The 576,716-nt window shown below is 44.6% G+C and overlaps 3 protein-coding genes and 1 long non-coding RNA gene across 7 annotated transcripts; 2 read left to right on the top strand and 2 right to left on the bottom strand.

The window, feature by feature from the left end:
- Nucleotides 1–120,693: 120,693 nt before the first annotated feature.
- On the bottom strand, nt 120,694–306,203 carry EMX2 (empty spiracles homeobox 2). 3 transcript variants are annotated; one of them, XR_007513457.1, is made up of 4 exons: nt 305,697–306,203; nt 303,676–303,860; nt 300,996–301,427; nt 120,694–120,759 (listed from the first exon to the last, which is right to left on the bottom strand). XR_007513457.1 is itself a non-coding variant. In XM_049855366.1 (3 exons), exons 1-3 carry the CDS (start codon nt 306,106–306,108, stop codon nt 301,260–301,262), a joined length of 765 nt encoding a protein of 254 aa, XP_049711323.1. In that variant the 5' UTR covers nt 306,109–306,203; the 3' UTR covers nt 300,459–301,259. The 3 variants fall into 3 exon arrangements, 2 of the variants coding, with proteins under 2 accessions (XP_049711323.1, XP_049711324.1); XM_049855366.1 differs by lacking the exon at nt 120,694–120,759 and having other exon boundaries at nt 300,459–301,427; XM_049855367.1 differs by lacking the exons at nt 120,694–120,759; nt 303,676–303,860 and having other exon boundaries at nt 301,324–301,427.
- A 298-nt stretch (nt 306,204–306,501) lies between these two features.
- On the top strand, nt 306,502–439,442 carry LOC126059593 (uncharacterized). Of its 2 annotated transcripts, none has more exons than XR_007513459.1 (7): nt 306,502–307,188; nt 324,873–325,023; nt 369,595–369,698; nt 404,206–404,335; nt 433,435–433,520; nt 433,921–434,038; nt 438,883–439,442. It is a non-coding gene; the product is annotated as an uncharacterized LOC126059593 (long non-coding RNA). The 2 variants fall into 2 exon arrangements; XR_007513458.1 differs by having other exon boundaries at nt 433,435–433,557.
- Nucleotides 439,443–465,209: 25,767 nt separating this feature from the next.
- PDZD8 (PDZ domain containing 8) lies at nt 465,210–530,766 on the top strand. The gene is made up of 5 exons (XM_049855229.1): nt 465,210–466,340; nt 493,550–493,675; nt 503,281–503,383; nt 523,395–523,557; nt 525,701–530,766. Exons 1-5 carry the CDS (start codon nt 465,475–465,477, stop codon nt 527,896–527,898), a joined length of 3,456 nt encoding a protein of 1,151 aa, XP_049711186.1. The 5' UTR covers nt 465,210–465,474; the 3' UTR covers nt 527,899–530,766.
- A 5,949-nt stretch (nt 530,767–536,715) lies between these two features.
- Nucleotides 536,716–575,534, bottom strand: SLC18A2 (solute carrier family 18 member A2). Its single transcript, XM_049855228.1, has 15 exons — nt 575,414–575,534; nt 573,412–573,766; nt 564,674–564,732; nt 564,316–564,399; nt 563,938–564,030; nt 562,658–562,747; nt 562,510–562,553; nt 562,380–562,440; nt 559,749–559,844; nt 547,136–547,214; nt 546,696–546,747; nt 545,997–546,060; nt 544,060–544,179; nt 543,793–543,926; nt 536,716–536,974 (listed from the first exon to the last, which is right to left on the bottom strand). The coding sequence occupies exons 1-15, from the start codon at nt 575,532–575,534 to the stop codon at nt 536,870–536,872; spliced, it is 1,557 nt and encodes a 518-aa protein (XP_049711185.1). The 3' UTR covers nt 536,716–536,869.
- Nucleotides 575,535–576,716: the final 1,182 nt, after the last annotated feature.

The raw sequence follows: 576,716 nt of genomic DNA, 5'->3' as shown, positions 1-576,716 counted from the left end.
CCTAATTTGAAATATGAAAGATATTCTCCGGGCTATTACATCCTTTTAGTGGAGGGCAATTCACATTCTTTTGGTGGTTTATCCTACTTATAATGATCAAATCCTAGAGTCAGAACTTCTAATGCAAACCACTTTTACAGCTGTAATTGGATCTAAGGCAAATGCAACCACCAAGTGGCCTGAAACTCCCTGGCAAGGTTCAATCAGGATATGATATCGCTTATGAAAGTGATATCTTACTATTGATACTTCTCCCAAGCGCAACCCAAATTAGAGACATACTTGAGTGATTCGGGGGCCGCGGAGCAGCAGGAGTGTGGGCCACTGGTAAAGTAGGATTCTCAAGCAAAGACGATGCGCATATCATTGTGGGTATTTAATGGAAACCCTATGAATGTCTTCTGCTGGGTCTGGGGGGAGAAGACGTTCTAACATTTAGAGAACCACATGAAATGTGGTTCTTAAGAAAATTCAAGAACCGACAATGCAAACAGCATCTGAAAGCAGACTTAGGGGGATTCTGGGATACATGGTCACAAACTGAAAACACATGGACTTCCCTACTGCACCCACCCGGACGGGACCCTGAGCTAAGCCCGTGTACACACACATGCACACACGTGCACACACACTTCAAACTCAAGGGCTCTCAGGCCCTCTTGGAAGGTGCAGAGGCCTGAGTCATACCAAAAGATGGCCTCAGCTCCCAAGGAGAACTCAAATGCCAACATCAGTAGCAGGTGTGAACCTCAGTCCACAAATTTGAGCGTGCAAAGAAATGTGATTACTACATTGACTATATTCATATTTTACGTATTTTAAATATGCATCTTAGGGTTTCTATATTCTGTCATTTCTGACCCTTAGAACAACCCCTATTTCAACTCCACAGCCCCTTCTGCATCCCTGGGATTATGCTACAATATTAGGGTCTTAGGCAGTAAGAGGGGGAGATGTGTGTCATCTGGTCCCCCGTGCTCAGTCTACAAAAGTTACAGCGGAGACATCTACTCTCCCTCCCTGAGGGACTCCTTTGGGCCTGAGCACTCTGTTGCTCCCATGGCATGCTTGGGGCATGGGAAACTTTGGCCAGATCATCTCTGGTCCTCTAAGCCTAGAGATATAGCCTATATCCACTTCTCTCTGGGGTCTGACTATATCTTAGATGGCATTGCCAGGAAGTGTGGCAATCCCTGCTGCTGTAGAAATAAACTCTGCTTGTTACTTAACGTCTTCAAGCCCCAATTTCTCCATCTGTACAATGAAAATAATGATAGCTATAGCAAGCACGTAACCCTGGTGGCATAGTGGTTAAGTACTATGGCTGCTAACCAAATGGTTGGGAGTTCGAATCCACCAGGCGCTCCTTGAAAACTGTATGGGGCAGTTCTACTCTGTCCTGTAGGGTCACTATGAGTCGAAATCAACTTGACGGCACTGGGTTTGGTGTTTTTTGTTTTTTTTTTCTTGGTTTATAGCAAGTACTTAGTAAATACTATTTAAAAAAAAAAAAAAAAGACCATTGCCATGGAGTCAAGCCCAACTCACAGTGATCCTATAGGACAGATTAGAACTGTCCCATATGGTTTTCAAGGAGCGGCTGGTAGATTTGAACTGTCAGACTTTTTATTAGCAGCTGAGCTCTTAACCACAGCACCACCAAAGCTCCATAATAAATATTAGCATTCTAAAAAATTACTATTGCTCACAGATAAGTTTGAATAGCCACAGGACTCCCTGGCTCCTAAGTGTTATGGTGGACACCCATTTATAAATCCCTGGATGCTGCTATGGGCTCAAGCATAGAAACAATTTTGAGGATGGCACAGGACCAGGCAGCATTTCATTCTGTTGTACATAGGGTTGCTATGAGTCGGAACTGACTCGACAGCACCTAACAACAACAAATATACATGTGTGTGTGTTTAGAAGCCCTGGTGGTACAGCGGTTAAGCGTTCCGCTGCTAACTGAAAGGTTGGCAGTTCGAACCCATCAGCCTCTCTGAGGGAGAGAGATGTAGCAGTCTGCTTCTGTAAAGATGTGGCAGCCTTGGAAACCCAATGGGGCAGCTCTAAGCTGTCCTTTAGGGTCGCTATGAGTTGGAATTGACTTGACAGCACTAGGTTTTGTTTTTTCGGTATATATGTGTGTGTGTGTGTAAAGTTTCAATAAATTTCAGTGAAAAGTTAGAAAATAAAGAGTTAAGAGGGAACACCAGAACGACATATATATGTTATGCTTCAATATGTTTACTTTCTAACTTTTATTCTCTATATATTCTAAAATGTAGAAAAGTGTGGGTAAGTATACAGCTCAAACACAATCAGGTAATTAGCACCCAGAACAAGAAATAGAACATAACCAGAGATCCCCCTCGTGCTTTCCGTGGCAGCAGGGATGGAAGCTCCACTTCCTGGTCACCACCTCCTAGTTACTGCCCACCCACCAATGGTAGCCACCATCTTGACTTCGAACAATGTAGTTTAATGATGCATGTTTTCAGTCTGGTTTCTCTCACTCTATATTATGTTTGTGAGACTCAACCATATTTTGTGCATAGTTGTAGATCACTTCCATTGCAGAATAGTGCTTCGTTGTATAAAACGTATCTCACTTTATTTATCCATTCTAGTGTTTGATGGACTTTTGGATGGTTCCCAGTTTGGGACTTTAATAGATAGCACTATTATGAGCATTCTAGTACATGAATTTTAGTGTATATACGTATTCATTTCTGTTGGATTTATACCCAGGAATGGAATTGCGAGTTCATAGGGTATACAAATATTCAGCTTGAGAAAATACTACCAATTTTCCAAAGTGTTGTATGAATATCCACTCCCATAAACAGTGCACAAGAGATCAGTTGTTCTATACCCTTGCTAACACAAGGTATTGTCTTTGTCATTTTAGCTATATATAGATATGTAGTGGTACGGCATTGTGGTTTGAATTTGTATTTCTTTCATGACCCTTTAACAGTGGGACATATCTCCTCCATGCCAGCCTACTTGCAGGCTCTTGGAGGGTAAAGACACATTAACATGTGGAAGGAAGAGCTGTATGGCCTGGGTGAACAGTCCTTTGGGAAATACGTAGAACGATATCATCGCTGCAGTGCCAACCATGTCCCTTCTCAGACTAAGACTAATCTGTGAATCTAACGTCTAAATTGAGGTGAACTGACCAGTTCCAGCCTGGCTCTGAAATTCAGAACTTTCTTTTTTTTCTTCAATCAAGTACTATTCCTTGACTTGGAAGCTAGCCATTCTAAGTTACCAGGTCATCTGCCACATGGGGTTTTTTGGTTCTTTGTTTTTCCTTTTACTTATTTTCGTGCAATGGAGGAAGAAAGGAAGCTAATGCCTTCGGGACATCTACAGGTGACACCTTTGGAGCTTGGCATCTCTACTTGGATGAGTCAGCAGGCCACTTATTGGCCCAGTCATCTGCTTGTTTGGATATCTCTGCTTGTTTGGATATCTCAGGGTGTGTGTGGCTTGATAAGCTGAAACTAATTTCCTTGACAACTAAAGATTGGAAGTGTATTTTTTCATCAGCACCAGTCCTCCTGATGTGTCTCTGAGCATGGCCATGTAAAGAGACTTGAGTGATCTTGGCTCTTACACAAACCAGCTTTACAACTTTGATGAAGTCCCTAGAATATAATTGTAAATAAAGGACACTAACGTTTATGTGGAAACCCTGGTGGCATAGTGGTTAAGTGCTACAGCTACTAACCAAAGGGTCGGCAGTTCAAATCCACCAGGTGCTCCTTGGAAACTCTATGGGGCAGTTCTACTATGATGTGCCATGCATGCCCTAGGAGCTTATGTGTGTTGCCTTATTTAAGCCTCATCGAATATTGTGCCATAGGTAATCATGTATTCTGCTTTTAACTCATTTATTGAGTGTTTACTACAAGCCGGGCACCAGGGACTACATAGCCTCTGTACTCACAGAACTCACCAGGAAGACATGGAAGGGTAAATAAGCCATTCCAATAAAGAGGGACAAGTGCTGGGAGAGAGGGGAGCAAGGGTGTTCTGGGAGAGCCTGGGAGTATGGAGTCAGAAGAGGATTCCTGGAGGAAGTGAATTATACCCATTCCCCAATCTCATCTGTGGTTCAGAGAGGTCAAATAACATGTCCAAGGTCACAGATCTAAGAAGCCTGAAACAGGAATTAAAACTCAGATCTGCCTGGTCCTAAAGTGGCCTCTGCTTGTCCCGTCGTTGTGTCTGTGGAACTCCTGGGAAGAGTTATCCTCTTCTAGCTCTTCCCGATCCATGGACAGAGACAAGGGACAAAGCACTAGGAGGAAAAGGGGTTCCAGGAGAGGAGAAAATACTTCTGAAAAATCGGCCATTGAAAACCCTGTGGAGCACAGTTCCAGTCTGCACGTGTGCGGTCCCCATGAGTCAGAATTGACTCAGTGGCAGCCCCTGGGTGGGGGGAGGGGAATATATATATATATCTTAGTCAACAAATAGAAAACCTATCCCATGTATGCTTCAAACCATGGTGTCTGAATCATGGAAAGCATGGAGCTGCCAGTGGTCTCAACCCCCACAGGTGATGTCATGGAGATGATAATCTCCAAATTGCCTGTAATCCTATAATGGCTTCCAAACCACATATTATGCCACACGTGACAATCCAATTACTAATACCCCCATTTTCATGTATGCAAAGGACAGCTAGCTTTTCAGCCCTTCAATGAGATGAATACACAGCTACAAATTAACTGGCAATTTCAGTGCAATATGAGGAAACGGCCATTCTTATCACATTCCAAAGAAAACCATAATCAAGCAGCCATAGCGAAAGCTGAGTGTCACGCAAGCATATTTGTCAGTTAGCAGGCCAAAGGCACCTCCCAGGCCCCCAGCTGTTCTCTGAAGGAGGAAAACCCGAATGGTTCTCCATGTAGCCAAGAGGCAAACAAGGACCCACAGGCATCAGAATTCCAAGATTCCAAAGCTAGAGAAGTACAGACCTTCTGAACCAAATTCTCCCGATTCTGATCATTAGATTAAAAAATGGTGGGGAGGAAGATCTACCGATCATGACTTTTTCAGAGCCAAGACTATGTAGTTATTTTTGATATCCTTATAAATCATCTAGTCCAGCCAAGGCCCAGAGGGGAAAGATGCCTCACATATGGCCAAGCAGAGGTCAGCATTGAACCCACGACTCCGGACTTACAGCATCACAGGAGCCTGTCAAGAGAGGTTGAGAGCCAGTGACTAAATTTTGAAAAGGAAGGATCCTCAACAGAAAACCATCTCTTCCCAAATCCTCCTCCAACCATGAGCTCCAGGATGGATCTTACCTGGCTTTTACCAACCTCCCTTTTGTCTGTCTGTTCCACTCAACAAATTCTCAATGGATGCTGCAACATACTCCCTCCTTCAGGCTTCCAGGTTTCCAGCCATGCTCCCCTTTTCATCTTCAAATGGAGATTTTTTTCACCTTTTATGGCTCCTCCATGAAACTTCCCTTTGCCATTTCCAAGGAGGCCTGACCATTCCTTCTCTGTATCCCTGCCCTACTCCAAATGCGGCACCTCCCGTATTGTGCTTTCAAGATGTGCCTATCTCCTCTGGCAGATAGCCAGATCTCTAAGAGCAAGGGCTATCTTTTACTTGCCTTTGCATTCGCGCAATCCCTGCCACATGAGACACACTCAATAGATACTTGTTGAATGAATGGTTGAAGGAAGAACAAATGGAAAATAAACAAAAGAACTAATCTCACCTTCTATTTACATATCCTGATCTGATTCAAAACCAAATGGAAACAATTGCCTTTTTACAACTGTCTAGTCCAGAACCTTCTTCTTAAAAGAATTTCAGGAGCATGACAGAAGACACAGCACTGTGTGTCCATCTGTTAGAACTCAACATGTTGTTCTCCCTTAGAAAAATGTGGTGGCCCTCTAGCTGCAATGAAGAACTGAGTTCTTTGCACTGTGGATGTATAAAAATAGATTTAAACTAGAGATGGATGGCCCCAGATGGATGTGGTTGGGGTGTGGAAGAACATCTTGAACTATTTTTCAAACATTTCAGTTTCGGCAAAAACCAAAACATGTTTTGCCAATCACTTTCCCTTAATTTTAAAACCCATGGATTTCAAAGGAAATTTAATCTGAATGTTTCTACTTCATTTACCCCATCTCTTCTAAATGTTCTCCTGAAAAAGTGAACCAATGGCCTAAAAGTTTAAAGGACCTTTTATAGTTTGCTGGTTTCTTTTAAAAAAGGAGCCACTTAAAAACTGGGAGGGGGCGTGGTCAAAGAGCTCTCACTATTGAAGTGCAAGAAAAAAAATAGCACAAGTTGATTTAGGTTTGAATCTAGGAAGAGGGAAGCATTTTTCTCAGGCTGAAACAAAGCAGTGTCTAAAGTTAAAAATTAAGGAAAAGAGTAAAGCTAGAGATTATTACAGATATCGGTTCATCTGTTCACTTCGGTTCATTTGTGGGGGTGTCTGTGTGTGTTGTCAGTAATTCTGTAATCATTAGCACACGTTGCCTTGGCAGACACATAGTGACGATGGTTTAAAGGGAAGGGAAACAGCAGAATTGTGGGTGCACAGCTCCCTCTGAGCTCTTTATAATCTGCCAGTTACCCCCCTGCCTGCCTGCCTACTACCCCATAATCCAATTCTTGGTGACACTTGGGTTGGATTTGTCAGCAATCTGCTTCCTGATGTGTTTATACAGGGGCGGATGCTCCCTGCAGACCTTACCTGATATCCTTTGTTCCACCAGATCCTTCCAGTATGTAAGTTACCAGCCAGGAACAGCTTGGGCCCCGGGGGCATGTGCATAATTCATCGGAGTCACTTGGGGAAATTTAGTGCACAGCAGAAACCCAGTCAACACCCTTGTTGCCAATAGTTAATATACTGTTTGACACCACTGTGGCCAGCCGAAGAATGAGTCCATCTTTCCCAGACCACCCACACTACTAATAGCTAATAACTAACACATGGGAGACCATGGCTAATGACGTCCTTGGGTTCAGTGGTTCATTGTGTTTTTACTTCTCCTTTCTCCTCTTTATTAGCATTTGCTCATTCAACTAACAATCATTGAGTGCCCTTTAAAAGCCAGCAGTTATGCTGGATATTTTGGGGGAGACACAAAGATGACGGAATTATAGCCTCTGCTCTCAAGGAGCGCACAAACTCATCAAGTTAATTGTCAAAATGGTTTTTCAAACATGGTGTCAAGGTCAATACAATATGTATAAAGGAGGATGCATTCTAAATCGGGCACCTTTTGAGCCATGCTACATTGGAAAGAAGCCCAGATAGGGGAACCATCTACCTACCAAAGGACTGAATTATTCAGTTAGCCTCAGAGAACCAGTCAACATCAACATATTCATGCAAGGAAAAGGCTCCAGCAACAAATACACTGGAGTCCCAGGATGGTGTAAACAGCGAGCTCGGCTGCTAACCAAAAGGTTGGAAGCTCAAGTCCACCCAGAGGCACCTCAGAAGAAAGAAGTGGCAATCTACTTCCAAAATTTTTTTAAAAAAACCTGTGGAGCACAGTTCTACTCTGACACACATGGGTTGCCCTGAGTCAAAGTTGACTTCACAACAACTGGAGAGAAAACGAACAAATACATCACATGGATCTGCTTGGAGGGAAAATGAAAAAACTGGAAGCAATTTTCGTAGTACCTTCTGAAATACCACGGGAGTGCTGAGAATATGAAAAAGGCCGATAAGGAAAAACGCGTATCACCCAGTCCTAAAAGGGCTGACTGAGAAGACCTCAAACGAGAGCTGCTAATAGAATTTCCCCCATCAGTCTCACATCTGTCTTTAAACCAGGAGGCACTGGCTTCTAAGAACTTGCCAATCCTAGTCCAGCCACATTAACTTGCTTCCCAAGCAAAGGTTCCAAGAACCACACGTTTTTAATTATACAAAGTAAAGGTTGATGAATGATTCATACAACTAATCTAAACTTGGGCCAGGTTAAAATAATACTGTGTAATAACTTATATTTATATAGCTCATAAGAGCACTTTTCTTTGGAGCTCAAAGTAGTTTTCAGATACTATCTCATCTCTTCTCATAACATCCTTGTGAAAGAGACACGGTGAGGATGGCCTTACTTTCTTTCCATAGAGAAGGAAATTAAGGGCCAGAAAATTTCCAGTATGAGTCCAAGATCACATAAGATGGCACACAAAAAACCAGGACCATATCCGTACTTTGGAGAAAAGATATCTCAAAAATCTGGAAATTATGGGACAATTGGAGCAGGTTTCCTTCCCCAAGGCCAACATCCATGTAGTAAGGAGATTGGGACAGTGACTGCTCTAGGGCATAAGCTTCCCTTTGTCTTGGTGGCTTTGGGACGGGTGGTTGGAGGAAGGGTTGAAGTACTAAGGAAATAAGAAATGCCATTCTTAGTCAAACTCTTGCCCATCTGCTCCAAGATTCTTCCTCTGAACCAGGAAGTGAAAGATGGTTGTGAATCAGCATGGCACTGCCGTAGACGTCAGTCCTACCTAGATCTCTTGGGTCTTAACACTTTACCCATTGCCAGCAAGTCAATTCCAGCTCATAGCAACTCTATAAGACAGAGTAGAATTGCCCCATACAGTTTCCGAGGCTGTAATCTTCATGGAAGCAGACTGCCACATCTTTCTCCTGCGGAGTGGCTGGTGGATTCGAACAGCTGACCTTTTCAGTTAGCTGACCTTTCAGTTAGCCGTGTGCCAACAGGGCTCTTTTTAACACTTTAGCCTACCAGTAGCTGTATCTCCGCCCCAGGGCTTTCTTTCAAGCCTTGGCAGAAAGGTGTTTTGTCCCCGGATGATGCAAACAGTTGGCTGCTAACTGAAAGGTTGGAGGTTTGAGTCCATCCAGATGCAACTCAGAAGAAAGGCCTGGAAATCTACTTCTCAAAAATCAGCTATTAAAAACTGTGTGGAGCACAGTTCTACTCTGACACACATGGGGTTGCCATGACTTAGAGTCGACTCGACAGCAACTTTTTTTTGCATTTCAGGCAAGCTGGAAGTGCCTAAGTGTTAACTTTCCCCAGTGGAGTTTGTAAATGTCCAAGCTTCTCGCCTTTAGGCTGGCATAACTGGGGGAGAGGGGCTTCCTACAATGCTACCCAGAATCTCCCTATGAGATAAAGCTCCAGACAACCCCAGGGTCACTGGCTGGATGACACACTCTTTCCACCAGCCTTCTCTTACCTTTCCTACTTCCTCTCTCCCCTCCTGGAGTTCCCTTCAGCTCCCAACAGATGACTTGCTCAGACTTCCTGTCTCATGGTCTGAGGAAGCTCTAGCTATGACAGTTATCCTCTCCAGCTTCATCTTTGATTTCCTGGTGACTCACTGTGGAGCCACCACCCGTGAACCAATCCTTGACAAAACCCACTACCTGGCCCTGTCTCAGGGCATCAATTTTCCCAAGTTCTCTGCCCACTGTGGGAAGAAAAGAAGAGTCACCAAGCCTGAGGTGGGACTTCAGCAAAGATGCATAGAAGGAGAATTGTGCTCTGAAAATTGCCTCAGACTCTGTTAGGGTTTTTTGTTTTTTTTTTTAATGTCTGGCAAGGACTGCGTTAGGAAGTGAGAAATGAGTGAACTTTTGACATCCATCCTTCACTCTTTAATGTAGTTTAGATGAGCTTTTCATTCTACCTACTGTGTAACAACCGCACACGTGAGAGGTGCGATGATGTTTGAATTTATTTCCTTAGGTATGTCAACCACACGTGGTACCCCAAAGATACGTTAAGTAGGGTGTGACGAGTATATTTGCTCTATAGTGGCTTAGTAGCTATTTGCAGAATGTAATTCACTTCATTCATTCATTGATTCATTCATTCAGTCAGTCACTCTTTAGTCAAACGACTATAACCCATCGCTGTCAAGTCAATTCTGACTCATAGTGACCCTGTAGGACAGAGTAGAACTGCCCCATAGAGTTTCCAAGGGGTAGCTGGTGGATTCAAACTGCTAACCTTTTGATTAGCAGCCAAGCTCTTAACAATTGAGCCACCAGGGCTCCTTCAAATAACTATAGAGCCCTTATTCTGTTCCAGGTATAGTGCTAGGGGCTGATGAAATAACCAGTCACCGTCCCTGGCCTCATAGAGCTTACAGTTTTTTGAGTGAGATAGATATGAAAAGAAATAACACAAATAATCAAATAATTGAACACGGTGATTAGTGCCATAAGGGAAAGCAGCAGGATGCTATGAGAGAAAAAGCAAGGCATATCTCATCTGAAGCCCGGCATGGGTCAGGGAAGATCTCTCTAGGAAGCGATACTTGAGCTGAAATCCTAAGGGTGAATGCCAGGACTTGGCGGTGGGAACAGCCTATGCCAAGACCCTGAGAAAAGAAGGAGTCTAAACACATTCTCAGAGGAAGAACACGCTAGCAATTACGGGCATGTAATACAGATTCTAAAGAGCCCTGGTGGTGCAGTGGTTTGAACTCAGCTGCTAACCGAAAAGACTGTTTGAACCTACCAGCCACTCCTCGGGAGAAAGATGTGGCAGTCTGGTTCCATAAAGATTATGGCTTTGGAAACTCTATGGGGCAGTTCTGCTCTGTCCTCTAGGTCTCTGTGAGTCGGAATCAACTCAATGGCAATGGAGTTTTTTCATTGTTATTTAACATAGGTTCTGGCAGTCTGGATCCAAAAAGTCCTACCTCTATTGTTAGCTCCATGACACTGGGCAAGAAACTTCTCTGTACCTCATCTATAAAAAAAATGGGTGGGAATAACAGCAATTCCCAGTGCCCAGCACACAACAAGGACTCGAAAACCTTTGTACTGTTAGGATGACTCCTCAGAATAAGTAGGCTAAGTGGGCATAGAATTGGCCAGCTTTATAAGCCCTGGCACCCCTCCCCCACTTCTTAGCATCCCCATGCTTCGTTATATTGAATGCCAACACCAAACATTCGTTCAAGCTGCATTACTCAAAGTGTAAGCAGCCCTGGTGGTGCAATGGTTAAGCACTTGGCTGCTAACCGAAAGGTTGGCAGTTCAAACTCACCAAGCAGCTCCTCAGGAGAAAGACCTGAAGATCTGCTTCCGTAAAGATTAAACCAAAAATCCTGTGGGGCAGTTCTGCTCTGTCATGTGAAGTTCTACGAGTCGAAAATCAGCTCGATGGCACTTAGCAACGACCACAATCAAAGGGTGGTCAGAGGGCTGCAGTATGGGCCTCACCTGGGAGCTTGTAAGCAGTGCAAGATCTCAAGTCCTGCTCTAGACTTAATGAATCAGAATCTGCATTTCACAAGACCCTGGTAACACCTCTGCCGTTCAAGTCTCAGAACCGCTGCTTAGGGGCCTCCAATGCCGTGGCTGCTCAAGATCAAAAACACCGACAACTCATGTCTATTCCCTATGTTGACTTCGATACTGTCACCATGACCAAACAGATGGAGTCTCAGATCCAGAAGAGAAAAGCTTTGCCTTCCCTTTACAGAGGAATGGGGAGCCCAGGGGCAGGCACTCGGCTGGAAGACTTGAACATGGATCTACAGAGCAGGAAAGGGAAAAACAGCTATGTGAGGAGAGAGAGAAGGATTATAGCTTTTCTTGATGACTTCCAAATTGTACCCCACCCCTGTCTGACAAGCTCTCTCTAAGATGGACTGGTGGGTCTCCCTTCTCTGGTATGTTTGGTCCCCACTGAAATGAAGGTTTCTCCCCATCTGAAACTTGTGACTGACATCCCTGGGTTGAAATGTAATCGTACGTTTGACTGTGTCACTAGGAAAAGTAAACAACACCTGTTAGAGGACAAGGAGCCTGTGACAAAGCAATCCTGCCTTACTGAACAAGACTAAAAAAAGTCTAACTTTATTTATTTGTTTATTTTGATCTGTGTTTTATAAATAATCTGTGACTTTGGGATGCTTCTAATGTTATTTACAACACACACAGCTAAGACACAATGGCTTCTAAGCCGTTTGTATTCTCTTATCTGAACATCAAGCAGGAATTTTTAGCGCTCGTTCCCTCTTAAATGTACAATTTCAGTTCCGTCACGTTGGTACCTCCTTTGAATGTTTCACGTGCACAACACAAAAGATTCTGCTGCAACGCCTCCTTTGATGGTCTGTTCTGCTCGATGCGAGTCCTAAATCAAATCTCGGTACCCGATAAGATAGCATGAGAGGCTTTCAAAGTTTGTTTGCAAAATAAATAAATAAGCCCACAATAACCTCAAACGAAAACACATCAAGGATGCAGTCCCAATAAATGTGCATTATGTTTGATCATCTTTGTGACAGGATTTAGGTCTCTTAAAAAAAAAAAAATTTTTTTTTTTTTTGAGAGAAATTGGCTGCAAAATAATTTGCCAGTTGAACAGACCAGTCTTTTCTTTGGTCCTTTAAGAGCATGTTTTAAATACTGTCCATTGGATACTGGGTCCCTTACCTGTGCTTAAAGGGCATTCCCAGAGAAGGAATTGAAGGTTTTCTCTTAGGATGTCTTGAGAAAGGATTCCTCCATCTGAGGAAATAAAGCTCTGTCTCCAAGGCAGAAGATAACAGGGAGTTCCAAATTGTTTACGTATTTAAAAAGAAAAACACTGTTGACATTCTGTCGATTCCAGCTCTTATCAACCCTGTAGGACAGAGTAGAACTGCCCCACAGGGGCAGAAGTCACCCTGGTGGTGCAGTGGTTAAGTGCTCAGCTACTAACCAACCCACCAACGGCTCCGAGGAAGAAACATGTGGGCGGTCTGTTTCCGTAAAGATTTACAGCCTTGGAAACCCTATGGGGCAGTTCTACTCTGTGCTATAGGGTTGCTATGAGTCGTGGAATTGACTCCCTGGCAATGGGTGTGGCTTTTTTTTTTTTCAATCTTTAAGCAGACTGCCACATCTTTCTCGCGCAGAGAGACTGGTGGATTCAAACCCACAGGCCTCTTGGTTAGCAGCCTAGCACTTAAGCACTGTGCCACTGGGGCTCCTGGTTTACAGATTAAGCATGGTTAACGCTTTTCTCCCCTGACCTCAGGCTGGACTTTTCAGTCTCACAGAGGAGGTGTGCACCCACACAGGGCCTGAAGTTTGAGAGTTCATTCGTTCATTCCAAAGTGTGTGTCATCACTCAGTTCAGGGGGAATGAAGAGAAAGACGGGAACTCTACTAAAAATTAAAAAATAATCTGTATGATACCTTAAGAAACCTCAAAGAAATTGATACATGAAGATATCAAGAAACTTCCCCAAAGTCACACCATTTGTAGGGCCACCTTTCTAGTGTTCATTCCTGTAGAACAGTAGCTGCTTTACTCTGTTGGCAGTTTTGTCGACAAGCCTGCTGCTTCAAGCAAAGGATACACGGCTCACTCATCTTTGTTCTCCTCACTGCTGGTACAAAAGAAGCACTCGGTGGATGTGTGTTGAATAAAAGAACAAATGGATGCGTGGGTGGGTAGATGGATAAACGAAGGAAAGACAGAACAGAGGAAGGAAAGTAGGACGGCAGGCCTCAGACCGTACTGTCTCTTCAGTTAGGTTGACGTTTTCCCACCATCGGGGTTTTTGCAGCCAATCGCAGTGGCGATTTACTCTGCAGCTGAGTGTAATTTTAATTATGTTATGGAAATTGCTTGAGCACCATGCAATAGAATTCCAAATGTTTTACTTTGTAGTAAAAGAAAAAAAAAGTACCAGAAAATAAACATGTGGCTTCTTAGGGAAAACTTCAGATGCCAAAAGAATGTAGAGCATTTGAACTTGGAGCAAAAGATAATATCTCAAGCAGTGATTCCTTCACGCACACTGTACTCTCTTTTCCAGCCCCGAGGGAGGTGCCTGGAGGACTTACGCCAGTCCTTTCTCTTGGCTGAGAAGCTTGCTCCAAAGCTGGCTATGAAATACCCATGCAGCCAGCACGGCCACAACGCCAGCAAACCTCCCCCGAAGCCCCAGGTTTTCCTTCTCTATTAGCATCCTAGGGCTGCCTAACAAGATACCGCAAAGTGTGTGTGTGTGTGTGTGTGTTGGGGGGGTGGGGAGGACTTTAAACAACAGTAACTTATTCTCACAGTTCTGGAGAAGTCCAAATCAAGGTATCACCCATGTTAATTCCTTCTGAGGCCCTGAAAGAGAAGCTGTCCAGTGTCTCTCTCAGCTTCTGGTAGCTCCTAGCAAGCCTTGGCTTGCAGCTACAGTGTCACATGGCGTCCTTCCTCTGTCTTCTCTCTCTCTCTCTGTTCTTCTCTGGTTTTATAGGGACACTAGTCATGTAGATTGTGCAAATGGGTAAGCACTCGGCTGCTGAGAGAAAGGTTAGCAGTTCAAGTCCACCTAGAGGTGCCTCAGAAGAAAAGCCTGGCAGTCTACTTCAGTCACTGAAAACCCTGTGGAGCACAGTTCTACTGGGATAAGCATGGGGTCGCCATGAGTCAAAATCGGCTCTATGGCAGGATCCACCCTATTCCAGTATGACCTCACCTAGCCAAACAGCATCTTCAAACAAGACCACATTCAGAGGTACCGGGGATTAGGACTTCAACATACCTTTTTTGAGAACACAATGCAATCCATAACACCTTGCATAAGGGAATGTGTTCTTAATGTCACTGAGTATTCTCCTATAAATGACAGATTGCATAATCCCTGAGATGGGTACATAGGAGTCCCTAGCAATGTAAGGATTACTAAAAGCTTTGGGGCACCTTTCTACAGAGGGACACAAGCTGTTAACTGACATTGACAGGTATTAGCAACAAGGCCAAAGCAGGCATCTTGCTTTGCCGATTCAGCACAAAGGAGAGGATTCCAGCATTATGATAACAGGACCATTCATGTGGCTATAGGCTATGGTTATGTGTTCACACTTCCATAATAAACCTATTTTCAGGGGCTTATAATTCAACCGTAAAAACCTGCTCCATGCTCAAACTTGGCAGAACAAAATCTCAGACTCTGAGCTCAGAATCCCTCCCTTATTTTAAAACATTTTTTAAAGATGTGTTTTGGATCAGTTTAAATTTACAGAGTGCCAAAAATATTAGGGATTTAAACTGCTACTTTTCTTTAGTTGATATCTAGAGATGACAAATCCGTTCCCTATGTAAAAAGAGCCCTGGCTTTTTTCTTTTTAATATCAGTTTTGCCCAAAAGATTTTCAAGTTGGAGAGAAGTTAAACACCGATCTGAAATGAATTAGAGAGCATTAGACAATAATTAAACTGAAATTAGGGCATCATTTATTCATCAAGTCATCACTAGGAAAAGAATCCAACCCTCGTAGATACCTTTAAAATATTTAGATATCTTAAACACCTTTGCAAGTAGGGAGAGAATGACGGGATTCTTTCTGCTCAGAGGAGTTTGTCGATGACAGTGACGGAATTTTAAATGCTGCTGAGCTCTCTGGGGGAATCGGAGGGTCAACTACACTCCGAAAGCTGTCTTCCTTCCACTTGTGCAGATGAATGGGAGAAATGACCAATCACAGGAAAATACATGCCACCTGCATAGCATATCCTTGGTCACAAAATCCCTGGGGCCATAAGAGGCAAAATCAGAAGGTGGGTGATGTATCTCTCTAGCCTCCTCTTATGAGGAAACCCTGGTGGCATAGTGGTTAAGTGCTGCGGCTGCTAACCAAAAGGTTGGCAGTTTGAATCCACCAGGCACTCCTTGGAAACTATGGGGCAGTTCTACTCTTCCTATAGGGTCCCTATGAGTCGGAATCAACTCAACGGCAGTGGGTTTTGGTTTTCCTCCTATGAGTTACTCGAAGGAATAGACAGTGGTCAGCTACCCAGACACCTATCTAAAAAGGCTAGAAAATATCACTGAAAAAGTGACAAGATGGAGAAAGTTGTCTCTGCCAAACTTGCTTTTGAAAGAGCTGTGCATGTGGATGGAGTGGGGCTATTGTCTCAGTTTGTGTTCCTCCAAAGCAGAGCCTGAGACAAGGATTTGAGTACACAGGTTTATTTGGGAGGTGATCCAAGGAGGTGGAGAGGAGGGAAAACCTACAAAGCATCTCTTATAGAGCTGGTTAGTGCCACAGACAACGGGGCTCGTCCCACCGGGGTGCTCTGGGGGTCCATGGAGAATGTGCCTCAGAATTGTCTATTCAAAGGAGGGGGCTAGGGCGTTCTTCCAGAGAATTCCCTTCTCTGCATGTCTGAACTCCTGGGGTTTTGGCGAAGGTCCTGTGACAGAAAAGAAAGATGGACCAGCCTGTGAGGTGGGAGCTTGTCAGCTCTCACAGGAACTGCCCACTACAACTGCAGCTGAAGTCAGAGATGGCCAAGGGGATGTGGCAGGGAGGGTGACCAAGGTGTCCTGGTTTACCAGAGATTCTCCCAGTTCATCCCAGGAAACCCCTCAGTCCCTGGAAAATGAGGATGGTTGGTCATAACACTGATGGGGACCCAGCAGTATCTGCTAAAGGGAGCTGAGAGTCTCCAGGGCAATGCTGTCTAATAAGGATGTCTAAGGATGAATCCACTTGGCTGCAGGGCTTTCCTTTGCAAGTTGGGGCCAGCACTGAATTGTTGGGAAAATAAAGGTGGTACCACCAGAGGGAAGCCCTCCTTCTCTTCCTCCTGTGGCAGTCAACCTCTACCCGAAATAAATGCTTAATAGAGATCTAAAAACTTGATTTTTGAGGATAATCAGACTGTCATTTTGCCAACACGACTCCATCAGCCCTGTCCCCATCTCTCCATGGGGCTCAACTACTTCTCTTGGCCTCAAGCTGCCACTACAGCTCCATTGAACCCTGCCCAGGTCAGTCTGTCCCCTGCCCCCCACACTCATCTTTCAAAGCCCTCCCTGCTTACTCACCTCCTCCTTAAAGCCTCCCAGAATGCCCCCTCCAGAAGAACTGAGCATCGCCTCCTTTGTACTGTACTGTCCCCTGTCTAGACTTCCACCAGAGTCTTAAAATTCTTCCTGGCATGTCTCTGTCCCCAGGCCTGCTGGCTCTACCAGGCAGAAAGTACCTTGGAACTGGGGACGGGTCTTTTTAGCTCTTTTTACCAGTTTCTACCTTCCAGGCACTCACTAAATATGTCCAATGAATGAATGAGCAAATGGCCTCTTCCCAAGGCAGCCTGTTCTCTTTTCGAGCCCATCTCAGATGAAAGCTGTACCAAGACAAATGTAGATCAGGGAAGGCCAGGAGGCAGGGATATGTCTGGAGACCGAGGATCTAAACGAAAACTCCTGTGAGCTTTCCTACAAGTTGGCCCTGGCCACCAGCCTTCTCTGGGCTTCTAGAAAAGCTGTTCCCTCCCCAGAGGCCTTGCCGATTTTAACAGATACTCGGGGAAGGAGGGTGGAGGAGATACTGCAGGGCTTTGCACACCTCCTCTTTGTTCAAATGGAGAAGCTGAAAACTCAGGAATGAGACGTGACTTGCCTCCAGCACACTGCCAGGGGAGGTAGCAAGGCTGCTCCCCACTTGCTCCCAGCCCCCCATTTCCTTCCTAAAATATGATGCTGAATCCCATCGAAACTCAGGAACGAAGAGGATTTTAACCATCATCTGGCCTTGCTACTCAGCATGTGGTTGTGGACCAGAAGCGTCAGCCTCACCCTGGGGCTTGTTAGGCATCCAGACTGGGCCCCACCCCAGGCCCACTGATGCAGGATCTGTATTTTAACCACATCCCCGGTGATGTGTGGGCATGTTCAAGTTTGACAAGCGCCCATCTAGCCCACACTGGAATCACTCGGTGGGGCTGGGATAGGGGGTGGGTTTAAAAACAACTGACGTCTAAGGCGCCAACCCACAAAGTGTAGCTGGTAAATCGAGACTTTTTTTTCTTTTAAGGCTCCCTAGGATGATTCTAAGGAGCCCTGGTGGCCCACTGTTTAAGAGCTCAGCTGCTAACCAAAAGGTCTGCTGTTCAAATCCATCAGCTGCTCCTTGGAGGCCCTATGGGGCAGTTCTACTCTGTCTGATAGGTTCACTGTCTGCGCAGGAGACCCAGGTCTGACTCCCGGCCAATGCACCTCATATGCAGCCGCTACCTGTCTGTCAATGGAGGTTTGTGTGTTGCTATGATGCTGCACAGGTTTCAGTGGAGCTTCCAGACTAAGCAAACTAGGAAGAAAGGCCTGGTAATCTACTTCTGGAAAATTAGCCAACAAAAACCCTGTGGAACACAATAGTCCAATCCCATTGTGCATGGGGTCGCCGTGAGTCTGGGGTTGACTCAACAGTAGCCAACAACAGCATAAAAATGACCTAGAATAATGGTGGGGCTGGCTTTTTACCTACAGTTTTCAATTTAGTGCGGTTTATGATTTCTGTACTTTCAAAAGTATTATTTAAATTCGGTGGATTTCCTAAAAGAACCGTTAAGTATTTTTGTGTAGAACTTTAAATCTCCTCATTATGTCGCTTTCGTTTTCTGGTGTTATTAATCATTAATAAGATTATAGCCTTATGGCTTACCCTGAAAAGTAACTCAAAGCAGAGCTTAAATATGTTGGAAAATATATATAATGAGATTCAGTTAGGAATGAAGGTGGGTCAAAATCTCTCTTTCTCTGGTTCTTTCTTTCTTCATTTAATTGTGTGCTGGCTGTCTTTCCATCTGATTTGTCACCTCAGTTCCTGAATTGTAGGCGCTCCCAGTTGTGGGACCATAGACAGAGAAGATCTTCCCTTCTGGGGAGCTGAGAAAGCCCTCTCAGATGATTAACAGATGAGAACTAGAAAGCGTAGCATTTCAAAGCTGCCAAAATGTTGGGGAATATTTTATACTTCAGTGGATTCATGTGTTTCCCAGCCATTGCTCGCCTGGTGTGCTCCCCTCCAGGACATGTGCTTTTGGTTTGGGTCTTTATTGGTTTTGTTCTTTATTCCCACTTTTTCCTTTACACGGGCACATAGGAAATCATGACTGAAGTCACATTCATAAAGTGCTGTATGGTGTGAATCGAAACAAATATGCCCTTTCTTCTGAGGGAAAGAAAAGGCTAAAAACAGTGTGGGGCAACTGACTGATCCCAACGCTGGTAGTGTTGCCTTTGATGGGCATAGAGGAGGCGGTGGGCAAGAAAGTCTTGATGAAAGACCATCTTCCGTTACGCTTCAGGAGGCTACAGAAAGTTCCAGAATGTTTATACTGTGGTAATATCTGTGCTTTTAATATCTGTGCAACTGCCATAAGGACCAAGTTGATAGGATTCTACTCAATAGTAGGTCCAAGGGAAACCTTCTCCATTCCCTCCTCCCACCCAGAAATGTTTCAGGCCATGTGGAAACTTGAGTCTTGAAACCTTGATTTTCCAGCATTTGCTCCCATGGTTTCTATAGAAAGGTCCAGACTCATTTTGTGTGTGTACGTGACCTCCCCAGATACAGTTGGGAGAAGAAAGATGTGGGGATTTCTATTGAGAACTAAGATTTTATAGAAAAATTTGGTGAGAGAGATCCTCAATTAGGTAGGAGAAAGTTAATAAAAAGAAAATAATGAATATCCCAAATATTAATGTTAGCAAGAGAAAAAGATTGAGTCTGTGTAGCAGTAAGAAGTACTGGCTCTTGGGCGGCGCCAATGTTTAACATGCTAGGCTGTTAACCAGATGGTTGGAAGTTCACGTTCATCCCCAGGGCTTCAGAAGAAAGACGTGACCATCAGTTTCCAAAAAAATCGGTCCTGGAAAATCTGTGGAACACAGTTCTGTTCTGATACACAAGGGGTTGCCATGAGCTGGCTTCAACTCAAAAGGGACTTTTTTTTTTTTTTTAATCTATTTTTTAAAAATAGGTCAAGTGGGAAAAATACCTTCATGAATCAAAAACTTTTTTTTCTGAAAAACATAATCCCCTTTTCTATACCAAGACTGTCTTAATTCTTATAATGACCAATATCCTCAACTGCCAGAGACTGAGCCTCTGATGTTCATTGTCCTGTACTTATAAGGTTAGAAAAGTGATTAATACATTTTCTAAAGATTTTTCACAAAAATTCTTCAACGACGATACCCTATATGCGAACCCTCTGGTTTGCTGGGGTTGTATGAAATAGTTTGAACAGTAACTCAGTGTTATTTCAAAAAGTGCCTAAGTTGTTGACCCCAAACAGCAGATGCTATTTTGCGTATGATTTATATATTCATATAATATCAAAATGAAATGAAATCAGCTTTTCCCACCTCACCACCTAGCTTGTACTCTTTGCCGTTTAAGAAAGCATTCCATTTCTGTTTCTGGCCTTTTCACTCAGCTTGAAAAACATTCTATGATCTAGTGTTTTTTCAGGGGCACCCAGCTCGTGCCACAACAATTTCGCCAGCTGTTGGAGTTTTTTCTTTGTAAAGATGTTTGGATCTGAATTATCGGATCTGATAGAATTATTGAAAATGGAGCTGTATGAGTCAAGATCACAGTGAGTCTAGGCCATAGGAAAAAAATAAGAGCACTTCAATTTATTTTTTGAAACCAGAATAAAACCCAAATGTGATGAAATAGTACTAAAAGAGAACACTATGAATCCAACTTCTTTGTGGTTACAAATGCAAATTGAGTCCAGCAATGCATTAAAAAATTACTGTATCATGATTAAGTAGGATTCATTCTAGGAATGGATAGATGGTCTAACATTAGAAAATCTAACAACATAATTTATTACATGAAAAAATTAAAGGAGAAAAAGCATTTCATGAAATTTAATGGCCACCCTAACAAGAAATTTTAAGTAAAATAGAAATAGAAGGAAATGATTCAATGACATTTGCCCCAGGCTTATAGCAATCATTATATTAAATAGCAAAATACTGAAATTTATTCAAAATTCACATATTTGAATAAACAAGTCAGGATAATTATTATCCTCACCATTATCTGAAATGGTTCAAAAAGTTTAGCTGTTGTGATAAGACAAGAAAATAAAATAATTGCTATAAATAATAAAAATGAAGAGATAAAGCTATCTTTATGCACACTTGATGATTGTATAGATAGAAAACCCAAAAAATGCTACCAAAAACTTTACAAATTAATCAGAGAATATAATGTAACTGAATGCAAGATACATCTGCAAAAATCAATAACTTGAAAATTAGCAGGCAAAATTTGAGAAGAAAAAGAATTTGCATAGTCTCAAAGTATCTCACCCAAGATAGTTATTAATTACAAAGGGAAAGATAGCAACTTCATAGAAAAGAAACCCAAAAGAAATCAGAAACCTAACAGATATTGCCTTAATCAAGAGATCAAGGTAAACATCACCAGATATAAGGCATCATGACCCCCTTGAGATGAGGAACTGAGAAAGAAGCAACATCGTTTCTCTTGTATTATTGCCAAAAAAAAAAAAAAAATGCATAACATCACTCCAATCATGAGAAAACATTTTGATCCTACTCTCTTAGGTTCATCCACATGCTTTTCCGCCGTAATTTTTGTCTCTGATCTTCTAATCTTCAAGTGCCTGACCAATCAGCCAAGCCAGTCACCACTGCCCAGGAGTCTAAGTATATCCTTACCTCAGGTCACATCTCCTTTGACAACAAGTTGATGACCAGGTGTACTCCTCAAAGCTATGCCACTGGGAAAATTTCCCCTGGCCATTGTTTTCAGGGCCACCCCTAAGTGAAAGTGTAGTATGGTGGCAATCCATTTTCCGTTGTCCACAACATACTGAACTAATGCATTTGTAAGCCCCAGAACCGGATTTTTCCTTCTCCATCAGCTAGTCCTAGGGAACTTCACCCATGGCCATAGGTGTGAGCTAGGATAGCGGTAAGGTAGCTGGGAAATTTACACGTCATGTCCCATCAGTCTCCTGGAACATGTTAACTCCCTGGCACCACCAAGAGGTTGTTAGCCTGGGAGCACTAAAGCAGGGAGCCTGCAGGGATCAGGGATGTAGACCACAAGGCAGTATCTGCCACGCTAGCAAAATCCAGGTATAAAATGGAAAAAAAAAACCAAAAAACGTCATATTCACCATATTAACCAGAAATAAATTTAATAAGAGAAGCATAGAACCTATGCTTCTCTTATTAAGAAAAGAAAGCTATAAAAAAACTATAAAATCTTATTGAAGATCTTAAACCCAAACAAATAGAGAAACATATCGTATTCTTGGTATAGGAAAACTTAACATCATAAAAACATCAGTCCTCAAATTAACATAGAAATGAAATTCAATTCAACTCAAATTCTTTTTTTTTTTTGGAGGAGTGGTACATAAAAGTATTTTAAAGTTTATATAGAGTAATAACTATCTGAGAATGACCAAGAGAAGTTTAGAAGAGAAAAACAGATGAGGAGTTCCCTTACAAAATAATAAAGCTCACTATAAAGTTATTACATGTCAAACAATATTCCACTGACAGAGGAATAAATTAATAGATCAAGGGCAAAATAGAGGATCCAGAAATACATGACAGTGTATATGGAAACATAATACACAGCAAAAATGGAATTTTGTTTCAATGTAAAGAGGAGAGTTTATGTTGTAAGTGATGGAGGAATAACTGGCTGGCTGTCTGGGTGGGTAGGTGGGGGATGATGCTGGATCTCAACCTCACATCATAAACAAAAATAAATTCCAGGTGAAATACACAAAGTATCATGAGTTTGGAGAGAGTACGGTACTTTTCTGCCAAGAAGTGGATGCACTGGGCTCTATTCTCAGGGAGGGGGGTAATGAGGCCCTCCTGGCTGCAAGCTTTAATGCTCCACGGTTCCCTGGCAAACTCCAAGTGACTGGGATGGCGAGGGGAACAGGCACTGTATTCCAGGGCATTTTTCTCACTGGAGCCTGTCCCGAGGTTGGGGCAACAGGTGCTTTCAATCCAGCTTCACCTACATCAAGCTTCAGGGTCCTTGGAAAGTTACTGTACATTTCCAGACCTCAATTTCCTCACCCACGAAAGACTCAATGAGAATCTTTTTGATGAGGTAGCACACAAAGATAACACACTTACAACCTTACAAATGTTCCTTGCACAGGGTGTTGTTATTGTTAGGTGCTTTCCAGTTGATTCCAACATGTAGCTATCCCATATGATGGAGCAGAACTGCCCCATAGGGCTTTCTTGGTTGTAATCTTTACAGAAACAGATCACCAGGTCTTTCTCACGCGGAGCTGCTGGATAGGTTCAAACTGCCCACCTTTCAGTTACCAGTCAAGCGGTTAACCATTGCACCATCATGGCTCCTTCGCGCATAGAAAACACCCAAAAAATGTTAGCTATTGTTATTTTGGAGGCCTGGTGACACAGTGGTTAAGACCTCAGGCTGCTAACCAAAACGTCAGCAGTTCAAATCCACCAGTCGCTCCTTGGAAACACTATGGAACAGTTCTACTCTGTCGTATAGGGTCACTATGCATCGATTTGACAGCGACAGGCTTGTTTCGGTTTTGGTTGTTATTTTATTATTATGATCATTAGCCTTGGATTCCTCATTCTCCTCTGTCAAGGTGTTACGTAAAGTCAGCTGGCCATTACCAGAAAACATCTTCCCTGCCCCGCCAACATTGTGGACGTGGACTCCTCGTCTGATCATTAACACACAGGCACTGGATCCTATAAATCGACTAAAGCGGTGGGTCATGGCTGTGTCTGCTCCCAATAGCACTTGCTTTCTAGTACTTATCATAGCTACAGTATTACACTGTTCTGCCAGCTCTGTGACTGTAACACGCGGTTATTTATTTTCCTTTATGACTTTTTTCAAAGGCTGTTATCTCAGTCTTTGTGAAAATCCAACCTAACTAGGTCTACTTGTTGCCTATCATTTGCTGTTAAAGCTTTTTTTCTCCGCTCACTTAGAGAGGTAAGAAACAGTGCCTGCTTGACCCTATCAGGTTAGACTAACCCCCAGATTGTATTGTTCTCTTTTAATTAGACTTCCCAACAGTTTTCCCAGTTCCGAGCTGAGACTCCTCAGGGATCTGTGAGATCTGAAAAAAGATTTTCCAGAAAGTAATCTTAGAAAAGCAGAAATCCTGAAACATGTCCGCTTTGACCCTATCCACATCAGCCTGTTTTAGCCTTCCGACTTCCTCCTGGCCAGATCTGAGCTGTCATTTCCTAGGCTGCTTGAGGTGGTGTCCATTCTTATACTGAATTAGGGACTTGAGATGTTATCTCTTAGCTCTCGGAAACAGGCAATGGGCAGAGGAAGCTAACGTTTATTAAATGTCTACTGTGTGACCAGACTATGCCAGAACAATACTGTTATTTACCTGTATATTGAGTACTGGTTGAATGCTCGAACCGCCTGGATTTTTTAAATAACTTTTTATTTATTTAATAATTTTTTGTTGTTGTTGAAAATATACTCAGCAGAACATACACCAACTTGACAATTTCTACATGTACAATTCAGTGACATTAATTTCATTCAAGTTATGCAACCATTCTCAACCTTTTTCTGAATTGTTCCTCCCGTTAACATAAACGCGCTGCCCCCTAAACTTCCTACCTAATAATTTCTTATTTTTAAATACTTTAAGATTCACAAGAAGTCACGATAATAGTAAAAAGAGTTCCTGTATACTCTTCAGGCAGCTTCCCCAATAGTAAAATCTTACATAACCATTGTCAAAACCAAGAAACTGACATTGGCACAATGCTACTAACCCAGTATTATGGACTGAATTGGGTCCTCCCAAATATGTGTTGTAAATCCTAACCCCTATACTCTGGTAGCACAGTAGTTAAAAGTGCTTGGCTGTTGACTGAGAGGTTGGTGGTTTGAACCCACCAGCCGCTCCAGAAGAGAAAGATATGGCAGTCTGCTTGCATAAAGATTTACAGCCTTAGAAACCCTATGCGGAAGTTCTACTCTATCCTAATGGGTCACTATGAGTCAGAAACGACTTGATGGCAACTGGTTTTATACCTGTGGTTATAATCCCATTTGGGAATGAGTTTTCTTTGTTATGTTAATGAGGCAGCATTAGTGCAGGGTGTGTCTTAAATCAATCTATTTTGAGATGTCAAAGCAGATTAAGCAAGCAAACAAGCCATGATGGGGGACGATATGTGCCAGGCCCCATGACATCTCCAAGTAACCAAGAAGCAGATGCTGAAGAGAGACAAGGAATTCCCCCAGAGCTAACAGAGAGGGAAAGCCTTCCCCCAGAGCCAGCGCCCTGAATTTGGATCTCTAGCCTCCTAAACAGGGAGAAAATAAATTTCTGTTTGTTAAAGCCACCCACTTGTGGTATTTCTGTTACAGCGGCACTAGATAACTAAAACGCAGATACAGCCCTTATTCAGATTTCACTGGAACTGCCTGGATTCCAGCCTCACTCTGCTCTTACTATAAGACCTGGGAGGACTCCTCCCATCTCATTGTAGGAAAGAGTATCCCAGGAAGTCTCTTTGGAATGCTCTTGTGACCTGGAATAAACCAAAACCAAACCAAACCCATTGAGTGGATTCCAACTCCCAGTGACCCTGTAGGGCAGAGTGGTACTCCCCATAGGGTCTCCACGGCTGTAAATCTTTAAGGGAGCAGATTGCCACATCTTTCTGGCCTGGAGTGCCTGGTTAGTTTGAACTGCAGGCCTTTAGGTTAGTAGCAGAGCACTTAACCACTGCATCACCAGGGTTTCTCATGACTGGAATACTGGGTAAAAATCAATTGGATCTTGCTGAGCAAAAAAACTATATATATAAAATAAAAAGCAAGAAAATCTTAAAGCTTCTCAATAACTGTTAGTACTAAAGCACTATATTTTTTTTCAAGTGAGGGTCATGGAGTGAGCCCATGCAACAGCTTATGAATGTGTTGACACCAACCTATTAATGTAAACAAACAGAATTCTATCAAAGACCCATGGAGGGAAAAGAGGTGAACTGGGTGCATTGATGTGAGTCTTTCCCAAGGAACCGGACACAGTATGAGTGAGATGTTTGGGAAGGGGCACAAACGACTGGAATGTGGTAAGTTTCGTTTTTCCATTTTGATGAAATTCAACAATTTGTATATGGTCACAGATCAAATGGAATCATAACTAAAATATATAATTTACATAGTTTCATTAATGCTTTCTTGATAATTCAACCATGCAACCATGTTTATGCCATTTTACAAATTAAACCCCAAACTCAGGGAATGAGAGGCATGCCTCTCAATACTCGACACAGGCTTGTGTGCCAGTGAAGGAACTGGAAGGCACAAAGTGAGCCCAATATGTAGTGGGTCCTTCAGTCACAGTGGGTAGAATTGGGGTTCTTCTCCAGAATGAATGAGAATGTCATTTCTCAGGGCAGAAACTGCTGGTCGTTCACCCAAGGTTCACTTGTCCCCTTTTCCTACTAATATAATCATGATTTCGTTGGGGGCATGCCTGTGCCAAGGTAGGACAAAAACTACATTTCCCAGGCTCTCTTGCAGTCAAGAGTGACCATGTGACTAAGTTCTTTTGAGTGGTGTACAGGCGGATGATAATAGTGGGCCTTTTGCCCTTCTCCTTCCTCTTCCTTTCTTCTTGGAATACAGATATGATGGTCGGAGCTTTAGCAGCCAGTTTGTGATTATTTGGTATCTGAGAGTTTTGAATTTTGGCCCACTTTTCCTCATTTACTAGTTGAGCAATTAATCGAACTTTATTGTGCCTAAATTTCCTCATCTGTAAAGTAGGGATAACAATAGTTGATAGCCACAGGTGAAATTATCTAGGTAAAAGACATAGCAGAATGCCTGGATACAGTGAAAGTTCTACCAGATAGAGGTTCCAATTTACAATGAGCTCAATTCACAGTGGGCTGAGGGTCAAACTATAAATGACCTAAAAGGCTATTATGAGGAGTTTGGATTTTATTCAATGAAGAGTAAATAACCTATTGAATAATCTTAAGCAAGAGAGTGACATGACTATATACAAATTATAAGAAAACTCTGCGTGGATTCAAGAACTATGTTGGAGATGGAGTTAACTATACTTGATGCCAACAGTTAAACATTGAGGGGCACAGGGTGTTAAATGGGAGGAAGGACTACTATTTGCTCAGAAATTAACCAGACATCCTGAATGACACTGAGTAAAGATGTAAATGGAGTGAGAAGTGTTTTTCTCAATAATGTCTGGCCTGCAGGGATTGATTAAGCCACGGGTAGGGGCTCCATCACACCTGTCTTTGATATTCCTTTGCAAGACACTTAGGGGTGGACAGTCACAGATACTCTCTAAAGCCAGATTTTTCTGCACTTTTCAGTGTAAGCTCAGGCACAGTAATGTTTTTTAAAACTCCAGTTGGACACTAATTTACCTCAAGATTCAGAAACATTTTCAAATTCTAAGTACAGCAACTGCAAATGATTTAGACATCAAATGCTTGAGTTATTGGCATTAATGAAAGAAAATGTTATTTTAAAGTCATCTTTGGCTTCAAAACAAGAGACTATAATTTCCTCTCAAATTTGAAACTGTTTCTGTGTCTGCCTTCAGGAAATGGCGTGCGTATGATTTGCTACGGAAATTTTCTATATAAAGACTAAGGCATTAATAGCTCCTCCTCAGTTAAACTACAGCAGCCCCTGGGTGGCACAAACAGTTAAGCACTTGACTACTAACTGAAAGGTTGGCAGTTGGAACCCACCAATGGGTGCCTCAGAAGAAATGCCTGGCAATCTATTTCTGAAAGGTCACAGCTTCGAAAATCCTATGGCAGGCAGTTCTGCTCTACAACATATGGGGTCACCAGGAGTCTGAATCAACTCTTTGGCCAACAGGTTTGGTTTTTTTTGAGTTAAACTATATAATAACTATTAGGGAAAAGGCTCTTTTTTTTTTTAAAATGTATTTTGATATAATCAGAAATCTAAAATTATTATTATTAAGTAAAAATGCCTTAGCCAATAAAGGAGACCTGGTGGCACAGTGGTTAAGCATTCAGCTGCTAACCAAAAGGCTGGCAGTTCGAATCCACCAGTAATTCCTTGGAAACCCCATTGGGCAGTTCTACTCTGTCCTATAGGGTTGCTATGAGTCAGAATCGACTTGGTGGCAACGGGTTTGGTTTTCTGGTTTGGCTGACAGAAGGCCTAATGAAGGATTTGGGCAGATCATTAATACACTGCTGCTGTTTCAAACCTGATGCTTTCAGACATTAGCTCATGGAATACTTTTTCAGCTGCTGGTGTGTTATATGCTCAGTTCCCTCCCCTGTTTTCCTGGAGGATGGATTCAGCACTGCCCTACCTGGTTGGTGGCAGGGTGAACGCACTGGATGCCCTCTGAAAGTTCCCTCCCAAGACCTGTGATTGCAGAAATCAGAAAATGGGAAAAAGAGTCAGCAAAAAGTTCATATGTGGGCTAACACTGGCCAACTGGTAGTGGCTTTCTGGAACTCCATGCTGAGGATTCTGAGGCTGTGGTGGAGTCAGAGGGAAAGCACACCCTGATGGGTTATAGTGTCTGCCATTAGCCTGGGCATGGGAAATGACCCCATGAAGACCAGGGTTTACTAGTCCCTAAAAACTCACTGCCGTTGAGTCGATTCTACTTATAGCAACCCTGTAGGACAGAATAGAACTGCTACATAGGGTTTCCAAGGCTGAAATCTTTATGAAAGCAGACTGCCACATCTTTCTCCCATGGAGCAGCTGGTGGGTTCAAACCACGGAACTTACGGTTCTACCAGTCCTTTGGATCTTGTAAAGGAGCCCTGGCGGCACATTGGTTAAGTGCTCAGCTGCTAACCAAAAGGTCGGCAATTCAAACCCACCAGCTTTTCTGAAAGAGAAAGATGTGGCGGCCTGCCTCCATAGATTACAGCCTTGGAAACCCTATGAGGCAGTTCTACTCAGTCCTATAGGGATGCTATGAATAGGAATTGGCTCAGTGACAATGGGCTAGGATCTTGTATCTCAAAGAAATTCATCATGAAGTAGAAAGGCTATCAAATCAGCCATTCACCTATTTATCTGTAACCTATCTTGTTCCAAAGAAGATTTAAGGCAACTTACAACCGTACGCAATATATCCATACAATGAAAAGTGAGGAAGTATATATTGAGGTGAAAGGGTAGTGAGTGTGGGGATCCAGGACTGTTGGATCTGAGGCAGTCTATGCTTGGAGCATGCTTTGAGACAATCACATGACCTCTATGGGCCTTGGTTTCCTCATCTTTAAAATCAGGTGGAAAGTGTCGTCTGGTGCCTTCAAGCCCTAACCCATATGCTTTCCAAAATGTCTCACACAACCAGGAGGATGATCATTTGTATGATAAATAGTACCTTTCATTGTTGTTGCTGTTGTTAGGTGCCATCGAGTCAGTTCTGACTCACAGCAATCCTATGAACCACAGAATGAAACACTGCCCAGTCATGTGCCATTCTCACAGTCTTTGCTATGTCTGAGCCTATTGTTGTAGCCACTATGTCAGCCCATTTCATTGGGGGTTTTCCTCTTTTTTGCTGATCCTCTGCTCTACCAAGCATGATGTCCTTCTCAAGAGACTGATCTCTCCTGATAACACATCCAAAGTATGTGAGACGAAGTCTTGCCATTCTTGCTTCTAAGGAGAGTTTTGGCTGTACTTTTTCCAAGACAGATTTGTTCATTATTCTAGCAGTCCATGGTATATTCGGTACTCTTCGCCAACACCATAATTCAAATGCATCAATTCTTCTTCAGTCTTCTTTATTTATTGTCCAGCTTTCTCATGCATATGATGCGATTGAAAATACCACGGCTTGGGTCAGGTGCACCTCAGTCCTTAAAGTGACATCTTTGCTTTTTAACACTTTAAAGAGGTCTTTTGCAGGAGATTTGCCCAATGCAATGCATCTTTTGACTTTTTGACTGCTGCTTCCCTGGGTGTTGGTTGTGGATCCAAGTAAAATGAAATCCTTGACAACTTCAATCTTTTCTCCATTTACCATGATGTTGCTTATTGGTCCAGTTGTGAGGATTTTTGTTTTCTTTATGTTGAAGTGCAATCCATACTGAAGGCTGTGGTCTTTGATCTTCATCAGTAAGTGCTTCAAGTCCTTTTCATTTTCAACAGTGTTTTTATGTTCTAAGCATTGCCTCATCTAATCCTCAAAACAGCACTCTCGATTAAGCGGCTGCTATTATTCTCATTTTACAAGTAAGGACACAGAAGGTCCCAGAAAGCTAAGTAAGTTGCCCCAGATCACAGAAACAGCAAGGGCAAAAAAGAGACAGAAACCCAAGTCTGTCTCATTCTAGATCATATGTTCTCATCCAGTATGATATAGTAAGTTTTTAAGTGTATTTTGGGGCTTAAGATGACCGAACTGGGAGAAAACACCCTAATTAAACAGATTATTGAGTTATAATGAAGGAATAGGAACATAAGTCTGTGCCCTAGAGGCTGGGCCTAGGGTCCCAGCTCTCCACTGCGGATATCCAACAGGGTTGGGCATCTCGCCCTGAAAGTATCAGTGTCTCCACAGGAATTCTCAGGCCTGGCCTCAACGGCAAAGAAAAATTTCTAGTGACCACGTAGGCAGTAGGATTTGGCCAATGACTTGGCCACATCATCTTCCTGTCCTCCTTACTCTGCCGCTTGGGCCTCCAACAAAGCATGGGTCACTTTGGCAAACGCAGGCTTCTGGTTTACCAAGAATAGCCAAGGTAACCACAGAACACAGATGAAACCCACGAGAGGGACTGAGGTCATACCCAGGGAGTCTGACTGCCCAGGAGCTGGGTGAGTGTCCTCCCTAACTCTGCTCCTAGCTTGCCCTTGAGGGAGTGGTCTATCTCTAAGTCTGCGTGTCCAGGAAATCGGGACTGGTGACCCCCAGCTGCTGTGCAGAGAGTCCTTGGGCTTTCTTCAAAGCACTTGGAAATCCTCAGATGTACGTTGTTTGAGGCCTTGCTACTCGAAGTTTGGCCCACAGACAAGCAGCAACAGAGTCACCAGGAGCTGATTAGACAAGCAGGATCTCAGGGCTAACCCCTGGCCTACCGAACAGATCCTGAATTTTAGCAAGATCCTCAGGGGAATTGTGTGCACATTAAAGTCTGAAAGGCTCTGAAAGACTGTGTACGAACACTCAGAATGGTGATTCTCAACTGTTTTAAAAATACTGACATCTGCTTGCCAGCCTAGGCCAATCAACTCAGAATCCCTGGGGGTGGTGCCCAGGCCCGGGCAGTTGTTAAAGCTTCCCAGGTGATTTAAATGTGCAGCCAAGTCTGAGAACCACTGAGTTAGTGTTACCTGCCCGCTCTCCTACATCAGAGCAGGCCATTTCTGGACATCATTGGCAAACCAGTGTCTTTTCATGGCAAAGAACTCATTAGTCTTCAGTGAAAAGAGAAAAATAAGGACAGAACAGTGAGGTTTGCATCAATATAAACTAATTCCATTAAAAGGATGGGTTTTGATACTGATATTATGCCCTTATTATGTGTTTGTTTTTGTCATTGAAAAACAAAAGTCCTTTCTTTTAGGAAATGTTGGGAGTAGGTAAGTGTCCTTCATTACAAAATAAAAAGGGACAAACCCTATTTGGAATCCTGAATTAAAAAAAAAAAGCTTAAGACTCATAACCATAGAAAATAGATTGAAATATCTTAGTAAATACACATATCCCCCAGCCCCAGCCATCTCCTCAAATTCAAACAAAATTCACCTCACTCAATAAGATACCGTCAAGAGTCAAAACTCAGGAAGTAAATCTAGCCTTGTATACGTGCATCTTGATAAAAGGTAGATAGACATCAAGTCACGTTAAATAACGAAGCGTGTCCCATTATTTAATGTGATGGATTTCTTAAGCAAATGGTAGTATTTATGATTAACACTACCACCTGGCCATCTACCAATGAGTTTCTCGGGCATGCCCCACATCAGTGGTTATCAGATTTTAGCAGACCTCTGAGTCCCCTGGAAATCTTGTTAGAACAGATTCCTGCTGCTTACTTACCCCTCGAGTATCTGAGTCAGTGGGTCTGGGGTGGGGCCTAGGAATTTGCATTTCTAACAAGTTCCCACAAACCACCCCCACCCCCCACCCTGCCTGCAGTCCAGTCAATTCTGACTCATAGTGACTGTAGGACAGAGTAGCACTGCCCCCTTAGAATCTCCAGGGCTGTAATGTTTACAGCTTGAATCTGGCTTGAATTTAATTTCCCGAAGTTCCCTGTCGATGTACTGCTGCAAGACAGGTTCAGAACAGGACATTGAACGAGGCATACCATTGCTGATGTTGGATGGATCTTGGCTGAAAGCAGAGAATACCAAAAAGATGTTTACCTCTGTTTTATTGACTATGCAAAGGCGTCCAGCTGTGCAGATCATAACAAATTATGGATAACATTGCGAAGAATGAGAATTCCAGAACACTTAATTGTGCTCCTGAGACACCTGTACATAGACCAAGAGGCAGTTGGTTAAACAGAAATAGGGGGTACTGCATGGTTTAAAATCAGGAAAGGTGCGTGTCAGGGTTGTATCCTTCCACCATACTTATTCAATCTATATATTGAGCAAATAATCCTAGAAGCTGGACTATATGAAGAAGAACACAGCATCAGGGTTGGAGGAAGACTCATTAACAACCTGCATTACGCAGATGACCACATCTTGTTTGCTGAAAGTGAAGAGGGCATGAATCACTTACTGATAAAGATCAAAGACTATAGCCTTCAGTATGGATCACACCTCAACATAAAACAAAAATCTTCACAACTGGACCAATAAGCAACATCACGATAAATGGAGAAAATAATGAAGTTGTCAAGAATTTCATTTTACTTGGATCCACAATCAACATCCATGGAAGCAGCAGTCAAGAAATCAAAATACTTATTGCATCGGATAAATTTGCGGCAAAAGACTTCTTTAAAGTGTTAAAAAGCAAAGATGTCACTTTGAGGACTAAGGTGTGCCTGACCCAAACATGGTATTTTCAATCGCTTCATATGCTGCGAAAGCTGAACATGAATAAGGAAGACCAAAGAAGAATTGATGCGTTTGAATTATGGCATTGGCAAAGAAAATGAATATACCATGGACTACCAGAAGAACGAACAAATCTGTCTTGGAAGGTGTACAGCCAGAAGGCTCCTTAGCAGCTTTGTCTCACTTACTTTGGACATGTTATCAGAACATGTTTGGACCACTCCCTGGAGAAGGACATCATGCTTGGTGAAGTGGACGGTCAGCAAAAAAGAGGAAAACCCTTAAGGAGATGAATTGACACAGTGGCTGCAACAACGTGCTGAAACATAGCAACGGTTTTGAGGATGGCGCAGGACTGGGCAGTGTTTTTGTTCATTCTGTTGTGCGTGGTGTCCTTGTGACTTGACACCAACTCGACAGAGACCAACAAACAAATAAAAACAATCTTTACAGAAGCAGCCTGCCACGTCTTTCTACCTCAGAGCAGCTGGTGGGTTTGAACTGCTGACTTTTTGGTTAGCAGCCAAATGCTTAACCCACTGGGCCACCAAGGCTTCCCTAACACTGTTCCAGATGAAGCCAATGTTGCTGGTCTGGGCCACGTTTTAAGAACCATTGCTCTAAACTTAAAAACCAAACCCACAGCCCTTGAGTTGATTCAGACTCTTAGCGACCCTGTAGGACAGAGTAGGCCACCCGAGAGAGTTTCCAAGAAGCGCCTGGCCGATTTGAACTGCCGACCTCTTGGTTAGCAGCCGTAGCACTTAAGCACTGCGCCAAAGAACCATTGCTCTAGACTTAAAAAAAAAAAAAAAAAATTGCCAGCAAAAATGTGAGTCACAGAGACAGTTCTTTCCAGGAAGAAAATGAAAATAATATTTTTAGTTTATATACACTATGTAGCGACCGAGTGGCGCAGTTAACGCACTTGGCTTTTAACTGGAAGATTGATAGTTTGAGTCAACCCAGAGGCCCCTCAGTAGAAAGGTCTGGGGATCTACTTCTGAAAAATCAGCCTTTGAAAACCCTGTGGGGTTTTCTATGTCTCAACAGCAACTGGTCTGTTTGTTTTATACAGAGTATGTATGTATGTATGTATACCTCCAGCACGAATAAGCCATTTGATGGGAACGATTGGTAAGGATCTTATAAAATGTATATATTTAAAACAGCATCGTATTAGCTGAGGATTCTTTGGGCAGGTGGGATCTCTTCATTAGAGGCAGGAAACAAGGTGAATAATTCCATGGGGCAATGGTCTCCTAGGAGGCCTAAAAACGATGTTTGTCGGCGTCCCCTGCGTCCCCCTCCCACTCCACTGGAGCCTCGGATTTGTAGGGCGACCTAATAAGATGCAATCTTCCCAAAGGTTGGCTCGCTTCAGTTCCCTCAGTCGAGTGCTGACAACAGGGCCCACCAAATTTGGCGGAAGTGGAAAAATCTTCACGCAGCCTCACTCTGGGGTGCACCTGCAGCCCACCAGTCAGCCCACCAGCCTCCAAACGGTTCTTAGAGAAATTAGGCTATCTTTCATTAGCTATCTATCATGTGGCCTCCACCAGGCTGCAGGATATGAGGGCCATTTAATTAGGCCGGGCACCACTCTCTGGTGTGAAAAGGCTCTCAAACGCTTTGAGTCCCCGCTGCTTCGCAGCAGGAAGTTGTTGGTGATAATTGACATAGGATTTCCTTGTTAACCAGCAGCAGACATGCCGGATTAAAGCGACAGAGATCTCCAGAAGAAAGTGAAAGAGATAAGAAGCTCGGGAAGACTTCTGCTGATTTGGCACTTGCGGATGGGAGGGGACAGCCATCACCCACTCAAGTGGCGACTCCTGGAGTGGAAGGCCGGCCCCTTATCAGACCCATTTCAGCTTGGCTGATCAAAGATCGACTCCCCGTAAAATCACATAGGCCTGGGGTTGGTTAGTTTATTAAGCTGCAGGTTTTAGGAATTATCACAGGTTTCAAGATGGATTGCAGTTTCTGCGAAGGGGGAGAGGACTATCAGGCTTTCATCTTCACAACTATAAAATATCGCAGCTGAAAGCTGGCTTGCAAATGACATAATTTTCCACTGCCAACCAAATAGGTCATTGTGCGGCGGCCACGTCGCGTTCTCCACCGGGGAAGGAAATACAGGCAAATTAACTCTGGGGAGGACGGACCACGAGGGGCCTCCCTACACTGCCTTCCACTTCGGAGGCCGGTGCCATTCCATTGTGCCCTGTGCGGTTCTGTAGGTAATTATATTTAATTTCTTACCGGGGCCCTTTAGGTCGCCTTGCATTCAAAGAAAGGGCCGAGAGAAGCAGCCTGCTGCGATGGGTCTTCAAATGCAGTTGTGAAAAAATGATACCGAAATAGATCCACACCAGCAAGTGAAATGAAACGTCTACTTGGGCGTAGAGACAATTATTGAATATCACTGAATACCTTAACCTTACAAGAACACAGGCGGCATTAATAAACGGCGGGGCGCTGTAAAAGCACGCTCTGGGACTTCCCTTTGACAACTGTCTACAAGTTCTGGAAGCGTGGAGCCCCGAGAAGGCTGACAATTCTGCTGGCCGGTGGATTCAGGCATCAGATAAATACATAATTACAAGTGGTCGCACCCTTGCCGGTTTGAAATAAGCGCAATTGCAGTTTATTTTAGCTTTCAAAGGAATACGTGTTTGTGGCAGAAAATTTAGGAAATATAACAAATTATTAAGAATGAATAAAAATCCCTCAGAATCCCTCACCCTGGCGGGTTTTGTTGTTGCATGTACCCGAATGTGTAATTTCTCATAAAATCAGGCTCATTCCTTGGATGCCTCTAAAAAATGTATTATTTGCTTTACCATAAACCATGAATTTCTTTTTTTTAATATTTAGCAAGTACTATTTGAAAGCATGATTTTGAATGGTGGCATTATGTATAACATACTTTACTGAGATAATCCCCAATAGTTGGACATTTAGATTGTCATCAGTTTTTGTGCTCTTATAAACAAAGCTGAAATGACCAGCCTTGGACACAAATCTTTGTTTGCCTGTCTTATGGCTTCCTTGGCAGAATTAAAGTAAAATTATTGGCTCAAAGGGCATGGACAAATTTAAGGACACTAATACCTACTCAAATGTGTGGATTTTCAGCACAGTTTGAAAATCATTTTGCTGGTGTTAAAGTTGGGATCGTTTTGCATCATCCACCCCGCAGCGAGAGCTACTGACAGCAGCTCCTTCGCCAAAAGATCAGAGTTATTCTTTCTGCATCGCTTGTGTTCTTTCTTTCCAATCTGACCTTTTGCTGTTAAGTGCTGTGACAAACTATGACAATAAACAGTGGCTCAATAATCAAGTTAATAGGGCCAAGCTCTGAAGATAATCATGTCAATGTTAACGACTTAAACATCGAACACTTCTTTTATCCGAGAAGTTCAAGTTCCCGCAAGAGCACCAATTCATTATCCTTCACAAGCGCAAACGGAATTGGTTGATAAAACAATGAAAATATTCTTTAAAGCAAACTGCAGGGGAGGCAGTGAGAGGAAGGAGGAGAAACTGATTCTGGACTAAGATCTTTAGCAAAATAATCCTAACGACCTGGTCTAGTATAGCAAAGAGGGTTACATCAAGGAAGCACTTTTTTAATTTTACATGTATTGCAAAAAGGCTGGAGCTGTCAGCCGTCAAATCTCTGAGAATCTATCTAGAAGATGACAAAGCGTCTTTTCTTTCTGTGCCCTTCATGTCACCCTGGGTCAGGTGGAGTTTCAGATGTAAAAGTCCAATTGCTGCTTCTCTGAGGGACACTTAGCGTGCAGAGGGCAGAAGTGATCTGGGTCATTACATTGTTCCTGAAAGAACATAAGAGCTCCGCGTAAGCAAAAGTTTCTACAGCTAAAAGATTTTTCTGCAGAATTTGTTCATGAATAGGATGAGAGAAAGAAACTCCTAACTGACCTAGAGCTCTTTGGAAAATATAATGTGTATCTATCAATAAGACGGAGTCCCTGGGTGGTGCAATTAACGTGTTCAGCTGCTAATTGAAAGGTTAGAGGTTCGAGGCCACCCAGAGGCATCTCGGAAGAAAGGTCAGGTGATCTACTTCTGAAGAGTCAGCCTCTGAAAACCTTTTGGAACACAATTCTCTAACACACATAGGGTCACCGTAAGTTGGAATCAGCTCAACGGTAACTGGTTTTTGGTTTTTTTGTTTTTGTCAAAAAGATATTCTTTTCTGTATGTGTATCTTGGAAAAGGATACTCTTTTCTATCCATGAAAAATACCTTCTGTGTATCATCTATGAAACAGATATTCTCACACAACAACACAGATCTATAGCACTTCCTAAGATGTATATTTATCTATGAAATTATGTTTTAAAGAATTCAATAAGACATTGTCTGTCTGATAAGATAGCATATTATAAGCAATATTTAGCTATTTTTTTATTTTTAAGCCACTTCTATTTTTCCCTCTTTGAGCAAAGTTGGAAAACAGTTGCTTACTTCTTGGAATCAGAGACACAATAAAGCCCACGGTATTGAAATTGCATTGAGCCCAAACACAGGGCACCACATACCATAAATTAGCATGTTGCTGCCTGGGGGAAAATTAACTGGCATAAATCTATTTACCCCAAATTTTCTTTTCTTGTTATTTTTTGTAATTTCTTATTATTTTACAAGGCAAATTGCAATGAGGTTGTTATCAACAGTGTAACCTAGTGGACTGAAGGTGTTTATAAATTCTGCTGCTAAAATGGTAACCATGACTTTGAATGCTTTTACCCATCAGAAGAGCCGAAGAGCAACTGGCATCCTTGTCCTCCAATCCTGCTGACGGAGAGACTCAGAAATCATTTCAGCAGCCTGTGCTGCTTTGCTGGGATAAACGTCTGTCTGTGGGAGGCAGGAAAGCCAGGGAGTGTCGCTAACTGAAATAAAACACAGCAAGAACATCACCTTCTCGAGCTGTTCCCAGAGTGGGCCTGGCTGGGGAAGAATGATCCCTGGGACCCTTCATAATTTAGGGCACAGAAATCAGAGACAAGTGGATCTTGTCGTAATAGTTTTCTCATTATTATCTCGGGAAATTTCCAGCAAAAGCCTGGGAGAAAAACACAGTGCCCCTGATGCTAGCAACAGAGATGCAATTCCAGCCTTCGCAGCACAGAGGAGATGAATAAAAAACACGTTTCTAAGCTGGAGCTCGAGACTGTGTCTACAAAGGACATCCACAGAGAAGCTCAGGGAGAGCTTTCTAAATACCAGTGCTCAATTCTGCTTTTATAAGGGAGGGTTTGTACTTCCATCTTATACACAGGAGAACCCCAATTCTCAAACCCTTATAACTTTCCTTTGGTGCCTAACGAAGCAAGATTTGTTTTAAAATCCTTTTCATCAGGGAAGGCCTAAGGATTGCTTTTATTTTAAATTGCAAATGTTTTATCCAAGAGAGAAAAGGTATTATATGATTCAGATAATTTTTTTACTCAAATAATGCAAGCCTTTTGCTTTTGTTTGAGGGCTGTGCCCTCTCCCTTCGAGGTGTTTTCGTAAGTGTGCTATGCTAATTACGTTTTTTAAGAGCAACTTGTGGAAGAGAATTGGCACGGTGGCCCTTCTAAGGGTGCCTCATTGCGGGGAGGGCACAGCCGGAACAGAAACTCAAAAGACTCGTGTTATATATGTAAAAATACATATGTGTGTGTGTGTGTATATATAAAAAAAAAACAAAAATTGTGTGTATATATATATATATGTATATTTCAAACTACCAACCCAACATTTTGGTTAACAGCTGACTGCTTAACTGTTATGCTACAGGGGCTTTATATATACATATGTGTATATATATGTATGTATATGTGTGTGTACATATATGTATATGTATACATACATACACACATATATGTGTATACATATATAAATACATACACATATGTACCCCCCCACACACATATACACACACGTATATGAAAAAAAAAAGTGATGTGCGTGGGTATTTTATAAATTGTTATTTCTGATTATTTAAAAAATTCTGTAGGAGACATCCTGTGTGAGAGTCCTCTGTAAGACTGTGGGTGCTTCTCCAGCTAACCAAGCCAAGAGTGTTTTCTCGAAGGTGAGCTGACTTTCCTGATACCAGTAATGAAAGTCACTCACACATATCAAGGGCTTCCTGTGTGTCAGGCACAGTATTAATTACTTTACATACATGATCCCATTTAACTCTCAAACCACCCTAGGTTTGAAAACAAATGTCCAAAACTAGAAGTCTCCATGTATTCACGTGTTCACTATTTGTCAGGTGCCACATTGAATGCTGAGGAGTTCAAGGTGAAAAAGACAGTGAGGCCACATTCTTGCGGGAAGCACAGACCCACAAACAAATAATTGCAGTGGGGCATAACGGGCAGAAGGCCGTGTGTGCGGAGCGGTGAGTGTGCCGGCCTCTGATGCAGATGGACGGGAGGTGCAATCCCACTCCACCGCTTGCTATTGAGTGTCCTTGGGCAAGCTACATGACTTCTCTCTGCCACAGTTGCCTAATCCATAAAGCGGCAGTAGTAGTACTGATCTCACAGGGTTAGTTGCCAGGATTAAGAAAAACCAATGTGTCAAGCACATAGAACTGATATCTAGTACAGTGTACACTTAATAAATGATATTTCTTCCTCCTCCTCCTCTTCTTCCTCCTTGTTTTTTTTTTTTTTCTTGTTATTACTGCCCTTATTGTTGGTGCTGCAACAGTTGTAGTAAAATATTACAGAATTACAAAGAATTACAGAGCAAGAAGTTTCTACCTCTAACCTCACTATCGCTCCTCATATTTTAATGGATTTTTTGGGCAGTTCTTAAGGACGGGCTGCAGACCAGCGCTGAGAAGTGATTACAGCTTCTCTAGTCTGGGGAGAGAAGCCTCATGCCCTCTCTCCCGGGAAGTAACGCTTTTTTTTTTTTTTTTTCTGAGATTACATTATTTTTTATGTTTTTTAAATTGTGTGTGTGTTAAAATAGCCTTTCATTATAGAATGTTGGTATCTAGATGACATTTGTCAGGGGATGTTAATGAGTTTATTCAATAAAATAAAAAATTGGTAATCCTATGTTTAGCTTCCCCTCCCCACTCCCCCAGTTTTTGTTTTGTTTTGTAATAATTTAATTGCTTTGTGAAGTCGAGGAACCACTGGGTTATGCAAAGCATCCTTTTCAGGAAAAGCAAAAGTTAACATTTATCCTAGAAAAAGTACAGTTTTGGGGGGTCTGTTTGTTTTCATTTTTCTGTGGCAGATGGGGCCTTGGTGATGCCCCTTTGAATACAAAACTTTTTTTTTTTTTTTTTTGAAACGATACATCTGCTTTTAATGTCTTAAACGCTGGGATGGAACAGACCCGTCTTTCCCGGTCTGGGTTGTCTTAAATAGAAGTATCCTGGTAAAGACAGGCAACCATCTAATAGAGAAATAACCCCAAGGCAAAGTGCTATACTGCGTGATGTCGCTTCTCTGACAACCTATAAATGGACCATATTGATGAAGTGAACAGGACTCTCTCTGGTCATTTTCAACCAGAAACTAATAACCCTGGCCATGATATCGGGCACGCAATAACCCTGGCTAAAACTAGGTACATCAAATAAATCACTCAGGAATTTTTCTATTTCTTTCTCTGGACACGTGGCACATCTGCTCAATGAAAGGAGGAAAGAAGCAATATTTCTTTGATCAGGATTTTTTTTTTTTTAATATTCTTGTATCTGTCCCTTGGGACGCTATCTTTTCAAGTGGGTGGATAGTACATCACTTTCTAATGAATGTAGAGAATTTATGAATTGAAACTATAAAACCAAATACAAGGGATTTCAGTTCATCTCAATCTATATTTTACACTGTCATGAGAAAATAAACCGGACCACAAAGCCATATTGTGCCCAGTTCACTAAATCCCCTGCTCGCCCACGACCTTGTCAATGGGTTCCATTTGTGGCCACATATGGGAGGGGGAGGCAAACAGATGCTTGCTTTGTTACGTTTGTTTCCCCCTACATGTCTAAATACGTGCTACACTCTTCATTCCCGCCCGGCCGTGGACAGTAACGGCTCGGCCGCTATGTCAGACATCAGCCTCAGCTATTGTGGAAGTATGTTAACATCCTACTGACTCTGTTAATACTTCCTGGTTATTGGGTGAATTTTGAAATTTGTAAGATGGACACGGTTGTCATCCTGTGTCCTGCGGATCTGAAAACCCCTAGGTCAGCTCCTGGGATTTTCAGGAATTACCTGGTGCTGGCTGCAAGGTGTCTTTCCTGCTTGTAAAATAGAAAATAGTAAAAGCTGTATGATTAGGTAAGCTAAGCTCTTCTGCATATAGAATAAAAAGTAAATGGAAAGGCAGAGGCTCCAATCTGTATATACCATCCTGCTAGGATTGAGAGGAACCTAATGTGGAAGAGAAGGAATAGGCTGGGGGTCAGGCAGACTCGAGTTCAAATCCTGCCACTTGGCAGTCGTATGGCTGGATAATTCTATAAACCTTGAGTTCCACCTTGGTAAGCTTGGAATAATGGTACTGACCTCATAGAATTGTTGTGCAGAATTAAATGAGTTAAGGGTTATGAACCCGTTGCCATCAAGTGGATTCCGACTCATAGCCACCCCACAGGACAGAGTAGAACTGCCCCATAGGTTTCCACGGAGTGGCTGGTAGATTCCAACTGCTGATCTTTGAAAGCAGCCAAGTTTTTAACCACTGTCGTCCAGTCGATTCTGACTTGTAGCAATCCTACCAATAAACCTAAAACCAAACTCATTGCCGTCGGGTTGATTCCGACTCATAGCGACCCTATAGGTCGAAGTAGAACTGCCCCATAGTGTTTCCAAGGAGTGCCTCGTGGATTTGAACCATTGACCTTTTGGTTAGCAGCCATAGCTGTTAACCACTGCACCACCAGAGTTTCCTACCCTACCAATACTTTCCCTCAAAAAAATAATAGACATCATTTATTAAATGCTGGCTATGTGCCTGGTATAGTTATTTTTTTTTGTTATACTTTTCAGTTTGGACTAATTTTAGATTAATAAAAAGTTGCAAAGAGAGTACAGAGAGGTCCCATATGCCTCTCGGTCAGGTCTGGTTTCTTCATTACTGTGCCACACTGAGCTAGACTAAGAAACCAACATTGGTATATTATTACTATTAACCAAATTCCAGATTTTATTTGGATTCCACCAATTTTTTTCATTAGTGTTATCTTTCTATTCCAGGTAATCTGTGACCATTTCTCAATCTTTCCTTGTTTCTCATAACTTTGACAGTTTTGAGGGATACTGGTCCCTGGTGGCATAGTGGTTAAGTGCTATGGGTGTTAACCAGAAGGTCTACAGTTCGAATCCACCAGGCACTCCTTGGAAACTCTGTGGGGCAGTTCTACTCTGTCCTGTAGGGTCACTATGAGTCAGAATCGTCTCAACGGCGACGGGTTTGGTTTTGTTTGGTTTTGGTCTGGTATTTTGCAGAATGTTTCTAAGTTGGGTTTATCTGTTGTTTTTCTCATGAGTATAACTGCAGGTTCTGGGAAAATTGTGAGACTACCACAAATTGTGAGACGCCCTTTTCATCAGTTCATGTCAGTGGGTACACCATGATATTCATATGATATCATGATAGCAGGAGTGATGTTACTTGGCAAACTTGTATGGATCTACCACAGGTTATCCATTCCACAGCTGAAGGGGAGAGATTGGTTTTCAGCTGTTGGTGATTATGAATAAAGCCTCTATAAACATTCAGATACAGGTGTTTTTGTGAATATAGGCTTTTATTTCACCTTAGTAAATAAGAATGCTATTGTTGCGTCATATGGAAAGTATATGTTTAGCTTGATATGCAATTGCCAAGCTGTTTTCCAAAGTGAGTTTACCATTTTGCCTTCCAACCAGCCACGTATGAGATTTCGTTGTCAATACTGGCATTGTCAGTTTTTGTCTTTCGTTTTCATTTTAGCCATTCTAAGAAGTGTGTAGTGGCATCTAATTTGTGGTTTTAATCTGTATTTCCCCAGTGAGTAATAATATTGAGCATCTTTCATAAGCTTATTCGCACTGTATGTCTTTTTTGGTGAAGTTTCTATTCAAGTATTTTTCCCATTAAAAAAAATAGGTTGTTTTTGTTCTCATTATCAAGGCTTAATATATATTCTGGGTAAAAATTCTTCATCAAATACGTGATGTGCAAATATTTTTTTCCAGTGTGTGGCTCGTTTTTTCATTCTCTTAACGGTGTCTTTGGAAGAGCAGAAGTTCTTAATTTTGATAAGGTCCGATTTATCAATGTTATCTTTTATGGATCCTACTTTTGGTGTTGTATCTAAGAAATAATCGCTACTCAAGGTCACAAAGATTTTATCTTACGATTATTCTTAAATTCTTTTCAGTTTACATTTTATGTTTAGATCTAGGATTCATTTTAAGTCAATCTTTATATAGGGCGTGAGGTATGGATTGAGGCTAATTTTTTAGCAAGGGGATATCAGATTGTTCCGGCACTATTCATTGAGAAGATCTCATCCTTTCCTCCTTTACACCTTGGCGTGTGTGGGTCTATTCCTGCACTCTGTGTTCTGTTCCATTGATCTACATCTCCATTCTTTCTCACTCATTGTTAATGTTTTCCTTTGATTTGATTTGAGCCAGGCTCACTGGCCCATTTGCAGATCAGCAAGCCTGTCTTTAACCAAGCCGTTTTCACCCATAAACCAGAACCCATACATGTAATCTCCCTCCTGTCACTCTTGGCCAGAGAAGAAATTAGTCTAAGGTTTAGTTAAACTAAGCACTCTTATTTCTGAAGTTCCATAATACATTGATACACAAGTGCGTGCACACACACACACAAATGTTCTTGATTATGCAGTTCCATGGTGGTGGGGAGGAGGTGGGGTCTAGAGTGGCCAGGCTCTCTGGCCTGCCTTCTTCAGTCCCTTCAACACCCTGGAGGTGGAGGCTACTTGCTGTACCCCAAATGACAACAGGGCTGTGGATGGTCTTAGAGAGTCATGGCCCTGTAAGGGTTGAGTTATGTTTACACGTTCCTTTTATAACCACCAAGAAGACCCGTTCCGCAGGGCTTTGCAAAGATGCAGAGTTAAAAGCAATGCCCCCAAGGACTGCAAAACTCTCCTTTTTGAATCTTCACTAAGTTCAGAAGATTGTGCCCTTGAAATGTAAAACTTGTGACCATTGTAAATTCATTTAATCTGCCTGGGCTAGGCATAGAAGCATTCATATTCTTTATATGTCTAAATTTTTAAAATAATATTTTTGTGTGTAGTTGGTGATTTTTTTCTGTCAGCAAGAAGGTGCTGTTCTACGATTTAACAAAAAAAACACCATATTCATATATATTTTTTTCCTGCCAAGAAGCTCTACCAGATATATCTTCAAGTGGGCAATCTAGAATATAATCTCAAACCACAAAATCCAGTCTGTGGTTAAGAGCTTGCACCGATGGGTTCCTTCTAAGAGGGAGATCTCATCTTATCCAAAGAAATAACAGTTGGTTTGTTTGTTTTCTTAAATCATTAAACATTTAATCTGATGTTAAAAGGAATAAGAAGATACCTTTTTTTCTTTAGCGTTTAGAAGACCCTCTTACAACTCTTCGCCTCATCTGGGTTTGGCTGCCCTGTGAGGCCAAGGGTGTTTTCTGAAACATAAGCATTTTCACTAAGAACCTGATCTGACCTGGCTGAGCTGTGAGACACCTGTTAGGCCTGTCCCCCAACACCAGGTTGATAAAGGAGGTCTGCCAAACACGGAAGGCCTTTAATGAATCTAACAGAATGCACCTTTGTGGGGCCCTCAGGGACTCGGGCTTAATGAATAAAAAGGGTAATTTATAATTAGTGCAGCAATTGTGCCTGAATGGGTGTTTCCAAAGCGATTGAAATGTGTGCCTTCACCAAGCTGGAAAGTGCCTGTAATTCTGATTACACCTGTCCCCCTCTGCCTTGTAAACCTATTTTCAAGACAAAAGGAAAGGGAATGGGAAACTACTGTTTCTTAAGAACCTACTACGTGCTTGGCACATTGCACCCAATAACTCATCTTAGCCACACGGACCTCCAGGAGGTAAGTAGCAAATTTCAAATGGGTGGGGCTCAAAAAATAAGTTTTACTATATTTTTATTTTTATTCTAGAAAAATGACTTCCTGTTAGGGTCATCATAGCTCATAATCAGTGCAAGTTAAGCATTTAACAACAGATGTACCCTAGAATGTCAGCAATGAAAATCTCCATCCAACTTAGTTAGCCCCATTGCTCCTTCAAATCCCTTACCCTCTGATGGGTAACAGGTTTTTGGTTTGTTTGTTTGTTTGTTTGGCTTTTTTGTTTTGTTTTGTTTTTTAATGATATTTCTCCAAGATCTGAAACCCTGGTGGCAGAGTGGTTAAGAGCTATGGCTGCCAACCTAAAGGTTGGCAGCTCAAATCCACCAGGCACTCCTTGGAAACCCTATGGGGCAGTTCTACTCTGTCTTATTGGGTCACTATGAGCCAGAATTGACTCGAGGGCAACAGGTTTAATTTTTTTGTTTTACCAAGATCTGGTCTAATAACCTTAAAAAAAATCGTCTTAGTATGGATTCTGACTCATGGCATCCTCATGTGTATAGAATAGAATGTATAGAATGAACTGCACTCCACAGGGTTTTCAAGTCTGTGACCTTTGGAAGTAGATTGCCAGGGCTTTCTTCCTAGGAACCTCTGGGTGGGCTCAAACTGCCGACCTTTCAGTTAGTAGTTGAGTGCTTAACACTTCGCTCCACCCAGGGACTCCCATTAGCCTTGTTGTTGTTTGCCATGGAGCCAATTCCAACTCATAGTAACCCTTTTTTAACATCCCCAAAATTTGCCAGGTAGGTTTGGAAAACCACCTGCAGAGAGTGATGAAATCATTCCTTTCACCTATGAGCAATTGTACCTGTTCATTGACATTCCTGTCTTACCTGCTTAAAATCCTCACATGGCAGGCCCCTGCACTGAGAATGAAGCGCAAATACTTCGCCATGGCTCGAAGGTACCGTGAGAATCACCTCTTTCTGCCTCAGTCCCTGCCTGCCACACTCCCCCTAAATTATCCTCTCTACTCCCCAGGATGCAGAAAACCAAAAACCGAACTGGTGCCATTGAGTCAATTCCGACTCACAGCAACCCTACAGGACAGAGTAGAACTGCCCCATACATAGAGTTTCCAAGGAGCACCTGGTGGATTTGAACTGCCGACCCTTTGGTTAACAGCCATAGCACTTAACCACTATGCCACCAGGGTTTCCCCAGCATGCAGAGTCTTCCTCAATTCTGTCTTAGTCATCTAGTGCTGCTATAACAGCACTGTGTTTTATTCTCTCACATTCTAGTAGGCTACCAGTTCAAATTCAGGGCACTGGCTCAGACAAGGTTTTTTCGTTCTATCAGCTCTGGAAGAAGGTCCTTGTCATCAGTCTCCCCCTAAGGAGCTTCTCAAGCACAGGGACCTCAGGTTCAAAGGACGTGCTCTGCTCTCGGTGCTGCTTTCTTGGTGGTATGAGGTCCCCCCTCTCTGCTTGCTTCCCTTTCCTTTTATCTCTTATAAGATAAAAGGTGGTGCAGGCCATGCTTCAGGGAAACTCCCTTTACATTGGATCAGGGACGTAACCTGAGTAAGGGTGTTATATCCCACTCTAATCCTCATTAACATCATCTAATTTTGTTTCAACAATCACAGGCAGAGATTAGGATTTACCACACACAGGAAAATTATACCAATCACAAAATGGAGGACAACCACATAATACTGGGAATCATGGCCTAACCAAGTTGACACATATTTTTGGGGGGTCAATTCAATCCATGGCATGGGGCTTCAGCACACTTGGTTCCTTTAAGTTCCACCTTTTCTTCCCACCACGCTTCCAGGGATTTGGTTCTTCTTATCTTTTAAAACCAAACCAAACTCCCTGTTGATTCTGATTCATGGCGAGGCTATAGGACAGAGCAGAACTGCCTCCATAAGGTTTCCAAGGCTATAATCTTTATGGAAGCAGGTTGACATATCTTTCTCCCTCAGAGAGGTTGGTGAGTTCAAACTGCCAACCTTTTGGTTAGCAGCCCAGCACTTTACCACAGCACCACCAGGGTTCCCTTCTCACCCTTTAGATCCCAGCTTAAATGTTACCTCCTCCTAGAGTCCTCCCCAGGTGTCTCCTCCCATTATTTTCTGTTTCACACCCTTTGTCTTTCCCTGATAGCATTTACTACTATTTGTAGTTATATAGTTACAGGTTTGTATACTTGTTTTGGCCTGTCTTTCCTCATTAGATAGAAACCTCCACGGAGGCAGGATCTATACCTGCGTTAGTCCCCAGTGTAAGTTCATTGGAGTGCCTGGGTGAGGCAAACAGTTAACGCTCTTGATTGCAAACTGAAAGGTTGGAGGTTCTAGTCCACCCAGAGGTGCCTTACAAGGAAGTCCTGGTGGTCTCCTTCTGAAAATTCCGCCACATAGAACCCTACAGAGCACAGTTCCACTCTGACACACATGAGGTTGCCCTGAGTAGGAATCTATTTGTTGGCAACTGGTATTTTGTATACTCATTACCTAGGGCAGCTGCACACAGTAAAAAACACAGATAAATGCTTGTTGAATGGATAAACAAGAACACCAACATCCAGCAGGGATCCTGCCCAGCACTGGGAGTTATCCGGTGCTCTTTGCGGGTGTAAATGTAGGTCATCCCAAGTCAAGTCACGCCGCCTTCCTGTATCACTTCGGCTCTGGCCACAATCCCTAAGTATGATAGAAGCTTGCTGACTGTGACTGCCTGAAACTTCTATTGGTGATTTGAGGGCTCACCACCCAAGACACCCAAAACTGAAAAACAAACCCACTGCTGTCGCATTGATTTCAACTCATAGTGACCCTATAGGAGAGAGTAGAACTGCCCCCACAGAGTTTCCAAGGAGCACCTGGTGGATTCAAACTGCCAACCTTTTGATTAGCAGCCGTAGCTCTTAACCACTGCACCACCAGGGTTCCCACCCAGGACACAGGCCCTGTTTAGTCCAATTTTCTGCTTTCAGATCTGAGGCACTCTGTGACCAGGCACAGCCCATGAGCCTTTTGCCACTCTCTCATGGTAATCAGATGGTTAACCTCCTGTGGGCTGAACGTTTGCTTCTGGGTGTAATATCCAGAAAGCTGGAGGAAGGGCACCTCAGAAATCTAGTGCACTCTTAACCAATCCAGAACAAGCAAGGGAAATGGGGCTTCCAAGAAGCATAGGGAGAGAAAGGGTAGGAGGGAAGCGAAGAGGAGGAGGAGGACACTAGATACACACTAACGCTTCCTATGTGTAAGGTAGCAAGCCAGAAATGGGCGTATTTACCTCATTTATGCTCCCCAACCCCCTGTGAGTTGAGGAAACTGAGGCTGAGAGAAAGGAAATAAGGCGACGTCATTATGAAATAATGAAACTACCCAGTCACTAAGCAGCAGAGCTGAGATCAGATTTATTTAAAGTTTTTTTTTTTTTTTTTTTGACCAAATCCTTCTTGGCTCAGAAGCTGGCAGAGCCTCTTGCCCCATTCCTCTTAACTCTGCTGTCCTATACACAGCCTTTATGGAGCACACTCTGCCCACCCTACCATTCCAGATGACTGGGGGTTAAAGAGGCCCCACGGAGGATGCTGAGACTGAGGTTCTTTCTACAGCAACTTAGTCTCCCTACTCCTGCCAGATGCTGAATGAGGAAATGACAAAAGTGAGAAATGATGATAATTCTTCGATTTAATGAGGATTTGCTGGGTGCCAAGCCCTTGAAGTGGGGACATTGGCCCCATTTTACAGATGCAGAAACTGAGGCACAGAGAGTCACATAGTTAGGTATCTCAGAAGGCTTAGGACCTGCCAGGTCTACCCCAGAGTCTGAGCCCAGAATCCCTACCCAGCAGTGTTTCAGGGGCAACTGTGGAAAGAAAACCTGCAACAGCACCAAAAAAAAAAAAAAAAAATTAACCTGTTGCTGTCCAGTCAATTCTGGCTCATAGCGACCCTGTAGGACAGAGTAGAACTGCCCCATAGGGTTTCCAAGGAGCAGCTGGTAAATTCAAACTGCCGACCTTTTGGTTAGAGGCCGAGCTCTTAACCACTGTGCCACCAAGGCTCCACCAACCAGAGAGGTACTTAGAATTGTTAGTTTTTGCCTGAATGTCACCTTTCTCTGAACATGGAGCCTCCAAGGTGTGGTGTCCAGGAGCCAGTAGTCCCCCAGCCACCTACAGCCCCCGGACCACACTATCCAAACCTGTGTCCTTTAGGACTCAACTCTGCTGCCACCTGTTCCTGGAAGCATTCCCAGAGCTGCAACTGGAATGAAGGCCTCTTCCTCTGGGCCCACATTCTGTGCGTGCTTCTCTGTCCCCTCCTACCCCAGCCTGCCATCTGGGCGAGGGCAGTGCCAGGTGGTTTTCACTTTGGTATGCCCTGCTCACTCCCTGGCCCACAGCAGGAGCAAAGAAACTAACCTCTGCGGAGAAATGAGCCAAAAATGGATTTAGGTGCTGCGCCCACTCCAGAGAACTACCCAGCAGTGCCTGGTTTTCTTTATAACAATGATGTCAGATGGGAGCCCGCATGCTAGGGGAGTGTTATTACTCTGTACCCTTAAGTCCCGGGCTGGGCGTTTCTTCCTCAGGGCTTGGGGTTATGTGGTGCAGGCTCTGTATCTGGCTAAGCTAGGCTTGGACTCCTCTCTGCTCCTTCCTGGCTCACTGACCTCGGGCAGACCACTTACCTGCTGCTTCTCAGTTTCCTCATCTGCACAAATGAGCGAATGATTCTTATTTCAGAGGTGCTGTTAGGATTAAGCAAAGCAGTGTAGATAAAGCTAGAATACTGCTTGGCTCACAAGTGTCAGCTGTTATTTGCATATTGAGCCACACCAACCACTTTGTCCCCAAGAAAACACAATAAGCTTGGAGGCCACCCCGATCAGGAGACTTGACCCAACACGTGCAGAGTCCCTTCTGTGCCAAAGCCCATACCAATGGCTGTCACCAACTTGCCAGCTCACAAGCCCCGTATTGTTCAGGCTGAGACTCCCAGACCAGGAGTGGTGGCCACCCCACCCAGGGCGGCTGCTGTCAGTGCTGGGCTGTGTGACCTGGGCACGGGGGTGGCCACTGAGTGACACACCTGTGGGACCAGCCCTGGGGAAATTTCCAAGAGTGAATTCGTGGCTAGCATTTTTGTATTGGAAATTGGGGCTAAACGGCTGACCAGACCAGACTGAGGGGAAAGAAGGCTGAGCTTTGTTCCTTCATTACTTTTGATACTGACTCCAGTAACTTCATTCATTCATGTCAGGAATTTTTACTAAGCAACATCATGATAAACGGAGAAAATACTAAAGTTGTGAAGGATTTCATTTTACTTGGATCCACAATCAATGCCCATGGAAGGAGCAGTCAGGAAATCAAACAACGTACTGCATTGGGCAAGTCTGCTGCAAAAGACCTCTTTAAAGTATTTAAAAAGCAAAGGTATCACTTTGAGGACTAAGGTGCTCCTGACCCAAGCCGTGGTATTTTCAATCACCCCATATGCATGTGAAAGCTGGACATTGAATAAGGAAGACCGAAGACAAATTGATGCATTTGAATCATGGTGTTGGCAAAGAATGTTGACTATACCACGGACTGCAGAAGAATGAATAAATCTGTCTCGAAAGAAGTACAGCCAAGATGCTCCATAGAAGCAAGGATAGTGAAGACTTCTTCTTGCTTACTTTGGCCGTGTTACCAGGAGGGACCAAAATCTGCAGAAGGACATCATGCTTGGTAAAGCAGGCGGTCAGTGAAAGAGAAGAAGCCCCTTAATGAGATGGATTGATACAGTGGCTGATACAGTGGCTGCAACAATGGGCTCAAGTGCAGCAACAATTGTGAGGATGGCACAACACCAGGCAATGTTTCCCTCTGTTATACATAAGGTCACTAGGAGTTGGAACCAACTCAACGACACCTAACAACAACAACTACGTGCCACGTGGCAAGTAATTCCCAACTCAGAAGGGGACAGACAAGTAAACAAATAATTACAATCAAGTAGAGAAATGGGAGTGATTTAACTAACGGAGGGAGTAAGGGGTGTGCGGAGCAAGATGTCAGGGGTGGCTTCCAGGAAGAAGATGCCTGTAAGGTTACAGCAGTTTCTTTCTTGCCTGGCTTTGTTGAATGGCTGATTCAGACAAGGGGTCCAAGAGGGAAAGCCAATCCCTTGATTGTTCTAGCATTGTGACCACAGGGTTTTGCCTGGGGGTTAAGAGTCAGACACATCATGTTGAAATTCCTGTGCCACCACTTACTAGTTCCGTGTCCTTGGGTAGACACCTTGCCTTTCTGAGCCTCAGTGCCACCATTTATAAAATTAGGGCAATGCCAGAGCCTGCATGCCACTACCTGAGAGCACATGGGTGATGTGCAGACAGGGCAGATGCTTAATGAAAGCTAACTCTTGTTATTCCAGGTAGCAAGCTGGCATTTAAGACCCTAAAGATATGAGGTGTGACCCAACAGGCCAGCTGAGCCCCTAGAGGGGAAAAGTAGCTGAAAGGGCTGGAAGGAAGAGCCTTGCCCCTTCCAGGGGTGTGGAAGAGGAAGGTTTGCAAAGGCCAGACTGAAAATGATGGAGTGGGTGAGAAGACAAGGAGGGGGAAGAAGAGGGAGCATAGAAAGAATATTGGAGTAAGCTGGGGAAAGCACGGTGCGTGGAGACAGGAGTGGACAGATGAAGTGTGATGGGAAGATTATGGGCTGCTGAGAGCTGGAGTGGACAGTGAGGAGGGAGCCAGTGTTGAAGGAGAGGGTAAGAACTTTGCTGTGATAACCAGATGGATCAGAGGCAATGAAGTACAAAGGGGAGAGCAGATGTGTGGGGTCAAGAGAGAGAAATCCAAGTGGTGCTGGCCAGTGTGGGCAGACCAAGGGGCCAGAGAACCAAGGTAAGATGTCCGGCAAAGATACCGCGTGTGCACATATGTGCGTGTACATCCAAGCAGTTCTGGTCATTTAAGGGGTCCAGTGTGTATACTCTCAGGTGTATAAGAGCAACACGTGCTATTATACATAACACCAATAATAATAACATCAGCAACCGCGACAGTAACTATCGTTACTTACCTCTTATGTGTGAGCCACTCTGCCATGGACCTTAGTGAGCAATCTCTGTTCATCTCCACAATGACCCAGTAGAGTTTGGCACTATTATTATCCCCACTTTACAAATAGGAATATAGGCTGAGGGGTTAAGTATCGTGCTCAAGGTCACCCATCAGTAAGAGGCAGTGTCAGAATTCAAGCCTCCATCTGACTGAGTAAAAAGCTGGGACTGTTGTCAGCAAACATTCCAGGTGACAAGCATTTAGCCAGGAATCCAAAATCCTCTCTTTAGCTGATAGTTCCTGGCAATTGATTTCTTAGTTGGACAGTGAATAGAACTGGTGGAGCAAAAGAAGTAACCAGGCTGGCCAGGCTGTTGCAAGTTAAGGTCGATGTTCTGCACAACCCCATGGAGCCCCAGGGTCTGAAATCTAACCAGATCCGTGTTTCACACTGACACCCACAGACCATCCCACGGATAAGGACAGTGGTTATATCCATGGCTGCTTTTTTTCATCAGTAAAGAGCGAAGCCACCAACCAGTTTGCAGGCTGCCATCTGCCTGCCTTGGGTGGCTACTGGCGATAATTATTTGAAATGCAAATATATTTATACCTGTTAAGTATAAGCGGGAGCACGTGTTTCAGTGATGCAATGCTGCTTTTCCTGAAACGGCATCAAAGGACCTTACAGGGTTTATTTCACTCTACTCAGAGGGATGGATGAAGAGCTATTCTAAACCCAGTGTTAGATAGCAGGAAATTGTTTGAAGCAACCTTGGAAAATCACAGCTTTTCTATCCCAAATCAGTCTTCTGGCTGCACCACGGACTGCCAAAAGAACGAACAAACCTGTCTTGGAAGAAGTACAATCAGGATACTCCTTAGAAGCAAGGACAGTATACTTTGAACATGTTTTCAGGAGGGATCAGTCCCTGGAGAAGGGCATCATGCTTGGCAGAGTACCGGGTCAGCGGAAAAGAGGAAGACCCTCAACGAGGTGGAATGACACAGTAGCTGTGACAATGAGCTCAAGAATAACAAAAATTGTGAGGATGGCTCAGGACCGGGCAGTGTTTCATTCTGTTGTGCATAGGGTCACTATGAGTTGGAACCGACTCGACGGCACCTAACAACAACAACAACATGTACCCAGAAGCAATATCAAATGGATTTGGTGAACACATCATATTGTCTCTGGCACAATTGTCTAAATCCATAGGCTTTTTGGAACCAGCAAGGAACTTGGAGATGAGAATAGAACCAGCAAGGAACTTGGAGATGAGAATAATAAATCTTTAAGTTCAGTTAAGTTTTTCTTTGGAGTTTACAAAGTGCCTTTGCTATAGTATTTTGTTTTCATGCTGAGAGAGAATCCTAAAATATCTTGCACATCTACTATATATGAACCCTATGTAGACTCCGCATAACATTTATCATTTCATCTCATGAACGGTAGACAGGGCAGGTGTTAATACCGCAATTAACCAAGGAGGTAGCTGAACCAGATGCTAAGACGAGGTCTCAGGATTCTTTTTCCACATTCATCCAACCCCACCCATTCTGATGAGGAAAGGAAGCTATGGAGGGGTTTCTATCCCTACTGTCGTCTCTGCCTTTGGAGCAGTGGTTCTCACCTTGGGGCAGTTTTGCCCTCCCCCTGCCCCCAGGCAACGTTTGACAATGTCTAGGGATATTTTTGGTTGTCACAACTGTCAAGGGATATACTCCTATTATCTGGTGGATAGAGGTCAGGGATGGTGCTAAACATCCTACAATACACGAGGCAGCTCCAACAACAAAGGATTACCTGGCCCATAGTGTCAATAGGGCCAAGACTAAAAGACCCTACCTCAAAGATCATCAGTAACAACGGGGAAGGAAGTATCAGGAACTTAAAAATGGTTCACATTCCAACTGATGTTTCAAAGAAGAGCAAAGACCAAAAGAGACCACTGGCCAAGGTGGAGCTGGTGGAGGGTGAGAGCCCTGTCCAGAGCCTATGACTGTTAGGACCCATCAGAGCCTGGCTGTTGTGACGGAAGCTGTCAGCAGCTGCCGCCAAAACTCTTTGTCAAACACCCACATATCAGGATTATAATCCCTGTTGCCAAACCAAACATGTTAGCAAGCAAATCAGAACTCCTTGACAATGTGCGTCCACAACCACAAGGAGTGCTCAGAATATGGCACGCAGCACACACTTGAAAGGTGGAATGGTGCATACACGGCGGTCCTAAGAGACACAGAAGGAAACATGGGAGGATGTGGTAAATTGCTAAACGTGGTTGTTTCTGAAGAGACTGTGAGCCATTGTATTTTGGCTGCATATGCTTTTCTGACTTTTCTAAAATTTCTAAAATGAGTCTGTATTTTTTTTTTTTAACTTTTCGTTTTGATGTAATTTCAAACTTAAAATGAAGTTGCAAAACTAGGACAAGGAAGTCCCAGAAAACTCTGCCCAGACTCACCAATTGATTACATTGATCCCGTTCGCTCCTTTGCTCATTTCTTAGCTCTCCCTCTTGCTCTAGCTCTGCTCTCTCGCCCCTTCATTTGAGAGTAAGGTAGAGACACTGGACCCCTTTACCCCTAAATACATGAACTGTATACTTACCAAATCAGGAAACTCAACATCTGTAGCCGCCTTTAACCTGAAACAGTTTCCTGGCCTACTTCTGTGTTCCTTGACTTTGACTTTTTGAAGATTACATACTAATGATGTTGCAGAATGTTCCTCGATTTGGGTTTGTCGGATATTTTCTCATGATTAGATTTAGGTTGTGCATTTTTGGCAGGAATACCACACGAGCAGTGTTGTGTACTTCTAAGATCGTACTATTTTTTTACATAAAGTGAAAAGAAATGGCTGAATACGTGAACAGAGTCCTCCCCACTGGGCCCCACTCCCCAGCTCCATCAAAGATACGAACCATGGCCGTGCCTTACTCATCTTGACAGTCTATGCAGTGCTCAGGATGTTTTTTCCCCATCTCCTTTCACTGACTTACAAATCATTTCTGGATCACCTACTACTACGTGCTCATTTTTAATTTTTCCATGTCATTTCCTTCATTTGCCAAAACTTTCGGGAGAACCTGCTCCATGCTGAGCCTGGGTCTGGACTGCGGCTCCAGCACAGTAGCAATAAAGGATTTGCTGAATTGAATTACTGTTTCTTGCCTCATCCATGCACATTTGTAAAGCTGTCCACGGTGTTATTTCCCCAAAGTGGCTACACCACAGCTTCTTACCTCTATCTCAGCACTTAGAACTCCCGATCAAAATTATCTGCTTTTTGTCTCCCCAACTTGTCTCTTTGCCACTGAGGATAGACATTAAATCTGTCCATGTCCAGCTCCCCGGAGCCTGGCCAGTGCACTAAGTCCGTACTTAACACGCCTTTACAGAATAAATGGCATTTACATAGCTACCCAGTATAAAAAGTATAGAGGGGTAATTTTTCCGTTTGAGAGATTTGACTGAGAATGACCATTCTATTTAACTAATGATCTTTAAATTATATTTACAAAGTGTCCAAGGGCAGCTAAAACACAGTAGAAATCCATGGTAGCTGTACACACACACATACACACACACACATACACACGCGCACACACACACACACACACTTGGGGGCTGGTGGGGGACTTGGAGTTACTGTCAGTTCAGAGTGCAGTTCTTGAATCAAAATGGCCCATTGTGCCCCCAGACTGCTAATTCAGCACTTCAGGTATCTAGGAAATTGAACATTATATTGTATTATTAAAGCAAAGTAATTTGATAGTAGAAGCTCCTAAGCTGTTGCCCAAGATCAGAGCCTCATGTCTTCATTTCGTAACTACCAGTTGTCCTGGTAACTTTCTTTGTTTTTAACTCTGAAACTATGCAAAATAAATGGGAATGAGGCGCTTTAAATTAAACATGAGAAACAATTACATTTTGACAGTTTAATTGCATTCTTTCTCCCAGTGTAACTTTCTAAACAAGATATCGCACATATCAAGTATGCCAATTGTATTTTTAGATTCTTTTGCAATTAAGAAAGTATCCCTAAAAGAGATAAAATAATTGGTGGAATAAATTGTTATTTCTTGAGGGAACTATATTAACGAATGAATGCCGAACCATTGCATCCGTAATAATTTTTAAATCACTGCAGACTGACGGAGACTCATTCTTGATAGAGATGCGCCTTGAAGGATGGTCCTATTCTTCGAGCTCTCCCTTCTGCTCTATGTGGTTGACCCAATGCATGTTGGTTGGCCAGGATTGGGTAGACTCATTCCTCTGTGGCCTTGGTGAGCACTCCAGGGTGTCATCAAGAGGTGGTCACACCTGTGTGAACACCCAGGCTGAAAAGCTCCTGGCCTATCCTGGGAAGTGACTTCAGCATCTAAGAACCTGGTTCTTAGCATCTAAGAGTCTGGTTGCTGTTAATATTTCAAAAAAAAGGATTCAAACTATTTAGTGGAGTGGGAGAGGGATACATTGCTAAGTTAAAAACAAAAAGTAAGATGCAAATGGCACAGTCTCAACTGGTACCATTAAGATGTACACATATTGAAAGGAGATTGAAAGAACATTCATCAAAACGTTAAACCTTATATGGCAGGATGAATGGTAGTGAGCTTTAACTTCTTTATATTATCTCTCTATATTTGGGAAAAAATAGGTGTTATACAGATCTTTATGGTATAACATTGAAATAGCACATGACTGAAACCAAATCCAGAATAATAATCATTTTTTTAAAAAGTTGCCATTGAGTCAATTCCAACTCCTGGCAATGCTGTGTGTGCCAGAGTAGAACTCTCCTCTGTAGGGTTTTCAATGGTTGTGATCTTTCAGAAATAAATCTCTAGGCCTTTCCTTAAGGTGACTCTGGGTGAATTCAAACCACCAACCTTTCAGCTAATAGCCAAGTGCTTAATCATTTGTACCACCCAGAACTCCGGTGATTATCATAAGTGTGCTTATACTGGATGGCACCATTAGTTATGAAGTTCCTTGGACTCTGGACTGGTTTTATGAATGTGTGACCTGTGCTGTCACACAGAGCCCCAGGCTCAAAAGGGCCCTACCCTTGGCTCAATACTGTACCGTCGCCATCTTGAAATTCCTAATAACTTTTGAACAAGCAGACCTGCATTTTCATTTTGCACCGGGCCCCTTAAATTTTGTAGCCAGTTCTGTTTGTGCCTGTTAATCCACGTAAGTCTCAGCTAGTTCTCCAGGGGAGTCCACACAGGTACTCACTTATTTTCTAAGCATTTACAGGCAGTCCTCGAGTTACAAACAAAAGTTCGACTTGAGGATAACTCGTACTTGCCCTTTAATGTTACGTAAATTTGTCCTAGCTTTTAAAGATTGAACCAAGCCCTACTCACAACAAATTCATCACAAACACCTTCACTTGCTGTACGTGCAGCTTTCAAATAATTGAAAAGGCTTCAAATCTTTTCTTGCACTAAACCAAAAACCAAACCTGTTGCCATCGAGTCGATTCCAACTCCTAGCAATCCTATAGGACAGAGTAGAACTGTCCCATAGGGTTTCCAAGGAGTGGCCGGTAGATTTGAACTGCTGACCTTTTGGTTAGCAGCCAAGTGCTTAACCACTATACCATCAGGTCTCCTCTTGTACTAAAAAAAAAATTTTTTTTTTGTACAAAAAAAAAAAAAAGTAAGGCTAAATAAGAACCTTATGCACCTGTTACCAACTTACAACTTCTACTTAAAAGCACAGTCAGGAACAGAGCTCGCTGGTAACGGAGGGACTGCCTGTATCGCTGCTGTGTGTCAGGCACTTTGCTCCAAGACAAAGAGGGAAATGAGGCTCGGATCTCACCCTTTGGGAACCTGAACTGAGGCAGGGAGAAAGATGCGGGGACAAACAACCACAGAGCGGTAGGCTCAGCGTCCAGAAGTAGAGGAGGCAAAGTGTTACCTGAGCACCAAGAGAGAAACATCCCTGATTCAAACTGCTTCAGGGCTTACACTCCAGCTCACTCATATATCCCACCCTCCTCACCATGCCCATTCTAGAGACAAGGAAATTGAGGCTCATCTGCCCGTGTTTGGCCAGCAGGTCAGTGACAGGCTCTAACCTGGGTCTTACATCTCCTCCTTCCCTGATGTCAGACCACTCTCAAACATCCCTTATATTATTTCCCACATAATTAACACAAATACCAAGGGAACATGGAGCAGGTGTGTGGTATATTCACACCTGAGGATTAGCAAAGTCTGCAGGTGCTTTGTGAAACAATTTTAAAGGCTCATGTTTTCAGCGTGGGGCTTGTGAATCACGTAAGGTGGAAGGGACATGTGAGCAAGGACCCCCCAGTAGGACAGAGGGCCTGGAACCAGGGGTTCCTGAAAAGGAATTAGAGTTAGCGCTAGATTCAATCGTTTTAGAAGCAGTAGTGCCTGGCTGGGTCTCTTCCTGGGCTACAGGGGCTTCTTTTCTGGGAGTGACAATGCTCAGTCTCTCTACCTCTCCTGAAGTGGCTTCGTTAGTCATTTATTTCCCATGGTTGGCGAAATAGCTGATACAAAGAAGGTCCGTGTTGAGGAATTATACCTGAAGACAATGTTAAGCTAAAATCGGCATTATCAGCAAATATCAAGTGGAAAGTTTTATTTTCACGAACTGTAATGACCCCTGTTGACAGTGATCCACACCCACCCCCACACCCCCTAGTCTGGTGAGTTTTGTTTAATCTCTGCGGGTGTCTTCTTCATTTGGCTCAGAGAAGTCCTGCCATTTCAATAACCTAATTATTTAAGATAGCCGTGATTTAAATATTGTTTGGAATTGGGTAAGATTCATTCTTTTCCAAACTTCTAAGCAAGTGAAAACTTTCACTTATTAAAGTGGTGATGAGAAACTCTCCGCTGCCATCTGCACCAACTAGTCCATGAACCATCCCTGGTGTTGCTGGGCATGATGGGCTTCCCCTGCCCCGCTGACTGGCTCAGCACCATTTCTGTTCATATGTCAAGCTCAGTCAGGCCTGTTAGCCTGAGTGCCCCACAGGCCATCAAAAAGAGGTACCAGACTCCATTATAACATCTCTTAGCACTCTCGGCACTTCCCACACCATGCTGGTGGGATACCTGGCTGCTCAAAAGGGGACTGCAAATGGGATTAGAGACACAACATCACCTTGCGGCTACCCTCCAGCAGGGCGAGGGAGAAGGCAGGTCACGCTAAGAAACCGGCTCATCCTTTGATTTTCTCAGAGGCCTCAGGCCAGGCCTGTTGCCCCCTGACTAAATTCCACTTTGCTGAGATGAACCAACCCTCACCAAGCTGGGGCTGCCACCTGGGGCCCCTCAGAGCTGGGAACTGGGGAAACCGAGTCATGCCCAAGTGGTTCAGAGCATCTCACATATAAGCAAGGTTCTATCACCTTCTTTCAGCTTTTATTTTTGAGCCATGATGGTGGTAATATGTGTGTGTGTTTTCTCCCAGTATCTCCCAGAAGAAAAACATGGTGGACCGGAGAGAAGGTTCGTGGTATTCCAGGGAAGTAGAGGACAATCCAGCGATCAGGGCATCTGGGCCAGGCAGGCAGGAAAACATCTTAGAAGTTTCTAAAGGAAAAAAATTAAGTGAGAGATTTGAGTCACAGGCCTCGCCGGTGCGAGCTCACCAGAGAGCTGACAACGAACACTGAGCTTCCCTTGGTGCCATTTGGGCCTTGCCCGGAAACCCTCCAACTGTCCTGAGCAGGAGAGAATAGGCCCTCTGCTAATTACCCCAGAGGCCAGCTTTCTGCTCCTTTGAAGAGCTCGCTTTGATGTGATGCAATTCCGCTGCCAGGCCGGCTGTGCCCAGATTAAGCACATAATGAGCAATTATCCACCCGCCTCTCAGAGTGTGGCTGAGGCAGCCGGGTGGAAAGCCGGCCTAATTCCGGGCTGCCACGACTCCCTCCGGGGCTGGGGTAATTCACTTACTTGCTCCCCTCCATACCCCTGCCCTCTCGAACTTCTTCCCATCTGTAAAATGGGGCTAAGGAGGCTCAGGGAACCCCAGGAACCCTTCTCAGTAGGTACCACAGGCTGGAGAATTCAATCCCTGGACACCCCGTGTATTCACAAATCATCACAGTGCAAAGATAGCACTTGGAGATGCCCTTTAAGAGGACAGGCTCTGTGGCCCTCAACTCCATGGTCAAGTCCATCCACGTTAGCTGTGTTGCCAGGAACAAATTACCCAGTAAGCAAGGTACCCACGGCTTGTGCTTTCTTTCTAATCTATAGTGCACAATTTCACCTGCTTTTCACCACATCAGTGATGTGGGGAAAACCCATGTGAAATTGTGCACTATAGTTAGTAAGTAAACATAATGAAGCCCATGTATACCTTGATTACTGGTTAATCCGCCCCTTCATTTGCCATGGGCAAGTGGTGACCCTCCAGCCCTTGAGTTTCCTTTTATGGAAAGGCAGAATCAGAACCCACCTGCACCTGTGGGGTCGTTTTGAGGAGTAAATGAAACGCATATTCCTGTGCAGCCTGCAGCCAGCTTCTAGAAGGCTCTCAGCAAATGCTCACTGGCGGTGTTACAATCATGTTCACGTCTATGGTCTTGGAGGTTCCTTGCCACCACACTCCATGGGGTGGGCCTTGGTAGGCTCGTTAAACAGGTGAGGCAACTGAGGCTCAGCCCAAGGGAACTGTATGTCTGTCTGCCCTACAGGCCAGCAAAAATCAATCAAACCCAATGCCCTCAGGTTGATTCCGACTCATAGTGACCCTATAGGACAGAGTAGAACTACCCCGTAAGGTTTCCAAGGAGCAGCTGGTAGATTTGAACTGCTGACCTGTTGGTTAGCAGCCATTGCTCTTAACCACTGTGCCACCAAAGGCGATTCCAAATTACAAAGAAGCAACTAGCAGTTTTGTGGAATCTGAGTTCCCACCTCCTTCTGAAGCTCCTTATGGGCAGGGCCTGGTCTCTTAAAGCACGGGGCTGCTTGCTCGGCCAGGAGGAGAACTGTAACCAGGGGAGAGAGACTTCCCGTTTCAAAAGGAGCGTGCAATGCAGGCTCTTCGCCCACACAAAGGGGCCCCCTGTCTTTCAAAGGAATTTTTTCACCCTGTTCCCTAAAATTCCTTTTGTCCCCAGCACCCCCCCCCCCACCAAAGACATCAGGCTTGAATGAAAGCACTCCCTGCAGCAGGGACATGGGGCTTTCATGTTCCAGGTAGTTCTCTTAACCTTCCCCTAAACCCCATCTGCAGAAATCCACCTCTTGCAAGCAGCTGCCCAGCCACTGCCACCCCACCCCACCCAACCCTTCCTTGTGGTCTCCCTCCAAAGTCCCATGATTCCTGTGGCCCTCTCTGCCGCCCTAGTCTCTGGGGGCTTGTGCATTGTTCTGGGCGAGGAGGGAAATTTAAGAGGCCATGAGCATTTTGGACCAGAGACCACATTTTGTTCATCTCTATTCCTGGCAGACACATAGTGGGAACTTTATTTAGTTATTTTTAATTTAAACAAGTGCCCTGAGACTATTTCTTAGAGCAGGATTTGGTGGAGAGAGACACCTCAGCTGGGGGACACTGCCATAAGAGGGAAGGGTTGAAGAGAGGCCCCTCAGAGATTTTTGTAAAGCCAGGCTCAGTAAAGGGCAGCCTCCGCCATCTTGGCAAGTTCTAGAATGTTGTAGCTGCTTCACCCTGGGGGGCCCTACCCTCACTCAGCTTTCTTCATCCAGAGCTTTATGTGAGGCAAACTTTTTCCTATTTCTGATCCTCCAAACATGTTCTTCTTTCTTTCCTTCGACTATTTATATCCAACTCCAGTCCTTCAGAACTCAGCTCAAACAACCCTCCCTCAGAAGAGTCACCTCTGGCTGTCTGGTCCAGACGGTGTCCTCTCATCCTCTCTCATGGCACACTTTGTTTTCCTTCATGACCTTTGTTACACGTTTTCCTCAGGTATTTATCTGTGGGAATACCGGATTAATACTTACCTGTAACACTTGCTAGGCTTTAAATTTTATGAAAGCAGCAGCTCTCCCTTTGATCAGCACAGTTCTCTGTGTCTGGCATACAGTAGGTGCTCAATGAAGAGTTGATGAATGAGTCTGGATCTCCAATATGGCTTTGGATCAAATCACTGATTCTATGGGGGGGAGGCAGGTTATGTGACACATAAATGCCTTCTGTCTGCCCGGATGAGAGACACCCCCCCGCCCCGCCCCCGCCAGCTGAAAGTGAGCCTTCACCCACCATTTACTCATGATTAACTCAGGCTTGTGTTCAAGTAGGATTTTTTCAAGGCTGATCGCCAAAGCCAGCGAACTTCCACCTAAAATAAAATGCCTGTTTTTAACAATCATCTCCTTTGGAGACAGCCACTATCCCCTGCCCCCCACCCCCAGGTGGCTGAGTGTCCAGAGTGGCCTTCCTGCCACTGGAGCTGCAGTCACTTCTGGGTGGCCAGAGCAAAGTGGGGAGCGGGGAGGGGGCGTGGCAGACAAGCACTTTTCACATCTCAGGGTCTGAAATGATTGCCTTTCTCTCTTCTCCCCATGGGTGGGGAGGTGTGTTATAAGCTCGGGACTTCAGGCTGGGCTTGGAGATAGAACAAGGCACGCAGTTGTCAGGAGCAACTTAGCAAGTCCCTCCACACCCATCACAGCTGAGCTGGGATCAATCCACAGTCCATCAGCAGCTATTTATGAAGGGCTGCTCGGTTGGCGCCGAGCCTGTGCCAGGGGCCAGAGAGGGTAGCCGGGGGGCTGTCAGAGCGGAGGACCAGGCAGAGTCCTGTTTTCCAAAGATAAATGAGTGTACTACCACTGATGAAAGAAATGGACCGTGCAAATCCCTGCTTACCATATGTCTGCTGAAGGAAAGAGCTGCAGAGAAGGCCCTCACTGGAGCCCCCCAGATGCCAAGGGAAGAAGGCAGGTACCTCCCATAAATCCCCATCCTTCACCTTTTTTCTCTAGGCCCACAGTACCAGCACAGGCTCTGGCGCACAGAGGGTGATGGCATCACCACAGAGACAACATCATAGATAGCATCATGGAGAAATACCAGATGGTGGGTCAGACAGGTCGGGGTTCAGTTCCCGAGTTGGTTACTTAGTGGCCACGTGACCCTGGGCAAGTTCTTACTCTCTCTTAACCTTGTCTTCCCTGTGGGTTAAATACCTGTGTTATGAGATCATTGGGATAGTTATGGAGGAAGTTATGGCGCCCTCCATGTATTGCCATGGTGCCCACACAGGCATGCTTCTCCGTGTAATGTAGAAAAGGTATGCCATGGACAGAGAAGAGAACACGGCCTTCAACAATGGGCTCGCTCTCTCGCTCTCTCTGAGATGCTAGGATTCCTGCCAGTGTTTCCTGTCCCTTGCTGTCCCCCAGTGTAATTCGCCTGAGTTCCCTTCCCCTGCCCGTCTTCCTAGCTTATTAGCTCACATAGAAAAATTACAGTTAATGATTAGGTTGAGGAGGGACCACAGGGCCCTGACATTTGAAAAGTGCTTTCGGACTGGCAGTCTTTTTATGTGAGGCCTCGCCTGACAAACAAGGAGCCCTCTTGGAATGAAAAACACAAAACAAGTGAAAGGAAGTAAATAGATAGTCTGAGTCAAAACTCTTCACAAACCAGCATCCCCAACTGCCCAGGAATGCGCATCTGGCTGGGGGGCACCTGGGGGCTTGCACCTGCTCCGAAAACAGAGTACCAACACACCCAGCGGCCTGTGGACAGGCGGGAGTGATGGTCAGTAAAGTGTTTCTTTCAAAAAGAGGGAATTTCATAGTGATTACCAATCCCCTAAAGCTCAACAGAAGCCCTGGTGGTGTATTGGTTAAGAAATCAGCTGCTAAGCAAAAAGTCAGCTGTTCAAATCCACCAGCTGCTCCTTGGAAACACTATGGGGCAGTTTGACTCTGTTCTATAGGGTTGCTATGAGTCGCTGGCACCTAAAAAGAACAACAAAGCTCAGTAATGAAGTCTATCCATTTCAAGCTGTTATTTTGTCATTGTTTACCAATTTATACCCTGGATTGTTATGGCTTACCAAAAAGAAAAAGGAACATATATATGTATATAGGAAAACCTGGTAGCGTAGTGGTTAACTGCTATGGCTGCTAACCAAAAGGTCATAGTTCAAATCCACCAGGCACTCCTTGGAAACTCTATGGAGCAGTTCTACTCTGTCCCATAGGGTCGCTATGAGTCAGAATCGACTTGACGGCAATGGGTTTGGTTTCGGTTTTCTATATGTATACATATGTACATATACACATATGTATATATATTTATTTACATGTTTATGTATTTATGTTTTATATAAATATAAGGAGCCCTGGTGGCACAGTGATTAAAGCACTCGGCTGCTAACCAAAAGGTCAGCAATTCAAACCTACCAGCTGCTCCATGGGGGAAAGATGTGGCATTCTGCTTCTGTAAAGATTTACAGTCATGGAAACCCTATGGGGTAGTTCTACTCTGTCCTATAGGGTCACTATGAGTCAGAATCAACTCAAAGGCACACCACAATCACAAATGTATATATATGTACATAAAAAAACATATATATAAAAATATATATATACCCAAAACGTACTGCTGTCAGGTCTATTCCAACTCATAGTGATCCTATAGGACAGAGTAGAACTGCCCCACGGGGTTTTCAAGGCTGTAAATCTTTACAGGAGCAAGCTGCCACACCACCAAAACTCCTTATATTTACAAATATATATGTATATATATATAGCCCATTGCCTTCGAGTTCGTGGTGGGGTAGTGGTTAAGTGCTACGGCTGCTAACCAAAGGGTTGGCAGTTCAAATCCACCAGGAGCTCCTTGGAAACTCTATGGGGCAGTTCTACTCCGTCCTATAGGGTCGCTATGAGTCGGAATCGACTCAAGGGCACTGGAGTAGGCGTTGGGGTTATATATATATATAATATATATATTTCCTCGCCCATTTATTTTATTCTGTTGTGATTTTATAAACACATACTGTTTTATATTGAATTTACTTCCTGGGGTGAAACCCAAACACTCTATCTTTGGAGCCAGACTTTAGTGGTTTTCACCTGGAAATCTCCTAGCCCAGGTGGCAGGCAGCTTCCAGGTCTGCTGGGCCCTACTGAAGAAGACCAGGCTAAACACCTTGGGGAATTCTGGACACGGCTAAAGAGAGGTTTGCTCCAGGAACTACTGTTACTCAGGTGTTCCTAATTCTGCTGTGTGCTTGCAGTCCCGAGAGCACATTTCCATGGTGTGGGCTAGTACTGTGCTTCTCTAGAGTCGAGCAAGAGGTCACTTTGTAAGCTACAGAGAAACCAGCATATCCCATTGACAAGCCACAGGGTGCTTTTCTTTTTTTCTCCTCACCCTGTTAATGTGGGAACAAGATGACTTATCATCTCAACAGATTCTCGAAAACAAGTTCACTACTGCGGGCAGCCTCATCACTTAATAACAAATCCAAATTCTGAGGCCTCATCCTTTATTTAGGAGTCCCTGGGGGATGCAAATGGTTAAGCACTCAGCTGCTAACCAAAAGATTAGCAGTTCAAATCCACCCAGAGGTGCCTCAGTAGAAAGGCCTGGCAATCCATTTCTGAATGGTCACAGCCATGACAACCCTACGGAGTACAGTCCTATTCTGACACACATGGGGTCACCATGAGTTGGAATCAATTCAATGGCACCTGGTACTGATACCCTTTCTTTAGTGGTATGGATAGAAACTCCAGGGTTTGTATCCTATCTCTGGGTGAACTTGGGCAGCCTGAACCTCTCTGAGCCTAAATTTCTTCACCTGTAAAATAGAGTTATTGTGAGGATTAAATGAGGTTTTATATATATATATATATATATGTATGTATATAAAGTATTTCACTACTTTCAGTATCAATAAACATTTGCTGCTATTAACCCTATTGTTAGCCTCTTGACGATTATGATGATAATGCTTTAAAGACTTGAGTCTCAACCAGGGACAATTTACCTCTCAGGAGACACATGCAATATCTGGAAACATTTTTGTTTGTCACAATTGTGGGAAGCGGTGTGGCATCTAATGGGTGGAGGTCAGGGATGTTGCTAAACATCTACGATGCCCAGGAAAGCCCCCACAACAAAGAGTTATCCAGGCCAAAATGTCAACAGTGCCAAAGTTGAGAAACCCGGCTTTAAGGTATAAAAATTTCTTATTCTGGATTAAATTTTTGTTTTTTAGGAATATCTAATTTTTTATTACATCAGCCAGATAATCACCCTTTAAAAAAAGAGTGAAATGCCTTTGCCAATTTGATAACTGGCTGTATAATTTGACTAGTTGGCTCAAGCCTCAGTTTTGTCATCTGTAAAATGGCCAGACTACACTTGTTGATTTCTAAGTGTCCTTCTGACTCCGACCCGCTCGGACTCAGTGATTCTGATTTTCAACAACTCGCTTTTGTGCCAAAAGGGTGCGGGGCCAGGCGGAACCCTGCACCGCTCTGGATAAATAAGAGCACAATAGAATTCCTGGTGGAAATAAATCATCTTTTCATATAAAATCTTCTGAAGACTATTTCAAGAAGAGTAATAGATCTGCCAGTCCAACACCTGCAAGGTAGGTAATAATTTACTTAGCCCACTGACTCGGGGGCAGGTCCAGCTCTTGATAAATGGCCCAATTAAGCATCTGTTAATCACAGCATTATCTCATCGGAAGGTAGAATACCTACTTCTCTCCAGTCGTTTCTCAGCGAGATAACATCACAAATTCCCCAAACATCGAAGGGCGCTTCACAGCACAAGGAAGCAAGTGGGGGAACAATGCCCCTGCCTTCTCAGGGGCTCTGGCCCCACACTTGCTGGGATGGGAATATCCCCCGTGCCCGAGCCTTTCCCTTCCCCCCTCAACCTTCCTATAACCTCGGCTCCTGAACTCTCGTGTTCGTCTGAGGCCTTGATAATAAAGCAACATCTGCAAAACCTAGAAGAACTTTACTGCAGTTAATTGAGTAATTGAAGCAAGATGCAGGGAGGGGTGATCTATGGGCCTGGGTTGAGGGCCGAGAAGGGAGACAACGGATTTATTGCAAAGGCCGTGGGCGGCCTCGGGCCCAGGCCCTGGTTCACAGGAAGTTTGAGGTCATGTGGGATTAAAATATCTTTAGAAACAAATGGAATAATTTGACTGAAATATCAGGCACACTGTGCCAGTTTATGCCAGGAGACCAGGTGTGATTTATTTACCTGGCACCCAACACACTTTTTTTGATATCTGTCCCATTAGTCTAAATTTAGAGATTATTGAGCAAATGGGTAGCCCCTGTCTGTGTCTGTCTGTCTATCTCATCCTGATTGCTACATGAGGACTGGCTTTGCACAGTTCAAGGTAAGTAAAGCTATCCTTTAAAGGGGCTGGAGCCCTGGACACTACACAAGTGGTATGCTGGCCAAAGATATTTACAACCCAGCAGTTGTATTTGCTCTGAAATGGCTTATCATAGGGAACATGCAATTGAGCCCTGTTGGCCCAACGGTTAAACGCTGGGCTACTAACCAAAAGGCTGGCGGTGCAAACCCACCCAGGTGCGCCAAAGGTGAAAGACCTGGCAATTTGCTTCTGTAAAGATTACAGCCAAGAAAACCCTACGGGGCAGTTCTACTCATACGGGGTCGCTATGAGTCGGAATGGACTTGAGGGCACCTAACAACAACGATCTGCATAAAATCCATAAATCTCCACATCTGAGCACAATTCACCACCTTGAAGTCATTGGGAATGATGTCATTTATTTGATCGCCTTGCAGATGCCAGGCATAAAGGTTGTGGATACATAAAAGTGCCCACGTGAGCCACCTGGCAGGGGACCAGCCCAGTGACGAGCCTAAGGACACGCCCCCAGCACACAAGAGGACTGATTTTGGGGAAGGTTATTGCTGCTTTTGTAGTTTCTCCACTGCTTTATTAAATCCCAAATCCCTTGCAAAACTGTACAATTTTAATAACTCAAATCCATGTGGATCATAAAGCTGTCTAAATATACCTCGCGCCCTGGGTATCAGACGGATCCACGGGTGATGATGTCACTGGACCTGATTAACCAGAACAGGTCACCCGACAAGATTTTATTACAAGTGTCATTTAGATTTCTGACAGCTTTACAAGGCTTAATGGCTTTTTATTAAATACATTGTGTTCAAGGAAGCTGACAGCTCAGGATACCTTGTAAATACAATGCAATGGAATTTCCTTAGAAGCTTCATGAGAGAAAGCAGAAGGTGTATGGGACATCTCTCCCAGTCCATGGTCCCATGGCTCAGGATGCCCCGAGTTCATCTCCTAAAGACAAATGACTGCCTGACGCCACCCCCCCCCCCCCAGCTCTCCAAGACCAGCGGGTCTGCCCCATGTCCACCCAGATGTTTCCGTCTGAAGCCCTCCAGAGAATGGAATTCCTCAGTCCAGAGGGTGACCCAGCCCAGCGGCCCACAGCCCTCCCCTAAGACATGCCTCCTCCTGGGAACGGGTCAGCCTGGCCTTTGTGAATGTCAATGTCCTTCATGAACCAGTTTGCTCATTTTTCTTGGTTTCTTCTCAGCAGTCTCAGCCTAGTGGGAAGGAAGGCAGAGGAACAATATACTTACCCTAAGCCCCCAACTACCCGCCTCCGGGGGATGGGCTCTGTGCTTGGTGCTTTCTGTAAATTACCTCATCTAATTCTCACAACGAAGTCTCTGGGTGCTGCACATAGTTAAGGCACTTGGCTGCTAACAGAAGGTTGGAGCTGCAAGTCCACCCAGAGGCACCTCCGAAGGGAGCTCCAGCTATCTACTTCCAAAAAACCAGCCACTGAGAGAGAACCTTGTGGAACTCAGTCCTACTCTTACACACATGGGGTTGCCATGAGTTGGAATCAACTCAGAGGCAGCTGGTAAAACTTCTGCCGACAACCTGGCCAAGCAGGTACTTTTAGCTCCCTTTAACGAGGGAGAAAACACAGGTCCAGAGGGTTAAACCAAAAAGAAGAGAATGAGAAAGTATGCCCTACGCGCTTGGCACTGTCTGAAGGAGGTGCTGTTACCTGCTTGAAAGAAACAGCAGCTGAGGCTCACATAGCTTGTCCCTGGTCACTCAGCTCGGGCAAGGGACACAGCCACTGAGGGAGTGGGACGGAGGTCTTCATGACTAAGCCAGCTCAGTTCAACAAATGTTTGACCCTCTGCTACGAGTTCATAAGTATGACGATAACAGCTGCCACTCAGTAGGGGGTTTCTCTGTCCTGCCCTGTCTCATTTAAGCTTTACAACAACCCTCTGAGGTGGATACTTTTAGGATCACCGCATCTTATAGGTGGGGAGCCTGAGGCCCTGGGAGTTTCTGTCATTTACCCAAGCTCATGCAGCTGGTCAGTGGATGAGCCAGAATTAGAACCCAGGTATTCTAGGGCAAAAGCTTATGCTTATGTGTGTGTGTGTGCTAAATATATAACAAAAAAAAATGGCATTTTAACTATTTTAAGTGTACAATTCAGTAGCATGAATTACATTCACTATGTTGTGCAGTCATCCCCGCTATCTGTTTCCAGAAGTTTTTTATCACCTACAGTAGAAACTCAGTACCCTTTAAGCAATAACTCCCCCACGACCCCCTTCCCCTAACCCCCCCCAAAAAAGTGGTTGCCATGGAATTGACTCTGACTCATAGCAACGCTAACCCCTGATAGAAAATAAAAACTAAAAAAAAAAAAACACCAAACCCATTGCCATTGAGTCAATTCTGACTCATAGAGACCCTATAGGACCGAGTAGAACTGCACCCACAGGTTTCCAAGGCTGTAATCTTTACAGAAGCAGACTGCCACATCTTTCTCCCACAGAGCAGCTGGTGGGTTCGAACCTCTGACTTTCCTATGAACAGCTGAGCCCTTAACCACTGGTCTCTATGCATTTGCCTATCCTAGATATTTCATGTAAGTAGGATCATACAATAGTTGTTCTTTCATTCAGCATAATGTTTTCAAGGTTTATCCACATCGTGGCACGTATCCAAACTTTATTTCTTTTTATAGCAGAATACTATTCCACTGTATGTATCTACCTCATTTTGTTTATCCATTCGTATGTTGATGATGGAGTTGGGATGTTTCAGAGCCTGTACTCTTAGTCCCGTGCACTGACGAGGAAGCTCTGCCTTCACCAGCTCCCAGTGTATCAGGAAGCAATGGGAATCCCCTACTTCAGTGTGTTATCTGCTACTTCCAAAGCACTTTTGCATATATCACCTCATTTGATCTTTGCAACAATGTCCAGGAGGAAGGGAAAAGAGGAATCAGGACTCCCATTTTACAGATTGGCTAGCTGAGGCTCAAAGAGGCACAGCATCTTGCCTAGGTCCCACGACTTACAGGCTGTGCATCCAGGGCTGAACTAGTTGCTCTTCCTCTCCTCCAAGGCCAGACCTTAATTCACCTCGCTGTCTGCCCTCTGGCAGGGCAGAGTGTGGTGATGCTAAGTGGACACAACCAGGGATCCTAGGAGGAGGAGTTTTGTGAGGAAAAAACCAGCAGCCAGTGGGAAATGGGAAACAGGACAGACGGATCTCAGTTAGCCAGTACTTCTAAGTTCCTTCTGTGTGCTTTGCCCTCTGTTTGGTGCTGTGGAGGGCAGAAAGACAAATCCAGTCCTTTTCTCCCAGGACTCATTATTGCCACCAGGACAGAAGCTGGAGATTGAGACTGTCCAAGTCAGCCCATGGTCCCGGACCAAGGTAGTGTGCGTGTGTATAGTACAACTTCTACAGCAGCGCTGTGTATAGAGATAGAGCCAAAAATTTCTCGTTAAACTTTTTAGTTATTTTTATTGCTGTTAGCATCTTTGAGTTGGCTCTGGCTCGTGGTGGCCTTACATACAAGGAATGACGCGTTGCTCAGTCCTGCGCCGTCTCCGCGATCCTCGCTATGCAGATCCGTCTATTGAGGGTTTCCCTCATTTTAGCTGGCCCTTCCCTTTACCAGACATGATATCCTTTTCTAGCAATTGGAACTTTCTAGTAGCCACATTTTAAAAAGTAAAAAAGAAACAGGTAAAATAATGTTAATACAGTGAAACTTGTAAAAGCCGGAACTCCACAGAACTGCCTTGTTTTTCTGGGTCTCATGAGCTTTCTGCCTTTGACAGAGTGCAGTCTTAACACTTTTCTATTGCTCATTCCAGTGGAAAATATTTGCGTTTTCCTTCTCTGACAGGTTTCCGTCTGACACAGGTTCTGGCTTTCACAGGTTTTATTGTAATAAGTTATTTAACCTAATAGATTCAAAATAGTACCAGGTCAACATGTAATCAATATAAACTGTATTAATGAAATGGTTTTATATCCTTTTTTTTTTTTTTTTGCACTAAGTCTTCAAAATCCAAGTGTGAAATCCAGGAGTATTTCACGCTTCTGGAAGTTCTCCATTAGAGCTGGTCACATGTCAAGTGCTCCGCAGCTACATGTGGTTTTAGTGGCTGCTGTACCAGACGACACAGCTCTAGAGGGCACAGGTGTGGCATCCCCGAGTGGACACAGTAAAATGGTGCACCCAGAACAGGTGTTCGGCAAACCCCTCTGAGGCAGTTGGAAGCCAGGAGAAGTGGTTAAGGATACAGCCTTTGTATATAGGACTTTAGGCGTGTTACTTGACCTCTCTAAGCCTTGAGTATCTGTAAAAGAGGGGAGATGAGAACTACCTCTCAGGATTACAGAGAAGATAAAATGAGATAACATACATACTTAAAAAAATAAAAATAAAAAGTTCCATGGAGTTGATTCTGACTCACAATGACCCCATGTGTGTTAGAATAGAACTGTGTTCCAGAGGGTTTTCAATGACTGACTTTTTGGAAGTAGATTGCCAGGCCTTTCTTCCGAGGTACCTCTGGGTAGGCTTGAGCCTCCGACCTTTCTGTTTGCAGCCAAGCATGTTAGCCATTTGCACCACCCAGGAACCTCAACACAGGTATAGTGAGTCCTCAGGAAACACTGTCTGGGGCTATTACTGTGTTTTTATTACTGTCGGTGGCAAACCTGGCAGTCTACGCCCACCCTGAGTCCTAGAGCCTCTGAGAAGGCTGCAGATCCTCAGATCCACGGGGGCCTCCAAGTCCTACATATTTAGCAGCACACACCAAAGTGGAAGCACATGTGAGATGTTCCGGACTGTAGCAGCCAAACCGGAAACACAGTAATATTCCAGGAGCCACGGATAGAGAGAATCAGGGGTTAGCCAGGAAATTACTCGCATTTAATGTGGGGCTGGGTCTCTGGGGAACCTGCTGTGTTCCCCTGCCTGGCAGTCATGCTTCCCTGCTGAATTTTACCTTTGCTGAAGCCAGGTTTTACCAAGAGCTCTGGGAAGAAGAGCCGAGTGGACAAAAGGGTTTTCTTCTGTTTGCATCATCCCACAGCCTGCAGGCCTAGAGTGGGGTGACTGGGGTCTTCCCGGGTAGTTTGCTCACTGATTCTGATCTTGGGGCTTGGGTGTATAATTTTCTCAAACTCCAGCCACGTTTGCTGTTAGCTGCCATCCAGTCAACCCCAACTCATGGTAACTTTATGTACAAAAGAACAAAACATTGCCCAGTGCTACACCATCCTCATGATCACCAGTAAGTTCAAGTCCATCACTGTCGCAATTGTGCCAATCCATCTCACCAGGGGTCTCCCTCACCCTCACTGACCCTCTACTTCCCCAAACACAATGTGTCCTCCAGTGATTGATCCCTCCTGATGACATATCCAAAACAAGTGAGTCAGACAATGTTCTGTTGTGATCCATAAGGTTTTCATTGGCTAATTTTTGGAAATAGATCACCAGGCTTTTCTTCCTAGTCTGTCTTAGTCTGGCAGCTCCACTGAAACCTGTCCACTGTGGGTGACCCTGCTGGTATTTGGTATCCTGTGACATAGCTTGGAAACCCTGGTGGTGTAGTAGTTAAGTGCTACGGCTGCTAACCAAAAGGTCAGCAGTTCGAATCCACCAGGTGCTCCTTGGAAACTCTATGGGACAGTTCTACTTGTCTTCTAGGGTTGCTATGAGTCAGAATCGACTTGACGGCAATGGGTATGACATAGCTTCCAGCATCAGAGCAACATGCAAGCCACCACAGTAAAACAAGCTGACAGACAAGTGGTGGCTAGCCATGCGTGGACACCCTTTAAAGGAAAAAATAATTGATAGATCCTGGAAAATCCATCTTGGGTCCTACTTTGAGGCACAACAAAACAAAAATCTTATTCCAAAAAAGCAAATTATCATTGCAACAGAGAATATTTATCTAGATGTCTGGTTAAACAATTATTTGTATATTATCGAAATAAATACACAATGTTTTGCTTGTGTTGGACTTACAGCTTCCCAGTATTAGGTCTGTGGACTGCAGTTTGAGAGTCAATGAATTAGGGAGACCTTTGGTGTGGAGGTCATTCAGGAGAGCAAAAGGGGTGGCCAGGAGCAACCTGGAGGGGTGGCCCAAGCCACCCGCGTCTCATCCATCATGTCACCTTGCACCCTCAGGGAAAGGACACCTGGTTTGGCCCCCTGAGCCCACCCCCAGCATTTGGGTGGCAACTGGGGGCTAATTCCCACGGTACTAAATCTGCCCCCCTTGCCTGGCAAGCCAGGACCTGCCCTCTTCTCATCTGGAGGCAGGCAGGGTTTTTGTGTTGACGTCCTTTTCCTTCTAGAATACATACCACCTTTGGATAAATATCTTAATGCTGGTAGGTTAAATTTCAAACTGGGATGTTTCAAAAATATCCCCTATACTGGAAGTTAGAAAGTAGGCACTGCTCTTGTGAATAACAGAATCCAACCAAAATGATGAAGCTACGCTTACTAACACATTGCCAAATGTCTTCTAGAATGGACCCCACCTGCCAAAACACTCTCTTCTGCAATGGCAAGTTGCATGATTTTAGCCAGCGTCTTCCATCTCTGAGTCTCCGTGTTTAGCTCTGGAAAACATGGGTCATGGTAGTTTCCTGGGGGGCAGCCAGGAAGGCTAACAGAAACGATCAAGGTGCCTATCAAAGGGCCCAGCACAGACTAGAGGACAAACCCTCTCCTCACCCCTGGAACTCAGAGTATGAAACCCAAGTGGCTGTCCCTTCCCGCTGTGTCCTCTCTCTTTTTCACTGTCCCCAGGGTGAAGCAGGTTATTTGGATAATGCATCATCCGAAAGGATGCTAAATGCCAACGTTTTGGAGATCATGTTGGCTTGCCCTGATTTACTCCAGCTGAGTGATCAGCAACTCTCTGCCTATTTCATTCTCTTCTCCGGGGTCAGCACTGACCATCAGCTCCAGCACAGCCATCTGCCCTACAGCCATGGGATATTTGTAGGGCAGATGACAGCAAAGGAAGAGCAGCAGGCTTTGTCCATCCTGTTAACCCCTAGCATCTCCAGACCCCTGGTCTCCGTGGATTCATCATGCCACCCACTGGAAGTAAATGATTGGATAGCGGACCAGGTTAGGCAGCTTCCTCCTCTCCTTGGCCTTAACGGCAGGCAGCACTGCATTGAGTTAATTGAAAAAAGTAAATGAATGAATTCATTTAGGTGAGCTGTACTGTTAACGACGGGAAGATGTGCAGAAATCAAAAACGTGCTACCCAAGCTGACTGATAACATTTGCTGTTAAACGGCCCAGTAAAGGAGAGGCTGGTCAATGGGGCTCTTGGGCACAAGAGTGAAGGTTTGAAGAGCATGACTCTCCAAGCAGAGGGTTGCTAACTTTTCGGAGAATCAACTTCTCCAGGTACCCTTGTGCCTCTCCAGGCCACTGAACACCATTGCAGAGCCAAGCCTTTCTCTAGTCCCCTCTCTGTGTCCCTTCTGACCCTTATAGTGTATGTGCCACAGCCAGACTTACCCAGCATGCTTTGACAATTCCTGCCTCTTCCACTTAATAGTGGTGTGACTTTGCATCAATGATTGACTCTCTAAGCCTCAATTTTCCCATCAGTGAAAATGAGCATAACAACAGCTACTTCATGGGGACGGGGAGAATTAAATGAGCTAACACGTGAAAGCCTGTGACAGAGCCAGCACTTAGCAACAAGTGTTCAATTTCAAAAAACAATAATCCATACAAGATGTTCACGTTAAACTCACTTGTTGAAAGAAAGGGTGGAGAGTCTCACTGGGCATAGTGAGTGCCCATCCTATCTCACCTCACCCCGCAAGGAAAAAACCAGTCTCCAACACTGAGGCCAAGCATCCTGATGCTTGATAGAAGTAGCATCCCACCCAGGCCACCCACCATGGCTCCTGGTTGTGTGCCCAGCCTGTGCGACTGTCCCTGGGCCAGCTCTCACCTGACATGTGTCTAGAGTCCAAGGAAAGTTCTTTCCTGTGTTTTCAGCCCCGAAAGCCATCCAACTCCGACAGTTGAATTAGGTCGTACGAGACTTGTAAAAGGAGCGTGCCTCACCTGTCCTCTGGGCCTCCTCTTCCCTGTGCCTCTGAATGGGGGCTCCGTGGGTCCAGGCTGACAGGTGCCATGGGGACCCCTCCATCTAGTGGCCCTGGGAGGGCCCATCACATCCCAGGGTCAGGTGCAGAGAATCTCCACCCAGGCTCACTAGCCACACATCTGCCCCAGTGCCCCCTTGGAACCCTGGTGGTGCAATGGTTAAGAACTTGCATGCTAAGCAGAAGGTTGGCAGTTCAAATCCATCAGCTGCTCCTTGGCAGATACCCTATGGGGCAGTTCTACTCTGTCCTGTAAGGTCGCTATGAGTCAGAATCAACTCAATAGCAATGAGTTCGTTTTTCTGTTTTTTTGTAGTGCCCCCTTGGCATCACCCCTACTGATGCTGGACTCGGACCTGGGTCCCTGCTTCTGTTCTTACCCCTTCTCCAATCCCCTTTACACACTGCAAACTCTAAAATGTGAATCTAGTCATGTTACGTTCCACCTGCCCTCTTCTTAAGGCCTGTCAATGGCTTCTCACTGCCAGACTCTTCCACAGATTTCAGAACCCACCTTTGCTTATCTGTCCACCACCCAGCTAACTCCTACCCCAGCTTCAGGACTTAGCTTAGGCATCACCTCCTCCAGGAAGCCTTCCATGCTGCCCCTCCTCAATGCTCCCGTAGGTACCTGTACCCCCCCACCTAAGCACGTATCCCAGCTGGTGTGTTGAAATTGCCTGTTTACCTGTCTCTGTCAATCGATGGCTGTAATAACTTACTCCTCTCTGTTCCCTGTGCCCAGTACAGTACTGAAAAGTTGTGCAGAATGAATCAGTTAGTGGGCATGTGATGATGCCTTCTGGGAACACTGCCCAGAGCTCTCGGGGCATCAGGCTGAATGGGTCAGAGCTCCCACAAAGCCCCAGGAGACATCTGTGCTCTCCGGCCTGTGGCCGTGGGGTTTTACTGCAGATGGAAATTGGGTCCCTGCAGATCAAAGGCAACGGCTCCTACAGTCCAGATTGCCAACAGCTAGCACTATCGAGATATAAGTTGACTTGGTAATTCCGCATTAAGAGGGTTAATAATTGACATCAATTTGTAAAACCTGCCCCACCACCTCCCCTTTTGCAGACTGACCCTTCCCTATTCCTGATTGGGGGGACAGGAGAGAGTTGCTGCCCAAATAAGGGTTCATTTGGATGAAGCCGTGCCCTACCCCGTGTTCTCAAAACCCTCCACCGTTTCTACAAGATGCCTTAGAAAAGCTTAGCACCTGAGATCCCCTTGCAGAAATAAAAACTCACAAGTCTGAACCCAAGGGGAAAAGCCTGGTGCAACTTTGCACCTGTAACACCTGAGTCACTTGATGAAAAAAATGTTCAGAAATCAAGTTTGTAAGGCTCTGTGTGGGGTACAGGAAAGGGCTGGAGAGTGAGAAATACCTTCAGCTGAAGCAGATTTTCAAGTCCTAACCACTGTCTAATATTCTAGGACTGGGCATAGTTTGGAAAGTGACTTTTCCCATGATGGTGCTTTCTTATGCTGTTCAGAGGGGGATGGATGGAAGGGAACAAGTGCTGGAGGATTTCAAAGTCACCTCCCCGGCAGGCAGGGCTGGATCCCTCACCTTTGCTCAGAAGCCAGGTGGGACTGGAGCTTCAGAAGGAGGGAGGCCAAGGTCCCACCATGTCAGACCAGGGAGGTCTGGCCAGGAGCATCCCTCATACAAATTCTTTGGTGGGCTTTGAATTGTAAATGCCCCAGCAAAACACTGAGAATCTAGAGAAGAGAAATGTTCTTTGTGGAAGCTGCTAACCCTGCTGGGGGCCTGCTGAGCCCCTGAGCAGGGCTGTGGGTCTAGATAAGGCACACACTGCCCAGGTCATCCACGCCCCCGGGCATAGCCAACGGCATGCCTCCCAGGAGGCAGGTCTGGGCTAAGGATGCCCTCTGTACCCAAGATGAAAGGATAAGGGTGTCCCTGGCACAGAACCTTGGTTCCTCTGTTTCTTCGTCTGCCAGATGGGGACAGTCACTCCTTCCTCTTCAGGTGACAATGAGGGCACTGACCTAAAGCAGGTGGCTGAGTGGTTGGCCCACAGCAAAGTGCCCAGCCCTGCGCCCTCTCTCAGCTCTCATGAGGGGTAGGCATGTTTGCTCTCAGTGACTGTGACTAGAAGGAACGCCCGGGTTCACTCTAGGGATGCTTTTTCCCCGCTGTTTGTTTGTCTTAAGACTTTCCGGCAAAGAGGCGGAAAGAGAGGAGGAGCGTGGCTTTGTTGTACCAGGTCTCAGGACCAGGGAGACGGGAGGGCAGGTTGGCCATCGCTCTCTTCCCTAAGCCCTGCCCACCTGCCTGGCTGCTGGGGTTGGATGGCGCTGGCGTGGGGAGGTGGGGGAATGGAAGGCCATGTCCAGCCTCCCCCCTTGCGCCCTTTCACCCCACTTTCCTTCGCGTTTGTTATGAGCAAGAGATCCTGGGCTGCATATTAATAAAACAATGGAATTTTTATTTCTTTTTCTCATAAATTACATAATTCAAACCTTAAAACACCTTTAATGAACAGTGACTGGACATGTGACACTTAATAAAACCGGGCTCAGTGCGGTTTCTGCTTGACAGGCTACCAGCCGAGAAGGGGCCTACGAGTAAATGATTAAGAGACGGAAATCTTTCCTGGGCTCTACTATTAAACACTTCAAAGGTTTCCAAAGTCAGATAAAATGAAAAGCAAATGTGTTTCACTGCCTCTCAAATACCTCAAATGTTTTAGCAGGTGCAAGCAATGAAACTTTCCACGGTGACAGCGTGTTAGGGTCCGCAAAGTGCACCCGGCTGAATTCTGGGAATTCTGGGCTGGCTTCATAAAAATTCATGATTTTCAATGAGGAGAGATGTTCACCCTCGGAGCCCATCTACATATGTGGCACAGAAGGAAAATATCACAGAGGCCTCTCGGTCATGGTCAGCTTAACCCTTTCTGTCCTGGAAGAGACCCCTGCACTGAGCATGGGATGGCCCCCCTGTAGAGATGGGCAGCCTTGTGCTGGCAAGGCCTCTGGGTTGGCCTAGACCTTGATGGTCAGATCAAACTCAAGTGCTCGTTTTGGGCACAGGGTTGTTTTTATGGATTTAGGAGTGTATCATCGTCCCTGGGTGGTGCAAATTGTTAAGTGCTCAGCTGCTAACCGAAAGGTTGGTGGTTTGAATCCACCCAGAGGCACCTCAGAAGAAAGATCTGGCCATCGGCTTCCAAAAGGTCAGAGACAAGAAAACCCTATGGAGCAGTTCTATTTTGCAAACATGAGGAATCCACTTGACGGCAACTGTTTTTGGTTTGTTTTGTTTTTTAGGAGTGTATCACAGACTATGAGAGCCAGCTGACTCAGCATTCAGACGGTGTGACTTTGGGCAGATTATTTAACCTCTCTGTGCCCCAGTTTCCTCACCTGTAAAATGGGGACAATCATAGTACCTACCTCACAGGGTTTTTGTGAAGGTTACATGGGTGGCGTCATAGAAGCATGACAATGGTACAGCAGAATCTCTTCCTATTATAATCCAATTAGGGAAAATGAGTATGAAAAAGCATTCTATAGCTTGGTTATTTGAGCTTTTCATTTAAAATTTGCTATAACTTGGGTGTATGAGTCAGAGTAATCTCTCACATAGACATAAAAATATTTTATGGTTTACAAAGGACATTCTGAGACATTACCTCACCACAACCTTACAGTTATAAGACTGTAAGAGATGGTCACTCACGGATGAAGAAGTGCTTCCAGCTTCTCTGTGGTGCTTTTGCCTAGAGGTGGACCAAGCTTTTGAATCTCTGTGCCTCAAGGGCAGCCATCTGTGAAATGGGTACAGAGAGGCTGCCTCTGAATCACAAGCACGTGCCATATTTAAGAACTAGCGCCACCAACATCTGCTGAGTTACCAGAGGCCATTGGCGCCGTTCTCATCCACATTTCTGTTTTAATTCATTAAGGAACTCAAATGCTCTTTACTTATTGTTTCAGTAATCTTGCAAGTGCTCGTTTATGAGATCTCAATTTTTATTCTTCCCCTTTCATAATGAGGAGAGTAATGAAATGGCATTCCAAGAGCCAATGAAGGGGAACCCCTTAGTTCTTTCCTCGGGGAATAGCTGAGCAGTGATTGTTATCAAAGAACATTCTCTGACTTCCTGGCAGCACAGGATTACTCACCAACCCCCAGTCCCACGCTACTCAGTACACATCTCAGAAAGCTTTGTAGGCTCTGGGTACCTGGAATTGGGACCACTGGGCACCCCAGGTGGACACCCATATAAGCATCTCACTCATCAGCCACTGAGCCCTGCTGTCCTGGAGTCAGTCAGCTCACAGGCAGAGTGCACCTGGAGCAGAGACACCCTTCAACAACTTCATGGTTAATTTCTTGACTCAGACCCAGCCCCCCAAATAAACCAAACCAACCACGTAGGACTCAACTTGGCCTCTTCTCTCTGCTCTTATCACCCATTAACAATTCATTTATACTTTTCTAACCATTGGTTAAAGCACTTGAAAGGTCGGCAGTTCGAGCCCACCAGCCACTCCTTGAGAGAAAGATATGGCAGCCTGCTTCCATAGATTGTTGTTGTGGGATACAGACCTCAAATTCTCATAAATGGTCTGACTGAAACTAGAAGGACCCCGGAGGTCATGGTCCCCAGACCTTCTGTTAGCCCAAGACAGGAACTATTCCCAAAGCCAACTCTTCAGACAGGGATTGGACTGGCCTATAGGATAGAAAATGATACTGGTGAGGAGTGAGCTTCTTGGGTCAAGTGAACACATGAGACTCTGTGGGCAGCTCCTGTCTGGAGGGGAGATGAGAAGGCAGAGAGTGTCAGAAGCTGGCTGAATGCACACGAAAATAGAGGGCGGAGAGAAGGAATGTGCCGTCTCATTAGGGGGAGAGCAACTAGGAGTATATAGCAAGGTGTGTATAAATTTTTGTATGAGAGACTGACTTGATTTGTAACTTTAACTTAAAGCACAATAAAAATTTAAAAAAAAATTGTTATTGTTGTTGTTAAATGTTGTGGAGTTGGTTGTGACTCATAGCGACCGTATGTACAACAGAACGAAACAGTGCCCAGTCCTGCATCATCTTCACAATCGCTGTTATCGTTAAGCCCATTGTTGCAGCCACTGTGTCAATCCATCTCATTGAGGACCTTCCTCTTTTTCACTGACCCTCTACTTTACCAAGCATGATGTCCTCATCCAGGGACTGATCCCTGCTGACAGCGTGTCCAGAGTATGTGAGATGTAGTCTCGCCATCCTTGCTTCTAAGGAGCATTCTGGTTGTACTTCTTCCAACACAGATTTGTTCATTCTTTTGGCAGTTCATGGTATTTTCAATATTATGTACAATATTATATACGTACAGATTGAACAGGTATGGTAAAAGGATACAACCCTGACACATACCTTTCTTGACTTTAAACCACTCAGTATCCTCTGTAAAGATTGCAGGCTTGGAAAACACACGAGGCAGTTCTCCTGTGTCCTATAGGGTCACTGTGAGTTGGAATCCACGGCAATGGGTTTTTTGGTTTTAATCATTACATTTAAGGATACAATTGCACTTTGTTATTTATAATAGTGGAAAATAAAAAAATCTTAAGTGTTCAGCATTATTAAAATTTGGAGCATCCATGTACTGAAGAGCAAGGCAGGTATTTTAAATGAGGTTGGTAGTGACAAGAAGTTCATGTTTCATGTTGTTATAAATAATAATAAATATTATATTATAATGCTACATGTCTAGTGTTATTCTTTGTTCACTATAAATACATATTTTATATAAATACTAAAGGATATAGATACCTTTTTTAGAAGTCTGTGAGGATACAGACGCTATTTGTTAATCATGTTTACCACTCAGTAATATTTCAGGTTTGATAGCTTTTCAATTTTCTTTCTTTGGTTCATCCATATTTTCTGATTTCTCTGTAAGAAATATGTATTGCTTTTGTTATGACACTGTTGTTATTGTTATTGTTGGATGCCACCGAGTCGATTCTGACTCATAACAACCCATAGGGCAGAGTAGAATTTCCCCATACGGTTTCCTAGCCTATAATCTTTATGGAAGCAGATCACCAGGTCTTTCTCCCGAAGAGTCAGTGGGTGGGTTCGAACTGCCAATCTTTCAGTTAGCTGAGAGTGGCTTTGGAAACCATATAATCTGATGTCCTTAGTTTCCAGGTGGACAAACTGAGGCTGAAAGAAGTGAGGTACCTCACAAAGTAAAGATCCTCAGGCTATTTGTTGGCAGAGCCACAGCCAAAACCCAGGTCCCTAACTTATCCCAGTTCTTTCCCCTGATGTCCTGTGATGTCTCTGAGGTTTTTATAAATAAGCCCCAGGTCTTTGCCATAGAACCAACTGCATGGAACCACCTTTCCTCTTAGTGAAACTAAGCGTTCCTCAGTTGGCTTAAAAGAAACGTCCCTCATAGTGCATCCCACCTCCACCACCACACACAACACACACAGGTTATATCAAGTCAGGTGAAAACCACTGGGCTATAGTGATGGGAAATCTGGCACTGATAATGGGTGTTGGTTGCAGAACATGATTGATGTAATCGATATCGCTAAATTGTATACCTGAAAAATGTCGAACTGGCAAATATTTTGTTATATATTTTAGAACAATTTCTTTAAAAGCCAAAAAACAAAAACAGTGGGACAAATCAGAGTAGGTGTGCCAGAACTGGGGTTAAATGAAGCTCTTGTCCAAGCTTCCATTAGAGGGACAAGTATTTAGACACTGCTCTGCCCTCACCCTGCTCCACCCCTAGGCTCACCCTGGTTCAACTACATGGTTAATGAACAACATTGCCAAATGAATGGATTGAGATTTTATTGGCCTGTTTTAACCAAAGGTTTTTTTTTTTTTTTTTGGTCGAAACCACCCTAAGCAGTTGTGGTTTTTCCTTCTCATCCATCATGACTCATTCATTTGTTGATGCTAAAATGGATGGTGGCAGTTCTATTCAATTATAGTAATTTTTCCATCAAAAAGAAGGAAGAACCCATGTTCCAAGCAGCAACTTTACGTGAAACTGAGTATCTCGGTAAGGCCAAAGTGGTTTGTATGGAAAGGAGATGAGAGCCCTGGGTTAGACTGAATTTCTGCCAAGGCCTTTGAGGGAACAGGCTCAAACCCTGCTAGCAGCATCCACCCCTTACTAGGACATGGAGCTTTGCAGCTTCCTACGGTACCTCAGGTCTCATGAGGACCCCACAGGAGCCCGCACCCTGGACCTGCTGGGTTTCTTTGTAGATGGGAAGGCTAAGAGATGTGCAGAGGCTGGGTGACTATCCAAGGTCATGAGGCCGGTACAGGACTCCTGCCTCCTACTTCAGTGTCTTCCCCTACACTGGCCTTTTTCATTTTAAGCTTTTTTTTTTTTTAATGTTGTAAAAATATAACACAACATTTGCCAATTCAACATCTTTCAAGTGTCAAATTTAATGATATCAATTACACCAATCATGTTGTACAACCATCACCCATTTAAAAAAAAAAAAAAACAACCAAACCCATTGCCACTAAGTCCATTCCAGACTCGACTCCTAGTGACCCTATAGGACAGAGGAGAATTGCCACATATGGTTTCCAAGGCTGTAATCTTTACAGGAGAAGACTGCCACATCTCTCTCCCCAGGGGCGGCTGGTAGGTTTAAACCACCAACATTTTGGTTAGCAGTCAAGTACTTTAACCACTGTGCCACCAGGTCTCTTTATTTCCCATCACCATAATCCATTGGTTTTCAACCTCACTTTACATAACCTGTGTGTGGAATTAATTGCAGGGCCCCATTGTTCTGACTCTGACTATAGAGGGTAAAAAAACACTTTGAACCATTTAGGAACAAGGGCAGAAAAATGAAATCGTGAAAAACATTCCAACTGCAGAAGCTCCAAGCTTAGGGCTGGCATCACATACAGCATTTGGTTTCCTTTTTTTTCTTTTAAGCCTTAAATTATCCCAACATTTTAGAATTCCCAATCCTGGAAGTCTATTCCATAAAAATAAAAGCACAATTAGCTGAAGATATGGATAGACATATAAACACACAAGGATATTTATCACAGCAATGTTTGTGATGGCCAAAAATATATATTTTTTTTTAATTAAAATGAATGTTCATCGATAGAATGGTTAGATAAATTAGGGTTCATTCCCAGTACGCATGAGTTAAAGCATCCTTATTGGATCTGAACAGATTTCCATGATATATTGGTGAATGAGAAAAGCAAGAAGTAGCTAGCAACAACCAACAACAATAGGTGTGTATAAATTTAAAGAAAACGTAAAAGATTGATGTAGCTTTAAGTCCACTGACTTGTGCAGCCATCAAGTATAGAAAGCAAGATAGGTTTCAGAGAAATTTATATCAAGTAGAAATCCATTTCCGTGGAAACAACAAATGAAAATCCTAAACCCGTGCACATGTGTTAGAAGATGGGCGTGTAAGCAAGGAGGGGCCTCACACCCTTCTAGCATCGCACACTCGGGAGAGGGATGGCGGTGACGCAAACAGTCCGCGTCTCCTTCCTGCATCTTTGTCTGGTCTCACTTAATGCTTTAAAACCAGTTTCTTGTGTTCTGAAAAGTATCAGGTTGACCATGTTTTTAACGCTCCATTTGAAGTGAAGCATCGAGTGATTCTCTGTTACACAAGGGTTGCCCAAACAGGTGGTGGTCTGAGCTGCCCAGCTGTCCTTGGGAGTACGGAAGATCCGGGACAGGGATTCTCAGGAGTCTGAGGCCAGGCAGCTGGGACCTGCCTCCAGTAGCCAGGAAAGGGCTGCAGAGGCTCAAGTCAGAGGCCTGGTGAGCCTGGAAGCGGTGCTGCCAGTGGGGATGCATTCCTCACATAGAACCAGGGAAAGCAATACGCCCTCTGGGGTTTTTTGAAGGCTAGCCAAGGCCAGCATGGCCTGTTCCCCTACTCTGGCCGCCTGGAACCTGTCTGCAGCCCACCTAGGCCTTGGGGCTGTGGAAAGCCCTGAGGCGCCATTTTCTGACGAGGTAGAACTGAGGCCCTGAATGGGTGATGGCTCAGCTTGTGGGGATTGTGGTCTCCGCCAGTCAGCCAAGGTTATTATTACTGTGATACATGCCGAGCAGGCAAGGAAACAGGCAAAGGAAGGCTGATGATCAATTTTATTTCCTGGGAAGTTTTCATGGAAGAAAAAGTATGAGATAAAATTGTCCGGACTCAACCCCAAGACAGATGGAAACAGATTCAGGGATAAAATGTCTCATAAATGTTTCAGGGAGGAAGGTACTAAGTAAGGCCTTCACGGGATTGCTGTATAGATCAGTCCTGTTCACAAGTTGAGGGTCAAGGCTTTGAGCCCTGTTCAGGCCTGTGAATTAAAATGTCAACCTCTCCGCCTACCTGAACTTTATTTACAAATACAAATATGGCTATATTTGTCTATAGGGAGCCCTGGTGGTACAGTGGTTAAGCACTTGGTTGCTAACCAAAAGAAGTGGAGCAGCTGGTGGGTTGGAACCACCGACCTTTAGGTTAACAGCCAAGCACTTAACCACTGTGCCTCCAGAAATCCTTTCCGTAAAGATTACAGCCAAATGGCATATTTGTCTATGAGAAATGTGATTATGTAGAAATATACAATGGGAACCAAGAGGAGAGTTTTTTGTTTTAATTGTAAGATCAGAGCTGAGCCTTCAGTCTGCAGAGAAGGCTGTACTTGTTGGTCAAAACACAGACCCATCTGCTTGATTCCTAAGGTTTTTCAGGAAGGAAGAGATTCTACCGACTCACTCAGAGGATCATCACTGTGATAAATAACCTTGACTTCAAGACAGCCCTCCTCAGGTCTAACTCCATTTCCTCTTGCTTCAAAAGAAAGCCCACATTGTTCTCCATAAAAACAAGCCCGGTCAGCCGGATACTTACAAAAACCCTCCACAGACTTGACCTGGTTACTTATTAAGTCCCTCCCACTCTCTCCACGTCCCAGCCCTCGCCTCCATCCCCCCACACAGCGCAACATGCTTCCCCATCCTTTCATCCTGCTTTTCAACCCGTCCACTTACTGTTGCCTCCCTCTGGCCTCTTTCCAGGGTCTCTGCATCATTCTTCAAACAGGGTGTCTAAAATGAGACTGGAGAAGGGACTTGGCCGATTAAAAACAGCCAAGTAGTTTGCTTCTTGGGGCTTGCGTGGCCTCCTCCTATTAATTTATTCTCATATCACCAGCTTAACCCTGCGGTGACCCAGTTATTTTCTGCTTTGAATTTTTTTGTTGACACCATGTGTTTTCATTAATGGAAGCATGCTGAATCATTGAGTGTGTCTGAATTTTTGGTAGGTGCTATGGACTCTTTTTTCTTGCCCTTTCCCACAAGCCTGCCCTAAGTGCTTAGTGGTACATATGAAGTACCACTAGTTATACACCAGAGTACCCACTGGGGTTTCTTGGTACATGTAGGTAACAAATAAAAATGTTCGAAATTTCTCTTTTTCCTACCAAAACTTCAGATACCTCATACAATAGCCTGTAAAAAGAGCCATGCACAGCATACGCCTCTTTCTTCAGTTTCAAATAGTCATAAAGACTGCTAACTAGAGAGTAGAGAAGTGTCAGCATTGGTGAAGGGAAGGGCAACACACAGTTAGGGTAAGTCAGCACGACTGGACCAAAGCAAGAGCACAGAAGTTTCCTAGACACATCCAAACAGCTGAGGGACTGACTAGCTGGGGCTAGGGCCTGGGGACCACAGTCTCACAGGCCATCTAGGTCAGTCGGCATAATAAAGTTTATAAAGAAAATGTTCTACATCCCATTTAGGTGAGTAGCATCCAGGGTCTTAAGAGCCTGCAAGCAGCCACCTAAGGTGCATCTATTGGTCCCATCCCACCCAGAGCAAAGGAGGATGAAGAAAATCAAAGACACAAGGAAAATATTAGCCCAAAGGACTCAAGGACCACACAAACTGGAGACTCCACCAGCCTGAGACCGGAAGAACCAGGTGCTGCCTGGCTACCACAGGGATCACAACAGAGAGCACCGGACAGAGCAGGAGAAAAATGTACAACTGAATTCAAATTTCCATAAAAAGGGCAAATTTACTGGTCCGACAGAGGCTGTAGGATCCCTGAAACTATGGACCCTGGGTGCTCTGCTAACCCAGAACTGAAACCATTCCTGAAGCCCAGTCTTCAGGCAAAGATTGGACAGGCCTATAAAACAAAAAATAACACACAGGAGAAACATACTTGTTAGTTCAATCGAATAATATGAGACCAAACAGGCAGCTCCTGTCGAAAAGCAGGACGAGAAGGCAGGAAGGGACAGGAACTGGATGAACGGACACAGGGAACCCAGAGTAGAAAGGCGGAGTGTGCTGTCACATTGTGGGAATTGCAACCAATATCACAAAACAATGTCTATAAATTTTCGAATGAGAAATTAACTTGAGCTGTAAAGCTTCACCAAAAGCACAATAATAAATAAAGGCCCCTGCCTTGTGGTAGCACCCACAATCAGTGGTACGGCAGCTTCGCAGTAAATCCCAGCTGCTGAAAAAGTTCATGGTCGTTATATGTGCCTCTGGGCATAAAAGGGTTGAAAGAAAACAATACTGTCAACAGAGGCTCAGGTTGGCCGCACATAAGGGTACACGTGGCACGTGTAGGAGTCCTGGGTGGCACAAACAGTTAAGCACTCAACTACTAACTGAAAGGTTGGCAGCTTGAGTCCACCCAGAGGCACCTCGGAAGAAAGGCCTGGTGATCTACTTCTGGAAAATTCACCATTGAAAACCTTAAGGGGCACAATTCTCATTTGACACACATGGATCACCATGAGTCAGAATCGACTCAGTGGCAATGTTTGTTTGTTTTTATGGTGTGTGTGTGTGTGTGTGTGTGTGTGCTTCCTGAGTCTGTGAGGGCCAAGAAAACCATTGCCAGATTCCCAGAGTATGCTGGTATTTGGGGACTGCCTCTGGGTCCCTCGCTGACGAGGCCTCATGACTCTGACTGCTGGGTCCCTTTGCCTTCTGGGGTTTAGGACGGGCTGCATTCATGTTGTCCTTTCCCTCTGTGGCTGCTTGCCTCGACCATCAGCCCTTAACTCAGCTCCACAGAATGGCAACCACTGAGTGGGGTGGTGGTTTTAAGCTGTATCTCAACTGGTGCCACCTTGATGGCCCAGGAGGATCAGACACACACCAGTCAACGGTGCCAGCGTTGGCACTCACCTAGACAGGTGGAGGAACACTGGACCATTGGCAATGAATGGTGCTTCTATGAATAGACAGGTGGACACCACTCAAATGCAGAGCAACTTGCGTTAGGGTGATGCTGAGCACAGGTGCACACAGATGTGCGCACATGCACACACACACGACTTATTGTTGCATTCAAAAATAAATTTCAAGCACATTTACGGAATTAATAGACTGAGTTTTTTTTTAATAAATTAATTTGCAATGGTTTTAAGACGTTAAAAAATTATCAATGAGACATTTTTATAATTGATTTTTAAAAATTCATTAGGGACACAGTGTGGCTTTCTTATTAGCTTTTACTTTAGCTTTCAGCTGGGCTTTTGCTTCACTTGAATGAGTCCTAGAAGAGGAACTCTTGTGGTCACCCAGGTTTGGGCTTCACCCTGGGACTCCACCCTTTGCTTCAAGCCTTTGGGCCAGGCCACTGACCCAGGGTCAGTCCTAGTTGCTTTTCATGACCACTGGGTTGGGGGGTGGATTCAGGAGAGTTAGGGGGTCCAGAGGTGCCACCTGAACCATCTCATCTTCCCTAGGGTACTCCTTTTGGGTAGTGACTGTATGTCGAGATGAGGCACCCATACCCCAACACCCACTCCTCTGCTAGATGGGAGCAGGGCTGTTCTCAGTCTCTAGTCCACCCCCAAAACCTCTCCATGATGACACCCTTCCATCCATCCATCTGTCCATCCTTTTATGCCTTCATCCATCCAACGTTCACTGAGTGTCCACTATGTGCCAAGAACTTTGCTGAACACTGGAAATTTCACTGCCCATTTCTCTCTCTTGATTTTCTTTTCCTATAAAGGGACAGAAGCAGGAGCCCAGAGTCTCAGGAGAGAATAAGCTAGTGGCCCGTGACTTCCAGAATGTTGTTGTTGTTGTCAGGTGCCATCGAGTCAGTTCAGACTCATAGCAACCCCATGTACAACAGAATGAAATACTGCCCGGTCCTGCGCCATCCTCACGATCATTGCTATGTTTAAAGTCATTGTTGCAGCCACCGTGTCAATCCATCTCATTGAGGGTCTCCTTTTTTGCTTGCCCTCTACATACCAAGTATGAAGTCCTTCACTAGGGACTGGTCCCTACTGATAACATGTCCAAAGTATGTGAGAGAAACTCTCACCACCCTTGCTTCCAAGGAGCACTTTGGCTATTCTTCCAACTCTTTCCCCTTTATCTGCTTTAATTTTTCTATATAGCACTTACCCCTGACATGTTCTACATTTATTTAATTTTTGCTTTATAGTCTCCTCTAACCCCCAACCCAAAATATAAACTCCATACATGTAGAGATTTTGTTTTGTTCACTGTGGTCTTCCTAGAGGACAGAACAGTGCTCAGCATGTGGTTGACACTAAAAATATTGGGAATGGATGGATGGATGATGGATGGGTGGATGGATGGATGGATGGATGGATGGGTGGATGGATGGATGGATGGATGGATGGATGGATGGATGGATGGATGGATGGATGGATGGATGGATGGATGGATGGATGGATGGATGGATGGGTGGGTGGGTGGGTGGGTGGGTGGGTGGGTGGGTGGGTAGGTGAACGGATGGATGGACGGATGGATGGACGGACAGACGGACAGGTGAACAGACGGGAGGACAGATGGATAGATGATGGATGGACAGGTGGGTAGGTGTATGGATGGATAAACGAAAAACAGACAAGGCCCTTGTGCCGGCTGCTCTGCTACCCAGACATCTCTTGTCGCTCAAGCTCAACCCTGGTTCTCATCGTTTCACACATCTCAGGTCAGACCTGACATCCACAGACAGCCCCTAGCTGCCCTCGCTGCCACAGCTCTCTAAATAGAGATCACCTCTCTTATTTTGTCACTCTCTCAACTCTTTTCCATCGTAAGACTTGTCATATAATTATATATTTTTCGTGCAGGTTTCTTTTTTTTTTTTTTTGTAGGTCTCCCCCTAGACTACACACACACACACAAATCTGTTACCGTCCAGTCAAATCCAACTCACAGAGTAGAACTGTCCCATAGGGTTTCCAAAGGGTGGCTGGTGATTCAAACTGCCGACCTTTTGGTTAGCAGACAAGTTCTTAACCACTGCACCACCAGGGCTCACTCCCTAGATAATAAACTCCATAAAATCTGAGACCACGTCTGGGTTGTTTCCCCCACACACACACTGTTTTTTGTTTTGTTTTGTTTTGTTTTTGGAGCTCCAAGCACAACGTTGCACACATAGTAGATTCTCAGAAAATACTTGTCAGAAGAATGAATTTCTAGAGAGGAAAAAAATACATAGAATGATCAGAAAAGAATTTAAGGGAACATAACAATCTCTGTATTTTGTATCATATTTTGGGGCTCATCATACTTCCAGGTCCAAGTCCACTGTAAAGGCATCGCTCCTTTCTAGATTGCTCTGGCTAAAGCCCCAGAATTTGCTCTGATTGATTCTGATTGGGCCTCTGTGGCCAGAGGGATATGACGCTCTGATGGGCCAGCCCTGGGTCACATGCTCAACCCTGGGCTCTTCCGGGCTGAAATAACTCCCAGCAGATCCTGTGAACTGAGAGCCAAGGAGGCATGGGTCTGTGTGGAAAACTGGAGGCTGTTCCCGGAAAAATGGGAAAGAGCTCTCAACAGGATAAAGCAAACGTTCACCATGAAGAGCTGTTAGTATTAGCCTGCTTTAAAAATGAGAAAATTGAGGCCCAGAGAGATTAAGCAACTTCCTCAAAATCACAGAGCTGGAGAGATTTCCCACATTGCTTAGCCATTGTGCTCCAAATAGTACCCATGGTCCTACAAGAGAAGTTTGAATCGCCTGCTGCTGAATCTGAAAATCACCGTTTCATCTCCACTCATTGGAGACAAGGTTCCAAGAAGTAAGAAGGGTGTGTGTAACTAAGTAGGCTTTAGTCTGAATAACCAGGCCATCTGCCTTGTGGGCTAAAGAAAGCTCCCCAGCCTGTCCTTGAATGGAGCTCAGAGCCATCCTCTCCCACCCCTTTTTTACTCTTACAGAGTTGGAATTGAAACATGATTGTAGTAACTATTAGTTTCAAGGAAAAATTGTAATTGCTTCTATATCCACTCACTGGTTTCAAGAGCACTTTAACCTTTAACTTTCTCAGTACAAAGGGAGTCTTTCTGCGCAGTGAATCTAACAAGACCATCATTTATCGCTGGCAGAGTTCATTAGTCAATTGTAACAGTTTAATTATTAGCATTTTAATGCATGAGCATTTAACTAGACTGAACAAGCTCTGGCGTACAGAACAAGACTTCTTAAACGGAGCTGAATTAAGCCACACAATTGTTTGTATTGTGGTGTGTTATTAAAACGAGATAATTAAAATGCAAGAAACAAATGGATCCATCTATTTAGCCAACAAACCAGCATTTGCCTTCATGGTTTGGAGAGCATGCTTTTTGCATTCTCTCCCCCGTCCGCTTTCTTTTTCTTTTCTTTTTTTTAAGCTTGAATGTTGCATTTCTAAATCCACTTTGTTTTATTTTTCCTGCTCCAAATTACGGATTAAAATTTCGTAAAAAGGATCCACTGACTCAGATCAGCAGCTTTAATAAAGAAAGAGGAGATCCAAAGGAAGAAATATATAAATGGTCCTAAGCGGCCGGGTGGCCTGCTACAATGGACTCCGTGGTCCTAGATTGGCTGCACAGACCCTAGGGGGCTTCTTAAAAGATTCTTAAGATTCTGACATTCTATTGGCTCTGAGTGGTGCCCAGATACCTGTGTTTTTTGTTTTTTTAACTCTCAGCCATTCTGATGTGTAGTCAGGGTTGGGAACCACCCTCTAAACCAAAACCAAAGCAAACCCGTTGCCGTCCAGTCGATTCTGACTCATAGCGACCCTATATGACCAATTAGAACTACCCCATAGAGTTTTCAAGGCTGTAGCCTTTACAGAAACAGACTGCCACATCTTCCTCAGCTGATGGGTTCAAGCTGCCCACCTTTCGGCTAGCAGCTGAGCAGTTTAACCACTACACCAATCCCCTAACCTCCATGGATCCCTTCACCACATTTGTCAAATAAGAGTAGTGCTGCCCATATTTACTTCATCAGCACGTGTATCAAATGAGATGGTGGATAGTAGATTTTCATAAGCTTAAAATGACATACACATTTAAGGTGGGAGTTATATTCTTTAATTATTTGTTTTAATCATATTGTTTTAATAGAGGCTACAATATAAACAGCCGAGAAGGTTAATTAATAATGTCAAGCCTAAATGAGTATAATTAATGTCACTCAGCAAAGGCCTTCACTAGCCTCAAAACATACTTTCTCTCTGGGGTAATCTAGGCCTGATTTTTCTAAACAGTTTCTGCTTTGACTGGGAGGCAGGAACTGTTAGAGGGGATGGGAAGAGATGGAAAGAAAATCTTGTGTTTTTAATTTGAGGCTAAATATTCATAGCATGGTGTGACATTATGTTAGTCACCCATATCGTGGTCTCTAAGACTTGGGTGGAAGGTGAAGTTTCTAAGCTGTGGATTGGCCTCACCTGTGACAGGCAACAAACCGGATCAAGTGTAACAAGGGGATAATAGTAAGAGCCGGCATGTATTGAATGGTTCCTAACACCAGGCTTCTGGTGGTAACATTGGTTGGAAGGTGGTTGGGAGGATGGGTGAGCAGAGAAGAAGTGGGTGACTTCCTCCCATGACCAGGCTAGAACAAGCTCAGAATTCCAAAGAATATTCCATTAGTTCTTTACTTCCAAGTCAGGCAACCTCAGAGAATCCATGGATTGGTGGGGATTTGGGCTGGACTCCTAGATTATGATCATATGTCACTTGTCTCTCAATCAACAGAGAGAACCCCCCTCTCCGTTCTTCTCTCTTGTGCCTTCTCCTCCTCTCCAACCATTCTTTTAACTCCTTATCTTCCCACACCCATCCTTCATGTGTCAGGATCCTGCAGAAGGCAGATGGGAGCAGGAGAACACCCTAGGATGCTCTGCCTCTGGGCTGAGTACTTAAGGAAATGATTATTGGAAGGTTAAATGTAGAAAGGAGGCCCCAGGTGGTGCAGAGTTAACATGCTCTGCTGCTTATCAAAGGTTGGGAGTTTGAGTCCACGCAGAGACCTCTCAAAAGAAAGTCCTGGAGATCTACTTCCCAAAAACTAGCCACTGAAAACCCTACGGAGCACAATTCTACTGTGACACACATGAGCTTGTCATGAGTTGGAGCCAACTCCACGGCAACTGTTTTTAAAACCCGGAAAGAAGGGTTGCTGTGTCTTTTTGTGCGGGGAGAGCTTCTGTCTCCTTCCCAGCTTTGAGTTCTGTGCTATGAGCACATCGCAGCCCCCTGTTTTACTAGCACCAAGAGGGACCAGGCTCTGGGAGCCAAGAGATTGGTGGGCCACAGAGGGCAAACCTATCCTGCCACATTTTATTTAGTTTGATTAAATGGTTCTTGGTTGCATTATTTCTGAAAGAGTTTAATTGCAACTTGCAAAGTTGGATACGCAAGGTAACAAGATAAAATAATGGGATTTAGTTTTTAAAAAAATAAGGTGCAGTTTAGTACAGTGATAAATGCAAATACCATAACCTCATGCCATATAGGATAAGGGAAGGAATTTCTGGGGGCAAATTTACTATCTAGGGATCAACAAGAAGAGGACAAGTCCTCTCTCCTCTCACAATTCCATCGAGAAGAGCGTCAGGGCCAGAGCCTCTGCCTGTTGGCTAGTCCACCTTCTTACCATGTGCTATGGATTGAATGGTGTTTCCCCAAAATATGTGTCGTAAATCCTAAACCCTTATATCTGCAGGTGTAATCCCATTTGGGAATAGGACTCTCTTTGTTGTGTTAGTGAGACCACATCAGTGCAGGTGTGTCTTAATCCAACCACCCTTGAGATCTAAAAAGAGCAGATTGAGATCTAAAAAGAACAAATGGAGGGGAAGACACCCACAACATGAAGATGGCCAAGGAACCGAGGAACAGAAGCTGAAAAGAGACAAGGACCTTCCCCCAGAGCTGACGGAGAGAGAAAGCCTTCCCTAGAGCTGGTGCCCTGAGTTCAGAATTCAACTGTGAAAAAATAAATTTCTGTTTGTTAAAGCCACCTATTGTGGTATTGCTGTTATAGCAGCGCTAGACAGCTAAAACACCTTATAAGCACAGGAATGTCCCTGTAGAACTTGGGAACAATCAGACTGCTTAGATGGCTGAGCTTAGATGTCCCCTGTTTACAGAAATTACTGGGAAATACCACCACCCCGCACTTGGAGGCCGTAGGGGGTGCTCCAGGAAATCGCAGCCCCTTCTGCTCGGGAACAGCTATGATCAGTTAAGTTGGCAAAACTCCTGTCACTGGAGGTGAAACATTGTGGGAGGGGGGAGCCCAGTCTCAGCCAGCTCACTGCCAGGTAATCCAAGGTGAGCACCCAGAGAGATCAATCCTGAACGTCCTACCACTTAAAAAGACAGAAAAATAGAGCCAAGAATGAAACTAAAACAAAATGCATGCTGTAGAGCCTCCGTATTTTTAAAGGTGGGACTCAGATTTGGCTGTGAACTTTCCAACGACTAATGCAAGAAGAGGAATATGGTGGGACCTGAATCACAATATCCAGGAGGCAAAAATAAGACAAAGTAAAGCTCCACTCTTCTTCTTTTTGGAACCAGAAAGAATTTTCTCCGTGAATCCTCATAGAAAGTTCTACGTGTGACATAATAAACAACATCCTCAACCAACTCCGATAACAAATGCCATGAGGTTTTTCTGATGATATCCCTCAAGGACACGTTCAAGCGTGTGGATCTGCCTTCACCTAGGAAAGACAGCAGATGAAGATTTTAGGGCTGTGCCATACAATAGCCACTAGCTACTGTGCCTATTTAAGTCGTATAAATGATTTAAGTTAAATAAAATGAAAAGTTCAGTCAATTAGTTGTACACATGACATCTCAAATACTCAATAGCCTCATGTGACTAGGGACCACTGTCTTGGTAGCCCAGATGTAGAAAATTTCCATTAGCAAGTTCTGTTGGATGATGCTGTTCTAGATTATCTCAAAGGTGAATTGCACACCCGTCAGTAATTCACTCTGAGTGTTATATCCCTCAGCATAGCGTTGGATGATGAGTGGCAATGAGCTTGAGCTTTTATTCCCTAACAGGTACCCGTTATCCCAGATCGCCAGATGGGTTCAGGGATATGTGCTTTAGCCATGAGCTGAGCAGGGAGCAGGTCTACTGATACCCACCTGTGAAAACTGGAGTACCCAACTAGGTTACACGCCTGAGAGGAGGGTCGTCCCATTTCTGTTCAGAGGTAGGAAGAGTTGACAGCTGGGCAAGATTCTCCTTAGAATGACTTTCATTCTGGGCTGACACCCAGACCAAGAGGTGATAGAGGTCCTACAGACCCACCATCTGACATGGCTACTAATTCTGGCTGAGAAGTCTCTTAGAGCACATGGAACCCAGCTCCACCTTGGTCATAGTTACAGCTCAGTCATGTCCCCCATATCTTGTCTAACTTTGGGCAATGGAACTTCCTGGAGAAAAAAAGGCAAACTAGTTGCAAAAAGAACCAATAGGGAGAGTTAGGGCTTAGGCATCACATATGGTGATTTTTCATCCCCTTCCCCCATTTCCCATTTGTCAATGCTCTAGCAATGTTTGCCTAAGAAAGGACAGCGGGAGAGTTACTCTTTCTGCTAATCCTAACCATATGATATGTAATTCTTCAGTATTGACAGAATTGTGGGGCCACAACACAATCCCCATAATGCCATTGGCCCATTGGTTTTTGTGGTTCTGCCTCATGAAATTGGATGGTGGGTTTCCTACCTATGACTGGAAGTTAACTTTTTCATTACCAGTATTTGCAAAGATCAAAACCCACGTTGCTACCCTTCCAAAATGCCACCAGCTCTTGACAGGCTGCATTAAAGGAGAAGCAGCAGATAGCCACGCCACTGTGAATTCTAGAATATGCCCTCATCCTTCTGCTTGGAGAAACCCTCTGCTCTTTGCCTTAGGAATCCTGGTACTTCCCACAGAAACAGGGTACAGCACCAGGAAGGTCTAGCCCAGGAAAACTGCAAAAGCTTCTCTATATGGAAAGAGACTTGAAGAAGCAGAAAAAGTGATGCCTCAAAACTGAAAGGGAAATTTTCTTATATAAACAACATTTTCAGTGGGAAAAACTTTCCTGCTCTACACGAAGTACCCATCTCCCCAGTGTGCTGGCTTCCACAGGTTTGTCTAGACCACAGGATCTATTTTCCAACAGAAATGTACGGTACATGGTTTTGAGGCTTCCGGGCCAGCCCACAGCATCATACTTAACCCATCCTGTGGCTGAACTATGCAACTAACTCAATTCCAGAACCCACCTCAAAGTGCTCCCAGTGGGATTCATCCTGCATGTTGTACATTTGACACCCTGGAAACTTCCCCCCACCCCTGGCATAGTCCCCAGAGAAGGAGTCTGAACCCTCACTGCAAACTGGACAATGATAGAGGAAAACATCTGCTGAGATTTCAGGGTCCCAGTTTCCCCCATAGGGTTAGAGAGGAGCTGGGGAACTGACCACTGGTCATGAACTGTACTACTGACCACCTCCTAGGTCTCTGATGACTGATAACCAGGATGATTTCAAGGTGTGCTCCTGATTCCTGACAGCTATTTTGAGGACACCATTCTGTCCCATGATTGTCTGCCTCAGAGTACATATGTGTGACAGATACATAGTGCTAGCCCCCAAAACTGTGAGACGATAAATTTTTGTTCCTTAAAGCCACCCACTTTGAGGTAGTTTCTTATAACAGCACTAGGTAACTAAGACAGAACCCATCATGGATGTAGCATAGATTTAGCTACTAAAATGCTCACTGCAAAATGGTCTATGACAATAAAATACTGAAATCTACCTAATGATAGGGAATTAATTTAAAAAATTATATGCAACAATAGAATAATATCAACCATTAAAAATTAAGGTACAAGAAAAAATTATGGTATAGGAAAGTATTCTCAATGCAATATTGGGCAAAAGGAAGTCGTCCAGAACACTGATCATTCAAGAAGACCCCAATTTAAGAGTTTAAATTTGAATTTATATACATACTGATTGTAGGGGAAAAGGCTGAAAAGATGAATAACTGAATGTCGACCATGGTTATTTTTGTACAATGAGAGCACAGGTGATGTTTCATTTCTTTTTCTTGGGCCTTCAGTTTTCTCAGTGTTTAGCAATGAATGCGTATTACTCTTGGACCAAAAAGAAAAAAAATTATAAGAAGCTATGGGAACACATTTTATAGCTATATTTTAATACATTCTTATTTCTCAATGAATAAAATTCTTTTCCAGGGAAGTTAGAGAAATTGACCAAAGAAAAATTACATGTCTACATACATAGAAAAGCATGTCAATCTTTTGTTAGGATTGTGAGTGACTTTATTTTTCCTTCTGAACTTCAGTTTTCAAACTTTCTTCTGTAAATATTTATTAATTTTATAACCAAAGAAAAACATGAAAATAAATAGGAAAACAGCAGTAGTTTCCCCCTGCTGTTAGAACACTGAGCCTTGTGTAACAGTATAAAAATCTTGCAGAACTCTGAAAACAAAAATATAAGATCCCCATCTTTAACCAAATAAGCTCAGCCCCAGCGCCTAGATATCTTACCAGCCATTTTCACTTACAGTGTCTCATGTAAGCTTCGCAGCAGCCCACTGACGTAGACTTTCCTCTTCACATTTTTACAGGTAAGGAAGCTCAGCTCAAAGAAGTCGGTTCCTTACCTCGGAGTCACCAAAAAAGAGGAGGTGAGATTCACACCCAGGTGGGTCCTCTTTCAAAGCTCATGCCTTTTCTACTGCGTGAGTATTTTATTACTGTATCACAGGCAGGACCACCAAAAAGTTGTTATAAACCCTTAAGCCATAGTGCAGAAGGGCCTGCTTCAAGGTAAATACAATCTGTTTGGAATGCACTAACTTTATTGAAAAATATTATTGAAATCAAAGCCTTTTGCACTACTTTATTCATTATTTTTATGGTACTCAAGGATTTTTGTGGGATTTGTTTTTCATTTTGCTTCTGTAAGCCTGCCAACGCTTTAAAGCAATGTTTCAATTGCACACGCACACACACACACACACACACACACAAATGTTTTCCTAGAAAAACTCAAAACTCAACAATATTTTCCATCCTTCTTTCATAAGGTTTTGGAAAACTCTCCCCTCCAACTCCCCCTCCCCCCTCCCCAATTCTCATAAAGTGCAAATTTAATACTCAAGCTACTGTTTAAACATCCCCCAATGTTGAAAAGAAATTAAATTTGTGGTTATAAAGTTTTGAAATGTTCATTATATCACCAGCCGTTCCACCTGAGAGGTCACAAATCATTCTGGTACAGAGGCACTGAAAGCCAGGTTCTGCAGTCCCCAGGCAGCCAGGGCTTGGTCACCTTACCAGACGATGAGTGATTGCAGGGAGAGGTCCTCCAGGACTGTGGAAGCCAGATGCTTTCCAATAACTTAGAAACAATTTGTTTAGCTTGTCCACTCGTTTAGCAGACACCTGTGTTTTCAACAGGTACGAGGTACTGCTGGCCTTCGAGAAGCTTACCATCCAGGTTCAGTTTAGCACAAAGAGAGTTTAGAAAGTCAATCTATTCTGCTTATTTCAAGTAATCCTATAGTACTGCAGTTTCCAAGTGTGCTCTCTGGAGCTCTGGGGGGAGGAGGGGTGTCATAGCTGGAGCCTTGGAGGTGGCTGAACAGAGGAAAGAGAGGTGAGGATTTTATGCCCACAAACCCACCTCTCACTTTAACTGCAGTAGCTCGCCTATCATCTGTTTCACGTACTCGGGCTTCTCATCATTTTGTTTTGGACAAAGGATAATGAGGCTCTTTAAAAAGTTTGAAAAACATGTCTGCTATAATGCATTGAGACAGCTGCCTCCCATCTAGTCGCCCAAACAGCCCTGCAAGGTGGCCATCGTCTTCCATTGTACAGACACAGACACTGCAGCATGGAGAGGTAGAGTGACTTGATCAAGACCACACAGCAATGACAATGGAGCAAGATTTGAGTCCAGCACTGTCTAGCCCCAAATCTGTGCTCTTAAATTGGCCCCGTTGATTGGTAGCTTAATGGCTATCAACGCTGGCAACTCAATTTACATTGGAATGTTTAGTTAACTAGTTGTCTATCTTTACATTTTTATTCATACTCAGCGTCATTCAAGAAGGTTTGAGCCCCAGATTCTCTGTAGCTCCTGCAGTCTTATTCAAATAGAGTTCCCCCTCCCCGACCCCCCACGCCAACTGAATTGTGGCGCAGAAATCTTATGAGGATGTGTTCGTGGGATAAAAGTGCAGACTTTCTGAGAAATTCTTGAAGACAAAGGTGCCCAACCACACAGCCTGAATCTTGGCCCCAGAGGAGCTCCAGAACTTTCCAGCTCTGCTGGGAGCCAGGGAACCTCCTCAGCACAGGAGCTTGACTACACCACGTTTTCCCAGGATGCTGTCATTCGATCTTCAAAAGATCCTGTGTACAACTAGAAACGCAAGCCTTCCTTTACCAGGCCAACAACCAACCAATCAAACAAAAACCCTTCCATTCCTTGGTGACACAGCAGATGAGCCCTGCAAACCAGGAGGACGTGTGCTCTGTCTGCCACCCACCCCCTCACCCATCTTCACTGCTGTCATTGTGAACATGGTGTCATCATGGAAGTGCCCTCAACCCCCATCCCTACCCTGACTTGAGCTGTGCAACAGTGACATTGGTCCAGAGTGGCGGCAAAAGCATTTTCTCACCCAGTGGCTCATTTCCAAGCCAGCTGGTTGATGAAACCCATTGCAATGACCTCATGAAGAGTGACAAAAAAAAAAAAAAAAGGGTCACTCCCTGAATTGCCAAGTTTGCCAAAAATAGGTACGTTACATCATTGCCACATAGGGCCTGACTCTTACTCAGCCAGGTGTGCAATTTTGGGTTTTTTATGAGTAATTTGCCAGCTGAAAGAACAGGTTGCCATTCAGGGAGCCCTATTAGCTCAGAATAACAGCCGGCACTTGGTCAGGGAACTATTCTCAGCCCCGTGCGCCTATCGACTTAGTAATTCTCACAATTTCGTGAAGTATTGTTATCGCCCCTATTATACAGAGATCTCTAGTCACTGGCCTAAGATCACCAGCCAGGAGCAGGGACTCAATCCACCCCTAACGGCTCGCTCTACTAGGTCCTTTGCAATGAGAATGGTTTTAAAAGTCAAATGAGAATTTCGAAAGTTCTCAGCCTGTTATTAACATCAAAATCTTAATACTAAAATTTAGTTTGCATCCAGGTGTTATTATGGACAAACAAGATAAAAATGGAAATAGCTGTGATGACATTAGCAGGTTGTTTTCCGTTTTTGGCTCCACTCTTATGCATGCAAAAAACATGCACTGAAAAAAATTGGGGAGCTGAACATAGTTATATTTGAGACGATCCATGCTGACCTCCTGGCTCTGATTGTTCCATCGTTTGCCAGACAAGATCTGAGCCCCTCAGAACCTCAGGTGAATCCAAGCCGGGTCCACCAGGCGACCTTCCAGGGAATAGTGTTGCCTCATATGCACCGGCCGAGCCTCTGTCCCGCTTCCTTACCCACTCAGCTCCAACCGAAGCCCTTCCTCCCAGGCAGCCATTTTGATTTTGGGTGGTGATGTCTCAGAGCTCTAAACCCCAGCTCCCTCAGCAAGAAACTATGGGCCCAAGACAAAGCTTGCTTTTCTCCAGAGAGGCAGTTTCAAGAAATCACATCTTTGAGGTGAAAGCTGATCATCCGTGATAGTGGACATGGAGTACCTAGGTGGTGCAACTGTTTAATTTGCTCCACTATTAACTGAAAGCTTGGAGATTCGCCTTCACCCAGAGGTGCCTTGGAAGAAAGGCCTGGCCGATCTACTTCCAAAAACTCAGTCATTGGAAACCTTATGGAGCACAGTTCTACTCTGACACACATGGTGTCATCATGAGTCAGAGTGGACTGAACACCAGGTGTTTCTTAACTATTTGAAAAGTATCCTTCTTTTATCGAGTACTGGCTGAGTCCGGTGCTGCGCCATTTCACATATATTATTTCATTTAAGCCCAGCCCAGCAAAGCCCTATCAGATAGGGGCTATTTTTGGCTCTTTTTTCATAGTTGAGAAGACGGAATTCCCAGGATCCTAGATAACTTGCCCCAGATCTCAGGGCCAGCCAGCAGTGGGTCTTGGTGGCTGTGTTCTCAGCCACTCACCACATCAGGGCTTCCCTGTAGCTCTCACATGCTGGTTCCACTTGCACCCCACCCCAAGGCCATCCAGAGCCCAGGTGTTTCATCCATCTTCATAGCAGAGCAAAGTGTTGTTGGCACTCCCAAGAGACCACGGCTTCATATTTATGTGGATTCCATCTATTACAGATTTCATTCAATATTTCACTCATTGCTTGAAAATGCTGTTGTTACCAGGCTTACTTTACAGCTCAGTGTTTAGTTTCTTCATCAAGGTTTAGAACAAGTTTAGAAATTGGCAACTGAGCAAATAGGCTGAAATTAATAAATGTCATATGAAGTCACCAGACAGCTCAAAGTTTCCTGGTTTCCAATTAAATAAGGTACATGGTTAGAACAATTATGTAAGGTACACATATCATGTGAGGGACCCCAATTATATGAAGATTCACAGAGCACCAGCATTGAGGACAGTACTGAACCCGACTTAACGTTCACAGAATGTCATGAGAGCATGACCAGGTGGGAAAAGAAAGTAGAGAGAGTTAAGCAGGCCGTTAAGGAGTTCTACTCCATAGCTGCCGTGCCTTGGTACAAGCCCTGGATCACCAAAAGAACAGTGTTTTCCATCTGTCTTTTGATCACCAGTTGCCATCGAGCTGATTCTGATTCATAATGACCCTATGACTACAAAAAAACAAACCTATTGTCATCGAGTTGATTCCGACTCATAGTGACGCTATAGGAAGAGTAGAACCATCCAACAGGGTTTCCAAGGAGTGGCTGTTGGATTCAAACTGCCAACCTTTTGGTTAGCACCCCAGTTCTTAACCACTGCACCACTGGGCTCCACCCTATGATTAGTGCCATGTAATTGTCATTTGCGCAGTAGTGGGCTGAGCACCTAGGATTTTGGATATGTATTATATTCTCAATTCCAAATAAAATCCATTTGGCTAAAATAAGGACGAACATCACTAGAAGGGACACTGAGCTTTTTGGTGAAGAACTGCATTTTTTAAAAAGGATTTCAAATTTCCAGAAATGTTGTGTTTGAGGGAGAGTGGGGCACAGAAGTGGGAGAAGCAGGTCAAGAGTCAGAGGGAGAAGGATGAATTAGAAGCACAGGAAAACCAGTGGCAACAACCAAGGCCGTACATAAAATCTACATAAATAAAACACCTTTTTGCCTGTTGATTTCCACCTAACACGGAATGCCGGAGTTGGTTTTCTCCAAATTTAGAAAGTAGGTTTGGGATGGCCAGACTTAAGATGTAGACTACATGGCCCACACAGCAGTCACATGAAGGGGATACAGATGCACCACAGAGAAATAGTCTTCCTCCTGAGTAAGCTGATGAAGACAAAAAACAAGCAAAAAAACCCCACTGCAGTTGAGTCAATTCTGACAGTCATAGCAACCCTATAGGACAGAGTAGAACTGCCCCATAGTGTTTCCAAGGCTGTAATCTTTACAGAAACAGACTGCCACATTTTTCCCCAAGGAGCGGCTGGTAGGTTCGAACCACCAACCTTTTGGTTAGCAGCCGAGCGATTTAACGACTGCACCACCAGGGCTCCCTCGAGTAGCTGATAGTAAGAGATAATGAGATATTTTTGACTACCAGCTGATAAACAAATGCCAAACATATCGTGATGCCATAAGCAGAGAAAACAAACAGTTTCAAACACAAGTCCTGATTTAAAGCCCTAACTACAGATAATGGGAACTGCAGTCTGTGATTTATGAGCTAAGTACTACTTCTGACATGGGCATTTCTCTGTGGCTCCAGGCATTGGTTGATTTAAGGATGGTTAATGATTCTCTAAGGCAATCCTGGGGACTACGGCTAGTTGTGAAACACAATCAAGCCACCCTCCCTGGGCTGGAGAAGAAACTGGGCTGCAGGTCTCACTGCTTCCATGAACTACCGCCTCATTTGCCATGAGAGCAGAACTGGCTGGTGCCATGGTACCATTACTGAACGTTTTGATCAAGGACTCAATAGATGAATCCTGATCAAAAGGTTGAAAAATGTGGAACAGAATTTCAAATTCTTATGGAATCCAGACTTTCTGGACCCATTGTGACTGGAGGAATCCCCGAGAATCTACTACCCTGAGAAAATCTTTAACCGTGAATGGAAACTATATCCTGAAGTCATCTTTAAACTAAACAACGGTTTGGCTAAATCTGTAAAGAATGTTTGCCTTGAACAGTGCACTCTTTTAAAGAATTATCTGTAGGAGATCAAATTGACAATACTAATTCTAAAACACAGATGAGAAGTTTAAAAACCCAAAAACCAAACCCACTGCCATTGAGTCAATTCTGACTCACAGTGACCCCATAGAGTTTCCAAGGCTGTAAATCTCTACATAACTGATAGCCGCATCTTTCTCCCATGGAGCCGCTGGTGGTTTCACATCACTGACCTTTCATCAGTAGTCAATCGCTATAACCACTTTGTCACCAGGGCTCCTAATGAGAAGTTTACCTGTTAAACCCCTTAACTCTAGAGTCAATTCTGACTCATAGAGACCCTAGAGGACAGAGTAGAACTGCCCTACAGGATTTCCAAGAAGCAGCTGGTAGATTCCAACTGCCCATCTTTTCAGTTAGCAGCCAAGCTGTTAACCACTGTGCCACCAGGGCTCCAATGAGAAGTTTAGGGAGTACTAAATTTAAGTTAAGGAGCTCTAGTAGTGCTTTGGTTAAGCATTCAGCTGTTAACCGGAAGGTCTGGGGGTTCAAATCCACTAGCCACTTCTCAGGAACAAGATATGGCAGTCTGCTTCTGTAAACATTACAGCCTTGGAAACCCTAGGGGGCAGTTCTACTTTTCCTATAGGGTTGCTGTGAGTTGGAATTGACTCAAGGGCAGTGGGTAAATCTAAGTCAATGGTGGGAAAACAATATGGGGAGAGAGAGCGAGAATGGCAACACAGTGCGAAGAAGGTAACCACTGTTATTGAATTGCACATGCAGAAATTGTTGAATGGGTGTCTGCCCAGCTGTGTATATTTTTGCCAAAAACAAATTAATAGAAAGCATGGGGGACACCCTCCCTGATGCCTCTGAAGCAACCCAAACTCAGCAGCAAACCCAGTGGGTGGGAGACCCAGGATCAAACCCAGATCTGTCAACCTCCTTGTTTCAAACCACCCTCACTGTAATGCCTCATTCTGATTTTCATTCCATGCATCTGGAAGTCCACAGTAGCCCAAAGTGCTCCTTCTCTGGGGAAGGGAAAGGAAAAGGAAGGTGATTCTACAGGAGGGACCACCGCCTTTGAAATGCCCCTGCAGCAGCTCCATTCAAGGACCTATTCATCACTTGTTCTGTAGTTGGAAAAACATTTTTGAGCACGGGCTCTGTGCCAGGCCCTGGAGTCACAGGCTGGTCTGGGGGCAGATGAACAGACTTATAAAGCCAGTACAACACGGCATTGAAACACACTCTATTGAACCCCATCAAGCTAGGCACAGCACAGAGCATGGGGAAGTCACAGACCCTACTTTCCAGGGGCCTACACCCAAACAGCCTGGAAGCTGGGCAGTCCACACAGGGGCCCAAACGTGGGTCTAGACCAAATGTGTTGGAGGCATGCAAAGAGGGTGAGATCATTGCCAACTGAGGTCATTGCCACTCTCCGGGAGATGAAGGCAAAAACATCCCCAGCAGATGCACCCCAAGTGTCCCTGTCATTTCTAAGTACTTTGTGGTTGGCATGATCCCTGTGGAAGGTTATTTGCCAAAAGAAAAAAAAAAAAAACCCATCGCCCTAACATCGATTACAACTCATAGTGACCTTATAGGACAGAGTAGAACTGCCCTTTAAGGTTTCCAAGGAGGCCTGGTGCATTCAAACTGCCGTCCTTTTGGTTAGCAGCTGTAGCTCTTAACCACCATGCCACAGAGGTTTTCAGAATGTTGTCTAGGAGGATGGTAATGGGCTTGGTGTTTTGGGGGGGATGGTAACACTTGCGAGGCCACATCTGTACAGCTGACCTGAGCTGAGGCATCCCTCAAGGCTTCCACAGTTCCATTTCAGCTAGAAAACCTCAGGAGAACATCATCTCGATCAATGATGTGCAAGTTGGACCCTGGTTAGTGGCTGGGGTCAGTGGAAACCTCTGGTTCAGCAAGGTTGAATGAGCTTCTGGACATGGAGCTAACGCTGAGCAACACATGTGAGCTGGTTTAAGATACGCCAAAGGGTAACTTCCAGTGGAAATATCCTGGGAATCTTCCTCCAGGAGGACCACTCGGCACGCCCACCTCTCAGAGCCCTGACCAAGGCTCCCAGGATTTCTCCCAGCCTTCCCTGAACAAATTTTCCAAAGTGCTGTGTAATTAATGCCTCCCAGAAGAAATCCTCTCCCTGTCACCGAGAAGGGAAAAATAAAAAGTTCAAATTCTTATGGAATCCAGACTTTCTGGACCCATTGTGACTGGAGGAATCCATGAGAATCTACTACCCTGAGAAAATCTTTAACCGTGAATGGAAACTATATCCTGAAGTCATCTTTAAACTAAACAACAGCTTGGCTAAATTTGTAAAGAATGTTTGCCTTGAACAGTCCACTCTTTTAAAGAATTATCTGAAATGGTTTTATACCTTGGCCAGAGCATTTTTTGCAAGCTCAAATGAAGTACTCTTCTGTGAGTCATATTTAAAAAAAAAAAAAAAAACCCTGCCACACTGCCATCGAGTCAATTCTGACTCATAGCAACCCTATAGGACAGACTGGTACTGCCCCATAGGGTTTCCAAGGCAGTAAATTTTTATGGAAGCAGACTTCCACATCTTTCTCCCACAGAGCGCTGGTGGGTTCAAACCACCAACTTTCTGTTAGCAGATGGGCTCTTAACCACTGTGCCATGGAGGCCAGTATTTTACAGGTCCATCTGTCAAAGGCCCTCCAAGCATGTGCATCACTTTTCAAATGCAGAAGTGAAGTCAACATACAGTTTGCAGGAGACTTTATTACTATTAATTTAACTGTACGTCTTTTTCTGTGGAATTTCTGCAAGAGAGTAGCTTGGTTTAGTCTGTGTGACACCTAGCACAGAGCCTCAAGTATAATTTGTTTCTACAGAATGCAATGGATTAACTCATTCACACACCCAATATTTATTGAGCACCTACTGCATTCAAGACCTCTGAATGATACTGGAGAAAAAGACAAAGTCCCTGCCCCTGCCCACAAAGACTGTGCATTCTTGTGGGAAAGACGGACATTAATAAAGTAAGATACATCTGTTAAATAAACAGATGACGTGCAAAACACAGAGATGAGACTACTGAGGGAGTAGCTTCCACCTAAAGGGCTCATCTTCCAGCACTATACCAAAAAAAAAAACCCAAACCCACTGCCATTGAGTCAAGTAGAGCTGCCCCACAGAGTTTCCAAGGAGTGCCTGGTAGATTCGAACTGCCAGCCTTTTTGTTAGCAGCCGTAGCACTTAACCACTACACCACCAGGGTTTCCAGCACTGTGTAGGGCAATATTCTGTTGTGATCCCTAGGGTTTTCACTGGCTAATTTTCAGAAGTAGATGGCCAGGCCTTTCTTTCTTCCTTGTCTGTCTTAGTCTGGAAGCTTCACTGAAACCTGTCCATCATGGGTGACCCTGCTGGTATATACGAAATACCATTAGCATAGCTTTCAGCACCATAAACCAAAAAAAAAAAAAAAAAAACCCATTGTCATTGAGTCAACTCCAACTCATAGTGACCCTACAGGACAGAGCAGAACTGCCCATAGGGTTTCCAAGGATGGCTGGTGGATTCAAACTGCCAACCTTTTGGTTTGCAGCCAAGCTCTTAACCACTGCACCACCAGGGCTCCTTCAGCACCATAAAAACCAAAAACCAAACCCAGTGCCATCGAGTCGATTCTGACTCATAGCCACCCTATAGGATAGAGTAGAACTGCCCCATAGAGTTTCCAAGGAGTGCCTGGCGGATTTGAACCGCCGACCCTTTGGTTAGCAGCCACAGCACTTAGCCACTATGCCACCAGTGTTAGCAATGTGCAGGTCATCACAGTATGGCAAACTGACAGACAGGTGGTGGGTGGACTCAAACATACCAATGATCATGAAGATGGCACAGGGCAAGGTGACGTTTCGTTCTATTATATATAAGGTCGTCATGAGTCAGAGCCAACATGATGGCAACTAACGACAACAATATCGAGTGAAAGATATATTGGGTTCAGACTCAAGAATGACCTCCCCACATAGGCAGCCTTCATCCTGAGGTCAGAGGGGTAGAAAGAAGCCGGCCTTGCAGAAAGTAGGGCAAGATCTTTCGGGCATGAGAATCACTCGTGCAAATGTCTCGGGGCAGAATGGAACCCAGATGAATTGGAGAAACGGAGAGGGAAGCAGTGGGGCTAGAGGGAGATAAGTGAGGGGCACGAGACAGGAGGAGCAGGCAGGGGCCAAGCCAGCTGCCCCAGGCTCTGATGATGGTCTCTCTTCTCCAGTCCTCTGCCTGGCTTCATGCAGCCACTCACTGCGACAGACTAGTGCCTGACTCCCAGTCGCCACCCATTCTGCCCCACTTTGCACTCCAGGAGCACAGCCCCGAGGCTTAAAAAGAAAAACACCCTGACCAACCTCTGCTTTGTTCCAGCAGCTTCCACAGCGATGAAGAAACAGGCTCCATAAAAAGCGGGTGGGTGATGTCCCCCCAGTGCACACGTTCTTCCCACCCCATTGAGCCAGCCGGCGTGGCTGCACTCGTACTGCTGCCTCGGTCGTTGATAATAATTGTTGCATTAATTGGTCCTGTTCGGACCAGACAGAACGTAAAAGATCCCACTGTGTCCAATAATTAATGTTTTTCCCTCACTGCAATGCCATTAATAAGGGGCTCTTCCAAGAAACGAGTAATTGGCTGGTTGGGCGTCATTAGGGTATTTATAGATAAGCTTTGGTCTGGAGACATGGAGGAAAGCTGATTATGTTTATTTAGACTCTATTATCTATCGCTAATGTGTTATCCTGCGTTCCGATCGTCCCCATTCTCTGGGTTCTAATGATCCAGGGCACACTCACAATGCTGTTTCAGTGACCTGCAACAGGGCTTTCTCTCCATTGCAGGAGCGAGATGGGGACAGGGTGGGGAGGGCTGTTCACAGGTTCCTCTGGCTCCCACTCACCCACCGTGAACCTTCTCTTTCCTCTGAGAAATTTAGAGCAAGTCTCTCGGAAGTTCCAGAAAGACAGTTCCTCCTAATTAAACCTCCGAGGAGTGGAAGTTTCTTGGGTTGGTGATTATCTGAAGGGTTTTCAAAAATGTAAATCAGGCTGGGAAACAGTGCTTGGCAAAATAAGAGAAAGGAAGGGGCGGCTTGGATTTGAGATGGTCTCTTAGTGGTAACCAGTGATGATGTCTGAGGAACGGGTGTACTCTGGCAGAAACACCAGCTTACCAGAAATATAGATGCCGGCACAAGCTTTCTCTGGACCCGGATAGGAAGTGGACATGGGTGTATGGGGGGCTGCTTTTTCTTCCCAAAACTTCTGATCCATTGGTTCTTTGCTAGAATTTTCAGAAGAAATTGTTTATTTTTTTAAAAAATGCAATGTCATTCACAAAAGGACAGATATTGTATGATTCCACATATATGAAATATCCAAAATAGGCAAGTAGATAGAGACCAAAGTTTATTAGTGGTTACCAGAGGCGGGTGGGAGGAAGGGGGGAAGGTGAACTCATTGCTTAGGGGGCACTGAACTTCTGTTCAGGGTGATGGAAAATTTGGAAATGGATAATGGTGGTGGTTGCACAGCCTGACCAACGCAGTTACCGTCTTTTGATGGTACACGTGAAGAACGCTGAGATGGCAAATGGTATGTTACAGACATAATTACCACAAAAAAAATTCCAAACTTATTCATCGCAAAAAAAAATTGCATAGATAGCTGTGTGTGTGCATGCATGCATGTGTGTGCGTGTGTGTGTTCTCTGTACACATTGCTCCTGTTCACATCTTTTGCTGCATTGTATGATAGAAAAAAACATGGGATTGGGAGTCTGGAGACCAGGGTTCAAGTTCAGGCTCTGTCCCGTGTCACATGGCTTGTGAAGAGAAAAGAAGGTGAGTAACCTGATGTTATGGATTGAATTGTGTCACCCCAAAAATATGTGTGTCAATTTGGTTAGTCCATGATTCCCGGTATTGTGTGATTGTCCACCATCTTGTCACCTGATGTAATTTTCCTATGTGTTATAAATCCTACGTCTATGATGTTAATGAGGTGGGACTATTGGCAGTTATATTAATGAGACAGGACTCAATCTACAAGATTGGGTTGTGTCTTAAGTCAATTTCTTTTAAATATAAAAGAGAGAATTGAGCAGCAAGACATGGAGACCTCATACCACCAAGAAAAAAAGCAACGAGAGCATAGCACGTCCTTTGGACCTGGAGTCCCTGTGCTGAGAAGCTCCTCGACCAGGGGAAGATTAATGATAAGGACCTTCCTCCACAGCCAACAGCCTTCCCCTAGAGCTGGCACCCTGAGTTTGGATTTCTAGGCTCCTGGACTGTGAGAGAATAAATTTCTCTTTGTTAAAGCTATTCACTTGTGGCATTTCTATTATAGCAGCACTAGGTAACTAAGATACCTGGTTAAGCCTCAGTTTCCACACCTGTGAAAAAAGGATGATGCTAATTTGGACTTCAGGGGTTGGGCTTGAACAGAAATGAGATGCTGTCTGTAGAGATGCCTACCACGGGGCCTTGCACATGGCTGAGCAGGCCCCAGGAATCTTCGTCTCCCCAGAACACTGAGGAACACCAGCCTTGCATGTATGAAAGAATCTAACACTCCTGGTCCTCTAAGTCCTCAACACTGGCTTCTCTGTGAAGGACATGCCCAGGCTTCCTGCCCTGTCTCTGTTTTTAGAATCAGCTCCCAGCAAGTTGACTTGTGCACGAATGCGTGATGTAACTTTGCAAATTAAGTGTGTAATACATTTAGAAAACGATGCCCTTTCCTTCCCTGTGCCCCACTGCTGGGACCAGGTAATTTGTGGGCACAGCTGTTGTAGGTGCTGGGGAATACTCTCGGAGATATTCTTAGATCCTGGGGTGTAAAGGTCGAGAGGCTGGCTCCTGGGACACAGTGCTGCCTATGGTGCTGGGCAGGTGACAGGGGCCAGACTGGAAGTCCCGTGAGCAAGGCAGAGTCCCAGTGAATGGCAAAGTTTAGTGGGTGAATGAGCAAGCAGAGAGGCCATAAAGAAATGGGACTGCTCTTGGGGCAGGAAAAGGAGGCAAACACACTCAAACAAACACACCACATATACAACATAAACATACACACACCACATACATACACACACATGCGTGAGCACTACCTTGTATCTCTTGCCCAGGCTTCTCTGCTTTGGAGGTCTCATTTGCAAAGAAGAGGGACAGATCAGCTTAGTTGTCAGCTGCGACGGTTCTGGCTGGTAGCACTCTGGTTAACTTGGCTTGCTAGGTGCCTGGCGGAGATGCCAGGTATCAGAAGGAGGGGGATGGAGGAACAAAGAGAAACAGCAAAAAGTATAATCATCTCATCTCACCCCACTGGCCTGAAAGGACACATTGCCCTTCTTAAAATCTTGTTCATTTATCTTAGAATAAAATCCAAACTCTTTATCAAGACCTATACAAGATTTTGAGACATAGCCCTGGTGCTTTTATCTGACAAATAGTTTTTAATTCCCCTTTCCTATCCTGATGCAAGGCCTGGCAATCTAATTCCAAAAATCAGCCAATGAAAACCCTATGGATTACAACCATCCACTCCGCAGCCAATCATGGGGACGGTGTGGGACCGGGCATCGTTTTGTTCCATCGTGCAGGAGGTTGCCATGAGTCAGGCGGTGACTCAACAACAGCTAACAACAACACCATCCTGAAGCAAAATTCAGAGATGAGACAACTTATCCATACTCAAGGTTTGTTTTTTTTTTAATCAATATAACACTTTAACTATAATCTAAAAGGGAAAAAAAGAAAAAGTAATTTGCAATGAAAGAACACACATTTCAACAGGTAAATTCTCTGGCATGACTTTACTGGCAGTCATAAAGATGCCTGTGTTTGTGTATAAAATCACAGGGAATGCCACAGCTCCAAATACAAACTGACAACAAGCGTGTTGTTTTGGAGATTCAAATACCAAGAGTGATGTTGCCATGGGTGACATGATTTTTCCAACATGGTGGACATCTCTTGGTAACATTCCAAACAAAACACAGTGTGATCTTCCCTTGATTTGCACGGTAGTTGCATTCCTAGAAAATTCAGTGTATAATTGAAACCTTGCAAAAACGACGTTCTGTTTATATGAATAAGGGAGTTAAGTCCAGGCTCAGATAATTAGATAAATAGAAATAGGTTTTTCACCTACATAGTTATCCATAAGGACACCAGAAGATCACGCAGGACAAGGGCAGACCCTCGTTGTGTGGTTTAGATGCACCGCTTGAAGTCTTACATATCTGGTGTCAGAACACTGAACTTATGATACCCCCACAAATATCCAAATGAACCCTAGAGGATGATATCCTCCCCCTTGGGAACCATTGATCTAGCCCCTGTCTACCCCCCAACATTATCCTTATACCACTCTCACCCTTGTTTACTACATTCCCAGACATGGGAGCGTTTCTCCATTCCTCCAACGTATCTCTGCCTGCCTGCCTGCCTACCACTGATTCTGTTTCTCTAAGAACCTCTCACCCCATCCAGCCCCAGACCACTGCCCTCCATCCAGCCTCTGCCCCAAACCCCTGCCCTCCCTCACCCTAATCACAACCAGCTCTTGGCTCCTCCATTTACTCAGCCGCACAACCGTAGGCTGATAGGCTCTTCCCAGGAAAGGGGTGCAGTAACAGTGGGTCTGCAGGCAGAGGCAGGGTGGATTTTGAGCAGTGGTGCCCTGGGCCATCAGAACATCATGACATCCCTGCAAAGCAATTTTACGTGACCATGAGTGATGATTGTTTTATCTTTTGAGGAATTATTTGAAGTTCTTTTAAAAAAGAGTCAAGATTATCCTCATTTTTCCCTTTTGGCTTTTCTTCCCTCCAAAGCTCATGGCCTCACACTGCCTGTGAACCTCATAACAGTTTGTCTTTGCTTTGGTTTCTTGGAAACTCAGAGCCAGATCTGTAGCCGCACCCCCCTTGCCCCTTCCTGGTCCCTTCCTGCCCTTAATGGAATGAGTGTTGCTTAGGGGGTTCTTGCTTTATTGTATTTTGCTGCTTTATTTCCTCTTCCCTCGGATTTTGTGTTAATTTTTGATGCTGTTGTGACAGATGTATCTTTGCAGGTCACCTCCAGTCCTTTTAGGGTTAGGTCCAGTGTTGCGTATGTGAAAAACAAAATTAGGTTGCAGAATGTTCTCCCTGTTTCCTCATCCTCAAAAATCCTGAAACCATATTATTAATATTGAGCTTAATCATTGTGAAGGTTAGTTTAATTTTAACAACCCAAGTAATTATTAGCATTTCATAAGCAATAATATTTCATATCTGCTAATCAGGGGTAAAAATAGATAAACTAATTTATTAACACAATATCTATACTGTGTCGTAAAAACAAACAGGAAAACATTTCATCCGTGAACTCTACGCCACAACCTTCTTGCCACAATCTTGGCTTGTGCCCTCGTGGGGACTCTGTAAGTGTGAGTGTGGTGTGCTGTAGGGCAGCTGCTGCGTAGCCCTTCTGCCAGGTACACTAAGAGAGGCTGGGGCTGTAAAACAGCTACTGAGGATCACAGATGAAAAATCCCAATGGGCGCCCTTAGTGGAGTGACTAAAAGCCAGGACTTTGAGATAGAAGGACCCTTCATTGATTTCTTTGTCTGTTGGCCCAGTCAATAAATCAGGTACCTCTGGGGGCCAGGCACCAAGCTAAGCAGTGAGGAAACAAGTGAATAGGACAAAGAAAGTTTACGCTGTCACCAACCTAACCTTGTCATGTGAGACCACAATGAACAAGGAAACTGCCAAATAAATAAGATCGTTCTAGATTGTTCTAATGTAACAATAAGCAGTGATGGGGGGACAAAAAGGGGTAAGAGGGCCTCTCAGAGGAGGTGACATTGGAGCTAGCCATGAGACGAGTGTTGTTAGCAGCCATCGAATCAGCCCCTGACTTGTGGTGACCCCATGCTGATCAGACTGTTGTGACCCCAGGACTTTCACTGGCTGATTTTTCAGAAGTAGGTAAGCCTGGCCTTTCTTTCTAGTCTGTCTTAGCCCGGAAGCTCCACTGAAACCTGTTCAGCATCACAATAACACACAAGCCAGCACTGAGGGATGGGTGGTGGCTGCACATTAGGGGCATCAGCCGGGAACCAAACCTGGGTCTCCCCCATGGAAGGTGAGAATTCTACCACTGTACCACCACTGTCAGGGAGGCAAAAGTCAAGAACACAGCACCAAAGGTCCAGAATAGGAAAGAACTCAGTGTTCAAGACACTGAGCATAGAGACCAGTAGGGCTGCCAGCCCCCACCTGGAGGTTTCAGGGCAGAGAGGCTGCCCTCCAGGTGCCTGGGAGAACTGCTCAGAATCCCTGCAAATGTGTCTACCCGGACAAGACAATGTCACTTCCTCACATGAGAGTGGGAGATGGGGACCAACACCAATTCCAACACTGGGAAAACCAAAGCAAAGAACAAAAAAAAGACTGGGGGAAAAATGGGAAGGGTACCCATTTTGTTTAAAAACCCAGTGGCTGGCCCTCATGCAAATGGGTACTGTTGAGATGTGGAACGTGGTGGGTCAGCCAATCAGCATCTTCACTTCCAAGGACCTGCATCCTTCCGGTTCTATGTGAGGACCGCAGGCCTCCCACCATCTTCTCAGGGGTCCCAAAGACCAAACTTGGTGGCTCTGTGTCATTTTCTGGGCTGCTGAGAGGAAGACAACGCTGTTTCAAGAATCGCTGATGGGTGATCTTTTATGAGCTGACAAGCTCAAGTTCTTTTCTCCTCCATTTGTCTTGAAATAATCCCACTCTGGGTCTGCTTAGGAAGAGACCCAAGTCCACTTGACAAACAGCAACGGCTTCTCCCCATCACTGAGTGGGGGAAGCTTTGGAACCCTTCAGAAAGTGGCTATCGTGCCAGCAATTGAGGGGCGCTGGTTTGAGGCCCGCTGACAGCATCTGAGCACCAGGACCAGGAGCGACAGACGGGGAAAGACCCTGACTCCACCTCGCCACCTTTTTAATGAGTAAAATCCTCTGGCTGCTGCCAGGCCCTCCGAGACCAGCTATTAATGATCGCTTATAATAGATTGTGCCTGTTTTATCCGTGTACGGTGGCCTGGGAGAGACACTTCAATTTCCATTTTACATCTGCTGCCCTGTTCGAGTGTCTCCTTAAGGGCAGGAAAACACTTGGCAAATTTTGTCTTTAAAGAGACATGTTCAAAGAGAGCATTCCCTCCCCGCGGCCACATTCTATATGTGAGCACTTTTCAATTTTCAAAGTATATATTTAGATTGTGTCTATCAAAACCTGACTGGCGCCGGTAGGCAGTGGGCCGCAGCTGCACACGCGCCTCTGCCTGCCTCGCGGAGCTGCGGAGGAGGCTGGGATCTGGGTTTTGTCTTCAGGTTCTGTGGCTTCTGTCACTGAGACGGGGATAGGTGGAGGGGACCGGGGTATTTTGTCCCCATTTACAGACCTGGGTTCTTGGCCAGCGGATGATGCTGGTGATGACTTTGATGGGTACCACAGTCCCCACAAGAGATTTCACAGATGGTGAGTTGAATGGGGGCAGTGTGGTTCAGTGGTAGAATTCTCACCTTCCAAGTGGGAGATCCGGGTTCAATTCCTGGCTAACGCACCTTATGCACAGCCACCACCTGTCTGTCAGTGGAGGCTTGAGTGTTGCTGGGATCCTGAACAGGTTTCAGCAGGGCTTCCAGACTAAGACTAGGAAGAAAGGCCTGGTGACCTGCTTCTGAAAAATTGGCCAATAAAAACCATATGGATCACAACTGGCTGATTCACAGCGGATCATGGGGATGGCGCAGGACCAGGCAGTGTTTTGTTCTGTCATGCATGGGGTCACCATGAGTCAGGGGCCAGCTTATAGCAGCTAACAATAACAGCATCATGTGAGTTGAGGTGCCTGGGAAGAAAGCTGGACAGAGAGCGTGAGCTGCCCGTACCGCTGAGCACAGTGGGGCCAGGAAGGAGATGTCACTGACCCAAGGCCACACAGTGGTTAGGTGATAGGGTTAGGTTTAGACTGCAACTTTCCAGGGGTCTTTCTAAAGTTAGTGGAGGGCTCTGAGTGGAGAAGAAAAGAAGGAAAGGGGGAGATGAGAAAGGATTTTAAAAGAAGGCATGCGTTTGCAGGTCTCAGTGGTGCCCGCAAGGGACTGAGTGTGAAGACGGAGAATGCATTGAGTGATGGTGTGGTGTAGTGGAATGCACGACTTCCAACTCTGTCATTTACCAGCTGTGTGATCTTGGGCAAGTTGCTTAACCTCTCTGAGCCTCCACTCTTCATCTGTAAAATGGGGATACTAATCCCTCTGCCTGCAGTTAGTTGTGAGGACTACATGACCCGTCACCTGTACAGTGCCTGGTGCTTGGGCGGTGCTGCCTCAGTAGTGTCTGTGTTTGTTTTTATACCCCATAATCATCAGAGAACCCCCCCCCCCACCGCCCCAGACCAGGAGACCCATCCTCCAACCAGCCCCAGAAGACGTATAGGCCCAATGCATCATGAACAGGAGAGGAAATCCAGAGAAACGAAACATCCATATTTTGAAAGGGGGCAATGTGGAGTGAAAGCACGTACAGTGTGAATTACTGTTGGTTTTGTCATCCTTGCCATCTCTGGAGCAGCCGAAGAAAAGCACAGTTTTTCCACCTTAGGCCGATGTTCCCAGGGCGTTTCCAATTATCTCCAAGTATGCTGCAAAATTCTCACCAAAGCTCATTTGAGTTTCCTCTAATTCAAATACCACCATTCTCAGTTGCCAACTTGTTCACAGTAGGCTAGGTGCCACAGAATTTCTCTGTACCAGCTGTCTGCCAGCTGCTTTCCCCAATATCCTTCAGTCCCATCATTCCTCACTCATGAGCCCCTATATTTTTGGGGTAGCAATGTGTCCAATTAAAGACTCCACTTCCCAGCCTCTCTTGCAGCTAGGTGTGGGCGAGCAATAAAGTTCTGGCCAACAAAAAACAAGAGGAACTTGTAGGGGAGGATTTCTGAAAAGGTCCTTTTAAAGGAAGAAAAGACAGCTACAGAAAGCCCCTTTTGCCTTACCCTCTTGCTCTTTCCCATTGCCTGGAATGTGGACATGATGGCTGGAGCTACAGTAGACATTTTGAAACACTGAGGACAAAAGCCATATGTTATAAATGGCAAGCAGGAGACACAGCCTGGCCCCTGGTGATCATGAAGTCACCATATCAGCCTACCTAGGACTTCTACATGAGAAAGGAAACCTTTGGCATTTAAGCCACTGTTGTTTGGGTTTTCTGTTACATGCAGCTTAACCTAATCCTTCTATTCACATTCAGTTACCAGAGGTTGGTAGTTGTGTGACAGAGTTGCTCTGGGCCTGTGGCCACAGAAGACGTAAGTGGAAAGTAGAGAGGAAGGGGGCCGAATGTCATGGTGCAGGATTGAGGGTCCAATAGCACCTACTGGCTAGTGCCCACTAAACATGGCTAATGCTCAACTCCAGGAGAGGTCTCTCCTTGTTTCACATTCTAGAGACCATGGCTTCCTTCAGCCTAAGGCCAAAGGGAAAGGATATAAGTCAAAATAAAACCAGGACCAAATCCTACCCCTGACTCTTACCAGCTGTGTGACTTTAGGCAAGTCATTTAACCCTTGAGCCTCAGTTTCCACCTCTGTAAAATGGGGGTAATAGTAGCACCTACCTCAAAGGACTTAATGGATAATGTAAATACAGCCCTCAAAAATTACATATGCTATTATTGCATATTAGTTACTAAATGATATTATTATTATTCTTGGAGAGAGGCCTCGAGGCATTTTAGGGCAATGGTATATGGTGTCTCCATAGATGCAGAAGGGAGCAATGCTTTTTCCCAGATATAGACGAATTCATTCTAGTGCTCTAGGAGGTCTAAGAACTGCAAAGAGGATAGGACTAGGGGGAGGAGACCCAGCTCCTGTCCCAGCTTCACTAATAGGCTATGTGAACTCAGGCAGGTCGCCTGCTCTTTCTGAGCCTCAGTTTTCCCACCAGTGAAATGAGGAGGCCATCTCTAAGGCCCCACCTAGCATCAAAGTGCGGCAATTCCACAGACGTAGGAAGCTGGGAGGACCAGGGTGGGAATGGCCAGTACGAATGCTCTCACCTCCACCTGCACTCAGGTTTGTCCCCAGCCTCCTCACACCTGCCGGTCATTCTCAGATTTTCTATCCTATTGTATTACTACCATGTCAAGAGCCTGATTCCAGAAAAGGCCATCATTTCTGCAGACATTGAGGCAAGCTCTAAGGGCTAGAGGCAAGAACAGATTCGAGAGAGTTGTTTGCTTCCTATCATGCAAACTTGGTATATAAAAAATCAGATGTGCGAACCCAATAAATTGGAAGATTATGGGTTTGTAAGAGAATCACCTAGAAACACCAAAAAATCTTGCTCACCTGAGATTCTCCCACATAGATGATGGGAAGGAAATTCTGCTGAATGGATATGCTTGAGGCCCTGAACCACAGCCTAACAGATATCACTGAATTTAATCCTCTCTGCAACAGTCCCATCCAAAACGATCCCATCCTCATTTCGCCGATGAAGCGGGGCAATGAAGTTACACGTTTTGCTTCAGTTAAGGGTATGTAGATAATAAATGGTTGAGGCAGGATTATAATCTAGATCTAACCTAGGTCATTACTGCACTGTAATCTTGAGGCCTGGAGAGAAGATGAAAGAGAAATGGTACAATAGGGGGTGATCCCAGGCCAGGAATCAGGACAGAATTTTGTCCTAGAACCCACTGCCACTGTGTGATCCACTGTGTGACCCTGGGGTAGTCATGGGATCTCTCTTTGCCTGTGTTTTCTCATGTGTCAAATGTGGGCATTGGAGAGCTCAAAGGTCCCAAATGAAGATTGGCAGCAACTCGTAGGTGTCCAAGCTGCCATAATGCCTGCCTCCACCCTGTACTCAGTATGTACCAAGGCTGCCAAGAGGAGAGCAGGTGGTCATGGAAACAACGCCCTGGCTTCTGCCCTGCTTAGGAACCAGCTCAACCTCTTCACAAGGAAATGGGGAGCATCTCCTCCCCCACACAAAGCTGGGGGTCTTGACTTCCCAGAGCTTTCCTCCCCTGCCATCTGACTATCTCCAGAACCCTGTTGATGTCTCCACTGGGTTTCCAAGGACGGGCCAATCTACTCACAACTCTGAACACACAACTATTTGGGAAAAATGGGGACCTCCCTAAATGTTTACCCCAACTTTCTTCTATTTAGAGGCTCTCTCCACCCAGCAGTTTCATGAGGAGGTGTGGCTCCTCCCTTGCATTAATGCTTACCCGCGTTGGCCACGCAGTATCAAATGATGTAACTGCTCCGTGCCATCCTATGAGACTTTTGCAACATATAGATGGTGTCACTGTAAAAAATTTAATAGGCTGACAGTTGACACTTGAACGCTTTTGGATCTGCCAATGAATCTCATGCCCAAGTGTTGCCAAAAGCATTTATTGTCTCATAATTTGATTTACTTTTTTCCATGCCACTGCCGGTGCCTGCAAGTAGGGACAAAATGGCTGATGCCTCCAGATGCCACAGAGGCTAATAAAGCTTGCTGTGCTCCCAGCATGCTCTCTGCTTTCAGAAACCGGCAATTAACTTAATAGGGTTCTTGAAATGGAGTCGATCCGGGAAATGTGGCATGTGTTGACACACTCCCGCTGATCCAAGCAGCCTCCCACCATTGACTTGCAGGGTCTGTTTGCTATTTGAATTATTTAGGAGCTTGTTATGTGAATTAAAAAGCAGCACTTTGCAGCATTAAGTCTAATATTTTATGATCTTCAATTGATTAGGTGGGCTTTCAGGATTACATGGAAAGGTTAAGATAAAACACGCCTCAGACAGGCAGCTCTCGCCAGTTTGCTTTGCTTTTCAAAAACCCAGATGTAAACCCAAAAGGAGCCGGCCTCCCTTTTCCCTTTCTAGAGAGTCTTCTGAAATCCGTTTTGGGACCATCAAAGAGCTTTTCTACTCTGAGGATGCCAGGAACCCTGGGTTCTCAGGGCTAAGAGGAGATTGGCCCTCCATTTGCCTACCTTTCTTTTGTCTTTTTCTTGGCAAAGAGACCACTGCTGACATGATGCCCAGAGGGACCACGCCTCAGACCTGGGCCTGCTGTGGATTCCAAGCCACTCACTCAGACCCTGATGGGCATCTTGGCCAAGGGTGTATGCAGCTCACACCCCACGCAGTACAAAGGCATCTGTATTTTGCAGACCACCAAGCTCCAGAGGACCTTTCTATGCTACGAATGCCAATCCAGGCTGTCCTTGCCCTGCCAGCTACCACCACCCTCTCCCCAGGCCTATGACAACAGCTTTCTACTGGGCTGCTTCTATTACTTCCAACCGAATTCATCCTATACTCTACAACCAGAGGAATCTTTCTAAAACCCAGCTCTGCCCATGACACTCCCCAGCTCAAAAACCTTCAGTGGATCCCTAGCGCCAGTTAAGCATAGACTTCTGCAATATATACGTAAGTATATACTCCGGAGCCTGGCCCCAGTCTCTCTTTCTAGCTTCAATTCCTATTGCTACCGTATGAGCCAGCCAAATTGAGCTACTCATTAGTCTCAAAACACAGCCTGTGTTTTCTCAGCTCGGGAACTTGGCTCATGGCATTCCCTCAGTACGCTATGACTCCGTCTTCACCTATGGAAATTCTGTTGGTCCTAAATAATGAAAAGAGTATAGACGTATATAGGGTAGCGCTTACTACTTTCTAGGCACTTTATGCATTATTAACTTATTTAATTCTTATCTTACAGTATAGGTACCTTTTTTATTCTCATTTTATGGATGGAGGAATTTAAGCTCAGAGAGGTTAGGTAACATACCCAAGGTCACCCAGCTAGTAAGTCAAAGAGCTGAAAATCAAGCCAGAGAGTCAAGACTCATTTCAAATTCCACTTCCTTGGTAAAGCCACCTTCATCCCTACCTGGGTGGTCTCTTTCTCCCCTGAGGTCTGCAGCATCACTGTGATATGGCACTGACTTACTCTGGCTGGGGACATAGGGACACATTTACCTGGATGCCAGCGACTTGAGGGCTCTCTGGGCCTCCTTGTATCGCCATAGGGCTTGGGTCCAGGGCTTGCACAAAGACGGTGTTGATTGAAGCAGGCTGTTCACCTGACCATGGAAGGAGGGGTCCCCTACCCAAAAATCACTCCCCTGAAAGAGTACTTACCTGGTCCTTACTGTACGTCCCAAGTGGCAGGAGGAGGCGTTGCAGGGCCCTTGAGTGAGTGTACAAGCTCTGAAGGATGAAAAACTGGACTTTGAATCCAAGTTGTGCCTCTTCTAACTATGAGACTTTGTGGAAAACAATTCAATCTCTACAAGCCTTGATTTTCTCACCTGTGAAATAGACATAACAGTAATACTCAGTTCGTATAGAAATTGTCAAAATTAAATGAAACAATTTATCTAAAGCATGTAGCATACATGACTCCCAGAGGGCTCAAGAAAAGCCAGCTGTGATTGTCCGTGGATTGCCCTGGCTGTAATCTCCAGTTGACCTCTTACAGCTCCGGGACCCTGGCCCTGGCATCTCTGTACCTACACTTCCTCACAAGGAACATGGGGCTGTTTAAAGTCACCTTACAGGACTACAAGGGCGGAGTTAATGAAATAACAACAGAAGTGCCTGGAACAGAACAGACATTCACTATATTGAGGCCGTGATTATTTTTAATTAATATAAACCTCAACCAAGCCAAGGCTTTTTATTTTTTCCGTTAACACTGTGAGGATGGCTCCAGACCCCTGAATTCAAGGACTCTGAGCAAAAAGAGCCCTGTCTGCTGAGCCCCAGCTGTGCAGCAGGTGTCAGGGAGAAAGGAGTGGATACAGCCCCACCCTGGCCTCTAGGGGGAGGAAGCACAGAAAGAGCAGAGCTCAGGGAGTGTCTCACCACCAACAGTAACTACTGAGACTTGTTCTTTAAAGCAGTTTAGTCCTAAACTAGGGTCTGCACAGATGAGCTTAAGAGGGGCCGGGAAAATGTAAAATGAGTGCGAAATGTTGTGTGAACGTATGCAGACGTGTACTCTGGGTTGTTGTTGTTAGTTGCCATCAAGTCAATTCCAACTCATGGCGAACCCACATGTATAGAGCAGAACTGCTCCATAAGGTTTTCAAGGCTGTGACCTTTCTTCTGCACATCACCAGGCCTGTCTTCTGAGGCACCTCTGGGTGGAATTGAACTGCCAACCGTTTGGCTAATAGTTGAGTGCCTAACCTTTTGCACCACCCAAGGACTCCTGTTCTCTGGGTGCAGGTTCTATAAAATGTCGTCCAAATCAGAATAACTGATTACTAGCTGCAGTAACAAATAGCCCCCAAATTTCAATGACTTAATACAATATGTCCAAACAGGCCTATGTGGAGTAGGCAGTGAAGGGCAAGGTTCTGCAGGAGGAGCTCCACCATCTTCAACACGTGGTTCCTGAACATTGACATTCAGTTGGTAGATGGAGGAGAAAAGGAACATGAAGGCCTGGCCAGGCCTAGAAATGTCTTACATCACTCCTGCCCATATCCCATTGGCCAGAACTCAGCCACCTGGGGCCCTAGCTGCAAAGGAGATTGGGAAATGTAGTCTTCCTGTGTACCCAGGTGGGAAACAAGTTTGGAGAACACTGAATGTAGTCTTTCAAAGGGCTTGTGCAGGGAAAAAAAAAAGATAGGGGATAAAGAATCATAATAAATACCATTTGCTTTATGTACATTATTCATTTAATCTTCACCATTAGCAACAGATTTTTAATTTTATATCCATATTATAGATGGACACTGAAGCTCAGAAGAACAATTTACTCCCCCAGGATCACACAGCTAGCAAGTGGCAGAGCCAAGAATACACCTCAGGCTCATCTCTTGCCAACATACAGCTTTGAAGGCACTTTCATTTTCTGCTTTTTTGTGCATTATGTATGTTTTGAGTGGGAGGCAAATGAGAATGGAGAAGATGATTTTGAGCTTGTATTTTGGGATCTTTGTGCCAGCTACTATTTATTACCTGCTTGCATTGTGCCAGAGTCCCTAGGTGGTGCAAATGGTTAACAAACTTGGCTGTTAACCTAAAGGTTGGAGGTTCAAGTCCAGAGACACCTCGGGAGAGATGCCCAGTGAGTCAGCCATTGAAAACCCTATGGAGCATAGTTCTACTCTGACACACATGGGGTCACCATGAGTCAGAGTGGACTCAATGGCAACTGGCTTTAATGACTAATAATGTCAAGCATCTTTTCATGTGCTTGTTGGCTGTTTGTAAGCAGGGTGTTTTTGGTAACATCTGCCATATCAGGGGCTCAGCACCCTCTTGGCTGAGCATGTGGAAGCCACAATTGTCAGGCAGAGGCCTCACCCATGGCCTGGTTAGGAGTATGGATCCTAGAGCAAGGCTCTCTGGATTCAAATCCCAGCTCTGCCTCTTACCAGCCCTGTGCCCTTGGGCAAGCTGCTGGACTGCTCTCTGTCCCTACCTCTCACCTCAAAACTGGGGGTGACATTACCCCCCACCTCTCCTAGCATTGCTATGAGGGTTTAAAGATCTAATACGTGTAAAACAATTGTAACAGGGCCTGGTGTGTAGTAAGAGCCATTTTCAAGTTGCTGTTGATACTCTCTGCAGAGAACTACTCTCACCCAGCCTCTCTGTTTGCTTCTGATATGCTGTCCCCTTGGAGGGCAGCAGCTGTGTCTCATCCATTTTGGAGACCGAGGCAGAAGGACAGTGCAGCATGGTGGTTAGAAGTCCCGGCTCCAGTTCCAAGTCCAGACCCCACCACTTCCTGGCTGTGTGACCTCCTTGGCAAGCTCTGTGTCTGCTCTGAGCCTCAGTGTCCTCCTGCATAAAAGGGGGGGTGATAATAGAATCTATTCCATAGAGTGGTCCCTGGAGAAGGACATCATGCTGGGTAAAGTAGAAGGTCAGCGAAAAAGAGGAAGACCCTCAATGAGATGGACTGACACAGTGGCTGCAACAATGGGCTCAGGCAAAACAACAATTGTAAGGATGGCACAGGACCGGGCAGTGTTTCGTTCTCTCGCACATAGGGTTGCTGTGAGTCGGAACTGACACAACGGCACCGAACGACAACATTCCGTAGAGCAAGGCGAGGATTACATTAAATAATGAAACCAACATAAAACACCAAGCACAGTTCCTGGCTCATGGGAAGTGCTAAACAAGTGTTGGCTATTATTGTATCTGTGTCCCCAGCTCCCACCATGGCACCCAGTTGTGCTTAGCAACTGTTTTTTGATACATGAATGAGTATTTATACTTCTCATTCTCTGGATAGCCTGAGGTCGTCTCCAAATTCTCTTCACCAGATAGGGCCCTGGGACGGCAGTAAGACACCAAGGATGGGCACCGTGTCCGAGACTTGTTGTTTATAATGATCTCACCGAGTAAATAAATAGGGTGAGATGAGGAGCCGGACCAGGCCTTCCAGAAATACTCCGCCCCAGGCTCCAGCCTGGGCGTTAAGACAAAATGACCCTGGCCAGTTGACTCATCTCCCCAGCATGAGCTGAGCTGCCGAGGCAGCCCCACCCAGCCTCTCTTGGCCCTCCCTGGCTCCTTCTGGTGGTCTGGCAAGCCCAGCAGGAGCCAGTCTAAAGCAGCTGGCTCCAGAGAGGAAGAAAAGCAGGTGTGAATCTGTGACTAATGCCAAAGACAGGCATCCAAAGGAGCAGAAAAGCTCTGGCCAGGGGAGGCTGAGGACAAGCAGCCACACCATGTACTCGCTGAAAGTGGGCATGGAAGGGCAGGTGGCACAAGGGTGGCAGTACTGCACTGCGTCAAGGTGGTCTACAGGGTTCCTGGGGCCAGGCTGGCCCAGAGCCAGCACAGCCCTCAAGTAGGGGGGAAAACAAGGCCAACCGCCCAGCGTAGACTCCAGAAGGCCTCTCCACCACCTCTCTGGCCTCGTTCCTGCAACCAGGGAGCTCAGCGAGACTGGCTGCAGCCCATGGTCAAAAGTGGTTCATGGAGAAAGAAGGTAACATGGAGAAAAGTCCCTAAGGGTCTGGCACCTTTCTTGAGAATCTAGATCTCTTTGAAAAATTATGATTATTATTAATTTTGAAAATATAGTTTCCATACAGATGATTTCACTTATAATCCTGAATGATAAAACTTGGCACTTAGTTACCACTGTGGTTTATAAGTCAGGACACCATGACTCAGAGAGAGGACATGACTCCACTCATCCATTCTAAAGTATTTATTGAGCACCAACTACAAACCAAGACTGATCAAAGTGCTGGGGACCTACACAGGGAAAGACAAATGAGGTTCTCATTCTCACGCAACTAACGTTTTGGAGAGGAGGCAGGCTGTAATCACTAGGCAAATAGAGAAAACCATTCAGATTGGGATAAATATTAGGAAGAAAACAAAAAGAGCTTTTCGATAGCAATGGCTGGTATGGTCAGATGGTCATGACTTCTCAGAGGTGACAGCTGAGCTGAGGGCTGAAGCAGAAGCCGTGCCAGGGGCCAGGGAAGAGTGCAGCCTGCAAGTGCAAAGGTCCTGAGGCAGGGACACTTTGGGGGAAGATGCAGGTACAAGGAGAAGGTGGATACTGCTGAGGCAGAGTGAGCCCTGCTAACATATATTGGGTACTTACTTTGTGCCAGGAACTATCCTAACACTTTAAATGCCCATGGAGACCCTGGGAGGTGGGTTCCATTCCTAACCTCATTTACAGTTGTGGAAACCGAGGTCAGGGAGTTTAAGTAACCTGCTCAAAGTCACACAGCCAGGACGGAGCAGGCAGGATTCCACCTGTGGCATCCCGACTCCAGAGCCCACTGGAGCAAATGCCCAGGCAATAGCCAGAGGACATAGTGCCCTGTGGGCCTCAGGAAGGCTTTTGGAGTTTATCCAAGTACAGTGGGATGTTGTCAGGTCAGACAGCGAGATAGCGCCTACCGTATGCCTCGTGCTGAGGCCCCAACCCAAAGCCCCCTTCCTGAGAGCCAGGCTGCCTGCGGGAGGCCGGGATTTGGACACTAGGTGTGCGCCCCTCTCAGCCACAGGAGACCCCCACCCGTCCTCTTGGGCCTCCCTGAGTTTTCTGTCCGACCCAGGCTTCTCTGGGGAACTACTGAGGGGAGAACTGGCCTTCTCAGCGCGAAACAACACTGGTCCGCTGCTCCGTCGGACCCCAGGCGCGCCAACGGGCGCACTGAGCACAGCCGCTCCCCGCCGCGCCTCTTGAGGGGCCGCACCGCCTCCTCCGGGAGCCCTCCGGGCTGTCTCGGGGAGGCGAACGAGGTGGTATTAACCTAGTATCAGAGCCCTCGACCGACGTCAACTCGGCGGCGCCTTTCCAGCGCCAGGAATCCCTGGTGCCCATGCGCCCACGGTGCCCGCGCAGACGCCGACCCCGCACGGACCTCGGCGCCGGAGCCAAGGCTTCCCGGACCCTCGCGCCCAGACGCCCAAACGTCCCATCCCCGAACGCCTGTGACCTGAGGATTCCAAGCGTAGCCTTAGCCGTGGCGCGGCCTGATTGGCAGGTTCCCCTTGGCGGAGTGGGGGTCGGGGGAGGGCTGTTGTGCCCAATTACTGTTTTTACTCCTGCCGTCATTAATTCAGCTGGTGACAGAGAAACGAATGTCCGTGGCGGCTTTGTGTCACGCACTTACTCTAATTTACTTGAAAAGAATTAAATCACAATTACCTGCCGTTTCTTTTGCATAAAACGAGCCCTAAGGAGTCTGTAATCGCAAAAGTGGTTGAAAGGACAGCAGCCCCATTGTTGCCATATTAGAACAATATTTCTCAATTTGAAACTTAAAACATTCGAATTAGCAGCTTTGTTTGACGACGGTGGCCCACAGATAGGCAAGACTGACACCCCACATCGGACTGCAGACATTACAGTTAACGAGCACAATTTTCATCCATTAAGTCTAGACTGATCTCTTAAACTCGTTGCGTTTATTGTACAAATGTACCTCCCAAAAGTTGGAAAGGAAAATGCAATCTTTTATCTGTTATGTAGTCCAGTTGAGTGACAAATTGCCTAAATGCCATGAAAATTCCTTGCACTGGAGTTACAATCAGAGCAAACTGTAATTAACCCACTTGAGATTTGTTTAAACGTCCGAAGAAATCACACAATCAAGTCAAGTTACTTCTGTTCTCCTTTTCTCCAAGTTCAGATTTGGTTGTCATGTAAATATGACTGATTAGCTGTTAAACCAAGATTTTAAAGTATATTTAGAATATTCAATTCTGCAAGATGACATCGCTGTAACTGGTGTGCCCAGCGAATTTGGAGCTGAGCCGTTTCGTTGTTGATGCTTTGAGTGAGCTGAGGTTTCCATTAACAATGATGGAGGTTCAGTAACAAAATATAACTGTTCACTTAAGCTTGTAAATGAACCCACTTACTAATCGTAAAAATCTCTGAACAACCAGCGAAAATAACAAATAAAAAATACAGTTGGTAACACTGGGAGTTGTGTGCAGAAAAATAGCTGTTATAGTAACTTTATGAATAGGAAAACAAAGAAAATGGGTTGGAAATAGGGGTGAAGCGGGAAAATATGAAGGAATAGAAAGGTGGAGTTTTAAAAATCTGCCTTGATAAAAAGCAAGCTGAAATGCAGATTTAGTGTGGGGAACAATTAAGATGTGAAATAAAAAGATTCTATAACCTAGTAAAAATGATTCATAGCGACCCTAGTAAAACAGGTAAAGGGAGAAGTAAAAATGCATTTGTTATTGCTGACATTGGACTTCCCTAATTTTACAAAGTGCAATTTTGTGATTGAAATAGCATTTGAGTTTTAACAATTTTTTTTTTTTTTAAGAATGAGCAAAGCCTGCTTGCTGATTTTTTTTTTCTTTAATTAATGGCCTTTTTGTTTAAGGAAAAATTATTTTGTCATCTGTTCCCTTTCATTTTTTTAAATGCAGGTGAAAATACATGTGAAAATTTTTATTTTTAGTGACTTTTTAAGTTCTTTAAGTAATTTTTTCTTTACTCTCCTAGCAAAGAAGAAATGCTTTGCCTTCAGCAGAAAACAAATGACATGTGGGCTAAACCAAGGACTCAACTCTATTTCTCATTTTGAACAATAATACGTGCTGGTGGGGGCAGGAGAGGATTCTTCAGGCAAATTAGACAACGTCCCTGATCTATAGTCCTATTCCGAGATCACCACCTGGAATATCGGCAACATTTTAAGCTCCAGTCCAAGCCATGAATTCCTTCAGAACAAATCAAATGTCTTTAAAGAATATTTCTGTTTGAAAAGGAATTAAGCTCTCCTGAAAGAATTTTAAAGGTTGTGATATTCACAGTCTGATAAAGCAGCACCTTTAATGAAATTCTAATTAGCAATTTCATGCACTTTGCTATTAGTCATATCAGATTAGTGCACATTTTCACAGTCTTCCTTTAATTAAGTGCACTTATTCCAAGTTTCAAACACTTTCCTTATAAAATGAAAACTGTGCTGAAATGTTATTTAGTAAACAGAGGAAGTGTGAAAGTGTAGGTGTGCGTGTGTACAGGGGCAGACAGTTTTAACTGTCTACAAATTTTTTTACATGTAGAGTTGGTGAGCTCAGGTTTTCATTCCTTCTTTCTTGTGTTCTCCATGGTTCCTTGGCATTTCTAAGGGACCTATTCAAATCCTTATTCCAATTGTACATCATGTGTGTTTTTGTTTAAAACATCTTTTCTGTATATATATGTATGTGTGTGTATATATACATTTATATATAAAATTATATGTATGTATAACGTGTGTATATATATAATGGGGTTTTTGCTTTAAACATTTTCTGTATATATTGTGTGTATTTATATATACACACTTATATATATGTTATATAGACAGGTCATGTGTAAATGTGTACAAAATGTGGGGTTTTTTTTTGCTTATAACATCTTTTCTGTATGCGTATATGTATGTGTGTGTGCACGTGTGTGTATATATACACATAGAGAGAGAGAGTGCATGTGTGTGTATATATACACATAGAGAGAGAGTATGCACTATACAATATACAGTAGTTCATTCTTTAAATCTTCTGTGAAAGCAATGAAAGCGTTTTTACCCATATAATATCCCACTCTCACCATCTTTTGCAGGCATATCCTTTCCCTTGAAAACAAAAAATAAGAGTTCATTCTACCTTCTGCATTTTATTCAGAAGCCCCAGGAAGGAGCAGCCAGCTAGCCTTGTCAGCAATTCATGGGACACAAGACATCCTCCTTCGTTGCAGACTCCACTTCTCCACGTCAGGAGCTCAGCAGTCTAGCCGGTCATTCCCAGGCAAGGCTGGACCGGATATCCCACAGTCAATGGCCGTTCTGGTATCCTCTTGGATCTCCCCAGACCATCCCTCCCTCCCAGCCTGCTTTGGGGTAGCTCCAACTCAGAGAGATGGTATTGCCTGGGATTCGACTTGATCTTATCTGAAGCCTTTTGTCAAGAGGAAATTTTGTTGCCTGTTTTGTTCAGAGGTTGAAACTTGTAATATTTTAACTAATTGCTTGCATCTCTAGCACATGTTCTCTTGTTGGTGTCATTCATTTATACTGTAACATTTTTGACATTTTTAGATGGTCTCTAGGGACTCCTGGGCCTCTTAGCAGTCGCCTCCATGAAGAGTGTTTGCCTAATGATTACTGACTGACATCTCAATAACGTGCGGTGTACGAGTTGGGTACATCTAGGCAAGAGCCGTGTGTGCGTGCGTGCATGTGCGTGTGTGTGTTTTAATTCATGGTCCACTTTGTCAAGTCATGTGTGAGCCATAATTTAAGCTAATAATTACCAGACATGAATTCAATGAAACATTGGTGTCTACACTTAAAAAAAAAAAAAAAAAAGCCCTGAATTTTAATGCATTCAGAAAACGTTTGCCTAGGGCCAGGCTGGGCCCAACACACATATGGAAGCACTTTAAAAGTGATAAATGATTTGGAATCTATCCTGTCTAATGGTGTGCTTCTCAGGAAAGAAAATTAGAGCTAACAGGTGTTAGATAGGGAATGCTGGGGCATTTTAATAGAATTGTCAAAATGTTGGTACCAGATGTTGACATGAATGCACACAACTCAGAACGTAATGCTGGGCTGCCATTTAAATGATTATTTGTTTAAATTTCAAGTCGCCAGCAGGAAATCCTTACTTTGTTCAGCACCTTTCTCTCCACGCCATCTCCCTCCTCTTTCCCCAACGATTTGCATCAAAGTGTCCGGGCTGCCCAGCTCCCACATGCAGGCTTTGAATAATCCATGCCTGTCGAATTTCATTTTTTCTTTTCAGATCATACTCATCACATCACCGATCCTCGCCAGCCTTGAAGTCAGCCTCAATGTATTCATATATGAGAAAAAATGATTTAAATACTGCCAGTCACAGGATAATTAATCTTTGAACTACTTGGGAACTTCGAATGCATATGCCAAGTAATCGGCATGAACTTGTAATTACTATGTATTTCTACGATATTTTCCATGTAATCACCAAGTAGTTACATGGTTACGTGAGCCTTGTAAATTACGGCGATAGCAGAAAACTAATCTCACCCACGCCACTGCAGAAAGCCCAGCCAGGAGCCACTTGTATCCACCGGCCGTCAATTAATCCAGGGATCCAGAAAGCATCTATCCTTTAAAGGACACTGGCACATTTGCCTGCAGTAAAGCCCCAACTTCCAGAATTATCTGGGGATTGAGAGACTGGAGAGGTGAGCAGAGAGTGGCCTTTCTCATTCAGTTTTCACACAAAGACTGTGATGGGTTTGTGGGTCTTTTATTGCTGCCGGAGTTGAAAGGCAATTGGAAAAAGAGGGGAAAAAAATCTCCAGGCAAAAAACCACCATCAGCTCCTGAAGCAGCATTCTGTGGAGACTTGGGGAAGGGCCTGGAATAAATAAATTCCAATGTGAGTTTCAGAAGCAAACCCTGAGGCAGATTTGGTTTGTCATCTTTTTGAACCCAATTAAAGTGGAAGCAAAACTCCCATAGTTCTTTCTGACCAAGGCATCTTGTCCCAACTCACCAGAAGTAGCCGCCTTCACAAACTCTGTGTGTGTGTGTGTGTGTGTGTGTGTAGAGGATGTGTTTGTGCATGTGTGTGTGGAGGGTGTGTTTGTGAGTGTGTGTGTGTGGACAGTGTGTGAGTGTGTGTGGAGGGTGTGTTTGTGAGTGTGTGTGTGTGGACAGTGCGCGAGTGTGTGCGGAGGGTGTGTTTGTGAGTGTGTGTGGAAGGTATTTGTGAGTGTCTGTATGTGGAGGCTGTGTGAGTGTGTGTGTGTGTGGAGGGTGTGTTTGTGAGTGTGTGTGTGTATGTGGAGGGTGTGTGAGTGTGTGTGTGTGTGGACAGTGTGTGAGTGTGTGTGTGGAGGGTGTGTTTGTGAGTGTATGTGGAGGGTATATGTGTTTGTGTGCTGTCTTACTGTCCCCCCAAGTCTTGTGGGACCACATGGTCCCTTTTGTTTAAAAGTAACCATCCAAATGGGAAGGACTCTTTTCCCCTCCTGTGAGGTCCCTTCCCTTGCCCTTGACTGGACAGCTGAGGTCTGTTTTTCCTTGCAACCAGAAAGGACAAGGTGGTGAGCAGAGCCATGGACCTTTCTGGTAGCTACCAGCAGTAGTGCCAACCAGAGCAGGGCAGAGAGGCTAAGTATACCAAACTATGGATCCTCTCACCAGAAGTAGGGAGGAAGAAATCGGGCAAGAACCCTGAAGTCTCTGCCAAGGCCCTGCTGCTCAGCTGCCCCACGCCCAGACCGTCATCTGGCTCCCACCCAGCCGGAGCCAATGTCCCTGATCTAGTCAGGTCCACTGAAGGATTCAGCATGCCCCAAGTTCCCTTTTCTTCAGAGGTTCAACTGTCTAGAAGTGCGCTAGCACAGTAGCCACATGCAGTTATTCAAATAATTAACAAGTATGAAAGAATCAGTTCTTGGCTGCACTAGCCACATTTCAAGTGTTCGATAGCCACGTGTGGCTAGTGGCGACCAGACCCAACAGTGCACATCTAGATCCTCTCCAAGATCACTGAAAGTCCTGTTGGATAGTACTCATCTGGAACTCTAGATGATCCTCTGGTCTTTGTCCTTTTTGCCTGTCCAGAGGCACCAGCATATGGGAGTTCAAGGACTAAACCGGAGACATTTTCCTGAGCCTGTCAAGAGGCTGCCTGGCCTCCTCTCCTGCACCCTGGCTTTTTGTGTAGGGCCAGAGTCAGGCCCAGTCATCAGTGGCCACTCGCTGGGATTTCTGTTAGTGAACAAAGAGCGCCAGCACCCTATAGCCCCCTGGGAGATGTCTGAGGCCATAGAGGCCTTAAGCGGGTAGTGGTTGGTTCTCCTGGCTCAATCAGAGATTGCATCATGGAGACAGCAGCCTCTACTGATGTAAACCTGGGCTGCTGCTCTGCGCTCCTAGGTAGGAAATTCCAGGCTCATTTTCTGGGGACGAATTCTGATTATTCATTATTATTCATTATCCTTAGTCAAATCTGCTATTACTAACTACTTGATTGATATTATGTATTAATCATCGTAGTGGCTGTTTTTCCAGGGCCTACCATATGCCAAGCCCATTGCCTCTTCATCTTCACATCAAGCCCATGAGGTAGGAAGAACATGTCCTCCCATTTTACAGATCGGAAAACTAAGGCTAAAAGGGATTCAGAAAGTCCCCTAAGGCTGCATGGCTAGTGTGGAGGCAAATCTTACCCCATTCACAATTCCCCACACACAGACCTACACCTCAGCCTGCTGCAAGCTGTCACTGCTCCCAACAGGCAGCCAGGAAGCGAAGTGGAGAGCCTGGCTCTCCAAATCCTCAGCAATGCGCATCCTTAGCATGCGTTTCCTTACCTGCCTCACTCCTCTAACAGCTCTGGCTGGGTCAGCCCTCACAGCCTGTGGGAGTTTACAAAATGGGGCCAATTTTCCACCCCTCTCCATACCCATGCCTTTGCAATGTGCCTTTGTTCCCAACTCCTTCCCTCAAGAGGTGGAATATGTTTCGCAGACTGTCCTTGTGAATCTAGGCTGGCCTCGTGACTTGCTTTAGCCAATAATGCTCAGAAGTGACATTGTACCAATTCTGAGCCTAGGCCTCAAGAGACATGGCATGCTTTTCCCTCTCCCTCTCGGAATCTTGCCACCACCTGAACAAGCCCAGACAAGCCTGCTGCAGGACATGAGATAAATGACCCAGTTGTCCCCACTGCCCAGCTAATAGCTGGCCAATTACCAGAAGCACAGCCACTTCATTGACCTGTAGCTGACCATAGATGCGTGAGGAAACATATCAAGAACTGCCCAGCTGAGCCCAACCGAATTTGCCAATCCATGGAATCATAACTAAATGGCTGTTGTTTAAGCCACTGTGTTTTGGGGTGATTTGTTTCACAGCAAAGGAGCCCTGGTGGCACAGTAGTTAAGCACTTGGCTGCTAACTAAGAGGTCGGCAGTTCAAACCCACCAGCCACTCAACAGGAGAAGGATGCGGCAGCCTTGGAAACCCCATGGGGCAGTTCTACTTTGTCCTATAAGGTCACTATGAGTCAGAATCAACTCGGTGGCAACAGGTTTGGTTTTTGGTTTGGTTTCACAGCAAGCACTAACTAAAACATACTTCTTAAGCCAAAGTTTGTTTTTTTTTTTTTTTCGTTGTCTAAGATGTACTCATGTTACCCCATCTCCTTCTTTAATTGACTGGTTTTCTTTAGGAGTATGTAAGAACTTCATCTGCAGACCCCAAAATCTATCCACCTGGTGAGATCCAACAAGGCATCTCCCACCACAAGCCCCTGACAAGGAAGAGACTGAGGCGGAAGATGAGCACAAACCTCGGGGAAAGATGCTGTGATTTGTTCGCTTTTGTGTGTGTGTGTGTGTGTGTGTGGTAAAAAGGGGGAGCCAAGGGAAGGCAGATCACATGTGAAGCCCCACCCAGATAGAGACCAGGCTGCCTTCTCCTCTACCAGACCTCTTTGCTCACTAAGCAACTGACAAATGAGAATTTTCATTTTAAAGAATTCAAAATCTGTGGTCACGGGACATGAGATTAGTTCCCACTTTTGGTTCTGCTTTTGAACCAAACCACAAAACCTCCCATATCCACTGAAATTCTTACTTTCGTTTTCTTTCTTTCCTTAACCAGGCATCCAGAGGAAAGTATTCACCCCTCCCCAGTCCATCAGCAGCCAGCAGGGCTGAAGGAGACTCGCCCAACTCATTTCCAGTTTTCCCATTGGACCCATGGATTCCAGGCCTTCCCAAGCCCAGGGTGGAACTCACACTGGCAATCTCATAAGGCCTCCTGGTGGGAACCATGATAGATTCCATGACACATTCTCTACAGCCAGAAGGGAGATGCTAGAGGTTGAGTGGTAGCCAAGCTGGGCTATTCCAGAAACCTCTACAGGGCCTCAGTGAAATGTCCCATCACTCATGGTTTAGGTTTCATGGTTTTGCTGTATAAAGATGAGTTCCTGGGAGTCCTAAGCATTTTGTACTCTGCGTGTATTAGGCAGGCATTAATCACTTCCTGTGTGCAAGCAAGTCTTTGAGGGAATGCAGTAAGGAAGGAGATCGGGTCCAGGCTTGGAAAAAGCTCCTAGTGGAAAGGTATGAAAATGATGACAGGCGCTAAAGGGTAGAAAAAGAGGGAGGTGCAGCAGAGATAAAAATGTAATAGCTGACATTCATGGACACTCAGTGTTTGCCAAGCACCCTTCTAATTAGGATGACATATATTCACTCATTTAATTCTCACATCTACCTTATTATAAAGGCCCTATTGCCTGCCCCACTTCGTAGATGAGAAAACCGAGTCATGGGAGATGAAATAATACAGGCAGTCCTCTACTACGTACCTGAAAATATACATGAAGATTCAAAGGATGGAAGTTGAGAATAGACTGATGTGTTAGAAATAAAGGAACTGTATCTCAGGGATGTATAAGTTAGAAAATATCTTGCACCAATGTTCTGTAAGGAACCCCTGACTACTTACACATCAAAATGACTATAAAATGATTAAATCATTAAAATATTAATTAGATATAAATATAGACAAAAGCATTGCTAGAGTAATTTCTTCCACCAAATTCCTGCTCTCTAGGCTGGCTGGAGGTGGTTTCTGTAAAGCGAAAAGTCAGTTTTAACCTGGGCCAGAAGCACTTGCTGAGAATGAAGCGTTGCTATGAGTGAGAGCGACCAGCTCAGCTCTCCACACCCTCCTGAGCTGAGAGGCTGCTGGGCCTGATGAGACAACTAGAGCCAGGGAGTTGATGAACGTGAACTTGAACAAGGACTTCTCTCCTTGTAGCTGGGTGTCCTGAGGCTCGTCATATAAATTCTCTGAGCCTTGGTTTCTTCAGCTTAGCATGGAACTAGTAATAACAACTTGCCACGCCTCTTAGGGCTTATATAGGAATCCATGAGAAAATGATGTGAAAGGGCTCCATGAACTGTTAAGTCCTTCATTCTCAAGTCAGGGCTTCTCAGAAGTGTGGTCTCTGGGCCTGCAGCATTGCTTCCCCCTGCCTCCCGAACTTATTAGAACGCAAACTCTCAGGCCAAACTCCAGACCCACTGGATCAGACTCTCTGAATTAGGGTGCAGGTATCTTCTCCAATGAACCAGAGGCGTGTTAAAGCTTGGGAACCACTGTTTTAAGTGACGCTGATGCCTGGGAGAGTCCCAGGTTACAGTTGTCGTCCCAGGGGAGTTATCGGGAGTGCCCCTTTTATTTTCAGAACACTGTCAGGGTGGATGACAAATTCTGTGGTTCCCCCCATGAGCCAACAGATTTCCTAAGAGATGCGGGTCATATCATCACCATGGAGACAGGGCTGGGAAAAGGGACCAAAGGATGGAAGGAAGACAGGGCTGGGAAAAAGGACCAAAGGACGGAAGGAAGACAGGTAGGCAGGTTTTCTCTAGGATCTGCCTTTTGGGCAAAGTGGGAAACAACTAGAATTAAAGGCCATGGATGTAGGCCTCATGACCTCAGTGGCCCAGAGGGTCCTGTCATGTCAACAATCATGCCATCATCTATAAACACTACAGGTTACTCACCGGTCTCACACTCTCCTGGGGCCTAGATGTGGCCTCAGAATTCTTCAAACCACAGCACTCCATGAACCTACTACCCATTTACCAGATCTGATGTAGTCCAACTCCTTTCAACCTAGAGATGAGTAAACTGAGGTCCAGACAATAGCTCACCCGTGGGCTCAGAGTGAACCTGGGAACTCCTGCCTCACGGAGGAACCCACCTGCCACCCAAAGACAAATGATTTTGGTGTGGCTGGGCCTGGTAAGAAGAAGAAGAAGAAGAAGTGGAACATCATAACTTTTGGTGAGGCAAGCCTGGGCCACCCTGGGGGAAGTAATCTCAACTTTAACCTAACCAGATAGGGATCATTGCCCATTTTACAGATGAACAAATGAAGTTGCAGAGAGATTAAATGGCTTGCCATGGTGGTAAAAGGAAAGCTTACCTGAGCTCCCTGACACCACTTGACCTGGTACTCCCCTTGGAAATTTGATTTGAAGAGTGGATTGCCTGTCAGACTTCAAAGGAATCTTTCTCACCGCCTACCTGAACTTGTTACATTAGGGATTCATTCCTTTGGATCTAGAGAACATTTTGGTCATCTGGCATCCTCTCTATGGGACTAGGTTCTTCATCCTTACCCGCAAATGTGGTTATAAGTTGGCAGTGAGCTGAGAATGAGGCTAGGGGTGGCAGGAAGAATGATCAAAAGCAGGAAGCAGCCATTTTGATGGTATGATTAAGTGCTCATCTGCTAACCAAAATGTCGGCAGGTTGAACCACCAGCCGCTCTGTGGGAGAAAGACCTGGCAATCTGTTCCCATAAAGATTACAGCCTAAGACGCCTTACGGGGCAGTTCTACTCTGCCCTATAGGGTCGCTGTGAGTCGATTCAACTCAATGGCACACAACAACAACAACACCCCTTGTAATATTTACTCAGAAATAAACTTTTTGAACATATTACATTACTATTATAAATGTAAAACCAGCTTCACTCACCATAATTTATTAAAACCAATATAACATTCAAAATATAAAAACGTTCCTCAGTGTAATAACTCCCTTCAGTTCAGGTGCCGCCAGTAGTGTGCATAGTGCATTATGGGAAATTCCGACCCATAATTGAGGAGCAAGACTGGCAGAGGGAAAGGGAGAGGCTTCCTGTTTCTGCACTGAGGCTTTGTAGTGCATTTCAGAGGAATGCTGGAAACCCTGGTGGTGTAGTGGTTAAGAGCTAAGGCTGCTAAACAAAAGACTGGCAGTTCAAATCCACCAGGCGCTCCTTGGAAACCCGATGGGGCAGTTCTACTCTGTCCTATAGAGTCGCTATGAATGGGATTCTACTCCATGGCAATGGGTTTGTTTTTTTTTTTTTCCTGTTGAGTGAAGAAGGCTTGTGCACAATCTTGATTATTCGGAGCCTCAATTTCTTTAGCTTTAAAATAGGCTGATCACGATAATTTCTTCCTCCCAGGATGTTTGGGTGGATGATTAATTAAGATTGTGGCTGTTCATGGCCCTGATAAACAGTGACACTGGGCACAAAATTGAGTGCTGTAGATTATCGTTTTTAGCTTCCTCCAGCGTGAGCTGCCAGCCTGAGCAGAGAAGGTTGGCTGCATAAGGGAGGTCACTGTCTAAGGAAACCCGATAACACATGTCATGGCAACATCGAAACGTAAACAGAACCGAAGAAAATTTACATGAAAGTAGACCATCAAGACCAAGGAGAGTAGATGAAGAATGCACAAGGCATAAGGGACCACATAGTTGTTTTAGTTTAGCTTCAGATTTAACCCTGAGCTTCCTAATGGCAAAAATGAAAAGAGAGAAATGGTCAGTTCTGAAGGAGGAAAGGAAAGAAGCATATTGGCTTCTTAGCTAACACAGAGATTTTCCTACTCTAACTGAAAAACGACTTCCTCATATGGGGTTTAAGATATGAACACTGGGCAACAGGAAAAATGGTCTTATGACAGGAGTGTGCACCCTGCCTCAGCAGCCCTTGCAGATCCCACCACATTCTGGTGGCTTTTGTCTTCACAAGTCCTCTTTGTTTGTTTTGTGTCTATCTCTGCCAGCGTTTGTCTATGGGATGTGCATTGTGGGAAGGGTGCTGAACTCTGTGCCAGAGGACCCGGGGTCCAGTCTTGGCTTGTGGGACCCACAATGGGCAGGCAACTCTAGCCAGCACTGCCCCATTAGCCTCCCACTGGACTGCCATGCAGACACCAAACATCATTTTAGGAAGAACTCTAATGATACCACAAATGGCCATGAGGCAATACTTAATGGAAAACAAGCAAAGAAACAAACAAGAAGATGCAATAGTGCAGATACTGTGATTTCACGCATGGAATGGGTCCATGAATATACACAGAGGGCACATGCAGAGTGGGGAGCCTGCAGGGGCTGGAGCCAGGCCAGATGGGTGGAAGCCTTAGTGCCTACCCCAGTATCTGTGTGACCTAGGGCAAGTCAAAAACCTCTCTGGGCCTCAGTTTAGTTGTCTGTGAAAGGAGGGTAATCACTGCCTGAGGCAGTTGCTTTGAGTAGTAAAAGAATTAGTATAGAAGAAGCCCTTACCATAGCGTCTGGCTGGCACACTAGGCACTCAGTAAGTGTGTGTGTGTGTGTGTGTGTGTGTGGTCACTGAGAAAAGTCCAAAAGGAAAAAACAGAAAATGTTAAAAGTCATCTGGAGGTGATTTGGGTTCTCTTCTTTATGCTTTTCTTTACTTTCCAAATACTTTTTCTCCACTTGACTTTTCTACTCTGGGGGAAAAATTGCTTTGCACTTGACTTTCCCATCTGGCAAATCAGGATAACAAGCCTTGTTCAGGTACCTCCCAGGGTCACAGTGAGGGTCAGAGGAGATACTGAACTTAAGGCTTTGTAAACTGTAAAGTGCAGAGTCCCGTTGGGGAATCACCCGCCTAAGCACACCAGAGCCTCAAACTTCTAGCTGTTTGGATACAGTCACCCACAGGTATGTCCTGCAGCCGTGTCCCCCTGATGCTCTGCCCCTGAAGGTGAGTTGGGGGCTATCTAGGGCTGCCTCCTTCACTCGAGTGAGTCCTCTCTGAACCCCTGTTCCAAAAAGCCCCCTTGAGCAGAAAAAAAAAAAAATTTCCACCCTCAATCATCGAATGTTCACCAGCCCCTCAGGTTTAAAACCTGGATAACCCTTTAATGCCCCATTTGCAGTGGAAAAAATATCTTTCCTGCCCCCTTCCCATTCACACCACCCCCCACCTCTACTATGATCCAGCCTCTGAATGTTTTTCATTAAAAAAAAAAAAAAAAAAAAAGGATATGCTGAGATCTCCTTCTTTGGGGCATTTATCCGACCACTTCGGGGGATATCCGGAACCAAGCCCAGCCTCCAGTTCACTGATTCTAACTCACCTCCAGAAATGAAATCGCAAAAACCAACAGAACCTTCTGGGCTTTTCAACATTGTCTTTCTTACTTTTTTTCCCCCCTGAAAACAAATTTGGCATTTTAAGCCAGATACAGCAGTATATTTATGGGAGTTTAATAACTTCTTCCATTAATAACACAGACAAACTAATTTACCCAAACGTGTCTGTTTTAAACTCTGGGAACAAAGGGTGGGAGGATGAAAATCAATCTTTCCTTTGTACTTGAGCCACTGACCCGTTAAAGCTTTGAAGATCATTTCTTTAAGAAATTGTGAGGAGTTATTTAACTACAAACAGCAGCTACCTTCGCATTCCAGCTGCGTAATCAAGCATAATAAATTAGAGTTTAAAAAAAAGTTGACTCCTTTTTTTTTTTTTTTCGTTTTTGTATAACTGAAAATCCTTAATAGCACTTTGACAAATCAGCTTCATGGCGGACAGTGGATGAATATCCCTTGCCCTGGAGCTGGTTAAGCCAAGTTGAAGCCATTTGGAGCATTTCTCATGGAGGCTGTCGGGAGAAGCCAGGTTTTACTTCTGAAACAGGGCTGGATAAAGTCACTGGGGGGAGTAAGCTTTGCCGTGGGACCCAGCCACCCTGATCTGGGTGGCCAGGCAATCTCTGGCCCCAGCTCTGAGCACCCACCCTGCTGAGGGACGATCCATCCAGAAAGAGTAGCGCAGCCAGGCTCCCAGGAGGGGCCGGGAAACCTCCCTCCCGAATCTGGTCGGCATTCCTCTCTGCAAACCGTTCTGATCCACTGAGATAAAAATCAGTCTCCGTGGGTCTTGAAAGAGTCAAAGGCCCTTCTTAATCAAATGATCAACTGTTCATTTTTGAAAGCTTGACTGGTTCAATTAAGATCACAGGCAGGAGACGGGCCGCTCATATTACCCTCCTTCCCAGCCGGCCTGGCCACTAGCTGTCCCTGGAACCTACCTTTGACCAGCCCACTCCTGTGTCTGCCTGGAATGCAACCCCCAGTGAAATTTGACCCACCCTTCAAGGCCACATGCTAGTTCCACCTCTTCCCAGAAGCCTTCCCTGACCCTACCAGCTGGCAGTGACCTTCCCTGAAACCTTACAGCCATATTCTGCCTCTCCATTTGATGCCTTAGTGGGTGCTGCCGCCATCTGCTCTGTAGTTATGTGCAGTCAGACTGCAAGCTCCTTGAAGGCCCTCACCACCGGACGTGGCCTCCAGGAACACATCCCCAGTGACTGACCCAACACTGGCTTTCATAGGTCTCTATGTGTCTGGTAAACAGCCCCGACATTACGATGGGTGTCCTCTAAAAGTTCATCTGTGACTCAGCTGTCTGGAATTTATAGTGTGCTCTTTCATTTTTTTCTGGAGGAAGCATTTTCAAAAACAATATCATAGTGTTTTGGTGGCAGGTAGCTCCCAGGCTAGCCCACACAGTCCTATTTTGCCTATAAAATAACTCCGATAGTGTTCAACAAACACTCCAATTATATCATCAGTGTTCACAGTACCCTATATTGCTATTAAGTCATAAGTCTTAATCCACTGTGAGTTAAGTAATTTTTATGGGCTAGCCTAGGAACCCTACCCCATCAACCACTGAGGGAAAATGCTCTGAGGGAAGTATATTCATCTCCCCTACCCTTCCTCTCCTCCCTCCCCTGCCACAGCAGCCAGCCTTCTGCCTTTCTTTTTCTGATCAGGGCAGTCTGGTTGCATCTAAAACAAAAAGAGATGGGGCTTAAGAAACCCTGGGGGGCAGAGCCAACCCCTGGTAAAGGCAAGGTGCCTTATAGATGGGAGCAATGCGGGGGGCAGGGGTGGAGGGAAGAGGCTGCAGAAGTTAAGGGGTTATGAGGGGCAATGCCTACGTCACAAATCTGTGAAGAGCTGCCCTTCCAAACATGGCCCAGCCCAGCCCTTCAGAGGGTTGCCTTTCACTCACTCAAAGGTGTTAAACTATTTTAATATGGAGACCTATATCAGGTACACCCTTACGCTCTTACTTTAGCCTAACCCAGGTGCATATTTTCCTTTCTGTCCCTGGAGCTAGGCAAAGCCAGGCGGCGCCTCCCTGCTCACCCAGGAGTATACAGTGGGGTAACGCTGGGGCTCTGATCATGCCCTCTACCAGTCTGTCCACACCTGGCAACTGGCCACAGCCGAATTTCTGTTTTTTGAAACAACACTTAAGGGGTAAAGTGTTTCAATCTTCACCAGCTAATCCGCCCCCTAAGAGTTCAACTTTAAGCACGTGTGCGTCCACCGACAGCGCCACATCTGTCTCTTCTGACCAATGCCCAATAAATTATGTTCACGTCCAGTGTTTTTTCTAGAAATGTCTCCACCCCAAACTTCAGAACCGACATCTATCCAGCCCGTGCGACCCCGAGACATCTTTTAAACCAACATATTAACACCAGGAGGCTGACCCTTGGAGGAGAGTCAAAAAGGACCTGTGTCCTAAGACTGCTGGGAAATTCTAATGGTGACAGCCTAAAAAGGGAAGCCTTCAGAACCCCTTACCTTGTCGCTGCGCCACTTTGCAGATGCTGTGTTAGAACCCATTTAAAGCATTCAAGCATATAATCAAATTTCAGTAATGAGTTATTAATTAAGCAGGGGCAACCAATTCTCTGCTAACAGCCTCATAAACAATCGGCAGGAGATTTGTGAATTTTGACTTCCTGACACTATTAAACAAATCAATATTAGGTTTCAGACACGGCAATTCAGACAGTTTTCTCTGTTCTTTGGCAGTCGTCTGCCTGGAATACTAATGAAAGAATTAAGAGCTGGAGATTTTGCATGTGTTCCATCAAAAAGATCCTTATCTTTGGGGAATTGGGGCCTGATTTGCATGGAAGAAGACTTTGCTTTTGTAGGTACAATTTTTCTCAATATGTCACTCATTAGTATTTATAAAAGCACTGGGCAGTGGATCAGCCACCAGGCTTCATAACAAGCAGCCAGAGCCCCACTGGAGATAGCTCAGAACAAAGCAATTCATTTATTTATACATTTTGCAAACGGGTTAATTTATAGCTAACCTGACCCGTGGAGAACTTGGGTCTAAGAATACAGCCAAACATCTTACTCAGCTTTTATTTTTTTCTAGATGTCTGTTGTTTCCAATGTAAAAACAGTACGCTAAACGATGAAAATAGAGTTTTGCAAAATCTAGGCAACCTCTAAGTGGTAAAATGTGATCATCTAAGTCTTCTTCCTTTAAGCCTTCTCTCTTTTTTTCCCCTTCTCTTTATTTCCCTTCGGTATTCCCTTAATTCAATGGCAGTACTGTTAAAAATGCCGTGTAGGGAGAGTGACGGAGATTTCCTCTGTTGATCTAAGGAAGAACCATAGTGCAGGCCTAGCAGGGCTAAGTACCTGTCCCTCCTTCCTCCATGCACCCCAGACTTCAAGAGGGGATTTGTCCAAAGGGTCATTCAGCATGTGCAATCCATCCACTCTGTGGCCTCCTGGCTCAGTTGTCCAGACAGGGTGCCAAGTAGGAGTCCACCTGAAGGGTTAAGGATTGGGATTAGCACAGAGATAAGGACATATTCCAGGCACACAGACACAAGTCTTCTGTTTATCATATACCAAAACCAAACCCATTGTCATCAGGTCTATTCTGACTCCTGGGTGACCGTGTAGGGCAGAGTAGAACTGCCCCAGAGGATTTCCAAGACTGTAAATCTTTATGGAAGAAGACTGCCACATCTTTCTCTCATGGAGTGGCTGGTAGATTCGAACCACAGCCATCTGGTTAGCAGCAGAGTGCTTAACCACTATGCCACCAGGGCTCCTTGTTTATTGTATACTTATCTGTTTTATCTGTTTACCTATCTAGTTTTTAATATATATTTATGTAGATTATATTTTTATTGCCAAATGTGTATATGTGGTTTTCACATTACCTATCTAGTTTTTAATATATATTAATGTAGATTATATTTTTATTGCCAAATGTGTATATGTGGTTTTCACATAGTTTTAAATGTATATATATAATGTATACATGTATATATAGCTGTGTGCATATGCATCGGTGTATATGTCTATACATAGGAGTCACCGGGTGGCACAAATGGTTACATACTCAACTACTAGCCAAAAGATTGGCAGTTTGAATCCACCCAGAGGCATCTAGGAAGACAGGGTAGTGATCTGCTTCCAAAAAGTCACAGCCTTGAAAACCCTATGAAGCAGTTCTACTCTGCGCTCATGGGGTCACCTTTAGTTGGAATCTACTCAACAGAGTCAACAGCAACTAACAACAACAACAATATATCTCTATCCATATCCAGAAACGTACACTGTTGGGGGACTAGGGGTTAGATTTTAAAACAATAATCTGAAACAAAAAAAAAAAAAAAAAAAATGAAAATGTTTATCTATTCCTAAAGCTGCAAGAGGTCTTCTGGAATTATGCTTCTTAACCCTAGGTACTTAGACCACTAAGAAGTTCATTGACTGGCTCCAAGAGCCTCTAGGAATCTCCTGATATTGTCTGGAAAACTTTGCATTTCTGTGTGTTTTGTATTTGCATTTTTCTAAGGAGATGGTCCACAGCTTTAATGAGCATTCTCAAAAAGCTCTGTGACTAAAGACAGAATAAGACTCTTTTTTTGTCCCTTTTGTAGGTAAGAAAGCAGAGGGCTAGGCAGGTGCTATGATTCTCAAGATGATTAATAGATGGTAGATAAAAGCCCACCCCCAGACTCCTGGTCTTACGGTTTTTCACTCCATGCTATACTGGAGTTCCCATTTACCAATTAAGTGAGGTTCAACTGTTAGCAACAAGAAACTAAAAATCTTCAGCTCCAGCCAGTAAAAGGAGAAAGGGGTGGAGGGGAGAAAGGCATGCTCTTCTTTCTAGGTTTATTTCCCAGAAAAAAATACCTACATCTTAAGGACAAGAACTTAGTCACATAGCCACATCTAGCTGCAAGGGAGGCTCGCAAATGTAGTCTGTAACATATGTACACACATGACCACAGAAGGGAGAAAGAAGATTGAAGGAAAGCTAACGGTCTCTACAATACAGTACTGTAGAGAAGGTATCCAATGCCCCTCTCCAGCACATCCTAAGAAACAAAGCAGAATGAGCCTGGTGTGACTCCAGTCTACTGCTTAGAGCCAGAAGGCGATGGTGGCATCAAGCCTGAAGAGAGTGGCAGGTCAGAATGTTGAAAAATGATCACAAAGTTAAGAGTGGTGGAGATGACCATTTGGCGTTGAGGTATAAATACAGGACCATGAACAGCAGAAGATGGAATGGGTGGAGTGGGAGACAGTGTACATGAGTTTCAGAGATGCAGGACAACACCCTGAAAGGCTTTTAAATGAAGCTCAGAGATCCCCACATAAGTAAAGGAGGTTTATATAAACGGGCCAACAAGGAGTAGACGTTGGGTTTAGCTCTCATTTTATGAGCCTGGCTTCCTCATCTTCAGACTTTGATCTTTCCAAGCCCATTTACAGTGACTAACTAGCAAGTGGACGCTTCTCAGGGCCAATGTTATCTTGGACCTAGTGGGAGAAGGGTACCCTGTCCTTATACAAAATTGGGCAAAAATCTAAACTTAGAAAACTGATAAGTTACATGGAAGGTTGATCGCGTCACAAAAGGAGCTTTCTTCTACAAAAAGATGTATAAGGGATCCTTCTAAGTCTCTCTGACATACGTAAAGAATGACTTGATATTTCAAATTCAATTGACAAACAATAGCTCAGGAATGTAGCAACTGCTTCTGTTACACTTCCAGTGAGCAACATCACAATAAACGGAGAAAAGATCGAAGTTGTCAAGGATTTCGTTTTACTTAGATCCACAATCAACAGCCATGGAAGCAGCAGTCAAGAAATCAAAAGAAGCATTGCATTGGGCAAATCTGCCGCAAAGGACCTCTTTAAAGTGTTGAAGAGCAAAGATGTCACCCTGAAGACTAAGGTGCACCTGACCCAAGCCATGGTATTTTCAATTGCATCATATGGACAATGAATAAGGAAGACCGAAGAAGAATTGACGCTTTTGAATGGTGGTGTTGGAGAAGAATATTGAATATACCACGGACTGCCAAAAGAATGAACAAATCTGTCTCGGAAAAAGTACAACCAGAATGCCCCTTAGAAGCAAGGATGGCGAGACTGTGTCTTACATACTTCGGACATGCTGTCAGGAGGGATCAGTCCTTGGCAAAGGATATCATGCTTGGCAAAGTGCAGGGTCAGCAGAAAAGAGGAAGACCCTCAATGAGGTGCATTGACACAGTAGCTGCAACAATGAGCTCAAGCATAACAATGATTGAAATGATGGTGCAGGACCAGGCAGTGTTTCGTTCTGTTGTGCATGGGGTTGCTATGAGTCAGAACCGACGCGACGGCACCTAATGACAACAACAACGTGAGGGGAAGAAGAAAAGGGCTCCATCATGAGTTGCATATTTATTGTGTGTTGGACCCATTCACTTCTGTTGTCTCATTTCATTCTCACCACACGGTAAATGAGATGACACAGATATTCCTGTCCTTAACTAGCCAGGAGGAGCAGAGCTGGGATCTGGTATAATTTGAGTATATAACCCATTCTTTCGCTCTACTTTAGCTTACTGTGAGATGTACTGCACTATCCCTTTCCCATGCTGAATTCCATCTTGTCCATCTCGTCCAAATGTCGTATTTTGATTTTCTATTTAAAACCAGCAATTAGAAGAATACCAATTCTTAACCATTGTTATATTTGCTGTTTGGGGACATGGAAATTTCCTTCACTGTTTTGCAGAATTATAACTTGGTTTTTAATTTTTGAAATATCTGTATTATAATAATGGGGAAGCCAGCACAACTTGTCCAAGGCAAGGTCACGGAAGCTCCATAGCCACATCCAAACTCCCTGAGGGACCGAATTACTGAACTGAGGGCTGTGGGGACCGTGGTCTCAGGGATCATCTGGTACAATTGGCATAACATAGGTTATAAAGTAAATGTTCTACATTCTACTTTGGTGAGTAGTGTCTGGGGTCTTAGAAGCTTGTCAGCAGCCATCTAAGATACTCCACTGCTCTCATCTGTCTGGAGCAAGGGAGAATGAAGAAAACCAAAGAGACAAGGGAAAGATCAGTCCAAAGGACTAACGGACCACAAGTACCACAGCCTCCACCAGCCTGAGCCCAGCACAACCAGATGGTGCCCAGCTACCACCACTGATTGCTCTGACAGGGATCATAATAGAGGGTCCCCAACAGAGCTGGAGAAAAATGTAGAACAATATTCTAACTCACAAAAAGACCAGACTTACTGGCCTGACAGAGACTGGAGGAGCTCTGAGAGTATGGCCCCTGGACAGACTTTTAGCTCAGTACTGAAGTCACTCCTGAGGTTCGCCCTTCAGCCAAAAATTAGACATGCCCATAAAACAAAACAAGACTAAAAGGCACGCCAGCCAAGGGGCAAGGACTAGAAAGCAGGAGGGGACAGGAAAGCTGGTAATAGGAACCCAAGGTCGAAAAGGGGAGAGTGTTGACACGTTGTGGGGTTGGTAACCAACGTCACAAAACAATATGTGTACTAACTGTTTAACGAGAAGCTAATTTGTCCTGTAAACCTTCATGTAAAATACAATAATAAAAAATAATAATTAAAAAAAAAATCTGTTACCTTTGCAGTCAACCTCTCCTGTGTATCAGTACTGTTTGAAATGACTACAGATAAATAAAATAATACATAAAATGAAAAAACAAGAGGACATTCTGAAATGATCACTGTTCCCTATCAATTCTGTGTTCCTTGGCTTCGTTGTGCAGCCTAGAAACATACTATATATTTTTAAATATATTAGTTCAGACACTGCCATATGCCAACAGACAATTTAAACAACACTCAAGGTTGACATTTCCGTATTCCCAGATAATATTATATGGGTCTTTGAATATTAGTTATGGAAAACAGAATCTACTCCAGCCAGTTTAAGCAGAAAGGAATGTACTAAGAAGGATTAAAACACTCCCAGAACCTCTTGGAGAATCAGATTTGGATGCTACAAAAATTATTACAACCAAGGCGCTACTTTTCTAGAAGAAATGCCAACTCCTACCATAAGACCTTTGTATTGTCAAGCCCACTATCTGTGTGGCCCACCGATCAGCACCTATGATATTGAGCGATGGACCCTACAAACTCCACCGTACCACCTCCAAACCCAGATACCTACACCCCACTAGTCAGCACATCTGAGCTTCCCGTGCGGAGCTACCAATTCCTATCACTCACACTCACTTTAAAGATTTGCAGTGGTGCACCTGCTGAGCAGAATTCAGACCATATGCAGATTCCTGGCTGCAAGGGAATCTGGGAAAGGCTTTTGTTTTAGTTTTTTTTTAATCTATATACATCTATGGAATCTCTGGGTGGCGAAAATGGTTAAGCGTGCAAATACTAACCAAGAGATTGGTGGTATAATCCCACCGACTCTGAAAAAAGGCCTGGCAATATGCTTCCAAAAAGTCACAGCCTTGAAAACCCTAGGGAGTGCAGTTCTGCTCTTCGCACATGGGGCCACCATGAGTCTCAATCGACTGGACTCAACAGCAGCTGGGTATTTCACACCTGCAATCTAATTTAATTTTCAAAAGGATTCCCTCAGCTATGTATTTACAACTTTATCAGAAGACGAGGAAATTGAGGTTTAGAGATGCTAAGACACTTTCACAAAGTCGTACAGATAGTAAACGGTGGAGCTGAGATTTGCTTTGTTTTATCCTGATCCGGTAGAAGAACTGTTACAGTGAAAAGAGCAGAGAAGCTCTGCCTCTTACAAGCTGTGCAACTTCAAGTGAGTTACTATTTGTCTTCCCTGGACCTCAGTTTACTCATCTGAAAAATGGAGATAATTGCTACTTTATAGGTGAATTTGCAAGGATAAGGAGCCCTGGATGGTGTGACAGTTAACCTGCTCGGCTGCTAACTGAAAGGTTGTCAGTTCAAGTCTACCCAGAGGCACCTCAGAAGAAAGCCATGGCAATCTAGTTCCCGAAAAATCAGCCATTGAAAACCTTATGGAATACAGTTCTCTGACACACATGGAGTCGACTCGAGTCAGGATCAGGTCGAGCAACCACCACCAACAACAGAGCAAGGATAAAATGAGGTAATATGTCTATCATCTAATTCAGGATCCAGAACGCAATATTCCTTAAAATAAATGTTAAATAAGTAAATGTGTGAAGAAATTTGGAAAAACGGACCAAAAAGAAAAGAAGGCTGTGCTTACTTTTCACTCCCCAACAACCACCTTTCTTTTGCTAAATGGGACATGACTTACTTGATAATCTGCCTAATGCAGGAAGGCTTCCTGGCCAACAGCTTAATGTTAAAATAGGATTACGTGGTTAGAGAGAGAACCTTTATAGTAGCAGTGGCTCACATTAAAAACAGGAGGCCTGTTAACACTCAGGCTTAATTAAGCTGATTCCTTGATGAATCTAGTGTGACAGGGACCGACATTGTTAACACGAAAGTGCTCACAGCCTTCGGCTGTGCTTTCTGTGCTGGCAAATTGCTAGAGAAATAGAGGAATAGAAAGGTCGGAGAAATCTTCCTTCTTGGGTTAATTTCTGAGTTTTCACCACATGTTGCATGGAGATTGAATACAGAACATGTATCAGACACACATGCACGTATGCACAACAACTTTTCTTATTTTCAGAAAGAGATCGCCAGGTCTTTCTTTCAAGGCATTTCTGGGTAGACTTGAATCACCAACCTTTCAGTAAGCAGCTTCACCGCTTGCACCACCTAGGAACTACTATAAAAACAAACAAATCCGTTGCTGTTGAGTCAATTCCAACTCATAGCGACCCTATAGGATAGAGTAGAACTGCCCCATAGGGTTTCCGAGGAGCGGTTAATGGATTTGAACTGCTAACCTTTTGGTTAACAGCTGAACTCTAAGCCACTGCACTGCCAGGGCTCCAGGAACTACTGTATATGTGTGTATATACATATGTCTATGTATAGGAATGAAGGCGTCTCCAGCCCTAAACTCACATATGGCTCCTGAACTGTGGCTCTTCCCAGAACGCTCTTTTCAGCCCCCTCTACAGACTAGGAATCCCTATGGGGCAGTTCTGCTCTGTCACAAGGCGTCACTATGAGTCAGAACAGCCTCAGGGGCACCTAACAACAGCAACAACAACTGCAGAGACTCCTAAGCAAGGCCTGGGACCCCCACTGGTGCCCCTCTCCAGAAGCCTGTCACTCTCCTCGCACCCGGCCAGGCGTATTGGCACCCACTCCTTTGTCTTGCTGCCTGCCTTAGACTTGTGATGTCAATTAACTGTAATGAAAGTTACAGGGGAAAATTGAGGGGTGTAGACACACAAATACGTCTTTAGCAGGGAAACAAGGGCAGCCTCAGAAGCTTCGAGGTGGAAAGAAATGCGGAGCTCACTCTGTCTTCTCCGGGTAACAGAGGACTTGTGAAACCCAAAGGAAATAACTCTTGAAGCTGAGGTTTGAGCTGTGCCAAGTTGGTGACACAAAAGGAACGGCTCCCAGAAAGGTACTTCTGCTGCAGACTGACAGCAGACTGACGGCTCTGCTGCCGCTCCCAGGGCAGCCCAGAGTGCTAAAGCATTTCTCTCCGACAGGTACGCGGGCTCCACCCACCCACCACATGAGCCCGAGCGGATACTGGGGGCGCACCTGACTGCCGGTGATGGATTTCCCCCACTTTTATTTAATTACCCTAATTCCTCACATCTGTAGAGCCTTTCATAGTTTACAGCACGCCCATTATCCTGCTTTAGCCTCAACACAATCCCCTAGGGTAAGGATCCTTTTGGTCCCCACTTTTTAAACAGGCAAAAACGAAACCCAAACAGTGATTTGCCCAGTGGTGAGACACCCGCCACATCATGCAGCCTTTCTCATGAGCACCCCAAGTCCTGTGGCTTCCTTCCTCACCATCCTGTAAACTCACTTCCTGGAAGCGGCAAACAGAACTTGCCAGGGACTCGGGGACAAATTTAAAGATTGCCTGACACACATCACCAGCGCTGCCATTGCAAAATTCTTATATCCCCTTCTGAAGAACACCTCTAGAGGGTCTGCACTTCCTCCAAGCCAACACCTGAGCTGTACCTGGAGCAGACATCACAGCCTACAAGGACTTTTGCCTTCTGAGCTATACACTTCTTGAGTCAAATATTTATAGCTGGGCACCTTTTATTTTTTCCATACTACCCTGCCCCACCAAAGGACCAAGAAAATGTGCACCCCAGTTACATAATTATAACACTCCTCCTAAAAGAATTCCTTTGAAATGATTAAACAATAGCTCTCATTTCCTGAGTGCAAATAGTGTGTTAGGTACTGGGCTTTGCACTTTATTTGCATTGTCTGACTTAGGCCCCACCACAGCCATCTGATACAGAAATTTGTTGTCAGGCAGCTACTTATCCACCAGAGAATAGCCTCCCCTTCCTACATTTTTTTTCCTACATAGGAAGAGAGTTGTAGGTAGGCGCATGGCTGCCCAGCTAAAGACTACATTTCCCAGGCCCCCTTGCAGCTAGTCTGTCCATGTGACTACATTTAGGTCAATGGGACATTTTTGCAAGTGATATGTACAACTCTGGGCTTTTTTCAACTCCAAAGGTAAGCCCCTTACTGTGATCTCTGTGTATTTAAAAAAAAAAAAAATCCAGCAAATTGGTTTTGGAATCCCCTGAAGTTCCATAAAGAGTAATCCGTAAAGCACCCACTAGAGTAAATTGTGCAGGAATTGGGTGAGCAGTGAGGCAGATAACCATCATCCTCATGGCTGAGAAGGTCTGGGATTAGGGTGAGGAAATTGAGATGTCAAAAGCACAAAATTTAAGGAGGCACTCACATGCAGGGTCACGCAAGTGAGAGTAACCAATTCCTTAAGATTTGCACCCCAGGTGCCTCACTCACCTCACCCTAGTCTCAGCCCTGTAGCTGAGCACCTATTCTATGCCAGGTATCATGCCCAGGGCTTGCATGCACCATCTCATCCAATCTCCCCAACAGCCTCTCTTTCCAACTGAAGAAACTGGGGCCTAGAGAGATGCCTAGGTATGTTAGCTATGACAGAAATCTTGGATAATTGACAGCATCAGAACAACAAAACAGCAGGAATGGCTGGGATGGGGTGGAAGGCCAGGAGGAGAGCCATAGAGGAGTAGGGTGTCAACTCTGCCTGGGTGCACCCATGCTTATTGGTCTTGGAGCCCATACACCCACATGGATTTCCCATAAGCCAACTTCCTAAGGTCCTTTATTTGCAAGTTGCTGAGAGCTCAGCCTGGGAAATCCTTGAGTTTTCTACTTGTGTTCTTAGCCAGGATGGTTTGTACAAAGTGCCCAGTCACTGGTCAACTGGTGAGTTTTGCTAAAACCTGTGTCTTAATATCATGAAGCCCTATCCACTTGGAGGGGGAAAAAAAATCTGTGCTCCACCAAAACAGATATAACCATAAAAGGTATATCCGCCATCACACACACCCACCAAAATGACTAAAGTTATAAAGGTCAACAACACTGAGTGTTGGTGAAGATGTGGAGCAACCGGAACTCATACACTGCTGTTGAGAGTATAAGTTGGTACAATGACTTAGTGAACAATTTTGTCAGTGTCCACTAAAGTTAAAGATATGCCACTCCAGTACCATCAAGTCAACTCTGGCTCCTGCAAACCCATGTGTATCAGAGAAGACTTGTGTTCCACAGGGTTTTCAATCACTGTTTTTTCAGAAGTACGTCATCAGGTGCATTTGGGTTGATTAGAAACTCCAACCTTTAGGTTAGCAGCTGAGCACATTAACTGTTTGCACCACCAAGAGACTTTGGAAGGGAAATACCGCACTCAATAGCAGGCAGGCAACTCCATTAATGAAGCTTTGAGGAGGACTTTCTTTTCTCTTCTTTTTTTATTGTGCTTTAAGTGAAAGCTTACAGTTCAAGTCAGTTTCTCATACAAAAGCTTATACACACATTGTTAAGTGACCCTAGCTGCTGTTTCTGTAATATGACAGTATGCTCATCCTCTCCACCCTGTATTGCTGTGTCCATTCAACCAGCTCCTGCACCCCTCTGCCTTCTCATCTCGCCTCCAGACGGGAGCTGCCCACTTAGTCTCATGTGTCAACTTGAGCTAAGAAGCACGCCCCTCACCAGTATCATTTTATGTCTTATAGTCCAGTCTAATCTTTGTCTGAAGAGTTGACTTTGGGAATGGTTTCAGTTTTGGGCTAACAGAGAGTTCAGGGACCATGTCTTCTGGGGTCCCTCCCGTCTCAGTCAGATCATTAAGCCTGGTCTTTTTACTAGAATTTGAGGTTTGCACCCCACTTTTCTCCTGCTCCAGCAGGCACTCTCTGTTGTGTTCCCTGTCAGGGCAGTTATTGGTGATAGCCGGGCACCATCTTCTGGTCTCAGGCTGATGGAGACTCTGGTTTATGTGGCCCTTTTTGTCTCTTGGGCTCATATTTTCCTTGTATCTTTGGTATTCTTCATTCTCCTTTGCTCCAGGTAGTTTGGGACCAATTGATCCATCTTAGATGGCTACTTGCTAGCTTTTAAGACCCCAGACACCACTCACCAAAGTGGGATGTAGAATGTTTTCTTAATAAACTTTGTTATGCCAGTTGACCTAGATGTCCCCTGAAACCATAGTCCCCAGACTCCTACCCCCACTACTCTGTCCTTCAAAGTGTTTGGATGTATTCAGGAAACTTCTTAGCTTTTGGTTTACTTCAGGTGTGCTGACTTGCCCTGTATTGTGTGTTGTCCTTCCCTTCACCTAAAATAATTCTTGTCTACTATCTAGTTGGTGAATACCTGTCTCCCTATCCACCCCCGCACCCTTGTAACCATCAAAGAATGTTTTCTTCTATGTTTAAACCTTTTCTTGAGTTCTTATAATAGTGGTCTCATCAATATTTGTCTTCTTGCCACTGACAAATTTCACTCAGCATAATACCTTCCAGATTCAGCCATGTTATGAGGTGTTTCACAGATTCATCCATGTTCTTTGTCATTGAATAGCATTCCATTGTGTGAATATACCACAATTTGTTTATCCATTCATCCATCAATGGGCAGATAGGTTGTTACCATCTTTTTGCTATTGTAAACAGTGCTGCAATGAACATGGGTTAGTTCTATTTCTAGCTTTTTAAGAAAGCACCAAATCCATTTCCAAAGTGGTATACCATTTTACATTCCCATCAGCAGTGTATAAGTGTTCCAGTCTCTCCACACCTCTCCAACATTTATTATTTTGTGTTTTTTGGATTAATGCTAGCCTTGTTCGGATAAGATGGTATATCATAGTAGTTTTGACTAGCATTTCTCTAATGGCTAATGATCGTGAGCTTTTCCTCACGTATCTGTTAGCCCCCTGAATGTCTTCTTTGGTGAAGTGTCTGTTTATATCCTTTGCCTATTTTTTAGTTGGGTTATTTGTCTTTTCTTTGTTGAAGTTTTGCAGTATCTTGTAGATTTTAGAGAAAAGACACTGATTAGAGTTTTCATAGCAAAAATTTTTTTCCCAGTCTGTAGGTTGTCTTTTTACTCTTTCGGTGAAGTCTTTGGATGAGCATTTAAGTGTTTGATTTTTATCTAGTTTCTTTTCTGTTGTTTGTGAATTGTTAGTAATATTTTATATACTGTTTATGCCAAGTATTAGGGCTCCTAGTGTTGTCCCTGTTTTTTCTTCCATGATCTTTATCGTTTTAGATTTTATATTTAGGTCTTTGACCCATTTTGAGTTTGTTTTTGTGCGTGGTGTGAGGTACGGGTCTTGTTTCATTTTTTTGCAGATGGATATCCAGTTACGCCAGCACCGTTTGTTAAAAAGACTGTCTTTTCCCCATGTAACTGACTTTGGGCCCTTGTCAAATATCAGCTGCTCATATGTGGATGGATTTATGTCGGATTCTCAATTCTATTCCATTGGTCTATGTATCTGTTGTTGTACCAGTACCAGGCTGTTTTGACTACTGTGGCAGTATAATAGGTTCTAAAATCAGTTAGTGTGAGGCCTTTCACTTTTTTCTTCTTCTTCAATAATGCTTTACTTATCTGGGGCCTCTTCCCTTTCCGTATGAAGTTGTTGATTTGTTTCTCCACCTCATTAAAAAATGACATTGGCATTTGGATTGAGATTGCATTGTATCTATAGATTACTCTGGGTAGAATAGACCTTTTCACACTGTTGAGTCTTCCTATTCATGAGCAAGGTGTGTTTTTCCACTTACGCAGGTGTCGTCTGGTTTCTTGCAGTACTGTCTTGTAGTTTTCTTTGTATAAGGCTTTTACATTTCTGGTTAGATTTATTCCTAAGTATTTTATCTTCTTGGGGGCTATTGTAAATGGTATTGATTTGGTGATTTCCTCTTCGACATTCTCTTTGTTGGTGTAGAGGGATCCAACTGATTTTTGTATGTTTATCTTGTATCCTGATATTCTGCTAAACCCTTCTATTAGTTCCAGTAGTTTTTTTGTGGATTCTTTAGGGTTTTCTGTGTGTAGGATTATATCATGTGTGAATAGAGATACTTTTACTTCTTCCTTACCAATTTAGGTGCCCCTTATTTCTTTTTCTAGCCTAATTGCTTTGGCTAGGAACTCCAGCACAGTGTTCAGTAAGAATGGTGATAAAGGGCATCCTTGTCTGGTTCCCCTTCTCAAGGGGAATACTTTCAGAGTCTCTCCGTTTAGGATGATGTTGGCTGTTGGCTTTGTATAAATGCTCTTTATTATGTTGAGAAATTTTCCTTCTATTCCTATTTTCTTGAGAGTTTTTATCATGAGTGGGTGTTGAACTTTGTCAAATGTCTTTTCTGCATCAGTTGATAAAATCATGCGACTCTTGTCTTTTGTTTTATTTATATGATGGATTACATTGATTGTTTTTCTAATGTTAAACCATCCCTGCATACCTGGTATGAATCCCACTTGGTCATGGTGAATTATTTTTTTAATATGTTGTTGAATTCTATTGGCTAGAATTTTGTTGAGGATTTTTGCGTCTATGCTTACGAGGGATATTGGTCTGTAATTTTCTATTTTTGTTGTGTCTTTACCTGCTCTTGGTATCAAAGTTATCCTGGCTTCATAGAATAAGTTTGGGAGTATTCCATTCTTTTCTATGCTCTGAAAGACCTTTAGTAGTAGTGGTGTTAACTTTTCTCTCAAAGTTTGGTAGAATTCTCCAGTGAAACCATCAGGGCTAGGACTTGTATTTGTTGGGTTTTTTTTTAAATTACCTTTTCAACCTCTTCTTTTGTTACAGATTTATTTAGTTGTTCTACCTCTGTTTGTGTTAGTTTAGGTAGGTAGTGTGTTTCTAGAAATTTGTCCATTTCCTCTAGGTTTTCAAATTTCTTAGAGTACAATCTTTCATAGCACTCAGTTACGATTCTTTTAATTTCAGATGGGTCTGTTGTGATATCGCCCATCTCATTTCTTATTCAGGTTATTTGCTCCCTCTCCTGTTTTTCTTTTGCCAGTTTGGCTGTTGTTTTATCTATTTTGTCGAGCTTTTCAAAGAACTAGTTTTTGGTCTTGTTAACTCTTTCAATTATTTTCCTATTCTCTATTTCATTTGATTCTGCTCTAATTTTTATTATTTACTTTCTTCTTATGCCCGAGGGCTTCTTTTGCCAAGTTGTAGGGTTAATGTTTTGATTTTTGCCCTTTCTTCTTTTTAGATGTGTACATTTAGTGCTAAAAATTGATCTCTGAGCACTGCTTTTGCTGCGTCCCAAAGGTTCTGGTAGGATGTGTTTTCATTTTCATTTGATGCTATGAATTTCTTTATTCTGTCCTTAATTTCTTCTATAACCCAGTAGCTTTTGAGAAGGATGTTCAGTTTCCATGTGTTGGATTATTTTTCCTTCCTTTCCTGTTATTGATTTCTAGTTTTATGGCTTTATGGTCAGAAAAGAGACTTTGTAATATTTCAATGTTTTGGATTCTGTTAAGGCTTGCTTTATGGCCTAATATGTGGTCTCTTCTGGAGAATGTTCCACATGAGTTGGGAAAGAAAGTGTACTTGGCTGCTGCTGGGTTGAGTGTTCTGTATGTCTGTGAGGTCAGGGTGGCTAATTGTGGCATTTAGATCTTCCTTATCTTTACTGAGCTTCTTTCTGGATGTTCTGTCCTTCACTGAAACTGGTGTATTAAAGTCTTCTACTGTTATTGTGGAGCTGTCTATCTCTCTTTTCAATGCTGTTAAAGTTTGTTTTATGTATTTTGGAGCCCTGTCATTGGGCACAGAAATATTTATTATGCTCGTGTCCTCCCAGTGTATTGACCCTTTAATCATTATATAGTGTCCTTTCTTATCCTTTGTGGTAGATTTAACTTTAAAGTCTCTTTTGTCAGAAATTAATATTGCCACTTCTGCTGTTTTTTGATTGTTATTTGTTTGATATATTTTTTCCATCCTTTGAGTTTTAGTTTCTTTGTGTCTTTAAGGCTAAGGTGTGTCTCTTGTAGGCAGCATATAGATGGATTGTGTTTTTTTTAACCATTCTACCACTCGTCATCTCCTTATTTGTGTGTTTTGTCCATTTACATTCAGTGAAATTATTGATAGGTATGAGTTTAGTGCTGTCATTTTGATGTCTTTTTTTTCTGTGTGTGTGTGTTGTTGGAAGTTTCTTTGTTCCATTTAATTTTCTGTGCTGAGCTGTTTTTCTTTATATATTGTCTTTTCCTCTTTTTCATTGTTGTCGATTTTGTATTTGCTGAGTCTTCCTGTTTTTCTTCTTATTTCGATGTGTAGGATTGTTAGTTTCCTTTGTGGTTACCTTAATATTTACCTCTATTTTTCTAAGTTTAAGCCAATCCTTTATTTCTTTATATGGCCTTGACTTCCTCTCCATATGAAAGATCTGTGACCACATTTTTTTGTCCCTGTTTTTTGTTTTAACATTGTCTTTTATATAATGACGTCTCTATTTCCCTGTTTTGAGCGTTTTATCTTTTATTTGTTTTTGTGATTTCCCTATCTGGGTTGATATCTGATTGTTCTGTCCTGTGTTCTAGTCTTGAGTTTTCATCTGATGTTATTGATATTCTAACCAGAGGACTCCCTTTAGTATTTCTTGTAATTTTGATTTGGCTTTTGCAAATTCCCTAAACTTCTTCTTATCTGGAAAGGTCCTAATTTCGCCATCATATTTGGGAGACAGTTTTGCTGGATATAAAATTCTTGGCTGGCAATTTTTCTTCCTTCAAGGCTTTATATGTGTCATCCCATTGCCTTCTTGCCTGCCTGGTTTCTGCTGAGTAGTCTGAGCTTAGTCTTATTGACTCTCCTTTGTCAGTGACTTTTCATTTATCCCTAGCCACTCTTAAAATTCTCTCTTTATCTTTGGTTTTGGCAAGTTTGATTATAATATGTCTTGGTGACTTTCTTTTGGGATCTACCTTGTGTGGGGTTTGATGAACTCCTTGGATAGATACCTTTTCATCTTTCATTTTCTGCCTACAAATCTTCAACAGTTCTCTCTGTATTTTCTGTTCTCTCCTCTAGTTCTGGTGCTTCAATCACTCGTAGGTTGTTCCTCTTGATAGAATCCCACATAATTCTTAGGGTTTCTTCACTTTTTTAAATTATTTTATCTGATTTTTCCTCAGATAAGTTGGCATCAAGTGCTTTATCTTCAGTCTCACTAATTCTGACTTCCATTGCCTCAATCTGTTCCTATGACTTTCTACTGAGTTGTCTCATTCTGAAATTTTATTGTTAATCTTCTGGATTTCTGTTTACTGTCTCTCTATAGATTCTTACAGCCTATTAAATTTGTCATTATGCTCTTCTCTGATCTTCTTAAGTTCCTCTATTGCTTTATCTGTGTGTCCCCTGGCTTGTTCTGAGTTTTGCCCGATCTCCTTCCTGATCTCTTGAAGAGCTCTGTGTATTAATCTTTCCCAAAAAATTCTCTTCCTCCAGAAGATTTCTTGATTCTTTGTTTTGGGTGTTTGCTGAAGCCATCATGGTCTGCCTTTTTATGCGATTTTCTATTGATTGTTGTCGCTGAGCCATCAATAAATTATTATATTTATTTATTTTATGTTTGCTTACAATTTCCTAGCTTCTTGTTTTGTTTTGATATGCCCAAATAGGCTGGTCATGTGACCTAGTTTCATTATTGGTGTCTTTGAAGCTCTCATGTCCTGTCATCAGATGGTTAGAGCTTTTACTAGGTGTGTGAGCCCAGGATTCAGTTTACATTTCTTGTATGGATTCAGCTCAGGTGTCCAGGTAGTTAGTCACCAGGTGTGTGGTGCAGGCTCTCACCTACAGTCTTAGACAAGCAGGGGATTGGTGTAGGCACAGGTATCTGGCTGCAATAAGGGTCATGTGCTGAGCAAGGCAGGGGGCTGACAACCACCCCTAAGTGTGAGGAAAGCATGTCCCTGTTCCCTGGAGCTTATAGGTGTGTGGGTTTTGCAGCTGGACTATGGTCACCCAATGCTGTTGGCTGTAAGGACTGGGAGGCACCACTTATCCTTGGACCCCTGTTGCAGGTGGCTAGGTGGCATGGGTGGAGCCACCAGTCCTCAGGGCCCTCATGTTGGTAGGTGAGGACCCTGCTTAATAGGCAGAGCAGTGTCAACTGTCATGAACCTGCCTCTCCACCGTATAGCTGAAACAGTTGAAGTTAGAAGCTTCAGGTATATACCCTCTTATACTGTGCTAATGAGGGCCCATGCTGTTGAAATGGGCCCACACGGTTCTATGCAGGGGTGAAAGGCATTCAAAGTCTATGGACCCCTTATGCCTGTGCCTAGGCAAAGGAGTTGTTACTGCCCTGAGTTCCTGGCTTAGGGGAGCCAGCTGATTGTTTTTTTCCCCAGTTTGTTAGTTTGTTCCCTCTCCAAGGCTGGGAGAATGGCTTGGTATGTGCAACGGGTCCTACTTTCAGCCCAGGGAAAGTGGCTATCACTGAAGCCGGTTTGGGGCCTGGTATAGAGTGGGGAGGGATCAGGTAAATGGGAGAGAATTTTTTTTCCCCAAAGGGCTGTTTTTTGATCTGCGTGATAGGTTAGACTCATGTACTTATCTTTTGCCGATTGAGGACCACTTCTCACTGGTTCTAGGCCACTGCTCCATCTCTCTCAATGTGGAAAACGTGTCCTTAATGCCACTGCTTGCCTCACTGTGGCTCATCAGCTGATCAAGCCTGCGGGGTGCTGGTTCCTGCCAGGTCAGGTCTGGCAACTCCTTACTCCTTCTGAACCATCTCTCCCTCCCCCTGCCAGTCAGTCAGATTCCTCAACTTTGTCTTTGATGTTCAGGGCTCCTAGATTGTCATATGTAATCAATTCACTTGTTTTTTCAGGTCTTTGTTGTAAGAGGGACTACTCCACCATCTTGGCCCTGCCTTGAGGGGGCTTTTTCATACACGTTTAATGACAGTGTAGTATTGGGTTGAGGACTCTGCTATTAGATGCCCTTCATACCCACAGTCCCAGAAAAGAGACTGCCTTCCAGCTCCTGTTTAGAGACAGGATTGTTACTGTATTCAGGAAGACCTTTCAGGGACCAGGCGTCAGGAGCCAGAATCTTCAAAAAGTTACTATGGATATCAGGTAAAGGAAGTTCCGCCCCTCAGAGATGGATCTGACAGGCCCATAAAGGCCACCTAATACCTCTGAGCCCATGTGCTTTTGATATCATGTCTCATTTTCTGCATGAATGAGAGACTCAGCCGGTCTAAAGAGATCTTCAGTTTTAATTTACAGCAGATGAAGCTTTGCTCACCTGCCGTTGCTGCATGGAGGTTGTGTGTGGCTGGTGGCCACCTTCACCAAACAACAGCCTCATCTGCTAAACAAAAGAGTGTGGTTTTCCAAGTGTTTACACAACAACTTAGGGTAAACTGTGAAACTCCCTTTCCCTCCTGAGAAAGGGTCCTGATAAACCAGGCTTTAGGGGAGACTCGAAGTGAATGGAGAACCCAGATGCAGATTCTTTGGTGGGAGGGAAATAATTCAAGGCCGTAAGTGAGGTAAACCCTGGGGACTCTGTTAGTTTGTAATTGGTGACACTGGCCTCAGCTTTCTGGGCCCTCTCCCCTGCCTCAGCGACACTCAACCCTTGTTTCCGCCAGGTAAGGGAGTAGAAACTTATTTAGCACCTACAGTTGCCAGGCTGTATGCCAGTCTCTCCATCTCTAGTCTTTTTTTAACCATTATTCCCATTTGACTGATGGGAATACTAAGTCAAAGAGCCAGTAAGTATCAGAGGCAGGCTTCACACCCAACCATGTCTGGTCCCAAAGACCCTCAGGAAGGCCGCAGCCTCTGGGCCCTCCCTCTACGCCTTCTATCTTTGCACTAGCATGAAAGACGTGATAGCAGACATTTACATTTCCGTGCAGAAGGTTCTGGGATTTCATGGGGCCGAGGTGGGCACACTCTGGTAGGAAGAAGGCTGGGACACTGCCTTGAAGGTATGTGTTGACACGTGATCAGAAGCTTACTGGCAGACTCCTCATTGAACATGTCCATTCCAAGGACTTGCGTATTATTCTGTACTTGTCATTTTGTATTGTTACCCAAAATTGTATCAGCTTTAAGTTTGAAATCTCCCTTGCTCAGGTAGCATTTCATTTGGGAGTGGGTTTTGGAGGTGGTGCTGAAGGAGATGATGGGGAAGCTGAAGAGTGCCTGAGGGAGGAAGATCCCGAAGGAAGAGGATCCTGAAGGTGTGTTTACCCTAAGTAAAGAGCAATATGTGCCCCAGGCCTGGGCATCGGCCTTGTGGAGGCTGAAGGGTCAGCCTCCATTTCCCTTTTGGCTTCAGTGGGGAGGATCATGGCACAAAGACGAGCTAAGGTGACCTTCTGTGCTGGTGGAGGCATCAGAGATGGAGGCATGTGCAGGACACACAAAAAGACCAGACCTTGTCAGTGCCCTCAGGAGTCTGCCACATTGGTCAGACTCTCTGGACTTCCACTGTTCTGTCAGAGGGGCCTAGCTGGAGCACCTCTGCAAAGAGGCAGGGCTGATCCCAGTAGCCTGTGTTCCTGCACAGGGTGGGAGAAGTCAATGGGAAGACTGTCTTAAGGATTCTCCCAGACACTCCCAGAAGGCTTGGGGCTCTCATTGGTAATAAAGGAATATGGCAGATTGCCTCCTAGAAATGACCCTGAAAATCAAAGTATGTCTTCTTGGGAGCCTCTACTGACTTGGTACTCCTCTCCATTGCTCCTTTTCCCCACCTATCTTCAGTCTCCATTCCTTCAGATGCAGCAAGACTTAGTGTGATTTTGGAAAAGTTAGGAAAGAAAAAAAGGCAAGTTAGCAACCATCCTGGGTGTCACAAATGGTTTGCACTTGACTGCTAACGTAAAGGTTGGAGGTTTCAGTCCACTCAGAGGCACCGTGGAAGGAAGTCCTAGTGATCTACTTCTACAAGATTATAGCCATTGAAAACCCTGTGGAGTGCAGTTCTACTCTGAAACACATGGGATCACCATGAGTTTGAATTAATCCCATGGCAACTGGTTTGGTTTTTTAGCGACCACTCATTGTGGCAGACACTGCAAGTTGCCTCCAATTATCCATTCTCCCCTTCTTCCTTACTAACAGAATTCCAATTTGTTCAGGGTTGCAATGCACCCAGCTAAAAATCTCTACTTCCCAGCTGCCCTTGCAACTCTGCGTGACCAAGTGACCCAATTCTGGCCAATGCAACATTAAGTGAAAAGCTCATAGGCGGAACTTAGAGGAAAGTTTTTTGATAAAGAGGTCCATTCAGCCAACTTACACCTTTAGCCCTTTGCCCTCCTCCTTCTTCCTGCCCTGAATGCAGGAAATGACCCAAGAAGTGGGGCAACCATCTTGAAGCACAAGTTTCAAGCCTGAGAACAAAACACACATGCTCAGGATAGTTGGGCCCAGGTCCCTGGTAGGGCCATAGAGCCTCCATCCAGCCCTGGCTGCCTCCCCCAGACTTCTTGGTATGTGAGAAAAACAAGCACTTCACTTGCTTAAGTTGTTATCTTCCAGGTTCTCAGTTACTCAGAGCCGAAGACAACCCTAGCTGATACAGCTCTCCCATACCACCCACATACAACCACTGCTAATATTTAGTCCTGCTTCCTCCTACGTCTTTCTCTGTGTAGAATCAGACTGCCTGTCTTTGAATTCTGGCTCCTTCACTTACCAAGTAGGTCACTTATGGAAGTTACCTAATCTGTCTCTATTCTTAGTGTAAAAAATAAGATAATACGAGCTTCCTCAGAGGGTTTTATGAAGGCTCAATGAAATGATACATAAAGTAATAAGACAGGGCCTAGAACTTAGTATGTGCTTAATAAATATTCATTATTAATAATATTAAAATTTTTAAATCCCAGTTTTTTCACTTGACATTATAGCATATGCATTTTCCCTTACTACTAAGAAAAAAAAAAAGTCCTTGTAAGTATCATTTTAACAGGGCCTAGAACTTCATATGTGCTTTAACAGATGCTAGTTATTATTATTCATATCAAAATTTCATAGCTATGAGTCGGAATCGACTCAACAGCACTAGGTTTTTTTGTTTTTAGGTACTTATTTACTTAACATTATGCCATATTCATTCTTCCATGACCATGTGAAGTCCTTGTTAACATCATTTTTAATGCCTGCCTAACATTCTTTCGTATGGCTAGACCAGGGGCTAGACCTTTAACTTTTTATTAAAGAGTCAAACACTAAATATATTAAACTTTCTGGATCATATGATCTCTGTCATAACTCTTCAACTCTGCCATTGCAGTGTGAAAGCAGTCCCCAAACCCCAGTGCCATTGAGTCAATTCCGACTCATAGCGACCCTACAGGAAGGGTAGAACTGCCCCATAGAGTTTCCAAGGAGCACCTGGAGGATTCGAACTGCCAACCCTTTGGTTAGCAGCCGTAGCACTTAACCACTACACCCCAGGGTTTCCGATGAAAGCAGTCATAGACAATAATTAAAGAAATGTTCATGGTTGTGTTCCAATAAAACTTTATTTACAAAAACTGTAAGAGAGCTGGATTTTCCCCTCTGAGGGTCATAGTTTGTTGACTCCTGGGCTAGGCTTGTTCCCAATTTAGGGCTATGGTAAATAAGCAAGCAAGGAAGGTCTTGGCGCTAAAGTCCTTGACCATATCTCCTTTGAACAGTTTCTCAGGAGAAGAATTACATTTTTAAGTCTTTTGAGTCATATTGACAAATTCACAAAGCAAAAAAAAATCACCTGCACTCTGATGGCCCAAGTGGTAGCGCACACTGTGATTTGTTCTGGGGCCTCCCTCCTGGAATAGATAGCTCGGCAGCCTGTTGTGTCCAGCACTCTAGCTAGCTACCAAGAGGTCCTAGTACCTTAAGGGACGAGAACTTAGGCTTGAGTCCTGGGGCAGATTCCTTAGCTACTTTCTTAATTTGTGTAGTGAGAATGACACTGAACACGCAGGTTTGTTGTAGGGGAAAAATTGCATGTGCCCGGCAAATAGTGGGCACCCAGTAACCAGCAACTATTATGGATTCTGTCTGAGAAAGATACCATACTGTAAGATTCTGGCACCTACAAATTCATCAAGGCTTTGTGCAAAAAAAAAAAAAAAAAAAAAAAATTTTTTTTTTTTGTGCTTGGACCTGTACCCTTGCTTGCTCCACTGTGGTTTTCCAGATTTTTCCTGGGCAGGAAGAGCAATGAGTCTGTCTCTTCCATCATTCTTCCAATTCCTCAAGGGTAAAGAGGCGACATCTTCTTCTACTGTTATTGTATGCCTTGCCCTTCAGCTTCGCCATCTCCCTAACCCGACCCCAACCCCGACCACACACAGCAGCCCAGTATCCAATGTGACTAGACACACAAGATGTGCAAGGAAAACTGGATAAGTGACTGAACGAGGGAGCCTGGCATTTCCAAACTCCAAGGAGGCATGGCCCACATACATATGGCAAAGCACTGAAATTTGAATGTAGGGGTCCTTCATAAACAAGGTAATAAATAAGCCTAACCCTTTTCCAGACAACTCCTTGACTTTGTCCCAAAGTCCTGTGTCTCTCTTTGCTTGCCCATGGCCTGGCACCACTCCCGCCCCACCCCATCCCCAGGAGGCCTTGGAAGGACATTGATGGGTACCTCCAGGACACTCCACACCCTCTTACCTCTTCTACCATCCTCCACTTCTTTTCTGGGTCTGCTCCATGGAGGCCCCTCTTACCATTTGGAGAGGTTGAAGAAAGCTGCCATCTCTGCCAAAATCCAGCTCATAAAATTCCTTCCTACTTTTCTTTTCACCTTGAATTTTTTGTGAAGCCAAATGGCAGTTTCCAAAGGTGAAAAACTGTTATTTTCCCAGACAAATTCCTGTGAAGTGAAAATTGCTAGTTTCACACAGCTCTGCCACTGATGGCTATTATTACTATGGGTGCTAGATTAGCACAATTTGATCAGGAAAAAATAAAACCTGGGTCCTGTTCCCATCAGGGCTCAGACATTCCTATAGCCAGGCTGTCACAGACAAAGAGCAAGTAGGTGGCTTTCCCAAGGGCTCTATTGCCACGCCCACCATAACCATGCCATGGTGTATCCCCCTACTGAACATGGCCAAGCTCAAGAACATGTTTCTCTACCTCCAAAGAGTGGGCAAGCACTCCTTAGGGGACCGGGACATCTGCTCTGTAAAGAACGTGGGCTCAGCCCCTTGGAGAGGAAAAAAATATATATATATTGGCTGGTGATTTTAGAGTGGGGCAAATAGAATTCCATAAAATGGTGACCCTGTATGGGAAGCTATCCCACACATTCCCAACCCAACCATTTTACCACAGCTTGGTAGAATGCTATGGTATTCTAGCATTCAAGACGGAAGGACTTTCAGGATTCGTCTAGTCCAGTGGTTTTCAAATTGTGTTCCATAGAGCCCTTAGAGAAACACTGGTGGCATAGCAATTAAGAGCTACGGCTGCTAACCAAAAGGTCGGCAGTTCAGATCTACCAGGCACTCCTTGGAAACCATATGGGGCAGTTCTATTCTGTCCTATAGGGTTGCTATGAGTCAGAAGTGACTAGACAGCAGTGGGGCAGTGGGCGGAGCCCATAGGATTCTGTAAAATGACTTCAAGAACTTCTGTGGTTGAGAAAGAGGGTAGCAAGTGGGAACCTGGGTCTCCAACTCAGCTTTAACCAAACCAGCTTGGCTTTAATCTGTACCATACTGATGTTTCATTTAAGATTTTGTTTGACCAATGAGTTTTTGTTTAACAAAATGCTTTAAAACCTCTGTTGTTGTTGTTGTTGTTTTTCCTTTCAAATAGCCAGCCTTCAGCCCAGAGAGGTGAGAACATTTGCCTGGGATCACACAGCTAGTAGAGCTTAGCCCTCAAGTTCTGGTTTTGAGTTCCTTCCACTACTTCTTGATGCAGTGGCTCTTACCTGAGAAACCAGGATTCGCCTCATGTGGATTTTGATGGTGCCAAAACGTGAGCATGATGTTGGAGTCAGGTGCAGAATTAAACTCACATTACATAGGACCATCTTAGAAGCTTGGACATGTGGTTCTTTGCTTAAACATTGGGTGATCTGACTCACCACTAATCCTGATGTCAGATATTGCTTGGAAATTTTCACTTTGAAAGGAAAGAAAAAATTGCTCCCATGTAGGTGCATTTGGATGTCTCATTCAGGAGCCATGCTCAGCGCCAAGCAGTGATAAATATCTTTGGCGACAAGCCGTGGATAACTGTGTTTGCATGCTTTCCTGGGTGTCTGGCTGTCAACAGCAAAGATGGAGATGAGAGAGAATCAACAGCCTACACTTTAAAAAAATTAATCTCCTAAAGCCCCACACGCTGAGCTCACAGCAGAGCAAGAGTTCTGTCTCATGTGCATTTCTGAAGAAATGCCCTATGCTTGGACTAGCCTAAGAAGTTCTTGGCTTTGAAAAGCAAAGTGATTATTTCACTAGGGAGAGTTAGGGTAGGAGCCAGCTTTGGGGTGAGAGAAAAGGACATGTTCCCTGGCTGTACATTTGAGCCACACCTGCATTATGTCGCAGTTGGTCAGCTCCCAAATTCCTGGGTCTGAGAGGGAAGTCAGAACACAGGAAGCCAGGCTGAAATGGGCTTTCCTGGACTTGGGGTGAATTGAGTGAGTAAAATGGGAGTCTCGTCCTAAACTGAAGTGGGAAGCTGCTTCCCTAAACTTGTTTTTATGGTTGTCGTTGTTTTTGTGTACCATTGAGTCAATTCTGACTTGTAGCGACCCTATAGGACCGAGTAGAACTGGCCCATAGGGTTTCTTAGGCTGAAATCTACAAGAGCAGATTGCCAGATCTTTCTCCCATGGAGCTGCTGGGTGGGTTCAAATTGCCAGCCTTTCAGTTAGCAGCCGAGCACCATCAGAACTCCTTTACTTGATGGTGGAAAAATATATGCAGCAAAAAAAAAAAAATTGGCATTTTAACCATTTTTAGTGTACAATTCAGTGACATTAATTGCATTTGGCGTGTTGTGAAACCATCGCCACTATTCCCAGAAGTTTTTCATCACCCCAAACAGAAACTCTGTACCCCTTAAGTAATAACTCTCCATCCCTCCCTCCTCCCAGCCCCTGGTAACCACTAATATGCTTCTGTCTATACACATCTACTTATTCTGGATATTTCATAAAAGTGGAGTCATACAATTTTTGTCCTTTTATGTCTCGCTTGCTTCACTCAGCATATTTTTCAAGGTTCACCTGTTTCGTAGCTTGTATCAGCACTTCATTTCTCTTTATGGCTGAGTAATGTTCCCTTGTAAGTGTGTACCACATTTTGTTTATCCATTCAAATGCTGATGGACACATGGCTTTTTTCCTAACTGCTTCCCTAGACTCTTATCTCTGAATGTTCTGATAAGATTTACACAAGGCTGTTGGGGTCACCCAGTTCTGGTCCTCCTCTAATAACACCTAGAGCAGCTCTTTATAGAGTCATCAAAAGAACTTATGGAGGAAAAGCTGGCCTTACACCACAGGAAGGGCTGAATTCTATTAACTAAAAGATCACTCCTTTGTAAGTCCTAGTTCCTTGGTCTACACAGGCCTCTCCCTGTGCCATAGCCTGACTAGCTCAAGGCTTCAGGACTCAGCTTGGGCATCCCCTTTCCAGAAGCATTTCCCATTCACCATTCATGCTATTTACCGACTGCTGCTCTGCTCTCCTATTGTTCCCTCTTCTCCCCATTAAGACACTGAACTAGACATAAAAGATCACACTTCTGTTTATTGCCAGACCAGATGAGCTGTCATCAAACTTGAAGGATGTGTTTGGGAATATTCCGACTTACATATGGTAGCCTACAGCCATGCTTCCCAAACTGTGTATGGTTCATGGTCCAGCTGCATCAGCCTCATCTGGGAGTTTATTGCTGTGGTTCTTGTTAGTTGCTGTGGAGTATATTCTGATTCATGGCGACCCCAAGTGTGCAGAGTAGAACTACCCCATAGAGTTTTCAAGGCTTTGACCTTTTGGAAGCAGATCACCAAGTCTGTTTTCCAAGGCGCCTCTGGCTGGGTTCAAACCTCCAACCTTTCGGATAGTAAAATACTTAATGGTTTGCACCACCCAGGAACTCCAGGGGTGTTATGGATGGAATTGTGTCCACCTAAAATACGTGTCAACTTGGCTAGGCCATGATTCCCAATATTGTGTGGATGTCCACCATTTTGTGATCTGATGTGATTATCCTGTGTGATAATCCTAACCTCTATGATAGTGAAGCAGAATTAGAGGCAGTTATATTAACGAGGCAGGGCCCAATCTACAGGATTAGGTTGTATCTTGGGTCAATCTCTTTTGAGATATAAAAGAGAGAAGCAAGCAGAGAGACCTGGGAACTTCATATCATCAAGAAAGAAGTACAAGGAGCACATCCTTTGGACCCAGGATCTCTGCACTGAGAAGCTCCTAGACCAGGGAAAAATCAATAGCAAGGACTTTTCCCCAGAGGCAACAGAGAGAGAAAGCCTTTCCCGGGAGCTGGTGCCCTGAATTCAGACTTCTAGCCTCCTACACTGTGAGAGAATAAATTTCAGTTTCTTAGAGCTATCCAGTTGTGGTCTTTCTGTTATATGACACTAGATAACTAAGACAAGGAGTTTATTAGAAATGCAGAATCTTAGACCTACTGAACCAATATCTGCTTTTCACAGTACGTTCCAATAAAGTTTGTGGAGCAATGGCCTACTAAAGTTCACTTCAGGGGCTTGTTCTGGGGCATAGTGAGAGAGAGGCCCCTGTAAGTAACCCTGGGGAGTAGCAGCCTCACCACCAAGATGTTGCATGGACAGAGAAAACTAAGCCCTAAAGTGGAAGTCTCAAGGGCAGACTCAGTGTTGCAGAATGAGTAACAGCAGACTGAGGGATAAGGACTCTCCCAAGCGATGCTGGGGGATGGATTTGGCTAGTCAGAGATAATGTGTCCTGAACGTCGCGTATGTGCAGGCCCTGGACTAAGTGCCTTGTGTGCTTTGCGTGCATTAATCTTTGCATCAGTCCTGTGAGCTTGGCATCCATGTTACAAATGAAAAGATGGCAGCTCTTGGTCCAAGCGCTCTGGAAAATAATTTCACACTGTCACATTGAGATCCAGGAGTCCCACTTCTGAACAATGAATAAAGAAGACTGAAGAAGAATTGATGCCTTTGAATTACGATATTGACGAAAGATATTAAATATACCGTGGACTGCCCGAAGAATGAACAAATCTGTCTTGGAAGAAGTACAGCCAGAATGCTCATGAGAAGCAAGGATGGCGAGATTTCTATAGGAAACTCTTATATGTGTACAGTAAGAGGCATGGACTAAAACGTTTCTAGCAGAGTTTATAATTGCAGAAAACACCTAGGTACAACCCACATGTCCACCAAAAGGAGAATGGATAAATAAATTGTGGTGTACGCATAAAATGGGATATTCTCCAGCAGAGAAAATGGATGAAATGCAGCTTGGCACAACAACGAGGATGAATCTCAGAAATGTAATTTTAAGAAGGATAAAGAACGAGTCACAGAAGCTCTCATACAGCATGATACAACAGCTTTTTTTTATAAAAGCTCAAAAAACAAGCAATGTATTGTTCAGGAATGCATACGGAAGTAATTTTTAAAGAAGATTTTATTTTTTTTAAAGCAAAGGAACAGTAGACCCATATTCCAGGATCATGGTTACCTGTCGCTGGAGGCAGAGATGGGAAAGAACAAAACATTTGCCGGCCCTGCACTGTCTTCATGATCTTTGTTATGTTTGAGCCTATTGTCACAGCTACTGAGTCAATACATCTCATTGAGGGCTCTCCTTGTATTCGCTGACCCTCTGCTTTATCAAGCCTGGTGTCCTTTTCTAGTGGTTGGTCTTTCCTGATGACATGTCCAAAGTAAGCAAGACGAAGTCTCATCATCCTCATTTCTAAGGAGCATTAGTTATGGAGTAATTGAAAGTCCTGGGGTTTGAACCCAGGCAACTGACAGCAGAGCCCACCCAAACCACTGAGCTATGCTGTTTGTTGCTTGGGAGGCTGGCCTCAAGAGCAGCTGCAAATATTATTCACAGGTCTGACTAAGAGGAGGCAGGCCTGCCGTTAATCACCAATCCCTTTCCACGAGGGGACACCTCACTCCAGAGCCACCAGGATCATCAAGTAGGTGTTGGCCTATTCTCTTTACCAAGCTGGTTCAGGACTCATGGTGACCTGCTGCCAACAGCTCAGTCCTTCCTCAAGCCACGGCTCACAAAGGCTGTCAGAAATTTACCTGTATTCGCTCCAGTGGCACGCTTTACGCAGGTATCACAGGTTTGTGAAACAGGGAAGAGAAACATAAAGCCGAATAGAAAAACAAATAAATCTAGTTAGGTTTTAGAGCCTCATTCCAGCTTCTAACGTCCCTCAACAGGGAGTTTAAGAGGCCTCTGCTTTTGGATAACACTTTACAATTCTTCAAAGGACTTCCACCTGTGTCTTCCTAATACTCCAGTCGTGAAAGGAGCTACATCAGGTCTCTGCACTCCATGGCCCCCAGGGAGGGTAAACAAATTGCCCGAAGTCTAGGCTGTGTGGCCTTGAGTGGTCCTTCTGCCTCACTGGCCTTCCATTCCTCACCTGTAAAGTACAAGGGCTGACCCCGGTGATTTGTAAGGAGCCTTCCAGCTCTGAAAATCTACAGGACCAGGTCTCCCAGTTTTACTGCTTGCTCTGGAAGGAGTTAATTACTCCAGTACCCCTGCAACCACTGGTAAGACTCAGAGGGAAGGCTCTCTGGGCTTAAAGGAAGCAAACAGCAAAGGAAAAAGACAAGAAGAATAAGAATAAAACAACCCCTGCTGTGTTTTTCTAATGTATGTTCTTTTTTATCCTATGGACCAAATTCTGGACAGCTCCAGAGCGATCTGGATTTCTTGTGCTTTGCGTGGCTTGGGGATTACACTGCCCCAGTGAACACAAAGGAGAGAAGAAAGCAACCTGGGCTGTGGGCTCCGTGGCCAGCCGTGTGCAGATGCAACGAGCACTAAGCACCGGGTGAGTTGCCCCGCTGCCTCCCAAACAGCGCTTGAAGCAAAGTCAGATGTCTCCTTCCCAGAAAGTGGAAGAGGAAAATATCAATCTGTTTTGGGGAAAGTTACGAATTGCGTGTGCCTGGAACACTTGATATATGACTGTAGCCTGGTGAGCAACAAGGGATTCTTGCTGTTGCATTTGATCTCGGGGATGGTAATGTGTTCTCCTGACATCATCCAAATGGGGAATGACTGAGGATGTTTTCTATAAGATGGTTGCAAACTTCAAAGGCCACTCTTAACCCCGTGCCACCCCCGCCTCCCTCCCTTTCTTCCTCAGTTCCCTCCAGGCCTGCCTCTCCCATCACCCAGCAAATTGTTTCGGGGCCAAAAGTGATTGTAGGACGATCAAGAATCAAGGCACTTGTGGCAGGTGGTACCACCTGTGTCTGGGCAACAGCCACACAGGCCTCATCTGCTCCGCAGTTGTGGAGGAGGGAGGGGGCCGCCTGAGGAGGATCCTAGCCTGGCCCAGCCAGCAGCTAGGGCACCGGGGAGGGGAGCTGGCAGGGGGCTGATCCTCACCGCCCTCCAGCTGGCGAGATGGAGGCAGACTCCCTTGAGACCCAGCAGCCCAGCCGCCATGGTCCCAGTGTTAGCCTGCAGCACCCGGCCGGGCCCTTGCATTTCACAAGGAAACGCTGAGGGCCAAGAGGTGAACTGGCCTCCTGGACAACACTAAGAGAAGGGGTGGAAGTAGAATCCAGGCACCTCCGCTTCCAGCCTGTAGCCATCCCCTGCACCATTGCACCTGGGCTTGGCTGGACAGAGAAAAACTCGGCCTGTTCAGCTTCTCCCCCACCCCATTCCTTGAATTAACGGGAGTTAGCATTCTCGCCTCCATGTAGGAGACCCAGGTTCAATTCCTGGCCAATGTACCTCATGGGCAACCACCATCCTTCTGTCAGTGGAGGTTTGTATGTTGCTATGATGCTGAACAGGCTTCAGCAGAACTTCCAGACTGAGACAGACTAAGAAGAAAGGCTGTTTTTCTACTTCCCAAAATCAGCCAGTGAAAACCCTCTGGGTCACAATGATCCAAACCACAACCAATCGTGAGAATGGCACAGGCCCAGGCAGAGTTTTGTTTCCTCTTATGTTGGGGGGCCACCATGAGTCAGAGGCTGACTCCACAACAGCTAACAACAATTACAACAACATCTCTCTGGGGTTTACTGCGTGTCAGGCACTGTCCTAAGCACCTTATGCGAATTAACTCGTTTTGCCCTCACACGAAGGTACCCTGGTAGCACAGTGGTTAAGAACGTGGCTGCTAACTGAGAGGTTAGCGGCTTGAACCCACCAACCTTTCCGAAGGTGAAAGACGTGGCAATCTGCTTCCGCAAAGATTACAGCTTGGGAAGCCCTGTGGGCAGTTCTCCTCTCTCTTATAGGGTTGCTATGAGTTGGAATCGACTCGATGACAACAGGTGTGGTTTTTGATTACCCTCACACTAACCCAGAGGTTCTGAACCAGGGAAATTTTGTCCCCCAGGGGGCACTTTTTATTGTCATGACTGGAAGAGGGTGCTGGTGGCATGTAGTGGGTAAAGGCCAGGGATGTGCTAAACATCCAACAATACACAGAATGGTAGCCCTCCGCCCCCCACCAACAAAGAATCATCTAGCCCAAAATGTCAACAGTGCTGAGGTCGGGAAATCTTGCTGTAACTCTTTGAGATATGTATCATTATTATATTATGCTATACTATGTTGTTTGGGGGTGGCGGTTATTCTTATTTTGCAGATGTGGACATAGATTAAGTGACTTGCCTGGGGTCACACAGCACGGGAGTGGCAGAAGCAGGATGCAAGCTGGCAGTCAGGCTCCTTGGGCCCCTGCTGTAGCTTCATTATGCAGGGCATGCAGGAAACCAGTGTCATCTAAAAATACTGGTCAAGCCAAAGAACCCCTTGGCCCTCACCGAGATTCACTCCCCTCCTGAGAGGTAGCAGTTTGAGGCCCGTTGTCTGCGTGTGCATGCATGTATGTGAATACAGAGAGCTCTATAGTCCTAGGTTTTGGTTTGGAAGGCAGTTAAATGACACTGTTCTATATCAAGCTTTTTGCAACTTGTTTTTTCTTGCTTAACCACTGTCTTGGAATTCATTCCATATTAGGACATGCAGGTACTCATCAGTTTAAACAGGATGATATTCCATGGTTTGGATGTCCTATATCACCACCACCCTTTGACGAGCACTCAGGTTGTGTCTTAGTTATCCAGTGCTGCGTAACAGAAATACCACAAGTGGACGGCTTTAACAAATAAGTTTATTTTCTCACAAACTAGTAGGCTAGAAGTTCAAATTCAGGGCGTCAGTTCCAGGGGAAGGCTTTCTCTGTCAGCTCTGGAGGAAGGTCCTTGTTGTCAATCTTCCCCCGGACTAGGAGTTTCTCCACGCAGGAACCCCAGGTCCAAAGGACCTGCTTGCTCCCAGAGCTGCTTTCTTGGCGGTATGAGGTCCCCGTCTCTCTGCTCACTTCTCAAATTTATGTCTCAAAAGAGATTGGTTCAAGACACAATCCAATCTTTGTAGGTTAAGTCCTGTCTCATTAACATTAACTACCGCCTATCCCATCTCATTAATATCACAGAGGTAGGATTTACAACACATAGGAAAATCACATCAGATGACAAAATGGCAGTGAATCACACAATACGGGGAATCATGGCCTAGCCAAATCAATACACATATTTTTGGGGGACACAATTCAATCCATGACAGGTTGCTTCTAATTTTGGACTCTGACACACACAGTGCATTGATCAAGAGCAGGGGCTCTGGAATCATACAAATGTGGGTTAGAATCCTGGCTTAGCTGTGTGAGCTTGGAAGAGTTCTCCAACCTTTGTGAACTTTGGATTCCTTGTCTGTCAAATGGGAACCTCACTGCACAAGTAAGTTTTCAATAATATTGTGTGAAAGGGATGACTGCAACCTGACACACAGGAAGTACTTAAAAATGGTAGCATTTGCCATTATTATTACCATGCATTATTTTAACATATTATTATTATATTATTGTTATTAACCCTATTAGTCAGTAGTCTGCCCAAGCCAACACACCCAGCAGAACAAGTTCAAAAGCCTTTGAGAAAAGGTCAAATGATGAAGTAGTTCATGTTCAAAGACTTGAAACACTTCACCAGCATTAACTGACTCAACTGCAGGTTCTCCATCAGAATTCTGGAGGGCTAGAGGGGGTCTCAGTGCTAAGTTGGGTTTAATGCGGACCATCTCCCACCCCAACCAACACAGCAATATCAGCATGAGGGGAGACTCAGCATGAATGGGAGAGGATGGCACATCCTGGGGACAATCGAGGCTCCATGCCAGGAACTCTCCCACACCTTGCCTGATGCACTTCTTTGTTTGTATCCTTTCTGGTTATAATAAATGGGTAACTAAGTTTTTTTTTTTTTTTAAGTATATGAAAAAAAAAAGGATGGGAGGCTTGCTTGAACCAGATCCATCTGTCCTTGGAGCTGGGTCTTGCATGGGATTCTCTCTGAGTGTCAGCAAATACCTGGGTTCCTGAGATAACATTGGAGAGAAGGACCTTCAGGCTCAGAGCTGCCCTGAGGAAGGACATAAAAGTCCAAAGAGGAACTGAATTCTAGGAAGGGAAACAGACTCCAGTCAGAGGAGATATGAAGAATAAGCTCCTGAAGGAACAGAATAGAAAAGGAGGGAGAGAAGCATCACCAGGGGTCCAGGAGGGAGTGTTGAGAAGCGTAAGCCTGAAGTCCAGGAAGACTTGGTGTCAGATCTGTTTGGGGTCTAGACCTCTACAGGTCAGATTTTCTGTGCCCTCCACATACCTACATGGGCTCTTTCCAGGATAGCAGCTGTTCCCCGGTGACCTGCCAGGCTCAGTCCCCAACCTGCTATGTGGCTGGAAGAAGGATACACGTAGCCACATGTGTGCGTTCACATGCACGTCCAAATACAAGTGCATGCATGCTCAGGAACTGAGTGGCAAGTGACATGGGTCCCTGGGTGGCCTGCTATTCTGCCTGTATGTGTCTGTGTTAGGTAAGACAGGTGATGATGGTTGTGCATATGGTGAGTGGCACGGGTGTCTCTGAATGGAATGGGGGGTTGTGTGAGTTAGGAATACTTGAAGAGTGTAAGGAAGTGGGCTGAAGATTGGTGAGAGTATGTGTGGGGGGTGTGTGTGTGTGCGTGTGCACACGCATGTGCCTACATGTGACAGGGACCAGAGAAATGAGCTTGTTAGGAGTGACACACAGTAATTTACTTTACCAATCTGAAGAGACGGAGGGGATGAGCAAACCTAACTTGACAGTCATCTGTCTTCTGGGGGCTCTCTCATTGGGTTGCTGAGCCCCCATCCCCCACCCTCCAGCCTTCAAACAGGTAGCAAGCCCATGACTTTAAGAACCAAGAGCCACAGTCTCACGGAAACGACCGCCCACCGTAAATGGGACAGCCACACCTGAGACAGTCTGTGAGGAGGTAGCTGCATGTGAGGGGGCCTATGAGAATCGCACGTATCTGCTGACCCTACCTCAAGGAAGCCAGGCTGTCTTAGTCATCTAGTGCTGCTATAACAGAAATACCACAAGTGGATGGCTTTAACAGAGAGAAATTTATTCTCTCACAGTCTAGTAGGTTACAAGCTCAAATTCAGGGTGTCAGTTCCAGGGGAAGGCTTTCTCTCTTTTTGGCTCTGGAGGAAGGTCCTTGTCCTCAATCATCCCCTGGTCGAAGAGCTTCTCAGGCACAGGGACCCCAGATCCAAAGGATGCACTCTGCTCCCCATGCTGCTTTCTTGGTGGTATGAGGTCGCCCTGTCTCTCTGCTTGCTTCCCTTTTCCTTTTATCTTTTCTATCTCTTGAGAGATAAAAGGAGGTGCAGGTCACACCCCAGGGAAACTCCCTTTACCTTGGATCACGGAGGTGACCTGAGTAAGGGTGGTGTTACAATCCCACCCTGATCCTCTCAACATAAAATTACAATCCCAAAATGGAGGACAACCACACATTTTTTTTTGGGTGACACAGTTCAATCCATGACACAGGCCTACCAGGAAATCAGAGCCACTGGCTTCTAGGCTGAGGGCCGGGCCCCAGGGCTTCAGTCTGGAACAGGCCTCTCCTTACGCGTATTTCGAATTTCAGTTCTGGTTCCTGTTTGACACTGGCACACCAAGCTGACTGAAATATTGGGTCCTTTCTGGTTGTCCATCTTCATCGCCCCACTGCCAGACCCCCACCTCAGGCCTTTACCTCCCAAACCAAAGGATGCTCATCTCCCCACGTTCTGGCACCCAGGACTGACAGGGTCAGCGGCCACCGCGAGGTGGGCTGCGCTCAGGTTTCACAGGAAGACTCCTCAGGAGACCCCTACGGCTCCCGAGCTCCGTGCGTGACCCACGCCCCGTTGCTTCTCCTCCCGGATGATGAAATCATAGCCTCGCTCTGGACCTGTTCATGCCACAAGATAAATTGTCAAAATGTTTTGATCTAATTGAGTCTTTTTCAAGTCAGCTGAAAACCATCAAGCGAGGAGCCAGATGGAGCCGGTGATTAATGAGGGACGTTTGGTCGCTTCTCCACATCCATCAAAGAGTCCCCTTTGGGAGGGAATGTTCTAATCCTCCGCGGAGAGAATGGGTATGCGGGACGCATCACTGAGGCCGCACTTCCGCTCGCAGGCCTCTTGCTCCCAAGGGTTGCGAAGTGTGGTTTGTTCTCCTGGAGGCTCCGGAGACCCTGGCCTAGGAGAGGCTGCCCTGCTCAGGGACCAGACTCAGGAACGGCCTCTGGCCCCCACGCCCTAGCCCTGTCTGGGGGCCAGGGGGTCACATGTGACGGCTGCCATGTTCATGTTCCAGCCGGATGGGAGGAACACAGGTGGAGGAAGAGAGAAGCATGTCTGTGAACCCCAGGGGTGACTGTCCCCGTCCCCCTGCCCTCACTGCACACAGCCCCTCTATCAGATCGGGGTGCGGTAGATCAGAGGCCTAGCCTAAGGAGCGTTGCCTTCTTTGTTTGAAAGGCACCTTGCCCTGGGGTGGAGGGGCTGAGGGGTTTCAAGAGACGGTCCCCCTTGCACAGGGAAAGGGCTTATTTGAGCTCTCCAGAGACCTGGCTGCTGGTCCCTACTTGCTGTGTTACCTTCTCTGAGCATCTGTCCCTCTCTGGGCTGCTGGGGCCTCATGGCTAAAATAAGAGTGGGGCCCAACCCTCTGGTTTTCCGGCTGTAGCTAGAGCTGTGCCCTCTATCCCAGCTGGGGACCATGTTAGCAATACTGGTGCCCAGGTCCCACCCCCACCCACTGAATCAGGGTCTCTGGGGGTGGGAACTGGGCATTGGTATGTCTCAAAGGTCCTTAGGTGATCCCAATGTACAGCCAAGTGCAGAAACCATGAACCAGGCGGCAGTCATGTTCTCAGCCCAGCTGAGCCCCACCGATACCCTTGAGCATGGAGTGTCAGCTTTTATTTCCTCATCTGAAGGTTTGGGCTCTTCAGACCAGTCATTGCTACACGTGTCACATTTTGATCTGATAGATTGGTTACAAGTCCATCCTCACCTCTCTTCTCCTCAATTAATGAGCTCAGTGAGCTCCGGGGCCTGTGAGATTTGCTCACCGTTGAATCCCCAGCACATAGTATCAAAACAAACAAACGCATTGCTGTCGAGTCAATTCTGACTCATAGCGACCCTATTGCACATAACAGGTGATCTATAAATGATGAGCCAGTTAACAACAGTTGTAAGAATGGCGATCACTTATGATTACATTCAAAGTTCCTTTGCACAGTGTGAAAGCACTTTGGCAAGCATGAGGTGAAGGAGAGGGTAGGTGATATGAGATTGGACTTTGAGGATGGCACAAACCTTCCAGCTGAGCCTGGCCGTACATGGCCTGTTAGCCCCACTACCAGGAGCTGAGAGGTAACAGCTCAAGGTCCAGTCTAGTTCTTCCGGAAAGCTGGCTACACACCACCCTGCAGGTGACCTATTCTGTGCAGAGGCTGCATCTCCCCAGCCCGATCGGTGGGTCGGCTGCCATGTCAGCTGGAGCATTCCAACCCTGGCTCGCTGCTGCAAATTTCCCCAGCTGAATGGTTTGGGTTAAAATTTCACACTCACCCTGAAGTGGTTCCCAAGACCCAGGATTTGTTTTTCCTGATGATCCTTTACTTTGATCAATGAGACTCAGCGAAGTGGAATTTACTGTGTAATTCACTTGAGGTAGCTGGGAAGTTGTCTCTCCTTCCCCCGACTCTAGCTACACAGAATGTAACCACTCTGCTCACTCAGCACCCAGCACTAATATGGGGACAAGTTGGAGTGTCAGTGGAAAGGACCTTGGAGTCAGCAGATCTAGCTTCGAGTCCTGCCACAGTCCATTTCCCACCTGCATGCCTTTGGGCAGGTCAGATCTACTCTCAGATATGCTCAGTTTCCACATCTATAAAATGGAATCATCTATTTCACCTACCTCCTCAGAGTTATCATGAGGTACAAATAATACAGTAAGTAAGAAAGCGCTTTGCCTTTATAAAGTGTATTTCTATGTGTGAGTTGTTGATGTTTATTCTATGACCTCGTCCAGGGGGAGTAGAATAGTTGCCCCTGCCCCCTGCCACCACAACTAATGTCTTCCACCCGCCTCTGAGATTTCTTTAGTACAGGGTTTCTCAACCTCAAAGCCGTGGACGTTTTAGGCTGGATAATTCTTTGTTGTGAGGGGCTGTCATGAGCACTGTGGGATGTTTAGCAGCATCCCTGGCCTCTACCCGCTAGATGCCAGTATAATTCCCCCAAATTGTGGCAAAAATGTCCCAGACATCTCCCAGGGTTCCTCGGTGATAACCCCTGCTTTAGTAGAACACTCAGTCTTTCTGCCCTTAGAGGTGAGGAAGACTGAAAATGTGGAGTCCCTGGAGAGAAGGAAGGGGCATGATGACTCCTGGTGTATGCTAGGGCCAGCTAAGGCTCCGTTCTTCAGCCCAACCCCGGAGCTGCCAGCCCTTCTCACAGACAGCCTGCCATCCCCAAAGAGACAGGCAACGTGGAGCTCGCCTCCTCTCACCCTCAGCAGCTCCTGGGGCCCCACACCCTGGGCCTTCCCTGGCCTCTGTCCACCTGACTCAGCCTCCCAGTTTTCAGGAAGAGGAAACAATTAAAGAGCACCTGCTGTGTGCCTGGATTCCAACTACTTCTCCATAAGAGGCTTCAGTGAGGGGAATATGCAGGAAAGCACTGGAAAGCCTCTTACCAGACACTTAACAAGCCGTCAATAAACACTGTTTGAAATGAAATGGAAAGGCAAATGGGCGTTTAATTTCTGAAACAGTCTTCAGAGTTAATAGTACTAATGATAATAGTACTGTTATTATGGTTCTATGGCAGTGTGTCAGCATGTGACAGTATCTCATTTACCTGTCACAATAATCGTATGAGATAAACCAGTTGTCAGACAAGAACTGCTCTCCACAGGGTTTTCAATGGCTGATTTTTTTGGAAGTAGATCGCCAGGCCTTTCTTCCAAAGTGCCTCTGGGTGGACTTGAATCACTAAACTTTTGGTTAGCAGTGAGTGCGTTAATGATTTCTACCATCCGGATTTTATTAACCTCACTTTACAGGCTTCTGACTATTGTCTTCCAGTCAAGTCCAGAGCACTTTTGTTGGGTCTTTAGGGAGAAACTCCTATAGACAATATTTTAACCCAAAGACATTTCTTTAGCAGTAAAATGTCAAACGGCTGATCAGCTGAAGGTAACAGCTATGTCAACGTTATGCAAATGCTTCTTGCATCAGAAACCCTTGTATTCAAATTCCAGCCTCCTGTGGAACCTCAGCTCTCTTGACTGGTGCTTTCTAAATCTCAGTTTGTGCATCTGTAAAATGGGCATAAAAATCTACTTCAAATGTTGTTGGAAGAATTCAAGTGGGACCAGGAGTATAAAATACCCGTAGTGAAATAAAATGAACAAAGAAAGCCCAGAGGGAAATAGCGCAAGTTTCCTCAAAAAAGACTTGTCTTGGTGTTCCAACTTTATTGAGCCCTGTTCTAACTGGAGAGAGATTATCCCTTGATTTATGTGTCTGATAATAAAAGAGGTGCCAATTCCATGACTTGTATTGCCACTGATTGGTTCCGTGTTGCTGAAAACTAGGTACATAGAAAAGATAAACCGACACCATATAATTTCCACGTGGTGTTGCTGCATTCCTTTTCAGTTCTCCTTGCTGCTTTGGAACTAAACACAAAATCTAACCAACCCCTCTGGGGCCTGGCAATTTCCCACCCTCACCCCAGGACAGGGGCAAGAGGCTGCCAGCCTCCATATTTCAAACTTCCTGTAAGCTAAGCCTTAATACTTTTATCCTGGCCTTAACTTCTTTCCCTCCCACAAATATACTCAGGGCTATTTTGGAAAGATTTTGCCACAAGAGCCTCTGAGTGCTAATGAGTGTGACTTCAGAAGAGAATTTTCCATTAGTAGGTAAGAAAAAAAAAAAGGCAAATCACCTTGAAATCTATCTAATAAGCCATATTAGATCCTTAGGTCCTAGAAATGTCCTATGTGCTGAAGTACGATTCTACCCAATGCCCAAGTTCAAAACTAATACTCCTCCTGAATTATATGCTTCATTCAACATTTATGCCTTGAGCACATACCATGAGCCAGGCTTTGGGCTGACTAACGCTCAGAACACGTGTGGAAAAGGATCTGGCTGTTACTGTCCAAGGACAAATAATGGAATATGGACAAAGAAGGAAGAGCAATGATGATTCTTGAGGAAATCAGGGAAGGCTTCCAGGGAGGAAGGAGGCAATTGGGATGGGCTTTGAAGGATAAGAACACAGAGTATCCCACTGCCTGGGTTCAAATCCCATCCTTGCCATTCACCAGCTTTGTGACCCAGGGCAAGTTACCTAACGTCTCTTTGCCTCCTTTTCCTCTTTATAAAATGGTGGTAAAAGTAGTACCAATCTCATGGGGTGTTGTAAGGATTAACGGAGTTAGTACACACACAGTACAGGGCCTGTCACACAGTAAATGCTCAATAAAAGCTAGCTAGTACCTGGTAAATGAAACCTGGTGGCACAAAAAGTTTGCCATCAGATGCTAGCCTATAGGTTAGTGGTTCGAACCTACCCAGTGACTCCATGGAAGAACAGCCAGGCAAGCTGCTTCAGTAAAGATTACAGCCAAGAAAACCCTGCAGGGCAGTTCTACTCTGTAGCTCATGGGGTCGCCATGAGTCAGAATAAACGGGCCATGGGTTTATTATTATCTGTTACTTGGCACTAATAATAGGGCTCATTTTGCTGCAGGGATCAAGAGGAGATAATCTGGGTAAAGCACTTCCCACAGGGCCTGGCACCTGATAATGCTGTTTATTATTATGGCTGTTGTTGTTGTTGGCAGCAGGGGCAAGGGAGAGGGGAAGTGCCGGGCAGGCAGGGCAAAGCCTTAATTAGCTGTCCCTCCTCTCTTTCCAGGTCCCAGGCCCTCCGTTGGCCCCATGCCCTCGGCTGCCAAGTGTCGTCTCCGGCTCCCCAGCCATGAATCCCCCCGGAAGCCCAAGCAAAGGGAGAGCTGGCTTCCCTGTGCTCCTCTGTTCTCAGTCAAATGTGTCGCTTTTCTGCCTGGCTTCACACATTGTAAAAGGCAGCCGAGTGCCGATTGCTCAGTGTCCACACGTCGGGCTCCTCCTGACCCGCCGCTCGCCCGCTGATGGATCCACAGCCCATTATTGTAATAGATTTGCTGTTGGGAAGAAGAAGGGGTCGGCCACCTAATAAATCCCAGCCCCGGTGGATCAGATCCATCAGGCCATCCCCCACATATCGGCTTTTACTCGAACGGATTTGTTTAGTGGTTTCTGAAAGACAGATAAGCTCTAATGAGTGAACTGAAATCTACAGCAAGACACCACAGCCATGGAAGAAACATAAGACTTTTTGGAGGAATAACTTGGGTTTTTTTTTTTTTTTTTCTTAGTCCACCTTCTGAAAGCATTTTAATACTGTCTTACCATTTTTTTTTACCATTAGGTTATTAAAAAAAAAAAAAAAAGTCCTGCTAATGAAATGCATAGAAAAGTAAAAACATGTCATACAAATTAAACACCGTTGGGGATTTTGAAAAACTTGTTTGAAGGGCTAATTAAGAAGCTATTAGAAATAATTAATAATAATCTGCTTTTCCCAAAATCTTTTCAGCTTGGAAGTGTAAGTGACAGCCATTTTTGTTTCGCTTTTTAAAACACATATGCTTAAGTAGCAGGTCCTTCGTTTACCTGGAAACATTTTCTAAATGGCTTGCGATTTTTCTCCATGTAATCCCATCTGTGCCCTTCCTTCCTTATGTTTTCTGTCTTTTTTTTGAGCTGGTTTGTGCAGCAGAGAGCTCCATAACTGCACCAAATGCACCATCACAGGAGCGATTCTAAAGTCGCACTGGGAAAAAAATTATTGTGCGTTACAGGAAATTAAAAAATTCCTGCAATACCAACCCACTTCTCAAAGTCAATCTGTGGTATCCCAGAATCCACCCGACTCTGAAGTCAGGCCAGCAGGATTTTTGAAGAGTAATTTCCAGCCTTATAAAGGGTCACAGCGTGGATTGAAGCCATATTTGCTTCTGTGTTTTGTAAATTTCGAACTCATTACTAAACCTTTGTCTCTTCTACCCCGTGTCTGGTTCTTGCCTCGCCCCCATCAATCCAAGCCTTAAAAATCTAATGAAAAATGCCGAAACACATTTTGCATGTGAAAATGTGCTAAGACACAAATTGTTACAAACTTGAGGTACTGGCTTTCAAAGAGGGGTGTGATGGGCGTGCCTCTGTTTTCTAGAACCAGCTCTTGGCTGATCTCGGTAAACCCCAGGAAAAAAGGGAAACAAACAAAGGGTGTCTCACTCTCCTCTAAGCCCCCATGTTCCCCCATCTTTGTGATGAAGCCACAGGTGGCACCTGCTCCACGTGATTCCAAACTGTTCCTGCCCTACATGCCAGGCTAGAGGACCAGTGTGATGTCTTCCTTCTAGAAGGTATGTATCAGGGGTCTCTGTGTTCCTATGGAACGATGTTGGCCTCTCTGCCTTTGTTCTAAGATTAGCTCAGGGAAGCTGTGGATGCCTCGAGAAATTCATATGGTGCCTTACTTAAAATGGACAGATAAACCCCACCATTGTGCTCTGCGATTTTCTCCAAAGAAGTCCAAAGGCGATTAAATGGCAGATGATCTTGGTCTTTAACACTGATCTTGATCAACATTAAGAAGTTGACGAAAGCTGTGGGGCCTTCTCCCAAACACACACTGCATGTACGTGCACACACACGCGGTCTCTGTCTCTCCCTTTCTCTGTCTCTGTCATCTTAATGAGTTCACACTAAGATCCTTTTGTGCAGATAGGCATCACACCTGAGCTCTCTTCCCTGAAGTAGATCGGAGTTAGTTTGGAGAAATGGAAACCACATGAACTTTGGAGATAGGCCCACTTAGATTTGCAATCTAGCTCTGCCATTTTATATCTGTGTGGCCTTGGACAGGTCACTTAACCTCCCTGGGCCTTGGTGTCCTCAGGTGTCAAATGGAGATAATACTACCTACTTTTAAGAACTGCGATAAGGATGGGCAAAAACATAGGCAAAAGTCTGGCGTCGATGCTGACACATGTTCAGGCTCAGTAAGTGGAGACTGGTGTTTGATCCAGATGGTTCTGGGCTCTGATTTGGGAAGGGGAGGTAGTTCCACTGAGGTGGTCGCTGGGGAGTCACTGCTGAATGCTGCCCCAAAAACTCTGGATTCAGGGATAGAACAGCTCTATTCTTTAACACCCAGCCTGACACCTCCTAATGAAATGCAAATGAGGGTTCTAACAAGCTTGGCATTTGCGCTGGGAAAAAGGTGTGAGCAGACAGTCACAGACAGGGCAGCCATTTGGATGAGCCATCACATCTGAAACACGGCTGGTCTGCAGGGGGAGGAGCTCAGCGTGCTTCTCTGAGGCCAGGCCAAGGGAGGATCTTTAATGAAGTTGCCTTCTCTATGGGAGGTGAGTTCAGCCCTCCTCTGGTACATGTGTCCCTCTGGGCATTTGCATGGATCGCCATGACAGCTGAAGGGCCTGGTGATGGGGCCAGGACATAGATACATCCCAGCTTTGGGGGTTCGGCTCCTGGCTCCTGCCTGCCTTAGGTCAATGGGCAGGACCACCTGGAAAGAGCACATGGAAAGCCTCAAAGATGTGAGAGAATGGACATCTCGGGGAAATGGTCACAAAGTGTTCAGTCAATGACCCCAGCGTAAGGGGCGATATCAAAACCCAACACAAGAGACCGTGTGCAGAAAGAGCATTGTGAGGGAGGAGGTTCCTGCCTTGGCTTGTTTCTTCTGCCTCAGTTTCTTCATCTGTAAAACTTGGAGGTATAACAGTGGTATCTTAGATTTCATTCCCTATCCCACCTCTCAGGCTAGATTCACCTGGAGGGGCTCAGACCTCCCTGCTCTAAGGTACACTCACTCCAGCCCCTCAAGCCCTGCTTCCTGGACCCCCAAATACCCTTAACAGGAATCCAGGTCTTCTGAGGCTGCTGGTTGGCCCACACTCACAGGGTTCATAATAAAGGGAATTATTACCTGTGCATGGCTTAAAAGTGGGGTTTTCAGAGCCAGGGAGCCTTCCTCACCTCTGCAGGGGATGGGAAGCTCAGGAGTATAGCAGTTCCTGATAGCTGTGACCCAGAATGCGAATGCAACCGGTGTCCAGCGACCAGGAGAGCAAGGAGGGGGCTGTGCCTCCAAGGCCTGACTTCTATCCCTCTCCACAATCTTTCCTGGACAGATTTCCCCAGAAGAAAGGGCAGGAAGCCTGTAGCAAGAAAGGCAGCTGCCCAAGGGTGGGGGAATGGGCTCAGAAAGGTGGTCCAGGGACACAGATGAAAACTCAGCAACCTCTTCAGAGAGCCATGATCACCAGGGCTTTTGTAGGATCCCAGAAAGCTCTTGTGGATTTTGCTATTTTTCCCATGTGACCCATAGCTGGGGTGTGAGAGTGTGAGGACCCAGCCTTTCCAGGCCAGCACAAATGGCCCCCACCCAGCACCACCTCTCAGCTCAGCTTGTGTTCTGGGCTCCTTGGGGTGTTCTGAAGCTGGAGAAATGCCACACCACCCCAGGAAGGAGACCCAAAAGTAGATCTGGGAGCGGGGAGGGTTGATAACTCTTAAACACATTTAGCCTGGTATTTATGGACTCACTTAGGGTCAGAAGGGGTTGGGTGAGCTTGATTGCATTTTGTGAGGAAGACTGTCTGCTATTGGAGTTGGGCTCTTAAATTTGGGGATTACCAGAAATTGCCTAACAGTGAAAAAGGAAGACCGAAGAAGTACTGACACATTTGAATTATGGAGTTAGCAAAGAATATTGAATAGACCGTGGACTCCCAGAAGAACAAACAAATCTGTCTTGGAGGAAGTACAGCCAGAATGCTCCTTTAGAAGCGAGGATGGCGAGACTTTTTCTCACATACTTTGGACATGTTATCAGTAGGGACCAGTCTCTGGTGAAGGACATAATGCTTGGCAAGGCGGAGGGTCAGCAACAAAGAGGAGGACCCTCAATGAGATGGATTGACACAGTGGCTGCAACAATGGGCTCAATTATAACGACGATGGTGAGGATGGCACAGCACCGGGCAGTGTTTCGTTCTGTTACACATTAGGTCGCTATGACCTGGCGCAGACTAGATGGCACCTAACAATTGCTGAAACTAGATAGTTGTATTTACATATGCCTATGTATTGGCTGTTTTCGCAGGACTTAGTGTAGAATAGGTGGTCCATGAATGTTTTTGAATGAATGAATGAGTGAAAGAATTAATCAGGCAGGAGAAAACCTGACCTGGTACCAGGCTGGGGTCAGCACTAGTGCAGGAGACTAGGGATGTCTCCCCATCCCAGTGCATCACAGGCAAGATGGAGCCTGGGTTGGGAAAGTTCATTTGTTGTGCCCCTCCCACTCCAGATATCCCACAGTCTGTTCCCATTCCCCTGTGTGTCTGCTTCGGCTGCCCCAGCCTCCCAGGCCTCTCTTCCGCCACAGCCTGGCACCTAGCGAGCCAGGGCCTGGCCCAGAGGAAGGGCCTGGGCAGCCACATCTGGGTTTTGCTTGGGCCTGGGCATGCAGATGCTCGGTCCCACCTCCTTCCCCTCCCAGCCTCTGCAGACCCCACTCTGCTCACCTCTCTCCTCACTCAGACCTCAAGCGCCCCCTCCTTCCCCGTGCCCCAGGCAAGACAGCCTACGTCCAACAAGCCTTCAGCACGTGATCTGCAAACGTGCTCATTTTGATCTTCCCCATCACCTCTGAACTGCTGTGGAGGAGATGATGGGAACGGCTCCCCAGGGAGCCCTTCAGGCCTAATGCATCACACGTGCTGAGAGAGGCCAGGTCTACCGACATTTGCAGCTCAGCTCCTAGGCCGCCCGGGGCTCCCACACCCCTGCGCCTCGCTATGCAGGGCTGGAGCGTGGGCAGGGAGGACCCACAGGCCCAGCCTCTGGGCTGCCCCAAGGCCAGAAGATGGTTCCTGGCAAGTTCCTGGCAGATAGGAATCTGCACGTGGAGTAGTACCTCTTTCCCGTTTTCAAACCCAGGTGAGGGGAGATGTTAAAAGTATTCCAGCCCCAATGGCGAAATGCAAAGCCCTCAGCCCCTGAGCTAAATTCAAATCAATATTCTTAACAGTCCACAACTCCAGTCCCTCCCACTCAGCCAGGTGCCAACAAAACTGTGTTATAGACACCAGTTCTCAGTCACTGTCAGGAGCTCCACTCTCTTCAGGCATGGGAAGTACAGCATTGTATGTGTCAGCCCCTGGAAGTTGCAGGGGTCTGTTGGGTGTGTTAGGCCCCTGGGGGGAAGCAGTGGGTGAGGTAGAAAAAGATCACCTTTCAAGTCAGCAAGGGCCTGCTCTGCTGCAGATCAGCTATGTGACCTTAGGCCAGTTATCTAACCTCTCTGAGGCTCCATAGCCCTTATAACAAATGAGATGGTGTATGTGAAGCACCAGTGTGGTGCTTGACACATGGAAAGTGTGTGTAATAAATGACCACTCCATCCTACCTCTCTTCAACTCTGTTTTTGGTCCCCATCACCATCTCAATCGCCATCTTGGACTGTCCCAGACTTATTTGGAACTTATCAAGGGAGGAGGAAAGGACTTAGGTTTCTAAAAGGTCTTAGATCCTAGGTCCAGCTGTTAAAAATGACCCTCAGAGATAATCTTTAAACCTTAAACCAAAAATATTCCCTGAAGTCTTCTTCAAACCAAACAATTAAACCAAAAAACCAAACCCGTTGCCATTGAGTCGATTCCAACTTATAGCGACCCTATAAGACAGAGTAGAACTGCCCTATAGAGTTTCCAAGGAGCACCTGGTGGATTCGAACTGCTGATCTTTATGTTAGCAGCTGTAGCACTTAACCACTATGCCACCAGGGTTTAGTTTAGCTTAATTAGGAAAGAATATCTGCGTCGAGCATTGTTCTGTTTTAAGGACCTGTCTATACGGGATCAAACAGACAATAGCAACCCAAAAGGTTAGATAGGAAGCTTAGGGGGCAGTGAGTTTATGTCAGTGGGGGAGGAACAACTCGGGAAAGGAGTGTGGGAATGACTGCACAACTCAAAGAATGTCATCAGTGTCACCTCATTCTACATGTAGAAACTGTTGGAAGGGTATGTTTTGCTGTGTATATCTAGGGTCGCTATGAGTCAGAATTGACTCGACGGCAATGGGTGGGTATGTTCAACAACCTAAATAATTCTTTAAATGACCCTCGAAGCCCAGTGAACCAGGGGAACCCCATTCCTAAGCCCCTGAGCACTTTACTGCCCTCCCACTCCCACCTGATCCCATCCATCTCAGCTCGCTAGAGTTCTCGGCCCACTTCTCCAGCTCCTTGCAAAATGGCCCTCCCAACCCCATCAGCCAATTTGGAGAGGCCCTTTGAGGGGCTGTGGAATTGCCACCTTCCTTTCTTCTCGGGCCAGGAGCAGGGAGTAGGGATAGGGGGCATGCCCAGGGCCATGTGAAAGGCCCAGATGTCTGCCTCCCCAACCCTAGAACCTGGGGTGGGGGAGGGGGGCAAATCAGGGTCCTTGCTGCTCCCACTCCAACATGGCCCACTCCATGGAGACCATGACCAGGTTCTGCTTGAGGTGGCTGGAACATCCTGGGAACTGAGTTCTGGCCTGCTTACAGACATTGCCAGGCCCTTGGGAAGTGCCAGGAGAAACAGAGCAGAAGAGTGTGGGGCAACCTGGGGCAGTGGGGACACTGGACAGGTTCTCCTGCTTTACCATGTACCAGCCATAAGTTCCGGCACAGGTGACCTCACCTCCTTGGGCCTTAGTTTACTCATCTGTGAACTAGGGCTCATGATGCCCACTTCCTGGTGTTGATGAGAAGACTCAACGATGAAACAAATGGAGACACTTTGTCAATGGCCGCCTGTGCCACCAATGTGCAAGATACAGATACACCAAAGGGATACTCTCAGCCAAGGCTTCTCCCCCATGCCCCTGACCCCCACAACCATATGTGCTCCTTACACAGGCCCCTTACGAGCCACTTGCTCAGAACTGAACTCATCACCTGTGTCCAACCTGCTCCCCTCCTGTACCCCTAATCTGGGGACGTGATCTCCCCAGACCCCCAAACCCCTGGCCTGATCCTAGCCTCCCTGCTTACCCACTTCTCGCCCAGCTTCCAGCTGGTTATCAGATTTTGTCCCCTCAATCTCCTGCTTATCTCCCACATAGGTCCTTCCTTACCAGCTCAGAGCCCCGCTCCATCCAGTTTCTGATCACCTCTCCCTGAACTGGTGCCAAGATTCCTAACTGGCCCCCCAGCCTCTGACAGGACCCCTCCAGGCTGGCCTCCACTAAGCTGAATGGTGGGCACATTCTTAACCATAAATCACAATAATAATAGCTAATGCTTTTGAATGCTTACTTTGTGCCCAGCCCTGTCCCCAGTTCTTTGCCTGTGTTAACTTATTTCAGCTTCCCAACAGCTGGGTCAGGGAGGTAGTATTATTATCACCATTTTGCAGATGAGAAAACTGAGGCGCAGGGTGGTTAAGCAACCTTCTGAGACCTCACTTAAGTTAACAGAAGAGCTGGGGTATGAACGCAGGTAGTCTGGCTCCAGACTCCATTCTCTTAACCATTATGCAGGCTCCTCTGCTTACAACGCTCACCGTTTTTCTTTATAGTCATCCACAGGATAAGCTTGGCATCAGAACACAGTCCTTCAAAAATCTCATGCACTCAAAGCCAGCCTCTCCAACAATGCCGTCATCACTGTCACCACACCTAGAGCTCCATCCAGGCCAAACAACCTGGAGACCACTGCACAGCAGCTGCATTTATGTCTCTGGGTCTTTGCACATGCTGTTCTCCCTGCCTCAAACACGTTTCCTACTCCTTTCTTTCTCCTTCAAGACTCAGCTCCAGGAAGCCTTTCCTGACCCCCTAATGTCACCCGTCTCCTGTGCTCCCACAGACCCCTATACTGACCCCTAGAGTGGTGCTCACTACATTGTGTTGCAGTTGCCCCTTTATCTGTCTCCCCCATTCAACCGTGAGCTCTCAGGAGTAAAGGCTGTCTTTTTTATCTCTATATTGCCTGCATCTTACATAGGGTGTGAATGAAAGAGCAGGAGACCTTATTTATTTTTAAATGTAATAGAAAATTTCTCAATCAAAGTGATTTGGAAAGGTGGGGTGGGGTTGAATCCAACAGCTCTGGATTAGAATTCTAGCTCCATCACTTACTAGCTGTGTAATACTAGGCAAGTTACTCAACCTCTCTGACCCTCGGTTTCTCTATCTGTTAAAAATGCAGGGGAGAGCATAACTCTTTCAAAGAGCTGACCTCCTTAGAAGCAAGCATGGCAAGACTTGCTCTCGCTTACTTAGGGCACATTATCAAGAAAGGACCAGTCCCTGGAGTAGGACTTCATGCTTGGTAAAGTAGAGGGTCAGAGAAAAAGAGGGAGACCCTCAACAAGATGGACTGACTCAGTGGCTGCAACAATGGGCTCAAACAAAACAATGAGGTGAAGATGGTGCCGGACTGGGCAGTGTTTGGTTCCGTTGTGCATAGGGTCACTGTGAGTTGGAACTGACTCGATGGCACCTAACAACAACATGGTGATGATGATGTCACACCTACACATGCTGTCACCTTGCCTGAACCACCCAGAGCACTGCTGAGCCCATCGTCCCTAGGAGCTCTGATGACTTCTAGACACAGGGGCATTAACCAGTAAGCATCATATCCACCGGCTTACAGTAAGCAAGGTACACACAGGTTTACTTACGTTACTTAGTAATAACCTGTAGTGCGCAATTTCGCATGGGTTTCACCACACCTTTGATGTGGTTTAAAAAAAACAGGTGAAATTGTGCACAAATTAGTAAGTAAGAACAAGTAAGCCTGTGTGTACCTTGCTTATTGGGTAATTCGTCCCTGCCTAGACAGAAGTTTTAGCAAGCACTTTCCTTCCTACCCTTCATACAATCCAACACTCCCTAGCCCTTTCCTGCCACAGGACCCTTGCATGTGCTGTGTTCCTCATATGGAATGTTCCTCCCCCAACTGTTTACATGATTAGCCCCTTCTTATCCTCTAGGCCCTGTGATGGTTAATGCTATGTGTCGCCTTGGCTAGGCTATGATTCTCAGTGGTTTGCCAGACCCCTTCTATTTTGTGATCTGATGTGAGCAGTCAGTCAGTCAAAAAGGGTGTTTCCTTGGAGCCCGGGCCTGCCTCGAATATATAAATAGATGTTCTGGCAAAGCTTGCTCTCTTGCTCTCAATCCTGTACCCCTCTCGTCGCCTGACCTCTGGTTCTTGGAATGTGAGTCAGCAGAAGCCTTCAGCTTACTGCCTGACCTGCAAATTTTGGGTTTGTCAGCCCCTGCAGCCACATGAGCCTGTAGAACTCTTCAGCCTACTGTCTGACCCATGGATTTGGGACTTGTCAGGCCCAAGGATTCCATGAGCCATCTCCTTGAAGTCAATCTATCTCTATATGTTTATATATACGCTTCAATATTTTTGTTCTTCTAAAGCCAAAAACCAAACCCATTGCTGTCGAGTCAATTCCGACTCATAGCAACCCTATAGGATAGAGTAGAGCTGCTCCATAGAGTTTCCAAGAAGTGCGTGGTGGATTCAAACTGCCGACCTTTTGGTTAGCAGCCATAGCACTTAACCACTATGCCACCAGGGTTTCCGAAACCAAACCCATTGCCGATGAGTCGACTTTGACACATAGTGACCCCATAGCACAGAGTAGAACTGCCCCACAGGGTTTCCAAGGAGCACCTGCTGGATTCGAACTGTTGTCTTTTTGGTTAGCAGCCGTAGCTGTTATCCACTATGCCACCAGGGTTTCCTAGGGAACCCAGACTAAGACAGGCCCAAGCATCAATGTTACCTCCTCAGAGGGCTTTTTCAACCTCTTTGCCTGAACGGATGTCCCTCTCAGCCCTGTGTTTTCCTCCATAGCATTCAAAAACGTGTCAGTATTTTGTGCATTCGTCATCCATTGCACCTCGGCCTCTCCCATTAGAATGAAAGCCCCAGATGCGGTGGTGCATTGTTCGTGTTCACTGCTGCGCCCTCAGCGCCTGACACACTGCCTGGCACTTAGGGGGGACCTCAGTGCATAAATGTTGAGTGAAAGTTCAATAAATAAACTGTTCTTTCATTCGGCAAGAGCAGAGAAAAGGTGTGCAAATTTGCAGCCAAAACCCCACCCCTGGCAGATGGCAGAGAGACCCCTCCCTTTCCCCAAAGCCTCAGCGAGGCCACACCTGGCTGCCTGAAGCCGGCAGTGCTCAGAACCAGCCCACCGGAGACAAATTGGAGGAAGTTCAGAGGAGCGGGCCAGGCAGGATTAAGTGGATGGAGAAGGTGATTTATAAAGAAAGATAAAAGGGTCCAGCTTCATAAGGCTGGGCCGCAGGATTTTTTCAATAACAGCCTCCAAATGTTGGTAAGGAGTGTGCACCAGGGAAGCAGGGGTGACTCCTCACAAAGGTGCAGAGGCGGTCACCAGGAGAGAGGCGAGGAAATTGCAGCTGACTTGGGGTCCTGAGGTCCAGCAGGAACCGATGGCCAAAGCAAGGAGCCTCCCAGCATCTAGGGAGAGGCCAGGGCTCAGGCCTCACCTCCCCACTCAGGCAGTCAGCAAATCATTTTGAGCAGCTCTAGGAGTCTACGAATGGGCAGTAGCGGTTCAGTGGTCGAATTCTCGCCTTCCATGCAGGAGACCTGGTTTTGATTCCTGGCCAATTCACCTCATGCACAGCCCCCACCCATCTGTCAGTGGAGGCTTGGGTGTTGCTACGGTGCTGAACAGATTTCAGTGGTGCTTCCAGGCTGAGACAGAGTAAGAAGAGAGGCCTGGTGATCTACTTTCAAAAACCAGCCAATAGAGAACCTGTGGATGACAACATTGCAGTTTGTAACCAATCATAGGGATGGCGAAGGACCAGGCAGCATCTCATTCCATTGTACATAAATAAGGTCACCATCTGACTCAACAGCAGCTTACAACAATGACAACAGAGGTTTGTGCAGCAGAGAACAGGAGGGTATTTTGAGAAACCGGAGGAGAAAACCTGTTGCTTCTCTAAGCCTAATTTGCCAGGTGACCAAGAAACAAGAGGCCTCAGCAATCTTTTAGACCAGGGATCAGCAAACTATGGCCTGCAGGCCAAATCCGGCCCACTGCCTGTGTTTGTAAATAAAGTTTTATTGGAACACAGTCACACCCATTTGTTTACACATCATCTGTGGCTGCTTTTTGCCTACAACTTCAGGGTTGAGGCGTTGTGACAAAGACTGTATGACCTACAATCGTAAAACATTTCCTCCATGGCTCTTCACAGACACATTTTGAAGTCCCTGTTTTCGACCATTGATCCTGAAATTTAGGTAATGTGCACATCCTTCTGAAAAAAAAAAATGTCCTCAGGGCCCCAGCTTTGAGTTAAATTATTTTAATTATAGCCTTACTTAAGTACCTGCTATATAAAATTGGGTACAAACTTCTAACTCTTCCAGTAAACCAAAATACGTTCACAGATTAGATGCCAACAAAATGACAAAATCATTAAATTAAGAGCATTAAAATAATGCAACTGATGCTGTTTTTGCTAAGAGGCATTGCTGCTCCCAGCATGGGTGCTGGACTGTTAGGGTGCGCGGATTTGTTTGCATTTGGCAAGGCCGATATTAACTTGTGCTGGGTGATGACTCAATTCTCCCACTTGGTTTCTCCCGTCTCGCTATTGCAAAAACTTTCATTCACACTGAAAGCCATGAATGACATCATGGCCCTTTGGTGGATACCAAATCTAACTCAGCCACACCTCCTCTTTCTCTCACTGGTCCGTGAGAATTAAAGCACATATAGCTCTGATTGGCTGTATTGGCCCTCGTGAGCACAATTAAAACTCAGGTACTAAAATCTTACAGCCATTCCAGGTAGAAGGTGAGCGGCCAGATGATGCAGAAAATATTCACATCCGTTTTTGGAATTATCAGTAAAATAAAAAAGAATATTTTTACGAATCTCTCAGAGGATTGAGGATCCATAGGTGTGAGGGTTCCAGTTTGAAAAACACAGATCTGGCTTCCCCTTTGCCTTTTCCAAATGGGGAAACTGAGTCTCACAGAAGGACTGTGACTTGTCAACATCACCGTGGGGCTGGGGCTGGAGTCTGATTTGGATGCGAGTGTGCTGACTCTTCAGTCCAGTGCTCTCCTTCTCAGTCGGAGGGCGGGCCCATGAGAGCCCCAAGGACAGCTGGCCAGAGCTGCCATCTGGGCAGCAGAATTTGCTCATGGGAACCCAGAAGGCAAGGCCATAAGCTAGAGCCACAGATGTGCACAGCTTCCTCTGAAGCTGGGCAGCCTGGCGGCCCTGAGCATGGCTACATTGAGCAAGGGCTGAGTCCTCCAGACGCTGTCAACAACAGCTGAAGCTAGGACCCTGGAGGCACAAATGGGGGCTCATGGGCAGGACAGCACACAAGAGCCTGCACCAGAGTTTTAGGAGTGGACGCAAAGTTCTACAGCAGCCAAGGCCTCTTACTTACCCCAAAGAGGGTCCATGGGATCCACCTGGGCTCAGAAAGGACTGGGCCATCTGAGCTCAAAAGTTAGGCCAAGTCTTCACTGCCTTGGAGAATTATTCGTGCAAAAGGATCATATGGCTGCCACCCGGGCAGCTGGAGGCCAGCAGATTCTCAAGCACGGCTGTAGCAACAGCTCACTCATTTGGAGAATCCAGTTCCTGGCAGGGCCAGGCCTGGAGGGAGATGTGTGAATGGCTCAGTGTAGCCACAAGCTTGCAGGGAATGGGGGTGGGGGGCAGCCTCGGTTCTCCAGGCTGGCCAAGCCCCTTACTGCCTTCCTCTGCACCGGGAAAGGCTGCTCTCAGGTCAGTAGGAGAAGCAATGAGCAAACCCACAGCACCAGCTTCTCAGAATGGAAAAATTAGCAGTCATATGTATCTCCCGTAACAGATGCTTATTTAAAGGTTCCTGATTGACTGGTTCAGACTAAATGAGCATGCAGGGATATTTTATAACAGGGGTCAGCAAGCTTTTTCTGTAAAGGGCCAAATAGTAAATATTTTAGGCTTTGCAGATTACATACAGTTTCTGTCTCATATTCTTTTTGGTTTTGTATTTTTTTTTTACAACCCTTTAAAAATACAAAAACCATTCTTGGCTCACCTCCTGTGCAAATACAGGCTGCAGGCTGGATTTGGCCCATGGGAAGTAGTTTGCTGAACCTTATTCTAGAATATCACTAACTTGAGCAATCCCTGCAAGATCCACTCGGCCTTCCCCACGGAACTATAAACACCTGAAGAGCTGATGTCTCCCATCCTCATATGCACGTGTATGTGTGCCCACATACAGACACACAGACACACACATGCTCCCATCCTCACACATGCACACACAGACACACATGTGCTCCCACCCTCACACATGAACACATAAAAACACACATGCTCCCATCCTCACACACACACGTGCTCCCCTCCTCACACAGGAACACATACACACACACAGAAATATACATGTACTCCCATCCTCGCACACGCACACACATACACACACACGTGCTCCAATCCTCACAGACACACACACTCAGAGCAATACGTTCTTTGAAAACGATTTTCAAATTTGGAAAGCACACACATGCCCTAAAGTTGGCTCAGAGTCAATACATAAACTGCAAAGCGACCAGCCGTATTTAGAGGCGAGAAGCAAGTGAGTGACTCTTCCCCTGGGTGTATAAGGCACCAAAGGAGTTCAGAGCAGGGAGGTCCTTGTGTAGCATCTAGCCTGATGGCTTCCAAACTATCCCTCAGAGCCATGAGACCCTCGAGGAGGCACCTCTGGAGGTCACTGCTTCAGATCGTCATGCTCAAATCAACTAAGCTGCCCCACCTTTATGCTCTTTACTGCTGGGTTCCATCCAAGATTTCACCTGAAGGTGGCTCATTGCAAAATGGGGAGAGGGAGGTGTTAAAACTAGTCCTAGCCAGTTGCCTCATATCTGACCCCTCTGAAAGTTCTGGTAATACTGAGCCCCCTTACTGCCTGCCTAGCTATTGTAGTTGAGGAGAAGCAGCCGTCATTATCAGGACAGGTGCCCTCTGGTTTGCTACAGTCCCCACCACTCCCTATTACCTTATACTAGCCTGTTTTACCAATTAATAGTACTTGTCTGGCCCCTGGAGGCATCTGAGTTTGTGACTCCTACTCAGCACTATTTCACTGCCATGACATAAAATTACCGCTAAACTCAACTCATGGCGGCTCCATGTGCTTCAGCGTAGAACTATGCTCCGTAGGGTTTTCATGGCTGTTTCAGAAACAGATTGCCAGGCCTTTCTTCCAAGGAGCCTCTGGATAGATTCAAACCACCAACCTTTCAGTTAGTAGCAGAGTGCTCAACCATTTGTGCACCCAGAGACTTCTACACTCCACTAGAAGTAACTGCCAATTCCTTGGGATCCAAAACTCCAGCCTACCAAGAACTGTCCTGGTCTGTGGGTTTTAGGTAACCCTTGGCCAATCCTGATATTTTTTAATCTCATGGACTTATTTATTTCCAAAAAGTAATTGAGGCAACTTTTAAAAATGCATATACCAAACAAAATCCATTGCCATCAAGTTGATTCTGACCCATATACCACAATAAAATTTAAAAACAGATCAAGAAATCCAAGGGAAAGAAAATCAGACCAGAAAATTAGGATAAGGCCAGAGAAAAAGTTGGGACATGAAAACGCAGCTTGAAGAGACCTGTACAGCTTTGAACGGGCAGCACAGATCTTTGCGTTAGGATAGCTCATGGGAGCTGCATATGGAATTTCCTTCCCCCGACAGCTGAAAAAATGAATTAAACAAAAAGCAGCAAACAAGGAAGGAGCCCACAGCCTAAAACTTCATAAAACACCAGCCAAAGGAAAAAAAAAAAAAATGTATGGACCAGAGCAAAGCATCTCAGTGAAGTAAGATGCCCAACCATGTTCCCACCCTGCAGAAGCCATTCTGGCAGGAAAACAAGATCCCACCAGTTGGCCCTAATGCCCTCAGATCTGGAGAGAAGCCAACCAAGTAGGAATTCACAGCTTTCCCTCCCTGGAAATGTTGCTGGGGAGAAATGGGTGCATGATCAAGGCCCTGTCTCTCTCTGACAGAAGCAAGTGTCCTGGGACTACATGGTGATTTGAGTAAACATCCCAAAGCCAAGGGCACCCCCATGAGAATGGTATACACCCCCAACTGGGTGCTGTGAGCTCAAGAGAGGATATTTAGCAAAATGTCTGAAGTGGGGCTCTCACATAGACACTTGCTTTATAGGACCTGTTTAGGACAAAAAATGTGGCAACAGCGTGAAACACCAGTCCTCAAAATGTACAAAAAGGTATGAACACACACACACAAAAAGTTCCATTTAGATGTTTACAGAAGCTTTATTTATAATTGTCAAAAATGGGAAATAGCTCAAACGTCCATCAACTGGCAAATGGACAAACAATTGTGGTACATTCATAAAATGGGATAATACTCATCAATTAAAAAAAAAAAGACAAACTATTGACTCATGCAATAACATGGATGAAACTCAAAAGCATTCTGCTAAGTGAAAGAAGTCAGACTCAAGCTACATCCAGTATGATTCCACTTATATGACGTTCTGGAAGAGGCAAAATTACAGGAACAGGGAACAGATCAGTGGTTGCCAGTGTCTGGGGCTAAAGGAAAAAGACTGACTACAAAAAGGCTTGAGGGGACTTTTGGGGCTGTTGGAAATAGTTTATAACTAGACTGTGGTGGCACTTACACGACTGTATACCTTTGTCAAAATTCTCCAAACTACACCTAAAAAAAGGGTGAATTTCACTGTATGAAAATCATACCTCAATAAACCTGACTTAAAAAAATAATACACCCACGGGCAAAAAAATCAAAACATCCTAGAGTACAGCAGAAAGAAAATCAAGAGGACAACCACACCCCATTAGATCCAAATAAATGTTTGTGGAGAACTGCTCAAGCATGAGCCAAATGAAAAGAAATGGCCTGGCCATTCAGTAGCTAGCAATGTCCGAGGGCCAAGGACGGACTCCCCAATAAACGGGGTACATCCACACAGGATTACTCATGTTTCACAAGGGTTTCACCATAGTGCACTACAGCTTAGTAAGTAAGCACAGGTAAGCCCATGCACACCTAGTTTACCGTATGGCCCTGCCAATAGGTGGATATTCCCACTGAAGAGAAAAAGAAGCATAGCATGAAAAGACAACGTGGATGTACCATGGAAGAAACATTGACAGAGGAAAGGAAGAAAATTCCTCACAAGTGCCTCAGCTGAAGAAAAATGCAATAAAAGCATCAATTCAATTTTTAAAATGAGCTCAAAATGACTACTACATCCCACCAGATAGACTAAAATTAAAAAGACTGACAACACCGAATGTTGCCAAGGATGTGGAGCAACTGGAACTTTCAAACATTGCTGGTGGTGGTGTAAGATGATACAATACTTTTGGAAAAAGTTCTGGCAGTTTCTCATAAAACTATACATACACCTACCCTGTTGTTAGATGCCGTCGAGTAGGTTCCAACTCATAGCAACCCAATACAACAATATAAAACACTGCCTGGCCCTGCACCATCCTCACAATTGTTGTTCTGCTTGAGCCCATTGTTGCAACCACTGTGTCAATCCATCTCATTGAGGGTCTTCCTCATTTTCGATGACCCTCTGCTTTACCAAGCATGATGTCCTTTCCCAGGGGCTGGTCCCTCCTGATAACATGTCCAAAGTATGTGAGATGAAGTCTCGCCACCCTTGTTTCTGATGAGCATTCTGGCTATACTTCTTCCAAAAGAGATTTGTTCATTCTTCTGGCACTCCATGGTATATTCAAAATTCTTCACCTATACTATAATTCGAAGGCATCAATTCTTCTTTATTCATTGTCCAGCTTTCACACGCATATGAGGTGATCGAAAATACCATGGTTTGAGTCAGGCACGCCTTAGTCCTTAAAGTGACATCTTTGCTTTAAAGAGGTCTTTTGCAACAGATTTGCCCATTACAAACTGTCCTTTGATTTCTTGACTGCTGTTTCCATGGGTGTTGATTGTGGATCCAAGTAAAATTAAATCCTTGACAATTTATCTCCATTTATCACGATGTTGCTTATTGGTCCAGTTGTGAGGATTTTTGTTTTCTTTATGTTGAGGTGTAATCCATACTGAAGGCTGTAGTCTTTGATTTTCATCAGTAAGTGCTTCAAGTTCTCTTTCAGCAAGCAAGGTTGTATTATCTGCATATCACAGTTTGTTAATGAGTCTTCCTCCAATCCTGATGCCACGTTTTTCTTCATATAGTCCAGCTTCTCAGATTATTTGTTCAGCATACAGATTGAGTAAATACACCAAAAGGATACAACCCTGACACACAGCTTTCTTGACTTTAAACCATGCAGCATCCCCTTGTTCTGTTCGAACAACTGTCTCTTGGTCTAGGTACAGGTTCCTTATGCGCACAATTAAGTGTTTACAATTAAAGAAGAGTCCCCATTCTTTGCAATGTTATTTGCAATTTGTTATGATCCACACAGTCAAATGCCTTTGCATAGTCAATAAAACACAGGTAAACATCTCATCTTTCTGGTATTCTCTGCTTTTAGCCGGGATCTGTCTGGCATCAACAATGATATCCCTTGTTCCACATCCTCTTCTGAATCTAGCTTGAATTTCTGGCAGCATCTTGTTGATGTATCGCTGCAACTGCTTTCGAATGATCTTCAGCAAAATTTTACTTGTGTGTGATATTAATGATATTGTTCAATAATTTCTGCATTCTGTTGGATCACCTTTCTTTGGAATGGGTACAAATACGGATATTTTCCTGTCAATTGGCCAGGTAGCTATCTTCCAAATTTCTTGCATATACAAGTGGACGCTTCTAGCACTGCATCTGTTGTTGAAACATCTCAGTTGGTATTCCATCAATTCCTGGAGCCTTGTTTTTTGCCAACACTTTCAGTGCAGAGTGCATCTTGGACTTCTTCATTCAGTACCATTGGTTTCTGACCATAGCTTCCTCCTGAAATGGTTGAATGTTGACCAATTCTTTTTGGTATAGTGACTCTGTATATTCCTTCTATCCCCTTTTGATGCTTCCTGTGTCGTTTAATATTTTCTCCATAGAATCCTTCAATATTGCAACTCTAGGCTTGATGTTTTTCTTCAGTTCTTTCAGCTTGAGAAATGCCGAGCATATTCTTCCTTTCTGGTTTTCTTTCTTCAGGTTTTTACACATGCCATTATAATATTTTACTTTGTCTTCTGGAGCAGCCCTTTGAAATCTTCTGTTCAGCTCTTTCACTTCATCATTTCTTCCATTTGCTTTAGCTACTCAATGTTCAAAAGCAAGTTTTAGAGTCTCTTCTGACATCCATTTTGATCTTTCCTTTCTTTCCTCATTTTTTAATGACCTTTTGGTTCTTTCATGTATGATGTCCTTGATGTCATCCCACAACTCATCTGGTCTTCGGTCATTAGTGTTCAAAGTGTCGAATCTGTTATTGAGATGGTCTCCAAATTCTGGTGGCATATACTTAAGGTTGTATTTTGGTTCTTGTGAACTTGTTTTAACTTTCTTCAGCTTCGACTTAAACTTGCATAGGAGCAATCGATGGTCTGTTCCGAAGTCGGCCCCTGGCACTGTTCTGATATTGAGCGTTTACATTATCTCTTTCCACAGATGTAGTCAATCTGATTCCTGTGTATTCCATATGGCAAGGTCCACATGTATAGTGACCGTTTTTGTTGTTGAGAAAAGGTATTTGCAATGAAGAAATCATTGGTCTTGCAAAATTGTATCATGAAATCTCTGGCATTGTTTCTATCACCAAGGCCATATTTTCCAACTAGAGATCCTTCTTTGTTCCCAACTTTCACATTCCAATCACCAGTAATTGGGCTACCCTATAGCCCAATAAGTCCAAGCCTGGGTTTTTATCTAAGAGAAATGAACACATATGTCCACAAAAAGACTTGCATAAGAATATCCCTAGCAGTTTTATTCATAATAGCCAGAAACTGGACACCATTCTAGGTGTCCATTAACAAGAAAATGAGTGAATAAACTTGGCACACTCATACGATGGAAAAATACTAAGGAATAAAGAGGAATACACTACTGATTGGCAACAATAAAGACCCATCTAAAAAAAAATTATGCTGCGTCAAAGAAGCCTAATGCAAATAAGAGTGTGTACTATATGATTCTGTTTATATGAAGTTCTAGAGCAGGCACACACAGAGAGAACATATATATACACATATATATATTCTGTGTGTATATATATACACATAGATCAATAAGTAGATTTTATATATACGTACATGTGTATATATACATACACACACATATATGTACATATGGATGAGTAGATAGATGTATGGAAGTCCTTTCATGAGCTAAAGATCATATGGCTTATACATATTATTTTTAACATAAAGCTTCACAGTTTATTTTACTTGAATTTAAAAGAAAGAAAAAAAGAAGCTAAAGGGTAGCAGGAAGAATTGCTGCACTTGAAATAAGTGGGGTTTTTTTCTACCACAAAAGACATTCTTTCTAAAAGACCTTTCTAGGGTTAAAAAAAAGATTATGAAACAACATGGAGGTTGGAGTAATTATGTTTTTTTAACTGCTGGCTTCAATTTTAGACACCATCAGTTGCCTCCCTGCCATGAAAGATGAAGACATTAGCACGTTCACACTTCCTCCCACTCTCCTCCTCCATAACTTGATTTTTATTAGTTATATTAAAAGTTATATATTATATATATGAGGAGGTATAGGGTGTTCACAGCTCACACAATGTCTTAGTATTAATTATATGTTTAAATAGATTCTATTGTCACTAGTAGGCATTTTACCACACCTTCTCCATCTCTGAATTCTAGATTTTGATTTGCCTCTTAATTGGCTAAATTTCATGTCCAAGTAGTTTTGTAAGATAATGTGGTATTTCCTGAATTCTTTTGAATTTGAGGATATCTGCTTGTTGCCTTTTATCTGTCCAGCCCCATGACTGAGGATAGTAATACTTTTAAACTGGGCATCCTTGCTCCCATCATCTTCTGGCATGGAATTTTGCCCTAGACAGGTCTAAGGACTCTCCTGCATGTTCATATGGTTTTTCTGCCTAGATTCTTGAGGAATTTCTGCACTTCTTTCTTGAAATTAAATTACTTAACCAGGATATAGCATGGTATTGAATATTCTGATTTTTTTTCTTTTTCTGGAATATCGTTCAGATTTTCCTTTATTTCATGCAGTGCTGTATCATATTGTCCAATACTCTTCCATTCCATGTTTTGGTTTCTCTACTTTGGGGTCACGAATTACCCTCATGTTGCATTTTCTTTGCTCTGATTTTCTATTCTTTTTTTTTTTTTTTTTTTGTCTTTTTCATCTATGTTCTTTGTGATTATCCAGGCCTTCCCTCTATGTCAATATTTTGCTGTCCAGCCTTACCTATGTTGCTCTTATTGATTTTAATTAAGTTACTTATTTTTAAATATTACTGTTTGATCCACAATTTATTTCCTTCAGTTTGTGATCTCCATTTTCCTTTCATTCTAAAGTGTTACCATCTCTCCCATCATTTTATTTGAAAAGTTTCAAAGATACAGAAAACTTGAAAGAATTGATAGTGAACACCAATACACCCATCACCCAGAGTTTGCAATTAACTTTTTACTCTCCTTGTTTTGTCATTTATTTGTTCTTCCATTCTCTCCATTGGCCAAGATCAGCTAAGCCCAGCACAGAACAGAAGAACCACCCAACTGAGCTCAGTCCAAAGTGCTGTCCTATAAAATCGTTACCACTGAATTTGGAGTGGTTGGATATGCAGTAAAGTTAACTTTTTATGGTATCCCAGAATGAGTCAGGAGACTGCCCGAACCTACTGTGTGACCTTTGGCAAAGCACTAAATCTTTCTAGTGCCTAATTTCTTGCACTATAAAATGAGGATAGTCAATTAAATGATCTCTAAAGCCTTCTTCTAGTTACATCTCATTCTGTGATTCTAAATCTTATTAACAAATAGTTATAATGTGGTAAAGCTATATCTATGAAGTAAGCTGAGATGTAGCCGAATGTCTGGGTTTTTTTTTTTTTTTTTTCCCCTCAAGACCAAGCTCTGAGATTCAGCTACCTGACATGTGAGCAAAAACATAAAATGCTTCTCCTCAGAACTTACTAATAATCTTATTCGATTTTAGGCTAAAACATGAAGTTGGAAAAAACTGCCCAGAAAGAATCTGTAACTGATCCTGAAGTGTGAAGAAAGAAAATTACGGTCAATGTCTAAATCCAGAAAGTGCTTTCTGCTGGGATGTGAGGTCTTTGGAAAACACAAGAGCAGAGCTGGGACTAGATTTTCGGTAAAAGAAAACTCCCAAATTTTAACAGGAAGAAAAAACTTCATGAACCTCAAGAATTTCCTCAACCCTTAAATGCATATTTTTACCTATCTGGAATCCAACTCAACAGCTTTTTTCAAAGTCACCTAGACAAACAATTGAAACAGGAACAACACATACATGTTTCTTTAAGTGATTGAACTGAACCATAATGAGCATCTACATTCTCTATGAACAGAACAGATATTTCGTTCAGCTGTGTCTCTGGAACTGGGACTGGACGTGATAAAGAGCATACACTAGTCAAGTATGACTTTGTTTTTCTAATTCAGAATCAGTGCTAAGGCGGGTCCAGAGACTGATGTTGCATCTGGGAGTGAGTTTTGGGGGCCAGGGATGCTTCCAGAAACAGACTATTAACACAAGGTTCACAAACTGGGGTCCCTGGACCCCTAGGGTTAGTGCTTGAGAGCACACAAGCTCACAGAATCCACTCAATATGTTTTCCAGGAATATGATCACTATGAGTCGAAATTGACTGGATGGCAATGAGTCTGATGTGGGTTTTTTTTTTTTTTACTTAAAGGATTTTTTTGAAGGGGATACCATTTATTGTTACATAAAAAGCAAATGGGTACATTTTGAAATCAAATGCAAAATTCACTTTAATTTTTCAATAAAACATCAAAGAAATACCCTGCTTCTAGCATGTCTTTTCAGGGGTACCTAACAACTTTCCTCTGCCATTGGCATACCTAGGTGGCTAAGTGTGAGAAATGTCATATTAGGCCATCTCCAGGTGTTAAAATGTCCCAAACACAAGCCACTTTCAAATGACAGCATTTTCTTGAGTAAACTTGTCAGAGCACTGCATTTTCTCCCAGAGAAGGTCTGGTGCCAAAATATTGGTTCCTTACATAAACCTTCCCAGGCCTGAGAAGTCAGTCCCCTAGACACAGGCCTGAATCTCCCAAAAGCATGCGAGGAACTAATTGCTTTGTTAAATACTCACACACACAACAATAACATCTACAACCTTCCCAGATGGAGCAGAGCAGAAGTCTGGAAAAATGATCTTCACGTGGAGGCCTCTAGTAGCAGCACCCCCTTCTCCCAGAGCTCCTCCTTCACCTGAGCCTCCCAAAGCAGAGCCTCACCTCACTGTCACACACACATCTAGGGAAAACCCCTTCTCTTTACAACCCCTGTGTCAGAGGGCCAAGTGCCTCTTCTCTGCCTTCCCTGTAGAGCAGTGACCTGGCTCCTGCGTTCATCTTCTTGTTGTCATTGTTGTTAGTTGCTATTGAGTTGGCTTACACTCACGGCAACAGTATGTATAACAGAACGAAATGTTGCCAAGTCCTATCATATCTTCATATCCGTTGATGTGTTTGAGCCCATTGTTGTGGCTATTGTGTGAATTCATTTCATTGAATATTGAATATAGATGCTGCCAAAAGAATGAATGAACCTGTCCTGGAAGAAATACAACCAGAATGTTCCTTAAAAGCAAGGATGGCTAGACTTTGACTGGCTTACTTTGGATATGTCATCAGGAAAGAACAATTGCTAGAAAAGGACATGATGTTTGGTAAAGTAGAGGGTCAGTGAAAATGCAGGAATCGCTCCATGAGACGGATTCATCTTCTGAAACACTGCTAAAGAACAAGAAAAAAATGTCAAGAGAGCAGCAGAATGGTTGCCACCAAAATATGTTTCTGATCTTAAACCTCTCAGATCACTAACGCAAGAAAAAGTTTGAGCTGAGATGACTCTCCTGAGCTTCCTCTCCCCCAGCTCTTCACTAATTTGTTTATTGTTCAGCAAACTTTTTATCAAGTTGCAACTGGGTCAGGCCTATGCTGGGTAGTTGTGGTTCAGAGGACGCTCCCTTGTATGGTTGATGTCCAGTGGTGGAGACAACATTAAATAAGTAAGTATACAGATTTTTGTACATCAGGGCACCTCATACTCTTGTGTATTTATTAGACAAGTGTCCACAGGCATGAGATTTTATAGGGAAACAAAAATTATCAAAATCATTTCAAAAATATTCCTTAGGATACAACCACTTATAAAGTTAGTTTCCACTCTGACAAACCACTAACACCAGCAACTATCACACCCCAAAGAGTTGTCATCATTTTTGATTGGCCTCTCCTCATTTTCAGTTCTCTGACAGTATGATGCAATTGCAATGCTCACAGACTGCAAAGTGAAATTGAACACCTCACCAAAGCTGTGGTATTTTATGAGGTCAATGAGAGTGATGCTAGAGAACTGCTTAAACCCCAGGCAAAGCCAATGACCAATGAGGCGCTGGCAGTTAGATCAGGTAACAACAGAAAGAGAGGAATTTGACGGGGATGATGAACTGACAGGTATTTCCAAGCAGAATGGTTGGACCACCAAATGGCTAAGAGAAGCCCTTGGGAAAAATCGTGGAGCCCTAAACTCTTTTTGTAATAAATGGCCTTCTTTATGCATGTGTAGCAAAGACTAAAACAAACACACACACAAAACAAAGTCAGTCATACCATACTACCATCTGATTTTGTCAGAAGAATCACATTCCTCAAATTTATCAACACAGGATTCATTCTTTGTTCATTTTAAACTTCTATGTGTGGTTGGAATTAGAATCTAAAATTGCGTAAGTATAGATAAAAATGAATTTTTTTCATAGTTTCTAGTTTTTTAATCCCTTCTTTTTTTTTTTTTTTTATTCCCCAGCCAAATATTGGTCCCCATTTTAAGCGGACTTGGTCTAAGGTGACCTTTCCTGGTAAGAGTATCTGCAGATCTCAAGGCTTCCTGTCATCATAGTGGTGTAAGAGCTTTGAAGGAGAGTATAGAGGGGCTTACCTAGTCTAGGGAAATGACATCACAGCTAAAACTTGAATGGGAGATTGGAGGCAAGAAAATTCCAGGAGTGGGTCTGGAGTCAGGATAGCACAGTCAAAGAACTAAGAGAAAACCAAGGTGTCTGGAGGCAGAAACGAGGGACAGGATAGGAGTGAGACATAGTCAGGGGCCAGGATGTTGCCCTTCAACATATAAGCACTGGGCAGGCATTCCAGGATTTTGAGCAGGAACATGACAGATTTGTGATTTAAAGAAGCCCTGTACATAGCAGCTCCCATCTTACTTTCTGTCACTGGGAAAAGCCTCCCTGGACATCTTGTCTTGTCCCTTCCTAGAACCAAAACCCTGTTCATAATTTCCAGGCCCAATCCAAGCCTCCCAGCTTTGGGGCCTCTCTAAGGGACACTACTTCACTTGATTTATAAGGCAATGAGGAGGAAAACTACTGAGTCCAAGGGATCCACCTGGCAGCTTGAGGTTGAGCATCACCATGTCAAGATTCCCCTTTTAACAATGATGAAATAACAGGAACTAGATTTACCCTCCCACCTTAAACAACAATTGTTTGAAAAAACAAATAATATATATAGGGGGAGGGGGTTGTTTTCAGACATTGGACAACAGGCAGCACAGAGCAGTGATCTCTGATAGGAAGGAACAAACAAGGTGAGCCCTACGAATGCCACAGCTTATGCCCTGGGAAGAGTTTCCAAACTTTCCAGAGTCCAGCAGTCTCCCTGAGTTGAAGAGACACAATAAAGAATTCCAGGAAGCCATGGAGGCTAGAATTTTTAGGACAGAGTACCTATGACAAGGACAGAAAGGAGAAAGTTTCAAAGAAAAAGCACCAAAGATCTGCTCCATTTGGATCTTCAGCTGAGTACTGATCAATGTGCGCATGTGAGAAAACTACTCAAAAACAGGCAGTGGGGATGGAAAGGAGGAACACCAGAAAGAACTAGGCAGAACAACAACTAGAGCTCACACTTGGCTAGGAACAGTTTGTGCTCCCACCAGCCAGAGTGTAAACGCTTCATAATACATGGGGCATCAGGTAGAGTGCTCAGAAGGGTATTGTCTCAGCAGTAGAGAAAGATTAGTCCTGAACTAAAGACCACTCTGGCCCTATCTACCAAAGCTTAAAAACAAGCCCTAAAAGATCAAATGGTTTCTAAATAGTTTAACTATGTCCCAGACAAGATCAAGAATATTTAAGGGAATGCAAAAAATACCGAGCACCCAACAAGGTAAAATTCACAATGTCTGGCGTCCAATCAAAAATCATCTGGCATGCAAAGAAGAAGGAAAATACAATCGATCTTAAGGAGAAAAGTCAAGCAACAGAAACAGACCTAAAAATGACACCGATGATAGAATTAATAGATAAGAGTCCTAGCTCCACCTTTTAAAGGGCTCTGTGGTGTTGATCACTGTCGGCAGAGCCATGCAGGAAGTGATTATAATATGATAGCCACCAAATCAAAATCACTGGGATACCAGCAGGGTAAAAATGATCTGTACACCATCATGTAGGAGCCTTCTCTCATAGGTGGTTCTTATCTCACCCCAGGGCTCCTAAAGCTCAGAGACACTCTTCTCAACAGAGGTTGATGATTCTGTGCCAACTTTTAGACTCAAAAATTGGAACTTGATTCAGTTATTCAGTCGTTTGAAATAAGGGCCTTCCAGGAGAGACTGGGAAGGCATGAGTGAGCCTGAGCAAAGTCCATTAGAAAATCAATCTATTCAGCAGCTTTTTAAAAATATTATTCAATCAGCACATTATCAGGCACTAAATCAGCATTGCTTTTTATTAGAAAGATAGTACATCCTTGTCGGGCCACACTTTCTTATTCAAACCTCTGCAGTACTATCTATTATCTATTCTGCCATCCATACCTGCTGTTTAAATCATGAGGAAAATTAAGTTATTTGAGAGGCAAGTGTGCTGTGATAACTGAAGAATATTCTCCATTGCAGTGGTTATATTGTTGCTGGGTTAACATGTAAATGCCTTTCTAAAGTCAAGTGTAAGAACACAACACCGGGAGCCAGCAATTTGAAAAAGTGAAAAATCTTGTTACGTATTCAAAACGACAAGTCTTGGGAATAACCTTTCCCATAACAGGGGCACAGCTAATTTTTAACATCCTCTGACTGCAAAGTGGGAACCCAAATCCTCAGCCTCGACTTCACCTAGGGACTTTTATTCCTCTTGTTTTCTCTATTGAATTTATTATTATTATCCAAAGTAATGCATTCTTGCTGTAGCAAGTATATCCATGCAGAGGTATATAAGGAAAAGTTTATAATCCCCCCAACTCCCAATGACAGCCAAAATTAACAGCCTGGAGAGCATCCCCCAGGCACCCACAAATGTGAGTTACACCTAGATACCCATACAGAGGTTTGTTTGGTTTGATTCGGTTTTTGCTAAAATGGCATCATACTTTAAGTATTTCTCTGGAGTTTACTTTTGACATTTAGTATGTCACAGATCACTTTACATCAACACTCTAATTTATTCATCCAATCCTGTTTTAATGGACTTTTAGCTTGTTTCCTTCTTTTTTGCCTTTCCAAACAATAGTGGGGAAAAACACCCTTATATGTATATATATATATTTTTTTTTTTTTTTTTTATGTATAAGTCCAAGGAGCAGGGAATTCAGAGGCCAAACTGCCTTCTCTAGATTCCTTAGAGAAGTATTGCAAGGGTCAAGGGCGTATGCATATTTATTCCAAAGAGGTGATGTCAGATTACTTTCTTTAAAGAAAAAATGAGGATTGCAACAATACAACATCCACCAGAAACGTATGAACATGTCTGGATCCTTTCAGCCTGTGCTCTGAACTTGGAGCGGCTTATTTAATCCCTCTGAGCCTAAAAATGAAGATGATGATAATAAGCACAATTGAGTGGCACATGGTGGATGCCTAGTATAGGGTAGCTGTTGAAGGAAATATTAATGTTACTTTTAGTATTATTATATTTAATCCACAATGTTTGAAATTAGCTGAGTGAGGGTTTTAAATTACAAGCAATGTCATGTTGAGGTAAAACGAACTGCATTTATTTGAGGCAAACAGAAAAATAGAACTGCCAGCAAAACGGTCTTTATCATGTTACAAAAAAAAAAAAAAGTATTGTTTTGAAGCCTTATATTAGAACAGGTCTGTCACAAGCTGTTTATATGCCTGGGCTACTGTCTCATATCTTAAACCCTTCTTAGATTTTTTACTGCTTGCCATTTAGGAAAGTACCTTGAAACGATTTGTTCAGGAAGTCAATCCATGGCTTGAGATGATCATACAGTGACCAGGAATCACAACTGCAGTTATTCATGGTGGGCTGTTTTCTAGTTATTTATGCTGGTGAAGACTCAACACCCCAATTAAACCACCCAAGCCTTTGAGGTAGCAGCAAGACGGAGTCCTGTCCCTGTCACAGTGTGATCTTGGGGAATAATGGAACTTTTCAGAGCCTCAGTTTCCTCATCTGTAAACTGGGGATAATAAGGTCTTCCCCAGCATTATCGATAGGAATGTTTTCATGGAACAGTCCTGTCTTAGTTACCCAGTACTGTTATAACACAGATACCACAAGTGCGTGGCTTAAAGGGCAGAAATTTATTTTCTCACAGTTCCGGAGGCTAAAAGCCTTAATCAGGGTCTCAGCTGTGTCAGTTCCCTCCTTGTCTGTACCCCTGGGCATTCCTCAGTTCCTTGGAGTTTCTTGGTTTATAGCAATCTTCACAGGGCGTCTGTCTTCCCCCCGTGTGTGTCTCTATGTCCATTCTCCTCCATTTACAACTCAGAAATGACTAGATTTAGAACCCACACTTCTCAGGTATGACCTAATAACATAACAAAGAAAACTCTATTTCCAAACAGGGTCCTATTGACAGATGTAAAATAGCTGCCATCAAGTGGACTCCAACTCATGGTGACCCCACGTGTGTCAGAGTAGAACAGGCCTTCATAGGGTTTTCAATGGCTGATTTTGGGGGAAGTAGATCACCAGGCCTTTCTTCCAAGGCACCTTTGGGTATACTCAAACCTCCAACGTTTCAGTTAGTAGCTGAGTGATGTAACTGTTTGCACCACCCAGGGAATCCTTTTTTATGGGTATAAACCAAACCAAAATCAAACCTGTTGCCTTCGAGACAACTCCAACTCCTAGCAATCCCAAGTGTTAGGAATCCAGATTGCAGTACATGTTTTGGGTGGACACAATTCAATCCATAACAATTCCTTATGGAAATTATCTATAGGTGAGGCTGAAGAGACCCGCCACTGAGGTGGATCCGGGCTCAGAGGGTGGGGGCCAGGGCTGTCTCTGCACCCTAGCGGGGATGTTAGACAAGCTGAGGTCAGGATGATTTCCTGTCTCTCCCTCAGCATCTCCAGCTTTGTTTCCTTGCTTTCTCTTTTCCCAAACACAAATGTGGAGGAGGACAGGAAGCGGCCAAAATGCATAGTAGGGTCCTGTTCATCTGGTTGGTTTGCAGCCAGATAGGCCTATCTGGGGCCAACCCCAGAGCCAAGAAAACTCAGATGGAGGTTCTGCTGCCTGGGATGGTCCTCGCCGCTCCCCTCTTCACTGAGGGTCCCAGGCTGTGGTCAGCTCCTGAAGAACAGCCATGTCTGTGAGCTTGACCTCTCCTGTCCCTTCTGCTTCCCAGCAGGTGACCTGGAAGCGTAGGCCCATGCTGTAAAACCTGATATCCCGAAATGGACCTGCAGATCATGTATTTGTATCCTCTCCTCTTCCCAGCCCAGGCCCCCAGTGCACCGTCAGGCCTCGCGAAGCCAAGAGCCATCACTTTGTTGTGTCCCTGTTGTAGTTTCTAAGAAAACAGGAAGCCTGCCTTTTTATTATTACACAACAGCCTCAGCCATTTTCTTTTGTTTTTTATGACGCCTGGAAAGGACCACGGGGATCGTCCTAGTGGAAGGGGCCGCTGATGGGAGAGAGAGGAAAATGGTCTCGCTCCAAGAGGCCACTTCTGTCTTGCTCACCTGGGAAAACAAGCCCTTCAGAACGGGAGGCTCAGCCTCTGAAAGGCCAGAAAATTCCAAAAACCCTTCCAGTTCCACCCAGGCTACATTCTGCTAATCAGAATTCAGCCATTAGCTATGAATGGCTTTACCAATTCCAAAGCAAAAAGAAGGGGAAAGAGTCTCTAAGACTTCTTAGCAGCTGAGAGTGTAAAACAGGGTGGCAATTGAAGGCCTAGGGCGAGGTCAGTCTCCAGGGAAAGAATCCTGTTAACTTCTAATCGCTTCTCAGTAATAGCCAAGCATCTGCAGTCCCCTATAAAAAAGGCGGGGGGCGGGGGGGAGAGGGCTAAAAAATTAATAGAGCTGAGTGTGCTTCACACTGAAGAAAATGCCAGGTTAATAAGTGCACTAAGGGCTGCTTTGTATTGGAAATAATTATGGACGATGACAAGGAGCAGAGGAGGCAAGGGTGGCACTCACAGGAACGCATTTTAAAAAGCAGTTTATAGAGCCCTCAGATGTTGGTATTAGCCTGCGTGACCAAATTAAGAGCAAATGAGAAAAGTTTATCTGGCGTTTTGGAGTATCGAAAGGGCTTAGTGTTATAAATTATACAGTATGTGGATAGGAAATGGTGAGTAAATTCTTGTTAAACATTATTGGCAGTTTAAATAGCAACTGCTTTATACAGCATTAAATGTTTCAGTTTGGAATTAAAAGTACAAGCTACGACAACCCCCTGCTTCCAAAAAAATATTCAAAGATTGTTTCAGTTATTTATTTGCCAGTAGGATAATTAGAAATTGCCTCCATTGGAAATTAATCTCCATCATGTCCAATTTGAGCTATCGTTGTTGCAGAAATGTGGTTGCCCTGAGCCTTAGAATTGGTTTAGAATTCCTCAGTCAGGAAATGTCAAAATGCTCTTCCAACAGCTTCCTCGGCCATTGGAGTAGCCTGTGGTAGTTACAGCCTGCTGTGGGGTTTATCAATCTTTAATCCAGTCTCACGTCAAGTCTTCCATTCTGACAGAGCCGTATGCAGGGAGAACTGGTCAGAGATGGAAAGCAGGGTCTTACTGGGTCAGGATTAGCATGCCTACACAAATGCTAGTTCTATGGTCAGGGGCAGTAAGTCATGCCCAGGAAGGCAACTTTCCCCAGAATCCCCAAAACTGTAATCCACCAGCCTTCTCATCACTGCTGATGAGTGTGTTAATCATCATTGTTTTTTGGGAAGGCAATTTGGCAACATTTAATAAAAGCCATAAAATGGTTCACATGCCCCAAAGGAGCTGCTCAGATAAGGGCACAAAGATATATGTACAAAGATGAATATTAATAACAGCAAAAATAAATGTTGGTATCCTAAATGCCCACTAATAAGGTATATAGTTTTAATATGGCACAGCACATTCATGAAATGAAATATAACGTAATTGTTATAAATTTTTTGTGGATTCCTGGTTTCCACTCAGGGATGGAAAGAGCTAGAAGGGGCATCATTTGCACCCTTACAAGAAGGAAAAAAGATGGAAGAGCTGCAAGATTACCACATTTCTTGAAACCATCAGAGAGCTGAGATCATAGGACAACCCGAACCCATTGCCGTCTAGTCAATTTCAACTCATAGCGACCCTATAGGACAGAGAAGAACTGCCCCATAGAGTTTCCAAGGAGCACCTAGTGGATTTGAACTGCCAGCCTTTTGGTTAGCAGCTGCACTCTTCACCACTGTGCCAGCAGGGTTTCTACAGGACAACCAACTAACCCAAAATCTGGAGGGAGACAGGTACCTGGAGGGAAATACACAACATGAGCACTTGCTTAGTTGGGGTAGCCACAACCAGACACCTTTGGAAAATAGAGCGAGAATGAGGTAAAAGAAGTATATGAAAAAATAAAGGCCAAGATTTTTCCATATTTAATGACAGACACAAAACCACTGATCCAAAAAGTCAGAGAACACCAAGCAAAATAAATACAAAACAAAACAGAAAACAAACCTCCTAGACAGAACAAATTTAAACCGTTAGAAAAAAAAAAGTCAAAGAGAAAATCCTAAAGGCATCCAGCAAAGAAGATACAGTACTTACAGATAAAAACACAAGATAAATATTGTAGACTTTTTGTCGGAAACCATGCAAGCTAGAGGATAATGAAGTGCCATTTTTAAAATGCTGTGGAGGGAAACCAACTGCCAACCCAGAATTCTATACCCAGCACAAATGTTTTTAATGAAAGAGAAATAAAGGCTTTGTCAGGTAAATAAAAATGGAGAGAATTCATTGCTAGTGAACCTAGACTATGAGAAACTTTAAAGGAAGTCCTTCAAATAGAAGGAGTATAATACAAGACAGAAATTTGGATCTAAACAAAGAAATTAAGAGCACTGGAAATGGAAAAAAGAGAAGATGAAATTTTGGTTGTTCCAAAAGATAACTGTCTAAAACAAAAACAGTAACAATGTATTGTGTATTTATAACATATGTAAAAGTAAAATGTATGACAACAAGGTTGTTGTTCTGTGCCATCCAGTCAATTCTGACTCGTAGCAACCCTACAGGACAGAATAGTTTCCTAGGCTGTTATCTTTACGGTAGTAGATCACCAGGTCTTTTCTCCTGATGACAATGACAGCACAAAGAATTGAAGAAGGAGATGGTAATATAGTTATAAATTCCTTATGTTGTTGTTCTTGTTGGGTGCAGTCAAGTGGATTCCAACTCATAGCAACCCTATGTGAACTGCCCCGTAGGGTTTACGTGGCTGTAATCTTTACAGAAGCAGATCACCAGCTCTTTCACCCATGCAGCCACTAGGTGGGTTAGAACTGCCAACCTTTCAGTTAGCACCCAAGCATTTAATCGTTTGTGCCACCAGGGCTCTTAGAGTTCTGTACTATACATGAAGTGGTATAGTACTATTTGAAGGCAGACTCTGATTAAACATACATATTATAAACCCTTGTACAACTACTAAAACAATATAAAAGAGACATAAATAATAAGTCAATAGGGGAGAAAAAAATAGATTCCTTAAAAGATGCTCAATTAACTTGAGAGAAGGCAGTAAAAGAGAAAAAAAGAAGAAGAAGAGATGGCAATAGGAAGAAGCTAACAGAATGGTAGATTTTAATACAAACATATCAATAATCAATAAGTGGAGTGGCCAAAACATATCAGTTAAAAAACAGAGACTGTCAGATTAAGTGTCTAAAAAGCAAGAACTAACTATATGATGTTTACAAAAAATCCACTTTAAATATAATGATATAATGATTGGTTAAAAGCACAAAGTAGATTTCAAAAGAAGAAAAACTATCAAAGAGTGATATTACATAAAAACTAAAAAAGCAGATGCCATCAAATCAACTTTGATTCATGGCGACCCTATGTGTTTCAGAGCAGAACTATGCTCCACAGGGTTTTCAATGGCCGTGAACTTTCAGAAGCAGATTGCCAGGCCTTTCTTCTGAGATGCCTCTGGGTAGGTTCCAGCTGCCAACTTTTCAGTTAGTAGCCAAGCACTTAACCATTCGAGCTTCCCAACGACTCCACATAATGATATGAGGGGGAGGAACGGTTAATTCTCCAAGAAGACATAGCAATCCTAAACATGTATGCACCTAAAATAGAGCTTTAAAATACATGAAAAATAACTAACAGAACTGAAAAGAGAAATAGGTAAGCCCCCAATTTTACTTGGAGATATCAACATGACTCTCTCAGTAACTGATAGATAAAAATTAGGCAGAAAATTACTAAGAATATACAAAGCCTAAACAACATTATCAACCAAATTGACATAATTACAAATGCAAATTTGCATGTGCCCATAAAAAATTGTATTCTGATGTCATTGGCTGGAGTGTCCCATAATTGTCAATTATGTACTACACAGCACAATAAGACAAGAAAAACAAATGAGGCACACATATAAAAACAAGAAAACAAGTGTCTGTATTTATAAACAATACAATGGTCTAGAAAATTGTAAAGAATACACTAAGAGACTCCTAGAACAAATAAGGGAGTTTAGCAACGTTGCAGGGTAAAGAGTCAATATTAAAAAATTAATCGTATTTCTATATACTAAGAATGAACAATTGCAATTCAGAATTTTATAAAAGCACTATTTACAATAACATTAAAGAATTGTAAGTCAAACAAAATGTGTGCAGAATCTGTATGTTGGCAGTTACAAAGCACCAGCAAAGGAAATAAAAGAAGACCTAAAAAGAATAGAAAGAGAAAACTTGTTCATGGATTGGAAGACTCAGTATTGTCAAGAGGCTGAGTCTCCTCAAATTGATCTATGGATTTAATGCAATCTAAATAAAAATCCTAGGCAAGCTTTTTTATTTTTAAAATTTATATGGAAAGATGAAGAAACTAAACGTTGGAGGACTCACACTCCTATTGTAAGACCTACTATACTTACTAAGTAATCAAGACAGCACTGCATTAGCAAAGGACAGGCACATACATCAAAGGAACATAACAGAGTCTAGAAATAGACCCACAAAACAGCCAACTAATCTTTGGCAAAAGTGCAAAGGGAATTCAAAATTTAGAAAGAATTGTCTTTTCAGCAAATGGTGCTGAAAAAAAATTGTTATCCATATGCACAAAAAAAACTAAAACCAGACTTCACACCATATACAAAAATGAGTTCAAAATTAATTACAGACCTAAGTACAACCATGAAACTATAAAATCTATAGATGAAAACATAGGAGAAAAATTTTTGGTGACTTTTACTTAACAAATATTTCTTAGATATGGCACCAAAAGCAAAATCCATAAAAGAAAAAAACAGAGCTTTATCAAAATTTTAAAATTTTGTTTTATAAATGACATTGTTAAAAAAAAATGAAAAGATGGGTTGCAGATTAGGAGAAAATATTTGCAAATCATATTTCTGACAAATATGTAGACCATCAAAATTCAACATGAGAAAACAAACAACCCATTTAAAAAGGGACAAATGATATAACAAAAACCTCACCAAAGAATATATACGGATGACAAATAACATGAAAAGATACTCAACCTTACTAGTCACTAGAGAAATGCAAATTAAAACCACAATGAAATCACACTACACATCTATTAGAATGGCTACAATTTTTAGAAGTTTTAAAATGACAACACCTAGTGTTGACAAAGATATGGAGCAATTAGAACACTCATACATTTGCTGGTGGAAAAGCAAAATGGTACAGCCACTATGGAAAACAGTTTGGCAATGTCTTACGAAGTTAAATATATACTTAAACATGACCGAAAAATCCCATTCCTAGATATTTACCAAAGAAAATGAAAATTTATGCTCTCACAAAAACCTGTACAGATGTTTAAAGCAGTTTTGTTTATAATTTCTAAAAATTGTAAATAGCCAATACTAGTACTTGAACTAGTAAAAAAAAACTAGTGGTACATCCGTACAATGGAATACTATTGAATGATAAAAAGAAACCAGCTATTGGTTCACACATTTTGGGTGAATTTGAAATTCATTTTTCTAAGTGAAAAGAGTCAGACCCAAAAGATTACGTGTTTTATGATTCCATGTATATGACATTCCAGAAAGGCAAAAGTATAGGGATGGAAAACAAATCAGTGGTTGCCAGGAAAATGGGGTGAGGAGAGAGGTTACCTATAAAAAAGGCTGATGAACCGTTCTGTATGGTACAGGGACATGAATCTGTCACATCTCGTAGAACCGTACACCACAAAAAGTGAATTTTACTATATGTTACTTTAAAACATCCCTGAGTGGTGCAAATGGTTTGTGCTCAAGTACTAGCCTAAAGAAGCAGTCCTAGTGGTGCAATGCTTAAGGGCTTGGCTGCTAACCTAAAGACTGGCAGTCTGAACCCGCCCAGCAGCTCTGTGGTAGGACGACCTGGCAATCTGATCCTGTAAAGAAAAAAAGCCTAGAAAACCTTATGGGGCAGTTTGATTCTATCGCATTGGGTCACTATGGGTCGGAATTGACTCGATGGCACCTAACAGCAACAACACTAGCCTAAACTTCTTAGCATCCCACAGAAGAAAGGCCTGGCAATCAGCTTCTGTAAAGCTTACAGCCAAGAAAATCCTATGGAACAGTTCTGTAATACATGGGGTCACCATGAGTCAGAAATGACTCAACAACAACAGAGTTGGTTTGGTTTGACTTTAAGACACCAAGATGTTGAGGAAACCAAAATGGAAAACTAAGTATAACAAATGAACGTAGCTGCGTTACCAATGAATCACATAACTTCACAGAAGGGTTTGGGGAAGAAAAAAGCTAACCTAAATTACTCTGGAAAATGGCACGTCAACTGCTATTAAAGCTAAAGACAAAAGAACCGTACACGAATAATGTAGTCAGCAAATTTGATTCTCACAAGGGTATGGGTTAGCTATTCTGAAACTACTGTGTGAATATAGCATGGTTGAACAACCAAGTAAACATATTGCAGATAATAAGAGCCAGGTTTCTCATTTCAGATAAAAAGTTATAAATAAGGAAAGGGAAGAAGGTTAGAATGAACCCTGTGATGTTGGACAAGAATCAGAAGTATCAGTACAAATTTGTGTGTGTGTGTTTTAAAGAAATAAACACAACTGTGTATGTATGCACAGATTAGTATACATACAAACATTTCCAAGGTCTATCTGCTAAAAGAACCTAGAAGGAATGACATCCCAACAGCCATGGGACCATCTAGTCAGCTCTTGGTTTCTAAATACCATTCTCCAATCAAAGTAACTAGGATTTCTTGAAGAAGTTGTTGATTCCAAGACCAGTAAGGGAAAATATACAATGAGCTTGGAGCATTTTGAGGTACAAGAAGGTAGGAAGTGCTCAAAAAAAGATGAGGTGGCACATATCCAAAAGGCACAGGAGTCAACGTAAAAGAGGTCCCAAAGGTGGAAGCTGGAACAACTTGAGTAACAGCATAAATAAGGGTAGCGTTGGATTGTAATTCATAGAATACAATACATATCTATGAAATCACTCTAATATAAAGTAGATGATGATAGACATATAGATAAATAGATAGATAGATGGACAGATGGACAGACGGATGAAAGGATGTGTAGGTGGATGGATGGGGGGTGAGTAGGTGGGCAAATGGATGGATGTGTGGATGGATACATGGATGGATGGATGGATGGATGGATGGATGGATGGGTGGATGGGTGGAGGGGTGGGGGTGGAGGGGTGGGGGGTGGATGGATGGATGGATGGATGGATGGATGGATGGATGGATGGATGGATGGATGGATGGATGGATGGATGGATGGATGGATGGATGGATGGATGGATGGATGGATGGATGGATGGATGGATGGATGGATGGATGGGTAGGCGGATGGATTGATTGATAGATAATGTTACCAGCTGGAAACCCCAGGTTCTTGCTCAGCATGACTCATATTGGCCAATAAACGAGAGACCAAGGTGGGAGAACAGGAAAGGCACATTTATTTCATTGTACAAGGAAAACGAGTCAGTTGAAACTGTTGCTGCTTGCTAAAGGCAGGCAAGCAAATTACTTTTAATGGCATTTACAAGTAGTGAGCTCATACAAGTTATGTCAGCAACATTCTTAAGCATAATATGCAGGGGCAATGGGGTTTCCATATAACCTCTAAGCAAAAAAAAAAAAAGCAAAAGCAGGATTCAAATGCAAAGCTGTGGAGGGGAGGGGGAATGGAAGCCCAGCAAAGGAAACAGGGCTTTTTAATACAATATCGTGGGGGCTCTGTCTCAATAAAGGAGCAGCTCTTTATTATGGATGAATTCCAATTAACAAATAGAGAAGGAATGAAGAAAACTGATGATTAGAGCACCACAATAATTGTTGCAACCGAGATTCACTAATAGATACTAACCTTAGCAGGTGAGAGTTTAAGCAGAAACGGAATTATTTGCATAATCTCAAAGTATATCCTCCAAGATATTTATTCATTGCAAAGGGGAAGATAGTAATTTTACATTGAAGAAAACCAGCAGGCATCACCTTCGCCAAGGGATCAAGGATAGCATCATCGTTAATAAGACATCTTAACACCATGTAGCCCCTGAAGGACACACTGAGAAGGACACCTGGGTGGTACCCTTACCAAAAATGCCTAACTTCAATCTAATCATGAGAAGGAAAAAAAAAAAAGTGTACGAGTCATGAAAAACAAAAAAAGACTTGTTTTGGAGACTAAGAAGACATGACAACTCAATGTAATGTGGGATCCTGGAACAAAAAAGGATGTTAGTTAAAAGACTGATAAAATCCAAATTAAGTGTGGAGTTTAGTTCAGGTCCATTTCTTAACTTTGATCAATTATTTATCAGTAGGATATGTGTAAGTATATGTCCAGACCCAAAAAGAAACTTGAGTCCTTCAGTCAAAACTTTCTACAGCCTAAGTCCTCATCATCACCAAAGACCAGATATGGAGACTGACAAATCATTTATTGTAACCACTCTCTTTGGGAAATGACTGCCTGTTCACATTTACAATAAATTTCATTTTTGTTTCAATATTCCAAGATTTCATAAGAGAAAGCAGATGGTGGAGATGAAGGTGGGGCTTCCCCAGGAGGGGCGGGGAGAGAAAAAGGAGGGCAAACACCACAATTAGAGCCGATCTCTCATTACATGGCTCCCAACACAGTGGACGCAAGCACTGGCCCCTCAAAATTTCAAATCCAACTTCTCAGAGATTTATTTTTCTTTTGAAACAATTTCTGGCAGCTTTTAATCTTCTACACTGAAAAAAAATCAAAGAAATCTGTTTCTCCGTAGTATTAATAGCAAAGAAATTTCTGGATGCTGCAAAGTAGGAAAGGAACATAATAGCATCTCAGTTTTATTCATCTTCAAAGCAAACTAAATATAGTTTTTTAAAAATAGAAGCAGGATACCCTACAGATTTTTGAAGGGTTGGAATAAACCTCTTTGCACAAGAAAAGATGACTTGAAATTTATCTTGAAGGACATTCACTGGGCTTCTGTTCATTTAATGCCTGCAAGTGGGCTGTCAGAAGGGATCTGTACTTTACATCAGAAGTAAAAATATTCGATCATTCAGGGAACTCACAAGTTCGATCATTTTCATCAACGATGAACATTGCCTTCCTTACTCTGCTGAAATATCAATACCTCCTGCCCCCAAAAGTCCAGGGCATTACAGACTCCAGGCTTTTCTGGTGAGCCAATATCTAGTCAACGTGCACAAAAAACCAAGCAGCATCTTCACGCTCCCATAACGCAAACTTGATCATCACTGCCCCTCTCTGGTTGTAAGCCTGGAGTAATAGTGGAAGGAGTGTTTGGATTTAGTTGGGGCGTTTATGGCAAGGCATATGTGTGTGGAGGTGAGCATGACCCATTGCCACTGAGTCAATTCCGACTCAGAGTGACCTTACAGCGACACTATAGGACAGAGTAGAACTGCCTCACAGGGTTTCCAAAGCTGTAATCTTTACAGAAGTAGACTGCCACATCTTGCTCCCATGAGTAGCTGGTGGGTTTGAACCGCCAGCCTCTTGGTTAATAGCCAAGCACTTAACCAACTGTACCACCAGGACTCCTTGATGAGCATGACAGGGGAGTGTATTCATGTGTTCATTCAAAAAAAAAAAAAAAAACCCTTTATTCAGGAACAACTACGAGCCAGATCTTTTCTAGGCCCTGGGGATATAGCAGTGGCTAGAAAACAGACAAATATATCAGCTAATGTCTGACTGTGACGTGCTGTAAAAGAAATGAACAAGATGATATGATGAGGAGTTTTAGGGGATGGGTGCTAATTTAGAGAACATCTGTCTGAGGAAGAGACTCTGGGCTGAGAGTTACCAGCTCTTCAAAGAGCTAGAGGGAAGGTTGCTCTAAGCATCGGAAACAGTCTGTGCAAAGGCCCTGAGGCCTTATAATAGCCCCTCCCATATCCCCTCAGCACTTATCTTTCCAGGACTTGCCTACAGTGCCCTATTGCGGGTACTCTCCACCTGAGGGATCACTCTTGAACTGAGCAGGAGGAAGTGCTAGGGGAGGGGAAGAGTTAATGCTTCAAGGATCAGCCCTCAGCTAATGCCAACAGAAGTTCATGGATAAACACCCTGCCTTCCTCACCCCTCAAGTGGGACACACATAGCCATTAAAAGGGGCAGACTGTAAATGTCCACGGGTCTAAATGGCAAAGTCCAAACTCCCTGTACCTGGCACGTGGCCCCCGCTATAGCAGGGAACTCCTTTGCTCCCTCTACAAGCGTTTGCTGAGACTGGGGACACTAAGTGTCTAAGAGTGGAGGTAGATTTTAAAATCCCAGCCTCTGAGAAGCCTCTGGTCCTCGGTGGAACCCAGATCCGGAAGGAGTGATCAAGATACAGCATTGCACCAGCTACACTAACTCAGGGATGACTCATGTACTGGGGTGGTCGGGGGTGGTGAAATGGAGGCTTCACCGAGGACATAACATTGGAGCTGAGTCTTACAAGGTGAGCTGGGTTTCTCTAAGCTGACAAGGGGCAGAGGGAACAGCCTGGACATAGGCCTGAATGCAAGAGAGAACCCAGAGTGCTGAGAAATCTGAACATGGTGCCCTGGGGTTAGACTGCAGGTAGACGGAGAGGAAAGATCTGTGGAGCAGGGGGAAGTGGAGAAGGGCCAGGACTCAAGGGCCTTGAGTGCTTCATCTCTGGGGTTCCTCCTGCAGGGGTGGAGTCAGTGAACAGGACCCAGTGACCGGTGAGAGACTGAAGGCAGAGAGGCCAGGAAGGAGGCCAAGGCAACTGTGCAGGGGCAAGATAGCAGCATAGAAGGGAAACTGAGGAAGAGGGACAGGTTTGACACAGTGGCGGCAAGGATGGGGGGGAGGATCTAAGGGTGTCTCCCCAGGAGCTGAGTGATGGTGGCAGGGGTGTGCAGAGCTTGAGGAAAGTGCCAGGAGCCAAGAGTAAAAACACAAGAGCGGGTTAGAGCTGAACATGCAAGATCACATGCAAGTTCTTTAAAAAACGTTGGTGTCAACAAACACAAACCGAGCTGCAGTAATTGAGAAGAGCTGACAGAGCTGCCGAGGGAAGTTGGCCCTACCTGGGGTTACAGTTAGAAGGCCCCTGATCCAGGTCCGAGCCCCTCTTTTTCAGCTGAGGCTCAGAGATGGGGTGTTTCCTGCCCACAGCACACAGCCAGGAAGGCTCCAGAACCCAGCTTAGAGCTCCTGAGGCCCTGCTCCTCCTTCCATATCCAGAAGGCCAAGGAGTCATGAGGACTTAGCGTTCTTGGCCCCCACTCCTGTCCAGCTATCCTTTTGGCTGAGGCCCTCTTGAGCCACATGAGAGGCCTCGCCCCTAGCAGCCACACAGCCCTGAATCTGCCTGTTTGGCCCCAACCCCCTGGATCTTGTCCACTCTCTGGTCCCTTCTGGGAAGGGCACGTGCCCAGTGATGGGCTGGTTCTTTGCTGTCAGAGGAATCACCCCCTCCCTAGCTCGACCCTAACACACACTCATGTGGTTCAGAATCCCCCAGGTGCATTAGCCCAGGGTGTGAGCAGGCAAGAGGACCAAGTGCAAAACCCACCCAATTTGGTACTGAGACTGGCATTGAAGTCACAGCTCTGTCGCAAGCCAGCTGTGTGGGGCCAGCTGTGTGGCCTTTGGAAAGTCACCTGGCCCCTCAGGGCCACAGGCTCCTCCTCTGCAAATAGAAGGCCACGATGCTGATCTGCCTATATCAGAGGGCTGTACGAGTGGAGGGAGGTAAGTACACGTGGCAACCTGAGATCTCTATGGGAATGCAGGGACCAAAGTTATTCTCAACTGTCACTTTACCTGCCATGAGTTGCAGTAACTCCTGTCCCCTACCTTTACTGAGGATGTGGATGGTTCAGTGGTAAAACTCTCACCTTCCATGTGGGAGACCTGGGTTCAATTCCCAGTCAAGGCGCCTCATGTGCGGCCACCACCTGGCCCTCAGTAGAGGCTTGTGTGTTGCTGTGATGCTGAACAGATTTCGTGAAGCCTGTAGACTAGGACACACTAGGAAGAAAAGCTGGTGATCTACTTCTAAAAATTAGCCAGTGAAAACCCTACGGACACAACAGTCTGACCCACAACCAGCAGTGTGGATGGCACAGGACCAGCAGTGTTTCATTCCATTGTACATGGGTCACCATGAGTTGGGGACTGACCTGATGGCATCTAACAACCACCACCTACTATCACCAGCTGTCACCTGTCGAACAGTCCTAGAGACATGAAACAGGATAGAGCTAGAAGGAAGAAGGATAAAGGGACAAGGTCTAATGAGAGACTTTGCCTCACGTTTGTCCCAACAGACCCTCACTCAGAGTCTATTTTTAATTTATGTACAGTCAGAACAAGCTTGTTTATCGGTTTCCCCTCTCGCAGTACATGAGAAGTCACAAATGAAGAGGGTTGGGAGAATGGGGAGGGACAGCTTACTGAAAAGGAAGAGACAGGTGTGAAAGCCTGGGACTGCTGATGTTTCCAATGCCACTCTGAGTCACAAAAAATTGACATAAAATAAAAGATGGAAATAAAGCATGAAATTAAGTACAGAGTACTCTGGTTAAGAAGCTACAGCTTTGAAAATATTCATGTCTTTTTAAATCCCAGTTTGACTTGTAAAACATGTATTCTAAGAAAAGAATCAGACAAGGGCACAAAAGTTCAAAGGTATATGTATAAGGCTGTTGGTTACAGTGTTGGTTTTAGTAGCGAAAGCTGGACATACTCCATACAGCCTTCAGGGAAGGATGGGTTCAAGGAGCATCTTCCATCTTAAAACACCATCCGGAGAGGTTGCTGTGTTTCCATGTCACCATTCCAGGGCTTTTCATTGAGCGAAACAAAATTATACTACTATAAATTGAATATGAATGTCACTTGCCATAGCTAGAAGGTAAAATACTACCAGTAACCACGACGGACCATCGCCCATCTGTCAGTTTGTCATATTGTGGTAGCTTGTGTTACCAGTATTTCAAAAACCAGCAGGGTCACCCATGGTGGACAGGTTTCAGCAGAGCTTGCAGATTAACACAGACTGGGAAGAAAGGCCTGGAGATCTACTTCTGAAAATTAGCCAATGCAAACCATATGGATACCAAGCAATCATGAAGATAGCATGGGACCTGGCAATGTGTCGTTCCGTTGTACATACGGTTGCCTTGAGTCAGAGCCGACTCCACAATAAGTAACAAGAACCACCACTACAATGGAAACTGTTAAAGAAATCAAGCTAGATAAATCTGCCTGTTTAAGATCGTGAGCCTGAGGGCTACTTACTTAGAAAGTAAGAAAGAAAAAAAGGGAGAGAGGGAAGAAAGGAGGAGGAAGGGAGAAGAGAAAGAAAGAAAATCATGAGGAAAGCAGGGGAGGTATTAGAAGGGCTCTAGAGGTGGTGCAGTGGTTAAGCACTCGGCTGCTAACCAAAAGTCAGCAGTTCGAACTCACCACCTGCTCCATGGGAGAAAGATGTGGCAGTCTGCTTCCATAAAGATTAACCACTACGCCACCAGGCGGTAAAGGTTTGCAGCCTTGGAAACCCTATGGGACAGTTCTGCTCTATCCTATAGGGTCACTATGAGTCAGAATCCACTCAACACCAGTGGCTTTGGTTTTGGGGGGGGTTAGAGGAGCACTAGGAGCCCTGGTGGTGCAATGGTTAAGCGCTCAGCTGCTAAACAGAAGGTTGGACGTTCGAACCACCAATGGCTCTGCAGGTGAAAGACCTGGCAATCTGCTCCCATAAAGATTACGGCCTAGAAAACCCTACGGGGCAGTTCTACTCTATCTTATGGGGTCACTATGAGTCAGAATTGACTCGATGGCACACAACAACAACAAAGGGGCACTAAAAACATACTCCCAGCAAGCAGAGCCTTCCCCCTTGATGCAACCAGAAGGATTCAAATATCATTGAAATTTATGATTTACTATTTGGGGATTGCCGTAGAAAAACTTCAAGAAACACTACAACCAAATGAAAAGTGTTCCCCTTGTTTGGTTCTAGGTTCTAACAAAAAGACTGTAAAACAGCCAGTTTGGAGACTGTCAGGGAAATCAGGCGATAGGCCAGATACTCCCAGGGTAGCAGGGTAAATTTTGTTAGGTATGATACTGGCACTGTGGCTGCATAAAAAAATCCCTTTTCCTTTTTTTAAGAGATCCAGACTAAAAGACACCGGGATACATTAATGACAACAAGTCTGGATTTGCTTCAAACTATTTCAGCAAAAGAAAAATAAAATAGAAATAATTTCCACAAAAGAAAATAAAATAGAATGAAATACAGGAGAGAAAGACAAAGCAAATGTGGCGACCCCTTGTTCATTGCTGAATCTGAGTGATGAATATTGGAGATGTCATTATACTATTCTCTCTGCCGTTTAATAGCTTGAAAATTTGCATAATAAACAAATAAACATTAAAAAAAATTATAATAAGCAGGGCGATCCCTTGCTTGCCCAACACTATGGCTTATAAAGCCTCTGCGGTTTTGAGACGCTTGAGAACCCTCATCTAGGAGAGTCAAAGCCCAATTTCTGTGCACTTTAATGGACATTTTATATCCTGAGTATCTGATCATTTTGAATTCCTGAGTCAGGCTATAAAAATAATCATGGAAATCCATCTGTAATGGCAGGGAAAGGTGTCCAGGACAGACTGCTGAGTGGGCAAACACGCGACAGGGGAGCAAGCCTGGCCTGATCCCTCTGATGTGAAGCTGTAACGAAAATCGAAGAGTCCGTAGGCTGAAAGAGAGCCTGGAAACGGTCCGAGAAACGCTAAGAGGGTGATTCTGGGTGGAAGGTTTTTGCTTTTGTCTCTATGCTTGTCTGCATTATGTAAAATTATATGCTTACAATGAAGGGATTATTTTTATCATCAAGCACAAAGGCTATTTGAGAGGAAGAAGAAAAAATCAGAAAAAAAAATGTCTATTGACACAATGAAATTATTTAAACATATATGCTTGCTTGGAGCCCGGGGGGCACTGTCATTAGGTGTTCAGCTGCTAACCAAAAGGTCAGCAGTTCGAATCCACCAGCTGCTCCTTGGAAACCCTATGGGGCAGTTCTACTCTGTCCTGTTGGGTTGCTATGAGTTGGAATCAACTCGATGGCAACATGTTTGGTTTGGTTTTTGGTACATGGCTGCTTGAAAGGAAATTAAACTTCCACTATTATGACTGCCCCCTGTATACATTCACTGTCCGTGTGTGGCAGAGGCGATGGACCCGGCCTCCTGTAAGCTGATCCCAACTCAGGGTCTGTGGCTTGGGGGAGTGTCAGGTTTCCTTACTGCACCCCTTTGTGCAGGCTGTGCCCCCTGCCTGCTGTGTCTCTCCGCTCTCCTGTGCCTCCCTATCTCTATCCTTTGAGGCTCAGCTCCAGGAAAGGTGCTCAGAGGCCACAGCCCACCCCTCCTCTCAGAGCTCGGGCACACAAGGTCTGGGCTTTCCTTTGGCTGATGCTACCCAATAAGAGCTTTCATCTTCAATGTAGGCAGGGCTTCAGGCTGGTTCAGTTCCATTTGACCCCATGCTGAGAATGTACATTTCCACCCCCAGATATACTGAATCCGAATCTGCATTTTAACAAGATACCCAGTGTTTCTCATGTATCCCCAGGTGATTCTAAAGTAAGCAATGTGGATTCTGATTCAGTATATCTGAGGTAGAACTGCACATTCTCAGCAGGGGGTTGAACCGAAATGACATGGTTCAAAGCCCTGCATGTAGGTGCCAGTCTCCCGTTCAGACTTCAAGTGTTTGAGAGCAGGGGCCTCATCCTAGGCCAGCCTCACACACTCCTCGGAAAGTAAAGAGCACAGGAGAGGGGGAGGGCATCACAGAGCTGCCTTCTTGCCCTTGCTCTTCCCAGTTGGGTGATGGGGCAAATCATTAAACATCCTTAAGCCTCAATTTTCACAGCCATAAAATGGGAATAAATGGACCTAATAGCTATAAACCTTTCTGGAAAATTAAATGTGACTGTTGATAATACATAAGGCATTCAATTAGAAAACAGGTATTATTGTTCTTGGTACTATAATGTTGAAAATGATAAAGGCAGCATTAAGGACTTTATATTTTACTATCTTTAAAAAAAAAAATCACTGGAGCATACTGATTGTTACATTTTCAAAAATTTCCTGAGGAAATAATCAGAAATGTGTTCAAAAATGCATGAGCAAGGATGTTCACTGTGTATAACAATGAGCTTGGGAAACAATTTCCTGTGGTTTGTTATGCAGATGTCAAAGCTGATTAAACAGATTGAGTGATATGGGAAGTGCTCAGGATACTTGGCCGAATTTAAAAATCTAACCACGGAACAGTTGAACTCATTTCTATAAAAAAGGTGTGGGGGGGGGTGTATGAGTATATTATATAAATATATATAACACATACATATCACACATACAGAGAGAGAGAAAGCAAAAAAAAAAAAAAAAGAATCCATCCAAATAATGTTAATACTGGTTATCTCTGGATGACGGAATTGCAGATAACTTGTTTCCTTATTTTTGTTTATCTGGACTTTCTGTTTTTTCTAGAACTGGCGTATGTTGCTTGCGTGAATTTTTAAGTTATTTCTTAAATAACTTAAAGTAGAATTAAAGTTAATGATCAAAGACCATTCCCAGCTCCACTGTCTGGGGGTAGGGAGGGATGGCCTCCCAAGGTCAGAGGACTGCCCCCCGGGGAAACTTAGTGTCCATGTGGAAGAGCTAGCTGTGATTTTCACGAGCACTGAATGAGCAAGGTGGGTGAAAAATTAGCCAGCTCTGGACAGAGAAACTGACCCCCCAGAGACTCACACAGGAACCGTGGCCTTGGGATTAAATAGGAATGTTCTCAAACTAATTCCCAGAAAAGGGGGAGGGTCAATTAGAAAACTTAACACCTCGGAATCGCCCCCTCCCCCAGCATGTAATGCGATAGGTGGCTCTGACGGCCCAAGTAGGTGGATAAGCAGATGGGAAGAGACAAGGTCGGCGGGCTGGGCTCAGCCCCCTCCTGTCATCACCTCCCCACTCCAATCCCACCCCCATGTTCCCACCACGCTCACTGGGCTCCTCCCCCATCTGTGCCTCAACCCGAGTCCCCATTGTACAGTTTTCTTCTCTCCAAAAAACTCACAGCCTCTCTAGGCATCTTTAAGATAGATAATGCTACAAAATGTCAGTGCTGAATAGGACCCCAAATATCATTTCACTCTCTCACTTTCCAGCTAAAGAAACTGAGGTTTAAAGAGATTAACCAATGTGTCCAAAATCTCCCAGCCAGTAGGTGTAGAAGCCAAGATTAGAACTCAGATGTCTTAACTCCTAGGCCACAGTGACTTCGACCTCCACCATTCCAATTCCTTCCATCAACTGAAAGATAGACACATGTCCTGCTTATGGACATGGACTCCGAGGCAGAATGCCTGGATTCAAATTCCTGCACTGGCACTTACCACCTGTGTGGCCTCATAAGCCTCAGTCTTCTTAGCAGGATAATGTGGATAATAATATTTTATGTAAAGATTAAATGAATTAAGGCATATTTAGAACAGAGCCTGACTGACTTGATGATTATTTTTGTCAGCCGATTAGTTGTATCTATGGGAGGGGAAAGGGCAGAGACAGACTTAGTGATTCAGCAGCAGAAACAAGAATCTTCCTAGAAGGCAAGTTCCCAGCACCTCTAGCTTCCTCAGGAACATGGCGAGGCCCAGGTCAGCCACTATTCATCTGTGAAGTATTTACTGAGCCAACAGAATAGAGTCTGGAAATATGCTCACACATACGGTTACCTGGTTTACAACAACAGTGTCTATAATAGGGGTACAATCATGAAAACTTCTTAGCCATAACCAAACACCTCCTGGGACTGAGATACTAAGTTTGAAGGCTTGGAACCATAGTCTCAGGGGACATCTAGGTCGATGGGCATAACATAGTCCATAAACACAATGTTCTACATCCTACTTTGGTGAGTAGCAACTGGGGTCTTAAAAGCTTGTGAGTGTCCCTTTAAGTTACAGCTATTGGCCTCAAGGAAACAATTAGCCCAAAGGACCAGTGGACCACACGAGCCACAGCCTCCACTAACCTGAGACCAGAAGAACTACATGGTGCCAGGCTAACACCACCAACAGCTCTGAGCAGGATCACAATAGAAGGTACCAAGTAGAGTAGAAGAAAAATGTAGAACAAAAAATCAAATTCACAAGACCAGACTTACTTGTCTGACAGAGACTGGTGGAACACCCGAGTGACCCTTAGACACTATTCTAACTTAGAACTGAAGCCACTCCTAAAGATCACCTTTCAGCCAGATAAAAGGCAGGCCTATAAAGTGAGCAATAACACCGGGAAGGAACATGGTCCTTAGAACAACCAATTAAACAAAAAGGGCAATATTTGCCCAAAAGCAAAGTTAAGAAGACAGGAAGGGGTAGGAAAATTGTATGAATGGAAATGGGGAACCCAAGATGTCAATGGGGAGAGTGCTGACACATTGTGGAGATTGGAACTAATGTCATGGAACAATTTGTGTATAAATTGCTGAATGGGAAACTAATTTGCTCCGTAAACTTTCACCTGTACCACATTAAAAAAAATTTTTTTTTTTTTTTAAGTGTGCCTATTTTTTTATAGTGCAGGGGGGAAAGATAGTATATACATACCGTTAGGCCAGACTAAGTACTGATTTGGAGAAGAAGTTTGTCATAACCCCAACCTCACGTCATACATAAAAATTGATCCTAGATAGAATGTAGACCTAATTGTGAAAGTTAAACAATGAAGAATTTAGAACATAGGAGAATATCCTCATAACCTTGGAATAGGCAAATATTTCTTAGCAAGACACAAAAAAGCAACCATCACAAAGGGAAAGATTGATAAATTGAACTTCATTAAAATTAAGAACTTCTGTTCAACATAAGACACTATAAAAAATTAAGAAGGAAAACCTAAGAGGCTCCTATCCAGAATATATGAGAATTTCTAGAAATAAATCACAAAAGATCAACAACTCAATAGAAAAATGGGCAAAAGACTTAAAGAGATATTTCACAAAACAGGATATCCAAATGGCCGGCACACATATGAAAAAGTGTTCAACGTAATTAATCATGGAAATGAATATTAAAATCACAGTGATACATCATTACACAGTTACCAGCACAGTTTAAAAAAAAAAAGTCTGGGCAAGGATGTGGAGCTACTGGAACTCTCCCACACTGCTGACCGGAATATAAATCGGTGCAATGACATCAGAAATTATTTGGCAGGATTTTTCTAAGTTGAACCTACACACAACCTTACGGCCAAGCAATTCTATTCTTAAGTATATACCTAACAAGGTACAAATGTATCCAAAATATAAGAAAGTTCACTTCAACATTATTCGTAATAGCCCCCAACTAGAAACAATCTAAATATACATTGACAGTAGAGTAGATATATACATCGTGGTTTATTCATACAATGGAATGTATACAATAATGAGGATGATTGACATAAAACTACGCACTATGACACGGACTAACCTCACAAACATTATGTTAAATGAAAGAAGCCAGATACAAAAGAGTACATACTGTATGGCTATTCAAACAAAGTTCAAAAATAGGCAAACCCAATCTATAAGGTTAGAAGTGAGGATAGTAGTTATGTTTTTTGTCCCGGGGTAATGACTAGGAGGGGGCATGAGGGAGACCTGTGTAGGATGCTGGGGCTGGTCTGCATCTTATTTTGGGTGGTAGTTACACAGGTATGTTCACTTTGAAAAATTCATTGAGCTGTGATTTATGCACATTTTCATATGTATGTTATACTCCAATATGAAACGTTTACTTAAAAATATTTACTGCTCTACCTCCACTCCACTGCCATTGAGTCAATTCTGACACATAGCAACCCTATAGGACAGAGTAGAACTGCCTCATAGAATTTCCAAGGAGCACCTCGTGGATTTGAACTGCCGACCTCTTGGTTAGCAGCCGAGCTCTTACCCACTACGCCGTCAGGGTTTCCCTGCTCCACCTATATGAGGCCAAATGGTCAAAAATTACTTTAAAACAAAGATAAGAATGTAAGGGGGCAGGGAAACTAGATTAATGGAAATGGAACAACCAGAACAGAAATAATGAGAATGTCCATGCATTGTGAAGAATATAAACAATGTCACTGAACAATTCGTGTAGAAATTGTTGAATAGGAATCTAAATTGCTGTGTATACTTCACTGAAACACAATAAAATATTATTTTTTTAAAAGACCTTTAAAACATTTTATTGCCTTAGGTATGACCTGTATACAGTGTATACAGTGGAGAACAAGGCAGGTATTGTCCTGCCCCCAGGAGCTTACAGCTGCTCCTGGTGTTGGTCAGCTTTAGTCCAGATATTTTCTCAAAATGGGCAGTGAGTGCTGTGGAATGAACTAAGACCTGTGGCCCCCCCCGCCAAAAAAAACCTTGTAATTTCAGCCCTCACATTTGTAGGAGGCACTTCCATTTCAAAAGCATTTACACACTCCTTATCTTTTTTTTTTTATCTTCTATGATATTCCTGGTCTTTAAGATATCAGCTTTGATAGAATCCTTAAAGAGTGTGACCCTCCCAGAATTTTACAACCAAAAAACTGAACTTCCAAGAACAGACTTGTCCAAGATCACTCAGAATGTAAGTGGCACTATCAAGGGGTTATATGTGGTAACCGAGCAATTCCCCCAAGCCAGGAGGTGGCATGATACAGGCCATGTGCAAACAGGCTCTACCCCAGAAACTGGGTTGAGTCCCAGCTCCACCTTCTCCTGGAGTGTGACTTCACCCAAGTTATCTAGCCTCTGGGAGCCTCCATCCCCTTATCTGTAAAATGAGAATAAAAATACAACAAGGCAGAGTTGCTAAAGGCTCATGGAGATACTACTACTTAAAAAGCATTCAGTTTTGTTTATAACATGAGTCCCTGGATGATGCAGTTGGCATGCTCAGCTGCTAACAGAAAGGTTGGATGTTCGAGTCCACCCAGAGGTGCCTTGAAAGAAAGGCATGTTGATCCACTTCCAAAAAAAAAAAATCCTCCATTGAAAACTCTTGGAGCACAATTCTACTCTGGTACACATGAGGTTGCAATGAGTTGGAACTGGCTCGATGGTAACTGATTTATTATTACAATAAATAAGGGAGAGATTCCATGATTGGCAAAGCTATTTAAACTGAGAGCCATTTTACGTGGAGCCACCTGCCTTTCAAGTAACAGGACGAAGACCCTGAAGGTCCCACCTCACAAAGTCCTCCCCACCCTAACAGGGCCCAGGTGGCTCTCACACCATTGGGTGACTTCCCATAAACCTGAAACTTGGGGCCTTTTCTGTAAAACCAGCCACAGGGAATCTGTCCTAAGGTGAGCAGTTTTTAAAGGTTAAAAAATATAGCCATTGCTGTGACACAGCCATACGAAGTGTAACTGGCAGTAGCTCCTAACCTGGATGCACAGTACACTCACCTGGGCTGATAGAAGTAGCCGGCATCAGGTGGGTCTTGGACACGGGAATCTTTAAAAGCATCCCCAAAGGATGGAATGTGCACCACCAGGGTTGAGAACCACTGGCCTTGCCCCACCCAGGTTTGTGTCCATTTCCTAGATGCAACCCGGCTTATACCTATTAACCTTAGTGAGGTGTTGTAGAAAATGAAGCTCTTTGTTGAGCGGCCCAACCACTGTGCCCCAGGATGTCCAGAGCAAAAGGTCTATCTGGAGTCTTACAGGAGCCAGTCACAAAAACACAAAGCCAAACGCAACAGTTCTTAACTTCCCCATCAGCCTCCTCAATGTCAGCTTTGGGGAGACCCCTTGATGTCTCTTTCTGACCTCATCTTGCACTCTCTTTCATGGTCTGCTGCTCCGCCCTCCCCACACAGCCCAGTTCTCCATGGCCAATCCTGGCTCCAGCCCATGGCATCTCGTCACCACCCTGGGAGCAGGTCTAACCCCTTCGTATTCCTTGTTGAGGAACACTCTAAAGCCAGTGTTCTGCCTGGCTGGTCCTAACGTCCTCTCAGGGTCCATCCTGGATGTCCAATACTCCACACCCCCTTGTCCTTCCAAACCTGAAGACAGAAGGAACTAGGGGGAGGAATCATGATTCTCGGCCCTGCCACCACTAAAAGTATTCCTTGTTGAGGAACACTCTAAAGCCAGTGTTCTGCCTGGCTGGTCCTAACGTCCTCTCAGGGTCCATCCTGGATGTCCAATACTCCACACCCCCTTGTCCTTCCAAACCTGAAGACAGAAGGAACTAGGGGGAGGAATCATGATTCTCGGCCCTGCCACCACTAGTTGCCATAAAGTCAACTCCAACACAGAGCGACCCCATGTGTGTCGGAGTAGAACTGTGCTCCATAAGGTTTTCAATGGCCCATTTTTTGGAAGGAGATCACCAGGCCTTTCCTCCGCGGTGCCTCTAGGTGGACTCAATCCTCCAGCCTTTTAGTTAGCAGTCAAGTATGTTAACCATTTGCACCACCCAAGGACTTCAAAATCAGTTTCTGTCAAGTCGATTCTGACTCAGGTAGATGTTATTCTACTCCAAGGCCACTTATCCCTCCAAATGTGAGGATGGGGAAGAACTGGGGGAAGGGGTCAGGATTCTCAGCCCTGTCACCATCATAATGAGGAAAGGTTTCTGTCTGGAGCTCTGAGGCCGTTCATGTGAAGGGCAGGAATGGGATGGAGAAAGAGGGAGACAGTGAGAGAAAGAATATGGGGGTCTAAAACCACCTTCTGAGGAAGCCGACAGGGAGTGGATGTGGAAAGGGGACATTTCCTTGAGGTGTGTGAGTTGGACACAGCTTAAGATCTGAGATGCCCAGGACCTAGGACCAAAACTCAAGAAATCAAAAGAGAAAGGTCTGTGAAGGCAGCCAGAGTAGCTCTGGAATGATACAGTGCAGGCTCGCCCCAGAGAACTGCCTGGCCCTCCATCCCAGGCAGAAAAATCCAGTGCATAGAGAGGCTACAGGAGGCTGGAAGGCCTACGGGATAGATCCACTAAGGAAGGGGTGGGATAGGTGAGAAGGGAGGGGGCAGAGGATTTGTCTTGAGAAAGTCTTCCTCCCAAAAAGCAGGGTTCTGACTCTTTGTCACCTGACAGCCCTGACAGGCCCACCAATCCAATCACAATCTTGGATGTGCAGCTCAAGGGAATCCTGACAAAACTGTGGAGGTTGTGAAAACAAGAAGTGAGATCAGGCAGAAGTATCTAACGGTAGTTGTGAGTGTGTGTGTGTGTGCATTTGTGTATATGAGTGTGTACCTTAAAGATATTTGCTGGGCAAAAGATATGAACAGACACTTCACTAAAGAAGACATTCAGATAGCTAACAGATAGTGAGGAAATGCTCACGATCATCAGCCATTAGACAAATGCAGATCAAAACTACAATGAGATTCCATCTCACTCCAACAAGGCTGGCAATAATCAAAAACACACAAAATAATAAATGTTGGAGAGGTTGTGGAGAGACTGGAACTCTTATACATTGCTGGTGGAAATGTAAAATGGTACAACCACTTTGGAAATGGATTTGGTGCTTCATTAAAAAGCTAGAAATAGAAATAGAATATTGCTGGTGGAAATGTAAAATGGTACAACCACTTTGGAAATGGATTTGGTGTTTCATTAAAAAGCTAGAAATAGAAATAGAACTACCATACGATCCAGTAATCCCATTCCTTGGAATATATCCCAGAAAAATAAGAGCCTTTACACGAACAGATAAATGCACACCCATGTTCACTGCAGCACTGTTTACAGTAGCAAAATATGGAAGCAACCAAGGTGCCCATTAACAGATGAATGGATAAATTATGGTATATTCACGCAATGGAATACTACACATTTATAAAAAATAGTGATGAATCTGTGAAACATTTCATAACATGGAGGAACCTAGAAGGCATTATGTTGAGTGAAATTAGTCAGTTGCAAAAGGACAAATATTGTATAATACCACTATTATAAGAACTGGAGAAATAGTTTAAACAAAGAGAATATTATTTGATGGTTACGAGAGGGGGGAGGGAGGGAGGGAGGGAGAGGGGTGTTCACTAATTAGATAGTACATAAGAACTACTTTAGGTGAAGGGAAGACAACACACAATACAGGTGAGGTTAGCACAACTGGACTAAACCAAAAGCCAAGAAGTTTCCTGAATAAACTGAATGTTTCGAAGGCCAACGTAGAAGGGGCAGGGGTTTGGGGGACCGTGGTTTCAGGGAACATCTAAGTCAATTGGCATAATAAAATCTGTTAAGAAAACATGCTGCATCTCACTTTGGAGAGTGGCGTCTGGGGTCTGAAACGCTAGCAAGCGGCCATCTAAGATGCATCAATTGGTCTCAACCCACCTGAATCAAAGGAGAATGAAGAACACCAAGGACACAAGGTGATTACGAGCCTAAGAGAGAAAGGGCCACATAAACCAGAGGCTACATCAGCCTGAGGTCAGAAGAACTAGATGGTGCTCAGCTACAACCGATGACCATCCTCACAGGGAACATAACAGGGAACCCCTGAGGGAGCAGAAGAGCCCTGGGATGCAGACCCCAAATTCTCGTAAAAAGACCAGACTTAATGGCCTGACTGAGACTAGAAGGGCCCCGGTGTTCATGGCCCCCAAACCTTCTGTTAGCCCAGGACAGGAACCATTCCCAAAGGCAACTCTTCAGACAGGGATTAGACTGGACAATGGGACAGAAAAAGATGCTGGTGAGGAGTGAGCTTCTTGGATCAAATAGACACTTGGGACTATGTTGGCATCTCCTGCCTGGAGGGAAGATGAGAGGGCAGAGGGGGTTAGAAGCTGGTGGAATGGACATGAAAAGAGAGAGTGGAGGGAAGGAGTGTCCTGTCTCATTAGGGGGAGAGAAATTAGGAGTATATAGCAAGGTATATATAAATTTTTATATGAGAGACGGACTTGATTTGTAAACTTTCGCTTAAAGCACAATAAAATTTTTTTTAAAAAGATATTTGCTATTGCATGGCATTAACATTAAAATGGTAAATCAGATTAAAAAGGGAGACGACAAGGAAGCAGAAGACAGAGAAAGCCTGAGGTCCTGGGGCCACAGAAGAAGCAGCAGCAGTGAGTAGCTCTGCCCACCCTAAGAGCACACCCCTTCCCTGTGGTGCCTTTGGGAAACCACCAGTTGCCACTGAACAGAACCCGACTCATCGCGACCCTGTGTGTGTCAGAGCACAGGGCTTCGATGGCTGATTTTTTGGAAGTAGATCAGCAAGCCTTTCTTCTGATGTGCCTCTGGGTAGACTCGAACTGCCAACCTTTTGATTAGTGGTAGAGCACTTAATTGTTTGCACCACCCAGGGTCTCTGCCTTTGGGATGGTGAAACCACTAACTCCCAAGATGAATGGGGTCTTCTATTGTTACCTGTCTCTTCGACTTGATCTGAACTAAGAGGATATTGTACTCAGAGCCAGGGCAGTAGAATGGTTGGAGACTCACAGCTGTAAATCAAAATCCTTGCCCTGCCTCTTTCCAGCAGAGCAACCTCAGGCAAATTATTCAAGTCCTCCAAGCCTCAGTTTCCTCATGTACGAAATGGGGGAAGAACACTTACTGCCGCACCCCCCACCCCATGCAGTGTTGTCATTGTAGAATCAGCTCCCACCTCATGGCGACCCCATGCACCATGGAACAAAACACTGCCCAGTCCTGCGCCATCCCCATGATCAGTTGTGGGTCAGGCCATTGATATGTAGGATTTTTATTGGCTGATTTCCAGAAGTAGATCACCAGGCCTTTCCTCCTACTCCACCTTTGTCTATAAGCTCTGCGGAAGCCTGTTCAGCATCATAGCAACACACAGCCTCCACTGACAGAGAATGGCTGTGCTTGAGGTGCGAAGACCAGGCACAGCACCCGGATCTCCCGCACAGAAGGCTAGAAGTCTACGACTGCACCACTACTGAACCCCCACTACCTCCCTACCCTGTGCAGCAGTTCAGATTAAATGGGACGATGCAGCTCAGGCTCTGACACAGAACGAGCACCTAAACACAACAACATGCATATATTCAGCATTTACTCGGTGCCAGGCACTAATCTGTTTCGCACAGGAGTGATACTTCTGTTCCACTCCTCTTCCAAAGGAGGTTAAACAATGTGCCCAAAGTCTCCCAGCTGGCAGCAGGATTTGAACTCCGGCTTCGGTCTCCAGAGAGTAGTTCAGAGCCCCTGCTCCTATGGCCTCCCTCGGTATGTAGGAGCTGTTCTTTAATTTTGTATCACATCTGCATTTCCGTAAACTTGAATAATTATTGACCTCCATGATTGAGAGCTTGATGGGAAGCCCAACTCCCTTGACACCAACAGAGAGGTGGATGCAAGTATGCAGCTCTCTGCTCTTCCGGAGGAGGTGGGCTCTGACGGGGCCAGCGGCCAACCGAGCCAGGGAGCCCCTCACTCCAGGGAACCCTGCCTGGCCCCCTCTTTGATTCATTTCTCCACCCACACAAGCGGGTCTGATTTAGCCTCACCCACTGACAGATGGCGAGCTTGCTGAGGTTAAGTCACGCTTTGCCCCAGGTTAGAAATGTGGATGTCCTTTTTGATATAGATTTGTCATTTCTGGCTTCTCTGGAGGAATTAATAAAGTCTTGTAATTGTTATTATTTTAACCTTTCTTAAATAAATAAATAAATAGTGCTCACACATACACACATGCACTCACTCATGGATGTGTGCCAGGATTCTAGTCTTCATTTTAGTCATCTCCCAGCTGAACTGTTCCAATTTGCTCTTGGCTGGTCCTTGTTCATCTATCATATCATTTGTCCTTTTCAAAATTTGGCTTCAAGCTTGGTGTCCACCCTTCCCAGGCCTCACAGGTACCTCAGCAATGCTAATTACACCACTTCTCCACTCACCTGCTGGGGTCAGGGGCCCGCAATTGGTGTCACCGTTTAAAAGTCTTCTCATTTCAATCCCTTGGAGATAAGGGTTGACCGACTCCAATATTTTTCATACTCTGATCTTGTTAAATTATTGGTAATGTCATCTGGGCACTCTGTGCAGTGTTTCCATAATCAAGTCTTCAAACCGCTTACCTCTCGTCTTCCCAAAAGAAATGTCAGCTAGGCTGGCTCTCCCTTCGCCGGAGATACGCTCTGTGTTTTCAAATTCCCTTGGCCCATCTACTATTTCAGCAATAGTTTAAGCTTGAAAGCAAGATCCATGGCTGAAAATATTGCTTAACAAAGCAATAAATAATATCATCTTATGTCATTCTTCTGACCCCACACCTCACATAGGCAGACTCCTCCACAGACTTGGGGATCCTATCTCAAGGGCAAGGTAATTTTTGCTTTTGCTTTGTTTTACCAAAGAGATATGACTTTCCCTTTACATAGCCAACATTGTCATATGTATGTTTAGCCCTCGCTCCTGCCTGGTTTTTATTTCTGGTGGCCAAATGTAAACAGCTAACCAGAACGGTCGCAGGGATGGAAGAATCTGGCGCTTCCCTCCCGAGACGCAAGTCGTGAATGCCCTGCTCTGCCTGCCTGCTCCATCCTTCTCCACAGACAGCTGCATCATTTTTCTTTGACTGGTTGTAAAATGTTTTTTAAACTATCAGGGGTGTTATAGTTAAGTTTCATCTGGTATTACAGGAACAACGGCGTGTCAGTCTTCCAATCTATAAAATGGGACCAGCAACACTGCTCTCACAGGTTGTTGTGAGGCACAACTGAGTTACCGAGGGGGAGTACCTGGTGCCAGGCACCCAGCACACAGGAGGTGCTCAAGCTGTGGTAGCGCAGTACCAGCTTTAAGTTAGCAGGCCCAGTATTGCTGACACACTGAGCTCCCCCCTGAGCAGAATGGAGATTAGTTTCAAGTCTAGTTTCATAGTTCCAACGCTGTGTAAATGAGCACGGATGACTTTACCTGCAAAGTGAGTGTTTCAGTCATCTAGTGCTGCTGTAACAGAAACATCACATGTGGACGGCGTTAAAAAGAGAAATTTATTTTTTCACAGTCTAGTAGCCTAGAACTCCAAATTGAGGGCATCAGCTCCAGGGGAAGGCTTTCTCTCTCTGTCGGCCTTCTCATCAGTCTTGCCCTGGACAAGGAGCTCCTCCGCACAGATACCCCAGGTCCAAAGGACACACTCTGCTCCCGGCACTGCTTACTTGGTGGTATGTGGTCCCCAACTCTCTGCTTGCTTCCCTTTCATCTCTTGTAAGATAACAGGTGGTGCAGGCCACACCTCAGGGAAACTCCCATTATGTTGGATCAGAGATGTGACCTTAATAACGGTGTTACCATCCCACCCTAATCTTCTTTAACATAAAATTACAACCACAAAATGGAGGACGACCACATAATACTGGGAATCATGCCCCAGCCAAATCAATATACACATTTTTGGGGGGACATAACTTAATCCATGACTGTGAGGAAGAGGCAGAAAACAGTATTTGAATAGCCCCTGGGCTCTATTTCATGTCACCAGTACCTGCTGGGTCCTGCTTCACGTGTTTCCCCAATGTGTGTGTTATGGATGGAATTGTATCCCCCAAAAAGGCATTCAGAAGCCCCAGCTCCCAGTACCTGTAGCGTGACCTTGTTTGGAAATAGAGTCTTTGAAGACACTATCATTTGGGGGCATTGGTAGTTCAGCGGTAGAATTCCCACCTTCCATGCAGGAGACCTGGGTTCCATTCCCAGCCAATGCACCTTATGCACGGCCACTACCCTTCTGTCAGTGGAGGCTTGCTGGTGGCTATGATGCTGAACAGGTTTCAGCAGAGCTTCAAGACTAAGACAGACGAGGAAGAAAAACCTGGTCATCTACTTCCATAAATCAGTCAATAGAAAACCTGTGGATCCCAACAGCCTGATCCCCAACAGATCATGGGAATGGTGTAGGACCAGGCAACATTTTGGTTCATTATACATGAGGTCACCAAGAGTCAGGGCCAAATCAAAATTAGCTAACACCACCAATCAGCTAAGCTAGCGTGCATGCATACTGGAGTGGGATGCACCCTAATCTGATCTGAGTGATGTCCTTACAAAGGAGGAGAAAAGACACAGAGAGGCAGACAGAGAAGAGACAGTCATGTGACTATGCCTTTACACGCCAAATCATGCCTGTGGCACAGAGGTTAAGAGCTATGGCTGCTAACGGAAAGTAAGCAGTTCAAATCCACCAGTCACTCCTTGGAAACCCTTTGGGGCAGTTCTACTCTGTCCTATAGGGTTGCTATGAGTCGGAATTGACTCCATGGTGACAGGTTTGGTTTTGTTTGGTACCAGAAGCTGGAAGAGGCAAGAAAGGATCATCTCCTAGAGACTTTGGAGGGAACATGGCACTGCCGACACCCTGAATTAGGACCCCTAGCCTCTAGGGCTGTGAGACAATGCATTTCTGCTCTTATAAGCCATCCAGTTTGTGGTGTTTTGTTACAGCAGCCCTCAGAAACTAATACAGCATCCCATCCTCTCTGGCTCTGTTAGGTAGAGAGAGAACTATCTCTATTCTTCAGATGGAAAAACTGAGGCAAGAAGAAGTTAAGCAGAAGAGAGTTGGCCAAGGTGTATGTTAGAAACTTGGAGGTCTAATCCCTAATTCAAAGCCAAGGACCGTGGTAGGAGGTTTCCAGCTGGCTCCCTAGGTGTGGCTTAGAGTTCACGGGTGAGAGAGATGAAGCCGAGAATTAGCCGGCCATTCTTTCTGCTGTCTGTTGTTTGCAAAGACCACGTGTTCTCAGAGCCCTAGGCTGTGCCTGATAACGTCAAAATGACAAAGTAAAATGTGGAAAATGAAGACAAACAAGTTACTTGCTTTCAGAAAGATTAAAAAGGAAGAAAAGTTGGTCTGAATTCTACCTATTATTTCACTCTTCTTGAGCCAGATCTATTTATACGTATGGAAGCATGAACTAGAGTCGAGAGTGGTAACCAGGCCTTAAAAATAGCACCCCACTAGGAACAGAAATGTGATCTGAGGAGTCCCGGAGTCCTGGCAAATCTTAGACGAGCCCCTGGTTCTCCCGAGATGGAAAGTAATTTTTATTTTAATCATTTTTCAGTCAAAGCAGTTTTGTGGGAAGAGAGGAGTCCCTCTGTTGCCATCACCACCTTGACCTGTGGGAGCCCCGTTCATAGCTTCTTTCTCGTGAACAAGATCCGAAGGAACTCAGACAGCCACAGCAAAGTTCAATTGCCAGAACCTCATTTTCAATCCAGAACTCGACTAAGCAAACCAGCTTGCACAGAAGCCATCAACTCGCCCGGTCCTGCATTTGTTTTCCTGTCAGTTTTGCGGCTGCTCATTACACGTAAGGAGAAATGAGGGATTGTGTATACACACCACGGTTGAACAAGAAGCATATTTCTTTCCCCCTCTCTAAATCTGGGCCCTTCCCCTGCTCACCAGGGCAACACTTGCCTCTGGCACTTGAGACAGACATATGTTATTTTCAGTTCCACAACTTTCGAGTTCGCTTTATCACCACACACATGGCCGAGGCATTGCGAGTATAAATAAATGTGGGCGTCTGGGTTTCAACCACTGGGGCTCTCAGCACTTTTTTTTTTTTTTTCTTTTTTTTAATGCAATGTAACTCAAGTGGATTGTCATCACAGCCAAGCGGCATGGAAAGTCCTCCAGCGAACTCCATGTTTTACAAACTCAGACTTCAGTCCCACCTTTAAAACTCTTGCTATCACCGCCCCCCCCCACCACTCCCCCCCCCCACCCCCACCAAATTGGCAAGTGCTCAAAGCAGATCCAGTGGGCAAAATCCTTTAACAATCCTTTATTACTCTGGCCTGTCGATAAAACAGCCTAATAAATAAATACACTAATTGGGCTTTGCAAAGACAGACCTTCTCTGACAGTACTTATTGCAGCCTAATAAAAGCCCATTACAAGCTGCAGCTTTGTGGATACTCTGATAGTAAATAAGAGATTATTTGCAAATTCAAACACACTGAACAGGTTGGCATCCTTTCAGGTAGCAGTGGCTATAGGCTGTGTGCCAAGCTATGGGAAAGGAAAATCTTTTTATACCCAACCCCTTCCTGATACCATAGGCTGGAATATGTGCTGAGGGCTGGTGGCACAGTAGTGGCACATGATCTGGAGACCAAAACCAAACCAAACCCATTGCTGTCAAGTCAATTCCAACTCATAGTGACCCTATAGGACAGGTTAGAACTGTCTCCATAGGGTTTCCAAGGCTGTAATCTTTATGGAAGCAGACTGCCAGATCTTTGTCCCAAGGAGCGGCTGGTGGTTTCGAACCATTTACCTTTTGGTTAACAGCCAAGTGCTTTAACCACTGTGTCCTGAGGGATCTGATCTAGAGACAGATGTTGGGTTTTTTTTCCCCAGATCCTGGAGAATTTGCAGATGTCCTGGCACACAAGATGTGGTGGGCAATAAGGTTGACAATAAGAAACAAGCAACCTCCACTTAATGAGCACTTCCTATAAGCCATGCGCTCTTGCTCATTTTAGTTTTGTAAATAACCAGCATCCTCACTTAGCAGATGGGGAAACTGAGACTAAGGCCGACAAAGCCTTTTGCCCAGGACCACCCACCAAAGCTACCATCCTGACCCTGTGAGTCCAAGCCCATGCATTCAGTATTGTCTCCTAACAAAATATTGGACCTATTACATGCATGCATTTTGAATTATTTAGTCTAATCTCACTATAACCTTATAAATAGACAAAATAGGATAAAGCTTAGAGAAGTTTTAAGCAACTTGCCCAGGGTCACCTGGATGATAAATGGGGAGGGTCTAAACCAATGCAGACCCCTGGTGGCACAGTGGTTAAGACACCAGCTCCTAACCAAAAGGTTGGCAGTTCAAATCCACAAGCCACTCCTTGGAAACCCCCTGGGGCAGCACTACTCTGTCCCACAGGGGCGCTATGAGTTGGAATTGACTCGACGGCAACAGGTTTTTTGGTGAACCAATGTTGTCTAACTCCAACTATCCCCTAAAACATGAATCAACAAATTTTTTTCCTGGAAAGGTCCAGATGGTAAATATTTTAAGCTTGGATGCCCATTCAGTCTCTGTCACAACTACTCATCCTGCCCTTGTATTTAGAAAGCAACCAAGGACAATACATAAGCGAATGGGTATGGCTGTTTCCAACGACACTTTATTTACAGAAACAGACAGCTGGCAAGATTTGGCTGAGGGCCATAGTTTGCTGACTCCTTCTCTAAAGGGGTGAAGCAAGCATGCCCTATGCATTGTCAAGACCGAGGAATGCTGGACGGAGGATTGGGGGCACAAGGACCTAGGTATGGCCTTCGCGTCCCCTGATCTTGTCTCTTATCACTCTCCCTGTTGCTCTCTCTACTCCAGCTACATGGGCCTCCTTGCGGCTCTTCAACACACCTGGCATTCTACTGCCTCAAGACCTTTGTGCCTGCTGTTCCCTCTGCCTCGAGCACCTGTCCTTCCAGATCTCTTCATGGCTCATTCCCTCGCCTCCTGTTCTTTACTCCACTCTCGAGTTCTCAGTCAGGCGTTCCCTGACCACCGTATTGAAAATTGCAACCCACACCCAGGCCAGTATTTCCTATCTCCCTCCCCTGTTTTCTTTCTCTCATCGTCTGATAAAACTATCATTTTACTAATTTACTTTGCTCCTTTTCTGTCTCCACTTCCCACCCACCAGAATGTAAGCTCTGTGAGGGTGGGCATTTTTGTCTATTTTGATCACTACTCCATGTCCCCGAGAGTCCCTGGGTAGTACAAACTGTTACCACACTCGGCTTCTAACCAAAAGGTTGCAAGTTAAATTCTACCCAGAGGTGCCTTGGAGGAAATGCCTGGCAATCCGCTCCCAAAAATCAGCCACCGAAAACTCTGTGGAGCCTAATTCTACTCGGACACACATGGGGTCACCATGAGTTGGAACTGACTCGACAGATGTTTTTTTATACATCCTCAACTCCTAGAATAATATCAGGCATACACAGTGAATGTACAATAAATATTTCTTGAGAAACTTAATAAATTAGGGACTGACCACAATCCATCTGTAGAGTGATACAACATGGCCCCAGCAAAGCTGCCCTGGGGTGCGGACACTGGTTGTGACGACTCCTGGACTCAGTGGGACCTTGCCCAGGGTGGGGTCTGGAGCCCCAGCACCTCAGCAATTCAGCAAGATCTCTATTGACCACACAAAGCCCAGATGGCAGTGGAACAGGCGTTGGGCAGGAGACAATTGTAAAGAAACTTCAAAGTTGGGGCATCCCTGTGAAATCTCTGGGGCCACACCTTCTCCATGCTGACTATGTCCACCTTGAAGATTATTGGCTGTTTCTGAAGCCCTTTTAACTCTCCCTTCCTCTGGGCACAATAGCTATCTTTCTGGAGATGAAACATTCTTTTGACACTGGTGAGAAGTAACGATTGAGTCAGGAGGCCAGCTTGGAGATGTTTCTCAGGAGCCCCCACCAGCCCCATCTCCACCAGAGGTGGAGGGCAGAGCCATTTGGGGTGGTAACCTGACACTTTGTTTCATGAATGGACTAATTTCCCATAGGCACCTTCAAGCTGGGAAACATCCCAGAGGTGGGCTAAGCTTTAACATTAGGTATAATTAAAGATCAGCTGAGTCACATACCCAGCGAAGTGCTGGAGACCAGAGATAATAAATCCTCACCCACCACCCCCCCTCCCACCGCCCGTGTGGGCCTTTTTCCACTCGGGAGTTCCCCACAGGGCAGCACCAGCCCCCAGACCTAGACGGCAGGCAGTGAAAGTGGGACACGGGACTCTGGATAAATCTGGGCACCCCCATGAGCAACTTCCAAATAGCGAGCAGTCAAGCTAGTGCCTGTCGGGGCATCTTGTGTCACCTTTACCCTGACGTGGTCATTGGCCTTGGAGGACAAAATATGGCTCCGTTGGCAGAGAGTTCTCTGCCTGCCCAGAACTGTGCCCGGCGCTTTGTATATGACATCTCTCTGATTTATCACAACAGCCCTGTGACCTCCATTTTATGCAAAAACTGAGGCTTACAGGTTCAGTGATTTTCTCAAGGTCTCCAGCTAGGAAGTGACAGAACCAGAATTTGAACTGGTTCCAAAGGCCACCTGTTTAATCCCACCTCCATAGGTCTCCCTGAGTCACCTTTCTGAACCCAGTGTGGAGTGGGTACATGTACATGGCATAGGGGGTGATTTTGTTGTTTTTGCTGTTTAATCGTAAGAACAAAAATAATCTCTCTCCATCCATGGTGGGCAGACTTAGAGTTTCCTTTCTGGGGTTGTAGTGTAAAATTGCTAAATCACCAAGGGGCACCAGTGCCAGATTCAGGGTTGCCTTGGGGTGTGGGTTGTCCTGCCATAGCCCCCGAGCTAACATAGAAGAGGTTCCCCATGGGTGTGGGGGGACCTCAGCAGGCACCACCCCTACAGCACTGCCCTCCTACTGGGAAAGCTTAACCGAGCTGGAACTGCCCCTGTCAACCAGCCTGGTGGAGTTGCTAAGAGCTGGAAACCATGTTCAGGGCAGGGAAGCACAGAGCCTGGGAAGCTGAGTGTCTGCTCATCTCTGTGCTGTGTGTCCTGCATAGCATGGTCAGCCTTTCTGAGCCAAGCTTTGCCCAAGGACCAGAAGACCTTACCGGAGATGTGGAAGCCTTTATTACTTACGCAACTGAGAACTGCAGGGAAAGAATTAAACTGCCCTGGGAGGGTAGGATATTCCTCCTCTTGTGCCATAACAACGGGCACCTTTTCTTTTCCATTCATTCAAGAAACACTCTCTGAGCACCTACTACACACCAAGCACTCTGGGAGGCACTTAGATGCATTTGTGAAGACTCTAACAGCAACTTCTGAAGTAAGAACTATGATCAGAGACAAGAAGGCAGAGAGATTTTGTGACTTAACCAAGGTACATAGACCAGCCTGTATATAGACCAAGAGGCAGTTGTTCGACAGAACAAGGGGATACTGCATGGTTTAAGATCAGGAAAGGTGTGCATCAGGGTTGTATCCTTTCATCACACTTATTCAGTCTGTATGCTGAGCAAGTAATCCAAGAAGCTGGACTGAATGAAGAAGAAAACAGCATCAGGGCTGGAGGTAAACTCATTAACAACCTGCGATATGCACATGACACAATCTTGCTCATAGAAAGTGAAGAGGACTTGAAGCACTTACTGATGAAGGTCAAAGACTACAGCCTTCAGTATGGATTACACGTCAACATAAAGAAAACCAAAATCCTCACAAATGGACCAATAAACAACATCATGATAAATGGAGAAAATATTGAAGTTGTCAAGGATTTCATTTTACTTGGATCCGCAATCAACACTCTTGGAAGCAAGAGTCAGGAAATCAAACGACACATTGCATTGGGCAAATCTGCTGCAAAAGGCCTCTTTAACGTGTTGAAAAGCAAAGATGTCACTTTGAGGACTAAGGTGCACTTGATTCAAGCCATAGTATTTCCAATCACCTCATATGCACACAAAAGCTGGACGATGAATAAGGAAGACCAAAGAAGAACTGATGCCTTTGAATTACAGTGTTGGCAAAGAATATTGAATATACTGTGGACTGCCAGAAGAATGCGCAAGTCTGTCTTGGAAGAAGTACAGCCAGACTGCTATTTGGAAGCGAGAATGGCAAGACTTTGTCTCTCGTACTTTGGACATGTTATCAGGAATATTGGTCCCTGGAGAAGGACATCATGCTTAGTAAGGTAGAAGGTCAGCAAAAAAGAGGAAGACCCTCAAAAAGATGGATTGACACAGTGGTTGCAACAATGGGTTCAAGCATAACGATTGTGAAGATGGTGCAGGACCAGGCTTTCGTTGTCTTGTACATAGGGTCACTATGAGTCAAAACCAACTCAACAACACCTAACAATAGCAACAACCCAAGGTCTCATAGCTTGTTCATTAGCTAATGATGTAGTTGGAATTCTAATGCAGGTCCTATCTGTATCCAGACACTATATTCGTTCCACAAACCAGTATCCCGGAAGAAAAGAGATAGGAATCTCACCAATCAACCAATTAATCAAACCTGGCATGAGGATCATCAAGTAGGAGCAAGAACTCCTGTCCTTCTTGCCCTCCAGCCCAGCATTTACACCCATCCCCAGGTACAAGCAGATGCCCAGATGGGGAATGGCCCCTCCCTCCCAGCAGAGCAGAGTCCCTTATTCTGCCAGAACTGTTGCCCACTACACTACCTACAGAACAGAAAAAAACATTGGCTTGGTTCAAATCCCATTAATGGTCCAACCAAAGAGAAACAAAAAAGGCCCAAAGCCATCTAAGAAAGATGCCTAACATTCCTGTCAGTCTTCTATGCTTTTCTTCATTGTCATGGCACCCAGCTTAGTCACTGACATGCTGGGTGACTCTGGACAAGCTCCCAGGCCCCCATTATCTCCATATGACCACTAAAAGAGTGCACGCCATGACCCCAAGATCCCTTCCAGCCCTGGTGTTCCCAGGAGAAGGAAGTCACCATGTCATATTCCTTCCTGCAACCCCACCCCAGTCCCTTCCTCTTCAAGACCCCACTGGCCCTGCCACCCACCCTCTGCACCAGCCCCCAGCCTGGGGCGGGCCTTGTGCATTCTCTCCCACAGCTGCCCAGCACCGAGGAGAGCCAGATGCGGCCTCCCTGGTCGCCCAGGGTACTTGACTGTTAATGATCCCCGGGCACATTTCCCCCACCTGGCCCCAGGAGACAGTTCCCGAGTTGTTTTATGAGTGAGGCTGGGGAAATCTATTAATGAGAGCAGTAATTGTTACCTTTGGGCACCCAAGACTGATTTACTATGGTTAATACCTCAGATTCCAAAGACATAAATTTCGGCTTTTCTACCATTTTGTCTGGAGCAAAACAAAACAGAAGGTGATTACATATCCAGGGTTACAGATGTTTGGCTGCACAGAACATTTTTCTACCATAGGGAAGGGGCTGGAGGGGAGGGTTGTTTAATTTAATTGACAACCTAGCTTTTCCAATGCTTATTAAACCACGTGCATCTACAAGGGTGTGCAGTCAAAGGATGTCTATGCATATTTCATAGGAGCGTAGGGCAAGGAGGCCAACAAGCCGACATCGGCCAGCCCTGAGCTCTGTCCTGAGTGGGCTGAGCACTTTGGCCAGGTCGCAGGACTTTCCAAGCAGCCTGCTCACCCTCCGGGGCCATCTGTGGGTCTGGGAGGGGCAGCTCTGCCATGTTTTTGGAGTTCATTGGAAAAAACAGATTTCACAGATCATGGCAGGTTACCCCATTGGAGTCTGATGGGTTCTGTCAGAGGCTTCTAGAAGGCTGACCCCATTTTTCTTCCAAATGGGGGTCTGGGGGAGTTGGGAACTTAAAAAAGAATTCCGTTTTTGGGATTCATCCAGTCAAGGTTTCCGGAAACTCCTCTAAGGGCTATAAAGCCATAGTAATTTATTCCCAAAAGGAAAGAGGAAAAACAGCTACGACATTTCCTAAGACCCAGCAGGAAAACACAAGGGCTCCCCCTCACCTGCTGTAGAAAATTCATCTTCCTACCCTGGCTCACAGAGGCCCCCATCCCAGGCAAGTAAGTGGCCTTGGCATTACAGCCAAGGTCTCCAGGACCACACAGGTAGCAGACAGCCCTGGTGCCCTGGCCTCCAGCCCTCCCTTCTAGTTGCCCCATCAGAAATCTGAGGCTGCGACATAAGGTAGCACAGCCTGAATGCTCTGTCTAGTTGCATTACAATTCAAACAACCCCTGGGATTCCCATCACTCAACAAATGTTTCCGTGTGTCCACTACATGCAAGGCACAGTACAAACAGATTTAGAGGAATTTCTGGCCCATTCTTAGGCCGGTTTCAAATGAGAGTTCAATAGCAGCTCACCCAGTCTCCTGTATAACTCTTCATAGCTTTCAAAGCCCTTCCTGTGTTTGAACATCTCAATAGCCAACTATGGTGGCTATCTCATCCCCTCTTTACAGAGGAAGAATATAATATTCAGAGAAGCAAAGTGATTTGCACAAGGTCACCCAGCAAAAAATAAATGGCGGAGTTGGGACTTGAACTCATGTTTCAAATTCACTGAAAAGGGACATCCAAAGGTAAAAAAAAAAAAAAACAGTTACTGTTGAGTCAATTCTGACTTATGGCAACCCCATATGTGTAGAACTGGGATCCATCGAATTTTCAATGGCTGATATTTTGGAATTAGGTTGCCAGGCCTTTCTTCTGAAGTGGACTTGAACCTCCAACCTTTTGGATAACAGCTGAGCACATTAGCTGTTTCCACCACCCAGTGACTCTGAAAAAAGGGATGAAGGGGCCAGTTAAGCCATTTTCCTGTAAGGGTTAAGTAAATCAAGTTCGAATGCATCTGGACTGCTTGAGTCCAAGCTTCTCCTTATTCTTGAAAGGTGCTTTTGAAAAAAAAAAGGGAAGAAGAATCTGTATCGGGCTGCATATGTGTGTGACTAGAAGGAACCATTGCCCCTGCTCTGTGTGAGAAGCCTTTAGGAGAAGAAAGCAAGAGCTACTATTGGATTTCATTCTTAGTTCAAGCATCATCATCACCTATAATGTCTGGGCTGTGGAAGGCAATAAAGTACAGACCACTGGTTTCAGGAAACTGAGTCCCAGAGATGGTCCCAGGGTCCCACCCATCAGGCCAGAGCTGCCTCTCAAGCTCAGGTGTCCAGGTCCTTGCCCTTTTCCTGTCACTGTGATGCTGTTGACTGTGGAGAGAAGAGTCAGCTCAGAGTAAAACATTCAAACTACTTCAGAGCTCTTGTCTTTTCTTCCCTCTCTCTTTCTTTTCCTCTCAGTCCAGGGTGGAAGGCCAGAAGGAAGCACCTGGCCCCAGAACAGCCCCTTGTCCCAGAGGAGGAATATTTAAGGGCCTCTGCTTGACACAATGGGAAGAGGAGGGTCCTCATGCTTGGGTGTCTTGGGCTTCCTCCCCCAACCCAAGCAGAGGCCCTTAACGGGGAGGAAATGACTCTGTGAAGCCAGGAAATGGGATAGGGCAGAGGGGCTGAGAGCAAGTTAATGACGTGGCCTGGGATTTCTGGATCGGCTCCTCTGAAATGAGATTAGGAACTGCCTCCAAACTAAGTCAATGTGGACTTCCCAGCCTCTCATGCCCTAAAGGCTCAGAGGAACTGCCTCCAAACTAAGTCAATGTGGACTTCCCAGCCTCTCATGCCCTAAATGCTCAGAGGAACTGCCTCCAAACTAAGTCAGTGCGGACTTCCCAGCCTCTCATGCCCTAAAGGCTCAGAGGCAGCAAATACTGAGCCTGTGTCTATTGTACCCATATCCTACACCCGTGGCCCACCCTGCTAATCAATTGCAACTTTCTTATCCACTGATTCTGGACAGCCAATACCAACCCAATGGAGCTGACTTGAAAAAGTAAATCTATTTACCATACTGGTTACGGAAGCCATCTTTACTTTTGGGTTGGCCTTGTATCCCTTCCTTGCTTCCTTTCGGAAATTAACCTGCATCCACTCTACCTGATTCTGATAGGGCTTTCAATCAAGGGTGATCTATCAGAGTAGTCCATGCTCAAACCAACCGTAACACTTGGCTGAGGAGGGCATGTGATCCAAGTCAGCCAATTGGAATCTTTTCCAGAGATTAGTATGGATGAGAGAGAAGAGCCCATTGGCCATGAGGAAGTTGTAAATCCAGGGCTTACACTGAGAATTGAGAATTTTGGAGTAAATAGAGAAGAAACAAGGGGAAAGATAGACAGGTCCTGGTGAAATTGTATGAACCCTGGGTCTGGTCTGCCTGAGCCATGTCTACCTCTTCAGCTTTCCAGATATGTTATGCATCGTAAGTCAATAAATCCCATGGCCTTTTGCTAGGGAATCACTTAACTCAGCATTGTCTCACAATCTGCCTGTGTTGCAGCTAATTTTTGGTAGGTACCTTCAGGCTTGGGAAACATCCCAGGTAGGCTAGCCTTTAATCTTAGGGATTGGAGCTGATGAGGCTGAAACTGGTGGGAGTGCTCTGTTCACCCGCCTGTTCTGTGAATGCAGCCTTCCTCCTTGCATACTCTAAGCTTTCTCACAAGCTGGCCCCTCCCAAGTCATAGGGCAGAGCACAGATGGCTCCATGCAAGCCCCTCACAACTACTCCACCAGCCACCAGCCGCATTAAGAGCTGATCCCAGGTTCTTAAAAGCTTGCAAGCAACCATCCAAGATACATCAATTGGTCTCCATTAGCCTGAAACAGCAGAGGCAAAAAGAGACCCAAGAAACAGAAAGAAATGGACTGCAGGTCTATTTGCTTCTACGAATACTACCTCCACTGCCTGAGACCAGAAGAACGGGATGGTGCCTGGCTACCATCACTGAATGTTTTGATCAAGAACACAATAGATGGATCCTCTTTAAAAAGAGGAAAAATGTGGAAGAGAATTTCAGAGTTTTATAGAAGCCAGGCTTATTGGACCCATTGGGACTGGGAGGACCTCCAAATCTATTGCCCTGAGATAATGTTTAAGCCTTTGAACTAAAGCTATCCCATGAAGTCATCTTTAAACTAAACAACAGTTTAACTCAACTAATAAAAAATGTTCACCTTGATCGGTGCACTCTTTTAAAGAATTATATGTATGAAATCGAATTGGCAACAGTAACTGTAAAACACAGAGGAGAAATTCAGGGGACAGAGAACCTAAATCAATCGTGGAGAAACAATGTGGGTTAGCCAAAACTGTAACACGATGAGGAGAATATAACCAATGTCACTGAATTGCACATGGAGAAAATGTTAAATAAGCATATGTTCTGCTATGTGTATTTCCACTAAAAAAATTTTTTTAATTTTTGAAGAAGAGCTAACCCTAGGTACTCCTCAGAGCCTGGGTCTTCACACACAAAGCACCAATAAGTAGGAATGGAAAATGTAGGCCAGGATGTGGCCAAGTCTTCTGTTTAAAGAAATATTTCATTGTTGGACCAGAAAAGAAGATGGTAAAATAAATAGGCAGGTAATTTGACTGGAGCCCTTGTGGTGCAGTGGTTAAGCATTTGGCTACTAACCGAAAAGTTGGCAGTTGGAATCCATCAGCCACTCCTTGGAAACTCTACAGGGCAGTTCTACTCTGTCCTATAGGGTTGCTATGGTTGGAACTGACTCGACAGCAATGGGTTTGGTTTTGGGGTTTGGTGACTTTGTGCACCTGATGTAGGTGGTGAGCTGCTCACAGCTCCAGTTGGGGAGCTGGACAGTGATGAGCTCCCCACAGCTCCCTGCCTTCCCAAGATGGCCTGCTAACCAAGTTCAGGATGAAAGACTAGAGAGCTGGCTCATGTTGCCACATTTCAAGCCCTCTCAGGCACAATTTAAAGCATTTTACAACACAATCATGTTTGAGTGTGGCAGAAGGAATTAACAAAAAAGACAGTGATAAGCTGGCAGCATTTACAAATTCCTTCCCAGAAGGGAGGCACACAAACCCATGCTTCTGAAAGAGTGTTATTTTAAATCTAGGTCTTCCTGCCCCAGAAGAAAAGCGATCCCCACCCATAGAGGTGTTCAAGTAGAGGCAACTGGCTTAGTCTGGCCTTAATACCCTAGTTAGTCAATATTCTCTGGGTTGCCAGGGACATAAACACAACTCAAAACGGAAGGATGAAGTATGTGTAGGCTTATGTAACTGACAGTCTGGATGGCCTTCAGGCATGGCTGAATCCAGGCACTCAAACAATGTGTTAAGCAATCTGACTCTCTCCATCTACAAACTCTTTTCTTTCCTTTCTTATTACTTCTTTTTCAGACAGGCTCTCCCAACAGTCGCTAATAGTTTTAGGCTTACGTGCTACCCAGGATGCCTAGTAGAGGAAATATGTCTTATTCCCAAGAATATCAAGGGAAATCTCTGGATTCAGTCTGTTTAGGTGGACTTTGGTCACCTGCCCCATCCCTGAACCATTTATGATGACCAGGGGACAATGGAATACTCTGTTTTGCCAGGCCTCACTCAGGTGCTCACTAGGATCAGAGAGTGGTCCCAACTCACTCAAACCTAATGGATTGAGAATAGTCAGAGACAATTTTCTCCCAGAAGAGAAAATGGGTTCTGTTTCCCAATGAAGTGAAATGGATGTTGAGCCGGTGAAAACAAAACATTGTCTACAATTGCCTTCCACCATACTAGAATTCTAACTTCTTGCTTGGCACAGCTTCTTGACCAGCATGCTCCTGTTTTGGCCCACATGTTTGACATCATGCTTACTGACCTCATTACATTCCTAAAATAGAGTCTTCCCATCATAAATAAACAGGCAAGTGACTAAGCCCCAAATGGGTGCACCCATACCCACCCCTGTTACTATAAACCCAGGGAGACACTCAAATCCAAATGGATACTCCGAGGAGGCAAACTTCTGCCCAAAACCAAAACCGCCTAGACTTCAGAAGTCATGGGAACAACTCAATTCTCTGCCAGAAATTCTCCACCAGTCTTTGAGTAGACGTCAATGCTCTGCCTTATTTCTATCCTTAGCAAAGGAAAGAAATCCTAAAGCCTATCCATCCTCCCCCTTCTCCACCAGGCAGATTCCAAGAACTCCTAGGTCTCAGGGCTGTGTGTGGCACACTTCCACACAGACATTTTCCATCAGACAACCAATAACTTGTCCTTCTTGGACTCCAGATACTCCCATTCATCTCCTCACTCTGAGATTCCTCCATCCCAAGGCACCAAAGGCAAGTCCACTCCATTCTCAGCTGATTATTTTTGGCATCGGCCCACCTCATTAATGCCAATATGATGAGAAGAATACACTGAGCACTTGAGGGCACCGTACTCTGAGCTATATGTTAATTGGATGGAGCACTAGTAAATCCCTTTTATATCACTGCTTTGGCAAAACCACTGTCTTAAATACTTGGCTGTGTTGGACCAACAAAATTACTGGTTGGTGGTGCAATGGTTAAGCACTTGGCTGCTAACTGAAAAGTTGGCAGTTTGAACCCACCCAGCCATTCTGTGGGAGAAAAGACCCAGTGATCTGCTCCTGTAAAAATTACAGCCTAGGAAACCCTATGGGACAGTTCTACTCTGCCACACAGGGTCACTATAAGTCACAATTGACAGCACACAACCACAACAATTACAGAGAAAATGCACCTCCTAGGTTTCAGAAAATACCTGCCTTCAATATCACTGGCCAGGGAAAGGAGGAGAGAAATTCACAGGTAGGCAAGGCAGTGAGTCCGAAGACCCTTGTGGAAGTGGTGACCTCAGAAAGGGCAACTGGCCTGGGAGATGCTCATGGAACCATGTTCACCTTCAGCCCAAGTAGTTCCTATCGGATTTGCATAAAAAATTCAGGGCTAGCAAAAAGGACAGGGCAAAGTGAGAGGGGGGTATCCCAAGACCAGAGGCTAATCTGAAACCAAGCAGGTCCCTTGAGAAGCACTGAGAGAAGGAAGAACCTTTGAGAAAAGCCTCAGTCAGGTTGTTCTCAACGGTTCTTCCTTCTCTCAGTGCTCTCAGCAGCTGGCTGCTGCTCACACCACATGCCATCCTGAGACCAGAGCCTCAGCCATCTTGCCTAAAACTCAAGCTGACCACAGGGGAGGCTGCGGGTCCTGGAAAGAGAGGCAGTTGGCAGGGACACTGACAGATGCCAGAAGGGCAGCTGAGACTTCCTGAACACTATCACACCTCACCCCATGCCCTCTGTAGGCCTTCAGAACCAACCCAGGAGTCAGGGCACCGACTCTTAGACATTTTGTTTTGTTTTTAAACAATATTTATTACCTCACACAGTTTTGGAGAGTCGGGAGTCCAGGAACAGCTGAGCTGGTCTCTTAGGAGGTTGTAGCCAAGAAGTCAGCTGGGGTTGCACTCTCCTGAAGGCTCGACTGGGCTGGCAGACCCACTTCCAAGCTCTGTTATGTGGCCATTGGCAGGAGGCCTCAGTCTCTTACCATGTGGACCTCTCCATAGGACAGTTCAGACATGGTAGCCGCTTTCCCTAAGAGTGATCCAAGACAGAAGTCAAGCAGGACATCTCTGTGCTTTTTCTTTTTGTGAGTGTGGTAAAACATGTGCCATACTAACCACTTTAAGTGTACAATTCCGTGTCTGAGACCCACTTTTGGAATATCCAAGAGGTTAGGGAACTGGTTGTGAGGGACACAGGAAAAGCAGGTGCCGTGGGAGCCACCTCCCAGATCTTCTTTGATAGGAATGTGCTGGGGACCACTAGGCTTTGGGAGTGCTGTCCCCATGAGAAGAGAAGTTCGATAAAGCCTGAGGATGCACACACACACACACACACAAACATACATTGGCTTCCACGTTCCCTCTTCCTCTGTATCCCTCCCGGAATCCATGCTTCTGTGGTTACTCCCAGCACCAATCTGGAAGGGTACCCTCAACGTCCTCAGAGCAATTTGGGGTTCTGCCAAATGCCTTCTCTGCCAGACTCACAGCAAAGGTGGGGAGGAGAGTGGTTGTGACTGGCATCTCCATGAAGCAATGAGGCCCCGCCAAAGGCCCCAAGAGATAGACCCACCCTGGGTCATCCAGAGGGAGCTGGCCTGTACTGCCTTCCTCCTCTCATCCTCCCATGTTTCTTTGAGCACCTGGATGGGGGTTGCCCACCCCACACCCCCACCCTCTACCCCCTACCCCCATGAGGCCTGCAATGCTGACTTTGGGCTCCTCCCTTTGCCACAGGGATGTCAGGTGAGTGGTAGCATGTTGGCCCAAGAAAGGATAGGCCTGGGTTACAGGCCCAGGAAGAAGAGGATGAGTGTTGGCACAAGAGCACCCCTCCTAGGCATTTTAAGGCAGAAGTAAACTCAGGTGATTTATAAAGAGCCAGCAGTGGGTCCAACGTCCCCTCTGAGGGCAGCACTTTAAGTTGCTCTTACCCCACACCCCTCAAAGGCTTGCCCTTCCCAGGTCTACCCTTCCAGCCACACCAACCCACCAGTACCAGGCATCAACCACTGTGCCCTCCACACCAGCACCCTTGACCACATCTGCCTCATCCCTCTTCCGCATCCCCCCTTCCCTTTTCTCTGTCTATGTAAAGCTTCAGTCCACCCTTCATGGCCTGGTGCAAGCCTTCCCATCCAACCACCCCCCACCCAGCCCCAGCCCTTTGTGTGATGAGCCCAAACCCACCAGGAAAATTCTCCTTTTTAGTAGAGAAACTCACCTGCACATAAAAGGTTGCATCCAAGTTTTGTCTGTGATCAAGAAAAATAGGAGATAACCTAATTGTCCATCTATAGGGGACTGCACTATAAAATGGGGAGTATCCATTTTCTACAGCAGTTAAAAGGAATGAACCAGGTATATATATGGATCTACAGTATGGTAATTTGATCATAAAGCACACACAAGGCAACGCTGTATATATTTCTATAGGTCAGCTTGAATTTATATATAAGCATGGTTTAAAGGATCTGGAAGAATATACACCAAACTCGTAGCCATGATTACCTCTGGGGAGGGGGCAAGGGGAAGCAGGTCTAGGGGTAGAGGCCAAAGGATTTTAGCTTAATCTTTTAATGTTATAATTTTTAAGGGATATATATTCATTGTCTAACTGATAATTTTTTTGATGTTCTCTAGAAACTCTCAACTCTCATTTCAACCAGAGAGTTCTGCTTTTGTCTGTTTTACTTGGTTATTATATAGAGTTTCACTTGGGGGAAGAAAGAAGTTACACTGATATTGGAAAATACTTACCTCAGATTTTCCTCAGCTTGACTCCTCACAGGACCCACACCACATCATGTCTAGTTCATGGCCATCATGAGCCCTCTTCCACCAGCCTGGAAGCTCATGAAGTCAGACATCATACTACATGTCCTCTAGTGATGCTCCATTGTTTCCCATCTCACCCCCTCACTGTCAAGGGACAGAGACCCAGCCTCGGAGAAACTCTGTGGTGGTAGAAGTGGGTGCCTCTCACTTACAACCTCAGTGCCTCCACCCATCAGGAAGGGGTCCAGAAAAATCTCCTGATTCAAGCCTATAGTGAGCCCAAGAGCCATGAAGTCTACCCCATTGACAAGGAGGGCAATCAATGGCAGAGCCAAGGTTAAACTGGAGAGGTCAACAAGCGTAGAGCTCCATGGAAAGTAGGCCAGCAGTAACTCCAGGGCTGGCCAGTGATCAGCTCTTGGAGGTTTGTATTGAGCCCTTTGGCTGGGGGGAAGGAGGATGAGGTGGTAGGGGGTGAAATGGTAAAGAAAAGAGACCATTGCCTCCCAGCATGGACCCATAGGGCACAACATAGAGCCTTGTCCACAGGAGGCATTCAATAACTGTTGGGTGAAGTTCAGTTGACCGACCAAAAGGCCAGACTAGCACTGACAGGAAACCACCCAGAGAATCTGCCATTCTTTGTTCCTGGTCTATAATCACAGCAAACAGAAAACAGCACCTAGTTTCCCTTTGACTGATATCTCTGGCATTTCAGCCTTCCTCCTATCCATAGCCTCCCCATTCTCAACACCCGTCCTGTCCTTTTACCATAGTTCCTGCCAGAGACCACCGTGTTGCTGAGAAAAGACTCTTCCGCAAAGAAGTTGGAAAGGGTGGAGCCAGCTCCCCACTTAGCCCACGTGCATATGCAGGGTATTCATAATCTATATAGATGTGGTCATCATGGCAGCTTCTTCCCCTCCCCCACCTGCTCCATGTTCAGCCCCACAGAGATTCCAAGGCCTGCCACCAGCTGTGTTTTCTGAACACAGGCCTCGGAGACTTCCAAGTCTCTTGGGGGAGACCACTGTTCAACCACCTTAGAATATAGATCATTAAAATTGTGTACATGATGAAGGGTCACCAGGGAGCCAAAAGATGCTACTATAATTTGTATTTGACACTGAAATGGATTGTGCAGGATATAGAAGCTGTAAGAAAGATTAGCACAGCTCTAGAATTTAATTGTTTTTTTATTACTGTTGTTCTTGGTTTATTTTGTTTTTTAACTTAAGAAAAGTATTTTATTTGCAATACAGGGCTGATTGGTTAGGATGAAAAGTTTCCTCCCCACCTACTGGGACCACCAGGGAAGGGTGGAGGCAATTAGATGTTTGTGCCTGTGTTCTGAAGGCAGATGTGTCAGGAACCAGGAAGAAAATCTAATTGAGCTCCATCATTTTTTTGTTGCTTCCCTTTTTTAAGTTCCCATGGCACATTTTAGAGTCTATAGACTATTCGTTCATTGAGCCACCGAGTGAGAAACTTATCAGTTATGTTCTGTAGCTCCCTGACTTTGAGTTAAGCCAATGGATATGGTAAAATATTTATATTTCTCTCTCCTGTGTGAGCCAGACTTTTCCAAACCCAAACTAATCCATCTTCCATTTTTTACTGCTCATGAACCCGAGTACCGGAGAAGAGACGTGATCTGCTCAAGATCTCACAGCAAGCAAAAATGGCAGGGCCTCTTTTTTTTTCCCCAGTACTTTCCACCATACCGATTTGGAATATTTGAAGCTTATTTCAAAGCTATCTCACCTTATTTCCACATTTTCCATATGTAGGAGTTTGATTAGGAACAAAAAGCAACACTCCCAACCCTATTGTGTTCGCCACCATTTTCTCAAGTGTACTAAAGCTGCTCACTTCAAAGCACAGGCTAAAGATGATCCCAAATAATTTTTAATTAAAGATCATCATTTAAAATGTATAATTTTGTAAGTCTAATGGCAATTAACTACATTAGGGATTTTGGCGACACGTCACAATTAAGTGTTTTCAATGTTGAGCCAATTAAGGGTTAACAGGCTGCAAATACCTACTTTGCACATTTTTGCTTAATGAATGCGTAGTGGGAAACTATTCTCATTAGGTTAATTTGTCAACACAATCAAGTTACATCATCAAGATTTTTTTCTTTGTGCTCACAAATTTAAGTGCCTTTGTATCATGGCGCTCACTTGCATTTCATTAAGGGCTTTTGGAATAAAACAATTTTTCTTGAAAAGGAAGGAAGTTGATAGAAGATTTTCGGGTCTCGGTCTTAATTCTCACCTCCTAGACATAGGCATGTTTATGTCGTTTTATCGAGCTCTCTGGGGCTTTCTGTCTGTATTTCCCTAGTAGGTTGTCATGCCAGAGAGTAAAACACGCATCTGTGTACTTGTAGAGGGAGGGCTCGAGCCCCTAAGATGGGACGTGATGGCCGCAGGGAAAACGCCTCTCCTCCCTGCCCTGGCTCAGCTGGAGAGGGCTAGGTTGTTTCTCTCACAAATCTGAAAAAACACCCAGCCTCCCTCCCAAAGGCTGCTTCTTCCTTCTGATAAGGTTGGCTAACATCTGGGCAGAGGAAAAAACACTGTTTCTCACTCTAAGGCTGTCTACACACTAATTAGCCTATTTAGTGGAAGAATAAACAGTCAATCTTATTGCCAAGCCTTTTGAAAGACAAGAAATATTCTTCTTCGTCCAGATTTTTGGGTATTGCATCTCTGTGGTTTTAGTTGTGTCAAAAGCAAGTGCTCATGTTGTTCTCAGTAGCAAAGGGATTGAAAACAACCCATGTGTCCAGTAATAAGGGATTGTGTGGTAAAGCCATATAATAAATAGAACATAAAACAAAACAAACAAAAAACCGTTTGCCATCGAGTCAGATCTGACTCATGGCGGCCTCATGTGTTTCTGAGTAGAACTTTGTTCCACAGGGTTTTCTTTGGCTGTGACCTTTTGGGAGCATATCACCAGCCCCTGCTTCTGAGACATTTCTAAGTGGATTTGAACTACCAACCTTTTAGTTAGTAGCCAAGCACTTAACCGTTTGCACCACCCAGGAACTCCTGAATAGAACTGAAGGAATCTTTAAAAACGATGGCACGACACACGCAGATCTCTGTTTATTGACATAAAATTGTGTCCGTGTTAGGTTAATTGACCAAAATACTTCACAAAGCACCATGTGCATGATGACAAAATTTATTTTAAAATATGCTTATATACACTAGAAAAAGTCTGGAAGAACATACTCAAGTATAATGGTAAGGGTTGTCTCTCAGAGGTAGACTTTCAGGTAATTTTTATTTTCTTCCTTTTTTTTTAAATTTTTTCCTGTATTTCTGATTCTTTATGATAAGTATATATTACTTTGGTGATCAAACAAAGCTATTTTTATTTGGGACAGGAGTGAGGGAGGAAATCCCAGTGGCCTGGGAATCTGGGTATGGGAAGAGAAGAATGAACCCTGAGTAAGACACCAAAAATCAAAAGCCAAAACACCATCAAAGAAGAAACTAGTCTACAGGACGAAATGTCTACCTGAACCACAACCTCATCTACCCTGAGACCAGAAGAGCTAGATGGTGCCTGGCTACCATTGCTGACCCTTCTAATCAGGGCCACAATAGATGGATCCTATTTTTTTTTTAATAGAATGGGAGAAAAATGTGAGACAGAACTTTAAATTCCTTAAAAAAAAAAAAAGCCTGCTGGAGTGATTGAGACTGTAAGACTCCCCAAGACTATTGCCCTGAGATACTCTTCAGACCTTGAACTGAACCTAACCGCTGAGGTCACCTTATAGCTAAATAACAGATTGGCTCACAAAATAATGAATGCCCTCTGTGAGTACTGTGCTCCTTTAAAAAATCACCTATATGAGGCCAAATGGTCAACAATTACTCTAAAACAAAGACAAAAATGTAAGGGGGAAGGGAAACTAGATTAATGGAAATGGAACCACCAGAACAAAAATAATGAGAATGTTCACACATTGTGAAGAATGTAACCAATGTCACTGAACAATTTGTGTAGAAATTGTTGCATGGGAATCTAAACTGCTGTGCAAACCATCACCAAAAACACAGTAAAATATTGTTTGGAAAAAAAAAAAAGAAGTGGAAATGTGGGAGCTCAGCGACCTGAATTTTTCATCCTCAGAAGTGATGACATTTATCAAGGCTGACTGATGTTTCCCTTACACTAAGAGACAAGCTCCGGGTGTGTGGGGAGTTGATCCAGGTTTGTGTTTGCTTTTCATTTAACTGAGTAAAAACCCTTTGCTATTGAGTCAATTTCGACTCATAGTGACCCTATAGGACAGAGTAGAACTGCCCTATAGGTTTTCCAAGGACTGGCTGGTGGATTTGAACTGCCAAGCTTTTGGTTAGCAGCTGAGTTCTTAACCACTGCACCACCAGAGCTCCACTTTAACTGAGTGGTCTTCTCAAAATGTAGTTAGCACACAACAAAAGGGGAATGACAGGACACGAAGTTCAAAACCACTTAGTTACGTGTTTATCACTACATTCACCAATGAGCATGTGCAGTGAGCGCTCACCCTGTGCAAAGCTCCTCACTTGGGGTTGGGGGTCACAGAATGAATCAGACAGGCCCCACCCTCAAGGACTCCACAGTCTCATTGTTTCCATTAAGTGTGGGCAAGGCTACCTATGAGATAGGAGAGTGTGGGGAGCTGAGGGAGCACAGAGTGGGACTGACTAGACTGGGATGACAGTGGAAGGCTTCCTGGAAGAGTTCAAAGGTGAGAGCTGACTTAAAAGCCTGTAAGCAGCCATCTAGGATACTCCACCAGTCTCACCCCTCCAGGAGCCAGGAAGAATGAAGAAAACTAAAGATATAAGCGAAAGATTAGTCCAAAAGACTCATGAACCACATCTACCACGGCCTCCCCCAGACTGAGTCCAGTAAAACTAGATGGTGCCCGGCTACCACCACTGACTGCTCTGACAGGGATCACAATAGAGGGTCTTGGACAGAGTTGGAGAAAAATATGGAACAAGATTCTAATTCAAAAAGAAAGACCAGACTTGCTCGCCTGACAGAGACAGGAAAAACCCTGAGAGTATGGCCCCTGGACACCCTTTCAGCTCAGTAATGAGGTCACTCCTGAGGTTCACCCTTCACCTAAAGACTGAACAGGCCCATGGGACGAAACAAGACTAAAGGGGCACACCAGCCCTGGGGCAGGGACTGGAAGGGAAGAGAGAACAGGAATGGTGGTAGGGAACCTAGGGTAGACAAGGGAGAATTTTGACACATTGTGGAGTTGTTAACCAATGTCATAGAACAATGTGTGTACTAACTGTTTGATGAGAAACTAGTTTGTTCTGTAAACTTGCATCTAAAGCACAATAGAAAATAAAAAAGTAATAAACCTCAGATCACAACAAGAAAAAAAACAAAAGAAGTTGAGACCTGAAAAGCAAACTGGACCAGACAATGTGTAGGGACAGGGTGACACACTGTCCTCTGTTAAGGGTGTAGCTGGTGACAGTTCTACCTGCCTCTATAGACACTGCCGGTGCTGTGCTGAGCTGAGGCTGGGGCTGTGGCAATGCTGTCCCACACCAGGGCCAGGGGGAGACAGCAATGGGCTTTCCTGAGTTGTAGAAGCAGAAGGTCAGAAATATGGGCCTGGACCTGAGCTCCCTCAGGCCTGTCTGGGAAATTGTTCTCTTGTACAAAGCCCTGCCCCCATCTCCTTTATCTGTGTGTATCTCTCCCTCATAAAAGCAAACTGCAGAAAAAACGTTGAGTATTTGGACTTTCCAGTCTGGACTCTGGCTCAACAGACCGTGATGTTGTGTGCCTAGTGACTACATGAGGCCTCGCATCCTCTGAGTGTCCTGCGGCACGTAGGAGCCAATCCTTGGCTTATTTTGTTCACAGTCTGGAAAAGTGGAAACTGGTAGCCGACTGTCTATTCAGACCAGGCAACCCCTGAGTTGTCAACATCTGGCAAGTTGGCAGACTTCTGTCCATTTTGCCATACCCCACTCACTGCCTATTCTCCGCCCTTCCCTGCTCTGCTCTGGACCCCTGCAGCTGGACTTCTTCAATGTACATTTCCCTGGCTTTTTGGGTGGTTGGGTTTGGCCAATGAGCAGCCCAGGTTAGATCACAAGGCGGGGGAGAGAGAGGGCGTGTGTTTCAGCACAAACCCAGCTTCAGCACAGTGCTTCTAATAATGACCGCATCTAATAAGGACCACCACTCCTGCTGCGCCCCCAGCCATGGCTCCAGCTCTTCCTGGGCTCCAGGAACACTATTTCATCTTGCCCCTTCAGGGTTGGTATCAGCTTCCTGCTGCTGCCAGTCCCTGCGAGCCTCAACACCCACTGTTTGCCTCCTTACCCCGGCCCACACCTCGCAAGCATCCCTCCAACAAAGTCTTTTTATTTGCACTGTGTTGGTGAGTTCTGTTTCCTCCAGGGACCCTAACTACTGATCCAGTGTGTGTGTGTGTGTGTGTGTGTGCGCGCGTGCTGGATCACAATGTAGAATGTATTTCTTACTGTCAGTTGCAATCAAACAAGTTTTAGAACCACTGACCTTAAGGAACTCTAATGCCACACAATTTGGGCAATCCAGGCCCGAGTGACGACGGCTCAGTAGGGAGGCCAGACAGAGAATTTGGTGAGAAAGAACACCGAACTAAGAGCCAGGACTGTGGGGGCTTCCCCAGCTTCAGTTTTTCCTGCCAAAATGCAAGCATTAAACTCCATGATCTATGAGCTTCAGCCAGTGCTAACAGTCCAGGATTCTGTTTTGGGAGCTGATTTATTGGCATATTCCAAGACCCACATCTATGAACACTCTGCGTATTTTTAATCTAAGAAAATACCAAAATGACACCTCCAGCTTGCTTACAGGAATGAATAGTCCCTCCTCGGGCTTCTTCCACTGAGGATAGGGTTTCTTTCACACCGTTGTGGCCACTTGGACTTTGTGCTAAAATCACATTACATTGCATGTGTCACCTCTGGTTCCCCAATTATGAGTCATTGTCTTTCCCCGAATACTTTTATACCTAACTCATCATCAAGCTGCCTTGCCAAGATTGCAAGCAAAAGCTGTCTGCAGCCGTCCCTCAGAGAGAGGGGCTGGCCTGGGGAGGGGTTGGGGGCGAGGATAAATCCTACCAAGTCCTTGCTGAGTCCCGGAGTCCAAGTGCCACAGGCCACAAGTGAAAAACATTCTTGGGGGAAGGGGAGTCCCCTGCCCGGAAGACCCTCACTACGAGCGGGTGGAGAGACGAGTCCTGGTGATCGCTCTGTACATAATGAGGTCTTCTTGGTGTATGGCATTCTCTGTAGAATTTCCCCCAGGAGTCTGCAGTCTTCAACCACAGTGATAGCATGGCTTCCTCTCAATAACAGCGCACATTGCAATGCACTAGCACTTTGCTAGTGTTGGAAAATGAAGCCTGGGGTTGTGACTGATAGATACTTGTTTCACAAGGAAGAGGGCACCACAACCACTAGTCGGAAGGCGGCCAGGGTCTGATTCCCAGTTTCTCCATTGTCCCCAGTCTGCACTCAGGTTGGAAGCACATGGAAAGATACACTTTGGCCTCAGGAAGACCAGAGCTGAAACCTGTCTTTTTGCTGTATGACCTTAGCCCGTCTTTCACCTCTCTGAATAGCCATTGTCCCATCCATAAAAACCAGGACGATCATACCTATTGCAAAGTGTTATTTTAAAAAAATTAGTTGCCATCCAGTCAATTCCAACTCATGGCAACCCCGAGTGTTGCAAAGCAGACTGAACTCTACAGGGTTTTCAAGGCTGTGACCTTTTCAAAAACAAATGGCAGGCCATTCTTGCAAGGTACCTCTTGGTGAATTCAAACTACCAACTTTTCTGTTAGTAGTCTAGTGTTTAACCTTGGCATCCCCCAGGGACATCCACAAAGGATTACTGCGAGAATTAAACAAAGCATCATGTGCAAAGTACTTAGCACCTAATAGACACTCAATAAATATTTGTTATGTAGTGTTTAAAGGCCCTGGAGCAAAACTGGAAACCCTGGTGGCATAGTGGTTAAGTGCTACGGCTGCTAACCAAGAGGTCGGCAGTTCAAATCCGCCAGGTGCTCCTTGGAAACTCTACAGGGCAGTTCTGCTCTGTCCTATAGGGTCGGTACGAGTCGATGGCAGTGGGTTTGGTTTTTTGGGTTTGGAGCAAAACCACCAATATTCAAATCCCAACTCTGTCCTTTACTAGCCCTGTGATTTGAGCAAGCCACTGAAACTTGCTGAGCCTCCACTTTTTCATCTGTAAAATGGGTGAAATAACAGTACCTACCTCCCACAGTGGCTTTGAGGAATAAATTAATTAAATGAAACAAGTAGTAAGAAAAATTACATATAGTGGAATAATACTCATTAATGTTTTGTTGGGTTTTTTTTTTAATCTTTTTTTTGTAATAATTTCAGACTTACAAAAAGTTGCAAAAGTAGTACAAAGAATCCATGTAAACATTAATATCTGATCACGTTTATTGTTCTCTCATTTTCTCTCTCACACATGCATGCATTTTTTTCTGAAACTTTGGAGAGTAAAGTGCGGGCATAATGTCCCTTTACCTCTAAATACTTTCATGTGTGTTTCCCAAAACCAAGGACATTCTCCTACACAACTACAGTACAGTTGCTAAAATCAGGAAATCAGCATTGATAAAACACCATTATTTAGTCTACAGACTTTACTCAGATTTCACCAACTGTCCTACTCAATGTCCTTTTCCTGGTCTGGAATCCAAGCCAGGATGACACATTCTGTCTACTTGTCCCTTTGTAGTCTCCTGCAATCTGAAAGAGTCCCCGGTTTTTCATTGCCTTACCTGATTTTTTTAAAGAGTATAGGCAATTGTTTTGTGGAATGCCCCTCAATGTGAGTTTGGCTAAACTTTCCTTGTGATTCGATTCAGATTATGTGTTTTTGGCAGGAAGACCAGAGAGCTGATGTTGTGTCCTCCTCAGTGCATCCTATCGGGAGGCACATGACATTGATTTGTGCCTATTACTGGTAGTATTAACTTTGATCCTTAGTGTGGGCTTGGCCAGGTTTCTGTACTATATAGTTAACACTTTCTTCTCTGTAATTAATTATATCTTGTGGAGAGATACTCGAAGGCTATGTAAATATCCTGCTTCTCATCATAATTTCTCCCAATAATTTTAGTACCATTGGTGATTCTTGTTTGACAATTTCTACTGTGTTGGTGGTATCATTAGGTGCTGTCGAGTTGGTTCCAACTTATAGCAGACCCATGCACAACAGAACAAAACACTGCCTGGTCTTGCACCATCTTCACAACCATTGCTGTGTTTGAGCCCATTGTTGCAGCCACTGTGTCAATCCATCCCATTGAGGGTCTTTCTCTTTTTTTGCAGACCTTCTGTTTTGCCAAGCATGTAGTCCTTCTCCAGGGACTGGTCCCTCCTGATAACATGTCCAAAGTAAGAGAATCGAAGTCTCACTATCCAGACGTACTTCTTCCCGGACAGATTTGTTCATTTTCTAGCAGTCCTGGTCTAGTCAGTATTCTCCTTCAACACCATAACTCAAATGCATCAATTCTTCTTCATTTTTCCTTATTTATTGTTCAGTTTTTGTGTGCATATAAGGTGATTGAAAATACCATGGCTTGAGTCAAGCATACTTTAGTCATCAAGGTGATATCTTTGCTTTTTAACACTTAAAAGAGGTCTTTTGCAGCAGATTTGCCCAATGCAATATGTTGTTTGATTTCTTGATTGTTGCTTCCATGGGCATTGATTGTAGATCCAAGTAAAATGAAATCAGTTCGATATTTTCTCCATTTATCATGACATTGCTTATTGACCCAGTTGTAAGGATTTCTGTTTTCTTTATGTTGAGGTGTAATCCATACCAAAGGCTGTAGGCTTTGATCATCATCGGTAAGTGCTTCAAGTCCTCTTCACTTTCAGCATATCGCGGATTGTTAATGGGCCTTCCTCCAATCCTGACGCCACCTTCTTTTTCATATAGTCCAGCTTCTCGAATTATTTGCTCAGCATACAAGTTTAACAAGTATGGTGAAAGGATACTCTGACACACATCATTCTTGATTTTAAACCATGCAGTGTTCCCTTGTTCTGTACTAATCACTGCCTCTTAATCTATGTACAGGTTCCTCATGAGCACAATTAAGTGTTCGGGAATTCCCATTCTTCACAATGTTATCTATAATTTGTTATGAGCCACACAGTCTAATATCTTTGTATAGATAATAAAACTCAGATAAACATCTTTCTGGTATTCTCTGTTTTCAGCCAAGATCCATCTGACATCAGCAATGATATTCCTTGTTCCACATCCTCTTCTGAATCCAGTTTGAATTTCTGGCACTTCCCTGCTGATATACTGTTGCAACCATTTTTGAATGATCTTCAGCATAATTTTACTTATGTGTGATATTAATGATATTGTTTGATAATTTACACATTCCATTGGATCACCTTTCTTTGGAATAGGCAAGAATATGGATCTCTTCCAGTGGTTTGGTTAGGTAGCTATCTTCCAAATTTCTTGGTATAGACAAGTGAGTGCTTCCAACATTGCCTTTGTTGGTTGAAACATTTCAATTGGTATTCCATCAATTATTACTGTAAACCACATTATTACTGTAGTGGTTGTCAAATGGTAATTTTCAATTCCACCATTCTTACTACATTTATTACTTGGAATCTTGGAATCTACCGTAATGAAATTTTCCCTTTCTCATTTATTAATTTATTTATATTATGAGTACGAAATCACGGATTCTTATTTTGTTTTCTGATCTCATAAATCGTAAATGTTAGAGTTTTCAGTGACTGCTATAGCACAAGTTCCATGGGAGTAAGAGTTCACTCTTTTCTGCCATGAAAAGTATCTATTATTAATTGCAATGATGACCAATGTTTATTAAGCACTTGTTTGTGTATCAGGCACATGCTAAACATTTTTCTTGGATGATCTTATTTAATTCTCAGGACAACCCTATGAGGCAGGTCTCATTATTTTAGATGATGAAACGGATGTTTTGGAGAGGTTAATGTGCCAAAATCACACAGTAGGTAGAGGAATCAGGATTTGAATCCGGTCTGTCTCCTGAGTCCTCACTTTTAACTGTTTTTCATGTGAAAAGTTCAAGAAGCATTGGATTGATGATGTGTCTTGGCTCAGCTCCCCAATCTAGGCAGCAGTCCAGGAAGCCTCTCTCCAACCCTCAGCCTCAAGGACCTCAAAAGCTCTGCGTGAATCTAGCCTGGGATGTGGGGACCATTTCAGCTCCAAAGACCTCTAAGGGTGTCCCTGGCACACCATAACGTCAAGGCTCAGGGGTCTCTGAGATCTTCTCCCCTAGCTCCATCCTCTGACAGATGAGGAAAATGAACTCAGAGAAGAGTTGTAACTTGTCTGGGGTCTCAAAGCCACAACCAAGGGCCCAGTGATGCTGTCAAATCTACAGCAAAGAATGGAGGCCACACTCATCCCAAAAGCATCTCTGCAATGACCCAAGGCCACAATGCTGAACCAGGCACTACTGCCCGATTGCCCACACCCCAGGTCTTTCCTGGTCTGGCCTAGCTCCCCGCCTACAAAGCAGTCCAACACTTGCCCACCCCTCTGACCTGCCTATGCCTCACCTCCTCCCAGGGACTGGATCAGGGCATACTGCAGGCCCCAACCCCAGCCACATCTGACTACAGGGCACCAGTTTGATCTAAATTAGGACCAAGTGGCTTTGAACACACCAGAATCCAAGAATAATTTTCCCCTGTCTACTCTTGGCTTAATTTCAGGCTTCGGAACCAAGGAGTGTGTAATAATAATGAGCTTCGGCTTTAGCCTCAAGGGATTGAGAGTCACTGAAAGCACCACTCTGCCAGAAAATCTCTAAACAAGGATCCTGCTGTCCCCGTAGTTTGGCAAATGGGACGTTAACTCTCGGTAACACATGGTGGCCACTTCCACTGTGAGAAGAGAAAGATCCTTTCCCCACAAAGATGCAGACAGATGTGGCTCTCCACCTCTGCACACCTGGGGAGGGTGACGGAAAAGCGCACCAGATCCATACCCGCAAATACAAGTGTCTATTCTGTCCCTCTGTCTAATTATGATCCACTGTCTCCACACCCCCTGGGGACTGCGGACTTGTTGTTCAAGCTGGCATATCTATTGTTACTCTTTAGGTAGTTAGGAGAATCATTTGCAGCGTTCATTAACAAGTATCACCTTATGGATTACTAAACAGCAGCTCTGCTTTAGCTAATGAGGCCCAATAGTGTAATACTTTACATATTTTATAGCGAGAAAATTAAGCGACGTCTTGCTTTTATATCAGACCTTAAAATAAATCATTTGGAACACAAAGAAGAGACAGAGGTAATGCACACTTGTGGTTAGAACTGGGGAAGCTGAAATTCTTCTCTTCCCATCCCTTGTTACACACACACGTACATGCTCTATCTACAGAGATATAACCACTTTTCAGAGCTTTCTTGGTCAATTTGCCAGCTTCTTAATTACAAAGCACATAAATAATATGTTATGATTTACATGCAGAGAAAGAATAAAAAGAAGAAAAGAATCAGGCTTGATTTTGTCTTGTAGACAGGGAGGGATGAAAAAATGCAGGTGTGTATTGAGTGTCTACCTTTGCCAGCCATTCATATCCGCCCCCTCATTGAATTTTTGTAAAACTCTTTCAAGGTAAGGTATTTGTATCCTCATTATATAGAGGAAAAATGGAGACTTAAAGAGGCCGTCACTTGCTCAAGATCTCACAGCTGGTAAGTGGCTGCACCAGGATTTAAAGCCGAGTCTGCATGACTCCAAAGATCCAGATCCTTCCAGGGCTTTATAACAAAGATAGAGGCAGAGCCCCCATTCTCACCACTTTTTGCTATAATGCCCTTTGCCTTCCCAGGAGCAGGGAGGTTACCTCCATTAAGCTCTGTTCTCTTGCACTGTGCTGACTCTTGGACAAAAGGACAGACAGCCTCCTCCCTATACCCAATACATCTCTTTGGCGAGACCCAGCCCACCCTGTCCAGAGCGCTCATTTGCTCCATTCAGGAAGATATCAATGACTAACAATGAGTTTATGGGTTCAGCTCCTATATAAATAGGGACACTTCTGCCCGGTAACTCCAGGAGTGAGGGATGGGAGAATTCCAAGCTCTGCCCTACATCCAATTACAAGGAAGCTTCAGTGATGGGAGGTTTTACCAGAATCTACTCACCACCCACCCAGAACTTAGGGCTACTGCTCACATGCTCTTCCAAGCACATCACTTCTTAAGGCTACAGAAGGGACAGGTATGTGTGAGCAGCTACTCCGAGACTGGACCATTGCCACCTGTAAGGCTCCAGGCAGCCGGTGCACCCAGGAATTCAAGACTCACTAAGGCTACGAGAAGGAAGACAGGTCCTTCTCTTTTGCCTTCAAAGCATGAGTCTCCAGCCACTGGTGGAGTCTCATGACTGCTTCCCTGAGTGGGGACTTTGTCCCCAGAGCTGGTCCTCTTCCCATTTACCCTAATGGTTCTCTAGGGGCTGTGGCCAGCCCTCCATGCTGCAGGCCACCTGCCAACAAGGAGACTCTTACCATGGGTGAGGCCAACAGGGAAAGCCTTCCCATGCTGTGTTTAACTCATATTCAAGCAACTCAAATTTCCATTTGTAGGTGGCTGCTTAAATGAATAAATAAATTTTTGATTATATATTTATAAATGTGGAGCCCTAGTGGTGAAGTACTTAAGAGCTTGAATCAGCAGTTTGAATCCACCAGCAGCTCCTTAGAAATTTTAGGGAGCAGCTCTACTCTCTCCTATAAGGTCACTATGAGTCTACTCAATGGCAATGGGTTTGCTTGTTTAATTTATAAATTAGGTATTTACATAATTATTTTATGTTATCTATTTTATGTGTCTTATGCATATATAAATGGTTCACTACACAATGGAAAAGGAGCCATGATGGTGCAACAGTTTAAGGTCTTAACTGTTAACCAGAAGATCGGCAGTTTGAACCTACCCAGCAGCTCTGTGGGAGAAAGACCTGGCATAAAGATTACAGCCAAGGAAACCCTATGGGGCTGTTCTACTCTGTCACGTGCGGTCACTATACATCAGAGTCGACTCGAGGGCACCTAACAACAACATACAATGGGATACTGTGTAGCTGTTAAATAAATAAACAAACATACAAACAAAAAAGCAAGCAATATCTCTCTGAACGGAAATGTAAAGATCTCAAAGATGGATTCTAAAGTGAAAAAAATAAAATAACTAATTTATTACTTTTTGTGTAAAAGGGGAGATAATAAGGTTCCATATTCACATTTGCTTTTGCATATTTTTTAATCCCTTGAAGTATATATAAAATACCAGGTAGAGTAGTTACCTACTGGAACAAGGAGGGCCAGGCAGCTGGGGGACAAAATTGTTAAAAAATTTCACTCAGTAGTCTTTGGACAGTTGAATCATATAAAGTTATTGTTGTTGTGTGCTGCTCAGTTGATTCTGACTCACAGTGACCCTATATAACAGAGCAGTATTGCTGCATAGGGTTTCCTAGGCTATAATCCCTATAGACAGCCATGGTGGTGCGGTGGTTAAGAGCTTGGCTGCTAAACAAAAAGATCGGCAGTTCGAATCCATCAACCACTACTTGGAAACACTATGGGGCAGTTCTACTCTGTCCTATAGGGTTGCTGTGAGTTGGAATCAACTCAAAGGCAATGGATTTGGTTTTTTAGGTTTTTGAATCTTTGTGGGAGAAGGCCAACAGGGCTTTTCTCCCTTATTAGCTACTCAAAAAAATATATTTTACAACTCACATACACCTAGAAAGGGCAGAGCAGAACCCAAACCAAATGTATGTGATTCCCTAGCCTACCATCTCCAGCCTTGATGCAACTGACATAGACCCCTAATGAATGTTTCCTGATGGTGCTATGGACAAGTCAGTCCACCACGGCAGGGCCGCTGAAAAGTAAATTTGACCCATTTCTTCTACTGCATTTGACGGCTATTTTTTGACCTGGGTTGGAAAGTGGAGATGGCAGAGCTGTTGCCGGTAAAGTCCCATTCAAGGCTGTCTTCACCTGGCTGCTTACAAGCCACATCTCCACAACAACCAGGTAAGTCCCCAACTTTCTCTAGCTATGAACTCTTGCTCATGCCAGATCGGAAAGCATTACCTTCAAGGTTTGAACCTACTCACACTCAGTGGCTCTGTCGGAGAAAGACATGGTGATCTGCTTCTATAAAGACTACCCAACCCAGTGCCGGCGAGTCGATTCCGACTCATAGTGACCCTATAGGACAGAGTAGAACTGCCCCGTAGAGTTTCCAAGGAGCGCCTGGTGGATTTGAACTACCGACTCTTTGGTTCGCAGCTGTAGCACTTAACCACTACGCCACCAGCCTAGAAAACCCTATGGGGCAGTTCTACTCTGTCATATGGAGTTGCTATAAGTCAAAAATTAACTTGATGGCACCTAACCACAACAGCAGCATGAAGAGCATGAAGCAAGATGATGTCAAAGAATGACTGGAGGTTGTCTTTAGAGCAGGTACTTAGGGAAGGCCTCTCTGATGAGGTCACACCTGAGTTGGGATTAGACTCCCAAGAGGGCATCAGCCATGTTGAGATCTGAGGGAAGATTGTTCTAGAGTGTAAAGCAAGTGAGAAGACTCTGAAACAGGAACAAGCCAATGAGTGTGAGTAACAAGAAGATCAGTGAGGGTGGAGTAGGGAAAATAGGAGAAGGAATGGCAGAAGATGAGATTGGACACATCGGCCAGGGTGCCATTGTAGAAGGCCTTGGAGGCCCTGCTAAGAAGGCTGGATTTACTTCTAAGTGTGAGGAGAAAACCACTGGGAGGCTTTAAGCAGGAGAGTAATGTGACCTGTTTCACTGTTGAAAAGAGAGTAGAACCTGGAGCACCAGATAAGAGGCTTCTTCAGGAGTCAAGGAGAGAAGATGGTGGTTTGGAGAAGGAAAGAAGCAGTAGAGATGGAGAGTAGTCATAGCTGAGATGTATTTTTGAGGTAAAGGTGAAAGTACTTGCTGATGGATTGGATATGGGGGTGAGGAAAAGAGAAGTGTCAAGTGAGACTCAGTATCACCTTTGCATGCCCCCTATTACTTACTTACTGATTTCCAAACTATCTTTTGCCTAGGTGTGTTAGTTATAATTTCCTGCATAACCAACCACCCCAAAATGTAGGACAATAAATGTGTACTACATCTCCTGATTCTGTGGGTGAGTAGCCAGGTGATTCTTCTGGTCTTGGTTGCTCGGATGGGGCCAAGTGGTCTAAATAGCCTCACTCACATGTCTGAGACTGCTGGGGTGGCTGGGGCCTCTCTCTGCATGGTTTCTAACCTCAAGGAAGCTAGTCCTGGCCTTTTTTCAAGATGACAGGAGCGTCCCCAGCAGAAAGAGACTGCAAGCCCAATGCACATGCCCTTTTCAAGCCTCTACTTGCATCGCATTTACTAATGTCTCCTAACCAAAGCAAGTCACTCAGGCAAGCCTAAAGTCAGTGTGGGAAGGGACCACACAAGGGCATTGACACAAAGAGGCATGATTTATTGGGACCATTACTGCAATGGCCAACCACACTAGGTAACTCAGAGTAGACTTGACTGGTCCCACATTCCATAAACTCCTCTGGGATGCAGAGCTTTGAAGACCACCAGGGAAGCTGGGAAATCAAGAAGCAGCCGGCAGAGTTGGCAGGCCTGGCTGGAATCCTAAGAAAGGAACCGGAACTTTCTATCAACATGACCACCAATTATGCACACCTGCTTTCACCGCTGTACTGGTCAGCTATTGACACATAATACCACATAGCAAACATCTTCAAAATTTCAGTGACTTCGAATAAATGTTCATTCTTCCGGACTTTATGTCTGTGGGTAGTTGGAGCTCAGCTGTTTTATATGTAGGTCTATGGCGCAGCTGAGGTTGCAAAGCTCCATTCTAGAACTAGACTGGAAGAGTAGTGGCTACCCAGGCACACGCTTTTCATAGCAATGCAGAAGCATGAGGAAGAAATCCTAGTGGCAAAAACCCATTTCGATTATCTGTTTACTATATCACATCTGCTAACATCCCACTGCCCAAGCAAGTCACATGGCTCAGTCCAAAGTCAAAGGACAGGGAGGTTCCCCACACGTACCATGAGACCATGGCAAGGATGTGGGCATAAAATACCCACATAGAAGTGACAAGCAGGTCAGCCAGCCCTGTCCTGCCAGGTGACCAGCACTTTTCCTGAAGCTTCTCTATGCTCAGAGTCCCACAGTAGGTGTCATGGATTGAATGGTATCCCCAAAAAATATGTGTCAACTTGACTAGGCCATGATTCCCAGTATTGTGTGGTTGTCCACCATTTTGTGATCTAATGTATTTATCCTATGTGCTGTAAATCCTAACTTCTGTGGTATTAATGAGGTAGGATTAGAGGCAGTTTAGAGGGTTAGGTTGTATCTTGAATCAATCTCTTTTGACATATAAAAGAGAGAAGCAAGCAGAGAGGAGAGGGACCTCACACCACCAAGAAAGAAAAGTCAGCAGAAGAGTGCATTCTTTGGACCCAGTTCCCTGTGCTGGGAAGCTCCTACAGGGAAAGAATGATGACAATGACTTTCCCCCAGAGCTGACAAAGAGAGAAAGCCTTCCCCTTGAGCTGGCACCCTGAATTTGGACTTCTAGCCTCCTAAACTGTGAAAGAATAAATTTCTCTTTGCTAAAGCCATTCATTTGTGGTATTTCTGTTATAGCAGCACTAGATAACTACGACAGTAAGAATGACTGAAAAGATGAGATGTGGGTGCATTTTCATCTTCTCACTGAAGAGAAAGCCCTGAGCTCATGGAGCTACATTTGTCAGAGTAGAAGCATCCATTTTACCTACTTTGACACTTCTCATCTTTTCTGTCATCGGTGTCACCAGCATCTTAACAAACAGGGCTGAAATTGGGGCTGTTGGCTGAGTACCAAGTTTGACAGAGACTTGTGTCCAGGACATATTTTTATCATTAAACCCCTTCTAACAGTTAAAGCAGCCAAACACTATCGAGGTGACCAGGCAAAACTTCCTCAAGAAACCTGATTTTAACCACCTGGGCCAACAGACGCACTGTTCTTTTTATCTTGCTGAACAACTTTATTGATTTATTACCTTCTCCTAACACATGTAAAGGGATGTCCCATTCGCTAGCTCATGAATAACACCCCATTGTATGGACAGACTACATTTATCCATTCATCAGTTGATGGGCATTTGGGTTCTTTCCATCTTTTGGAGATTATGAATAACTAGCTTAAGCTTGTCCCAAGGCTACATAAGTGGAGATGGATTAGAACAAACTCCACGATAACTTTCGAAACTTAGATTCTAACCTGGCTTTACCACATTTTAGTCATATCATACCCAGCCAGTTATTCTGCTGGAGGCTGAGTTTCTTTGTAGAAGGGAAGTAAAAATTATAGAATACCAGAATTGTAAGAGACCTTGGAGGACATCTAGTCCAAACAACCACCAGATACTTAAATCACTTCCCAGTGGAGGAGATATAGCCTCTATTTGAATACTTCCGATGATGGAGAATTCACCACTCTCTGGGGAAGTATTTACTATCTTTGGATAGCTCTGTTAGAAAGTTCTTCCTTATACCCACTGCTGTCGAGTCAATTCCAACTCACAGCAACCCTATAGGACAGAGTAGAACTGTGCCATAGAATTTCCAAGGAGTGCCTGGTGGATTCAAACTGCTGACCTTTTGGTTAGCAGCCATAACACTTATCCACTACACCACCAGGGTTTCTTCCTTATAGTGAGCTGAAATTTATTTCCCTGCTTATTCTACCTACGGATATTTGATCTACTCCTTTGGGACAGGTAGAACCCGCTGGCTTTCTCTTCCATAAGACAAGTCTTTTCTCCATTTTGTGAATGTAATTTTATGTTGAGAGGATTAGGGTAACACCACCCTTATTCAGGTCACCTCCCTGATCCAAGGCAAAGGGAGTTTCCCTGGGGTGAGGCCTGCACCACATTTTATTTCTCAAGAGATAAAAGGAAAAGGAAGCAAGCAGAGAGTTGGGGACTTCATACCACAAAGAAAGACACCGGGAGCAGAGCACGTCCTTTAGACTACGGGTTCCTGCGCAGAGAAGCTCCTAGTGCGGGGGAAGATTGATGAGAAGGCCAACAGAGACAGAATGACTTTTCCCTGGAGCTGATGCCCTGAATTTGTACTTTTAGCCTACTTTACTGTGAGGAAATAAATTTCTCTTTGTTAAAGCCATCTGCTTGTGGTATTTCTCTTATAGCAGCACTAGATGACTAAGACACCAAACATAATGTTATTACAAAAGATATACAGAGGGGTTAATAAACACATGAAAAGATGTTCAACATCATTAGCCATCAGGGAAATACAAATTAGAAGTATAATGAGATACCACTACATATCCACTCCACCACACTACCCCTTGCCGTCGAATTAATTCCTACCCATAGCGACCCTGTAGGACAGAGTAGAACTGCCCCATAGGGTTTCCAAGGAGCTGCTGGTGGATGAAACTGCTGATCTTTTGGTTAAAACAATAACCTGAAGGGGCCACTGACTTGGAACTTTTATGATGCCAACATAAGGATTTGCTGAGACTGAGAAGCATTTGCTGGCCCAACCATGTTGTGAAAATTCTAGACATTTTAAAATTCAGTTACCTAGAATATAATTGTATTCTCAAACTATGAATGACTTGCAGGAGATTCTGATACTGCCATTCCACGCCCCCTCACCAAGCCTGGGAATAGCTAACAAGGGGTACAGTATGGTGGCGAGAAGCAAAGCATTGAGTGGCACACCTGGTCACCAGCTCTAACTCCACCATTCAGTACCTGGGCAAGTTATTTAATGTCTGAGTCTCGGTTTCTTCACACATAAAATAGGTCTGAGATCATCTGCCTCACAGGGTTCTCAGAAATGATTCCATGAAATATGGTAAGTTATCGATAAATGGCTCCTGGTTACTATAGTTGTTCATCTCATCTGACTTTCTCATAACCTGGAGGTATTCTGTTTGTCTTATGTGCATTGTCCCCAATCATTGTGTGCTAGGATTTGTGCTCGCCCTGGGTCTGTTTACAAACCGAAAACCCAAACCCACTGGGATCAAGTCAATTCCGACTTAGAGTGCCTGGTGGTATAGCAGTTAAGAGTTCGGCTACTAACCAAAAGGTCGGCAGTTCAAATCCACCAGGCACTCCTTGGAAACCCTATGGGGCAGTTCTACTCTGTCCTATAGGGTCTCCTATTAGTTAGATTCAACTTGATGGCAATAGGCAATAGGCTAGGGCTGGGCTGTTTGCTCTTGGATCTATTCTACTTCCTTTCCTTCCTCTGTGTCACAGTGGGGAGGACCCCACAAGCTCCTCTATCAGTCAGTGGAAACACCAGCAGGGGAAAGAAAGAACCCAGGACATTTCTTCTCCTACTTCTCAGCCCCAGGCGTCTCTCCCATAGCTCCACCTCCCACTGAACAGCCCTCCCTACCTGATTCCAGCTCACCCTGGGCTCCAGTAGCACTATCTCTTCCCTTTATTCCTCCAGCCTTAGCTGGTAGTGGCTTCCTGCCCTTGCTCATCTCTGGGTTACCTCACTGAACCCTCCTTGGCTTTGGGGCTCCTCCAGCACCTGCCTACCAAAGGCCCTGTATTACATCCTCTCCATTGTAAACCCCTGATGTGGTTACTGTTTTCCTGATTTCCCCTGACTGTACAGGTGGTTGGTTGCCTGGTATGTGGGACCCTTGGGGTTTGCAGAATATTAATTGTCATTGCTGAGGCACTTGTCCAGAGTCCACTGCCAGTGCCAGTTCTCTATCAATTGTTTTGCTGAGGAAGCTTTGCAGCCCTCCAGTCCCTTAGTAAGATGCCTGCTGCTAATTACTTATTACCCAAGGGGATGGTGTCTCGTTCTCCAGGCTTTACAGCCAGGTGCCTGACTCTATTTGTTTCTTGGGTTCATCTGTGGTATAGGAATGGCAGGGAGGGTTGGGTATTTTATCTTTTTCCTTTTGTTGAGAAGAATAACTTCCTGCTTGAGATCCCAGTTAATAGTGGATTTTTTTTTTTTTTTTTCCTCACCACTGGGCAGAACATAGACACCATGCACCCTCTGGTGTAACTTAGAAAATACCTCCCCACCTCCACCCACCCCACCCCTCACCCACCACGCACAGCAGCTTAAGCTTGTTGCTGTTGGTTTAGCAATTTCACATAAACCATGGTGGGGACTGAACATGCACGGTACTGGGCACTGTGGGCCGCCCTGGTGGCGCAATGGTTAAGAGCTTTGTTGCCAGCCAAAACTGTATGGAGCAGTTCTACTCTGCACACGTGAGGTTGCTATGAGTCCACGCTGACTCAACTGAAACTAACAACAACAGCAACAAAGTACGAAATGAAAAAGTGGGGCACCTTGCTCAAAACCTTTCCCAACCATGACAGCTGAGCATGAAACCCAGGGCAGGCGCCCCTGTGAGCTCAGGGCCCGGGAGACTGCACAGGTGACCCAGGATCAGCTCCTAGCCAAAACCCCACATATGCAGCCATCACCCATCTGTCAGTGGAGGCTTTGTATTGCTATGATGCTAAGCAAGTTTCAGCAGAGCTTTCAGACTAAGATGGAGTAGGAAGAAAGACCTGGTAATCTACTAAAATGTCAGGGTCATCATTATTAACCCCTTCTCTCACCCAGCGGAAAGCCCCTCCCCAGCTCAGGCCAGCTTCAGCCAGCATGGCCTGGTGTGGGCATAAGGGACAAGGTGGCTTCCTCTTTGTCTCCCAGCCTTGCGCTTCTCCTCCCCCAGCCCCCAGTCCCCCATGTTTCAGCCATAACCAGAAAACCCACCTCTCAGTCCCAAAAAATGAGAAGGGCCGTGTCTACCCCTATCCCACTGTGTCGTCCCCATACTTATCTTGGTTCTTATCGTGGTTCAGGCACGTGGTACGTGCTCATTAAGTGTTTGTTGAGGGGATGAATAAATAGGAACCTGTAGCCCAGACTGGCATTTCATTTCACCTATTTAACAAACACTTATGTCATACTAATTTACCACAGGCCACACACTGCTCCAAGCGCGTTACAAATATTAACCCACGTCATCCTCATAACAGCCTCTAAGGGGTATCATGATTCATCCCATATTACAGATGATGAAACTGAGGCTTAGACAGGTTAAGTCTGGCTTCTGGGTCTCTGCTCCTAACCCCACACCAGCGACTTTCAAAGTAGGGCCTGGCAACATTGGCATCACCTGGAAGTATGTCGGAAAAGCAGATTCCCAGGCCCTGCAAAGGGGTCAGCACTCTGTTTTTAACAAGCCCTGCTCTAGCTTGAGATGCACTGGCCTACACCTTCTGCTTCTCAAACTTATCCAGTCAAAACATTACCAATGGTCTGGTGAAAATTATAGCTCCTTAGGCTTCACCCCAAGAACTACTGAATCAGATTGGGGCGGGGGGGCGGCTAGGAAACTGTATTTTTAACAAGCACCCCATACAAGGGAGTTTTCATCGGCAAAGTTTGGGAACATTCCCCTAGGCTGTTCCCGTTTTAACCCTGCACTGCAAGAAAACAGTAAAACTGAGATTTTACAAAAAGGGTGAGTGTGTGTTTGGGAGGAGGGTGGTCTGGGTGCAGCAGGTTTATCTTTCCTGAAAGTGAAGCCAAAGATAGCAGCTGTTCCATCCTGGAGCTGAGAGGACAGCATATCACGAGTGAAGTCACAGGTATAAATCTCCCTGGAGTGAAAAGCCAACACCCGGTGTGTAGGTTCACAACTTCCTAATCACAGGAGCAGATTCCATCTGCAGGAATGTGAAAGCCACCTCAGTCAGATTCTTACAGATCAGCCTCAGAAGCCTAATGCTCCAGGCAAAAGTTTGGCTTTATTGCTGTCTCTTTGAGGATCCCGTATCATCCTCACCAGGGATTTCCTGTAATAAATGCCTTTGTCATCTTGACTAAAGAAGCTGTCGACCTAAAACACCTTGGGCTGAAATATCACCTTTGCCTACCTCTGCACAGTTACCTGGGCTGTTGCAGGGTTTGGGGGAGGCTATCTCCTCACAGTTACCTGGGCTGTTGCAGGGTTTGGGGAAGGCTATCTCCTCATAGTTACCTGGGCTGTTGCAGGGTCTGGGAGAGGCTATCTCCTCACAGTTACCTGGGCTGTTGCAGGGTTTGGGAGACGCTGAAGAAAGGATGAACAGGTCAGAGAAGGGCTGAATCACCTATGAAAAGTGCCATCCCCAGTCCAAACCTCCTGATTTTTACCCATTACTGAAAATCAGAAGAACAATGGAAAAAAAAAAAGTTGAATATAAGTTGGTCGAATATTTAAGGCTAATATTTCTAAATTAAAAGGTGAAAAACCCAGGAAGAGCACAGGCATGTGGTTTTAACCTAGATTTCAATTTCTGACGTAGTCTAGAATATTCATGGTGCTCAATCTGCTCAAAGCAGGAGAAAATGGACTAGACTGGAGTGTAGAGGCTGTGGGGTTTTTTTTTTTCTACCAACTTCAAGGAGCCCTGGTGGCACAGTGGGTAAAGACTTGGCTGCTAACCAAAAGGTCAGTGGTTCAAATCCACCAGCCACTCCAAGGGAGAAAGATATGGCAGTCTGCTTGCATAAAGATTACAGCCTTAGAAACGCTATGGGACAGTTCTACTCTGTCCTATAGGGTCGCTATGAGTCAGAACTGACTTGATGGCAATTGTGCTTGGCTTTCGGTTTTCTACCAACCTCAGTGACATGGATCGTCACAACATCTGCAACACTGGACTCAAGCACAGCAACCATCACGAAGATGGCACAGGACTAGGCGATGTTTCGTTCTGTTATACGTAAGGTCACCATGAGCTGACTTGATGGCAACTAACAACAGCAACAGTGTCACAACCTGACTTCTCCCCCTGCCCAATCCTGCTTTTCTCACTCCTTTGCAAGTTTTATTCCTAAAAACATTCCCTGATAAATCTCCCAACTACTAATCTCTATCTCAGAACCTGTTTCCCAGGGAGTCCAAACCAAGGCAGCACCCAGGCAGGTGTTTGCCCCATCCATACCCAGCACCCAACGCCATCATTCAGGACAGAGGGGGAGAGCTCAGTCCTCCGAGGTCATGGTTCATTTTCAGATAGATTATAGCACATTCTCTGATGACCTCGACCCCACCTCTCTGCTATCCAGGGCTTCAGTAAGGGCTCCCCAAAAAGGTCACATTTGGGTGAGGTAGCTCTCCCTCTCTCGATGGGTCCATCTCTCTTTTCACAGTCTTTATCCTCAGGGCCTGTCTCAGGATGAGCTCCAGAACCAGATCTTGACTGCAATGAGGATTCATTTACAGGTGATTTATTAAGGAAGTGCTCCCAGGAGAGACCAGAGGGAGGGAGTCGGTGACACAGGACAGGGAAAGGAGAAAAACCAAGCAAGGGTGCAATTTCAGGCAATGTCCCAGCCCCAGCCTGACCCCACAGGGAGCTCTGGAGTGTGAATTGTACTTCCTGCTTTGAGGTAAGGGACCCAGACTTTCACACTCCCACTCCCTGACATCCATGGTTACAGACCACCCTTGGGACGCTAACTCTCAGCACTTCCAGCCCCCTAGGCAAAGTGGCTCCAGTAGCTCAAAGGTAGCCTCTTTAGACATATTATCTTGGTCTTCTCCACAGTCCTAGGACACGAGGACATTTGCTGTCCAAGGTCACATAGCCAGCGAGGAGCAGAGGGAGGCTTTGAAGCCTAGTCTTTCTGCTTCCAGGGCCTATGCTCTTATCTGTGATGGCTCTTTCCTTGATATTCTGGAAAACTCCCTGAGCCTCAGTTTCTCCACATGCAAATGTCACAGTTAGACTAGATGCTTGTTGAGGCCTCTTTCAACTCTGACAATCAAGGCTGCAGGTGAATCAACCGTCCTGATCAGGGTCACAATAGATGGTTCTAGATAAAATGGGAGAAAAATGTGGAACAGAGCTCAAATTCTTAAAAAAAAAAAAGAAAAAAAGCCAGGCAAACTGGAACAGTAGAGAACAGTAGAGCGTTCCCTGAGACACTCTTTAAACCTAGAACCAAGCCTATCCCCTGAGGTCACCTTTTAGCAAAATAGAGTGGCAAACAAAATTAAGGATATTACCTGTAAGACTGGTTCTCTACTTGAAAACTATCTGTATGAAATAAAAAAGATCAACAATTACTTACTCAAAAACAAAGACAAGAAGATAAGGGGGCAGGGAAACTAGAATACTGGAAACGGACCAAACGAAGCACAACTAAGCAGAACGTTGACACATTGTGATAAATGTAACTACTATCACTGAACAATTTTTGCAGAAATTGTCAAATGGAAACCTAACTTACTGTGTAAACTTTCACCAAAAACTCAATAATTTTTTTTTTTTTTTTTAAAGGCTGCAGATGAGAGTCCTCGGAAGCAAAGCCCACAGAAGCTGGCAGATAGACCCACAGAAAGGGTAAAAGGGGCCCGAGAGGATTTGGGCTGAGCTCCACCCACAACAACACTACTATTGAAATTTAACTGAGGAATGGAAAATAGAGAAGACTTGAGGGGTGCCGGGAAAAGAATGCCAGGCTTGGCCCGGGCTCCCAGCCCTGTCTGTTCTTTACTGCGTAGTCTTAAGCAGGTTTCAGCACCTCTCTGAACCTCAGCTTCGCCTTCTGTAAAATCAAACTAATAAGGCAAATGAACGATTCCTCTCTCTCAGCGTCCTCGTCTAGTTTAAATAGAATGATGTGCGGAGGGTAGTTTGTCAAACACAGGGGGAATTCCTGCCCTGGAAGATGTAGCCTGCTGTCGTCACCAACATAACCAAGCTTTATTCTGAAATTCAGCTTGGGATTTCCTCCCTTCTCCCCTATCCTCTCCACACTGACTTCATTTACCCTCTCCTTAAAGGCTTCTATGTCTGCACTACACTGCCTGTTAAAGAGCAAAGTCCTAATGCAAAATAGCCTGATAAAATACTCTGGGGGAACTTGCTGGTTCCAAACAGGCGGGTCAGCCCAAAACACAAAACTCAGAGCCCAGCCTCCACAGAGTTGCATTCCTCAGGCCTGGAAGGCTAGGCCCAGCCACCGCACTCTCTGCAGTGGCTCATTAAATCCTAATCACCCGCCCTGGAGCCAGTTGAGGTGGGCTGTTTGTCCAGGGCTGTGTGAGAGGAGGCTATACACATCTGCCCCGGAAGCCGCCTCAGAGGACCTGCGGCCTGAGTTCCCAGCCCACATTGTCCGTCCTGTGATTAGGGACCCCTTCCCCTCTTCCTGGGGCCCTGCTTGCAGCCTGACCCATATTGGTGGGTGGAAAGCCAAGGCTGCTTAGGCCTTCGAAGAGGAAGGCTCAACGGATCCCCCAAGGCAGGTGAAGAGAAGGGCTGAGACATTGCTGACTTTTTATTTTATCCACAGTTTTGTCAGCCAGCTAAACTGGAAGCCCCCGCCTGTGCTGGGAGTCAAGAGGTTTGGTCTGAGGCCCTGGCTTTGCTGAGAACTATTTGGACAAGACATTTAACCTCTTGGGGCCTCAGTTTCCTCACCTGCACAGTGGGAGTAATAGTACTTGTGCTGCCTGTCCAGAAGGTTGTGAAGACATGGATGGAAGGAGGGGTGACCTCCACACACAGGGTGTCTGCAGCTGGAGGTGGAATGAGGCTCAGTGCCATCTTCCATTTAGGGGTCACTCACTCGGTTTTTTGTTTTTTTTTTTTCCACTCGGTACAAAATGCTTTACACAAATCCCCTCATTGAGTCCCCAGGGAAAATAGTACCCCTTTTGCAAATGAAGAAACTGAGGCCATCTGGCTCTGAAACTCACATTCTTTTTGCCTGGAGGAGAGCCTCCCAGGAGCTCAGGCCTGGAGAGATCAACAACAGGCCAACTTTCCATCATTCTCTCCTTCAGTAAGGGTACAGTGAGCAGGTGCTAGGCTGGGCTCTGGGTGATGACAGATAATGACACACTGCTGCCCACAGGGAGCATTGCCCATCCTGCTGAAACTCTGCCTCCCCTGGGGCCTGGTCTCCAGAGGCCTCTACCCAGCCAGTTGCTTCAGGCCAAAGGGCAAAGTTGGAGCAGAGTTGCTCCTGAAGGTCCCCACCCTGCTGTTGTTTGACTTTTGCCGGGCAGCTCATCAGGGTAGAGAAGCAGCCTTCCCCATGAGCCACTGGGCTACACTGCCAACCAGGAGGTCTGAGTTTAATGCTGAGAACAGCAGTAATGACAGCAATAACCAGTACACATGGAGCCCTTAGTCTATGCCAGGCACAGTGCTAGGCACTTTTGAAATATTATCTTGGTCCTCTCCGTGGTCCTATGAGATGAGGACATTTGCTGTCCAAGGTCACATAGCCAGGGAGGCACAGAGGGAGGCTTTGAAGTCTAGTCTCTCTGCCTCCAGGGCCCATGTTCTTACCTGCAATGGCTCTTTCTCTGACCTTCTGGGCGGCTTTGGGCAAGTCCCTCAACTTCCCCACATGCAAATTTGTCAGAGGTGGACTAGATGCTTGTTGAAGGTTCTTTCAACTCTGACAAGCAAAGGTCTTGACCTGTGAGATGACCCATGGCTGGACTCCAGGATCCAGGAAAGACCCCCTCCCTGTAGCAGGGGGCACAGAGTCCTGCTGGACCAAACCTCAGCCCAGCAGAAGGGGAAGCCCCGGGAGCAGGGCCAGCTCTGTGGGACAGCTTCTCCCTGGAAGTGAAACTTCTCGCTGATGCCAAAGTTGAAGCCCTTCGGTGAGCTCCCTGTAGCAAGCTGCTCACTGTAAGTGACTCCTGCGCTAATGAGCTCGAAATGTCAAGTTCACTCAGTCGGGAGGCGTGGAAGTAAAGTGATGAAATGTCCCACGCTGAGACGAGGTATTGTTCTCTTGCCTTTCCCTGTTTTTGTAGTCACATTCGTCATAGCTACACACGAAAATAAAAACCAGATGGAATCTCTGAGAGGAGGAAAGGGTCTTCTCCATCCCTGTGCAAGTAGGACAAAGGTCTTGGTGGACATTTAAAGTCGCTGTGGACAGGGTGGGCCCACAAGACTGCAAACCCGGGTTCTTGCCAGCCTCTTCTCCTCTGGGCCTCAGGAGGTCATACAGCAGGTGAAGGGCTGAGGTTACCCCAGCCATGGAGATCTCCAGCAGGCCATGGCCACTCATTCCCCAAATCTCCCACCCAGGAGCCTCAGCTCACACACTCCCATGCAGCCTGCCACAAGCACAGGGCACTGCACATAGAGCACTGGGCCAGGAGCAGGACAAGACCCGAGACTAAAGCTCACCTCCTCCAGGAAGCCCTCCCTGACCACCACCATCCTCTCCTCCAGTCTTCATGCACTTGAAGACCAAGCCACACGGCTCCACACTTACTGCCAACATGTTTAGCTCACTAAACATGTTGTGTGTGGCTTGCTTACATCCTTGTCCAGATTGTGATTAATTCCTTGGGGACAAGAAACACTTGAGATTTGCCCTGAGGCCCCCTTGGCTCCTAGCACAGAGCCTGGGCATTGAAGCTACTCTATAAATATGTGTGGAAAGAATGCGCTAGAGCATCATTTGATAAACTTTAATGTAGCAAAAGGAGCCCTGGTGGTGCAGTGGTTACAGCACTCAGCTATTAACCAAAAGGTCAGTGGTTCGAAACCACCAGTCATTCCACAGGAGACAGATGTGACGGTCTGCTTCCATAAAGATTTACAGCCTTAGAAACCCTATGGGGCAGTTCTACTCTGTCCTATAGGGTCACTATGAATTGGAATTTGACTGGAAGGCGTTTTTTTTTTTTTTTTTTAACGTAACAATAATGATTATTTCCCGACTACTGTGTGCCAAACTCTGGGCTCAGTATTTCAACTGTGTTAACTCTTTTAATTCTACAACAATCCAACAGGGCAGACGCTTACATTCCCACTATACAGATGAAAAGCAGAGAGCTGTGACTTGCCCAAGGAAAGGTGCAGAGCTGGAATTTATACCCACTCCTGCCAGCCCTGTGGCACAGCGGTTAAGAGCTATGGCTGTTAACCAGAAGGTCAGAGGTTCAAATCCACCAGCCACTCCTTGGAAACCCTATGGGGCAGTTCTACTCTATCCAATAGGGTCGTTATGAGTCTGAATCTACTGGACACCAACAAGTTTGGTGTTTTTGTTCTTTCTGCCAGCTACCAAGCCCCACCCTTCACCACTCCCTATGTGTGAGACTGGAGGCAGGCCACACCCAGAGGTTCCTGAAGTAAGGACTGTCACTCTCTGTCCCCGCCCAGGTCAGGAGAGGTCAGGGAGGATAGAGGGGCTCTCAGTGACTGAACACAGCAGGTAACTGAACACAGTGAGTACCTGAACACAGTGTGAACACAGTGGGTACCTGAACATGGTGTGAACACAGTGGGTAACTGAACACATTGGTGCCCACTAACTGCAGCTCCCACTCACCCTGCTCAGCCTCAGCCCCCACAGTGCCAGGAGAGACGTCTAGCTCGGGCTCAGCTGAGGGCTAGTGACCTCTTTCTAATTGCACAGCAAACGTTCTGAAGGCACAGTCAGAAGCTCTCTAGACCTCAGTTTGCTCATTTGCAAAGTGAAGAGGGTCCTTGCTCATCCAGAAGGCCGATATACAAAGAATTAGAGAGGGGTTTGGGGTGGGGTCTGAGCTGGGTGCTTCCTACTCTCTCTTCCTCCCAACAAGGTCTGTTCCCATAAGCCAGACCCATCCTGGGTTAGGAGCCGACCCTGGCAGCTGCCTCAAAACAACAGACCAGTGGAATGTCGAACAGGGTGCCAAACAGTAGGGGAGGCAGGTACCAGAAGTTAGTGGAATCAGACCACCTGGCAAAGCCCTGAGTCCTATTCTTGACTTTCTCCTTTATTTTCTCTCTTCTTCCCCAAACCCCCAAGCAGAGAGCATCCCAGATGAACTACCGTCCTCCAAGCCAGGGAGCTCTCCATGGCTTTCAGTCCAATCGTCTCAGATCGGGGCCTCCAGGATAGCTTACTCTGGATGTTGTGCTGCATCTGGTATTGACGTGTTCTCAGGGTGGCCTAAATGTTCTAGATCCAGTTTTTTTTCAAGAAATTAACAAAATCCAGCCATTAGAGCTATGTTTTCCATTTTAACTGGTCTTCCTATATTTTTATTTACTAAATCTGGCAACCCTGCTCCAGGGTCCAGGTGTTCTGAGACCAACCAAGCACACCACACCCTGGGCAAGGGACAGGACTTCTGCACAGGCCATGGAAGCTGCTCTGTACGTGTGTGGGCATGTGTGTGAACATGTGTGAGGAGTGTGTGAGCATCTGTACATGTGTGTTTGTGTGTACACATGTGCCAGAGTGTGAGTGAGTGTGCATTGTGTGTGTGCCCCCATGTCTACTGGGAGTGCACAGGTGTATGCCTGTTTGGGGGCATGGGATGAGTCATCCCCACCTTCTGGTTGTGGACAAAGCCACACAGGGGAAGGGAATACTCATGAGGGGTCTGGAAAGGAAAGATATTCAGTAGCCTTTCTTTTGGAATTTCTCCTCAGCTCTTAGAATCCATCCAGACAGGTAGCATCTAAAGGCTGCTCAGGGGCCCCTCTGGGGCCATTCTATGTGATGTCCAAAGACCTGTCAGGCTGAGAAGGTGCTTTGATCCAACTCCTTCACACCGCAGGCAAGAAAACTGCAGCCCAGAGAGGGAAAGGAGTTACCCACAGTCACATAGCCATCAGAGAGAGAGTTCTGGAAACCAGATCTGCTGGATCTAGTCCAGGGCCATCCCAGGGCATCAACCGATGCTTCCAATAGCTGAGTACAGTCAGGAGAAGGCTGACCTTTTGAGAAGTCAGTGCAGACATTTGCTCCCAAACCACAGAAATAATTATAATGGTGGTTAGCATTTATTGAGCCATTACTGTATGCTACCTGTACCCATTACCACTGAGTTAATTCTGACTCATGGTAACCCTGTAGCACAGAGTAGAACTGCCCCATAGGGTTTCCAAGGAGTGGCTGGTGGGTTTGAACTGCCAACCTTTTGGTTAGCAGCCATAGCTCTTAACCACTGTGTCACCAGGGCTCCTACTGTATGCTAAAAAAAAAAAAAAAAAAAAAGGCTCCTTTAATTTACATAACCTCAAATTGTAAGTTTTATTATTAGCCTCATGTGTAGATGAAGAAACAGAGGCTGTGACACTTGCCCCAGCTGGGAAGTTAGTGATTACTTTAAGCAGACGTGCAGTTTGAACAGGGAGGAAGTAGCGTCCTCACGGTAAATGCACTGAGTCCTACAAATGGCTGGCGTTAGTGAGGGCCCATTAGGTGGACCAGGATTTCATCACCAGGGCACCTCTCTCTCCAAGTCAAGGTCAGCTTATCTGCCCAACCACTTCTCCTCGCACCCAAGTCACTCACCGCAGCTACGATTTTAAATCCACTGCACTAGGAGGTTTTCCAAGACTGATGCCCTGGACAGGGGGTGGGGAGTGGTAAGGTTTCTACCTTTTAAACTGCCTTTCAGCTCTCCCCTGGAGACAAGACACTTTCTTTTCTTTCCTTCTGAATGGCTCTTCCCTCTCCACCCCTTGTCCCCACCTCGTCTTCCCTCCTGCCCTCCCAGCTCAGCTCAGCACTTCATTCAGCAGCCATTTGTCCCAGCGCCCTGGCACCACACAGGTGTATTGTATGCTCACTTGCCTTCGGAGCACTAAGTAGGTTTTTGGTTGGTGGCCAGTTAAGGCGACTGGATACCAGCAGAGACCATGTACACACCCCCCTCCCCTGGGGAGTGCCCCCAGCATGTTACCTGGCGCTCCTGAAACCCAATGCCTGGGTGGTGGGGCAGCCAGGTGTGCCCCAAGACAAGGTTGTTTTTCCTCTACTGGCCTTCTCCTGGCAGGGAGGGGCTCTGCTTCTAGCTGCCAGTGGCTGCCTGCCTGCTTGGGGACTTCACCTCTAAGGACCCTGGGGCAGGGTTTGTTTGCTCTCCCACCCTCTCCTTAAAGGGCCCGGGTCTGTCTGCCTGACCTCGCCACCTGCCCTCTTTAATCCACCCCCCCCCCCATTGCTCCTCTTCTGCCTCCTGGCCTGCCTAGGTTGGGGTGGCCCTCCTCCCTCCATCCTCACCATCCACTGCACCCCACTCCCCATTGGCTCTCCAGCCACCGCTGCCCCCAGTGAGCACTCCCTCCTGCCAGAATGTGCTCCCACTGGCCAAGCCTGTCACTCCTCCATACAGGCTGCAGATGGCCTCAGCCAAATCCCGGCTCTGTCATTTACCAGCTGTATCACCTTGGCCAAGAGCACTCTGAGCCCAGCTTCTGCATCTATCAAATGGGACAATGAGAGGACTCAGCCCCAGGGTTACTGAGAGAATTAAATGACATAAAGTGCAGGGCCCAGCACAGACAGCCTCCCAGGGTAATCACATTATAAACCAAATAACGAAACCTACTGGCGTCAAGTTAATTCCATTGCATGGTGAACCGGTGTGTTACACAGTAGACTGGCTCCATAGGGTTTTCTTGGCTGTGATCTTTCTTCTGCAGCACCACTGGGTGGATTCAAACTGCCACGCTTTAGGTTAGTAGTCAAGTGCAAACCATTTAACAAGCGTGGGGGCCCCAGACCTGGCACCCTGGGCCTGCCTAGAAAGTTGTTCAGCCCCCTGCTCCAAAGCCTCCAGGTCCCCTGAAAGCCTGCAGGTCAAGGGGCCCCACCACTGCCAGAGATATCTATTCCTCCCTCCACCTTTTAAGTATAGGTAGAGACAACACTCTTGAGGAAACCCAATAGGTTGGCTCCCTTGAAACGGAGAAGGAGGTCAAGAGACACATTTCCTAACTTTCAAAAGGAACTGTTTGGGATAATTAATCAACACATCACCAACACCAAGGGATTGTTTTATATGAGAAGACACATAATTAAGGAAAAAATCGCAGGCTCGTTGTGTATTATTTTCCTAAAGAATGCTAATTCTGTCTAGCACCGTGACACCTACAAAGGTTCTCTCCCAATATTTAGAAACCAAACAGAAGTTAGCTGCAAGGTGACTCTTGCCTGGGCCTAGAACAGAGAGTTGTGGAAGCAGAGCAGGCGGCCAACAGGTCTTTGAATCAACTTCTCAGCCTTCGGATTGCGGCACCAGTTAGGAAAGGTACTTGCAGTTGCTAAATTGCGCTCACAATTGCTCAATTACAGCTTCGGTTCCGCACCTGCTTAGGGTGCAACTGAGCTGCTGTGGGTGCAATTACCTGTCAGGGACACTGCTTAGCAATGCAGCCGTAGCCAGAGAAAATAGGGCACTTCACTAGACTCTGCTAGAAGAGGCTGCAGCCCCTCCGCTGTGGTTTCCATGGGTACCCGTGCTGGGACACAAGGGAGAAGCTAAAGCTGCAGGACTGGGCCTGACCAGGCACCCAAGGTGGGCAGGAGCGTGACCACTGTTCCTAAGGCCCAAGAAAAGGGAGCAAAGCCCTTCTCCCAAGAGCCCTCCAGCCCTGCTCTATGTCTGCTGCATGGCCAGACTGGCAACGCCAAGGTTCAGGATCCTCACAAAAGAAGGGGGTCACACCAACATTTCTCCCCAACACACCACAGAGAGAGAGAGAGATCTTCATCAAAAGGAAACCCTCAGTCCCTCAAGAAGGCCCTCATTTCCAAATGTCTTCCTTCCCTCCTGGAGGATGGCTTGTCAGAGTTTGCTGAGGACGTTCCAAGGCTGCTTCCTCAGTCACATCGGAGGGGAGTTTACACCCCAGGGAGGTTATGGACAGGCCCATAACTGTGTCATTGTCTCCTGATGACACAAGAACATCTTGTAGGCCTTGAGTTGATGATTGTCGGAGGTGGGAATGTATGGTTTACACCATTTATTCAGCTGTTGTATTAGTTGGAGTTTTTTCATAATGATTGGGGGGAAGTTTCAAATTTTTTCCTAATGATTGGGTAGGGAGCACCAGGAGACAATGCTTCAAACAATCGTCAGGGCCATCAGAGGAAACTCCAAGGAAGTAAGGCTTATTCTCCAGAGCTCAGAGAAAATCCTAAAATGTAGAGCTGTTTCAGAAGAGACAAGGCAGCTTTGGGAGGTAGTGAGCTTCTCAACACGAGAAGCACCCAAGCCAAGACAGTGCGACCATCAGTACAGCCTTCTGTAGGGTTCCTGCCCCAGGTAGGTGGGAAGCTGGGCTGGCCAATTCTATGCCCTTGCCCTTCTCTTGGTTGCCAAAAAGTCAAAGTCATCGTGGACTACAACAACAGAAGTAAAATGGTGAGAACAAGAGAGCCCCCTGGATCCTGGCGCTTCACTCTGGGACCCTCTCACAAAGAGGGAAAAAATTGTTTAAAAGGTGCAGGTTCGCATCTGGGGACGAGCAGCCATTCAAAACCGGCCGTGGAATCCACTTTTCCCAGTCCCTCCTGCATCCCCCTAGAAAGATGATGGAGCCCTGGTCGTGCAGTGGTAAAGAGCTCCGCTGCTAACAAAAAGGTCAGCAGTTTGAATCCACCAGCTGCTCATTCCTTGGAAACCCTATGAGGCAGTTCTACTCTGTCCTATAAAGTCACTCTGAATTGGAATGAACTCCACGGCAACAGGTATAGAAAGATTATCAACAAGCTCAAACAAAGGTACACACCTTACATGTATTTCCTTTTATACAAATAATATCCCATGTAGGCTCTGCTTGCTTTTTTACAACTAACATTCACATATCTTAGAGAATCTCCCATTTTAGAACATAAATACATGCCCCATTCTTTCTAACCGCTGCATAATACCCCCTCCCAGGGTAAATCATTCCACCAATCCCTTACTGACGGACATTTAGATTGCTTCCAATATTTCCATACAGCAAATAATGCTTAATAATTAAGCTCATATGCATGTCACTTCATGTATGAATATCTGCAGAATAAATCTCTGTAAGTAAAAAAATTTTAAGATTGTGGAAGAAGAAAGCAAGGAGAGAGGGAAGAAGGGAGGGGAAGGGAAGGGAAGGGAAGGGAAGGGAAGGGAAGGGAAGGGAAGGGAAGGGAAGGGAAGGGAAGGGAAGGGAAGGGAAGGGAAGGGAAGGGAAGGGAAGGGAAGGGAAGGGAAGGGAAGGGAAGGGAAGGGAAGGGAAGGGAAGGGAAGGGAAGGGAAGGGAAGGGAAGGGAAGGGAAGGGAAGGGAAGGGAAGGGAAGGGAAGGGAAGGGAAGGGAAGGGAAGGGAAGGGAAGGGAAGGGAAGGGAAGGGAAGGGAAGGGAAGGGAAGGGAAGGGAAGGGAAGGGAAGGGAAGGGAAGGGAAGGGAAGGGAAGGGAAGGGAAGGGAAGGGAAGGGAAGGGAAGGGAAGGGAAGGGAAGGGAAGGGAAGGGAAGGGAAGGGAAGGGAAGGGAAGGGAAGGGAAGGGAAGGGAAGGGAAGGGAAGGGAAGGGAAGGGAAGGGAAGGGATTTTCACAGAAGAGGCTGCGCTCAGGAGAAAGCTGCTCCACCCTCCTGGCATGGTTGTCTTCCCTGCCCCAAGCGAGCAGGGCACTGACACAGAGACATGGATGAAAACCACAATCAGGTACCCGGTTAAAAAGGTACCAGGTTGGGGTGGGGCTATGTTGGGTCCTATCTCCACAGTGACTCCCAGATGGCTTGGTCCCTTTGGATGAGAGAAAACACTGTCAGTGAACTGAGAAGGAACAGTCATCTGGAAGTCCTTTCCCTCCCCAGGTGACCTCCATCACCCCAAATGGTACACAGATTCCCACAACCATGCTCAACCACGCCCTCACCCCTGTTGTCACACCTATTTCCACCCACACACTCACATATATGAACCCACACATACACACTTGCAGGCTCTCACCCACAAGCACACACACGCAAACGTTCACAAACATTCAGGCACTCCCTAACGTTCACACGCACAAGCACGCTCTCCACTACTCAGGTGTACTCACAAGTGTAAACATTCCTGTGGTTAGCGGTGCTTGCCAGGATGTTCAGGAACTTTCCGCATTGCAGATGTACAGCTATGGCTATACACATTCTTCATACTGGAAAGGGGGCAGGTACAGCCCCCAGCTAGGTGGACACCAGTGAAGAAGGGACAGCTCAGAATTAAGTTGATTCTCAATAATAGAGGCACCTTCAAAAATATCACAATCACACATCACCGCCAGAGCTGTAGCAAATATTAGAGATTGTGCACTTCACAAGAAGGATGGGGGTAGAGAGAACACTGAAATCCAATTCCCCTTCACTCTCCAAGCCACAGGGCAACTGTCCACCCAGAAGAAGTGATGCCTTTTTAAAAGTTGCACAAAGACACAATCTGGGCTACAGCAGCCCTGTTCCCCAGGGCCATGTGCACATGTATGCACATACGTATGTGACCCACATGCTGGCAGTTACATGCTGTGCAAGCATGCTTAGGTACAGTCACACATGCATATACAGCTAACAGCATGCAAGGTACAAAGCCAAACCCCAGCCCCGAAGTCTCCATCACCAGGTTCACACCCAGGGACACAAGCACGGATTTTTGGGCTCGTCCTTGGTCTGAGCTGATGATGCTGCCCTCAATCCCCCTCCCAAACCCTGCACCTCACAGGCAGGGCCTCAGAAGTACCTGAGCCCCCAGGAACCCGGCTTCAAGAACAGGATCCAGTAACCAGGCAGTCCTCCCAACAACTGACTCCACCTGCCCCCTCTACCTGCCCATCTGGGCAGCCACAGCTGGGCACTGCGGGGTCTGCTGGGTGGCCAGGAACCTAGCCAGCCCACCTCTTGGATGTGTACTGTGTGTGGGTGACAGAAAAAGGAAGCTCAACCTCTCAGAAGTCTTGGAACCACACCCCCACCTTAGAGCCTCATGGAGCCCCATGGGAGAGGGGCTGCACTCAGGTCCATGATTTGGAAATAAGCCCTAAGGTTCCAGGGTCAACCACCCAGCCCCTAGGTGGCCTTTTGCCTGGTCAGAGAATGCAGGCGAAATGACACCAGCTGGGACACCTGGTCTACCTACCCCACTAGCTAGGGACTCCCACAACTTTCTTACCTTCCATGGGCCTCTCTACCAGAAGCAGGCTCTCTAGCCCACAGGGTCCTGGATAGGGTCCCAGGAGTCCCCACCCCTGCCCAAGCACACAGACCTGAGGTTGGGGGGTGGAGGAGCAACTCAGGCTGACTTTCTTCTACTCCTATCATTCAGGGCCGGGCGGGCCAGGGTCCAGCCCCAGGGGCGCATGCTGGCCTGGGTCGCGTGGGTAGACTCAGGCTCCTTTCTGCCCCTCCAGCTCTTGGACCAGCTTGGGCTCGCGCCTCCTCCGGTTTAGGGGTGGGAGGAGGAGGGGTACCCACGGTCTCTGGGGAGCGGAGCGAAGCCCCTCATAGTGACCCCGTTTCAGAATGAAATTGAGCTGCCATTTTCATCTTCTTCCCAAATGTCAGCAGCGTTAGATCAGATTAGGAGCTAATCTCGCCAAAATTCATTTCCCTGAGCAAGAGACGTGGCTGCAGGCGGGGTGGAGGGTTGTTATTTGTTTGTTTCGGCGCCTCCCACCTTCTCTCCCTGTTACTGGGGTGGAGTAGGGGTGAGGGTAGAAGCGGGAACAGACCCCACTGGAAGGTCAAACCCAGAGGGGAGGTCGGGCTGCGGCGATCCGGGCCGCAACAGGAAGCCCACAGGGGCTGGGCAGCGCCTGGGCGCGCGCTCTGCCGGGCGCGGTGCAGGAGCGTTTGTTCTCCCAAAGATCCGGCGGCGCCAGGTCCCGTCCTTTCCCGGCTGGAGAGGGACCAGACCTGGGGGCCAGGGTGGGCTGGGCCCCAGGTACAGGCTCTGGGAGAGCCTCAGTGCCGCAGGCACCGTGTCCTCCCTGCAAGACGGAGGTCCTTCCGGAAACCCCGCCCCAGCCCCTCGCTCTGTGGGCCAGGGTGGGCAAAGGATAGAGAGGAAAGGCAAGAGCAACCTAAAGAAAGAGAGAGAGAGAGGAGGACAAGGGAAAATAAATGCCCCCAACGAGCTGGCCAATACCTTGCAGGAGGCCTCGTTTGACAAGTGACCAGAACTCGGCCTCTGGCCTGAGTGCATAATTATCCCCAAGTGAAAATTCTGAGTCTAATTCGATATTTGGTTCTTTGCAGAAGCTATAGCCTTCGTAAATAATATACAAAGTAAGAAACCTAATCCCGCCTGCTAGAATGTTTAATTCATCATTATGCGAGCTAATTGGAAGGCGATTATATGGTAATTGCTCATTAGTGGTGTATATTTATCGCTGTACCTTATGTCAAGGCCATGGGAATTGTGTAGAGTCTGTTCTCTCATTTCAAGGATCAGTTTCAGAAGCAGGAGCTAAGCAGGCAAGATCAAGTTCTTCCTGACGTCAGGTTCCAGCCGAGGGCTATGTCGACCCAGGCTATATATAGGGAGGGCCTGGAGCCTGCTGTGGGCCGGGGCAGCCTGGGGCTGGGCTGAGGCCAGAGAGCCAGGCCTTGGCCACTGCCGAGCCAAGCCGGCCCTCCCGTGGAGAGAGAGGAGAGCGTGGGGCTGAAGACCCAGGGCCATTTTCCAAACGCGACCCTGTTACATCCCAGGCATCTCATGGCCCCTCAGGTGCTTCTCGGCCTCTGGGCCTAAGCCTGGAGAGGAGTCTTTACCGCTGCGCTCTCTCAGGCTCCCTGGTGGAGGTGAAGGAGGGGCAGTAGGTATGGGGTAGGGAAGAAAGCCAAGAGGCTTGCTTTGAACACTAGGTAGGAGACTGGGAGCTAGAAATCGAGGTTTGATTTGGAGAAGGACATGGAATTTGGAGCGATGGAGACCTCGGTCGACTCCTACATCCCTTCCAGAAAAAGAAATTCATTTTCCCCACCCAGGGAATCTGGATGCCCCCCACGAGAGCGCCCGGTTGGTGCCTAGGGAGGGGAACCTCGGGGCAGGCGTTAGGGCCAGGGAGATGCACTCGAGGCTCTAAGAAAGGCGGGACTTGAGCCCAAAGAAAGGCCAGCGCCGGGGCTAGAAACTCGGGAGAGACTGGGGGTAGGAGAGGGCTCGGTCTGCGGGTGGCGGTGGGTGGAAGGACAAGGCCGCCGGCCTCCGGCAGCTCAGAGCACCGGGCCCATATACTCGGAGAGCTGTTGCCCGCGGGCATCTGCGCACGTGGCGGTGAGCTCTGGCGCGCTCTGGCGCCCCCTCGGAGAAGCGCGACGCGCCTTCACCCTGTCAGGCCGCCAGCCTGGGACACCAGACCCTTCTGCGCCCAGCGCCCGCGCTTCCAGCTCCACGTCCCTCTCGGCCCCCGGCTTGGCAACAGACACTAATGAACAAAAGGCCAATTAGAGCCAGGACACGGCTGATGAATGGATCTTTCGCTTTCAAGTGTGGCACCGCCTCGGCTTTCCTGGCGCACAGGGTCGCGCCGGGAGAAGCCGCCTCCCCAAGCGGGGTCATGGCTGAGGTCAGCAGGTTCTCAAAACTCCCACTTCTCCCTCTCCTGAGGGCTGTTTGGGCAAGAACACCAGGCAGCCGAGTTGCGGGCCTGGGTGAGGACTGCGGGCGAGGCGCAGGCACGGCCCGCAACTCCGCTCAGAGCGCGGCGACCCAGCGCTGGAGGCCGCAACCTGTCCCTCCCGGGCCGCAGCTGCTCCCAGGCGGTACCGAAGTAACTTAAGCGCTGATCGTTGGAAGAATAAAGGCCGGGCCAGAAAAAGGCTCTGTTACAAAAGCGACTGTTTGTCAACAAACTCCGAAGCTGGGGGGGGGGGAGGGAGTGCGTGGACGCGCCTGCAATTGGCCAGCCGGCCAGCTGCCGGAGCAACATCTGAACCCAAGCCTCCTCACTAGGCCTAGATGCCGAAACACACCAATGCAGCCACGGTACCGGGCGTGGACGCGCATCACACGGGAAGCCCCACCCAAGCACAGAGAAACATTCCCAAGAGTCACACACCTACACACACTGAACCCGCGGCCATCCCCATCCTATAGATCCACAACTACAGCCAAACTCAGACACACACCGTGCCACCGCATCGTGGCACACAAAATCTACACGCAACTGCATAGCCACACCTTTATTGCACCCCCAATTCATGACTCGTTCATGCGGTCCACCCAAGGAGAACTGGCCTCTGCAGCCTCTAACACGCTGAAACACCTAGCACCTACACAACCTAAGGCCTCACTCAGACACACGATTGCTTCTTCACAATCCACACAAACACACCTGCATCGCAGACCTAACCCACACACTCAACCTACACAAACACACAGCCACAGTTCCCCCACCTTAACACACAGGCACACCTCCAACAGTGCCTAGCACTGCCCACATTCCCGTGGCCCGGCCCAGACCACCTCCCCTCCCACCACCGAGCGGGGCCCGGGGCCAGGTCTCTGAGCCACCAGAGACCCTCCCCAGCCGGCCTGCGCGTCCCGACTTTGTTTCCTGCGACTCGAGGCGGGGATGGGGAGGAGCCGAGGTTTCCAGAGCCGCGCGCAGGCCCGAGCCCCCTTTCTGGCCGGCCGGCTCCGGACGGCCCTCCTCCGGCCACAATCCGCCCTTCGCACAAAAGCAGCCCGGCAGGTTCCGGACCCCAGCCAACGCGCCCGCTCCAGCTCGACTGGGCTGTCAGGGTCAGGGGCAGAGACAGCTGGTAGCTCTGGGCACCCAGAACGCGAGCCAGTAGGAGGTAACGGTCCACAGAGGGGACAAGGCCCAGGAGCGCCTGGAGCCTTGGAAAAAATGGCCCCTCCTGCAGCCCACCAGGCCCTTGGCTGTGCGGAGGAACCGTACTTGAGCGAGAAACGCACAAGAGCCCGCGAGTACCTCTCAGGAGAACTTAGCCAAGGTCCCACGTGCTTCGTACATTAGGTTTGACCCTCCCTGAGATACGCAAACTGAGAATTTAGGCCTCTCATTTACTGAACATCCACTTCCGCACAAGGCTTGGCACAGCGGGACGCACAGGGAAGGCCCACAAGTAATGCACACGGAAACTGTACCCGACCTCCCTATTCTGGGTCACAGGCAGAACAGATCGCATGCAGAGCGCCATGTGCCGGGAGGAGAGCGGTAGCTGGTCCGTGAGGCACATGGACCCCGTCCGGGCATCCACGCCTGGCACCCATGTCACACGAGGAAAACACAGATCTGGGGCACCCTGTTCCCACACACTCCTACGTACTCCCTGTCCAGAGGGCGGCAGCCCAAGCTCGAGCGCACAGCCAAAGGGACGCAGCCGCGAGGCACACGCGCCCCGCGCACCCTGCCCCGCTCCCCGCGTCCAGATAGTCATCGTGGGATGGCATCTCGCAAATATTTATATTCCTCGGCGCCACGGCAGCCCGCGTCCACATTAGACGCTCTAATCCTGCCACTTTAAATAGATGAATTAATAAAGCAAACGAGCGGCTAATAAGCTGACGGTCCTGCCTTTTTGAGGCGGGGGAAGGACTCGAAAGTGCGCCAAATTTGTTTGCAGTGGATCAAGGCGAGCCGCCTCTGCTTCACTTTCTTTATCTTAATTCCGACTTGAAAAGATATAATTATCTAGTTTGAACAGAGCTGCTATCAAATCCTTCTTTGGGCCAGGAAGGGGGGCGTTGGAGTGGATTGCGGCTCTCTGAGCCGCTCGGTGCAGCCGGAGATAGCGCGTAATGAAGATGTGGAGGCCTGAGATACAAAGGGCATTAACCTCATTAGCATGAAACCTTTTCTTCTTCCCATTGTGGGACCCTTTCAGCCGCCTAATCCCCCCTATTTTCAAAGCTTGGTTTGTAATAAAGCTTTTAGTTGTGTTTTTTTTTTCCAAAGCTAATAGTATTCTCTGATGATTTTATTGCTGTGGCACTGCATAGGACGTTTACCAAAAACACAAAAAGAAAAAGAAAACTCTCCTTTTCCTCATACTTAAAAAATAATAATAATGAAGTATATGGTGCCCCAGAAATAAGCCTTTGTCAAGACGGAAAGTTTGGTCTTTTTTTTTTGAAAGGCCATTCTGAGCTTTAAGGGGACTGGGCTCAGGCATTCCTGGTTTTGGGAAGTGGACAGAAGGAAAAGAAACCTGTAGTCGTTTAAGTGCAAGGGATGCGGTACCAGCCGAGTGGCTGCAAAGCACTCGGGCAAGCAAGGAGTCAGCAAGGCTCCCGATGACAAAGTGGCTCAGAGCCCCAAGCAAGCCTGGTCTGCACCTGTCCCTCTGTGAGGCAAGCCTGGGCCATCCCTCAGCCACCGCTCTCCTCTCGCTCTCCTCTCGGCATCCCTCTTAGGTACACACCTTTGCAAGAGGGGTCTGCTAAAAATGCACCAGGAGTTGCCAGGGTTCTCCAGAGAAACAGAGACAGAGGAATAAGGAGACACAGGCTGAGAGAGAAAGAGGGGGAAAAAAAGAGAGAGAGAGAGAATGAATTCAACTTCAGAAGAGAGAAGGGAAGGGAAAAAGAAAGAAAGAAAAATTTCCATAGTGCCCGATAGTCCTCACACGTGCACGGAATGTCTAATCTTAACTTTTCAAGGCAGGATGTTAACAAAGCTTGTATTTTTGCCCTGCATTGTAACTTGGCCTTATCACAGTGTAAAGGGTGGGGAGATTGTCCTAAATTATGTCCAGGCAGCCCCCCTGGATCTGTGGATTAAGAGATTAAAGGAGACCACTGGGCAAGGCCTCCTCTTTCCCCTTCATATTCCTGGTATGATAATTGCTTAAACTGATTTGCACTTTCACAAAAGCTCACAGGACGCTTTGTAGCTCGAACAGAACAGACGAGGTTTCTCTATCAATGGAAATAAAACTGATTAATGCAGCCTATCGGGATAAGAAGCAAATGAAGCATGCAAAAACAACCTCGCACCCCCACAAGGGGGGACGGGGGGAAGCTAAGTTTCCTCCAAGACTGGTTACAACTTTTTCTTTAATGTTAAGAGCTGAAGGGTTCTCAGAATGCTTGCCTTATAAGGCTGCCGCAGCGCAGGGACTCTCCTCATCACCTTCAGCAGATTGGGGCCAGAGAGAGAAGAAAGAAGGATGGAAGGAAAGGAAGGAAGAAAGAAAGAGAGAAAAGGGTTTTAAGTCAGACATATAGTTTAAAAGTCCCAAGATGCTAAATCTGCTAAGTGCTTTCCCCAATCCTGGGGGAATATCGTTTAATATATACCTATATTTCCATACTTTAAATCCTCATCATCATCATCATAACCAGAGGTTAAGGGAAAAAGTAAAAATTTTTAATCTGAAATCCAAACTAAACTCCCTCAGCAGGGCATGCAACGGGCAAAGGTCTGGTTGTAAAAATCTTCTCCCATCCCTTTTTCGAAGGACTTACATTCTTCCAATCCTCTCCCTTTTCCACCTCCATCTCTCTTTAAAATGCCAAAGAATCCAGCAGGCTGTCCCTTTTGTTGAGGAAGGGTGTGTGGCTTTATTGAGCCTAGTTGGGGGAAGACCACACTCAGAAGTAGAAAGATACTTAAAAAAAAAATTTTTTTTTAATTCGTTTCAATTTCCCAAGACAACTACTCTGCGGGCATATTGATAAATCTTTATTGACAAAATATTGACATTGACATACTTCTTGGAAGTATATAGTGTGTTAGAATTCTAACAAATTAACACAAAACACAAAAATATTTACATTCTGGTATAGAAGACATCAAGGAAGCATTTGCCACTCTCTTTAGTAGGTCTATGCTCTTGGAATAGAAACTCAGTGCTTGAAAACTTGTCATCCGTGTCCTTGGCCACACTTAACATCATTCCCACTAACTACAGTCCTTCAGGTTTTGCCACAGATAGATTTTACATGTGGAATGGCCTCTACGGTGAACGGCTGAACTCGGCCAATTTCTCCAACCACTAAACGGGAGAAGTTTACTTCATGGTTTTGAGCCTCAGGATGTTAGGAAAGGGAATGCCCAAGAAATATAATTAATTTAGGGTTGGTGTGGTTTTTTGTTTTGTTTTGTTTTTTTCCAGCACTAGCCCAGACTCGGTTGTGGGCCCCTCCCCCACCACCCCCAGTCCCCTCCTGCTCCCTGTTTCTCTGTAAGAGGACCACTGTCGCTGAGCCTACCTCACTTAGTTAGCTTTCACAATCACTTTGACGTCGGAAGGTATCAAAAAGTGTTTACACACCGCACATTTCTCTGAAAAAAAAATCAAAATGAAAAGCACACAGAACCTGTCTTCAAAAGGAAAAGAAAATTACGATTCATTTTCTGTCTTTAGACACCGTTCGCCCAACGACTGCTACATGCAATTCAAGTTTTTGAAACAGGTGTGGGGATGGGGCTAGATATGGAATTTCGATCGTTATTATTATTTTTAAGGACTGGGAAAAAAACACTGCGAAGTGCAAAATAAAAAGTCCTGTGCCTGGTTGGTTTTGTTTTGATCATCATTGCCATCATTTTTTTTTTTTAAGTGGACTACGATAAATGGAATACCTGCCAATCGCTTTGTCGCGCTGGCTTGGCATTTCACTGACAGCTCCCCTGCTCTGAGCGTTGGGCTTTGCCACATTTGGACCTCTCTCACTTGTCCCTCTCTCTCCCTCTCTCTCTCCCTCACTCACTCACTCAGCTGCCTCTTTAGACGAGGGTTGCATGTTGATGAAGGCGCCTCCGTCGTCCTCTGCCATCGCTGCGCAGCCTCGGATTGGGACCCTGCGCCCTGGCGGCCCAAAGTCTGCGAGGAACGCTGCTGCTCTCTCCTCCCTTTCTCGGTGAATGTGTGTGTGCGGTTTGTTCGATTTTGTTTTTTAGGTTTTTTTCTCCTTCCCCTTCGCTCCCTGCCTCTGCTCCTTTTTGTCCGTTTCTGTGGGGTTGGGTTTGTGTTTTTAATCGTCTGAGGTCACGTCTATTTCCTCGGGACTCGCTTGCTTGGTGGCGATTCTCCACCGGTTAATGTGATGCGTCCCTTTTTTCTTTTGTTGCGAATCCGAGCCTTCTTCCTCTAGCTTCTGCCTTTTGAACTTCGTTCTTCGGTTCTGAAACCATACTTTTACCTGCCGGCGAGAAGCAGACAGGGGCGAGTTAGCTCCTCCACTGAGCCTGGTACCAACTACCTGACCCCTTGGCCCAGCCCAGACCCAGAGCCGAGGCTGCGAGGGCCCAGCCCCCAGCTGCATAGCCTAAGGGCCGGCTTCCCCATAGGCTCCCCTGAGGTACAAGGCCCCTAGTGCTGTGGGTAGGAAGCGGTGCTCCGGCTCCCTGCCCTCTGAGCCCTCCCGGAGCTGTCTTCCCCAGTCCGCTCAGCCCAGAGTACACAACGCCCCTTCCTGCCATCCCCCTGCTCTGGGCACCCACATCCCTCTGGGAGCAAAGGCCTTGGAAAGCAAGGACTTCCTACAAAAATAACAAGAAAAATAAAAAGAAACGTGTTTCTTAACTCCCTACTGCAAGCGGATGCAGTAAAGACCTCCCTCCACCAGCTGCTGCAGCTCAGGGCACGACCTGAAGAGCTTTCTATTTTAGGTGGCTTTGGGCCCTGTGGCCTAAATATAATGCCTCAGCTGCAGGACCGGCCCTGGGCTGGTGGTCAGGTCGCCTGGGCTGTATACTCCTTGCCCGGACTCTCACAGGTGAGCAGGACTAGGTGGGGAGATCTAGGAAGCCAGGGGGGTAGGTGGGATGCAGAGGCCTGGGGACCAAGCCAGCTCTACTTCTCCCGCAAGGAAAGGAGGCTCAAAAGTGAAAGCTCTGGAAGGCGGCGGGAGAGAGAAGAGACACTGAGAAGGAGAAGGGGAGAAACCGGCGGGAGAGTTCCCTTTGCTTCCTACTAACCAGCCTCAGGACAGGCCAGGGCCAAGCCCGGGCCCAGTCACAGCACGTCCCACCAGGGCTGCCGGTGGCCCGGCCTCCTCAGAGCCGCTGCTGGAGGTCAAGGAAGCAGTAAGACCCAGTAGCTGCGATCCGGTCGCTCTCTGGGGAAGCAGGGCAGTAGGTCTCCATCCAAGCAACACTGCCTAAGCTTCCCACCGGTGGGGTACAAATGCAGGCGACAGTGGTGACTCCACCCTCCCATCTCCTATCCGTACAGCAGCAGCCTAGACCAGGCCCGAGCCCCCAGGCCCTGCAGGACGGCTCCACTCCCTCCTTTGAAACGGCGGGCCCGGGTCCGGCTTGTTCTTCCCCCGCAGGCCTCAGTCCCCCAATACGCCCCAAGGCAGAGCAGAGCAGAGCGGGAACAAGGCTGAGTTTAATTTGCTTTGAGTTTGCTAATTGAGGGGGAGGACGGTTCATTTCTCCCCGGCGCTCGCCCAAGGCGCGCGTCGGTGCGCTCCGGGGCTTGACACGCACACAAAGGCTCAAGGCAGCGTGGGCAGCGAGGCGGACAAAGACCACCGCTGCCTGGGCTGTCCGAGAAAACTCAGCCGGCAGCCCCGGGTGCTGGGCAGTGCACACACCCGCGAGCCCCTCCTCGGTTTTGTCCGGGGGGGACGTTTTAAAACAAAAGCCTCGACCTCTTTACGCTTCCCAGAAAAAGTGTTACAATTTAATCGGCCGAACACTTTACTGTTTACCGGGAACTCTGACCCCGCCCTGCGGCTCCGCCGTACAGTAGCGCCTACTGTAGCCCTGTGCCCCCTCCCCGCCCGGGGGCAGGCCAGAGCTAGGCCCGCCTCAGGACCCCGCTGCGCAGGAAGGGCCTGTCCCCTGAGGCTGCCCCTCTACGCAGCCTCCCAGTCCTGTTTGCTCTGGTTACTGGGCGCGCCCGAGAGGCCTGGCCTCGGTTGTCTGACTCTCCGAACCCTTTAGGGGAGTAACTGGAGCCCTTGACAGGAGCCTAGAGCCCGCGGTCGCTCACAGCTGGCTCTTAACCGGGTTCCCTGCCCTCCCGAGCCTCCTGCCCCTAGCAGCCGGACACCCTGCTGCGTTCTCCCGCTTCCTGGGCCCAGTCGGGAGACACTCGGCCTGTCTCTGGGGCAGCCAAGGGCCCCCACGACTCTCACCAAAAGTGCAGAGGTGTCTTAGCCTAGACACTCATGGGATGCCCAGCTGGACAGAAGGACGGCTCAGCTGTCCTGTGAGTCTGGGGAGAGTCGGCTCTTAAGCACCTTGCTGCAGCTCAGCGAAATCGGGCACCTCGAATCGAAACCCACAAACCCCTAACCAGGCGTGCAACCATGTCCCAGGCCCTTTGTGGAAGGCCCTCTGCGAGCTCAACACTGGTGCGGGTGCCGGCTGTGGGGGTCCTGAGCTCTGGGGCCGAGGTCCAGCCCGGATGGGTTCGTTGCGCCGCGCCGCGCTCACCTGAGTTTCTGTTAGGCTGAGGCTGTGCGCCAGCTGCTTCCTCTCGGCGCCCACCACGTAGTGGTTCTTCTCGAAGGCGTGTTCCAGCCTCAGAAGCTGGGACGGGGAGAAGGCGGTTCGGATCCGCTTCGGCTTGCGGGCCAGCGCGTTGTGCAAAAGGAAGCTCTCGGGGCTGGTGTCGTTCCCTGCAGGGGCACAGCAAAAGTCCGTTGGGAGGGGCGCCCCGGCTCCCGCAGCGTGCTTCTCCCGAACCGGGCTAGCCCGGCGCTGTGCTCCGGGCCTCAACATGAACCGCGCCGCCCGGCCGGCGGGGCCACGGCCCTACCGAGGCGCGCGAAGGGGACGCCTGAGGCAGCTGCTGGTCTTGGTCAGCGGGGCCACCTGTGCGCACCCACCCTGCAGCTGCCCAGGCGAGCGGGCGAGTCCCACGGCCCCTGACCTCAGCGGGGTCCGCAGCCGCCTTGGAGCACCCAGGCCGGCGCAGGGGAGGGGGCGGCAGAGCCCCGCCGGGGCATAGGCGCCCACGACCCAGAAAAACGGCTTTCTCTTCTGTCTAACCTCTCGGAGAACTTTGACCCCGAGGTGGGGAGGCGGCGGACGGCTTTCCAGACTTTACTTGGGGACTTATTGAAAAATTATTCAAAGTCTTGTTTCCCCTCCGGGGAACTGCGGAAGCCGGGAGCGTCACTGTCACCCGGCCGGGACCGAGATCTCGCCGGCGTGTGCGCCCGGCTTCTGCTGCCGCTACCTCCCGGCACTTGGCGCCCCGGCTCCAGAGAACAAGGAGACAGGCTCTAGCGGAGCGATCGAAATTCGGGGTTACCGGACGGCTGCGGCCACCGCAAGGTCCCAGCTGCCCCGGGCCTGGTGGGGGGAACACGAGCGTGGCTGGCAGGGAATGAGGAAGGACCCACCTAAACTTTGAGAGCCAAGCCCGAGAGTTTCGGGCTCATTCATTAGGAGAAGAAATTGATTTACTAAAATCCCAAAGAAAAACGAACCACAGTTCAGGCAGAAATAGAGGGGAATCCTGGCCAGAAATAAGAGCGGAAGGTTTTTACTGTTTTTGTTTTGTTAATTACGGAGGTGGTGTCTACCCGATTCTGGGCTTTGGCAGGAAAGTGAAGGGTTAATGAACGGGCAAGCGGCTGGGTATTGATCCGCCGGAGCTGGGTCTTTTCCGGCTCGGATCGCTAAGCTAGTTACTCGCCGCTTTTTGTGGAGTTTTAACGGTCTTCTAACCCCCACCCGGAGGAAAACAAGCAAATAGTAATTTTTTAAAAGGCAAGAAACAAAAGCACGCCAACAAGTCCTCCCCGCCCAGCGTGTCTCCCCACAGGGCTCATTTCTCTTAAAAGAAAGAAAAACAAAAACCAGACCGAACCTGCCTTCCCGCCGCGGCCGCTCGGCGCCCCAATTAAGCAGGTCTCTGCGAGAGTGCCGAGCCCCGGAGATGCCTACCCGCCTGGCCCTAACCCCTTCCAAAGGCAGGAAAAAACAACCCTCTAGACTTTGCTCCGGAGTTGTGAGGGTCTTCTCGCTGCCCGAAGAGGGCTGGAGACTGAGAAGCCGCTGGGCTGGACAAAAGGGGCGCCGAGTGCGTGGCCAACAGAACTGAACGCAGTCTGAGGCGAACCTGGGGGCTGGGCCGGGTCTGCGCCCCTCGAAGCCGGGGTCGCCCGGAGCAAAGAGGAAGGGACAGCAAGCCTGGGAGCCCCGCCAGCTCCGGCCTCTTCGGCCGCAGGCAGGGCAGGCATAGCAGGCTACCCCGCCTGCACCGCCAGAGCGCACTCATGGACAACTTCCCCATCCACGCCCCTCCCCAAAGGGCCAAGCGCCGACAGGCCATCCCCGCAAACCGGCCCCAGCTTCGTGAACTGGGAACCACACCGCGCCCGGTCCCTGGCCGCCCGGCCTCCTCCCAGGCTAGGCGGCCTCCGCCCGGGCCTTGCCCGACGCCCACCGGAGCAGGCCAGGCAGGCGCGGGCTGCAGCTCTGAGGCCCCGCGACGTGGCACGTACCTTGGAAGCGGTGGCCCAGATACCGGTAGCGGTGGATGAGCCAGGGGTAGAAGGTGGATGGGTCCCGCTGCTGCGAGGCGAAGAGGGGGTGTGGCGAGTGCGAGGAGGGCAGGGGGTGGGCGGCCAGCGCGTGCGGCGGCGGCACCGGGTGCACAGGCACGGCGGGGTTGGGCGGGTGCGACACCGCCTCGGCGAACACCAAGTCCGGGTTGGAGTAGACGCCCCTGCCGGCGGCGGCGGCGGCCGCGGCGGCCGAGTGGAAGCCGTTGAGGAACGGGTTGATGGGGCTGGAGTTGGCGTAGCTGAGAGCCGCGGGGCGGATGGGGTCCTCGGAGCGCGAGGCGGGCAGGGGACTGTCCTTGGCCACCAGCGATTCGATGGTGAAGCAGCGCTTGGGCGCCGGCTGGAACATGCTGCGCCGAGGAGCGGGCGCCCGGGGCTCCCGGCTCCCGGCGACCTCGGCGCGATGCCTCCGCCGCCCGCTGCCCGCGGTGAGCACCGACGAGAATGGGGGGCTTGTTTGTTTGGGGTGGGGGGGGGGAGAAAAGGAAGAAAGAAAGGGAAGGATAGGAAAAAGGAAAAGAGGGGGAGGGGAGGGAAAGACGACGCCGAGGATCCCGAGAATCTTGCACCAAACGCGCCCAATCTGAAGAGAGGGGGAGAAATCCTTCCAGAAGAATTTGCAGGCGTGGATTGGGGTAATTTTTTTTTTTTTTTTTTTGGCGAGATGGCGTGGGGGATCGGAGTTAGAGGCGGGGGGGGGGTCTCAGGAGAGGCAAAAAAAAGTTTTCTCTCCTCTGCAAAAGGCGGGCAGGGCGCCCTAAGTCCAAGGACAATCCATGGAAGTGTTCGCTTCTTCACAAGTTGTGCAAACGATTTGTTAGTTCATGAGCCTAATTAGTGCGGGGATCACATAAACAGCTTCCTCCGATGCCTGGTAAATGGCTTGATGATTGGTCGCTATTACTCGCCCTGAGGTGGAAGGGAGGGAGACTCTTTAAAGTGCGTCAGAGGGCGGCGAACGCCTGGGAACCCGGAGGCCTGGATCCGCGCCGAGAGTGGAACGGAGTCGGCGCCCCGCCTGGGCTGCACAGCCTGCCGCCCAGCGCGCTCGCCCCGCGCTGGACTCTCGGCTCCGCGGCGCCCGCTCGGCTTTTCCTCCTCCTCCCTCGCCTCCTCCTCTTCCTCTGGTTTTTCCTCCTCCTCCTCTTCCTCTTTCTCCTCCTCTTCTTCCTCCTCCTCTTTCCCCACCTCCTCCCGCTCAGCCACTGCCTCCTCCTCCTCCACCATCACTCCCTCCGGGGCACCCGGGTCCCTGCAGAGTCCCCGACCGGCGCCGCCGCCGCGGCGGCCCCCTGAATCCCGAGTCAGCTGCGCCCGAGCTGGTAGGACAGCCAGACACACACCGATTCCTCGCGCCCAGCGCTCCGCGGCGGCTATCCCGCGCGGCCCTCGGTCGGGAGAGCTGGGATCGCCCGGGAGCATGCCGAGGGTAAGCGCGCGGGGGCTGGCTGCGGAGAGGGCTGAGAGCTGCTTGGTTATATCAACCCCCTTCCCCAGCAAAACTCCCTGCGGTTTCCTAGGCGAGGAGGGAGCCTGGGGGAGGGGGGTCCGGGTCCTCCCACGTCTCCAACCAAGCAGAGCTGCGAGGTCTCGGGTCGCTCTGTATTCGCGATCCTTGACCCTACTCCTTCGTCTGCAAGTTGAGACGCGACTCGCCAACCCCGCCTGGGTGGTGGGCTCTCAACTCGCGCCGGTTCTCGCCCCAAGCTCTCACTTTTCCTGTCTGGGAGGGTGCTCACCTCTATCCCAAATCAGTTCCTTCTGGAATATCTGGGACGAGGGTCCAAGGTCAGGGGAGCTGCTGCTGTCACGGTGCTACTGTTATCGTTCTGTTGTCACTATTTTTGTTAGTGTTGTAGTCATTGTTATCACTGTTGTTGATGCTATTATCTTTATTATTATTATTTCTATTATGATTCTACCATCTGTCGTCCCCGGGGCGGGGTGCTGTGTAAACCCACTGCTGAAAACTAGGAACTGCGGAGAGCATCTCCGGTCCTAGCCCGTGTCCGTATTTTCGAGCTCGCCTTCGGTTTTGGGATGATTTTAGGGCCCAGTTCCCTCGTCCCCATTGGCTCGTGCGGCGGCATAATTATGATCACATCCCCCAGGCTGCTGGCGCTGCTCTCTGTTTATTGGTGGTTAAAGATCTATTATCTATTCATCAGTCGCCTCTTTTTTCTCTCTTTTTTTTCTTTTTGCCAATTACATTCTTCTAAAGTGAAGTACCAGCAGGTATTTTGCACGTTTACAATTAATGATAAAAAAAAAAATTGGCGTCCTTTAAATCTATTACTCCGAGGCCCCTGTCATTTCTCTTAAGGTCGCAGAAATGCCTGTGTTTGGTGACTAGGTTGCCGTGAGAGCCGGGAGAAGTCAAAGGGGAGGAGAGAGAAGAGCCAAGTCGCTGAGAGCGTGGCTGCAAGGCCACCGGCTGTATCAGCCCAAGGCTCTTGGCGTTAAGACGTGTTCTTGCGCCCCCTCACCTACGGCCCTGAGCTCGAGTACCTCCTGGCCCTCCCCTAGCTTCAGCTCCTGTGTATTTGTGTTTGTCAATTTCTGGACTTCTTCACTGTGGGTATGGGGGGGGTCAAAAAACTCCTTGGACAACGCAAGAGTTGGGATCTGTGTTTTCTCGGGTTGTCTCCCTCTCGGGGACATAAAGGGGGTCAGCGGGGATCATCCGTGTTGCCACCTCCTCGACCTCCCCAGGGTATACGCACACACTCATACACTCACACAGGAGACAGATGGGCCTCAGCCTTACCTTCACCAGCCGAAGAGACCTGCCCTTGCCTCAGGCTGTGGGCCTCTGCGACGCTGGCTACGGGCAGGGGTCGTGCTGGGTTTCGCCTCAGAGCGGCCTTTCTTTGCGCGCCACCTTTTTCCCAATCCCAAGGATTCTGAGCGTTAGATTTACCCCCATGGGGTGAGAGGTGCAGACGAAGACGCTCCTCCCTCGGTTCTGAACCAAATGCCCCCAAAACACTGATTCCAGCTTGGAAATCCACCTCTGAATTAGGCTGTTTGGGCAGAAGCTCCACCGTGCCCAGGTCAGCAGGGTGTCTGAGGCCACAGCAAGGGGTCAACATCTTTGGGCTGCACCCAGCTAGGGAACCCAAAGTGGAACTCTAGGTCAGCCCTAGGGTTTCCGAAGCAAGGAAGAAAGCCTTGGCTTAGGTGGGTTGTGGACCCCGGCTCCAGGGGTCCCCTTCTCCCTGTGAGCATTTGAGGAGGACTGGAGGGTCAAAGTCCAGCCTGGCCCTCAGGGCAGGCCCTCCACATGTCCAAGGACCAAACCCGCGCTGGCTGGTGAGCAATAGCAGTTCGTTGCGCAATTGACACTAGTGATCTTGGCTGGGGGTGCAAGAGTCGATGACCTGGGGGCAACGGGGGGGGGAGGCTGTGTCTGGGTGGGGTGAGGCCCGTGATGGTGCAATGTTTAAGAGGCGTTTCCTCTTCTATAAACCTTTCTGCTCGAGCGCTGACAGGCTGAAGGTAACCCCTTAACCCTTTCCCTCTCTCGGCCAGAACCTGTTTCCCAGAGCGCTGAGTCGGGAGAGTGTCCCAAACAAGTGAGCCGCAGGCTGGAGCCCGGTCCCCGCAGCCTCCTGCCCAAGGTGGGGACATTTGTCCAGGGCCGAGGGCCCAGGCCGCTCAGAGTCGGTCCCCCGTCAAGCGGCTTCTTCCGCAGGCCGCTTGCCTCTGGTTGGCCAGTTGGTGGGCGAGGGTGAGGCCGCAGCAGGGGCCTGGCCCACTCTCCAGACAGGAGCGGGGCACCCAGTCCTTAGGGCCCAAGCGCTGCCCTCCCCAAGCCATGCTCCGCCCCCACGGGGGGGAAGCAGGCTTCCTGAGAGTCCCAGGCCGCGCAAACTCCGGAGCCCGGTAATCTATGCTACTCCATGCGCCCCGGCCGAAGGAGCCGGGAAGGTTCGCGCCCCAGCCCCGACGTGCCGGGAATTAACGAGGAGAGTGATTCATTAACCAGACTGGCGGGGTGGAAGTCGCCGCGGCGCTGAGTGCTCAGGTCGCACTCGGCCCCGGAGCCCCTCAAGCCCCCGCGTCCTTAGACGCTACCGCTGCCGTCTCTTTCCTCGTGGGTTCAGCCAGCCCTGGGCAGTGCCCGCATCTTCTTTCTTCCTTAGACGCCCCCAGACGGGTGGGAGTTTGGCTAAGTCCAGGCGCATGCAGTGGGAGGTGGAGGGGACGTTCCTAGCGCGTCCCCCCACCCCGTGAGCCCCACATTGCTGCGGGTTGTTCTCTGTCGACTCAGGAATCTGCATTCTGGCAGGCAGGTGGACCTGCAGACACAGGACGAAGGTTCTAATCCCCGATCTGACGCGTACTAGCCGAGCGACCTTGGGCAACACCTGGCAATCTTTCTCGACCTACATTTTATCTTCTATAAAAAGACGGCCAAGGGTACAGAGCAGGCGGTGGAGGTCTGATGGGGCCAGGGGGTGGGAGGAACCTTTCTACATCTTGATCATGGTGGCGCTTCCAGGACTTTATGCATTGGTCAGTCAAAACCCATAGAGCTGTACACTTCAAAGGGTGAGTTCTACTGTTTGTAAATTATACTATAAAAAACCTGCCTCCCCATTCCCCAAAAAGAGTCAGGCCTGGGCTCACAGCTCAACCGCCTGACCTTGGGCAGGTTTTATCTAGCCTCTCTGTGCTTCTGCTTTGCTTTTCTGTGAAATGGGATAAGAAATATTACCATGCCCTTGGAGTTGTCATGAGGATTCAGTGAGATAAGCCAAGCAAAATGCTTAGAGGGTGGCCAGCAAGTAAGGAGCTACAATCAAAGTGAGCTCCGGGCTGCTGATGTTCTGTTGTCCTTATTACCCACGTCCTCAGAGGGCTCATTGCTGGGGTTCAGAACCTGAGCAAGAAAGTCCTACAAACCTAAGCTGTTGCCGGTCGCACCCTCCAGCCTTTCTTCCCTGGTTCACAAAATCAAGAGGCCAAGGAAGCCACGAGAGTCATGCCCCAGCCCCCAAAGGCTGCGGACTTCCCTAGGGAGGTGAAGGGTGAGCAAGGCTTGGATTCTTGGCTGTGGGAGGCATCAAAAGGCCAGGATTTCTGTGGATGCCGGAAAACCCATCTGCTTCAAGTTTCCTGTCCAGCCCCCTGCTCTTCGAAGGAGCAAAAGGCATGCTGGCTCGGTGCGAGGTCTGTGCCGAGTCCGGGGTGGGCGCACAGTCCCCTGCAAGGTCTAAGAGTGCTGTCCGGGCTCACTACCTCTGTGACCTTTACCTCCTTGAGCTTCAGTGTTCTCACCTGGGAAAACAGCAACAATGTCTTAAGAGTTGAGAGCAGCAAGTGCCCTAGTGCTTGGCTAACTGTAACCGTTCAACAAATACTCATTATTAAGCCAGGGCCCTGTGCGGTTCACCCCGCCAGGTATAGGTCGCCGCGGTGTGGACACTTGGTGTGAGCCGGGAGGGTGAGCAGGCACTGGGCGCCTGCGGTGCAGCGCAGGAAGCGCGGGCATCGGTGAGGGGCGAGCCTTTCTCCTGCCGGTGGCTAGGAGATAGGTAGGTCTCGAGGAGCGGTTAAAAATTCTCCAACCCACAGGGATTTCCAGTTACCCGACTCCTCCGAACACGAACGGCGGCAGTGAGAAATGAAAAGTAAATTAATACCTTAAAAACATTTTTTAAAAATTAAAATGCGGCAAATCCCTTTTTGGCTTCCTCCACGGAGGCCGCGCGCCGGCCGGGGGCCCAGATCGGCGTGTGCGCAGCGGCGCCTAGTGGCGAGGGCCGGGTGGCCACCTAGTCCCTCGGCTGTGGCTCTGGGGGCCCGGGGAGGGTGGAGCCCACACTGTCAAGAGTCAACACGATCCCCGTTCGGGCCAGGGGAGGGGGCCTAAGGAGGCTCTGGCCACCGAGGAGAAAGGCCGACTTCGAAATGCATCCGTTCTGCCTCCACCAGCCCAGCGCTCCGCCACAGAGTTCTCCATCCACACTAGACTAACAGCTCTTCGAGGAATCAGGCTTTCTTCCGAGTCTGGGCTGCCTTCCGAGGCCGGCAGATTCGACTCTAAGACGGCGAGGGGGCCGTGGTCTCATCTGCCTGGGTGATTCAGCTACCGCGCAGATGCTCCCACGCTCCACTTCTGAGGCCTCAGACCTCCTGGCCCCGACTATAGTGGTCCAGAGGATGGGCCGCTACAGCCTGAGCGCGCGCTGCCTGGGGTGAGGTTGGAGGAGCTGAGGTGCTTTTTTTGCAAGAGGGCAGCCCAGGACAGGGGGGCCAAGGTGGTCACCACGGAGACGCCTCCGCATTTCCGGCTGCTACGGGGCCCAGATAACAGCCCCTTTCTCCCAGATATATGTCCCGGGGCAGCCTGGCTCTTCAGGTGAGGGGAGGTCGTGAATCCAGGAGGGGTGCTCTGGAAACGCGTGTGCTGTGAAGGTGGCCCCCAGCGGAGCCTTCAACGGAACTGCTCAGAGCGCCGACCTGGGGCGCTGAGCCTCCGCGGGTGGGTCTGACACCTCTGCGGTCCGGCCCCGGGCGACCGCAGGCGATAGGCGCTGTCTTTCAGCGATGTCAGCCGAAGCTGTGAGCGTCCGGGTCTCCCGAGACCCACCCGCTTGAGATTCAACCTTTCAGAGCCAGGAACTCCGCAGCTCCTCGTGGAGCTCACCCTGCAGGACCGGCCAGTTGGGTTTACCACCTTCTTCTTGAAGGAACTGGTCAATGTCTTGTCACAAATTGCTGTCCGTTTGATTTACTATTGAAAATAAGAAACCACAATCAAAGGAGGATCCCCGTTTCTTTCTCCCTCTGCTCCCCAGGACAGTCAAAGGCCAAGAGGAGACAGATGGACACACAGCCAGAGATGTAGAACTAGGGAGCCTGGGGGCTCTTTCTCAGGCTGCTGCCCCAGAAAAGGGGCAAGGGCAGGGGTAGGGGCAAGGATGGGGGCAACTCTGTCTTTCCTGCCCTCTCTGGGGCCCATGTGTTTGGGGGGGTGTTGCAGCCCACCCCAACCAGCCCAAAAGTTGTGGCTACATTGAGCCACAAGAACATGTACTGGGTGCAACCCCAGGTGGGCTGAGGTGGCCTCAGCCAGATCACAGGGCTAGCATGGACGGGGGGAGGGCACACCCCTTTCCACTTCTCTGCTGCCTTATCTGGCATTATTTTGTTTGAGACCTGGCTTTCCACCTTCCAACCCATGTGGATTCTGGAAATGCTGGTGAACTCAGGAATCCCTCTCTTGGGAACTTTATCATCTCTTCTATGAGTACTTTCCCATTTTCTGGATTCTGGGGGTCCGGTGGAAACCCTGGTGGGTAGTGGTTAAGAGCTACAGCTGCTAACCAAAAGGCAGACAGTTCGAATCCACCAGGCACTCCTCTGAAACTCTGTGGGGCAGTTCTACTCTGTCCTATAGGGTTGCTATGAGTCAGAATTAACTCCACAGCAAGGGGTTTGGTTTTGTTTTGGGGGGGCAGCAGGCTGGGGCTGAGAAAGGGGATTTCGGCCATTTGGAAATAGAAGCTTCTTCTCTTAGATGCCCCAGCTGGGCTTGAATCCTGGAGATGCAACAGGACTTAGGAGGATGTTAACAGTTCCTGCCACTGTATGGAATTGTGACCTTTAGAACGTTTTCTCACACCCATGATCTCAGTGAACCTCATAAGGTGGAGAAGTGAGTAGGGAAGGAGTCATGATATCTATTTCCCAGATGAGAAGTCTGAGGCTCAGAGAGATTACACAAGCAGTCCAAGGTTATGCAGTATCCATCCCCCTTCCCTGGGTGAAGTGGTCACTCCCGGAGGAGCCCTAGGACCCACGCTTCTCCTCCCCACCCTGCGTGGCCAGATGGCTGCCCTTTGTCAACCGGAAAAGGCAGCGAAGAGCGCTCGCAGATGGGCGGAGCACCCAACCTGTCGGCACCGCAAGTCTCCTTGGGAGGACCCCAAATAGCAGACCTCCACGCTTGCCTCACACCCACTTGCCACCATTGTCCCCTAGGCCACTTTTCCCGGCTTCAGACAGAGCTCCGCGCCCTCTTTCTCCTCACTCAATTGCCTAAAGCCTTCTGCGGGTTCAAGCCCTGGGTATAGGGACCAGAGAGCCTTCAGTGGCCTTGCCGCCGCCCATGATCGAAGGGGTCTGCAGGGCCCGACCTGTGCCCTGCACCACCGCGTCACTTTTGTGGGCGACTGGAAACGGCCCTGACACATCCGGAGGTGGCCAACAAACAGGGCCTTCGACCACTGGAGGGAAGAGCTCCGAGCGCAGTCAACGAACGAGGTGGCCTGAGGGCCCCTCTGCCGGTGTCCAGCGTCCTCTGCCTCCCTGCGCTCTGCCCCACCTGCGCGGAGCGAGTCCTGGACAGGAGAGTCCAAAGGGGCTGCGGTTTCCGAAGAGGCCCCTGGAGATAGGGTCCCTAAGCGGCCGCAGCCGGGCATTGGCCTAGGCGACCTACAATGACAGGTGGCCGCAGCGGCGACCAGGGGGCCTCTCACTAGGACTAGCCCCCCCCCCCGGGTGAGGGGCAAGTTCGAGGCCCCGAAGCTGCACCCCTCCCCGCCACGCCGCACTAGAATCCAGGAGCCCCTCAAGCGGGGAGGTTGGACATGCTAGGCCAATTGCGTCCTCTTGGCGTCCAGGCGTGGGGACTCGCTGTGCGCTCCACTTCCCCCCTGGCCGGAGCAGGGCCCAAGGGTGTCTCCTGGGGCCTGCAGGCCTCGGCTCTGGGCCCGGCATGCCCCCCACCCCAGCGGGATGAGGGGAAGCCCAACCGTGGCCTCCCTAGCTTAGCCCGGCCGCCAGGGGCTCGCGGGATCTGCGTGAGCAAGGTTGGCCTCGCTGCAGCGCAGGCAGGACCTCGTCGGTTCAATATTAGCTTTTCATTCCAGTCTACCGTGCCCATCTGCGATAATATTGACTCTGAGGTGAGGGCCCACAGAACGACCGGGCTTGTCTGCCACTCCGCCGCAGGGCGCTCCAAAAGGAGAGAAGCAGCCTTGGAGAGTTAAAAGAGACGGCAAATAAAAGCTCTGGGCCGCGGACGCCCCGGCAGCGTGGCGCTTGCTGCGGCGTGTGCCCGGGCCTCCGGCTGGGAACTCAGGGTCGGGAGAGGCTTTGGGGCTGAGGTCGCGCTGAGGAGAGGCACGGCCTTTATTTAGCACACACACACCACCGTCTTCAAAACAATTGTTTTTGAGGTTCCGCTTCTCCGTAACTCTAGAGAAAAACTAAATCTTACATACATACACACACGCGCACACACACACACACACACACACACACACGCAGAGTTTTAGGTTGCCAGTAAACCCACATCAGCCGCGGAGATATTTTCCCTTTTTAAATGGTGCAACTCTTTAGGGTAACTTTTCTGTCGAAGTGTGTCTCTTATTTCCCCAGCATGAGAAGAGTAAACAGGCGCAGCAATTACCATTAAGCTGTACTACTTGAGAGGGCGCGGTTAATACCAAATTTCTAACTGTTCATTTTGTTTGCTTTGAATCGTCTCCTTTCAGTCAGTCCGTGGGGCTCCATACTGACTTTCCAACCTCAGCTTTAAACGGTCTCTGGAACATTCAGGTATTGCAGATCAAGATTCGTTTCCATTTCCAAATTGCCTCTGAATGCCTACATTGGAAAATGGCACCTGAAGTTGTTTTACGTGTCTGAGACGGAACACCTGTGTCTCCGCACTCAGCACCAAAAGCCGTCGGATTAGGGCTTGCCATGAACGCGGGCAGTGTGTGTTAAGGACTCATGTAAAGAAATGCATGCCCCCTTTTGGGGTCTGACCTGTGTGAGAGACAACCAGTTTCCTCCCTTACCTCGATGAGAAAGTGGTCATTTGGAATCACTTCCTCCATTCCAAAGAAGCTCCGGAGTGTGGGGAGCTGGGATGGGGTGGGAATAGGGGTGGTGAGCCTGGAGATACTATAGAGTCCTAGAACCTTGGATATTTCAGTGGAGAGCGTTGTGTTTTATACATATATATAAATGCCACCTAAAATGTACATGGTTTGTTTGTATTATATTGTTTAACATGTAGTTTTTTATATATTATATGGCTTTGTATTATGTTGTTTAACATACAGTTCTGACATTTTATTATTGTTCTCTTACATATTTAACATGTATATTTCATTATTTAACGTGTATACTTCATTATACATTATATATTATATTGTAGGTTGTGTACAGTTCTGTATATATGTGTGTAATACACATATTTTTATATATGTAAAGGTATTTGAGGGAAACTTTAATCTCCCCACAAACACACATTTTGATCATTTTAATTCAGCCCTAATCAAAACCACTGTGAGACTAGCTATGTCTTTATAACAAACACCCTAGGGTCCAATTTCGGTTCCAGGAAAAGGGGGGGGGGGGGACAGGAGCAACTCTTTGCCCTGAGGGACTGCTGGCCCCCTCTAAACCCGACCAACCCCGTGCCCTCGAGTCGATTCCGACTCATAGCGACCCTATAGGACGGAGTAGAACTGCCCCATCCTAGAAGGTGGTTTTCCAAGTGTCTGCTGGGACAGAGGGGACAACGTCCTAGACCCAGCGGCTGCCTCCTCTCCTCGCCTGTGTCCTGGTGATTGTTTTGGTTTCCAGAGAGGCTGTTCAGAGGCTCGATGGTCCCCAAACTGGTGTCCTGAATTAATAATGAATTTAGGGAGCACGGCATACACTCAGCTGAGGCATCTGGGAGAGTAGGGAAGGCCTTTCACACCGGGTCCTGGGCTCCAGACCAGGGGCAGACGGCTGGGCTGCGGTTGTACCGCCCGCGCCGACGCGGAGGAGCGCCCTGGGATTCCGCAGTCCCTCCTCCAGCCTGCCGCCTGCCTCCCGGACCAGCGGCGCTCGGAGAAGCTGTAGCGGCTTGGCCGGCTCACAGATCAGATGGTCCCAACTACAGTCAGCTTGTGCTAACGAGTAAGAGCTAAAATAAGCAGGCAGTCGGGAGTTCCCCCAAGAAGGCATGGGCGAGGTGGGCCAGAGGAAAATAAAGTTGGAATTTCAGATGTCCACACGTTATCGCCTCTTTAAAAGGCATCTTTAAAAGGCAAGGACCACACAAGGGCTTGGGTTTATGGAGGGGAAAAAAGGAAAAAGAAAGGGAAAAAGACAATGGAAGCCAGGGATAGCCCACTAAAGCATGAGAAATATCCTAACTTCATACCCGGAAGAACAGGAGGCTGCTACTTGGGAGGCCTGCAGTCTGCAAGGAAATTGGGGTGGGTGCCGAGTGAGGAAGCCCCATGGAAGGGATAAGGGGGCGGGGGCAGAGACTGCCAGGGTAGTGAGCTGCTTATTCCTTAAAAGCAAACCCCCCAGATAAGGACCTGGTCACATCTTGCTGCTCAAAGCATGGAAACTTGGCCCAAACTGGCCCAGGGAGTTTTGGCTCCCCAATTTTCTGCAAACCTGGGGCTCAGAAAGGTCTAGAGTCCTTTTCTATCTGACTTAATCCCTGGTCTTGGCAAAAAGTTTTTGTGGACATCAAGTGCAGGCTTTGCCCTCCCTTCCTCATGGGCCTCCCAGCTATCTGGAAGATGAGTTTGGTGAGAAGAGAGAGAAAAGTCTTTACATTGCTAAAAATAAACCAATTGCTGAGGACTGAGGTCTGCTCCTCACTCTCCCAGCCCAGAGAGTGGGCAGGTGTCTGAACATGCTCAGGATGTCAAGTTGTCCAGATGAGGAGTGGAGCCCAGTGCTGATCACGTGGATGTGGGTCTTCCCAGATGGGCTGGGCACATCTGGTCCATCTGGGACTTTTCCTCCATCCAGGTGATCCATCGTGACCATGCCCAGAAGTGAAAAGAGGTGGAAAACTCTACTCTTGCGGTGTGGCCATCACAGTTCCACATTTCCGCCCATTGCTTGAGCCCCCATAATCCTGGTTTAAGGGGCTCAGGTGTGCTGGGAACATGTCAGTGTCTATTTCATTGCTTATCTGCCACCAGGGTGTCTGGCATGAGAGACAGAACATTTCAGTCATGGATGGTGCCTGCCCAAAGTACTGTGTGTGCTTAGTGCCTCTTACAAGGAGCTCTTTCAGTCCTCCCAGCAACCCACTGAAGTAATTGAATGGAATTAAAGTTTATTCCCATGTCCCAGACGAGAATACTGAGGCTCTGAGATGTTAAGGAATTCACCCAAGGTCACACAGCTAGTAAATGAGTGAGTCTGGATTCCAATTCAGAGTTGCCTGACTCCAGCAGCTTCTCTTCTTGCCTCCCCACCTCTTATTTCCTGTCCAAATGGCCTATTTTCCCCAGTGAGGAAGTCAAGGCCCACAGGGTGAGGAAAAAGATAATACTTTACTCTTTCATCACACAAAAAGTCAATGACCATAGGATACAGAGTCTGGATCCCACGTCCCTCTCCAAAACATTCATTCCATGTCTGGAATGGACAATAAAGAGTTGGCATGTTGGCTACAATGTATGATTTACAAACAGCTTGTTCACACCTCCCCTCACTCGCTTCTCCCACCAACCCTGTCGGGTGGAGATACTGCCATTACTACCCCCATTTTAGGGAGGAGAAATGGGCTCCCCCATTAAAAACCCATTGCGGTCTAGTCAACTGCAACTCATGGAGACCCTATAGGACAGAGCAGAACTGCCCCTACAGGGTTTCCGAGGCTGTAAATCTTTAAGAAAGCAGACTGCCACATCTTTCTCCCGTGGAGTGACTGGTGGGTTCCAACCACTGACCTTTTGGTTAACAGCTGAGTGCTTAAAGACTGCATCACCAGAGCTCCCTGGAATGGGCTCAGTGAGATTAAATAGCTTGCTTGGCTGCCCAGCCAGTCCACAGCAGAGCCCTGGCACCAGCCTGAGCCAGCCCACTCCCAACCTCCGAGCTTTGCAGATACCACATATGGGACCATTTAACCAACAGAGTTAGGCTTTGCTGTTGTAAAATTACTAGGTTGCCTTCTTTTTCATGTTTTCAATGTTCCTGCAAATATTATTTCAGAAGCCAAAACTTTCTCTTGATGTATGCCTCTCTTATACTCATTTTTCCTCCAGGTATGCACCTATCTGTATTCTAGGGCCATCGAGAAAACAGAACAATGAGGTGCCCCTGATCTGTGATCAAATGATATTCAGACACTAGAGCGTAGAGATTTGGTAAAAAAAAAACCTTCAGTTGTATGTTTTGCTTTATTAGATGCCTTACACATATCAATAAAACGCAAATGCTTAACTTGCTAAGAAAGACCGAAGGGGAAAACTTGGGGTAGGAAGAATCCTTTGGTCAAATGGTTCCATTTCCAAAGAAATGACCACGAATCCATGCGGGAAACGACTGGAGGGAGGCGGTTTGACTTTGTGGTGGTGTATGAAGTCCCCACCACCAAGGCTGCCAGGGAATGGTGTCCTTGCTCAGCCTTCAGATGGTCGGGGCTACACGAGACACACTCACTCTGGACCTTGCTTGTTTGCTCCACAGCAGCCATGTCCCCCAGGAAAAATCATTTTTCCCCCTTCTTATCATAAGATCCTCTCTGTATCTCTCTCTCTATATATATGTATAAGTATATATTAGACAGGGATGGGTAAAAAAAATAATCACCCAAATGCTCCATATCAAGAGACCACCACTAACAACATTTTGGGATGTTAATTTTGACATCTGGGAAAATGGAAGAAATTAGATTATGTCTACACATTTTTATTATTGTTGTTCTATGAATAAAAAAAATAAAAGAAACAAAAGACACAGGGCGTGTGATTCTGTTTATATAACATAACAGGCAAAACTAATCAATGGATGTCAAATGCAGAACAGTGGGTATCTCTGGCAGAGGGGTTGACCAGAAAGGTGCACAAGGAAACTTTCTGGAATGTTAGAAATGTTCTATATCTTGGTTTGGGTGATGATGATATGGGTGTATACAATTGTCAAAACTCATTGTCTACTTAAGACGTGTACACTTTACTGTAAATTTTTATATTTCAATAAAGAAAAAGAAAGCAAGGAAAGAATCTTGGACAGATAGTATAGCAAAAGACCGAACTAGAGAGGAAGAGAAGAAGCAAAGAACTGGGCTAAAAGCATGAGATGCTGAACCAAGACAAGCCACAGACTATACCTGGAGCATTACAGAAAAAAGGGATGCTGGGCATGCGCCCCTCCACCCCCCACCAGCCTCTTCTAGTAGTCAGTGTCCTTTGCAGGCCTGAAGGCTGAGAGGGATGGATTCTCAAAAGGGTAACACAAGCTTAAGATCCTGCTGGGACCCACCATCTACCAGACTGCCCCTCTTTGGTGCTCTTACCCCACCATGTCAATAGTGAGGCACTGTATTTCCTGATGAAGGTGGAGGTTCCATGAATCCTCATAAGAATTCATGCCCAAGTCAGGAAGGAAGATAGAAGGCCTTAACTTTCGAACAGGTTATGTTCCAACCATTTCTTTCTCAGTCACTGTTTGGGACTCAGAGCATTGTCCCTCTTAGAACTAATGTTATGAACGGCAGTCAAGGTTCCAGTTTTTCCTCCAAAAAAACCTATTAAAGGTCTGCTTATGAAAATATAGAATTGAAAATTTGGTAGGAACCTAAGTATACTTGATTTGTAGTGGTTGTGTGCCATGAAGAAAATGAGAGAAAAGCAATAACCCCTTTTCCTCCCAAGCATACCTGCTATCTGCCAAACATTACGTTGGCATTTGGGATTCAAAGATTAAAAAGTCCACGATCCCTTTCCCCAAAAAACTTACCGTCTAGTAGAGGAAGAGTATCTTGCAAATAAGTGAGTGCAATTAAATCTTATAGGTATGAATGGAGGCTGTCATAATTAAAACAGGAAAATATAAATTAATGTTGATAGGCAAGGGAAGGTTTTCACTGGCCATTTTTCTTTTTTTTTTTTTTAGAAGTAGACCACCAGGTCCTTCTTCCTAGTCTATCTTAGTCTGGAAACTCTGCTGAAACCTGTGCACCATAGATGACCCTGCTGGTATTTGAAATACCAGTGGCATAGCTTCCACCACTACAGCAACACAAAAGCCACCACAGTATGACAAACTGACAGACAAGTGGTCCCTGGAGAAGGACACCATACTTAGTAAAGTAGAGTGTCAGCGAAAAAGAAAAAGATCTTCAACAAGATGGGTTGACACAGTGGCTGCAACAATGGGCTCAAAACATAGCAACAATTGTGAGGATGGAGCAGGACCAGGCAGTGTTTTGTTCTGTTGTACGTGGGTTCACTATGAGTTGAAACTAATAATACAGGCAAGGAAAACAAATTTTTAAGCAGAGAGAATTATGGAATAAGGAATTAAATGAAGACCTTTAGAGAGACTCTGAAAGGGTCATGGGATACTTTAGAGGGCAATGGCTATAGGCCTGATTCACTTCAAAACAAATGCCTTTCCTTTTCACCGCTATAAGAGCATTGCAGTTGGATTTACCAGTCAAGATTAGGATTGGCTGTTTGATGCTTTTAGACTTTCAGATAAAATAAAGGAGCTGAATTTGGGAAATACGTGTAATTCCAGAGGGAAACGGGAAGAAAATTAAAAAGAGAAGGACTGTCAGAGGTAGAGTTGACCCGGTAGTGAGAGGAAAAAGCATAAATTCGAACGCCAGGGAAGAAGGAAAGACCAATTCCCCCATCGGCCACCAGATGGCGAAGCTGGCTAAGGATGGCTTAGTTGCTGTCTTAAAGGCAGAGTGGGTTAAGAGGCACTGTGCCGTTAAAAGTATGGTCAGTACCCGTTGCCATCAAGTCGATTCCGACTTACAGTGATCCTACAGGACAGAGAGGAAAGTCACCATAGGGTTCCCAATGAGCAGCTGGTGGATTCAAACTGCTGACTCTGATTAACAGCCAAGCTCTTAACCACTGTGCCAGCAGGGCTCCCAGGACCACTGAAAAGCAGGTATTTATAGTATTTAGGGACTATTCATCCAATATACATTGAGCACTTACCATGTATAAGGAAATTGCAATTGACTGTTATTAACAGGATTAGCAGTTTACAGTAGTAAATCATGGTCCTTGCCCTCATGGTCTAGTTGGGAAACTAACTAGACAACTATTATTTAATATAAGTGCTCAGACATAAAATCTACGTGTTTTTTTTTTTTTTTTCTCCTGATTTTCAGGAAAAAGCTACTGAAGCTTATATATAGATGACCCAAAGGCAAGGAAATATTTCCTGGGTGTCTTCCCAAGAAATCCCTGTGGGTAGAGGAAGACTGATGTGCCAAAAGAGTGTTTAGGAGAAACAGTAAGATATTTCAGCAATTGTTAGGCAGTAAAATACGGTGGGCAGGCGGTTGGTGAGACCCTAGGCAGGTAGGGAGGAAGAATGAACCGTGTAAGGGACAGTAACCGAAACAACCCTTTATTAAGTGCTTACTACATGTCGGGTAATTTACACATATTACCACATGTACTTGTCATAAAACCCTTTGAGAGGAGGGATGTGTATCAGTGTTTTACAGATAAAAAAAAATTGAGGCTCATGGAGGTTATACAAACTCTCCAAAGACACACACTTAGTATGTAACAGAGTAAGTATTTGAACCCTTGTCTGTCTGACTCCTAAGCACTGACTTAGGCCCACATTTTACCAGTAAATTGGAGCACTAACAATGCAGGAAGGAGCCTCGATGGTGCAATCGTTAACCACTTGGCTGCTAACCAAAAGGTTGACAGTTCAAACCCACCCAGTGCTCCATGGAAGAAAGAGCTGGTGATCTGTTCCTGTAAAGATTATAGCCTGGAAAACCCTATGGGGCAGTTCCACTTTGTCACATGGTCTCACTGTGTGTTGAAATAGATTGGACGGCTCCCAACAAGGCAACAGCAAGGCAGGACACACAGTTGTTCTGAAGATAGAACATGATTGAGGAGTGTGAATCCTTTGTAAATTAAAGGCTTAATTGTTACCATGGTTTTTGGATGTTGGCTATGCCCTCTTCTTGCTGGTCAATCATTTCTTCAACAGGTATTTATTGTGCAGTTATGATGAGCCAGGGGATATAGCAGTGAGCAAAACACAAAATCTCTGCCCTCATGGAGAGGACATTCCACTGACATATAGACTCATCAGCCACTTGAGAGAGGCAGAGAGCTTATGGCTGAACAAAACTATGTATACTCACTCTTTGGAATATTTTTAAAAAATTGGAAATAACCTAAATGCCCCTTACTGGGGGATTGGTTAAAAAAAATTGTGGTGTTTAGATATTATAGAAAACCATGCAGCTATTAAAAGGTGGGGGGGGGAGTCTTTATTTGTATGTGGAAACATGGAATCATCTCCAAGACATACTATTAAGGGGCAAAAAAGAAAGTTCCAGAACAATATATAATATGATCCCATTAATGTTTAAAATAAAAACTACTGGTTTGTTTTCATACACTATAATTAGTATCTACACACTAATATATAGTTACATGTGTACACTTAGATAGTAAACACAAAGGAAAGTTCTGGAAAGATACACACCAGGCTAACAACAGTGTGGCTTCGGGAGAGGTGGCGGGGGACACACTTGTACTGACTACAGTGCGTAGTTCTTTCTTGTCTAATTTCTGACAATGAGAACTCCTTTGTGTGTTGTTTGTGTAATGAAACAAGGACACACATGCATGTGGGTACGATTTAGTTATGGCAATATGATTACGGATGACAATTGTTAACCTTTTAATCTCCTTTAGTGTTGTATTAATATGTCTGTACAGAGATATATACACATAGATGAGAGGATGCCAAAACATAAAAGGTGGAATTGAAACATGGTGTTCTGGCTCAGAAATCCTGCTTTCCCCACCCCACCTGCAGTTTATAGTGAAACCTTTTGAGCATCGTGGGATATTGGATAAAAATCCTTGATCTCCCAGTTTTGAGGCACATGTAATTATTTCACAGTTAAGTAGCCTCAAGGATCTTTGCAATAGATACGACTTCATTATGAGAGCATCACGCCTCTCCCAGCAGTAATTGAGCTTCAACTGAAGCCAATGTGGGGGTTCTGGTATGTGAAAAGTGGCTTACCAACTCCAGCCAAGTGAGCTGACCTTAGCTATGGCTCATCTCTGACACCAACTCACGAATCCTGCCCAGATCTTCTACCGCCTCTCTCTCTTTGTGACCTTGGGCAAGTCTTTGCTGTTCCTAGGCCACCAATGGACTGAGTTGGACCAATAGCCTATAAAGTTCTTTCCAGTCCTAAACTTCTGATTCTTCTTATGGCAAATTGTTGTGGGAGGAGACCACCATCCATGTATTTGTTCACCTGCGAGGCACTGTGCCGGGCGCTGGGGACACACAGAAAAGCCAGAGATGAAGTCCCTGGTTTAAATCACTGTTCGTACTGGGCAAAAATATTAGGGAAATCAGGCTGATGAAGGTGCTAGAAAGGTGGACTTAGGACAGAAGTATAGGGCTCCTCCTCTAGGGCTCTTGATGAAAGCCAGTCTCTGTTCCTCCAGCCCCCTTGCTCTGAAAATAAAGCTGGTAGAGCTCCAGCCATGCTGGGTGCCTTCGGGTCCTTAGAGACCAACTCACACCATGTTATATCAGGGAAAAGAGTCTCAAAGCAGGGAAAGGCACGACCTTAGGTCAGGGTGAGCCCAAGGAGGACTGGAGATGGGACCCGGGGTCCTTACGACCGGTCAACAGATTCAGTAAACTTATACTGAGCACTTTGTGTATGCCAGGCACTGTGGTAGACTCTGGGAGCACACTCGTGAACAAATCAAACGTGGGGCTTACAGAGCAGGGCATTCATGGTTAAAAGCCTTTCCTGGACAAGAAAATACCCTCAGTCAGAGAACTCCCAGATCTGTGCCTTTCTCTGGGATCTGAAGAGAATTAGTCCCGCCAGTCTTTGTCCACCAAGGAGCAGAAACTGGCTGCAAGAGGCTCAGGTATACTAGACACTGAGAAGCCATCCTTTACTGTGGCAGAAAACTCCACGACGCCCTTGGCAAGGCCAATCTTCAGCAAGGGGAATTGCTTCCATGGTCTGGGGGTGGGCGGGCGTTTACCCAGAAGAGAAGGGGAGGAGGAGAGTGGCCAGAGCAGAGAATTAGCACCACACAGAGACCAAAACACTCATTTTCTCTCCATACCTCCTAGCTGTGTGACCAGACAAGCGGCTCAGCCTCTTGACCCTCAGTTTCTTCTGTAAAATGGGAAGAATAATAATGCTTGTTCATCACTTGGAGGATGATTCTGAAGATCAAATGAGGTGATGGGCGGAAAAGCAACTTATAAAGCACTTTGAAATGTAAGTGGATGCGGTCGTCAGACGCTTTGAAGTGATGCACCTTCCTGCTTCCCACCTTTGTGATCCCCGCCCTCCCCCACCTTCCCCACCCCCACTGCCCCAAACAGCCCTGGGATGGTATTGCCTCGGCCGCTGTGCAAGCTTCCTAGTGTGCTGAGCATGGCACCAATCATGGCCCACTCACCACTTGTGGGCTGGAGGGGCCCATCCGGAGCCTACAGGTATATCCACAAGGCAAGTGGGCAAGTTGTTACCACCTGGGTAGCTCCTGGAACTGGGGCTGGAGAAGCCCATCACTACCAAGTCAGGCCCCACCCTGAAACCTATTAAACCTACATCTTGGGTGTGGGCCCCACCCAGCCAGTGTGCCTAGGGGAGGAGGTGGTCCACAGCCCCACAGGTGGCTCTTGCAAGACATTTACGGGCTCCTGGGCAGTGCAAATGGTTAAGCACTCCGCTATTAGCCAAAAGGTTGGTGGTTCAAACCCACCCAGGGGTGCCTCAGAAGGAAAGCCTGGCAATTTGCTTCTGAAAGATCAAAGCCTTGAAAACCCTGTAGAGTAGCTCTACTGTACACACATGGAGTTGTCACGAATCCAATAAACCAGTTCAGTTTTGAGGGAAATCCTATTCCTTGGTCCCCAGAGGTTCCTGAGCAAGAAGAAAGGGCTCTTTGGGGGTGACGGGGAGCCTGGGCATCAGGAGACCCAGCTCCTTCTAGCCCTCAAAAGCTGTCTAACCTTGGGCAAGTTACTCCACCTCGCTGGGTAGGTTTGTCAGATTTGCAATATTTTTATTATAAAAGTGACACATGGTTGTAAAACTTCTAAGCGTGACAGAAGAGAAAAAGGTAAAAGTGAAAGTGTCTCTCTCCTCCTCCCCCCACTGATAGTCTACTGTAAAAATTCTTCGAAGTGTTCAAATGGGTGTGTGCGCTGCTCAACAGCAATTAGGATGGCCTCGGGTATACTATGCTACAGCTCGCCCTCTTCCCTGAACAGTCGTGCCTTGGGCTCTGCTCTCCGCAGTGCACAGTACAGCCTCGTTGGGTCATCCAACTGCAGAGTTTCCAACATCCACTGGACCATTTTGTGACTGTTTCCACAGGGCTAATTCTCTGAAATTAAATGGCTGGATCAGAAGTATTTCTCAATACATTGAACATGATCATTCCTTTTAAAACTTTGATAGTGGTGATTGAAAATATTATTTTATTGTTCTTATTTTAAATTATTTGTAATGTTGAACAGATTTCTGTATGTTTAATGGCCGCTTTTATTTCTTCTCCTGTAAAGAGCTTGTTTGTATCTTCTAATTTTTCTATCAGGGTGATCATCTTTTTCTTATCTCAGTACAGCATTTTACATATTAAGGCCCTTAATCTATTGCTTGTCTTGCAAGTTGCATTTTTTTCTCCTAGCTTGCCATTTACGTATAGTGTGTTCCCATACCAAAGATTTAAATATTTATGCAAACAAAATTGTTAGTTTTTTTCTTTCTGAATTCTGTGGTTTCTCTCTTTTCAAGAAAGAGCTTTCTTGTCCTCAACATTATGGAACTGTTATTCTTTAGTCTCTCTTATAACTTCTATAATTAAAAAAAAAGTGTACATTTTTAATCTATTTGGAATTTTTTTCTGTGATTATGGCATGGGATGGAGGCCTACTTCCCCACCCCTGAATGGTTGACCAATTATTCCAACACTATTTATGAAACCATCTATTCTTTCTCTAGTAACTGGAAATATAACCTTTATTACACACTAGATTCCCACATATGCATTTTATTTCATAACCTATTTTATTCTATTCCACATTCTATTTTATTCTTTTAATCTATTTGATATTCCTACAACATCATATTGCTTAATTACTGTGGCTTTGTAATATCTTTTCAAATTCAATAAGGCAAACCTTCTCTCATTTTCCTCCTTTTATAAAAATTATCAGTTCTCATATAATTATCATTCTAGATAATATTTAGAATTAATTTGGCAGTTTTAAAATTAGAAATTCAATTGGAATTGCCTATAATTTATAAATTAATTTGGGGGAGAATTGGAATCTTTACAATATTTAGTCTTGTGAACCAGAAACACGGTACATTTACTTAATTTACATTTTCTTTGAAGTGCTTCAGTATCTGTTTAAAACAGGACTTCAAACCGGTTCATTCCGGTTTGAACACCTGCTGCGAATTTGCATTTCTAACAAGTTCCCAGGCGATGCTAATGCTGCTGGTTAGGGACCAGCTCTGAGAACCACTAGTGGAGCAGTGGGTCTCAAAATTTATTATACATAAGAATCACCTGGGGATCGTGTTAAAATGTAGATTCTGATTCAGTATATCTGGGGGTGGAAATGCAAATTCTTAGCAGGAGTTTAAATCAGAATGAACCAGTTCAAAGCTCTGGCTTAAAAACAGGTCTTAAATATTGATTGTATGGATTAGTCACAGCATTTTCAGTTTTGTGAGTGATTTCTGCTTTCTTTTATATTTTTATCTTGTTATTGTTATTATATGAGAAAACTATTAGTGTCTGGGAATCCTTGTGAACTCTCTTATTGTCTCTTTTAAGACACTAGTTGAGTTTCTTGGATTTTCCATTTAATAAATATTTTCTACTCCTGTGGAGTCCTGATGGTGCAGTAGTTAAGAGCTACGGCTGCTAACCAAAAGATCGACAGTTCAAATCCACCAGCTGCTCCTTGGAAGCCCTATGGGGCAGTTCTACTCTGTCCTATAGAGTTGCTTTGAGTCAGAATCGACCCGATGGGAACAGGTTTTGGTTTTTATTACCAAACTAAAGCATGTCTATCGTAGAAAATAAAAAGAAGCAAAAAGTACCCGTAAAACCTACTGTTCAGAAAAAATCACTCTTACCATTTTGGTGAGTATCCTTCAAGTCACTGAAAAAATATACATTATAGTATATGTAACATTATACATATATCTGCTGCAGTAAGTAGACACGTGTAGTTTTTAAAATAGCACCTTAATATACATAATGCTCTATAACCCACTTTTCCCACTTAATAAAATACTATAAACCTTTGGGCCACATTATTCTTCTATATTATCATTTTAATGACTGCAGTAACTGTGTAAATTTATTTAAGCAATCTCCTAAATTCAGACATTTAGATAGAGTCCATTTCTCAATGTTGTAAATAATTTTTATGGTAAACATCTTATTTAGCTAAATCTGTGTGCATGTTCATGATTCTTTCTTTAGGATACATTTCTAGACGCGGAATTGCTGGGTCTAAAGGTTGACGGAATTCTATGGCTTTTTCTACGCATTGACAAATTGCCCACCAGAAAGCTTGTACCAATTGACTCTCCCCCCTCTACTTTTGAATACATATTTTTTTCTTTACATCACACTTCCTTTAGTAAACATTGTAACACAGGCATTTAAATTCTTAAACTCACTGGCAGCATCATTTTAAAGGCCACGGAAGAGTTTGTCAGCCGTCAACCCTCTGGCAGACCTTCAGCTGCTGCTCCTTCTGTCACCCAGGGTCAGCCCAAGACTTCTGACTTCCAGAGCAACAGCTGTATCTGGTGGTGAGGCTTCGGGCCCAGCTTTGGGCTCCATCATCAAAGGTAGAAAGGAGTGGGTTAACTCAGCCTCTGTCCTTTGTCCCCTCCAGCAGAAAGGTGGCCAGGGAGCACCATGGTGTCTTAATCATTCTTAGAGATTGCTACCTACAAGGAGCAGAAGACCTGTTTGTGCTTTCAACAAAAACACCTCTTCCCTGTCATTTCTTATCAGGAAAAAAGGTGTCATACCTCCCCCCCACCCCCCGTCAGGTGCTGTCTTGGCAAGAAACTTGCTCAATTCAGAAACCCTTCCAGCAAGGGAGAAGTTTTTCTCAGCAGCGAATGACTACAGACACATCTGCATTGACAAGTTGCAACTTATATCCTTCTATGGTGTTTCTGCTCTTTTGAAAATGTTAATAAAAACTTAATGTGGAAAAAAGCAACTTTTTCCAAATATGTGTACCCATGGGCCCGGGGCAACTCATACTTTCTTATAAAGTAAAGTAGGTCATTCACATCAGTCATGTTGTCTTGGTGCATTTTTTCCAAATTAGGAATTCTCAATCCATCACACCACGCTATGGCATCCCCTCTCCAAACATTTCTTTTTAATATGCTCTTGAACATGATAAGCCATTCTAATAGAATATATTAGTGTCACTTCCCAGTGACGGAATGTTTCCTTCTGTTGTAGTCCGTGATGAGTTCAGGGAAATGTTTTTACTAGCTCACCTCTCACAGTGATCGCTTGCTGAAGCTGTGACAATGGCATGTAAGCCACCAAGGCTGCACTTGGGTGTTAGCCTTGGAAACATCACAAGGCTCCTACTTTACCTGTCCGTGGGTTATACATGCAGAAATGTAAAAGACGTGTGTGTCCAAAAACAAAATAATAAATCCAAACCCTGTACGTGAGGGGAGTGTTTAAATTTAGCTGGTCGTTTCACCAGTGTGGTCTATGCACACATACTACCCTAGACAGATCAAAAGCTTGCAGCGGGCCTTGTTTTGAAACCACATTGCTCAGAGAACATTTCCAAACCTCCTGGATCATGCAGAAAAGAGGATCCTTGGCTTGATATGTGTGAAATTCTCCAAAACTGTTTACCAACTTTTTGTAAGTGAATTTGGATCCCGTGTGAGATGCATGCTCCATTGACAACCCACAAGAGAGAAATAAGTTTGCATGCTCAGACATTTGACAACATTACCTGGCAAAAATAAGGTATTTGTATTTGTTTCCATTCGGATCCTTGATTCTTGGACTCATGTATTTAGGGTTAGCTCCTGAGTTTCTTGGTGGATTTTGTCGGCGTTGTTTGGACAGAGTTTTGGAATAAAACATTTGGGAAAGTTGGGAACAGGAGAGGTTTGTAGAGGGCTCAGGAATTCTGCCTTTTCAGGCTTCTGGCCACCCAACAGGAAAATATCTGAATGGAAAAGGGAAACTTCAGTCTGTTTGCTGAATGTTTCATCTGCTGGACCCTTCATCTGGACATGTGGGGTTGGGTAGACACTGGTTTAGACTGCCTGTTCTGTGCGTCATGCCACTTCTCCCTCATGTCTTGGGGAGGAGGAAGGCAAAGTTGTGCACTCTGCTCAGCCATAGCTTCCTGACACTGCATCATTATTGAGCAGAGCTAAAGACTTGGGGCTGCAGGTGCCCAAGAAATATCATTCACTCATTTCTTGACAAAAGTCACCGTGCAAGGGGCGGCGGAGAACATGAAACTGAGGCACGGTTCCTGTCCTTAAGGAGCTTGAAGTCAACTTTGATATCAAGTAGAATGTGATGAGGACAATAAAAAAAGGAAAAAAATGCCGAATGAGTTCAGAGGAGGTCAAAGCCACTGCCAGGGGCGGGGCGGGGGGGGGGGGTTGGGGGTGGATATGATAGAATATTTGAGAAGGTGATCTTGGAACCAGGCCCCTGAATGGGAGTAGGCTTTGTATATGCACAGCTAGGAGGACAGTCTAAGAAGAGGGCACAGTCAGAGTCGAGGTACAGACCAGGGAAGCACGCGGAGACCAGGATGCTGCAACCAGCAATTCAGGCTGCATAAGGAGGTGGGAGAAGAAATGAGGGGACAGTGAAGCAAGTGTATAGAGAGACTTGAATGCCAAACTAAGGAGCAGAGCCTCCAGGAAGCGCTTCCCTTCCATGCCCCCAAAATCTTCTGATCATATCAGCACATTTGCCTGAAATATGAAGATAATTAACAAAACAATTGCCACCGAGTCCATTCCAACTCACAGCAACTCCACGTGCATCAGAGCAGAACTGATCTCCATAGGACTTTCGAAGGCTGTAGCCTTTCAGAAGTAGACTTGAGGCCTTTCTTCCAGGGTGCCTCTGGGTGGATTCGAACCACCAAACTTTTGGTTAGTAGCCAAGTCCTTAGCCACTTGTGCCACCCGGGGATTCCTTATGAAGGTAATTAGGGTGACAATATTTACGTTGGTGCATTTGAACCCCCTCAGTTTTTATCCGTTATGCACTTCTTCTTCTACACATAGGCAGATGTTACAGCCAATTAAAGCATTTTCCATTGCTGCAATTTGGAGCACTATCCTGGAAATTCCTGTTGGACTCAAAATCATTGCTTCCAGAGGGTCAGGATTCTCTCAAGTTTTGGTATTTTCCATGAGTTGATTAAAATTTGTAGAAGGCACCACTCTCCCTCTGGCTTATGGCCCCGGAGTGGGCAATGAAATGCCAGACTCCGTGTGCTTTGGTAGTTTCATTAATTCATTCAACAGATACTTCGTGAGCAACTACTCTGTGCCCAGTGCTGCTCTGGGTGCTGGGGACACCACTGTAAACAAGACAGACAGGGTCCCAGCCCTCACAGGCTTTACCTTCTGGTGGGGAAAGATAAAAAGTTAACAAGACAATTTCAGAGAGCTTATAGGGTCACTATGAGTCGAACTGACTCCATGGCAATGGGTTTGGTTTGGTTTGGTTTTTTAAGGGAAATAGAGTCAATGGCAGAGTAACATGCTAGAGAGTGACCGGAGGCAGGAGAAGGACAGCCACATCAGAGAAGCTGGGCTGAGACTGTCTGAGGATGAATAATGAGGAGCCACGCGCTCGGGACAAGCACTCCAGGCAGGGACGCAGCAAGTGCAAATGCTCAGTGAATCAGAGAAGACACAGGAGAGGGCGAGAGTGGGAGCAGGTGGGGCTGGAGAGGCTCAGAGGTTAATGTCGAATTTGAGGTGCGATGGGAATCTCCTGCAGGGTTTTTGGCAGGGTAGGGACACAGCCAGGAATGTTGGGGTGCCAGCTCGAGAGCCACCATTAGCCACCATCTGCTCTGGCCTCACCGTTGCCGACTTCCCTGCAAAGTCGAAATGAGTGCTCGACGCGCATCAGCTTTTATTTTTACAGCAATCTTTGTACCCAAACCACCGTAGCATTTTTAATAACAAACTGGCAAGGAGTCAGACATCTGTACTTGAAAAAAAAAAAAAAAAGCCCAGGCCAAGTATTTCTAAATGTTTTATATTTACTTGTAACATTAGAATAAGCATGAGGTTGCTTTTTGCATAATCGGAACCATTCTCATTACAGTTTGACAGATCTTGTCCTTCACGGGCTTGGGTGGTGGTTTTCATTATGGCAGTGACATTGATCTGATGAGAGTGAATCTCTCCTTGAACACTCTTGGAAAAAGAGGGAAAGAAGCTGAGAGAAGCCAGGGCAAGCTAAGAAAATAGGGATGCTGGCAAGATAGCCAGCAGGTTGGCGCTGGGGTGCCATGGAAGAACATGGGCTTCAGAGTCTAGCTGGGTCACCTTGGGCCAGTCACTTAACCTCTCTGAGCTTCTGTTCTCCCATAGACAAAATGGGGATGATAATAGAACCTACTTCCTGGAGTCGCGATGAGGTTATCTTTTTCTGCTTGTTTTTAGGTTTTATTTAATTATTTTGAACATTTTATTGTACTTTAGGTGAAAGTTTATGTAGCAAATTTGTTTTCCAATCAATGGTCCTTACACTAATTGTCCCATGACGTTGGTTGCAATCCCCGCCATGAGTCAGTGCTCTTCCCATTTCCTCCCTGGTTTCTCTGTTCCCAGTCATCCAGTTTCCTTGTCCCTCCCTGCCTTCTCATCTTTGGTTCTGGGCAAATATTGGCCTTTTGGTCTCATATAGTTGACTGTTCTAAGGAGCACATTCTTTACCGGTGTTATTTGTGTTGAGGTTTTAATGAAATACCATAACCAAAGAGGTCTGGTACAAGGTTGTTTTCTGGTTGCCTTCCTGCAAAATTAGTATTGCTACCCAAGACTAAGACACCACTCCCATCCATTGATGTCTTTTTCTAAAGCAGTGTTGCAAGATTTTACAGATTAAGAATATAGGACACTCAGTTAAATTTGAACTTCAGATAAACAAATAATTTAGGATATCTCACGCAATATTTGGGACATACTTAAACTAAACAATTATTCCTTGTTTATCTGAAACTTAGGTCCCAGGGAAGTGCAAACAGTTTGCACTCAACTGCTAACTGAAAGGTCAGCAGTTCAAACACACTGAGTGCCACCACAGAAGAAAGTCCTGGCATTATGCTTCCATAAAAACCCAAAAAAGCCCCTATGAAGCTCAGGTCTACTCTGTAACATATGGGATCACCATGTATCGGAACCGACTTGATGACACTGAGTTTAGTTTGCATTTTATCTGAAATTTGAATTTAACTGGGCGTCCTGTGTTTTATCTGGCAGCCTTATGCTAAAGTTTTAGTGGTTTTAAGAACGTTGAGAGGGTTTTAGAGACCCATTCCAGGCTTGGGACACTGATGGAGCACCTGCATCAGGGTAGCTTCATGTCCATATAAAGACTGTGCCTCTCTTGCTTACTGGATTCCTAGTACCTAGAACAGGACCTGGCATACGGTAAGTGCCCAATAAAGGTACACTGAATGAGCAATTGAAAGACCATAAGCTTTGTTATCAATCAACTAGATTTGATAATCACATATATTTTAAACACATCTTATAGATCAAGCAGCTCCTTTACCTGATGTAGGTGAGAAGACTGATAGCCACCCACCACCCCATCCCCAACTCCCCACTACCAGAATCAAACTGGCATGGAAAAGAGGGGTGCCCGTCATGGCCTCGCTTTCTCTCCCAGCCACCTGCAGACCATATGGGGCTGGGCTGGGTCCGTGCAATTACATCTCAGCCCCTGCCCTGAAGCCCCACAACTGCTCCCCCAAACCCTACGGGAAGGTTTCACACCAGCTCAGGTCATACTTTATTCTATTTAAAAGGAAGATAAAACCTTGGCGTTCAGAGGCCCCTTCTTTTCCCCCTTCCATCTGGCCAACGGGAGACATCTGGGCAGGGGCTAGAAGAAGCTATAGGTGGAAGGTAAAGCCAGGTGTGCCCCCTTTGAGCCCCCCAGGCTGGCAAGTGTCTACATTTCCTGTGAAGTTGTGAGCAAGGAGGATTTCCCCAGGAATCCAGGCCAGGCTTGTAAAGAAATGATCCCAACATCAAGAAAAGACGTTAGCCAGTAAATTCCTCATTGGTTCCTTTTCTACAACTTCTGAATGTGTTTTGAATTTTCTCTAAGTTGAGAAAATCATAAAAGGTTAAGATATTTAAACTGGGCTCCACCTGATCCCAGAGCTTGATTTGTATGTTTAATTAGTTCCCGAACATATGGTTCAGAGCTTCTTGTAAAAACAGGGTAATGACTTGAGGTATATTAGGGTATTAGATCGAACAATGTTAAAGGGACATTCAGACCCATCTCAAAGGCCTTAACCTACCCTTGATCTGTGCTGGAAGCCTTTGCTGACATCTGTTTCAAAGAGATATCAAAAAACTTTCCAGTGGCCTCATGATAAAACAAAAATCCATACGGAGATAGATATCAGGCATTAAAATAGTTAGGATTCAGCCTTGCCTGAGGAATGTGTGCCCCTAGAATATTACATTGGGGGAGTTGTTGAGGAGGGGCTCGTGAGAAGGCAGAGAGGCAGATCTGAGAACTGCTGAGCATGCAATGCCTGGGCTCAACATGGAGAGAAAGCAGATGGGTCACAAATGTCCCCAGAGTCCTTTGTCCTTTCGTGTGTCTTAGTCCCTGATAATAAACCAGGTGCTTCTGGGTGTGCACACAGTTCAGGCCACCAGGAGTCACTTCCCCAGATCCCATGCAACCCCACTCTTCCCCCACCACACCTCCCCAAGGCACTTTTGGAGGCTTCCCTCCAGTGTTGTTGTTATTAGCTACCATTGAATTCACCCCCAACTCAAGGCAACCCCGTGCACAATGGGAGCCAACTGTTGTGATCCATAGGCTCTTCACTGGCTGATTTTTGGAAATAGATCACCAGGCCTTTTTTCTTAGTCTGTCTTAGTCTGGAAGCTCTGCTGAAACCTGTTCAGCATCATATTAACATGCAAGCCTCCACTGGCAAATGAATGGTGGCTGCACTTGAGACGACTTGGCAGGAATCGAACCGAGGTTTCCTGCGTGAAAGGCAGGAATTCTACCACTGAACCATCACTGCTCCCAGTAAAAAAAAAAAAAAGGGGTGAGGTATTGCAATGACCCCACGGTTTAATTGTGCGGCCAGGCCAACCCCACCCCAAATCCCCAGTGAAGGTATAATTTTTTTAAACATGTGCTTACTCTGCATAACATGGCTTCCAGACAAGCCCCCTAGACCAAGTTCACAACCTTATTTCTGCCCCTAAGCTTTTTAAGTATAGGCACTCTGGGGCCATCCTGTTTGCGAGCACATGGCCCATGTATGGGATATACCTGTTCCAGTTAGACACAACCATCTACGGCCATGAAACAGGCCCAGGAGGGATCAGGAATCAGGCTTATCTCCTTGGCTTTAGTGTAGCATCACTCTACACAAATCCATCCGTCCACCCGCCCACCCGCCCATCCATCCATCCAACCACCCGCCCACCCGCCCACCCATCCATCCATCCATCCATCCATCCATCCATCCATCCATCCATCCATCCATCCATCCATCCATCCAACCACCCACCCACGCACCCACCCACCCACCCACCCACCCATCCATCCATCATCCATCCATCCATCCATCCATCCATCCATCCATCCATCCATCCATCCATCCATCCATCCATCCATCCATCCACTCACCCATCCTTTTATCAAGTACTCATCAAGCACTATTGTGTGTGGGGTATGAGGGGCTCTGGAGGAAACAGAGCTGACTCAGGGACAGGTCCTGCCCTCCAGAAGCTCAGTCTAAGGAAGGAGATAAGCAGATAAAGGAAGACGTGTATTAAATGATGAAATCGCAGGTGTTAGAAAGAGATGTAAGCAACATGAGAGCGGAAATATGAGCAGGAAGAGATCACTTCAGGCAGAGTAATCAGAGCAGGCTTCACAGAGGACAAGACATTTGCACTGGGCTTTGGATGATGTACCCATTTGGGCAAAGGTAACTGAGGGAAAGAAGGTTCTCCAGGTGGAGGGAATGGCTTGAACAAGGACCTAGAGGCAGGAAACCATAGCGTATGGTCCAGGCTACAAACAGCATACTTATCTACGACCTTATCTGATCCTCAGATAGCCTTGTGATGTTGATAAGGCAAGTATAATTATGTCCATTTTACAGATAAGAAAATCAAGGCTCATAGAGGGTATATGCATATTCCAAGGTTTCACAGCTTAGTTAGAGTGGAATTCGGGTTCAAACACAGGCTCGGACTTTATGGAATATAAGGCTGAAAAGTAAGGCAAAGATCAGATTGCAGAGGGTCTTACATTAAGGACTATGGAGATGGCTCTTTCCCTCTGCAGTCTCTGGGAGCCATTGAGAACTTTGAGAAGGGTTGGAAGGTCCATCTGGCAGCTGTGAGTGGGAGGAGATGGGGAAGACAGAGGCTGGAGCAGGAAGCTGAAGGAGGAAGTGGTGGCAGTCCCTCAGAGGCCGTTAGAGGCAGCCTGAATCAGGCGACGTAGGAGTGGACGAAAGCATGAATGCAAGAGAGAGGGGGTTAGCCCCCTGGCATGTGGAAGGCAGGAAAGGCATTCAAGAACTATTATATCAGGGCTTCCAAAGGGCTCACTCCGATTCCTCCCCAAGTCAGCTGAGACTTTAACATCAATGACAGCTCTGGTCTAGAGCAATTATAACAAGCCAGCCACTTTCACATATATTCAGGGGTGGATTATCCAATAGGCAAGGTAAGCATGGAGCTTACTTTGCTTACCAGATCATCTGTAGTGAACAATTACACGCTTTTTCATCACATCAAAGATTTTGCTTCTAGACATGGCTGGCAGCTGTCTCTCTCTCAATCCCACAGCACCTTCCTGCAGGACCAAAGCCTCTTTTCAAATTTACAATCCCTGACAGGGGCAGATGGCCCAGTAAATAAGTTAAGTATGGGCTTGCTTGTGCTTACTTACTCATCTGTAGTGACCAGTTTCACATGGGTTTCAGCACACTGCTTGCTGGGTCATCTACCCCTGCATATATTACTTTATTTAAACCTCACAACAACCACAAGAAGTGATGACTATCATTACTTCCATTTTACAGATGAGCAAACTGAGGCAGAGAGTGCATAAGTAACAAGACCAATGTCAGCCAGGAAGGAAACGGCTTATTCTGGGACGTGAACCCAGGGCCTCCCACCCAGAGCCTGGGCTTCTGACCACTGCCCACAACTGCCTTCACTGGACCTTATGTGCCACACAGATGGCCAGAGAAGGGGTGGCACACCTCCTCTGCCCATCAAAGTGCAAATGCCCAGCTGACCCAGTCGGCAAAGCCTCCCAAACCTGTCCCGAAGTTAAATTTTCTTCCTCGTTACCTCCCCCCGGGCCCCAGATGGGTCCTGCTGCCACACCCCAGCAAGCAGGAGGCCAGATTTGGGCTGCCATACAGGGAGAGACCAATCCCAGGGCGTCACAGCAAGAGACCTCAGAGTGGACCAAGCCAGGAGATCAAAGCCTGTAGGGGTGGCAGAGCAACAACAAACAGAGCTGAGCAGGGGCGAGGCTGGTCCCATATAATTCCTGTGGCTGCAACAGCGATGGGCTGGGGCCACTTTGAAGGTCTGGGATACCCCCAGACAGATGGGCCAGAACTGCCTCCTTCCAGGGCTCCCCATAGCAGGGGCTGGGGCCTGGGAAGTTCTCTGTGAATAAATGCGAGTTCAACCTCCCAGATGGGCCCCCAGTGACCCCTCCTCCTGGGAACCCCCTAAGCCCCACTTCCTGCTGCCATCATAGTGGGGAACTGTATCTTATTCAGGCTTTCTGGCATCGCTGCTTTCATTTCTGGGCGTGGTGTCTGGAAGCCTGTTGGCTTGATCTGTTACACTCTCTCTGGCTCTGGGCACAGCACTGTGCACATGGCAGAATTTCCAATATTCTCTGGGCTCTACCTGATGGGGAGAAACACCCTTTGGTTGGCCCGTAAGTCCAGACAAGGAGGAACTTAACCCATTTATTGAGAGCGGCAGGCGACACACGGTATGGAAGGCACTGTACAGGGAGCCCAGGCCCCAGGCTTCTACCCTGGCTTTGCCACCGACATCCTGTGTGACCCAAGACAGGTCACATCACCTGTTTCCCCATCTGTCAGTAACGAATAGCTGTTGTTGTTATGCCATCAAATTGGCTGCTGACTCGTGGCGGCCCCATGCACAATAGGACAAAACACCGCCCAGTGCTGTGTCATCCCCTTGATCAGTTACAAACGGACTGTTGTGACCCACAGGGTTTTCACTGGCTGCTTTTTGGACGTAGGTCAACAGGCCTTTCCTCCTAGTCCATCTTAGACTGGAAACTGCCTTGAAACCTGTTCAGTAATGTAGCAACGTGCAAGCCTTCACTGGGAGACTAACAGATGGGTGGTGGCTGCACATGAGGTGCTTTGGCTGGTAATGGGACCCAGGTCTCCTGCATGGAAGGCAAGAGTTCTACCACTGAGTTGCTGGTCTTTCTGCAAAGCCCTGGCCTACCAGGCCTAGGCCTATGCAGTTCTTCCTCTTCCTTTCCTTGCTCCTTGAAAGATAAGCAAATGCATGGTTCCAAGCCTTTGCCTACTGGCCTCCTTGGTCGGGTCTTAGCTCCAGCCTCACCTTCCCCGAGAGGCCTTTCCTGGCCCCTCAGGCCATAGCAGCCGCATTGCCGCTCCCAGGCAGTCTCTAGCATATCACCTTGTTTTCTTGTCTCCAACCGACCTTTTCCTGTTTGGTATTTTTCCACTTAATTGTCTCCACTGCTGGAATGTAAGTTCTAGACTTTCAGGAGCTTGCCAGCCCTTGCCTCTGCTTCTCTCTGCTTTGTCTCCAGAGCCCATGGCAGTGCCTGGCCCAGAGTAGGTGCTCAACTAGTATTTGTTGAATGAACGAGTGAACCATGGACACGTTTCTGTGTCATTATATTCCTCCAGAGCTGTGTTTGTTATGGCTATGTCAAAGTCCAAAGTGTGAGTGTGCTAAAATATATTACACCAATCCCCTTTTGGGGGACATCTATATTGTTCTCCATTATTACCCACCATTTATTAAGTGCCTAAGGAGGGTCCCTTTTGTTTCCTTATTTACCGTCTGTCTCCCCAGAGTGAGCACATCAGCTCAATGGGAGCAGGGACCTTCTCTGTCTATGTGTCTCTGTCCCCAGCACCAAGGACAAGGCCTGGCACACAGGGGGTGCTCGAAGACATTTATCAAATGAAGTGAAGGGCTTCCCTCCCCCCTCAAGAACCCTTTAAATTATTTTGCTACACCCTGTTGTCGTTGTTGGATGCCATCAAGTCAATTCCTACTCACAGGGTTTTCTAGGGGAGCCCTGGTGGCACAGTGGTTAAGTATTTGGCTGTTAACCAAAAGGTCAGCAGTTCAAATCCACCAGCTACTCTATGGAAACCCTATGGGACAGTTCTATTCTGTCTTATAGGGTTGCTATGAGTTGGAATTGACTAAACGGCAATGGGTTTAATCTTTATAGGAGCAGATCACCAGCTCTTCCTCCCGTGGAGCAGTGGGGTGGTCTACATTTCGAAAGTTGCTTTTCTACCAAGCAAAATGCACTTAGGATATACTAATTGCTTTCCTATTTTAAAAAGTTAGCTCTAGCAAGAGTCCTGCTATTCAGGTAGCTTCTGACCATTCCAGGAGAATCAATGTCACCAAGTCCAGCTGATAGCATTCCAGACCAATGCAAAGTATCAGTCGGCCCAAGTCCCCTTGTTGGCAGTAAATACACAGTTTGCATGAAAACTTGGAGTTGATTCTGACTCATGGCAACCTCCTGTTCGGCGGTGTAGAAGTGTGCTCCATGGGCTTCAATGGTTAATTTTTTAGAAGTGAATCTCCATTAGACTCTGAGAAATTGTGCAAATGCTCCGGAATTCACAGAATGATCTCTGCAGAGCCTGGAGCCCTGGGATCCCTGAATCCTCATTCCTGCCAGAGATGCCAGCACCAGAGGAACTGCTGAGCCTTCATCTCCACCCCATCTCGCCGCCACAAGCCACGCTGAGACCCATCAACCACGCTCAGCGCCAAAGTCTTGTGGAAAGGGAGAATGGGACAACTTCCGGTGGTGTCTAATCGGCCCCCGGCCCCCCCAAACAGCTGGAGCACCAGAAGCCTGGCTGGGTGCAGGAACCGCTCCAGTGACTGTGCCAAGAAAGTTCAGATGGTACAGTGACCATCATGGCTGCCAGAAAGTCCTGGGTGTGCCTCTGGGGATGTCCCTTCCAAGGGCAGCCACAGCCCTGACCGCGGTGCACTTCTGGGTGGCCGGCTGCATGAGCGCAGGACCATCAGCTTAGTGAACGCCGTGAGATCATGCCAGCTTTAATGTGTTTCCATAATATTATGACACCTTTGCGAAGAGCCCTTTGACTCTTCAAAGGCTTCTCACAGGCAATGTTTCCTTTAAGTCTCACTCTAGAGGAAGACAGATAAGAACTCAAGAAAGGCACCATTCTGTGTCTGAGGTCCATCAGCTAGATGGGGGTGGGGTGATCAGTTACCCACACCAGGCTTCAGCCAGAGATGCAGACCAGGGCTGTGGACTGTGAAGAGGTGTCCAGAAGAAGTTGGGAGAATGGCTACCGCATACAGTTGGACAGGTTGTGCACTGCACCAGGGCACCCCAGCCAAAGGGGCATAAACACATCTAGGACATCATACTTGAAACCTGATGCCGTCGAGTTGATTCTGACTCATAGCGACTGAGAGGGCAGAGTAGAACTGTCCCTTAGGGTTTCCAAGGAGTGCCTGGTGGATTCCAACTGCCGACCTTTTGGTTAGCAGCTGAGCTCTTAACATCGTAGATTTGTATATTTATTACATATCTCTGGATGGCAATAAAGCATCTATTTTAATAAAATCGGTATATTGCAACAATTTTCTAACAGACAGAAGTAATGTGTCTTGAGGAAGAGGCCCCTTTTTCTAATCTGCACAGAGGCACTGCATCCTTGTTTACTGCCTGACTCCCCGGAGTGAGCACGCCAGCCTTATGGGAGCAGGGATCTTCTCTGTCTTGTGCTCCCTCCGTCCTTCCTAGGGGCCTTCCTTTCATAAATACGGTAGCTGGATTGGAGGGAGCAGGAAATTCAGGTCCCCAGAGGGAGGATGGAACCCTGTTGATGCTTTAGAATCAGAATGGAGGTTCGTCTACGGCCAGTGTGCTATGAGCTTTGGCCTGGGATTCTAGAACTCAAGACCCTTGGAATAGAAGGAACAGTTCCATTCTGCAGGAGAAGTCCTTTGCGATAGTCCAGACTGGCTTTTCTAGCTGGTGGTAAGAATTGGGCCCTAGACTCTGAAATGTATAGTTTGAAGAACCATCAAAGATCACACCCACCATCTTTTCATTTTATAGATGGAAAAACTGAAGTGCAGAGAAGTTAAATTCTTTTCCCTGAGTCACACAGCTGTCAAGTCAGGTCGAGAGCCCAGCCTCTTGGCTTTGTCCAGTGCTCTTCATACATGACTTTTTGTCTTAAACACTTAATATCATGGCACCTCTCGGTGGTTTGCAGAGACAGGGGAGACCGTAATTCCCCATTATCTATATCTGCCTCCCCTCAAATTACAAATAATAACAATACTATTATTTGATGAAGACATGGTCTCAATCTGAGGAAAAGTATGCCTAAAAGCATCTTTAGAAAATTTGCAGTTTGTTTTTTTTTTATTATTATTATTGTAACATCAGGCCTAAGCTAACGCAATAGGCTTGATCTGCAAATGTTACAGCCCCAGTACGTGGCCGCTCATTAGCTTTCCAACCAGGTTGTCCTCCCAAGGCCCTCCAGCTTGGAATTCTAGAATCCAATAGAACAATGACAATGTTCACCACCGCCTCCTGAGTGTCTAGGGTGTGCCTGGCCCTGTGTTAAGTGCTGTACATGAGTTACCTCATTTCTCCTACCGACAGCCCTTGGAGACAGCAACTTCTAGCTGTTGTACCAGACGTGGAAACAGGCATGTTTTGTTTGTCTTTTTTTTAATCTGGATGCCCCTAGGTGGGATAGGCACCCTCCAGTTGTCAAAAGTCCCATCATCCCCTGTCGTAACTACACTCACTTAAAATGTTGTATTAAGGTGATTTTTTCCAAAAGTTTTCCTAAGATATAATTCATATGCCATGCAACCCTTCCATTTGAAGTGTACATTCAGTGGTTTTCAGTATGCCCACAGAGTTGTACAACGACCACCACAATCAATTTTAGAACAGCTTCATCAGCTCAAAAAGAAATGCCATACCCTTTAGCTATCACTCCCTCCTCTCACCCCACCCCCAACCCTGGGCAACCACTAATCTGCTTTCCGTCTCTAGGGACTTGCCTGTTCTGGACAGTTCACAGAAATGGAATCACACAGTATGTGTTTCCTTGTGTCTGGCTTCTTTCACTCATCAGGTACTGTAGCATGCATCAGGGCTTCATTTGTTTTTATGGCTAAATAATATGACATCATATGGAAATGCCAGATTTTGTTTATCCATTCATCTGTTGATGGACATCTGGGAGATAATGTTTTCTTGATACTTACATGTCAGCCCCTGTTCTAAATACTTTATTTCATTTAGTCTTCACACCAACCTTATGAGGTAGGTACTATTAGTACCTCTATTTTACAGAGAAGAAATCTGAAGCTTAGAGAGGTTATGTAACTTGCCAAGGTCACACAGCTGGTGAATAGCTGCCTGGCTCCCGAGTTTGCTTATAATTTCCCGTGGCACATGTTCCCTCTTTTATTAGGGTCTCCAGGGGTAACTCATCCATGCCTCAGCCCACTCATTTATCCCTAAATAGAATCCAAAAGGGTATATTGAGGGCCTCCCCTCCTCATTATTACCCACCCCTCAACTTGGCTCCTTCTCTGGCCTGTTAATCATGTCTCCGCCGGCCCACACCAGTCAGGAACGATTCCGGAAGACCACTTCCATAATACAGACAAACACGTGTATTCAACAAATGATGTTTGGTTAACAAACCCCTTTAAAGGGTATTATTTGGACCCTGTAAAAACCTCCTTATTTGAGATCTGACTAATTCAATATTTGTGATCTTTTCAAGAAGCTATGCTGGGCTAGAGTGGGGCTCAGTTAGTAAACTTTTCTTCATACAAAGTGCAAATTCATAGTGTACACAGGATTGTCAAAGGCACGTTTAAACAAAGTGTTTTCAAGTCTCCTCAAAAACAGCAGAAACACCCAGAAGCCAACCAATAGCTGAGATGCAAGTTATTCACAATTCTTATCCGTCTTTAAGCAGCTCCCCTGACAAGCTGGTACACAACCTCCTGTTCTCAGTCCTGAGCACACCAGACTGCCTCCCTTCAAAATATGTGGCAATTGACTCTTGCGCTCTGATTCTCTGACTCAAAGTCCTGGCACTGTGTCACTTCTTCCACGGAAAAGCTTTTTTCTGTGGATCAGTCAGCAGAATGTAGTAAGCCTCAGAATTCCTCTCGGGCCACACCAGGCTGAGAAAATTTTCAGATCAGGTCCCCGGAAGGGATTGGCAGGAAATGGACTCTGGGGGAATTTGTGAACTTACAGACTCCCTCTTCCTCTCAGAAAACCCTGTTATTCTTTCCACAGAGAGATTCCATCAGCTGAAGACTGAGAACTGGGGTGACAGCCCTGCAGCCCAGACAAGCCCTCAATGCCTTAAGCCTATTGAGTCCCAGTGCCTTTGATCTGGGTACTTTCTGTGGCCAGGCAAGTGAGAGGTGGGAAAGGGGAGAGGGGGGAGCCTCTGCCAGTTCCAGGGCTTCCAAAGTGAAACCTTCCACTGCCTTCTAGAAGCTCAGACCCTGGATTGTAAAATGTAGGGTCAGGATGCCCCCCCCTTTCTGTTCGGGGGTTAATTATTTTTAAGCTGTTGTCGTTAGTTGCCATTGAGTTGATTCTGACTCATGGTGACCCCACGTTTGGAGAGCAGAACTGCTCCATAGGGTTTTCAAGGCTGTGACCTTTTGGAAGCAGATGGCCAGGCCTATCTTCCGAGGCACCTCTGGCTAGATTTGGACCGCCAACATTTTGGCTAGTAGTCCAGTACTTAACCGTGTGCGCCACCCAGGGACTCCTATTCTTAAGTAACAAAGAGATTTCAGTTTTCTGCAGCCTTCCAGGGCATGTCTTTTATCCTGTTTGCCTGCAGAGTAGCTTCAATAACATTCTCTGAGGCAGGGGAAGGCGGGGCAGGGGAAGAGATGAGGGCAGAGACCCCGCAGAATACTGAGGTTTATGCCCCGCTGTACTTGGCTTCCACCAGCCGCACCGGTGTGAATGTACAGAACACTGGGCAGAGAAGCCAGAGAACTGCTGCTCTTAACTGGCTTCGTAACTGATGTCTCTCTGTGCCAGTTTCTCATCTGCAAAATGAAACATTCAACTGGAAGGGATTACAAACAGCTTTCAACTTGTACTAATTCCGATTGATTGGTAGAGGCTGCCTGGAGTGTTGTGTTGGAAAGCATTTGGAGGGTGAGAAGGAGAGAGGGCTGGGATCAATTAGTAATGTCTGCTATGAACAAGGGAGGGGAGCAGTGGCACCTTTACTCGCCACGTAGTTGCCATTCCTGACATTGATATTCAAAGGCCTCTTTGGTTCAGGTATAGTGTGATTTTATGTTCTTCTTGCCTGCACTGGTCTCTTTGCCTTCTATAAGGACTTATTTCAGAGGGTGTTCCCACCCACCAGGAATTGACAGTGATCTGCAGACAGCTGCTTTTAGGTTGGGCCATACAAGTTAGAAAAAAGCAGGGCCAGAGAAGGCCAGCTCTCCTTGAGACTAGATAGATAGATAGACAGACAGACAGACAGGACGGACAAGACAGACAGATGGACAGACGGACAGAGAGAGATGGATGGATGGATGGATGGATGGATGGATGGATGGATGGATGGATGGATGGATGGATGGATGGATGGATGGATGGATGGATGGATGGATGGATGGATGGATGGGTGGGTGGGTGGATGGATGGGTGGATGGCAGGAAGGAAGAAGGGAAGGAAAGCAAGCAAGGAAGCTTCGGTGGAGTCAGCTCTGACTCATGGCGATATTATGTACAACAGAATGAAATGTTGCCCGATCTTACGTCATCCTCACAATCACCAGCATATTGCAGTCCATTGTTGCAGCTCTTGTGCCAATCCATCTCACTGAGGGTCTTCCTCACCCTTGCTGGCTAGAAGCTAGAAAGAAGCCTTTAACAGAGTCTTTCTCTGTCAACACTGAGCCAAAACTCACGGGGCATGAAGCATAGCCAATGTGGACAACCTCTGCCAAGACTGCTTGCCATGATATGAACTAAAACATGACCTCTATGAGCCTGGTTGAGGGTTAGAGGGCTGAAAAAGCAAAATACCATCTGAAAAAGAATTCTGAGCCAAGGCCTGTTGGGAATGGGGTAGTCTCCCCATATGTAAAGTGGAGGTGACAAAAGTCCCTCCTCCAAGGGGTCCTCATAAGGATGCAATGAGACCACGCAGACAAGATCTCAGCCCAGTGCCTATCACTGAGTAATCAAAGTCCACTAAAAGGATCCAGTGTCCATGTTATTATTCTCTAGGATCGCTCTTTGGTGGCATCGGGTGTGAGGATATGAAATCAATTCTGAAGCCAGCCCTGCCAAGGGCAAGGGAGGAGCCTGCTATCGCATCATGGTGGCCTGGGATCCCCTAGCTCCAATACCATGATTAGCTATTTTTCATTCCTGAAATGTCTGCCCATGGGTGGGTGCATGTGTGCATGTGTGAGTGCGAATGTGCATTTCAGAGAAGGGGGAAATCCATATTCTCTCTCTTCTGACCGAATTAATCAAATAAATCTTCTCTAAGGAGCTGCTAAATGAGTCACAGATGGCTCTGCCCTATTACAGGTTGCAGAATGCACCCGTTACAGTTCTTTTAATTTATCAGAGGAAAAAAGGTGCCCTCGTGTGCCCCTGCCCTCTTGCAACAATAATCGGAGCCAGTCTGTTTTCCAAGGGTCCGAGACGCATTTTCAAAATATGTGTGTCAATAGATGAAGCAGAGGGAAGATCCTTTCGCCAATTTCAGCCTCTAATCCAGCAAAGGTACCCTGGCTGCAGAGAGCATTTCTAAAACCACATTTAATAAAAGAGAGTGTTATATTAAGTATGTTTGCTAGTGTATTTAAGCATATGGTTTCCATATCAGGTATAAAGATGGCAAACACGTGCTTTACCTTCTCCTTAACCTTTCCTAGAGACATCCTTTCTAGGGGGTGGTGGGACGGGAGGAGTTTTTGTGGATGTGAGTATGGGTTGTTTTGTTTTGCTTTTTACAACTGTGGCTGACATGGAAAAGCCCTGAGGAATGTGGGGGAAACACGTGAAGACTCTCTGTCTTTGCTCAAGAAACTTGTTTTGTTTACTTTCTTCGATGTCCCAGTGTTCTTCCATCCTCCTCCCAGGGCTGGGGGCTGGCTGACTTTAAAGTGTGAATCAATTTTAGCTGCGACGAACTCGAGCTTCTGGGTTTTCAATGGGAACTCTTTTTGTTAAAGCCAGGTTTCGGAGGATGGCTACTTGGCTTTGTGTCCCTGTGAGTCCCTGTTCATCAGTAAGCCACCCAACTCAGGATTTTCCTGCCCAGAGATCCCATCTGGTACTTGGGTTGAGTATTGGGGATTTTCTCTTTTTCCTTTAGGTCAGAAGCAATTGGCTGTGGCCTCATAGGTAGGGACCCTGGAAAGACAGCTAGGACAGGTCTCCACAACCCATCACCATGTGAGTCTTCCAAGCTTCTTGTAGCTCTCCAGCAATCCTGGAATTCTGAGATAGTCCCAGAAGCCAAAATAGCAAATGAAGAAGGTGAGCTGGGTGGGGACATCTGCAGAGAGGCCGCCTGGCCCACCCCCACAGCAGTCCAAGCAGATTTGCCTGATTCAGTTATAAATCCACTGGTACCATTTCTTTTTCGTCACTTGCCTAATCCCATGCCCTTCGTTTCATGTGCTGTAATTACTAACATCTGCTTTCGGAGCCGGGCCCTCATGGAGTTTGCAAAGGCAGTTTTCAGGCCAGAACAATGGTGACAGCTGTTTCATTTAGCCTTGGGCTAGCACTTCCTGTTCAGTCTGCATCTGCCCTCCTGTGTCCAATTTCGGGTGCAGGGTTGTGTGTTTTGTTTTCTTTCTTTTTTTTTTTTTTTCTCTCTCTCCCTCTTTTCTCTTCATCTGACCTTGCTATATGTTTAAGAAGAATTTCTAACTTAACACTCCAGCTAGGATTTCTGACACATATGCTTATTAGATTGGTGACAGCCAGAGAGAGACAGGAGAAAGTCCAATTGTCTCCAGCAGCTAACCGAGTGAGGGGCAGAAGCAGAGAGGAGGCTGAGCTGGGACCCGGGAGCCAGGCTCTAAGGAAATTCCTGGGGCTCAAAGTTGGCGACTGGGGTGAACTCTCCAGAACTGAAACACAGGAAAGATGGGCTTAGCTTGTCTGTTCCCTGGCCTACTGTCATTTCCACAGCTTATTGGGTAAGAGGTCACCCACACATTCCGTTGAAGGAACTGTGTGTCTGTAGGCAGCCACCAACACGCAGGAGCCCTTCTCTTTGGCAACCAAACAAACTAGTCAGGTGGGGCAAGATTCAGAGGCCCGAGATTTTCTCTGAATGTTTAGCTGTTGATGTCGTTAGTTGTTGTCGAGTTTTTCCTGACTCATGGTGACCTCATATGTGTCAGAGTAGGATATTCCATAAGGTTTTCAAGGCTGTGATCTTTCGGAAGCAGATCACCAGGCCTTCCAAGGTGATTCTGTGTGGGTTCAAACCACCAACTTTTCAGCTAGTGCTTAACTATTTGCGCCAGACAGGGAGTCTTCAAGTTTAGCAGTGCAGTAGAAAGCCATTCTAATTTGCATGTTCAGGGCTACAGAATGGGGAAAGAAGTGCAGGGCGTAAAAGAACAAAAGAATTAGGGGCACAATAGATGGACCCTGATAGAATGGGAGAAAAACGTGGGACACAACCTCAAATTCCTAAAAAAAAACTGGACCACTTGAGACTAGAGGACTCCCCGAGACTATTGCCCTGAGGTATTCTTCAGGCCTTGAACTGAAACTAACCCCTGTGGTCACCTTGGAGCTAAATAACAGATTGGCTAACAAAATAATGAATATCATTCGTAAGTACTGTGCTCCTTTGAACAATCACCTGTATGACACCAAATGGTGAATAATTCCTTTAAAACCAAGATGAGAATGTAAGGGGGCAGGGAAACTAGATTAATGGAAGTGGTACAACCAGAACAGAAATAATGTGAATGTTCATGCATTGTGAAGAACATAACCAATGTCACCAAACAACTTGTGTAGAAATTACTCAATGGGATTCTAAACTGCTGTGTAAACCTTCACCAAAAACACCATTAAAAAAAAAAAAAAGAATAAAGAAGTCTGGCTTTGGCTGATCTGCCTGGGCTCCGTTAGCATACATGGCTGTGTGTATCTGTGTGACTGAGAGGATGGAGAATACACTCTGCTCCTCCCTTCTCTCCACCCCACCAATCCTAGTTCCATCTGATCCAAGCTTGGGGTCCAAAGCTGGGCTGGCATACAGATGTTGAGTTATTATCTGAAACCACCACAAGGGCTGGGGTAGAGACCTCAAGATTTGTGAAGGCTGCCTCAGGCCCTGCTAGATGTTTATCGCCAAAGAGGGCAAAAACCAGTCTCCCACGTGGCTAAGAACTTTCGGGAATGGGAAAGTGCCCGTAGATGTGCAAAGCTGCTCAGAGTATGAAATCAAGGAACAGGGGCATGTTGTTCAAGGAGGGACATCCAGAATCTGTGTCCTGGCCTTTCGATGGCTCTTGGGGCATCAGGATTGATAGAGACCTTGGAGATTCACTGCCCCTCCCCTTCTTTAACAGACAAGGAAGCTAAGCATCCCAGAGAGGATGTGACTATCCAATAGTCACACATGTAGTTGGGCCAAACTTGACTCTATGAATACAGAAGCAAAAGAAGGTAAGTCTATGTTGGCTCTAGAAAAAAATGAATCTTCTCTCAAAGGCACAGACAAACGGAGTTTGTGGCATTCTCAGCACCCCAATAGGAAATGTCTCTTTCTATCGCAGACCCTCTTCACCATTCCAAGGGGCTTAGATGAAAACGGCTCTGGATCCCACTCCTAGATGAGACAGGAAGGCAAGTCCCCAGTCTGTGGCCTCCAGTGTCTTGGGCCCATTCCAGGACCATTTTTTCTGGCTGTCAGTGGACAGCTGAACCTCAGAAGCCCTTAAGAGATGACTTAGTGCTGACATGACACCCTGGGGGGTCCTGGAGGGTCCTGGGATGTGGTTGAGAGCCCCACATCTTTGCAAAGTTAAGTAGGCAGAGAAAGAGCTCAGGCATAAAAAGGTTGTGGCTGAGAAAATATTGTTGGCCCTCCCCTCCTCCCAGGTGCTGGGTGCAGAGAGCAGGGCAGACAACAAATTTGAGTGACCCACTGTCATGGATTGAATTGTGTCCCCCCAAAATATGTGTATCAATTTGGCTAGGCCATGATTCCCAGTATTGTGTGATTGTCTACCGTTTTGTCATATGGTGTGATTTTCCTATGTGTTGTAAAGCCTATCTCTATGATGTTGATGAGATGGGATTAGTGGCAGTTATATTAATGAGTCAGGACTCAGTCTACAAGACTGGATTGTGTTTTGAGATATAGAAGTAGTGAGTAGAAAGACAAGGGGACCTCATACCACCAAGAAGCAAGAGCCCAGAGAATAGCGCATCCTTTGGACCCAGGGTCCCTGAGCTGAGAAGCTCCTAGAGAGAGGGGAAGATTGATGACAAGGGCCTTCCTCCAGAGCCCACAGAGAGAGAAAGACTTTCCATGGAACGGATGCCCTGAATTTGGATTTCTAGCCTATCAGACTATGAGAGAATAAACTTCTGTTTGTGATAGCTGTCCACTTGTGGTATTTCTGTTACAGCAGCACCAGATAACTAAGACTTCCACCAACTTCCGGCACTTGACAGGAACCTGAAAGTGCTGAGAGGCCCGATCCAGGTGTGCATGGGGTCACAAGGGACTTTCCCTCAACTACGGCCCCCAAGGAGCAGCAGTCACAGCCTTGCGGGCACTGATGGCTGGAATGAGGTGGGGGCCAGCGGCCCTCTGACTGAGGGGAGGACCTCTTCTCAACGCCCCCACTCTTCCTGGCCCACCAACCCCAGCCTCTGCCGCCCCCCTGACTCCCCCAGCCTTCCTTCCCTTTCTCACTCACTCTTTTCTTCTTAATTGCAACTTTTTTCTCTGTGCCCTGATCTGGATAAGCCACATCTCATTAGAAAAAGATTTAGCTGGAGCCAGAGCAGGCTGGAGAAGGAATCCCTAATCAACAGAGAAAAGATTTGGGTGTAATTGCTCTCTCCTGCCATTCTCCCCACTCTCCCTCCTCCAGTCTTGTTCTGCTCATCAATCTGAAAAGAAAGCCGCAGCCTAACGTCTTGGCATTCAAGTATCTGCTGCTGCTGGAGCAAACAGATTGGATGAGACATGTTAGGTTTTCTTTCGGGTGGGGGTGTCTGTATGGAAAGCTTTGGTTATTGGGGTGTACAAGTGAAACATTTTGGTTATTGGGGGTGGTGTATGCATGTGTATGAAGTCGTTTGGATGAGGGTGAAGCTCTTTGTTTGGGGTGTTGTGCACGCGTGTGTGTGTGTGTATGTGTGAAGTGCTTTGGTTATTAGCTCATACGTGAGTGGGTGGGTGAACTCTTTGGTTGTTGGGTTGTCCATGTGTGCAAAGGCCTTTTGTTGTTGCTATGTGTATATGAAGCACTTTCATTATTGGGTATGTGTGTGAAGCCCTTTTAATTATTGGTGTGTGTGTGTTGTTAGGGGTGTGTGAAGTGCTTTGGTTGTTGGGGGGTATTTGTGGATGTGAAATACTTAGGGGGCTGGGATATGGGTAGTGTTGTGTGATGGGAAGCCCCTCAGTTGTTAGTATGTGAGTGTGAAGTACTTTGCTCGACAAGGTGTGTCTGTGTGTCTGTGTGTCTGTGTGTGAAGTGCTTTATTTGTTGAGTGCCTGTGTCTTCACATTCCTGAGTGGCCCCTTTGGTGTTTTCCTCTCACCCCAATTAAATCCCAACAGATGTTTAAATGGTGATATGCGGGAAGTGATTCCAGGAGTACCCCCCCTCACACCCTCACACCCTCACACCCTCCCCCAATGAAATGCCTCTTCCTCTAGAATTTTGAAATTTTCTGCGATGACCATGCTCTCCTGTTATAAGTGGTAGGGGGAAGGGAAGAATATCTTCATTAGTTTATTTTTTAACTGAAAAAGTAATATATACTCAAAAGAAAAAACAGGCAGTAATACACACTCCAGGAGTCCTGGTGGTGCCTCGGCTGCTAACCAAAGAGCCGGCAGTTCAAACTCACCAGCCGTTCCTTGGGAGAAAGATGTGGCAATCTGACTCCATCTTTATGGAATTTAGCCTTGGAAATCCTATGGGGCAGTTCTACTCCGTCCTATAGGGTCACTATGAGTCGGAATTGACTCAATGGCAGTGGAGTTTTGGAATGCACACTCCTGGTAAAACGTGAATATTACAAGGGGGTAGATGATAAAAAGTCACCTTCTCTTGCACCCCTGTCCCCAGGACCTCTCCCCAGAGGCAACCTCTGGCCAGTGACTTTTTGTACAATTCCAGATGTTGTTGTCGTTAGGTGCCATCAAGTGGGTTCTGACTCACAGCAACCCTGCATACAGCAGAACGGAACACTGCCCGGTCCTGCACCATTCTCATACTGAGCCCATCGTTGCAGCCACTGTGTCAGTCCACCTCCTTAAGGGTCTTCCTCTTTTTCTCTGACCCTCTACTTTACCAAGCATGATGTCCTTCTCCAGGGACTGACCCCTCCTGATAACATGTCCAAAGTATGTGAGACGAAGGCTGCACATGTATGTTCCCCATACATACATTCTCCATCATATGTGTTCTGTGTGTATTATATGTGCTATTCCACACTTGCTTTTTTCTCCGAGACTGCTCTCTATTAGCAGAGATGAACATTCATGTGGTGTTTTTAACCTATAAAAGTAGTTAATTGAACTTAGGAATAAATCTTACCAAAGATGTAAAAGACCTATACAGAAAAAACTACAAAGTACTAGTGCAAGAAAATAAAAAGGACCTACATAAGTGGAAAAACATACCTTGCTCATGGATAGGAAGACTTAACATAGTAAAAATGTCTATTCTACCAAAAGCCATCTATACATACAATGCACTTCCGATCCAAATTCCAATGCCATTTTTTTTAATGTGATGGAGAAACAAATCACCAACTTCATATGGAAGGGAAAGAAACCCTGGATAAGTAAAGCATTACTGAAAAAGAAGAAGAAAGTGGGAGGCCTCACTCTACCTGATTCTAGAACCTATTATACAGCCACAGTAGTCAAAACAGCCTGGTACTGGTATGACAACAGGCACATAGACCAATGGAACAGAATTGAGACTCCAGATATAAATCCATCCACATATGAGCAGCTGATATTTGACAAAGGCCCACTGTCAGTTAATTGGGGAAAAGATAGTCTTTTTAACAAATGATGCTGGCATAACTGGATATTCATTTGCAAAAAAATGAAACAGGACCCATACCTCACACCATGCACAAAAACTAACTCCAAGTAGATCAAAGACCTAAACATAAAGACTAAAACGATAAAGATCATGAAAGAAAAAATAGGGACAATGTTAGGAGCCCTAATACAAGGCATAAACAGAATACAAAACATTACCAAAAATGACGAAGAGAAACCAGAAAACTGGGAACTCCTAAAAATCAAACACCTAGGCTCATCTAAAGACTTCACCAAAAGAGTAAAAAGACCACCTACAGATTGGAAAAAAATTTTCAGCTATGACATCCCCGACCAGCGCCTGATCTCTAAAATCTATATGATTCTGTTAAAACTCAACCACAAAAAGACAAACAACCCAATCAAAAAGTGGGCAAAGGATATGAACACGCACTTCACTAAAGAAGATATTCAGGCAGCTAACAGATACATGAGAAAATGCTCTCGATCATTAGCCATTAAAAAAAAAAAAAATTTTTTTTTTTTTTAGCCATTAGAGAAATGCAAATTAAAACGACGACGAGATTCCATCTCACTCCAACAAGGCTGGCATTAATCCAAAAAACACAAAATAATAAATGTTGGAGAGGCTGCGGAGAGATTGGAACTCTTATACACTGCTGGTGGGAATGTAAAATGGTACAACCGCTTTGGAAATCTATCTGACGTTTTCCTAAAAAGTTAGAAATGGAACTACCATACAATCCAGAAATCCCACCCCTGGGAATATACCCTAGAGAAATAAGAGCCTTTACCGCGAACAGATATATGCACACCCATGTTTATTGCAGCTCTGCTTACAACAGCAAAAAGCTGGAAGCAACCAAGGTGTCCATCAACGGATGAATGGGTAAATAAATTGTGATATATTCACACAGTGGAATACTACGCATCAATAAAGAACAGTGACGAATCTGTGAAACATTTCATAACATGGAGGAACCTGGAAGGCATTATGCTGAGTGAAATTAGTCAGAGGCAAAAGGACAAATATTGTATAAGACCACTACTATAAGATTTTGAGAAATAGTATAAACTGAGAAGAACACATACTTTTGTGGTTACGAGGCGGGGGGGGAAGGGGGGAGAGGGTTATTTACTGATTAGTTAGTGGATAAGAACTACTTTAGGTGAGGGGAAGGACAATACTCAATACACGGAAGGTCAGCTCAACTGGACTAGACCAAAAGCAAAGAAGTTTCCAGGATAAACTGAATGCTTCAAAGGTCAGCGAAGCAAGGGCAGGGGTTTGGGGACTATGGCTTAAGGGGACTTCTAAGTCAATTGGCAAAATAATTCTATTATGAAAACATTCTGCATCCCACTTTGAAGTGTGGCGTCTGGGGTCTTAAATGCTAACAAGAGGCCATCTAAGATGCTTCAATTGGTCTCAACCCACCTGGATCAAAGGAGAATGAAGAACACCAAGGTCACACGATAACTATGAGCACAAAAGACAGAAAGGGCCCCATGAACCAGAGACTTACATCATCCTGAGACCAGAAGAACTAGATGGTGCCCAGCCACAACCGATGACTGCCCAAAAGGGAGCACAACAGAGAACCCCTGAGGGAGCAGAAGAACAGTGGGATGCAGACCCCAAATTCTCGTTAAAAGACCAGACTTAATGGTCTGACTGAGACTTGAAGAATCCCGGCGGTCATGGCCCCCAAACCTTCTGTTGGCCCAGGACAGGAACCATTCCCGAAGACAACTCATCAGACATGGAAGGGACTGGACAATGGGTTGGAGAGAGATGCTGATGAAGAGTGAACTACTTGTATCGGGTGGACACTTGAGACTGTGTTGGCATCTCCTGTCTGGAGGGGAGATGGGAGGGTAGAGAGGGCTAGAAACTGGCAAAACAGTCACAAAAGGAGAGACTGGAAGGAGGGAGCGGGCTGCCTCATTAGGGGGAGAGTAAGTGGGAGTATGGAGTAAGGTGTATATAAGCTTATATGTGACAGACTGACTTGATTTGTAATCTTTCATTTAAAGCACAATAAAAATTATTAAAAAAAAAAAAGTAGTTAATTGAGAAAAATAACAATGTACCTCTATCCAGACAAGGCCCAGGTACTGGTGAACCAGCGCTCTCCCCAATAAAACGTAATAATAGTAGCTTGGCTTGATGCTAAGCCTCACATTTATGGCCTCGTTTAATCTTCAGGAAACCTCAGGGAGGAGTTATTACCCATTCATAGATAAGGAAACTGATGCTGAGATCGGGCACACAGTAAGTGGCAGAGCCAGGATTTGAACCCAGGCAGTTTGGATGCTGAGCTCTGGCCCTCAAACATGGCCTTCTGGAAAAAGGAAGGCACGACCTGGGAGCTAGGAGCCAAGGGACAACCGGTGGGTCTCCACTACTGAGACTGCTCGAGAACACGAGACCCCTGTGCTAAGGGGGCAGCACTCACTAAACAATCCCACCTACTTTCCCACTTTGTCCTAGCCCAGGATCACAGGCCTCTGCTTGTCCCCATTGGTCCCCCTAGCCAGCTTCACAGCCCTAGCCCTGGGCCTTCTCCACAAACCCCAGTGACTGTGGTTGTCTGGAGAGCCCAGCCCTGACTCCCTGGGGGTGAGGCCTGGCTTGAGCCTTTTTATGTTTCTCTGCACACAGTCCGTGCCCAGCTGCACCCCTTACACCTAATAATTGTCAAATATAAGTAATGGCCACTGAGGTGCGGCTCCCTTGTAATGGAGGGGTTTCCATTCAGGTCATGGAGCTGAGCTGGGTGTGGCCGAGGCAGGTTCCACACTGGAAAGCAGGAGCAGCGTCCAGGTCTGGCGGTGGCCTTGCCCTGGGCTCCAGAGCCCCTCAGGAAGGACACAGTGCCTCCTCCTGTCACCTCCTCCTCCTCTTCGCTCCTCTTCCTCACTATAGCTCAGCCTTTGCTGGGCCATTGTTACCAACTCTCCCACCACCCCAAGGACAAGCTGGCCAGAATGTTTGCAGAAAGGGAGAAAGTCTTGTTTGTGATGCTGGAGAAAAAAGATCTGGGGGGCTGACGTAGGGGGTGCAGGCTTTCAAAGGCAGCTCAGTGGCCAGCTCAGAACAGGGAGGGCCTGGGGGTTTATTACCTCCCACTGCCAAGTCCAAGGGCAGACCCCTCAGACCCTGCCAGGGCCTAGCCTAGTGCTACCAAACAAGGGGTAAATACAAAGAGTCTTCTAAAGTATAGACCCACATGCTCAGTTTCTATTGAGGGCTTGGAACCCCGCTGTCCACTTGCCACGTGTGGCTCCTGAGCCCTTGAAACATGGCTGGTCAGAATTGAGACGTGCCATAACTGTAAAATGGAGACGTGGGGTGGCAAAAACGGTGAATACAGTCAGCTGCTAACTGAAAGGTTGGAGGTGCAAGGCCACACAGAAGTGCCTTGGAAGAAAGGCCTGGAGATCTACTTCTGAAAAATCAGGCACTGAAAACCCTGTGGAGAGCAGTTCTATTCTGACACACATGGGGCCGCCATGAGTCAGAGTTAACTGCAACTGGTAGTAGGTAGTAACAAGTGTAAAATACACCCTGAATTTTGAAAACTTGGTACAAAATTAAAACGCAAAGTGTATCATTAACAATTCTGTATTGATTAGATATTGAAATGACAATATTTTTAATATACTGATTTAAATAAAATTATGAAAATTAATAATGGTGTGTACATGTGAAGTGCTTTGGTTTACCTGTTTCCTTCACCTTTTTTTAATGTAGCTACTAGAATTTCAAAATTACATATGTGATTTGCATTCATGGCTCCCATTTTATTTTTATAGGCAGCACTGGCCTAGGATATAAAGCCAAAGTCAGTTACCATTGAGTCAACTCCAACTCATGGGGACCCCATGCATGTCAGAGTAGAACTGTGCTCCATAGGGTTTTCAATCTCTGATTTTTCTGAAGCAGATTGCTGGATCTTTCTTCTGAGGGACCTCTGAATGGACTCGAACCTCCAATCTTTCTGTTAGCAGCCAAGCACATTAGCCATTTGTACCACCTAGGGACTCCAGCCTAGGATATAATTCATACATAACATAAAATATAATATGTAATGCAGTATATATATATATATGTAAACCCACTGCCATGGAGTCCATTCCAACTCATAGCGACCCCATAGGACAAAGTAGTACTGTCCTATAGGGTTTCCAAGGAGCAGCTGGTGGATTCGAACTGCCAACCTTTGGTTAGCAGCCTTAGCTCTTAACCACTGCACCACCAGAGCTCCACAATACACATAATATATATATTACATAATATATATACACACTCATACACATACTATGAATATAATATTCATATATCTTATGCATATCATTTGATCCCTATTTTACTCATAAGCAAATTGGCTCAGAGATCAGTGACTTAACCAAGGACACCAGCTAATGAGTGGCAGAAGCAAAACTTAAAACCCAGAGAACCATCCTGATTGACCAATGATCTCAGTCGGCTAGTCTAGTGCTTGATAAAACTCCTAAAACACAAGATTTAATGCTTTAACGAGATTCTATGCAGAAGTGTTCAGTGCCAGCAAGGACTGAAGCAAATTTCGAAGCTGGGGAAAGGCAAAATATAAGCCTGCGACTCAGGGATTCGGGCGACTTCCTACCCTGGCCAGGAGTGTTAGGGTACAGGATAATTCTCAGGGCTTGGGCAGGCTGTATGGTTCTCTCCATGGCCTTGGGCAGTCCCTGCCCCTTTCTGGGCCTCAGCCTCTCTGTGGACTGAGGGGGCTAGACTAATTTGTTCTCTGAGGTCCATCAGGATCCATGAAACATCTCAGCAGATTCCTCTTTCCCAGCGGTTTGAGATTGGGCAACCTTGGGGGAATGACTCAACCTCTCTTGTGCTGTCTGTGAAATGGGGATAAGGAGAGTGTGGACTTCAGAGAGTTGCCCTGAGGATTAATGAGCTAGTGCAGGTGACACACTCAGCCCATGCCAGGCCCACAAGAAGCTCTCCATGAATGCTAGCTAGCTCTTGTGGTCATCGTAGCAGTAACTTGGTTGACCACCTGGCTTGTATTGTTCTGGGTCAGTAGACTCAGATTCACAGCAGTATCTGCCATGGAGTCTCCCTCTAACCTGACACACTTCGGTACCGAACTTGATATAAGGCAGGTTCCTCTTGGACTTGGCTGTAGAGGGGTTCATTACCACTGCAACTCAATTCCCAGACTGAATGCATAATAGAAGCACCCCAGGAAGAGGGTGGCTTGGCAGGGGGCCCAGAGGACAGTATTGCAGAGGGAGACTCGAGGTTCCTGTAACAGAGCATCTCCCTCCAGGTGTGCTGGCAGGAAGTCGGGAGATTTCCACACTTCAGGCCATGTGTTGAGGATGACTTGTTCCCTGGGCAGTGGTGATCAGATGACGTTTTTCATCCTTCGGACCAGAGATGAGAATCCGTAGTCCCTACCACACTTTCCCATCGTGGGAAGACTCAGACCTCCTTTCTTCTCAAAGCCTTTTCATTTTTGACCCCTGAATTGTGGGGAAACAGCTGCCTTTATTAGATAAAGTCTTTATCAGCTCACCTCCCACACACAACCTCTTTGTCACAGAATAAGCAAATCCGCGTTAGGAGTAACTGTAACACGGTTTTGTCTCCGGAGTTGCTATCTTGCACTTAATTTGGAGGAAACCTAAGTTCAAAGTGTAGGCTCCAGCTGTCTCCGGTGTTCATCGGCTGCCATCTGCTGGGAAACCCTGGTATGACATAATCTCCTCTGTCTCCAGGCTACTCGGCCAGGGTGAAGAGGTTCCTTCATTCGGTCAAGAAATGTTTATTGAACACGTGCTGGGCACAGCTCTAAGCACTTGGTATTCATCAGTGAACAAAAGAGACAAAAAATCCCTGACCTTCTGGAGCTTACATTCTTTCAAGAGGTAACAGACAATAACTGGCAATGAACATAAGAATAGCATCATATGTTAAACCAAAACCTATTGCCATCCAGTCAGTTCCGACTCTTGGCAACCCCACATGTTACAGAGTAGAACTACTCCATAGGGTTTTACTGGCTGTAATCTTTACAGCAGACTGCCAAGCCTTTCTTCCATGGTGCCTCTGGGCGGGTTTGAACAACCAACCTTGAGTTTAGTACTAGAGCATAAACAGGTAAGTGCATGGAAGAAAATTTTTTAAAGAACCTAATAAGTAGGATCAGAAGTGTTGGGCAGGAGAGTGTGAGCTGCATTTTTAAACAGCTTCAGGGTAGGTCTTGCTGAGAAAGTGACTTTTGAACAAAGACTTGAAGGAAATCAGGGAATTCACTCTGGAGGAAGTGTGTACCTGGCAGAGGGGATGAGAGGGCAAAGGCCCCAGTGTGGGGATGTGGTCATGGGACTCAAGGAATTCCCAGGGGCCACTGTGGAAGTGGGGAGCCAGAGAAGAGAAGGAGGGGCCCAGAAGAGCTTTTACCTCAGAGAAACCGTTCCAGAGAGAGGGAGAAAGAGACCAAGCCTGCAGCCCCACAATGCCAAGACATCTGGAAAATGCTGTCAAAAACACAAGCACTCTGGTAGTTCACTTCATTCCCTCAGTGAATACGTAAATAAAATGAGACAAAACAAAGTCAAACCATGTGTGCTGAAGGTGGAACAAAGTGTGTTATGTATGAGAGTGTGCTGAGTGGGTGGTTGTGAGTATGGTGTGTGTCTTTGTGTATTCATGAGCGTATATAGTGTCCCTCCTGAGAGCATGTCCAAACTAAGTGAGAAGTCTCCCCATCCTTGCTTCTAAGGAGCGTTCTGGCTGTACTTCTTCCAAGGCATATTTGTTCTTTCTTCTGGCAGTCCATGGTACACTCAATATTCTTTGCCAACATCATAATTTGAAGGCATCAATTCTTCTTCAGTCTTCCTTATCCGTAGTCCATATATATGTATGGTTATGTGTGTGTGTGTGATGTGAAGGGTGTGTGTATGAGTCTGTGTGTGTTTGTAAATATGGGGGTGTGTGTTGGTAACACTGTGTAAAACCTCATGGAGTGATTGGATGTTTTCAACTAGTTTTCGGGCTCCCCCCCCAAACAATTTATCCCACAATCACGCTTTCTAATTACCTGTTCTCCAGGGTGGGTCAGCCTTCTGCCAGGGCCCCTCACTTTCTTTCCTCACCACAACTCTGCCCAATACCCTGGAAGTAGGAAGGTTTGTGCCTTCTGTCAATACTTATATACAGCAGCTCTTCTTCCCTCTTCTTCCTTCAGTTCTGCAAATTGTCTAGACTTCTTTCCTTCTGCAACATCTGCTTCTCGCCATCCTTCCAGAGACTGAAGCCAGCCCTCTGCCTAGCCTCCCACGGAGGGTACAGAGTTGGGTAAGATCTGCCACTGCTCTTTCCTGAGGAAGGTTAGTCATCTCCTGGGACACAAAGACCTGACTAGACTTGATGGTCCAGTGTAAGGCAATAGGAACCATGTGAGCTTTGAAGGCAGATCATGAGGTTGAATCCTGCACCTGCCACTTCCCAGCTTGGGGACCTGGGAGAGTTCCTTAAGGTCTCTCAGCTTCTGCTCTAATTGGGAAGGTCAATGTCCATCCCATGGAGGAGTTGTGAGGACTGAAGGGATCCATTGCTCATTCCCCTGATATTTATGAGCACCTACTATGTGCCAGGTGTGCTGGGGGCACAATAATGAACCCTCATGGAGCATATATTCTGGTATAATGTAATGTTAACTGACATAAGACATCAAATTTTCAAAAGTAGGTGCTCAGGTTTCTAAAAGCACATACCTAGTATGCTCCTAGTTGTAAAATGTATGTGTGTGTTTATGCCCACCACTAGTCTGTCAGTTTGTTGTGCTGTGGTGGCTTGAGCGTTCCTATGATGCTGGAAGCTATGCCCTTGGTATTTCAAATACCAGCAGGGTCACCCATGGTGAATAGGTTTCATTGGAGCTTCCAGGCTAAGACAGACTAGGAAGAAGCTACCTGGCGAACCCACTGGAAGAGACCCATATTTGTGCTCATTCCAAAGAAAGGTGATCCAGTAGAATGCAGAAATTATCAAACAATATCATTAATATCACACGCAAGTGAAATTTTGCTGAAAAAAATTTAAAAATGGTTGCAGCAGTACATCAACAAGGAACTGCCAGAAATCCAAGCAGGATTCAGAAGAGGACATGGAATGGGGGATATCATTGCTGATGTCAGATCAATCTTGGCTGAAAGCAGAGAATACCAGGAAGATGTTTACCTGTGTTTTATTGACTATGCAAAGGCATTTGACTGTGTGCATCATAACAAATTGTGGATAACATTGTGAAGAATGGGAATTCCAGGACACTTAATCGTCTTCATGTAGAATTTGCACATAGATCAAGAGGTAGTTTTTCAAACAGAACAAGGGAATACTGTGTGATTTAAAATCAGGAAAAGTGTGTGTCAGGGTTGTATCCTTTCACCACACTTATTCAATCTGTATGCTGAGCAAGTAAAAGGAGAAGGTGGACTATATGAAGAAGAATGTGGCATTAGGATTGGAGGAAGACTCATTAACAACCTGCAATATGCTGATGACACAACCTTGCTTGCTGAAAGCAAAGAGGACTTGAAGCTCTTACTGATGAAGATCAAACATCACAGCCTTCAGTATGGACTATACCTCAACATAAAACAAAAGTCCTCATAACTGGACCAATAAGCAACATTATAATAAACAGAGAAAAGATTGAAGTTGTCAATGATTTCATTTTACTTGAATCCACAATCAACAACCATGGAAGCAGCAGTCAAGAAATCAAACAAAGTATTCCATTGTGCAAATCTGTTGCAAAAGACCTCTTTAAAGTTTTAAAAGCAAAAATGTCGCTTTGAGGACTAGGGTGTGCCTGACCCAAGTCATGGTATTTTCAATCACTTCATATGCATACAAAAGCTAGAGAATGAATAAGGAAAACTGAAGAATTGATGCATTTGAATTATGGTGTTAGTGAAGAATATTGAATATACCATGAACTGCAAGAACAAATAAATCTGTCTTGGAAACTTAAGAAGATAAGGGTGAATTTCAAGGTAATGACAGACAAAGTTAACAAGCCTACACAGCAGAACAAAAAAGAAGAAAAACATAAAGCCTCAGTAAACACAAAATCCATAATAACAAAAAAAGAAGGAAAGAAAATCCATAATCAAAAGGTACTTAGCACAGGAAAGCAAGAGGAACAAAGAAAACGTCAGTATAACAACAGCAAAAACAAAAAAGCAGAACAATATGACAGCAATAAGCTCATACTTACGGATAATCGTACTGAAGGTAAATGGCTTAAATGTGCTTGTAAAGAGACAGAGAATGGCAGAATGGATAAAAAAAAAAAAAAAACAACCCATCAATACGCTGTCCGCAAGAGGTACACAAAGACATAAATATATTAAAAATCAAAAGGTGGAAAAAATATATCAGGTGAATAGTAATCAGAAAAGGGCAGGAGTGGCAATACTAATCTCAGATAAAATAGACACTGAGGCAAAATCAACCATAAAAGACAAGTAAGGACATTAAATAATGATTAAAGGGACAATTCAACAAGAAGGCATAACCTTAATAAATATTTACTTGCTCAATGACAGGGCTCCAAAATAAAAAAACAAACTCTCACGGCACTGAAAAGAGAAACAGACATTTCCATAATAATAGTAGGAGACTTCAACACAGCACTCTCAGTAATGGACAGAACATCTAGAAAGAAGCTCAACAAAGATAAAGAAGATCTAAAGGTCAAAATCAATTAACTTGACCTCATAGACATATATAGAACACTCCACCAAGCAGCAACAAAGTATACATCCTTTTCCAGTGCACGTGGAACATCATCTAGAATAGACCACATTTTAGGCCACAAAGCAACCCTCAATAAAATCCAAAACATCGAAATAATACAAAACATTCTCTCTGATCACAATGCCATAGAAGTAGAAATCAATAACAGGAAGAGCAAGGGAAAAAAATCAAAGACATGGAAACTGAATAACACCTTGCTTAAAAACAACTGGGTAATAGAAGAAATCAGAGAGGAAATGAAAAAATTCCTAGAATCATGAGAATGAAATTACATCATACCAAAACCTTTAGGACAGCAAAGGCAGTGCTCAGAGGTCAATTTATAGCAATAAATGCACCCATCAAAAAAAGAGCAGGCCAAAATCAAAACGTTAGCCCTACAACTCAAACAAATAGAAAGAGGACAGCAAAAGAAGCCCACAGTCACCAGAAGAAAGGAAATAATAAAGATTAGAGCAGAAATAAATGAAATAGAGAACAGAAAAACAATAGAAAGAATCAACAGGACTAAAAGCTGGTTCTTTGAAAAGACCAACAAAATGGACAAACCATAGGCTAAACTGACAAAAGAAAAACAGAAGAAAAAGCAAATAACCCAACTAAGAAATGAGATGGGGACATTACAAGATACCCAACTGAAATAAAAAGAATCATAACAGATCACAACAAATTTGAGAACCTAGAAGCAATGGTTGGTTTGGGTTAGAAGAAATGGACAAATTTCTAGAAACACACTACCCACCTAAACTAACACAAACCGAGATAGAAATTCTGAAGAAATCCATAACAAGAGAAGATATTAAGAAAAAAAAACTACCACCACCACCAACAACAAAAAAAAAGCCCTGGCCCAGATGGCTTCAGTGGAGAATTCTGCCAAACATTCAGAGAAGAGGTCACCCCAGTACTACTCAAACTGTTTCAGAGCATAGAAAAGGAAGGAATTCTCAATTCATTCTATGAAGCTAGCATAACCCTGATACCAAAGCCAGGCAAAGAGACCACACACACACAAAAAGAAAATTACAGACCAATACCTCTCATGAATATAGATGGAAGAACTCTCAACAAAACTCTAGCCAATAGAATTCAGCAACATATCAAAAAAATAATACACCATGACCAAGTGGGCTTCATACTAGGTATGCAAGGATGGTTCAACATTAGAAAACCAATCAACATTAACCACCACATAAATAGAACAAAAGAAAAGAATCACATGATCATCTCAACAGACGCAGAAAAGGCATTTGATAAAGTCCAACACCCATTCCTGACTAAACAACTCTCAATAAAGTAGGAATAGAAGGGAAATTCCTCCACATAACAAAGGGTGTCTATGCAAAACTAACAGCCAACATCATTCTCAATGTAGAGAAACTGAAAACATTCCCCCCTGAGAACTGGAACAAGACAAGAATGCCCTTTATCACCACTCCTATTTAACATTGTGCTGGAAGTCCTAGCTAGAGCAATAAGGCAAGAAAAAGAAATAATAGACACATGCACATTGCCGTATTATTCATAATAGCAAAAAGATGGAAACAACCTAAGTGCCCATCAACAGGTGAATTATCAAATCATGGTGCATATGCACAATGAAATATTACACAATGATAAATCCATGGAACGTCTCACAACATGGATGAATCTGGAGGGCATTACACTGAGTGAAATAAGTCAATCACAAAAAAAAGTATTGCAGGAAACCACTACTATAAAAACCAAGGAAAAGGTTTATGCACAGGAAAAAAAAAAAAACTTTGATGGTTATGGGGAAGGGAAGGGGAAATCACTAACTAGATAGTAGAGAAGCGAAGGGAAAGACAACACACAATATAGGGGAAGTCAGCACAACCTGACCAAAGCAAAGCCATAGAAGCTTCCTAGACACATCCAAATACCTTGAGGGACTGAGTTACTGGGGCTGAGGGCTGGGGACAATGGTATCAGGGGACTTGTAATTTAATTCGCATAACACAGTTCATAAAATGTTCTATATGCTACTTTGGCGAGTAATGCCTGGGGTCTTAAAAGCTTCCAAGCAGCCATTTAAAATACATCTGTTGGTCCCATCACATTCAGAGCAAAGGAGAATGAAGAAAACCAAAGACACAAGGAAATATCAGTCCAAAGGACTAACGGGCCACATGAACCACAGCCTCCACCAGCCCGATCCCAGAAGAATTAGATGGTGCCCATTTACCATCACCAACCACTCTGACAGGGATCACAATAAAGCATTCCAGACAGAGGAGGAGAAAAATATAGAACAAAAACAAAATTTAAATTCTCAAAAAAGACCAGACTTACTGGTCATACGGAGACTGGAGGAACCCTCATGACTATAGCCCCCAGTCACGCTGCTAACTCAGAACTGAAGTCACTCCCAAGTCCACCTTTCAGCCAAAGATTAGACAGGCCTATAAAACAAATAATAACATAGGTGAGAAACATGCTTCTTAGTTCAATCAAGCATACGAGACCCAAAAGCAAAGACAAGAAGACAGGAAGGGACAGGATACTTGGATGAATGACAAAGGGGCACCCATGGTGTAAAGAGAAAGGGGGAGAGTGCTGACTCATTGCAGGGATTGCAACCAGTGTTACAAAACAATTTGAGTATAAATTTTTGAATGAGAAGCTAATTTGTGCTATAAATTTTCACCTAAAACACAATAAAAAAAAATTGTTTTGGAAGGAGTATAGCCAGAATGTTCCTTATAAGCAAGGGTGGTGAGACTTCGTCGCATATATTTTGGACATGTTACCAGGAGGGACCAGTCCCTGGAGAAGGACATCATGTTTGGTAAAGCAGAGGATCAGGAAAAAAGAGGAAGACCTTCAACGAGATGCATTGATACAGTGGCTGCAACAATGGGCTCACCCAGAGGCAACTCTGAAGAAAGGCCTGGAGATGTACTTCCAAAATATCAAGCATTGAAAACCCTATGGAGCACAGCTCGACTCTGACACACATGGGGTTGCCGTAAGTCAGAATCCACTCAAAAGCAATTAGTTCTTTTCCCTGTATTACAGATAAGTAAACTGAGGCTCCGTGATTATTGAATCTCACAGGAAGCCTATAACTGAAATTTGTTATAGGTGTTATGTTAGGTGCTGAGTTGATTTTCAACTCACTAAACCCATGAAACAGAGTAGAATTGCCCCATAGGGTTTTCTATTCCTATTTCTTTACAGGAGCAGATCGCCGAGCCATTAGGTGGGCTTGAGCCACCAACCTTTTGGTTAGCAGCTGAGCACTTAAACGTTTTGCCACCAGGGCTTCTTGTAATTAAACTAAGTCAATCTAAATCTGAAGTCTTGGCTCTTTTCATTCAATCACCCCACCTCCCTAATGTATGCTGTATACATTGCTGGATTGAATTTGCCAATATTTTGTTGAGTACTTTTGCATCTAGGTTCATGAGAGATACTGGTTTGTAGTTTTTCTTTCTTGTACTGTCTTTCTCTAATTTTGGTACCAGGGTAACATTAACTTCATGAGTTGGGAAGTATTTCCTCTTCTATTTTCTGGAAAAGATGGTGTAAAATTGGTATTAATTCTTCTTTAAATGTTTGAAAGTAAAACCATCTGGGACCAGTGATGTCTTTTTTGGAAGATTTTCAAATTACAAATTCAATTGCTTCAATGGTTATAGGGCTATTCAGACTGTCTATTTCATCTTGGTTGAGTTTTGGTAGTTTGTGGTATTTGAGGAATTGGTCCATTTCCATTAAGTTGTTGAATTTATGAGCATAAAGCCGTTCAAAGTAACTGCTTATTATCTTTTCAATGGCTACAGAGTCTGTAGTGATATCCCTTCCTTTATTCCTGATATTGGTGATATTCGTCTTCTCTGTTTTTATCTTTGTCAGTCTCACTAGAGTTTATCAATTTTATTGATGTTTTTGAAGAACCAATTTTTATTTATTTTTTATTGTACTTTAGGTGAAAGTTTACAGCCCAAGTTAATATCTCATACAAAATTTTATACACGTATTGTCATGTGACACTAGTTGCAATTTTCACAATGTGACAATGCGCTCCTTTCCACCCCCAGTTTCCTGTGTCTGTTCGACAAGCTCCTGTCCCTTCCTGCCTTCTTATCCTGCCTCCGGACAGGAGCTGGCCATTTGGTCTCTTGTATCTACTTGGACTAAGAAGTACTCTCTTCACGAGTACTATTTTATGTTTTATAGTCAGTCTAATCTTTGTCTGAAGAGTGGGCTTCGGGAATGGTTTTAGTTCTGGGTTAAGAGAGCGTCTGGGTCCACGGCTTCGATGGTTCTTCCAGTCTTGGTCAGACTGTTAAGTCTGGTCTTTTTATGTGAATTTAAGTTCTGTTCCACACTTTTCTCCCACATCATCAGGGACTCTCTGTTGTGTTTCCTGTAAGGGCAGTCATTGGTGGTAGCCAGGCACCATCTAGTTCTTCTGGTCTCAGGCTCATGGAGTCTCTGGTTTATGTGGGCCTTTTGTCTCTTGGGCTAATATTTCCCTTGTCTTTGGTGTTTTTCATTCTTCTTTGCTCAGGTAAGTTGGGACAAATTGGTGTATCTTAGATGGCCATTCGCAAGCTTTTAAGACCCCAAATGCCACTCACCAAAGTGGGATGCAGAACATTTTATTAATGAACTTCGTTATGCCAATTGACTTAGATGTCCCCTGAAACCATGGTCTCCAGACCCCAGCTCCAGCTACTCCGTCCCTTGAAGTGTTTGATTGTGTTCAGGAAACTTCTTAGCTTTTGGTTTAGTCCAGTTGTGCTGACTTCCCCTGTATTGTGTGTTGTCCTTCCCTTTACCCAAGATGATTCTGGCCTACTACCTAGTTAGTGAATTCCCTTCTCCCTCCCTCTCCATCCTTGTAACCATCAAAGAATGTTTTCTTCTGTGTTTAAACTTTTTCTTGAGTTCTTATAATAGTTGTCTCATACAATATTTGTCCTTTTGCGACTGATCAATTTCACTCAGCATAATGCCCTCCAGATTCATCCATGTTGTGAGATGTTTCAAGGATTCTTCCTTGTTCTTTATTGTTATATAGTATTCCATTGGTTGTGCGTATCATAATTTGCTTATCCGTTTGTTGGTGGGCACCTAGGTTGTTTCCCTCTTTTTGCTATTGTGAACAGTGCTGCAATGAACCTGTGTGTGCATATATCTATTAGTGTGATGGCTCTTATTTCTCTAGGATATATTCCAAGGAGTGGGATTGCTGGATTGTATGGTACTTCTATTTCTAGCTTTTTTTTTAAAAAAAAAAGCTTTTTAAGGAAGTGCCAAATCAATTTCCAAAGTGGTTTACCATTTTACATTCCCACCAGCAGTGCATAAATGTTCCAGTCTCCCACAGCCTCTCCAACATTTATAATTTTGTGGTTTTTGGATTAGTGCCAGCCTTGTTGGAATGAGATGTATCTCATTGTAATTTTGGTTTGCATTTATCCAATGGCTAATAATCAAGACCATTTCTTCATGTATCTGTTAGCTGCCTGAATGTCTTCTTTGGTGAAGTGTCTGTTCATATCCTTTGCCCATTTTTTGATTGGGTTATTTGTTTTTTTGTTCTTGAGGTATTGCAGTATCTTGTAGATTTTAGAGATTAGATCCTTGTCGGATATGTTGTAGCCAAATTTTTTTTCCCAATCTGTGGGTTCCCTTTTTACTCTTTTGGTGAAGTCTTCTGGTGAGCCTAAGTATTTGATTTCTAGAAGCTCCCAGTTATCTAGTTTCTCTTCCGGTGTTTGTGTTATTGTTAGTTATCATTTATATTCTGTTTATGCCATGTATTAGAGCTCCTAGCGTTTTCTCTATTTTTTCTTCCATGATCTTTATCATTTTTTATTTTACATTTAGGTCTTTGATCCATTTTGAGTTAGTTTTTGTACATGGTGCGAGGTATGGGTCTTATTTCATTTTTTGCAGATGGGTATCCAGCTATACCAGCACTATTTGTTAAAGAGACTGTCTTTTCCTCATTTAATGGACTTTGGCCTTTTGTCAAATATCAGTTACTATTTTTTTTTTTTATAGGTAGATGAATTTACATCTGGATTCTCAATTCTGTTCTACTGGTCTATGTATCTGTTGTTGTACCAGTAGCAGGCTGTTTTGACAACTGTGGCAGTATAATAGGTTCTAAAATCAAGTAGTGTGAGGCCTCCCACTTTGTTCTTCTTCTTCAGTAATACTTTACTTATCCTGGACCCCTTTCCTTTCTGTATGAAGTTGGTGATTTACTTCTCCATCTTATTAAAAAATGTCATTGGAATTTGGATCCGGATTGCATTTTATATGTAGATCACTTTGGGTAGAATTGACATTTTCACAATGTTGAGTCTTCCTATCCATCAAGAACCAATTTTTTGTTTCACTGGTTTTTATCTATTGTTTTCCTATTTTCAATTTCATTGATTTCTGTTCCTACCTTTATTATTTCTTTTCGTCTGCTTGCTTCAGGATTAATTTTGTTCTTATCGTTCTAGTTTTTTGAAATGGCAACTTAGATTTATTGATTTGAGACTTTCCCTGTTCTCTAATACAACCATTTGCTGCTATAAATTTTCCTCTCAGCACAGCTTTAGCTGAATCTAACATATTTTGATATTATATTTTCATTTTCATTCAATTCTATGTATTTTAAAAATTTTCTTTGAGATTTTCTTTTTGACTCATGAATTATTTAGAAGTGTGCTGTTTAATTTCCAAGTTGGGGATTTTTCCATTGTCATTCCATCCATTGAATTTTAATAACTGTCTGTGATATTATATTATCTCTATGAGAGCAGGGCTTTGTTCATTTATTCTACTGCTATATCACTAATGTTGAGAACAGAACAAAAGTATGTGCTTAATAAATAAAGATGAATGAATGATTGAAATATTTATTTAAAAATCAGTGAAGAGAAAACTGAAGGTTCCAAAAAGGGAAGGAGACATCAGAATGTTGATGGTGATTATTGCTGAGTGGGAAAATGATTACCTTTAATTTTCTTGTTTTTATATTTTGTATTTTCCAAACTGGGATTAAAGTGGGAGCTGCTATTTCTGGTTGTTTTTGCCTCCTCCTTGGCAGGTCATCTCAGAATTTGAAGAAGCTAAAAATGAAAGGCAGGGCCACAGAAGGACCTTCAATAAGGGCCCAGAGCTGATCTAGCCCAGATCCTGTCAGTGAGACAGGTAAGGACCCTGTTTTTGCTACCATGACTCTTTTCTCCTCGAGACCATGTACATTTTGAGTCATAAGGGTCAGTTTCACCCTTATCTTCTTATGGCCCTGAGGCCCCTCAAGATCTCGTAAATTAGCCTTCAATCCAGGAGACCTGGCCCACCATCATAAATAAAACATCCACCTACCTAAGTCCAGTTGTCAAAACTACAATGACAGTTTACTTTGAGCAGGTGGCATTGGCATTTGCTTTCAGGGTTCATGGTGTTCAAAGGATTGCTAAGAAATACAGGAGAACAAAGAGGAAATACAGTAGGTTTTTTGTTTGTTTAATATAACTATCCTTTATACCTTTCTTTAGTCACAGCCCCTTCATGTTTTTTCCAAGGCAATTTCTTCAGGAAACCAAGTGGTTTGATGGTTATCCCAGCTGGCCAGGGTCACCTCCCAAATAGTTCTTAGCTATGGACTATTTCTGAAAATACGTGAACAAGCCTTTCTGCTTTTAAAAATAATGCTGAGAATTTGGTTTGAAATTTTTTATAGTTTCATTCAGCAAAGAGATGGCCTAGATGTAGAAAAGTTTTTTTTTTTTTACCCTTTTCTACTTTTATGGGGAGGTGACGACGTACTTTTGATTTCCTGCAAGGTCCAGGTAGTTCCTGGGGGCCCAGGATTTACAAATACAGAACCTGATGCCAGGGTCCCACTCCTGGGGATTGCCTCACACATTACAGGGAAAGGGGTGTGGCAGCAGTTTTGTCCTCCTTGGAATTGGGCCAGAGGAGGCATCAGAATCAACAAGCAGATCCACAAGTATCTTTTGGCGCCTTAGAGGATAGCCAAGAACATGACAGTCTGGAAAACAACATCATAACCTAATGGGGAAAACAAAAAGCCCACATCCTAGGAACAGTGCATATCAAACAACCCAGGCTATGCTGAAACCAGCCGGAAGTAGGATACTGGAGTGCAAACCAGCCTGCCACTTTAAAAAGTCATTTGATTTATGTAATTTTTGGGGACATGATTGGCTTTTTTTTTTTTACGGCTGTTATTGTTGACTTCTTGCACTGAATACATCAACACGCATAGATCCATTTGTCCATTTAATTTTTATCGAGTACCTACAATTCAATTCAATTAAAAGACATCCATCACTCCTCCACGGCTCCCTGGTAGAGACCACCCTTCCCACTCCGGGGACATTAGTGCTATTTGCCAAATATTTCTGGCTCTCTGCTTTCTAAGCCTGTGAGGCTTGCACATCCCTGTGCTTTAAAAGGCCATGTGAATTCCTTCCTTGTCAAAGCATGAGCCTTGCTTTGGCCAATGCAACATGTGCAGAAGTGACACTTTGGGCAGAAACTTTAGGCCAGTGTGCAATTTATGCCACCTTCTTCGCTCTGCTGTGATGAACGCGGAGGCATGGGATGAGACAAAGCCAGCCTGGGTTTCAAAGCAACTATGTCATGCAAAGCACCCCATGCTGACCTGCACAGGACAGGTACTATGATCAAGAGAAGGCATTTATTGTATAAAGTCAAGACGATTTGGCGGGTGTTACTGCACCATAGTGGAGCTCTGGAGGCACACTGGTTAAGTGCTTGACTGCTAACCAAAACAAAATGTCAGTGGTTCAAACCATCCAGCTGCTCCTCAGGAGAAAGGTGTAGTGTTCCTCAACCATAAAGATTACAACCTTGGAAACCTTATGGAGCAATTCTACCCTGTCCTATAGGGTCACCATGAGTCAGAATTGACTTGACGGCAGTGGGTTTGTTTTCTGTTTTTCTGCAACATAACGTGGCCTATCCTCACTGATGTGTAAGGGAGGGACCCAGGGCCATGGGGTAATCCAAGGTAAGATGCAATCTTTGTCCCCATAGATCTTATAAGCTGGTTTGCAGGTAAAGTATCTAGGCAGTGTACAATGATAACACAAGAGTGGATTGCTCAAGAGCTAAATGACAAGATGTTTGTGTACAGTGCAGATGCAGCTTTAAAAAGGAATTAATTAGGAGGGGTCAAGGCTGAATGGTAAAATGTCTCATGTTCCAGTATGTCCTGTGGGACCCCCTGGATCCCTTCTTTACTCTTCAGCCCCTGCTCTCTGCCCTGCAAGACCCACCCACTGTACTGCATTAAAAAGCTCCCATTCCACCTGGTTTCCAGTTGGGTTTGGTCAATGGGAGTCTATTACGGATTGAATTGTGCCCCCTCCACTACCAAAATGTTCTGAGTTCCTGGCCCTTTTATCTGTAAATGTGATCCTGTTTGGAAGTAGGGTTTTTCTTTTGTTACGTTTCTTATGCTATGTTATGTATACCAGTGTAGGGTGGATTCCAAATCTAATCACTTCTGAGTTATAAACTGAACAAAATAAAGATACACATGGGGGAAGAGAGATGCCACATGAGGATTGTTAACAAGCCAAGGAACACCAAAGAACTAAGAAGCACCCAGGAACACCAACAAGGGGCATTTCTGTTACAGCAGCGTTAGGGAACTAAGATGTGGGCCTCGGCAGAAGACTGGAGGGGAAAGGAGAGGGAGCTTGGAGTATTTGTTTCTCTAGCTCCCTATCACAGGGTCATCTCACGATGCCTGCACCTCTCCACTTGATGGTCTCCTCCCAGATTCTTCCCTTGCCCTCTCTGGCCCAGGGGTGGGACAGCCCCACAGTTACTAGCCCCCATAGACTGCACTGTCTCTTTTGGTTTCCCTGCACTCTGCCCACACCTTTGTAAACAGTCTTTTTTTAAACCCTTCTTAAATTCTTCTAATTTGAACGTGCCATCTGTTTCCTGATAGACCCTGATGATAGATCGTGCTTTAGGGAGAAAGCAGTGTGGGAGGGAACTGATCAGGCTCTTTCTAATTATAGGGTCAGGGGGTTAGAGAAGCAGGAGGCTGTTAACAAATGATCAATTCTTCATTAAGAGATGAATTATTGAATGGCTCTGCTTCCCCTTCAAACTGGAAGATCCTGCTCTCAGGTAGAAAAGGGTTAGAGGCAAAACATTAGCCTCTTTGCACCTGTGGTGAGTGAGTGGGTTGTCAGAGGGGTCTTTGTCACACAAAGCCCTTTGCATGTGCTGGGGGCATAGGAACCAAGGAACCAAGGAGCGTGTCATGTCACCTCTCAGGCAATCCCACCTTCTCTGGCAAAGTTGACACCAGACTGCCAACCACTGCTTTCAGCTTGAACCTGAGGGCAAAAGTTGAATTTTTAGGGGCCCAAGGAAAATTTTAACCTTTCTTTTGAATTCCCAGGTGAGTACCTAGGTGGGGTTGATTTTGCTGGTCCATGAATTTGGAATAAGTAGCAAGGCAATGGAGGATTCTGCCTTTGCTGAGCAAGACTTCTGTTTCCCTCCAAACTCACACGAAACCAAAGCAGGTGTAAGTGACCCTGTTGAGCAGCCTGGGGAGTTTGGTGGTAGTAACCCAAGCCTCAGCCTAATGACCAGGTGAGCTGCTTGAGAAAGAAGTATCTTCTGTTGGGTCACAGCCTCACCTACTGGGAGTTTTCTTTTGTCCTGCTTTGGGATTCCTGTGGCAAATGTACTGGGTTCATTCATTCATTGATTGGTTGGTTTACCATGTGAAAACCAAAGGAGTCTTTGAAAGTTGGATTTGGTAGAGTTCTTGGCCAAGTCCTCTATCTGCCCCGTTCCTGCACCCCTGTTCCCCACACCTCCCCATGGAGGGAAGGTGCAGCCAGGAAGAGGCTGGTACCTGGAGCCATAGCATTTCTCAAAGCAGCTAGAACGAGCACTTAGCTGCAGCTGCTGGGGCTGGATCCGGGGGTGGCCAGTTCAGGCATGCCAGGATATAAAGTTAGAGGAAGCAGGGACAGCAGTTTGGAAGATTTAGGGTTCTTTACTGTGCTGTCATTGACATATGTTTGTATTCTGTCCAGATCAGGTCAGAGATGGAAAGAATGGAGGCAGGCATTTCCAGGTGCCAGATCTGCCCAGCTGGGCAGGTGAAGAAAAATGCAGAGGAGGGTGGGGGTTGCCTTCAAGTCCAGGATGTCATTTGTTCCTTGGGGGCCAGAGGGGCATGCTAGGGCCTGGGGCAATACCCACCGGAAGCAACCGAGGAGCGATAAAACTCACAGCCATATAACTTGCATCAAAACAACACCCTTGATTTAAAAGCATGTTTTCCAGGGAAACAAATACCCATTCAATCTCAAAGAGCAGTGAAGTTTCTCATAATAATCATGAAGAAGGCAGAGTTGTCAACCAATGTAAATAGTTCAGAAAAGGAGAGAGGAGACAAGAAGGCAAGAAGGGGCAAGAGCGCAGGAAGTGGCCAGGGCACCCTCTTCCTAATTGGTCAGAGGTGCGGATGCACATTGTTGAGTGGGGGAGAAGTGACTCCTAGACTCTGATTTTCTTCCGTTGCTAGCTGCCACTCAGTCAACCTTAACTCATGGTGGCCCCATGCACAATGGAATGAGATCCTGCCCAGTCCTGTGCCATCTCGGTGATCAGTTACGGATTGGACCACATTCCATTATGCTCCATAGGGTTTTCATTGGCTGATTTTCAGAACTAGATAGCCAGGCCTTTCTTCCTAGTCCATCATAGTCTGGAAGCTCCACTGAAACCTGTTCAGCATCATAGTAACACGCAAGCCTCTGTTGACAGACGGTTGCTGGCTGCGCATGAGGTGCTCTGGCAGGGACTCGAACTCGGGTCTCCCTCATGGAAGGCGGGAATTCAACCACTGGGTCACCAGCGTCTTCAGATTTTCTTCCAGGGACGACCGAAGTGTAGTTTCTCCAGGGCAGTGGCTCTAGAGCAGCCCTCTCACACTTTAAAAATACACAAACCCCCTGGGGGCCTCGTTAAAATGCAGGTTCTGATTCCACGGGTCTGGCCAGGGCTTGAGACTCTGCATTGCCAGCAGGCTCCCAGGTAAGGTTGATTTTCCCGGTCCATGGGCCACACCTAATTAACCAGCCACTGTCACCCAGTCGATCTGGACTCCTAGTGACCCTGTAGGACAGAGTGGAACTGCCCCATAGGGTTTCCAAGGCTGTAATCTTTACGCGAGCGGATTCCTATGTCTTCTCTGCTGCAGACCCACTGGATGGGTTCGAACCACAGACCTTTCGGATAGCAGTCAAACACTTAACCACTGTGCCACCAGGGCTCCTTCTTTAGGATAACTAGCAAGCTTTGCTTAGCGAGACTTCTGTTTCCTTCCAAACTAATATAGAACAAAAGCAGATGTAAATGATCCAATTGAGCAGCCTGGGAGGTTTATGACAATGACTGATGCCTTAGCCTAGTGACCAAGTGGCTGCACCTGGAGGTCTATCTTCAAACTCCTGGCCCCAGGAGTGCCACCCAACTACCAGTCTTAATAACATCAGGTAAGAGGTCTTCTGCTGTGCTGTGCTTGTTTTCAAAAACTATTGTCGACCTGGAGTTAAGACCAGCCTTGTTGTTGTTGTTAGCTGCCATCAAATCAATTTCAGCTCGTGGCAACCCCATGTGTTACAAAGCAGAACTGTCCCATAGGGTTTTTGTGGCTGTAATCTTAATGGAAGCAGGTCGCCAGGCCTGTTCTTCTGCAGTACTGCTGGGTGGGTTTGAATCACCAACATTTTTAGATTAGCAGTCAAGTACAAACTCTTTGCACCACCTAGGGACTTAAGTCCAGCCTTAGAGAGGCAGGATGTACAAATCCAAGGAGGCTAGACATGTCCAGGACCACTGAGTTCCTCAGATACTATGTGCTATAGGAGTTTCAGAGAGGGGAGATTATATAAGGTTGAGTGGGTAGGGAAGGCTTCCTGGAGGAGGGGAGATTCTGATGGGCCTTGAAGGACAGGTAGGAATTTGAGATACATGAAATAACCCTCCCACCAGCTGTTGAAATTAACAGTATCTTAACAACCCTTCGAGGAACCCTGGTAGAGCAGTGGTTAAGCACTTAGTTGCCAACCAAAAGGTCGGTGGTTTGAACCACCAGCCATTCTGTGGCAGAAAGATATGGCAGTCTGCTTCTGTGACGATTAAAGCCTTACTATGGGAACCATGGTCTCCAGGAACATCTAGCTCAATTAGTATAACATATTTTGTCAAGAAATGTTCTACATTCTACTTTGGTGAGTAGTGTCTGGAGTCTTAAAAGCCTGTGATCAGCAATCTAAGATACTCTACTGGTCTCTCCCCTTCAGGAGCAAGGGAGAATGAAGAAAACTAAAGATAACATGGGAAAGATTAGTCCAAAGGACTAATCACCACAACTACCACAGCCTCCACCAGACTGAGTCCAGCATAACTAGATGGTGCCCAGCTACACTGCAGACTGCTCTGACAGGGATCACAGTAGAGGGTCCCGGACAGAGCTGGAGAAAAATGTAGAACAAAAGTCTAACTTACACAAAAAGACCAGACTTAATGGCCCGACACAAACCCCAAGGGTGTCCCGGACACCCTTTTAGCTCAGTAATGAAGTCACTCCTGAGGTTCACCCTCCAGTCAAAGATTAGACAGGCCTATAAAACAAAATGAGACTAAAGGGGCACACCAGCCACGGGACAAAGACTGGAAGGCAAGAGCGGATAGGAAAGCTGGTAATAGGGAGCCCAAGGTTGAGAAGGGAAAGTGTTGACATGTCATGGGGTTGTTAACCAATGTCATAAAACAATATGTGTACTAACTGTTTAATGAGAAGCTAGTTTGATCTATAAACCTTCATCTAAAGTACAATTTAAAAAAAAGTAAAGATTACAGCCTTAGAAACACTATGGGCAGTTCTACTCTGTCATATAAGGTCGCTATGTGTCGGAATCAACTAGACAGCAGCGGGTTTTATGGGAGCGACCCCACCACCACCATCAATCCACCACTTGCAAAGCTGATAAAAATGACATACCTGAAGGAGAAGATTCATGGGATGAGAGGCAGGCCTTCCCTGGCTCCAGGTGGGCCTGGGCTGCTCAACCTCTGCCTCCCCCGATGGAGCACCTGTGGCCAGCAGGGGGAGCCAGGGAGGAAAACTTGGCTGGTCCCTGCCCACCTCCCTGGTTGGTCCTGGTGCTTCCTGCTAGCTGGGTGGCTCCCCCACCACATACCTTGTTGGGAGTCAGTGGGAAACAGTGTGTGTCTATAGGGCCAGGCACCAAAGGGCCTTAGATCAATGCAAGGGCTGATACATAAGAGAGACGTGGGATGTGGTGACCTGCTGGTGGCTAGAGCTGCAGGATCTGGTGTCAGCTCTGGGTCCTTTCCAGGCCCTGGGCTGGCAGCTCCGGTGTGACCTCAATGAGAAAAAGTGCCTTCCCTGTGTCAGGTGGGTGTCGAGAGCAGCCTATGCTCAGACCTGCCTCCCTGCACTGCTGGAATCCCCAGGGAGGGGCTTCTCCACTTAACAGCATCTCCATAAACCCTGAAGGCAGTGAAATGATTCCCCTTTACAGGCAAAGAGTCCCTGGGTCGTGCAAACAGTTAATGGTTAACGCACTTGGCTGTTAACCAAAAGGTTGGAGGTTTGAATCCACCCAGAGGCTCCTTGGAAGAAAGGTCTGGCGATCTACTGCTGAAAAATCAGCCATGGAAAATCCTATGGCTCACGGTTCTGCTCTGACACACATGGGGTCTCTGTGAGTCGGAGTCGGCCGGAGCGCAACTGGTTTGGTTTGGGTTAGAGACAAGAACACACAATCGGCCCCTCACAGGCGGTGTGGTCTTAGAGCCATCACAACTTCTCTGTAATGGGAGGACGAGAACAACACTCCTTGCTCTCCCTGTTTCTGGGGCCTCTTGTGAAGATCAGGTGAGAGAAGGGAGGCGACAGAGCTTCGTAACCTACAAAGGGCTGCAGCTCTGGAGACAGGCATCTGGTGGCAGGGACAGGAGAAGCCCCAGCACCATCAGTGGGCCGGGGACAAGGAAAACACTGGGAGACCTGGCTTCTGTTCCTAGGGAAGTGCCTTCCACAGAGTGGCTTCCTGCACCTTGACACTCTCATAGCAGACGGGTAATAAGGCAGCCCAGCTCCCTGGTCTGGCTGTCCAGGCTTTCACTGGAAGGCTGAGTTGGCCTCTGCAGCTCATCGCCTGGCACCAAGGCATTTCCATCCTCTCCCCCCACCGTGCTCTACCTGCTGATCCCACTGTGGAGATGCTCCTCCAGAATGCCCGTCTCCATGGCCACCTGAGTCTGCCGGCTGACGTCACATCCACCAAGGCCAGGTTCTACTTTGGCACTTGTAATTGTTTTGCTGAGAACACGACTGTCTTACCCACCTGACTCTGAACTTGATAAGGGCAAGAAACATGACCCATCTCTATATCCCAGCACCTAGGCTGGAACCTGCCTGATGTAGGGTGGGTATTCCAGGTTTGTTGAAAGAATTGCATTTAATCTTTAAAATGAAGGTGTGCTGCCTAGCTCAGCCAGTTTTGGACTCTACAATACAGCAAGGACTGAGCTTACCTGAGTATGTTCTGCAGAACACGAAGTCTGTAAAATGCTTCACACGCACACACACACACGCACACACACACGCACACACACACAGGTGCTACAATCTAACACCTTTTACAAAGACTACGTACTACAGCCTCTTTTGGAGATGAACAATGCCCATTAGTGCACTAAAGGCTGTGAGACATATTGTGGTGAAGCTTTATTTAGCTAAGTATTTTCCAAATTTATTTGATTATACATAGCACAGAGTGTGACTTATCTGTCATTCTTCATTCTCCCCTTCTTCCTTTAATAGTAACAACAACACAACCAAGCCAGTTGAGGTTGAGCCAACTCCAACTCCTGGCAACCGTATGTGCTTCCGAGTAGAACTGCACTCCATAGAGTTCTTAAGGCTGTGACCTTTTGGAAGCAGATCACCAGGCCTTTCTTCCAAGGTGCTTCTGGGTAGATTCAAACCATCAACCTTTCAGTTAGCAGCCAAGCACTTAACCCTTGGTTGCATCCAGGGACACAGCTAAAAAGATCAGGGGTTCTATGATGAAGGACATAGAACCCCCCCCCCTTTTTTTTAAGCTGAGCATATGATTTCCCGGAATAAAAACTGCATTTCCCAGCTTTCCCTGCAGCCAGGTACAGCACCGTGATAAATTCTGACCAATGAAATAGAGGTAGAAGTAAATCATGTATGACTTCCAGGAAGAATCCTTGAAGGGAAAGGAAGTACCTTGCTCTTCTGCCCACATCCCTCTTAACGTCTGCAACAATGCAGATGTGATTGCTGGAGTTTGAGCAGCCATCTTGGACCATGAGGTAGCTTCCTATGGATGATGTTGGGCTTATTACTCTAGACTCTAGATTTACCTCTAGACTTCATTTTCCCAAAAAAAAAAAAAATCCAACTTGTTTAAACACATGATCTTGTGTTTTCTGTCTCGTGAAGCCTAATCTTAACTGATCCACCACGGAGCTCTTTTTTCCACATCGTTTCCTGAAATCTTGCAGAAACCTGCATGATACAGAACAATTATGATGAGCAGAGTCTGTGGCCAGGGCAGGAACTAAACCCAGGGTCTCATCATCCATTGAGTAGTGAAGTGGTTGCATTTAACTGGAAGGAAGCCAGATGGGGCAAAGAAGAGGTGATGCTGGCACCTGAGATGGACGACTCACAGTCCTGACTGCACACCTGTGCCCACCAGCCAGGGCAGCATGAGCGTGGTGGTCTCTGCTCACTCCTCACCAAATTTACCCAGTTCCCTTCTTCCCTCACTCACTACTCCTAGGCCGCACTGGCTCCATTCTGTCCTTCAAAACCCCTTCCTCTGTGGGGCCTCCATGCACACTCCCTCTGCCTGGAATTCTCCCCCACCCCTGCCTGCCACCCACCTCTTCCTGCTCCACCCCTTTTCACCCTTCAGGTCCCAGCTGGAATGTCACCTTTCCAGAGAGGTCTTCCCTACACACCCTATTTAAAGTCACCTGCTGGCTCTCCTGTCCTGCTACCACAGCATACTTCAACACAACAGTGATCACATTCTTGGTTTGCTGACTTCTTTGTTGTCCCACTCCCCATCGATGGGCCACCTCCACAGGGACAGAGTCCTTGCTTGTTTTGTTCATCACTGTGTACTCTGTGCCTAGCATACAGTTCGTGTTCAATAAAGATTTGCTGAAAAGCTGTCAGTGGGTGAATCCCAAAAGCTTTGGGGCCCCAGCTGAATGACTGTGCCCTGAGCCAGAATTTCACCGTGTTCCCAACATCAAGCCAAGGCATGGTGTCTTAGTTACCTAGTGCTGCTATAATAGAAATATCACAAGTGGATGGCTTTAACAAAGAGAAGTTTATTTTCTTACAGTCAAGCAGGCTAAAAGGCCAAATTCAGGGTATTACCACCAGGGGAAGGCTTTCTCTGTCTGTTGACCTTCTCATTCATCTATCTTTCCCCAGACTAGGAGCTTCTCCACGCAGAGACCCTGAGTCCAAAGGACGTGTTCTGCTCCTGGCACTGCTTTCTTGGTGGTATAAGGTCCCCAACTCTCTGCTTGCTTCCCTTTTCTTTTATCTCTTGAGAGATAAAAGGTGATGCAGGCTACACCCCAGGGAAACTCCCTTTACATTGGATCAGAGATGTGACCTGGTAAGGATGTTACAATCCCACCCTAATCCTCTTTAACATAAAATTATAATCACAAAATGGAGGACAACCACACAATACTGGGAATCATGGCCTAACCAAGTTGATACACATATTTTGGAGGGACGTAATCCAATCCATGACACCTGGGCTGCCGGGCCTAAAGCAGACAGGCCAGGAGGGTCCCCGCCCTCACCCTCACCCTCACCCAGTGAACATCAGGAAACCCTATGCTCCAGGCTTGTAGTCCCTCCTTGTCTTGGAGCTGAGGAGGCGTAGAGAAGGAAGTATCTCATACATTGTAAAAATGTGAACATGATAAAAGTAATTTAAGCAAATCAAAAGGACGTACAGTCAACAGTAAGTCTTCCTCCCTCCCTGTACCCCAGCTTCCCAGCTACCTTCCTAGAGGCACCCACTGTCCCCAATATCCCATGATCCTTTCTGAGATGTTTCTATGTAGACACAAGCACATGTATGTATAAATTTCTTTTTTATCCAATAATACTACTCTGACCTTATTTCCGTAGGTTTTCTTCGTTATTGTTTATTCATTTTGTTTTTTTTACCTAACATACACTGGAGATCCATCTATATCAGCCAACCTCATTCTGGCTCATACATTGTGGGTGTTCTGCGCCCATTCGATACATATTATCCAGTCCCCTAACGGGGGACATTTAGTCTCTCACCCTTTGCTCCTACAAACAATGCCCTGTAAAAACCTCTTTGCATACAAACGCAAGTGTGGCACGTAAACACCCAGAAGTGGAATTGCTGGGTCGGGGCTATGTGCCTTTTAACTGCTGTTCAATAGTGTCTAAGTGCTCTTCAAAAAGGCCCCGCCAGTTTACACTTTCTTCGAGGATGTATTCGATGGAGAACCTGTTTCCCTACTGGCCAGCCCACTGTGTTACCCAACTCTGTGATCTCCTGACCCTAGTTAATTCTGGAGTAAGGTGGTACCTTCCACCCCTTCCTCCTTCCCTGGAATCTGGCTCCTACCTGCCCTCTGGCTCCTGAAATCCTAGCCCTCAGGCGTACTTTGTCCTGGAGCCACCCCTGTCCAAGCCTGAGCCACAGGGAGGCCCAGCCATGATCAATATTGTCACATGAGGTAGTGAGTGACCTCACATAACTCTCTCACTGTGAAATGTACTTGCCCAAAAAAATAGGTGTCTGTGAAGTTGTAGAAAACCGTCCCATACCCAGCCATATGCCCTTGCGAATGTGTTTGATCAAAGAGCAGGAAGAACTTTACATGGCCCTTTGTGCCCTCCGTCTGCCATCCCCAAGTCACTGGACTTGGAATGGTGTGGCATCCAAGTTATAATATATATAATATAATCTTTGACTTTCAACCCCCAACCTCCTGGTAGAGAAAGAGCCTTCTTTACTCACCATCTTCTTCACCTTCATCACTCATCATCTTTACTCATCATCTCCATGAATGACTCAAGGCCATGAAGAAAGCACCATGTTGGGAGACAGAACTCCTGGGTCTGAGCTTCAGCTCTGGCTTCAAGTGCCTTTCCCCTTCCTGCCTCTGTATGACTGGTTTTCATTAACTTTTCAATGTTTATTGAGCCAAGAGTCGCAGCAGTATAAACGGTTAATGCACTCTGCTGCTAACCGAGCTAATCAAAATATTGGCAGCTGGAGTCCACTGAGAGGGACCCTGAAAGAAAGCTGGTAATCTGCTTCCAAAAAATCAGCCACTGAAAACTCTATGGAGTACAATTCGACTCTGACGCCCATGAAGTCACCATGAGTTGGTATCAACTTGACGTGACTGGTACTAGTACTGGCATGGGTTTGGTAAGCCAGGCACTGTAGGGAATGAGGACGAGCATCCTCAGAAAGGTTGCAAACCTAGTTGGGGACGTGCACACACATACAGAAAGGAGTAACACACCATAGGACAGTCATCCCTCTTTTCAACAAACAAGTCCAGCAAACCTTCCCAACCAGCTTTTGTCTTAGGAGCCAAGGACACAAAATGAATAAGACATAGTCCTCGTCCTCAAAATGGTCACCATCTAATAGCTGAATCCCCATCAACAATTTAGCTGAGTGTTTCCAGGGGCTTTGTGTCATTTGTAATCTTCATCCACCCTCATGCAGGAGGGCCTGTTATCCCTACTTGACAGATGAGGAAACTGAGGCTCTGAAAGATGAATGTGTCCAAGGTCTGAGGAATTGCCACTTAGGGTCAAAGCCCTCTAATGGGAGACCGTAGATGCTGCTTTGGGAGCCCAGCACTGACTTTTCCATCAGTAAGTATCATGGTGAGGGATGAACAGCATCTGAGCTGCATCTTGAAGGACTCAGAGATTCCCAAGCAAAGTGGAAAGAAAAGTAATTCCTGGAGCAGCAACAGGATGTATCTAAGAGCACGGTGCAAGGGCACAAGTTGTTCAGTGACTCTGACTCTAAAAGGCTTTCAAGGGAGTGATGGGAGTTGCACTACTATGGGAGGTAGGGACAAGGTTATGAAGAGCATCGAATGCCACCCTAAAGAGTGGAACTTCTCCTGGAGGCAATAGGGAGCCGTTAAATGTTGTTAAGTAGGGGAGAGAGCATGTAAAAGATCGCAGGCCAGTACAAGTGAGTCATGTTTTCAGTACCCTGGGTGATAGGGGAGATGAGCATGGGTGTGCAGGACGCTCTGAAGGACAGAAGAACACAGCTAAGCCCAGCTCCCCAATGACAGGAGTATGTTGACAGGGAACGCAGTTGTTGAATCAAGCCATGGACAGGGAACAGGAAACCTGGAGCATTTTAGACTCAGCCCAGAGTGTGCCTGCACCCACCTCAGCACAGGAAGCTGAAAAAGAAACAGCTAAGAAAGTGTCACATTTTATTAAAACGGCCAAGTTCCTGTCTCTCTCAGGCTCTCTAGTTCTGACTTTCCCACTATATTTAAATGCTCCAGAAATCTCCACTTAGGCATTCCCCACACCCCCTCAGAAGAGTAAGCTTGTTTCCTGGGCTTCCTCCACCTTTGTCAGCCCCACTCAGCTTCCTGTCTGACCCCAAGGCCCATTTTCTGACCAGAGTTTAAGGGACCCCAAATGGTAGAGCCCCTTCTCTCTGGGTCTGGATTCCACAAAGAACCCAACCTCAAAGCTTGCAAGTGGCCATCCAAGCACAATTGGTCTCTATTCACCTGGAACAGCAGAGGAAGGAGAGTCAGGAATAGGAGGAGGAAATGGGTATATGGCTAATTGCCTCCATGAACAACTGCCTCCTTTGCCAGGAGACCAGGAGAACTGGATGGTGCCCATGTACCATTAATGAACATTTTTATCTATTTATTTTTTGCTCAGTATATTTCTTTGTGTGTGTGTGAAAGTTGACAAAGCAAATTAATTTCTCATTAAACAATACACATATTATTTTGTGACATTGGTTGCCAACCCGTGACACATCAGCATCCTCCCCTTCTTGACCTTAGGTTCTCCATTTCCATTTGTCCAGCTTTCCTGTTCCCTCCTGCCTTCTCGTCTTTGCCCGTAGGCTGGTGTGCCCACCTAGTCTTGTTTTATGGGCCTGTCTAATCTTTGGCTGCAGGGTGAACCTCAGAAGTGACTTTAGTACAGTGACTTCAGATATCCGGGGCCATACCCTCAAGGTTTCCCTGGTCTCTGTCAGACAGTAAGTCTGGTCTTTTTGTGTGTGTGTGTGACTTTGAGTTTTGTTCTGCATTTTTCTCCAGCTCTGTCTGGCACCCTCTATTGTGATCCCTGTCAGAGCAGTCGGTGGTGATAGCCAGGCACCATCTAGTTGTGCTGGACTCAGTCTAGTGGAGGCTGTGGTAGTTGTCATCTATTAACCCTTGGACTTACCTATTACTGAACATTTTGATCAAAGATTCTATAGAAGAACCCTGATCAGAAGGGGAAAAATGCAGAACAGAATTTCAAATTCTCGTGAACTCCAGACTTTCTGGAGCCATGCAGGCTGGATGAACCCCTGAAACTATTGCCCTGAGATAATCTTTAAAACTGAAACCAAAAATTATCCCCTGAAATCTTCTTAAAACCAAACAATAGTTTAGTTTAACTAGTAAAAAAAACATCTGCCTTGAGCATTATGCGTTTTTAAGAACTATCTATGTGGGATTAAAGTGACAAGAGCAACTGGAAAGATTAGATAGGAATCTTAGGCGGTGCTGAGTTTAATGTCGATGGTGGAGGAACAACTCAGAAAAGGAGGTTTAGAATGGTTTTACAAGTTGAAGAATGTAATCAGTGTCAATGAATTATACATGTAGAAACAGTTGAATTGGTATACGTTTTGCTGTGTATATTCTCTACAACAACAAAATTAAATTAAAACAAACAAAAAGAACCCAACCCCAAACTTGGTGTCATTTTCCTATGAAAGGAATACAACCCTAACTTCTCTTTGGCTGGGTTTTTCATCATGGCTGGTTTTCATTAGCTTTCCAAGTGGAAAATAAATTCTCCCCAGTGGAAATTTGCCACTTCTTTGCAGAGAGTCACTGTTCATTTAATATTTTTTATGCTGAATGACACAAGCCCAAGTCCACCAGGGTTCTGGCCAGGGCCCTGAGGGAGTGTGATGTAGAAACCTCTCTGGCAGGCACTGAGTGAGGAAATCGTGTCCAGGTGCCTCTTGTCTAAACTCCAGGGTTGAAGAAGTCTGGGGAACGTCAGTAATCTGCTCTCCACTGCCCAGCCCCAACTGCAGAGCTTGGAAATCCCTCAGCCTTTTCCTTCCAGTCTAAGTCCAAGGTTCACCTGGTGGAGGGAACTTCTCAAAGCCACCTCTTCCCTTTAGCTTCACCTCCCCCTGAAACTTCCCCTCTCTCCTTCCAATCCAACTCTTCTAAGGATTACTATTTTAATGTATATCATTAATGAGTTTTGTTTTTGTTTGTTTTTTTTTTGCTTATGAAAACACATTCAGCTACTGCCCCTTCCCCTCCCCCTCCCAGACAAAACTGGGACACATATTATTCCTAAACTTTCTTTGGGAATTTAACAATATATCCTGGCCATTGTTCCAGCTCATGAGATATGGGTCTGACTCATTCTTTTTCAACAGCTGTGTTTCCTTCCATCGTGTGGCTGTCCTATGAATTTATCGACGGTTCTCCTGTTGACGGACATTCAGACTGTTTCCAGTTTTGTTTTTCTCTTGCTATTATTATAAACAGCCCCGTAATAATTACTGTATATCTCTCCTGATGTACTGGGGTTTGGGTTCTCTGGGACATAGACCCGTGAGTGGGATTGATGGCTGAGGCCCAGGAAATGTGTGTTTAAAATTATTGTAGATACTGCCAGAAAGCTTTTCAAAAAGATCTTGCAGTTCACACTACTTTAGAATAAATCAACTTCAAATGCACAGGGTGATAATTTCTCAGGGAAAGTCTTTTTTTTTTTTTAATTTCACTTCACTTTTAGGTAAAACGTGAGATTATTTTATAAACTCGAAAACACTTACTGCTCAGTTGTTATCTGATGACGACTTGTGCCTTAAATTCCAAATAAGAGCACTCCCAATCTCCATTCTATAAAAAGGTTTCCCTAAATCCAGCACCCTATCCAAGGTCTCTGGAAATGTTCACTTGTGGAGGGAAGGAGTTATAGTTTCAGGACCCCCTCTGATCCTTTGCTCTTGGCAACCCTGAAATCATTGGGTTTGGGATCATTTTGTAACACCACACACGCTGTTCTGCCCCGTACCACGTACTACCTTCTCCTGGGCAGGAAAAGCAGCTTGGATTGATCATGCGTTCTTCCAAACCTTCTGTCTCATACTTGGACCTTGGCTTTCGAAACTCAAAAGCCAAGAATTTAACTCTTCTTCTCTGCATTGTGCTGAAACGATCCTCCCTTGAGGTGATTGTCCAGCTGCCCAGACTGGGCGAGGGTCGTGGGCAGATAGGAAAGATCAGGGGCAAGTTTTGTAATGACTGCGTCTGCTCATATTCTCTTGGCAGTGACACCCTCACCAACAGCTGGTATCTTTCAGTGAATACTTGGGTAAGGCTGGAGTGGAGGGACTGGGGGTGGGAGACACCCCCAAGGGCACCCCTGAGGAACCAGAAGTGGCTGCCTTGACTAACCACTTAGCTTCCTTCACACTGAGAGGAGTATGAGAGCTGGGGGCAGAAGCAGAATTGCCCAAAAAATAAAGACGCTTTTAGTGACTGTAGGTTAAAAGAAAGAGAAAAGGCGAAGCAAGGAAGAGGAACTGTGCAGAAAGAGCACAGACGTCTCCAGGCAACTCCTACGGCGTTTTGCTGTATCATGCCATGTTTCACCTTGGCTACTACAGCAGTGTCCTAACTGGTCTCCTCATTGACACTCATGTGGACGTCACCTAGATTTGAAAGCAGAGAAGCCAGGTTGTGAAGCCAAATCTGTTCAAAGTCTCTGCCCTTTCAAATATACCACTGCCACCAGAGCTAGCCGACCCAACGCTGTTGCCGAGTCAATTCCAACCCTACAGGACAGAGTAGAACCGCCCCGTAGAGTTTCCAAGGAGCGCCTGGGGGATTCAAACTGCCGACTTTTGGTTAGCAGCTGTAGCACTTAACCACTATGCCACCAGGGTTTCCTGTGTAAAAGGAGCAACATATAAACTTTTATAGGACAAGAACACCTTAGTTCAAGTGATTGTGTCACCTAACATGTCCCTGGGGCCCGGGGGGTTCGCTGGTGGGAAGGAATCAAGAAAGATCTACAACAGAGGGCCTCACACATTTTGGTCTCAATATTCCTTTATAGTCTTAAAATGTTGTTGTTGCCAGGTGCCGTAGAGTTGATTTCAACTCACAGCAACCCCACGTGACAGAGTGGAACTGCCGCATAGAGTTTTTTAGGCTTTGATATTTACGGGCATAGATTGCAAGAACTTTCTCCCTCAGTGCTGCTGGGTGGGTTCAAACAGCTAACCTTTTGGTTAGCAGCTGAGTACTTCAGTTAGCAGCTGAGTGTTTAACTGTTGCGCCACCAGGGCTCCTTAAAACGTTATTGTTGTTCACTGTCCAATTGATTTTGACTCACAGCAACCCTGTATGACAGAGTAGAACTTCCCCATAGGGTTTCCTAGTCTGTAATCTTCACAGTAACAGATGGCCGGGACTTTTTCTCCCACGGAGCCGCTGGTGGGTTCAAACCCCAGAGCTTTCAGTTAGCAGCTGAGTGCTTAACCATTGCAACACCAGGGCTCCTTTAAAACATTATTAAATCCAAAAATCCATTGCTGTTGAGTCGATCCTGACTCATAGCAACCCTGTAGGACAGAGTAGAACTGCCCCACAGGGTTTCTAAAGAGTGGCTGGTGGATTCCAACTGCTGAATTTTTGGTTAGCAGTTGAGCTCTTAAGCACTGCACCACGAGGGCATTTTCAAAAAAACATTATTAAGGACTCGCAAATAGCTTCTGCATTTGTGGGTTATATCTATCAAAAGATTTAGGTTGCCAAGGATTTCGTTTTACTTGGATCCACAATCAACACCCATCGAAACAGCAGTCAAGAAATCAAAAGACGCGTTGCATTGAGCAAATTGGCTGCAAAAGACCTCTCTCAAGTGCTGAAAAGCGAAGATATCTAAGATGTGCCTGACCCAAGCCATAGTGTTTTCAATTGCCTCATATGCATGCAAAGCTGGACAATGAATAAGAAAGACTGAAGAACTGACACCTTTGAATTGTGGTGCTGGCAAAGAATATTGAATATACCATGGACTGCCAAAGGAACCAACAAATCTGTCTTGGAAGAAGCACAACCAGAATGCCTCTTAGAAGCAAGAATGGCAAGACCGCGTCTCACATACTTTGGACATGTCATCAGGAGGGATCAGTCCTTGGAGAAGGACATCATGCTTGGACCCTCAATGAGATGGATTGACACATTGTGACAGAGGGCTCAAGCATGGCAGCAGTTGTGAGGGTGGTGCAGGATCAGGCAGTGTTTCGTTCTGTTGAGCATAGGGTCGCTATGAGTTGAAACCGACTTGACAGCGCCTAACAACAACATCCAGCAGTATTTTCCATATTCAAAATTAAAACTGAAATAAGTTTAAAACACAAGAATATACAAGCTCACATTCCATCAGCCATCAGATGATGACATCATCACACATCAGTAGCCCTCTGGAAAATTCCTCTACACACTCATGAAAGAATGAAAGGGGAAAGGGCAAATTATGCCCTAATATTGTTATAAGAGTGGTTTTGACCTTGTGGATCTCTTGAAAGGGCCTAGGAGAATCCCAAGTGTGCCCAGACCATACTTTGAGAAATGCCGACTTTTTCTAGAACTAAGACAGGGTCTCTAGTGGGCCCAGTGGAGAGCATGGGAAAGGAGGAGGCGGGGGCATCTCCATGGGAAGTCATGTACAGTCTGGAAAGATTACTGCCCTGAGGGGTTACAGAAGGGCTGATGGGGTTCAGAGCAAAGGACGGCCCCAGAGGCCTAGCCACGCCCACCTAACCTGGGTACAGTGTCCCCTGCAACTTAGCAACAGAGCCCAAAGCTGCCAAACACTCAACAGCCCCCTGGGGCTATACCTTCTGGGCCTTCTCCAGGGACCAGACAGCAGAGAGGCACTCCGTGTTATTCCCGTATATGAAGCCAGAAGGAGCAGTTGTTGGAAAGCAGCTTTGTAGGCTGCCAAGCCAGGAAAGTCAAAGCTTTGCCCTGTACCACTCCTGAAGATCCCACACTAAGCGACAGCCAGTTTTAAATAAGGCTTATTTGACAACAATAACAAATCAGCTTATTTTCAGTGTGAAATGAATTGTGTTTAGACTTAATCCCCTGTGGTCAGTCAGCACTCCGCAGCTATCCCAGCTGTCCCGGTCCCCACAGACCGCCTTAGTGAAGGTTACGTCCCCTTTTTAATGACGAGAAGCAGGAATCCAGTAATGCATTCAGCGCCGTGAAGACTTAATCCCAAATATCGTTTTTACTCGGATAAGTTAAGTTAACCCGCAGCAGATTCAATTCGACAAACATTGTCTCTGAATTGAGGTCATCCGTTTACTTAATTGTAACGTTGCTGCTTCTAGCACAAGCTTCTGACCAGTGCCCCAGTCAGGACTCCCTGATGGGTTTTATTTATCAGATTTTCTGGACCCCCTCCTGGTAGGTGAAGCCAGGACTGAGGGGCAATTGGCAGCTTGCTCCTATTGATGAATACCCAGAACACCAGGCATTTATGGGTCAGCTGAGGTCACAGGCCCAGGGCGTCAGATGACATGCCACTTGGGATACTGAGGAGCTTCTTACGCAGGAGGACACCTGGGTCTCATGGCAGAAATGATGGGGGGCTGTTAGCCTGTAGGAGGGACCCTGGACTACCAGCATAGGTAGGGTGCCCAGAGAAAAAGCAGACAGAAGTTATCCCCAAGTCAGGAGAGAGAGTAGTGCTCCCTTGGAGGGAAGGGACAGCTGAAAATTGGGTGTCCATCTCAGGCTGTGGTGGTGTCCCGGGCTGGGGGTTTTCCTCTGGGAGTTCTTCCTGAGACCCTCAGCAGTGGGGACTATGACATGAAAAGGCTAACTTTTAGGACTGAAAGGGCCTGTGTGACCTTTAGAAGGCCACACCTCAGGGTAACAATCTCCACTCCCAACCCTGAGACCAAGCTGGGCCTGCCCCCAATGGCTGGGCCTTTCTAGACAGTGCTGCACTTTAGACAAAGGTGTCTCCCCTCCTGATTATATTTCTACAGCTTTACTGATTAACGCCAAGTCTCTACACAACCAACAATGAGGGAAAAGGACATTCTCTCCAAAGAGAAGAGAAAGGACCTACTCTGGGCTTGCTGGGCCAACCAGCACCTTGCAAGCGTCATCTCTTTTAGCAGACAAAGAAACCAATAGAAGCCACAGGGGCCCTCCTGTGAGGAATTATAATTAATTATGATGTCATAATCAACATAACTGAATGCCAGTGATAAGCCTGATCCTGTGCTTTACGGTCTTAACTCGTGTAATCCTTGGAACACCACCAAAAGGTAGGGATGATTTTTCTTCCCATTTTACAGATGAAGAAAGTGAGGCATAAGGAAGTGAACTGTGTTGTCTGGAATCATAGAGCTCCTGAAAGGTGGAGCTGGGATTTGAATCCAAACAGTTCTCCCAGAACTAACCATTCCATTATGCCACCCCCCCTCGTGAGTGAGCCCCGCACATACAGGGTCCCCCATGTTCGGATTATACATTAGGAACACCCACGGAGCTGGACAAAAAATGTGGCCAGGCGGTAGCCTAAGGGTATGCCTGAGTGGAGTGAGAAGCAGGCCTTGGTGGGCTACTAAAGGGTGGGCCAGCCTGCCAATCTGGATCTCTCTGCTTCTACATTTCTGCGCCATGGCCATGGGCAGCCCTGCATTACAGAAAATGGGAAAGAAACAGGCAGCTACCTAAAGCAAGGCTAAGGGGCAGGAGGCAGCTACGAGGATGGGAGGACAGGGACCCTAGGCTGACAGGAGGGAACAGATGGGGAGGAAGCTCTTTCCTATCTGAGGGTTCCTTAGCCCCCTGTGCCACTCCCAGGCTCCCCCATTACATTTGTAAACGCCTTGCTGGCAGGGGCCCTGTGTCCCCTTAACACGCAGCAGCCAGTCCATCAGCCCAGCGGCCCCTCCGCGGCCACTCTTCTCAAGCCAGCCCTCGGCTTTTCTTCTTCCCTGAGGGAAAGAGTTAAGTCTGCCCTTCGAGCCCAGCACTAGCTCTGAATTTTAATTCTGGACTTAATTCCATGTGGGTTGAGCTAGGAGTGATTCGAGGACGGATTAGCAGCCCTGACATCCAGATTCTAATCTCAAAAAGCGACCTGAATCTGCACCCACCAAGCTAGCTCCTGTGCTCTTCTCCCTGTGATCAGGTAGGGCTTCTGGGGAATGACCTCCCCTGGGCTGGTTCACCGTCTTTTTCGGAACACTCTACCCAGCCAGGAGCAACACTCAACAACAGCCGGAAGGGAAGAACATGGCGGAAATATGAAGTATAATACCCAGGGCCATGCCTTCCTGGGGTGGGTGGGAGGACTTTCCTTTCTGGCCTGTGCTGGGGGCTAGTGTATGCCAAAGCCAGGAAAGCAAAAGGAAGTCTGAGGAATTGGGGCTTAAGCTGGAAAACAGGGGGACACTTAGCATAAAACTCATCAGTGCTCTGCAAAAGAAGGCCTCACTGGGTCCAGGCAAAGGCCTGACTGGCTTGCAGGTGCCCCAGCCAGAGCACGGACAAAGCCAGGTGGAATTTAGTGACCGGTGACCTGGAGAGGGCCCCTGTGAAGAGCAAAGTGCCAGGTGATGTGCGAAAGATGTAAACCTGGACCATCATATAAATTAGCACACAAATCAGACGTTTTAAATGATATTACCTTTTATTCTCTAACACAACTATTTATGCTAACACTGTTTGTGATAAACGTTGTAACACAAACTAGGCATTGAATCCTTCCAGTAATTCCCAAATCATGCATAGGTGATTTTTTTTCTTTGAGTGGGCTGCCACTAGCTAGGACGCTGTACCTGAGCCACGGTTTGCATAGGGAACTGCCTGAGACTGGCAGTTACTGGTACTCTGTTGTGGCCAGGGCTGGATTACCCAATAAGCAAGGTCCCTGGGGGCCCAATTGTGCCTTCCCACCAATCTGCAGTGCACAATTTCACCTGTCCCCCATCACAGCAAAGATGTGGTGACACCCATGTGAAAGTGGTCACCACAGATTAGCAAGTAAATACAATTAAGCCCACGCGTAGCTTGCTCAGTGCAAACCAGCGCATGCTGTGCTTGCTGATTAATCCAAGGTACGGGCAGCAGGGCAGCCTTCCCACTCTTACTGGTTGGGAGCACGCGCCCTACATGCCAGTGTGTCCGTGTGATCTGGATGCCGAGAGCCTCGGCCACCACGGCTACCTGCCCCACCATCTGCTCGGCTGCACCCACCAAGGCTGGGCTGCTCCAGAGGGGTGGGCAGTCACCCTCGATCCCTCCATCCACTCAGCATGGCTGAGGTCGTCAGCTTCCTCTCCAGCACCACTCTCAGCCTGGACCCTCCTCTCAGCAATGTCATTGGGTGCTGTGTGTGATCTCATTAACTCATACTTTTTACCATATGATATGGGAAGATTTCACTATTTTAATCATGATGAGGTTTGCAGTCATTTCCCAGGTCTGCTGTAACAAAGTACCATAAACTACGGGGATTAAAATGACAGAAATTTATTCTCTCACAGTTCTGGAGGCCACAAGTCCAAAATCAAGGTGTCAGCAGGGCCAAGCTGTCTCCAAAGTCTCTAGGGGAAGATCCTCTCTTGTCTCTTCCAGCTTCTGGTAGCCCTGGGCTTTCCTTGGCTTTTAGCGGAATAATTCCAATCTCTTGTCTTCATCTCACATGGCCAACTTCCCTCTGCGTCTTTTTCTTCTTCTTACAAGGACACCAGTGATAAAGAGATAAGAGCTCTGGAGATGCTCAACTGGTGACTGAAAGGTTGGCAAACTGAACCCACCCAGCTGCTCTGCGGGAGAAAGACCTGGCGATGTGCTCCTTAAAGATTACAGCCTAGAAAAGCCTATGGGGCAGTTCTACTGTGTCAAATGAGGGTTGTTACGAGTTGAAATCAACTTGATGGCATCTAAAAACAGCAATAAAGAGATTAGGGCCCACTCTAATGACTTCATCTTTTTTTGTTTGTTTTCATTTTATTGTGCTTTAGCGAAAGTTTATAGCTCAAGTTGGTTTCTTGTTCAAAAACATATATATTGTTTTGTGACATTGGTTGCAATCCCAGCAATGTGACAGCACTCTTCCTCTTTTTACCTCGGGACCCCCTTGTCCATGTGTCCAGTTTTCCTGTCCCTGGCTATCTTCTCGTCTTGCCCATTTGGTCTCATATACTTGATTGAACTAAGAAGCACGTTCCTCACACGTGTTTCATAGGCCTGTCTAACCTTTGTCTGAAAAGTGGGCTTTGGGGGTGGCTTCAGTTCTGAGCAGCAGGGTGTCCAGTGGCCAAGTCTCATGGGTTCCTCTAGTCTCTGTCACACTAGTCTTTGTTCTACATTTTTCTTTTACCCTGTCCAAGACTCTCTATTGTGATCCCTGTCAGAGCAGTTGGTGGTGGTAGGTGGGCATCGTCTAGTTCTTCTGGGCTCAGGCTGATGGAGGCTGTGGTTCATGTGATCCTTTAGTCCTTTAAGCTAATATTTTCCTTGTGTCTTTGGTTTTCTTCATTCGCCTTTGCTCCAGATGGAATAGAGCCAATAGATGTATCTTAGACGGCCACTCACAAGCATTTAAGACCCCAGACACTACTTACTAAAGTTGGATGGAGAACTTTTCTTATGAAATATGTTGTGACAGTTGACCTAGATGTCACCCGAGACTATGTTCCCCAGCCCTCAGCCCCAACATCTCAGTCCCTCAAGGTGTTTGGATATGTCTAGGAAGCTTCTGGAAACCCTGGTGATGTAGTGGTTAAGAGCTATGGCTGCTTACCAAAAGGTCAGCAGTTCGAATCTACCAGGAGCTCTTTGGCAACTCTATGGGGCAGTTCTACTCTGTCCAATAGGATTGCTATGAGTCAAAATCTACTCGATGGCAATGGGTTTGGTTTGTTTTTTTTTAGGAAGCTTCTATGACTTTGCCTTGGTCTAGTTGTACTGACTTCCCCCATGTTGTGTGTTGTCTTTTCCTTCACCAAAGTTGACACTTGCCTACTTTCTAGTTAGTGATTTTCCTACCCCATCCCTTCTCACCCTTGTAACCATCAAAGAATGTTTTTTTGTGTATAAACCTTTTCTTGTGTTTTTATAATAGTGGTCTCATACAATATTTGTCCTTTTGTGATTGACTTATTTCACTGAGCATAATGTCCTCCAGATTCATCTATGTTGTGAGATGTTTTCTGGATTCATTATTGTTTTCTATTGTTGAGAAGTATTTCATTGTGTGTGTGTACCGTGCTTATCCATTCATCTGTTGGTGGGCATACAGGTTGTTTCCATTTTTTGCTATTATGAATAATGCTGCAATAAACATGGGTATGTATATGTCTATTCGTGAGATGGTTCTTATTTCTCTTGGGTATATTCCAAGGAGAGAGATTGCTGGATCATATGCTATTTCTATTTCTAGATTTTTAAGGAGGTGCCATACCATTTTCCATAGTGATTGTACCATTTCACATTCCCACCAGTAGTGCACGAGAGTTCCAATTTCCCCGCAACCTTGCCAACATTTATTGTTTTCTGAATTTTTTCATTAATGCTATTCTTGCAGGGGTGAGATGATATCTCACTGAGGTTTTGATTTTCATCTTCCTAATGGCTAATGAACCTGAGCATCTTTTTCCTGTATTTGTTGGTTGCCTGAATGTCCTCTTTGGCGAAGTGTCTGGATCTGAGTCTTTTGAGATGACTGCTACCTCTTTCTCCCACAAAGTGGCTGTGTCTTCAAACCACTAACCTCTCAGTCTTCATGTGTTTGTCAGCCACCTGAATGTCCTTTTCGGTAAAGTGTCTGTTTATATCTTTTGCCCATTTTTAAATTGGATTATTTGTCTTTTTGTTGCTGAGGTGTTGAAGTATTTTGTAGACTTTAGAGGTTAGACCCTTGTCAGATATGTCATAGCCAAATTTTTTCCCAGGCTTAGGTTCTCTTTTTACTCTTTTGGTGAAGTCTTTTGATAAGCATAAGTATGCAATTTTTAGGAGTTCCCAGTTACCTAGTTTCTCTTCTGGTGTTTGTACATTCTTAGCTATGGTTTTTATTCTGTTTATACCATGTATTAGGGCCCCTTGTGTTGTCCCTATTTTTACTTTCATGATCTTTATCATTTTAGGTTTTATATTTAGGTCTTTGATCCATTTTGAGTTAGTTTTTGTGCATGCCGTGATGTATAGATACCGTTTCATTTTTTTACACGTGGCCATCCAGTTATGCCAGCACTATTTGTTAAAGAGACTGTTTTTTTCCCCATTTAACTTTGGGCTTTTGTCAAATATCAGCTGCTCACAGGTGAATGGATTCTGTCTGGGTTCTTAATTCTGTTCCATTGGTCTATGCGTCTGTTGTTGTACCAGTACCAGGCTGTTTTGACTACCATGGCTGTATAGTAGGTTCTAAGATCAGGTACTGTGATCTCCCACTTTGCTCTTCTTCTTGAATAATGCTTTACTTATCCAGGATGATTAGTTTCTCCGTCTTGTTAAAGAATGCTGTTGGAATTTGGATGGGGATTGCATTGCATTTGTAGATTGCTTTGGGTAGTGCTGACATTTTCACAATGTTGAGTTTTCCTATCCATGAGCATAGTATGTTTTTCCACTTTCATAGGTCTTTTTTGGTTTCTTGCAGTAATGTTTTGTAATTTCTTTGCATGGTCTTTTACACACCTGGTTAGATTTATTCCTAAGTATTTTATCTCCTTGGCAGCTAATGGCTTCGTCTTAACCTAAATAGTTACATCTGCAAATGGCAATGAGTTTGGTTTGACTTTTAGCAAAGACCCTACTTCCAAATGAGTTCACATTCACAGGTACCAAGGTTTAGGACTTGGACCTATCTTTTGAGGGGATGCAATCCAACCCATAGCAAGGCCTTACCAGTATGTCCTCACTGACTAACAGCCTGAGTCAGAGAGACTGAGGGGGTATGAGGAAAAGGGAGTGAAGATAGAGGGGGTCCAAAGCAGAGGGGCTTCCCTAGTGGCTAGAGAGAAGCAGCAGAGTGGGGAGCCCCAGAAAATTAGAAGGAAGGCCCTAGTGCCCAATGAGGAGATGAGAAATAAGCTAGAAAGAGAAGCTACCAGGTTCAGCTCTCCACCCACACAGACTCTCCTTGCATTGCTGTATCCCACATAGAACTAAAAGTACAGATCTGCTTTGAACATCTCCTAGGCTCTGCATGCTTAAACACCCAATGGTAAGAATTTAAGATAGAGTACTAGGATTATGGAATACTGGGTGGCACAAACAATTAAGCACTCAATTACTAACCAAAAGGTTGGTTGTTCAAACTCACCTAAAGATACCTCAGAAGAAAGGCCTGGCAATCTTATTCCAAAAGGTCACAGCCTTGAAAATCCTAGGGAGTGCAGTTCTACTATGCACACATGAGGTCACCATTAGTTGGAATCCACTACGTAGCAACTGGCTTGGTTTGTTTTTTACTGGGCGTATATACCACGTACCATGCACTCACACCATTCCAGGCTCCATGAAAGGCATTTCCTAACAGGTTTCTTTAAATCTCACAAAAAGCTCTTTAAAGTATATATTATTATTTCACATTTCATGTGAGGATAGTCAAGCTCAGGAGTCTGAATGGGATCATTCACTCATCTAACAGGTGAACATTTCAGGTACTGTGCTAAGCACTGGGCAATAATGCACTGACCCAATCAGACATGGGCCCTTCCTTCATGCTGTTTACAGCCTGGTGAGCAAGGCTGGCATTAAAGAAATAAACTCACAAATAAATATACAATTATAACAACAACAAAAAACACAAATCAGTTGTCATTGAGTTGACCACTGCTCATGGCGACCCCATGTGTGTCAGAGCAGAACTGTGCTCCATAGGGTTTTCGGTGGCTGATTTTTCAGAAGTAGATCACCAGGCCTTTCTTCTGAGGTGCCTGTGGGTAGACTCGAATATCTAACTTTTTGGTTAACAGCCAAGCATGTAAGTGGTAAGGGGCCCAGGGACTGTGTATAAGGGGTAAAACCGAAATCAAACCTGTTGCCATCAATTTGATTTTGACTCATGGCAACGCCATATATCGCAGAGTAGAACTGCTGTATAAGGTTTTCTTGGCTGTAATCTTTACAAAGCAGATCGCCAGACCTTTCTTCCATGGCAGCATCGGGTGGGTTCAAATGGCCAACCTTTAGTAGATGAGTGCAAACCATTTGTGCCATACAGGGACCTTTTGCGTAAAGGGTTATTGTTGTTAGGTGCCCTCAAGTCTATTTCCACTCATAGTGACCCCATGTGACAGAGGAGAACTGCTCCATACGGTTTTCTAGGCTGTAATCTTTATGGGAGCAGATCACCGGGTCTTTTCTCCCACAGAGTTGCTGGGGGGGTTCAAACTGCCAGCCTTGTTGTTAGTAGCTGAGTGCTTAACTGTTGCATAAGGAACCCTAAATGAGCTGGGGGAAGATCTAACAAGCAAGAAGAGGGTTCCCATGTCCTGGCAGCCTCAGAGAGCATGAGAAGCTGTTCCATAGTTAGGGTTCCTCCTTCTCCCCAGGGCTCAATCACACACAGCTGGACAGAGGTGCTATGCCCACTCTATTTGCTCCAGCCCAAAGTGGCTGATGGACTGCAGACCTGGGTAGAGGCTAGAGAGACTCTGGAGAGGCTGCTGGCTTTAACTAGATGTGCAGGGAGGGAGAGAATGGGGGTTGGAAGCCATAGGAATAGGAACCCGGGGTTGAACTGCCTTGGCTCTGGGTCTGGGCTTCCATCTTCAGCTTGTGACCTGAAATCAAGGAGGAAGTGTGCAGCAGAAGCTTTGCCAGCCAGAAGGTGCACCAACTGCCCCCTGCCACCTCTCAGGCTCAGCTCTCCAGGAAGGTCTGGGGAACAGTGGATTCCAATGCCCTTGGCATGTGTTGGGCTGCCTCTGGTGGCAGCAGGAATCTGTTTCCTATACCCTCAAAACTGGGGAGTGGTGACTTAATAAAGGGCAACTGTCTGGGTCACCGAGATCCAGCCTGACCCCAGCCTTGTTGCCTCCCGCATCCCTGAACTTGGCTCCGAGGCCTGGTCTGCTGAGGGCGGGGTGCGCCTTTCCCATTTTAAGCATCTAGGTCACGGCTTTGCTATGTGTTGGTCTCTAGGCAGATTGATTTAAGCAGTGACTAAGCTTGGAAGTCATAAAACTGAGTAGTAAATCTGTCAGTGAGGCTGCCAGCCTGCCAGGATGCTGGTTCGGTGTCCTGCAGCCAGGCACGGCCTCTTGTTTCCAGCTCCTATGAGTGCCCCAGGCAGCCTGTCTGAATGCGCTGAAATTGTATGGCTCCCAAGGTCCCTTCTGAAGGCCAGGATCTGGCTTTACCTCGGATGGAGATGCAGTGCTGAGCCTGGGCAGGAAGATGGGCCAATATCGGTGTGACCTAATGACCGAGGCTCAATCACCCTTTGAAGCCCTTTCAGAATCTATGGGCAAGAAATGCTGGGACTTGATGAAGGGGGGGTGTCCCTGTGGGCCAGCCTCACTCCCCAGGGATTTCCTGATTCAGCTCATTGCAACACCTTCAGCTTCCTGGGGATCATTTCCACACACCAAAACCAGGGCGACTCATGTGTTACAGAGTAGAATTGTTCCATAGTGTTTTCTTGGCTGTAATTCTTACGGTAGCAGTAGCCAGACCTTTCTTCTTCAGAAGTGATGGGTGGGTTCAAACCACCAACCTTTAGGCTAGTAGTAAAGTGCAAATTCTGCACCACCCAGGGATCTTTTTCACACACAGGGACCATGTCACCTGGAGTCTAAAGAGCTTGGTCCCATCTCAACTCAACCATGTGACAGAGTCTCATCTCTCCCTCAGTTTATTCTTCAGCTATAAAATGGAAGGATAATACTACCTGCCCTGTCTGCCCCACAGGCATTTGATACTCAGATGATTCGAGAGAGTACAGGGTGCCACCTAACAATGAGAGTAACAAGTTCTTGAGTTCAACTCAACTGGCCTTTACCAAGTGCTGGCTTTGTGCCAGCCATTGTGCTGGGCATCAGGGGTGCAGAGATGATACAGTTCCTGCCCTCTTTGGTGCCCACAACTCCACTGGATGCTAGGAGGAGACACGAATACATGCTGATAATAACGCTGACAACATTATAATAAGAGTTTCACTCACTGAGCACTTACCTTGGCCCAGGCCTGAACTAAGTACTTCGCATACATCTAATCCTTGAATACCTGTGCCAGGTAGCCATTGTTATTTCCATTTTGCAGATGAGGAAACTGAGGCTCAGTGGGGTGAAGTCATTTGCCCAAAGTTACTTGGTTAAGAAGTAGCAGGTCAGCTGGTTTCAAAATCTCTCCCCTCCAGGTGCTGGCCACCTTTTTCTCGACTTTCTAGTGGGCCCATGTTTTAGATCACACTTCCTTTTCCAGTCTTCAGCAGTAGGACTGAGAGCTGCATGTTTTATTATGTCGGTGTGTAAAGGGGATGTGTGTCAAAGCGTCTTCTTTGCTGTTGCTTGTCCTTGGTCCTAACACACCATCAGTTGTAGGAGGTACACCCTCTGTGGTTGCTCCCCCCAGCTCTGCTCCCAACCAGATGGACTTGGACAAGTCGTGACCCTCTCTTCTCTTCTACTCACTCACTCATCTGTAAAATGAAAGATTTGGATGAGATGGGCTCTCAAAGGGTCATCCCTGCTCTACACACCTGCCACTTCTAGATGCCCATCTCCCACTCGATAAGGAGGGGGAGGGCTTACAATACTTGTCCTGGCTCAGCTTCAAACTGGCTGTGTGACTTTGGGAGAGTCACTTGACCCCTCTGGACTTCAATTTTCCTATCGGTGAACTGGAGACGGACTGTATTGCCCCCCCGCTCCACCTTGGCTTGTAGTATGGATCAAATAAGACTGGGGCGGTGAAAGCGGCTTGACATTGTTATAGCAATGTTGTTGTTGTTGGGTCCCATCGAGTCAATACTTATGTGAGAGAGTAGACCTGCCTCGTAGAGTTTTCCAAGCTGTAATTTTTATGGGAGCAGATTGACAGGTCCTTTTCCCTCAGAGCTGCTGGGTGAGTTCCAACTATCAACCTTTCAGTTAGCAGCTGAGTCCTTAACATTTGCACCAAAAGGTCTCCTTTGTTACAGCGATGTGGGAGTGGCATTCCTGCTACTATTACTATCATTACTGAGTGAGGGTGGATGAAGCCGCAGAAGGTGCTGGGGAGGACTGCAGGGAGCCAGCCTGCAAAATTTTGCATCCACCTGTCATCAGAAGGCTTAACTGCCCCCTGTCAAACATCGGGACACTTACTGGAAGCTGTTACTATGGCGTAACTAGTCATTTTAATTATTCTAATAGCTGACAATCATTGCATACTTACTTTGTGCCAGGCACTAAGCCAAACCTTAGGTATTACTGCAGCAGTCTAAGGTCAAATAAAACAAACCCTGGTAACTGAAACATTCTTTTTTTAGTCAAAATAGTTCAAAACTGATTATGGGAGGTGTCGAGGTTAAGAACATGAGTTTCATAGTCAGACAAACAAGGTTCAAATCCAGTCTAGTCTGTTGCTGGCTAACATGGCCTTAGGCTTCATAACTTTTCAACCTCAGTTTACCTATCTGAAACATGAGGATAATACTTCTAATTTCACAGGGACACCATGAGCATATAATTGGTAGTGCTCGTGCCAGGTTCAGGACACGGGAGCCCTGTGGGGTGTAGACACACGCTGATTGGGCAGGGTGCCGGGCTGGGGTGAGTGGAGTTGGACGAGGTAGTCTCTCCAAGTAGACCAGAGCTAAACTGTGCTGCTGTGGCTCAGGAACCGCCAGGAGATATATAGGATGGACCAGTGTCTGAGTTCCCCCAGGTAGCTCCACAGGTGACCTGAGTCTTTCTCTGTGAATGCACTCTCTCAGTCCATTGTTCTGTCTCCTCTTGCTTCCCCCTCCTCTTTCTTTCTCTCTCTTCTCCACCTCTCTTCCTCCTTCCCCCTCCTGCCCTCCATCTCTCCCCTCCTTGTCCTCTTCCTCTTCTTGCTCCCCTCCTCGTCTTTCCCCCTCCTCCTTCACTGCTCCTTCCTCTTCCTCCTCCCTCTCTTCTTTCCTAACTCCTGACTCAGAGAGATGTTCTTATGTCTCCAACTAAAGCCTGCCCCAGCTATGGCCAGTCAGGCTGCCCTGCCCCAGGAGGACATGGCAGTGATGGAGCAGGCTGCAGGTGAGGGAGGAATCAGCCCTGCCGCTGACGGTCAAAGACACAGAGCCTGTGCGAGGGGAGCACCTGCTTCTGGGCCGTGCTGTCCACCTGAATTCTCCTCTCTGAGGTCATGGCTGCTGCAGATTAAAGCCCTGGAAACCCAGTCAAGGGCACTGGCTGTCCTGCTGGGAAAAAGGGGTGCCTTGGAAGAAAACTCCAAAACCAAGAGGGAGGCAAGGGAGATGGAATGGGCTTTTTGTCCTCAGCAAAAAGAGGAAGGGGCTTTCTCCAACAGCAGTTCCCTAATGGGCTCTACATCAAAATGCCCCAGGAACTTGTTAACATCCAGATTCCAGGGCCCCAGCCCAGAGATGCTGATTCAGTAAATCTGAAGTTGGGCGTGGGAATATGCATTTAACAAGCTCTCCGTGTCGTTCCTGGCTGACGTCTGCCACAAGGCTCCAAGAGGGAATTTGGGGTGTAAACAAGGAGTTATTGGAACATACAAATCTAGACTGAAAATCGATCTCATTTCATGCTTTTTCGATCATAATTATTTTGGTCTCTTCAGCCTGATAGAGCTGAAACAATAGCAATCAGAGTGAGGAAAAGAGGGTGATATTTGGGGCACCTTCCCCAGCCTGAGAACCTGGCTGGGTTCAGGGTTCAAAGAGGAGGCAAGGGGCTCCTTCCAACTCATCTACATAAAATGAGCCCATAAATCAGTTACAGGCCAATCTCCACCCTACCACACAACCTTCTACTGCCCTCTAGTGTTCTGGATGACTTGTCTCCACACCCCAGGCCTAACTAAACTTGTGGTAGGGCCCCAGGAATCTTGGCCTGTCCAACCAGGAGGTGACCCCGATTCTGGGAGCACCTCACTTCTCCTCTGCTTAGGTTGGACTCCTCTTCAGCTGGTATCCAAAGGTGGCAGTCACAATATGCCCCAGCCCAACCTTCCACTTTCTTGAAAACAAGTCAACCAGCCAGCCAGCCCAAACCAGCCCTCCTTTAGGTGCTGTGGACCCCTGAACATGTCCTCTCACCATGCCAGTCTTCTCTAAGAAGTGGAGAGAAGAGTAATATCTGCTTTGAAGTGCTTTCAGGGAGATGAAATGAAAAGATACTGCATCCTGAAGTGGACGGCTTCCAGAAAGTCTTCCTCCTGTCCTCCTTCCTGCCTTTTCTTTCTTGGCTTCTGGGTCCTCAAGGAAGAGGCTGCCCTCCACGTCCCAGCAGTGCCAAGCTCCTGTCTCTCACTGGGAGCTTGTCCCACTTCTTAGAGGGCTCTGGGACCAAGGAGGTTGGTTATTTTTTACCTGTTGGAATTAGAGGATTGTGGTGCTGAGGGGAAGGCTTGCCTCTCTGGGCTTTGGCCCCCAAGGTGGAGAGACTCTCCCAAAACACAGCTCTAAACAGATGTCTGGGTCAAACATCATTCATTCATTAATGGGTCTTTCCTCAAGGGGCTTCCCAGGACCAGAGAGGCATGCGTATCTTCATATCTATGAAACAAAGAGCTGTAGAAGCATCCAGGAACGTCTTCATGGGAAGCCATTAGGGCCCAAAGTGGAATTGAGCATTCTTGTCTGGGGGCAAGGGGGGGAAGTGAGGGGACTTCTGCATGAGAGTCCCTCATTTTAAGAGTTGGAGAAGGGGTTTTGAGTTTGTCAGGCAGAGGAATCAGTGACAGCAATGGTGGGGAGGCATGAAGCACATTCTAGAAACCATAGGTACTCAGTGTGGCAGAGCAGAAGAGCCTTCCAGGTATTTGGGATGGTGAAGGAGAAGGTTAGATAGAAGGGCCAGCCAGATGGAGAAGATCCTAGAGGACTTGTGGGTGCTCTGGGGAGCCTGAACTCAGTGACATGACATGACCAGATACATCACTCACTCAACACGGGCTAGAGTGGAGGAGAGGGGAGGGGAGGGGAGGCCTTGAGGCTTGAGTGCCACAGGTGGATGGAGCAGGCCTGGAAAGTCATTTTGTTCAGCCTCCTGTTTCCACTCCACTTGTTCCAGGATAAGAATCCACTTATCAAGGAGTAAAGGCTCAATTAATATTTTGGGGAAGCTATTACCCTCGAATATTTCATAAGACCTTTAAGGCACTGCCCCCACCCCCATCTACATGCGCATACACATACACACACAGAGCCAGGTCTAAGGCTGCTGCCAGCCATCCCAGAACTCAGCCCCAGACCTTCCTCAGGTGGGGATCATGCTGCCTCTCTTCTTGCGCAAGATGGTTCCCCCAGCTGAGAACCTGGCCTCTTGCTGAGGACACCTCCAAGCAACTCAACAGATACCACCACATTAATTTTCAGAGTTGTTTCTTTTTGGTCCCATTACCAATTTTAAGACAAGGGTTTTCCACCTTCCCAAATAACTGAGATCCAAAGGAAAATGATAAGAAAGCTAGTATTCAATCTTCTTACTTCTGGAGAAATTGAAAATTTTGACCACTTTCTTTTTGTTTCTACTGTGTCTAATTCAAATGTTCTTAACTTTGAGGGAGTGTACAAATCACTTGTGGTATTGGTTAAAATTCCAATCCCCAGGTCCCACCTTCAGATTTTCTAGTTCTGTAGGTCTGGAGTAGAGCCCAGGTGTGACGGTTAAGGTTGTGTGTCAACTTGGGTGGGCCATGATTCTCAGTGGTTAGGCAGTTATGTAATGATGTGGCTTGGTGGTTATGTAATAATGTAGTTTGGCAGTTATATAATGATGTAGTCGTCCTCCATGAATGTGATCTGATGTTATCAGCCAATCAGTTGTAAGAGGCATTTCCTTGGGGGTGTGGCCCACATCCAATATATATACGGATGTTCTGGCAAAGCTTGTTTGGTTGCTCTGGATCCTGCATTTCGCTTGTCATCATCTGACCTCTGGTTCTTGGGACTTGAGCCAGCAGCCTACCACATTGCCTGCCAATCTTGGGATTTGTTGACCCCTGCAGCCTGTGAGCCAGAGCCTACTGTTTTACTTGTTGATCTTGGATATGTCTGCCTCTGCAGCCTGTGAGCCAGTGACCTGCTGTCTGACCTGATCTTGGGTTCATCAGCCACTGCAGTTACGTGAGTCAGGAGAAGCCTCCAGCCTGATGCCTGATCCACGGACTTGGGACTTGTCTGCCTCTACTTCCACGTGAGCCATTTCCTTGAGATAAATCTCTCCTCTCTCTCTCTCTATATATATATACATATTTATACATACACTTCACTGATTTTGCATCTCTAGAGAACCCAGCTTAAAACACCAGGAATCTGCATTGTGAAGGTGCCCCATGTGGTCAGAGATCACACACTGAGAAAACTGAAGTTTGGCATCACCATTATTCATAAAAGTGTTGAGCCAGAGGAGCTACTTCCCATCCTCTTATTTTCTTCTGTCCTTTATTTGACTTCAGCTAGAGATTTTATCACCGAAGGTATCATGAAGATACAGAAAAGAAGATGAAATTTCCTAACTGTACCGTGACTTTGCCAGAATTCTGGCCTCTATGTGTAGGGAGATATAAAGCAGTGTGGTAGCTGTTGGCTGCATACCCAACAGCTATCCCCTTCCCTGGTCCACTCCTCCTGCTAAATAGAACCCCATTGCTGTTCAGGGGAGGCTGGGCCCCAGCCCTAGCCCCAGCTCTAGGAGGAAACTTGATTGGTCTAAACCAGAGGTTTTCAACTCTGCTGCACATTAAAATTGTCTGGGGACATTTATAAATACACATTGTTATGTATTCAATTGTGTCCCCCCAAAATGTGTGTTGAAATCCTAACCCCTATACCTGCGGAAAGGAGCCCTGGTGGAGCAGTGGCGAAGCACTTGGCTAACTGAAATGTTGGTGGTTTGAACCTACTAGTGCTCCACGGGGGGAAAGATATGGCAGTCTGCTCTCGTAAAGATTTACAGCCTTGGAAACCCTATGGGGTAGTTCTACTTTGTCCTACAGGGTTCCTATGAGTCAGAATCAACTCAATGGCAGTAGATTTTTAGATTTTATACCTGTAGATATTGTCCCATTTGAGAATAGAGTTTTTCTTATTGTGTTAATGAGACAGATCAGGCACGGATGCAAGCAAGTGAGATGCCATGCCACATGAAGATCACCTAGGAACCAAGAGTCAGAAACTGAAAAGAGACAAGGGCCTTCTCCCAGAGCTGAAGGAGAGAGAAAGCCATCCCCTGGAGCTGGTGTTTTGAATTCAGACTTATTGCCTCCTAAACTGAGAAAATAAATTTCTGTTTGTTAAGGTCACCCATTTCTGGTATTGATGTTATAGCGGCCCTAAGAAACTAAGACACCCATGAAGGGACCCTACCTGATATCAATTAATGCAGAATCTCTATGGATGAGACTTGGGCATAGATCTGTCTTTAAGCTCCCCAGGTAATTCTAGTGAGTAGTCAAAGTTAAAAAGCAAGCCATTCATAGCAGAAATTCCATTCTCCCTGCCAATGATTGCCTTAAGGATAGACATATGACATGATTATGGCCAATGAGACATAAGAGGAAGTCTACTCCATAATCTTCAAATTGTCCATGAGGAAAAGATGTGCCTTTTTTGACTTTCTGGCCTTTGGATGTTGCTGTATGAGGTTGAGGGTTGCAGCTATGGCAGCCATCTTGTGACAGTGAGCAATAAGCCTGTAAAGGCCAGTATGCTGAAGATGGCAGAGCAAAATGATGGCAAGAACCTGGGTCTTGACTTTGCCATTGAAGCCTTGCGTGTGATATTGAATAAGTCCATTTCTGGACTCCTGGTTATATGAGACGTTAAGTGTTCCTTATTGGTTAAATCACTGGTCAGATCTTATTGTGGTTGTTTTGCTAGTTTGGTTTTATTGTTTTTCCAGTGTCTTAGGTGACACAGAAAGATAGGAATTTCTATGAGGCTGCCTATTGGTTCCAATTGCCCTTAAAATGATTACCTTCTGATCTTTCTGTAATAAATGCTCACACCTCCTTTCTCTAGAGTGTAAAGTGTATCTGGCTCCCTTAGGACTTCAGGGAGGCTGGACAGATCAGGTTAAGCCCTTGGGCTCTCACAGGGATATCAACCAGGATGAGTTCAGATGTGCATTTCACCACTAATTAGCTATGGGACTTTTGGTAGTTATTTAACCTCTCTAAGTCTCAGTTTTGTCACCTGTCATTTGGGGATAATTTTACCTATTTCCTAGTAATGTTTGGATTTAGTATATGACCTAATGAGATAATCTGTGCAAATCCTTTAATAACACACTTGGTATCTGTAAGTGTTAGCACTCATCATTAAATCAGACATGGGAAACATTCCCAGTTTTTCAATAAAGGCAATTCAGTAGTAAAACTAAATGCCTGTCTGTGCTTATAATTGTAAAAGTCAAGAAAAAGCCTTCATCCAAAAAAAAAAAAAGGCCAACCAATTGCCTTCGAGTCAATTCCAACACATAGCAACCCTACAGGACAGAGTAGAACTGCCCTATAGGGTTTCCAAGGCTATAATCTTTATGGAAGCAGACTGCTGTATCTTTCTACTGAGGAACAGCTGGTGGGTTTGAGCCGTCAACCTTTTAGTTAGCAGCTGAGTGCTTAACCACTGTGCCACCAGGACTCCAGGCCTTCATCAGACTCTCTTAATTTCTGTTTCAAGCCATATGGTTTTCATTGCTTTTATAGGGAATGGAGTTAGAGTGTGGCCTTTTATATCGTCTATCAAAACAGAGATGCAGTGAGATGCCCCCATGGTACAGCTACCCATGCATAGCATAGCCATACATGTTACCACAGGCTGTCTGCTGCTGCAACCTTGAACACTCATAAGCACAGGGCGCCAGATTCCCAGCATGTGACTCATCGGGCTCAAGCCATCCCCCAAAGATGCCTGTCTAGCCATGGGTTTCTGTAATGCCTATCACCATGGCACTCAGGAGTGCTTGCAGCAGCCACCATTTTTTTTTTTTTTTAAGGTGGGAGGAAAAGTGTTCTCCTTGACTCTGGAGCCTCTCCTAGTGAGGCGGGGCTGACAGACTGCGGACCAGTCAAGGCAACGGGACTTTTCTGGAACATCCTAATCCCAGGGCTGAGTTACAAGTTCAAGGAGCTCCTAGACCTAGCCCCTCAACAGTAGAAGCCCTTCCCCCACCCAGGGCAGCCTACAGCATCTGTTGACAGCACCCACACAGAGGACGCCAGTGACTGAAGACGTCTGCCTGGTCTCCTTGGGGTTCCAGCCTTTATATTTGGCTTTGCCAACTGCCATATACTTGTCATACCATGTCTGGCTTTGAGGGACAGGATTCAAAGTGAGGAGGCGGGTACTTTCATGTTTTACTTTATATCTAGTTTAATTTGTTGCAACAAAAATGTGTTCTTTGAAATACTTTTTTCCTTTAAAGTGAAGGTGGGGATTGGCGGGGATCAGGAGGTAGGGGTGGGTGGATGGGGTCAGCGGCCCTTCCACACCTGCAGTGAGAGCTTCCTGTTGACCTAACGCAGGGTAGGCCAGGGTTAACACAGAACGAGCAGGGAGTGGTGCCTGGCCCTTGAGTATTTCTCTTCCCTTCTTGCCTCCAAACACTGGGTTTGGCTCCTACAGCCTGAACCTACCCTTGTTCCCTCAAGTCTTGTTTACTGTGTCCATGAGGCTCCCTTAGAGGCTGTACTCAGATCCTAACAACAGAACTAATCTGGGGCAGAGCCTGAGTGCAGCCAAAAGTTTGATTCTCCTTTTCACATGTCTTGGGCTCTTGCCTTGACACTCTTTCTGCCAATGCCTTTTAAAAAGATTTGATAATGCAATACTTAGATAGGCAAAAAAAAAAAGTAGAAAAAATAACACAATCAACACCTGTTGCCCACCACCCAATCTAAGAGACAAAACATTTGTCAATCGTGTTGAAGCTGCTTATATCCCCTTCTTCCCGAAATAACTTGAATTTGGTGTCCATCCTCCCTATCAATGGGGATTCTTCGGCTACAAATAACAGAAAACCCATGCAGTCGTTTAAGCGAGAGAGAAGTTAACTCTCTCTCGTGAAAGGAGATTTGGAGAAAAGCAGTTCAGGGATGCTGTGGGAGCACCATGATGCTCCAGGAGCAACCATCGCAGGTGACGCCATCTTCCACCCCATTCCCACCTGTCTTAGTTATCTAGTGCTGCTATAACAGAAAACCCACAAGTGGATGGCTTCAGCAAACAGAAGTTTATTCTCTCACAATCTAGTAGGCTAGAAGTCCAAATTCAGACCATTTGCTCCAGGGGAAGGCTTTCTCTCTCTGTTGGCTCTGGAGGACGGGCCTTGCCATCAATATTCCCCCAGTCAAGGAGCTTCTCAGCACAGGGACCCTGAATCCAGAGGGTGCACTCTGCTCCCGGCACTACTTTTTTGGTGGTATGAGGTCCTTCTGCCTCTCTGTTCGCCTCTCTTTTTATATCCCAAGGGACTGACTCAAGACACAACCTGGTCCTGTAGATTGGGTCCTGCCTCATTAACATAACTGCCTCTAATCCTGCCTCATTAACATCATAGAGGCAGGGTTTACAACATATAGGAAAACCACATCAAATGACAAAACGGTGGACAAGCACACAATACAGGGAACCACAGCCTAGCCAAGTTGACACACATTTTGGGAGGACACAGTTCAATCCATAATACCACCTCATGGACTAAGCCGGCATCAAGCTTTACCTGTAGTATCTACTGGCAGCCAGCAAGGAGGAGAGAAAGGAAGAAAGTCCGATCACCTGCCTTAAGGTGACTTCCTGGAAGTTGCTCACAACACTCTCTAACCTCCAATTGGTCAGAACTTGCTCACAAGGCCACACCCAGCTGCAAGAGAGGCTGAAAAATATAGTTTTTATTCCAGTTAAAAATCAGGAGTCTCCTTCTAAGGAATAAAGGGAAGATGAAATTGCAAGACACCTAGTGGCGTCTGACCATCACAGTCAGAATACCAACCAAAAAAAACAAAAACAAACCCTTTGCCATCTAGTTGATTTCAACTCATAGTGACCCTATAGTACAGAGTAGAACCACCCCATAGCACTTCTAAGGAGCAGCTGGTGGATTCAAACTGCTGGCCTTTTGGTTAGCAGCCGAGCTCTTAACCGCCATGCCACCAGGGCTCCAGAATCCTGACATAGCACCTCAAATTTTTGAAGATGCCAGTTTGTACTTTTTTAAAAATAATGTTTCTGTGTATTTATTATACTTTAATAAAAAGGATGCAAAGAATAAAGTTCAATGAATTTTCACAAGTGGATCAAGATATAGGGTGTTACCAACACCCCCAGAAACCCACCTGATATTAAAAAAAATTTTAATTATATAATAAAATCCCAGTCTAGTAGCTGCTTGATCTGGCTTGGTTTATGAGAGTTTAGTTTACATCTCTCTTTAGTCCCATAGGGACGTATTCTCAATTTTTCTTTGGTGAATGTCTTAGTTTCCTAGGGCTGGTGGAGCAAACTACCACAAAATGGGTGGCTTTAAATAACAGAAATTTATTTTCTCACTGTCAGGAGGCTAAAAGTCAGATTTCAGGGTGTGGCTCTAGGAAAAGGTCCTCCTTTGTCTATTTTAGCTTCTAGTAGCTTCAAGCCATCCCGGGCTTGTAGATTCATCTGTCTCCGTCACCACATAGCATTTGTTTTCACTTGTGTAGAAACCCCGTGGGGCAGCTCTACTCTGTCCTATAGCGTCCCCATGAATCAGAAGCTACTCAACAGCAACACGTTTGGGTTTTTTAGGTGTATGTCTCTGTGTCTATTTTGCTCCTTTTATAAGACAACACTTAAAAGTGATTGGTTTAGTTCCCACCCTACCCTAGTATAACTCGTTAACCTAACAAAAGAAAACCCTTCTTTGTCTTAGTTATATAATGCTTCTATAACAGAAATACCACAAGTAGATGCCTTTAACAAACAGAAATTTATCCTCTCATAGTCTAGGGGGCTAGAAGTCTGAATTTAGGGTGCCAGCTCTAGGGGAAGGCTTTCTCCCTCTGTCAGTTCTGGGGGAAGGTCCTTGTCATCAATCTTCTCCTGGTCTAGGAGCTTCTCAGAGCAGGGACCCTGAGTCCAAATGACACGATCTGCTCCTGGTGCTTCTCTCTTGGTAGTATGAGGTCCCTCTCCTCTCTGCTCAATTCTCTTTTCTATATCTCAAAAGAGATTGACTCAAGATACAACACAATCCCATAGATTGGGTCCTGCTTCATTAACATAACTACCTCTAATCCTGCCTCATTAACATCATAGAGGTTAGGATTTACAGCACATAGGGTAATCACATCAGATCACAAAATGGTGGACAAACACGCAATATTGGGAATCGTGGCCTGGCCAAGCGGACATACATTTTCAGGGGACACAATTCAACCCATAATAATCTCTATTTCCAGATGGGGTCATATTTACAGGTACAGGGGTTAGGACTTCAACCCGTATTTTAGAGGAGGGGGGCACACAATCCAATCCGTAACAGTACTTCTCTTGATGAAGTAACTGAAACCAAGGTTGTAATTCCCCTAGAAGAAATCCTGATCAACAGGGAAATGTGTTCATGGATTTGGGTTTAAGCTACACTGGAGAGAGAGATGGCATTTATTGTGCACCTAAGGTGCACCTGACCCAAGCCATAGTGTTTTCTATCATCTCATATGCATGTGAGAGCTGCACAATGAATAACGAAGACCAAGGAAGAATTGATGTATTTGAATTATGGTACTGGTAAAGAATATTGAACATACCATGGACTACCAGAAAAATGAACAATCTGTCTTGGAAGAAGTATAGCCAGAATGCTCCTTAGAAGCAAGAATGGCAAGATTTCGTCTTGCTTACTTTGGACGTGTTATGAGGAGGGACCAATCCCTAGAGGAGGACATCATGCTTGGTAAAGTAGAGGATCACTGAAAAAGAGAAAGACCATCAATGAAATGGATTGACAATGGCTGGAACAATGGGCTCAAGCATAGCAATGGTTGTGAGGATGGCGCAGGACTGGGCAGTGTTTGGTTCTGTTGTATATAGGGTTGATATGAGTCAGAAACGTCTTGATGGCATCTAACAACAACACCGTATATGTATATGTCCGCCACTTGTCTGTCAGTTTATCGGTCTGTGGTGGCTAGTATGTTGCTGTGATGCTGGAAGCTATGCCACTGGTATTTCAAATACCAGCAGGATCACCCATTTGTTCTTGTTTGCTTTTGTGCTTAACCTGCTCCTTTTATATCTCAGAAACCATTGGTTTAAAACACACCCTACACTGATCTGGCCTCATTAACATAACAAAGAAAATCCTATTCCCAAATGGGATCACATCCACAGGTATGTTGAAGTTGTTAGGTGCCATGGAGACTTGATTTCAACCTATAACAGAGTAGAACTGCCCCATAGGGTTTTCTTGCCTTTTATGGAAACAGATGGACAACTCTTTCTCCTATGGAGGCTCTGGGTGGGATTGAACCACTAACATTTTAGTAAGCAATCGAGCACTTAATCATTTGCGCCACCAGCGGTCTTTGTCTGAAGGTATAGGGGTTAAGATTTACGATACATATTTTGGTGGAACACAATTCAATCTGTAACAATATTGTTATGGTTATAAAAGAGAAAAACGTTGCCAAAACACTTTGTAAATATAAAGGTCCATTGCCCTTGGGAGACTAAGGGGTCTCCCCCTCAGCTCTGCTACACAATTCACCCCTAAATCCTCCGTTTCTGACCTTGTCTCTGGCTGCTAAGCGCCATGAAAGCAGGCAGCAGAGGCCTCTACCTTGTCCGCCCCTGCGTTCCTTCACAGAGCTGCTGATGGCGAGAGCACTGATAGAGCCCCCGGCTTGTTATTTTTCCTGGATCTGAGTCGTCACCCCCTTGGCCTCTTGTTACCACAGCTCTCCCCAAATTTCAGGAACACTTGGGGCTGTCGACAGTTTACTTTCCTGCCACCTCCCTCCCTCCATTTCTTACTCTTTTTATACTGTGCCGGCCCATATATATTTAGCTCTTTTAATCTGGCTTCATAAATCATTCCTGCAAGTCAAGTCCTTGAAAATTTTCCCCCTGAACTCCCTCCAAACTGTATCTAAAATACCCGCCCCCTGGAAATGCATCATGTCCAATGCATTCTATCACCTCTGCTTTCATTACCAGGAGAAAGATGATAGGGAAACTGCCAAGAAACAGGAAAAGGCAGGGCGCTCGGTGTGGAAAGCTTTGGGTCCCTTTTTTTTTATTTAAAGAGACTGAAACAACTTTGAAAGGCCTGGGATGTAATTTATTTCACCATAGCGGTGTCCTCTGGTGGTTAAGGGTTTCTTTGGGCTCTAGCATCTGAGCGTCTCCGTTAAAATCCTGGCTTCATCACTTATTTCCCATGGGATCTTGGCCACCTTAACTTCCTGTGCCTCAACATTTTCAGCTGTAAAATGGGAATGACGAGTGTTCACCTTGCAGGGCAGTTATGAGAATTAAATGAGGTAATGCTTGTATCATTCTCAGCATGGTGCCTGGTACTTGGTCGGTGCTCCATACGTGTTAGTGGTGGTGGTGGCTTTTCCTGTGGCCTTTCCCTCCTTTGTCATTACTAACAGAAACCTGGTTTTACGCTGGGTGCCAAAATAACCAAAAGTAACCATCATAACCTTTTTCTGGCTTCTCTTGTAGCCAGGAGTAGTCACGTGTCATAGTTCTCGACAAGGAGACGACCGCTGGAGTCACACTTGTCCTCCCAGGAAGTCTTTTTAACAGGAGCTGACTGAAAAGGCATGTGCCTGTCTGCCCTTCTCCTCTTCTTCTCTTTTCTGATTTAGAATGTGGATGTAATGTCTGGAGCTTCAGCAGCCAGATTTTGACCATGAGCTAAAGTTGAGATGGCAGCTGTGTGCTCAGGACCGCTTGCCTTCAGACTTCTTAAAACCAAATAAATTAATAAATAAATAATGCCCTAATCTACTTAAGCTCCTATTTCCTGGATCCTTATTACTAGTAACCGCACACAATTCCTAACTGCTACAAGCATTAGGATTCTTTGCGGGGTAGGGGGGGTAAGGAGCACCTCCCCAATTAGAACTGAAGGGAAGCCTGAAGTGGTTCTCAAACCGTGTACCCTAGAAGCCGAGGTGTTCCATGGAGCCCCCTCTTGGACTGAAGGTTGGAGATGGGGGGCTATGAGGCCAGGCTGCCTCTTCTTACCTCCCTTTTTTCCAACTTTGTTTAACGTATTGTAAGGGGAGAGGCGGACCAGTTAGCTTTTGTTTAAAGACCAGATTCCAGGGCAAAAAAAAAAAAAAGGCTTAGAAACCACTGCTCTTGTCCAACTCCCTCATTTCACAGATGAGTGATCTGAGGCCCCAAAAAGTAAGGCCACTTGCCCAGTCAAACTCAGCCAGGCAGAGCCAAGAAGAGAACCCAAGTTTCCCTCTCTTTCCAGGGGCCCTGCCAAGTTCTGGAATGCCCACAAAAAAAAGGAGATCCAAAGGGTTTACAATCACTGAAGAAGCCCCAACCCACCAGGCCTTGCCCGGCTGCCCACTCTATGGGGAACTGGACAGCCCCTCCAGTTAAAACTAATGAAGCTAGGAATACTTCTCTAGGGCCCTGGGAAGCCAATTTGCCCTCCTGCTGAGAGAAAGTTGGAAGGGTTTCCTCTTCTCTCTCTACAATAATTCATTAATTGTTTGTTTATTTTTTTTAAAAAGCTCACACATACACAAGATGTGTGGAGGGAAGGGGGTGAATCGATGGTGTGAAAGCCTCAATACATGGGGTTCTTTGTCCCTGTTCTTCTAGTCTTTCTTTGCGAAATGCTTGCCTAATCAATTGAAGATCAATGGCTGCTAAGTTGCAGCTGTAAACACTACCTCATTCAAGGTCAATTGGACAACAACCCAGTGTTCTACAGCAGGACAACTGTGGGAGAGGTGGTATGGAATGCATTTATCATGGAGCCTTCGGTAACTATTTAGAGGCTCTGTCCTTGGGGATTTGCCCTGTTTGGGCACAGTTGGTCAACTCAGTAGAAAATAAATTGCCACTTGAGTGGAATAACCACCAATTCAAAACACCTCATTCCAGGACTTTAACTAGAAATTCTTTCCTCGTCCTTCCATCCTATCCATCCATTCCATCCATCTGTCTGTCCATTTGTCCAACCATTCATCCATCCACCCCATTCTTTCATCCACCCATCTCAGCCATCCTTCAATCCACCCATTCATTCAACAAATAACAATTTAGCACCTATGGGCTGGGAGTGTGCCTGGCACCAGCCAGGAGGCAAGGCTATAGCGGAGAAGAAGACAGACAAGGTCCTACTTGGAGCTTATTTGGAGGGATGGAGCAAGACTGAAAACAGACAGGTAACCAAGTAGACAAACAATGGAGTCTGTGGCAGGGATGTTGCTCAGCAGGGGAAGCGACCAGAGGAGGCCACACTGCACCACCTCCAGGTAGCAGCCTGGACAATGCAGACCCACCCCCAGGGCTCTGACTTAGAGTGATGATTAAGGAGGCTTATCATAGCATTTGTTAGTTATCAGGTACCTGACTCAATGTTAAGTGATTTACTCTGATTCTTGTGCTTTTTTTTTAACTCTCCATGGAAACATGGCTTCCTTCCCTACCCCCACCCTAGCCACCACTGGGAGAAGGACCTCACAAACTCTCAGAGAAGCTCAGATATGGGGTACGCTTAGCAGCCCTTTGTTTGCGAGCGATGGGCAAGGCTTGGGGCTGCTTCAGGACTTTTCATTATAAACCGCAAAGGTGTCAGGACAGCTGTATGATCTGAAAGAAAGACATTTGCATAATGTGAAATATGGGAAACTGAGTAATGGCTATCTCCGAGAGCTCAGGGATGAAACATGGTATAGAAATCTTATTAAAATGTAGATTCTGATTCAGAGTATATAGGGCAGAAACGCAAATGTCTGCCTGAAATTCCGTCCTTCAGTTAAAACATGGAAATCAACCACTTTGTGGGGGGCATCACCATTCTCTACCCTCCCCCCACCGGCAGACATTGCCAATGAGTTTTGGCTTTCGAATCCTCCTCAACACAGTGCTCCGTGTAACCACTGCCAGCCGAGCACAGCTGGTGTATTAGGCGACATCTATATATGCCAGGCTCGGGCTGAAGGATTGCTGATGCTCCTTGAAACCATAAATACCATAGAATTAGGCAAGACCTTAAAATGCTTTAAATCACGAACAGCAAAAGGCAGGTTGATTAGTTCACCAATGTTCTGGTCAAGGTTCCCGGTATCAAACAACAGAAACCAACTCTGGCCCACTAAAGAATCAATACCGAATCCCTACTGAAAAGATATTGGGCTGCTCACAAAATTGAACAAAAACCTGGAGAAAAGAGGGAAGACTCATGGAGGTTAAACGGTAAGAACACAGCCAAGTTCACGCCACAGGAAAACTTGATTGAGATATCACTGCTGGCAACACCACCATGGGACACTCCCCACCAGGGCCACGACATTCGGAACTCAGTGGCTGCTGCCCTGAATAACCTCTACCTGTGCCCACCTCTCTGGGTCACTCTCTGGAGTTTCAAAGTCCCTGGTGAGAGTCAGTTGGCTGTTAGGTTAAATACTGCCCTCTGGTGGCCAGAGAGCAGAGAGACAGCCTTCTGCCCCACTCCAACTTCCTCAGTGAGTTGGGGGCCCTGCCTCCTAACTTAACCCTCCCTGTGGGAGAATCTTCCCAAGTGGCAAGTGAGTTCACATACTACATTCCCTTAAAAGGGTGTAAGGTCCCCTGCACTCAGATAATTTACTCTGGAATGTTCCTGCTAGGGAAGACTTTTGAGACATATTAGTTCAACATGTCCAAAGTATGTGAGATATAGTCTAGCCATCCTTGCTTCTAAGGAGCATTCTGGTTGTACTTCTTCCAAGACAGTTTTGTTCGTTCTTCTGGTAAATGCTTGGTAAAGTAGAGGGTCAGTGAAAAAGAGGAAGACCCTCAGTGAGATGGATTGACACAGTGGCAGCAACAATGGACTCAAGCATAACAACGATTATGAGGATGGCACAGGAGCAGGCAGTGTTTCTGTTGTACGTGGAACTGACTGGACAGCACCTAACAGCGACTAACAACAGTTCAACACACTTGATTCAGAAGCTCAGAGAGGCTGGCTAGCATCTGAGTGAGATTAGAACACAGGCCACCCAGCTCCCCCTCCAGTGCTCTTTCTGCTTCATCACACTGTCCTCCAGCTTGCAACCCGCACGCTCCAGTGTAGCACCAGGACAGAGAGGAGGTGGGTGTTGCTATGGCAACCAAAGTCACAGCTTTTCCAAGACTGGCTGGGTTTCTTGAGATTTATACTTTTCTATGAAGGGAGGGTTAATACCTCTGTGTGATTTAATTTTGATACCTTTGTAAGCATTACTTTCAGATAAACACATTTACAACTCAGAAAACAAAACTTTTTGCCGGGTTCTGTATTCCCCTAAGTTATTTCTGAGAATATGCTCATCCAGGGAGTTCTGTTTGAACAGCACAGGGAGGGTCTCTGGAGAGTGGAGCAGCAGGGGGGCTGAAGTGCCTGTGGTGGGGTGGGGGCTGGGGGATGGGGAGGAAACAGGACGAAACCTGGGCTGACAGGGAGGGAGCTGGAACTTCTAGAGACTTCATTCTTTTTCAGCATGCTGGCTCAGCAGCCCTGTTTCTTGGCTGGACAGGGCAATTAACAGCTCCCCAAGCTCCTAATGATTTGTTTTCTTGAGGCTTAAGCTGCCCACAGAGTTTCCCAAGGGAATTTATTCCTAGAAGGAACTCCTCAGAAGTGAGCTCCCATGGGAGCACCTCCTCCAAGACTATTGGATTTGGCCAATTGGTTGGAAACAGGGAATTTTGGGTCCAGAGCCACGGCCTGTAATTTGTGAGGAGAGACCAGGATCACAGCTTTGCCCTAACTCTAGCACTCATGATTGTGCCTGGCAGGCAGAGGCCAATCTACAGAAAATAGCGCCTATGGCAAGCAGTAGAATTGCGCCCCTGCCCAACGATCTGATATCCGTCTTTTAGATAACTTTACCATAATCCACTCACCACTGCCGTCGAGTTGATTCCGACTCATAGCGACCCTATAGGACAGAGTAGAACTGCCCCATAGAGTTTCCAAGGAGTGCTTGGCAGATTCTAACTGCCCACCTTTTGGTTAGCAACTGTAGCACTTAACCACTATGAATAATACCAGCTCAAAAATACAAGTCAAGCTTGTTAATCTTTTACTTAAGACATTATGGCACTACATGAAAATTACAACTGCACCCTCCTTGTTTTAACTGATGAAAATTGGTTTATGGTGTGCTCAGAGACATTTTTTTTTTTCCAGTTTCTTCTCTTTCTACACTCAGCAGAGCAAGATCACACAGTCTGCCTTGACCTGTGGAAGCTTTCAAATACGAAAGTTTTAGTTTTAACTTGCTAAATGATCTCTCACAGCTGGCAACGGAAACTGCAATGGTTAATAGAAACTGCCCAGTGGCGTCCCCTACCCCCTTCAATGTGGCGCCCAGGGCACATGCCATACCTGCCAGACCTTACATAATGCCTCTGCACCAGAGCCACTGCCCCTTCTGGGGTACGTCAGAGCTTATCATTTTTGATAAATTAGGAGGGAAAAGTTAAAAAAAAAAAAAAAAAAAGTCTTTTGCAGTTAGCTGAATATTTACCATTTTCAATGTTCTTCATTCGTTTCTGAAGCCAGATTTTCATCTGATACCATTTTCCACCACCACTCATCTGTCACTTTGTCATACTGTGGTAGCTCGTGTATTGTTTTGATGCTGGAGGCTTTGCTACTGGTATTTCAAATACGAGCAGGGTCACCCATGGTGGACAGGTTTCAGCAGAGCTTCCAGACTAAGACAGAATAGGAAGAAAGGCCTGGCAGTCTACTGAAAAAATTGACCGGTGAAACCCATATGAATAGCAGCAGAACATTGTCTGATATACTGCCAAAGACGAGCCCCTCAGGTTGGAAGGCGCTCAAAAGACGACTGGGGAAGAGCTGCCTCCTCTCTGTCTCTTGACTGGTGCATTTAAGCCATTTTATATTTAGTTTGTTTATCACTAGGTATGGATTTGTCTCTGCCATGTTGTTACACTTTTTTGTGATGTGAACAGTTTCTTTGTTCTACTTAATGTGTTATGCTGAGCTCTTTTTGTTTACGGATTTTCTTTTCATATCCTTTATTGTTGATTTGGTGTTTACCGAGTCTTTTTTATTTTCTTCTTTATTTTTTAAAAAAAAAATTTTTTTTTTTTTTTATTTTAGGGACTAGATTTATTCATTTTCTTTGTGGTTACTCTGAAATTTACTTTTATCTTCCTAAGTTTAAAACAGTCTGTTATATCTTGATACTGCCTTGACTTACTCTTCATACGGAAGTTCTATAACTACACCATTTATTCCTCCTTTTTGTTTTGAAATTGTCATCGTTTACAGCTTAGTATCTCCAGTTCCCTGCTTTCAGTTTTGCAGCTTTATTTTACTTTTGAGAATTCTTCATTGAGTTGGTATCTAGGTGATGCTGTCATGTGTCTTAATCTCAGGTTGTTGTCTGATGCTGGTTCTCTGTGTGAAGGACTCTCTTTAATATTTCTTGTAAGGTTGGCCCGGTTTTTACAAATTCCCTTAATTTCTATTTATTTGGGAATGTCCTAGTTTCACCATCGTATTTGAAAGACGATTTTGCTGGATATATGGTTCTTGGTTGGCAGTTCTTTTTTTCCAGGGTTTTATATATGTCATCTCATTGCCTTCTTGCCTGCATGATTTCTACTGAGAAATCAGTGCTTAGTCTTATTGGTGCCCCTTTGTAGGTGATATTTCATTTTTCATGAGGTATTATCAGAATTCTTTGTCTTTGGTTTTAGAAAGTTTGATTATGATATGTTTTGGTGACTTTCTTTTGGGGGTCTACCCTGTATGGGGTTTGTTGAGCTTCCTGGGTGGAAACCTCCTCACGTTTCATGACATTTGGAAAGTTTTCTGCCAATAAATCTTCAAGAATTCTCTCTGTACTTTTTTCTCCTCCTCTTCTGGAATCCCTATTATGCACAAATTATTCCTCTTGATGTGTCCCACATAAACTCTTAGGCTTTCTTCATTCTTTTTTCTGATTGTTCCTCAAACAAGTTAATATCAAGGGACTTGTTTTCTGTTTCACTGATTCTTTCTTCTGATATTTTAATCTTCTGAATTTCCAGTTTTTTCTCTTTTTTTTGGTATGATTTCTAATTGTCTATTTATTTTGTCATTTTGTTCTTGTATTGTTTTCCCAAATCCTTCTAGGGTTTTGTCTGTGTTTTCCCTGAGGATCTTATATATAAGCCTTGAATTCCTTATCAGATAGTTTTATTATCATTTCTTCCTCAGGAGGGTTTTCCGCTCCTTTATTTTGCTCATTTGTTTGAGTTATCCTGTTTTTTCATATGATTTATTAATGTCTGCTGCCTCCGAGGCATTTATTTATTTATACGTTACCATGTTGATTGTGTGGACCCTTGGTGGTGCAGTGGTTAAGAGCTCGGCTGCTAACCAAAATGTCGGCAGTTCGGATCCACCAACCACTCCTTGGAAGCCATATGGGGCAGTTCTATTCTGTCCTATAAGGTCGAATGAGTCAGAATTGACTTGATAGCAAAGTGTGTGTGTGTTTTTTTTTTTAATTGATTACATGTATGTTTGTTTTGTGCTGACTTTGTTTTGTTTTGTTTTGATGTATCTGGAGCTTGGTTTCTTCACTTTCCCTTTAGAATGTCTTTTATCCTTTGTATTATTTTAATTGTTGTTTTGTGGTTCTGATCTATGTGTAACTTTGGCGGTGTCTGTTGGCTTGGTGTGATTTCCTCTCACTAGTGGGTATGGTGAGTCATGTCCACATGGGGGTTCTCTGTGGTTAGGCTCATACGTCTTCCCTTACTGAATTGAGTGGATGTGGGAGAACAGGTTCTTTCCCTGATATGGGGTGACAAGTGTTAGGTGATCAGGGTCCCTCCACAGCCCTTGTGGAACCATGGGGTCCTTTTGAGTTGGTGTTAGCAGTTAGTGTGTTCTCTCATTTTTTTTTTCTCATGGTCAGGGAAGGGTGTCTCTGTATCTGCTGTGAGGAAGTACTGCCCAAATAAATGGGGTAGGCCCATTGTGCATGCATGAATTGGTGTCTCAGTAGGTGGTGGGGTATCCAGGAGTTTCAGTGAAAGTGCAGACAGCCTGCAGGAACTGTTTGGGTGTGAGATGTGTGATATTGCTTCTAGACAGATGTTGGATGAGGGCACTAGGATCTCCTGCTCATTGTTTGGCAGAGGTACAGATGGCACCTGTCAGAAAGTGACTGGTGTTGCTGATGAGGTGATGTATCTGTCCAGCCAGTCACCAGGGCACAAGTGTAGGAAGCATTCTCACCAGTTGCTGGGTTGGGCACTGTTTGCATGCACCGCTGGTTGTTGGATGTTTGGGGCAAGGGTGCAGAGGTCACTTGGTCACTGGGTAGGTGACGTGGAAACTTTGCACCGCCAGTCACTTTCCTGCACTTTACCTCCTTAGATCCAATTCATGTTCTGCTTACCTTACTTTGTTCTGGGTTTGTCTACACAGTATCTCTGTCTCCTATTGGTGATTCTGTGAAGTTGCCTTCCTGTGCTTCTTACGCAGGAATGCTACTCACTTTGGCTCAAGATGGCCATCCTGTGCTAGGCTGGCTGGCAGGCTGCCTACGGTCTGTAAGTCTTCTTGTTCACAGTTTTCATTCAGTTTCTCCTTCTCTTTGGCATTTGATCTAATTCTTCATCCTTCTGTTTGCTGTTTTGGGTTCCCAGACTGTCATCTGTATCTATTTCACTTGGTTTCTTGATTCTTTGCTGTAGGGGGATGGCATGGTGTGTGTGACTAAGCCATCACTCTTGGGCTGTTTTCCATAGCTCTTTTTCACTGACGCTGACAGGGTCTTTGCATCCTTCACAATATTACACTTCAGGCATTCTGTACTAACTGATTAGGGTTGACATGGAAGTTGAAACCTACTTGCTGTCCTTGTTCCTGCTTAAAATTCCTATTGCTAAGCCATTTCCCAAAAGCCTAAGCTTTTAGTGTCTTAAAACACACACTGAAACGTCTTCTTTTTTTTTTTTTTAACAAAATAAATAAATAAATAAAGTTTAAGCCCTGAGGAAGATGAAATGACAGGCACCATCACCCTTCAAAATTGGATTGATAATGGAAACAGAAACTGATTATGGTAGTGAGCCCTGCCATTATGAATTATTCTAAAAGAAAATAACTGCATACAAGAATAGTCATGTGACATCTCATAAAGGAGAGAATCTGTCTACCTTGACATATTTTCCTCCATGAAAACTTCATTTCAAGGTGAGACAAGCCAAAACGTGCCTATGGGAATGAATGGAAGCCATACTAGCTGACCCCCATCTGCCTCCGGGCTCAACACCCACCCACAGATTCCTGTGACAACCATCCTCCTGGCCACTCAACTTTTCAAGGAATTTGGAAAACACATTTTTACTATTCAACTAAAACCTTCAAGGAAACATGGAAAACACTCAAAGCAACCTCTAGTCCGAAAATGGCTTCCTGTGATCTGATTATTGAACACACGAGGCTAGCAGCAGCTCATACCTTTGGCAGGGTGAGCCACCCCGAAAACTGCTTCTGTCCCTTTCTGAGCCTCCAGTTCCACCACTGTCCTCAAGCAAGAACACAAGAGGCTGAAAACAACTGGTGGAAGTTGATGCGGTCAACTATGTGGCAAAAAGGCTGCAGGATTTGGAATAAGGAGACCTAGGTCCAAGCCTCAGGAATGCTGCCTATTATTAGGTAGCCTCACCCCTGGCATCTCTGAGCCAATGTCCTCTTCTGTAAGGTGGGGCACAAACAAGAATGGCCTGGTGGCAGCTGGGCAGAGCAAAGGCAGGGATGCATATGAGACGAAGAACCCTCTCCGCACAGCTTTGGCGGGAACCACCATCAGAACACAGAACAACTGGACAGTCAGCTTTTCAGCTTTCTTAAATATGGAAAATTCCAGGCTATGGAGCTGCCCTTTCCTGCACAGCAGGGCTCAGGCCCCAGTGATTGGGATAATTGCTTCTTGTAGCCATGCTTCATACTGTTTGCTTAGAAACAACCCAAGTAAAACAGTAATAGCTAACTCTACCATTGCTGCACTGCATGTCAGCTCTAGAACTAAGTGCTTTATAAACAGTCCTACGAAATAAGTACGAGTTCTTATTGTTCTCATGCTATAGATGAGGAAACTGAGGCACAGAGAAGTTAGGTGACTTACCTAAGATTGCCCAGGTAGCAAGTGGCTGACCTGGAATTCAAACTCACAGAGTCTGGCTCCAGAGGCTTTAGGCACATGCTCCATTGCCTCTCCAGAAGATGAGGGTGGCTGGAAAGACGTTGGGCCAAGCAGTTCAGTCAGAAACAGCCTCTCTCTCTACTTCTTTTCACACTTTGGGAGCAGAATTTTCAGCATATATAACAGTGAAAATAGACGAAACAGAGAAATGGATTGAAAAACAAACAGACAAAAAAAAAAAAAAATCCCAGTTCCTCACAAACATTGTGTTGAGTGAAAAAAGCAGAAGGATGATATACTATGATGCCATGTATGAAGTTTTAAAACATGCAAAAGATGATATATTGCCTGGAGATTTGTACATATGTAGCCACAGCACCAAGGCCTGCCTGGAAATAATAAACATCACTTTCAGGACTCCCCTACGGGGGTGTATGCATATTGGAGAGGGGGTGCACAGAAGGCCTCAACTCTGCCTGCAGTTGTTTAAATCAAGTTGGATTATGGGAGCATGGATGTTCAGTAAATCACTCTTAATATTTTTTGCATGTCTGACATATTTTCTAATTTAAAAAAGAATTTTTTTCACCTTAGAATATTAAAAATTCCGTGTTGACATCTGGTTCACTTATTGTCTCTTAGTTTATATCATGTGCACCTCTTTAAGTCAACTGATGACCAGGTGGCCTTGAGCATCTACAAATAATCACATTAATAACAACAATAGCTAACATTTATTGAGAGCATAGTATGCAGTAAATCAAAACAAGACAAAAAACTTGTTGCCATCAAGTCAATTCCAACTCATAGTGACCCCATAGGACAGAGTAAAACCACCCCATAGGGTTTCCAAGGAGCGGTTGATGGATTCGAACTGCCAACCTTTTGGTTAGTAGCCAAGCTCTTAAGCACTATGCATAGTGCTTTACATACGTCAACTCGCTTAGTCTTCATAATAACTCTATAAGGTAGGGACTGTTATTATTCTCATTTTGTAGATAGGAAACTAAAGCTTAATGAAATTCAGTAGCTTTTTATTATTCCTCAGCTAATATGTGGCAGAGCCAGGATTTGAATCCATGTAGTTTGACCCCAAAGCAGAACTTCTGCAAAACTCAGGTGCTAGGGCAGGAGGGAGGCTAGAGGAAGGATAACAAAGAAGATAAGACATGGCCCCTGACTTCAAGGGGCTTCCAGTTGGTGGTGGATGCCGTGGTGCACTTATGCGGCTGCTGGGAGTGCTGATGGGTGCCAGCTTTCAGCCGAGTCCCCCTCTAGGACTTGCCTCGGCTGAAGACAGCCTCTATGCCCATACCCTCTTTTTTTTTTTTTTTTTTTAATTTTTATTGTGCTTTAAGTGAAAGTTTATAAATCAAGTCAGTCTTTCATATAAAACCTTATATACACCTTGCTTTTTTTATATACTCCTAGTTGCTCTCCCCCTAATGAGACAGCACATTCCTTCTCTCCACTCTGTGTTTCCGTGTCCATTCTGCCAGCTTCTGTCACCCTTGGCCTTCCCATCTCCCCTCTAGACAGGAGCTGCCCAGATAGTCTCATGTGTCTAGTTGATCCAAGAAGCCTGCTCCTCACCATATCATTTTCTGTCTTGTAGTCCAGTCCAATCCCTGTCTGAAGAGTTGGCCTCGAATATGGTTCCTGTCTGGCATGCCCTCTTCTTAATGGCAGCTGCATCCAATGACTGGTATAAAGGCCTAGTCCTCACTCAACTCTGAGGGTCATCCCAGTTCCACAGCTCCCAGAGATTGGCTGAGACCTTTGTTGCAGCTCCATTGCCGTTCAACTTCCCCCTCTGTTCATTCACCAACTAGGTTGGCTTCAAGAGCACTCCCCAGTAAACTTCTTGCACAAAAGCTCTCTCTCAGAGCCTGTTTCCTAGGGAACTGGACCTGCAACACAATCTAATGGGGGAAGAAAAGCTCTCACACAGGACCTAGGAACAATCCACACTACACAGCAAGTATACTAGGGAGAGGTCAGGAGGGCCTCAGTATTTAAAATGGCTTCCTAGAAGAGATGAGGATTAAGCTGACCCTTGAAAGTCAGGGGGAATTGAAATATTATTTGGCCATAAAAAGGAATGAAGTACTGATACATGCTGCAAGTTGGATGAACCTTGACAACACTATGCTAAGTTAAAGAATCCAGTTACAAAAGACCACAGAGTATATGATTTCATTCACATGAAATGTCCAGAACAGGTAAATCCACAGAGACAGAAAATTAGATAAGTGGTTGCATAGGGCTAGGGGTCGGGGACGGCTAGGAAATTAGGAGGTGACAGAAAAGAATACAGGCTTTCACAGCTCAGAAGAGGGGGGTGAGAATGGCTGCACAACCAGAAGAATATAATCAATGTCACTAAATTGTACACGTAGCAACTGTTGAATTGGTGTATGTTTGGCTGTGTATATTCTCAACAACAACAAAATAAAATTTAGAAAAAAAGAGTACAGGATTTCAAAGTGATGAAAATGTTCTAACATTGACTGTGCTGATGGTTGTACAGTTGTTAATATGTTATTAAAAAAACATTGAATTGTATACTTTGAATGGGTAAATTGTATATGAGCTATATATCTCAATAAAGCTTTTTTTTTTTTTAATGATGAACAGGGAGAATGTGGACAGGGTGACAGGAGGGTGAAAGAATTGCAGGAGGGGTACAAACATGAGCAAAAGTGTGAAGACCAAAGTGAGTGTGGTGTGTGTGGGTCTGAGTGATGCACGTGTGTGTGTACGTGTGGTGTGTGTGTGTATGTGTGGTGTGTGCGGTGTGTGGTGCATGGATGTGGTGTGGTGCATGCATGTGATATGGTGTGGGTGTGGGTGTGTGGTAAGGTGTTGTGTGTGTGTGTGGTGTGGTGTGTGTGTGTGTGGTGTGTGTGTGTGCGTGGTGTGTGTGTGTGTGTGTGTGTGTGTGTGTGATGGGAACTAAAAACAGCCAAAGCAGCTGGGAGGTTACAGTCAGATAAGCAGGGAGCAAAGTTTGTCCTGGAAGTTCTGGGCAAAACGGAGCCATTTCCCGTTCTTGAATAATGGAGTATTGAGATGAAATCGGGTTTTCAGATAGTGGGTACAGTGGGGAGGCTAAGAGAGCAGCTAGACACCTCCTGAGGTAATCCAGGCACGTGGGCTGCGACAATACCCTTGTTATAATAATACCTGGTTTAAAGCACGTGCGCGCGCACGCACGCACACACGCACACACACACGTGCTGTGATGCAAATGTCCTTTTATGTCTTTCTCAACTTGTTGGGCCTATCCCTGTATCTCTCCCCAGTCCACCTGTCTCACACACTTAATACTCAACCACATCAATATCCACCATAATTACGCTGCCTATAAAGTCCTTTTTGCAAGGTTCTAAGAGTTTCCCTTGAGATGGTGATGAATTTAGAAGAATGTCCAGCCTCCCTCGTAAATCTCATCACTTACCTCAAGGGCACTTTCTCCTCTCCTACACCAAAGCTGTAATTTGGCAGGGATTTTTTTGGGTAAAGATGAAAGTAATTACTCCCTACCCCTAAAACTCATCCACCCTGTGGGACTTCACTGAATCACTCCCACGCACTGTCAAGGGGCAACTGACACTCAGCCTACCCAACTTAGAGGGAAGGAGGTCAGCCAAACCACACTGCGCAGGCCACACCCCAAAGCCAAGTCACCTCGGAAACACACAGCATTAGAGCTGGGATGGACACAAAAGGTTCCCCGACTCCACCTTGCTATTTGATAGCTGAGAAAACTAGGACCCTCACCTGTCACTAACTGGGTAACCAAGGGGCTTCTCTTCCCTTTGAACCTTGCTGCTTGAGCCACTAGTTGAAGTCTGAGGAAAAGTGCCAGGTCCAATCTGGCTTTCTTCTCAGACACGTGGAGGACAGAATTCGGCCTGGCATGTTCTACTCCCCAGGATGGTGGGCGAGTGCTCCTGTAGTAGCTTTTCTTCTGGGTTTCCTTTCTTCCCAATAATCCTAAATTTCCCACATAGATTGACAGATAGCTGCCATGAGGTTGACTTTAACTCATGGAGACCTTATGTACAACAGAACAAAACGCTGTCCAGGCCTGCATCATCCTCACACTCTCTGACGTGTTCGAGCCCATCATTGTGGCTATCGTGCCAGTCCATTTCACCAAGGCCTCCTTTGCCCTTGCTGGCCCTCTACTTCACCAAACATGGTGCCCTCCTCCGGCGATTGCTCCCTTCTGATGATGTGCCCGAAGCAAGTGAATTGGACTCTGTTCTGTTGTGATCCATGGAGTTCTCATTAGTTAACTTTCAAAAGTAGATCACTAGGTCTTTCTTCCCAGTCTTTCTTAATCTGGAACCTCTGCTGAAACCTACCCACAATGGATGACCCTGTTAGTATTTGAAATGCTAGTTTCATAGCTTCCAGTATCACAGCAACATAGTGAGATTGGTTAACATGCTTGGATTCAAGTCTAGCCAGAAGTGCCTCAGAATAAAGGCCTAGGTGATTTACTTCGAAAAAAATTAGCCATTGAAAATCCTGTAGAACACAGTTCTACTCTGACATTCACGGGGTTGCCATGAATCAGAGGTGACTCCATGGCGTCTGGTTTCCCACATAGTTACTGTGAAAGCCCCATCCTCAACCAACAACCGCTGGCATCTGGGGTCAAATGTTAGCCATGGACTTCAGCAAATCAGTCCCTACCGAAAACTGAAGTCCAGCCCCCTGGTTTCATATAGCTGGAATCCTAACGGCCCAGATCTCACTAGCCTGGAAAAGTGGTCACAGGAACATTCACACCCAGGGTCACTGTTGCAAGCACCCTCCTGCTTGGCTGCAGAAAGTTATGAGCACCAGGCATAAACCTCTGGGGGCAGGAACCAAGTCTCTTTATTTCCAATGATGAGGTAATAGGTAGAAAATAGATACATACATACATATGTACATATATACATAGATACATACAGATATTTATTGTTGTCAAAAGTATATACAGCAAAAATATACCAATTCAACAATTTCTACATGTATAACACAGTGACATTGATTACATTCTTCAAATTGTGCAGCCATTCTCATCCTCCTTCTCTGATTTGTTCCTCCCCTACTGACATAAATTCACTTCCCCCAAAGCTTCCTATCTAACCTTTCAAGTTGCTGTTATCAATTTGATCCCATATAGAAAATTCTTTAAAGAGGACAATGCTCATACTAGACATTCTTCACTACTTAAGCTATATTGTTGTTTGGTTTAAAGGAGGTTTCAGGGGATATTTTTGGTTTAAAGTTTCAAGTTTAAATACTATTTCAGGAGAATAATTTCAGTGGTTCATCCAGTCTCAATGGCTCTAGAAAGTCTGAATTCCAAGAGAATTGAAATTCTCTTCCACATTTTCCTCCTTTTGATCAGGATTCTTCTATAGACTCTTTGATGAAAATGTTCAGTAGTGGTAACTGGGCACCATCCAATTCTTTTTGGGGTTTAGGGTCATGGTCTCATGGGACATCCAAGTTAATTGGCCTCATATCATTTTTAGCACTTCTGTTTTATTGTTATACCTCCTAGTTCATCGAGTAGTGTCTGGGTCTTACAAGCTTGCAAGTAACCATCCAAGTTACAATAATTGATCTCTATTCACCTGGAGCAACAGAGGAAGAAGAGTCAGGAACAGGAGGAGGAAATGAAAAGCACGGTTGATTGCCAATAAATGTATTTTGAATAAATATATTTTTTCTAACATTTCCAAAATCCACAAAAGTACCCAAATATGCCCACAAATAAGTCCTGGTCACTGCCCTGACTTCCAGGACTACATGGCCCTATGTCTTGCTGTCCCCCTACCACACCCCTCTGAGGCCAGAACTGTCTCCAGCAAAGGTAATGTCTGCACCAGAGGTCTAATGAAATAAGGAAAAGGAAAAAAAAAAAAACAACAAACCAACCAACCCCACTCATGCTTACTCTGGAGAAGACCCAGTCAGGTTTATGGGCCCTAAAACACTGCATATCCACCCTGCCACTTCCTCTTAAGGCATGCTGTGCCTCCAGGGTGGTGAGATCAGAGTGTACATATTTACCAGTCACTGTGATCCACCCTCTGATGTGCAGACCTTTATGCCAGGTCTCCTTTGATGAGGAAAAGGCCTCTGACAATGTGCGTGCCAGATCAAGAGGCCTAGCGTGGAAAAGGAGGGAGGGGGAGACAAGAGTCATCTGCCAGTTTGAGGGTGTCTAATTAGTCAGGGAGAACAGGTGCATAAAGAAAGGCAGGGAGGGTCCCAGAAGTGTGAGTTACCCATTGGGCAAGTTCAGAACTGTGCTTGGATGGGCTGTTGAATCTGCCTTTCCTCTCTAAAATGGCTGCCACTGGTGATCTGGGGTACTTCCCAAGGTGCAACAGGGAACAGAGCCCTTAGCTTTACCTTCCCCCAGTTCTGACATAGACATTTGGACACGGCCCAATGGGGTCATGGAATAAACACTTGAGACAGTCTGGAAGGCCCCATACTTAGTCCCTGCCCCGTTTGACTTTCCCTTGGCCCAAAGATAGTGTGATCTTTGGTGGGTCACCTAGACCCTCTGGGTAAAGGTGAAAGCAGGTAACAACAGAGTAGTTAAGAGCATGAAAACATTCAGTCCAAGGTCCCTAAAACTCTATGACCAAATGCCACTGTGTCTAGTCCATAAGCCCAGCCTTCCTTGCTCTCCTTCCCCTTCCTTTCACATTTAGTGGTTGACCTATAACACTTTTTTTGTTTGTTTCTATTTTTATTCAAGTTACACATTCACCTAGTTTAAAGAATCAACTAATTCTACACAGCTTCCCTCCCAATTTTCCCCACCTCAAAGGCAAACACTTTAAACTCTGCTTTATGTTTGATACATCTGGAATTGTGCCATCCTCAGAAAGGGAATTAATCAGCCAACAGAGACGTTCTGAGCCTGTGTTTGGAATCCTGGTTCTTCTCTCGCTCCTGCTAGATGGAGTCCGGAACAGCTACATGGGACAATTTAAAGGAGGAATCCAACAGCAGCCTACCAGAGGTGGGACCAGAGAAACCTGATTCTAATTAAAGTATGTAACCACTACACATTTTGCTTTTAATCCACATGCCCCTCCCATTCCACTTTAAACCTGGTGGCATGGCTCTGCCTGGCCTGGGAAGAGGTTTGATTATTAGATACAGATCAGCACTGACATCCAGTGGTCACAGAAAATTATCTGCCTGAAGTTCTCCATTTCTCTCTTCCCTGAATTCAATGGGTATTCATTGAGAGGCCAAGTAACCTAGGCCAAGGCCTTGCCTGTTTGCAAGATTCCCAAGTGCTGTTTGAATACTCAGCCCAGAGTAGCAGGGAGGAATGGGGCCATCACTATCAATGAGGGTGAGAACATAAAGATTAAAATATGAGTGGCTGTGTGGCCTTCTAGAAAACACACTGGACTTTGAGATAGAAACCCTGATTCAAGACCTGGTGCTGCTTCTGTGTCGTCTTGAGAAGTTCCTTAAATTTTCTGTGGCTTAGTTTCTTCATCTTTGAAGTGGGGTGAATACTACCTGCTCAACCTACGTTATAGGATATTGGTAAAAGTAAAATGGGAATGTATGCAAAAGAATTTTCTCAACTATAAAGTGCTGTACAGCAGGTAGCTAGGATGATGGTGATTGATAGGGTGGGCCATAGTGGAGCTGGTAAGGAGCCACATGGTTTATGACCGGGCGCTTGCCCGGATTACAATTAACACTTCCAATTCCAGTTTCACTCAAGCCTCAGAGACTCAGCCTTGGATTGCCAGTGTTGTCCTCAACAAAGAAGGGCATTCTTTAATTTTCACTGGACTCAAGTCTCTGAAATAAACATTGGTGAGTAACTTCAAGAGCCATCTAACTTCAAAAATTATATATCAAATAGGTTTTAGAAAATAGAATCATACCCCAAAAGAAAAACATGAGTCACCATTCATTCTTGCATTAAAGGAAGTGATTGTTAATATCAAGGAGCCCTGGTGGTGCAATGGTTAAAGCGCTCAGCTACTAACTGAAAGGTCAGTGGTTTGAACCAACTGGCTGCCACAGGAGGAAGATGTGGCAGTCTGCTTCCTAAAAGATTACAGCCTTGGAAACTCTATGGGGCACCAACCTTCTACTCTGTCCTGTAGGGTCTCTGTGAGTTGGAACTGACTCGATGGCAATGGGTTTGGTTTTTGGTTTTGGTATTAATCAGTTGGACTAAGAGACTACATCCTTTTTTATTTCCCTATAATTTTTCTATTTATATTTGGCCTAGGGTTTTACCTAGGAAACTAGTCTTGTAAAGTGATTCTAAATGAAATCAATGCAATGGCCAGAGATGGAGAAACCATGTAGGGTAGGAAAGAAAATACAGAGAGGTACTTAGAGACTCAAAACCCACATTCCTGACTCTTTCAGTTTCTGCCATCAGACTTCATAAATTATTAGAATGGAATTTTAAAACATTTAGTCTGATGTTGTTATTAGGTGCTGTGCAGTCAGTTCTTAATCATAGCACCCTATGTACAGAGGAACAAAACACTGCCCAGTCCTACACCATCCTTACTATCATTGTTATGCTTGAGCCCATTGTGGCAGCCACTGTGTCAATCCACCTGGTTGAGGGTCTTCCTCTTTTTTGCTGACCCTCTACTTTTCCAAGCATGATGTCCTTCTCCAGGGACTGGTCCCTCCAGATGACATGCCCTAAGTATGTGACATGAAGTCTCGCTATCCTTGGTTCCAATGAGCATTCTGGCTGTGCTTCTTCCAAGTCAGATTTGTTTGTTCTTTTGGCAGTTCATGGTATATTCAATATTCTTCGCCAACACCATAATCCAAAGGCATCAATTCTCTTCTTCGGTCTTCCTTATTCATTGCCCAGCTTTCACATGCATATGAGGTGATTTAAAACATCATAGCTTAGGTGAGGCACACCTTAGCCTGTAAAGTGGTATCTTTGATTTTTAACACTTTAAAGAGGTCTTTTGCAGTAGATTTGCCCAATGCAATATGTCTTTTGATTTCTTGACTGCTGCTTCCATTGTGGATCCAAGTAAAATGAAATCCTTGACAACTTCAATCTTTTCTCTGTTTATCAAGATGTTGCTTATTGGTCCAATTGTGAGGATTTTTGTTTTCTTCATGTTGAGGTATAACCCATACTGAAGGCAGGGAGCCTGAAAAAAAAGTGCAATTTCTAGTCACATTGCTAAATCTGGCTAAAAGGGAGCCGCTAACATCTACCACCAGGAAGCCACTTGCTGAACTAGAAAGCTTCCACTCCTGCAGCCAGCTCCGGCTCCACTCCATAGTTGCCTCAATCCAAACCAGCAAATGGGTGTCCTATACCCTGTCCCCACAAAGTTAGTGATCAGACACTGAAACATCTAGTTGCTGCCCCAGTAAAGTCCAAAGAGCAGTGTCTACTTCATTTCCACCTTCCAAATCTCACATAAAGGTGTCACAACTAGAACCTAGCTGCAAGGGAGTCTGAGAAATGCAGTTTTCTGTTTCTAGCCTTTGCAGCATGGAAAAATGCCAATAGGAGAGTATGAGTGGTGAGCGCCAATTCACCATGCCCACCATTACGGCTTATTTTTATTTTGAAGAGTTATTATCCTTTTTTAGTTAGAAAAGTAATTCATGCTCACTGTCAAAGATAACAAACAACAAGTGAAGTAAAAAATAAAGTCCCCCCCCCCAATCCCATTCTTCCAAAGGAATCACTATTAACTAGCTTCAAGTGTAGCCCTTCAGGATTTTCGTGTATTTTTCCCTCAATCTTGTGGGGTAGACAAATAGGGGGTGCACAGCTGTACTTCTATATTGTTATGCAATTTGTTTTTGTCACTTGAACATATATGCTGAGCATCTTTGCATCAGAGGACATGTGATTCTAACTCATTTTTTAAAATAGCTGCCTAGTGTTCCGTCAGAGACGTACCCTACCGATGGACATTTGGGTTGTCTCTAATTATTCTCTATTATACATAATGCAAAAGGAACAGCCGTTCAGGCATTTGGAAAGGTCAGATTCAGAGAAGTGAATTATTTTAAAGCTGTAGCTTCTCATTCACCACATGGTCAGGAGAGTCAAGTTAGTTGGCCTGAGTTTAAGACTCAAAAAAATTAGCCTAAGCCCTAAAGCCTTCGGTTCAGCAGACATGGAGCCTCAGTTGTCAGGGACACCCATCCCTATCCCCAAAGGTCTTGCACTCGGCCTAGGACAGGCGGGCCTGTGCGTAGCTGATCAGTAATCAGACCCTGAGACCCAACCCAGGGAGGAGTAACACAAAGGGCTAGGAGAACAGGAGAAAGGACATGGCTTTGATTCCAATGGGCAGCACAGTCTAGGGGTATCAGACAACCAGGGTTAAGAACCCCATCTACCACACGGTGGGGGGGGGGCAGAATGAGGAAGGCTGTGTCACGCATCATCGGCTTGGTCCCCAGAGAGCCACCTAGGACATGTGAGGTGCTTGGCCAAGCAGGCACTAGCTGCTGCAGATAGCTCCAAAGTGTGTTTCCTCTGAACCTTCACTTAAGCTTGTCTCTTTGCTAGTTGGGTTGACCCAGCTACTCAGTCAATGTAGCCTAAGCCGGGATTCCCTGTGGCCTTAGCAATAAGGGTTTCAGTGGATGTATGTTGATTATGTCCACCACCTCCAGTTCCTGCATCACTCACCAACAGTATTTTGACTTCCCGTTAGAAAATCTCCCTCCCTCATTCTCTGCCATGGAATTTGGGTAGGATTAGTTTCCTCCTCACTGCAACATAGTCCCTCCCCCAGTGGTTCAGGATGGGCATCTGACCCAGCCTGAGCCACCGAAGAAAAGCAATCTATGTGCAAAATCTATGGGCAAAAAAATGTTCTCTCTTTTCCTGAAGGTCTGAAACTGACACATGTTGTTACCATGATGGGGAGCCTGCAGCCGCTAGGGGTCATTCTATGGAAACTGAGGAAGACTAGACAGGTGAAGAAAAGCCTTCAAGGACATCATTTGAGTCTGGGTAGAGTATCACCTGGAGGTAGACTTCTCTCTAAACTTTTAAATTACATTAGCTGTTAAACCATTCCACTGTCTAAACCAGTGTAAGTTGGAGTTTTCTGTCCTTTCCATCATAAAGAAGTCTGATGATGCAGAGGTTGACCCCCATTTTAGGACATCATCCCCATGAGCATTTCCCTTATACAGACTCTTGTTAGCTGCCGTGGAATGGGCTGACTCATGGCAACATAAATGCTGCCCAGCCCTGTGCGATCTCCATGATCAATTGCAGATCAAATCTGCATGATCCATACAGTTTTTACTGGCTAATTTTCAGAAGGAGATCACCAGGCCTTTCTTCTTAGTCTGTCTTCATCTGTTTCAGCTTCACCGTGAAACCTGTTCAGCATCACAGCAACACGCAAGCTTCCACTAGCAAATGGAAGGTGACTATGCATGAAGCACGTTCGTTGAGAATCAAACCAGGGTCTCCTGCATGGAAGGTGAGAAATCTACCACTGAACCAACACGGCCCCTCGCAGTTGGCCCAGAAACTAGTTTTTGCTGGCTTCTCAGCAAATGAGAGCTCTTTGCATGCATGTCCTAGAAAAATAACTCAAATTAGCTTACACAAAAAGAGAACTGTATTGGTAAGAAGGGTCTCCAACACTATCAGGCCCTTCCACTCCCTCCTCGGCCTTTCTCACCTTTCTGGCTTCATTCTTTCAAACCTGTTTTCTCCACGAGGCTGGAACACAGCTACCATCAGCTTTGCTTATCGTAACTGTAGTTTCCGGAAAGGAAAACGCTCAGCCCTCCGGCTCCTGATAGAAAAATCCTGAGGACTCTGATTGGCCCAGCTTGGGTCACATGCATATCCTTGAGCCAATCACTGTGGCCAGAGGGGTGGGTCCTGTGATTGGCCTGTTTTTGTTTTGTTTTGTGTGGCGAGGCAAAGGGGCAGGATTTAGGCGCCTTGATTCTAGAACCAATTCGTTGGAATGAAGAAGGCCCAGAGAGTATGAGGTTTCCACAAGTCATAATAAATGTCTATAATGCCTCGCAGAGCTGTTGTGCAGATCAACTGATAATGGGTTCAAAGAGCACCTATAAAACGGCTTTGTGTAAAATCTGCCACTCAATGCTTGCTGTCATTGGTGCGGGGAGTCACTGGCAAAGCTGAGAGGCTAAGTGATAGGGTAACCGACCTGGGAATTAGGGGCGGGCGGGATTGGTTTGTAACTAGCCTTTTGACCTAGAGTGAGTCACACACCTCTCCCAGCTCAGTTCCCTAAGGAGGAAATGATGTAATGTGCCTAGCACAATATCTGAGGCTTTAGTACCTTCCTCCCAGCATTTAGAACTGTCTTGGAAGAAAGAAAAGAAAAAAGCCCAATTGTGGAAGTCGTTTCTGAAGATGCCAGCAACAGGAAACTCCAAAATGTTGGGCCCCAGACTGAGCAGGACCCAATTGTCCAAGAAAAGACTACTGCCAAGTCAGCCTCGACCTGGAAATTTTCCAAGATATTATCCACAGCAAAGAAATGCCAAGGGGAGGGAGTGACAGAAAGCACAGGCTCGAGTGGGCATTTTTCCCTAGTCGAGCGATTGTTCAGTGAATGCACTTTTTTTTTTTTTAGGGTTTAGCCAACATTGTGTCTGAATATCAGTTGTTTGGGTTACAGAATTCAAAATTTGGCTAGGCAAGATGCATCGGGAGCTCTTTGGTCATCCTCACCCACCTGACACTGGCCGTGGGCTCATCACTCACATGCTAGGTTTCTGACCTAATGAGATAGACTTATATTCATGGTAGTGAATATCATGTGTTCCAGTTTTCTCAGGCTGTCGCAGTTTCAAATAGCCTGCCCTGCTCTCTTCTCAAGTGCCCATTCTGCTCATTGTATGTTGCATTTTGTTTTCTTTGTAGGGCTTCACTCATTCAGAATTTTCTGAGTTACTTATTTCCCGGTTCACCTGTTTATTTCCTGCTGTCTCCACAAGAATGCAGCTGGGTAAGGACAGCTTCCATCTGTCCTACTCATTACATATCCCCAACTCTCCTTACAGAGAGGTGTAGGCACCCTTCTCCCGGGGAAACCTAGGGCCTCCCTCCTCCAATCACGTATATTTACACGGAGATGGGAGCCAGACATAAAAGGCTCCAGCACTGCAGCCATGCTCTGCCCTTCGCTCTATAGGAAAGAGCCAGTGAAAATCGACAAAGCAGTCAGTGCTTCCTGTCAGCAAGGTCAACACTCTTAGCAGTTACTGCTGGGTCTTAAAATGAAAATAAATGAATGAAACCCAGTGTCTCTAGTGAAGGCCTTGAGGCTCAGAAGACCTTCTGAATCACAAAAGAAAACTGAAATAGCCTGGTGCCTCTGTGGCAGAATTTCTGGGTTAGCAATAGACCCATGGCTTCCTACCCATAAAAGTTGCCTACATTTCCCCAAAGCGATGCCTAAAACACCTCTATCAGGCTTTTTATCCTTTGGTGTATGGTGCTGAGCTGGGTTTAAAAGTATATAGTAATAGGTGGGTGACATTTACCTGTCAGTTATAGGAGAAGTACTGGAGCCCTGGTGGCACAGTAATTAAGACCTAGGCTGCTAACCAAAAGGTCAGCAGTTCAAATCGACCAGCTGCTCCTTGGAAACCCTATGGGGCAATTCTGCTCTGCCCTACAGAGTAGCTATGAGTCAGAATCAACTCAACGGCAATGGGCTTGTTTGTTTTGTTTATAGGGTAGAGATTATATCAGCAAAGTCTTCCCGAGAGCAAGGGAGGAGGTGACACTGGAGTTGGGACTTGCGAGAGGAGTAGTAATTAACCAAGTAAAATGGGGGAAGGAGGAAAGCAAATATAAGGGTATGAGCATGGGACATTCTGGAAAATACTTAACCTGAGCATAGGGTGTGTGGTCAAGGGTAAGCTCACAAAGGTCCTGAATGTCATCTGAAGAGGTAGACTAGACTATACTCCCTCGATTGCTCAATTGCTCCTCAACTGAGCAACCATTAATCTCTTTTCAGGCGAGATAACTGCTACCCCAAAGAAGAGAGGGGTTTGTAAGCCACGCAGGTGCCAGGCCAGGCCTGTACCTCTCTGCCCTCCCTATAAGCAGCTGCCACCCCAGAGGACTCCCGTCTGCTCTCTCAGCAGCTCCCTTACTGCAGTCAGCGGCCTGGCAGAGGTGAAAGATAAGAAGACCTGGGAAAGGCAATGCACAGAAGATCTGTGAAAGATCAGTTCAGTGGGGAGATGGCAGATAGCAGTTTGGAGGCTGGCTGTGGTCCATCAGCCCCCACTTAGAGCTGCTGGTGCCAGGCAGAGATTAGAAAGGAGACGCCCCGTTTGACCCAGAAGGCATTGTTCTCCCCAGAGAGGCCACAGAGAAGGGAATAGGACTCCAGAAGCTTCAGCACACCTGAACCAGAGACAGCCCTCCTTTGCTGGCATTGTGACCCCTGTCGGGGAAGAGAGAGGTGGTGCGATCAGAGCTGCAAGCAAGGGACAGCCTGGAGCACCACTTGGCTCTTCTTCTGCTTTTGGCACCACGAAAAACAAGCATAAAATCTATAGGAGCTCGTCATAATGGCGGCTTGCCCACTTTCTCTCCCCACCCCCTCCCTTTAGTAGAAGGCAACTCCCCTGATTAATTTCTGGTTGCCTGTTGTTGTTCCTGACTTGTAATCAATCTCAAGGTGTGCCAGAATATTTTATATTTACTTGGAATTGCTTGCCTAGGCCTGCTGAGTTGGCAATCCTATTAGCAGGATTTTGTTTTCATTGTGTTTGTGAAATGAAATAAAATTTAAAAAAGGCCTTGTCTCCAGAGAGCTCTTGCTGGTTTGGTTCTTTGAATGCCATCAGGCTCTGCGGAGATCATGAGGCCCCTCCGGGTGTCCAAGGGAGTTCTCTGCTTTTGGTGCTGAGAAGGAGTGAAAGGATATGTGGCTGGCTCCTCTGGCCAGGGGCAAGTGGATAAAAGTCCCTTCTGCCTTTAAGGAGGAGTCCCTAGGTGATGCAAACTGTTCAGCACTCAGCTACTAACCGAAAATTTGGTGGTTTGAATCCACCTGGAGGGACCTTGGAAGAAAGGCCTGGCAATCTACTTTCAAAAGATCACAGCCATTGAAAATCCTATGGAGCACAGTTCTACTCTGAAACACATGGGGTCATCATGGGTCAGAATTAACTCAACAGCAACCGATACCTTTAAGGAAGACAGCTCGCGGTGAGAGTGGAGGAAGAAATTCCCGACGGCCAAAGTGAAGACATCCTGCTGCTGAAATCATGGCCAGGACACTCAGGTGCAGCGTCGGGGCTCCAAGGCTGGGAGACAGGTCCAGGTCCCAGTTCTGCCCCTGCCAACTGGTGACCTTGAGCAAGTAATTCGAGCTCTCTCAGCATCTCACTTTCCTCATTTGCAAAGTGGGGAGAACAATTCCTGTCTCACAGGGTGGCTTTGAGGATTAAATGAAATCTCATACGTATAATTCCTTGGCACAGTGCCTGGTGTGGGGAAGACATCCAATAAATATTTCAGCCATTCCTTCTGAGGCATTACATTCTATAGTGCTACGTTAGAGTTTGGCTTCTGCTGGTGGAGGGAGAGGATGGGACCTTTTTCTGGGTCTTTCAGAGGGAGCAATACAGGAAGGCCTGAAACATACATATGACAAGTAAATTCAGAGGGCAGTAAGCTCTCCTGAAACTGATCCAAGAAGCTGATTTATTGCTGAGAAATAGGAGAGCAGAGGTACTACAGCCCCACTAACTGGGAAGAATTTGGGCTCTTTTCTGGGTCACAGACCTGAGCCTTGCACACGACATGCTCCTCGTGAATAGCCTTTGTGATCGAATTCGTAATAAATCTATTTTTCACTGGTCTTCTTTGTGGCTCCCTTCTCCATCATTCTGAGGATGTACTTTGTGCAAAATAAAGCCCTCCTGATTCACACCGTAGAGAATGAGGAGTGAGCTCCCCCGTGAAAGATTAGGGAAAGTTTAAAGCAATTTTTCTTAGAACAATAACAACAACAACAACAACAAATCCTCTTCCAAACCTCCACTTGTATAGCAATCATGCTATAATGCTGTGATGGAACACTATACAGCCAGTAAAAAGCTTATGTTGAAAGGGTCTGTGAAAAAGGCAGGGCAAAAAAAGTTGGGCATACTGTATGATTTAAGTTATGTAAAAAATGCATTTAAATACTTTAAGAAGGAAATACACCTTCTAGTCGCTAGACAATGGATAATAAAGTATTTTTTTAAATTTCTTTCTACTTTTCTGTATTTTACTAATTTTTCAACTTGCATGTCTTTTAATAATAACTAGGGAGGAGGAGGAAGAAGAGAAGATAAAGAACGTTTAAAGCCCTGTCAAGCCTGCATGTACTACTGGAAAACCATTTAAAATCACAATTCCCCTCTCTGGATACCAGGAAGAAATTAGGGAGGAGGAAGGGGGAACGGCACCATGGCAAGGAGTGTCAGGTCAGAATCTACAATTGCAAGACCCAATGCCACTTCCCAGGCCCTGGGGTACTGACATTCTAGGGAATTACACAGCCCAAGTTGACTTTCTTGGGAGCTCACATGCTGGAGAAAGAAAAGATCAGCAAGGCCAATGGTTGTCCAAAGAAAATCTTACACAGAAGTTAAGGACATAAAACAGACTACAAAGGAGCCAGACAGCTTATTGGGAGGGAGAGTTGCTGGAACCCCAACTACGTCCCTTCAGCCCCCCTACCTCCAACTCTTCCACCTCCTAGCCCGTGAGAATCTACTTCTGATCCTTGTTTCTATCAAGGAAACACAGTTTGAAAACCTTGCAATATTCAGCAGGCCTACCATGTGAAGGGTGAAGAAGATGTGGAAGGGGTTCTATTTTTAATAAACGGGGAAAATATTTTTCCTCAAAATTCACTTCCATTTAAACACTTCTATCCAGCTCTGTTTTAGAAACAAGCGCGAAAGATGTTTTTACCAAATGAATCCGTCCTCTGGGAAGGAGGGAACGGTTGATTTGTGAATACATTTAAGTCTCTGACTTATCTAGTTGCTAAATGAACCCTACAATTTATGAGATTGAATGAAATCGTCATCACAAACAGTTGATTCAGCCTTACAAGAACTTATTTGTTCTGGTAGTTTCCATCCTGGGCTTCCAGGCGGAGAAAGGCCCCCTTTAAATTTGTTCTGACCTAAGTGGCTCCTGGAAGAGCAGGTTGTTTAGAGTTTTTGTTTCATTTTTTGTATGAGGTTGCGTATTATTGTAACTCATTTGCAAATGTAATCTAAAATATTAAAGGAAGTGTCCTGTCTGCATCTCGATTATTTAACTCCTTCAACACCTTTCTGACGTCTGGCTTCTGATGGACTGGAAGCTCTCAGCAGCTTCAAACTTAACTGCCGCTCTCCATCTGTGCAGCCAATGGGAGGCCAAGTGGTTTCTTGCTGCTGTCTTTAAAGAGGAACCCTGGTGGTGCAGTGGCTAAGAGCTTGGCTGCTAACCAAAAGATTAGCAGTTCAAATCTACCAGCCACTCCTTGGAAACTCTGTAGGGCAATTCTACTCTGTCCTATAGGGTCTCTATGAATTTAAATCAACTCTATGGCCACAGGTTTGTTTTTGGTTTGGGTCTTTAAAAAGAGGCAGCCAGAGGCAGAGGACAGCATGCCTTCTACCCTGTCCAAGCCGTCACTAAAATGCTGGGGTGCCTGCCAAGCTGTGTGTATGTGTGTGTGTACGTGCCTGTGAGAGTATATGTGAATGTGTATATATGTGTGTGTGTGTGTATGAGTGTGTGCGTATGGGGGCAGGGAGGCTGGGAGGCTCAAAGGATGACTGGGAGTACATTTCCAGACTGTGGGGGCAGTCTTGTGCCAGCCTTGCCTGACCCCCAGAGGCAGCAAATCCCTCTGCTCCAGATGCTGCACTGGGGTCTGGAGCAGAGAAAATGAGGGTTAAAGCAGAGCCTCTGAAGAAAGACTGCCTGTCCCACCAGTGGCTTTTGGGTCATCTTGGACTAGTCATTCCACCTCCTTGAGGTTGCGTGCTCATCTATAAAACGGAGGTAACCCTAGGAGCTTGTCAAGAAGACTTTTTACGTAATGACAGTAGCATTGCAATTATGTAAGAAAATGCCCAGAAAGATCCATATGAAGTATATGAAATAACATGAGATCTGGAATTCACTTGAAAATCATTTAGCAAAAGTAAAGCGGGGGATGGTTCCTTTTACATAAAGTTCAAGAACAGGCAAAGCTAATCTATGGTGATAGAAACGAGAACATTGATTGCCTTTGGAAAAGGGCACCAGGGAAATTTCTGGAGTGCTGAAATTGTTCTATATCTTATTTTAAATGATGGTAACATGGGTGTAAATATTTGTCCAAACCGATCAACCTGAAAATGGTTTGGAAAAAAAAAATTATTGTGTGTGTGTGTGTGTGTGTGTGTGTGTGTGTGTGTGTGTGTGTGTGTGTGTGTGTGTAAAGAGAATGATAAAGCAAATGCAGTAAAATGAATCTCTGTAAAGACTATATGGGAACTCTCCGCACCATTTTTGCAACTTTTCTTTAAGTATGAAATTATTGCAGAGTAAAGTTTAAAATCTCATCAAACTATGCACTTAACATTTGTGCATTTTATTGTATATAAATTATAAGAACTAAAGAAAGCAAATAAGTTGCTGTCATGGGCTGAATTGTATCCCCCCAAAATGTGTGTCAAATTGGCTAGGCCATGATTTCCAGCATTGCGTGTTTGTCCACCATTTTGTGATCTGATGTGATTATCCTCAGTGTTGTAAATCCTTACCTCTGTGATGCTAATGGGAACCCTGGTGGTGCACTGGTTAAGGGCTACAGCTGCTATCCAAAGGGCTGGCAGTTCGAGTCCACCAGCTGCTCCTTGGAAACCCTATGGGGCAGTTCTACTCTGTCCTATAGGGTCGCGATGAGTCTGAATCCACTCGACGGCAACAGGTTTTGGTTTATGATGTTAATGACGCAAGATTAGAGGCAGTTATGTTAATGAGGCAGGACTCAATCTACAGGATTCGGTTGTATCCTGTGTCACTCTGTTTTGAGATATAGGAGAGAGAATCAAGCAGAGAGGAGAAGGACCTCATGCCACCAAGAAAGAAGAGTCAGGAGTGCAGCGTGTCCTTTGGACTCAGGGTCCCTGTGCTGAGAAGCTCCCAGACTAGGGGAAGATTGATGACAAGGAAGGACCTTCCCCTAGAACCAACAGAGAGAGAGAGTCATCCCTGGGAGCTGGCACCCTGAATTCATACTTCTAGTCTCCTAGACTGTGAGAAAATAAATTTCTCCTTGTTAAAGCCATCCACTTGTGATATTTCTGTTATGCCAGCATTAGATAACTAAGGCAGTTGTCATTGAGTCAATTCCAGCTCATGGCAACCCCATGTGTTTTAGAATAGAGCTGCTCCATAGGGTTTTCAATGCCTGTGACCTTTTGGAAGTAGATCATTGGGTCTTTCTTCCAAGGCACCTCTGTGTGGACTCAAATTGCCAACCTTTCAGTTAGTAACCCAATCCTTAACGATTTGTGCCACCCAGGTGGCTGGCTGTATATGTTATAATTCAAAGTAAAAAATACTAAAAAAAGGAGGGGGAAGAAAGTATATGATAAATGTTGAATAAGAATGTTATATATATGGGGGTTCATTATATTAGTCTTTCTACTTTTGTGTATGTTTGGCAATGTTTATAAAGTAAAATTAATTTTAAAAAGTAAAAACAACCAAAAATGTCTGTCAGGCTCTTAGCCCAGCGCCCAGCAAAGGGTAGCTCCTGCTCTGGGAATGGCCCCTCCAGGCAGCCTGCAACCACTCTCTGGGGCAGACGGGGAACTACACATATGTCAGGTGCTGACGCTGGCAGTCCCTGTGACTGTGCTTGACAAAAAGTGCACTGCAAGCTATTTTTCCTGACCTTGAACTAAACGGGGGTAAAAGCAATAGCCGGCCAATGTCGGAGATACTTTTTCTTTGCAGACACCCACTTCAGCAAATCTCTTCGTCCTGGGGTGGCTTCTGCCTGCAGAATCTGTGCTCGGTGCAGCCACAGCAAGGCCGTGAGGAAAAGCCATGAGGGCAAAGAAAAAAAAAAAAAAGAAAGAGACATCTAAATACCACTTAAGCCAAGCAGGAACCATCCTGGATCTAATTTCACTTTGCAAGGTAAACATTTGCCTTGGCTGAGATGAGAGAAAAAAGTGAGGGCTGATGACCTTTGAGGTGAATCAAACACATCTCTCAAGGTCTCAATTTTTATGAAAAGGATGGCGGCCACTTGTTCCCAAGGGCTAAGCAGGAACACCACCCCAGGAGGATAGAGACCTGGGTCCTCATCCCATCCCATTCTGACATCCCTGTGACCTTGGGCAAGTCACCTTCTCTTCACTGGGTCTCTTTACTTCACAGATAAGTGGGGGTTTGGGCCAAAGGAATCCTTGGGTACTCTCCAGCTTTGTTATTTTTTTAAAAAAAGGACAGTAGGTGGAGAAGAACTCCAAATAAAGGAGCGAACAGCAACTCTACCCCATGGGGTTGTCCAAGAATCAAGAACCTTCTGTGCGTCAAGGATGCAGGCAGGGCAGGGACTGTGAGCAAGAGAACTGGTGTAGCCAAATCTTCTGAATTTTCAAGTTGGAAATCTAGATTTTTATGTCTAACTCCTGATTTTCAAATAATGGGCATTAATTTAATATACATGTATATATATGTTATATAAGCTGAACTGAAATGTCTTGAACAGAATTAAGTCCCTGGGTTGCCCAATTGTGCCTTTGGGGTGTTGTCACTTACCTCCTGGCTGGGGGCTGGGTCAGGGTCTCTGATCTTTTCAATAGGAGAGTTTAGTACTTGCTAAGTCTCAGTGATCATTGCCTCAAAACTGAAGTCTAATTTTAATGACAAATGCCTGATACCTGTGTGCCTTTCAGAGGCATGTTTTTGGAACATTTTTGCCCATAGCTCACACTGAAAAATCCATTTTTCATTGCCAGTGGTCACAGGCACATACACACTCATGCATATATAAAACTGAAAGAAAATTCTCACAAAACAAAACTTCCCTCTACTGAATGTGATGCACTCTGATATTTTCTATTCTATTTAATTCTACTTCATTAAAAAAAAAAAATGCCAGCGGCAACCCATTAGGCTGCTTTCATAACCCACTCAGGCGTCATGTTTGAAAATCTTTGCTTTAGAGTTCACATTGACCTAATTCTCATTTACTTACTTCTTTCTCTCACCTCTCTCACCTTGGAAGGCAGGAATTATTATCGTCTTCACCTCACAGAACAGAAAAATGAGTCTCGAGCTTTGCAGTTCAGATCCAGTGTTCTTTAGTTTTTTAATCAAAGAAGGCGAGAATAAGAAGACTTAAACTAGCTGCCGTCGAGTCATGGAGACCCACGTGTGTCAACGTACAACAGTGCTCCACAGGGTTTTCATGGCTGTGACCTTTTGGAAGCAGATGGCTAGGCTTTTCTTTAAAGGTGCCTCTGAGTGGGTTCATACCACCAACTTTTTAGTTACTAGCTGAGTGCTTAACTGTTTGCACTACCAGGGACTTAGGAGACTCAAAGGGCAGAGTCAGAGATGAAAAGGTCCAGGGGCAAAGCAATCAAGGAGGACCTTGGGGAGAATAGGAATATCGAACAGGGGAATGGAGGCTGTATGCTATGGGGCGTGCAAGGTAAAGGAACCCATTTGCCTTCTCTATGGACTCTGCGGTAAAATTTACAAGGCTCCCCATGTGGTGGGGAGTGGCCTCTGTAAGGAGGAGCTAAATTTGTCATCCTGGTGGGCCCAGCAGACCCAGAGGGTGCCCAGGTTGTACTGGAGCCTAGAGATGTTACTGATGTCTGGATCACGTTCATGAACTTGAAACTCCAGCCACCAGGCTTGTAGGGGTGGAGGATTGGCTGTAGCGGAGGGGGAGGGAATGAGTAGGATTAAAATCCAGATCCATTTGACTGCCAAGCCTGGGATAGAAAACTTCATCTGAGTGGTGACCCTATCCTTTTGGCCCCAGTAGGCCCTGTTCTTCTGCCCCTTGGACATGACAGCCCCAGCCCCTCAGCATTGGGCAGTGGATATGGTCTCATTCCCCTGGCACTCGTGAACAGCAGTCTCATGCTCTGGAACCGAGTTGGTGAAGACCTGATTCTTTGAAACCTAGGAGGCTGTGGCCCCGCCCTTTGAAGCCCCAGAGGCCATGGCTCCATCCTTTGAGACCCCAGAGGTCATGGCCCTACCCTTTGAGACCAAGGCAGCTCTGCTTCCTGTGCTTCTTTCTCTTCAACTTCTGCTTCCTGGTTCCTTGTTCTCTCAGCCCTTCTGGCCTTTCGTGCTGCCATCTGCTCTGCTGGGGCAAGTGTTCCAAAGCTCTTTAGCTCTACAGATAAGTGTCTGGAGGCACTCTGCTCCCCCATTCCCCACCACCCCCAAACCTCGCCAGAAGGCATTTATCCCTCTTGCTCTCTGGGTTGCCTCCCATGGCGTTTTGTACTGGTCTCCTGGTTCTGCTGCCACCGTTTCTCTGCTGCTGCTTCTAACCGTCTGCACCATCTCCAGTGTTACAGCTCTCCTCACTTGCCTCTGAGTCCTCACGAGAATTTTCTTCGATGTTCATAATTCCACCAACTGTCTCTTCAAGGAAACCTAGGCTTTTACTATTTGTCATCCTAAAACTCTTCCAGCCTCTACCCATTTAGTTTCAAAACTGCTTCCACATTTTAGGTATCTGTTAGAGCAGCACCCCACTCTCTTGGTACCAACATCCATCTTAGTTATCTAGTGCTGCGCTAACAGAAATACCACAAGTGGATGGCTTTAACAAACAGAAATGTATTCTCTCACAGTTTAGGAGGCTAGAAATCATAATTCAGGACACCAGCTCCCGGGTAAAGCTTTCTCTCTCTGTCAGCTCTGAAGGCAGGTCCTTGTCATCAGTCTTTCCCTGGCCTAGGAGATTCTCAGCACAAGGACACTGGGTCCAAAGGACGCACTCCACTCCTGGTGCTTCTTTCTTGGTAGTATGCGGTCCCTCTCCTCTCTGCTTGATTCTCTCTTTTATATCTCTGAAGAGATTGATTCAAAATACAACTTAATCCTGTAGATTGAGTCCTGCCTCATTAACATAACTTCCTCTAATCCTGCCTCATTAACATGATAGAGGTTAGGATTTACAACACATAGGAAAATCATATCAGATGACAAAATGGTGAGTCAACCACACAATACTGGCTATCATGGCCTAGCCAAGTTGATACACATTTTGGGAGACACAATTCAATCTACAACATCTCTGCACATCCCACATAACACCACACAGCCGCACACAACCCACACAGTCCCATAGCCCCTCACAGCCAGCACAGCCAGCATAGCCTGGCCTCCACTTGTGGCATGTCTAGGCTGTATTCTAGGATGCTTCCATCGACCCCTATCTTTTTACCTCTTTTCTTTGGTCGTCTACTTCTAGATTCCTAAAAAGAACCAGTGAAGACAGGTGTGTTTGTAGAGCACCAACCAATGAAGCCAACCCACTGCCATCCAGTCCATTCCTGACTCATAGCAACCCTGTAGGGCTTCCAAGGTGATAAATCTCTACGGAAGCAGACTGCCATATCTTTCTCCCCCGGAGCAGCTGGTGGTTTTGAACCGCCAACCTTTTGGTTAGCAGTCAGTCACTTTAACCACTGCCCCACCATGTTTATAGAGTACAAAGATTTCAAACCTCTGCACTGGTGGCTTTCTTTCTCCAAAGTTGATCGCTCCGGAGTGATACAAGCTGGGTTGATGAGTCTTAGATTAGCATCACAAAAGTCAATTAACGAGGCAATTTCTTCTCTTGATTTGTATTTATATATTACTAATGAACTACAAGACCTCCTAGTGTGGTAAATTAGCCTAGGTAACTGGGGAGCAGAGTACAAACATTTTTTTCCCCTTAATGGCCCCAAACATTTATCTCATACAGAGAAAACGATATCCAAGCCCAGGGAGGGCTCCCTGTCCCTGCAGCCAAGGAAGCACACCAGGGCGGCTCTGATAAATACTGATGTTTGTTTATCAAAATGCCACAGACCATCCTGGCAGACTGCCACTCTGCTCCCACCCTGTGCAGCCTTAACTGGCAAGAGTCATTATGCAAGGAGGAGATAGAGGAACCTTGACTGCCTTTGCTGAAGGACTTTTAGCCTTCGTTTCCTGATTACAGCAAAAAAGGAACCGGCTGTCCTGACCTCCAAGGGTTGGCACCAGCCAAAGGACCTACCTCCTCCTCTCTTTAATCAATGGGCAGGAGCATATAGTTTTATGTACTAAGAGAAAGGTAATTGGATGATGCCTACTTCGCTCAAATAACTACCATAGGGAAGTGTGACTGCTACTGCAAAGTGCTGCTTTGTTACAAAGTCAATGTCATTAAGAAATAAATTGTGATGCGTATAGATACATTCAGACTTCTATAGCCGCCCATTCTATAACCACAATTGAACACCTACTGTGTACAAGGCTCAACCAAACCAAACACATTGCCAACGAGCCGATTACACGTGTGCACAGCAGAACTGCGCTCCGTAAGATTTTCAAGTCTGTGACCTTTCAGAAGATTGCTAAGTTTTTCCTCCGAGGCACCTCTGGGTGGGTTTGAATCACCAATCTGTCAGTTAGCAGTCAAGTGCTTAACTATTTGCACTACTCAGGGACTCCACATGTACAAGGCAGTGAGAACGGTACTCTTAACTTAATCCCATTCATCTATTTCTAAGCAACATTTGAGGGTCAGCCTCACAATGTTTGGGGAATGAAGCAGAATGAAACCTATGTATTCATTCCTTTAATAAATATTTATTGGATGCTTAGCATATAGATGTGTGGTGCTGTGCTAGGCACAGAACAAAAACTGAAAAAGATACAGTCTCTCAAGGAGCCCAGTGACTAGTACAGAAGACAAACAGGTAGGCAAATCATTATAAGGAAGGTCCCGATAGAGAGGTGCACCTCAAGCTCCTGGGACACCCAGGAAGGAGTGGTGTCCACCCAGAATAGCCGAGAGTACATGCTGGGGAGAAGTCAGGTGCCCTATATGTGTGTTCTCAAGTTTCCTCCACATTGGTCCCTGCTCCTGGGGCAATAAACTTCCTGCTCCAGGGAACATTACCAGAAGGACTGGCAGACCTCACATGGGCAACCTCAGATGGGCAAACTTGGATGGGAAGACCTCAGGTGAGCAGACTTTAATGGACAGCTTCCTATGGGCAGCATTTGGATGGGCAAATCTTAGTAGGAAGACCTCAGATGGGTAAACCTTGATAGGAAGGTCTCAGATGGACAGACCTCAATGGACATCTCCCCATACCCAAACCATGCCCTCTTTTCCCCTTAAAAACAAGAAAAATTAAAATGAAATAGCTGCTGTTTTCAGAATTAATTTTCTTTTTGACAAAATCTACTCTTTTCTGTAACTCAAGGAGTGCTGGGCTCCTTTAGGCCGAATGTTCCTTGAGTTACACTGTAGATGATGCTGACATAGAGAAGGCCCTGGGGCTGCTCTACAGAGATCTACAGGATTGGGCCCTCTTAAACTGCTCTTACGTGGGGTCAGAGACCTGGTGGAAAACCTCATGCAGCTTCTTCTACCTGCAAACGGCAAAAAAGCAGAGCATAACTTTGCCCGGCACCTCATTCCTTTAGGATTCTGTGTGTCTGCACATGTATGTGTCTCTAAGTTACATTTTATGGGTTTCTAGTAGGGTTTCCAACTGGTTATTTTTGGTTTGATCCCCTGGTGAGAATTTGCATTTCCACTTCAACATATACTAAATCAAAATCTACATTTTAACAAGATCCCCAGGTGATTCTCATGTATACATAAGAGTCATCTGGAAATCTTGTTAAAATGTAGATTCTGATTCAGTTTATCTGGGGTGGAAATAAAAATTCTCAGTAGAGGGTTGAACCTAAAATAACCAGTTCAAAGCCCTGGTTTCTAGCTGGATGGAATAATGAATACCTGCATGCAATGTTCCCTTTGCCTGGAACATTCTCCCCTCCACCCCATCAGTTCACGTAGTTAAACACCTACTCATGCTTCAGATCTCAAGGACATAAGCCTTCTTCAGAGAGGCCTTCCTTGAACCCTCAGGCTACTTGCCCAAGTTGTTCATTCTCACAGGAGTGGGGGAGTGCACCTATCATCCAGGGCCCTTTTTATAGTCTGCAATTAATCATTCATTTCTTTGATCTCTGTCTCCCTCTTCTGTGCCAGTAAGCTCCATGTGGGAAGCACTTGTTGTTGTTAGCTGCCCCCAAGTTGGTCCCCAATTCACAACAACCCCAGGCACAACAGAATGAAATGCTATCCAGTCTCTCACCATTCCCATGATCGGTTGGGATCACTTTGTCATCCACAGGGTTTTCATTGGCTGATTTTCTAAAGTATATCACCAGGGCTTTCCTCCTAGTCTGTCTTAGTCTGGAAACTTCTCTGAAACCTGTTCAGCACCATAGCAACACTGATTGAGGAGTGTGGTTGCACAGGAATTGAACCCCAGTCTCCCACATGGAAGGCAAGAATTCTACCACTGAACCACAGGTCCAGCTTATTCACCCTGTAATCCTAGCTCCAGCTCAATGCCCAGTACTTAGTTTGCACTCAACACATTCTCACTGGCTATTGAATGGATATCAAGGAACAGGACTCTTCCCAGAACCCATTTCTCCTGTTGTGCCACATCCTGAGCCTGACTTGGGTTTCTGTTTGGTTTGAGGCTTTGCTTTGCCAATCAAAAGCATTACAGTCAAAGGCAAAGACCAATCTCCAAATATCTAATGTGCCACTTGGCTTAACAGAGCCCTGCAAAGGCAGCATAAGAAAATAATAAACCAGAATATTTTTAATTAAAGTCTAAGTCCAAAACAAGCCAAATATTTCACCCACAGGAGCACACATTTGTTGTTTCAGGGAGAAGGCTGTAATAGATAAAAATCAATAATGTTTTTGTTCCAGTAAATTAACTTCATGTTTAGAACAGGAAGAGAATCTAAACGGATGGCTTTTCTTTTGCTTTTTGTTTTATCCCCTCAGTAATATGATGTGGTTTCACCAGAAAGGAGATTGAGGAGGCAGAAGGTTAGAAGGATAGGGACATTGTCTAACGCAGACAGGAAGATTTGAAAAGAAGGTTAGAGTCTCTCTGAGCCGTCAACTCAGGAGACAGATGGAGCATGGCTGACTGGTTGTCTGCTTCTTAGAAACTATCCTTGGCATTCAAATAGAAACCTTCAAGGATTATCTACCAGCAGCCCTCATTACTCCCAGAGGAAGGGCCCCATGCACAATAACTCACCACCCCCTGGAATTTGGAATCAGGCCACAGAGCCATCGGTTGATCTTTTAGACCCTTGAAAAGGAATGTGACAACAGGTCAGGTTTAATGTGTCTAGTCTGGCTGTATGGACAAAGAACCAGAGAAAACCAACCTGTAAATAGAGAAGAATGAAAAGAGCAAAGGGGTCAGGTGGCCATGGAATTAGAGAGCCACCCCATTCCCAACCTTCTAGGTCCTGGTCCTTGTCCTTTATGAAGCCAGCCTGAACTTCCTTTCCTTGAAATCTATGACACTGTCTTGTATTCTCCTAGAAATTTGCCTCCACCCATTTTTGTTGCCAAAACTAGTTTGAGTGCATTTCTGTTTCTTGCAACCCATGGAGCCCTAAAACAAGCTTACAAATATTCCTGAATTGCTTTGCAAAGTGTGAGTGACCAGCTAATACTCAGCCTGCAATATGAACTGTTTATAGATTGTGAAGTATAGATAAGTGAGTAAGGCAGTTTGTGTTCTTCATGGAAAAAGTGTTCCATGGCATTTTGGTTTTGAAAGTTCTGTGACAAAGCCAAGCCTTGGTCTATCACATCTGAAGTCACTGTTTTCTCTAGTCTCTTTGAGGTTTGTGTTAATGACAATGAATATAATTATAATTAAAAGGCTACCGTGATATATTAAGCACTTGCTGTGTGCCAGGTATTGTATTTGGTACTGATCGCATTGAATCTTCACCACCATCTTGTAAGAAATAATTATTACCTCCAGGAGTCATGGCCAAGTTGGTCTGGTACCAAGTCAGTACTTTTCACCCTTACCAAAAAAAAAAAAAAAAAAGTCAAGTAGATTACGACTCATAGCGCCCCTATAGGACAGAGTAGAACTGCCCCATATGGTTTCCAAGGAGCACCTGGTGGATTCAAACTGCCAACCTTTGAGTTAGCAGCCATAGCTCTTAACCATTACGCCACCAGGGTTTCCCTTTTTGGAGATCTGGCATATTTGAGGGCTCTGGGTATAAGAAAGAGGTAGGGGCACCTAAGGTGGGCAGTACCTACTATATGCCAGGCACTGTGTTTTCAGTGCTTCACCATTTGTTATCTCATTTGATCTTTATAGGTTCTGTAAGGGAGATGGGGCAGAAATTACTGGAAGATGGGTCACACTAGCCAGGACTCCCCATGACACACTTGCTAAAGCCACAGAATTCCAGGTTCAGGCCTTTCTTCCCCCTCTCTTTAACCGGAGTTTCCCCAAAGTTTTGTTGCTCATTTTTGCTGCTTTAACAAAAATAGCTCTGAAGTCTCTTCTGAAATGTTTGTTTTAACACTTCCTCTATTGTAATAGTAGAATGAACAGTTACAGATGCTTTAATAAAAAGTTTATGACTAATATGGAAGGAAAGGGAATTCTTGATTTCACAAACTAAATGCAGTTTGTTCAAGCTTTATGTATGACCCCTGAAGCAAGAAGAAGCGGGCTTAGGGGGAGGGTTACACAAGACCATTTGCAGAGGTTAAAAGGACATGAAGCTAGGGAGAGGCATGTGACACAGTTTCAAAGCAGAAGGCTCCTGACCTCATGTTACATTGGAAATATGTGTCAGTTCTGTTTATTAAATAAATAAATTGGGTACTAAATTTTGTGGTGGGAAATTGTCCTTGGTCAGAGACAATTTGGCTCCTCTTCTTTTTTTTCTTTAAGATAGGAGTCCACCCCCCCTCCCCCATAGATCTTTGAGGTAATTGAAGAACATGGAAGAAGGGTTTTCCCAGCTAAGCAACTTTGTGGAAAGGACCACACATTCATCAGTCTAGGGGCTCTCTTAATTACTGTCACTCTTTTAATGGGAATGACTATGAAAATTCCCATGGTCTGAAATAGGCAGGATTGATGTCCCTGTGCCAGCTCTTGGACTGTCTTCAGGTCAAAGATATTTTGGTCAGAATCAGGAAGTGAGATGGTGAAGATAAAAATATCTGAAACACATGGGCATTTTCCATCTATTGATCCAAACGTTATCAGAGGATATAACGAGCCCAAAGAGTGGTTTGAGGAAAGTGGCTTTGCACAAATGAGGATAGAATTTCCTGGGGGCTGAATGAGAGCATAGGTTGATTTCTATAGAGTTCCAGGAAAAAGAGGAGTTTTGATAACCACTCATGGATTTGATCAATGCAATCAAGCATTTGAGAAAATCCAAGTCTTCAAATGGATATTTCTTATATATGTATAAGCCCAGACATGGTTCTAGGAAATCAATATGTGTCAGTAAGTCCAATCATTGCCAAAGCTCCCCTTCAGTTTGTATAAGACCAACATGTCCATAGATGTGCCTTCTGTGGTAAACTGTTGCAAAATTTCAATGTTTCTTTCTGTCATATACCAAATGTATCTAAATTGTTCATTCAAGACACTTTGAATTCCTGGCCCTGGAGTTATAAAGACAAATAAGATACAGTCCCTGCCCTCAGTGGAGTGGGAGGCATATTACCAAATTAAAGAACTCTGGAGTGATAGAGACAAGGATAAAATTATGTACCCAAAACAGTGAGACCCAAAGGAAAGGATGGTCAGAATGCCTGAGGGAGGGGACAGAGGTTCTTCAAGAAAAAAGGGGGACTGTGGTAGGGAGCCAAGGGCACTCCAGGACGAAAGAGCTGCTTGGGCAAAGAGGTGTAAAATCTCAGTATTCAGACAACTGCTAATGGTTAGGCACAATGAGTGTAGGAGAGGGGAGGGAAGACATAAAAGATGAAGCTGGAGAAATATAGGCAGAGATCAGATATTTCACTCACTGATTCAAATAATATTGTCAAATACCTATTATGTACCAAGCTACAAGCCCTCAAAGAGTTTCCTTTCTGATAGGAGGAGACAGAGAAGTGAATAAACAACATTATCCAATATGGCAATGCGTGCTATGAAGGAAATAACCAGGAAGATGAGACAGAGTAATGGTGGTGGTGAGTAGTTTAGAAAGCATGGTCTGGAAAGGCCATTCTGAGATGATGGCTTTTGAAGATTTGAAAGATAAGAAGGTCAGAGCTGAGAACAATGGACTGAAATCGGAAGGTCCCGATCATTTAGGGAAATGCAAATCAAAACCACGATAAGATACCACTTCACATCCACTAAAACTCCTTGCTGATGAGTCTATTCCAACTCATAGTGACACTATAGGACAGAGTAGAACTGCTCCATAAGATCTCCAAGGCTGTAATCTTTAGGGAAGCCGACTGCCACATCTTTCTCCCATAAATAGACTGGTGGGTTTGAACAGCTGGGCTTTTGGTTAGCAGCCGAGTACTTTAACCACTGCACCACCAGGGCTCCTTCACACCTATTAAGAGGGCTAAAATAAGAAAGACAGACATGACAATGATGGTGAAGATGCAGACAAATTGGAGCCCTCACACATAGCTGGTGAGAATATAAAATGGTGCAACCTCTTCAGTAAGCAGCCTGGCAGTTCCTCCTAAGTTTAAACACAGAATTACCACATGATCCAGAAATTCTACTCTTAAGTAGGTACTAGGAGAAACGAACAGAACGAACAAATCTGTCTTAGAAGAAGCACAGCCAGAATGTTCCTTAGAGGCAAGGATGGCGAGACTGCGTCTTACATACTTTGGACATGTTGTCGGGAGGTATCAGTCCCTGGAGAAGGACATCATGCTTGGCGGAGTACAGGGTCAGTGGAAAAGAGGAAGACCCTCGATGAGGTGGATTGGCACAGTGGCTGCAACAATAAGCTCAAGCATAACAACGATTGTAAGGATGGTGCACGACCGGGCAGTGTTTCGTTCTGTTGTGCATAGGGTCGCTATGAGTCGGAACGCACTCGACAGCACCCAACAGCAACAGGAGAAATGACAACATATGTCTACACAAAAACCTGTACATGAATGTTCATAGCAGCATTATTCATCATATCCAAAAAGTGGAAACAACCTAAATGTCCAACAATTGGTGAATGGATGAATAAAATATAGCATATTCATGCAATGGAATGTTCTTCAGCCACAAATGAGAATGGATTACTGATACATGCTACAACTTGGATGAACTTTGGAAACATTATGCTAATTGAAAGATGTCAGCAACAAAAGACTATGTATTATATGTTCCCATTTATGTGAACATCCAGATTAGACAAATGCCCAGAGACGAAGTAGATTAGTGGTTGCCTGGGGTTAGCGTGGGAGGAAATGGGGTATGATTGCTAAAGGGTACAGTGTTTCTTTTTGGGGTATTGAAAATATTGTAAAATTCGGTTGTGGTGATGGTGAAGCAACTCTGAGAATATACTAAGCACTAATGACTGTATTGTTTAAAAAAAGGGTGAATTTAATGGTACGTGAAATATATCTCAATAAAGAAGGGAACAATGTGCCATGGTGGTTATGAGGTGAGAAGCTGGACACACATAGACCTGGCTTGGAATTCTGCTTCTGCCACTAAGTAGCTATGTGACCTTGTGTAAGCCTCTATTTCCTTCTCTGTAAAATGCGAATTCTGTACTTACCTCAGTTTTTATATGACGGCTTAGCTCATTGTAGTTGTTGTAGTGTGCCTTCAAGTCCATTCTATAGGAATCCTATAGGACAGAGTAGAACTGCCCCATAGGGTTTTCTAGCCTGTAACCTTTATCGAGGCAGATCACCAGGTCTTTTTTCTCCAGTAGAGCCTCTGGTGGGTTCAAACTGCCAACCTCTTGGTTAGCAACCTAGCACTTAACCAGAGCTCCTTGCTCATTGTAGGGAGTCCCATAAATGGTACTTTTATTTTTGAAAGACTCTAACTAGGCATTTGTGACCAGTACTTCTTGGTGATTTTTTACCTGCCTTTTAAAAAATAATGTTGCCATTTATTGAAGATCAGAATCTTATCCTTCTTCCCTATTAGTTCTGTTTGATTTTGACATATTTATTATTCGGTTACTTGTCAAAGTACTTTCCTGAAATGCTGCCATCAAGAAATTAAGAATTAAAACACTTGAGATTGCTTAGTTTTCTTTTGCTTGACAATTGTGGTTCTACTGCTGCTTCGTGAAAGTACACGGCGTGAGGATTCGGAATGAGATGCCTACTGCTGAACCCCGTGCTTCTGATGTGTGGTGGGCAGTAAGGGGCCGTGTAGGCAAAAGACATCGTACATCTTCTCAGTTCAACACTGCCTGTTAAGGCCCCATTCATCCCAGATATTCTCTGGTGTTAAGCAGAAGTCTGTCCTTACAATGCAGATATCCCAAATGAACTATCAGTTAACCATCCAGGGATGGCTAGACCAGGGCAAGGGAAGAGAGGCCCTTTAGAGGATTCCACAATCTCTCTCTCTCTCTCTCTTGCTCTCTGTCTGTCTCTCACACACATGTGCACACACACTTATTAAAGAACAGGTGTGTGCCTCTGTCACTTGGTATCTGGTACTCAGCACTGGCACATCACTACCCCTAACCCTAGACATCTGCTCTTATGACCAACACTGTCACATTGTTCAGGCCCCAGGGAATGCTTTTTCACTTTTTTTGCCCTTCTCCTTCAAAACAAAGGCTGTTGTTGTTTTGTGTGCCATCGAATCAATTCTGACTCATAGTGACCCTATAGGACAGAATAGAACTGCCCCATTGGGTTTCCTAGGCTGAAATATTTACAGGAGCAAATAACCAGGTGTTCTCTCCTCTGAAGTGGTTGGTGGGTTTGAACCACTGACTTTTCAGTTAGCAGCTGAGTGCTCTAACCACTGTACCACCAGGGCTCCTTAAACAAAGGCTACTGGATCCGAAGGTTGGTGGGTTGCTGCTGCCAACACCAGAGACAGACACTGCTTCAGAGTGCAGAGAGGATTTAACTGTTGTCAGGTGCTGTAAAATAGGTTTCGACTCTTAGCGATCCTGCGTACAACAGAACCAAACACTGCCTGGTCCTGCGCCATCTTCACAACCATTGTTAAGCTTGAGTTCAGTGCTGCAGCCACTGTGTCAATCCATCTCGTTGAAGGTCTTCCTCTTTTTCACTGATTCTCTACTTTACCAAGCATGATGTCCTTTAAAGAGATCTCTTGATTTCTTGACTGCTGCTTCCATGGGTGTTGACTGTGGATCCAAGTAAATGAAATCCTTGACAACTTCAATCTTTTCTCCATTTATCATGATGTGGTTTATTGGTCGAGTTGCGAGGGTTTTGTTTTCTTTATGTTAAGGTGCAATCCATACTGAAGGCTGTGGTCCTTGATCTTCATCAGTAAGTACTTCAAGTCCTCTTCGCTTTCAGCAAGCAGGTTGTGTCATCTGCATAATGCAGGTTATTAATGAGTCTTCCTCCAAACCTGATGCCCTGTTCTTCTTCATACAGTCCAGCCTCTGGGATTATCTGCTCAGCATACAGATTGAACAGGTATGGCGAAAGGATAAAACCCTGATGCACACCTTTCCTGACTTTAAACAATGCAATATCCCCTTTTCTGTCCAAACAACTGCCTCTTGATCTATGTACAGATTCCTCATGAGTACAAGTGTTCTGGAATTCCTGTTCTTCACAGTGTTATCCATAATTTGTTATGATCCACACAGTCAAATGCCTTTGCGTAGTCAATAAAACACAGGTACACATCTTTCCAGTATTCTCTGCTTTCAGGCAGGACCCATCTGACATCAGCAATGATATCCCTGGTTCCACATCCTCTTCTGAATACAGCCTGAATTTCTGGCAGTTCCCTGTCAATATACTGCTACAGCCACTTTTGAATGATCTTTAGCAAAATTATACTTGCATGTGATATTAATGATATTGTTTGATAATTTCCACATTCATTTGGATCACTTTTCTTGGGAATAGGCATAAATATGGATCTCTTCCAGTCAGTTGGCCAGAAAGCTGTCTTCCATATTTCTTGGCAGAGACGAGTGAGCACCTCCAGTGCAGCATCCATTTGTTGAAATATCTCAACTGATACTCCATCAATTCCTGGAGCCTTGTTTTTCATCAATGCCTTCAGTGCAGCTTGGACTTCTTCCTTCAGTACCATTGGTTCCTAATCATATGCTACCTCTTGAAATGCTTGAACATCAACCAATTCTTTTTGGTATAATGACTCCATGTATTGTTTCCATCTTCTTTTGATGCTTCCTGCATCGTTTAATATTTTCCCCATGGAATCCTTCACTATTGCAACTCAAGGATTGAATTTTTTCTTTAGTTCCTTCAGCTTGAGAAATGCTAAGCCTATTCTTCCCTTTTAGTTTTCTATCTCCAGTTCTTCGCATGTGTCATTATAATATTTTATTTTGTCTTCCCGAGCCGCCATTTAAAATCTTCTGTTCAGTTCTTTCACTTCATCATTCCTTCCTTTTGCCTTAGTTACTCAACATTCAAGAGCAAGTTTCAGAGTCTCTTCTGACATCCATTTTGATATTTTCTTTCTTTCTTGTCTTTTTAATGACCTTTCGCTTTCTTCATGTCTGATGTCCTTGATGTCATTCCACAACTGTTCTGGTCATCACTGTTCAGTACATCAAATCTATTCTTGAGATAGTCTCTAAATTCAGGTGGGATATACTCAAGGTCATACTTTGGCTCCGGTGGCCTCGTTCTAATTTTCTTCAGTTTCAACTTGACCATGCATATGAGCAATTGATGGTCTGTTCCACAGTTGGCCCCTGGCCTTGTTCTGATTGATGATATAGAGCTTTTCCATGGTCTCTTTCCACAGATGTAGTAGACGTGATTCCTGTGTATTCCATCTGGCAAGGTCCATGTACATAGTCACTGTTTATGTTGGTGAAAAATGTATATGCAGTGAAGAAGTCATTGGTCTTGCAAAACTCTATCATGCAATCTGCCACTATAATTCTGGCTTATTTCTCTGAGTACACTTTGATTATAACGGTGAATGGGAATCACAAATTAACTGTAATAAAAATGACACTGACAATGAAAACAATCAAAAAAGAAATGGGTAAAGAACTTGAATAGACACTTCTCCAAAGAAGAGAGACATATGGCTAAAAAAACACATGAAAAGATGCTCAACATCATTAGCCATACAAACCAATTGCTGTTGAGTTGATTCTAACTCATGACGACTGTCGTGGATTGAACTGGGTCCCATAAATATATGTGTCAACTTGGTTAGTCCATGATTCCCAGTATTGTGTGGTTGTCCTCCATTTCGTGATTGATGTAATTTTCCTATGTATTGTAAAACTTAATCTCTGCCTGTGGATAATGAGGCAAGTTTGGGTTATGTTAAAGAGGATTAGGGTGGGATATAACATCCTTGGAAACCCTGGTGGCGCAGTGGTTAAGTGCTACAGCTGCTAACCAAAGGGTCGGCAGTTCGAATCCGCCAGGTGCTCCTTGGAAACTCTATTGGGCAGTTCTACTCTGTCCTATAGGGTCACTATGAGTCGGAATCGACTCGACGGCACTGAGTTTTTTGTTTATAACATCCTTCTTGAGGTCAAATCCCTGATCCAATGTAGAGGGAGCTTCCCCAGGGTATGGCCTGGATCACCTTTTATCTTACAAGAGAAAAAAGGAAAGAGAAGTGAGCAGAGAGTTGCGGACATATCACCAAAAAAGAAGAACCAGGAGCATATCGCATCCTTTGGACCCAGGATCCCTGCGCTAAGAAGCTCCTTGACCAGAGGAAGATTGATGACAAAGACCTTCCTCCAGAGTCGACAGAGATAGAAAGCCTTCCTCTGGAGCTGACGCCCTGAATTTGGACTTCTAGCCTACTAGACTGTGAGAGAATAAACTTCTGTTTGTTTAAGCTGTCTGCTTGTGGTATTTCTGTTATAGCCGCACTAAATAACTAAGACAAAGACGTATAGAACAGAGTAATATTTCTAAGGCTATAATCTTTAGGGAAGCAGACTGCCACATCTTTCCCCTGCTGGTGCGTTCAATTTCAGCATCTAAGTCTCACTCCTGGACTCCCCCTTCATTCCCAGGCAAACCAGGACAGCTGGTCACCCCACACTAGGAGTTTCTTCACAGAAACTTTGCTTCAAGGTAGCTTCATGTCACCATCTCTAGACACAGAAGTGGCAGGCAACTTTAAAATGACAGATTCTTTTGCTAAGAAGAATAACAAAAAAAGGATGTTTCAAGTTTTACCTTATTTGGTAACCTTCACAGTGTTGTCAAGGAAACCAAAGGATGGAAAAATTTCAAGAAAAAGGGAATGATCCATACTGTCAGGTGCCACTCAGAGTTCTGGTAAGATAAGAACCAACAGAAGTCTTATTGGCTATGACCACAAGGTTACTGGGCCTCTGGTCAGAACAGGTTCACGGTGGTGGAATGGGAGTTAGAAGTCAGATTACAGTGGGTCATGGAGTGAATGGAAGGCACGGAAGCAACCAAGGAAAATTGGCTACTCTTTTCAAAAAGCTTGACTGTCTAGGTAAGAGAAAAGATGGAAGTTACAGGGGGCAAGATAGGATGTTCTTTGGGTTTTGTTTTGTTTTCATTTTGTAAGAATGGAGAGACTGGAGTTGGTGTCTATGCCAATGAAGAGGAGATAGACCCTGGAAGGAAGTGGGATCCACAGCACAAGTGGGGGAGATCACCCTTGGACAAAAAGGAAGGTTTTGTTTTTGTTTTGCAACAGAAGACAAGTGTGAAAAGATGGGAGTATCGTGCAGGTGAGCTATGGGCAGGGAAGCAAGGAGCTGAATAAAGGCCAGTCTAAGGGCCCTGACGTAGAGGCTGTGTTCTTTGGGGAGCATGGCTGGGAACAGGTGAGGGTGGGAGACTCGAGACTGGTTAAAGTCTTGATACCAGTGTTAGGGTAAATAGGAGATACTTGCTAGGGTGGTGGAGAAAAATTTCTGGATCTTCCTGAGGGCCCAAATGGCAATGAAAACCATGAATTTATAGATGCAGACAGGAGAGGAGAGATAGTTGGATCTACCTAGGGTTGAGATTTTGCAGATGGGAATGATGGAAAGGAGAATGCCAAGCTCTTGCTGAAAAACCTTTGGAGACTTCACAATGACTTAGAATCCAAACTTGCCCTGACATTGAAACCTCTACTTTACTCTCTACCCTCTTCTCCCTTCCTTTCTCCTTGTGTGAATCTTATTCATACCACCCTCCAGCTATCCTGGTCTCCTCAGTTTCCCAAACCCTGTTGGATTTTCAACTTCTGGGTTTTTGCCTCCTTCTGGTTAGAAGTGGGAGCCCTGGTGGCACATTGGTTAAGTGCTTGGCTGCCAACTGAAAGATCGGCAGTTCAAAGTCACCAGCCAATCTGTGGGAGCAAAGATGTGACGTCTGCTTCTGTAAAGACTACAGTCTTGGAAACCTTACGGAGCAGTTCTATTCTGTCGTATGGGGTCACTATGAGTTGGAATCCACTTGATGTAACAGGTTTGGTTTAGTTTTTGGTCTGATTAGAATACCCTACAATTATTAGAATAAACATCAGAGGCCAACGCAAATTCCATTTGCCCCAAAAAGTCTCCTGCCTTCCCCAGCCAGAATTAATCTCTAGTACCTTATCGTTTAGAGTTGCCTGTGGTGTTGTCCCAATCTTCTTCCCCTCCTTAGAGAAGTTGTCCCACCTACCAGCAAGACAGATGAGACAAGCCTTCCTCTTCTTTTTCCCTGTGACCACTCCCTGGACATAAATGACTGGATTATGTTGTTGTTGTTAGGTGCCGTTGAGTCAGTTTGGACTCATAGCGACCCTATGCACAACAGAACAAAACACTGCCCGGTCCTGAGCCATCCTTACAGTCTTTGTTGTGCTTGAGCTCATTGTTGCAGCCACTGTGTCAATCCACCTCATTGAGAGTCTTCCTCTTTTCCATTGACCCTGTACTCTGCCCAGGATGATGTCCTTCTCTAGGGACTGATCCCTCCTGACAACACGTCCAAAGTATGTAAGATGCAGTCTCACCATCCTTGCCGCTAAGGAGCATTCTGGTTGTACCTCTTCTAAGACAGATTTGTTCGTTCTTTTGGCAGTCCATGGTATATTCAATATTCTTCACCAACACCACAATTCAAAGGCGTCAATTCTTCTTCGGTCTTCCTTATTCATTGTCCAACTTTCACATGCACATGATGCGATTGAAAATACCATGGCTTGGGTCAGGCGCACCTTAGTCTTCAAGGGGACATCTTTGCTCTTCAACGCTTTAAAGAGGTCCTTTGCAGCAGATTTACCCAATGCAATGTGTCTTTTGACTTCTTGACTGCTGCTTCCATGGCTGTTGATTGTGGATCCAAGCCAAATGAAATCCTTGACAACATCAACCTTTTCTCCATTTATCATGATGTTGCTCATTGGTCCAGTTGTGAGGATTTTTGTTTTCTTTATGTTGAGGTGCAACCCATACTGAAGGCTGTGGTCTTTGATCCTCATCAGTAAGTGCTTCAAGTCCTCTTCACTTTCAGCAAGCAAGGTTGTGTTATCTGCATAATGCAGGTTATTAATGAGTCTTCCTCCAATCCTGATGCCCCGTTCTTCTTCATATAGTCCAGGCTGGATTATAGTGGAACCAATTAGGATTTCTCTTCCAACACTTCAAATTGAACAAGCAGGCCACATTGGGACTGGAAGACAAAGGAACGTCTAGATTTGTGTGTGGAGCTGGTCCCTTTCAAAGCTGCTTGCATGCTGCATGCTGAGGCTGTGGGAGGAATAGGAGCCAAGAGCCTTGTAAAGGAGAACGGCACAGACCAGAGCAGAGATGCTAGATGCAGAGACAAGAGACTGGGGGCGAGGCAGGGGAGGAGGCGAGGTGGGGGCAGGGAGAGAAACTGCCCTCTTACTCCCCAGTTTCGGTGAGAGACCCAGCTGAACATCTTGCAGCTCAGCTGTTCCTGAAGATGGCCCAGTATCCTTCAACTGAATGCAATTTCACTTAAAGGAGCCCCAGGCAATTTCTGCTTCTTCCAACCAGATGTCCCTGCCCCTGAACCAGAAGGCTCTGTTCCCACAATACATCACATATGCCTCTGCTAGAGCACTTACTTTTATCATTGGAGTTATAGGGGTGTGTCTGATTCTACCTGGGCTGGGTACCTCCGAGGGCAGGGACTCTGCTATTCAGTCTTATCCCCTGAGCCTGGCACATGCGAGATGCTCAAAAATAAATTTGAATTTTGACCATTCACACAATGGTTTGACAGATGCTTTGTCAGGCAAACACTCTAAACTTCCCTATGCTTTTCTCCATAGTTTGCTGTATTTGTATGATTTTATATCATTTTTACTAAATTAGTTTTCATTCTACTCACACACTCTGCACATTCACATGCTTGGGCTTTCTCGTCCTATTTGGTGGTCACCAGGAAGGATTCAGAGTTTAGCAGCACAAGTGGCCCACGCTTTTCTCTAGTTGGTGACAATGTAGTCTTACCCACGACCCATTTCCAGTATCCAGCTACCTTTACCCCTGAAATGGATACTTCCTGCGAAGTCTGTTGGGGCAGCTTAATTTCAATGATGTCATTTAAAGCACATTAAAAAGTCAGCAGGCAGGCAAAGTGCAACTTCTTCCTTCAGAAACCTATGCAGAATCACAGATTTTCAGAGCTGGGGCCAGTGGTTCTCAGACTCTCAAGTTTCTATGGACTTTTTGCGTGATAATTAAAAATATACACATGGAGTTGACAAATTTATATTCTCCCTTGGGAAAGTCATTACAAACAACAACTCCCTTCTATTAACACAGCATCAGTCCATAAAATAAAGGGCATGTTAACACCAAAAGCTATCAAGAACACTACCTTCTAATTTGAATATCAAATAAATTTGACTTCATGAAAAACTCATGACATTTTCCTTTTTAAATGGGACTAGGCACATAAAGTGCCTGGCACATACTGAATTCTCTGTAAATATTACTATGATTGTAAGTATTCAATAAATGTTAGCCAATTGAACACAAGGAAAAAATAATTTTCTTTTATATTCACAACATGTTTGCTGAACGCCTTCATGGCTTTGCCACTTGGGGCAAGTCTTGCTGGGGAGCCAAATGGCTCTGTGAAATGGATTGAAAAGATGTGGGAGCTAATCTGAAGAGAGGGAAGGAGAGGAAAGAGGGAGGAGCCTTTGAGAGGGCGTGGGAGACTGAGGACTCATTCCCGTGAAGACCACGACTTCCTGTGTGGAGGAGGAAGGTGGTTGGAAAGTATTTTAAGATCCAGGATGGGTCATATGCAGTTTGATGCTTTTGTATCTCAGTGATCGGAACACCCCTCCTTCATTCTCTGCCCACCTCCCACCCCCAGCTTCTGTAACATCTAAATGCAGGGATGCATGAGTGTCGTGAATATGTTTTTTGGTGGGAACAGAGGAAGAGTGTCCTTGCCCCATCTGGCTCGGCACGGTGGCATCAGCCCAGACGCAGAGGCCAGAGGTGACTAGGGTGACAGAAATTGTCTGGAATTCCCAGAAATCCTGGCACGGGTTTGGCTTTCCACAGCATGTGGAATGTAGGATTTGAGCCTGGTTCCTCATCAGATTCCTGTCTTACCTTTTGTAGACAACAGAGCCATTCTGGTTTCAGAGCTGGGCAGAATGTCCCAGTAAGATGGGCCTGGTTCCAAAGTCCTGGATCTGCCCCAATTGGGGCAGAACTCTGTTTTTGTTCTGGAATCACCAAGAGTCAGGAGAATCACTGGCTTGTAGATCTTCCAGGACTGGAGAGGAGTCCTGCTCTGGCCCGGAGGCCAGAATGAATCAGCCTGACTTTTAGGTATGGAATATCTGACACCTGTAGCACTAGGGCTATAGCTATTAACCAATAGGTTAGCAGTTTGAATCCACCAGCGGCTCCTTGGAAACTCTATGCGGCAGTTCTACTCTGTCCTGTAGGGTCGCTAGGAGTCAGAATCGACTAAATGGCAATGGGTTTGGTTTTGAGAGGACAAGGGGTAGAACTGTCCATAAGGTTGGAAGGACTTAAGTACATATTCATGATGTAACAATCAAGTAGCCAGAGGGTGGGGTGGGGGGGGTAACAGTGTTGCTGGGCAACCTGGCTTCATTAACTGGATGACTTTGGTCAAGCAGTTATCCTGTGTGCAAAATTCCCTGAAGTCTTCCATAAACCTACGCCCCCTCCCCATTCCCAGGCTCTCCCTTCCTGTACACCAAGTAATCGATAAACCCCATTTCAGCCCTAGCAATCTCAGCGTTATGGTACACAGTAGTAACCAACCGTTTGGGGCTTATTGTTAGACAAGCCAGACTCAGCTGTTTGATTCCAGGCAACTTCCTTAGCCTCTGTGCACTAGTGTTCGCATCTGTAAAATGGGTACAAAAAAAAACACCCCAAACCAAACCCCTTGCCATCAGGTTGATTCCGACTCATAACGACCGTATAAGACAGAGTAGAACTGCCCCACAGGGGTTCCAAGGCTGTAATCTTCAAGGGAGCAGGTCGCCAGGTCTTTCAGCCGGGTTGAAACCACTGACGTTTCCGTCAGCAGCCAAGCCCTTAACCACTGTACCACCAGGGCTCCTCCTGTAAAACGGGTAGGGGCTCACAATAACTGCCTCATAGATGGACGAAATATGGTAATACACACAGGGGCTTAACACACTGCTACAGCTTAACAGTGAGCCACTGTTCATCTTCCAATCATCCGGCAGATGGATCTCACTCGTCCTTCCTGATCCCGGCTCTTTTACTTTCTTATTTAAATCTTGAAAATCCACCTAAGTGTTAAACTAAGTCCGCACCGTACGCCTTTTTCTTCCGCCCCTCCTTCTTCCCACTGCCCACCCTCCAGAGCGCAGAGCCTCTGCTGGTCGGATTGATGGTCAGCGACGGCTGTTCCCGAGGCAGTCCTCTCTCGTCCTCCGCTTGGGACGTCTCCGGGTCCTATGCGGCGCTGCCCTGCCGTGAAAGCCGCGCCAGCCCATCTCTCAGGAGCGCGAGGAGCAGAATCACACTGCAGCAGAGGTGGGCCACGGCCAATGAAGCGAGATGGGCATGACCGGGATCAATCACGTCCCAAGCCAGCTGCGCCGGACCTTGTCTTCTAACCGGTGCCCCCAGGTATCCTCCCTGACCCCCATCAAAGCTCTGAAAGTGACAGCCACGTGGATCGCCGCGCGCGCAGCCTGGGAACTGAACGCTGGTGTCGGGGGCGGGGCTGGAAGGGCGCCCGAGAGGCGATGAGGGGCCACGTGCGCGCGCCCGGCCGCCGGCTGCCCGGCGACGCTGCCGGGAGCGAGCCCGCACCTGACGTCACGCGCAGCTTGTCCAATGAGGGGGAGCCGGCGTGAGGGGCCGATCCCGCCTCCTCCCGTCCCGGCGGCCGCCGCTGTCACCGCCGCCGGCACCACCGCGCCAGCCGCCGCCGGGAGCGCCAGAGGAGGCGCGGGCCGCCGCAGGCTGAGGCGCCGCGCCGGCCCGAGCAGCCGGCCGAGGCCCAGGGAGCCGCTCTCCCCGACCCCGCCGCCCGATGTCCTCAAGATGGAGGCAGCGGGGGCGGCGGCGTGAAGGCAGCGGCGCTGTGGGCGCGGGCGCGGGGGCCCGGGCGGCCCGGGCGGGGGCGCAGGCGGAGGCGGAGGCGGGATGGGGCTGCTGCTCATGATCCTGGCGTCGGCCGTGCTGGGCTCCTTCCTCACGCTCCTCACCCAGTTCCTGCTGCTTTACCGCAAACACCGCGAGCCGCCGCCGGACGAGGCCGCCCGCGCGGGCGATGGCTTCCGCTACATCAAGCCGGTGCCGGGCCTGCCCCTGAGGGAGTACCTTTATGGCGGCGGCGGGGCTGAGGAGCCCTCCGGCGGGTCCCCCGAGGGCGCCGCGACCCCGGCCCCCGAGACCCCCGCCCCGCCGACGCGGGAGACCTGCTACTTCCTCAACGCCACCATCCTGTTCCTGTTCCGAGAGCTGCGGGACACGGCGCTGGCCCGCCGCTGGGTCACCAGGAAGATCAAGGTGGAGTTCGAGGAGCTGCTGCAGACCAAGACGGCCGGGCGCCTGCTGGAGGGGCTGAGCCTGCGGGACGTGTTCCTGGGCGAGACGGTGCCCTTCATCAAGACCATCCGGCTCCTGCGGCCCGTCGTGCCCGCGGCCACCGGGGAGCCGGACGGCCCCGACGGGGAGGCGCTGCCCGCCGCCTCGCCCGAGGAGCTGGCCTTCGAGGCGGAGGTGGAGTACCACGGGGGCTTCCACCTGGCCATCGATGTGGACCTGGTCTTCGGCAAGTCGGCCTACCTGTTCGTCAAGCTGTCCCGCGTGGTGGGGCGGCTGCGCTTCGTCCTCACTCGCGTGCCCTTCACCCACTGGTTCTTCTCCTTCGTGGAGGACCCCCTGATCGACTTCGAGGTGCGCTCCCAGTTCGAAGGGCGGCCCATGCCCCAGCTCACCTCCATAATCGTTAACCAGCTCAAGAAGATCATTAAGCGCAAGCACACCCTCCCGAGTTATAAGATCAGGTGAGAGAGGGCGGCCTGGGGAGAAGGTTCTGCCCCGGCGGGGGCCCGGCTGCAGGGAGTCGGGGGCCTGGGCGGGATGCTGGGAGTCGGGGGCCCGGCTGCTGGGAGTCGGGGGCCCGGCTGCTGGGAGTCGGGGGCCCGGCTGCTGGGAGTCGGGGGCCCGGCTGCTGGGAGTCGGGGGCCCCGGCGGGGTGCTGCTGCTGCTGCTGCTTGCGTCGAGCTGGAAGCGCAGAGGCTTATCCCCAGCCCTTGCTTTTCCAGGATCTTCCCAAATCTGGACAGGACTCTAGACCAAGACAAGTGTTGTTAGTTGCCCTGAGTGGGTTCCGAGTCATGACGACCCCAGGTGTGCAGTGTGCGGAGTAGAACTGCACTCCATAGGGTTTGCAAGTTTGTGATCTTTCAGAAGCACGTCGCCAGGCCTTACTTCCAAGGCACCTCTGAGTGGGTTTAAACATCCAACCTTTCGCTAGTAGTCGAGCACTTAAAAACAAGTAGCAGGCAAATTATTTACTTATTACAAATGGCATTAATATAAACTAGAGAGCTTTTTGTACGCTCCTGGGCACTCTAGGTGCTGTCAGCATGGGTCGAGTTCAGCTCCTTATCGTACTGAAAATGGAAGGGAAGCCCACCCCAAGCCTCAGGAGTTGGCTCTGGGACTGTTGAAACTTTCTACATGGGCTTGCTGCATTGAGGGCAACCTGTCACTGACTTTGCAGCATCTCCTTGGCCATATTGAGAAATGGTTCCTGGGCACAGTACAAGCATGAAGAGTGCTCAGTGCCCAGGTCTTTTGGATTTTGCAACTGCAAGCCACTGTAGCTTTGCTGCTTGGGCAACTTCCGGGGCAGAAGTAGCAGCTATTGTAAGGGAATTCTCCACAGCAAACTGGAAAAGAAGTTGGAAGCCTATAATACTGTACTGTTCTTCTGTGTACATTTTGTCTTCGTGCCATCTGCCCGTTTTGGATAGGTTCTGTAACACGGACCCAGACTCTCTGCCCCTAAAGTGTTTCTTCTCTGTGGCTGTAAGTTTCTCACTCAGTACCTGAAGTCACCTTGCAGATGTATTTTGAAGATACGTAGTGATTTTAACTTTTTAAAGCACTCTTATATCTGATGGTTTAGTTTCATGTAGTGTTTTGATCATTTTGCGTTTTGATTAGTGTATGGGTTTTTTAATATCATAGAAGTGGAAGGGGAAAAGTAGTTCTGTAGGGCTAGAGGCTTCACCCGCTCGGGTCTGGGAAGGTTTGCAGTCTATTGGAGTGAAAGATGATCGTGCGTGGTAGTACAGGGCTGTTTATTCTAAAGCAGCTGGATTTGCACTTTGTGTCCTGTTTTAGTTTTGCATTCATTAAAATGTTTGACCCTTTTGGATTTTGTTTTTTGTTATAAAATTACATCAACTCGGTATTTGCCTTACCTAACTTCCTGGTGGCGCAGTGGTTAAGAGCTATGGCAAGCTATGCTGCTAACCAAGATATCTTCAGTTGGAATCCACCAGTCGCTCCTTAGAAACCCTATGCGGCAGTTCTCCTCTGTCCCATAGGGTTGTTACGAGTCAGAACCAACTCCAGGGCACCTAACAACAACAGTGTCCTTCGATGGAAGTTGCATGTTTCTAGATCCCACATTTTCTACCACAGCCTCAAGCATCAGTGACTCAGATAATCCGGAAATATTTTATGTTTGGTTTTGGAATGGATTATGATTTGTGCATGTGGCATACTTACCTTACTAATTAGTTTTGCTGAGGCTAATAGCACAAAGTGACAGCTTAAAACTGTTGGATGACGGGAGACATTTACTTTATAATGGAAATATTTTCATGTATTTGCAGAGGTTGGTGAACTGGCTGTTAACTGTGTTTGATTTCCTGTTCTGTGGAGTGGAACATAGTTTATGAAACCTCCTCCGTAAGCTCTAGAATATATGACTAAATTATAAATGAGCTCTAGTGTTTAAGCAGTGAGAGGTTTATTTATAGCAGTATGTTGCTAAGAGAAAAAAGTTGTTACAAATTTTGATATTCTGTCACAACTCTTATTCTGTTGTTTTCTGGGTAGCTTTCAGGTAATAAAATTTGACCACATTATTATTATTATTGGTGTTAATTGCAAAATAGCAAGTGGCAAGAGTGTTGCATACCATTTTTTTCCTAAATTTTATTAATTTTGTTGTTCAGTATATATACAGGGAAATATATACCAATTCAACAGCTTCTACGTGTACAATTTACTAACATTGATTACATTCTTCAAGTTGTGTGACAATTCTCACCCTCCTTTTCTGAGTTGTTCCTCCCTCAGTAACATAAACTCTTGGGCCCCTAAGGTTCCTGTCTGTCAAGTTGCAGATGTCACTTTGATCCCACATAGATAGCTCTTAAAAGTGCATGGAAACCCTAGTGGCGAAGTGGTTAAGTGCTACGGCTGCTAACCAAAGGGCCGGCAGTTTGAATCCGCCAGGCGCCCCTTGGAAACTGTGGGGCAGTTCTACTCTGTCCTATAGGGTTGCTATGAGTCGGAATCGACTCGAAGACACTGGGTTTGGTTTTGGTTTTTGGTGAAAGTGCATAAAAGCTCAAAGCAGACCTTTTTTACTTGCTAAACTATTTATTACTCGGTTTTAAGATGACTTAAGGGGATATTTTTGTTTTAAGGTTTAAAGATTATCTCAGGGCAATAGTTTCAGGGGTTTGTCCACCTTCCATAGCTCCAAAAAGTCTAGAGTCCATGAGCATTTGAAATTCTGTTCTGCATTTTCCTGCTTTTGATCAGGGTTCTTTTATGGAATCTTTGATACAGAATGTTCAGTAATGGCAGCTGGGCACCATCCAATTAGAGGCAGTTAGCCACACATTCCATATCCTTCTCCTATTCCTGACTCTCCTTTCTCTGTTGCTTCAGGTGAATATAGAGACCAGTCGTTGTGCCTTGGATGGCTGCTTTTAAGACCTCAGACACTATGCAACGAATTGGGAGGTAGAACAGAAGCACTAAACACATTATTAGACCAATTAAGTGTACTGGCCCCTGAAATCAGGACCCTAAACCTCCAAAACAAGGAACCAGACCCCTTGAGGTGTTTGGTTGTACATATGCAGCCTCAGCAGCTATTCTTTTTTTTTTTTTTTGGCGTTGTCGTAAATATCTATTCCACAACTTTTGCCAGTTGAACTTTTTACTGGTGTACAACTTATTGACAGCAATTAACAATAATCGGCTGTGCAACCCTACCCTTAATCAATGCAATTTTTCCATTACCAGTAACCCCCCCTCTTCCCCTCCATCCCACCCTTGGTAACCACTAGTAAACTTTGGATCTTTTCATGTGTTTGGTAGCCATTTGAATGTTCTTCTTTAGTAAAATATCTATTCAAGTCCTTTGCCTGTATGATGATTGGGTTGTCTTTTTTGTTGCTATTGAAGTTTTATATATATTTTGCTTATTAGATTCTTGCTGGATATTTGGTTTCTGAACATACTCTCCCAGTCCGTAACTTGTCTTTTCACTCTTTTGGTAAAGTCTTTTGAAGAATAAAATTTTTAATTTTTATGAGGTACCATTTATTTATTTTGTCTTTTGCTGTTGGTACTTTTATTATTAATGTTAGATAATCCATTATTGAAAGCTAGGTCTGCTTGTTCTTCTAAGAATTTAGTTTGCACGTTTAGGTCCTTAATCTATTTTGAATTTGTTTCTGTGTATGGTGTGAGGCTTGAATCCTGTTTCATTTTTCTGCATGTGGAAATCCAGTTTTCTTAGCACTGTTTATTGAAAAAACTCTTCTTTCCCCCCAAATGGACTTAGCACTCTTGTCAAAAGTTAGTTGACCATAGATGCGTGGGTTTATTTCTGGCTTCTCGATTCTCTTCCATTGGCCTATATATCTAGGTTACATATCAGTTTGAGATTTTTTTTTAATAAATTAATTTTAATAGTTAAATCTGAAAGAAACTATGAATAAGAGTTATGGAGCCATAGAGAAGTTTATTTGAAGGAGCTTAATCATCTGTGGAAACCGTGGTGGCGTAATGGTTGAGTGCTACGGCTGCTACCCAAGAGGTCAGCAGTTCAAATCCGCCAGGCGCTCCTTGGAAACTCTATGGGGCAGTTCTACCCTGTCCTGTAGGGTCGCTATGAGTCAGAATCAACTCGACGGCAGTGGGTTTGGTTTTTTTTGGTTTTATCATTGAAGACCGTTGCCATTTAAAGTATAGCAAAATTGCTTTTTGTTTTTTGTATCCCAAGAAATTTTAAAAAAGCAAAGCATGGGTTTGGTTATACATCATTTCTAAACCCTAAGCATTAAATGATCACCTCTAGAAGTGTACACATCTATGCTCTTTATATTAGAGAGCATCTCGGTGGTCAGTCAGTAAATACTGCAGAGAACGCGTCACTCAATCTGCTGATGTTTATTGTATGTCTACAGCATGCCTGACATTGTTCTAGATGCTGGGGCTTCAGTGTTGGACAGAATTGACAGCCTCTACCCTGTAGAGTTTCAAGTCTAGTGAGTGAGAATTACTGTGCTTTGTAAGTTAGAGTGTGGCTGATGGGGTTGAAGTCACTAGGAAGCGTTGCCAAAGAAAATAATAGAAGTATTAGGTTGAAAAGGACTGCCTCAGGAGTTGTTAAGCTCTGTTGTCTGCGTACTCTTCTGCCAGAAGCATTTTAAGCTGATGGGGTTGTGGAGCTGATTCGTATTTCAGATAGAAATATGAATTAAACTACAAGTAACATGTATGACAGTCTCATAATGAGAAGTAGCTAGTGTTAATTCTTTTTTATAAATCGGGGACTGGAGCTCAGAGTAGTTAGATAACTTGGTTAAAGTCAGCTACGTGGTGAAACCTAGCTGATAAAGCCAGGTTGCTTTTTTTAAACGATACCATATTGTTTTTTAATGGATTAAAAAAAAAAATAAGGTGTATGTGTAATGTATATGTGGGATATCTTTCCACATAAACCAAGAATTCTGAGAAGGGTATGACTATAAAGCTTATTTTTTTTCTTAAATTGGCAATTTTAAGAGAGATCCCTTTTAAGGTTAAATCATCAGGTTAAATCTTTGAGTGCTGCCCCACATAGCATTTCTTTTTTAATCCAGCAGATTTTGTTCCCAAATAGAAGGTCTTGCTAGTTCATCCTTTTTTAATCTACTTAGTCTGCTTCTGTAAAGGTTTATAGCCTTGGAAGCCCTATGGGGCAGTTCTGCTCTGTCCTGTAGGTTGCTATGAGTCGGAATCAACTCGATGGCGGTGGGCAGGTAAATCTACTGTGTACGGCTAAAGCAACAGAAAAAATTGTATTGAGTCTTAGGATCCTTTGGCACTTTGAGTTATTGCATAACAGAATATTGGCCTATTAGCATTATTGTCATTTCTTTCCTCCATTTACTTTTTCCTTTTTCGTGTTGCTAAAGTGAAGTTGTCTCTCAAGACTGCCAGTTCCTGATAATTCACCTAGTGATGCTAAGGAGCTCAAGTGGTTGCTTTCTAAGGTCTCAGCTGATTGACACTTCATTTTACCCAACTAACACAGTTTGTAAAACATTATAATATTTTGAAAAATTGAATTATAATGTAAAAATTATATATAATTATTATATATCAAATTTTATGTATATTTGAATGTACTGAATGAGTATGGAACATTTAAATAAATATTTGGGGAAACTTCAGTTTTCCAGTCCATGGAAGGTCTGCTGAACTACTTTTGTCATAACCAATTGTTTTGTTCTTTTACTTTTGAAAAACATTATAATATGTATTAGTGGAAACTTTTCAAATATTGCTAGTGACTGGAAAATGAGGGAAACCATTGTCCCCACTAAAGGCAGCGTCGAGGCTATATTTAGTTAGGCAGAGCCTTTTCACGTCTTTATTTTTAGCTATATATTCTCTAGCTATACCACTAATTTCAGAGAACTAAATTAGAGTTGGACTGCAGAGCCTCATACTTTATAATGTGGTCTGTAAATTGAGTTATTTCTTCCTTGGTCTTCTGAGATGAGGTAGAAAAACATTTATTCTTATTGTTAATTATAGTTTTTTTTCTTACTGATTTTCTGAGGTATAGATGTTCTTGGTAATTCTTGTCTTCTCAAAAACATTCAAAGTATATTCACTGGAAGCTGACAGAACCTTTTGTGAACTTGGGTTTAATGTATTGATTCATTCGCCTGCTCTTGCGTACTTATTTTTCTCTCTGTATATGGACAACTTCTAAAAGGTATCCTTACTTAGGTTGGAAATGCAGCTAACCTCTGATACTTGGGGAGAGCTGAGGCTGTGACGTTAGTGTAACACTCTGGCGGTCCTGGAGTAATGACATAATTTAATGTAGTAGGGTTTTTTGTTGTTTGTTTGTTTTTATCTGTTGTGCTTTTCTTGTACTACTGCTCAGGCGAGGTCTGTTTCTACATCTCTATACAAATGAAATGGCAAGATTCTTAGAGATAAAGGATAATTAAGTCATATTAAAAATAGTTATTTCACAAGTACTTATTGAGGACTAGCGTATCTAGTGTTGGTGGGTATGGTGAAGGTGGTAAAAATGGTTAGAACATAGCTCATGCTTTCACAAAGTTAGTCTTTCTGGAGAAAATAAAGAACAATTAAAGCTCATTCTAATACCATGAATTTGGAAACCCTGGTGGCGTAGTGGTTAAGAGTTACGGCTGCTAACCAAAAGGTCGGCAGTTCACATCCACCAGGTGCTCCTTGGAAACGCTGTGGGGCAGTTCTGCTTTGTCTTAGAGGGTCGCTATGAGTTGGAATCAACTCAGCAGCAACAGGTTTGGTTTGGGTTTAAATGGCATTTGAATATATTTAAGACCTTCAGTTTTGTGAGAAACAGAAAGAGGAGAGATTAATATCTCTGCAAAGGCAAATAGGTGATTACTGTGGTGTTGTATAATAATATACTGCAATCATAAGTTCCTTAATACACTTGACTAAGTATCCTGCAGTGTAACACTGGTTTTATTTCTTACAAGTTGGATTTTCTTAAGCTGCTTTGAATTGTTTTGATTGAGATACTTAAAACACTTTAGATGGAAAATAATGTATTGGAAAATTAAATCTTCATTCTATAAATTTGACTTACACATTGAGGGGAGAAGATTAATTACGAGGAGGCCTTTAGATCCAAATCAGTAATGTACAGGTATTGGCTATCTTGGAAAGCCTCACTTTGTTCCTGGAAATAGCCAAAACGGATCATAATAAAGTCGATTGTGTTGGAGGAGCATGCCTGATCAAACACTTCATATCGAATTACAAATATTACTAATGATCTATCATATGAGGCAGGGGTGGGGTTGATAAAATAAGTTTGCTTACTCTGTGCCAGGCAGTGGGGCGGGCACTTACATGCACGGCTACCTCGCTTAATAGTTAAAACTACTGTATGGGGGATTTTGGTATCTCATTTTTACAGATGTGGAAAATTGAGATGGGGGGTGGTTATAGGGTCGCTATGAGTCGGAATCAACTCAATGGCAGTGGTGGGTGGGGGTAGTGACTTTCTCAAGGTCATAAAAACAGTCCTGGACTCACAAAGCCCATGCTGTGTTATTTCTACGGAGATAAACCAGCTATTGCTCTAAACCAGAGGTCTGCAGACTACTGGTGTTAGGCCCACAAATTATGAAAGATTTTTTTAATTTTTAAAGAGTTGTTAAAAATTTAAAAAAAGGAATACTCAAAAATCCCAAAATACTTACTATCTGGCTCTTTACAGAAAAAATAAAAGTTTGCCAACTCCTGCTGTAGACTTTTTAAGAAAAACCTTAAAAAAATAAAACCATGATTAAATGCCTTTTAACAGGTCATTTGTGCATATACAGGAGCCCTGTTGGCGTGGTGGTTAAGCGCTTGACTGGTAACTGAAAGCTTTGAACCCACCAGCTACTTCTTGAGAAAAAAATGTGGCAGTTAGCTTCCCTAAAGATTAGTCTTGGAAACCCTAATGGTCAGTTCTACTCTGTCCTATATGGTCGGTATGAGTTGAAATCAACTTGACTGCAATGGTTTTGGGTTTACTATATGCATCTACATTGAAAGATACTTTTAAAGCTTTTGGGGGATCGTATCCTTAAGGAGCCTTGGTAGCGCCATGGTTAAAGCACTCGGCTGCTAACCAAAAGGTCAGCAGTTCGAACCCACCTGCCGCTCTATGGGAGAAAGATAGTTGACTCGACGACAGTGGGTTTGGTTTGATTTATCCTTCCGTTTAGGGTCACTGTGAATTGGAATTGACTTGATGGCCCACAACAACAGCATCTTTTACTAAAGTGGGCCAGATGGTGCAGTGATCAAGCGCTTCATGGGAGAAAGATATAGCAGTCTACTCCGTAAAGATTTACAGCCTTGGAAACCCAATAGTGCAGTTCTGTTCTGTTTTATAGGGTCACTATGTGTCAGAATTGACTTGACGGCAGTCGTGTTGGTTTTTTGGATCCTTTGCTAATGAAAGCTCTGGATACTTTCTGCAGAAAAAAGCATAAACAAATTTTCATTTAATTTCATGAAAGTTATAGTCACCTTGAAGCCTGTGGTGTTGCCCTTGGACTCCAGGTTGAAAAGTAAACAGAGACAAGAAGGATACCAGTTTTTGTCATAAAGATAACTAAAACTAATATGCTAGAATAAATATTAAACATTTCATAATTTTACTTGCCTTCTTAGAATGTATAAGGAATTTGTATGGCACAGGTTTTCTTAAAAAGCTGGGGGAAGGGTAACTTTCTCTCTATCCAAGAAAGTGTAACATGTCTCCTTTTCTTTTGTCTCTTGGTAAGATTTTTTATAGTAGATAGAGGCGTTCTGAATCAATAGTTCAATAAGAAATCTGACATTTCAACTTAAAGTATCTACCATTGAATACCTTGTTTAAAAGTTAAATACCTACCCAACATTTCTTCCTATCATGTTCTCCGTTTCCTCCAAACAATATCACCAGGAAACAAGTGCTAATAAAACACTTTGTTCCTTCCTTAAAGTTGTCGGTCTGCTGACATTTTTTTGGCTTGGCATCAGAGCACATCACATTTCATAAGAAAGCCATAAAGCGAACTACCTTGTAATTAGCAGAAGTTTTCCAGAGTAGTTTCAAAATCTTTCTTGCCCAGTTGCTAAGATGGGCATAAAACTGCATACTTACTGTATCTGTAATGAGGTATGAATGTTAACTGTTTACCTTCAGGTGTGTAAAACTGCAGGTAATAAGTAGAGACTGCTTTTTTTCTTTTTCTTTTCCTTGTTGCTATTCAGTCAATTCTGACTCATAGTGATTCTATAGGACAGAGTAGAATCCCTATAGGATTTCCAAAGAGCAGCTGGTGGATTTGAACTGCTGACCTTTTGGTTAGCAGCCATACTCTTAACCACTGCCCCACCAGGGCTCCAGAGACTGCTAGTACTAAGCAATTATTTAATTCCTTTGGTATGAGGCTATAGATAAACACTTAGGTTGTCTATTTCAGTAAATAAAACGTTCAAATAAGGTGGGCCTGACTTTAGGTTATCAGCATTACCACTTAGCAAGGGACCTTGGACAAAGGGCTTACTTCCCTTAGTCTCAGTTTCCATATCTGTACAATGGAAATAGAAATAATACCTATCTGTTTGGAGATAATATCACATATGATAGCTATGGAATAAATGTATCTTCCCTTTAATAGTAACAAAAAACAAATACACACATTTATTGATTATTGTATATATTAGACGTTTTGGTAGAAATATGTCACATTTTATTAGATATATATCAGACATTTCCTAGATGATACATTAATTTTTTTCCCTTCCCATGAGTGATGAACTCTTTGAAAAAATTCAAGCAGTGTGAAATTATGTAACATAAAAAGTGAAAATCTCCTGTAATATCTAATCTTAAGGAAAACTACTGTTAAATTTATGCAATATTCTTTCATTTATTCCCCTAAATGTATTATAATTTTGTTATTAATTTATAATAACAAGATTATACTTCATACTCCACCATTAGCAACTTGCCTTTTTTTGCTTAGCGTATCTTGGGTTTTCTAAATACATCTTCATTTGTTGAACAGGTGCATAGAATTACATTGTATGAACGTACCATAGGTTAACCAATTTCTTGGTAATGTTTTGTTTTCATTTTCTCACTGTTATAAATAATGGCATAAACATCCTTCTACCTATATCTTTGTATAGATGCTAGAATTTTTCTTTTGTTATTTTTCCTGTGATTTGTTAGGTTTTTTTTTTTTTGTTTTGGCCGATTTTTGCCAATGTTAAAACAGTATTGAGGAGCATAAGATAAGTAGAGAGAGACAGCTGCCTTCGAGTCAACTTCTACTCAAGGCAATCTTACGTACAACAGAATGAAACATTGCCTGGACCTGCGTCATCTAACAGTCACCAGCATGTTCGAGTCCATTGTTAAAGCTGTTGTGCCAGTCCGTCTCACTGAGAGGCTCCCTCACTGGCCCTGTACTTCACCAAACATGGTATCTTCCTCCAGCAATTGATCTCTCCTGATGACAGATTCAAAGCAAGTGAGTTGGACAGTGTTCTTTTGTGATCCATAAAGTTTTCACGGGCTAATTTTTGGAAGTAGATCACTAGGCCTTTATTCCTAGATTCTTAGTGAGGAAGCTGTGCTGAAACCTATCCACCATGGCGTGACCCTGCTAGTATTTGAAATATTGGTGAAATACACAAGCCACCACAGTACGACCAACATCTACTCTTCTCCTTTTTGGATTTCATCCCCTGAGGTATTCAGTCATTGAGAACTATGCTGAAACACGTATAAAACAAAACAAACCTGTAGCCTTCAAGTGGATTCTGACTCATAGGGACCCTGTAGGCAGAGTAGAACTGCCCCATAGGGTTTCTAAGGCTGTAATCTTTACAGGATCCTTGTTACCCCTTCATCTGGAGTGCTTTTCCCACAGATATCCAGAGAGCTAATTTATCACTTTCTTCAGGTCCCTGCTTAAATGTCTACTTTCGATCATTCTGTATAAAAAAAGAGGTTAGCTCTTTAAATGTTGTTTTTTTTTTTTTTTTTTTGAACATATACAAAAAACTGACTAAATCCTGAATGCACAGCTTGATGAACTTTTACGGAGTGAGCTTGGCCTTGTAACTAAAGTGCTGGGATTTTGAAGTATGTCTGTCTAAAGAATACCTGAAGGTTGTCATAAACCAGTTAGGCTGATGATATATAACCAATACGTTTTGTAAAGTCAGCATCGAAGAGGAACACCTCCTCCCCTGGTACCTATACGCTGGCATACCCTGGTGATCCGTGCCAGCTGAAGTCTCCGTACTTCACCACACTGACTTCACGGTCTGTCCTGGCCCCACACGGCCACTCTCTCCTCATTCCCACATACAACAAAAAATTAAACACAAATGTGTTTGCAGCTTTCCCTGACACTCCTGAAACCTTGTTTTTTAATTTCACATTCTTAGGAAAAGTCAATATTGATGAACTGTAGGTTATGCTTTCCTTAGACTGATAGAGAATAACAGACTTGTTTTCCCTGTTCTGGTGCATAATTATCAGTTTTCATTAAATCAGCAGAATGCTTTAGAACATATTTTTCTTCCTTCTCTAATCAGCACTTTGTGTATTTATGCCCCTGATTTCTTCATGTTTTGGAGCTGATGATGTGGTGGGTGGAGTACTGAAATGTCAGGACTTTGTATAACTATAAAAATTCCCCATTCTGTAGCATAATTAGTTCTTGTTGATAAGTACTTTAAAACACTGATCAGCATAGTACAAATGTTTTAGTTGAGTTTATTCTTTTGTATTAAGTACCCTGACGTGTAGTCAAGTAATTGGTAAGGTATGTGTACAGTGGTTAAGCGCTGGGCTGCTAACTGGGAGGTCAGCGGTTCGAACCTACCAGCTGCTGTGCGGAAGAAAGATTGACAGTCTGCTTCTGTAAAGGTTACAGCCGTGGAAACCATATGGGACAGTTCTACTCTGTCCTGTAGGGTCGCTGTGAGTTGGAATTGACTCAATGGCAATGGGTTTGGTTTTCGGTTTTGGTGCCATCGTAACAGGTACTTGTGACCTAAGTATATTTAGAAATGGTCTTTCTCCTAGGCTCAACTTAGGATCCTACCTGTATAACTACAATTATAAATGACTATTGTTTTTCCCTGTAAAATTTTAAGTAGCAGTAATGTTATTAGCTGCCCTTGAGTCGACCCCCAACCTGGACTTGCTCGCATAGGGTATTCATTGGCTGATTTTCTGAATTGGTCACCAGGCCTTTCTTCCTCATCCATCTTAGTCAAAGCTCCACTGAAACCTTTTCAGCATCACAGCAACACGCAGCCTTCCGCTCACAGATGGGTGGTGGCTGTGCTTGAGGTGTCCTGGCTGGGAGTCAAATCCAGGTCTCCTGCATGGAAATGGAGAGTTCTACCACTGAACCACCACTGTCCTCTAAGTAGCAATAAGGCCTGTTGCCCGTTGCTGTCAAGTCGACTCCAACTCATAGTGACCCTATAATAATATAAATACTGTATAAGTAGCAATAATAAAAAAATAATAGGGCGATATTATTTCTGTTTCATAGCTGGCTACAAGAATCTTATTTCGAAAATTGACTTATGTCCTCTTCTTAAATACCAGCATTTCATGCAGACATCACTATCTACAAATAGTGCAGCTGGTGGTGGTGTTGTATGCCGACTTTTTGTCCTTTTCACACGATAGTCTTTCATACATGTTGGATTATACTAACACTCATTACTAAGGGTGATTGTGGTTGCTGACTATGCAGTCTTGCTGCCTTAGTCATTTGGTCAAGCAAGTAAATAATTCAAAGCTTTTAGGTCTGTGAAACTTTCTGTGGCTGGAGTAAGAGCCATTTGATTATAGCTAATTTCATTTGAACAATAATTATTTCTATAATGCATTGAAAATCCTATTTTCTTCTCACAATTATTAAATATAACATTATTTCCTGTAAAATTTGAAACAGGTGATGTCTGGTCTATTTCAATAATTTGAAAGGTTTTAAGTTCTCAGTGGTTAACTGTTTGGATCTCAATCAGGACCAGATTGGCAAACTGTTGACATGGGAAGAATTTAAATTTTTAACTAAATTTAGTCCTTTTATTTACTAATGCTGAAGTGGAAGGTAGTACAGATATTTTGCATTTAATACAGATATTTTGAGATTAAGGAGCCCTGGTGGTACAGTGGTTAAAGCGCTTGGCTGCTAACTAGCATTTTGGACCTACCAGCTGCTCTGCAGCAGAAAGATGTGGCAGTCTGCTGCCGTAAAGATTACAGCCTTGGAAACCCTATGGGGCAGTTCCGCTCTTCCTAGAGGGTTTCTGAGTTAGAATTGACTCGAAGGCAGTGGCTTTTGGTAATTTTGAGATTAGTGAAATGTAAAGAGAAAATTCTTGACCGTCTTAGCCTGAGATAAAGTCCATGGGTTCAGTCTATCTAAATTATAGCCTATTTTTTACTAAATTACTCAAAATATTTGAGTAAGTTGCTTACTAAAAATATTTGAAACTATTATTACAGAGTTAGGATTTTATCTGAAGTCAATAATTCTGAGATGCATGCCAGTCAAGAAACGTTTTTTGAACTAAGCTCTATGGTAATAATCATTGGAGCCTTGGGGATACTCTGCTCTGTCAAGCTTTGTCTTAAAAGTAACTCCACCTTGTGCCCTTAAACAGTAGCATTAGAAGATAAGGGATGTCTGTTTCTGGAATTGCTGTTGATTTCTTGATTTAGTATATCCTTGGGCATGTCATGCCGCTTGTTATTTTTGAGACTGAATGAGATAAAAATCTGAAGTTCTTAAAGTTCTCTGAGAAAATAATTATATAAATGTAAAGTAGCATCGCAGGCTGTATCTTATGTGGATGTGGGTGGAAAACATAGGTTTGATATAGGGATTTCTTTCAAATATGCAGGTACAAATTGTTTTAAAAATATTTCCGTGTAATTTTAAGCCCCAACTTTAGATAGGTAATTTATGAACTAAGGAGAAGTAGAAATACAGATATTAAAGTCATTTATATTTGACTTTAGAAGATGTTACTTATATTTGGAGAGAGAAAAACAAGAAAGCTAGACCATTAGAACCTTAAAGTATTTAACAGCTCTCTCCTTGTTGCTTTTGTTCAGATCTTTTGCTGATCCTTATTTCATATTTGGAATAGAGATGTTTTGTCTGTTTGATACATCTGACTGGCTTAAGAAGACCAGTCCTCTGTATTATCTACTTCGTTGTTCAAGTCTATCATAGAAGAAAAGGGAGGTGATAATTTGGCTTTAAGATGTTTTCTATGCTCCTCCCCCCTCCCCTGGTGGCGTAATGGTTAAGAGCCACAGCTGCTAACCAAAAGGTTGGCAGTTTGAATCCACCAGGCACTTCTTGGAAACCCTATGGGGCAGTTCTACTCTGTCCTGTAGGGTGGCTATGAGTCAGAATTGACTTGACAGCAATGGGTTTGGGGTCCCCCCCCCCCCATCTACTAGACTTCAGAAAAGAATCAGTTTATTCAGTAAATGTTTGCCATCTTTGTCCAGGACATACACACTGCAAAGGGAATTCTCATCTAAGAGGGAAATACAAAACAGTCCTTCTTCAGGGTAGTTTTTATTTTAGTTTAGTTTAGTTTTTTAATTTAGTGATGAGAAACATTTAAGGTAATGAGAGTTACAGCTTAGAATTTAAGACAACATGCTATGACTAATAAGTGTTATTGTCTAACTTAATGATTTGGAGACACCTGTGGGCCTCTAAGACCCTGACTGGAGGTCCACCAAGTCAAAACCATGTAACTGTTTTCATAATAATACAAAGGTGTTAGTTGCCTTTTTCGGTCCTATTCTCTCAGAATTGTACAGTGGAGTTTCCCAGAAGCTACAGGACATGCCATCCCTGACGGCTAATGGAGTATGAACTTCTGTATTCTTAGGTTTAAAAATTTTATCATTTTTAGTTTCTAATATAAATATCAATAAGTATAACCCACATAATCAACAGCTATTTGGGGTCCCCAATAATTTTTAAAAGTATAAAGGGGTCCTGAGATCAAAATATTTGAGAAATCACTGGTCTAACATGAATTTTCTTTTTTTACCATATGTAAGGGAATTGCCGTTGCCTCATTTTCTGAGTCAGCCCTAATGAATATTAGATACATGTATTACTTTCAGTTAATATGTAATATTACTTGTACACCTTGGTGTTTTTTTTTTTCTAATTTTTATTGTGCTTTAAGTGAAAGTTTACAAATCAAGATAGCCTCTCATACAAAAACTTATATACACCTTGCTATATACTCCTAGTTGCTCTCCCTCTAATGAGACAGCACACTCCTTCCCTCCACTCTCTATTTTCATGTCCATTCGGCCAACTTCTGACTGCCTCTGCCCTCTCATCTCCTCTCCAGACAGGAGCTGCCCACATAGTCTCATGTGTGTCTACTTGACCCAAGAAACTCGCTGTTCACCAGTATCATTTTCTATTCCATAGTCCAGGCCAGTCCCTGTCTGAAGAGCTGGCTTTGAGAATGGTTCCTGTCTTGGGCTAACAGAAGTTTTGGGGACCATGACCTCTGGAGTACTCCTAGCCTCAGTCAGACCATTAAGTCTGGTCTTTTTATGAGAATTTGAGGTCTGCATCCCACTGCTTTCCTGCACCCAAACCCCCGCCTCTGCAACACTGGCCTTTGAAGCGTTTAGTTTATTCAGGAAACTTCTTTGTTTTGGTTTAGTCCATTTGTGCTTACACCTTGGTGTTTTAGGGAGCACAGCTTTGAGTGGCCTGTTGCAGTTTTGACTACACACTTACTGTGTGATCACAGCCAAGCTACTGGAACTTCCTTATCCTTCCTCATATGTAAAATAAAGTCTATAATACCATATTACATTGTTGTGAATAGTGACAATCAAGAATGTTTATGAAAATTTTGTATAACTGTGTAACTATTTTCATAATAATACAAAGGTGTTAGTTGCCTTTTTCAGTCTTATTCTCTCAAAAGTGTGCACTGGAGTTTTCCAGAAGCGACATGACATGCCATGACTTACAAAAGTGCTAGGAACATATAAAAGTGGTAGATTGGATTAAGTTTTATATTCTCTTATTCAAAGGTGTGTATGGTGGGGAGCTGGTAGAGAGAAATAGGGGTTTGGATCTAAGGCCAGTTCTCATAGTTCTGCCCATTTTTTAGCTTTGTAAGGACTAAGAATTTGGATTTAATTGATCATAGGTGATGGTAAAGGACCCTTACATTGTGGGCTGTGATGAACATAAAAAGATAAGAGATTTACCAGGCATAGTCGAGAGAATTCCTTTGGTTCCCTGAGCAGCTGTCTCATTTGATACCTTATCTCTCACATAAGATACCAGTTAACATTGACTCACCTTTGAGCCACCAGCTATTTTGAGTTCTATTTTGAGGGACCTACACCCTCTATTATCCCTCTTTTGTTCAGTGTATATGTAAAACCAATTTGGAAAATCGTGAGGCATTTTAGGTCTTGATTATTCTGCATGTGGCCTATAAGTGCAGAATTAGGAACTTAGATGAAAGTGAGCATTTCATATAAAGTAGGATGAGCAGGGGGAAAGTATTTTTTCTAACAGTATTTGTTATCCTTGTTCGTATTCGTTTTGGAAACGTTTAAGAATTTCTCCTTAGGAGTTGTTGTGAGTTGCCATTGAGTAGGCCCTAGACTCAATGGCAACCCCATGCACAACAGAACAAAACACGTCCTGGTCCTGTGCCATCCCCAAGAAAAGCTGTGGATTGGACAGTTGCGAACCATGGGGTTTTCACTGGTTGATTTTTGGAAGTAGCTCCTCAGACCTTTCTTCCTAGTTGTTGGTATGGAAGGTCTGCTGAAACCGCGTCAGTATCATAGCAGCGTGCAGGCCTCCATTGACAGGCTGCTGGTGGCCGTGCGTGGGGTGCGTTAACTGGGACTCAGTCAGTGCGTAAATTAAAATCATTTCCCCAGTGTAGACTTTGTCAGTGCACGCCAGGGAGTTCCATAAATAGGACAGTTTTAAGTGGCTTTTCTTAAGTCAGTTTCTTAATATATTCAGTTTAATACAAGCCTTAGTTATAAAACTTAATGTTGCAGCGGTAGAAAGGTTTGATAACTAAGGCAGGGAGGTATACTGGCTCTTGTTAATATGTTTCCTTGTACTTGCAAGTTGATATCGTCTCAAAGGACACAATTTTTAAAAATGTCAGCTAGTGTAAGGACTAAAAGCATGGCCGTGTGGAATCTGAAGCCAGAGGAAGACAAGCAGCCAAGAGCTTGACCATCATAAATGGTGAATGCTGAGCTCTGGAAGCGGTTCCATGTGGAAGGAAAGGAGCGTGCTATCTGGCTTGTCTGTAGGAAGACTGCCTGAATACAGATAAATCGATGAATAGGAAACATTTCTAGAGCACCTCACGGTGCCACATGCTTTATGTGAAATTTTTCATGTAATCCTTACAATAACCCTATGAGATAAAAAAAAAAAAATTATTACCTTACTTTTACAGATGAAGAAATGGAGGCTCTCAGAGTTCAAGTAATTTTTGCCCAAGTTCTCAAGCCTGGTTAAGTGTTAGAGCCAAAATTCAAAACCAAGTAGTGACACTGAAGCCTTTGTGTTTAAACACTACTTTATACTACATCATCAAACAAGCTGAGGAGTTGACAGAGAAATAATAGAAAACCTAAGAGAAGAAGAGTAAAGATAAGAATCAGAGATGATGACTATTAAAAATGGGTGGGAGATACATCAGTGGAGATGAACAGTAATTGGTAAAGCCACCACTCATCTGTTATTTGTCATACTGTGGTGGCTTTTATGTTGCTGTGATGCTGAAAGCTATACCACTGGTGTTTTAAATACCAGCAAGGTCACCCATGGTGGACAGGTTTCAGTGAAGATTCCAGTCTAAGACAGACTAGGAAGAAAGGCCTGGCAGTCTACTTAAAAAAGTTAGCCAATGAAAACTGTATGAAGCACACCAGAATATTGCCTGATACGATGCTGAAAGACGAGCCCCTAGGTTGGAAGGCACTCAGAATAAATACATAGTGGCCACAACAATGGACTCGAGCATACCAACGATTGTGAAGGTGGCTCAGGACAGGGCAGTGGCAACTAACAGCAACAACAAACAAAACAAATTTTAACAGTGATTTCTTCATGACGTTAAATATCCACTTAGTGTTTAATTTTTCCTGATTCCGTCAGCTTTATCAAGCATAGACTTTTGGCTTGTCTTGCATAGCGGTGATTTTCCACAGAGGAGCCCTGGTGGTGCGGTGGTTAAGCACTTGACTGCTAACCGAAAGGTCAGCAGTAGGAACTCACCAGCTGCTCCGCAGGAGAAGGATGTGGTAGTCTGTGTCCGTAAAGATCACAGCCTTGGAAACCCAGTGAGGCAGTTCTCCTCTGTCCTATAGGGTCGCTGTGAGTTGAAATTGACTTGATGGCAGCGAGTTTGGTTTTTGGTTTGATATATTTTAAAATACTTTTTAATTTTCTAAATGTTGAAAGTGTACTCCAAAACCTCAAAAGAGGCTGACATGAACTCATATATTTTTCCCGTGAACATTAATCTCGATAATAACTCCTTATGACTTAAAAAGCTATCTGATTTATTTTTTATTTTTCTCCTCTCCTTTTATTCTTTCTTGATTCCCTGCTTTTTTCTTCCCACTTCCTAGTTAGGATAGCTGCTTCTGTGGTAGAGTACATGTTATTTCAGTAAGTTATCACACCAGCATACCTTGTTTTTTTTAAGATGTTCAGACTGAGAACATTACTTTCACCAAAAAATGGATAACATTGTTAAATCGGTACGTTTATAACTTAATTTCTAAAAGAATGCTGGCTTGAATGTCAGTGTACTTGGGTTTTTAGACTCAGATCTGTAGCTAGGTCTCAAGCATATCTCTGATCTCTTTAGTTTCTAGTTTTTTCGTCAATAAAATGAGGGAGTTGATATTATTGGGTGATATGTGTGGAATTCCCTTCTATATTTAACATTTTATGAAATAAATTAGTGTTTGTAAGTGTACTTGTTTTAGCTCTCTAATTTTAGTGATAATTTTCAAATTGAATTGTTCATGGGTTTTTTTTTAACTTATTAAATGGCATTAAGGTGGAAAATTATATTAAATATTGGACAATTCCAGATTCAACACAGTTGCCCCTAAAAATATAATCTACAGGAAATTTTTACTAGGGAAGAAAAAAATGAATGAATCAGTGATAGCTTACAAATTAAACTTTGACTAAATTAGGGAAATATATACTACATCCAATGAGAATAAGTTACCCCAAAAGATGTGGATAAAAAATGAAAACTTTTACAGTGAAACCTGTGAGAGCCAGAACTTAATGAGATTGTCTTATTTTTCCAGGTCTCTCAAATTTTCACCTGTTTGACAGAGTGCAGCCTTAGCACTTTTCTGTCGCCATCTATCAGTGGAAAATATTTGAGTTTTCCTTCTCTGACAGATTTCTACCTTACACAGGTTCCAACTTTCACAGATTTTATTGTATTTGTTTTAAAATGAGCAAGGCCCTCTATTGAATAAAGAGGAATGAGACTCAAGTACTATGATATCTAAGACCTAGACGCCTATGGTCTTGGAAAAGAGAAAAGACGTTCTTATAATTGCTTAAAAAAACATTTGTAATAGAACAGACCAGGATGATATACTGCAAGAGGAGTCAAGGAAATCTCTATGGAATTTATTCTAGAAACTTCTGAAGATTTTCAGAAAAATACAAATATTGTGGTATAGTTAAAGTTATGTCAAGCTGTGTTTCATATCATTAAATAGGTTTTGTATTTCAGTGGTGATACATATATGTGTATGAATATATACATATCTCCATCCATTTATCTAACACCAGTTTATGCGCCAGTTTGTTTAATTCTAGAGATTTAAGCTGAACAATAGCTAATATTTACTGTTTGGGGGCATGGTGCTAAGTACTTCACATTCATGATTTCATGTAATCTTTATAACATCACTGTGAGAAAGGTATAATTATCTCCCTTTTGTAGATAAGGAAACTGAGACTTACAGAGAGTTTGCTCGAGGTCATATTGCTGGGAAGTGGTAGAACAGGATTCCAACCCAAGCTGTCTGACTTCAGAATCTGCTCTTTTAATCACTGTTGTTACTGTTAGGTGCTGTCCAGTGGGTCCCAACCCTTAGCAACCCTAAAGCACTGCCCCGTCCTGCCCCATCCTCACAACCATTGCTATGTTTGAGCCTGTTGTTGCAGCCGCTGTGTCAGTCCATCTCATTGAGGGTCTTCCTCTTTTTTGCTGTCCCTCTACTTTACCAAGCGTAATGTTCTTCTCTAGGAACTGGTCCCTCCTGACAAGATGTCCAAAATATGTGAGATGTGGTCTTGCCATCCTTGGTTCTAAGGAGCATTCTGGCTGTGCTGCTTCGAAGACAGATTTGTTCGTTCTTTTGGCAGTCCATACAGTATATTCAGTATTCTTCACCGACACCATAATTCAAAGGCAGCAGTTCTTCTTTGACCTTCCTTATTCATTGTCCAGCTTTCACATGCATATGAGGTGATTGAAAACACCATGGCTTTGGGTCAGGCTCACCTTAGTCTTCAAGGTGACACCTTTGCTTTTCAACACTTTAAAAAGGTCTTTTGCAGCACATTTGCCCAGTGCAGTGTGTCTTTTGATTTCTTGGCTACTGCTTCCGTGGGTGTTGATCGTGGATCCAAGTAAAATGAAAAGATTGACAATATCAATCTTTTCCCCGTTTATCATGATGTTGCTTATTGGTCCAGTTATGAGGATTTTTGTTTCTTTATGTTGAGGTGTAATCCATCCTAAAGGTTGTGTTCTTTGATCTTCATAAGTGCTTCAAGTCCTCTTTACTTTCAGCAAGCAATGTTGTTACCGCAAATTGCGGATTCAAGCCATCTGCCACAAGCAAATAGTGAGACAGGAGGAGGTAAGCAGCAAGAGGCTTTATTGAACACCGTGTTCAAGAGACAGAGGGGGCGAAGTTTCCCCCAGATTCTGTCTGCCCCCAGAGGGCTACAAAAGGGTTTTATAGGGAGAGGGTCAGGGTTTAGAAATTCCCAGGAATGTTGATTCTTCTTCGAGGGGGACGTAGTGATGAAGTGACTTATTGTTGACATCTTGCAGGCCTCTTTACGCCATCCTGGTTTCGGTCACTGGATGGGTCTGGGTTTTGCTCAGTTATCTTGGATCCTGATGGTATTGCTTATCGTTTTTGTCACCTTGGAGAGAAACATGGTTTAATCAACAACAAAAATCTTGATTACCTTGTTTTTCTACAACGGAACAATCGCGAGACAGATTCCAGAGCAAATAATCGACATTTTTAAAGACTAAATATTTTAATCACAGCCTATACAGCTTTAGCTAAACTAGAAAATATATTCTCTCTTATTTTAATACTAAAACACTACAGAAACTGTATTTTCTCTACTTCAATGTTGTTTCATCTGCGTAACACAGGTTGTTAATGAGCCTTACTCCAATCCTGATTCCATGTTCTTCTTCATGTAGTATAGCTTCTCAGATTATTTGCTCAGCATACAGATCACTATCGCTTTTAATCACCCTACTGTACTAATCCCTGTACTGTGCTTCTTATAACGTAGGTTTCTTTTCTTCAGATAACTCACAGTTTATTTGGGAGGAGGGGGCTATGTGGGGAGAGCTAGAGAGACAGAGACAGATATGTAAAAGGATGTTTAGTGGTATAATGGAAGCGTATATTAAGTACTTTTAGAACACAGATGAGGAAGCAATTACTAGAGGGTACAGGAGGTGGGGAGTTGACTCCACTGGACAGCAACTGGGTTTAATGGGTGTGTATCCATACCTTTTTGATGGGACTCTAAATTGGTCTAACGTTGTTGAAGGATAATTTTAAGTTGTATGTTTTCCTTGAACCAGTAATTTTGCTTCTAAAACTTTTCTGTGGAAATATTCTCACATGCATGTGGTAAAAATTAAATGAGTTAATAGTATGTGTAAAGCTCTTAGAAGAAAGCCTGGCACATAAATACTGGGTAAATGTTAGAATAGGTATGCGTCAATCAAGAAGATGGTGCAGGACTGGGCAACGTTTTATTCTGCCATGCACAGGGTCACCATAAGTCAGAGCTGACTCAATGGCAACTAACAACAACAGTAAAAAAAAACCTGTTGCCATCGAATCCATCCCAACTCATGGCAACACCATGTGTTACAGAACAGAACTGAGCTCCATAAGGTTTTCTTAGGTATAATCTTTATGGAAGCAGATTGCCAGGCCTTTCTTCCATGGTGCTGCAGTGTGGGTTCCAGCTGCCAACCTTTTGGTTAGTAGCTGAGAGCAAACCATTTGTGCCACCCAGGAACCTTAACAACAAGAAGTATATAAATGAGTAGAGGTCAGGCTATCTTAGTTCCAGTGATAGGTCTGCTAATAATTAGCTGTGTGGGCAAGTCATTTCACTTCTCAGGGCCTTTGTTTCCTTACAGAGAATGAGGAGCTTGATCTGGATAACATCTAAGGTTCCCCTTCCATCTCTCCCATTCAGTGATGAATTGATAAAAATCGTATTATTATGGATTATTATGTTGAAAAAAGTTGCAAAGAAAAAGGCAATAATGCTTTTTCGTAAAGCCTCCAAGTGCTTCGTACATGCCATAAATGAGGCCTCAATATATGGGTGTGGTGAATAGAACAGGTGGTTCTAAATATGGGACAGAATCTTAGACTAAGCTGGAAGGCACTCCGAGGTGATATAGTTGAATCTTCTTTAGACTTATAGACTTCTGTTTATGTTTAGCAGATAGCATTTATATGATACTTTACCCTTTCGTAGGTAATTTTTTATTGAACAAAAAATTGAAGCTCAAGGAGATGAAAAATCTTGCAGTTTATGAATGATGAAGTTGGAACTATATATTTGTATAATTCTACATTTTGTATTCTTTTCACACCTTCCCTCCTTGACAAATCCTCATCCAGCCTTCGCTAGAATATTTCTCCAAGTTGAAGGATTGCTATGCATTGAGGCAGCTTATGTCCTTTTTTGATTTATTCTATTTGTTGGGAATTTTTTCTTTTATTGAACTGAAAGTGTTAGCAGATTTATCACTTGGTCAAGGTCACATAAGCCAATGCTAAAGTCAAGAGTAGATCTAGGCCATAGAATATTTTTATACCAAGTTCATAGTAAACCCTTTTTCTCTGAATATCCATGGTGTTTGCAAACAGTTTTACTGCTGCCATGTGATGGGAATGTCACCAGCTGGCATTCAGGGTGCATGTGACACAATTGTGAAGAAACATCTTAGTCAGAGCAAAAACATATTTTAGAAGTCATAGAAGATTTTCTCAGATCCGCATATGAGAAAAAAGGCTTGGCTTCTCTCTTAGGTGAGAATTAAAAAAGTTTTTTTTAATCTTTATTAAATTTTATTGAAGTAATAATGCGTTTCTAAAATTTTTTTCTTTTAAACTTTTACTGAAATATAACCCATCACCTGGAAAGTACACTAATTGTAAAAATTTAGCTTAATGGATTTTTTACAAAGTGAACACACCCATGTAACCAGCATTCAGAACAAGCAATAGAGTATTTCCGGCAACCAGAAGCCCCTCCTCTACCACCTTCCAGAGAGCGTTAGTGGTTCAGTGGTACCATCCTCATCGGCCATGCAGGAGACCTGGCGTGGATTCCTGCGCAGTGCGCCACACCTGTCTGTCATCGGAGGCTTGTGTGTTGCTATGGTGCTGAACAGGTTTAAGTGGAGCGTCTGGACTAAGACAGACTATGAAGGAAGGCCTGGTGAGCTACCTGAAAATTAGCCAGTGAAAACTCTTTGGATCACAACAGTTTAATGACGAGGCAACGTTTGGTCCATTGTGCATGGAGTCACCATGAATCAGGGGCACCTTGATGGCAGCTAACAACATGTCATCTTGCACTCTGCCTTTGAGCAACTACTATTCTGACTTCTAACACCATTGGTTTTTCTTTTGCCTATTTTTGAACTTTATTAAAATTGCGTCATACAGTGTGCGCTCAGTTTTTGATCTAGATTCTTTGGCTCAACAATATTCTTGAGAAGATAATCAATATTATTGGTAGTTCATTATATTTTCTGAGTAGTGTTCCACTGTGTGACTGTACCTCAGTTTATCCATTCTACTGCTGATGGACAGTTGGATAGTGCTGCAGTGAATATCCTTATACGTGTCTTCTATAAGGATTTTTGTACATTTCTATTTGATATATCTAGCAGTAGAATTGCTGGGTCATGGGGTACGCAGCTGTTCAGGTTTAGGAGATATTGCCAAGTAGTTTTCAAAGCAGTCATAATAGTCTACATCAGCAGTTTCACATCCTCTCCAACATTTGGTATTATCTGCCTTTTTACTTTAGTTAATTCACATAATTTAAAAATTAAAAAGAACAGAAGGACTTGTAATGAAAAGCAGACTTTACCTCAACCCTCTAAGTCACACTCTTCAGAACCAACCATTTGGGACTGTTTCTGCTTTTAACAATTTTTAGGAAGCAGTGGTTAAGATCACAGATATATGCTGAGAAAACATACTTTATTATTTCTGTCCTTCTAAATTTATTGAGGTTTGTTTTTGGCCTAAGCACATGGTTTATCTCAAGGAATGTTTCGTGTACACTTGAGAAGAAAGTATATTCTGTTGTTGAGTGTTCTATAGATGTCTTTTAGGTCTAGTTGGTTTTTAGTGTTATTCAAGTCTGTTTCAAAGTTGATCTTCTTCCCAGTTCTATCCATTATTGAAAGTGGGGTATTGAAGTCTCCAACTAGTATTGTTGAATTATCTATTTCTCCCTTTATTTCTGACAGTTTTGCTTCGTGTATTATGGTGCTCTGTTACTAGGTACATATATAATTGTTGTATCTTCCTAATGAATTGACCCTTTTATCATTATAATATGTCTTTAGTAACTTTTTTTGTTTGTTTTAAAGCCTGTTTTGTCCGATATTAGTATAGCCGCTCCAGGCTTCTTGTGGTGGCTGTTTGCATGATAATTGTTTACATCCTTTTACTTTCGATCTGTTTGTATCTTTGAATCTAAAGTGTTTTTCTTATATACAGCATATGGTTGAATCTTTTTTTTAATCCAGTCTGATAATCTCTTTTTTTGATTGGATTGTTTAATCCATTTATGTTTAATGTTATTAGATATACATCTGCCATTTTACTTTGTGTTTTCTGTATGTCTCATATCTTTTTTGTTCCTCCATTCTCCCTTTACTGCTTTCTTTTGCATTAAGTAAATATTTTCTAATTTAGCATTTAAATTTCTGTAATGATTTTTTTTTTTTTTTTTTTTGCGAGACAAGGTCACATTTTAGTTGAGATTTCAAGGCATAAATACACAGTAATTTAAATGACTGTAGTATATAGAGGAGTGAAACCAGTGTGTGGTCTGGTGCGAGGACCTGGAGCTGAATATGCAAAGTGGCTAGGATTTGGGTAGGCTTTGAAGAGTAGGAAAGAACCTTCAGTTGGTACAAAAGGCCTGAAGGGAGGAATATGTATGGTGTCTTCTGAGTCCAGGAGAAAACTATATTTCCTAGATTGAGAGGTTTATATTAAGGGAAAATACGACCAGAAATATCGGAAAGATTGTGACGGACCTTGAATGTGAAACCAAGAACTTTTTTAAAAATGTTATTTTGTTGTTGTTGATATATATAGCTGAACATAACACCAATTCAACAATTTCAACATGTACAATTCAGTGACATTGATTACATTCTTCAAGTTGTGCAGCCGTTTTCATCCCCTTTTCTGAATTGTTCTTCCACCTTTTAACATAAACTCATTGTCCCCTAAGCTTCCTATTAGACCTTTTGGAAGCCAAGAACCTTTGACTACCTTTTTTGTGGTCAGTGGGAACCCGTTAAGACTGGAGCAGGCAAATGTCATGAAAATGAGCTTTTAGAATAACACTCCAGTGGCAGTGTATGAGGTGAATTAGGAACTGTAGATCCTAAGCGCAGTTTTGTCTTTTACTTTAATAGAGGAATGTGAGTTGTGTTTCAAATTAAAGGCTTTTTTTAAGTGAGTTTATAACTCAGGATAAGTTTGCCCGCAAAAACAATGGTGTTAACAATGAGCACATAAATGCCTAAATAATTTGTAGGTATCTGAAGTATGGAGTCCTGGTGGCACACTGGTTAAGAGCCCAGCTGCTAACCAAAAGGTCGGCAGTTGGAATCTACCACCACTCTTTGCAAACCCTATGTGGCAATTCTACTCTGTCCTGTAGGGTCGCTATGAGTCAGAATCAACTCGACGGCAATGAGTTTGGTTTGAAGTGTTAGCTAGTTTGGGCTTTGGTAAAGCCAAATAGACTAGCTTCAGTTCTGGTTTTGCCACTCACTGTGTAAATTTGGACACATTTCTTAACCATTCTAAGCCTCACATTCTTCTCATCTGGAGAGAGTAGCTAATAGTATCACCCTTTCAGAGTTGTGAGCATCAAATAAGACAATGCATGTAAAGCTCTTAGCTCACTGCCTGGTAAATAGTAAAACACCTGATGAATAATTTTGCTGCTGTTAATTGTGGTTGATATTATTATTGTATACTAATCACTATCTATAGTATTGTATTGTTTTTTATGTATTTATGTATGTTATTGTATTGTCTTTTTCCCCATCTGCCAGAAAAGAATCTCTCTCCTGCCCCCCCCAGCTTCAGGTCCTTCTGGTTGCCTCGTAATTTTCCTTTCCTTTGTTCTAATGCCCTGCTTTGTCAACTTAAAAACCAAAAACCAAACCTGTTGCCATCAAGTCAATTCTGACTCATAGCGACCTTATAGGACAGAGTAGAACTGCCCCATAGGGTTTCCAAGGAGCAGCTAGTGGATTTAAACTGCCGACTTTTTGGTTAGCAGCTGAGGTCTTAACTGCTGAGCCACCAGGGCAATTAGGGCATGCCAAAGGACCAGGGAAGGCACCATTTGCTGCTTGTTACGGGGGAACATGGTAAGCTTTGTTTTTGTAGGGCACTTGCAGTATTCGGTGTTTGTTTTGTGTTGTTTTCCTTATTATGCTTTGAACTGTGGTGTTTGTTATTCAGAAATTTAGACTTATCTTTACTTTTTGTCAGGTTTAAGCCGTTTTTTCCATTCCAAACCTTGCAAGGATTCGAAGAAGATGAAGAGGAACATATCCGTGTACAACAATGGGCACTTACCGAAGGCCGCCTGCGGGTTACATTGTTAGAATGTAGCAGGTATGTTCTCTGTTTTGTCGTTATTATTTTATAGGAGAGAAAGTGCAGTGAAAAAATATACTTAAGCAATATTTGTGTTTATTCCTCTTTTGTGTTAATTTATATTGTATTATCTGTTAATTATGTAATCATAAATTTAGTTTAATAAAAGTAGTTCTTTTTAGTTTGAGAAAAATAAAAGCCATATTTTAGAAAACGTTCTAATGGGGGAGAAAAATAACTTATTCTGCAGCCATTCTCAAACTTTTTAGATGCATGATGCCCTATTGGCATATTTTTAATTTACTCCCTATTGGAGAGCTGTTCATAGTGTAATAGATTTGAAAATTGCGGTAATTGGAAGTACCCTGGGAAGTCACAAAACCAGAGTTGGAAACCCCTGGGGGTTGTTAACAAATTAGAGCGGAAAGGAACCTTAGAAATAATCTTGCCCAGCCTCCTCCTCTTATTTTGCTAACATCATAGCCCAAGCTATGCTCATCTCTCACTTGAACTACTTACATGACTCTAGCCTACTTATCTCTTAAAACTCTGGTTCCTCCCACTATAAAAGACAAATTATCTTTTCAAAATGTAAATCTAATTGTCACTCCCCTACTTTAAAACCTTAAATGGCTTTCCGGTACTCTTAGATGTAGACTCAGATCTTCACCACAGCTCACAGGACCATATTAAAACCAAGCTGAACCAAACTCGTTGCTGTCAAGTCAGCTCCGCCTCATCGCAGCCCTACAGGACAGAGTAGAACTTTCCACATAGGGTTTCCAAGGAGCAGCTGGTAGATTTGAACTACCGACGTTTTGGTTAGCAGCCAAGCTCTTTACCACTGCGCCACTAGGGCACTTCAGCTGTATTGATTTTCCCTAGCGAAGGGGGTGGCAAATTTTTTTCTACAGAGCCAGATTTTAAATATTTTAGGCTTTGTGCTTCTGTTCAACTACTCAGCTTTGCTTTGTAGTACAAAGGCAGCCATATACGATACGATATGTAAACGAATGGGCCCGAGCCTTTGCCATTAAAACTATGTGTGAATTTCATGTATGACCATTCATGTGTCATGAAATATTTTTCATTTGTGTTTTTTTTTTTCCCCCACCATTTACAAATGTGAAAACCATCGATAGCTCTTAGGCCGTACAAAAACAGGCAGCCCACGGGATTGGGCCAAAGGTTGTAGTTTGCCATTCCCTGCTTTAGATATGTGAAAGAACTAAGCTTGTTGTGTTGCCTTCTCACCATTTTCCAGAATGAAGGCCCTGCCCCACTCCCTGCTGCTTGAAACCACCCTTTCTTGATTTAGCTCAAAATTTTCTTCCTTGAAGTCCCTCCTGATCATTCCAAATGTGTATACTGCCTTTATGCTCCACTTCTTTAACACCTGTTTTGTACCACTTACTTGGTTCTTACCATCTCTTGTCTTTTTATTTATAACCTATAATAAAATAAGTACTTGTGTCCTTGCTAATAGGTTGATTTTGAGTATACTAATAATTTGCTAAATATTTTTTGTTTGTTTAATTCCTGGAGTTCTAAGGATTGTGTACCATGATGTTGGGAAGTTTGGTTGGCAAGGAGTTATTTTATCAAATAAAAACTCAATATGCTGTGTATTTTGTAAAAAGAGACTGCATGTGTAGTAAAATGATACATACATTGAAAACTTGGCTCCACACAAGTTTGAATTTGATGTATCTAAAACTAATATGTTACGGTAAACATCAGCATTAAATGTCTGATTATAATTTGACTTGCCAAGTTGACGTTTAGAAGGACTTTTTGGAAGTAGTCTATGTCTAGGAAAGTTTTGAACTGATACTTTGTTTTTCTTTCAGTGAATTTTCTTGTTGATGCACAAACATCAGAATCATACCATTGGATTTCCTTTTTTCTAAAATAATCGTAGCAACGTCTAAATATTTGAAGAGCAGTTTTGGACAAAATTTCTTGAGTGTCCTGTTGATAATTCCTAGCTACGTACTCACCTACCTATCCCCAAACCTGCGAAGATAGCCTTGAAGGATAGTCATTGATTCCGTCATTCAGCAGATATTTATTTAGCACAGTGTATATATATATATATATATTTTTTTATATATAGTGTGTGCTAGGTACTACACTGAGTATTTTCAAAAACTAGTTTTCTTGAGTTAGTGTTGCTGTCTCTTGGCTTGTAGTTATTTAACAACTCTACCAGCTATTGTGTCACTCTGCTCACCAGTTCCTTGCTTTATCTAAGTTACTACTCACTTAAAGCTTTGCTACAGGAATCAAAGACTTCATAAAGGCATTGAGGATGTGTTGTTATTGTTAGTCGCTGTGAGTCGGCTCTGACTCGTGGTGACCTGATGTATAACAGAAGGGAACATCGCCTGGTGTGAGTCAGCTCTGACTCGTGGTGACCTGATGTATAACAGAAGGGAACATCGCCTGGTGTGAGTCGGCTCTGACTCGTGGTGACCTGATGTATAACAGAAGGGAACATCGCCTGGTGTGAGTCGGCTCTGACTCGTGGTGACCTGATGTATAACAGAAGGGAACATCGCCTGGTCCTGTGCCATCTTCACGATCGTTCGGGATGTTGGAGTCCGTTGTCGCAGCTGTTGTGTCAGACCCTCGTTGAGGGTTTCCCTCGTTCTTGTTGGCCCTCTACTTCACCAAGAATGCTGTCCTTTTCTAGCAGTTGGTCTTTCCTGATGATGTGTGCAAAGTAAGCAAGTCAAAGCCTCACCATCCTTGCTTCTGAGGAACATTGTGGTTGAATTTCTTCTCAAACTGATCTGTTTATTCTTCTGGCAGTCCATGGTATACTCAGCATGCTTTGCCAACACCACAGTTCGAATACATCAGCTCTTCTTCTGTCTTCCATTTTCATTATCCAACTTTTATGCATATGAGGTGATTGAAAAGACCGTGGTTTGGGTCAGACACACCTTAGTTATCAAAGTGACATCTTTGCTTTTTAAAACTTTTAAGAGATCTTTGCAGCAGATTTGCCCAGTTCAGTATGTCACTTGATTTCTTGACTGCTGCTTCCATGGACGTTGATTGTCGATGCATGTTCACATTTTCTCCTACTTGAATGAGACCTGTTTAAACATTTCCAAGTTATTATGTCATATAGATCATTTACTTTATTATAGCTTAAGCTTAATATTTCCATAAATGTTTATTTCTGAAACGTTTTAGAAATTGACCATGAATCAGGGAAAAAGAATGTAACTTTGGTAATTTTTCCCCAAATCCATGAAATAGAACTTCATACTCATTATCCATAGACAACCACGGTTCTGTGTGAGGTACTCGCCTTTTTATTTTTTAAGTGTTCATTTTGAAATAATGGTTCTGTATATGTACTTTTTTCTTTCTAGTTTTTTACTGTTTATTTTGAAGTAATTTCGGACTTACAGAAACGTCTCTGTGAGGACTTTTATGAAACTTAACTGTTGTAAGGCTTTGAGAGTGATTTTGCCAGTGAGGAAGCAAATTAGAAGCATTCATATAAAACAGACTGTTTATTGAAAATGTTAGTGTTGTATGGCCAAAAGCTTTATTCTTTGGAAGGCAGCATGAAGTAGATGTAAGATAGGTTTTTGAATTAGAAAGCTCGAAGCACACACCCCAGCCCTGTACCCTTACTGTTGCGCGTCCTTCGGCAAGTTACACTTTCTGGGAAATGGGACAAACGTGCCACCTTGCTCATAATTGTGATCAGCAATAGATGAATAAAGCACTGGGCCTACCACATAGTGCCTTCAGTAAATGTAACTTCATTATTATGCTTTAATATAATCATTACAGTATTTAGTAAGAAAAAAAATCTTGATAGAAACTGTATTCATTTTTGCATATTTGATTGTTATAATTGGAATTTTAATTTTATTGATTTGAAAGATCTCATCCTATAAAGGGAAATTCTTTTCTAATTATCTGAAGTAAGGTTTTTAATCCCCCAAGCAACAGATTGGAGGGGGAGGCAATTTTGTTTGTAAAAATTGGTTCGAACACTTTGCATTTGTCAAGGTTACAATAAATGCAGCCATTCTGAACAGTTGCTTGTTTTTTTGAGTTGACTAAAGGTGATTTTTTTTAAACCACAGATAAACTCAATTGTATTTGTAGTACTACTACTAGTAAGCTAAATTATTTTATGTTAGTGTTCTAATCATATTGTTAAAGTTCTTATTTCTTAGCTTATAATTAATAGCCCATCCTTTATCTTAAAAAAAAGAATTTGAGGTATTTTGCAAAGAAGACCCATACCCACCTGTAGGTAAATAAAGATAAAATAGATAAAAATCAACTATGTAGGGAAGATACAGTTTCTGGCAGCCAGGGCAGGGAAGGAAACCTGATGGATTACTTAACACTTATTTTCTGATAAACTACGCATGTTTTTCAGGAGAAAAAAATTCTGGCACCAAATTCTAAGATTTGTCACATGGCTCTTCATGTAAAAGACATTAAATGATGTAATTGATCCATTTTCTTTTTTTGACTGATTTTATCGATCAGTTACATTTAACAACAAAACTAAGAGCACAGTCCACGAAGGCACGGGTTACAGAGTGTTGTTGTGTGAGTTCTGTATGCCCAAGACAGTATAATTAGGATGATAACCCTGTACTCACTATAGATAGAAGGAAATTCTAATTAAGGTCAGTTAGTCATGAGTCACACTTACACTGTTCTAAAGCTTATGTTTTCTCAGCAGCTTTTAGGGTGTTGTTTTGGTGTGCCAGGTTCCAAAAATACATCAGTAAAAAAAACTTTTTTTAATGTTAAATGTAACAGAAAACCACATTAAACAGATAGGCAGTTTCATGAATTATTTTACAACAGACACCCTTGTAGCTCCTCCTTGTTTCAGAAAATAAAACCTTGACACCTTCCTCTGCCCACCCCCCCACCCCCACACACCTTCCTGCCCCTGTAACTATTATGCTGGCTTTTTAAATAAATCACTTTCTTACTTTTATTTATTGTTAATCACCCAAGTGTATATATATCCCTAAATGCTGTGGTATATCTTCTCTTATTTTTTATGTCTTTTACATGTATTATTTATTTAAAATAAAGAATATTTTCCTTGGAAATAATTTCAAACTTACAGAAAAGTTGCAAAAGTAGAGCAGAGAACACCTGTGTACTCATTACCCAGACTCACCTGTGGGGACTGTTTTATTACCCCTAAATACTTCAGTGTGTATTTCCTAAGAATCAGGATACTCTGTTATATAACCATAGTCAATTATCAACTTCAGGTAATTTAATGTTAAATAACACTTTTACTAAATATACCATCTGTTTTCAATCAAATAATATTGAATTGTGAATTTTGATCGCTTGGTCAAAATATTGCCTCATTTTCTCCACTATGTAGTTACTATTTTTTTCCCTTGCATCCAATAACGAATCTGTAATACGAAACAAATACCCTGGTCCTCCACAAAATTCACACCCTTAGATTTGGTATCCATAGATGATTTCTTGCCTGAACTGATCTTTATTATGATAATTACAGAATGGTGATTGTCTGACTCCCCAGCACTTTTTCCAAATTACCAGTCAGCTCTCCCTTATCCCCCCCCCCCCATTTATCTATTCTGAGCGTGGACTCATGAATTCCTATTTTTTCAATGGTTATAATTTTTTAGGAGCCCACGTGGCACAATGGTTAAGTGCTTGGTTGCTAACCGAAAGGTCTGTGGTTGGAACCCACCAACTGCTCTGTGGGAGAAAAGACCTGGAGATCTGCACTTGTAAAGATTACAGCCTAGGAAACCCTATGGGGCAGTTTTACTCTGTCGTATAAGGTCACTGTGAGTTAGAGTTGACATGATGGGACACAACAAAAACAACATAATTTCTTACCGTCCTTTATTGTTTTGAACCTTAATCGTCCCAGATTTGGCTAGTGGGAGTTACTTCAAGCTGGCTCCTGTATACTTGGAACATGTCCTTTGTATCTCCTGAGTTTTTTGTTTAATGTTGGTAGTTGTTGCCTGACTTGGGAAAGGAATTCATATCATCATTATGAAGTGTGTGTCTAGGTAACCATTATCTGCTTTTTGTCACTGGAGATTATTTTATGGTTTCTAGAATTTTATTTAAATGGGATCATACAGTATATATTCTTTTGTGCCTACCTTCCTTCACTCCACATATGATTTTGAAATTCATCCATGTGTTGTGTGAAAAGATTATAGAAATTCCTTTTTTTTTTTTTTGCTGAATAGTATTCAATTGGATAGATACACCACATTTTGATTGTTCATTCATGTCTTGATGATTATTTGGGGTTGTTTCTAGTTCTTGGCTATTGTGAATAAAACTGGTATGAATATTTATTTATAAGTCTTTGCATGCATATATATTTATGGACATAGGTTTTCATTTCTCTTCCTTAAATACCCTAAGAGTTGAATGGCCATGTCACATGGAAGGTGTGTGTGTGTTTCACTTTGTAAGAAACTGCTGAACAGTCCTCTTGAAGTGTTTTACATTCTACCTGGCAGCGTGTGAGAGTTCCAGGTGCTCTACATCCTCCTAACACTTGGTAGTGTCGGGTTTTTTAAGTTTTAGCCTTTGTAATTGATGTGGGGAGGTGTCAAATTGTCGTTGTTTTAAATTGAGGTATGATTTTACATATGACAAAATTCACCATTTTAAAGTCTTCAGTTCATTGGTTGTATATTCACAGATATGGAGCCATTCCCAAAATGTAATTTCAAAACATTTTCATCACCTCAGAAAGAAACTCTGTACCCTTAGCAGTCACTCTCCATTTTCCCCTCCTTACAACCACTAATTTACCTTCTGCCTCTATGGATTTACCTATTCTGGATAATTTCCATAAATGGAATCTTAAAATATGTGGTCTTTTGTGTCTGACTTCTTTGACTTAGCGTAATGCTTTCAAGATTCATCCATGTTGTAGCATGTCTCAGTACTTCATTTCTTTCTAGTGCCAAATAATATTCCATCATGGGGATGTGGCACTTTTTGTTTATCCAGTCGTCAGCTGGTGGACATTTGTGTTGTTTCTACTTTTTGGCTATTATGAATAATGCTGCTCTGAACATTCATGTAGAAATTTGAATGTATGTTTTCATTTTTCTTGTTTATATACCTAGGAGTGGAATTGCAGGATCTTCTAGGGTCTCTGTGAGTCAGAATTGACCCATCGGCAATGGGTTTTATGGTACCTCTGTTTAACTTTTTAAGAAACTGCTGAACTGTTTTCCAAAGTGACTGTACCATTTACGTTTCCCACCAACAGTGTGTGAGGATTTCAATCCTGCACAACCATGGCGTTGCTTGTTATTGCTAGTCTCTTTTGTTATAGTCAGTTTAGTGGTCGTGAAGTGTTATCTCATTGTGGTTTGAGTTTCATTTCCCTAATGACTAATGATGTTGAGCATCTTTTTATATGCTTATTGTTTTATTGGCCATTTGTCTATCTTTGGAGAAATTTCTATTCAGATTCTCTGTCCATTTTTTGAGTTATTTGTCTTTTATGACTGAGTTCTAAGAGTTCTTTGTATATTCTGAATACAAGCCCCTAATCAAATATATGATTTGCAAACATTTTCTCCCATTCTGTGGGCTGTCTTTTCATTTTCTTGATGGTATCCTTTGAAGAACAAAAGTTTTCATTTTGATGATGTCTAATTTATTTTTTTTCTTTTGATGCTTATGCCTTTGGTTTCATATCTCTTAGCCATTGCCTAATCCAAGGTAGCAGAGATTTACTCCTGTTTTCTTCTAAGAGTTCTGTAGCTTTAGTACTTAAAATTAGGTCTGTGATCCATTTTGAGTTCATTTTTGTAGACGGTTCATTGTTTTTTAAAACTTTAAAAGAAGTTCTGTGAGAAATGTAGAATAACTTATAATTTCAGGGAGGAATTCCCAAGAATTTGGCTTTCTCATTCCCAAATCCCAAAGAGGTTAATATTTGTCAGTAGTCTGGATGCACTATCTGGTGTTCAGCCTTCTCTGTGTGATAGTAAAGGCCCTAAGGTAGTTCGCACTTTTGAACAGATGGTGGCAGCAGAGGTTTGGTGAATAAAATTTCTCATTTTTCTAAACTTAGTATTTTATAGTTTTGAATCTTCTTAAAGTATTTGGCCTATCTTATTTTTGGTCATAGGACATTAAGCACTAAGTTTAAAGTTTCTTTTAAGAATCTTTGAGAATTATTTAAATTTATTGAGACTTTTCCCCCCGTTTGTTTATTCGGGCCTCTTACTTTGTGAGGCCTCTTTGACAGGTATGGACATGATGATTTCCCTGAGGAAATCATCTCCAACCTTAGGGCACAGTTTTCTCTATTTCTGTAATTGCTTTACCCACTTTTCTTTCCTTTTCTCACTCTTATTCCATGATACTCATGTAGAGATAAAGTAATAGAGTAGCAGTCAAAATGTTGATTGCTGTTAAAGCTATGCTCAAGCTTACTCCTGAAACAAATGGGTAAGTTTATTTTCTGATTTTGAAGATAGATAATATAGAAGTTGGCTACATGGTTAACAATAAGTTTTTCTTCAATAATAGAAACTGCTTTATGTCATCTCAGGACTGGACCTGAGATTTCCTATTTAGATCAGAAGATTAAAGAGTAAAATTAGGTGATGGCATAGTTCCTTGACAATTGCTTTCAAGATAGTAGAAATAAACTTTTGAGCACTTACTGTTTGCTAAATAAGCATTATGCCAAATGTCTTGTATGCATTGTCTTCTTTTACTCTCATAACGGCCCTAAAAGGTAAATACTATTTTTGCCCTGAATTTTCCAGAGAAAGAGGTGGGTTTAGATCACATTAGTAGGTGGAGAAGTTTGGATCCAAACTCTGGTCCATTTGGCCAGAAGTTGTGTGCTCTTAACTGCAGTGCTGTTCTGCCAATTCTGAATTAATTCCCTTTGACCATAGTGAACATCTTGAGTATGAACTGTTAGGGTCTCTGTGTAAATGATGTGTTGTTACCCAAAAGACCTTCCTAAGGAAGACAAGACTAGACAAGGGGGTAATTTTTTTTTTTTTTTAATTAACCTCTTACCATATACGTGTGTGTGTGTGTGTGTGTGTGTGTGTGTGTGTGTGTGTGTGTGTGTGTGTGTGTGTGTGTATTCTTAAGGAGATATTTTGTACTGTTTGGTGTGTGTGTCTGTTTAATTTTTACAGAGATGATTCACACCGTGTACATCACTTCGCAGCTTTTTAAAAATTTTAGCATTCTGATTCCAAGATCCATAGTTCTTAGTACTCTGTATAAATACCTGGTGAATTTCTTTACCTCATGAGTAGATGACGTTGTTGTCAGTGGCCGTCAAGTCCATTCTAGCTACACTTTCTAATTATCTGACTTAACCACTGAAAAACTAAGCCTGTCCTGGAATCTCACCTAATTTTAGCTTTACTTCGCATTTCCGCTAGAGGGGGTACCAAGAGTTCGATTTATTTATTTTTTTCCCTGTTACCAGAACTGTAATAGTAATGGAGTAACATATTACTTCTCGGTATAGATATTATCTATAGAAACAGAGAGAAACGTTTTAATGCATATGACTGGTATGATAGTCCCTCGACTTTATTTTTATCTTGCAGGTTACTCCTTTTTGGATCCTATGACAGAGAAGCAGATATTCACTGCACACTTGAATTGAGCAGTGGTGTTTGGGAAGAAAAACAAAGGAGTTCTATTAAGACGGTAAAGTGGATTTGCGTAGATTTACATCTCTATAAAGTCATTCTATAAGCATGTTTTTATTAATATTTCTATATTCCTAGTTATTTGTGGTCATGTACAGATAGTTAGAGACAGTTCTTACTTACTTGTCTTGTTACAATACAACATTGGTAATAAAACAACTCACATAAAACTATAGAGTATGCGGATTGCTTGTATAAAAAGCATACCTGCTGTACCTGTACTTGTTGCCTTAGAGTTGATTCTGACTCAGCAACCAAATAGAACAGAGTAGAACTGCCCTATACTGTTTCCAAGGAGTGCCTGGTGGATTTGAACTGCCGATCTTTTGGCTAGCAGCCATAGCTCTTAACCACTATGCCACCAGGGTTTCCATTAAAAAAAAAAAAGTCTCATTAATTTTCCTTCCAGACTGTAAAATTGTTTCATTGTTTATGAAATTAGAAGGGAATAATACTAAACACCTTACAAGGCATATAAATTCAGAACATCATTCAACAGATTTGGTTTTTGTTTGTTTGTTTGTTCACTTATTTTGTGCTATTTTAGAAGATGGAGAAACATTTCAAGAGAAGAAAAGACCCTATTCTTGTAGAGCTAACATGGGGTAGAGGTATGGCATGGGGGTTAAAAGAAGGAGAGATAAACTGCGCGTTATAGAGATAGGACATAGAAATAAAGTGAGTAAACCATGGAAGTAAACAAAGTAATTTCCGGAGGTTGATAAGTACTATGAGGAAAATGGAGCCCTGGTGGCACAGTGGTTAAGAGCTCAGCTGCTAATGAAAAGGTCAGCAGTTCAAATCCACCAGGCGTTCCTTGGAAACCTTATGGGGCAGCTCTGCTCTGTCCTGCAGGGTCGCTACAAGTCTGAATCAACAGCAACAGGTTTGTTTGTGTTTGGGGTATGAAGAAAATACAGTGATGAGTTATGACAAAGGAAACTCTCCAGATCTGGTGGTGTATGTGATGTATGTTAGGGGTGACACCAGAGCAAGATTACCGAGGATGGCACTGGATCAGGGTTGCCAGAGAAAATACAGTTAAACGTGAATTTCAGATAAATAATAGTTTTTTGGTAAAGAATGTCCTAAATATCACAAAGGGCATACTTACTAAAAAATTACTTATTATTTATCTAAAATTCAAATTTAAGCACATATTCTGTATTTCTGTTTGCTAAATCTGAGAGCCGTACACTGGAGATGAAGAGGAGCGGGCCATGTGGAGAGTTGAGGGAATGAGGGAGTGGGAGGCATGTCAGGCAAAGGGAACAGCAGGTGTGTGAAGGCAGATGAGTTGGAGAATGGGTTTGGTGTGTTTGAGAAACAGAAAGAAGGCCAGTGTAGGTAGAGCATGGTAAATGAGGGAAAGGGTCCTGCTTATAATCTTGTAGACCATGATAAGGAGTTTGAATTTCATTGTTTGTGATGGGAGAATTTTAAGCTGAGGAGTGACACAATCTTGCCTACATTTTGTAAAGAATTTACTGTATGTAGAGAAAGGATCGTAGGAGGAAAAGAGTAAACCTGAAAGAGACATCAGGTATTGGTCAAGGGAGTTGTTGGTTACTTGAGTTAGGCTGGTAGCCATGGAAATGGAAAGAAGACTGTTTTGGGATGAACTTGTTGGTGTGTGAAGGAGTGAGGGGTTCTGGTTTCTGTTTTGATATCTCTGTCTCTCTCAATGACCTGTTGCCACCTAAATTGTGAGAAAGTAAAATGTAAAGACTTTCCAAATGTTTTAAATGCTATAATTAAAAATAAAACAGTACTTTAGCACATTTTAATTGGACTTGTTGGGTTCTATGAATTCTTAAATGAATAAAAATTATCCCTGCTATTAGTCGTTTCCAAAGATAAATTGGTATTTTCTGAATATTCTGCATAACAGTTTTAATAGTAATTATGATATATTTCTTAGAGTTTGCACAAATCTAATTATATTCTGTTAAAGATTTTATTAGTATCTATCAAAACATTGTCTATATGATTTCTTTATTAAGCTCATGAGGTTTTACAAACGAAATAGAATTCTATAATTTTAGGGCTGAAATAGAAAAAAAAATCTGTGCCCTGAAGGAACCTATATAGTTGTTTTTTTGTTTTTTAATTCATTTACTAAGCATATGCTTTGAAGTGTTACTGTTTTGTTAGTAATGAAATTCCAAGAGTGCTTCTTGAAAACCCCAAACCTCTCTGCAGTTATATTTAGTCTTTTTGAAGATAAGATCTAGTGATCATGTCAGTGGTTTTTTGCAGGGGTAAATTATAGTTGTATTCTTCAGCAACACCTTAAAACTTTTTAAAGTAATATTTTCTATTTTTTTAGGCATAGTGGTTAAGAGTTCAGCTGCTAACCAAAAGATTGGCAGTTCAAATCCACCTAGCCGCTCCTAGGAAACCCTATGGGGCAGTTCTGCTCTGTCCTGTAAAGTTGCTATGAGGCAGAATCAACTTGATGGCAATGGGTAGTTTAAAAATATTAAAAAAGTATTTAGCATCTTAACTGTTTATGTCACATTTAGCTCTTGGTGGCAGTGTAGCCAATTCTTTGATTATTATTTGTTGTCAGTATTTGGGAAAACTGTTTCTCTGTTATGTCTTCGTTGTACTGGTGAATAGGTATTTTAGAACTATAACTGATGAATGGTTTTTTAGTAGTAATAATATGATTTTTGATACTTCTATAATTTGTGTGTGTGTGTATATATATATATATATATTTGGTAGCATTTCTTAAAAACTAGACCAAGTTCTCAATTTTTTAAATAGGCCAATGAGCATATCCCTTCAACAGCATGAGTTTTAATAGTTGGGGTATTTCGTGGCTGTTCTTTTGCCATTTAGATTGCTTCTGATTTCTTTGTGTAATAACTACTGTAAACATCCTTCATAAAAATTGTGATATGAATTTCTTTTGGAATAAATAGAGTAATTTTGATTAGGATTGGGAAGTAGGAAGAAGTAAAGCTGGAAAGGGAATTTAGGCTGACCCCCAGAGGGTTTCAGTTTTTTAGAGTAGTAGGGAGCTATTGAATTTTGAGCATGGAAATGACCTGGTCAAAATAGTGTTTTTAGAAAGCGCCGAGTGTGTCTGTGCGTGTTTTTTTGTTCATGCCCCAACTTTCTTTTCAGTTACATCTCAAGCAGTTTCTCAGAGGAATAAAATAGCAAATTTTAGGATTTGTTCTGAAATACATAAGTATATGAAAAAGCGTTATTATTTTGTCCAGGTATATGTTTGGCTTTACGTTGAAACGGTTGTAACTTGCCCTTGCTGTTGGCATTTTCAGTTTCCTTTATTACATTTGCAAAGATCTGGGATTAGACAGCTTTAATATTTTCCAGCAAGGGTTGATAAGACTTTAATCTTGAGTCGTTATTTTAGATATTAGCATGTGTCATAGTTAGTTTTAAAAAAAGAATTTGAGGTTACCAATTACATCTGGTGCTGAAAATGTCAGCAGCAGTTAGCCTCTCCCAGGATTAAATTACCTGTGTCTGAATTTAATCTGGGGACGGGAATTAGATTCTTTTTCAGGACAACATAAAACATTGGAGAATAGGATTGATTGTTTTGGGTATATTACAAATGGGGTAGAAAATAGAGCATCATTAAAAGATAAGTATCCTAAAGTATTTGATAAATTTCGAAGTTGTTTTTGTATAAATACAGTCTTTGGGTTCAAATCAGCTTTTTAAATGTTGATTTTTGTTCAGTGAAGTTAACTACTAGTTTGAAAGAATATGCTTCATGAAAGAAACGTAATTCTTTCTGTATTTTAAATGTGTCTTTGAATTTTAAAACATTTTGATGTACCTTATCATGGTGGTAATAGGAGACGATCAATCATAGAAAGCTCTGGATTTGTAGTACTTGCACAGATGTTGGGGAGGTAGCATGTATTAGTTGTAAGTATTAGCAAAATTCAACTGATAATGGCTTAAGCAAGCAAGAGATTTGTCTTGTGTGATAAATCCAGGTTTACAACAGTGGTTCAGCAATACCCAAATAAAGAACCCTGGCTCTTACGAGCTTCCTCCTCCATCATCCTTAGCATGGGGTTTTTGTCCTCATGGTTACGAGAAGTCTAATGCACCCCTAGGTTCAGCCTATTGAGAAAAAGTGAGAGATCTAAGCCAAGGCCAAAGGCAGATGTCAGCCACATTTGCCCTTTTTAAATGTTTTCCTGGAAGCTGCTCCCAGGGGTTTCCCCTTATATCTTACTGGCCAGAACTGGGCCACATGGCCTCCCCTAACAGCAAGGGAATATGGGAAACCATTTTCATTTTTGGGCCTTCATAGGAGGCAAGGTAAGGGCAGTTTGTGAATACCTTTTATGTGGCCAATTCACCAGTCTTGCCCCAAGAAAAAAGGCTTAATTCTATTTCGTGACTTTTTAAAAAAAAAACAAAACTTAAATTAGTTAATAGGGGAAAATTGAAAAAAATAATTTTAACAAATAGCCTGCATAAAGCCTGCTTTAGAAATAAATACCTTGTTAGAAATCAAGGAACGTTTGGAATAAAATCTGACGCTCAGATCAGCACCCTGCTTAGCTCATTTGCAAAATGAAAGAGCTCAGAGGATAAGTAAGGGATCTTGTAGTGTTGTTCATTCTTTAAAAAATAAATAAATAAGAAAAGATTCCTCATGAGAATCTCATATGACAGCTGAGGTGCAAAAAATTAGACTTTAGGCTTAAACAAAAGTTAGAAGATCATTGAAGATATGACAGAGTTAATACCAAAAATATCTTCACATACACTAAACAGTGTAGTTTATGATTTATTTGAGTCCAATACAGTATTCAAGTTCAGCAGTGATAATTTGTTTTCCTTTCACTATGGAACACATTTAAGGAGTTTTCAGATTTAAGAAGTATTTTAGGCTATAAGGTTTCAGTAGCAAATTATGAACACAACTGTATATCTATAGAATTTATTGTGCCTGTGCATAAAATTCACAATAAAATTAATCTGATATATAACATGGATAGTCACTATCGTGTGCGTGGTAAGGCACACAGATCACGTAAATGTCACTTAGTCACACGTTGTTTTAAAGAGACAGATCCTGAGTCTTATTTCCCAAAAATTTGAGTTCCCTTGCCATTGAATACCCAGAAAAGAGAAATGTTTAGGTTAAAGAAGCCCACAAAATAAGATTTACTGCTTAATAAGCCTCTGAAATACCTGGTTTTTAGAGGGAGCATTTTAGTTTATAAATATGGTACATAAAGATACAAATGTTTTATTTCTGACATTATTAAAAATAGCAAAAGAACTTCTCACTGTGTATAGTTCATTGTAGCCTAAATATAATTATTATGTATGATCTAAACTTTTACTTGCCTTACTTCCCTTTCAGTTTTAGAGAATTTAAGAAGTCTTGCTGAATAATATTGAATGAATCCCCACTACAGAGCCCAGATCTGCCCACATGTTGTTGCATGTACATACCAGGATCTAAAAGAGCTCCCTAAAGAACCCTGATTTCAAGTAAGAGCATCTGAGACAGACCAGTTTATAAGTACGTTAAGCCGGATGCCTTTGAGTTGGCATTTCGGTGTGCTTGCTTAAGTCCAGATGCCCTGCAGGTAGCATCTTGGTGCTCCTGTTTAACCGTTTGCCATTTACAAGCTCAATCTTATAAAAAGGGAGAGAAGGATTAAAGCAAATAAAGCTTTTTTGAAAATGTCAGTTTTTATGAAAACTCTGGTTTGACAATATTTGCGAATACAGTAGGGACTCAGTGAAATTTTAACCATATATAATGTTCTGTAATTTGACTTCTTAAGTAAACTAAGTGACTTTGAGCTTTAGTAGTAAATCCTACGCAGCATTTCCGGTCGTAAAGTCCATCTTGATTAAAAATAAGGGATACAGTTTTCTGTCTTAGGTTTGTCTCAGGTTTTCTAAGTGTGTTTAGTATGATTGTGAAAGGGCAGGGAAAAGAATAGGAATTTAGTAACCGAAAGATTGGCAGTTCAACCCCATCCAGGGGCACCTTAGAAGAAAGACCTGGTGATCCTCTTAAAAGGTCACAGCCTTGAAAACCCTGTGGAGTTCAGTTCTACTCTGCAACACATAGGGTCACCGTGAAAAAATTTTAACTTTAGAGCAACTGGTTTGGCTTGTTTGTTTTGTTGTTTTTGTTAAGAAGCAATAGTTCATGGTACTAAACTGAGATCTCTAGCACTCACACCATTGTTTAATTTTACTGTAAGTGTGAAGGATATCGTGTTTGGCCCAGTCAAGGAAAATTAAGGAATCTTTCAGTGAGATGGATTGACACAATGGCCAAAACAATGGACTCAGATATACCAACAATCATTAAGGTGGCCCAGGACCAGGCAACCTTTCTGTTTCACATAATGCCACCATCAGTTGGAGATGACTAGACGACAATTAACAACAATCATTTACTAATTTAAAGTTGTTTAAAATGAATAGGCTAAAAATAAACCTAGGTTGAAATTTTTTATTTTTGTCTTTATTGCCCCTATAGGGCAAATGGAAAGGAATAGCAACAGCAATACTTACTAATTCATATATGCTATTGTCTCAGTCTTCTTGGTATTTCCATAAGGTGGCATATATTTCTCCATGTAAACACTGAACATGAATAGAGTTTAAAGTGGGTTTGGGGACAGCTGTGTTTCCCATTTCTAAGTATGTTGATTTACATTGATATTGGATCATACTAGACAAATAGATTGCTATATTTGAAAGCTGTTTATATATAAACAGTATGCTCTATCCTGGAAGAGATAAGAATGTTTTATTAATCTCTGTAAATAAGAGGACTTCTGGGTAATTTATTGTATTTCCTTAAAGGTTACCCAGTAATTCTTGGAGTATGAGCAGATGGTTTATTTTCTAAATGAATGATGTATGAATTATCTTTTGTAAACTGATTAACATACGTTCTTGAAAATGTTGTCAGAAGTCTAAGTAGGGAGCTATGGAATATAAGGAAGTAGGTATCATGAAGCAGATTTTTAATTTTTGTGGTGATACACTCTTCTAAAAGTCAGTTTTTCATCTACCTTTATCCATTTGACCCTGGTCTCCCAGTTCCTAAGCTCATTCCTGGAGGTTTGTTTTGTATCCTTCGAGATACATTTTATGTCTATGCATACCTTTAATTTTCATTTTCTGCATTAATAGGAACATTTATTCTCTATTAAATTTTCATCTTTTAAAAATGATCAGCCTATTACATGATCAGTACACAAACTCAAACACCACTGAAAGGGTTAGAGCAAAATTTCTGATGCAGATGTCATTGCAAATTTTTGCTTTGAGATTCATTTCCCCTCTCCTCCACTTCCTACTTTAAACACATAAAAATGAGAAAAATAAATAGAGAAAAATTAAAAACATGCTCACGGTAGCAACATTATAAATATCTCTATAGATGAGGAACAGAACAGATAGACAAAATGGTCAGCAGAGCTGAAGCTGCTCTGAATCTGGGAACAGGCAGGCTGTAACCGGGAGTTTGGTGCTGTGGAGTAATTACAACTAGGTTTGCCTCCTGCAAATATTGGACTCACTGTGTGAAAGGAGGGAAATAGGACAGGGAGACTGAGCACTTAGGGAGGCAGGAGAAGACACATGACCAGGGCCTGATTTTGGTAACAGGATCTGTGATATCCCCAATATCACCTCAGGACTGGAGCTTTGAGCTATTTATATAAGACTGGGGGAATACTGGGAGCGAAGTGGGGGCAACTGCAAAACCCTGGGTGAGGTGGGTAGCTTTCTACGCAAAAGTCTACAGTCCAAAATACCAAAACGTGTGAAAAACAGCCAACAAAATCTACATTTAGGAGATGAATTCACTCCAGATAAACAAACTGAAAGTAGTATAACAATTTAGAAAAACCCAACCAAACCAAACCTGTTGCCATCAAGTCAATTCCAACTCAGAGCAACCCTATGGGATGAAGTACAACTGCCCCATGGTTTCTCCAAGGAGCGCCTGGTGGATCTGAACTGCTGACCTCTTGGTTAGCAGCCGTAACACTTAACCACTACGCCACCACTGTTTCCAACAATTTAGAAGTGACTTTAAAATGATTATATTTAGAATCACCTAAAGTAGATGCATGGATATTGGGGAGGAGGAAGGGGGAACGAGGGACCTTTGGTTAAATACCTTAGATTGAACACTCAGGTTTAGCTTTAATGCCTTTCCAAAAAGCTACTGTTCAAAGGAATACAGAAATATATATATATATAAAAGGAAGTCGTAGTTCGTGGTACTAAACTGAGATCCCTAGCACTCATACCATATATATAGAATATATTACACATACACATGCATGTTCTTATTTACTCTTCTCTGGAGAACCTTGACTGCTACAAACATTCTCAAAATAACTGGCTTATATTCTTCAGAAATACCACGGTCGTGATGAAAGGTAAAGACTGAGAAACTATTCTAGATTAAATGAAACTCGAGAGACGGGATAACTAACTGTAACCTGTAGTCCTGAATTGGATCTTGGTATAGGAGGAAAAAAAAAAAAATTTTTTCCTATAAAGCACAGACATTGCTGAGACAGTTGACAAAATTGGAATATGTTCTGTAGATTAGATAATACAGTATCGTATCCATGATAATTTTCTGACATTGATAATTGTGCTTTGGCTGTGTAAAAGGGTATCCTTGTTAGGAAATAAACACTTCAGCATTTAGGGGTAAAGAGGGATCACGTCTGCGGTGTATTTTCAAGTGGATGAGAAAAAGCCTGCAGAGTGGCAGACAGACAAATGTGGCAAAACGTTAGTAATTGGTAATTCTGGGTGCAAGATATCTGGAAATTCTGGGTACCAGTCTTACAACTTTTCTGTAAGTTTGAAATTATTTAAAAAGTTACTTAAAAAGTATTTGTCTCTGAGGCTCTGACACTTCCTTTAGTAAGATGTAATTCACCCTGCAGAAGTATAATGATGTTTGTTACATGAAGCTGGAGTTGGCTTGGTGCTTCAGAACCAGAGCTGTTTCTGTTTGACAAAGGAATTTACATGGGCAAGAGTGTCCCACTCTGTTTCCATAACAACCTTTGCATACTTTTCAGATCTTTTTATTTCACTGGAATGGTTTATAGAATTTAAATTAGTTTAAAATCAAAACATTAGTGGAGACTTAAGTAAGATTAAGAGAGGGGAAGAGAGAAGAAACCTCGATGTTTTACAGGGTGATCATTCAAGTGGAATTATTTTCCTAACAGCCTTTTGAACCTGGGCAGATCATCATTTTTATTCCTTAGGTCTCTTGGGTCAATTTTATTTGTGTAATGGAGTTTACTTCTTCAGCATATTTCTAGATCTTTGTTGTCTCTTAGATGAGGCGACCAAAGGATGGAATTCTAATTTACCTTCCAGTTGCTTTAAAGAGCAACGTCTCAGATGGCCAGCCTGGTGTTCTGTTCTGAAGGTTGAGGAGCCTCAATTGTATTTTCACCCAGAAAGAAGTCTTCCTAATCCACCTGAGGATAATGAAAGCACCTAGATTGTGCTGGACATTTATGCCCATAAAAAAAAAAAAAAATGCCCATAGCCTTGTTTAATCTTGACAACAACCTAGTGTGGTAGATACTGTTTTCCCCTTTTTACAGATGAGACTCACAGACGTTAAATCACTTACCTAAGGTTACAAACCCGGTGAGTGAGCATTAGAGCCAGAATTCAAACACAACTCCAAGTACAAAGCCACCCCGGGCCACACTGCAATTTTTCTTCAGAAAGAGAATTTTGAATCTGCCATGGTACTTAGGAGACTGATTTCAGTGGTTTTTCAGCTATTCATTATGAGTTGGTTACTGAGAATTTAGGTATGATATTGAAAAGGAAAATGTTTACATATAGAATGTTATCTAAAATAGTTTTTAGCCATATAATTTAGGACTCACTGCATTACTGTTCCAGCTTGCCCCCTTAAGAGCCCTCCCCCTATTTTTTTTAGTGATTTTCGTCATCATTTGGGATGAGGCTTGAAAATTTACGCTTGCAGTAGAATTTCTCCTTAGCTGACAGGTTGTTTCTCATTGTTCTGACTTATAAGTGTAAGATAAGAACTATTTTGATTTATACCTTTTTGAATTGCTCAAACTATAATGACAGGTCTTTGCAAAGTTCTGCAGGAGTTTATAGTAATTTTTATGCCAAGAGATAAAAGTAAGACATTTGTCCTGTGTCTGTTTCAAAGAGTTACACTTCCTGTGAAAGGATAGTACAGTCATGTATATGCAAACTGTGAATCCTCTTTGCCGATAAGACACAGTTTTAAAGAGTACAGCTAATAAATATAATATCCTTTTTTTTCTGTTAGAGTAATGAAACTGAATGGAAGATGAGAGAGAATTTAGTTGGGTCTTTGGTACATGGCTGGAAGGTAAATAAAACCTCACTAAAAGCAATGTATGTTGTTACCAAGTAGTTGAGGTTCCCATGAAACATTTGGGCTTTGATCTTGGGTTCTGTTAAAGCTGTCAATGCTTAGAAATAGATTGAAACCATAATGTGACCTTTCAGAAATTTGGTATTTTATCTCGTTACATGAGTGTTTCCTTTTTTATTCTAGAACTTAGAAATTGCTTTATTAACTTCTCAAAATGATAATTTCTTGAAGTATGTTTTATAAACAGAAAGTGAGTAATAGTACTCTAGTTCTAACTAAATCACTTTCCTTCAAAATTGAGTCAGATGTCGCTTGTTTTACATTAGACAGAATGGCCACACCAGTGGCCTCAAACATACTATCGTGAAGACGGCTCAGGACCAGGCAGTGTCTTCTTCTGTTCACTTAAGGCCTCCATGGCTCAGCGGCAACTAACAACAACACATCAACTTTCCAATCACCTTGTAGCATTAATTAGCATATTTGTATTCTCTTACACTGCTGTTGCCGTTTATTAACTCTATCTTGGGCATGAAGTTGGTGGTAGAATTGATATTATGCTTCTTTCTTTTGAAAAGTCTTTTAGCCAAAAGATCCAAGATTCCCTCCCTCCTCACATAAACTTGCCCAAGGGTTGTAATAATGACCTTTTTTGAATTCTTCGGGTATATCATTAGCTCTCATCTTCTGCCTTCACGTCTGCCGCTCTCTTTGTTAGATATTGTGCCTCCACTCTTGACCTGGCCTGGTGCTCCTACTCATCCTTCAAGTGTCAAAATAAATTAATTTTTTTAGGGATGCCTTCCTTGCTCTTTAAGTATTAGTTAAATGACTCCCGTTAAATCACCAAATGAAAACAAACTCATTGCTGTCGAGTTGATTCCAACTCATAGCGACCCTGCAGGACAGAGTAGAACTGTTCCATAGGTTTCCAAGGCTGAAACCTTTATGGAAGCAGCCTGCCACATCTTTTCCCATGGAGCGACTTGTGGGTTCAAACCGCCGACCTTCCAGTTAGCAGCCGAGCTCTTTAACCACCAAGCCACCAGGGCTCCTCTGTTAAATCCTACATTAATGTAGTTTCTTGTTCGTGCCTACCTTTCCTGTTTCCATGAGGCCAGGGAAGCTGCTCAGTGGTGTTCGGGCTGTACCTCCTAGACCCAGCACACAGTGCCTAAGCATTAGAGTGAGTGAGTGAATCAGTGCATTTGTTTCACTTTTCATCTTTAGACAGTATCTTCACTATATGTTAATGTGTGCCTCTTAGGTCAGCATTAATGATTTTCCTGAAAATGTTGCCACTGTTTCATTTGGGGAGGGGCAGAGTTATAGAGTACCCCCATTTTTGGACACTATCGTGGACATCTTTTTTTATTGTGTTAGTAATCAGAATTCTGGTCGAATAGGTATTGGTTTCCGTCATGAGCCAGAAGGGCTGGGAATGCTACTGTGAAGAGTTCGGCTTCAGACTGGCCTGGTGTGCATACGTGTACTGATTGTTGGGTCTGAGGTCCTTTTTACTTGTCTCCCTTCCCTGCCCTACTACTTACTCTACAAAGAAAGCTGGGAGATAGTCTTCACGATGTCTTTTTCAGAAACTTATTTGATGAAAGGATGCTCAAAAGTCATACTCACAGCCAATTTGGGGTCTTTGATTTAATGATCCCTTTACGCTTGTGTTTTTGTTTCCCACTCAATGTCACAAGCTCGTGTACAAGAGAACACTTTGTAAAATAAAAGAGCTATATCGGTGTGTTATTAAAATACATCCTCTTCCTATCTGTCGTAGAAAATTGTGTCTGTTCGGAAGGGATTAAAAAATCAATATGTTGTTTTCTCCCCCCGAGGTGAAAATAAGGCAGCCCAGCTGAGTCTAGGAAAGGCTGAAAGGCTGTCAGGGTGTGAGAGCTCTTAAAGGCTAGCTTGGTGTTTTTACTAAATTGCTTCCCACAAGAGTGATGCACATACAGCTGGAATTTTTTAACCTGTGTTTGACATGATTGGTGAAGTTCAATGCAGGCTATCTACAGTCATTATGTATTGAACCCTGTGATTCCCTCATATAATTGCTTAGTTAGCGTGTGTCAGAAATGCTTGACAATTGATACGCTTTTTTTAATGTCATAGAAACCGTGTGTCGATTCCGGTAGAAATGTACTTTTTGGTTTCAACAAAATTCAGGCCAGTTGATACAGGCTTAAGCCACAGCGAAAGCACTTTACATCCTACCTTTATAATTTATTTGTAGCTTTCCAGTTTAGAAAGTATAGCACTTCAAGTTTAAATAAGATATTGTATAGGACTGTCACTATGTCTGGTCAGCTAGAAACTGAGAGAAACAGATACCCACTAAGGTTAGCTTAAAAAGCAAAAAAAGGGATACTTGTTTTGTAGGGCCACTATGAGTCAGAATTGACTCAACAGCAGTGGGTTTGGTTTTTTGGTTTTATTCTGAGGGTGTCAGGGTGTATCCCAAGAGCAGGTGTCAGGGTCACTGTGGATGGTTGTGTGGGTTAGGCACTTCATCACTTTAGGCAGGAGTGCAGCCAGCCTTAGAAACAAACTAGAACCACACTAAACCACTGCCAGGTCTGTCCTCTGCCCTGACTGTTTGTGTGCTTCATTCTTCACTCTGCAGACTGGTTTTCTCTGTTCCCAGTCCATAAGAAAATATGCAGGTGCTCACAGCTACAGTATGTTTATTCCATTCAGGGGCTTTCTGAGTCTGAATTCCAAACGTCCAGGAAAGCACTCTGATTGACCCAACTTGGTCAAATACATGCCCCTGGGCCATGTAATGAGGCAGAGCAGTAATCATTTATATCTTCCCACCATATAGGGGACTAGAGAGTTCAGAGATAGTCCCAAAGAACTGTGAGAGGGCTTGGTAGACATTAGTGTCTACTAAGCATAGAAACCAAACTAAACCTGTTGCTGTGAAGTCAGTTCCAACTCATAGCAACTGCCTTACAGGGCTTCCAAGGCTGTGATCTTTATGGAAGCAGCCTGCCACATCTTTCTCTTGTGGAGCAGCTGGTGGGTTTGAACTGCCGACCTTTCGGTTGGCAGTAATAAGTATTACTAGTTTTGTTCCTTCTTTCTATTATACAGTATCAGTCATGCCACAAAGTACAGGTTTAAGGAGCATGTTTATAGCGAATAGGTATTAATAAGTGTAAACTCCATATACATTTATTGCAATATAATATACTGTAGGATCTTTTATTTGTTAAATAATCAGAATAAATAGGATTCTATGATGTGTTCTATCAAAAGCTGCTTCCTTTTCCTAATAAAATGTGTCCCGTTATGATGGAGTAGGAGTTTTCTCTCATTAAATCTCAACTGATATCATAATGGTTTTAATTTCCTTTTACGCCCTGCAGTCTTGACTCCATCTCTTTGCAGTAATGTGTGTCTTTATGGTTTGGCAAGGCCTGGAATGATAGCCTCTCCTACCCTACCCATCCCGCTGCCCCAGCTCCAAGACTGTCTCTTCAAATTCTTCTTGTGCTTCAGGATGTAACCTAAATGTCATCCTCTTACACGAAGTTTTTCCCAGGCCACCCACCTGGAGGCGGTGTTGACCTCTCCTGAATTCCCATCACAAACATTATCCATATGTGTCTGGTTGCACATTGTGCTGCAGTCTTGAAGTATAGTTAGATACTCTCTTAAAAAAAAATGCTGACCAGTATGTAGATAGTGGCCACAGTGCTTCTAGGGTCCTTGTTGGTCTGAGCAGTCTCAGGACCTTGGGGCTTATATAGTTTATATTACAGATTTGGCGTTGGACGGTTCGGCCTAATAGTCCCAAACAAATTTCATGAATGTAAGCAGATGACTGCTTCAGAAGAGAGAGGGCCTTTGACCACATTTAGTATTTTTTTTTTCCCCCTCGGGGGCAGAAGTCTTGATCCTCACTTGGGACACTGAGGGACCAGGTTGTCTTGTTCTCTAACAGAAACAGAAAGCAAAATTTCACAGTCTCCAAAGATTGAGTGAGAAGTTCTATAGGTGTTGACTTTTATGTCATTGTAGCTTATCTGTTGGGATAGAGGAGAGCCCAGGTTTGGGTGGGACTTTAAAAACAAGCGGTTGACTTCCTATGAAAAAGGAAAAATGATTACATGATGATTGTTAAAAATGGGACTGAGGGCCTCCTGTCCATAATCTATATTTGTATTCATTAATACAGATTAATACAAATTCATTAATACAAATAATAAATAAAAATTATATATTTTTTTATTTATTCATTATCACAGACATTTTGCCTCTACTTTTACCCCCTTTTCTCCTTTTTAATAAAGATTTCATGATCATCAATCTGGAGGACAATATAATATTGATCCATGTTCATTTTTTCTTCACTCTGCCCTTATTTGGCTGTAAGAAGTGTAACTTTACTCTCCCTGCTGTCCCTTTTTCTTTCACTTAAATATGATGTGTGTCTTTAGTCTCCTGCATAGAAGAAACCTTCTAACGTGGAAAAAAAAAAAAAACAGAAACGTGCAACTGTGGAAAAGCAGGCCTTCACTGTCCTCAGTGTAATTTCTACTCCTCGCAAGTACAGTTCATGATTGAACCCATTACTTCTAGTGGGTTTGAACACTGGTTGTTGTTCCCTTACTAAATGTTGACATTTCAATCACCATCTTTGTCTTTTTTTATTAAGACAGTTTTTTAAAATCACATAATTATAAAATTACTTCAGTTTCCCAGTCTTGATCCTATAAAATACGTTAACATTTGATGATATAATAATTAAAAGAAGCAAGAATAAACAGTGTCTGAAAACACACACACATGAAAATGTATCCCAAGTTTTTATTTTATTTACTGTTAAACTAAAAAATAATTAGGATAAATCTTTACATTTTTATCACTTGCACGTGGTTAAAAAAAAAAAATCAAGTATACAAAAGAACTTCTAATAGTGAGGCAGTACTCTTATCTCCCCAAGCTCCCCGCCTTCACACCATAACAACCACTTTTCAACTCTTTAAAGGTGTTTCTGTTTTTCATTCACCTAGGGGTTACCTTTTCTTTTCTAGATAATATACATATATCATCATTTCTCAATGTATCACGTTTTAGACAACCTGCTGACTTTCCACTTTCACAGATGTCCCATATTACGGTAGAGCTACATCACAATTTACAGCGATTTCTAAACTTGCCCCTTCCCATCTTTATACCTTCCTTTTTTAAAAAAAATCGTATTACACGAACTATACCCTCCAGTACAATGTTGAATTCAAGTGGTAAGAGCGGACATCCTTGCTTTATTCCTGATCTTAGGTAGAAAACATTGAGTCTTCCGTCTTTGAGTATTATAGTCAATCTAGATTTTTGTCAGTGGCCTGTAACTGGGTTTGGGGCGTCCCCGTGTAGGCCCGGCCTGTAACCGGGGTTGGGGCGTCCCCGTGTAGGCCCGGCCTGTAACCGGGGTTGGGGCGTCCCCGTGTAGGCCCGGCCTGTAACCGGGTTTGGGGCGTCCCCGTGTAGGCCCGGCCTGTAACCGGGTTTGGGGCGTCCCCGTGTAGGCCCGGCCTGTAACCGGGTTTGGGGCGTCCCCGTGTAGGCCCGGCTTGCCACGGGTAGTTTCTAATCATGAATGGACATTGGATTTTGTTAAATGCTGTTTTTGAATTGTTAAAATTTTTATATGGTTTTTCTCCTTTGTTTTGATAATATGGTGAATTACTTTGACTGGTTCCTGGCTGTTAAGCCAACTCCACTTGGTTATGATGTATTATTTGTTTCATGTACTATTGAATTGAATTTTCTAAAAATTTGTTAAGAAATTTTGCATCCATGTTCATTAGAGATATTAGCCTGTAGTTCTGTTCTTTTTTGTGTTTGTCTAGGATTTGGAATTAGTTAACGTGGGCGTTAACATATCATTGGAAACCCTGGTGGCGTAGTACTTAAGTGCTACAGCTGCTAACCAAGAGCTCGGCAGTTCGAATCCGCCAGGCGCTCCTTGGAAACTATGGGGCAGTTCTCTGTCCTATAAGGTCGCTATGAGTCTGAATCGACTCGACGGCAGTGGGTTTGGTTTTTTGGCTTAAGGTATAATTTGGGAAGTGCCCTCTATTTTCTGAAAGATTCTGGATAAGATTGTTGTTATTCCTTACATAAGAATTCAGCCACAAAGTTATGAATTTGATGTACTTAATTGACATAGAAATTCAAAATTTATGTTTCTTTTTGAGTTAGTTTTATCATGTGTATCTTTTAAGGGAATTTTTCCAGGTTGTCTACATTGTCAAATTTATTGTCCTGTGCTTTTAAAGTCTATAGGATCTGTAGTGATAGTCCCCTCTTTTATTCATGATACTGGTCGTAGGTATTTGGGGGGGGGGGTGTGTTTTAATTCACAGGTGATTTAAATCTGGGATACATATTCCTGATAAATTGGATGACACATTGGTTTAAAAAACAAAATGATCTTGAGTTAGTACAGAGGATCACATTAACAAGGTAACTCTTAATAAAACATAAATGTAAACTCTTTTGTACTTGCTAGAAATGAAAATTAACAGTACACTATTAAAAATATAGATGCATAAATGGGGGTGTTACCACAAATCACGGATTCGAGTGTCCTGCTGCAAAGCCAATACTGAGACAGGAGGGGGGTAAACAGCAAGAGGGCTTTATTGAATACTGGTATCCAAGGGACAGAGGGGATAGGTTCCTCCCAAATCCTGTCTGCCCCAAAAAGGCCAGCTGGAGGGTTTTACAGGGAAAGAAAACTCCGAGGAATCTGGAGAATTTTTAGTTCCCCTTTGAGGTGGTCTTGCAAACCGCCTGCCAGACGTGATGATCTTTTCAGGATATTCTTAGGGTCCCTTCTGGTGTCATTAAAGTTTGGTCTTCTGATAGCACCATCTCCTGACTCCTCAGTTCCCAGATCCTATCACTTGTGTTTCATCTTTAGAGAGAAAACATAGGTTAATCTTAAACGTTTACAACATTAAGAGAGAAGAATCACAAGGCATGCTGTAGCTCACAGGGGTTTCATCAGTTCCCATGAACATTAACTATTCCACCATCTGAATGTTCAAGCAGTATTTTCCCATTCCAGGGGGAAATATATAATGCAATGTATTTTGTGGCTGTTCTTGTTTTAAAATAGTTTTACCCCAGTAGTAATGTCAGTTTGGTTCCAAAAGTCAGGTATCATTTGATGGTCTTGTGAACATTACCTTCCACTAAAATAACAATTTTTATATGCTAATCATTTTAAATGCTTTGGTTTGTCAGGTTTTTAATTAAGATATTTTTATACTCTGAAACTCTTTATTCACTTTTAGAACTTAATTAAGTGGTTAAAGTTTCAGTTCAGGAGAGACTAAAACTAATTCCAGAGCTAGGTATCATGTTTTTACTCAAATGACCTGAGCCTTCTGCATTTGTTTGCCAGCCGTGCCCACCCCCCATAAGGCACCGTCACAGGTGCCGCTGTGCCAGTCCTCTTCCACATGTTGCAGTAAAACAAACAAAAAAAAGGCATAGCACACTTACAAAAATAACTTGTGATGGGAGGGCACGGCCGACAAACAAATGCAGAAGGTGCACATTATTTGCGTAAAACATGGCTAAGTCAGCAGTGTGACCTTAAAAAGAAACAAAACCTTTTAACAAAATAGAAGAATGAAATAGTGTCTTAAGTTCTATATAAGTATGAAGTTAGAGCATTTACTAATAATCAGTAGTAAAAGTTGGGGTGAAGGAGAGGTAATTTAGTATTTGGCTTTATTAATTATTCCCACTGGAAACCATCTTTTTCCATTTGGAATATGAACGTCAAGGATCATTTGAAATAAGAAAAGCAAAGGATAAAAATATGATTTACAGGCAGGAAAATAATTAAGAAAGTGAACTACATTAAAACCTGTACTAGCCTCAGCTCACTTCTCAACTCCATTGCCCCAACACCCACTCCATTTTTAAGAGCAAAGAGTAAATCACAGGAAAACACAGTCACGTCCAGGTGTTAATTTTGTTAATTTACAGTACTCAGACTCATACAGATTATTTATATACCCATTTGCTACCCATAGTTTTCAGTAATTGGAAAAATTTACATTCTGAATTTTAGCTTTTGCACTTTATATATTAAAAGTGTGTGCATATTCATGAATTTTTTATGTATTTCCAAGGGCTTTGTTAACTGAAAAGCACCTTAACATTATAAGGTGATTATTTACTCTTATCTATTTTTTTATTATAAGGCAGGATTAGGACAAATGTTTTTGGAAGTTTAAAAGCAAAATAGGGAGTTCCTAGGCGGTGCAAATGGTTAAGCAGCTCACTACTAGCCAAAAGTTAGGGGGTTCGAACCCAGGGGTGCCTCAGAAGACAGGCCTGGTAATCTGTTCCTGAAATGTCACAGCCTTGAAAACCCTATGGAGCAGTGAGGTCACCATGAGCCTAAATTGGCTTGACGACAACAAACACAAATGTTTTTTGGAGGGGTTGTTTTTGTTTTTATTTTTGTGAACTTATAAGTAATCAAAAGTTTGATCACATTTCCAATTTCCTGAGCATACTGTGATTAAGGTTTTTCTAATTTAAAAGCAATTTTGCAAAATCTATTATTAACATTCAAATTAAAGAACAACTTTCCAGTGAGGACTCTTTTACTAGCCACCATCATTAGGTAGGAAAATGGAATTTCTAAATTTTAAGTGTGATTTGTATGTGAAAGCAATACTGACAGTGGCGTATTTCGATGTTAACAAGGTATTTGGCAAAGTCCTTCATGAGATTTCCTTGAGGAACAGGACTAAAATGTGAGCTGAATGATAATACAGTAAGACTGGTTTGTAATTGAACTCAAACACTGATTGAATTCTTGTCACCTGAAGGGATGTGGCATTCTAGCCTGGTCCACAGTTTTATCAGTGATATGAATGAATGGGGACAAGTAGCAGTTTCTTTTTTTTTTTTTTTTTTAATTTACAGATGACGTAAATCTGGGACACATATTCCTGATAAATTGGATGAGAAATTAGTTTAGAAAACAAAATGGTCTTGATGAGTTAGTACAGATGATCTCATTAACAAGATTACTCTTAATAAAACATAAATGTAAACACTTGTCCCTGCCAAACATGAAAATTTAATAATACACCATTAAAAATGTGAGATGTGAGTTTCCAAAGCAGATCTGATGACATAGACAGTTATTTCCATTATATTTGAAAAATATGCAAGATTTAGAATTACATTCACAATGGGATCTCAATTTTGTGTTACAATGTGTTTAAAAATACCAAGTATTAGTGGTAGTACTAGATAGTATGATCGGGATGGTTTTCTTTTCTATTTCCAGATTTTCTCCACTGAGCATGGACCTTTAGAAAAGCACACTGATGATGATAAGGTGTTTAAGTTTTTTTTTTATGGCTGCCTGTGCAATCTAAGAATATGCTTAAAGATTTCCTCCCTCCTTCGTTGTCTGTAGTAATAGTCATAATGATGCCAAAGTCAGCATCAGCTGTGGTGCTCTGCTTTTGCTGTCTTGGTCCACTACCGTCAATCCACTGAATCTGTTTTGTTTTGTTTTTTCCTATCACAGGTTGAATTAGTAAAGGGGAATTTACAAAGTGTCGGACTTACACTTCGTCTCGTCCAATCCTCTGATGGGTATGCTGGGCACGTCCTAATTGAAACCGTGGCCCCAAACTCACCTGCCGCAATTGCAGAGCTTCAGCGGGGAGATAGACTTATTGCCATTGGAGGTAATGATGCTAATGTGCCGTATACTTCAGATTCGTGGGAAACTAGAACGTAGATGGGGGTTTTTCCTTCTCTTCTCCCTGCTTATTTCTATAATAAGCATATATTACTTTTATATTGGAAAGAAATTTTATTATAAATTGAAATCTGAAGGAGCCCTTAAAAATATACTTAAAACACATGTGTCGTTTTAGTCCCAGTAGATAAACCTTGGGGCCCTGGTGGTACAGTGGTTAAGAGCTCAGCTGCTAGCCATAAGGTTGGCAGTTCAAATCTACCAGCTGCTCCTTGGAAACCCTGTGGGGCAGTTCTTACTCTGTACTGTAAGGTTGCTGTGAATTGAAATCGATTTGATGGCAATGGGTTTTTGGTATATAAATCTTTAGACTACTGCTATATAACCTCCCTGATTTTCCTTCCCTTCCCACATTCTTCTACTCTATTTTCTTATTGAATGTGAAAGGGCAGCTCAGCAGTCAGCTTCCTGTACAACCACCACCATTTCTACTCTGAACCTAAAATTGGTAGTATTAGCATTACTACCCCCATCACTTAGGACTTGATAACAAACAAGAAAACTATATTCCTTGTCCCGAAGAGGACCTCGAACTATCCTATGGCCCCGTACTGTCCCTGAATGGCCTAGCCATTTGTTAGTATGCTGTCATTCAGCGTTCAGCTCAGATCACTGTTACTAGTGAAAAGATGTATCCCCTGCATGCCTTCCTGACAGTTGAATTGTTATCAAGGACAACAAAAATGCTTTGTTGATGGGCAGATTATTTCCTTGGATGTTTATGAATAAGGAGTAGGACGCACTGTGCACCCCAATGGGGAAAAAGTCCAAGCCCACCCCTACTAAACATATCAAAAGATTTCTTGAACATGTGGTTGCCGTTTAAGGACATTGGTGTGTTCTCTCTGCTAAGACAACAATGTATATAACAAAGTAGATCAGTTCCCAAAACAAGAAGCAGTTATCCTGTTACATGTCAAACAACCTCTGCCTTTAATTAAAATCCATAGTTACCATAAAATAATGAAAATGATTCAGTTGCAAACCTGTGAACCCAACAAAGTCAGTATTTTCCGTAGAAGTTCCACTGATCATGGCATAAGCAGCACTTCTTGAATTTCACGTGTATTCCAGTCACCTGGACGTGGTGTTGAAGTGCAGCTTATGATTTGATGGACCTGGGGTGGGGCCCAAGATTTTGCATTTCCAACAATATGCTGCTGGGCCACAGGCACTTGGGAGAGCAAGGGCATAAAATAGACCTCATCCATTACGTAGTTGTTTAACGTAAATATGGGCTGTCGTCCCTCAATTAAAAACACAATTCAGTATAAAATTTTTATGTCCACAAGTACCTTGTTTTGGTTTTAACCACAAGATAAAATTCAGTTTTTTCTTTTTTATGTCCTTTTTTGGGCTTTTGTTTTAAACGACACAGATAGTAATACCAGACAGACAGACAGACCAGTCGATCCAAGAAATATAAATATTTGCAGAGCAAAAAAGCAAGTCTTGCCTTCATATCTCACGTTTTTAAAAAATAATATTTATTGGGCTGAGGGATAGGCTGCGTTTGATTGCAAATATAACGTACATTCATTGTAGACAAATCGGAACCGAACAGAACAAGCTTTTGTGTCTCTTTCTTGCCTTTTTTCCTATACATCCCCTGCCCCAACTCCCGGAGACAAGATTGAAAGCCTCCTGTGTTTTGTGTAATTGGCTTTCTTTTAATTTGTCAAACTTTTCCCCACCTCAGCAAGTATTTTTAAAAATGTTAATAGCTGCAAGTGGTTTATTTATATGGATATACAGTGATTTTGACAGGGAAATAACGTCATTTAACAGAAGAAAGAATGGGAAGCAATTATTTAGCATCTTGGCAGCCTTCTGGGGTTTTCATGTCATCATTTGGTTTGAGAGTAAAACATTTGCAGGATATTAGCACATTCAGGGTTTGAGAATCCATACGCTGATGTATCCTGAAGCCAAGTAAAATAGTTTTAAGGTTTTCCTGTTACCTTTTCATTAGTTAGATAATAATGAGGTAATGGCAATTGTATTTAACAAATCTCTAATATTTTTATTGTGGCAATTTACATGTTTTCCCTTTAAAAATCTGAATACAGGTGTGAAGATCACATCTACACTCCAGGTGCTGAAGCTTATCAAGCAGGCTGGTGACCGCGTCCTGGTCTACTATGAGAGGCCTGTTGGCCAGAGTAATCAAGGTGCAGTGCTTCAAGAGAACTTTGGACAATTGGAGGAGAACTTTCTGTCAGGTTCATGCCAACCAAATTATGAAGAGGAAGCAGCTGGGTTGGCAGTGGATGCTGAAAACAGAGACCTAGATTCCGAATTTGAAGACTTGGCAAGTGATGTCAGAGCACAAAATGAGTTCAAAGATGAGGCACAATCACTGAGTCACAGTCCCAAACGTACGCCAACAACACTTTCTATTAAACCCCTGGGAACTATATCACCAGTTTTAAACCGTAAATTAGTTGTAGGAAGTAACCCACCACTACCAAAACTTCCATCCAAAGAAGGAAGTAAACCCTTACCCCTAAAAACTTCTGAGACAACAGACCCAGCACAAGTGTCAAAACCCATCCAAGGATCTACTTTCAAACCCCCTGTGCCACCACGACCACAAATGAAAGTTCCTTTGCCTTCTGTTGATGCCCCAAATCAGGTAGAACCAGATGCTCTCGCTGAAAAGCCGGAGAAGGTACTGCCTCCTCCTCCTGCAGATAAAGCTGCTGACAAACAAGCAAAGAATGTGGATCACATAGAGGACGCAGGTGCATCTAAGCAGGTTCTAGTAAAGCAAGAAGTGGCTAAAGATTTTACTTCAGAAAGTCCCTGCCCTACTAAGGACAATTCAGATGACCCTCAAACATGGGAATCATCAGAAATCCCCTATCGTAATAAGCTAGGAAAATGGACAAGAGCAACCTGTTCCTTTGACATAGAAGCCTGCCACAGGTACTTAAACATTGCACTGTGGTGCAGGGATCCTTTCAAGCTGGGAGGCCTCATCTGTTTGGGGCATGCTAGTTTAAAACTAGAAGAGGTGGCTTTAGGATGCTTAGCTACATCAAACATGGAATACCTTTCAAAATTCAGATTGGAAGCCCCGTCACCTAAGGCAATGGTCACTAGAACCGCCCTACGCAATCTGAGTATGCAAAAGGGATTCAATGACAAATTTTGCTTTGGTGATATTACTATTCACTTCAAATATTTAAGAGAAGGAGAAGCAGACCACCATACAGTTACTAACTTAGAGAAGGAAAAAGAACTTCATTTGGTGGAGGAGGTTTCTGCCCTACCTAAAGAGGAGCATTTTGTCGGACAGATGGGTTTAACAGAAAATAAACATAGTTTCCAGGATACTCAGTTCCAGAACCCAACTTGGTGTGATTACTGTAAGAAAAAAGTTTGGACTAAAGCTGCTTCCCAGTGTATGTTTTGTGCTTATGTCTGCCATAAAAAATGTCAAGAAAAGTGTCTAACCGAGACTCCTCTTTGTGGAGCGACTGATAGGCGCGTGGACCGGACCCTGAAAAACCTCCGGTTGGAAGGACAAGAAACCCTCTTAGGGTTGCCTCCTCGAGTCGATGCCGATGCTAGCAAGACAGTCAATAAAACAACAGGTTTGACAAGGCACATTATCAACACTAGCTCTCGTTTGTTAAATTTGCGTCAGGTCTCTAAAACTCGCCTTGCTGAACCAGGAACTGACCTGGTAGAACCTTCACCAAAACACACACCCAACACATCAGACAATGAAGGCAGTGACACAGAGGTATGTGGTCCAAACAGTCCTTCTAAACGGGGAAACAACACAGGAACAAAGTTAGTTAGGAAGGAGGGTGGTCTGGATGACAGTGTCTTCATTGCAGTTAAGGAAATTGGTCGTGATCTGTACAGGGGCTTGCCTACGGAGGAAAGGATCCAGAAATTAGAGTTCATGTTGGATAAACTGCAAAATGAAATCGATCAGGAGTTGGAACATAATAATTCCCTTGTTAGAGAAGAAAAAGAGACAACTGATACAAGGAAAAAATCACTTCTTTCTGCTGCTTTGGCCAAATCAGGTGAAAGACTGCAAGCTCTAACGCTTCTTATGATCCACTACAGAGCAGGCATTGAAGATATCGAATCTCTAGAAAGCCTGTCATTAGACCAGCACTCCAAAAAAATAGTCAAGTACACAGATGATACAGAAGAAGACCTTGACAATGAGATAACCCAACTAATAGACTCTCAGCCATTCAGCAGCATGTCAGATGACTTGTTTGGCCCATCTGAATCCGTGTAATAGGCTGTTTGTTTAAGCTTCAAAGTGATTGGGGAAAAGTCGCGTCAAAAATACCACAGATACGACCACATTTAAACTCTTATGATGTACTTAGATCTGCTTTTCCAGTTATTTGCTTATGTAAGAACAAGAATGAAAGAGGTTTTCCAGCAAAAACATGACTGGCTCACTAAATTGATTGTTTCAGAGTACATTTATAGCTATGCTTTTTGGGTTTATACTGGGAATTTATTTTTACTAATTTATTTTTAACTTTTTCTAATTATGTAAGCTAATTTTTCATGTTTATGGAGGTGTGGATGTCTCACTGTGTTATTTTCCTTCCTCTTAGTTTTCGAATTAGTGTTAAATAAGATACAGTCAGGCCCCAGGTTATGAACATCTGGTGTACGTACAACCTATAGTTATGAACCAACCCCCATAAAACCTAATATATAAAAAATATGAGGTACATTCAATGCTCCTTTGCGTAGCGCATCAAAACATTATTACTGTGTTATTGTGTTAAAGATGTTTTAGTGTATCCAGAAGTGTTTCTTTAATGTTTTTATGCATAGAAAGGTACACTATATACTAAGACAAACATTTGACTAACTGACGTTAGATACGAAGCATACCTAACCGTCCCAACTTACATACAAATTCCACTTAGAGACAGACTTAGGAACGGAATCCATTCGTGATCTGGGGGCTGCCTGTACTGTCCAGATTCTTGAAATGTTTTCACTTCCATCACAGCTCTGACAACAGATTTGCTGCCCAAATTCGCAACAGCAATCAATCACTGAGGGAACAGATTTTGAATTTTTCTTTTACATTGTTACAAAGTTTGTCATCTGTACTTGCTTGGAATTTTTGTTATTTTGGGTTTTTTGGGTGCTTTTTGTTTTGTTTTTGCCAAATGTAATATGAAAGCAGATATTGCAGCTTTAGTCCGTTATGCTGATTTAGTAAAAAAAAAAAAAAAAAAATTACATATGTTGCTTGCTTTCTATGCTTCTGTGAAATTTTTTTCCTAAAGCTTCTGTGCAATTGAAGTATAGTGAGAATATAGTGATTTATTTGAAGAGCTTGCATTGAAAAACAAAATGTAATGGGTAATAAATATAGAATGCACTTGGTCAAGAATTTTCTGGAGAGGATACCAAGAGTTAATTACTGAAAAACAGTAACCAGTAGGATTTTGAGATAAAATCTTTCCAAATGTTGATGCTTTCCTTTCAGATGGAAGTTCTAAACATTTTTGATTATTTTCCATCTTCAGTTCTTCCATAGGAAATAAAGCATGTACAAGGATGCTTAAAGCTTCAGAGGACTGTTCTTAAAATGGCTATTTTGATAACTGGTTTTGTTTTAGATACATTTTCATATAGGAATATCGTGAAGGAGCAGGATCATGCAAAATGTGTTTATTGCTTCCTGATGTCTTACATTCGGGCTTAAAGGAATGAGAATCACCCTGGATACTTCTGTAGTTCAGACTATGTTCATCTGTTAACAAATACGAGAAATAAAGAAATAAAAGTAGGCAGTATAGATACATAAGAATTGGGGCCAGTTCTCTGGAAATGAAGATCTGCTATGATACTAAATCCATCTTGTGGATCCCAGTATCACATGACCTATGGGAAACGTGTTAGTGCGACCTCTGTTGGTATACAGTAAAAGCTTTCTCCTTTTATATACCTATAATATATACGTATGCATATATGTTTCCCTTTTGTAGGTAATTACTATGATAATTAATACATAGTGAAACTGACGTGGATTTAAAACTAGATGGAATAGCTTTTATTGCTGGCAAGAAAAGGCATAGTCTAATATTAAAAGATTCTGGCCCGGGTCTGCAGCCCAGGACACCGTACAAGGGTTTAAGTTCAGCCTCTTCCATTAGTGAACTATGTAACCATAGTCAAATCAGAAAGGGGCTTCTTGCTGCAGTTTCCCCATCTCTAAAATGGGAATAATAATACTTACCTCACTAACTCACAGGATCATTGTGAGGAAAACGACAGCATATAATGGCAGAAGTGCTTGAAAAGTAAAAAGCTATACAAATAAAAAGTATTATATATATGGGTCACAAAAATTTTTTGAGGGTAGAAAGTTTATTTCACTTTTAAAATCAATAGCCAACTCTCATTCCTGTTGTTAATTTTATTATTAAGTGAAATATAAGACCGCTGCCTTTCTTGGCCAGGTTTATAGCAAAAAAAATATGTATGTACCCCCTTTTTTTAATTTAAGCGTGCTCTGCAGTTTTTAAGAACACTGCTGTAGAAGACTTTACACCAAGTTCTCTGAAAGCTGAAATATCATTGTTCCATAATTTTTGCTTGAAAGAGTCTACCCAATGCAATAACCAAGTTTCACGTTATCATGAAAAATAACTTTACCATTACACCTGGAAGGTGAAGTGTCTTTGCGTGGCTGGTGTTCACGGATTACACAGTGGAAGTTTTAGTGACATCCAAGAATAGTGCTGAAACTGATACATTTGAAAGAGCTATAGAAATAATGCAAATCATTGGTTTCGTAAGAATCTCTTCATGTTTTAAAAGTATTTAACTCTGTAGAACCACAATTATGGAAAGCTCAGTAATGCTGCTAATGATATTTGTAAAATACACATTTAATGTAGTGCAATATTTTTATATATACTGGAGAGAGGTGATTAGAGGCGTCACAGTTGTACTCAGTGCCAGGGGAGACCACTCAAATAGCCTAAGGTATAGTAAGATACAAGGTTTCAATGAAAAAATTGTAATATATTACACTCCTGATGTAATCCTGCTGCCATGCTATGTTATCAATAGCTTTAAAAAAAATAATAAAGACTACCACAGAAAACAAGAATATCTTCATTTTGCTGACATCTAGAAAAAGGCGATGCTGCATACCTATGGAAATAAATTTGCTCATGCAAATAAGCTAAACAGTATACTTTGGCTAAACAAAATTGCTGTTTTGCAAACTGCCTAAAAGCAGTAAATTTTTTTCACTGTTAAACTTCCTTAACTGTGAAATAATTGGATTTATGAATTTGCCTCTGTTATATATAGTCTCATAGCGACCCTATAGAGGGTCGCTATGAGACTATATATAACAGATCGCTATGAGTCAGAATGGACTCGACGGCCCTGGGTATGTATAGAGATCGTTGTTAGGTGCTGTCAAGTCACTTCCGACTCACAGTGACCTTATATAAGACAGAACAAAACACTGCCCCATCCTGTGCCATCCTCACAATCATTGTTACGTTTGTGCCCATTGTTTCAGCCACTTGTGTCAATTCATCTCATTGTGGGTCTTCCTCTTTTCTGCTGACCCTCTACCAAGCATGATGTCCTTCTCCAGGGACTGGTCCCTCCTGATAACATGTCCAAAGTACGTAAGACGGAGCCTCACCGTCCTCACATCTAAGGAACATTCTGGCTGTACTTCCTCCAAGAGAGATTTGTTCATTTTTCTGGCAGTCCATGGTATATTCAATATTCTTTGCTGACACCATAATTAAAAGGGGTCAATTCTTCAGTCTTCCTTATTCATTATCCAGCTTTCACATGAATATAAGACAACTGAAGATGACTTCGGTCAGGTACACCTTAGTCCTTTGCTTTTTAACACTTTAAAGAGGTCTTTTGCAGCAGATTTGCGCAGTACAATGCATCATTTGATTTCTTGACTGCTACTTCCATGGTCGTTCATTGTGGATTCAAGTAAAATGAAATCCTTGACAGCTTCAACGTTTTCTACATTTATCATGATACTACTTATTGGTTTAGTTGTGAGGACTTTTGTTTTCTTTATGTTGAGGTATTGTTATCCATACTGAAAGCTGTAGTCCTTAATCTTCATCAGTAAATGCTTCAAATCCTCTTTATTTTCAGCAAGAAAGGTCATGACATCTGCTGTATCACAGGTTGTTAATGCATCTTCCTCCAATCCTGATGCCGCATTCTTCTCCATATAGTCAGCTTCTCAGAGAATTTGCTCGGCGTAACAAACAGATTGAATAAATATGTTGAAAGGATACAACCCTGAGACACGCCTTTCCGATTTCAAACCATGCAGTATCCCCTTGTATAGTTGAACAACTACCTCTTGGTCTGTGTAAAAGTTCCATATGAGCACATTTAGGTGTCCTAGAATTCCCACTCTTTGCAATGTTACCCATAATTTGTTATGATCCACACAGTCCAATGCCTTACACAGGTAAACATCTTTCTGGTATTCTCAGCTTTCAGCCAAGGTCCGTCTGACATCAGCAATGATATCCCTCGTTCCACGTCCTCTTTTGAATCCAGCTTGAATCTCTCTGCCAGTTCTCTATTGATGTACTGCTGCAGCCATTTTGAATTATCTTCAGCAAAATTTTACTTGTGTGTGATACTAATGATACCGTTTGATAATTTCCACATTCTGTTGGATCACCTTTCTTTGAAATGGGCACAAATAACAGGTCTCTTCCAGTTGGTTGGTCAGACAGCTGTCTTCCAAATTTCTTGGTATAGACAAGTAAGTGCTTCCAGGACTGCATCCGTTTGTTGAAACATCTCAATTGGTAAACCATCAATTCCTGGAGCCTTATTTTTTGCCAGTGCCTTCAGTGGAGCTTGGACTTCTTCCTTCAGTACTGTCGGTTCTTGATCATATGCTGCCTTCTGAAATGGATTAATGCCAACCAGTTCTTTTTGGTACAGTGACTCTGTATTCTCACCATCTTCTTTTGATGCTTCCTTTGTCGTTCAATATCTTGCCCTTAGAATCCTTCAATATTGCAACTTGAGGTTTGAATTTTTTCTTCTTTCAAAAGAACTAAAATGCGGAGCACGTCCTTTTGGTTTTCTAACTCCAGGTCTTTGCACGTTTCATTTTAATACTTCACTTTGTCTTCTCAGGCCACCCTTTGAAATCTTCTGTTCAGCTCTTTTGCTTAATCATTTCTTCCTTTCATTTTAGCTATTCCAAGTTCAAAAAAAGCAAGTTTCAGAGTCTGACATCCATTTTGGTCTTTTTTTTTTTTTTTTAATCTATTTAATCTTTTGCTTTATAGTGATTAACTATTTAAAATGCAGTTTCTACATTGGTATTTAGATGATGGGTTAGACAGTCACAATGAACAACATAGCATAGTTTTGCAATCAGTTAACATGCTACATTTCTTAATATCACACTTTATATTCTTAAATATCAGAAGTTGCTGATATTTTGTGATTCTGAGAGGAGAAACCACAAGTTAAAATTTTTGGAGGTGCTGTCAATTTCCAAATTTAAGAGTGTATCTGAATTTTTTAAAGGGCAATTTCAAAATGCTGTAAAATCTGTGAATGCTAGAACCTGTGTAAGGTGGAAAACTGTCAGAGAAGGAAAACGCAAATATTTTCCACTAGTACAGAGCAGTGGAAAAGTGATAAGGCTGCACCCTGTCATAGGCAGAAAACTTGTGAGACCTGGAAAAACAAAGCAGTCCTGTCGAGTTCCAGCTTTTACAGGTTTCGCTGTATTTGCCTCTTGGATGGCACAATAGTGAAGAGCTTGGCTGCTAACCAAAAGCTCAGCAGTTCGAATCCACCAGCCGCTCCTTGAAAACCCAATGGGGCAGTTCTACTCTGTCCTACAGGGTCGCTATGAGTTGGAATCAATCCAACGGCAACGGGTTTGGTTTTTTTTAATAGTAAAATGGAGCCCTGGTGGCACAGTGGTTAAGAGCTTGGCTGCTAACCAAAAGGTTGGCAGTTTGAATCCACTAACCCCTCCTTGGAAACCCTATGAGGCAGTCTGCTCTGTCTTACAGGGTCACTATGAGTCAGAATCAACTTGACAGCAGTAGGTTTGGTTTAGGAATTGGTTTTTAATAGTAAAAAAGACCATAAATCCCCTAAAATTGATAAATTTAAAATCATCTTAATTTTAAAATGTATTCTTTATTTCTAAATTGACACCAGTTTTGTCTTTAAAAAAGGGAGGGGGCTCCTCTAATCCCTTACTGAGTCAGTGTCCTTTGAGATCTGATTAAAGCTGGGGACTCACCCCTGTAAGATATACATGTGCACGCCATTCCAAATGTCCTCAATTTCAAGATTCTGGAAACTCCACAGGCCCCAGGTTAAGGAGCCCTGTGTCAAATGGCAAGATATTGTAGTTATTTTCATCAGATACAGTTAGTTATTCACAGAAATTAGGACAACAGTATTGCAACTTCAGAGTTACAGGGATAAACCTACTGGGTTTTTCTACATTGATACAATATGGTTAGTTACATATTTTAGTTTAAAATAAACTGTGCCCAAAACTATGGTTCAAACTAACCTGGAGTAGATTTTACCTGATGCCTGTAAGCAGGGCAGAATAATTTTTATGTAAATATCCACAGTCATAATGATAACCTTGTTATGTATTTTATTATAACAATGTCTAGTTCATAAAGAAATACAAACAGGCACAGTACAATGTTCAGAATATTTATTAAGTAAACTAGCTAAAACATGACTTGGACAAAGAGACTTAGCAGTCAAAAGAAAGAATTGATTATTCATTTACCTCATTAGGGTTTTTGTTACAGGCAGTCCCTGACTTATGACATATTCAAGTTACAAAGAACCACACTTAGAACCAGCTCTTTTTTTTTTCCTTTGGAGGGGAGGGAAGGGGGTGTACATCTTCTGTTAGTAATATGTCCTACATACAGCATTGCAGCATGTAATTTGCTGATGTTATCATTCTCAGAGGTTCACTCACAGATGTTCAAAGATCAGATTTATAAAGATACAATAAAAGGCAGTAATGATGAAAACAACAACAACAAAAAGATACTCGACTTACGTCAGAACCAACTTATGACGGAGTCGTCAGGATGGAACCCATTGTATTACCAGGTAGAAACAGAAACCACCTCTGTTCAAAAACAAATATCCAGAGAACTACACATTCTTTGTTGTGATACATAAATAATAATAATAAACACTTTCACAGTCTTGCTAACCGAAAATATTAGTCACAAAGACCTTGCCATTTCGTTTTTTTAACCCCCTCAGATATTACTGATCTCTTTGCTCCCAAAACAGCCCTGGAAAACACATTATCTTTTATGTTATCCCTGGGGATGAACAGCGATCCTGCCTTTGTGAGTCATTCTTGAAGAAACCAAAGCCTTAAAGGCAAAAATTAAATAGCAATAAATTGTATTCTTGGGGGTGGCAGGGGAACCAAACATGCTCTAAAAGGATGGATTTATAAGATGTTCTTTTGTTAATCTCTCTTCCTATTGAAGTAGAGGATAATCCTGCCTTTTTATTTTAGCCATGTAAGAGTGCCTCCAGAGCCACCTTCCAAAACAGCAGACTTGATTAAGTTGCCCAATGCAAATAATTAAATAGGAATCCTGCTTGCTTTAAACACACTGCACTTGAAAACCAGACTCTGAATCATCATGAGAGCTTCATAAAGCAAATAGAAATGAAGTATTAGCTGCTTTCCTAGAGAATAAGAAATAGTCATAAGATTGAAGTCTTTGTTCTAAAGCATTTTCACCTCGATGTCCAAGTAAACAGTAACACAATTTTAACTCAATGAAGAACTGGCATTAGGTAAGTTTTGTTTATGATTACAGAAATGCAGAATTAACAAGTATTATTTTGACATTTCACACTTTCTTCACACTCCAAACATGCCTCATACAAAACTTGATGTAAACTGACATTTTCACTAACACGGTATTTGCTGTTAGGTTGAAAAGACGCATCAATATTGTCATGCTTAGAAAAACTACATACACAGCACAAGATGGTATGTTAAAACATAAGACATTTTTAGATGTTTGGTTTTCCTTTTCTGCCTGTGAAAGGGGGTATGTCCTAACCACCCTATCACTTTGACCTGTTTTCATAAAATGCAATTCAACAATTCCATTCCTTCATTTAAAGTTTGTTTTCACATTGATGTGAACAACTTTCAGAAGTCTAGAAAACAATAGAGTTTCAGACAACGCAAAACTAATAGATCTCTAGAAAACACTTAACCAAAGAGGTCAACTATAGTCTGATTTTTCATGTCATAGCAGCTATTACCTTTTTAGATTTCTAAAACTTGAACAAGATGTTGATTTATCTTACCTCAACAGTGTAAAACCATACCCTCAATTTTCTTTCATCCAACAAAACAATCCAGCATACATCTTAAAGGAAAAGCTTCTAGTTGTTCATAACTATATGTTTGGGTGCTTTTCTCTGTTTTCCCAGCATTTACTATTTTCCCCTTATTAGCATTAATGTTCACTGCAAACCACAGGACATGTAAACATAATTTATAACCACCTGTTTACAGACTGGTGATGACACAGAAAACTAATGCCAGCTAAGATTTACGGAAAAGTCCAAAAGATGACTGACTCAAGTTCATGTCCTGTGCACTTGAGATAGCTAGCTTTTAACTCGTAAACATATTGATAATAATTACAAGTTAACGCAGTACTCGTTCCGAGTCACTATATAGCATGCTGTCTTACTTGATTCTGTTTTTCAGACTTCCTCCTAGCTTCTCATTGTTGGAAGAGTCTCAGAGATAATGTGTGCTTTAGTTGTAAACACTCATTACCAATATTCAGAAAAAATAGAGGATTTTTTTTTTGCCAAGTGTTCATGAATGTAAGTTAAAAAATTATATTTGATTTGAATTCAAATATTTATAGATTTACACTATACCTATTTCACCAAAATATACTGTGTAATATTTAATAAAACCAAATACATAAAATAAAGTTTTCAACACTGTTTATACAAACCCCTAGAAAAGCTTCTGTTTCTTTATAAGGCTGTTGGCAAGCGATCATAACCATGGAAAAGAAATAATAACCTTTGGTGGCTTTACTCTTTCACAAGGGACAGATGGTATGACTAAGACAGGCTGGATAAGTCACTTCACTGGCAACACTGTTTTATACAATTAAATACTCTGATGACTTTGGAGGCTCTCAGTCACTTTCAGATTCTTCATCGTCACCTATTGGATATGACTGGATGTTATTCTGAGTATACATTTTTGTTTTAATGGGGCAGTTGTGATCCATGAGAATAGCCTAAAAGAGAGCAAATGAGAGGTATATTAACTTCTTGTTTCATGAAGATAAGATGATTTTAGCCTACTCGTCAGCTGCCAACCCAAGTCATCAGCTGCAAACTCAATTCTGTTTTTTAGTATGCTTTTTGCCGGGTGGGTTGATACTTGTATTTAATAAAGAGTCCAGTTTCTACAAATAACTGGGGCAAAAGACATTGTACACCATGAACAATTTCCCTGTGTGGCTGTGTTTAATTCTGCATTCCCACCCCCCCATAGCCAAATGCCCCATTTCCTTGGATTAGTGATTCTCAAAGAAATGTGCCACAAATCACTGTGAGGGGGTGGAAGGGCAGGGCAGGTGAAATAGGAAATTCCAGTCCCTACTCGACCCTTGGAGTCCTGGTGATGCGGTGGTTAAGAGCTCAGGCTGCTGGCCAAAAGGTTGGCAGTTCAAATCCACCAGGCACTCCTTGGGAACCCTATGGGGCAGTTCTGCTCTGTCCTATAGGGTCTCTGTGAGACAGAATTGACTCCACGGCAAGGGGTTTTGGGTTTTACTCTACCCTCAGAGCCCTGGCGGTGCAGTGGTTAAGAGCTCAGGCTGCTAAACAAAAGGGCAGCAGTTCAAATCCACCAGCCACTCTTTTGGAAACACTCTTTGAGGCAGTTCTGCTCTGTCCTATAGGGTCGCCATGAGTCTGGGTCAGCTCAGCGGCAATGGGTTTGGCTTGGTTTTTTGTTCTCTACCCTTGCATGACAGTGGTGTCAACAGGCTACATGTCATTATCTAGGAGTACAGCACAGTTAAACAGCTGCCCAGTTTATTGGGCACCTCCTACATTTTGCACATCAGTGCCCTGAAAGAACATCCTAGTTAGTTAAGATTCTAAACCAGCAACCTACCTTTTAGCATAGATATCACATGAGTCAATGAGGTAGTCTAGGGTTCACAGCTGCAATGCTCACTGTGGGTTAGTGCTTGGGGAAAGCTATACGCAATAGGTGGGAGTTGAGCTGGGCCTTGAAAGATGGAAAGGATTTGGACAGCATGAGAGGTGGGAATGAACAGTGCATGAATTATTTACCAAAGGGAACGTTAAGTATAACCAGCCACGGGGTAAGCCAGCCTCACCACGACAGAGACCTGATGATGAGGTACAGTGAGATAGTAGTTGAAAATCTCAGTCACAGACAGCCTGCAGGGCCTTGAATGCCAGGCAAGGGGGTGTGACCCTCAGTTGGCCCACAGGCAGCAAAGTAGCCTTGTAAAGGAGGGCTGTCACACCACTTATACATAACGGCTTTCTGTCTCTTGGTTCATCCACACTAGCCCTGACTGAGTGTGTGTTATGTACTGGGCACATAATACAGACTCAGTACAAAACTGCTGTAAGGGAAGACAGTCAGGCCAGTTAGCTGACATCATACAGACTTAATGATCAGAATTTCTCAGTTCAGCCAAACACTATTTGTCAACACAGCCTATTTATTTTTCGTAAAGAAGTTTTCTTCCTTGAAATATTGTTTTCTATCCTTGAATCTCATGAGGTGAGTAGTCAGGATTGTATCTTTTAACCTAGCTTGTTGGCTTCTGAACCTGTTTTGAAAGATTTATTGTGCAATAATATATGCTTAAAGTTATACGTGATTAAATAAGCCAAAAGGCATGAAATGTTTCCAGGTGCCATGGAAAGACAGACATGAACAGCATGAACTGGCGAGTGACAGGTATAAGGAGTGGCCACAAGCAGCCAGTTTATCTAGACCAGCACTCTGTGTGTGCATTGCTGTGGAGAGAAAGATATACTTAGCTCTCAGGTAAGAGAAGAAATGGGGAGAGGCTAGAGTTTGAATTCAGAGCAAACCCAATTACTCATAGCTGAACCCTATTGCTGTTGCTGTTAGGTGCTGTCGAGTTGATTTTCAACTCATAGTGATCCTAGAAATGCCCCATAGGATTTTCTAGGCTGTCATCTTTACAGGAGCAGATCACCAGGTCTTTCCGTCACGAAGCCACTGGTCGGTTCAAACCTCCAACCTTTTGGTTAGCAGCCCAGCCTCTGCCAAATGCCTAGTTTCATGTCAGTTACAGAGCAAAGTTAGGATAGACAAAGTCATCAAAATGTGTGGGCCAAATGAAGTATGAAAGTAATGCAAGGATTAAGCTGGGATAACTGAAAAAGTAAAAGCATTAAAAGGTAAGAGCTTCAGGCTTTGAGACTTTGAAAGGTATCAGATGGTAGAAAAGTTTTATTCTCTCTGAAAACCAAACCCGCTGCCGTTGAGTCGAGTCCGACTCACAGCGACCCTATAGGACAGGGTAGAACTGCCCAATAGTTTCCAAGGAGTGCCTGGCAGATTCGAACTGCCGACCTCTTGGTTAGCAGCCGTAGCACTTAACCACTACACCACCAGGGTTTCCTTATTCTCTCTAGCATAACGAAAAAACGACGATGGTTTTGCATCCACTCTGTAAATACCCTGCAAAGGGGCAAATCTCTCTCTGTCAGTTATAATATGCAGAGCATACTCAGTCTCCCTCCTGCTGGGTGGTGGGTTGCACGGCAGGTCAGCCCCTGGTTACCTGATCTGGCCTGACTCACAGCCTCTAGAAGGCAGAGGAGCCCCCCAGGAAAAGAAAGCTGCAGTCCTTAAACCAACTACTTTTCTGGGTGGGCAACAATTAGAAACTTCAAGAGTAAGATCTAAGAAACATACTTTATCTCTAAAAGTAATCCTTCAACCTGAAAAAAAAAGTCCATCTCAGAGTGCAGCTGCTCCCAGCTGAGTATGCTAAGCACTAAGGGCCGCCGTACGTAATTGTCTTATAACTACAACCCAGTTTTTCCTCAAATGGCAGTGTTGATATTTCTTATACTTGCATAGGGACTTGGGTAACAGCAGATGCCCCCCACCCCCCAGCCTGTACTGATAAGGCTGATGATAGAAAAAAAAAAAGAAATTCATAAAACCAAATGGAAGACAAACTCCAGTGCTCACATGCTAGTTCATAGTTCTATGGCTTGTAATACATGAAAAAAGCATTAGATCTTTCAGTATAAAATCGCCTAAGTCCAACACCTCATTATAAGAAGGCTACCTAATGAAAGAATTGTTTGCTCAGGGCTGTCTGCCTTATTCCGGCTCTCTCCTTCCCTGCGTTTAGTAACGGCTTAATCCTGCACACCAGTGCCCGCCCGTATCGGATTTTCTCAAGTGCACAGTAATCAATTCCTTCTCCTCCATGGCGCTGCTGTCCTGCCCTCACTCCCCCTTATCATTAGGGGCCATCAGCCTCCACCCCGGTTCTTCCTGCTCTGCTTGCACACTGAGTAGGCAGCAGCTGCGGGCCTGCTACACTCACATGTTACTATTACGCCAGTCAAATGGCATCTGACTTGATGCCTTCAATTATGGGCATCAATTATGGGCAGCGAGATGTACACGTTCTCAGGTTTTTAATGATTCATCTTGCTAAGCACTCGTTAAGGATTTTGACATTTTGCAGTGAAAGTGGCTTTCTGGAAACCTGTAATTCTTATTGCTTTGCCTTTCAGTAGTGTCTCCACCACTTCCGTCAGCATTTTTTTTTTTTTTAATGAACTAAGGCATTGGTTTAAATGTGGGAAGAGAAGGGGCACTGAAGCTGCCTTCTGACAGTCGTTTTGTGGAACACAGAGCGGCAGCTGGCTGGGCAAGTAAACCCCCTGCTCGTGCTCTGACCTCATTCATTTCCTCTGAAACCTCAGATAAGACTTCATGCTGCTGCTGACAAATGAACAACATGGTGGCCACTGAAGTCTGCACCCTGGCTGGGGCACCCTCTCAGCAGTTCTGGGGCCTGTATGGCAACAGGAAGCTCTCACCTCACAGAGGGAAGAAAGGGAGGAAACTGGTACCACCAGGGTGACAGGGTAAGTCAGAGTGTCAGAAGAGGACAAGGAGACAAAGTGAGCGATAGTGGAAATAGTAACACTTGAACATTTACCGTGTGCCAGGCTGGGGTAAGCACTCTACTGGGATTCTTTCATTTAATCCTCACTGCAATACTACAAGGCAGATGCTGTCATTTCCCCCAGGGGACAGAGGAGGAGGAACTGAGAATCATACAGCCCCTAAGTGCTGGGGTCAGTAAAGTGGTTAGCCCAAAGCCCATGCCAACCCCTCACTGTCTACAAGAATCTTCCATTGTCACCTGAGTGCTGGAAGCATTTGCAGGTAATTATCTTTCAGTCAAAAACGGTTTAGAGTAACCTTCATTCAGCCACAATCAAACTGATACAGTGGCAACAGAAATGACAGTTTTTCAGTTGTTGCACTGAGAACTGCTTGACCCCTATTTGGGCAAGATACTGTTCTGAAGTCAGTTGAACAAAGATGGATCAGGAGCTTATACAACGCTAGCAGAGGCTGGAAGACAAGAAAGTCCCCTCAGAAATCTATAATAAAGCACTATGGTTGTTCCAAACTGGTATGCAGCTACACAAGACTGTAAACGATGAGGGTGGTCTGAATGTGAGGAGGTGAAGAGCAGGAAAATGAAAGAGGAAAGAAGAGAGGGATGGCTTCCATCATCAGATTTTTTCCACTCCTTTGAGTCAAATGGGTCACGACTACTACAAATTTATCTAGTTAAATTCTACATCTTCAAGAGCACGAGGCCGGTGACCAGTGCTGGATGTATTTTTAAAACACGTTGAATGAATTAATGAATGCAAAAAATGCCCAAGACAAATATAGGCTGCACATACCCAAACTTTAGGGTCTCCATCTTTAAAACCACAAACTCATCAGCGAAAATCATAAAAGAACAGTTCAGGAGATGCCAAAGCATTAAGATTCACTCAGTTCAACCATCAGAAAGAACTTCTCAAGAGAACACCACAAATGAAGTTCACATCCATTCATAAACACAAAAACACCATCTCCTCTTGCCTGGTTCATCTCTCTTATTCATTCTCAATCCAAGGCACTCTTCTTTCAGCTCCCTGAATGTCTATCACCAACTGATGTTTCAAAGATAAGTAGTCCCACCCCAAGTATGGATTGTTATCAGAAACACTGAGCTTCTCTTGCTGGGTAAGTTAAATATCTTAGAAAGGTTAAAATGAATGCTGCGTTTCAAAATTCAAATTTAGAATCAATAAATGTGAATTTGTTCAAAAGCGGGAAGTTTTATACCCTACACTATATCTTGCCTATCAATATTATTCTGGCCACAAAGTGATGAATTAAAAGGTTCTACATGCTCACATACGTATCCAAAGATGCATAAATTTTCCTCAAGGGAATATTACCTACACTAAAACCATCTCCAGAATCTTACAAATACAGGAAGGACAAAGACACCGACTATTAATGCTGTAAGTGTTGAGAGGAAAGCAAACAGTACCACAAATGGCTAACCCTGAGAGTGAGAGCAAGAGGCAGAAAAATGATGTCCAAGATTTTCAGGAACTTAGAACACTGAATTAAACTATTCCATGTTTTTATTTTGTTGACCAAAAGATATAAAAAAAAAAATTAATACTGACTACTAATTAAGTACAAAAATAACTTCATTCTTCAAAGTTGTAAATATAATGTTTGATATAAGAAAAGAAGTAACTGCCCATGTGGTACAAACTAAAAAGGAACTCTTACCATTTATGTCTGGAACATATTTTAGAATTAAACCACAAGGAGGGTATCCAGAAGACCATGCTAAAATGATCAAGAAGAAATGTTTTGGGAGACCTCATACCACCAAGAAAGAAGCACCAGGACCAGACAGCATCCTTTGGACCCGGGGTTCCTACACAGAGAAGCTCCTAGTCCAGGGAAGATTGATGAGAAGGACCTTCCTCCAGAGACGACAGAGAGAGAAAGCCTTCCCCTGGGCTTCTGTGAGGAAATAAATTTCGCTTTGTTAAAGCCATCCACTTGTGGTATTTCTGTTAGAGCAGCACTAGATGACTAGGACAGAATTTGGTACCAAGAGAGTGGGGTGCTCCTCTAACAGATACCTAAAATGCAGCAGAGGACCAGCAGCAACAGAGAACCTGCAGTGGTGAGAAGCGGCAGCAGCAGAGCACCAGCAGCAGCAAAACCAGGAGACCGGCACGAGACGGCCCCAGAGCTGACCCATGGATGGAGAGAGCTGAGTGCCTGTAAGCAGGAGGCTTCCTGGTGGACTGGAGTGCCTCCAGGCACTTATCAGTGGAGCTATAGAGCTTTGCACACTTGCCCCAATAGGTCAGATGCCGGCCTGAGGCCCAAGGAGCCAAGAGGCCAAGAAACCAGGAAACAGAAGCTGAAGAGACAAGGAACACAAGAAGCTGAGCTGCCTCAGTCTTAAAAGGTACGGCCTTGGCCTCAGTGGTTTCAAAGGGTGGAGCCATGGCCTCTGGTGTTTCTAAGGGTGGAGTCACCACTCATATGGACTAGGAGAATGGTGCATCGAAAGCCAAAGGAGCAGAGTTGCTGTCCCAGTGGGCCTGGAAGGTGGAGCTAAAGCCCAGGGCCAAGGAACCTACACTCAGAATCCAAAGAGTGTAGCCAATACCTAGAGTCTGGAGGGCAGGGCCATTGTGTAAATTGTGTCAGAGAAGAAAGAATTATTTTCAAAGCCTTGAGGGCTAATGTAATATGTTCTGCTGACCTGCTTGGTGCCTGTTATCACTTCTTTTCCTCCACTTTCTCCCATTTGCAATGGAAGTGTCTAGCTTGTGCCTGTTCTGCTATTGTACCCTTGAAAGCAGATAACTTGAATTCCAGATTTCACAGATAAAGAGGAATTTTTGGATTTTGAAAAAAGAAAAAGAAATGCTTCATTGTATCCTAAATTTTTCTTACCATTTTTTCTTCCTTGGCAGGTGGGCTTCGAAGAAAAAAGCAGAGAGGAGCAAAAAGAATGTCAATTATTCCAATAATTGTCATGAGCCATGGAAATCCAATTGCCTTGGCAATAGCCCCACCAGCAGAAGGACCTTGGAGGAAGCAGAGAATTAGATAAAGCTCTCTCCAAATGACTCGTAGACAGAAAGATGCAAATAATTTTTAACCGGCATTGGCTGTCAAGCACTGAGATAAAAGTTCCTTTTGAAAAGCCCATGTCCTTACCTATGGCATATCCCATACAAAATGCAACATCTGCAATGGCATACACACTTCCATAGACAGACACGTGCCGCAGGTCTACGAGGTAGCCCATGATGGGCATCATTGACGAGTCCACCATTCCTGTAGGTAGTCAGGAAACAGTCTATAGAAAACTGATGTGAACCACACACGGGCTGAATGGCATGGCACTGTGTCGCGAACTCACTATCCTGGCAGCCCCTCCCCTTTTGTCATCGACACCCGTTAAGTCTTGAGGCCAGAACGTCTACAGCCTTTGGCTGGGACTGGAACCCTGTACTGCATGCAGCCTGAATTCCTGTTAGTCCAGCCTTTGCCTGGTTTCTGCCTTGCCTCACTGGTCCTCCAATGTCCAAGTGGCCCATCCTCTGGTTGAGGGCACCCAGTCCTCTGGTGACTCACCTGGCCATTCTTCAGATCCAGGGGAGTTGCTGGTTCCTGGCTGTGTGGAACTCGAGCCTGCTTCCTCTTTGCGCTTTCCTGACTCCTGACTGTCCAGCTACTTTCTGACCCACTGGCCCCTTGCTCTCCAAGAGCCAGCACACCCACGCTTCTCACTCAGTTCCCTCCCTATCCCCACCTTAAACTCACACTTAGGAGATTTACCAAGTTGGAAAATATTAGGTAGGATCAGCGGGTATCAACTTTGAGGGACGCAAGAGATCATCTGGCCCTACTCAGGATATGAAGACCAAGAGAGGCTTGCTTATTTCATTGGTTTAAAAACAAACAAACAAACCAGGACTAGAATCTCTGGTCTCTTGAATAGTCAGGACAGGTAGCCTAAAGAAAGAGCACATGTTTTAGAGTTCTGGGTTCAAACCCTGGCTAAATGACCATGATCATGCTTAACCTCTCTAAAATGCAGTTTCATCATCTATGAAATGGGGATGATAATGATTGCCTAAAATGAGACAATGTCTGTGAACACACTCGTGGAGTACGTTAAGTTTGTTCCCTCAGCCCTACATGTATCAGAAGCAGGCAGACGTGAAATGTCTTTCATTCAACTAGTATTTGCTAATCACCTAATATGTGCTAGGTGCTGTGGGCACAGGTGGACAAAACTGACATGAGAGCTAGACATTAAGCAGAAAGTTTAAAAATTAATTACCATTGTAATTGGTACATATATACATATATAAAATGCATGTGTATTACATACATGTATATACTTATATTTACACACACACATATATAATATATATACCTACACATATATGTGTGTACACACACACACTAGAGGACCTATCCTGGTGTTGGGGGGTCTGAAAATGTTCTGTTCCTTCCTTCTACTGTGCCACTCAAAGGTTAAATTCTCACCCTTATCCTGTGATAGGTGTAAGGGCTACTTTTATCATGATCAATCCGTATATTGTAAATGACAGAGGCATACTGTTAATCCAAAATATTAACAAGATTTTCCCTAATATATTGGTTATTGTTCCTCACATTTCAAAGACTTCTCCTTTGCTTGTGAAAATTTCTGCAGCACAGGCAGGCAGACCTCAATACATCAGTCTACATTTTGTTCCAAACCCTATAAAAAATATACGTGAAGTCTGTGTCCCTCAGCTTCATGTGGGAAAGTATGCAGCAGAGATGGGCATAAACAAATGGACTCTGAGTAAGGGACTCTCTTGTTTGCCCAAGCTCAGCATGGAGTATCAGTTTGCTTCAGTACACATTGGGCTTTGAGAAAGCTGGTTTTCAGGGGGGATATGTCCTCCTACATGGAAGCAGGTATCCTCACATGGCCCATCTATAGCGGGTACTTGAGCTAAGCTGCCCACAGTCTCCTCTCAAGCTTCTAGAAAGTCTAGGTTGAGTAACTACAGTCTGCCAGAGTAAGAGGAAATCTTTGCTAGTAATGGGGAAAACAGAGTTTTAAATTTAGGCACAACACTTGTGTGACTTACCAATTGCAAAACCAACTCCAAAGTTGGGAGCTATGAGTCCATAAATGTTTTTTGCAAAAGGAATCTGTAAGAGGAAATAAACATTATGCTAAAATAAGTTTCTGATATTCAACTTGTAATCATCTTGGAGATTCTTAAAAATATGTCTTCGCTGGGCTTGGAATGTCTCTTCCCTTCTAAAGGAAACAGGAGGAGGAAGGAGATGCATGGACTTGGGGAGAACTGGACCCTCCAAATCTTTAGGAACAAAAGTTGAAAGGGGTCTTGTAACCACCACAAAAAACAAGTCTACCCCATATGTCAGAGATCAGTCTAGTCTACACCCAATTTCTGACAAGGTCAAGAACACCTCATTTGGAGTAGACATTGGCCATTGCTTTATTCTACAAAAACATCTTGCTATTGTTACAGGCTAGTGGTCCTAAAGTGTTTAGGGGATTAGAATGTTTAAGACGATTTTTTTAAAAAAAGAAATTAAAAGTGAAATATGTAATAAAACATTCTAAATAACTTCTAACTGACATACAATGAAAACATACTCCTTGGGGGGCGGGGAGGGTTGCCCAAAATGTAAGATAGAATAAAACTAAATAGTGACAAATTTCTAAGTGCTGCAAAATGTTGCTTGGTGACACTTGTCCAAGGTAAATGTTTTATTCATGGATTGTTGCCGCTTTTCAATTGCCATCTTTTACTCACACATAAAATGCTGATTCCAACGATTAGCATTCCCAGAAGAGCACAAAGCCACCTATCAAAAGAAAAATGCCATCAATAAGTAATTGTTCGATTTTTTTCCCAGTCCAAACTTTCAATGGAAACCAAAGCAATTACTTGTAATAGCTAAGGTTGAAACATTTAGAATTTTTTTACAATAACTACATTATTAGGATCCCTGGTGGCACAGTGGTTAAGCGCTTGGCTGCTAACCTAAGAAGGATGGCGGTTCAAACCCACCCAGCAGCTCCACGGGAGAAAGAACTAGTGGTCTGCTTCCATAAAGATTACAGCCTAGAAAGCTCCATGGGGCAGTTCTACTCTGTCACATAGGGCCACTATGACTCAGAATCGACTCAACGGCACCTAGTAACAACAACTACGTTATTATAACAGAGTGGGCGGTTTTCATTTAATCTTACCTCCCCATTTTGTGTGCGAGTATCCCAAAAATATTGGTTCCAATGAGATAAGAGATACTAGCTGGCAAGAAAGCAACGCCTGTAAATTTATGAAAAGGACACCTTATCAGTATGGTATCATTCAAACGTTAGAAAAACTAATAATTGTAGACACCGCAATGTTGATTAGAGCAGACGAAACGAAGCCCGGGAACCTGCACCCGAGCAGCTAATATCCGGCGCCTGGCGGGCAGAGCAGTCTGGACCCTGTTCAGCTTATGCATCTGCACAAAGCTGCCGAGACACTCCAGAAATGAAAACCATTTCTCTATCAACTTCTCCATCTCGCCTCCACCTCTGTCTGGTTGCAGGCTGTACACACGGACCCAAATAGACAGCTGCTGAGGGGCTGAGCTTGGCCATGGAGGCCTCATGTGTGTGGTGACAATGGTGGCATCTGTGCAGGGACCACTTTTCCTTTTATCACGGGGGGTTACAGAAGTAATACACAGTCATTGAAGAAAATCAGAAAACATTAAGCAAAAAGAAAAAGTGATCTCAACTCCCATCACTCTCATTTCCCCTGTAAGTCTGTACGCATACATGTGAGCACACAGAGATCCTTGTTTCTCCGAAACATGGGATTACGTGACACCTACTGTTCTACATCCTGCCTTTTTCAATGAGCTTTATGAACATCTTTCCATGTTTAAAAATAATAAATGTCTATGTGGTCTTTCTTGGGGTCAAGTCGTATTTGGCTGGCATCTTCCTGTCGGAGGTTTCACGAACTCCCAGGAGAGGAAGGAAGCTTGCATCTCTCCACAGGTTCTGAGCAGCCCGAGCTGATTTCCTGCTCATGCAAGCAGCAGCTGCCTTGAAAGTGGTTTTTTGTCATATAGAAAGGCCTACTTGAGTCCAACCAGGCTTAGCTGCAAGTGGATTTGCCCACGTCAGCACTAACTTGTCCTCATCATCACCCATCACCAGGACAATAGGACGATCACTTTACAAAAGACTGCTTTTCAAACTCTTAATACTTTTAGCATTGTTTCTTGAAATCAGATATACCAGATTTGATTCTGCATTTTGCCTATGAATGGTAAAATTTGCTTTGTTGTCAGTCCTATGATTGTATATAAATGAGATAAACGACGTCCTTCAATTTAAAAAACAGCAATGGATAAACAAAGAATTACCATATGATCCAGCAATTCCACTCCTAGCAAATCCAAAAGACCTGAAAGCAAGGACTCAAAGACTTACCTGTACACCAATGCCCACTGCAGCATTACTACAAGAGCCAAAAGGTGGAAACAACCCAAGTGTCTTTCAGCAGATGAATAAACAAAACGTGGTATATGAATACAATGGAATATTACTCAAACATAAAGAGAAATGAAGCCCTGACACATCCTACAACATGGATGAACACTGAAAATACGCTGAGTGAAATAAGCCAGACACAAAAGGGCAAATATTTTATGATCCCGCTTATATAAAATATCTAGAATATGCAAAAGCATAGAGACCAAAGTTTATTAGCGGTTACCAGAGGCTGTGGGGAAGGGGAGAATGGGGAGCTATTGTTTAAGGAGTACTGCATTTCTGTTTGGGGTGACATAAAATTTTTCGCAATGAATACTGGTAATGGTTGCATAACACGGTGAATATAACTAATGTCACTGAGCTGTACACTAAAAATGGTTAAAATGGCAACTTTTTTGCTATATATATTTTGCCACAATTTTTTTTTAACCCAGCAAATGGTCAGCGAGTGCTCACGGCACACCCAATGCACACGCACAGGGCCTTTCCTGTCCAGGCAGCCTCCCAGCACATCAACGAACCAGTGCTGCTGTCTCTTGCAGGAAGTACAACCTTTTTACCAAGCCTCGGCCATCATTAATGTCAGCCATCCAGCCCTGAGAAAGGCCGAGAATTTCCACACAGTAGGGATGACAAAATGATTGGTTCCCTAAGCCAAATCCCAAACCAGATCACTCCAGATTTGGTAATTCTGGGAAATAATGATAAAGAGCAAGCTAATCTCATGTTCCAGGAAACCACCACCATCAGGTTTAGCAAGATGCAGCAGCCAAATTATTATTTGGTGTAATCTGACTGAACAAACATTTACTCAGTAGCCATGTGCCCAGTGGAGTGCTGGAGCCACAGTGGAGGCAATGACCACATGTGGCTCTTGTCACGACAGGAGCATCTTCAAAGGACAGAATCAGATGATGTGTTAACTGTAGCATGGCCAGCATTAGGGACATAGCAAAGGTACACACTCAGTGCTCTAGGAACCCACAGTCTGCAGCTGGCAAAGCTCCTCAAAGCAGAGGGTGTTTAAACCCAGCCTGAAAGGTGTGAGGAGCCCCTGTGGCACAGTGGCTAAGAGCTCGGCTGCTAACTAAAAGGTCGGCAGTTGGAATCCACCAGCCGCTTCTTGGGCCTATGAGGCAGTTCTACTCTGTCCTATAGGGTTGCTATGAGTTGGAATCAACTCAATGGCAATGAGTTTAGGTTTTTTGGAAGGTATGGGGCAGGATTTCCCACAGCTCTAAAGAGCTGTGTTAACCCAGATACATAACAAATCAAGATGACCTTTGTCACAGGATGAGTGTCTAAACCAAGCACTGTCAACAGGGCCAGGCAGGTATATAAATGAATGAAGCAATCAAAGTATAAGAACACATAACAATGCAAGTACCACGATAAAGAGCTATTGACATGGCACGCGGGCCAGGGAGACCAAAGGAAAATGGAGCAGGAAACCCAAAAGTCCAGGCCCCATCTAAGAAGTCAGCTGCCATTCTCTCCTGCCAATTACTGGCCTGAGGGACTATGGTCCCAGGACTGGAAGATCTGATTTTCCGGAAAGGCTGGAACTCTGGATTCTTGTGTCAACTCTCCTGATTGTTGTATGCTGGCATTTGACTTTGTAAGAATGTAACCCCATGCAGGCCAACACTCACCAGCTTAGCCAACGCCTGCTCGTGGGCTGCCAGAAGCTCAGGTCTGAGAGAAGGGCTCACAGAACCCGACCAAACGCCATGCTTGCTGCTAGATCCTGACTCCAGGAGCAAAGCACCGATGGGTCTCTGAAGCCAATGCTTCAAAGCCAGGAGGCAGACAAGTTCCAGAGGAAGATACAGACTCCCGCAGACTAGTGACAGCTTTCTGACTGGCGTGGGTGCCCAGCGTGCATGTAGGACCCGGGAGCAGGGTGCTCCTTACTTTCCATGGCTAGTAAATACTCGCAGGTAGTAAAACCAATCTCACAAGTCTCCGCAGAAAGCACGGGACCAAGAGGCATGAAATAAGGAACTGGTTTCGGCTTGAGACCGATTAGCTGTGTGGCCCTGAGTGGGTCACTTTAACCTCTTAGAACCCAAGAAACAGCAATCGCTTCCAGCACACAAAGCTCACAGGGTGGTTTTGAAGATCAAGTGGAAATTATACAGTAAGACCTTTGGCAAACAGCCCTACTAGTCTGATCTCTATGCACTGTCACTCCATGTAAACCCCTACCGTAACCGAACGAGGGTTCTTGTCCTGTCCTAATCAGTCGATCGAAAGAAGATGGACGCCACACCACCAGCTCCAAGGGAAACCCAGAAAGTGGAAATTTCTTGTTTGCGCAGACAAGGAGCAACGTGGGCCTAGCAGCTGAAAGACCACGTGCTCCCTGTCTCAGAGAGTTAGGGAGCTTTTTATTTCCAATGGTGTCTGGGTTTGGTGCCCGGAACTCTCTGCCCTTAGCCCTACCATGTCCACATTTGGAGGTCCAGATGTTGAATCATGTCGGTAATGTTCAGGTCCAAGGACAGACTGAGGACACAGCTCTTAGGTCCTGCTCATGCGCCAAAATTCTGGTTTGCACATGCGTGGGATTCTGGTACCAAATTCAAAATGTGGTTAGGGCCACAGAGTGGTCAGGCCAATCCGCACTTAGAAGTCGTGGATTGGAGGGCTGTGAGGGATGGGGGTGGTGGGGGGCACCATATCAGAGCAGAGGGAAGTCTCAGCAGAGGCTTCACTACCTAACCTGCTTATCACCCTGGCCTGCTGGCCTTCTCCAAATCACAGAAGGCTCCTGTGGACAGGGACCATAGAATCTGTTTCTCTCCCCAAAGCCTCACTTGGTGGCCAGCACACAGGAGGGGCCTTGTGCGCATCTGACTGTTAACTGGATGGGACCGCTCTCCTTGTCCATCAAGAAGAAGGATCCTGTTTGAGGACCTTCGCTTAACAGAACTGTGTCAAGGAGGTCCCTGTTCTGTGAAGGCAGGCCCCACTATCATCAGCACCCTGCCGCAGGGGTAATAAGCCACAGTGCAGCCCAGATCTCGAAGTCCTCCTTCTTGTAGCTCTCATCACTTGGCTGATGTCCAAGCTGGGGACAGGGCCACATGCTCTTTGGACCTCAGGCTCCAGACGGTGGCTCTGAGCTCCTGATACCTGTGGTGACATTGTTTCAGCATACTCAGTCTTGCCAGGGCCTCCAATGCATCACATAACCTACAGCCTCTTGGAACTCAAAAGAAATCTTAGAGATGTCTCATGCAGCAACCCAGCTGGTACAGAAGCTCCTCACCCCACAGTCCTTGGGGTGGCCATTAAGACATGGGGCTGGGAACCCACCACTCTTCCAGACAGCCCTTTCGCAGACAACTCCAATGACAGAGCGGGCGTTCTAACAGCAAACCTTCTCCTGTCACTTACGCCCATTGGCCCTGGTTTGCATTCTGGAGCCTGAAATCACGATGTTATTAAGAGGAAGATTGCTAAATGGGACTATTGGCATTTTAAATGTTCTGAATGACAAAAAATACCATCAATAAAGCCAAAAGACATACGACAAAGTGGGGGAAACAGTTGCAAAACATTTGGTAAAGAAGTAATATCTTAATATGCAAAGAACACAAAATCATTAATCAAAGAAGGAACAACTCCATAGAAAAAAAGGGCAAAGAATATTCATAATAAAATCACAGTAAAAGAAATACATATGGCTAACAGACATATGAAAAGATGGGATTTTCCAAGTAAAAAGGCCAAGGAACCTCCTCCTTTGCCCGCCATCATAATGAGAAAAGCAAGGCCCACCCACTGGCAGCTTTGCTTGCCAGGGGAAACACTGCCAGAGCTTTTGGGATTGTGAGGCTTCACCCTCTACTTTGAGTCCATAAGACTCCAGTTGTCACGGATAGCTCACATGACCCAGGACTCAAACCAAGAGAGAGTGCCATGAAATGATTCTCTCCCACCAAATGAAAGAGGCCTCCCTACAAGTGGCAGCTTGAGGAGTTTGGGAGCCAGCTCGCAAGAGGTACTCTGGAATACTGCTGTCTTCACCTCCCCTAAAAATTATCACCAAAAGCACAGTGTTCTAGTAAAACTATCCCTATTCATAGACGATATGATCCTATACATAGAGAACCCCAAAGACATCACAGGAAAATTACTGGAACTAATGCAAGGATTTAGCACTATAGCAGGATACGAGACCAACACACAAAAATCATTTGGATTTCTATACACCAACAAAAAGAACTTCGAAAAAGAAATTAGGAAAACAATACCATTTATAATAGCCTCTAAAAAGATAAAATACTTATGAATAAATTTAACCAGGGACGTAAAAGACCTATACAAAGAAAACTACAAAACACTACTGCAAGAAACCAAAAGAGACCTACATATACGGAAAAAGTTACCATCTCATGGAGTGGAAGACTCGCCATTGTGAAAATGTCAATTCTACCCAAAGCCAACTACATATATAATGCAATCCAAATCTAAACACTAATGGCGTTCTTTAATGAGATGGAAAAACTAACCACCAACTTTATATGGAAAGGAAAGAGGCCCCAGATAAGAAAAACATTATTGAAGAAAAGGAACAATGAAGGAGGCCTCACATTACATGGATCTCAGAACCTGCTATACAGCAACATAGTCAAAATAGCATGGTACTCTTACAATGACAGACACATAGCCCAATGGAACAGAATCGAGACCCCAGCCGTAAATCCATCCACCTATGGTCAGTTGATGTTTCACAAAGGACCAAAGTCCATTAAATGGAGAAAAGACAATCTTTTAAACAAATGGTGTTGGCAAAGCTGAATGTCCATCTGTAAAAAAAATGAAACAGGGCCCATACTTCACACCATACACAAAAACTAACTCAAAATGAATCAAAGCTCTAGATGTAAAACCTAAAATGATAAAGATCATAGGAGAAAAACTAAGGACAATGCAAGGGACCCTAATACATGGCATAAATATGAACCATTACTACCAATGTACAACCACCAGAAGATAAACCAGATAACTGGAGCTCCTAAAAATTAAACACTTATGCTCATCAAACGACTTCACCAAAAAAGTAAAAAGAGAACCTACAGGAAAAAATATTCACAAGGGTCTAATCTTTAAAATCTATAGAATACTTCAATACCTCAACAACAAAAATACAAACAATACAATTAAAAAATGGGCAAAGGATATGAACAGACACTTCACCAAAGACATTCATGAGGAAATGCTCGCGATCATTAGCCATTAGAGAACTCCAAATCAAAACTACAATGAGATACCATCTCACCCCAACATCACTGACACGAATCAAAAAAACAGAAAATAACAAATGTTGGAGAGCTTGCAGGAAGACTGGAACTCTTACACACTGCTGGTGGGAATGCAAAATGGTACAGCCACTTGGAAAACAATATGGTGCCACCTCCTTAAAAAGCTAAACATAGAAATACCAGATAATCCTATGATCCCACTCCTAGGAATATATCTTAGAGAAATAAAAGCCAACACACGAATAGACATATATGCATGCCCATTTCCACTGCAGCATCATTCACAATAGCAAAGAGGTGGAAACAACCTAAGTGCCCATCAACAGATGAATGTATAAATAAATGATGGTACAGACACACAGTGGAACACTATGCAATGACAACAATGATGAATCCATAGAACATCTTACAACATGGATGAATCTGGAGGGCATTACGCTGAGTAAAATAAGTCAATCACAAAAGGACAGATATTGCATGAGACCACTATTATAAAAACTCAAGAAAAAGTTTACACCCGGAAAAAAAAATTTTTTTTGATGGTTACGAGGGAGGAGAGGGGTGGAGACGAGGTATCACTAACTAGATAGTAAACAAGTGTTAACTTTGGTGAAGGGAAAACAACATATAATACAGAGGAAATCACACAACTTGATCAAGGCAAAGTCATAGAAGTTTCCTAGACACATCCAAACACCTTGAGGGACCGAGTTACTGGGGCTCAGCCCCGGGGACCATAGTATGGGGGGATATCTAAGTGAATTGGCATAACGCAGTTCACAAAGAAAATGTTCTACGTCCTACTTTGGTGAGTTGCATCTGGGGTGTTAAACGCTTGTGAGTGGCCATCTAAAATACATCTGTTGGTCCCATCCCATCTGGAGCAAAGGAGAATGAAGAAAACCAAAGACGCAAGGAAAATATTAGTCCAAAGGTTTAATGAACCACAGCCTCCACCAGCCTGAGCCCAGAAGAACAAGATAGTGCCTGGCTACCGCCACCGACTGCTCTGATAGGGATCACAATAGAGGGTCCCAGACAGAGTGGGAGGAAAATGTAGAACAAAATTCAAATTCACAAAAGAAGACCAGACTTACTGGTCTGACAGAGACTGGAGGAACCCTCGAGACTATGGCCCCCAGACACCCTGCTAACTCAGAACTGAAGCCACTTCCAAAGTCCACCTTTAGCCAAAGATTAGACAGGCCTATAAAACAAACAATAACACGTGTGAGGAACATGCCTCTTCGTTCAAACAAGTATATGAGACCAAATGGGCAGGTCCTGCCCAAAACCAAAGACGAGAAGGCAAGAAGGGACAGGAAAACTGGACAAATGGACATGAGGAACCTGGGTGTAAAGGGAAAGGGGGAGAGTGCTGACACATTGCGGGGACTGCAACCAATGACATAAAACAATTTGTGTACAGATTTTTGAATGAGAAACTAATTTGTGCTGTAAACTTTCACCTAAAGCACAATAAAATAAAGACAAAAAACACACAGTGTTCAACAAGAACAGTCACGTGTCCTCTGTGCTGTAATAACACTGTTTCGCTTTGACTTCAAATATTGTGATCTTTCTTCAGAAGTGACTGGGGAGGTATAAAGGCAGGATGGCTTCCCTTTCCACACTGGCCTGGAGAGAGGTCATACAAGACTCCTGGACAGGGAGAGGCTGAACTGAAAGGGCAGGAGGCCCTGGGAGAAGGGCTGGGCCTGCCTCTTGGGTGTCGAGTCCTCCAGATTGTGTCACCTATGAGCCCCTTCTCACCAATGCCACAGCAGCCTGTGGGCTCCAGGAGCATGGGCCACAGGCTGCAGAGGCCCACGCAAGGTGAGGTGTTTCCCTCACACTGTAACTGACACTGGAAACAGGTACAGAAATGTGATTCTCTTGATAAAGAAAAGCCCATCTCTGAGGCAGGCGGAAGGAAACCCCTCTGGTGGAAGTGGGCAGTGAGCTGTCCCCGGCAGGAGAGCATCTGGCCCGGACGATAAGCCCCAGCAGATCATCTCCTGATGGCATCTAGGCAGCCAGCGGTCTGCTATCTAGCCCGGGTGACCCAGGGCTTTCTGACTGGCTCGAGAGACTCTATAAAGAAAGCCCCCAGGCTCTGTCTGGAAGACAGCAAACCAGCTCAAGTGCCTTGCAGAGGCCAGAACACATCCAATTAGGACCGTAAGTCATTTAAGTGCAGACGTCAGAAACATCGAAAAAGCGTCTCGGCCCAAGAGCACATTCAAACAAAAGCACCAAGCTCGACTCTGCAGCATGTGACCCATCTGGACCCAGCTCACCTCCTGAACACCTGGAGACCCCAGGGTCAGACACACCACAAGGGTCAGAGTGAACGAAAACCTGGAAGAACGGCTTCCATAAATGTCGACAGTGGGTATTAGCAACAACACATGAAGACTGTTTGTCTTTTGCAAAACAGCTATTCACTGATTCAATTTTAGAAAAGAGTCCATCACTCCTGCTTGGTGGTACTTTTTTTTTTTTTTTTGAGAGCTTTGAAAATCACTGGGCTTCCTCTTTTGTCTTGTCTGCCAGGATGTTCAGAGCTCAATTTTCTGCCTAAGAAACTACGCTTCCTGAGTTGAACTCCAAGAATCCTCCATCTCCACTTAACGACTCCTGTTGTTTGGAGCTTGTTTTTGTTTTGTGCTATAATTCACATACCGTACAATTCACCCTTTTCAAGAGTATGGCTGTGGTTTTCAATATACTCACAATGTTGTGCAAACATCACCACTAATTCCAGGACATTTGCATCACCCCCGAAAAGAAGCCTCCTTAGTGCTTACTCCCCATACCACCCCCAGCTGTTTGGGGCTTGTTTTGAGGAAGGATAGCTTGATTAGCAAACACAGCAGCTCACTGTAAAGCCCAAAGGGAGTGGTACTCAAGCCAGGCCAACTGCAATCAGGCAGGAAGCCCAGGGAAGAGCCTAAACCAGGAGGGAGGCAGCGTCTGACAGACACCACAGCAGAGGCTGGAGGTGTCTGAGGCACAGCAGAGGCAATGAGGTTGACTGAGGGAAGGCTGGGCACACTGAAAATGATGGCTGTTACGAATTGAACTGGGTTCCCCAAAAATGTGTGTAAACTTGGCTAGGCCATGGTTCCCAGTATTGTGTGGCTATCCACCATTCTGTGATCTGATGTGATTATCCTATGTGTTGTAAATCTTAACCTCTGTGATGTTAATGAGGCAGGACACAATCTAAAGGATTAGATATTTTGAGTCAATCTCTTTTGGATATAAAAGAGAGAATCGAGCAGAGCAAAGGGGCCTCATGCCACCAAGAAAGAAGCACCGGGAGCAGGGCACGACCTTTGGACCTGGGGATCCCGTGCCGAGAAGCTCCTAGACGAGGGGAAGATTGATAACAAAGACTTTCCCCCAAAGCTGACAGAGAGAGAAAGCTTTCCTTGGGAGCTGGCACCCTGAATTCAGATTTCTAGCCTCCTAGACTGTGAGGGAATAAATTTACTTGTTAAAACTGTTCACTTGTGGTATTTCTGTTACAGCAGCACTAGATAACTAAGACAATGGCTGAATTCTGAACGGAGAGTCTCAATCTGAAGATATTAGTACATAAATTGAAAGAATTTCTAAAAGAAAATCTTTAGGAAGGATAATAAACGTGTTTGCGGGGGACTAGTCCTTCCAGATACTAAACAATATTCTAAATTTATAGTACTTAAGCAGGAGGGTGCTGACACAGGAATGACAAGCAGGTCAAGAAACATAAGAGAAAATCCAGAAACAGGCCCAAGAACATATGGTAATTTAGTACATGATGGAGGTAGCATTTCAAGTCAGTGAGAAAAAAAGATGGTCTAGTTGAAAAATGGTCTTAGAACAATTGGCTAGCCATAGAGAAAAAAATAACACTAAATTCCATACGGAATTTAGAAGAAAACATGGATGATTTTTAAAAAAATAATCTCGGCATGGGAAAGGCCTTTCTGGGTTTGACTTGAAATCACAACATCATAAAGAAAAAGACTGCTAAATCGGACTACTGGCATTTTAAATGTTCTGAGTGGCAAACGATATCATCAATAAAGTCAAAAGGCATACAACAAAGTGGGGAAAATATCTGCAAAACGTTTGGTATAGGAGTAATCAATATGCAAAGAGTACAAAATAAGCAAAGGACAAACAACTCCATAGGAAAAAAAGGACATTTGTAATAAATTCACAGTAAAGGAAATTCATATGGCTAATAAACATAAAAAGAAGTGGTTTCCCAAATGAAAAAACCGACCAAGCAAGTGCTCAGCATGGTGGAGGAAAACAGATCCAGTGCGAAATCACCATTGTGAACGCTCATCAACTAGAGAGGAAGAGGAGGTGCTCTGAGCTCCAGAAAGAATGAGGAGTGAGAGCAACATTGGCCTCTTTAGCAGCAACCTCGGATGCTAGAAGACAGTAGAGCAGTGGCCTCAAACTTCTAAAGGAAAATGACTTCCAACCAAGGATTACATGCCCAAATTGATTAAGTCAGTCAAGTGCAAGGTGAGGATGAAGACCTGATCTGCCACAAGCCTCTTTGAGGAAGCTGTTGGAGGATATGCTCCATCATAGTGACAGAGTAAACAAAGAAAGAGGAATACGGGAGAGAAGGATACAGGGAACAGAAGGGAGGCAGAGAAGATGCCAAGATGGTAAGGAGAACACTCCCAGGATGGCATGCAGAACGACAAGTCTAGACTGAAGCAGGATGACAGAGTGATGTAGGACAGATGTGCATAAACAAGCAAAGAGAAAGGTTCGGTTTTCTGATGTGCTTGACCGAATTTAGAGGACCTTTCATCTCTGCCACAGAGTTTATATATTCGTAAAAACTACAAAGAAAACTAGGAAAATGAAAAGGTGAGGCAATGACTAACTCCAGGAAAAACAAAAATCCATTAAAAAAAGAGGAAATTAATCACAGTGCCCTACATAACTCAGTGTTGAATGATATTTACATAGTCGTAATAAGTCAGTACTGAGTGCCCATCTAACCAAAAACTCTAATACAATTATGTCAGGGGGACAGAAGGTGAGAAAATGTGTGGATTGGTGGGTTGATTGATTTTTTTCAGATGGAGCAATAACAGTATTAAATTTTCATCTACTTTATTAGGTCACCAGTGGACAATGTCAGAAACTGAAAATCAAAAAATAAGAGTGTACACGTAATATTTAGAGACAGAGAGGAAAATAGCAGAAGAAACATCTAAAAGAGTTGAAGGTGGCCAAACTGAGGAGGGAGTTTGGGACAGAGGGAGGCATGGGGCAGAGATTGTTGTTTTTTCATTACTTTTGAAATTATATACATTTGTAACTCTGGTAAAATTTCAAACTTACGTAATTTTGATGTGAAAACATGACCACAATATTTCATGAAGGAAAAACAAGAAGTCACACAGTAATGTAAATGACTAGATTCAATTTGGGTTGGGTTTTTAAGCATTTCATACCTATGTTGGTAAATGCAGAACCATCTGGAAAAAGATACACAGGACTGTTAACGGTGGATATCACAGAGAGTGGGCTGGGGAGGCAGGGAAAGAGGGATGGACATGGCAGCTATAGATTTTTACTTCCTCAATTTGCATACTTTAATTTTCTTATAATAAACATGTATTCCTTTTCTCACTTAAAAATTGTTTTAAAAATTCATGCTCTTAAAAGCTAAATTTGTTGTTAGCCTCTCTCACATAAGTTATATTGCTGTCCAAGTATATTTGGTAGAACTACTCTAGGTCAGGAATGTGGGGAGATGCTGAATGTATTTCTCCTCTCTCATGTCTGCCCAGGTCTGATGCTCTATACTCATTCTGCATCCGCCAGGGATGATACAAAAACTGGAGCCAAAACAGACCCCAAAGCTCACTGCCACCCTAAGCACTGTCCCCATCAGGTGTCAAACAGAAGCAATCACTTTATCATCCTGGTACCACAGCTACACTGACGGGACCCTCCCTGAGGGCAAAAGTTCCAGAATCAGAAAAGCCTGCCCCAGTGCTTACCCAGCTGCCACTTGCGGGAACACATAGTCTCCATCATCCAGATGGGTAGGGCTGGCTCCAGCATGGCGATCCCCATGTTTGCAAAGCAGATGGACCCTTGAAGGAAGTAAGAAGGTGAGTGCACTTCCCCTTGGGTCTTGAACGTTCCCTATGGTTTCCAAACACAGTTCAACCCCATGTGCCCACAGCCAGAACAGTCAGCTCAGATACCCAGAGCTTCTTTTCCCGCTTTTTTAAGAAAAAGATATGAATAACAAGCCGAGGGGATAGTCAAGGAGGGTCGTTGATGATGGTTTTAAACAACAGGAATCCTAGAGTCATCAAGTTTGAAACTGGAGGGAGGCTTACAGATCATTTCATTTAACATTCCCAATTTGTTAATGAAGAAAACCTAAAAACCCAAACCTATTGTCATAGAGTCGATTCCAACTCATAGTGACCCTATAGGACAGAGTAGAACTGCCTCATAGGGTTTCTAAGGAGTAGCTAGTGGATTCCGACTGCCAGCCTTTTGGTTAGCAGCCGATCTCTTAACCACTGCCCCACCAGAGCTCCAATGAAGAAAGGGGCTTCTAATTTATTAATGAAATAACTTGTTTGAGGCCACCCAGTGGCCCAGGCAACACTCAGACCACATACAGACTCAGGCAACCTGAGGCTCTTGCATCTAGCTCTGAATGTACAATGAACATGGATGTTGTAATGAAGCTGTGGATGCCCAAGAATCCAAGAAGGAGCCAGTGCATTCTGTACAGTTGTGGTGTTGAGGGATTTTTTTTTTTTCCCCAAAATCAACTATATATATATATAGGGCATTTGTGTTAATATTCATTATCACTCTGTGAATCAGAACCCTTTGTAAATGTGGAACCTTCTGGAAAAAGACACATAGAACTGCCCCTCATCGTTTTGGGAGCGACCTCTTGTGCTGCACCCCTTGGAACCTCTAATTTGCTAGAATCCCTGTTCAGAGAATGTTGTGCCATCATGCTCTAAGGTGCTCACATAACGGAGGAAGACTTTTTCATTCTTTGTGACATTTAAAGGTGGAACACAGAAATGATGCTGAAATGACTGGACTCCTCCCACCCACCTTGCCTTCAACTCCCTCCCCCAGTCAGAGCCAGACATTTAGTGCCGGGTAGATTTTTCTATTTTTTTGCATGAGCAGGGGCTAGTCTTTCTTCTAGGGTGCCTCTGTGTGGACTAGAACCTCTAACCTTTTGGCTAGCAGCTAATCTCGTTAACTGCTTTTACCACCCAGGGACTCCTGGGGGGCTAGACAGTGAGGTTCCAAGAAAGCCAGAAGGTGAGGGACCGAGGCTACGTAGACCTGCCCACATGTCTGCCCCAAGGACCGGCAATCACATCTTGGAGCCCTACTTGTCACCCCACCCTCCTCATCCCCACCCAGACACCCAGTCCTTAGGGCCCCAGAGCTATCTGGGCTCTGGAATTCTCGCTGCTTCTTGATGGGGGCACAGACAGAATTCCCACTGTATGAAGAGCTCAGCACCCCAGGTTTACAAGCCTTTGGCCAGTGGCAAGAGGAACAGGGACTAACCAGGAGTTCTGTACATGCTATTCTGCTTGGCTAGTAACCATAAAGGTCAGCAGTTCGAATCCACCAGCTGTTCCTTGGAAACCCTATGAGGCAGTTCTACTCTGTCCTATAGGGTCGCTGTGAGTCAGAACTGTCTTAATGGCAACGGGCTTGGTTTTGTTTGGCTCTGACCAAATACGACAGAAGAAGGGTGAAACAAAACCAGTCTGGGGGTTTGAAAAGGACTGAATTTGAATGCCCTGAGGGGGGACACGAGCCCAGTTCACCTGGACCCCATCAGCCTGCCCAATGTCTGTGAACCTGCTTAGATAAATCTAACCCTCACCGGGAAGAAAGAGGGCAGGTCTGATGCCACACTCAGGGCTGCCTTCTCCTGGTCTGATCCCAAGGGCCACTCCTGACGGCAGTACCCAGGTCCAGGCAGCACAAGGCAACCTCAAGCCTGGTACAGGATGTGGGGAGGGGGGTGGCCGCTCCCACTGGGATGGTCTTGGGGAGATAGCCCCTTGAATGAATGTAGCCCTTTTTCCTTCCTAAGAGTCACAGAACCTCAGGGCTTCTTTTTACCCCATCTAGGCCAAGAACCCAAAGGCACGGCCTTCTTTAGCAAAGAGCTTTTCTTGGCAGGTCTCTCTGCTGTTCTGTAGGAACCTGCTCTCCCCACAGGAAGAGAGGGGCCCTCTTGGCTCTCTAGGACTCTGCTCTGTTTGTCTCTATGTCTACATGTCAAGGTAAATTAGACTGCCCACCTAAGATGCCTGCAGGGAGACCACGGCTCCTTCCGGAGATTCAAGGCCAAACAAGGTTGGCCTTTGACAAACACAGCGAAGACGACTTGGCCAAAAACAAACCTCTGTGGCAGGGCGTGCCCATGACCCCAAATGTCACCCCAGGTTGAGTGTCAGAAATTAATGAAGGAAGGCCATTGCTTGTGACTTGTAATCTCTCTGCCTTTTATGTGTGACTACAGCCCAACATTTTCAGCAGCAAAATGAAGGCTGATCCCTCCCCCCCAGCATGTGGCCTGCCACACTGTGTCCGTGACTGAGAAGAGGACTCGGGCCCACCTGCGGCGATGAGGATGTATGGGTCCCTCAGCAGGGTGGTTATCGGAGTCCCCTTCTGACTCTGTCAAGCAGAAAACAGGGTTAACAGAGTATAGTGGTCACCGCAGGGCATCATACCCCAGCTGCTTACCTCTGGCTGCACCCGGGACGGCTGGAGCACAAAGATCTGAATAGCTACAAGGAAAAAGACAATCCCCTTCTCAGAAAGCAGTCGTGGCTTGAGCACACCCATCACATATGCCACAGCCACAGCCAAGGTGCCTTGTGGACTCACTCACCTCCGTCCAAGAGCACCAAGGTGGCTAGCACCAGGAATGGCGCTGTCTTCCCCACAAATTCATAGAGCACACTCCCAAAGGTGGGGCCCACTGCAAGGAAGAAAAGGGGGGTTCAGTGCCAGCCTCCAGAATTGACCTCCCCCCATCCATTTGCTAGAACCATCCATTTGCTTCTTCGGTTTCTACCCCAACATTGTTCCAAAGGCAATTTGGGGCAGTTCCCTTCCATCCCATTTAGGTTGTGTTCAGTTGCCCTGGAAACTTCCTCCAAGTGGCTTTTACATCTGAGAAATGGGCAAGAGTCTATAAGGGTCACCCCAAAAGTTAAGGTCAGAGAGAAACAATATCTGGGGTGCAGTACTGCCTGATCCATATGGGGAAATGAGAACATCACTTCTTATATTGTTGTTGTGAGCTGTCGAGCCAATGGTGACTATAACACCCTCATGTGGCAGAGTTTCCTAGGCTGAAATCTCTACGAGAGCAAATCGCCAGGTCTTTCTTCCTGTGGAGTGGGTGCTGGGTTCTAACTGCCAACCTTTTGAATAGCAGCAGAATGCTTAACTATTGCACCACCCATTAAAAATCCATTGCCGTCAAGTCAATACTGACTCATAACGACCCTGTAGGACAGAGTAGAAGTGCCCCATAGGGTTTCCAAGGCTGTAATCTTTAAAGAAGCAGGCTGTCTCATCTTTCTCCCTTGGAGTGTCTGGTGGGTTTGAACTGCCAGCCTTTCGGTTAGCAGCTGAGTGCTTAACTACTGCCCCACGAGGGCTCCTGTTGTGCCACCAGGACTCCTTATACACCAGAACACGTAGGAATTGCAGGCTCCACAACAAAGGCCGGAAATGTAAAAGACAAAGGGAAAGGATCAGAATCTCCTCGCAGGGAAGACACCTGTCTCCTCCCTAGTCTGGGACATCCATGGGGGAGTGGGGGCAGGCAGGCAGACACTGATGGTCAGAAGGTCCTCTCTGATCAGAACTCACAGAATGTTAGAGATGAAATGGCCTCGGCAGCCCATCCTATATAATCCCCTTGTTTTACACCCGGGCCCAGGCTGGTCTGGGGTTTGCTGGAGGTCACCCAGCCCAGGTTCTCCCAGTTCAGGAAGCTTTTCACCCCTTCTCAGAGCCTCCAGGAAAGTAGGAAATAAGGAAGGAGGGAGCTGGGACATCTGTAGTGTGAGTGTGGACTCAGCCTCACTGTGCCAGGGTCACTGGGACCAAAGCAGACAGGCACCTCCCCCAGCTGCCCTGCATGCTGATCTTACCCACCTAAGACCCCCATGGCCAGGCCTCCCAGGGCAATCCCCATGGCGTTGCCTCTCTCCTGGTCATCAGTGTACACGCTGGCAAGCATGCCCATCCCTAAACAGGAAAAGAAACTGTCAGACCAACTCCATGGACACCAAAGAATAATCCCAGACTCCTCCCCGAATCTGTCAAATTGACTAAAATGTAAGACCCAGCAGATTCCAAGAGGACCGTGAGTACCTTCTCCCGCAGCGCCCCCCACCACCTGCAATACCTTGATTCCTGAATTATTCCAGCTAATTTTGTAAGGGATCAGCCAACCAGAGCAATGGTGGTGGTCCCCTCCAGCAGAGAGAAGCCCCCTGGATCACTGACTTACTCAGGGATCTTCATACCTACCAGCCACGGAGGAGCAGGAAGACCCAATTCCTTGCAGGGACCTGGCAATCAGCAGTAGTGCGTAGCTGCCAGAGAAGGCAAACACTGCAGAAGAACAGAGCACAGAGTCAGGGCCATCCCAGGATTCTGTGAGCAAAGCACTTCCAACAGGGCAATTTCTGGAGCCCTCCCGAAACCGACCCTGTTGTTTCAATCTTAACCACATCGTGCTTTCTCTCTGCAAAGACCTCTCTCAGTTGACTCCTTTCTGCAGTTTTTACCAATACGAAAACACCCCAGGTTGTCTTCTTGATTCCCGGCTCCTGGTTGTCAGAGCCCATATGGACCCACAACCAGAAGGCAAACATCAGACACTTACTAATTGTTGAAATAAACATGATGCAGAATCCAGCAAACATTGGAATTGGGTAGCCAATTCTGCAAAACAGAACCACAAGGAAAGTCTGGTCACTGCTGGGTATTTTTTTAGGTCTGATATTGATTCTCGCCTGCTTACCCTTTGGGATTAGGCGGGTAAGTGTTTGGTCAACTTTTCTAAAAATTCATATACTTGGTGCTTCCTGTGTGACCTTTTTTTGTTTGACTGTCTTAGAATATAAATACGTTTATGGATTGCCATTTGGAACAGAAGTTTCTCTAGAATAAACGTTAGCACAATATTGGCAAGTAACCCAGAACACATCCAAAATACATGGTCCCTATTGCAGCCACTTTTTAAAATATTATTACAATCTTTGCTAGAGCTTCCCCAAAGGGACTAATGCAATCAAAGGATTTTGGTAAAAAGGCATCAAGTGTTTCCACTTGCAGCAGAGACGGTTGCCCAACATCTAAGAGGCAATGAAAAGCAAGAACATTTTAAAATCTGCCTTCATGTTGATCCCAACCAGGCCAGCTTAGAAAGAGAAGCCTCGTTTTCTGTGCAAAAATGCAAACCCCTAATTGCTCCATTTGACCACTGTCCCTGCAGGGTTCTACCGCCAGGCCTGAGAGGCATGGTGAGAAGACATGGCCTTCTGCACCACACGTCTGGCTGGAAATCTGGCCTACCACTTCATAGGTCAAGTCTCCTCTGAGCCCCAGAGAGACCACCACCCCCCTCCCAGGACTGAAATGAGTATAAATTAAGATATGGATCTGGAACTCTCTACCGTGGTGCCTGGAACATAGTACAAGATCAGTTGCCATCAAGTCGATTCCAACTCATGGTGACACTATGGTGTCAACAGGTGACTTTTCAGAAGTAGCTCGCCAGGACTTTCCTCCGAGGTGCCTCCAGTGGACTTGAATCTTCAGCCTTTCAGTTAGCAGCTAAAGACGTTAACCATCTGCACCACCCAGGGACTCCAGAACATAGGAGATGCTTCAGAAATGTTGTCTTCTCTCTTGTTCTCTCCCTTCATTCCTATCTGATTCTGCTGGTTTAAGTGGATGACTTCGTTCCTGCTGTACAGGTGAACATGAGGGTACAGCTGCCTGTCCCCCGCCCTGAGAAGCCAATACTGGCTGAGCACTTGGCTTATAATAGGCTTGCTCCAACCCTGAACTGCCCTGGGCATTTCCAGACCTCTTCTACGGCTGCTAACCAAGAGGTTAGCAGTTCGAATCTGCCAAGCTCTCCTTGGAAACTCTATGGGGCAGTTCTACTCTGTCCTATAGGGTCACTATGAGTTGGAATCGACTCAGTGGCAGCAGGTTTGGTTTTTTGGGGTTCTCCCTCCAGCCCTAGACCCTCAAGAACCTGGAGAGGAACCAAATAAGCTGAGACAGCACAAAGGCTGTCTCGGGTCCCTGTCACTCAGCCTGGAAAGCCAGGCTCTAGTTAAAAGTCATACTAACAGCACCTTCATGTAAAGGTCACACTCAATTCTCCAACCATGACACCCCCCAGCTCAATGATTTGGTAAGGGCAGACAATCACCTCCCATTTTACAGGTAAGGAAACTGAAGTACTCTTCAAACATCAGTCAGCTAACTTCACAGGGCCCATTCCCTCCAGTCCAGGTCTTTTCCTTGCATACTGTACCACCTCCCCAGGCAGCCAAAGGGCACACGGCCATACATGGCTTCAAATAGGACCTTTTCAAAAGTTATCCTCATCATACTCCTATTTTTTTTAATCATTCCATGAGCATCCAGAAACCAAATACCAAAATATACAAATAGCATCTGGAAACTACGGCAGATGGCCAAGTAGCCCCCCTCCCACAAGTCCACGCAGATTCCTTGCTGTGGGCTGAGATGAGCTGTAGTTCACAAAGGTGGACTCAAAGCGAGTCAGGTAAACTAAGAAAGACATCCGGTTCTGAACTGCAATTTTCAAGTGGCAGCTTCTCAGTCTCAACCAGCCCCAAGCTGACTGATCTGTGCTCTTTATTCATGTGGGCAAAAGGACAGAATCAAAGCCCTGTGGTTTCACGCAGCACTACTGGAAACTTCCAGGAGATTCAGCGATGAGAACCTTCAGGTGCTTTATTTTTCTGAGCTACTCTGACACGTCTGGAGCCCCAGTGGCACAGTGGTTAAGAGTTCCAGCTGCTAACCAAAAGGTCAGCGGTTTGAATCCACCAGTCACTCCTTGGAAACCCTATGGGGCAGCTCTGCTCTGTCCTATAGAGTTGCTCTGAGTCGGAATCAACTTGATGGCAGCGGGTTTAGTTTTTTTGTTTTGATGGCACATAAAAGAGCAGGCATATTACGTCCCGCTTCCCTGGAAAAAACATAAGCCTCTCAGCTCTTTCAACATCATACTTGGAAAACGTAGTAGTTGAAATGCTAACGTGTGTCAAAGTTGTTGGAATTAAAGGCTTGCCTCTTCTGTCACCAATTCCTCACTTTGGTCATTTATTAAGGATCTAACATGAGCCCTTCTGGCTCCAAGGGCATCCCTGGATTCTGTAGCAAATAAAACATCCATGGACCCTCGCAGACTGCAGGCAGAAGCCCTGGGTAGTTTCAGGACAAAACTCACTGAACTATGGCAGTCCCTGTCTGTGGTCCTCAAGCTGCCAGCAACGCTACACCCAGTCTGCACCCTGGCTACTGGTTGGGAATTCGGCTGAGCACAGTACAAGTGGGCCGGAAGCCACTGAGACCCCTTCTTACCAGGAGACTCCAGAATTCTCCTTGGCCGTATAAGTAGGGAACTGGTGTTCATGGTTACGTATGATTCTTACAATTTCATGAAGTAACTGGTCTTATTCTTATTTTTCAGATGGTGAGATGATGACACTCAGGCTCAGGGAAGTTAAGTAACTTGCCCAAAATTCAGGGCCATGGGCACATCTTGTTTGTCTGAGGTCTGAGGTCCTGCTGGGGTACACTCTGGTGCGGAAGCCAATCACAGATGCAGACTTTCCCGGTGGGTGAATGAAATGGAAGATTCAGTTACATTTAATACCAGATGGTTCCATGTCCACATGGCTGTGTGGTTAAAAGGTTGCCATTTCCCAAGGCAAGGGGCTATGTTTTATTTGGAAGTACTGCAGCTACTGTTTCTTAATTCCTTTGGGATTTTACAAAGCATGTATGGAATAACCAAATGGCAAAGCCAGAAGGAAACTCAAAGACGGGCCAGCCCAACCCCTCACTTAGATGAGAAGATGAGGGTCAGAGATGGCGTGGTTCACCCAATGTTACAGAGAAGACCATCGATGTGGAGACCACTGGGCTCACACTGCTTCCTCCTCGCTACCGGAACACACATGCGCCCTGAATTCTCAACACCAGCCAAGCTGCCGAGCCCACAGAGCTCAGCCCCAAGGCAAAGAGCATGCGGAAGCTCCTGGGTCTCCACCATTAAACTCTCTTGACCCCTCATCCACCCACCTTACGCAGGCTGTCCAATGCCTCAGGGTCAGTGAGTGATGGGCAGAATGCCAAGCCCTTTCTCCTTCCCTGTGACATTTCCTAAATGGACAGAAACTCAAACGATATTAGTCATAAAAGTCTGAGTAGGCCCTCTTGTCTCAATTCAATGCCATCTCAATTAAAGTCCTATTGCTAATCAGAACTAGATCTCATGAGGCAAACCTGTAACCAAATGTCCCATTATCACCACCTCATGAGTCATCCTGGCCCACGGCCATCCTCTATAGATCACCAGGGACCCGTTAAATCAATTTCAATAAGACTAGAAACGATACATTGAATCCCTAACAAAATGTGTAAAACAATAAAAGGTAGGTCAATTATACAGTGAAACCTGTGAGAGCCGGAACTGGATGGGACTGCCTTGATTTTCCAGGTCTCGAAAGGTTTCCACCTTTGGGTGCAGTCTTACCACTTTTCAATCTCTATTAGTGGAAAATATTTCCTTCTCTAACAGGTTCCCACCTTACACAGGTTCCAGCTTTCACGGATTTTACTGTATACACTCAGTAGTCAGTGGCGACAGACACCCCACGCATCCTTAGATTGTCACTGGCAATCACTGCTTTTTCTCTAATCCAATAACTAGTTTCTCTTTGCCACAGAGACTAATACAAGCTCCTTCTCAGGCCTGCTAAGGCCACAGTTCCGTCTCCCGTAGTAAAAGATAAAAGCAAGGATGAAGAGTAAGGAGTGGCACGACAGTTAAGCGCTAGGCTGCTAACCAAAAGCTCCGCTGGAGAAAGACCTGGCAATCGGCTCCCGTAAAGATTACAGCCTAAAAAAACCCTATGGGGCAGTTCTACTCTGTCATCTAGGGTCGATATGAGTCGGAATCGACTGGACAGCACAAAACAACAACAGAAAACCAACTATTGCCAGACAAGAGATGATGTTTGCCATTTCAACCTTCCCGACACCATTAAAGGTGGTATGGCAACTGAATACCAGTAAATGGAGTGGTATTTTAAATTTGCTAGGACACAATAGGAATTTTATTGTCAATTGTTTAGTAAATAAAACACAATCCATGGGTCTGTCTTGTCTTTTTCAGGTATTAGAAGTGTGCAGGGCCGTGGAGTTCTCACAGCGCTGGGAGTAACCCCTGCTCCATGACACACAGCTCAAGGGGAAACTTCGCTCCCCTAGGAAATGCCCTAATTTCACTGCCAGCATCTTCTGATTTCAAACACGAAGGCTCCTGCCCTGCCTGCCATCCGAACGATGCCTGGGAAGGGCCACCCCTTCCCAGTACAGCTGGTTTCCCTGTCCACGGAGGAACTGAAAAGGTCACTGCTTATTTCTACAGAGCCCACTGCAGAGTAAACCTGGCTAACGCTAGAGAAAAAATAACGACAGTAGATTCGTAGTGCCTTTGTGCCCTGTGGCTTCCTCCTTGTCGTTCAGATGTTAGCTAAGATTTGTGGGGAAAAATAACCAGCTTTCAAATATACTAGGTAACTATGGAAATAAATTAAGCCACAGATGCTGGCTTGACAAAAAGCAGACCATTGAGACAATGACAAACTCAAGAGGAAGCCGAGGGAGCTGGCCCCAGCGCGGGGAGTTAACTCTTTCCCAAGCCAGCTGATTTGTGGAGTATCTTTTGACTCTAAAGATGCAACTATTATTTCAACCTTAGGCTAAGCAAGTGAAGAACACGATGACGCATTCTTAACCAGACTCATGGAAGAGAAAAAAGAAATTTAAAGGTGTTTTCACACTGTTTGTCTGCTTAAAACATTCCTTTTATGTACATATATATAAAATTCACACTGACACAACAGCCATTCACACAGCAGCACCATGACAGGGATTATAGGGGTCCAAGTTGGATATGGGGTGTCTCATTGCAGAGTTTGGTTCATTTAAGGCTAGAGGCTTTAGGTCAGCGTGGCTCCAATCAGCCCGGCACTAGGCGGACAGCCACCCCAGGTGTCTTTGCGGGTACCAGGCATCTAGCAAGCCTTCCTTCCTGGCACTGCCCGAAGCACCGTGAGATGTCAGGAAGCTGGACCAGGTAGAAAAAGGTACTATTTTTCTAGAGGGGTAGAGGGGAGGATCCATGTCCAAAGTGCAGGCTGATTTTTTTCTCACTCCTGCCCACTGATTAAAAAGTGCAATCAATACTCACTGCTTGGGCTTTTAACTAGTTCAGCTGGGTACAAGCAAGGAGAGTCCAGGCAGATGCAGGAAAGACAGATTTGACCTGGATTATTTACTTGTAGTAGCTAAGAGTATAAGCTATATAACAGAAAGCAGGCAGAAAGAATAGGAAGGCAGGAAGGACGGAGTTGGAAACCCGGCAGGAGAGTCTGGACATCTGACTAGCCCAGTCACTGCCAGGGCAAAGGCTTCTTCTTCCCTCAGCTGCAAACTCCTTTGCCTCTAAGATACTGGCCCAAAAGCCTTTGTTAAAGTCTCTTCCAGCTCTAAGGCTCCCGTTTAATCCACAGCAGATATTAAATTAACCAACTTCAAAATGCCATTTTAACACACTTGTTTACAACACTGAAAACGTGAGTCGTACATGATGACGTTCCTCAGTTTATCTCGTTGGTAACTGAAGACGTGATTGGCACAAATTACATCAAAAGGCTGTTTGCAATGGCTCGCGGGGAAGATTCTGGAAAGGCAAGTGGGATGTGTTTGTCCCTTCTCTGCTACCGTTTCCATCTGAACTGTGGAGGGAAGCAGAGCCCCAGAGGCACCCAGAAAAACTGAAAATCCCCAAATTCATTTCTACCCGGCTTCGAAAATCTTAGAAAAATTGCAAATCATGGTAATGTTGTAGGGAAACAGAGCTCACTCAATTTTCCTACCTAAACCGCCATTAAAACCTGTTTGCATTTCCATATTACAAAGCAGCATTAGAAGATGAAAGTCATTTTGAAATTTGCAGGGGTGGGGGGACCAGGTGGGAATTAAATTTTTGCTCTAGGTAATTTTCAAAGCGGATTACTCACCATAAGGATAGACTAAATTTCACAGGTCAGAAAGCAAAATTAGATTTCTCCTAGCACACAATTTTTTGGAGCCCCAAACATGAGCCTTGGGCGGCTGCCCTGTCCAAACATTCGGGGTATTCAACAGGAGAAAGGTCTCACCGGTTTTAAACAAGCTGCTTCCCTGTGGCATAAGCAAAGGATTAAAAACAAGAAGGAGTTTTTTTTTTTTTTTAAAGCTTTTCATTTTCCATTTGCATTTGCAATTTGGAAGACTGGAATACTCCCATCATTTCAGCCAAGTTTCTAAGTCACTGTACAGCTAGCAACATTCAGGCCCAAGCCAGTGGCAAGGCCTTATTATGATAATGTCCTTAATTTGCGAAAGTACTATTTGAGCTGTTTGCTTTCTCAGAATACAAAACCCTGAGCCGTTTTCTGTAATTATAACAGACGCACTTTAAGGCATCTCCATCTTGAAAAAGAAAACCCTGCAACTACTGACGTCTGTTTGGTTTTCCACCTGGAGAATGGGAGAGCTGCCCAATGTCTGTCGAGGTGATAATGTTGCTTCTTGGTGGGCTCACAGCAGCCTCGCTGGGCTAATTCGCTTAGCATATTTTATGCTGCAGCCTCATGATCCTGCTCCACACTGAGAGGAGGGCCGGGCATGGCCTGGGGTTGTCAACACGGTTTCAATGGCACTAGTCAGTTCAGAAAACCAAACTGCAGAAGTTTTAAATGTGCTCCTATCCAACTGACCATGGATGGGCCAGCAGCGACCTCCATGTGTCTAAGGACAAATCATGAACTGGGCCTCTCTGAGCCCTGCCACCGCCCCAGACCCCAAGGCCCAGCTTCATCGGCATGCAACCACACTCACAGGGGCCTCAGACTTGGTTTAATGCTCTGCTGTCGCCATCTTGAAATTTTTAATAATACTTGAACAAGGGGCTCCACTTCTCATTTTGCACTGGGCCTCACAAATTATGTAGCTAGTTATTGCTACTTAAGCCATGTCAAAGCCTGGGTTAATGTAAAGACCCCCCCCTGCTCCGAGTCTGCCCGGGATGCTGGGCTGACCCACTCAAAATCGCACGTGGCTCACCTGGTTCTTCAACTTGGCTTTGCAACCTCTTGTGGTGCCCAACTGCCCCCATAACAGAATCCCACCCTTCTCTCTATCTGACTTGGGGCCTCCTATAGTCTATTCCAGCCCCAGTCTCCCAGTTCATCCCCTCTCCCCTCCTCCCTCCCATGTTCTCTTTTCTGTCCCTCATCTTCGTCTTTGTTCATGTTTCTGGACCCAGTTCACAGGTAGGACTCTCGCACTTCCTTCTCTACTGTTTTTATATTTCTACATCTGGGGCTGCACTGTTTACACAGCAGTCTGCCACCACCCACTCCACCCCCTCACAGACACCAGCTTCCTCTCCTTAATCTGACATTTTCGGGGACTACCTCCTTCCCTCAACTGCAAGCCCCTCGGAACGAAATCTTCCATTCTGTCCTGTGCTTTGAACCCCATATGCCAGGCCATCTCAGCTGCAGAAGGACAAATATGGCTGGACGGTCATCAACATCAGGAAAGTGAATCATTATATTTAAAAATCCAGAATATACAGATTAATATAAAGCTGGTTTGGGCAGTATGAATGGTGCAGACAATGGCCTCAGTTCCCCTGTCCTTCGTGCAGCAGACACAGTTAAGTGACTGGCAAAAGGGGAAGAACCATGACCCTGCACATGACCTCAGCATCTGGTAAGAGGTTCATCTCTGCACCAATATTATCCATCTTTTCCAGCGTTCCCCAGCTGGCCATCTAATGGAGACTTTACCATGCCAGCTCTACAGGAAACCACCTGGCTTTCTATAAGGACACAACCAGAAGGGGAAGAGAAGGCCACATGGCACATAAAAGCCAATGACAGCCATGGTGTCTGGAGAGTTCTCGCTGCCCATGGGTTATTTTGACAAAGTACTTATGAAAGTAGTCATTTAGACAAAACCAAGTTCTCCACTTGAGGAGGCCTTCTTTATTCATTTTCTCTAATATTTTCTCACTTTCCCAGGAACAGAGGGAGGAATGAAAGGTGCAATAAACTAGGAAATCATGATCAACGAAGAACAGAGACACCAGGGGAAAGAGGCTGGTCTTCCCCAGCTCACCCACCACTGAGTCTCCAGATTCTGATAAATCAATAAGAAACAGAATCCCAGGGGGCAATGAGCTTAGAATGATATAAATATCAAACTCCTGGACTACAAATAATAACCTACCTATTGGTCAGCAGTCCTACAAAAGGGTTGGTGAGGAGCTGGACTGTGGCTTTAGAGGCAAACAGCAGGCCGACCTGCACGTTTTCATTCAGGAGATCTTTGTCTTCCCTGGGGCAGTCAGAAGGGGTGGTGGATGTGTTGGTTACCACCATGTGCTGAGTGGTGGTCTTATGGAGCTGCCCCAGTTGAGGGTTTCCGGTGGCGTTCCCGGTGACCATGGTGGAGTTGTCATAATAGGAGAAGATGTTCTGGAAGCTCCCCATGGTAGAGGCCGTGAACCCTGGCTTGGCTGTCTGGATTTCTGTAGCATTTTTCTCATGCTCAAGGCTGTACAAGTAACTGGGGATGATGGGTACTAGGGACAAGAGCAGAACAGGAAGTGGTGATCACCCCGAAAGCCTCCCCAGGACCAAAGCCAGTAAAGTATTTGCCAAACAAGGCTCGCAAAGGAGGCAGGGGTACCCCAGAAATGGGCCCCTGGGCCTGCTGCTGGCACCGACACAGGAACTACTTCACACGGCTTAGCCCACCAGACAGAACAAAAGCCCCAGGATGCTGAGAGTTCAGTCTACTCTCAGGGGCAGCACTTTGCCAACTTCCCCGGCCCCAGAGATTTTTTTTTTTTTTTTTCATTTGTGGGGTTTCTCATTACAGGTTTCTTCAACAGGAATATTCTAGAAAGGCAAAGTGTGGTCTCAGGCCAGGTCGGTTCTGACCTGAGGTCAACCTGCGCTTCTCGGAAAGAGAGGCTCCAAAGACACTTAAATGGATGAATCAAGGAAACAGAAACTGAAATTGCATCACGTGCCTTAGAGAAATAATAATCTGCAGGAAGTAATAATTTAGAAATCCTACCACAGGCCCCTTCATCTTTCTATTTCATGAGTGGGAATCTGCATTTTTCATACAACCTGGAAGATTTAAGAATTCCTAAGACTTTCAAAAAGGAACAGTAAAATTTGTTTCAGTAACAGACGATCTGTGACAACAGAACGTTCAGGACAAAGGAGAGGTGAGGCCACTGTCACCGAGCGGGATGAGCCACACAGCTCTGGACACGCCTTTCAGGGAAAATCTGTTTGCTGTTCTGAAAACCTGTCCTAAGCAGCCCTGCAAATGGATAGAATGGGTAAAATTCTTAAGAGTATAAACCCATGTAGAGTCCAAATGAGAAACGATTTTCTTAGTCACTGAAAATTAGGATATTTTTAAGGAAAAGAATATCAAACGCATATTTTTCTATTAGTTGAGCTCATTAAGACCTGCATTGCAATTATTTAGTTTTTTCAAAAATCCATTATATGAAAAAGGTTGAAACCAGCATTGTTCAAATTACTCTTGAAATAGGTCCTAAAATGTTTCCATCTGAAGTCATTCACCAATACAAAATATTTAAATGTCGCTTACTTGTTTGGAGGGAGGGATGCTGATTTGTCCCTTTGTTACATTAAATTAACCCACCTTTTTTTGGGGGGGGTAGCATGGAAACCCTGGTGGCGTAGTTGTTAAGTGCTACTACGGCTGCTAACCAAAGTGTTGGCAGTTCAAATCCACCAGGCGCTCCTTGGAAACTCTATGGGGCAGTTCTACTCCATCCTATAGGGTCGCTATGAGTCGGAATCGACGCGACGGCACTGGGTTTGGCTTGGCTTTGGTTTTGGGATAGCATAATAACCTGTGTAACATTATTTTGAACTCTGGGAATTCCTCCTCCTTAACAGAAATCTTTTTCATAATGGTGAAGCGGGAAAGGGGAAGCCGGGAATTATCAAGAGGAAACATACATTCTGGGTCTTATCGGATGTCACATTTTGACCTGACCACCAGGAAACGAAGCCACAAAAGCAGCTCCTACAAGCCCAGCGCGGCAGCCTTCGGGGATGCATTTTTGCAGCTCGTGTTCAAGTTTTATAAGCCGGCGCGGAGCTCCCGGAGCGCGCTTGGGAAAGGCGAGCGCCCGGGGAAGGATGCCGCGGGACGGGGGCGGCCGGGCGGTACGTACCCACCACGGTGAGCAGCATGTTGTCCAGCAGCAGCGCGATGTATACGATGAATAGGATGAGCTTCCGCGAGTGACGGCTCTCCTGCAGCCAGCGGAGCAGCGCCAGCTCGCTCAGGGCCATGGCTCCGGGACTGGCTGCAGGCGCGGCACGCGGTGAGGGGCCGCAGCGGGCCTGGGGACACCCTTCCACGCGACCCCCAATAACCAGCCTTCGCCAGCTGCGGAAGGGACGGTCAGAGAGCTCTCGCACAGGCTCCCGGGACGGCCCCGACGCCCCACCCTCGGCTCACCTGTCCCGCTCGCGTCCCCACGAGCGCCGTCGGGGACCGAACCTGGGGCCCACTAGGCGCTGCCCGGCTCTCGCCACCACCCCCCCCTCCCCCGCTCCCCGCCAGGGTTCCGCTTCTCCGCCTGATTCTTCAGCGCTCTCGAAAGTGCTGCGGGACCCAGCAGACTGCGCGCCCTGCGCCCGGCTTTTTGGAGCCACCCGGGAGCCCTGCGCGCGGAGCTTTGGGGACCCTCCTGCCCAACCCCGGCCCCGCTCAGCCCCAAGCCCCCCGGCGGCGCTCTTCCTCCAGCGTTATGCCGGGCCGGCAGGAAGCGGGGTTGGTGTTACCTGGGGTCGCCTTCTGCCGCGGCTGCTGGAGTCCTCGACACCCGCACCACCGCCCGTCCGGGTGGCTCCTCAGTCTCCGCCCCGACCGCCCAGCCGCTGCCGCTCTGTTTATGGGGTCCGGCCCTGACGTCACGGCCGGCGCGGAGAGGGGCGGGGGGCTGGGGCGCCCCGGCCTCCGCCCGCCCCCTGCAGTCGCTGCGCTGAGGGGCCGCCGCCTCCTGTCCCCGCCCGCGCCCTGCCGTGCCTCTGCCCCCGCCCAGATCCAGAGCCGTCCTGCCCGCTGTGCGCCTGGGTCCCCGAGGCTGCTCCGTCCCGCGCCGCCTGGACTGCAGACCCTCTCCAGTTCCTGCGCGTGGCTGCGCACCGTGGAAACCTGCGCCTGGGGTTGTTAGGAGGCAGGGATGCAGAGGGAAGGGTCAGGGAGCCCAGGACGAGGAGTCAGGGGTTCCGGGTGAAGGGTTCAGCGGCCAAGGTGAGAAGTCAGGGACCTGCATGCTCTTCTGGCCCCAAATCCCAGCTGGAGCAGCTTTGGACCAGTCTTGTGGCGGTAAGTACGTGAAGGTCGGGGGGCGGCGGGGTTGAGCCCCTGCAAGGGGAGAGGATGTTGAGAGCTAAAGACGAGTATCTCTTTCCTGGAGAGGCGGACCTTCACACCCCAGCCCCTCTCCCCTGTAGGCTTCTCCCACC

The sequence above is a fragment of the Elephas maximus genome, chromosome 16, assembly GCF_024166365.1.
Source record: "Elephas maximus indicus isolate mEleMax1 chromosome 16, mEleMax1 primary haplotype, whole genome shotgun sequence".
NCBI lineage: Eukaryota > Metazoa > Chordata > Mammalia > Proboscidea > Elephantidae > Elephas > Elephas maximus.
Note: the sequence above shows the minus strand (reverse complement) of the source record. Positions and strands in the feature narration are given on the sequence as shown.

Bases quoted from the DNA above. Each gene is read 5' to 3' on its own strand.
- EMX2 (XM_049855366.1), bottom strand. From the start codon at position 306,108: ATGTTCCAGCCGGCGCCCAAGCGCTGCTTCACCATCGAATCGCTGGTG. The intron at 303,861-305,696 runs GTACGTGCCACG...GTGCCCCTGCAG, and splicing joins TCTGGGCCACCGCTTCCAAG to GGAACGACACCAGCCCCGAG. The intron at 301,428-303,675 runs GTGAGCGCGGCG...TCTCGCCGGCAG, and splicing joins TCAGCCTAACAGAAACTCAG to GTAAAAGTATGGTTTCAGAA.
- PDZD8 (XM_049855229.1), top strand. From the start codon at position 465,475: ATGGGGCTGCTGCTCATGATCCTGGCGTCGGCCGTGCTGGGCTCCTTC. The intron at 466,341-493,549 runs GTGAGAGAGGGC...ACTTTTTGTCAG, and splicing joins CTCCCGAGTTATAAGATCAG to GTTTAAGCCGTTTTTTCCAT. The intron at 523,558-525,700 runs GTAATGATGCTA...ATCTGAATACAG, and splicing joins TAGACTTATTGCCATTGGAG to GTGTGAAGATCACATCTACA.
- SLC18A2 (XM_049855228.1), bottom strand. From the start codon at position 575,534: ATGGCCCTGAGCGAGCTGGCGCTGCTCCGCTGGCTGCAGGAGAGCCGT. The intron at 546,061-546,695 runs GTGAGTAAAAGA...TTCCTCTTACAG, and splicing joins TTGGAATCAGCATTTTATGT to ATTCCTTTTGCAAAAAACAT. The intron at 536,975-543,792 runs GTAAGAAAAATT...GCTCTCTTTTAG, and splicing joins CTGCCAAGGAAGAAAAAATG to GCTATTCTCATGGATCACAA.